The sequence below is a fragment of the Balearica regulorum genome, chromosome 1 (genome assembly GCF_011004875.1).
Source record: "Balearica regulorum gibbericeps isolate bBalReg1 chromosome 1, bBalReg1.pri, whole genome shotgun sequence".
NCBI classification, from domain to species: Eukaryota; Metazoa; Chordata; class Aves; order Gruiformes; family Gruidae; genus Balearica; species Balearica regulorum.
This window is the reverse complement of record NC_046184.1, coordinates 203910139-204397725: the sequence shown is the minus strand read 5'-3', so window position 1 is coordinate 204397725 and position 487587 is coordinate 203910139. Positions and strand designations below refer to the sequence as shown.

Sequence of the window (487587 nt, the reverse complement as noted above, 5' to 3'; positions counted from 1 at the left end):
GGAAATAAATTATAACTCAGTTTAGTTAAAATTCCTTTACTGCTAATCAGTATTCACCTGGGAAAAATAGTTTCTGACCCTAATCTGGGTCAGAAGTCAGGAGTTAAAATTCTAAGAGTAGGTTATGACAACTGCATGCATGCACACGCAGAAAAAACATGCATGTAATAAGTAGATAATTTCTAGCATATTTCCTTTTAATCATGAGTACCTCCAAGACATGGAACATCTATTTTCATACACCAAAGTGCCAAAGTCTAATTTGGTTTTTTTTTTTTTCATGAGAAAACTCCACATTTAGTCTCCAGAAGGAGGAAAAAAAATGGGTTCCAAGTAAATATACAGTAGTCTAGGACTTGTGTCTGAAGAGATTTGAAATAAATTACTTGATTTTAAAGGATGCCAGTACAAACACCAATATTCCTTGTAGAATTTTGTTAAGCAGTTCAAGCAGATTTCACACACCAACTTACACAATATACAAAAAACCAAAGTTCCAATTTTTATTAATATGTTGAGGAAATATAAACAGTAACATGTGGAGGCTTGTGTCACACTGACAATATTAGACTACCAGTTCAATCACATCATAAAGGACCCTGAGAAGGACAATTCCTAATTCACTTATTTCTGAAGTCTGAATTCTTTCTCATCTGTACAAGGCCAACATTTTGATGATGACTGGAAAAAATCCCAGTGTCTGGTTCTGAGAAATACAAAAATAGTGCAAATATTGTTGGCCTAAGGAACAATAGAATAACACAAACACTCTTTAAGTACATTATAAAGTGTGATATTTAAATAGATCAGCTTGTTATGCTGTTAAAACCTCTAATCCTTATTTGTTACAGAAATATGTTTTACTTGTGTTAACAATAATCAAATATTAAAGGAAAAATCTTAATGAAGTCTGTGATGTAAATGATGCATAGGTAACTGTGATATTTCTGGAAAGGAGTGGAATATGTGCCTGAAGATGAGAGAGCATGTGAATAGAGGACTTGTTATCTTGTAAAAATGTCCTTGTTAATTTATACAAACTTTTTTAGAACTGCCTGCTGGTTATCTGTGCTCTCATAGCCAGTGATAGACTCAGACAGATGCAATCAAGGAGATAGCAATGATTTCATCTAAGTCTACATCAGAAGCCTACAGTTGAAGCATCATGACACATGTAATTTTTATTTCCTTATGTTGTCTTGTCACAGGGCAAGCCAACTGCTCTCAACACATTTAAAGCCTTTTAAGATGCTTGGAGTGGGATCCCAGAAGGTGATAGAGACCCAGATAATGGCCACTAATCAGCTTTAGGTATGGGGATAGTCAAAGAGATTGGCCTGGGACTATTAACTCAAGAGGCTAAGTTAGAAAGCAATAAATAGCAAAAACAACAGTCCTAGCAAAGGGCATCCAAAGACATCCGGCACTGCACAAAAAGCTATGTTCAAGATGGAACAGGTAGATGTAGATGCCAGGCAACTAGTCAGCACTTGGGCACATGGATAGGTTGGACTGAGCATCCTGTTCTGCTAAGTCAATGGTGCCAGTTACAGCTGGAACACAGGGCCAAAGACCACTACACTCATCCTGCTTAAGTAAGTACATTTTAGATTTTATTTCAGTGAATGGTGTAGTTCTTGTCATTACCTCATTGTAAATTCACCCAAAATGGGTCTCTATTTGGTCTCCAGACCACTATTTCCATCACTGCCTGTTCCAGTGTTTGACCACCCTGTTGGTAAAGAAATGCTTCCAATGTCAAGTGTGAACCTCCTCTGGTGCAGCTGTGAACCATTTTCACACCTCCTGTCACTGGATCCCAGGGAGAAGAGACCAGCACCTTTCTCCCTACTTCCCCTCCTCAGGAAGCGGTAGAGAGCAATGAGGTCACCCCTCAGCCTCCTTTTCTCCAACCAAACGCAAAGTCCTTAGCCATTCTGCACAGGCCATACCTTCCAGCTCTTTCACCAGCTTTGCTGCCCTCCTCTGGACACATCCGAGAACCTGAACATCCTTCTTAAATTGTGGGGCCCAGACCTGCACGTAGTACTCAAGGTGAGGCCGCACCAATGCTAAATACAGCGGGATAATCACCTCTTTAGAGACTGATGGCCTTGGCTAGAGAATAATATTAAAGATGCATTATTCCTTCAGCTGTGTTGGACTTTTTTCTTCTCCTTTTGCTTCATTTCAGATTTTGGGAAACGTAGTAAGGGGCCTTGCTCTGGCTGCCTGTATGGAGAAGAAAGACAATAATTGCAGGTCAGATTGAAATATTAATACATATAACGCAAATCCATGCATCTGAAATGACTAGAATATGATATGTGATTTCTTACTCACACTGCCATATAAATATCGTGACAATCCTCTTTTTCTGGAACAATAATGGCATCTTGTGGATAGTAAATTATTTTTTTCTGTGAACAATTTAAGAGAGAAATCTAGACTATATTCAGTATCTATTCACAAGGTTTAAGAAATACAGGCAACAAAAAATTTAAGCCTGACACACATAGTTCAAGATTAAATTTTTACCTGATTTCATTTTACTCACACAGAGTTCTAAAATAACCCTAAAGGGTAATATGGTTTTGGAGACAGTATAACAGTATTATCTCACAGATAATTAAAGTATATTTTAATCATAAATCATCCACATATTCAGATTTATGCTAAGGCAGATAAAATTAATAATTCAAATGCCTGTACTTTAGGATTTTGGAAGGCTCTTTTGTGAAAGTTTAAAAAGCAGTCTTGAATTCTCTGTCTTTGAGATCAGGAGTCATTGCAAGTAAGATAGGATACAGCAGTGCGAACATTGCTGGAAATGCTGGCACAATAGTTTTCTCTCTGTGTCCACGCAAGCTACTGTGAGGATGGAGTTCCATATTTAAAAGAAATACTTTGATAGATCAAAAAGACCTAGAATACTAGTACTTTCACTTGTTCCCTCTGTTTTTCTCCTCTCATTTTCTCCCTCAGTGTATACAATAATTAGTCACTATTGCTGTCTCATATGTCTGACAATACATATTTTCTTTAGTAACGAGTTAAGTGACCACCCCAGCCATTTACCATTTTGCAAATGCCACGTTACTATTCCTCTCTTTTCAACTTCATAAAGTAGTATTTCAGCACTTCTGAAGTTCTAGTCCTATTGATTTCCTTCAAATTGAACCATAAGAGAAGTACATATTCTTCCAAGAAAATATGAAGCGTGATAGCTGATCAATAGTTTCAGATCCTGAAAGCTGTGGAGATTCAGACAAGGCCAGTGTTTATACCTGAGTACAGAAATTTGTGCTACCAGTTGTGCACAGTAACAGAACTGTTACTTAAGCCTCTTATGTTCCAGTGTTTATAGATGCTGTCAAATTTAAACAACAGAATTTATCCCTCCAAAAATGCCTCTAACTGCACAGTAACCATATTAGGAGCATACGAAGGGGTGTATGAGATGGGAATAAATCACTAGAATTGGTATGCTGGAATTGAGACTTCACTGGTGGACAACTTAATGTGAGAATGGAATACCAACCGATATGGCTATCTACAATTTCTTTTAGATCCATCATTTTCACCATCTCATTAAGGGGCCTAAAAGATGTGGATTCTGTCATCATGACCACTATGTCACCATCCTCAAAGATGAGTACCGTTGTGCCAAAACCAACCCCAAAACAAAACACCACTTGACACTGCCACAGTCAGAAGTTGAAAGTAAATTGATGTTACATTGCAGTTTAAAGACCAGCTATAGTTCTACAGACATCAGTGAGGCTTACAAATCTGACATCTAAAAAAGTCAGATGAAGTCATCACACAAACACACTTCAATGAACCAGAAACGTATCTAAAAGTAGTACTTTAAAAATCTGATGATATTACAAGTTTGTCAGGTTTCAGTACTGCTGAAAAATGTCTATGCTTTCCCAGAACCATGGTTGCTGGTATGAACAACAGAAATGCGAAATTTCCAAATATGCTCTTCATCTGTTTAATTTTTGAACAATTTTGTCTTAAAACAAGCAGGATCTTACTCTAGTTGTAAGCATTACCAAAGTATCTTTAGCGTGTGCCAATATTCTCTTTAACAAGGAAAGTTATAACTTTGTTCTATCTATAAGACTATCAAGGAAAATTTCATATATATACGTGGTCATACATTTTAAACAGAAGGGCTTTGATAAAATAAAACCTGTAATATCTTACACTTCAAATATATCAATTATTTTCCATGTTCAACACTTAAAAATAGTTCAGAAAGATTTTAATGGTGATGTCTGTTCACACTACTAAGCAGTATACCTTCACTGTATGCATACTCCAGAACCACACTGAACTGTATCGCACAGTGACCGATCGCATTAACTTCCTTTACTCTCAGGGCCTATTACTCCATCAGTACAACACAAAGCAATTTAGATTTCCCCCTTCTACTCATATGTTATAATCAGATTGGGTAAGGGAAGGATACTCTGACAGATCAGTGAACACCAGTGGTGCAATTCTTTACTCTCCCCTAGCTACAATTTTATGTTACACATTTGGTTTCTCCTTGCTCCATGGTTTTAGAATATCAGTATGTTAAAATTGTCATTTTTTCCCAGCACACAGATTAGCTTCAGTAACATAATGTTGTTTGTGCCCTGGAGTGGGGAAAAAAGATATGATGTCAACCAAAAGTGTTTTAATTCCCACACAAGAAAATGCTTTCTTTCTTTAAGTTTAACTAGCACTAGTTAATTTTTTCCCTTTAAAATTGTTCCATTTTACACAGTCATGAACTTTAAATAACGTTAATAAGGAATTCCTTCAAAATCCAGAAACTCTGCTGGATGATGCAACTCACATTATCACATCAGGTTTCCCAAGCTTAAACACTTTTGCTTTGCTGGCTGCCTGCTGACTGTGACCAGTAGAGGGCATTTTAGGACTGAGTTATGTGACTAGAAAAGACTAGCATTTCTATCACAAACAGTAGTTTGCTCACGTTGCAGGAGAATATGTTTGAGAAGCTTAAGAAATATTACAGTATAAATTGTAGTGTTTTCAACACAAATATCAGATCCATAGTATTTAAGTAAAATGTCATATGTGATATTTATTTTATTAAGAGCTGTTTTCAAATTTGTTTATTGTGCATACACTGAGTAACTGTAAAACTGATGTTTAGACAGTTAAATGCATAGGCACATTAAAACTTTATATAGAATACACTTACAAAGCAGGGGAAAAATCTGCACAGAAGTCAAAGGCTGAAAGATTTCATTTAAGTGAGCAAAAGGCTTATTTCAGCAATATTAACCATTTATTTACATGTTCTTTACTTAAATTGTGAGATTATTTAAATGTCAGGTTAAAACTGGTTTTACATATTGGCTGATTAAAACCACATCATAAGTTTATATTTTCTTAAATGATACAGTTCTTTAGTAATACCTTGTCAGTTTTAGATGTGGTTCTTCAAAATTACTTGAAAATCTGAATTGAATAAATATGATAAAGTATAATTCCCCAATTTCTACAAGTTAGCACAAATGGGAACAAATGCTCAAAGTGCAGCCTTAGTGGCTGGTTTTAAAAGGTGAACGCCCAAATCTGTTTGCCTAACTACATGCTCTATTACACCAGCTGGGCTTTTCAAACGTGGATATTCAGTTACATGCCTTGATTTCAGCTTATGGTTCTACTAATGGTGCTTGTGCAACTTTATGCAGTCCATCTGGAGTCTCAAGCTACAGACTCAGCAGAGTCGGCCACAACTGTGCCCTAACTAACTGCTTCCTCAGGTTACAGATTTTAGGGTGAATGACAGAGTTTCCACTGCAGTTTCCACAAGCTCAGATTGAGGACAGAGGAGGGACTTTACTAGTAAAGTGGTATGTGTGCTCTCAGTGTAGAAGGATGTTGTCTACCAGGCCCTGAGTACAAGGTTTAGCCCTGGAAGATAGTCATCGTATCCCTTCTTTAGCCATCTAAGATGTAGAAATTGTAATATGACCTACTTCTCTGTGGTTGTCATCTTCCACTGCATGACAAGCTACCCAGTCAGAAGCACGTATTCAGGATCATTCAGAGTTTAAGAAATGGCACTAAACATTAATTCCCCCACACAAAGTATGATTCTGGAGAAGAACAGAATTCAAGTTGCAAACCTTCCTAACTTCAATAAAACTGTTGGGTTCTCCCTCCTTTCCCCATCTACTTTTTGGAAGAGAAACAACAAAATATTTCAAGTTTTCATCATTGTAATTCACATGAGCATTTAATATCAGATGTGCAGTGGTATCCTCTCCTCCGGTGAGATAAAAGGCTCTGGAACGATAACAACTGTATGGTGGCCACAGTCCTTGGCTGCACTGCTGGCTGGCAATTATTTGGTGAGGTGAAAGTAGCTATATAAAAAAAGAAAAGTTTGTGACCTTGCTGAGTTTTCTAAAGAAAAATACAGTTTTCCAATCTACATATCTCCATACAGTTTACCACCAAGAACCTGAAAAACCTGTTCTCATTTAAATCTGTCATGAAATAATACTACTTTTGGCAAGGCAAACTCCTGGGGGGAATTCCCAGTCAAATGAGCAGAATGATATCGATCTAATGAAAACTATAATGATAATGACAGAGAAAAAAAATAGCAAAAAGTTAAATGGCTACTCAAAGGTGTACATGCCTGACCTTGGGGGAGAGGTGAAAAGGGGGGAAAAAAACACCCCAAAAAAATATATATCAATCAGGCTTTTTCTCCCAGGGTGATCTGACTAAATGAGGAATCTGCTTAAGGTCACCTTCAAACTCCACCTAAACCTTTGCCAACATTTTCAAAGCAATGCCTACACCATGTCCTTAAATCACCAGCACAGGAAACTCAATATGGATTTTCAGTCATTTCAAGTGACAAGAGACCATGAAGTTCAAAGCACTGGATGAAATACTGGTTTTCTGAAGCTACACTCTAGAAAAGTGATTGTGGTGAGATAAAGATCTGTTGGGTGTAAGCTCACTCCACATCCAACGCATCTTAACCCCTGGCTGCCTGTGAGAGGGACTGTCCCACTCCCTGCACACACTGTGCTTCCTTCACACAAGTCTGGTGACCATGATACCAGAGGGTGAGCTCCAGCCACCCCTCGCTGGCAGGAAGCAGCAAGAACATGCTGCCCCATGAGGGAGGATAAGCATGAGCCAAGGGTGACCATAGTACATGCAGTGCCCTCACCAAAGATCCATTTTCTCATTGCTTTTCCTCCAGCATCTTACCATAGAGTGGGAGAAGGGGTGAGACTTGAGAATAAAGCAAGCAGGTACTTTGTGTGCCTGCTGGAGACTGGCACCTATCCACCTCCTGAGTATTCAACCACCACGCAGGCATCAGCAGGGTCGTAATTCTCTTTTCAAGCTGTGGGGCCAGAGAGGTGTTGAGGTCAACAAGTCCTGCCAAATTACCTGACGCATCTGAGGATGTTGTTGAAGTAAATGCTTTCATACCAGGATGTACTAGTTCTGCCAGCAGGCATGTGTTTTCCTTGGCAGTTTAGATCCTCACAAATGCCTACTCCTGGACAGAGGTTTTATCTAAATCCAGGTGCATGAGAATACAGGGACAGTACAAGTATCTACCCACAAAGCATGTCCTCAGGGAAATCAGACCATCACGTCCTGCTAGAAATCCAGCACAGCCTCCAGCTGGATGATACCACTTTCTTCACCTACACCCGGATGGAAAAGATCGAGCTACTCCCATTTAGATCACATCTGCATTTTTTTTCCAAATGCCTCATAGCTCACTCCTCTAACAACATGCCAGCCTTCTTCACAGACTACGTACTGGTATCTGTAGTCCTCTTGGCAGTCAGGGTCAGCCTCCTGGCTTTGTAACTGCAGACTGCTGCTTCACAGCAGCCTTCAGAGTGCTTTGGGATGAGAGGAGTGTGCTCCTGTTAGCTCAAAGGTCAGGAGATGTAAGGAAGGTGGATGGACACCAGGCTCTTGCCTTGACTATATTTAAGGAGGAGGGGAAGCAGACACTAGGGGCTTGTGGCAAGAATAACCGGAGCTGGAAGTCTTAGATTCAGCAAGGCACATGGCTGTCCAACTCTGCAGAGGAGTCGGGAGATGTGGGATGAACTCTGGACCTTGGAGGGCTGTCAGGGCATTTTTGTACAGTTGTGCATCCAAATCTTTTGGTAGCTGGACTGCAGAAGGTACTCAATTTGGATGTAAAATGTATCTAATAAACCAAAACACGATACAAGGAGAAAACTTAAAATCAAAGGTGCCAAATAACTCTCTGTAAAAGTTGTGTCCCCTAACAGGGTGCATTCAGATGAATCAATGAGATCCTATTTCTCAGGAATAAGTCATAAAGGTTTGTTACCTTGTGGCTCATAATTTTAACACTTTCAGAGAATGCAGTCACCATCTATGTCAAGAGGAAATTCAAACCATCTTATTTTGATCCACCAACATTTCCCTCTACCATGCCAAAGAGGCAGAGGAACAAAGCAAATGAGGAATCTGCACTCCTTGCTTGCTGTGGGGATATAAATGCATAAGCCAGAAATAAAAACTGGAAAGTCTGAAGATATTATAGTAATAGAGGCAATAAAAAGCAAGCTAAAAAGTTTTGTATTTCTTAAATGAGTCAGACTTCTTGGCAGCTTCCCATGTAAGTGGTGAGGCCCAAGACTGTTTACCTCATAAAAGAGCAAGCAGGTAAGACTGTGTAAGTGATGATTAAAGATATAAAAAGCCCAACATGAGGTGGCAGCAAGGGACAGTCAAAAGCAGACAGTCTCAGTGTAACAAAAATATAAGGAGATAGCCCACACAGACACTGAGTACACAGAGGTTCAACAACTGAGCGTCACCAAACTGGCAGTGGTGCTTCAGGTCTGTACAAATACGCAGAACTTCAGTTGGACTTTGTTTCTCCATGTGTAGGAATATGTCCTTATACTAAACATAGCATTGGGATACCAAAGAAAACAGAAAATGTTCAGCATGTAAACCAAAAGCAGCAAAATCATGCCAGCACAGCAGCAATTTTATATACAATTACTGCAGCATATTACAGGTTTGGTGGCTGAATCAGCAGAGCTTTCAGAATGGAAAGCCATGAAATGTAAATCTGCGTAAAGCTTATTTGCTATCCCACATCGCTTATTTTCTAGAGCTACGAAAATCTGTTAGTGAAGACATCTGTAAGACACGTTGTTAGACACAGGGTTTTGTTTTATGGTGTGCTTTAATTTTATGGTTCTAACTTTTTGGTTTTCCATGGTAAAGATCACAAGAGCAGTACACTAGGAAAACTTCTTTCTTGTGGTGGTCCCTTTTCCCTGAATCATCCCCCAGAAAATGGGAAAAATGTGTATTTTTTTGGTAAGTGGTATACACCTCCATGGAAAAATCCCATTTTTTGTTAACATTGCAAGAAGGTGTGACATTCACTATATTAATGTAGCTCTTGTTGTAGGTAATATGACAAAACTATTTACAAATGTCCATAAAAAACCTACAAATACTGTAATTTCAACAGAGTAAAATTTTCTCCTCAGTGTAAACTATTACTTGTTTATAAACTTTCTCTGAAAAAGTACAAATGAATTAAGATGAAATTGTGATTTTTTAATATAAAATTAGAAATTAATCAATCAGAAACTGGAGATTCCAGCGTGAAACAAATTTTAAAAACCTCACTAAAACATCAAAAAAACAACCTGAATTTAGTGATAGCTAAGCAGGTTCAGATGTTATGGTTTTGCATTCATACCAAAAGAAGTAACATATCATTGCAGCTGATGCATGCAAGGCTCAAATGAACAAGGTTCCTTAATATACCAGTAGAAGCAGTCATGTTCCCAGTTTATCTTGTCCAAGGGTTCATCTTTTATATTTCCTTGAGTCAAAAAGTAATTATTTTCTTTCCAATTGGTGTGAACTGTTGTCTGTATTCACCTACTGCATTTTTTTTACTGGTGATCACTGGTTTGATACATACTGGCCAAGCTGATTCACTTTCAGAACTTACCATCTATCTCATTTAATTTAAGGAAGTGAGAAAATGCCAACAGCTGTGAAAAAGGGATTACCTGAAACACTGAATCTAATTTAACAGGATTATTTCCCCCCCTGAATTTAGCAGATAACTGTCAAAATTATAATGGCACTAAAACCAGTTTCAGGCACAGCGATTCGTTATAGTTCTGCCTGATTGTTATGGCAAAAGAAGCAGCGAACTCCCCAGAGTTATAAAAATCACATGATTCTTCAACAGCAGCCTACACTTTTTATATTATTTTTTACATAACAGAAGCCAACACCAGCTTGACTTTACTTTTCCACATAATCTATCCTTTCTTCAATATAGGATATATTTGTCATCTTTTCCATGTTCTTTTTTTAAAACAACAAAAAGCAATATAGTATCTCACCTAAATCACATGGGTTTAGGATGCATTAAATGAATTACAAACATTAAAACCATAAAGATATTTTAAGTAAGCTTTTTTAAAACTACCTGGAAAATTACAACAAAGGATTGTGTGTGTTGTCACTACAATGAAAGGAGAGCTCACTACCTTAGCTTAATTTCCAGACACTGCAAATAGCAGGATAAAAATTGAGGTATCTATATATGCTGGTTTAGGAAACCTAATCTAAAAGGTGCTCCTTAATGCAGGAAGCCCCTACGTTTTACCAGTGAAGTTCCCTATGGTGCTAAACTAGAAGATGCCCAAGTCAGTATTTTGATGTACAAGTCCTAAAATGCAGTTTGCAAATCTCTTGCCTAAATTAGTGCTTAAGTTTCTTTCAGTAAAATTTTCCATGGATCTCTGGTTTGGTTTCCGCACATATCCAGACTATCCACTCGCATCGCAAAGCAGGACTATAGTTGCTTCTGTGCCAACCCTCATGGAAATAATAAGTCATGTGGTTTTTAACAACACAGATCAATGGTTCAGCTAAACTAATGCATCAGAGTAGTCCAACTTTATTTCATTTCCCCTCATTTCCTGGCACCGGTGACATTTTTGTAGGGTTATTTCTATGCTACTGTCTCTTCCCTGATCCCCTGGGGTCAGATGAAGCTGAGGGCAAAGGAAAGGGCAGAATCACGCAGCTGTGGGCAGGGAAGAGCTGGGACCTTTCTATGGCCCTAGCTGCACTTCAGCTTAGATGCCACACTAACTATACTTGTGTATTGCACTGTAGAGTGTGTAACAGGTACCAACCAAATCAAGTGCTGTACCAACACAGCACTTGAAAAAGAAAATAAGAAAAGACTATTTCATAAAGAAAATAAGAAAAGACTATTTTTTTTCATTTCTTAGGCAATGTCAGTTCAAACTGACAGAGTATTTTCTGAAAAGTAAGAATATCCAGACTTCCAAGATCTGCTCAACTTAAGAGTTTTAAATTTTTAACCCCTAACACAACTCTCCCATCTTTCTGAAGCTGTGTTACAACCCAACAGCACACACACACTATTCCAGACATCCTGCACAAGGGGATTTGATTTTGACCTGCACTCCATCCTGTTCTGTACATTGCTTTCAGGGTCACTGCAGCATTTTTTTTTCTTGTATTTGACACGTGATACATGAAGCATCCTGAAAAGTAGTCCATAAACTTCCTACCCCAGCAAAATCTGAAGTTTTTTCTTCAGTCTGAAAGCTTTACAAAAGGGGTAGGAAGGTCATCTGTGCCTATTTATTCTTCAGAATTACTGTAGAAAATGCTAACTATATCACAAGTAAGCATTTCCTAATTTTAAATGCTAGTTACAATTTGAATCAGCACAAAATGTATCCTTCATGGGATGAACACCAGCATGATTAAACCAATTCCAGGAGAATGAGCTGTTTTGTAAATATACGATAAAGCAGATGAGTTAGATCCAGGATTGTTGATTGCTTGCACTGCTATAAAGCTTACAACCATTCTCTTGTATATAAGCATCCCACGCACACTAGCAACGAGACAATCCTTGAGTGAAACAGTTTATAGCTAATGTTAAATTGGAGAAGTGAGAATAACAAGATTATACCAAGTGACATAAACAGATATGGAAACAGAAGTCTGTGTTGTTTAGTTTGCCTAAGGAGAGTTGAAGATCTACTCCGAAGTAAAAGCAGGTACCATCATGGCAAATATTTTAGATGTGAATTAAACCACTGTTAAGGCACAAATCGACATGGAAAAAAATGTCAACAAAAGTAAAAGATCCAGTTGTGAAATGAAATTAATAGTGGAGGGGGCAGTGATACACAAAGAAGTAGGGTAAGATGAGAAAGGTAATAGCTAGAAAGCAAAAGATCTGCAGGTGTGTGAAGATACTGCCAACTCAGCATCCTGCCTCCCCACATTTAAGGCCTCCAATCCAGAGAGTGAACCCTAACAAAACATATGACATGATAGAGATCAAACCTCAGGCAAAGATGTTTAAGCATACCGAAAGCAGTTTGTGGGAGGGGAGGTAAAAATTCCAATGTGAAGTAACTTTAATGAGTTTCCTGTTAAATAGGTAGATGATGTGACCTACTTCTGCCTACAAAGTTCCCAATCAACATTTTATGTTCCACATTACATACCACCAGAGACCAAGTCCAGGACATCTCCTTACTGCTAGAACCCACAGGCAGGCCTTCTCTTTGGACTAGGCGAGAAAGCCTGTTGGCAGAAGCACTGCAGACTGGTGTGTTTCTTCTTGATTTTTGGATGAGAAATACTGTTGCTTTGGCATATGTCCATCTCTGGTTCTGCTTGGACTCTGTCCTGTTTCTCTGCCTCAGCAGTCTGAAGCCATAAGGCCGCCCTTTCTTTTGAAAAGACCTAAATTATGTGGTTGGAAGATTCTGCTACTGCCTGGAGGATGTTGTTTCATCATGGGCATTACTGTTTCATTCAGACCTCAAACTGGTTTTCCACGTTTCTGTTATCACAATACTGTATGATTATGGTTCTTTTTGTTTGCTTTATGCAATCATGTTTTTTATAAAATAGAACCTGTTCTCCATTAAAAGGGAATTACATCACTTTATTTAAGCAGTTGAGTGAGAATTGTACAATTTACCCCTAATACTAATCTAACGCAGGATCATGTTAACATAATCACTAACTTTACTGAACTGCCTATCAGAACAAGAGAAAAACATGATCAAGAAGCAGTATCTCTAAATCTGAACTCAAAAGATACGAGTTAGCTCCATTCGCTGTCACAGGCTTCCAGTAAGACCTTACTTGAACAAGTCATTTAAGTCACTCAGCTCTTTTTCAGAATGGTACCTTACTTTCTCACAGCACTGATAAGGCAAAGCTGTGTCTGTGCAGGCTAACTACCTACTACAATCACTCTGCTTTTTTCTAATATCCTGCATGACAGATATTATCAAAGCACAGCAGTCCGGCTTTCAAAATAGCATCTCTAAAGCTGTACGATCCTTATAAAAGACATTTGAACTTATCACACAGTAGCGTCTAAGAGATTTCCAGACATGAGCCTAGGATAAAAGAGCCATTAAAAATATTTGTGTTGCGTAAGTCAAAGACACACTAGTAATTACACTACAAGCTTGCAAGTGTACAGAATAAAAATTTAAACTATTAAAACTATTAAAAACTTTACTGCTAGATACATGCACAATAGGGAAGAGTTCAGTTACATATGTGATTGTAGCTTTTTAATTTCCCAGTCTTTTAAATATGTAGATAACGGTTAATGCTTAAAAATGTTTTCTTGAAAAGACAGACATAACTTGCTATCGTGAAACTCCCTGAGTGCACAAAATCCTACCACTCTTCTCATGACCTGTGAACACAACTTAAAGCTCAGCAGGATTTCTTCCAAATCGGGTTCCCACTCCTCTGCGTTAGATTGAGATGCAGAAACTGAGTGATAAAAACTGAACAGCAGTTTTCTTCAAGTGCACTGAATGAGACCTCTCTTTGAAGTGGCAAGGATGTAGGAAGAGGAAACATATTCGTTTGTTCTAGATACATAAGGTTAACTGCTCACTTTCAGAAATCAGTAAAAATCTCTCTCTGCCACGGCAACCAACTGTCCTTACAGAGTTTTAAGCCACAGAAAATTCTTCATCTGCAGCAACTGAAGTACTTGGACGAAAGAGTTTGAGGCATTTTCTCAAAATAAAATTAAATGAAAGAAACATTGAAAAAATCTTAATATGTGGGGAAAATATACTTTTTATTCCAGTAACATAGTGACTTCAGCTTAAAATGACAAACTAAGCCATCTTTGGACAAAGACAGGTTACTAAATGAGTATTTGGAGCTAGAAGGACAAGACCAAAGAGATGTTTAACAAAGCTAAAATTATTAGATTCAAAGCCCACTGAAAACAGTCAGAACTTCCCTTGATATCAATAGACTTTCAATTAGGCCTAATTAAGCTTAACCTTTGAAAAGATGGCCAAGAACTCATAGCCTTGCAACACAAATGTTAGGATTTCAATTATGTTTTCAGTTCTTACTGAAGATGATAAATTCCTCATGGCTAGGAGCTATCAGTAGGAGAGAAAATGGGACAATTCAGAGAGATGATGTAATCTAGAGATATCATACCCTGAAAAATAGGACCTAGGAGGAACCTTGGGAGATTTTCTACTTTACACACAATTGACATTACTTAGGGATAAGGATGGACTAGACAATTTTCTATGAAAAAATGCAAGTGGTCCATTATTTATGGCTTTTAAGAATAAATGAGACTGTTCCAATATTTAAGTATCCTTATCACTAGCCATTTTTCTAGCCTAACCTGAATCTCTCATGCTGCAATTTAAACCAATTACCTTTTGTCTGTCTAAACTGAACATGTAAAACAGATACTCCTTCCTCTTTGAAGTAGTCTTGTACGCCCCTCAGTATTCTCTCTGTATAGAACACACGCTACCTTCCTTCAACCTTCCCTTTTGTTTCCTAGATCTCTGACCATTATCACTGCTCCCTGCTTATCTCTCTCCACCTAGTCCACATCCTTCTTGAAACACCATACCTGAGAAGAGGACAAAGTAGTCCAGCCCAGAGCTTATTGTTGCAATGGAGCTGCTACAAAATGTGCCTTTTTGCAATGATACAACATTGTTAATTCAAGTTCAGCCCGGGAATCTGCTATAACCTCAAGATTTATATAAAACTTCTATTTAAACAGTTGCTCGTTATTCTGTATTTGCATGTAAGTGTAGAATATTGCACTTACAAGTTATTGAATAAATAACTTTTTCCAGGCCTTTTTTTTTTCCCCAGGCCACTTCTTCATTGGATCTACAGACCACTTCTCAATACATGTGCAGAACCTTGCACCTTAATGTCATCTATAAATTTAATAGAAATATTTTTTGCTTAAAAAGGTATTAAAAAAGTGGATTATTTTTGTAAACTGGATGATAAATCTGTTAAGTCCTTTGAACACATAAAGGACTAATTTTATTTTAGAGAGTAGTCTCGTCCTTCATAGCAGTATTTCTTTTCGGTATGGTTCTGATCCTGGGAAAGAATTAAAAATTATCTTTAGGGGGTGATCATTAAAGGACAAATGTTATTATTCTAATGAAACAAAGATTGTAAAAGTAGTTGAATACGGCAAGAGTCTTGAGGAAAGTCAATTTCAGCAAACAGGTGGATGGTAAGTAAAGTCATTTTCTGAAAGAATTTGAAGAAGAAGAGAGTACAGGTAGGATAACTGTAAACCAAACTATTCCACAGCAAAAGACAGATAGTCGGAGTAGCAGAGACCATTACAGCTGCATTGAGAGCTCTTCAATAGCTTGAAACAGTGAAGAATAAATCATACTAAAACTGAAAGCCAAGATGAACATGAGACCAAGGACGTAGTGATAAAAGCTAAGATGTAAGGGGATGTAATGTGGCATAGAGGGTTATATGAAGAAGTTTTAGAAGTAAGAAGTAACAGGAAGACAAAGGGAACAGTGAGGACATTTTTGAGAAACAAAAGATGCTGAGAATGTAAAAATACCTAGAAGATGGCATATTAAACCACTGGCATGGATCTGTCAAGCATGGAAGATATTCAGCCAGTTTAGTTTCCTTTTTTGACAGAATAAGTGGCCTAATAAATAACAAGGTGCAACAAACTTTGACATTAGCATAAATGTTAAATGTTGGCCTGCGCTGGCATCCTAAAGCAGCAAGACTAATGAGTCTCAGCACCAGAAGGGTATACAAGCAGTTGGAAAAACTAATTTTCAAACTCACTTTCAAACAAGTAGTTTTCAGTAGATCCCTGTCACGTGGGGAGAACATTGCACAAGTCCCAAAGAGATCTTTCCAAATTCCAATTTTCATTTCTCAAAAGCAGTCATGATGAAATAGAAAATATTGTTGGTGAAAGGACCAGAATTTAAAATTATTTTGACAAATCAGTAAGATAACTACCTCTATCTTACTGGGTTTGGACCAAATAGAAGAACAAAATCATGTGCAATTGTGAGAAAATAAAATACAGAATACAGAAAATACAGAATGAGAAATATTTAGGTAGATGGTAGGGACAGAAACAGGCTAGAGTTACCATCGTTTATGTAGTGATGTCCTTCCAAAGAGCCATCTCCTTTTAGGATGCAATAATGGGAATGATAACTAGTCCTAGAAATTTGGGTTTGGTGAGTCCTGATGGGAAATTCTGTATCTGGTATAGGAACTGCATGTCTAGCAAGATACTAGAGAGAATTCTAATTTAAAAAAAAAAAAAAAAAAAAAAAGAGCAAGAGATTTTAAAAAGAGGAAGAGTTTTTGAAAAAAAGAATGAAAGGCTGTGAGTTAGTTTGGTCTAGAAAGGAAGATGGAGGAAAAATGGTAAAAATGTCAGAAAAAAACCCCATAATCAATTGTTCTTGAGTTCTTTCTCAGGGATGGTTTAGGTACACTTGATTGAGCCTTAGAGAGGAAATTCATACTGTATGGTCCCTTTGATCCCCTCTAGTCTTAAATTTCTATATTTTTATGGGAAAACACACTGCATTAAAAACATGGCGAAGAGCAGGATGGGAGAGTCATTACAATAGACAAATTATACAATATTCCTTTTCCAATACTAGGAGGAGAGAGCAACAAAATACATAATCTTTACCAACGTCTAATTTAACTTTAAACTTCCAGATTAGGAGCATCTGCTTCCTAAGGTAGCTCTCTTCAGCCAGTACCATTTGCATAATTACAATGCTAAACAAGGACCACACGCAAGCAACTCTACATTGAATAGCAAAATAGACTAGCAGCAACTTCAATCACAACTTAATTTCCCATGGCTCTGAGCAACGTCAGTTCAGTAGGCCATGTGTACCATAAGCTGAGGACAGACTTAAACAGGTATCTTCTCTCCCTCTTCTCCCAAATATGGGTTTATCATTGAGTAATGCTCCTTTACACATTACTGATATGAAAAATGAAATCTGGATTGGTTTAGATCATAGCAAACTTAATTTCATTGCTTCCACACTATTTTCCATTTTGGATCTTTATAAACTACATGAAGAATTACCCACGTTAGCTATAATAGCCTAATTTAATTGGGTTTTAGATGTGTGACTTGTTTATTTTTAAATATGTTTGTAATATACATGACTATCAATACATTTCTGATTACACACTTTATGAAACTGCTACTAAGAAGAAGCACTTACAACAAAAACTGTATGGGTTTTTTTTAAAGAAATGAAAAAACAACAGGACTTCAACTCAAACAAAACAAGTTACCCTGCAGATTATAGTACAAGGAAACACAGCTATTCCGCTATCTACAGGAGGGCTACCCTGTTGTTCCCTTAATGTAATGAAAACATTATGAATTAAACAAAAATTGAAACACTGATGAGAAGAGGACAGAGTTCAAAGAAAGTGCACATTTCCCTTGTTCACATGAAGATCTATTGTGTATTCATCAATGGAGCCATGAAAAACAGACTTCACTTACTATTTGATTTGGTTTTATATTAAAACAAGAAGTACTTTCCTACTTTTTGGCAGTATACACTTCAATATCTTGGAAATTATAATGTAACTTACATATTTCAGAGAAAGAAGGAAAAACCCACGTCATAGCAGTTATCAATTATACAGAAAATGGAAAAAAAGCTAAAAACAGAGTTCCCATATAAAGAAAGAATATGTTTAGCTAAAATATTCTTGCAGAGTTTAATGTTGCATTATATGTCTTTTGTGCATTTTGAAATTTACTGAAATAGTTATCTCTAATTCATTCCAGTACAATCATTTTGCTGTAAATCCTCACTGCTATTCTGCAATAGGTATGTTAGTAAACTTTAAAGTGTAGACAAGTTTATGGAAGTAACTTGCTTCTGGCCCGTTAATCTGTAATCTCCCTACCTGTAAGAAGAAAAATATATTTCACTGCATGTATTTTGTTCTGAACCTGACTCTAAAACACTCATAGTCATAGCCTGTGTCTTTCTCCCTAGAACTGCCACTCAATGGCTTTCACATAAATTGCTTGACTAGTTTTTAGAGAAGAATGGGACTAGAACACATCCTTGGAGGCTTTAATCACTAGGCACAGAAATTATTCAGCCCTTATATACCATTAAAAAAATACCTTTTTCTTGGATTCAAGCAGATTTCATAAACTCAAAACTACTTTGCCCTGTCAAGACCTAAGCACTTCTGCACATGTGCAAACAGAGCTGTTGGTGACAGAGAATTAGAAAGGCATTCAGCTAAACAAATTCTTGATTTAGTTTCTGGTTTATCTACCTCCATAAACCCATATTTAGATCAATGAAAAAATACTTAAGATTTACTTCAAAATGGCATTTGTAAGGTATGTTCTCAGTCTTGAATTGCATTACTTTCTAAGTAAACTTTTCTGTAATTAAAGTTAGTTTTCAGGGAAGAGATCGCTTTTGGTAAACTGGTAGTTCATGTGTCATCCAATATTTCTATCACAGTGTTTAACTTGGCCAAGTCCAGATTTATCTTTCGGAACTGAATCCAGCCTTTTACTTGGCAAAACGCTTTCACTGCTTTATGACTGCCAAGAGGCTTGTGAGACTTGCCCTTTGGATAGGCATTTCAACTGTGTTCTGCCCACACGAGGAAGTAGCAGCAATTGGACCACTCTGCTTGTTACATGTACCCGCTATCAAGAGTTGTTACTGGAGTCAGCTTGTTTCTCATACTTGTTCTGCTAGGGTGGACCTAGCAGATCTCAGTGCTCCCAGAAAAAAACAGATGACACTGTATCACAAAAAGACTTCCTTATCTTTTTTTCCCCAGTCATCTGCTGAGTCAATCTAAATGCAAGGTTCATGCTAGAGAGTACTGAATGCTGAGGACTTAAATCTTCCACTGACTGGAAACTAATGTGATACATTGAGGAGCTCTTGGCCCTACTGGCTTTTGTGTCATCTCTTACTGACAGACATAGCAAGGATAAATTAGTCTTTTTTTCCACTGAGTTAAACAGGCTGCAGGTTACAATTACTACTTCCAATTTACAAATTGTGTGGTATGAAGATTAGTCAGAAATTAATAAAGACCTTTCCTTTAAAGATCTTACGTGCCTGCAAATCATACTATGAAATTACTAGCTGGAGAAAATGATGCCATCTCACTGCCCTGTATTTGTAGAGCTGGTTCTGCTCCTGAAAACCAGGAAGCATAGCAAAGAGTTAAAGCATGATCCTCTAACAGTTGCCATCTCCTGATGTCTGTTATCACTACACAGTATGGCTGCAAGTGCTTATCTATCGAGTTTCCACACAGTGGAGGGTCATAAGGAAGACAGCAGAGATGTCTCTCCGCTTTCCCCTCTTGCTAAGCTTTCTTGGCTTCTACCATGACCTTCCAAAGCGACTGAGCTTCTGTCAGGAATCTTCTGTTATTCCTGCCTCTCAATGTCTATACAGTCAGCAGTAACCAGAGAAATCCACTTTGACCCAAACATTGTATAAAGGTGCTGAGCTGAATGTACCCTGCCTTTTAGCTCATCTAGCACCACATAATCACCCAGTTCTGACCTGGTGCAAACTTGCAGCCAGTTGACTAAGGGCAGGACCAAAATTTGCTTACATCTGCCTAAAGCCTGTTTATTCTTTCATGTTCAAAGTGATACGAGTGACAAGGCTACTGAGGATGGTGTCTACTTAGGGAACCAGATTCTGGATGTGAAAGAATAATTTTGGAAACATGTTAAAAATTAGTTTCTTGCTTTTCACCTTGATGATGTCTTTTAGACTCCTGTTGTTTACTTACTTATATTCAATAAACTACAGTAAATAAAGTATCTAAGTTACTTACAGGCTAATACAGACAAGAGGCTATAACAGAATCCCAGAAAAGAATACGTGAATCAAATTTCAAAATTTCAGTTAAGATGGTACATCTACTACCTCTCAGATGCTTTGCTTCCAGACTGAAAACTAAAGCATGGGGGTACTTCTCTATAGTATACAGACACGGAGAGTGATCCAAAGACTTTTCATGCCGAGTGGAGCTCCCTAAAGCTGTCAAAAAGAAATGTGAGACAAGGCATTGTCTGAAGTTTCACCCTTCTAGAGCTGGACACCATAAATCAAGACTGCTAGAACCTAACATCCATCTTTCCCACTTTGTAGGCAAATGCTTTAGTTACTAAGATATATAAATGAAACTGTCAGTCCTCATTAACTTGTGATTAAGCTGCCACATCTACTGCTGCTTCATGTAGAATGCTGAGTAGCCTTCATCTGCTCAGTCACTTGTACTGTATCAATCCCATCTGGGATTTGGGAGCTGCTTGTCTAAGTGTCTGTAACTCACATAGTTTTAGGCACCTACTTCAGGTAAATGCTGTTTTGAGCAGAAGGCAGAACCACAGCCAATTAGGGAATATTCAGATTCAACAGAGAAGTACCCAGGAGCTCTTAAGCAAACACTGCGTAAGAGCTACTAAACATGATTTTTAATTTCAACTTTGAACTTCGCTGTATGAGGCTTCTCCAAACCACTTGGAGCTAGCTCGTATATTAAAAAGACTACAATTTTTTCAAGAAATATTATTGATCTGTAATTATTGCTTATAGTCTGAAAAACTGATAGGAATGCACATGCGAGTAGACCTTTGTGCACAGAGACCAATATCTCATGATAATATGATCTGTACATACTAAATTACATGGTTTGGCTTCTAAACTATGATTTTGGCTAGCTACTCTCCTCCTCTGACAATGCTAACTTGCAGTAAAAAAACCCAAAACAACAAAAAAACCAGAACCTATTGGCAGCTGTATCATTTAACAATCAGTTAACAACAGAGAGATTGTATTCCAGACAGAGTAGTATCACTTTCAGCTTATACGTACAAGGAATTATGAAACTTAGTATGACTTACTTCCCTGGTTCATTTTTATTTATTTTCAATTACTATTTATTTTAATTTATCACTGCTAGCCAATATAAACTTAGCATCTAGAATCTTAATTTAATAAGGAGAAACGGAAAACTTTTAATGGCATTTACCCTAGCAAGTTACTGGGCATCTTGACAATTCCCATGAAGAAACCAATGAGAAACTTAGATAAAAGAAGATCTTTAGACAAGCTAAAACAAATTCAAATACTCTGTAAATAATTGCTTGAATGGGGTTTTCTATGCTATTAATATTTTCCGTGCTATATAGGTGCAGAGCTAATCTTGTACCCTTGAACAGTTGAAGTGGACTTACAAGCATCAGTGTCCTTGCATTCTTTTGCTTATAATCCCACACTCTCTCAAGGGAAAGCAGTAGTTTTCAGAAGACAGAGCAATGCCACACAGCTCCGTAAGTAATTTTCCCATAATTGTGTACATTGAGGCATAAGAAATAACAAGGAAGTTGGCAGAGTCTCCATTCTAAAATATTCCCCTCTAGGTAAGAGACACTCACAGTCCTTGTCTGCATTGATTGCTAAATTAACAGCATCTAACAGAGCTAGGTAGAGCCCTAAAGTTGAGGACTGCACACGTAGCCATTTCCTCACTGTTTGAGTAGGGGACTACACTGCAGACAGCAGTACCAATACACACCTCACTTCCTCTTCCCAGGCAGTCTAGCTAATAGGACTGTGATAAGAATATGCCCCAGGCATCCTCTAGAGTCAGAGTAGGGCCATTGACTGGAAATTATAGCTCAGTGTTTACACTTAAGATGAAGGAGAAATCTACAGTAATTGATCTGACCTCGTTAACATGTAAGATTTTAGGACAAGCTTAGAATAACAAACATAGAAGTGGATGAAACAAGACAAAGCTCCCCAGGGTTCAGTAAAAGAAAAAGTTTCTCACTTTTCATTCATCTCTTTACAGCTAGTGATAACATCAGGCTCACTTATATGAGCCTTCTACTTAAGGGACTGATGTTTCTACCTACTTAGGTGTCTAAAGGAGTTCTCATTTAGTATAGTCCACCCTCTTCTAGCATACTGTTAGCTTTCAAGAGAGAAGCTTTTTGGTGCATCTAGGCTTCTCCCCAGTTTCTCTCATCTTTTGAAGTCCTGAAAGCTAGTGTTTCTACTAGGGCCCTGTACTAGAATCTTCTCAGGGAAAAAAAAGAAAAAAGAAAAAAAAAAAAGAAAAAAAAAGAAAAAAGGAAAGAGACAAATACAGTTATTTCCTGCTCACTATAAAGCTTGGACCTTTTACACTTCCCAAATGTATCTTCAAATACCTTGTTTTCTTTAGAAAGCAACAAATTACAGGGTTCTGCCTAACTCCAACACAAAACACATACTAAGACTTATCTTTTCATCACGATTTTTTTGACAGTTAACCTCTCTGTTGGTGTGCCAAATCACTTATTTACCAGATCCTCCTCCAGATGCAGCCATAACTGCTCATTAAGCTCACAGGTTAGATACAAACCTTTTCTCTGCCAGTGGAAGATAATGTAGGGTTGTGTTTACCTATGATCACATATTGCTTTATGAAACAAAAATCATTCTTATCTATCTTCCTTAAAAATATTTTTTTTCCTGAGAAAAAGGAATGGCAGTATATACGAACTAGGGGGATCATTTACATGGTATTTGATACACTGTATGCTGGGAAATTCTCAGTTAAGAAAGATGTGGATTATTCTCAGAAACATATGGAACCAGCTAAATGGATAACGGTTAAGTTACTTGGAGGGAGGATGTCAGGCTGGAGGGAAATTCTTAATATATATTGCTGAATACACTTTTAGTATTGGTCTCATTAATATTTCCATTCACGATTCTGATACTAAAAGCAGCAATGTGGTTATGGGACATCTGAAGATGAGAACATTATGTATTAAGAAGTGAGTCATCTTGATTACCAGAATAATTGCTCTGAACTAAAATGCTAAGTACATGTTTTTGGGACCAACGAATATTTCTGCTCTCACTTTGCAATCTGCTGGTTGAAAATAGAGGAAAAGAAAGATCTAAATGACTTAGTGAAGCCACAGAAATCATTTGGCCATGAAACAGACCAATACAATCTTAATCAAAGGTGTTTCTAGTGCAGTAGCGTAGTCATTAATGTGGCTGAACAGGGTCTTGCATATAATTTCAGTGAACTATGATCAAGTAAGATGAAATCAAACTTAAAGCGAACTAGACAAGAACTATAAGAATGAGGAAGGAAATGAGTATTTTATAACAGAAAGCTTTATTCAGCTCTCGTATGGAAGGTTTAGTGACAACATTATGGCATTCCTGCACATGGGTCAGGGCAATCCCAAGCACACCTACAGGCTGGGCGGGAAATGGATTGAGAGCAGCCCTGAGGAGAAGGACTTGGGGGTGTTGGCGGAGGAGAAGCTCAGCACGAGCTGGCAATGTGCACCTGCAGCCCAGAAAGCCTGCATCATCCTGGGCTGCATCAAAAGAAGCGTAACCAGCAGATCAAAGGAGATGATTCTCCCCCTCTACTCTGCTCTCGTGAGACCCCACCTGGAGTACTGCGTCCAGCTCTGGGGTCCTCAGTACAATCGAGTCCAGAGGAGGCCATGAAGCTGACCAGAGGGCTGAAGCACCTCTCCTATGAGGACAAGCTGAGAGATTTGGGGTTTTTCAGCCTGGAGAAGGCTCCAGGGAGACCTTAGAGCAGCCTTCCAGTACCTGAAGGGGCCTACAAGAAAGATGGAGAGGGACTCTTTATCAGGGAGTGTAGTGACAGGAACAGGGGTAATGGGTTTAAACTAAAAGCCGGCAGATTTAGATTATATATTAGGAAGAAATTCTTTACTGTGAGGGTGGTTGGAACAGGTTGCCCAGATAAGCTGTGGATGCCCCCTCCCTGGAAGTGTTCAAGGTCACGTTGGATGGGGCTTTGGGCAACCTGGTCTAGTGGAGGGTGTCCCTGCCCATGGCAGGGGGGTTGGAACTAGATGATCTTTGAGGTCCCTTCCAACTCAGGCCATTCTATGATTCTAGGATTCTAGAACTAAACCAAATAAACACGTGGAAGACAATCTTTTCAGCTACAGATAACACTGAAAGAAGAACAAGTGTGCCTAAAATGACTCTATGAATATATGTAAGCTGAAAATTAGGTTTTTAATAATCAGAAAAATTGTATTTCAAACATCCTTCCAGTAGTTCAACTGGATTTTAAATTGTTTATTAGTTTACAAGTGAGATTACATGCTACTCTCTGAAAAAGCAAGGAAATAAACTTGTTAACCCAACAGTCCTTTCCAGTCTTATTCTTCCTGTTATTATAAAAAGAATTTGTCTCAGGCAACATGTCGATGAGCAGAGTTTTGCAATCACTGTTAATTAAAAGTTTTCAATGGGTCTATTAACATCAACATTGACAGCTAGCTCAAAGATTGTCCTGTGGGCAGGAAGTCTCAGCCTTGTGAAAACAGAGAATTACTGTTTTTCCACTTTAAGAAATTCTGCAGGCCATATGGTTAAAAATTACAGCCTCTTTTCCGCATTACTAACACTCACAAAAATGTATTGTGAAGATGAAGCAAGTTTTGACGAATGGTTAAGCGTGAAGAGCACAAATTGCATCAAAGAAGTACAACATGCAACAGGTTTGAGCCTTCCCCCACTTTTTGTGTTAAACTGTAAATATGAAGACTGTGAATGATTGGTAGAAGGATCATGTGCACAGCTAACAGAGAAGCATCCACTGTCTTCTTGAAAGCTATTTTTGGCAAGCTGGGCTGTTCTGAAATAGAATTATATTTATGGCCACTCTTGATGGTTGTTTCCAATGGAGTTATTGCTGACTGGAAGGTGTGTTTACAGACAGCTCTCCTCAAAACCAGTACTACATTTGTATACATGCTTGCATACTGACAAGGTATGTCTGGAAAAACCACTCCAGATAAACATACAAGAACCATACCAAACACTTCTGTTTACTGAGATAAACCCACTCACATACTTGGAAAAACACAGCTTTGCTGCAGTAACCAGGCTTGTAGTTTCTCGATGCTCCTCTTTAGGATGGATTTGGCTCAGCTGTATCCCTTCATTGCAACCAAGTGCCACGACAGAACACGGATGTTCCTATCTTTTGTATTTCCTTGCTCTTCTCCTCCTTTATGCTTGGCTGCTCTCTCCTCTCACTATCTACCTCCCCTGGAGCAGTGCCCTGCCGCAGGCCCGCACACGCACACCAGGCTGGCCGACCTGGGCTGGGCTGGGGTGTCATGGAAGGTGCCCTGGCAGAGCAGGCACGGTCGGGCTGGCCACCTCAGGCCCAAGCACCAGCTGCTCCTCCAGCTGCATCACCTGGCTGGCAGGTCCCTTCCCACAGCAGAGGTGGGCTCCTCTCCTCCACGCCAGCTCTGACATAAACCGGCCTCCTTCATGTGTACCGTTTTCAACACCCCTGAGTCTCTCTGCCCCTTAAGTGGATCCTCCTTACCCTTCCCTGCCTTCCTCCGGGTGTCCCAAAGCCCCAGGTAAAGCAGGAAGCCAGCGGCTGCCCTCACAGGGCCGTACAGGCCCTCCTCACCTCATCCCGAGCCGAGCCGGGCCAGGCCGAGAGGAGGCCGCAGCGGGCCCTTCCGCGCCGCCGCTGGAGGGCAGAGCGCGGAGGGGGCGGTGGCGAGCGAGGGGCGGGCACTGCCGGGGCCGCATCCCCGGCGTGTGAGCATGCTGCGGTGGGAGGAGGGTTTCCTCGGTCGGGCCGGGTGAGGTTCAGACTGAAGTTAGGGCCGTGGAGAGAGGAAGAGGGAGCGCTGCCGGAAACGGCGGAGGCGCTGGGAGCCCGCGGTCCCCCGCGGTCAGCATGTAGTTAGGTGACAGCGACCGGAGCGCGCCGTCTCCGCCGCCAACTGGCGTCTGCCTCGCCGCTGGCGCGGCGGGCGCTGAAGGAGCCGGTGCAGCGGGTCGGGAGCCTCTCCGGGGAGGCGGAGAGGGGCAGCAGCCGCGCCTCGCCTCCCCTCTCCCCCACTTTCCCCTCTGCCCTCGGCGCCGTCTCTCGGCGCGGCCCTCCCTCCGCCACCCGCCTCTTCGCCGCTGGCCGGGGAGCTGCGGCCGCCGCCGCTGCCATGGGGCTGCCCACGCTGGAGTTCAGCGACTCCTACTTGGACAGTCCGGATTTCAGGGAGCGCCTGAAGTGTCACGAGATCGAGCTGGAGAGGACGAACAAGTTCATCAAGGAGCTGATTAAGGACGGCAGCCTCCTCATCGGGGCCCTGCGGAGTGAGTCCGGCGGCGGGGCCGGGGCGCAGGGGGGCCGGGGGCGGCGGGCAAGAGAAGGGGCTTCTTTTGTTTGAATGGGCGCCGGGAGCGGGCTCCCCTGCCGGCAGCCGCTGAAAAGCTCTTCGTAAACTTTCCCCGCCGCTTTGCCTCGCCTCGCCTCGCCTGTGGCGGGGCTGGGTGGGTGTCCCGAGGGGAGCGGGGGCGGCGCGGGGCCCTGCCCCGGCCCGCGGGCCCGGCCGCGCCCTCCCCGGCGGGGTCAGCGGGCAGCGCGGGGGCGACGCCGCTGCCGGGGGGAGCGGGTCGGCCCAGGGGGTCCCGCCTGGGGCTGGAGGGGGGGAAGAGCCCAGCTCCGGGGCTGGGGGCTGAAGGTCGCCGTGTAGATCTCTGTGCGGACCAGGCGCGTAGTGCTGCCAGGGGGTCTTGTTCTGGGACGGTGGCTGCTAATTAGGTATCTTGAGATAATGGCGATGTTCGTAATAAACGGGCAAAGCGAGACACTGAAGTGAATTTATATGAAGAGAGTCTATATTTCCCTCTCCTCCTGTCTTTATGTAGTAGTTTAACTTTTATGCATTTTGAAAGATTATGAAAGCAGAGATAAGGATGAAGAGTTTCATGCTTTTAAAACTGGGTAAGCTGAGCACTGACAGCTTCCCGGGACATGAAAACAGCCCTCACGCTTTGAAGAGCATTAAGTGAAAACTAGGAATTGCCGTGAACTTTACTCGACTTGACTTGCTCTCCTCTCCTGTAATTCCTTGCCACCTACTTCTTGTCATTAAGTCACTTTGGATCTCTCTTACCTGTTGCCCAGAGCTTTCCTTCAGCAGGTAGAGCTAAAAAGTAACTTGCAGCTTTGCAACATGAGATGTTCAAGGAAAAGAATCACCTTAATCCTCAAAAATACCTGCCACATTGACATGGTAGGCTAGTTTTTGTACGGTAAAGGGTAGCAGTATTGCTCCTTATGTGGGTAGGGAACAGGTGTTACTGTGCGCTCCTTAGCTCATAGGAAACCTAACTGATGCTAACCTGGAGTCTAAACCCAAAGTTTGTCCTGGGATAGGAGGTCAAATTGTAAAGGTTTTGTTTGGCCAACAGTAGGATCGAATGTTAATTGTACTTGTTCATGCATCGACCGTATATAGTTTATTTACAACATTGCATTTACATAAAGCTGTTAGTGTCTTTTTGAGACTTTTTTTCATATAAGTGCCGGTACTTCTGGACACAAAGCTGTTTTAGTGAGTAGCTGGATACAAATCTAGCATCTTATGTGAATTTGTGTTAAATTCAATAAATTCCTGTATCGATGCCCACAGAATGTGGGATGATAGAATACAGAGGAAATGTGCATGTATGTGTATACATATGTACACATGTATATAAAAACTGAATGGTACATTTTTCTTTCCAGAGCAAAAAAGTTTGGTTTTTAGTTGTACTTTAGGTCTTTCTCTTTGCTAAAAAGCTTTCTCCGTAAAATAGGAAATTTGAGTTTGTTTTAAGTTGTAAAAATGTAGGTTTAATAAAAACTTACTATTAGAAACCTGATCCTATAAGATGGTGCGCACAAGTAGTAATGACGGGTTCAGGTACCACATGGCTGCTTTTTTCACCTGGACTAGCACTGGAAAATGACTGCTCTCTGTTACGGATCAAATATGAACAAATACAACTTTCTTCTTAAGTTGTCAAAGACAGACTGCTGTAGAAGGAATATCATTCTTGAGAATTTAGACCTTCATTCTGAAGTGAGTAATCCCATAATTTTGTGAAGAATACTTGTGAGTCCTTGCTAGATCTAGACCCTGTACGTACAGAATTTAACAATTCTCTCCCTCTTCAAGGAGAAGCAGTATTTCTATTTCAAATAATGACTACTTAACTTGCAAGTTCTTCTGATTTTTAAAACTTTTTAGTTCAAATGTTATTGTGTTTGACACAATGCTTATTGTATTCTATGTGCAGCTTTAAAATGCTGTGTGCTATAGTGTCTTTTAGCCTTAGGAAAATAAGGTCTGGTCTGGTGTAGTAAGAAATATTTCTCCTTTTGTTCACTTCAAATCTCTTAGTTTCATGACCATGCCTTCCACAGAACACCACCTCAGTCTGTGTGTTAGACAACTGGGGGAAATGTCTGGATTTTTCTCAAAAAAAATAGAAATCCTGGCTTTATACAGTACAGACTCTGGTGTAGATACTGCAAGGACAGTGTACCTGTTATGGCAAGTAGCACTATTGTGTGTTTCCTTGAGTAGGGAATTTTTGACTTGATAAAGCACACTAGCTACTCCTACTCAGCTTTAAAGTCAGTGGAGTGTAACATACTCGTGCAAGGTTTATTGGTTTGGTGTTTTTTTTTTTGTTTGTGGGGTTTTTAAATTTTTTTTAATTGCCTTTGAAAATCTAGTCAAACAGTGGAGTAAGTACTTGATTTCAGTGATGAACTCCTATGATTTTGAATATTTAGTAACCTACAAGCCCTGGAGAACTACAGGCACTATTTACCATGTTTTATCTCTTTAGATGATCTAGAATTTTTTATTTACATATCATTTTGGAGGATCAGTTCTGTTGGGGGAAAAATCCAGACTACTGCAGAGCTTCAGCGGAAATGAGTTTTGGAACATGTCCTTCCGGACCGTGTTTAGAGAAGGGACACTGAAGCTGACTTAATGCAGTTAGAAAATACTATTATCTTTTAAAGTTGCCTGAATGTAAGATATTATATGAAACTACAGATGTGCATGGTTTTTCAGGTGGAATTAAACTTCTCTGTTATAAAAGTTACAAAATACTAATTTGTCCACAGTCCAGTATGTAAGAAGTTACTGTAAAAATGCAACGTTTATAAATAACTGACAAGAGATTCCACATAAATTGAAGGTAGAACAAATAGGCTTAATGTAGTATGCAAACATTTTGCATTTTAATTGGAGTTGTCCCAAAATAAGGTCAAGACTTTATTTTAATGTGGTTTTTCTACGTTCATTCCAAAGAGTGCTGCTTTCCAAAGTAGTATGCAGAGCTGTAATACTGTGCTCCATGAAGCTACAGTTGACTATTGCGAATGCAGTGAGAGCTGATAATGCTAGGATTGATATCAAATCCTCAGCAGCCATTTCCTAGCATTTTTTGCACTGTTTCCTTCTCTTTCTAAATATGAAAGAGAGTATCCAGGAGTACCCGAGAAGAGCACAGATTACATGGTCCAGTGTAGTTAGATGTTAGCATTACATTTGTATGGCCATTGTGCCTACTTCAGCCTTGTCCTACAATTAGTGTTTGCAGTGAGAAACTACATTTTTCTTTCAAATCAACTGAGGTACTAAATACATCACTGTCTCTTGAAAGGCTTAGTTTATGCATATAATAGGTGTTCCTATTAACATTTAAAAGTTATCTTTCAACAGAGATTTAACTCTGTGTGTGGGCACAATTAAGTAGGGGCATATAGTTTTCTTTGGTGCACCTGGAGGAGGGTTTCTTTGTTGTTAACTTATGAATTAGAAAAAAAACCAAAACAACCCACAACTTTTTAGAAAGCTTTAGAAAAGACAGTCTCCCAGTACAACTGGCCTTCTTGATTACTGGGTAACTATTGATATCATAACTTTTTCAGGCAGCTAATTTAATAGATCTTTCAGATGTGTGTTTAAAGTGCATATGCTTAAATGCCTCACGTAGTGAGGTCCAGTTGTAGCTGGGCTCCTGAAGCAGAATTGAAATTTTTCCTTGATTGCAGCTTGATTTCAGTTAAAACATCAAGTCTATTTTTCCTGTACTTTTTCCAGTAGTGTACTTTGTAATTTCTTTGTAGTTGCCTTGTGAAAAGGCATCCTAGTCTAGGGCATTGTCATATAGGTTATATAGGAAATTTCATTATAGAAATACTTGTATGTTTTTAATTTCCTTAATAGGCCTAGTGTTCTGCCAAAGTTAATGAATATTGTATTAAACAATCCAAAAAAGTACTATGTATCTTGTACAGGTGATCTTACGGCTTATTGTTGTGCAGAAGCCTTCAGTTTTTCCCTCTGATTTTTTTGAGGCCTTCTCTTTCCATCTGAAATCCTGTTTTAGCAACAAGCTCATGTATTGAAAGGTGAGAACTACAAAGTTTTGGTTTAAATAGTAGAAAGTTCAGTGGATTTGCAGCTATTTTAATGAATGCTATACCTTTTAAAGTGTTTTAAGATGATGCAAACCATCACGCAGAGCTGTGGTGTAATATAAATAAGATTTAACAGGTAACTAGGAATTTGTAATTTAGCAGTTTTATTTTACCTACTTAACACACGGAGAAACAGAGAAACAGGCACAAGATGGAAGTACTGTCTTTTGTGGGGGGTGTGAGGGGGTATTTTTTTACCAGGTTTTTATAGAAATTCCACACAGAAAAGACTGTCTTGAAACTGTTTTGACGTATAGTTTACAGGGATGATTCTTCTTCTCTCATAAACCTAATTATAAAAATACCGTGATGAACCTGGCTATATATGTGGAAATTTTGGGGGTTAGCTGGCTGGAAAAAAAATAAGGGCAAAATTACAGCAGAAGAACCTATGATTTTTTTTTTTTAATGTAAACTCCCCCCCCCCCCCTGCTTTGTATCTTTCCAGAGATGCATTTTCCCAGATATCTTGGCCACACATATTTTCATGAGATTGTATCTTTACAATGTCTTTTCCAGATACTAACTGGAGCAGGACTGAGTTCATTGAATAATAACTGCTGAAATTTGGTAGCAGTCATTCTGTTTTATTAATTTAGATTCTAAGTAAAACAACTGATTCTTCATATTCCCTATAGGATACTATGATGGCGAACATGGAATTATAAAAGTATAGCTTCCTAGTAAGAATTTCAGAAATAACTTACGTTGCCTTTGAAAATTGATTGCTTTTAGTTGTTTTAGTGGTATAATACAAAAATGCGTAACTTGCCTTTCATGTTAGGGTTGGGTGAGAGGCAGGGCATTACAACAGGTTACATTTCTTAGTCTCTTACTAGCTGATTCCCCTACCAATTGAAAAAAAGTTTCCCACTAAAAGGAAGTTGAAACTTAGTAATTGACATTAATGTTTTGAAGTCATCTGCTCCCTCCCTGTTCCGTTAAGTTCTGATAGGCATTTGTGCTGTCCTGCTCCACTTCTTCTGATGTCTGAGTTACCTATGAATTATGGGCATATTTTTCAAAAGCAATTCCAACAGCGTTCAGCCTTTTATGCAAAGATACCAATGATAAGCATGATAAGCTGGTTCTTGGCCAGAGAAGGAACTTAATTGCTTCCTCTAGTGTTTAAAGCAGCTGCAGTCTGTATCGTATTATCTTTAGCCAAGTGTATATATGGAGGAAACAAATACTAGTATCTAGTGGACAGTTGCAGAGTGCAGTATTTTCTGTCCATCACACGATGTTTCATTTTGAACCTAGAATCCCTGGAAGTGAATTCCCGTACTGTCAGTAGTGACTGCTGTGTTAATAAAGTCCTTGAATGACTCAGCATGGATGTTCTTGTGTCTTAATACTGAAACAGGTATTCTTTAGAGAAATTTTGTAATTGGCTGATGTCAGTTTACCAAAGGAGTGGGTTTGAGTTTCAAATGCCATATGAAATGGTGTCTCTGCTTTAAGAAAATGCTGTGCAATTTTTTAAATTAAGATTTTCAAACTTTTAAACAGATTTCTGAAAAGGTCAAATTTAATCTGTTTCTTAATGGGCCAGTTGGCTTGTTGTCTACTACGTGCTTCATTTGCTACGAATAAGATAAATGAATTCTATTAATAAGAGACCAGCTGCTTCATGAATATTGTTTTTACTACAATGGAAAATATGATGCTGTGGTCACTGAACTCGTACAGATCTCTTGGGTTTTCATGGGCAGAAGTGCTACAGCAACTTGCAGTTTCCTGTAATAGTAAATAACTTCGTATTCATCCTCTATGAAAAATACAGAGGACAATACAGTCCTTCTTTCTACTGATTGATATGTAGTCTCAAAACTGTCATTATAAATAAATTTGGAATATAGGAGAATTGGGTATTTAAGGGTATCATGGATTTCCTTTGTTAAATGTAATTTTCTACTAGTGTTACATCATGTAATCCTTACTTGTGAAACTCCATTTTAAAAACAGTTTTTATCCTTGCTATTTCTGCTAGAAGGCCATTCTAGAACCTTGTTACTCTGAGGGTTGAGTAACTAATTAAAAATAAATTTAATCTGGAAATTCAAACTTGTTTATGCTTATTTTCCTTTCACTCAACATTTCTAAACCGTTGTTTACTTGGATTTGCTTGGGGAATAATCACATCCTTTTACTAGACTGTACAAGCTGTTCTCATCCTCTCTCCTAAGAGCTTCTCTGGTTTCTTGGTCATTTTAGTAGCTCTTTTCTAAGCCATTTTCAATTTGCTTTTAAATGTTCAAGAGATCAGAAGTAAAAGTAAGGGAAACAAAAGTAGTATAATTTTTCACAAGTTTGATCTTTGTTCATTGTATTCTGTGAGAACATCAATTATTAAATGAAATCAATCCTTATGCTCTTCATCTGACTATGTGGTGCTATGGATTCCTCAAGTTTATGATAAAAGGTAAAAAAGTCTCAGGACCTTATAAGTAGTAGCAATGAAGTAAATACTAAACTGAAGAAAACCAGCTTGATCTTCTTCCATATTGATACGAGATTGAAGTACTGTCGGGCAGTAATCTAATCTCCCACTTACACCCTGTGAAGTGGAAATATCTCTCATTAGAAAGATAATGTATGTCACAGCGTGTTATGAACTCTGGGCTATGTTACAGTATAGTTTTTCAGATCGGTTAGAAGATACCAACTGAAATCGCTTCCCTGTCCTGAATTATGCAAACTTTCACAGGACACCAAAAGCTTAAACATGTTGTTGCTCTGGTGTTTTGCTTGGTATAATTCAGGCATGGGAAAATAGTATGGAAATTCAGTGTGTCTTCAGAAGTCTTACCTTCTTTTAGCTTAATATTCAAAGCAGGATACAGGTGCTGCAATACCTAGGTCATATAGTTGGTTCTACTTGATATTTTGCAAGTTGCTTAAGAGAGAGAGGTTTGCCTGTCATGTGCATTGTAGTGTCTGTGTGCAAAGGTACTCTTCTGTTCACTGAAAGATATTACGTAAATGAAAGTAGGTATCACCAATAGGATTATTTTTCTTCTCTAAAGAGCCTTTAAGTCAAACATCATGAAAAATAAAACAGGTAACAATAAGAAGAATCAACGTGATTTGATCTTGTAGAATTACAAGGACAAATAAGCCTCTTATTTTAATTAGTCTTTTTTTGCTTTCTTCCTTTGGAAGAAATTTTTTCCTTTGGAAATTTTTTTCTTTCTTCCTTTGGTTTCCTGTAGGTGAGGACACCTCAAACATTTTTTCTCTTACCACCCTCCCCTCTTTTTTTCTTTTCCCTCTCTTTCCCTCCTTCTCAAAGATGAGAGCCCAGCATCCTCTGTCAGTAATGCCTCCTCCTTGCCCTGTGCTAGCAGCCAAGCTCTCCCAAAGCCAGGGTGGAGATGTTAAATCAGATTGGTCTCAACATCAGTTCTTGAATAATGTTGAACAATGACATTCCTCTTTTTGGGTGTTTGCAGCAAAACCTTTTCCTAGTTGCTTCTTATCTATATAGCTTCTGTGTAAGTTCTCATCTTCTCCACCTTAATTATTAAACTGTCTTTGTAGCTTGTTAATTATGTTATCATGTGCTTTATGGTGACTCATTGCCTATTGTGGTTTTGTGGGTTTGGGATTTTTTTTTTGGGGGTGTGGGGTTTTTTTTGTTTTTAACAAATAAATATTTTGCCGTGTGTAAGAGAGATAATCACTGATCTGATGTAGTTTACCTTTGATAAATCTGTCTCACCTTTTACCCTGTTTTCTATCAATTTACTAACTTTTAATTGTTCTTTCCTTCAGTGTTCTAAATAATTGCTTGATTTTAAGGTCAACCTAATGGAGCATTTATGTTGTGTCATTATCTTTGCTTCTTAAATATAAGCATATATTTGCTGTGTTATTAGAGCAGACTCCTTGATTCAATGTATTTAAAAATCTTGGGTACCAGGTCTTGTGTTTTCATGTGTTTGAGTTTTAGTGTTAAACTGTATCTGTCCTAACCCCCGTTTGAGTTTGTGGAGCTCTGTCTTTTTCTTATTTGCGTGATAATGTGATAATTTTGCATTTTTAATATATTTATTCATATGAACTTCTGCTGTTTTCACATGGGTAGCATTATTGAAAATTGAGGTTAAATATTATTTTTAGTTTGGATCATACCTTAATCTTTAGGCTGTGTCTGTTTCTGTGTCATCTTTACCACACATTGGCCTTCTTTGCTCTGTGCTCTTTTGGCTTTTATAGATTAAAAAGCTGTTTCTCCTTACTTTCTAAATTCTACACTGGTTTGTCTTTGACAGCACAAAATGATCATTTTCTTAGTGTTAATGTGTTTATGAAAATATCCTGAATTAAGCTGAAATTACTGGTGTCTGATGAGAGCACGCGGGCTCTCATGTGAGCTGCGGAGAGAGCCAACTCTCAACCAGCAGCTGCAGGAGAGCCACAGCACCACACTGGTAGCTGACTAAGCTCTTGTGCTGTTGGAGTTCTACTAGTTTCTGGTATCAAAGCTGTTTATCTTAACTTCTTAAAACGCATCAATATACAGGTATGGTTAGATACTGTTATTTTGAAGCCATGAATGTTGTAGAGGGGCGATATATTCCCTTTATGGCTAAAACGACTTGTAAGTTGCAGGAAGCATGCAAGTGGAGCTTGCTGCTTTGAAGAAGATTGCTACAAGCCTGAGGTTATCTAGTAAAAAAAATTGTTCCCTTCTTGAACCTTTTCACATCTAGCACTACCACTGCCATTAAAGCAAGCTGTATAATGATACTTGAAGAAAAAATTGAAATATGCTTCCTTGTCCTTCTTGTGAATTACTAGTTAGCCTACATACAGGGAAGCTAGAGGGCTATGGAACATACTTTCTGGGAAACTTTGAAATAAGTAAGACTCGAGCTTTACTGTAGGAGAAGTAAAATCCCCTTATTCTGGGGAAAGGCAGAAATTGTGAGAATATTTGAGACTGCTACAGCTAAAACCGACATGTATGTGTAAAAAAACATGCCTTCATTCATAAAGTATTGTAAAATATTTTACCTTCTAATACAAGCTGTACTAACTTGGATATTTCTATAGAGTCTGTTTTAGCAGAGACAAAGAAAAATGATCTAATGGTTCCTTAATGAAAATTATAGTTAGCTTATAATAAAGATTTTAGTTTGCTCTGTGTACCCAGAGATGCTTTTGTGAATCTTGTCAGGTGGTATATGTTATTCACATAAAAGGCTTATGAATAGTTGTTGGTCAGTGCCTTCAAGAGTTGGGGATTGGCATTTCGCAGTATCTTATGGGTTGGATTCTTCACCTGAGTCGTGCTTTGAGGACCCAGGCAGTGGAGACCAGGCAGAGGTCCAATAGTTCAAAACAGACCTGTGGAAAAGAATTGCTACCTTCCACTGGTAACAGATACAGTTAAATAGGACTTGGTTTAAGCCACAACAAAGTATGTAAGTATGTGGGGTTAAAATAATCTTTGGGAATATTCATTTTTTGTTAACCATGTGCACATACTTTTACTGAAATGTAATATGGCTAGTACTACTCTTTTTTTTTTTTCTTTTTTTTCTTTTTTTTTTTTTTACTCCCCCCAACATTTCAGCATGTTATTGTCCAAGCATGCTGGTAAAAGTGGGGAAAAATAGTGCAGTTTTGTAAGCATCATGAATGCCTGAAGAGATGTTTTTGACTCATAAATCTCTGTCTAGGAATTACTAACTGGGTATATTGTACAGATTGGATATTAGGATATGTTAATTTCACAAACTTACTGGTGTAATTCAGTACAACTGAAGTAGCAAGGAAGTGAATGCAGCTTCTCAACAACTGCCAGTGCTTTGCTCTAGTTTTTAGAGGGAATTCTCTTGCTGCTGCTTTTTTTTTTAAAAAAAAAGTATAGTGAGACTTATGTGTTGGAAAACTTGCCTTTCTTTTTTGAGTTGTAAATAAAATTGTTAGAATCACAGCAAATGTCACTCTTTGTTGTCCTTGCATAATCTGTTTGGGGACATTTTCAGCAAGTCAAGAAACAGCAAATGTGGCATGACTACAGGCCAGTTAGCACTGACTATGAAAAGCAGTTGGTTGGTGGAGGAGGAAGATGAGTATATTTAATAAGCTGAACATGGGCTTGCAGACTGACAGATGCCAGAAATGTATGAGCTCAGCAAGTATAAATTGAAGGGTTTTATGGATATTGGCTGCATTTGTTGTATTTATGGGTATGGAGTCTGGTCCTGCTGCTTGTTTTCAGAAAAACGCTGAAAAATTGTGGAGGGTCAGAGAAGACCCTTTGAACATATGAAGCACATATGAAAATGCTCAAGCTCCTTGGAAACCACGAACACCCTAAAGCATATGTTTTTTGCAATTGCTTAATCCAAAGAGAAACTTAAAGATTTATTTATATCACAGAAAAGAATCTTAATGGAATGTTTCTCTATCTAACAGACCAAGGCATATGAAGATCCAAGTGTTGGCAGAAGCTATACTAATTAAGATCAGGAATGTGCAACTGTAAAGTTAGTAAGATATTTCCTTAAGACTGTGATGGACTTTTCATTGCTGGAAACTCTGAAATTGTTTGGAATTTTTTTTTTTCTGAGGTGCAGTCCCTTTCACTTATACCTGTTGGACTTGAAGTGTTAAGTCCTGAAACTCATGTTCAGTGGTAGCTAGGCTTATTGATCACATTGGGTCCTTCTCACCTTAGAAGGAAATGTTTTCAGTCTACTTTCAAGTCTTCAAGTTTACATTATCTAAATGTGCATGTGTATGTGGAACACTGGAATCTCGGAAAAATACATCCTTAAGACATTTTATAATTTAATGTTTGTTGTGTTTTAAAATGCTTTCAAGTGAGGCCTCAGATGGTTCCGTCCGGTGCTCTCCTTACTTTGGTGTCATCATTGTGATTTGAAATGGAGGTGTTATGCTGTAATAACCATCTTGGGGAGGGATGTGTTTGGTTTTGGTGTTGGGTTTTTTTCTTCTTCCCCTCCCCCCCCCCCCCCCCCCTTCTTAGTTTTGAATACTAGACTGGATGGCTTATTTTAGTGTTTATACATGCATGTGCAAATATGCATTGAAACAAAAACAAACAGTTGAAGATGGTAATACTACCTTTATTTCCATATATACAGACACTAAATAAATATGTTCAGTTCAAGTAGCTATACTACAGGTATGTAAAGATAGCAAAACTGACATTTCTGAAAGATCCTTAATGTTAGGAAAGTGGGGTTATGAGTTTAGCTTTGTTAGCCTGTTGAGATACAGACTGTCTGAAGTACTTCAAACATCTTAAAATTCTCATAGTTCTTGTACATACATTGTTTTGTCATCTACTATCATGACTGGTTTAATCAGAAGATAGACAGATGCACTGATTTAAAAACACAGAAGTGTGTCTCCACGCAAATTCTTGTAGGTATTAATGTAAGGTTTGGCAATAGACTTAATGGAGTTTTCTCACAAATACAGTCGGCTTTTTGCTGTGTGAGCTTAGAGTTGCTGCATCTTCATGCTGTTTGGAAGCCTAAGGTCAAATGAGAAATCTAAAATATTTCATTTTATGAAGAGGGGTGTAGGCACAGCAGTACATTTCCTGTTTACATAGCCAAATCTTCTTTGTATGCTGAGAGATTTCCTGATACGCTCATGCAGAATTATTGAGTTTGCACTTTAAGCTGTAACTTCTGTTGCTTAGCTTGTTGAAAATGCCATCATCTGCACCCTAGCCACTATGACACAACTCATTTTCCTGTGGAGAAAGGAACTGAGATGATGTTCATCTATGTCTTACTACCTTTTGTTTATCCCTAGATTGCAGGTTTGAAAATGAAAATGTTAAGGCCATGTTTAAGTGATTTGTTTAGCGTTTCTTTGTTCAGGTTTCATTGGGAAGTGAAAAAATACAAGTTTTGTAATGGGTACAATTTTCCCATTCTTTTCTCCCTGTACACCAAGAGACAAATTGGTCTCTGGTCTAAGTAAATTTAACCCCCAAATTCACAGTTGCTTTGATTCCGTACAAACGGAAGAACTTCTGATTTTTATATTCTTGTACAATATTGAGAACTGTACATACTACTACTTTTTCTGTTTAGTGCTTTCTCTATGAAGTTGAAATACAGCAGATTAAATATGTGATTATTCTTATTTTATTCATGTTGCCACAGCACAGCAATGATGTAATTCCTTGTTTTGTTGATTCAGTTCTTTTACTCTTGTCTCTTAATGCAACATATCCCAAACCTCCCTGGGAGTGGTAATCATCTTAAATTTACAAGAACAATGTTGTGAATAACATCTTTTTTCCACCAGTTTTCTGGCAGTTTCCAAATTGTTTGTCAGTGAAATATGCATTATGCTGTCACAATTCCTGTTGTCATTGGCACTCTGGAGCCTTTTTGATTTGTCTTCTGTGAGAAGCTACAGTTTTCAATACACCTTGAGGCCTTAAGACTATTTTATAATAAAACCTCACTTTCATGCCTACTTTTGTCACTTGTCTTGAGGAGTTGTTGTGCAGCACTGAGTACTGTGTTGCTGGATTAAGCATCAATCTTGCAGTATTTTCTTGAACATTTAATGTACCCAAAGGAATTTAATGATGTTTTGACAAACACTTCTCCTGTCACTTTGCAAATTAAAGTGACACTTAAACAACAATATATTTGTACAAATGAAATTAAATCCAAGACAGCAGTGTTACTCTTACTAGTGAACACTAATGGGTTGGGGGGGGTGATGTTTTAGTGGCTTGATTTTTTTTTTTTTTTTTTAAATTTTTAAACATTGATTAGAATCTTGGTTTTTTAAAATTTACTTTCTTTTTTTTTCTCCCCCCCCCCCCCCCCCCCCCCCCACTTTGTGGGGTATGCAGGAGGGCTAAGTGTGATGAATAGGAACAGGGACTATGAGGTTCTGTACTGTGGGAGCTGGAGTTTCACATAGCAAATCCCAGGCCTGGATTCCTGACAGATATAAAAATTAGACCACTTGAATGCCTGGTTCTTGCTTTCTTCTTGTCTCAGTTGTCCCACAGTAAATTAAGGCCTGTGGTTTTCCCGGATTTATCTTCTTTAACTTCTGCCCATCTTTGTCTATACAGATAGTAATTTTGTATGCCCTGTCTTTTACTGTATACATGCAGGTGTTAAGTAATTTAAGCGGCAGTCATTACAGGGAATTTCACTTCCATCTCAGTTTCTATATATGGCTTTAGTTTAAAATAAACATTATTACCTATAAATGTGTTCAAATAGTTTTTAAAAAGTTGTTTGAATTTGTTTGATTTGGGTACTTCTAAAATACATTGTTTAGTGTAGGAGGGGATCTTAAAAGAGATGGTTAGTACTTTTTTAATAAAATAGCATAGGAGTTCAGCATTTTTTTTTCTGAAGCTAAATAGATTATTCTGATAATATTATCAGTGCAGTAGAACTTGTCATACTGCTCTATGTCATACTATTTAGTAGAAAGTTTGTCATACTGTTTTGTTAAACTTCATTAAAAGTATATTGGCACTTTAAGTATGAAGTCTGATACTCCATTAACTCCTTATTTATTCCAATGTAAGGATTCTATTTGTACCTCTCAGAGAAATTTAGAAGGAATTTATGATGGTTTTGCTATGAAGAGATCCAGAGATACTATGTGGAATTTGGTCTCTCCAAAAAGCTGATTTCTGCTTCTAAAAGGATGTTAAGTATATGGAAAGTTTTTTATTTGTTTTTTAAACAAACAAACAAAAATCTTAAAGTGATAAGACACAACAGCTTTTCCACTTCTGCAAAACCTGTTTCCCCCTGGAATAAATTAATTCAGTCAGTAATTAAATCCTATTATTACTGAGATACAAGTTTCAGATTTTGTGAGGCTACTTTACTTTAGAGATGTGTTGGCACCTCTGCAATCTCAGCAGGGCCATGCACTGTCCCTTCAGACCTCCAGAATAAAACTGGCCAGTTGGTGACACACGCAAAAGTACTTAGCATCTGAAATAGGTCAGACAAGGAGAACCTCTAAATTGCAGAGAACCCTCAAAGAAACCCTTTTCAGAAATGGCTTTATCTAACCTGGTTTGAATGCAGGTGTCCTGTTAGGCTCCATAGCAGTCTGTGACAGCGAGTGGGGAGTTTCATGATAAAAGTGGGCACTGGAGAGGCAAAAGTTCTTCCTTTGTCCTATGCCTGCTGCGTGGTTATTTTGTCTGATGATGGTAATTTTTGTTCTATGAGAAGTAGTAACTGTTGCCTATATGTATTGCCTGTGCTGTTCATGTGGATATTTTGTTTTTTTGGTTTTTTTAAGACTTTTCTTTCTTCTTCCTTGCAGGTTTTGTTCCCCAGCTACTCTGAAAAATTGTAGTCTAGTTAGTTTCTGCTTTTAAATAATCCAATCTGTCCCTCTGGTTTTCCTTTGTCAACCTTCTTTGTGCCTTCTTCATGGTAACTGTGCCCTTTCTGAGGTAGACTGACAAGAAACTTAATGGAATATTCAAGGTGTGAATGCATTAAATAATGATATTTTCTGCTTTGTGCTTTCTTTCTCTAATAACCCTTAGTATTTTTGGCTGTTGCTGATCATTGAGCTGACATTTTAAAAGAACTTTCTACAGTGATTCCAAGATCTATCCAGAGTATTGAAGCTAATGTAAATTCCATCACTATGTGGATGTAATTGAGATTACTTTTTTCCCATGTGCTTTAGTGTTTGCTTCCTAAATTTAATTTTTCTCTATCTTCTTACCTCTGTGATATTGAAGGTTGTGACATCCTTCTGCTGCTTTTCAAGAAAGGAAAAAGTGAAAGCTGATTATAAACCTCTATATCAGCAGCAAAATATGTTACTCAGTGTTAACACCCTCTTTCCAATCTGATCTCCACACTTTTTGATTACTCTGCTAAATAGTAACGCTCCTTTGAGATCCAGAAAGGAGTTATTTGGCAGAAAAGAGAAATGCCAATAGTGGTAATACAGAAAATCTCCTAAAATTTGATTCCATTATAAGAAGCTGCAACCAAGTTAAGTACTTGTTGCTGCCGTCCTGCACTGACAGTTGCAAATGCAGTTTGATAGGTCTATCCTGTGAGGTTCCAGATCTTTGAATATTTTACTGCTTTAAAGCCCACGTCTTCTTGTGTTTCTTTTGAGATGAATGCTCTTACTCAGCTGGAATATGTACTTTGTCTTCATTACTTAGCCAAACTGAATCTTTAAGAGAAGAGTCCTCTGCAGCCTTCCCTAACAGCTCTACTACTGCCCTACCTTGATCCTTTAATTAAAAGTTTTGGTTTGATTGTAAAATATACCAGGAATATATAGGTTGCTAATGAAGTTTTCAGGAGTACAGAGGAACCAGAGCTAAAAGCTCTTGAATTCTTACTGGAATGTGACTTTTGGAAATATGTAGCTGTGTACCTAGAAAGTTGTTGAGAGCACCCCTTGGTGTATTCCTTTCTCTTCGTTTTGAGTTTTTTTGGGGGTTCATGGTTGTTTTTTTTTCCATCCAGGTGAGTTATGTCCATGTCAGGGAATAGTCTTTGTTATTGTCTTATTAATTTGACAGGTTTTGGTAGTGTAGGGTTGGGGATTTTGTGTTTTGTCCATGAGTAGAAACACTTCCTGACAATACCAGTTCCAGCGTATGAAGTGTAATAGAGGAAGTCGTGTGGGATATTTTGGAGCTGGTGTCAGCCATCTCTTCTACCGAAAGTGAGTGCAAGAGGTCTAGGGTGGCCATCTTGCTCCCGTCATTATGTACTATTAGTCAAAATCCTATACTGAAACGAATAACCCTAAGAACTGGTTTTGAGGCCCTTGGCTTTTGAATTATTTCTCTTTTTCCTCCATTACACCCTCCTCAGAAAAATAATAACCTATAGACAGAATGCATTTTTTTTCTACAAACACCCTCCACACCCACATCCCCCCCACCCTGTAGCTTAATTAAGCTTGAGAGTGTCTTGGTAGCTATCTGCCAATATTTGAAAGGATAACATTGAGAGAAGTGATTTTGAAGTTGTTAGCCTGTGTTGTCTGAGGGATCTTCCTGTTTACAATTCACAATTCTGATTAATTTTTTATTAAACTGAATGTTGCAGAAGAGGCAGGCTACTCTGTAAATTCTGTATTCAGATGAGGTCAATAAAAATGGTTACTGTGAACAGCATGGAAAACTAACTTAGTCTCCTTTGTGTGTCAGAGAGGTTTTGGACTAATGCCATGTTTTCCAGAAGTGGTAGAGAGAAACTCAGTATTAGTGCTAGCATTTGAAAATGGAGATATATTTGAAAAGGTGGTGTGGGAGGGGCTCAAGAAGAAAGGAAAATCTTTGGGGCTTCTAAACTAACCAGAAAACATCAAGTGGGTTCAGTCTTCAGGGTTCCAGACACAGAGAAGGAAAACCATCTCAGATACCAGAGGTTGCCCAAACCCTGACAGTTTAGGAAATACTAATCATGGCAGTGCCACGTGCACTGTTAGTAAATAGCCATGTTTCTTCTGTGCTTTCAGAAAAAGGTTAGACTTCTTTTTTTCTTTTCACTTCAGAATTCATTCTCAGGACCTGTTCTTCTTTTCAAGATACAGTCCTGAGGAAGAATTATATAAATTATGCCTCACGGGGAAAAATTTGTTTTAGTAATTCTGTGCTTAAAAAATATGCCAGACATTTTCCATACCCTTGGGAGTGAACACCCAGGAGACGATGATGAATGATATCTGGTAAAATATTTCCACGTTATGGCCTTTAGGTGTACCACTAGGAATTTTTTTGAAGATGTCAGACTCGTGTTCTATGAGAGACTTAATAGCTCTTTTCTTGCGTTTATCTTTTAAAATCTAAAATTCCATGGCAAAAAAGAGTGATCCTAGAACATTGTGAAAACATGCTCTGAAAAGGATAGAAGTATTTATCAAAGTCAAATTTCAACATAAATACAAAATTATATTATAAAATTATTCTGCCTCTTGTGCATACAGATTCCTGCAATGCTTAATTAAATGATCAAATGCTATTTTTAAAGGCCAGGTAATGAATTTTCTGTATATCATTTTCTAAGGCAGACTATATACTATGTATTTTAGTATCTCTGAGTTTGTTACAGCAGTCTTAATTTTACGCAATCTTCATTCTACATGTTATTTCCAGTTAATGCTAGGTCTATCATTCTGTTGCTCTACAGTTCTTATTGAAAGAAAAAATTATATCTTGGTTTTTTTCAGGTTACCTTTTGTTGCCTTGCATGTTGTCTGTGTTGCATGGCCTTCTGCATTTAATTATTTTAAAATAACTTGTGTCAGTGATAAGTTTTATCAGGAAGAGTTCTACCAGGCCCTGCTGCAGTCATGCAGACAGTAGTGATAAGGAAATATTCAGGTAACTGTACTGCTCTATGCTATTACAGTATATTTATTCTAACTTATTTTTTCTTGCAATAATCATTTACAGATACACTTGAAAGTTATCAGAGCTTCAACCTGTAAGACTGAAGAAGCCAAAATTGTCTCAAGGCATTCTGCTTTGCTTATTTATGGGGAGATAATGAAAAAGAGGATCTGGGTATTATTCACGCCAGAAATGTGTTCTGTTTTTTTCATTCGGTAGCAAAAATTCACTTTTTTAGGTGTATTTTGTGAAGCTGTATACCAACTAGTAAAGTTAGCGACGGCATAATATCTTAGCCAGTGGAAAGTTCAGTTCAAGAAGACTTTAAGCTGAAAACTTCACTAAGTTTTGCTGCTAGGGCAGAACTTTTGATGGTTATTATTGGATTTTATTTTTCTTTGAGGGAAGAGAAGTTTCATCTTTCATGTTAGAAATACGAGGAGGAAGGGGGGGGGGGGGGCAACCTGAGTGTAATTACTGAGAAACTGGCACTGTAAGTCACAGTTTTTGTTTGACTTAGTTGGTGCTCTTTTTCTTAGTAACTGTGTATCTGTCTTGGTAGTCTCCAAAACCAACAGGAAAATAATGCTCAATGAGACTATTTATGTCAAACTTCATGTTAGTTCTCTCATCCGTATTATTTATGATTCCTGCTTCCCACACTAATTTTGAGCAGTCTTTTCCCAGTTTATAATTAATATTCCACAGTGATCTATCTTTATTTTCTCTTCCGGCCATTATGAAAATTGACAGTAGAACACACAAGATTAATTTATATATGTAGCTTGAGGGTATGATATCAAAGTTAAACTTATTAGCTGTTTGGCTGCTAAGTGATGAGCGTGACCAGCTTGCATCAAGGTAGCTCCGATTATATCAGTGTTCTGGGTTCTTGTCTGTGCAGACTGGATCCCAGGAATATTGTTTGCTATTGAAAGGTGTTTGTAAAAGGATTTAGCAAGCCTGTCTTAGTAAATAATTGGCTTGATAAGAGATGTTACGATACATTGTATGTTTAGGGAGCCAGAGAATCACAGTCCTTAATGGATGAGCTATTACAACAGTCAGCAGGAGTTATTATGGTCTCTCTTGACAATGTGTGGATTGGAGGTCCTTAATTCAGAAACAATTAACAAAATAGAATTGACTCCTTTGGAGCAACTATTTATTGCCATGCACTTTAGACCCAAAGATATCTATAAAACCATCTGCTTATTGGATGTCATAATTTTAAATAAAAGAATAAAATTATAAAAAAAAATAACTTTAGTGCTATGTTTTTCTCCGCTTGCAGCCGATATTTTAATGTGCTCTGTTTGTTTCTGTCAAGCAAGCTAACACGAATGATTTGGGAAGAGGTGTTTTACTTGGCTACTCATGCAGACTCTTTGATGTAGGAAAAATAAGGGTTAAGACTGCACAAAATATATGCCACTTCAAGTATCTTTGACTATAGTAACAACTATAGTAACCAGGATAGGGACAACAGATATCCCCAGATTTGGGACAACACATCCAGTTACAGAACTTGTTTGGTTTTAATCTTGCTAAGATTTCCCATGTTTTTATGAAAAGTATAACAACTTCACGGAAATGTTCCCACTTGTATTAAATGGAGGATAGAGAAGCCAATATGTTAAGTGCTGCTGGGCTTTTGAAATGGAATCTACAACTCCTTTAAGCCACTTTTCATTGAGAAAAGGGAGAGGAGGATGTGCTAGAATGGGAATCCAGCCAGCCAACAAACTGTGAGCCATGCAAAGCTTGTGCTCCAAGTGCAACTTCTTAAGGCATGCTGGAGGGAAAATGGTGTTATGGTGATGTCAGGGACATTCTGCAGTCTTGTCTTTGGATAAAAATACTCCTAGATTTCAACACCAAATTTTGCTTTATAAATACCTTAATAACAAATAACTTGTTCAGGCTCAGAGTATTTTTATGTTTTTCTTCATCCTCCCAGTGAATTATTGATGATTTATTGACTTTTCCACTGTGTGTGTAAACAAGATGGTGGATATTTTCCAGAAGCATTGTTATTAGCTATTCCAGTGTTGTTTTGTATTTTTCAAGAAGGAATTTTTCCCCTTTTGCTTGGAGAAAACCTGTCCAGGCATCCTCTACAACTTGCATGCAAAGAAGGAAGCTCTCTGTTTTCTGTCTCTTCAATATTCCTCTGAATATTGATTCTTGAGATTAAGATTTCAATCTAATCTCATCACAGCTCAATGTGAATTAATCTTAGTTAGTGGGAATTAACATGATTTTGCAAAAGAAAAATAAAATTTTGCAGCACCTGAAAACTAATGGAAACATTTTTATATGCAAAACCCTCCTATTAAAGTTATTCAAATGTAAACTGTCCAATTAAGAAACATCAGAGTTTAATTGTGCAAACCTTAATTGTTCTGTCCTGATTTTGTTCCGGTTTTCTTTTGTTCTTTTAAAGATGCTTGAACCAAAGTTTAGCAAGGGACTGTTAAGTAAGCAAGTATGTTTGTGTGTGGTGTGTTCCTCGTTTTCTTGGAGACTGACTTGAAACAGATACAGAGCACTAACTGCTGCAAATGAAGTAACTGTGCATTCTGTAGGGGCTGCATTAAATCGATCAAAACAAGGTTGTGTTGCCTTTTTTTTTTAATGAATTCAGGGGGTTTGTCTCTCCTTTTAATATAAAACTTAATTTCTTAAAAATTATGGCCCCTTGGAAGAAAAACATTGCAGCTTTTGTGGGAAGTGCGAGAAGCTGGAAAAAATGCAGCTGCAGTTAACATCTCCTGATCTGAAGGAATGGCATCTGGAATAATTGGCATGGATCAGGGACCCTCAAGGTCTGCCTAATCACCAGTTCAGTGAGTGGCCTTAGGCAGTGTTGCTTTCAGCATCTCAATCTGTCAAATAGAGTAATGGTGTTGCATATGACATAAAATATTCTCCTTTTACTGTCTTTCTAGACTTGGCTTGCATGAAGGCTGAGATAATACTGTGTCCATTACAGGACGTGGATGGTATGCACTAAGCAATAGTGGGAGGAGAAGTAGAGAGAGCGATACTGAACTCTGAGGAAAAAACACGTGTTGAATAGCTGTCCACATAGTGACTGCCCTCGTGCTAAGAACTAAGTTAGGAAAAGTTTTGAAGGAAGAGGGTGAAGCTAATACATATGTGCAAGCACAGAGTGTGAAAGGAGTAAAGCTGTATAATCAGTCTTCACTTAAGCCATTTGGGCTTCGTAGCCCAAATCAACTTTTGTCAGCTATTTATTTATTAATGCAGTTATCACTACTGTTAAAAGTTATGCTTAGCATACCTCATAGCACAAATCACTGAACAAGTCCTTGCTGGAAGAATTACAGCCTTGTAATATGACTAAAGGCATAGTGGTCCACCTCCTCTGGCTCTGGAGCAGTTAAAGATGAGGAGGGCTACGAGGATCATAGGGGACTGGAGCATCTCTATTTCCTATGAGGAACGGCTGAGAGAGCTGGGTCTGTTTAGCCTGGAGAAGAGAAGACTGAGAAGAGATCTCATCGATACTTTTAAATATCTAAAGGGTGGATGTCTAGAGGAAGGGGGCAGACAGGTCTGTGCCCAGTGACAGGACAAGAGGCAATGGGCACAAACTGGAACACAGGAAGTTCCATTTCAATATGAGAAAAAACTTCTTTACTCTGAGGGTGACCGAGCACTGGGACAGGCTGCCCAGAGAGGTTGTGGAGTCTCCTTCTCTGGAGATATTCAAAACTCACCTGGACACCATCTTGTGCAACCTACTGTAGGTGATCCTGCTTTAGCAGGGGGGTTGGATTAGATGATCTCCAGAGGTCCCTTCCCCATTCTGTGATTTTTGTGATACAGCCTTCAACTATCCATCATTGCTCATTCCCTGGAGGACATCTCCCATGGTTCTGGCAGCAAGATAGAACATCTTCATGATCCTTAATTTTGCAGTGTTAACTCAGCTCCTCCTCCGCTGATGTCTGTTGCTAAAATAGATGACCTAGTGGCTAAAGAGTGCTTACCCGTCATGGTGTACTGGCTCATCTGTGACAGTGATAACCTACTAGCAGATGGTGGTGATCAGTTAATGGTGTCTTGAGTCATTCAAGCTATTGCAAAATGTACGTGTCCACATCTTCCTATAAAAAGCATACGAACGACTGTGCTGGGTCAGACCTGAGGCTTATCTGGTGTTATATCCTGTCTCTAGATATGAGTGAGTGCTGTGCTGTGAGTAGTGTTTTTCTCTCACACGCAGCACTGCCTGCCTAGGGTAGAGAATAAGAGCAGGCAGAATGTAGTGATGCTTCCGCTGCCTCTGGTGCTTTGGGGCTTGAAGATTTCCTGAGCATGAAGGTCATGTCTTTAATAGCTCTCAGTGGATTTTTCTTCTGTGAACTTGTCTAGTCCTTTCTTGAACCTACAGAAATTTTTAATATCTACAGCATCTGGGGGCAGGGAGCTTCATGCTTTAACTATGCCTCTTAAGAAAAAGCATCTTCTTTCTTTGTTTTGAGCTTGCTTCTTGCTAAATTAGATAGCTTTTGTTTTCATTTTGGAAGAGACAGTCACCATTTCTGTACTGCTTGTGATTTTGTGGAGCTCTTATGACTCCCCAGTTGTCTCTTTCAGGCTGATGACTGTTAGTGTGTTTCTTTAAATGAGATATTCTTAACCATTTTCTTACCATTTATCTTTGCTTCATTTCCCTGTACCTTGGTACTGGTAAACCAAAATCTGTACATAATGTTCAAATGCAGGTCTCTCACAGATTGATGGAGTGGCATTAATGATATTTCTCTTTCTGTTCCTTTTCCCCAATTTCAAATAATTACTAATATTTAATCTGTTTCTGGACTAGGCCTGAGTGTAGAGTAATAAAACAACTTAGTTATTGTTTATCTGTTTTAATGACAAGGTCTTATTCATGAGTGATAATAGTTAGTTCAGAACTCATTACACATGCTGTAATATAAACACTACTAGTACTAATGGATGGTAAGATTATTAATTAAAGGATATCACTCTGCTAGGAAGATAACAAGAGGATGTCGTCATATGTTCCTAAATCTTTTTGTGACAGGAAAGTAGAACAAAATTCCAGAGAATTAAAAGTTGAAAAAAACAGTAGATGAAATATGTAGAAGCCTAGTTGGTCCTTCTTACAAGTTATTTAAGTTAAGAAAAAGCGGGCAGACTGCAGCAGAAGATCATTAAAGTTCCTTGTTTTCATCTGAGAAGTTAATTAAAAGAGTCCAGCAAAATGAATGTGAGGCATATTTCTCTCTTTCCTGTAAAATATGAAGAGCCTGTTCTTTGAAATAGTTTGATACGTAGAGATACTTCAAATGATTACTGCTTTTTACAGGGTTTATTTCTTTCCCTCTCTGGCTGAATGCAATAAAACTGGTAAGTATCTAAGATACAAAAACTGTTTCACAACTGTGAAGGAAATAGTCGCATGCAAATTGGAGTTAACCCCAAACTCCTTGGGAACACTTGATTCCTGAGCTGTGCAAACAGGAGCTTACCTGGTGAAAGGTTTGTAGTTGTGCATTTCATTGTTTAATGAAGCATATTTCATTTGACTGGGTTTTCCCCTCATTACTAAAATATAGGTATTTTGGTAACAGATTTTGAGTTTAGGAGACTGCAAGTGATTTAATTTAAACCCTCAAAAATGTATCTTTAAGGCTTTTAAGTGCTTTCATGGCCCTTGTCTCTGCATTTTCTGAATTCCTTTCATATTTTAAAGGTAGAAGTGGGTTTAACTAGCATATTAAGCTCAATTGCTCTATAAAGCTGATGTGTTCGGAATCCATTCTCCCTAAGCAGTGAGAAGTAGCTATGTAATGAATCGGCTCTATGGTAGACTATCTGAGTGCAAGAAACTCCTGTACGCCAAATTTGATAAAGACATTTAGTGACATTTAACTTCACTGAACAAAATCCTGTTTGATTTGGGGTCTCGGTTCTGTCCTCCATGTCTGGAAGTGCATATCAGTATCTCTAAACAAACGTTACTTACATCTGTTTGTGTGCGTATGTGTCTTAGGATTGTGTGGGTTTTTTTCCTGTAATGTGCAATACTGAAGTTGATGTGACTGTGGTATTAGTTGTATGATCAAAGGAATCTAATCAAGTGGTGTATTCCTGAGCTCTAAGAGCCTGCAAGAATTTCATATAGAAAGTGTTTCATTTCCTTTAAAGCAAAGTGGTAATATTTTTTTTTAATGAGCTAAATATACACATTTTAACTTTTTTTCTCCTCTCCTCCTCCTTCTGTTCTTACAAAACATTTTACTTTGTTGCCCAAGTGCAGAAATCTTTGCCAGGAAGAAGGGTGAGCAAAGCTTCTGTTTCCCATGACCCTCAACTCTAATGTTGTTCCAAGAGCTCACTACTTACAAATGCCTTGATAACTGCTTTCATTCCTTTCATCCCTCCCCCGCCGTCCAGCACAGGCCAGTGTGACCGATCCTCCTCTGAGCAGAATAGCAGAATCTACTTAATGTAAAAATCATAGCACATAAAAAGATATATTGCAGAAACTTTTCCAGCTAAAGATTTGTTTGATAATTGCTGCAACGGTTTATTCTTGGTTTTCCTAGAAGTGCTTTCTTAATAGCTCCCTGTTCATACCAAAATGAACTAACCTTATATTTTTTTTTTCTCCTGGATATGCATTTGGGGAGGAGTAGTAGTGGGGAAGTTGCATTTCATTCTACATGTACATGTGTGCAGCACAGAACTGGCAGAACTGATCTTGCCCAGATACTCAGAACTGTGGCTCCTTATGAATGCATTACAACAGAAGCTTTAATTATGTTGGGAAATTATATTAGCATATATTACTTTGTGTTTCACTGTCTGTAAATAGGCACACACATTTTTGAAATTTCTCTGGATGCGTTTTAAGATTAAGAACAGAGAAAACTGTATTTTAAAGTACTACTAAAAGACCGTCTGATGCATTAATACCTTACGTTGCACTAGAAATCTGGGAATTCCCATGTTTTTTCTGGCAACTCCTTGTTGCCAGACAGGAAGTCACTCTGCTTTTTCAACCTCTGGCAGCATCTGCTCTTAGTTTCTCTGTCCTTTTTTTGTGGTGCTTCTCTGCCTGCTCACTGTCTCTGGGCTGTGCCAGGAGGAGTGAGAAATGATGCGGCAAGCCTGATAAATTGTGTTTCAATGAAAGAGACTGGGGGGAAAAGACTGGGCTGTGGACCCAGCTCCCTGGAAAAGGCTGACACTGTTCTGGGAAATAAACATCCATGAGGTGGGGGAAGAATGTGGAAGATCATGAAAGAGCATTTAAAATCCCCAGAAGGAGCAAGAGAGAGTATGTTGAGGGTCAAAGCAAATTTGCAGGGAAGGAAGTTTAGGAACCTAGGACGGATAACGGAGTGGTAGAAAACTATGCAGAAGTTAAAGTAAAATGATGTAGAAGAAGATATGAAAAACTAACAAAAAAAAACCCAGGGAAGAAAGGTACAGGGGAAAAAAGTTAACATTCTAGCTTTTTCCGGTCCTTTAGGATTTCTATATAATCTTACAGTAAGGCTGCTGTTTAAGTTGTTTGTCATTCAAATGACTATTGAAATAAACCTGAAATTAATTGTATTTGAAAAAGGGAGGAAAACCAGCATGTATGTAGTGTTTGATGTTGGCGAAACAGTTCCACATAGCTGCGTGGCCTTGAACGGGATACCTTGGTGTGCTATCTACGCGAGTACTACAGACAGCTGAAAAAGGTTGTATGCTTACATCTGAGACTTGTAGAGTAGTCTTGAGTTACACCAACTTGAGATGTTGCACAAGGCTCTCGCCAGTATTAATGGTAATATCCTTTTGCAGTGTGAGAATTAGTGCATGACAAAGACTACATGAACAAAAGATTCGTCATGTGGCTCAGCTACATCATCTCATGAGCCACTGTGACCCAGGCTCTTTTGGTGTACCTGGTAAGTTGGAGACCAGCAAACTGCATCTATCTGGAAAGTGTAGCAAAATGTACTCAATGTCAGATAAATCTTTAAACAAGGAGGAGGGTAAGGAGTGATTATTTACTGTATATCAGATATAATCTTAGCTTTTTCTCAGGTATGTTTCATGTGCTTTACTGAGTTGTTAAAAAGTTAGGCTAAAGAGTTGAGATCCTCCTGATACAGAACTATGGAATAGTTTTATCAATGGACACGGGAAAATTATTGGAAGAGTGTGGGTGAGCGAGTCCTGATTTTCAGTTATGTAAGAATGAAAGCAAGCACATTTCCCTGTTTTTTTCCCCCAAAGATTTATTCTTCTCTAACAGAGAAGAAATATTGGAATATTCCAGTATTGGAAATATTGGAATCCTTACTGTGGATCTTGGCCAAAAAGCTTACTGAATGAAAACAAGCGTATCTGCAAAACTGGCATTGTATAGAAATGTTTTGATTGAGTGTAACTTAAAAAATATAATAATAAGTTAGAAATAGTAGTTGTACCCTACAGCCAATCTTTATAATTTCAAAAGTAAAATGAAACTAAATGCTTTCTGCAACTTTTAGCCATATTTGTGGAAAATACTTAAAAAAATGCAATTGATAGCAAAGGAAAATTTTCTGTCCTGCTTTTAACCATGTGATTAGTCACTTGTAAAGGTTTTATTGTTGCATTAATTCTGAGAATATGGTTTGACAATTGGAAGGTTTACACCCTAGTGATTCCCTGCATAATCAATTTGTTTTCTAATCAAATGCAGCAGTATTGTTTAACAGTCTTATAAACTAAAATATTGAGAAAGAAAGAATTTTGTAGCAATGAGGTAATGAGAAATAAAATACAAGAATGTGGGAGTATCAAAGCAAAATAAAATTACACCACTTAATATGGCAAAGAGCTATGAAGTTATATTATGTGCCTTAACTTTAGAGAAGCAGATGTGCTGTACATACTGTGTGGTGTCCTCCACGTTGCTGGTTATAGAGCATACATTTTTAGCTGCTTTTTCATTCTTTCATGTATTTATAACTATGCAAAGTCAAAATGAGTTAGTCATCATTTAGACTTTGCAGCTTTTGCGTACTAACCTAAATTTACTTCTGTCTGTTCTAATTATGTGAATCAGATTAGGCTTCCACATCTATAAATGAAGTGAGTTGGGGTAAGGAGAGGAATAGCAAAAAGAAGGATGGAATATTACCAACATTGTCTTTTGACTGTATAACATTATTTGGTTCAAGAGTTATGTTTCTGGGAAGTTTTAGTATGATTTTATCAAGTCAGTATGCAAATGCAGCCTAAAAAATCCCCCTCTCATTAAACATTAGTGTTCTGTTCTTGGATTGTCTTCTTCAAGAATGTGTTGGATTTAATGCTTAACCATACAGAAATACGAAGAATATGCAAAGTACAGTACAAGTTTCTAACATAAGGAAGTTGGGACTTAAAAATGTTGGTATGAATAGCTATGAAGTTTGTAGAAGATACGGACTTTTCAATAGCTCTTGCATCAGTGTTAAGAAAGTGGGGATTTTGTTGCATTTGATAAAGGGGATTTCTCAGTGCTTACTAGAATGAGAAAGTAAATTGTGCACTTTTCTCATGGAAATATTCATGAGTAAGAAAGCGACACTGAAAAATTTCAAACTGCTATAGTGCTTTATTTAACCCCAGAGGAATGCAGCAGTGCGTGGACTACGTGTTGACATATTCTGCCGATGTCCTTTCCCTGGAGATTATGAGAAAGAAATTAGCTTCCTTGAAATTAAGAGCAAAACATTGAGCCTAAGGTGGAAAAGTAATGTGGGGAAGGGGGTTGTTTATTTTAGTTGCTTCTTATTGTTTCATGAATAGCAAGTTGGCATAGAATATATACCAATGAAGCTAGCAAATAGAGGGGATAAAGAGTTCATTGAGAGCAACAATGAAAGACTGTGTCGATACAGAGCAGTGGCCCTTGTGCTGCAGAATCTCTGGCACTGGGTTCTGTATTCCCTTGTGGTCTTTTCTTGTGTCTTTTTTAGACAGCATGATGGCAAGTGGCCAGCATTAGCCCCATCTGCCTCTGCAGATAGCCTCTCCTCTGTGCCAGCTTGCCCTGTGTTTTGCCAAATTAAATTCTTCTGCAGAAATTTGAAAAAATGTGATCACTCAGAAGAGGAGAGTTCTCTTCCCCCCCACCCTTTTTATCTTTTTTTTTTTTTTCCTATGACAGTTGTAGAAGTGAATATGGTTCACAAATTAAATCAGCTGAGAAACAAAGAATAGCAAGTATGTGTGTATGTATTCTAAAAACAGAAGTGCCATGGACCATATTCCATGTAGTGGTGTAGGTTATGAACCATGTGTGATAAGAAAGACTCTGGTATTACAAGCCACTTGAAACTGAAGATGGCAGAAGCTGTATCAGCTGACTAGACAGATTTTTGTGTGTGTTTAAAAGGCATGTTAACATGCATTTAAAATTGCTTTCTAACTATAGGCGATATGGGCGTGCCCTTGTGTTATGGTGGTGGTGTTTTATTAAGCTGGGGTTACCTGTTCTGGCAGCAAAAGCCAGTATTCTTTTCTTGTATAGTTGAGGGAATTAATTGCAGTACTGCGATATGTGCCAGCATCCCCATGCTCAGCACTGCTGCTTTGGGCTAAGTCTCTTACAGGTCCCCTTGTTTGTGCTGACCTGCTATCATATACATCATGAAATAGAAAGATTTTCTGTATGTGACAGTTACCTGTGGCCATTGATTTTAATTTATTTTTCATTTTAAAGCAGTACTGAGTGATGAAGAGTGGAAAGAGGCAAAAATTGTGAAGAAAATGTATTTTGGTGCTGTTTTCTGAATTAAGACAAACAACTGTGAAGCTGGGATTTTTAATGAGAAAGCCCTTAAGGCAGGAAGAAATTTGAAATACAGTGGTGATACATGGAATCTTGTATGATCACTGCTTTTAACTGCTTAATCATTCATACTGCCTAAATATAATTGTACTGCCAGCTGCTGTGCTTACAGTCTATGATGTGGAAAAAGATGTCCCACTGTGACATGTTCTAGTTACAATCAAATTGACTGTAGCAAACACAGAAGCTGTTGAAGTTCAGTACTTCTCAGTGGGGTGTTCTTGTTCCTCCAGCTTATTTCTGGCTGTTGATATAGCTCGCCTCTGTGAAGCTCATTCTCATATAAAATAACAAAACCAAGGCAGTTCCCGGTTCATCTTCACAGGAAAGAAACATGTCATGATGTATTTAAGGAGACGTGCATCTCACAAGTATTTTTCTGGATAAACTGTTTTAAAGATTTGTATTTATAATACTGAGAGCTCTTTTTTTCACTTGTATGAATTTTTAAATGTTTCCTTGCTTCTGTCATCTGGCGCAGTAAGAATGCTGCAAATCATGCTTATAGCTGCTGATTCACAATAATAATGTCACCATTATAAATGTAGTTTTTCAAGTGTTTAGATAACTTAGCCAGAAAAATTGTTTATAGGATGAGAGTTGCTTATGAACTAAATAAAGAAAATAAATTTATTTGTAAAGCATTTAAAAGAAAACAAACAAAAAAAGCTCCAAACCAAAAAACCCACCCCACAACCATGACTCGTTTTCAGGTACTGAGGAGTAAAAGTCCATGAAGTAGATAAATGGTTCTCTGTGTTTTAGCATGCTGTTTTATCAACTATTCTGGCAATATTGCTCGGTTTCTGCTGTGTTTTCTTCACATATGATGGCTCCTTAATGCTCGATTTTGTTGAGTAGCTTGGGTTTTAATAAACCTGTATGTCAGTGCATGACCAAATGACATAGCTCATCAGTCATGGCATCAGCATGCATGTAGTCATATCTGGTAGAGGAGTCAAGCTGCCCAAAGGTTTGGAGCGCCAAAGGTGACTGTACATGGTCTTCTTTCCAGTCCTCAACTGTCCTGAAATTCAGCTGACTGAAGAATTGCCTCTAATATCCTGCCAGCTCGGCCATTGCCCCTTTGCTTCTGCTGTCTTTGAAGCCATACGGTAATAACTAGCTTTGTGTCAGATCACCAGATACGGTGCTGTTACTATTTTAGCCAGGGTGTCTGTTGTTTGAAGTCCCATTTACTACATTCCAGCTGACGCTCGGGAGTTCATTTAGGCATGTTTAATCTTCTCACTAGGTTTCGACTGCTGTTTTTCTTTATTAACCCAGTGAATGATACTAAGCTTTTCCAAGATGATTGACATCAGTCAGGAAGAGTGTTGGTTATTGGAACTCCATTCGCTAATGAAGTCATCTTTGTAAGTAAATAAGTGGAAGGACTTTGGCTTTGATGTATTTTCTGAGAACAGTTTCTTGCAGGCTGTTACTAGGGTAGGGATATGAGTGCTTTGCAAATGCATCAAGTTTCTGCTTTTGGAGCTTGTTTGACTCCTGTCAAAAGTTTGGGCTTTTTTCTCTTCTTCCAGACTGGCAAAACCAAACAGCAACCTTCTCACCCTAACAAAAAAAAACAATCTTTGAGCTTACCAAATTGTAGAAATCTTGTCAAGTTTCCTTATCTGTAGAACTTGATCCTTATTGTGAAGTGCTGTGCCAAAACTAATATACGTGTTCTTTCATCCTTCAGGTAGTAGCATCCATCATTTCATCACACTTTGTTGCAATGTATTGTTCTATCTTCCTCCTCAAGATTCTATATAAGAATTTATTTTATGATCTGTTTAACAAATCTAGGATGAGAAAGTTGAAGAACAACTCTAGTAATACAAAGGGACTCCATCATAGTTTTGTCATCCTATATCCAACACGTAAGGCCCTATCTGAAGCCTAAAATAAGTTAATATATTACAGTTTAAATTAAATCCTTCTTTTGGCAATTTGAAACAAAGTGAATCTTAAATAAACCTGACTTCTAGGATAATGCAGAGGTATTTTCCACATTTTTGTTGGGTAAATGTGTTAAGCAGATGGATCAAAAATGTAAAACTTGAGGCAGAAGTACAAGAGAGTAATGTGTTTCCTGATTCCTCTGTGACTTTCCGGAATGGATGATGATTTTTATTATTCTTTCGTTAGTATTATGATACTGATGGTTGGTATTATATTTATCTATATTTAATACTGGTGTTATATTGCTTTCTTGTGGTTAAGCTGCAATTATCCTTGTATGGTTTCCGGTCACATTGTAGTATACTTCTTTTAGTACTTCCGCTGTCAGAGCTCCACAAAAAAATCTTGCTGGCCAGTTGACTTGCTTCAGTGCCTTACTAAAACAGGCAACTGTCAATTGTCTTCTTCCACTGACTGTAAGTAGCGCGTAGATGGCTACTCTTGACTATTTGACTCACTGCAAAAGTGAACTGAATCCTCCTTTGGAACTGGGGAAAACAGGAAACAAAAGGTACAGGTGAGTACTGTCGGCAAATGGATGTTAACAGAATCGTTGGTCAGAAATTCACTCCTCTGGCAACTGAGGGATAACAGGGTGTGTTTTCACTCTTTCGCTGGCACCCAGAGAGATTACTCTGAGTGCCTGCGGAAGAGCAGAGGCAACAACATTTATGTTATCATTGAGACTTTTGAGCAGCCGTCCTTCCCTGGATAATAGACTTGTACGATCAGTCAGTAAAATTGGTAGGGTTTTTATAGTAACTTAGAAGATCACCTAACTCTGCTCGAAAGAGCATTTCTGTCCTGGGGTAAGTGAAATAACCTAGTTCATGTGGACTCCATGAAAAGAGGGACATAACTGTCAAGATGTACATGTAAGAAGCTGAGTAAGAGCGACTCTCATAATGCCACATAGCTTGCAGATGATAGAAAGGTGATTTGCCTTTCTGTACCTAGAAGGAGCAGAATGTATTGAGGTCTCTCAGTGACCATTAAGACTCTGGGATATACAGTGATAAATGACATCTTGTGAAGCCAGACAAGGTCTTTGCTCCATCCCTCTGCTCTTTTCACTTTTTGTCCAGACAAGATAAGGTGGTAGTGATATCATTTGCCTTCTCTTGATTGAAGAGGCAGTTGGTCTTATATCTGATATAATTCAGTTTTGAATCCTCGTATCTCTGAAAGGAGGCATGCTTATTGCACAAGTGGTCCTTTCTGTGACCAAGTGAATTTTGTAATCGAGTAAAGTGATGATGCTACTAAGAAAGGAGTTGATAAATATAACTAATTGCACCACTTGGTCCAATGTTATGGACTACTTGGTCCAACTGCTGTGTTGAGCTGTGAGTTCTTACAGAATAACTCTATTACAGCCTCTAGGAAGCTGTCCAAGTAAGCTGGAATTTTCTGTATAATAATATTTTTTTATATTTTCAGGTTAAATTAACTTTGTACAGAACCTGTAAATTAGTGTTATGGGAAACATCTGACTTTGGAACTTCATTTTATTCCTTGTTACACTGAATAGTTTTAACCTTAATTTGGTATTTTCTAATACTTTCAAGCTATTAGACTAGGTCTCATATAGAGGCAGAAATCTTAAATGCTATCATTCTGGATGACTGTATGAAGTTATGTAATGAGCTCTGTAATTCTTACTACGTCCGTCGTACCCACTATTTCCGAGTTAAGTTAAATATGCCTCCTTCAGGTTCAAAACACATAACCATTAACACTGCCTGATTTGCTGGCACAGTGAATGAGAGATCAGCATCTGTGTGTGACTAATTCAGGATATAAAATGGAGACTCCACCTTGGATATTTTAATCATTTGTTTTGCTTTCCCTTGACATTTGTTCCACTGGGCCCTGCACGTGGGGAAGAGCGATAGGGCAGAGTCCAAGCTCCCTCATTTCCTTTCGTGTTCACAGAGATGCTGGTCATCATGGGTAGCTTTTAGATTGTCCAGAGGAAATAAATCTGCATTCCTATTAGTGTTAGTTAATTTTTATATTTCAGTGTACTTGCAGCATAGAATCTTTTTCATTCAGTCACCTTAAGGCCGTATTCTTTTTGGCATCGATTGGCATGCAGCAATTTTATAGAAGGGTTTAGGACTCAGTGTAATAACTTGGTGGAAGAGTCAACAGTAAAACTGCGTTTCTTCCCTTTAACCTCAAAGCATCCTGCTGTGAACAAATTCAAGTTTAGGTCTCTCTAACAGCTGTAGCACAATCAGTTACATAGCTATCAGAGATGCTGTATTTGCATAAAACGGAGTGCTTCATCTTATGAAGATCTATTTTGTTTTCATCTCTACAAACACTAGGAAACACTTAGTGTTTTGGATCTAATTTGTTAATATGTTTAATAATATAATTTTCATGTACAGCACAGTAGGAAACGTTCAGTAAGGATGTAATAATTCTGTTTGTCTCTTAATGGAAAGCCAAGTATATTTTGATAATGAGAGGATACTTCAGTGTCAGAAAACTGCAGATCAATCTGTTTGATAACTAATTTCATTATCAGTGTCAGTATGCTGCGAATGACAGTGTCTCTCATGGATAAAATAAGAATTTATATACAAAATTATGTGATGTGGATGTTAGGAAGCTTTATCATGGAATTTTTTTTTCCATCTCCAGAAAATGCAAAAAATGTTATTTTGTTTAGTGTATAAACATGAATAAATCTTCAAAAATGATATATGGAATATATCTTTAAAAAGAAAAGATGTAAGAAATTACTTGATGTTTTGACTTTTAAATATTGTCAATAGTTGCTAAATAGTTCGATTGACACAGTCCACAGCTTGCTTTTAGAGGAATTACATTTTCTAAATTTCTGGAAGAAACAGTTAACTAGGGCAGATATCTAAAATCTCCTTTGGTAACTTTTAATATTTTTTAAATGTTCATATGTTTATGTTAATTTTAATATGTTTTAATGTTAATTTTTTTTTAATCTTATAGCAACATTAAATAGTCAAAGAGGTAGCAGCCTGCAGGTTGAAGTGCAGCGGGCACCTTTCCTTTGTGAGGGGGAGAGAGGGAGGAGCATTCTTTCCTGTTTTCCACATGTTTTATCAAAAAGATACAGAATTTGTTTACCTAATTCTTTACACCTTAGTTATTTAACAGATAAACATATGAGACATACTAATAGGAGGAAAAAAAAATATCTGTTCATGTCTGTATTGTCTAAAGACTGCTGGTTATCTTGTTGGACTGATGTTCTCTATAGCTGCATGTGAAAATGTGAAAGCAGCAGGCACTGAGCAAATACAGGGATAGGGCAAAATCCTTGGTAGGCATTCTGTTAGTTGATAGTGGTTACCTTTAATTAAAAAACAAAACAAAACAAAACCGAAACAAACTAGGTTTTATTCCTGCTAGGAAAAAGGTTAGCCTTCTAATTTTGTATCCAGCATTGAGTACATGAGTATTTGTGGTTTTGCAAGAACAGACGATTAAAGAAATCACAGAATGGCTGAGGTTGGAAGGAATCTCACAAGGTCATCTGGTCCAGTCCACCTGCTCAAGCAGGGCCACCTAGAGCCAGGTGCCCAGGACCGTGGCCAGATGGCTTTTGGACATCCCCAAGGATGGAGACACATATGTGATGCTTTTGAAACAGAATTTATGACTTGGCTTTTGTTCATAACTTATCCTTACTGTGACTTTTCATTAGATTTAGCAGATATCAGAATCTTAATTACCAATTTTCCTGGCTTCAAAATAGATATCATAGATATATTCTCCAGGACACAGAGGATTCTTGCTGGTTTTCTGGGCTCATCTGGAGTGGTAGCATTTTTAAGTATTGACTGAGTTCATTCATTATCTCGTTTATCTCTGCATTTGCCATCAGTATACCTAAAAGAGAAAAGTACAGATTTCTGTGTTTACATTGATATTCTGTATTTACAAATATTTTTTGTTGGAGTGTGTACAATTCTAATGAAATTTTATGCTATGAAGTTTGGATTACGTTGACATTTCTTTGGTCCGAAGGTCTGCTCTGTGGAATTCAGTGAAAATAGTGCTCATAATCCATCAGCAACCTAGTTGATTGGCAAGCACTTGTGATTCATTTTTTTCTTTCAACTTCTTTTTACAAAGCTTTTACATAACACTGTATAATGTTTTAGCGTGTTAGAATAGTTAGAATGTCATTCTTTTGATAATGTTTTATGAAAGAAACTGTCATGAGCTTTATTTTTATCTGCAAACTGTTCTTGCAGTATTTTATACAACAGTGGTCTACTTACATATGCACTAGATGTTAATTTCTTACACAAATTTCTTGTTTTTCAAGAAGTATAGCAGTTCTTTAGTTGTCAGCACAGTACTTGTATATATTAGTGTTTGGAATCTGGCATCTAGCATGTCTCATAGGTTTCTAGGTTATCCTGAGTACTTTGATTTTTTTAAAATGGTGATGGGGATTTCTGAATGAAGTTACTGTCCATAAAGGGTACTAGATAGGAAACTTTGTAAAAAGAAAAAGTGTTTCATGCAGAAATGCATGAAACCTTTCTCCAGTGAAGTTGTAGTGGAGTAATTCTGATTTTCTTTTTTTATTTTTCTTGAATTTTAGATTTATCCATGGCAGTGCAAAAATTTTCACAATCTTTACAAGATTTCCAGTTTGAGTGTATTGGAGATGCTGAAACTGATGATGAAATTAATATTGGTAAGTACATTCTGTGCTCTGGTTGCAGTAACTTTTTATATTGTTTCTTATGTATTTAATACGATATCACAATTATAATGGGGCAGTTAACAGTTTTTCATTAATGGAGCATAGAGCAGAAATAGAAAAATTTCAGTAAGTAGAAATCATGCAAGACTTCAAAAATAGATGTCAAAACCCTGTGTCTTTATGACATAGCTCAGTTCATTGTAGTGCAAAGTTTTCAGCAGTACTTTGTCAACTGAGTCAACTATGAATCTTCTAAATTCTACTGCTATTTTTAATTTGCAGACTGTTTTCATTGGGATACTAAAAGATATACAGGTTTCCTATGAAATAACATAGGTCTGCAAAAAACACTTAAGTGCCTCGTGAGACACAGGAAGTATTTAAGGGTCTAAAACCAGGAATATGTTCTTTACAACTTGTACATTCCTAAGTATATAGTTGTCTGAGCTTTTGCCAGTAAAATTTACTAGCTGCTTAACGTTCCGTCTCTGTGCACACCCAGACTTCTGCATTTGCAGAACTGAACAGCTCAGCTTGTCTTGAATATAAGATTTTTAATATCTTGAAAATATTCTTCCCTCAGCAGACTTAATCCTGGAAACATTTCCAGGATTCAGAAATTCTGCCATTCTTTGTTGCATGGCATTGCTGCAATTGCAGTGATGCTTTCAGGCAGTAGCACAGCAGCTGGAGTGCTCAAGCTCCTCTTGGTGAGAAACCTGGATTATAATCAATTTTCAGAATGACCAGGTTTGGTGTCATGAGTCTTACATACCACGCGGCCTACATGTCTCTCCCAAAGCTTCTGGGAGGAAGGAAGGTGGTTGTTAAAGAGTAGTTGCTTCTAAAAATAAATAATTTGGTAGTACAATAGGGAATGTAGGATATGTTAGTAATTATTTTTTTTTAAATCTATGTAATGCAGCGAGGAAACTCGAATTGGGCTTTTCAAGAGCATCTCTTATTATAACCTATTTTCAAGTCTCCTCTCCCTTCAATATTTTCCTTTTCCTGGCTGAGTTACCTAATCAGTGGGCAAAAGGTCTGATGTGCTTCCTTTCACAGGGAAGGTTTGTCTCATCCTCATCCTACAACACTGTGATAGTTAGGAGACTGTCATCAAAGATGGTTGGTATTTGGTCATTGTCTCCCACTAACCTTTCGTGGGAGGGAGGTTTAATTTTACTTACCGATAAAAGTGGGGAGTGAAAACACTGGGTTCTGTTCAGATATAAAATTGCATATGTTCTTTAGGTGTGTCAAGCTTGGAAAGGGACAAAAAATGAATTGTGTATATGCACTCTTTCACATTCTACATATTATTTCTTGATTGCTAAAGTTAACTTGTCCACATTTTATGCATTGAAACTAAATCTACAGTATCTCAGTTATATCTCTTAGATTTGGTCTATAACTTTTTTAAAAACATAAGGTTTTGCATTTAAAATTAGGTGATTGAGGACAAAGACAACTTTCATTTTACTTGTAAGCTAAAAGTAGCAAAGAAAAGACATTTTACTGTTTGGACATTGAACAGGCATTTCAAACTATTTAGGAAAAAAACAGAGTTCATGAAGCTTGACAGCTGATTTATTTCACTTGGAGCTTCAAAGAAGGGATTTCTAGCTTCTAAAGCACCCATTGCCTGATGGATTGTCATGTACATCAAAGCAGCTTAGAAGAGTAAAAGGTAAACTGACAGGAATCAAATTCAAGTCTAACAGAGCTTAAATGATACTGTGTGCTTTTATAGGGTAAGGCTCAATTTCTGATCTCCCTAGAGCAGTGACCTAGAATTTGTCCGTATCTTTAACATGCCCCAACAAGCTAGATGTTTGCTTATCATCAAAGACAGCTTTGTATAGATGAATCCTGCTCTCTGTGCCTCCTTCTGCCTTCACCTCCTTTTTTAAGAATGTGTGTGACTGTGTAGGCCACTGGGAAGTTTTACTTCAGTCTGCAGTCATACTCTAACTTGATAAGTTTTGTGTGAAAAGACCGTGTACATAGGGGCTTAATACAGGGACTACATTCTGAAGATTTTAAAATCTTTTTTTTTTTCAAGCTTAGCATTGGAAATCCACCCTAATCCACCTTAGAGTTGGAAATTGACTCTCTGAATAAGGCATCTTGTGTCAGGATCTGATTATTTCTGTTAAAAAAAATAAAAACCAACTCTTTTTCCAAAATTGTAATATAAGTGATTTTTTCTTTTTTTTTTTTTCTCCTTACCAGTAATAAGTATTTCAAAATGAGGTGATAGCTCCGTCAGCTTTTTTTTTGAGGCAATACTGGAGCTGAATGTCTCTGTTGAACTAAGTGCAACATAATTTTGTGCTTTTTTTGTCAACCTGAGCTCTAATAACAGCATTCAGTTTTATTTGCGTTTCCTGTAGCCTGTGCCTTTTTAGATGCTCTCTTTATACAATTCATCTATTCCAATAAGCAAATTACACAAAATACATGAGAAGCAGTTTTAGTTAAGTCCATGACATGCTCAATATACACAGAATTGTGATGGTGTTCTCCATATTTATTTTACTCCATCTATTTAATCCAATTATTTATTTGGGGCTTTTGTTTTCTTTTAATTCCCATCTAACTTTCATGATTTCTTATTTTTTATTTACAAATGTTTAATTCTTCCATAGAAGTGTTGTGCTTTTTTGACAAAAATTGCTTCTGTCTCTGGCTGTGTAATGCATTTTGTGTAATCTTTCCACATTGTTGCAAATTACCCAGATTTATCTACATAGCCACTTTCAGATATACCCTGCACAGTTTAGAGTCAGACATTTTTGTGCATGGGTTGTAAGCTATTCCTCTGAATTGCTTGAATAAGCAGATTGTCTTGTTTCTCAGATCATCTACAACTTGATTTTTTTAAACTGTGAGCATCAAAGGATTCATGCTATAAAAAGCTTTTTCAGGTTTTCAGAGATTTGCCCAAACTGGGTTTGGGCAACAGCGGTTGCCAGCTTTACTAGCTTTTTCTCATTAAAAAATGAACAGCTAGCAACAATTGCCAGTGTTGTCTCTTCCTACGTTTTGAAATGCACATGGCAGCATGTGATTTGCAGCAACACAAGAGCCGTAACATTTGATAGGGCCATACTAATTAATAGTAGAACACGGACATTAGCTCCAGTTGCATGTGATTCAGCCAAGCTGTAATTTTTTTGTACAATTGAAAAGTTATGCAGAAAGTGGCATCTTTAAAGGAAGAATAGCACTATGAACAACAGTGAATCATTAATACTAAAAAAGCGTAGTAATGAAGGTTTGATGTAACTTACCCTTAGTTTAAGGAGAGGGTGTTGCTTCCTCCATCTTACTCACAACTGTGCTTTCCTGAGGCTGAAATAGCCAAGACTTGACAACACTTTGCCATTTGCTGTTTTCGATATATCACCCTGTGCAGTTATTCTCAGCCCCCTTTGCAATTAATATTTTGCACAAAGATTAAATACTTTAAATTTAGAATTGACAGTGTATGAATGTAAAGGAGGGCAGTCATCTGTCCTGCCCAATGAAAGTTTTGTGCAAAATAGATGCATGATTTTTACGCGTTTCAAACCTTACAGGTGACCTAGAATGATACACAGATGAGATAGGTGCAAGTTTTTAATGAACGAGTCTCTTCGCCTGTATAGTATATACTGAGGAATAAGTTTTGCAAGGAGAAGGTTTGCCCAGCTCCTCCTTTCCTGATAATTATCCAGCTTGTGTCACCTGATTCCTTCCCCAGGAATCTCCCTGGTTTTTATCCTCTGTTCTTCTCTTTGTGTTATCTGGATTGTGGCAGATACAGATGAAAATAATAAACATTATTATTTAACTCAAGGGAGTTGTGTCTTGCTTCTTTAACAAGTTCTTGTCTATTTTGTATTTTGGCTAATTATAATTCAGTAAGATTTAATATCAGTAGTGTAAGACCATGCTGTTTGGAATTAAAAGAAACCAAGACAAATAAATACATCCTGATATTTTGGCATTTTACTTTGGTATCTGTTTTATTGTTAGTGTGTGCTATTTAGGAAGAAGCACTGAAAGGTATGTGTGTTTCATTCTGTCACCGCTAGGTTTGATTTTATTTTTTTTTTCTCCTGAAGAGAATTATGATGTTTCAGGTAGCATCAGATGCTTAATTTAGGAATGTAACAGGATTATGATGATCTATGAAATCATTATTAATTGAACCACAAGGAATAGGTCAGAAGTTCTCAAATGTGGTATCTTTCCTTGTGGGAACTGAATTCTGCTCTTCCTGCTGGCAGTTGTGGCTCATGTGATCTTTGCTGACTCACACCTCAAGTGGTTCATGGGATTATTAAAATTGCTAGCAACGAACCATCTACAGAACTGTTAACTCACACCAGGCAAGTATGTTGTATACGGCAGGTAGTTTCAAGTTGAACTTTGAAAAATCAGCCAAAATGTACTAGGGAGAAAGAACTTTAAAAAAAAAAAAAAAGGAGAAAGAAAAACTTTAATAGTAGTTGTTTGTTAGAGTTCACGGCTGTGTTCCTAAGGCACGCTTGTTTGAATTGAGCAACAATGCCAGAAACCCAGTCTTCTTTTTGCTTGTACTGGGCATCCACATGCAGAATGTTTTTGAGTTAGTAGCTGCTCTACCCTCTTGGAGAGTCTGTCATGGGACAAGCATCCTGTCATTCAAAGCAGCAAATAGATCTTTCTTGGGAAATTTGTGTATAAAACTACACGAATAAGAAAAAAAATAAATCAGAAAGTTTCCCTCCCCCAGGTCTTATAACGATGTAAAAGGTTAAATGACATTAAGAGGTGCCAAATTCAATTTTTTTAATGCTACAAAGTGTGCATGCAGTGCTTTATCAAAATGAAAACAAAACAAAAAAGAGAACTTGCAGGAGCTTTATGCCTGCCTAAAAATTGTGTTGAGGCAAATCTTGACAAATCATTATGTGGTCATTGCAGTGTCCAGGTTAGGAGACTCTCTTTTGGAGTGACTGGGAGGCTAATCAGGAACCTCAGAAGGTAGCTGTCAGGCTAGTCACAATTTCAAGTCACTGGATCTTTTGTTTGAGGTAGCAATGGCTTCTTGAATTTGCCCATTTTGGAATTTTTTATTAAATGCCGTTGAGCCACCTATGGTCTGAATCACTTGGATATCTTACAGGCCATCTCCTTAATCACTTGAGGTTAGCTTTGATGTTCAGGAAAGTTCTTTTTAGGGTTAATATTCTACGAACTTTGCACTGGATTCCCATTCGTAACCAGGTTTCTGAATGGAATTACCAAATACCAAATAAGTCTAAAATGAATTCCAGCAGCTCAGGTCTTCTCCTGCCTTATCCAAACCAAGGAAAGAGGAGGATCTTGCCACCACCTCGAGGGTAGAGTTCCGGGGGTGGATATTTTCAGTGTAGGCATCATCCCAATAACTTTTGTAGTGCTTGAGTTTGTTGACCTTGTGGAATGTATTAGAGACAAGTGTATTTACAAAAGGTGGGGTTTTTTTTAGATGGGTGGGGAAGAGTTGAGTCCTGAATTAGCATAGAAAGCTATTTGCAACTGAGAGTGAATTTGCATAGAAAGAGTGTACGCTGTTTTTCCACAGTAATTACCTGCCTAGATTTGCTAGCTCTTTTTCTTCCAGTTGGAAGAATGGATTTTAAGATTAGCTTTTTAGGTCACCTTCAAAGCAACTCTGCATAAACTACTTGTAAGATCTGAATCACAGGACAGAGTTCTTTGGTACTCCCATTGGACTAGTTTTATCTACAAAAGTTAAACAGTAATGAATTATGGGAGGAACTCAGCACAATGAGGGTGTGAAATGCCTGAAGTATTTGTTTAAAATCTGTTAAATCTGTTCCTACCATTATTTTTTTATCCCTGTTGCATATTGAAACAAATGCCACCTGTTTCCAGAATGCTATTGTTTCTTAACTCCAAGAAATGAATAATTTTATGCTAGAAGCATAGAAGCTTCAAAACAGCATCTGGACGAGAAAGAGAAGGTTGTCATTCTGTTGCTCCAGAAGAGCTCTTGTCCTTGCTGTGGAAGGTCAAATGAGGCTGACAAAGCAGGAAATAAAATAATGTTGCAACAGGCCTTTATCTGTGCGGGAGAAAAAGGTAAAATAAGATCAACAACACAGGCTTTGTTTTTTCTTCTTCTCCAAGATACATATCAGCAGGTTCTTAGAATTTGCATGCTTCATTCCCTGTTACCTTAAGATGCATATTCAAATGAAAAAAAAAAAAAAAATAGATTGAGGTGGCTGATGCAGTTCCTGTCTGTCCTACCCTTCTTCTGTGGCAGGAGTAGCTGGATGTGAAGTAGGACATCTCCTGAGTCACTGCAATTTACATCCTGGTGTGCTAAGGGAGTCTGAAGTTCATGCTAGGTCATTTTATTATATTGGGCTACTAGCTGGGGTGTCTCAGCCTGCCACTTGCCTTGGAGCTCGTGCTGTTTACAGAAGGAGGCTGAGGCAGGCAATGGACAGCAGTAGCTTTGGTTGTCCTGGTGCATTCTGCCAAGGAGATTGAAAGAGTCAACATTTGATCTGAACAGCTGAGTAGACAAGTCCATGCCATAGATCAAGATGAATTATCTGTTGTGTCCCTCATTAATAATTTGATCTTCTGGACTCTTGTAGATTCATTCTACTTTATTGTCCTCATTCCATGCCTTCAACATACCTCTTCTTCCCTCCTTCATCACTTAGCTTTGTTAATTCTAGAGTTGGGCATCTCAGTGGAAGTACAAATGCCTGTGCAGAGACAGTCTGAGGACTAAAGAACTGCCTTGCGGAATTGGTTTGAAAACAGCTGGTATGTACCATTGCTGTGTATAATACACTTTTAGTAAAAAGGCATGACACTTTAGAGTTGTCAAGGTAGTATACCTCTTGAGCGATAGGCACTTGTTTTCAAAAACAGGTATTGGTTTGGTCAACTGAGCTTTGAGATATTCATCTTCAGGTTCGAGCAAATAAGATGAAGGATTTGTACTTACTGAAATCAAAATCCTTAGTAGAGATTAAGAGTTTTAAGCACGGGAAGGCCTTGATTCCTTTGTAGGCCTAAATTCAAGAAAGCAATTATGTCAAATCTAACATTTATTGAAGTATCTGATATTTTTCCTAATTAAAGTGTTACACCATTCAAGTAATAAATGCACTAAATTTTACAAATCAGAAAAACTGTATTAATGATTCTCAGCTGTATTCTGAATACATTGCTTTTCCTTTTACTTCCCCTATTTCAGCGCCTGCAAAGAGCCACACACAAATAAGGTTTGTACAGTTGGAAAGATTGAAATATCAGGGGTTTTTTCCCTTTATTTAAAGTATGGATGTGCCTCTGAAGAATCGGGGATTGGCAAGTCTGAAGTATAGTTGTAATTACTTTGAACTCCTTTGTTTGTGGAATGCTAGGATTGAATGTTACTTTTGCAGCTTAATATGCCGTGTGATGCCAAGTGGTTATTTCCCACATTGCCTTGTTATTCAGCTGTTCAAAAAACTTGAGCATGAAGTAGCAATTGTTTTCTTAGAATGAAAGATTTGTATTATAATCAATTTATATCGTGATTCTCTCTAGTGAAAATGGAGGGGGGAGGGGAGAGGGGAGACACGACAAAGGACAGCAAGAGAGGACTGAAAGAATGTCTGATTTAACCAGAATCCACCTTGATCTTATCTGTTTCTCAATATTCCATGGTTTTTAAAGGTGTTTTTCTGACAGACTGTGGATATCAGTCAACTCTGGAGAAGTCTGATCTGTTCAAGTCAAAGGTTAATGGTTAATTTAGTTAAGGTAAAGACTAATTAGACTAAATGGATTTTTACGGTATAGGCAGTTATGCTGTTAGTTTCAATGGGCACCAATTCAAGCTGCTAGCATTTCAAAGTAGGTCTCCAGAAGCACTTTAAAATCCCTTTATACCTCTTGGACAAAAGTTAATGGATTTAATATCGTTCCTCACACCCTGCTGAACTATGCAGCTCAGCCCTGGGACTGCTGTGCATGTGACTTCATCAGGTGGAAACAGAGGCTGATTTCTCTTTGGCAGATAGAATAATTTTAAACTCTATTTTGTAGTGGCATAGAGATGCAGTATGGCTTAATGACCACTTGTCTAAAACTGTTACCTCTTTATTCTGTGAGAACATGGCGAAAATAGATTTCCTGTGTCCCAAAAGCCTTCACTCCTTCACAGAAATGTAGAAGGAAGAGGAGAGACAAGAAAAGCGATTTATTAATTTGTGGAAGGGTTTTGATATAGCACTCTGTGAGAGCGAGTGACTGCCTGGTAGATCCATTCAGTCCCATGTTCCCAACAAAATGGAAGAAATTGCTTAGATGTTTTAAAATGTTTCTGCTGTCACTTCAGGATGCCACGTTTTGGGAGAGGTGCTGTAGACTAATAGACTCCAGAGTGGCCTCTTTCTACCACAGCTCTGCTGGTGTCGTATTAATAAATTGTTGTGTTCAAGAAGTCATGCTGCAGATAATAGATAAGTTTCCAAATTGAATGATATATTTTCAAAATACTTGCTGCTCTTGTAATCAGAGTAAACACTAACATAGGGTAGGTATATTGCAGCTTTTTTTTATAAAGTGTGAAAAGGTAGTTTGTGGTATTTGATTAATTGTTTGGTGTGGGTTTGTTTTGGTTTTGTTTTTACTAACATACTGTGAGACAGCCAGCCATTATAAACTTTAAAAAAAAATTCAGGACGTTAGGAAATATTTTGCCCTTGTTTGACCCATTTAGAATTTTCTACTTGTATTTGTTTTATGAGGTTCTGCATGAGTAGGGCATGGCAATTTACTGATATTAAGTCAAATAATTTGATTTATTTAAATTATGTAACATTGCATGTCTTATGGTTATGTCTCCAAGTATTGTGTTTGACAAGTCCTGATAGTGGATCTGGAAATTCTAGATAGCCTTTCTTGCAAGTCGCCTTAGTTTCTATATAAATGTGCAGCTTTTCTTGTAGACTTTTGTTGAAAAGGAGTGGAGCGGAAAGTGTACATGACTTGGCTCAAAGCATTGCTTTAACTTTTGTATGAGGCTTATATTTGGTTTTCTAGATATTTATGACACAATGTCTACTTTTTATAGCAAAGAATTCATAGAATCGTTTAGGTTGGAAAAGACCTTTAAGATCAAGGCCAGCTGTTAAGGTAGCACTGCCTTGTCCACCACTAAACCATGTCCCTAAGCACTACATCTACACCTCTTTTAAATACCTCCAGGGATGGTGACTCAACCACTTTCCTGGGCAGCCTGTTCCAATGATTGATAACCCTTTCGGTGAAGAAATTTTTCTTAATATCCAATCTAAACATCCTCTGGCACAACGTGAGGCCGTTTCCTCTTGTCCTATTGCTTGTTATTTGGGAGAAGAGGCCAACACCCACCTGGCTACAACCTCCTTTCAGGTAGTTGTAGAGAATGATAAGGTCTCCCCTCAGCCTCCCGTTCTCCAGGCTAAACAATCCCAGCTCCCCCAGCCACTTCTCTTAAGACTTGTTCTCCAGACCCTTCACCAGCTTTGTTGCCCTTCTCTGGACACGCTCCAGCACCTCAGTGTCCTTCTTGTAGTGACGAGCCCACAACTGAACCCGGTACTCGAGGTGCAGCTTCACCAGTGCCAAGTACAAAGGGACTATCACTTCCCTAGTCCTGCTGGCCACACTATTTCTGATACAAGCCAGGATGATATTGGCCTTTTTGGCCACCTGGGCGCACTGCTGGCTCATATTCAACTGGCTCTCGACCAACACCCCCAGGTCCTTTTCTGCTGGGCAGCTTTCCAGCCGCTCTTCCCCAAGCCTGTAGTGTTGCCTGAGGTTGTTGTGACCCAAGTGCAGGACCCAGCACATGGCCTTGTTGAACCTCGTATAGTTGGCCTTGGACCATCAATCCAGCCTGACCAGACCCCTCTGTAGAGCCTTCCTACCCTCAAGCAGATCAACACTCCCGCCCAACTTGGTGTCATCTGCAAACTTACTGAAGGCGCACTTGATCCTCTCATCCAGGTCATTGATAAAGATAGTAAAGAGAACTGGCCCCAGTACTGAGCCCTGGGACTCGGTATTCTTGATTATGATACTGTTTGTAACTGGATTTAGATAATTAACACTGATAAAGGTTTGTTTCAATAAAATTCGGTAATGAGGAAAAGGATTTTTATTTTTAATGGCAGCCCTGCATTTTATGCTTTACATATGTTTAGAAAAAACCCTTCATAAAATACCTTGCTGTATTTGCTCATTAAGTTTTACAAGATGAAAATACTTTTGAGTTAAAATTCCAGTTGCCTAATACGGTACATACATATTACACTGTACTTGCAAACACATCTTGCAAAGCTTTGGGCTTTGATTAAGCCTAGATCTTGATTTGCTGCCTTATATGGTTCCCACATTGGGCTGCGCTTCGAGGCACACGGGTAGTGTGCTCAGACGGGAGGTTCCATCGTTACTGTGGAACTTGCTGGCCTCTTCTGCTGGTTTGTCTCACCTCTGTAGCATGACAAAACCCAGCAGACCGGCCAGGGGAAATGCTTGTTCCTGGTATATGGCCAGCAATGGAAGGGCTTTTAAAAATCCATCATGGGGAACACTCTCTAAAAACTGTACAGGGATCGAATGCCATAAATCGGGTGAGGTCAACAGGGAGGCTGCTACTGAATCTGTGATAGCTTCATTTCTGGTTTTGTCTTCATGGAGCACTTACTACCCTAGCCATCTCTCCGTCCTAACACAGCAAAGAACCAATATGCTCTAAGTTATGATGTAGAGGACAAAATACCACCACATTTACTCTAACTTTATAGTGCTTTAGCTCAAATGAAGTTAGAGAAAAGCCTTGAGTTTTGTTTGTTTAGTTTTAGTTACACGGATGTCAGTAGCTGTGCTCTGATAAAGTTCCCTGCTTGCCACTATATAGTGGAAGATGTGATCATATTTGGAGAACAATTGTAGTCCTTGAAGCATAAATTTAGGCATAAAAGTCTTAATTTAGTCATATTTCATGCTTCCTCATTTGTGTAATTTATTTGCAGAAGTGTTAAATGAGGCACTTATCATCTCTGTGTCTCTTTGTCACCTATCATACTTTTCCTTCCTGATGTATAATGGATTTGTTTAGCAAATTTGGATTTATTTTTGTAAGGTAGCACACTTTTTTTTTCAGAATTGAAACAAAAAAATTGGCAAAACACCTTTCCTCACAGTTCAAGGTGGGAATTGCCACAGGAAACAAAATTACCACTGTAAGTTGTGCTCCCTAGGAGGATCTAACTCTTACAGCAATAGTAACTATTTATTTTTTTTATGAGCATGTCCATGTTAAGTCAGGATAAATTCTCCCTGAAATTGGATGGAATTTTTTTCTTTTTTTTTTTTTTTTTTTAATTTTTAGTTGATCAGAATTGAAAGTTCAAAGTCTGGATTAGGTAGAAATTGCTTCAAAGTCTGAAAGATCGTAAAAGTTGTTGATAAAAAAGCACTGGATTAAATACTTGCAGAGTTTACTTAAAATAATTATGGAGCAGATAGTAAGAATGTTCATTTATTGAGCCCAAAATTGCTTCACTTTGTCTGCTCTAAGTATGTCTTGATTCTCTCAGAAGAGAAGTACAGACCAGACAGAGTTGTCTCTACCTTCATGTACCTTTCCATGATGGAATTCTCTGAGGAAATTTGTGGTTATTGGGGCTGTGAATTTAAACCACTGTCTGCTGGCAGAATTTGCTGTCAATTTGAAAGTGTCTGTTGGGGTATTTCCATGTAATTGTAAAACCTGTACACTTGAATCTTTGCGTCAGCCTGTGTCTTTTTCTACCGGAAGAATATTTCATTGTATTGTAGGAAGGTACAAATAGCTTCCCCACCCTGCCCCCTATTCTTATGGAGGTTGTGGTAAATGTAAACACAGACTAAAGGAATTCATGCGGTCTTTATTACAGATCCATAAAATCTGATATCCAGATTGGGGAAGTAAGAGAAACCAAATGGAGGATAAGGCAGCTCATCCAATATTAATTTTCCAAATTTAAACAAGACTGAAACCCCATGAAGAGACGAACCATTATCTTGCTATTCTAACTTCTTTTTCCACATGGAATCTTCTAACATAATTTATCTTTTGACACCAATACTCATCTCAAAGTTAAAGTGCATCTGACATGCTGTTAGCTTACAAACTGGAATTACATACCCAAGCAATATTATCTTAAACCTAAACAAAAGAAAGCAGTCACTCTGGTTCCTCTAATATCTTGGGAATGAGACCCAGAAGAGAACTAAATTGGTAACAAAAACAATGGTTTCAAATCCTGCACTCCTCTCCCCTTCTTTGTCTTCTCTTCTGCTTTCCCAGTGAATATTACTTATGGTACTGATCTCAGTCTTCAAACTGAACTTTCTCCAAAAACTGAGAAAGCGAGGGAAGCTAACCTAGGGTAGAAGTGGCAGAGCAAATAGCAGCAGGCAACAAAAAATGAAAACCTGAGCAATAATTGGGCAGATTCAGCAGACATGTACTTGTCCAAATACAGCTTTTCTGAAAATCTGTTTAAAAAAAAAAATAATAAAAATTTACTCTTTTCTGTAGGAGTATGTTGCAGTTGTGTTACACTACTGTTTTTTTAAATTATATTACAGTGGTACTCAAGCCCAGTCAACATTGGTTATGAAATATTTATAAATTGCAGAAATTATTCTTTACTTCAGTTTGCAGACAAAGGTGTTGATCCTGCAGCTTATTCCCTTTGGGCTAAACTGTAATTCTATTTAAAGCTGTAGATAGCTGTATGCTTTTAATGTTTTATAGACTTTATTCAATAGAAAAAAAAGGAAGAAAAAGAATTGTTAACAAATCAGTCCAGGTTGTGACACTGGTAAAGGAAATGTGTTGTATAAGATAAGACTATATTTAAATTCATAGCCAACATACTGAAAGACAAAGAGCATGGGAGGCTTTGGGAGCCTTATTTCAAGACAGTGCTCCTTTGGATTTACATTTTGGTATGTTGAAAACTTGCCATAGTGGTGACATTTTGAGACATCCCGTTTAGTTACCTACACTTTGCACTACAGATCCTCTGTGGCTTTTCTGACATCCGCAGTATTGTTACATAGAAAGTACTGAGAAAGCAGATTATTGTCTTTTTATTCCAGACACTTGTGGTGGCCTGTCAGCGTTAATCTGAAACTTGTGATTTTTCTGTGTGATCAAGATCTGTTGCTCCTCTTGTCCTACTCCTCCACTCCCCCTTTGCTTTTTCAATATGGCTTAAAGCCACAGAAAGAAAGATGGAAATTTTATTTGATGTTGTGGGTTTTTTTGAAAAACTGCTTGAAATAGCATTTGTGGCTGCAAATAATGCTAGTCATTAAAAGCTCTGGAAGTACATCTGTGAATTAGTAACTATTTAATAATGTATTTACTTTCATTTTAGACTTGGAAAAGAAAGTCTTTTCTCCCAGCACTCCCATCACTCATGGATCTTACATTTATTCTACTTTGTCACTGAAGTCTAGTAAACGAGTGTTAATCCTTAGGAAATTTCCTTATGGGTCTTAGGTCCATCTTGAATTCTGATCTGGTAATGTATTACTTACTGCGGAAAAACTCCCTTGGAGACTTTAGTTGAAGTTTATGCTCCAGCATGAGTTCAGAGCCTGCTGTAGCACGTCTGTGCTAGCTATGACCAGTTCTGGAGAGAGGATGTACTTGACTGACCTTCCTTCCAAAGTGTGTCGGGAGCAATGTGCAGCACAGTCCTGGCATTTCCCCAGTCAGATCAGGGAGACAGAAGGAAATCTCTGACAGGCTTGCCCATTTTCATCTCTTATACAGCAAAATGTCATGAGAACAAATTACATCTTTCTGTATGTATATTTTTTCTATGCTGGCATTCATGTATCTGAAGATAGTGGCAATATCTGCTTAGAATACTATAAAATGTTGTTTAGTGTACTTTAGAGTATTTAAAAATTGCCTGTGCGTTAAGACTGCACATGTAAGTATAAGTTAAACCAACAGTCCATCTCACAGAAAAGAACATTTATTTTTATTCTGTCTTCCACAGTAACTTTCCATTCTGTCTTGGGTTGAATATTACCCTCCAAACTTGGCTTTATGTCTTTGAATTCAGTATAAGTATTTCCAGGGTTCATACATGTTGCTTTCCTTTTCTCATTAGATATAGATGGCATCATACCTATTGTATGTAACATTTAGTAGTGCATTATAACACTGTACTCTTTAGTATTAAGCTAATTATTGATAGAGTAGCTTCAATAATGTCCATAGGCATGCTGTTTTAAGGTGGTACGTTCTCTACACAAGTATATAACAAAGTTTATAAAGTACATGGGTTTTTTGTGTGAACCACTGGGTTGATTTTAATACAGTAAACCAGAATTCTAGAGCATAAATGAGGCATATTTTTTAATAATGCATTCTATAAATCCAAATAAATACTTTTTTATCCTTTTTCATTTCTCCCTCATTAACTTAATCCTATAGTAAGCTTCAGTTCTCTTTTGATTATGCGAGTATAGTTGTTTGTGGAGCTGTACCATGTGTTTGAAATGATAGGAGTAAAAACCCAAATGAAACATCTCTTGTGAAAAAGGACATTGTTGATCTACACTGTTAAGGTTTAAGCAGTTGGTACTGTTAGCTTGCTTCCTTGTGAAGCAAATGAATTAAAAGATTTTTCATTTAAAAATAAAGAGGGTGTTGGGTTTTTTTTAAATAAAGTAGTGGGAGCTGTATCTCCTGAACAAGGGAAATTTTGCAGCAAATTATTGCTGGGTTGGGAACACTCCGGAGAAAACAGCCAGCAACCTGTTTTAATTGTGATGAATGAGACCACAAGTGTACACCCAGGTACATATACAATTGGTGTTACTTGTGGGCATTGCTTTTCACAGGCATCGTTTCCGTCACACTGCCAAGTGTATCTTACAAGTCCTGTGAATAGTCCTTAAATAAAAAGCAGACTGTAAAACTATTTGGATTTTGTAAGCTAGTATCTCCTAATGACTTAGAATAAAGTATTTAGGAAGCACTTTGTTTTACTTTTAAAATGGCCCACCAATAACAATAATGCTTCTTGAAAAGAATTAAAAATATTTTGTATTTAATATGTTAGGTTACATATTGTACTTTATTATTATTGGTATGTTTTCAGAATTTATTTCTTATCAGCACATTCCCATGACATTTCCTCTTGTAAAATACTTGACTTTTCCTCCCCACCACCCCCTTTTGTATTTACAAAGTTCATTTTAATTTTTCTGTGTCTATTCTGATTATTCCAGCTGTGGAGGGAGTGACACCCCTGCCCAGCACTCCGAGGGGTTGGCGGCTCTGCGAGTGGGCCCCATGGGGAGCCCTGCTGCCCCACGGGGAACCCTGCCACCCCACAGCGAGCTCCACGCTGTGCATCCCTCCGTCCCCCCAGTCCAGTCCCCAAGTGAGACAGAACTGTCACTGGTCTGCAACCGGGGGGGCTGTGGGAAACAAGGGGAGGAAGAAGGGAAAAGTGTACGCTGGGGAGAGGAGCAAGGGCTGTCTTGCCTTCCCTTTACCACCTCCCACTGCAGCTTCCAGCACAGATGAAGCTCTCTGGGGACGGACCCTGGCTTTTAATGAGGTCAGACCAAGGGGGGGATGTATGGGAAGAAGGGTGTAATAACATGAAAGATGCAGTACTCAATACTCATTGGTATTGTAGGACAGCTGGCAGTAAAGCCTTTTTTGACATTATGTGGTGCCATTGCAAGGGCAGAAGAACCAGCGGGGTCACCAGAGACCTCCATGTTGCTGAGCTCTGTCTGCCTACTGGCCGTACATCCTTCATTACCGTCTCAATGACACGATGCACTCTCTGTTCTCCCTGTGCACCTCTTGAGCTGGGAAAGGACCCTTCGTGGCTTTGTGGGCACTGACCGGTGTGAAAAGGATGGGTGTGGGTGTTGGGAGACGTAGTCAGTGCTGATGCGAGGCCACCTGCAGTGACGGTGTGTCTGGGTCAGGGGAGTGGTTTGCCTTAGCGCTGCTGGAGAGTGTAGGTTCTCTACTCTTGGTGAAACTTTGACCTTTGTCATCCCCCAAAGGTGAGGCAATGGGGAAGAGAAGATAGAGACAGCTTCTCAGTCTTTAGCTGAGGCACTGTAAACAGGACATATTAATACCTTTATGTTAGTGTCAAACATTGAGGAAAATCTTCATTTGCACAATTACAAAACATATTTTTATAGGTTTTTCTCTGTCTGTCCTGGTTTTATTTAAATCCTAAGCAAAAATTTCGACTTTGAAACTAAAAAACTCTCTGGTTTTGCCTTGAAATTAGGAAGATGAATCAAAAGCTTCTCTTACGGGGTTTGTGGTTTTTTGTGGGTTTTTTGGGTTTTTTTTCTTTTTCCTCCTCACAGTTTCCAGTCATCCTTCTGCCCTGTTTCTGCTTTCTGATGTTTTTCCTTTACTGTCTTTTTGCTCCTAAAATGCTGAATATTGCCTGACCAGAGAGGATATTATCTTCACAACTGTATTGCTTTTACCTGCCTGTCCCCCACCCTTTCTATTTGATTTAGATAAAGTCCTGCCCATATTTTGGGGCCGGGAACTGGCAGTATTTGTACTTGGCTACTGGAAGGAGTAAAGTGTTAACTTTCTCATTGCAGGTGATGAGGAAAAAAGTTCCATGAGCCTTTGTTGTATTAAGGATAGTTTTAATGATGTGGTCAGAAAGTTAAGCGAAGAGTACCATAAGGCTTGATGTGGGTGGGAAAAACTTAAATTTCAATAGGTTCTGGATCTGCTGTCCTCACAAAGATACAGTGCTTGGTGTGATCATTTCTCTTTGAAATAGCTCTGTCATTGTAGTGACTCCACAGTAAAAGAGTGAAAAAAGGAGGGGGAATGGAGTTTTAACATGTGACTGCAGTAACATATCATCTTGTGGTTAAAAATGAGCAGTTATTTCACTGAAATAATCTGGAAACAATTTCTCTTGCTGGCTTTACTAGAAAGTCAGATGTTTTTCTGAAGTGCATCCTAATTCCCTGAATAGATAATAAAATTCATGCAATATTTTTATCTAGTTTATTTGAAAAGATTATATAGTTTTTTAATGGTGGGTAAAGAATCACTCTGCCACATGTGCACAGGACGAACTGGCTCTGTCCTCTTTTCTACAGACAAGGATAGTTTCTTGTTAAATTTTGGAGGATATCTCTGTAAAAATAAGAAACAGTTTGGCCATATATGTTTGGCTCATTGTTTATTTGGTTTTTATGGTTTTGTAAGGGGTACGTAGATATTCTTGAATGTAACACTCAACAGATTTCAGGTAACTTAACCAGTCAGTTCATCATCTATTTCTTTACGTGGTTTTGACAGATGGGATATTATGAGGTGACTCTAAGAAATTGAGTTAATTCAGTGGTGAGCAAACTTAAGTTCTTGATATCAAGATGTAACTCTGATAAAGACTGAGCTGGTAAGTAACTACAAGTCAGTAACTGAAAGGCTCAGCTGGTAAGCCTGCGTCGAGGAGTTCAGAAGTTTGTGCAGGAGGCCTAGAATTTCTTTTTACTTAAAATGTGGCAAAATTTTCTGGTGTTTGTGTTCTCAGGCAAAAATATTAAAGGAAAAGGCTCAAGACCCAACTGGATGGACTTTTAACTTACCAGGTGTATTTGGACTAAACAAAGAGCTCATGAGTAATAATGGGGAAAAAAAGAATTTGTCAGCAAAGAATGACTTAGAGGTCAAGATATGAAGATAGAGCATTACATTTGCAGAAAATAAGCTATGTAAGGTCTTGCAGAAGAAATTGGAACAAACAGTGAAGTGCTCTTCAGCTGTAAAAGTTAAAATAGAGCAAGAAGAATGCAAGTGTGACCTCTGCAAGGTCCAGATGGTATAAAGGATAAAAATGATTTGAGTATGGTCCAAAAACTAAGTAGCAATTTGTGAATGCTGACAAGGCAGTTAAGGCAAGCTGGATACTGGTTCTCTCTTAGAAGTTACTGGAACATAGCAGATCCTCTAGAAAATGTGCTTATTTCATTAAGTCTTTCAGAGAAGTTGAGAGGGGATGAAGCCATATTATTGGAGAGTGACATATTTTGTAAAAACACTTAAGAAGATGGAAAAATAGCTAAGAGGACATGAGTTCTGTTAGCATACTCTCAGCAGTGTGTGTTGGTTGACTGTGAAGATTTTTTCAAGCCTGTTCTTTTGATAAATTCTACAATTTTTATTTCCTTGGGTTTTTTCCTCTTTAAAAGATGATTTAGACTGCCTCGAGTTTGTTGTGAGAAGCTGTAGGATTTATGAATCTGCATTCTGAGATCAGAGCTTTAAACAATGAAATTTAGCATCCTGTCATTGGCAGCAATTACTGCTAGATGCATCAAGAGAAAGTAAAAAGAGCTACTTTGCTCTCTTTACATGATTCTTCTCTGGCATTTTTGTGTGTGGAACTGTGATGCTGAATTCTGAACAACCTGTATGCCCTTGAGAAAGTAATATAAATGGAAAGATAGTTTTTTCTGGGGACATTTGCACCACTTGCTTACGTAAGAATGAAGCCTTAAGAGTTTTTGGAATGGTTTCCCCTTTCTTGCCCTCTTTTATGGGTTAATACTTTTATTATGTTTCTGTTGGCATCTGCTATAGCCCTTTGACATATAATTTGAAGGCAGTTTTGAGCAAACACTCTCTCACAGAATAACAATGTATTCAGTTCATAACACTGGCTGGATGGTCGCACTCAAAGAGTTTCGGTCAATGGCTCGATATCCAAGTGGAGACCAGTGATGAGTGGTGTTCCTCAGGGGTCGGTACTGGGACCAGCACTGTTTAACATCTTTGTCAGCAACATGGACAGTGGGATCGAGTGCACCCTCAGCAAGTTTGCTGATGACACCAAGCTGTGTGGTGTGGTCGACGCACTGGAGGGAAGGGATGCCATCCAGAAGGACCTGGACAGGCTGGAGAGGTGGGCCTGTGCGAACCTTATGAAGTTCAACAAGGCTAAGTGCAAGGTGTCCTGCACGCGGGTCAGTGCAATCCCAAGCACAACTACAGGCTGGATGGAGAATGGATGGAGAGCAGCCCTGAGGAGAAGGACTTGGGGGTATTGATTGATGAGAAGCTCAACATGAGCTGGCAGTGTGTGCTTGCAGCCCAGAAAGCCAACTGTATTCTGGGCTGCACGAAAAGCGGCGTGACCAGCAGGTCGAGGGAGGTGATCCTGCCCCTCTACTCAGCTCTTGTGAGACCCCACCTGGAGTACTGCGTCCAGCTCTGGGGGACCCCAAACATAGGAAGGACATGGAGCTGTTGGAGCGAGCCCAGAGGAGGGTTACGAGGATGATCCGAGGGCTGGAGCACCTCTCTTATGAGGACGGGCTGAGAGAGTTGGGATTGTACCTAAAGGGGGCCTACAGGAAAGCTGGTGAGGGACTGTTTATCAGGGAGTGTAGTGACAGGACAAGGGGTAATGGGTTTAAGCTGAAGGAGGGTCAATTTAGATTAGATGTTAGAAAGAAATTCTCTACTGTGAGGGTGGTGAGGCAGTGGAACAGGTTGCCCAGAGAGGTTGTGGAGGCCCCATCCCTGGAAGTGTTGAAGGCCAGGTTGGATGGGGCTTTGGGCAACGTGGTCTAGTGGAGGGAGTCCCTGCCCATGGCAGGGGGGTTGGAACCAAACGATCTTTGAGGTCCCTTCCAACCCAAACCATTCTGTGATTCTATGAGTTGTAACAGAATTCAAAGCTTGTTTGTAAATCAATAATCTGTTCTCACCTGACAGCTTGTCCTTGCAAAATATAAAGCCAAAGAGCTGCTAAACCCAAACAGCTGGCATAAGGAACACATTTCTTCTAAAATGTTGACTTTTAAATTTTTACCTGAATATTTTTCATAGTTCTTGGAAATATTTATTGCTGCACTTTAATGGGAGAAACTCAAGATTTTTCTTTGCTGTTTCTTTCTGCTCCTTGTGTGCTAAAGTAAATTTTGTTGCTGATTCTAGAATTCTTCATTTTGAGACTGATCTTTGCCCATTTCAGGAAAATCTGTTTGCAATATTCGATTTAAAAATTTATTTTTTAGATACACATGACTCTAAAGACTCAGGTTCTTTTCCTTTGTTTTTTTCCTACTCTTGACCTGCTGCTTGCTTCAGTCCATGCCTCATTTAATGACTACTGATTTCAGTGAAGTACTATGTAAGAACAGTATCTTATCACTGGAACTTCAATCCAGAAAACGGACTCATCTGGTCTTAAAATGTAATTTTGACCAGGATGTTCTTTTTCTTTCTTTTCTTTTCAGCCCAATCACTGAAAGAGTTTGCTCGGCTCCTGATTGCTGTTGAAGAGGAGAGGAGACGACTGGTGAGTTTGCTCAAAATAATATGTTACATTTGGCCTCTTTTTGTATAAAATAGTACTATTTTTCTGTTCCTCCTGAAGTGCTATTTTTTTTTTACTTATTCAGTAGATGTTAAGTATTTCATAAGAATCACTTGAAATTCTCCAAAGGCAGAACTGTGTGCTAGCACAGACTCCAGCAATTTTTCATAGTGTTCAGCCAAATACTTCTGAATCTATTTAAAAACTGTTTTCTCACAATTTCCTACCTTCCTGCTCCCAACCCCAAAATAACCTTTAAATGCTGCTATGCCTTTCCTTTCCCCCATCTTGTCCTACTAGTCAAAAAGCACAACAATAAAATAAATTGTAAACAAAGAGCTTATAGTGGAAATGTAGATTGGTATTGATATTTAATGGAATACTTTAATTGTCCAGTGAATGATGGTTGGACTTGATGATCTTAGAGGTCTTTTCCAACCTTAAAGATTCTATGATTCTATTCTGTGATTCTGTGAATGTATACTAGTAATCCAAGAATATGATAAATAAGTGATAAGAAGAGAAACCAAATTCATCACCTCTGAGAAACTCTTGCGGACTACATTATAGATCAGACTTGTCAGATTTGTCCTTTGTTATGGTATTCTTATTCCTTTTGTCCATACTGATGAATCTACAGTGTGCTTTCATTTATATTTCTATTCAGATGTAGCTTTGTTAAAGAAGTGTTAAGTATATTCTTATACAATTGCACAAAAGCAACTGAAGTACTTCTTTTTCTTCCTTGGAAGTCAAGCATGAATAAAGAAGTGAGGTAAGGATTAACCTTAGTAGGGGGATTTTTAAATATTGTGAAAGTTTAACTAGCTCAGATCTGTCCAATGACTATGCCTGTCCTTGTTTTCCTTCCTCTTATGAGTACTTAGAGAGGTGAAGAAAAGGATTTTCTGACTCAGATTGGAGGAAACTTATTAATCCAGGAGGAGGCTTACATAAAGTTCTCTTATTCCTAGGAGTCAATAACCATAGAATTGGTCTCCCACTATTTCTGTTTATATAAATATTTTCAAGTGGCAAAATCATAAACATCTGTATGGTACAGTTGCTTAATTAATATCACCTAAGCCTATAAAAGTGCAAAAATGTTGCTTCATGCTAAATATTTTTTCCTGGGTAGATGAAAGAATGAGAAGGTGATGGAGTACTTACCACCTCAAAAGACATTTACAAGAACAGTTATTAGTTAATTAGTTAAACAATGTTTCAAATGAATAGCTTTCCAGTTTAGGTTAAAGATTATTGTGAGCTAACTATTAGAAAAAGGAAAAGTAATGAATAGGTGAAGGTTTTATTTTTCATACTGGTTAGTCTTTCATAATATGTACTCATAATTTCCCTTTATTTTATCTTTCTTTTTTTTCCTCAGAGGAGTCATTCCCTTTTTCAACAAGCTTCTGGCCACTCTATGTTTTATAATTTGATCTTCCCATATAATGTTTTACTCTGTATCTTGTAGGAAGGCCATTAGAGTAAAAGTGGGGGAAGAAACATTAATTTTATTTTAAAAAGACCAATTGAAGAGAAAGATACTTCTTGTTCTATTTCAGTATGACTTCAGTGGGAGTGCATGGATTGTATAGCTGAGCTGGTGGATCCCAATGCAGGGTCAGAGACTTGGGTGAGATTTCAGTCTCCTGGAAAAATATTGTAGAATGGCTGTAAGTTGAGTAGAATGTGATCATCAAATCATTGTAAACAAAGTGGCAAATAGTATTCATGTGTGGAGAAGCTGTTCTTGATGGGAAGTCATTTGCATGCAGCTTTTTGCTGAGTTTGAAATAGCGCCGTTCTGTTTGTTCTTTAAACTGAATGCTCATGCTGAAAGCATCAAGGATACAGTTATCATGGTAGTGATATGTGAACAAGAAAAATCAGCGAACTTAGAATTTCTCTGTTTTTAAAAAATCTGCCTGTTAGTGGAATTTATTCATTATTATTGAAATTAAACTTGTTTAAAAATTTGTCCTGGTAGAGCCAAATGCAAAAATTAAAACCTGAGGCTTGAAAAAATAAAGGATAAACCAGTCCCTCCTAGATCTCCACGTAGTTACTGTGCCCGTGCTATTCTTAACAGGTAAATTTTGTAAATGAAAAAGATAGTTTCATCGTCTTTTTTTCTGTTTTTTCAAGTTTATGCCCAGTGCCACATTGTGATGGCATTTACAAGACAGAGAAGCTTTCCGTCACGTGTTGGGCTGCATTACTTAGTGCTCTGGCCCTGGGTCACAAAGTTCTAAATGCTCTGTAAAAGTACCCAGGGCGTTGTTGCTGCAACTTTATACAGTCGTACAAATCGGAGATCCTGCTCTGGTGCAGTGTACTGACTTAAAGATTGTGTCTGGTTTTATTTAGAGGCAAAAGACAGGCTCTCCTGACATTTTTCCCCTGAAACCCATTAATTTGCAGCTTTTCATACTAGAATGAATGTATTTATTGTATTTTATATCTTCGCTGTAAGGGCTTAGAAGTTTAAAAACAAATCAAAAAAGCAGTACGGAAAGTATCACCTTTGCCAAAGACACTTGGTTTCTATTCTCCAGTTCTCTTACTGCAGTTTACTGCATGCCATCATGGAACCCAGAGGTCCCTGTGAGGATCAGTGTGCCTTGATATATGCTGTTCAGATTGCTAGCAATAAGAGTTTTCTGCTTGACAAACTTGTGATTTAGCTGTGAAATCTTCAAAACATTTTTTGCCTGTTTCTGAGAAAGTATGGAGCATTATGCATACACTTAGGTTCCTCTGCTGGAAACACTTCAAGCCAGCCAATTTGCAGATTATTGATGATTTTAGAAAAAGCTCTCAGCTGACTGGAAAGCTCGAGACAGGGCGTGCAGGTCTTTAAGAACTTGATTTCCTTTACTTATGCATAAAAAGAGAAAACTTGGAAAATTTTTTTTTTAAAAAAAAAAAGCTTTTTTTTGACATTTTGCAGAAGACTTGGAGAAAAACAGCTAGTCAGCGTTGAGACTATTTATGGATACGCTTCATCATACCATGTACGACTTCCTTTTAATTCTTGAAGTGTGTGACTGTAAAAGACAGTATTGTATGAGCGAATGCTGGATGTATAGCAATATGGAATGACAGATGTTAATTTTACATACCAGCTAATGATCTTGTTTCCCTGCCTTGAATTTTATGTTATTAATTTATCACCATGCATATGAGTGGATGAATCAGATTTGAATATTGAATGTATATATTCATATCACCAATTTATTTCTCAATCTGATGCCTATTAAATTCTTAATACGTAATTTATTTTTTTGTTTGTTTCGGTGAACACAGAGAGGTGCGTTGGAGTGCTTGCCCACTGAATGTATAAATCCTTTCCAATGGTTAAGGAAATAGTTTGAGAGGTGCTTAGCAAGTCTTCTGTCCTTCTTGCATAAAGAACCAAAAGGAACTCGTGTTTGGGTTTTTTAGAAGAAGCTAATGAAACAAGATATTATGAACAGTATTACTGGGAAAAACACTGAAGTGTAAGGTTAAATAAAACTGTGTATCACATAAATAAATATTCTTCTGTCTAAAGCTTTGCAGCCATTATTATTGGCAGCAGTAATAATATGGTGATTACTATAAGTCAGTTTCTTTTATCCTTGTCTTTTATTTCCTGATGCTAAAAAAACCCCAAACCGACTAGTAGTCTTAGGAAAAAACCATAGGTCATGCACCAAACATTTCCCCTTAGAAAGCAAATAAAGGAAAAAGTAACTTGTAAGACACCTTTTTATGATATACAGCCTTATGTTTGCTATCTGTCATTTCATGGTCTTGTTAATCTAATGATGCTATTCATAAATGATGCATTAAAAAAACCCAAACCAACCAAACAGCTCTGACTCTTGGATTTTACAAGTAGCTACCAATAGGCTGAAAAGTCAGATTCATCCCAGCTGCCTTTCCAATTACTTCAGCAACAAGCCACCAGGGAATGTAAAATAATGACCTCTCTTTCCCAGTGATTATTAGGAAACAATAGGATGCTATAATTTAATTTCATGTGAATATTTGGATCTATGTCAAGGGAACTTACTTAAAGTAATTTCCTTCTGCTCTTGCTGAATTTACATTGTTTCTGTTAAATGAGTGATATGCTTTTTTTGAGAGTCATGCATTATTTGTATTTCCTATTCATTTGATATTGTTAGTAAACTTTATAACAAACAGAAATGCACTAGGTGTGATATAAAATACTAATTCCTTTTCCTTTCAGAGGATTATGCAGTGTTGACACAACAATAGATGAATTGGTTCATGCTACTGATTTCCTCTTCCTTGAGATTCCCTATGAATTTGAAGCATTGAGTGTGTTCTTGAGTGTTATGTTATCTTGAATGTAACTCCCTGATTATTTCTGAAAGTTTACTGAATCCCAAACTGAAATAGGCCTCAACTATTACATTCTTTGCTATTCACCCAAGTTTTTATGAGTTGCTGGCAAGTAATGAATGGTCTCAGAGCTTTTCTCTCCAGCATCGTGAATGAGTGAGATGTGTCTGGTTACTTTGAATTCCTGACCAATATTAAATACTTCAGGGGGTAGTACAAAAATTCTGAAGTGGATAGTTGTGGACTATGCTCAATGAATATTTTTCTTTCTAACGTTTGTCTCTTTGTATCTCATAATCTTCATGCTTCAGAGAGTATCTCATTGTTGTGGACTCTTTTTGTATTAACTGGATGTTCTCATTGTGGTTCTGTATTTGCCCTCACACAAGGGGTCCGATGGTATCTGCTTCCAGGGAAAGCATCAAAATATTCAGTTTCAAAAGCTGCTCTTGAAGAAAAATAAATGAACTATTAAAACCAGCTATCCATGGAATGGTACATAAAATCAGATACTGAAGGACACAGCATGTTGTTGAGCAGAATTAACCTTTTCCCTCTAATGTGAAGTGGGTTACAGATTCCATCAGAAGAATAAGCAGTCTTCTATCCACAGGCCCTGTGTATTGCTCAGTTTTTATAAAGGTGAGAAATCATAAAATCATGTACTAGAACCCTGAAACCGCAGAGCATACACCTGGCATTTTCTTTCACATGAACACTCTTTTAAAATGACAAAAAAATAGTGTATGATGGTATTTTGATATACTTGGTAAGTGCTTTCAGTGCTCTTCACCACTCAAATCAATTTTGGCATGTAAATTAATCTCTTTTGTAGGAACCTGCCTGCAAGAAGACTGTCTGAAAGCATCTTACTACAAATGAAGGAACACCAACACAAATAAGAGAGTTTCTTCTCTTTGTAATTAGGACTGGTTCTTTGTTTGTGGGTGTTTTTTGTTTTGTTTCTTTATTTGGGTTGCCCCACCCCACCCCCAATTTTTGCTGTTTTAAATTAATTAAAAAGCATCTCAAAGCTGGTTTTTGGGGGGCTGTTTTTCTTACTTACACTTAAGGTGGCCTGTACACATCCTATTGAGCAATTAAGTGGTGTTAACCTAAATTCTTTGGAAAGATTTTCTGAATTTGTGTGTCAGACTAGTAATTTGGAAATACCCATTTCCTAAGTAACTGAGCTTTCTATTGAACAAGGAGCAATAAATCAGCACAGAATTATTTTATTTTGTTATAAAAATATTTTTATATTTATTTATTATTTTATTCCCCCTTTCTTCCTCCTACTGCAGGTATAGTAGACTATATATTTGATATGAATTGCAGAAGAAATCCATGTCTCTGGTAAATGAAATTCTGCAAGATAGGAGAACACTGACTTGAATGGTTTTGTTCCTTGTCATTTGGTTTTTTGTTTTGTTGTTTTGGGATGGGTTTTTTTGTTTACGTTTGTTGTTGTTGGGGTTTTTTTTAGACCATCAGCTTACTGTCCGCTGGCAGATAAGCTAAGTTCTAGAAATCATTGGGAAAATTATTGAAAACAAATCACATGCCTTCATAAACTTTTTTGGTGAACCCCCATTTTGAATACTTACTGTATTATTACTTATCTGGTCAGAAAGCATTATATATACTAGATTAAATACAGAGATAGGCAACAAGGAAGGCTAGACACATGGCAGCTTAGGATGAGAAAAGACTATCTATGAGGAGGACTCTGAGTAGCTTCAGTTCAAATAAATTACATCAATGTTATTTGGAGACCTGGGATTCATTAATTGCAATGATGTATCTCAGCACCCTTTAAAATTTTTGGTAGATCAGACCTACTAGTCCTCAGGAACAGGTTAACACTTCAGCCCTTGAAATGAGATTTCTCTTTTTTTTTTTTTTTTTTTTTTTTTTATTATTTCTTGCTGATACAGCTGTCAGTCTTACTTCCTAAGAACTAACCAGAACAAACATTTCAACTCTTACTTCAAATATAACTAAACATTTCTGTCACTGTAACCCTGCTTGTGCTCTAGTTTCCTCATTGCCTTTTATCAGAGACTCTTCTGCTCCACTTCCTGATCTGAGCCATTTGCAAATACCTTGAGAAATGAGTGGAAAAGACAAAAGAAAAAACACCTCATCCATAGTTCTCCTTTTATTGAGTACATCACTAGGGAACTTACTCTGTACACAGGGTAGAGAGAGGTGTCAGTGCCAAATCTCTAGGTCCACACCAGCATAATTTTTTCATGCCTGGAAGTGGACAGGAAAGCCCTGCAGAGTAGGGCAATGCATCATCAGATTATGTCCTAGTCCTCTTTTGCCTTCTAGGCAAGAGAAATTGGGATCTAAAGGACTGATTTGGGGAAACATCTGCTTCTAAGAGCTCAAAAGGGTAGTCGCTTTGCTAGAGGAAAACCAAATCTGCAACATTTAAGGACACACATGCCACAGAAATTGGTGGTTGCTGCCTCATCCCTTTTTACTTTAAATTGCTCCTGGAAGTCTTTGGACAAGCCATGGATACTTCCTAATGTTGGAGAGCTTAGTAGAGAATCTCCAGCCTCACTGTCTTCCTGCTTCCTTTTCGTCCTTCTGGAATTCGTCTCAGATCCCAAACTGTGAAAAGAGTAAGTTTTGTCTATGCAGGTGAAAGTTGCCTAACTTATGGGCACATGTACACTGTAGTCATCTGCATTTTTCCGGTCTAGGTTCACATTATGGAGTCTGTGGAGAGAAACGGGAACTTTTCAGATATTGTCAACCTTAAGTAGATGCTTGAAAAGTAATTTACTGTCAGTGTGTGCATATATTTCTTCTTGGGATGTGTGTGAATTTTTACCTTCTAGATTATTAATTTGGGTGAATCTTCAATTTTTGTGTGTTGGGTTTGCATGGCAAGGTTTTGGTAGCAGGGGGGGGCTTCTGTGAGAAGCTGCTAGAAGCTTCCCCTGTGTCTGACAGAGCCAATGCCAGCGGGCTCTAAGATAGACCCGCCGCTGGCCAAGGCCAAGCCAATCAGCGCCTCTGTGATAACATATTTAAGAAGGAAAAAAACCAGTTAGAGAGCGCTTTTGCAGCCAGAGAGAGGAGTGAGAAGATGTAAGAACATCTGCAGACACCAAGGTCAGTGCAGAAGGAGGGGCAGGAGGTGCTCCAGGCACCAGAGCAGAGATTCCCCTGCAGCCCGTGGTGAAGACCATGGTGAAGCAGGCTGTCCCCCTGCAGCCCATGGAGGGAGGATGAGGGGGTGTAGAGATTCCACCTGCAGCCCGTGGAGGACCCTACACTGGAGCAGGTGGAGACACCTGAAAGAGGCTGTAGCCTGTGGGAAGCCCAGGCTGGAGCAAGCTCCTGGCAGGACCTGTGGCCCCGTGGAGAGAGGACCCCAGGCCAGAGCAGGTTTGCTGACAGGACTTGTGACCCCGTGGGGGACCCACGCTGGAGCAGTCTGTTCCTCAAGGTCTGCACCCCTTGGAGGAGGCCACTCTGGAGCAGTTCGTGAAGGACTGTAGCCCGTGGGAAGGACTCACGTTGGAGAAGTTTGTGAAGGACTGTCTCCTGTGTGAGGGACTCCGTGTTGGAGCAGGAGAATGATGAGAGGAGTCTTCCCCCTGAGGACAAAGAAGCGGCAGAGCCAACGTGTGATGAACTGACCGTAACCCCCATTCCCCGTCCCCCTGTGCCGCTGAGGGGGGCGGAGGTTGAAGCCGGGAGTGAAGTTGAGCCCGGGAAGATGGGAGGGGTGGGTGGAGGTGTTTTAAGATTTGATCTTATTTCTCATTCCTCTACTCTGTTTTGATTTGTAATAAATAAGATGAATTCCCTCTCTAAGTTCGGTCTGTTTTGCTCGTGACGATAATTAGTGAATGATCTCTCCCTGTCCTTATCTCGACCCATAAGCTTTTCATTACAGCTTTTCTCCCCTGTCTAATGAAAGAGGGGAGTGATAGAGAGGCTCTGGTGGGCACCTGGCCCTCAGCCAGGGTCAACCCACCACATTGTGGAAGATGCTAAATTATTCCATTTATTTTAGTTTATAGAAAAATTTTTGCTTAAGCTTTCCATTTGTCTCGTCTGGAGAGAAATACGGTTTGTCATTACCATACATAATATAATATGAATTCTCATTTTTAAAATATGTAATACTATTTTGTTGAGGCTTTTGCCTTTTAGCATTGGAAATTATTGCAGAACAGAGAAGATATAGACAGCAGCAGTGTATGGTTTTCTTCTGTGTTTTACCTCTCAAAAGGCTGGAGTATATCTGCTACAGAAAATTTTAACTAATGAATGGTTTTCAGAACCAACTTTCTGCCCCAAATCTGAGTCAGCTTTGTGTCCCAACTACTGTCAACATAAAAATTAGGAGGTAACTCAAGTGGAGTTCAGCAACACCTAGAAGAATGTTTTTGTGTTCATATTGATTGCATATTTGTAGAGTATTTTTTGGACCATTTAAGAAAATGTCCAGTCTTCCCTGTTGCGTTGGTACGAGTGTTTGTGTGACTGTGTAGTGAACATAATTGGAGAAGTGATCCAGCTGGAAAAACAATTCCTTTAGCCCTGACTTTCTGTCAGCTCCTTCCCCTCACTTCAGTGCACACAAGGAAAATGATGACTTTCTGGGCCAGAACTACTGTCAAGAAGATAGTAATTTCTTTGATGTAATTGCTATCGAAAAGGTATTTGAACTATGCCTTTGCTTGCCTACAGATGTTATCTGTGACTGCTATAACTGATAAATGAAATCAAGAAGTGATAGGCATACTTCTCTCATGCAGGCTTCCTAGAGAGCAGGTCTGCAACTGATCCTTCGGTGTGTTCTTGTTGAGGGAGAACTCGCAGTGCAGCTTTCCCCCTTGCTGTGTCTCTTGGGCTGGAAGGAATCCTGTTTGCTATCTTTCTCTGCACCACTCAAGTACAAAAATATACGTGTTCAGCAAATGTTTCTTAGCATTTGTGATCAATTTAAAAAAACCTAAAAACCAACAGAGTAATAAAAGTAACCAGCTCACGTTCTGTTATCATTAATGTAGTTTAACTCCTAACATCTGTATGTTTGCATGGACATTTTCTGAACTTTCCCCACATAAAGAACACATACTAGGCCAGACAATTTGGAGATGTTATGGGTGCTCTTAGTACAGATCATTAGCTGGCTTTTCCAGATGACACAGCGTCAGAGTCCATAATTTTCTCAAATAATAAGATCTAGGAATGCATATGGAGCTCTTAGTGTTACTTCTCAGTTTTACACTTGGTACATTCCTAACTTGTTTATAGTTCTAATTTCTCTAATAATTTTCATTCTTTAAAATCATTTGTTCCATTATTTTTTGTGGAAATGAAGAAAAAACTTGAAGTCATCCTGTGACATTTGATTATGATAGTATTTAAAAGATCAAACTGATCTCACTTAGAAACTAGTTGCAACTAGTCCCTCTCTCACATCCATGTTACTGCCCACCTGTTGACATCTGGGATTGAGAATATAGGTCCCTGTTTTCTTTAACTTTGTAGAAAGTACTTCTGGAATCATTTTGCTATGAGAGAGTAATGCCATTAATACAGATTTTGCTCAGAGTTTTATTACGATGATGAAGTCAACAGAGAACATACTGTTCAGATTTTGCTCTGTATTTCTTAACAGCTTTCTCTTTTCTTTTTTTCTTTGAAAATGTGAATTGTTTCCTCTTGATAGAATGTCCACAGTGAAGAACAGTAGCAAATGCAAAGCTTTTTGCACCCTGCCCTGCTCACCTTGGTCCTAGAAAATTCTGTTGCCTTGTGACCCTACCAGTTAAGGAAGAAAGCAATCCAACTAATTTTAGAGACAGTCTTTGCTGTTTTCCAAGATAGTTGTCATAGAGTTGAATTGTGACATAGTTATTTTCTTGCAGTAAATATTTCTTGCAGAGATGTGAAAGTGTAGATCTGTCACGTTGATCTCTGCGGTTTGGCGTTGGCTGGCATCAAACAGGGAGCACGTGTCTGTCTGGTGATGGGGCCAAGAGACTGTGAGTAGGACCTGGGATGACTGTTCCAAGAGCAAAGGAAAGAGGAGTGGAGATAAGGGGCTTCCCTAGCTCTTATCCTTGGTTACAATACTTCCTAACATTCATGTACCTATAGCATCTTATATAAACAGTATACAAAGCCTTAGTAGGAAGGCTTTGATAATTGGTGTCCTTACAGTATTTGCCCTTCAGTTTTCTGCAGAGAATGGAAATGAAGAAAATCCATTTATTTTTAAAATACAATGTGTGTTACAGGAATACTGCACTGTAGATTAATGTAATTGATTCAGTTAACTATTACAGTTTCTCCTGTCTTCTATGTTCTTGGTGCTTGTATTTGCATTTACTTCCCTATTGATATCTGACTAGGAAGGAGTTATGATGATTGCAGTATAAAATGATTACAGGGAGTCTTTAATCTTTGGTCTATGAAGCATTTTATTAAAAGATTTAACAGCTTGCTATAAACAGTCCCATGATTTTTACAGTGTCCTGGTGAGCAGGGTTGGTGCGTTAGTAACATTCTTTGCAGTTCTTAATTGACTAACCAGCAGTGACTGCGATAAGAATAGGAAGTGATTATTGAAAACCAGTCAATAAACCAGTAAAAAAATAAAATAAAACTCATAGCCAAATTTTGGAAAATTTCTGGCTTACTCTGCAGTATTTTTCAGTTAGGAGAGAACATTCACAGAACGGTATTGCTTGGCATTCCCCAATTCTGAAGAGTGTCGTTAGGAGACAGACAGATGAAATACTCACTTCAGTAAAAGCGCAAAATGAAGGCTTAGTTGGAAAGCCACTTACTACTTCTCATTTTATAAATCTGATTTTTTTCTCAATTCCATTTACACATTTCATATTGCCTGTGTTTCAATGCATGTGATCTTGCATTACAGGACAGCAACTTCCCATAGTGTTTTGAGACACATTCACTGAGTAGCGTGGCTGAAATGAGTTTATTTTAATGATGTTTTAGTCTTCACAGAAATGCAGGTAGTTGCTATTTCAGCTTGTAGACGCTTTGGCTTTCAGCACAGTTACTAACTGAGTGTCTTCTCAGATGACTGTTGACAGAGAAAAAGAGAAAGACGTTTGCACTTCTAAATGAGTGTTTTAAAGGAACCTGAGTTTTGCTGGATCAGACAACCTTATAACCTTAAAGTTTTATGTATTTATTTTGTGACTACAGAAGGAGAGAATGGAGTTGCTCATAGCAGAGGGTGTGTGCTGTAACCATTACTAGCCGGTAATAATGTCAGAACATGCTGTTACCTGATGATCTACCACTTAATTTTTTTAATTTATCTGCATTTCTCCCAGTAATATGATAAAAGGTATTTCATTCTTACAAACAATATATTTTTGAATTTTTCTTCATTTAATCTGATTTTGAAACCCCTGTAGTTCTTGGTCTTATTCAGTGTCCTGCAAAATGTGGTTTGAAATGGATAACACCACAAACACTTTAAGTACCGAAGGGTATGTAGAAACAAAGATACCTTTATTTAAAACAAACACAACCAATCCTCTTCCGAAACCTTTTCACAAGAAAGCAAAGAAATTGTGGGTTTGTTTGTTTGTTTGTTTGTTTTAAATTCAAGGCAGCTTGATATTCTCCCTTTTGGGAACCTCTGTAATCTGCATGGGCACATAGCTGCATCACACATGTTTTATTTGAAGTGTTCTCATTAGGGTGTTGTCTTAAGGTTTTCAGAACACTTAGATTCCTTTTTTAATTCTTTTCGAATGTCTGTAGAAGCTCAAATTATTGTTACTTTGACAAACTCAAGTTATTATTCCTTTGACAAACTTTCTGAAATGCCTTTCCCCAAGCAAGTGGTTTTACTTTGAACTGAGACTGAAACAGATTAACAGTTTTGTCTGTTTTTTGGCAGCAGTGCCAGTTTATTATGTACCCAATTCAGAAAGGTGACCTGGCTAAAAGCAAAACAAAACAAAAAAATTACTGGTTATTTTTTCAACTGTGTTGCCACAGACTGTTGGAGCATCACAACAACAGAGAGCAGAGGAGGAAGTCAAAGACAGCATGAAGTAGCAATGCAAGATCAGCAAATTCTGCTTAGGCTAGCGTGACCGCCAAAATAAATGCCTGCAAATCTAGTTTTCGGTGCAATGTTTGTTGCAGCCCTGCTGGTAGTACTATTAGCCATGGTCAAGGAAAGAGGTTATTTTTCTGGTGGTAAAAGGAAATTATAGCAGAAATCCGGAAGCCATGTGACATGGTCCTGCAGAAAGTTTCAAATGATGGGGCCATGGAGTCTGGTAGCCTTAAAGATTAAAATATTGTGAGAGCTGCTGCTTTGGATACCTGTCCTTCAGTAAAAGGCTGCCTTTAAAGAAAGCATGCTAGACCTTTCTCTCCCCCTAAGCTGGCTCTTACACTATATTGGTATCTTTTTACAAGCTAAATGAGAGCTTTCTAAATTGATTTATGTTGTTAGTCATAGTTGCATGAGAGGAGAAAAAAGACTAAAAAACCTGTATCTGATATTACTTCTAGCGTTTTTGCTCTAAATGTCTTGTCATGACACATGTCGTCCCGCGTCCTGCATCCCTTTCTTAATTCTGTGTGCTGTTCCAAACACGCTCATTTTGAACTTTCACCACTGACAATTGGCAGAACATTCTAAATTATAATTCTTCACCGTTTGCAGCATAAATAACCTCTGAACATTTTACTGTGTGTCAGCTATCAGTAAAGCTTTGTATGCATGCGGCTATAAAATTATATTTCACAGTATGAAATCAATTTAAATTTTTCTGTAACTTCTTATATTGTATTTTCATATTAGTTTATTTGTCATTATGTCTGTTTTTTAAAGGAACATCATAACCTTTTCCTGTGGTTGTAAAGGAATTAGCCTGAACAGGCTAAACACTGCACGTTTCTCATTTACTCTTTAAATTTCTGTGGGGATACCAGAGCGCTGTACACACAGAGTTAATGCTCTCAATAGTATGGACATATTGAAAGATTTTCTATGGATCCTGCACCTACAAAAGTTCATTTATCTCTGAATAGTTCAAATCTATGGCTAACCTAACTTCAGAAAATATCTTAAATGTTCGTACACTTGCTTTTGTTTCCTGAGAGGATGCATACTTGCAATCTCAGAGTGAACAGTTCCTGGGCATAGTACCATTACAAACAGCTCGGCTGACTTTGGCTCTATGCCTGGACATGTTCATTCATGAAATAGTTGTTAGAACAAAATACAACTTCCAATTACATTCATCCCTTAGAATAGCCAGTTTCCTCAGCACCAACTTTTTTTTTTTTTTTAATTTGGGTTTTTTTAACAATGATTTGGGGGGGTCAGTCTTTTTGGTACTGGCGAGAGAACTAATAGTGTGTTGTTTGGATACTGCCGTGGCTCTCGTATCAAGAACCAGACCCAGCACAGAAGCAAAGCATTTAACTGTCAGACTGCCTTTCTCAGTGTTTTATTTCACAGCAGCTGTGCAATGCAATACAAAGTGATTCCTAATAGTAGTAGATAATAGAGATTAGTAGCTATTAACCCCATTTTTGCAGTTACTGGAATTGACCTGTGGAGGCCTGCAGTGCCTGTGAAGCTGAAAATTCATTTTCATACTGTAGGTAGCACGTATTGGTCACCAATAACGACTGCAGGGCCAGCTGTACTACCAGCACAACCCTGCCTGGCTGTTTAATGAATTCTCAGCCTCCCTAACAGCAGCAGGCAAGCGTTACATGACTGCTCATAAACTGGTGCATACGTAGCTGGGTAGTCCCGATAGCCAGCGCTTAGCCACTGATAAAGCATTTTTACGTCATGCAGAAGTGATTGCGTGGGCTGCTAAGAAGTAGGTAGATCAGTAGTTAAAATCACTTCCAGTCTGAACTGTTCATCTTGCCTTTTGAATTTGAAACAGGGCTTAATGAATGGGAGTTGCAGAATGAGTAAGGAGGCAAAGGGGAAAACGATGAGGTTGTTGATGAGTTCATAGGACCACCTAGTTTCGCTTTGCGCTCAGTTGTGCGTGAGCCTTTCTTTGTCACGTTCTAAAGCTTGTTACCTCGCCATATTTGGCAATCAATCTTGTAACCAGCACAGATTTCACATAAAGCACTTTGGATATTTATTCATACCATTTCTAAAGACAGAAGCCACTTCTAAAGTCTGAGCTGTGGGGTGTCTGTGGATTGGCGTGTGTTTACCGAATATATATTCAAGTGCACGCATTTTGTATTTTAGGCAATACTAGCAGTAACTTTCTATGTGGTCCTGGTGAGATTTCCGTTAAGGGAGACCTGCTAGTATGAAATTAATTTCATGGGCCTTCAATCAGATATTTGTTTCCAAGGGTTTGTCATTTTGGGAACAGGCACAAGAAAAATACTTGTTATGATAATGACTGTCATGAAAAGGAACAGAGTTTCCAGATTTATTTTTGTTTTTAATAACTCAGTGGTATAGTTGTTGCTGTCTTTAACATGGTGGAGAAAGTTACATTTGCAACCAAGCTGGTAAAAAATTTCAGTAAAGATTAGTCTAGCACAGTATCCTAAAAATGGCAAAAGCTGTTACGGGACCATCAGTCCCAGGAATATGGTGTCTTTTCAAAGCTGTGATAATGTAATTGCACTATCTACTGTAATTTGGAAGGTCCGATTTCCAAATCAGGTTATAAAACTGATGGAGTTAGTAGGACCTAAAATACAATACTGTTTTCCCTACCATAATTAGGTTTTCTGGGTCTACATGTACTAGTAATGAAATTTTGATAGTTGATAACATTTATATTCAAACCACAGTCTTGACAAATGGCTGTGCATTTACACTTACTGTCACTTACATAAGCTATTAGTAATATGTCAAAATTATTTTCGTAGAGTTGTAAGTAGTTCATTTACCCTTTAGTTTAAAAGCAAAAAACTTCTGTCCAAATTTTTTACTCATAGATTCATAAGAAGCCAAGATTTTTTTATATGGATATAAAAAAAATTTATTTATTGCTCTTAACACTACTGTAAACATTTATAGAGTTTGAATAATTGCTCAAAAGACTGTAGCTACCTAGCATATGTATAGATAATGTATGTATAATTTTATCTGCTTCTGTGTTTGTGTATTCATCCTCATACCAAGGCATTTTCGGAACCTGTTGAGTGTAAAAGCAATGAGCTCAGAATCTGATACAGGGGTTTTTTTCAGATGGTCTCACTTGCATTTTTTTCTGCATGAGTTCCTGAAAAGAGGGAATTTAAACTTCATTTGTACATTATTAGCAGAACTTTTGTTTCTTTGTGTGGGAAGTGTCTATGTTGCTTACATCATCTAGCTAAGAAGAGGCAATCATCTGGCAGGAAGAAATTGGGAGAGAATTTAGGCTGAATGTCAGGAAAACTTCCTCAGGATGAGCTACATTGTGAAATACTTTGCCAAGGAAAATAGAAGTGTCTAAGGCACAAACTGAGTTGGAGCCAAGTGTTAGAAAATGCGATGTAGAACCAGAGTAAGTATTTTGTATTACTCAGTGACCATGCATCCTTCTTAGCCTGAATCATAGTTAATCAGATTGTCGTGAAGTATTGTTTAGTAACTAATTTCAAAGATGCCTGTCACGGTAATGGGCTAAGAATTATCGTGTGTTTCTCAAGAAGACTTTCACTCTCTCTTTTTCAAGGTAGGAATTATGGGGAGGAGGGGAAAGAGTCAGAAGTTGGACAACCTCTAATGAATATCTGCTTTTCCAGTTGAATTTAAGAATAACTTCATTAGCTGCGACATTTTCCCAAGATCATTTTGTGTGAGGCTCTAAATAGATTGATTTTAGTATTTAGAAGCCTAAATTTCTATGGATAGTTCTGCAGCTGGCCATTTTTTGTTTGTTTGTTTCTTTAAAGAAAAACAAAAGGAATCACTAAGTCAAATACAACCATTACTGGCAATTTGGACAAGTTAAATAAAATCATTTCTGTCAGTGTATTTTTATCCCTCACTGTTAAAGTTTCATTTAGTGTTTTTTGTTTGATTGTTTCAGCTAAAATTTTGAGGTGTTTGTTCTTATTTTGGACTCAGAAGAAGTTGCTGATGACATTCTGGCACTCAAGCTCTTGATCTCTTTTAGAAGTCTGTTGCTAATGAACAGCTTGTCTATCTGCCTTAATGTCTCCAGCTTCTGTCTGGGAAGAAGGCACCCGCACTCTGGCTTTCTGTTTTGTTTGAGAAAAGCATATTTAAAATAAGTTTCAGGAATTCTGACAAATGAAGTTTTTTAAAATAAATGCTGTGGTGAGTCTGACAGCTCAACATCCCTTAAGGGATAATGCGTGCTAATTAAAAAACATTGCTTTCACTTTTCATAGTAAGTCAGAAAATTCTTGCTTTGATTAGTTAAGTGTTTATTTATTCTTTTATTGATTTCCAACTTTCCCTTTGCATCGTAGTGGACCTCACAAGGAGGTCTCTTCGGGGTGCATTCACTCCACTCTGGAGATGTTTTGTTGACATCTGCATAGTGAGGGAAACATGCCTGGCCACAAAATTTACAGATCAGGATTTTGAAAAGCAAAGAAACAAAGTAATAAACATACGGAACTGATTTGGGGTGACTCTTAAGTATGTCTAACAGCCAGAGTGAAAGTGTCTGGGAAGATTTAAAATAGGGACTTTGCAAAGTAAATATTGTTGCTTATTTGCTAAGATTTATCTTAATCAGATAATTTATGTAGCTGTTTATTTTTAAAAAGTAAAAAGAAAAAAGCCACAGAAACTCCACCAAAACAGAGATTCCTTCACTTCTTAAATTGAAGATTCCCCCCACTACAAGAAATTTTGGTTTTATTGTGTTTACTTTTTCTTTATGGGAAAAAAATACTTTTCTTGTGATAAATATTTAAGAAGTGAAAGATACTTGTAACATAGTAAAATATCTGCATTTGCCATAGTACTCAATAGAATAATTTACCTTTAAAATTTTTCTGAAGCATAGGTATACTTGAATTCTGGATCTATTTTTTCTTAATTAGTTCTGTGCTCCAATTATGCTGTTTCCTGTGTTTATGTAGCCATTTCCCACTTGATAATATGTAATGTAAACATTCAAGCTGAGGATTTTTTTTTGTTTGTTTGGAAAGCCATAAAGAGAGGAAAAACCAGAAAAGTTTTCTTCAGCTGGCTATCTGAAATGACATTCTCAAGTTCTCGTTCGCTTTCATTATGATTTGAACTCTCAGCCTAGTCAAGAGACATGCACTGCTTGTATTAATGGTAGTGATGAAAAGATAAGTACCCAAACTTGTAAGTACACAACTGAACTGTTTTTCCTTCATTGTAGTTGTGCTTGCGATTATTTTATCTTTTACAGTTTTCATTGAGCTACAATGCATGGAGTAAGCCGTAAAAAGAAATGGCATCTCTTACCAGATGATTAGCTACCTACCATCACCATATCCATTGCTGATTTATGTCTGTCTTCTAAACATCTTCAGGGAAAAAGAGAAAAAAGCAAACTGGGGTTTTTATTGGTTTGGGTTTTGTGGTGGTTTTTTTTTTTTTCCCCCTGTAACACCAGGTAGTCTGTTTTTTTCAGGTGACATAAATAGTGCCTATATAGTGTAGATGGAATACATGCAGCGAAGGATTTATCTAGTTAAATGTGTCCAAAAATGCTGTGTTCAAGTTATTGTCTTCTGTCATTAACCTCTGAATACAGGGTAGTTATTTTTGAACAACACAGGTTGTTGACAGAAACGGATAATTTTGGTGAAAATCAGAAAACCGATAGGAGGAGAAGAGTGTAGCTCTTTTAGTTATGAAACCTACCAGCTTCAGTCATCTTTGTAATTCTTCATAGATCAGAAAAAGTTAAATGCACTCTTTAACACTTTATACAGTGGTCCCATCTATGTAGAAGATAATTCTGCTCACACAGCTAAGCAGCAAGACTAAGAGACGGAAGAGACTGGGCGAGGAGGGGGTGCAGAAGGGAGATATACAGAGTTTCCAGCTCATAAGTGACAGTAGTGACAAAAACCCCACTGAGCTCTTGCCTGCTGAAGGGAAAACAGGAATACAGGACACAGACAAATCAGAAATTCTTTGAAGTGTGTCCTTGTGTAATGAAGGAGTCAGTGGCATACATGGTCTTTGTTATGCGAAAAGATTTTTAGGGGAAAAAAAAAAATCAGTACCATAACCTGAAAAGAGATGAATGAAGTACAGGAGATACAAAACTGGAGCCCCCGTTGTTTGCAGCAAACTTGTCCCAGTATATTATCCTCTAGTGGGCCTTTACAATCAATTACAAGGCATAAGTCAGTGGGGTTTTTCCCCTTTCCTTTTTAACTTATTGGCCATTAGCTTCTGTTAATCTATTTAAAACTCCTATAGGGTTAAGGTGTGAATATTTTTCACATAAATGAATAATACTGGGGGAGGGAAAACCATACTGTACAGTGTTTTCTTCATTTGAATTTTACTTCACAATGCTCCACGCATGTAGTGTTCAATTATTTGTAAGCGACCAGGTTCTTTGCAGTGTCCGCTCACTGCTCCTGCTCTTTTGGTGAAGTTGCTGGGTGTAAGCGTGCCCGGCACTGCAGAGGCCTTCACTGCCCAATCAGGGAAACGTGTTTGATAACAGTTAACATTGCGTTATATTAAGGCAGTCTATTTAAAACCCCAGATCAACAGAGTAAGTGAAGAACCACCAGTTCATGCCTTTTGGCTTCTGATTTCTGGCACATTGAAGATGAGACACTCCAATGCTTCGTAAGACTTATTATCAGTACCTAGAACAGGAGTTCTCTTAAATGTGTTCATGTGGGAGTTTTCTAGTGGATCAACACACCTTAGAGTCTGACCATGAATGTATTTTACCTTCCTGTTGGCCAAGAACTGTTTTGAAGTGGTCTCTTCCTTCTGTGAATTATATGTAACAGTATCGGAGTCCCCCCTCCCCATTAATCAGAGACAGATTTAAACATCTTGCCCTTCAGATTCCTAACATTAACTCTTTGTAGCTGAGCTGAAGGAGTGATGTGCTCCCCAGGCACATTTGATATTTTCATGACGAGTTCATGCATCCTAGGTTCAGTATTATTTTTAAATGTTAGGAATGTTGAGTTCAGCCCAACAGTAGCTACGCTAGTTACAGGAAGGGTAGTCCATGCTGTGTGAACCCTCTGGCTGTTAAAGATTACTGACTCATGGAGGCAGGTTTGTAGATTGTCCTGTTTGTTTAAAACTCTATTCTTAGAACTATGCTATAATGAAAATTGACTAAAATGGATCTAGGTGCCCTATTTTAGATGTACAGCTGTGGCCTGAGAACCTGAATTTAAAGATGGCATAATAAAGGTAGTGTTAACAGGAACTTAGTTTACAATTCTGTTGATCCATAAGTTGCTTGAAGTAGGTATGATATGCTTCGTTTTCAGATTGGTTCACTGGTGCTGTCAGTAGTAAAACATAAATATTTTATGCTGTCACTATGTTGTCATTTCTGAGCAACCCTGAACAGCTCTTAGATGCTCGAGAATCACCACCACCTTCAGTTTTGCTCTGAAGTTAACAAGGAGCAGGTAGAAGAGGTTTGAGCATTAATACTCATTGCATAATTCTATCAGCCTTCACGTGGCATCTGCCAGAGCGCATTGCAGAGCCTGCCTGGGCATTGAGGAGGTCTGAATAGCCACACTGAGCTCCACAGTTGTACAGAAGGCTGGTATCCTAAGCTTTCGTGTCAGTGCGGGGATGCTACAAGTTTATTTTTCTGTTGCTGTTTAAGAACCCGGGAGCAGCAGCTGACACAGGAGGACGGGCAGGCTGGGACTGGCTTGTGCAGGCACTGTTAGTAATTCAGCAAAGTGCTTTTCCTCGCATGTACTTACTTCAGCAATGCAAAGTTCAAGCAGCACTTCCACCCTCCAAACTTTTATTGCTAATGAGGGCCCTTTATTCAAATCCGTTTCTTGGCAAGGCATACTGTGAGAGGAATGAAGTCAATTTTGTTAAAAGTTACTGTGGGAGGGCAGTAACAGCATTGTTAAAATCCGTGTCTGGGCAATTCCCTTGATACCATTCTTTGCATCCTAATTTCCCCATAAAGCCTAATTAACAACATCCCAGTGTTTACATCTTTGTTCAGTACTTGTAATACTTGGGATAATGTTTGACATTTGGAATAGAGACTTGCCACTTGAGAAGAGCTGTGCAATTTTTTTATTATTATTTTATTCAGGCTACGAAGGAGGAAGGGAAGAAATAAATGAAGATGTAGGAAGGAAGTTAAATTTTGAGATGAATCGGTTTTATATGATATTAATTTTGGAATTTTCTTCCCCTACCACTTCAACTACATTATAAAGCATAACCTATCCGAATTTGTTTGGGCCCCTTTTGTACACAGATGTTTCTTCTGGGGAGTATCTAATGTTTCAGCAAACACAGGACTCCTTTGCCAGTTTGTATGCTGTGAGTGGGAGAGGAATTCATGTGCTCACTCTGCAAACGCTTTCAAGTCTAAGATCTGATTTCCTTCAATTTAACGCATGTAACTAGTGTGTGTTTATTAACGATCATGAATCTAGCCATGCCCTTGAATAATTCCGCTGGGTTTTTTTGTCTCGATACCAACCTCTGGCATCCGGTTTCTCCAGCCCATTATGCATTGCTAGCACAGTCTCATTTCTATTTCTTAGAATTCTTATCAGCTGCTGTTTTTCATTTCTCCATTTCCTTGTTTACATTGTAAAATGTATTGCGTTGCCTTTCTTGAAAGCTATTTGAATTTGTCTTTGTATTATTTGTACATTGTAATACCTAAATGTAACCATTTTGTTATGTAATCTCTTATTTTAAAAGACATTTTAAGTGTAAACTTTTGGTATAATAATTCTATAAAAGTGTAAGTATATTTTAAAAGTCTGTAGTAAAAACTTAAAGACATTTTTAAAGGTTAGCATCACATAGTTTTCCTATTGTAATCTGAGTTTATAAAATACTATTAACGTGATGGTAGCAGGAAAAGATATTGTTTGACCTTATTTGGGTCAAATATTTGAGATATTTAACCTTCTCTTCATTCAACTATATAAAAAAGAAAATTAAATCTACCAGTCTTTTGAGATTTGCAGTAAAATAAAGAATTATGAGAATATAAGAGAATATCGAACTTCAAACATATGTATATACACATGTGCATATATATGGAACATGACTGCTTTCAATAATCCATTTTTGTAAGGCTTTGTTTTGAAGATGTAGACTAGAATTAACATAAAGGTGTTTGTAGCATTTTTGCTTCAGCAGTTCACAATGCTTGAAAATCTGAAAGGCATGTAATATTCCTCCGAGAACAAATCTGCTTTCTATATGCAGATGACACTTTAGATATAGTGTAAATAATTTTAAGGCTGTCCGTAGAACGTATTAGACATCTCATTGCCACTACATGTTATCAGAAGCAGTTTTTTCACTGGGTGTATGTGTTAGGTTTGTAGCCTCTGACTTTACTGCTAGTTGGAGTGATTGATAATATCTATCTGCTGCACTTTCTCAACTCGCAGGACAGTTTAAGCATCAGTTATCAAGATGGCTTTAACAGTAAATTTCGTTTGTCAAACCAGACTATTTAGTATAAGGTGATTATAATAAATGCAATTTCTGTTCCACATACAAAGAGCAGGAATTGAGTAGGTGCTTCTTGGTGCTATTTAAAGTTATGCTTGAAGTATTAGTGTTCTGACAGTGCCCAAGAATCTTGTGTTTATGACTGGAACAGATTAGCATGCAAACATTAAAACTTAACTACTGTAAAATAACAACAATTCTGGGAGTTTAAATATAATGATAGTTTCTCTTTAAATATTTATAAGGCAACAAAGACGTTTTAAGCTTGCTTACTGCAAATTCTCAAATGTGGAATTTCAAACAGATGGAATGACTATTTAGCTTTTTCCCTCCAGAGACATCACAGGCAATGAATGCATTGAGTGAACAAGAAAGTTAAAGGGACATACCATTAAAAAGAAGTATTAAATGAACGTGTAGATAATATACTTTCTAGATATGCCAAACACCATTTTTCCATCTATAAAAAACTTCTAATATATGGAAATTTTTTGGCTCACTTTACTCTTTTTTTCCCTGCAATGATATGTTCAGCCTGAAATAACCTGCCTCATTATGCAAAACAAGAACTGTTGAGATGCCTGTGAAACTTGCTGCAGTAACTCCATGGTACAATTATTCTCATCTAAGTGCTTTTTTTTTTTCCTTCGCTATGTGTCTTGTCATTCACTGAGCAATGTCTAAAATCAGAGTCCAGTCTTGCAGTCATTAAGTATTGTATGTTATGGTTGCAGTTCATGAAGAGATGAACAAATCATTAAGAAAACTAGTCATAAGATACTTGAAATCATTTATAAGACCTGTTATTTCCTATATAGTTCTGTTAAATGCTTGTTCTGTTGGGAACTTGTCCTGTATTTCTGTAAGACCTTGCCATTAGGTAACGTAATCATAGAATCATAGAAAGGTTTGGGTTGGAAGGGACCTTAAAGATCATCTAGTTCCAACCCCCCTGCCATGGGCAGGGATACCCTACACTAGACCATGTTGCCCAAAGCCCCATCCAACCTGGCCTTGAACACTTCCAGGGATGGGACATCCACAACCTCTCTGGGCAACCTGTTCCAGTGAACAGGTAATGATGTTCAGATGTTTCTGGAGCAGCGTTACGTGAACAGGGTCAGACTGGGAGCATCTGATTTCTGAAGATCTGTTTTCTTCTGTTAGTTTCCATACTCGGCTTCAGTGAGGTCCCTGGATGAGTGCTTGCTGTCTGTGTCAGACACCAGTTAGCTGCCATGTTCCAGAGCCAGCTGGTGAATCTGCTGTCTTAATACCTGTTAATAACAGAAAGTGCAAGTAGTAGAGGCAGCATGCTGCCATGGGACACCGTGATGTAGGGCAGAATGCTGATTTCTGAGACTGAACGAAGTCCCAGCTTAAAAAGAAGTGATATGCAACGGCAAATTTGGGTTTTAACAGGCAAAATAGCCTAGATCAGATGAGCAGTTTTGAATATACCTGTTTCAGCACTCACTCTACACGTATATCAGTTGGTGATAAGTATGCTATAAATTAAATAAAAGGAAATCTAGAGGTATAAAAATGTTACTTCATTTTGTGCCTAATAATAAGCCATATCCTGTATTACGTAATATAATAAAGTTTGTGTTCCCTATATAGCCTCACTTCAGAATTAAAATGTATTTGCCTATTTGTTTCTTTTAAATTCTGAAGCAAGTCATTGTTACACTACTTCATTGGTTGTAGTACACCAGTAATTTATTCTTCAATATTTTGGGTGTATGACTGCATTTGTAATTCAACTGTTCAGTACATATTGGAAGTGCCATATACCTTTGTGAGTGTAACTTTGGACCGTGGAGTTAACTTGACAATAACCTTTGTGAATCTTGTAATGTCTGTAACGTTTACGCTGGCTCTGTTGAATCTCGCTGCTTGCTGCTGAATGAGAAGCAACTCTTCTGCCCAGTCCCAGATTTCTTTGGGTAATTCCATAAAACTTTGAATGGATTTGCAGTATCCCTGAGTGAGAGCAGACTTAAGCCTCAGTGGCCCAGACATTCATTTGCTTTCTTTTGGAAACATCTAAATAATGTTGTATTTAGACTTTATACATCTACTCAGAATTATCACAGAATGGTTAGGGTTGGAAGGGACCTTAAAGATCATCTAGTTCCAACCCCCCTGCCATGAGCAGGGACACCCTCCACTAGACCACGTTGCCCAAAGCCCCATCCAACCTGGCCTTGAACTCATCCAGGAATGGGGGCCTCCACAGCCTCTCTGGGCAACCTGTTCCAGTGCCTCACCACCCTCACAGTCAAGAATTTATTTCTAACATCTAATCTAAATGGACCCTCCTTCAGCTTAAGGCCATTACCCCTTGTCCTGTCACTACACTCCCTCACAAACAGTCCCTCATCAGCTTTCCTGTAGGCCCCCTTTAGGTACTGGTAAGCTGCAATTAGATCTCCCTGGAGCCTTCTCTTCTCCAGGCTGAACAACCCCAACTCTCTCAGCCTGTCCTCATAGCAGAGGTGCTCCAGCCCTCGGATCATCTTTGTGGCGTCCTCTGGACTCTCTCCAACAGCTCCATGTCTCTCCTGTACTGGGGCCCCCAGAGCTGGACGCAGTACTCCAGGTGGGGTCTCACCAGAGCGGAGTAGAGGGGCAGGATCACCTCCCTCGACCTACAGGTTTGATGCAGCCCAGGATACGGTTGGCTTTCTGGGCTGCAAGTGCACACTGCCAGCTCATGCTGAGCTTCTCATCAATCAATACCCCCCAAGTCCTTTTCCTCGGGGCTGCTCTCAATCCATTCCTCGCCCAGCCTCGCCCTATAGTCGTGCTTGGGATTGCCCTGACCCTCGTGCAGGACCTTGCACTTAGCCGTGTTGAACTTCATGCAATTCACACGGGCCCACCTCTCCAGCCTGTCAAGGTCCCTCTGGATGGCATCCCTTCCCTCCAGCGTGTCGACCACACCACACAGCTTGGTGTCGTCAGCAAACTTGCTGAGGGTGCACTCGATCCCTCTGTCTGTGTTGCCGACAAAGATGTTGAACAGTGCCGGTCCCAGTACCGACCCCTGAGGAATGCCACTCATTGCCAATCACCTCCTTATTTTCCATGTGCCTGAGCATAGTCTCCAGGAGGATCTGCTCCATGGTCTTGCCGGGCACAGAGGTGAGACTGACCAGCCTGTAGTTCCCTGGGTCTTCCTTTTTACCCTTCTTAAAAATGGGTGTTATGTTTCCCCTTTTCCAGTCAGTGGGAACTTTGCCGGACTGTCAGGACTTCTCAAATATGATGGAGAGTGGCTTAGCAACTTCATCCGCCACTTCCCTCAGCACCCACAGATGCATCTCCTCAGGTCCCATGGACTTGTGCACCTTCAGGTTCCTTACATATTCTTGAACCTGATCTTCTCCTACAGTGGGCAGTTCTGCATTCTCCCAGTCCCTGCCTTCTGTGACCTGGGCAGTGTGGCTCAAGGATTTGCCAGTGAAGACTGAGGCAAAGAAGTCGTTGAGTACCTCAGCCTTCTGGGTAACCAGGTTGCTTGTTTCATTCCAGAGGGGACCCGCATTTTCCCTCGTCCTCCTTTTCTCACTGACATACCTATAGAAGCTTTTCTTGTTGTCCTTAACGTCCCTGGCCAGATTTAATTCTATATTTGGCTGCTCGGACAGTTTCTCCGTGTTCTTCCCAGGACACCTGTCTTTGTTTCCACCCTCTGTAGGCTTCCTTTTTTTTGTTTGACTTTGCCCAGGAGCTCCTTGTTCATCCACAGGGGCCTCTTGGTGTTTTTGCCTGGCTTCCTCTTTGTTGGGCTGCATCGCTCCTGAGTTTGGAGGAGGTGACCTATCTTCATGGAAGCAGAATAGCAAACTTGAGTTTGATTGCAGAGAACCAGGCAATTTCATGATGTGATGCGTCTTGTCTGAGAGGTGTCCATATGGGTCACAGGAATCGTGCTTATTTCTCCCCATGGATTCAGAAGGGAAGCTCATGTGGCCATATCAAGTGCAGAGGCCATGAATATCTAATGTTGAGTGACTGAATTAATTGCCTGCAAGTTCTTGAGAGTCTGTAAACAGGTACCGTTATTGAGATGGTAATGTCTTCTGTCAGGTCTTGCTGTTGCCAGTGTATGAACTGATTCATTAGGGGATACTTAAAGTTTCCAGATTTTGGCGGGGGGGGGAGCTGTCATTTAAACTCAAAAATACTTTTTTCTTTCTCTATTCTCTTAATGCCAGTCATTAGAGTTCATATTTCTCTGTTATTACATGGCCACAAAGACAGTTAACCAGTGTTAGTATAGAGTGATCTCAAAGGTCCAGGATTTCAGGGTCATTCACAAGGCTTGTGTTCTGGGAGAAAGAAAGGAGCTTCTGCTCCACGGTCATTGCACACATGGAGGGTATTGGTGCCTCCTTTCCTTCCAAGAGAATCACGTTACTGGTTTTATGAAAGTTTGTACTGGACCTTGGGATCTTTGAGTGCTGAAGTACCATAAAAGTTGTAGTTGGCCGTAGAGATGGAGACATCACAGAAAAGGCAAGATGCTTGAGAGTGGTTGGGCTGTATTTGATAGGAACTCGCTGTGTTGCACCCTTATCTGAGAGCGCAAAGGTCATCATCACCTTGTTTAGGAGCATGTGGAAACATGCCCCAACTTTGAGACTGTTGGATGTAAAAGGAATGAAATGTGGTTTACATACATGCACTGATGTAATGAAAATATTTTAAACTTCTTTTTAATTACATGCTGTGTTTAATGGTATAGTGGATATTTTAAAAATAGGGGAAAAAAGACATTATGATGGAGTATTTCTAAAATGGCATTTACTCACGCATTCCTGCCAGTGAGCTCCCGGAACATATTGATTGCAAACCATAACATTTTCTTCCTTGCATGATGCTTGGGAGGAACAAAGGAAACTATCAAGTGGGGGAGAGAGCCCGAGAGGACCTCCTGGTATTTGATATTCTCCCCAGTTTGTGAGACAAGGTCGCATCTGGTTTGTGATCACAAAGATAGTCACAGTACTCTCTGAAAAATTTGCTTGTTTTTATACTGTGCTTAGCAATCTTCTTAGCATGAGTGGGACTGTTTGTTCTTTGATTTTATTTATTTATTTTCTTTATTTTTTTTATTTCTTTTTCCCCTTCAAGTGCAGTCCTGGGAGTAATCTCTGGATTGGCTTCCCTCAGTGGGATCCTTGGCTTTTCTTTGTTTCATTAGCACACAAAATGCTACAAGTACAGTCTTGGTGCTCATCATGCTTTCAGGAATGATGAAATGTTTCTTTTCCTTCTCAACTTGGCAATGTAATTTCTTTCTGTTAGTGCTAGTCTCAGTTGGTGTGATACTCTCTACCTAACTTGCCCTGTAGTTTACCTGTACTGGAGACTGGTGGAGGAAAAAGCAGAGTTAAAATTAACACCCCATTAGTAGGCTGTTAGTTTTGTGAAGAGTCTTACTCTGTATGGAAGAGGAGAATAGCGTTTTTCACAAAAAAAGAAGTGAAAAAGCTATGAAAATGTGCAGGGTTTCTTTGTATTAGTAAGAGCAGTATCATTACCTATATTTGAAAGATGCACCAGTTTGTAATATGCGCAATTAATATAAATCTCTGCAACAGCTTGCTTGAACTGAAGGGTTTAATAGAACTGAACCTCTGATTTAAAAAATAGCTTTTACATCTTTATTTTCCTGCCTCCTTAGTCTCTGGTTCAACAGCATGCACCTCTTGGAATTTTCTTTTTCATCTCTTTCCTTTTAAATTCTTTACAGCGTCACCATAGTTAAGCATTGAGTCACAGGAAGGGCAGCAGGTCAGGTTGAATGCTTGGCTAATTGTTGTGGGATTTGAATATATTGGGGAAATAAGCTATAGGGTTGGAGGTCTCCCGCTCGTATGGAATTCACAGTGTCCTGAAGGAGCAAAGCCGCACGGGCGGAGGGGAAGAATGAGGGCTCGCTGAGTGCAGGGGTGGGCAGCCAGTACCTCCAGCAAAGGAGTCCTGCGTGGGTGCAGTTCAGCGAAGACTGACTAGGGAAGTGAAGAGCTCTGACGGTGTTAGGATCACTCCTCCTGCAGTCCCCACTGTAAGGTATTTTCTGTGCCAGAGAGATTTGAGGTTTGCAGGAGAATCTGGTTTTGGTCAAGGTATGAGTTTGTCAAAATTTGATCAAAAGTATCCTAAACTGTCTCAGACTAGGATCTCACCAATGACCTACTTTTCAAGATCTTTAGTTCTTCATAAGTGAGGTTGTGTGCTTTCTAGTAGCACTTGCCTCTGTCTCAGCATCACTCAAAAACCCAGGTATGCAACTGTTTCTTTCAGATGAATTTTAAAGGATATCACTTCCCAGTTGAAGGGAAAGATCAGGATCTCCTCCTGATTCTTACAGAAGTGGGTGTGGCATCTGTACGTGTCTCTCAATTTTTCGTAGCTTATAACAGGAGTTGATATCCAAGCATTAAAGTACTACAGCATCATTAAAGGACATGGAGATAAAAAGACAGACCATTCTTTGTGTAGGACATTTGTCTCTGAAGTATGGATGCTTCCAATGAAACCCCTATCTTACTTCATCTCTCAGAAAATCAGTATTTCTGGAATAGTAAATATTTCTGGAAGTGTAAAAAAAAACCAAACCAAAACAAAAAAACCCACCAAACCCCAGGACAGAATCTGATGGCAGATAATTGGAAAGATAAAGCTTTCATATCTAGTTTATCCACCCACCCGTAATTAGATGTTTTGAGGGGAAAATGTATCAGGAAATCTTTATTTACCAAGACCCCAAACAGGTAATTGCAAAGTCAAGATACTGAAAAACTGAGATGATGATTGCAGTGTTCAGTTTAAAATATTATGTGCACATGCCATATTCTGTGTATATATACACCTCATGACAATGTGTACTTTTTAGAACAAAATATTTTAGGTTTAAAAAGTTGATGGTAGAATCTGAGGCAGGCATATTCACAAAGACCAACTTTATCCAAGGGTGAATGATTTTTATTCTACTTTCTCTATAATCAGTAGAAAAGAAAAACTCCTTGATGAGACCTAACATCTGAAGTTAGGTTTCTCCTCTATATTGTTCTTCATAGGAGTGTTTCCTCCTCTAATGTTTCATGAGGACTTCCTAAGGAGACTGGCCTTTCGGTGCTAAAGGCAGCCTTTGTGCATGTACTCCTGTGTCATTTTTTGACTATTTCAGGTATGACACTATAGTAATTTACTTTTAAACATAGGCTACATGATATGGAAAATTAAAAAAATAATGTTCACTTGAAAAAACTTAGGAAAAAAGAATTTATTCAGCCATATATAACAACTCCCAGCATGGCACATGATTTATAAGCATCCCCTTGTGCCAATGTATTAAGACCACTTGATACACCACTAGGCTAAGAAGCTGAATATTGCATTACTCATCATACATGGAAGTGTCCAACCTATGTTATTACTAGTCTATAGTTAAAACTTTGTAATCTTCTGAAGCTACTTTGTCATCAGCTGAATTCGAAGTCTTCTTGAAATACCTGGCATTGGTAGTGATATTTTTAGAAAATTAACACAAGCTTGGATATTGTTTGAGGTCTCTTTTTTTTTTTGTAAATGTGAGAGGGATTAAGATAAACTTCAAATATATTAATTTTTTTGTTTTCTGAGTATGTGATTTATCTGTGTAGAGTTTTCTGTGCAAAGCTGTAAAAATATTTGTCCTACTAAGGTCAAGTAGCTACAGGCACTGAAATTCACATTATTACCTTTATGTAATATTTACACTTTTTAACTTTTAAAATAAAAAACTGAGGACTTAAATACATGACTAATGTATCATCATGACATGTTTATATTCTTTGTAGCATGTAAACCTGAAACATAACTAACTTACCTAAATGCCTGGTGTCTGTATTTGGTCCCTGCTGGTGTGTTTGAAGTTGTATTGATTAGGAGCTGTTGATACAGGCCACAGACACAAGAATTTTTTTTCTGACAGATCAGACATTAGGAATTGTTAGGAATTGGAGGAAAGATTTCAAATTAAATTATTTCTTTTTGTCTAGCAGGGCAATATCTTTCTACATTAGAAATGCATTGCTATGAATATATTAGCTATGAGATTCGTTGCCTTCTTTGAATTTAATTGATGTTTTCTAGAAGTCTTATACCAACATGAAGCAGATTAGTGTTTGTCAGCATTCACAACTCATGAGTCATTTGGCACTTCAGGGAAATTAGTTTTATTTCCCATATGCAAGTGTGAGAATTCTGTGTTGCAGTGAAAAGTACTCGTAGCAGATTTGAAGCAAAAAATGTCTTTCCCAGATACAGTATAGAAACTAATTTTTTTCATAGTTAAAGCATTTTACTGTAGTTCAGATAAGCTTGATTTAATTCCTAATTCTGTCTCTGCAAAAATGCATCACTTGATACTGTTGCTGTCATCTTCCGGCAGTTGGGAATCCCGTTAACTTAATTGTCTCTGCGACCTACCTAGTCTTTAGCCCCGCAAATAAAAATACAAAGCTCAAAAGGTATTAACTGTTCTTATTACTGCAATTCAACATTGTAGATTGCCAGGTGAAGCTCAAAGCACTTCAGGGCTTAAAATTTCTGTGTCTATATTGTTAGTATTTAATGAATAAGCAGCTGCATCAAAGTTGAAGTTAAATTTCTGTTCATATCCACTGGTCCTACCTAAGTAAAAGAACATGAAGAAGAATGATGCGTGTACAATCTGCATATCTATCCCAAATTCAGGGCTAGAAAACTCATTCAAAAAATTAACATTGACTTAAATTTAAGAAAATCTAGAAATGGAAATGTTCAGATATGTTTACAAAAATTCTATTCTTCTTTTTCTAACATAGTGTAATAATTGTGATTCTCATATGGATATGTTAGTTGATGTTGGATTTTCTTCTTCATTCTACTGATGATTGAAACTTTTAGTAAAAAATGAAAGTTCAAAAAATTGCTAGTCAAAAATGTCTCCAAGTATAAACTGTGGTTTTTGACACATCACAGAGAAACTCCACATCTAATCTCATTATTGGTATATAAATTCAATTTCACAGCTAACTTCTGGAAGGAAGGAGGGTGGGTTAGAAAGATGGAAGATAATGAATCAGAAAAGACAAATTAATGGTTCTTCACCATGTTGTCTCAAAGGCTGTCAGAGCATATTGAAGTGTTGCAGTTATGCAAACAGAGAATGACCTCATAAGTTGTCAAAGTTGGCTTAGAAAAAAGTATTTTTTGATTTTTTAAATGTTTCTTTTTCAATTATTTTTTACAAATTCAGTGTGATTTTGGTGATACTTATTTTAATGGTAGTTTTATCAATAAATCTAAATAGAGTTATACATACCAAAGTTAAAAAGTTGATGAAGTTCTTTAGAAAAATCTTTCTTTTTCACTAGATCTAATATAGCTCTCTCAACTGTCAAAGTAGTATTTTCCTATTATGTCTGCCTAATACTTGTCTAGCATCTTAATTAAAAAAAAAGACTGATGAACTGACACTAAGTTAAAACTGCATGATTTTTTAATTTTATTTTTAATCCTTCTGGAGGAAGACTGGCGCTTTTGTCAAACAAGAGAAACAATCCCATTATTTGATTGACTGCCACATATTAGCCAAGCCGGGAGCTGGCACTGTGTAGCATTCAATAACTATTGGATCAAGAAAGTATGACTTCTCTAAAGGTGTGACTAATCTGAATAAGCTTTTAAGGGCAAGATCTGTATTTTAAACACAACATGGATTTCTGAAGTTGCTATTTACAGAAACCATTACAGTCTTTTTGACTTTGTTTGCCTGTTCCAAGTGTCTGTGATTCCAAGCTAGCACAATAACTGAGTAGGAGAGGGATTATCGCATTGGCAGGAAGAAAGCTACTCTGTTAGGACCACACAGTGAAAATGTCGGATTATCTAAAGCAATCAGATTTCTATAGAAATGGTTGTGGGAGGATTAGATTCTTAATTTGAGGGGGAAGAGAGAAGCTCTGTGCCAATTTGTGACACTTAACAAAGAAACTGTAATGTAAAGTAATTGCAGTGATAGGAATCAACAATGAAAGGAAACGAATAAATGCATGTGTAAGGCAAAAATTATTCTTTCTCTATAATTTTCAGTCTCCAAAAGCTAGGCACAGCCTGGTGGAAATCAGCAGAAGTCTTTTCTCAGCAGAGCATTCTGCATCTTGTAATACCGGCTGTTGAAATACGTCTGCTGGGATTCTCTCTGGTACTTTGCTGGTGTGTTCTCCCTCCCCAAAGGCCATTACTTGCCTAGCTCTTAATTTTGCTGGGAGGTGAATTGCCACATCAGGGCTTTTGTCAGTAGAAGCTTTCAGCCCAGGGATGAGCTTGCAGCACGTTCTGTTGATGTGGCTCAGCAGATCTGTTTGGGGGCACAGACCTTGTCTAGATGAAGTACATGACATCTTTTAATTAGCCCTGTGATACCCACTGTCCATTCCTAGTTGCATGTATAACTGTGGGGGTGAATAACGTGCCTCAGCCCGGCAAAGCCACTTACTTCCCAGATGACTCCTTCTTAGTGCCGAATGTTTCCTATGAATTATTCTTCCACAGTCTTTGAAGCAGGATATTTCATTTGCTTTGTAGCAGCATTGAGTGAGACTGGTAGTAGTTGTGTTTCAGTCATTTTAAGGCTGTCAAGAGGGCAACATATGAAGTGAGGTCTCCTGGTGTGGCATGGTGGCCACCTAAACGTGATAGCGTTGAGCGAAGGGAAGAGCCATATTCAGCTCCATGTAGAGTTAGTTTGACTGGCACTGACTAGCAACAGGACTAACAGCGATTACTGGTATCAGTAGTAACTACTTCAATAATATTTTAATTATTTGAATTGTCTCTTTTAATTGAACTGTGACGTATTTAATATGTTGTTGTTGTATATAGCAATGACAAGAGAAAAAACTTACTTTTGTACATGAAAAAGAAAGAAAAGATGTATCCACACTTCTGTACCAGTGACTCCAGCAAGCCTTTGTGATTTCTGTATGTGCCAAAAGCCGTGTACATGCTCTGTCAGCTGTCAAAACTTCCAGCTGCTGCTTCCAGATGTACACAGTGCACTTCTGCTTGATTGTGGGCAACTTATTTAACACTTTTGTACTCCTGTTAATTTTAATCTGCATTGCTTAGTGATCATTGGGATAGAGATTATCTTTTAAGTGCATGCACTTTGCCTTGTAGAAAGTGTTGACTCTCAGTCAGATAGCTGGATGTTGCCTAAAAGTCCATATATTTGGGGAAAATGTCCACTTGGAGCATAACGTAGCTTTGTAGTCTGTTGCAGTCAAACTGATGGAGTATGTTGAATGCAGTGAAAACACTCCTCCTCATCCTCAGCGCCTGATCTTTACCTTTAAATGTAGCCCATTTTGATCCCTGTATCATCGAGCATGCCAAGTGTTGGCTTTGCTGTCTTGGCCTTTGTTACATTAGGATGTCAGAGAGAGTCTCGACTTTTCCTGAAACTGCCCTTCTGAGAGATATGTGGTGATTCTGTGGTCTTTCAAATTGTAATGTTAGGTTTGGGAGAAAACAAAATGTGTTTGTGTTTCAATGGGTTTATTCTTTATGTTTATTATTGCAGCCTTCTGAGAAGTTTTCATGCTCAACTGACAGTGTAACGTATCAATTATTGTTATGGAAGAATCACAAGAGCTGTATTCATTCACATGTGGCTTAGGTACATGTTAGCTTTGCCCAGACCTCCAAACCTGCCAAAGCCCAAATGTAGAATGTGATGAGTGGTAAACACTGGACTGGTGAGGAGGAAAAAAAAAAAAAACTATTCATGCAGAAAACCTAAATTTTTGCCTGTAGTTAGTATAATAGACTATTATAATGTGTTTTATTATGCTTAATTTCTGATGTGTTGGCAGTTTTCAATTTCTTCTGATTTTTCTGCAGTAAAATCAATTTAATTGGTTATTAAAAGGCATATGGTGAAGTCATGCTACCCGTTTATTTAGTGAGTGGCATGATGGCATGGCTGGCATTTGTATTCTGCTGCATGTGTGTTTCCAGCCCAAATGACTAGGGACCACTTCGGGTGGTCGCTGCTGGGAATGATCTTCAGAGAGGGGTTCCCAGGACTGGAATTACACTAAATAAACAGAGGCCGTGAGGGGAAAACTGTGATTCATTAGGAACCCTGGTTTAGGTTAAAGCGATAAAAATAGCTGCAGGGCATCTTAAATTAGTTTAAAAACTAGAAAAGTGAAGAAATCCAATCTAGAGTATTTTGTACGTTGTCCACTTTTCTTTTTAGAGTTCTCTGTCTTACTCTCCTCTGGTCAGTGTAACTAGGTGTATAATTCATAGAGATAGCCGAAAAGATTCAGCTGTCAAAGATTCAGATTCTGTAAACACAGGATTTTTTAGGCAGTGCTGTCGGTACTACTATGTTTGTCTTCTGTGTGCTGCCAAAAGATGTTCCTGGAAGTTTTCGTTTTCTATTCTGGATTTAGGCAAGATGCAAGAAATGGAAGTAAAACATCAGAAAACCCTTCTATGTATTGCAGATAAAGTTCCTACATCATTCATTACAATTGCTTTAGCTATTCATGGAAAAGTTCCATAATAGACCAGTGAACATGTGTGTTGTATGTTTTATGTAAAGATATAATTATTTGACTCCTACCCATATGCTCTTACCAGAATTTTAAGACATGAATTTTTCAGTCTTGCACATTGGCAGAGTTACAATGACTCCACTTTCTGCAAATACTCTGTATTAAAAAGATATGCTTTATGTTTAACTTTGCAGATCCAGAATGCTAATGATGTGCTAATAGCACCGCTGGAGAAGTTTCGTAAAGAGCAAATAGGAGCAGCAAAAGTAAGTGCCTGCGGAAACGATTCTCTTTCATTTCATGTTTATTTGAGTTTATCAGTGTGTTTTGAAAGCTGGACTGAAAACAGGCATTTGTATTCAAACATATTTGATGCCGTCCTCATTAATATATTAGTAAGTTATACTGAATTCTTTGCTTCGGAGGAGATGATTTAGAAGTGGAGTTTAAAGACTAATTATAAGCATAGGGTACAGCTCTTGCTACTATTGCACATTCCTACCATGTGGAGTTCTGCTGTCTGCATTTACATTATGTTGCATCTTGGGTTAACCCAGAACCACACAGAGGGTTCAAACAGCTGCAGTGGGTGCAGTGGACCTGAAATGCCTGTTGTATGAAGACCTACAAAAGTCAGCGTGCTTTAGACATACTCTCTTTCTGTCTCTGCTTTCCCTCTCCACTTTACACAGCTGATGCAGTGCAGCAATTCACATTCATATTGCCTGAGTATTCACCTTCATATTGCCCAGAGATGTTCCCATGGTGGAAGTGCTCCAGTTGGTGATTTAAGCCAGTTCTCTGGCATTGTGTTACATCTGTGTTAGAGAAACAGTGCGGGTTGTCTCTACCAGGGTTCAGTCAGCCCAGGAAATCAGATATATTGGGGAAAAAGATGTTGAAATGAACTGTTAGTCTAGAAGAGCTATTTTCAGTTTGATCCTGGAGTCTTAAGTGGTTATCAGTGACTACTTTGATCACAATCTCAGATAGATTCAGAAAGGCAGCGGTAGTCAATTAGAGGCATGGTTAATAACAGTTCCGTCTGTCTACATAAATATGCTAGTTCTGAAGCATTTTGCATCTTATATTAAATTTTCTGGGAAATTTTCCATTTGCAAGGTAAAACGGGTACAAAAAAAATATCTCTCTGATGTTGTAGCTGAGGTTGTGCTTGTGCTGTACACGAGCAACCTCAGAAGAACAGAGCTATTGGAGAGACCAAAGGCTTATACTTTTTGTACTGCTGTTGTGATGTGTAGCAAACAGATGAGAATGCTTCCGCACAGGAACTAAGTAAATGTTTGAGAAGAATTTTTACTGTGAACTTGAGGTCAGATTTCTCTGAAATGGATGTTCTTTACCCTCTTACTTGATATGTTTTTGTGTACAACTGCATTCTTCTCTTGTCCCACCCCTATGCTGCTGTGAGATGCAGGGCTGGGAGTTTGTTTACCATGCTGCACAACTCAGAATTTAATCCCAGCACAAAAATATTTTTAGTTTTCAGTAGGTTTTAGTTGCGTTGTTCAGTTCTTTGTGTTACCGTTTCATTTCATATTCCCATAGTTTAAGGGATAAGTTTGAATGCCTAACCTGCTGTACTGTTGACTGTCCTGGTACATCAGAGAGACAATCCACAGGTGGCTCACAGGGCTCTCTGCAGAATTGTATAAGGCAGTCCTGTCCCCTTTGAATACATCACTCGGAAGATGTCAACACATATTTAATGATCTAATTGAAAATGACTCCTTTGTTTTTTGAATCAGCAAGTATTTAACATTAAAGGCAGGGCACTACAGGACAGGTTGAGTCCTCTCTGTTCAGTATATCACAATGCCTGGTTTCTTTTCCATATCCCTTCTAGATAAAATATGAGCCTTTGCCCATCTTATATAATTTGTGGAAAGAGTGATTATTTTGACTTGTCTGTGGTCACATAACAGGGTACTGAGTGAGTTCACGAGAAAGCCTGGCTTGGCTAACTCTTATTCCAGTGTCTAATGCACTTTATGATGCAGCACGGTGTGTGTTTGGGGCAGTCCATGATACTGGCTTGACACATTGATACCATATAGAGAGCTCTCGCAGCTCATTGTTTTATAAAATGTCGAATAAACTCATCTTTTCTTGAACTGCTCATGGAGTTCAACTATCAAGGTCAAAAATGAGAAAGAGATTCAAACCACCTGCATAACCCAGACTGCAATACAAACATTCGCCTCTGAATTGATTTTTATCAGCAGAAGCAATTACAGTTGGCCTTTAAAAGGAATCAACACAAAGAAGTGAGAGATTAATTACATTTAATACCTTTTTTCTAGTAATTACAAAATAGCAATGTATGATCTAGGAATAATGAGACCAGTATGAAATAAAGTAGAAATTTGGGCTTTCTGAAACTCATTGTTCATAAAGTAGAGAACATGGTCAGATCGCTCACCTCCATTGCTGTCACTGGGCTCAACCCTTGAGCATTTATGAACTCTTATAAATATGGGATGAGTTGAGTTTGCTAGTTATTTATCTGCAGTTGATGAAGGTTTGCACAGAGATTTGGCTCTTTGAACTCCTCTGGGGTCATCTGCACTGATAGCCAAATGAACAACATAGATGTTTTCTTGTTGCTTGGATTTCACCAGCAAGTTTCAAAGAACGCTGAGAATGTCACTTTTTATTTGAGGTCTTTTCTAAACACATCAGCTGTATGGGCTGTGTATCAGCTGTTACTTTCTGCTCTGAAATAGCAGATTTGAGCTGGTTTTTTTCTTCTCCTAACGTTAACTTACAACAGTGTGTAGTATTGTATTCATATCAAACCCAAACTCACTACTGGTTCTCTGCCATCCCTCTCCCCCCCAAAAAAACCCCAAAACATTTTTGTGTGTGTGTTCCTTTCCAACAAGTGCCTGAGACGGTGCGAACTCCACAGGATAGCTGATAGTTATGTCGTATATTTCTAGAGCTGTTAATTACAATTAATTTGCATCATAACATGTTGTGGACCAACATTTTAAGAGATTAGGTATAGAAGCGCAAGGTTAATTGTATATACCTTTTGCATTCACAATTTCAGCAGTAGCTAGATATGCAAACAACTGGTCTTTGTGATCAGCCGTACGTTGTGACAATGTATTTTATAAGCAGTGGGGAGTGTTGGATTCTCTCTCTCCTAATTAGACTTTGAAATTACTAATTTTAGTACTCTGTTAAGCTGTATTTCCAAATTTTTTTGAGGAAAAAAAATTATTAGCTAGTGATGTTACTCATATGCATAATGGAAAATTATATTAGGTACCACTGTCAGATTATGGTAAAGGGAAGATTATGATAGAGCATACTTGAAAGTGCTTGCTGGGCTTTTTTCTTTCTTTCTAAATAAAATTCAGTTGGAGATAAAAACAAGCAATCTTCCCCACCACACACACCAGAGAAAAAAAAATAAAAATAAAATGGTATTAATTAATGACATTTTTCACTATGGCAATCAGCAATTTATTTGTAAGTAACTTAACAAGGTTTTTACTACCATGATGAGCTATGTAGGACTATCCTATTGTTGTGTTTAATATACAGAATGAGAATATTTTATTCTTTCATCAAAACTTTTATAAAGCTTGGGCAAAAAATATGAACACAGAAGCCAAAGAGAGTACTGAAGATAAAATGTAACCTGTGGATGTCACAAAGCTATATTTCAAATACGAGGACAGCTGTATTGGGTTTGCATGGCAAGCAGGGGGGTGGGAAACAGAGGTGGCTTGTGTGAGAAGCTGCTAGAAGCTTCCCCCATGTCTGACAGAGCCAATGCCAGCCGGCTTCAAGATGGACCCACCGCTGGCCAAGGCCGAGCCCATCAGCAATGGTGGTAGTGCCTCTGGGGTAACAGAGTTAAGGAGGGGAAAAAACCGCCAAGAGCAATTGCACATGGAGAGAGAGGAATGAGGAGATGTGAGAGGAACAACTTTGCAGACACCCAGGTCAGTGCAGAAGGAGGGGCAGGAGGTGCTCCAGGCGCCAGAGCAGAGATTGCCCTGCATCCCATGGAGAAGACCATGGTGAGGCAGGCTGTCCCCCTGCAGCCCATGGAGGTCCATGGTGGAACAGATATCCACCTGAAGCCCATGGAGGACCCCACACCAGAGCAGGTGGATGCACCTAAAGTAGGATGTGACCCCGTGGGAAGCCCACGCTGGAGCAGGCTCCCTGGCAGGACCTGTGGCCCCATGGAGAGAGGAGCCCATGCTGGAGCAGGTTTGCTGGCAGGACTTGTGACCCCGTGGGGGACCCACGCTGGAGCAGTCTGCTCCTGAAGGTCTGCACCCCATGGGAGAGACCCACGTTGGAGCAGTTGGTGAAGAACTGCAGCCTATGGGAAGGACTCATGTTGGAGAAGTCCATGGAGGACTGTCTCCTGTGGGAGGGACCCCACGCTGGAGCAGGGGCAGAGTGTGAGGAGTCCTCCCGCTGAGAAGGAAGGAGCAGCAGAGCCAACGTGTGATGAACTGACCACAACCCCCATTCCCCATCCCCCTGTGCCGCTGCGGGGGAGGAGGGAGAGAAATGGGGAGTGAAGTTGAGCCCAGGAAGAAGGGAGGTGGTGGGAGGGGGAAGGTGTTTTAATATTTGGTTTTATTTCTCATTATCCTACTCTGATTTGATTGACAATAAATTAAATTAATTTTTCCTCAAGTCGAGTCTGTTTTGCCCGTGACAGTAACAGGTGAGTGATCTCTCCCTGTCCTTATCTCGACCCAGGAGCCTTTCGTTATATTTTCTCTCCCCTGCCCAGCTGAGGAGGGCAGTGACAGAGCAGCTTTGGGGGCACCTGGCCTCCAGCCTGGGTCACCCCACCACAACAGTATAAAACCGGAGTGCAAATTTCAAGTGTCTTCAGAACATCAGAAGAATAGCATTAAAGACCAATTCTTCACACGCACTTCAAAAACCTGAAGGTACTCAACAAATTTGAGAAACGTTCCCCATCAGACATTAGGGTTTGTAATCAAAGTAGCAATACACAAATCTATATCACTTGGTTCTCTCAATTTATACTATTTGCTCCTCTGTTTTTATTGCACATATTTCAGTTCTTCCTTTTCTGTACACACTCAGTTTAAATAAAGCTGAGTTGTCTCCAGAGACTACACAAACCCAGCTTTGCATTGGATAGCCTGTTGATTTACTCCATCTGAGTTTAAAAAAATGACCTCTGCAATTATTGTAGAAACGCGAGCGAAAGCCGGGTGAGGTAACTGGGAAAGGATTTCAGGCACGAAGCATTTTGCCTTATTTGGTAAATGTGGTTTGCAAGTCCCCAGCTGGTAACTTTGGTGAGATCATTGTGTGATGTGTTATGTACAATAAGGCCAAGCTTTCATGTTTCTTTTTATCCATTGGGTACAGTATTTAGTAATATTTGTTCCAATGTTCGTTGACCTTTAGTACAACTTAAATCAGATCAAAGACAACAGAAGCAATTTTGTTTTTATGACTTAAAAGGAGAGTTTTGTTTCCTCCTTACAATTCCATCTGTTTGTTTCATAAAATTATTTATTTTGGCCAGGAGGATTATTTGTTATTATGATTTACTTTCATTGATTCATTCATTCGAAGCTGTGAATTCCTTCCTACTTGGGAAACAAATTCATGTTCACTGCTGGGATTAATTTTCCTGCATCTATGTTCACATATATACTCTCATGATGCAGGCATGCCGCAGCTGGCACGCTCTCTCTGTGTTTTATTTCGATTGTCTGGAAGTTGAGGAACATAAACCAAACAAAACTCCCCCATTTTTTAAAGTCTGTCAGAAAGCTGTCAAAGCAGCATTTTAGATAGGTATCTAAGATCAGTTAGAAATGCCAGAACACCCATTTTCTGAACTGATTTCCTTGGTATCTAATCGAATTATAGCACTTCTTGTAAGTCCAAATATTCCTTTAACCAAGAAAAATGAATGACCTTGCTCTAGTAGGTACAGTGGAAGGTATTTCATTATAAGGAGCATCTGTTTACTCCAGGTTTGGTACTTGTGACCACTAGTTTGGGGATATTTTATTGTCAGTCTGAACCATAGAGGAGAGGAGGCTGGGGGAAGGAGGCAGAAATGGAGGCCAGGCCAGGATAACTGATGGCCAAATGTTTTGAGTTAACATGTAGCACAGTTTCCCAAAAATGGTTACTACCAGAGTTACCTGATACTTTTTTTTACAAGATAACTTATTCTATAGGCAAGGAAATGCAGCGGATTAAACCTATTTCTATTTCAGCAAGGCCTTTAAAGCGCTCTACATGGCACAATATATTTCAGTTTAGCTGGGGGTTAGTGTAGGAAACCCAATCTGTCTGAGGAGCTGGCTAATGGGGAAAGGGCAGTGAGTTTTGTTTATGGGAGAGATTGTCTCATTAGAGAGAAGTTACTAATTAGAAGATCCCAAGAGGCAATTTGAGATGGGTCTGTTGTTTTATTTTTGGTAATGACCAGGTAAAAAAAAAATCTGGCGGTGCTGACGCACCTTGGGATTGTCGTAGGGTGGGGGTATGGCCAAGATAGAGGAGGAGGACTGGAGGTTTGGGAAGAAAGAGTAAGATGAAATGACTGAGCGTGAGGAACTGAGTCTACTCAATGGTCATGACACTGCTGCAAACCAGAAGATTTGCTGTACTGATAAAAAGCTCAGGTGGCAATCTCTTTAGATATTATAGACTTTAAGATCTATCTCTGATAGAGAAGTACAAATTTTCATTAGGTTTTATTTTACTTATATAAATTCTTTGGGTTTGGATTAAGCTTGTGAACTGTGAAAGAGTTGTATATTGCATTTATAAATACATTTAATTCCAAGATGTTGGTCCTAGATAATTTTTATCTGAGAAATAATTCAGAATATGTTGTCTGATCTGGTATGTTAGTTAAACTAGTATTGACAGATGAAGAACTGAGAGATTAGGAGACTAAGCTAAAAAAATTCCAATTATGTAATGGTAAATTTTGTTGGTGACAGTTCTAAGAAAAGTTGAAAATTTGAAAACTTCTTCAGATAAAATATTGCTTAAAATGTTTGTTATTTCACATCGACTTTTTGCTATTTCCTTCTGGATTTCAGTGTCTGTATATAGAGTCCTCTGTGAGTTGTCCCAGATGCTAAAATTTGGGGTGGGAGGAGGGCTGGATTGTTGCTTTGTCAGCTGCAGCTATCTACTTTCCCTTTGTAATTTGCATTTAATGAAAATGTATAGTATAAAAATAATTTCAAAATAGATCAAATGTTTTTTCACTTTAAAATATAGCTGTTCAAATAAATTTATGGCAATAGGAAGCTGTGAAAGACCTGCATCAATTTGGTAATAGCTATTAAAATATTTTTTTAAAAAGTAGAAAATAACTGTAGCAGTAGGAACAACCACCGCTTCTTGTACACTTCTGTATGTGAAAATATTTGGGAAATTTCAAAAACAGTGGTGAAGAGCCCAGTGTGCACACACTTCATCTTTTCAGGCAGTCTTATTTTCTTCTGTGGAAAACCAAACCATTAAGCTGGGAGATATCTCTGGCTAAGCACCTGGACCCAGAGGTTTTTTGAAGCAATTAATCTACTTGAGACAGCTCTTGTCATTCTGCAAATGCAGCAAAATAATTTTCTTGTTGCAGTTTACTTCAGTAACTATTTTGTTCAAAGTTGAGAAAATTTTATGAAGTTAAAGAAAAAAAGAACAATCCTAAAAGCTTGTTTCACTTCTAGTGTATTCCTTTAAAAAACAAGAGCAAAACCTCAAATCTCATAACTAAAAGATGATGCAAACAGTGATTAAAAATTGTCAGTTCAATCCATTAACTGCAGGTGTTTGTTAGTAAACCAGTTAATATTATGTGCAAAGTCTGTTTTAATAAATTCTGTTAAATGCATTCTTTCTGTTGAAGTTGTTATGATTAACTGGCTGATTGACTAAAACCAGTTTCTGAAGCTGTGTTTTTTCTGCACTTTAATAAAATTCTAATTTGCATCCAAAAGAAAACAGATATAAATTAAGGGTAAGTAAATTAGTCCTCTATAGTAAATAGGAAATGTAATTTACTGTGTTCTGCCATAACGTTTAAGAATTAAGACTTGGAATAAATGTGTGAATCAGTGGAATCTCTTAAGTGAATATGCAGTGTATTTTTGTTGGCAAAAAGAACCATTTATTTTTAAAAAATCTACGGTTAGTAAAACAAAAAATAAAAACTTAAGTAGCAAATATCAACCCTTCTATTGAAAAAAAAAAACCAAACATAAAAATGCAAGAAAATATGCACATTTCTAAATAAATTAAGGCTATTTGCATGCTAATTTAAATCAGCCCCCTGTAATCTGTGTCACAGGAAGGATTCGGGAAAGTTGCATCCTGACCCCACATGGCTGTTAGAATCCTGCTGGACTCCTGAGCCGTGATTAGAAGTATGAACAAGGACATACAACTCCAAACTTCATTTCCAGTTCATAGGGGAACTGAACCCCTTATTGAGTGCTTCGTGGCACAGAGGATTTGGCAAATAGTCTCAGTAGGATACAGTAGCTCTGCTCATCTATTATCTCGTCCGCAGTAGGGACAGGATTACATTCCACACCTGAAAAACAAATTTCAAGGTTGTTGATGAGAGTCTTCAAGAATCTCAAGGAGGATTTATGAGAAATATAAGAGGTGGCCAATTACCCATGGCACAGAGCAAGACAGGACTTGGAGGAAGCAGAGTTTAGATTTCTTTTCCCTGCACAAGATCTTGATCTTCATTCAGTTAGTCGAAGGCACCTACTCCCCTGCCTCCCAGCGCTCAAAATAAGACTCCGCCTTGAATTTTTGGCATCCTTTATCAAACCAAATTCATCATGTTTTCAAAAAGGCAGCTGCATTCTCCTACCCTACAGGGATTACTTCAGAGTTGTGCTCGTGGATGTTGCATAGTGCCACAGATGTACCAAACACTTAACACTAAAATCGTGAGGCTTTTTATATGGGTATAAATCTGTTAATCTTATTCTGTTACATGTTGGTCTTGTCTTCAGCAGTTTTGGGGACAATAAAGATCTCTCTCGCCATTGCTTCCCTTTCTTCTGTGGTGTATTTAAGATAACAGCATAAAACCAGATCTATGATATTTGGGCATTACTCGGATGATGTTGAGCCTGTTGGTCTTTATTCCATGCCTATGGCAGAGTTGCATTTTCTGTTCTAAACAGAAAAATCATTTGATTGGGACACTTGGCTGTATCACCATAGATTTGCCTTCATCCAGTATCTCGTTCTGTCTATGCAGCAGGTTCTGCAGGGGCCTGGGAATATAAAAACATGCATTCTCTTTGGCAAAGCAAGTAAAATAGCTCCACTCCAAAGTACAGTGGGGGACAGTAGCTGGAAAGTATCACTTCTGTACCGTAACAAAAGATGGGCATCATTACTTGAAGCCTGAATGTATCCTGGTATAGATACAGGAGCACCAAGAGCTCCATCCTTCCACCAAATGAACCAGCTTCATTATTTCAGGGTCTTTCAGGCCACCGCAGAACCATTTGTTCCTGCGGAGCTTGCCAAGGAGTGGTCTCAGATGGTTGTTTTGATGGGAAGATTGTCCCTCCCTAAGAAGTAAACTGCAAACACTGTTTGAGCTTAACAATGCCACTGGAGAGGCATGACTCTTCACCCCAAAGTGATAGTTTGTGTTCCTTTATCAGTGCTGTAAGAGGGACTCTGAAAATAGATGCTGTCAAAACAAAACAAAATCACTTCTGACATTAACCCCAGACTGTTTCCTTTTTTTTTCTATCTGTAAACAGCATAGCTTCCAGTTGTGTGTATTAGTCTAAAAACTTTCTCATAACACTTCCCGAGTTCTTCCTCGGATCAGCATCACGGTCCCGTTGCAATGACGTGGAAGGTGGCGTGGGACCGCGAGCTGTGCTGAACGTGCTGCTGGCACGCTGAAATCAGGGATGTCGGCTGATTGGTTGGCATAGATGGGAGACTGATTCCCAAAGAGGGTTTTTAAAAAGAAATTACTACTTAAAAAAGAGGTATTTTTATCTTCTGCTTTTAAAATAAAGCAGTGAGTATGTGACTAGTAAGCTAGTCTGTCAGAATTGCTTTATTTGAATGACATTATATTCTTTGCAGCTTTTTTGCATTTTCTTTGCTTTAAGTGCACAAAGGAGAGAAGACAGTTGCTAACAGTATGCAGATGAAACGGCCTCTTCATACACAGTTTAGTTTACTGGCATACCAGGACATTACTGAAATACACTTCATTTGTGAGGGAACCTAGCGTAGGAGAGGAGGCATGGAGAACCTGAAATGGCACTGTGCCTCCGTGGGGGGGAAAGAAAGCCAGTGCCGATGGGAGGAATGTGGGCGAGGAGAGCAGCAACATCAGGTGCGGGATGCTAACAAGGCGGTTGCTCAGGGAACGGGTGATGGCCACTTAGGGAGACGGAGGAACGGACAAAGAGAAGCAGCGGTGGCAGGAAAGGGGCAATGGCGGAGACCAAGGGAAGTTGTTGACTGGTGTAATACAGTTTTAAAAATTGGTTGTTCTTTTTGTAGTTGAGAAGTTCACTGCTGTGTTATGATGAAAGCGAGCCTTACTGTCAAGTGCAGAGATTGTGCTACAAAAGCTGTCATGCCTGTAGCAGCCCTGCTCTGTGCTTACACTGCACGTGGATGGATACTATATCTTTAGTATTTCTGTGCACTTATGTTAATAAGTGTAGAGCCAAGTCTATCTTGTCTGTCCTTAGCATGAGAACTAGAGAAGCAAGAAAAACAAACCTTTTTTTCACTGTTGGCGCAGCCCTGGATAACAGGTTGGTGTGACTACTGACCTTGAAGGGCCAACTTCTAGCCGTCTAAACATGGGTGAAGCTGAGAGATTTGTTCCTGCTTAGTCCGGGTGCTGACGTGGAAGATTAGGCAAAAAGTGGAGCTGCCTGTTTTCCATGAGTAAGACCAGTCCACTTCAGTGTCATCCACTGTAAATACTGCTTTTCTTGTGTCCACACAGTCCATGCGTGGCACTGTTTGCATCAAAGAGTTGGCCACAACCCACCAGACCTATGCAATGGTCTTACATCGTTCTTTTCCTGTAAACCTTCTCTTGTGTTTGCCCCACTTTGTCATCTGAACTGAACTGAATTTGGTGCATATGGAAATGAAGCAGAAACAGTAAAAGGCATTGTATTTATTTTTTTTTAATGAACTTTAGGAAGCTCTGTAAGTTTGTACTGGAACTAGATAATGAGGAGAAAAAAATACACCTATTTTTTACCCATGAAGAGAAGGTCTCCTCTCTGGTCTGATTTTGTAAGCGTTAATGTTAACAGGTTTACATGGAGAGCGTTGCCAGCTCAGTGACTTCAGTGTTTTGAATATTCTAAATCACAACGAGTTATTGGTGATCGATTTTTATTTTTGAAGAATAGCATGCCCCAAATGTGAGTTGGCTTCTTTCCTCATGTAAGCAGTGACTTAGGATTGGGTTGTATCTTTTGTCATATATCAGTCAATAGCTACATTGATTTCTAACAAATATCTGCATTGCTTATGACATGAGCAGTTTATTCTGTGTGACTTTTGATGAAGTATGCAGAGTTAATTCAAGCTTCTTTCTGAATTCCTAAAGAACATGGATAACTTTCTTTTTTAAATCATTGAGTCACAAACTTTTCTACAGGAACAGGAGACCTTATTATTATTACGATAAAACATTTTCAACTTCAGAAAACTATGCTAAAACTGCTTCAGAGAAGAGTTTAAAAAGTCCATTTCTGCTGTTCTAGGGAGCTTCTTCATATTATTTAAGCAGTAGCATGCTAATATCCTAAGTAAGATATTCCAGCAAAAATACTTCATATTTAGTAGACACTGAAAACAATAAAACTAGATTACGTGTGTAGACTTACCAGTCCTGCTGTTTGGGCAGGGATTTAACAGATTCCCAGACATCTAGCAGCTACTCCTGGAATCAGCCAATGCCAAATAAACTCGAGACAACTCTGCAGCTGAGTAACAGGGAGTCTAATGTGTCCTGCTTTGCAACCTGCCAGCGTTGGCGGGTTTGCATGTCTTTTCACAGCAGTGCTGGGAACTTTTCATAGTTATTTTTTTTTTCCATTTCAAGAGTGAATTTTTTTGGAGGGAAACAAATGACATCCTAAAAACACATTTGTTCATTTAATAGTAACAGCTTCGTAATTTGAACAGAATTTTAGATCTCATAGAAATAGTGAAACTTTTCTGCTTTTTTTTCTTTTTTTCCAGTCTTCACTGGTAAGTACCTTCTGTCTGCACACATCTGATGGAATTAAATCAGTAAGTATTAGGAAATGGTTGTAGGATTCTTCTCTTCCAGGAAACACTTTTGAAAGTATCTGATATTTGGATCTGTCAAGGCATTACAGAGGGAAAAGAAAATTTTCTTCAGAAGTTTATGAACCTGAAAGTAAATTATCTCTTGCAGGGTTATTCAGTATTTTACACAGATGTGAACTCCATCCTAAACTTAAATTAGCTCTGGGGTGTTTAAAGTACATTTTTCATTTTACGTGTATCTTATCTGGTTTTAATTGAGGTTATTTTTTAAACTGCCAGTTTTTAATATCTGTCTTCATAGCTTTAATGCTGCTAAACACTGTTGTATTCCTGGTTTATTGCCTTGTTATACTTCATAGTGGCAATGTGTTCTTTTTATTATAATTATTTGTGTCTTACACCATATTCTTTTCTGGATATTCATGGTTTGCATATGGTTGTTCTTTTTTAGTAAAGAATTGATTTAAAGATTTATAGTTGTTAAGACATTTAATTTTCTACATAATGCATTCAGCTTCAGTTTGGAAGTGTTTTCACTAGCAGTTATGAGTAACATAAGTCATAATTTATGACTATATTAACCCTATTTTATATTGAGCAGCAATCATTTCTTTATAAACTATGATATAACTTTGTTCCACTTCATATTATTTGCTAACAATACATAAACAGTGCTCTTTAACCTCCTAGTTTTCTCATAGATTTGGAGAAACCCTATAGCCTCATCATACATTAAATTCTGATTGGGAGGAGGAGGAGGAGGGAAGGAGTTTTATATCCTCTTTTCACTTTTTCTTTTGGAAAATCCCCTTTGGCTTTATCTTAAACTGAGCATTTGCATAACAAATCAAGATCTCTAGCAAAAAGAAATCCCCACCTCAGCCCCCATCCAGACATCTATCAAAATGCAGTCTGTGGTCTCAGATGCCTATGATAATTTCCGTTTTATTAAAACCAAACAAAACCCACCAACCACCTCCATGAGAATTCTAAGCAAAACCTCAGGCAAAATAAAATGGAAGGTCAATCTATTTCTTTTTTCCTCAGAAGAGAAGTTGTGAGACTCTGAGATCTCACATCTTCCAGGATATCCATAGGATCTGAACTCAAATCAGTCTTTCCAAGACTACGTTTAGTTTATTTTCTAGTCTACAGTTCTACTTTTCTTTGTCTTACTACTTAGTACGAGATGATCCCCAAAATTTACAACTCCAAACAACGTTCCAATAACTTTGTAGAAATACATTTTGAATTTTTTGTTTGGAAGGTAATGAAAAAGGTGGCTTCGAAAAATATATTTGACATCTATACTTCCAGCAATGAACTTTCTCCAGTGTGTTGTTATATCGACATTTTTGCAGTTGTTGTCAGAGAGAAAGAAAGCGGACGTGGCTTTATTGATCTCAGCAGAGTTCACCATCGCCTTCAGTTTCTTCCACTGACAATTGTGTCTGACTTGATCTATATTTGAGTTGTACTATTGCATTTCTGTGCCAGTTTCTACAGTTTCTGAGTTGCTGAGAAAAATATGTACCAATTTTGGGTGGGGGGAAAAAGAAATCATCACAGCCATGTTTCACAATGGTCACTTGTTTCTTAATCAAATGAGGGATTCTTGTTGAAATTTTTTTCTCCAAATAGTTTCTTTGCAATGTTTTCTGCTTTCATTTCCTTTCTTGATCCTTTTAAAATCACCTCTTACCAAACATGTTTATTTTATGATTGCGCAAGGATATTGTTATTGAAAATGAATCTGTACTAAATGCGCAGGGGCTTTTTGTTTTAAAGATTAGCATGTTAAAGTTTAAATATGACTTCTGGGACAAACAGAGAGTAAAAATACTTTCTTTAGAGGCAGTTGTAAGATTTAGCTAAGATATACTGATAGATAAGTATAGCACCAAAAGTCATTGCAACTAGAAAAAATGTAAAGAAATGGGAAGGATGGCAAAGGCTCTTTGCGGAAAATAAAGAGCAATAATTTATATAACAATTCTGAAGATACATATAACAATTTTGATGTAAAATAATGGACACAAATCAGTGGCAAATTTAGACCATTAAAAAAAAAAAACAAACCTGATTTCTTGATATTCCCACTGGAAAAGAGAAGTCAGCTTCAAAATGTAATAACTCTTTCTGGTTTACATCCAAAACTACAACTTGTGGTTAAAATTTGTAGTAATCATGCCAGCAATTTGTTGCATGCATTTAATTAGTTACAGCATGGAATCAAGATCTTTCTGAATAGAAAAAAAATTATCTGGCTCAATCGAATCAGCTTTTTAATAATTGATGTCTGATCTTTTCACAGCCATAGATTTCTGTAAAGAGGGATAGGATGAGATCTTTTGAGTTAAACTTCTATAATTAGTGGTATCTTGAGCAAAATTTATCTCTGAAAAAATAATTTTCTCTTTTTGGAGATTGTCTAATCAATTTTGCAATAAAACTCTAGAGGAAAACTAAGTAGAGATAACAAAACTGGGAATTAAACCTAGATCTGGTATTACATGACCTGACTCTGTCAGGAGGGTAGTGGAAATTCGTAAGACGCCATCTCATACTAGAAGCTGAGTGTTTGGTTAAGGGCCTTCCCAAGGGGGTTGTTAGAAGTTTGAGGTATTTAAAACTGTAAATATTTTTGAACTGACTTACAGCTTAGTGACCTGACACACCTGAGAACGGTTAAACAACTACAGAGAGACATTTACAGTGCTTAGAGTCTGCAGAACTTGATCTGTACAAAAGGTATTAATGACTTACATATCAGTGTAAAATATGGCAAAGATTAGTATTTTGTAATTTGTCTCTTTCTGTGTTTAGATTTTTTTTATTGCACCCTCTTAATTATCTCGTGGGGGTTTTTTATATGTTCTTGCTGGTATTTTGACAGAAATGATTGATAAGTTTCCAGGGCAAAGAGAAAGGATGAGGGTTACTTGCAGGAAGGATGTGTGAGGAAGAAAGGTAGCCGGAGGCTGAAGGGAGTAAGAGGCATAGCGCCGAGGTCAGGAATAGCATCTTCCTCATGGCCACGTACCTTGTGCTTTGTGTCATGGCTGGTGCACCCTGTTCTGGTAACAGTACAGCACGAGCTTGCTTATTCAGCCACATCTCTTCTCTCCTTGGGGTTTGATCCAATGTGGAATCTAGAGGCAGAAGCAATCCTCTGTCTCCTAAGCTTTGAGGAGATCGTTTTGCATGGAAATTTTCTTTGTAAACCTCCTGGCTTGTGGAAAAGCAGGAGTCTCAGACTCACAGGCACAGATTGCTGTGCCCAGGATTCAGACGATTAATTTGGGTAGCAGCTGTGTGTGAGAGAGGGTTTTGAGGGTGGCAGAAGACAAGGCTCAAGCTGGAACGAGAGAAGTCTGTGACTCCACTTGGGATGCGCCTGTGTGCTGTGAGTCACCGGCTGAGTGTGCGAGGCGAGTTATCTTGGCATAAACTGAAGTGTTTCTTCTCTTCCAGAAAATGAATCACCTGCTTCTGAGTGTATCTTTCTTCGTTAATTTTTATGAGATAAACAGTTTTCAGAGGCTTCAGCACATTCAAATATGTGGTTTTTACTGGCATAGCAGAGGACATTTCAAGCAAAGGGAACTCATTCACCTGTTGGGGCCAGTATTTTTTAGACTTTTCCCAGAAACATGTCTGGGTGATGAGCACAGCGCTGGAAACACTGGCCTGCTGGCACTGCAGCCTTATTCCCAGAAGTATCACCAAGTAAAGACACTAATGCAGTCAAAACTGGCAAGTGATCTTTATTCTCAGTCTACTGCTGTTTATTCTCCCTACTTTGACTATTTCCAGCTTTGAAGGGAGAAATTTTGTTGTGTTAAAATCTGAGGTAAAAAAGGGAAGAAGTTAATAAGATGTGCTGTCCCTGGAAACGCTGCGCTCAGGCTAGAAGTTGTCCAATTATCAAGGAAGCTCCTAATTGTTAATTTTCTCTTTAACTTAACTGGTGTAAAAACTGTGAAGGTGGCGGGTGAGCGGATCACTGTTACAGCAGAGAGGTACAGTCTGGGAGGGGGCTGACAGTGCTGGCAGAAGACCAGGAGAGCCTTAAATTCTGTGTGTCCACACAGATGGTGCCAGAGAGATCTTCATGAAGCTTCACATGAGATACAAGATACCTTGCAACCACAATTAGTTTATTTGAATTTTGTTTTTCTTGGTAGAGTTGTATCTGTTTGGATGTGATCATTTACTACTTTAGTTTTCCTTTTTACATATAAAGAGAATAGATAATGTGATATGTAATTCACAGGTTTTGTTGTAGATGTTAGCACAAAATATAAGCGGGTGGATTTGGCACACTGGGAACTGCATTAGATGTATGAATGGATCTCTGTTGGCATTGATGTGCATTTGTCATGCTGTACGGTAGAAGAAGAGCTATTTCAGATGGCCAAGTCCCATTTTTACACCTTTCTCTTTGACTCTCACCAGCTAGCTTAGACTTAAGATTCTTTTCCAGCTCTTGTTAGTTAAAGTTATGTTAATGTTATTGTGAGCTCAAGTGCCTGACCAGACTTTAGATCATCCATTACCTGTATATCCATTTGTTTCTGAGACAAATAGTTCATGAGGCAAGAGGAATACCTATTGCTCGTATCATAAATCTATTAGGGAAGGAATTGATGCTGCCCAGGCTGGGCTGGGCGATTCCCAGTCTGTCACAGATAATCCTGCAGGAGCTTTGCCTGTGGCTCCACGTCTCATTCCTTAGGTCTGGCCTCTGAGACAGCGAAAGCAAGCATGTCATGCCGAGATGTGCAGCAAATGTCATCTGCACCCAGGCTTCATTGTCAAAGGCCGTGGCAAGTTACGTTCTGAAGTAGATGGTTTCTTGGAAAGGGTATCCACCACTGAACTCCAGCAGCTTGTGGCCAAAGGCTTCAATATTGCAATCAGGCAGACTCCTCTCCCAACTTTCAGTGACATGGAAAAAAACATTAAAAAGTAATTCTCTGCATTTTTCATTGCATCAATTGAGTTTGCCCTTGACTTGGGGATTTCCTCAAGATGGTGACTATGCCACCATAATCCGGTTCATTTTTTTTAACTTCATTGTCTCAGAAGATAAGACAGTGAGCAACTAACTGCAGCTTTTTTTCAAAAGATACGTGTCTGTGGTGTGTGATCAACTGAACTGAATTTCTTTTTGTGTCCGAAGGAGACATTGAGATACTCAGGTTGCTTTTGCTTGGTAATAGAGACGTGGCCCTTGAGTATTCCGAAGTAAAACTGTGGCTGTGGAACTGACCTGTGATTTCAGTCCCACAAAAGTTGATTTCTGGGCTAAGCGGTCATTTGGCGAGTCCTGCCTTCTGTCTTCTTTCTTTTAAGAATGTGTTTGGGAAAGATTTTGGAAGATTATTCATATAGCTTTTTTGCTCTTGCTAGGAAAAATACAAGCTTTTATTTTTTATCTTTTTTTTTCTCATATCTGCATAGTTGCAATTAAATATAGAAGGCATCGGGAATATTGTTAATTAATATTTTGTTGAGTCAAATGCCTTTTCCTTTTGATGTTTTCTGAAGATATTTCTATTGTGATGTAACGAGAACATTAAATTGTGCACATTTTTCATACTAAATGTATTTGAACTTTTTGCAGGATAGAAAGTATATGTGTTTTATAATCTAGTATAATTACCATTGTGAACTTTAGTCACTGGCACTGATCAGTAAGTAGTTTGTTGTTACCGCTGGTTGATAAGTTTCCATTCACGGCATTAAACTCTTCCTTGTATTTCTTATTTCTCTGACTGACCTGACTTTCCCATGACATGACAAAGAAAAACAGGGTGGTGCTACAATGCAGGCTAGTTATTTGGTTTTGTATATAGCAAATTCTAGGGAGAAAGAGGTCAGGAAAAGAATCACTACAGTTCCAAAGATGACTTGATGTTACTGCATTATGTCCAGTAATTAGTTTTTCCACCATTAATAGCTTTTTCACATGTGTAAGTAGGACTTGTTGTCTTGAGTATTCTTTGTTTTCTCAAAATATTCAACTTATTAATCATTAGAGAGAATCGTTAGGACTTACCTAAGATTGTAAAAGTCACTGGCAGAGAGTTGATCTTAATTAGAGGATATATAATTTCATAATTAAAAATTGTATTTTTATCACTCATAATACTCTGATGGGATATTTCCTTTAATCCTTTCTCCAGTTGCCTGAAATTTGGCACTTCTTGAAAGATGGAAAAGCTTTGAGAAAGCTGTTTTTTTCTTAAATATCAAATTTAAATTTCAGAATAGCTGGTTTTAAAAAAATTTGAAGTATAAATTGTAAATTAGCTTGCAGAAAATAAGATGTTTCTTAATTTACTCATAGCAGTAGATTTCTTATGTATTATCATGTATTATAGTAGTCTTACGGTAGAAATGTGAGGTTTGTCTGCACATGATAGGAAAAACTTAAGAGGAGTGGGAAAGGAAAAGGCAGGATAATTCTTTTAAATGAGACAAGCTTAAATATTCAGACACATCACAATGTTATTGGAAACAGACTTTTGGACCAATTTCCTTTTGCAACCACATATGTGCTTTTCCATCATCCTCGTATTTTAAGAGTGTGGGTGGAAAATAAGCATATATTAGTCTTAAACACAAAGGATAGGTCTAAATCATCATCAAATTTGTTATACTCACCTACCTCTTCACAATGTTTATATTCAGCAAAGACAGTGTGACAGGTAGGTACATTTATAAAACATGGGGAAGATTATTTTGCATTAAATGTCTGCTTAGCAAGATACCACCTACATGAAACCTCATGTATATTTATTATGGGAAACTATGCGAGTCTGTTGTCTAAGTTTATAATTTATGGGAAAAATCCGGCTTAATAATGCCTTTAATAATTGAATTAGTCCTCCTAGTATCTTCAGGCGCAATTCAGAATTAAACCCTAAAAACAACAAAAATGGCTTTATAACCAGGCCTATTTTGGCACCTATTATTTCTTTTAATTTAAGTTAGCGGTGATATTTAATCAAATACTTTACTTGGCAATGTTTTGTTTTTCAGGATGGGAAGAAGAAGTTTGACAAGGAAAGTGAGAAATATTATTCCATCCTAGAGAAGCACTTAAATTTATCAGCAAAGAAGAAAGAATCTCATTTGCAAGATGTAAGCACTAAACGCACTCTTAACCAGCTTCACGTTTGCATAGAGATCATGATAACAAACTGGTTCTCTTCAAGACATGCTGTGTTTTGTTAATGTGAAGTTGTGGTCATTTCTTGTAGTCACGCTTGTCGTGAATATAAATTCTTGAGTGGGATTAACGTGACCCTAGTAAGAATTAAGTATTTAACGAGGCAATGTTCTACATGTCCAACTTTGTGTACTTCAAGTACAGCTAATGTTTACTGGTTGCAACAACAGAATTATATTTCTACAATAAAAATGTGAATTTTATAAAGTATATATGGAATATTTGAAAGTCAAATAATTAATTGCTTTTTTTGCTATTTAATTTATTACTCGATGAAATTATGCTTCTGTTTCACATAAATTTTAATCTGGGAGACTGAACTGAGATCACTTTAATGATACTTTTTTTATGCTTCTTTTTTTCTCTTTTTCACCTTATTCTGAGATTGCAGCCTCAAGCCCTGAAATTGTATCCACAACTTAAGCTTTGAAGAGTCTATATGGCTAATTCTTTTCTGTTAAAAAAAAAAAACCAAACCATGATGAATTCTAGTTTAACAAGAGGATTCCAGGGCTTTTCAGTATGCTGGTAGAAATAATTATGATTTGTCTTTGAGACAAATAACAGTAAAACGAGCAATTTGATACCAATGACTCTTTGAGATTTGTGCCAAAAGTAGTTAAAAATTATTTTGATGGGATTACTGTTGTCATGGTGACTCTTAAATCATGGTGATTAGTTTGCAGATGGAGTTTTCACAGAAGATGTGAGCATCACTCAGTCACAAATTGTCAGATTATTTTTTCTTCATGTTTACCAGTAATACTATAATTTGAAATAAATGAGGCTTGGCAATTCAAAATTTGTGATAAAGTTTATACTCCTGAATTGCCATTGCTATCTATATAATATATAATGTCTAGATGAGACATTAGTTATGTAGGATTGTTTGATTGATCTACTTGTATGTCAAAGTTTTATATGTACAGCTTTCAATTTTCCTAAATATCCTGTGTGTTGCTGAAGAAGCAGTGTTGTTAGAGGCTAAGCATCAATGAAGGGGAAAAAAAATTCTGATCAAAATGTGGGAAAGTGAACTTAAGCACCAATTTACTCTAGAATAGAAATAAAATTAATAAAATATTTTACTCTTGAGACATGAGAATAATTACAGTCTAAAAACAGCAACTGAAGTGAAAAGTAACAACTGTGAATCTAATAAACTGTGGTAGAATAACAAAGGATTTGGCTCAAGTATATAAACTAATGGAAAAGCAGAATAAATTTTTCCACTGTGTCCTTAAGTGACATCTCTGGATTTGAAAATCTTGTAGCTGAGGTTTTTTGCTTTTCTGGATGCCCCACTTGTAAAGCATCTTGTGATTTCTGTCTTCCCCAGTTTTCTGCAGCTATAGGTGTGCTGAATCAGCAACATAGACCCACCGTAAGTAGAAGGTACTACAATAGCAAATCAGTATCAAAAATGTTAACCGGGGAGACTTTTGGCCTGAAGCTGTATTGTAAATAAAAGGAAGCCAAGCACCAGTTCCTGGCCCGAAATCCAAGTGATAGCTGTTGACTCACATCCAGCTTGGTTTGGGTGAGCCCCATTTATAGCCCATGTGTCCCGGGCAGAGCCAGGGCACAAGCAGAGTGCCAAGTGGCGCTGGCAGCTGGAGCTTTAGTTCTCAATACAGCGAAGGGAAGTCCTTGCCTGAAGCCGACGTCTTGCATTTAGTGACATGGGAATACCATTGTTTGACTGCTGCTGTCACACCAAAAAATACCACTTCTTTTTTAACCTGCTGTTTCTTTGAATTGTTGAGGTTCCTTGGCACCTCATCACATTATGTGGGTTAAAGAGTACCAGGATGAGCAAGGAGTAGTTCTCGTATTGTATTGGGCTATTTTACATATCTTGAGTGCAAATGAGAGCACCTTAATTAGGCATCTAAAGTTCGATGGTCTGAACATATTCTGTGGAGAGTGGTTTGCATATATCCATCTAATTGAAATGTGTTGGATATTTTAAGACCCTGCAAGACTGCTTATGCAGTTTACATAAATGATTAGACTTTTTTTTCCTTTAGCATCAAAGAGAAACTTTATAATCCTGTCTTTTTACTGCCTACAGAAGTCCACGGTGGAGCAGAAAACAGTCAGAATAGAGTGATATGAAAAAGTTAATAAACCTCTGATTTTATTTCTCTGAAATCTGTTCTGGAATCAGGCATAAATATAGAGCAAAGGCTTCAGTCTCCAAGCTTATGTGAAGTTCTGGTATATATTTTAGTGATATCCTACATTAATGAAAATATTACTCACTATAACTAGATATCATACAAGTAGAGACTCAAAATCATTTCCATCAAATCTTTTGATTTTTTTTACATGCAGTTTGAAGTCATAGAAAAATGTGTGAAAATCCTTTCAGCTTTTGAAACTTTAAAATCACTTTCAAAGAGGTTCTTACATATCTGAATCCTCGGTGTTCACACAAATTCATAAGCTTCTACAGAAGATATATTTTGGAAATTATGATTTAGTCCCTGTACACTAGTGGTGATTATGGCCTTAATTTAGGAACCTATCCATATTTGAGATGGCACTTGATTGTCATAAGTATCATTACAACTACAATCTGCTTAAATGCTGTTCAGAATAGAGATGGATTTAATTAGGTGTTTAAATACTTTTTCTGAGTCAAAGCCTGAAAGAACTCATTTCTAAAACTAGATTCTATTACTTGCTTACAATTAAATGTGAGAGCTGAGGTCTGTCTCAAGTGCTCATTGACTGCACTTCTGTGAGCGAGGGCTTGCTGGATCATGTCCCAGAGTGGTGGCACCTGGTTCTGTTCAGCTATGTAGCATTGTCTTTGTGATAGAATTTTTGCGAAATAAAACTGTTAACACAGAGTATCAAATATAACAGTAGCCCAACCCACTATACGAATGGCACATGGCAGAGTTAATTCTGTGGTAAAGCACTTTATTATTGGAATTCTGAGTGCTTGATTTCTGCTTCCTAATATTAGTTTTTCTACTTAATTTCCTGATTAGTTTTTTATAGGCATGGGAACAAAATGCTAGTACCAAATAATTCAAAATGTATCATTGAAGCCCATGCTTCGAAGTAGTGCTAGAGCACTGCCCTAGGGAAGTGGATCAATACTGTTAAGAGCCTGTGCAGCCATATCACGATAGTAGCATGTCCTTAACTAAAGAAGTGATGTTAATTACATGTGGTGCTATTTATCCTGCCTGAAGGGAAACACTGACTTTTTGTATTTGTACTATTAAAAGCACTAAACCTCTTTTATGATGTGTTTGCTCTTTTAATGTATGTTAGCAAACGAAGGCAACATCTAGCTTTTCCAGTTTTCCCGTATTATTTTTAATGCCAGAATTGAACTAAAGAATGTACTAAGAAGTATGCTACTGTATTTTATCTGGCATATGTCAAAAAGAGCTGAACTGGTTTTAATCATATTGCTGATACTTTGTAGAGTCACAGAATGGTTTGGGTTGGAAGAGACCTTAAAGATCATCTAGTTCCACCCCCCCCGCCATAGTGTGTGTGTGGGGGGTTCTAACCCCTCCACTAGGCCAACCTGGCCTTAAATATACTTGATAAAATTTCTTTTTGACCTAAGACCAAAATCTACCTAATGCAGCCCAAAAATGATTTGCCTGAGAAAATGATTTGTTACAAATAAGGATGAACTAAAATGGAATCTGTATCTCTTCTTTAGGCATTATCCACATACTACACTGCTTGTCTCTAAGGTCCCTCTCCCATGGCTTGTTTAAATTGAGGATAAAAGCCTATTACTCGTTATCAGCTGATAATAGTTAATTCTTCAGTTGTTTAGGCAGAAGACTGTTTTGGTACTGGGTCTTCATGTCGGGTGGTATTATTCAGGCACTTCTGATAAGTATTGCCTTGTAGTTCTTGCATCTGAAAATTAAAACATGAAAAATAATTGATTTATGAGGTTAAGGACTTAAATATGTTTATATTCCAGGAGTATGTGACTCATACTATGAAATAATAAGTTGCAAGATGTTATTGTTAGAGACAGTCTTTAAGAAAGAAAATATCTTCCTGGGGAAGGTATCTGAAGCCAAGAAGGAGATACATTTCAGTGCATGCTATACTCAAACATTTCAATAGCAATATTAATCTTTTTGTCTCTCCTTAATTCCTATCCTACTCTCTTCTATTTCTTTTTCTAAACTTTCCATATACCAGGGACAATGTTTCTGCTGCCATCTTTCTTTGTTTCCCTCCAGGCTCTCCTAAAAACTAGAATATTAAAGTGCAAAAAGGAAGAGGAAATGGAAAAGGCATGGGGAAAGGGCATGAGGCTAAAATGTGTAATCTTGGGTTCTTAAACTTGTGTTTAGCTAATTTAAGTAGATATTCTAATTTTCAGGAAGAAAACTGAACCCCATGAAGCTTGTAAAGTAATCTTATGGAGGATCCGTTTGTTAATGACAAAATCTGTTTTTAAAGCAATCATGAGAGTAAATTAATGTTGTCTATATTTCATTTTGTCTTTTAGGCAGATACACAGATTGACAGAGAACATCAAAACTTTTATGAAGCATCATTAGAATATGTTTTTAAAATTCAAGAAGTACAAGAGAAAAAGAAATTTGAATTTGTTGAACCTGTAAGTTTTATGGTTTATTTTCTTTAGAATGCATACATTTAAAGCTGAAAATTTAATTTAAAATATCTGTTTTTTGCTTCCTTTTCTAAATTGTGATCACAGGTTGTTTGTATATAGATAGACATTAAGATCTTGGCTTGGGCACTTTCCATGTTTATTAAAGGTTTATGTAAGAATATCGTATCTACTGTGAAGTGAAATGTCTGATGACTTGGAACGTGCCTAACATTTTAATGGGACAGCATGTAATGTTGTGTCTGTGCAACACATAATGGATGTTTCCCAATACCATGGTTCCATGGGTGAAATTTTGAGCCAGTTTTTGGATTTAAATATTCCATCTAGGCAATGTAAACGTATGTTTTTCTGAGTTATACATGAAATAAAGTGAAAAATCAGTTTTTCCGTAGGATAGGTAAGTTAATTTTTTTGTTGGTGGAGTCATTTGTCTGTAGTTTACTTTGCACGTAAAAGAAAGCATATGTTGGCACACCATAAAAGAGGAAGACAAAGTTTGTGTTTCAAAGTCCGTATTTAGATCTGGGATTTTCTCCTGGACTGTGTTTCCACCCCGCACCCCTAACTATCTTCTGGGTCAGTCAGTACCAAAAGCTGCTTCTATATGATGTGCTAGCATATTTCTGTGGCATATTAGTAGTATTACTACTGTTCATGTCATACAGGACTAGCTGCCCTTATTTAGTTAGTAGCTGTAGCCCTTGACAGAGGACTTCCAATGTCATCTGTCCCTTCCCATTAAGCACACTCAGCAGAGCAGAGCATCAGTTGTGGAAGAGGAACATGACAAGTATAACTTTCTCTCTCTCTCCACACCATCTTCCAGCTTCCTTGTAACTAACCGGAGCAGCACTCTTGACTGTGAAACAGGTGGAATTACATCTCTAACACCCAGTGTCACCAAGAAGAGCTACTCAGATGCCTCCTTTCCATGAGATGAGAATGTATTGTATAGTGAATGTTTGACATTGATGCAAACTAATGAACCTGGATTCAGCAAGCAGTACTTACAGAAATCCTATCTTTATGGCATACAGCTGCCAAATCTTAGAGACTAAAACTTTGCTCGGATTCCTAAATAAGAACATTTTTCTACTTGTCACAGATTAATCCAGAGTGTCTCTCTCCGACTACTTCTGCAAAACTCTCACATCTTGGAAAAATCTAGCAATCTTGACCTAGCTCTGACCCTGATATAGGAGACTTTATGCTCCTTTAAAGTAATAAAAACTTTCTATATTGAGAAGAAGTTTGTACATCGGGAAATATTACTGTGCAATTGCATATAGTTCAAATAGGGCGTCTTTCATCCTATGTGCTAAACAGAGAGGAAAAATAAATTTGATTTTCTATATTTTAGCTGGAGATACTGAGCTTTAACTTTTGACCAGGACCTATCCCCACACTATGTCAGTCATTTCCAAAATGAAAGAGCAATTTATCAGTTCATCAGTGCTGATACTGAGCAAGCAATCAGGGCAGGTTACTAGTAAACTCAGTCTTGTGGACCAGGTGTACACATGCAGCAGGTAGAATTTACCTTTGAGTGGATCAGTTGCCATCCTCTGTCAGATCAGTAGGTATTTTTGCCCGATATGCTGTTTGTTGCACACTTTTTTGTTTGTTGTGTGGTGTGGTCAACATGGTGGAAGGAAGGGATGCCATCCAGAGGGACCTTGACAGGCTGGAGAGGTGGGCCCATGCAAACCTCATGAAGTTCAACAAGGCCAAGTGCAAGGTCCTGCACGTGGGTCGGCGCAATCCCCAGCACAACTACAGGCTGGGCAGAGAATGGATTGAGAGGAGCCCCGAGGAGAAGGACTTGGGGGTATTGATTGATGAGAAGCTCAACATGAGCTGGCAGTGTGCGCTTGCAGCCCAGAAGGCCAACTGTGTCCTGGGCTGCATCAAAAGATGCATGACCAGCAGGTCGAGGGAGGGAGGTTGAGATTCTGCCCCTCTACTCCGCTCTTGTGAGACCCCACCTGGAGTACTGCATCCAGCTCTAGGGGCCCCAGTACAGAAGAGACATGGAGCTGTTGGAGAGAGTCCAGAGGACGCCACAAAGATGATCCGAGGGCTGGAGCACCTCTCTTATGAGGACAGGCTGAGGGAGTTGGGATTGTTCAGCCTGGAGAAGAGAAGGCTCCAAGGAGACCTTATAGCAGCCTTCCAGTACCTAAAGGGGGCCTACCAGAAATCTGAAGAGGGACTGTGGACAAGGGCATGTAGCAACAGGACAAGGGTTAATGGGTTTAAGCTGAAGGAGGGTCGATTTAGATTAGATGTTAGAAATAAATTCTTGACTGTGAGGGTGGTGAGGCACTGGAACATGTTGCCCAGAGAGGTTGTGGAGGCCCATCCCTGGAAGTGTTGAAGGCCAGGTTGGATGGGGCTTTGGGCAACGTGGTCTAGTGGAGGGTGTCCCTGCCCATGGCAGGGGGCTTGGAACTAGATGATCTTTGAGGTCCCTTCCAACCCTAACCATTTTATGATTCTACGAAATACTCTGGTGACTGGGTAATGATAGCCCTTGCAAGACAGTGTCTTCTGGCTCCAGGTGTGAATTATTTATAATTAATCTGAATATAAATGGAGCTTAATTTATATCATCAGTTATAAAATTTTGAATCTTCAAAATTCTCAGTTTTCTGTTTCAAGTCTGTTCCATTCCACAACATGCTGGAATAAAAGCTTTTACTAAAACCCATAAGGCAAAGTATGCCAAGTAAATTCTCATACAAATCAGCAATACCATGACACAAAGAAAAAAAAAAAAGTCTTCAAAATGGGCTTTCTAAAAATGCATAGTTTGTGTAAGTGATGTTGGAAGTACAAACATATGCCTCTAGATACAAGTAGACAAAGACAAAGCCTAACACTTTAAAATCACTTATCAAAAGAATTGCCATATTGTTCATTCTCCTTTGTGTGCTCTGTGGATGTTCAGATGCTAGAAGATGCCTGGTGGTGTGTCTGTATAGGCATTCCACCTCAGGAGCTCTGCTAGTTGTGGGGCCTTCTAGTGTGTGTGCTGCTTGTGTCTCTGATTTATCAGCTCAGTGTCACATCTCCATGTAATTCTCAGGCTGATGTGTTACTAAAAGACTCTGTGAGGGAGAGTTTAACAAAATAAAAGAAAGGCTGTTAGTGCAGTGAAGGAGGAAATCGTGATGCCCATGTGGAAGAAGGATAAGTTCATGACATGGGAATAGAACTGGAAAAGCAAAGGATCTGCTGGAGCTCCTTTCAAGGTCTTCAGTTTGTCTATGCCAAAAGACAGGTGTGGTTTGGGAACCAGAGTGGGAGAAGTAGGTCAGCAAAAATTGCCACGTGGGTTACACCTGGGACGGTAAGACAGTACAAGTTGGTAAGAGTGGAGAATGTTCCTTCCTGGAGGAGAGTAGGGAGAGATTTTAAGGTACAAAATGTTAATAATTCATACTCTGAATAGAGGATTGTATTATTTAGAGTAGACTTTTGCAGCTGCTCCTCAGGCCTTGGATTTCTCTTCTGTTCTCTGCATCTTGTCTCAAGTAGTCGCTAATGTGTACCAGAGTGTGAGTAACTGACAGCTGCCTCTTTGTGATCCTCCTAGATCTTCATTCTTTCCAAGGGGAAAAAAAAACAAGTAAAACTTTTCACACAGATCATGAATTTAAACTTTTTCTCAAAGACAAATTAGTGTTAAAATTTACTTTGCAGTAAATCAAACAACAAAACAAAGTAAGTGAAAATAATCTCTGTTCCTACCTTCACCCTTGTGGGCCCAGAGAAGATAGTCCAAACCAAGGCAGCTTTCTGACGATATTACAGTTGTTAAGAGAAATACAGACTCCTTCTTCAAGCTCCACTTTGTCCCTCAGCAATGCCAGGACTTCCTTGGCCTATAAAAATCAGGGCACAGAGCTCATAAGCACTAAAAGATCTGAAATGTGAGAGTGGTCCGTTAAATGTCATGAAAGCCCAAAAGTGTTTATTTAAAGAGAAAAAACAACCAAAACCCAGCAACCAACACACCCTGCCTGTAATTGCATGCAGTTCCATGAGACTTCACTGTGGACGTTAAACTCAATTTCCTCTTCCTTGGATTTTCTACACTTTTAACTACATTTACTTTAATCTGATGGATAAGTACCTTCTGGTGCTATCTACTTATAAATAAAATGAAACCAGGGAGACAGGGACTTCTGGCTGATGTGCTGCCGGCCAAAGGTTAAATTCCTCCCCTATCCGAAACCTAAGTACAGTCTTCTTCCTGTGAGAATGAAATGACCAGGCAGTCTTGAGGTCACCAGCTCCACATAAAAATAAATAAAGTCTCAAGAAGTAGTTGGATTTTGTTTCAGGTTCTGTGTTGAAATCCTTGCGGTGCTGGGGTAGTGAGTAGCATCGTATTACGGAGTTCAGACCTCACTTTTTATTGATGTGACTGATTAGATACTGAGATTGAGATAACTGTAAGGCACTTGTTGAAACGAAAAATTGTTGGCATGAACACATCAGGCATTGTATGTGATGTTTGGTGAAACAAATCACCTCTTTAGATGTGAAGATCACCTCAAAATACATTCTGAAATTTTCTTTTGAAACGAAAAAGGGCTATTTTTTCTTTATTATTTAATATAAATCTCTTTAAAGTTAAATCTCTTTAGCAGCAGTGCCACTTGTAAAACCAGCAACAAGAAAACCCCACTGTGAGCATAAGCCTAGGGCAGAAGTCCTTGGCTTTTAGATCTCCTCGATGCAACGCTATGGCTATACCTGTCCTGATAGAAGTGGTTATGAAGATGCCTGAACAGCACAGGACCATTGGGTACAGGGCATTTTCTGATCCCTGTTCTTCCACCACTAGTGACACGTACATAGAAGCAAATACCATGCTCAGTGTCAGTTGTTTCAAGACAGAACTCGAATAAGCTGGTCTAGGACTTGCATAAAATAAGCATATCTTTACTTTTCTTTGATTCCTATTTTTGAAGTGCTCAGAGAGTATTTGACCAAGAGAACCTCAAGGCCAGATTCTCTGCGATGCACAACTGCCAGAATACCTGAGCAGTATTTTAAGTAAAATACATTCAGATTTTTCTCAGGGTTTTTTTGCTGCTGGTTTGTGGGTTTTGTTTTTTTTTTTTGCTTTCTGATAAATTCAGCTTTGCTGCCATCTTGTGTTAAATATTTTCCTCCTCAGTATTTCCTCCTTGTACTCCTTAGAAGCATTTTGTATAGTGGAAAATGGTTTTCTTTAAGTGTTGAAGCTGAAATTTAAACAGTTTGTAGTCCATTCTCCAGAAATGCCCTTTACACTGATCTTTAAAATTCCAGCATAAACTGACATACCGAAACCTTCTCCCACTAGTTCCTTTATTGTCATTTTGGTGGGCTCTAACATTCTGCTCTGGCTGCAGTTTTGTTGAGCATTCATATTGCTCCTGCAGTGCTTCTTCAGGTGGAAGGGGTGGGTTTAGCAGCAGGCTCCTACTTACATGTTAAGTTAATCCACGTCCTTTTGACTGAAACAAATCAGAGTAAGCATGGGGGTAGTTATAATGCTGTATCTGAAGGAGCTGTAGTTGGGGATATGGATGAGTAACTGGATCTAGGCTGTGGGCAGGGGCTTTGCACAGCTGGAGCCAGAGCAGAGCCTTGGATATAATTTAGTTATTTTATACTTTATTCATAAAAAATGAAGATTTTTAATTTTTTATTTTTTCTTTTCTCTTTTCTTTCTTTTTTCTTTTCTTTTTTCTTTTCCTTAAAATTATAGAACTCTTTCTATCCATTTACATAATTGGAGATTTTAAGATAAATTGTTGTATTTGGACCTTCCTCAGAACCACTCGAATAACCAGTAAGAGACTTGCAGGGCCAGGTCCTTCGCTGAGATAATGATTTCCACTGGGCAGATCATCATGCAAAGCTGAGGCAATATACACAAGCTGTGGAGCCCTTCACTTAACTGCGTTGCCTTAATTGTTTGTTTGGTGGTACGATGCAGTTCAGGAATTCACAGCCAGTGCAGAGGTCCCACAAAAAGGGGCTTTTATGCCCAAGGATCTTCTCAGGTTTTCAGGCTCCATGACCAACTTACTGGGCAGACATGAACTTACACCACCTCTGCCTGAGGCCAGGGTTTTGTCTGATCGTGCAATACCCATAAACACCAAGGGGGAAGTCGTTCTCCCAGCCATGCCTTCATGCATCTATTTGTGCCAGCACTGATGCTCCATTAACCTTGAACTGCTTTAACGTAGTAAGGCAGCAAAGCAGCAGGCTTCCCGAGGCAGAGATGCTCACTGAAGGGCTCAGCGATGCCAGAGCTGGCACAAGGATGCATGGGAAGTGTCCCACAGCTGAATGAGGACAGGGAGGAGGAATGGGAAGGGGAGAGCAAAGAGTTCAGTCTGGTAGGAATAAGTCATCATGTTAGCTCCTCTGCCCAGAGACCTGCATCCTTGGTCTCTCATCTGTCAAGCTGTGGAAGTTTGCACATTAAAGGGTGTGGAATGTCTTGTGATGCTGGAATGGATGGGGGTCTAAAATTGCAAAATATTATTTTAGCTATTCCCCTGAAATATGTGTTACCTTAGTGCAGCAATCTCTTAGTGATCAATAGGAAAGAAGGAGGCAGAATAATTTAACTCTATTTCTTCAAGTAGGGCTGAGTGTAAATGTAAAGAAAATATAAACACAGTAAAAGCTACATTTTTAAGCTGTTTCACTTACAATAATCTATGGTACTGGTAACACAAAGAAAAGTACATTAAATATGAATGATGGCATTTTTGTTGCCCGAGTCTAGGCTACTTCAATAGTCAATGGAGAGAGATAAATGTTTCCATTGGATCATTCATCCCATCCTGAAAGAAAAGTCTGAAAAAGGAGAAAGAATTACGCTCTTGAATACCTGTGTTTTTTTACTGAATTGGGAGGCAGCCTGGACAGCCAGTTACTTAGCCTAGGTGATTAGCTTTTCAATGGCTGTAATATACTAAGATAAATCTGTCCTATTGTTATAGCTTTTGTTACTGTACATCCAAGTTAATATCTCTTTTTTTGTTGTTTTCTTTACTTGGTTGTATGTAAGCTAAATTATATATACAAAGAAGACAGTCCGTACTAAAATATTAAATGCTTATTATTTAATAGCACGTAAGAAGACTTATAGCAATGTCAAAACATTTTTTAAATTTGGAACAAAGTTAGAAGGCTTGTAAAACTAGTAAGTGATAGGAAGGCATTAAATCAACAGCTAAAATAAGTATTCAGAAAATCTAGTTTCACTTTTTACTACTTAAACGTTATTTTAAAGCAAACTTCAAAAAGAATTTTCAACTTGATGTGTACAGACTTCGACTGTTCTGTTGGAGTCAGTCACAGACATACCAGATAGAGTTTGCATTTTGTACAGAGCAGGAAGAAATAGTCTGGATTTCTTGTGTTGTATTAAGCTGTCCAAAACATACTTTCAAGAGTCTCATTTGTGGAAAATAGGTCATAGCTCAAACAAATCCTATGAAGAAAGTGAAAAAAATATTTTGAAGAGAAAAACCTTGAACTCTGAAAGTATGAACTTGGAAAATGCACACCATCAGACTCCAACTGAAATACTGGACAAAATGACTAGGACAGTGAATTAAATTATTATGGAAATGACAACTTTATGACTCAAAAGCCTGTTTAACACCTCGCTTTCTTAAGGTCTGACTGTGGATTCCTTGCTCAGCAAAGCTTTGCTGTTGCAAGTAATGAAAGCTTAGAATATTCCAGGAGCTAAGACGCAGAATGTTTTTTTGTTGATGGTTTGCCATATTTTGCTACTGAAAACTAAGAGAAAATCAACTATCCTTAGTTTTTGCTTTCTAATATTCACCTGAATAGAAAAAGTGTGTAGCAGTTGCTAAGAACTATTTTTTTTCACTATTGCAGGCTATACCTATTCCTTATAAGTTAGTGTATGTTTTGTTATATTTGCATTATATAGCATTAAGAGCGCATGTTAAAAATATATAACACTTCTCAATTTTACTTTTTCAGCTCTTGGCCTTTCTTCAAGGATTATTTACATTTTACCACGAAGGATATGAACTGGCTCAGGAGTTTGCACCATACAAGCAGCAGCTGCAATTCAATTTGCAGAATGTAAGGATGATTTGTATTTACACCATTTTGTTTGCTAATTTAATTTCAGGATTTTAAAGTAGTCTCATAGCACTTTATCAAAACTCTAAATCTTGCAATGTTTTAGTAAGCTGAAATCAAATTAATATATGAAGAGGCAAAAGTTATTTTTGGTAAGTTAATGTAACAAAGATTCCTGTCACCAAATAACTTTGGGAAAACTAATCTGCAGATAGTCAATTTGTGATTTCCAGGACAAAATTTTGGGAGCGAGAACCACAGAGGCAGGGCAGCAGCTAAGTTTTGTTTAGAAAACACAGTAGTCCAGATAGGTTTAAACATGCTGTCTTGAGAGTGAGGCCTGTCTTCTGGAGTAAATGCTCCAACTGGTATAGAATGATGCAGTTTGTTTCTTTAAGATCACAGATTGCCACAAAAGGCTTTTCCTGCTATCTGCTAGCTTCCCACTGTATATAAAGCGTACTTGGGAAGCCATGCTCTGGCTGTTCTCTGGATTTATTTTGTCTGCATCAGAGAACTGTTGGGGCCTTCCTCCACAGTGAGCAGCTCTCAGGAGCATTAAGTTCCACCAGAAGAAAGGACCTCTTATGTGCGTAAAGAGTTACTCTCAACTGAGCAAATGGATCTTTTGCTGTAGATTGGCCTGAATTTGGTAGTAAGAGCTATACAAGATCAACTGTGCACAAAAACTCCATAGCTTTCAGCAAAACAAAAATGCCTTTAATCAACAAACTTTTCCACTCATCATAACTGCTGTATACAAGTGTATATTTATTTTACTGTGCAACTCAGATGTTGCACTTCAAGGATATACAAGTAAGTAGATACAAAACGTCTTTACACCTGATTTGCATTAGAACCACTATCACTTGCTTTTAAGGCAAAAAGTGAAGTTCAACCTGATAATATTGGGCCTGCCCTACATTTTTTTCATGACAATTAACTTCAAAGTACAGAACAAATTTTAAAAAAGTGAAGGAATTCTATCATTTACTCCAAATGCTGTATTTTTTTAGTGACTCCATTTCTTTTCCATTTAGAATCATAGAATGGTTTGGGTTGGAAGGGACCTCAAAGATCATCTAGTTCCAACCCCCCTGCCATGGGCAGGGACACCCTCCACTAGACCACGTTGCCCAAAGCCCCATCCAGCCTGGCCTTGAACACTTCCAGGGAGGGGGCATCCACAGCCTCTCTGGGCAACCTGTTCCAGTGTCTCACCACCTTTACAGTGAAGAATTTCTTCCTAATATCTAATCTGAATGTACCCTCTTTTAGTTTAAACTCATTACCCCTTGTCCTATCACTCCATGCCCTTGTAAACAGTCCCTCCCCAGCTTTCCTGTAGGCCCCTTCAGGTACTGGAAGGCCACAGTTAGTCTCCTTGGAGCCTTCTTTTCTCCAGGCTGAACAACCCCAATTTCATTCTTTCAAGAAAAGATACTGAACAGAAATTTTTGTAGCTCCACTACAGAAGCTACAACAGTTTAGAAGATCTGACATCAGCTGTTGTGGATAGTGCCTTGGCCACTGAATTTAGGGAATATGAAACAGGTCTGGGAGTACAAGAGCACCTTACCACTCTCAACTGCTATTCCCTGTGGGTTACTGGGAAATAAAACACTTGACATTTCCCTTGACATCTTGCTACTAGAGAGGCATATGTTGGCTCAAAGTTGGAAGATGGCATTGCCTTAGCACTGTTAATGTAGATCTGCATTCTTAGGACTACTGCACTCTTCCAGGTTTTGCTGCAATGAAGCACGTGCAGCTCACCTCCGTAGCCACTTCCCCTTTTATGTCAGTTGTTCATATGTAGGTATAGATCCCATTCAAAACACTTCTTGGGGAAGTAAGGCAAAACCTCATAGATGATTACCCTTCTCCTTTTGGATCGAAATGCAAGTGTTCTCTGTCTGTAGAGCATCTCAGCCCCTTGTCCTTTCAAATTATGTATTTGCTACTTTCGGTTTGCTACTAAGACTCTTTCAGATAAAGGCACAAGGGGTCAGTGTTGTTGCACAGCACAGTTTCAGTGAAAGGGTGAAAAATGTGCCTAAGGATTTTTTAAAATTTCGATGTTAATTAAGAAATAGTTAAACCTAATCTCTTTTTAAATATTATATAAGTGCAACTTGAAGTTGTAAATAGACTGTAGAGGTAGAGGGAGATGTAAAGTTAGGCAGGAGGAACAATGTATTTTGATATTATTTTTTATTATATTTATACATCAGAGAAACATATACATGAAGATATAGTGGGATACAGTACATCATTCACTGCTGTTACACAGAAGTTTGAATTCTGGCTCCAGACCTAGACCTGCAGCTTCCTTTTGCCAGCTGGGCTATCTGCTGTCTTGTCACTCAAAGCGTCACCCAACCTCAGACTGAAGTGAGAGACGTAGGGAAAGACAAACTGAGGACGGTGTTCAGGGAAAGTTGTGTTCAGCCTGTCGTAGCTGTCAGAAGTCCTTCTTTCCATTGCATTGTGTGTTGAGGTCTTGAAGGATGGTTGATCTGAACTGCAGTTTCTGTTTTTAAAATTGTCCTACAGGTTAGAACTGGAGTGGTAACAACTGTAGGAGTAGTAGAGTAGTGGCAGACCGACAGCTCTTAACAGGTCACCGTGCCCTAACGTGACCTGTTGTCCCTTTCACTGTTTCAGCTGGCCAGTGGCATACTTTGTATGTCTATTTGACTTTGTTTTCTATAATTTGGTTCAAAGTCCTGGCTGCTTAAAAGTAGTAATTAAAAACTTACTAGACAGAGATTTCTCAAAATGGGGACATTCCTCCCTTCAATGGCATGTCCCTCTTGAAGATCTCAAAATGACCTCTGTTAAGTTTGGTCTGAAATGATACTTCACCCTGAGGATACAACGTGAAAAGTTCAAAGAATTTTACCTCCCTCTCTAATAATAATGTTTGTCTTCAAGAAGATTTAACATGTATTACTATACTATTGTGCACCTCCATGAATGGCCCACAAATGGGAAAGTATTCACCAGTGTATAAAGTCCTGAGAGAATCTTTCTGACTAGTCAGGATTAGAGTCCAGAATATGATTTTGCAGAAACATTACAAAAATCTTTATTCTTTTCTGTTACCTGTAGGAACAAAGTGTTCAACATCTGGTATATTAGTAGCAACCTATCAAACCTCTGGCACCTCAGAATAATTCTCTACTATACCATGCTAGGTGTGTGGAGGGAAACCCTGGCCTCACTAAATTCAATATGAAAAAAAAAAAGTCCATATAGTTATTAGCAAATATGAATTACCCACCTTTGTACGTAATTGTTTGCTTGGCCAGCTGCTTGGTTACACATGCGATGCTTGAGACAGACACAGTCCCTCCATGCTTTTGAACACAGTTCTGCCACTTGTGACTGGTTTCTTACGTAGCATATTTATGTTATACTTAACTGTGGTGTTTGCACAGTCCTGTCAAAAAATGTTCGTGACAGTGCCAGTAACCTGACTGTTGTATCAGCAGCTGTGGTATTATTGCAGATACACACGGACACACAGGACATTTGTCTCTTCCACATGGGGAGTAGACCACAGCTATCTAGAGACATTAGCCTGGCATTAACCCAGACCAGTGTATTCTGCACTGTACTTCAAGTAGTTCAGTGGGACTTACTACTTCAGGTTTGGGGCTTTGCTGTCAGCAGCTTCTAGTTTAGCCTGGCTCCTGTCTGTGTATCCTAGAGTACACAGAGAGAAAGCCTGCATCTGTCTGCAAACTACTGTGTAAGCATACCTAAAGATATGAAATGACCTCCTTTCTGAGGTTAGTGACCTACAGAAAGAGGAATGTTACTATTCTCAACCATATTTCCTTTACACTTGTGTGCTTAAGTTAATTCGTCATTACTGTGTTATTCCTGGGCTTCTAGAGCAATGAAGAGTATTCTTTACTGATTTTTTTTTTTCCTTTTATGTCTCTGGCTAATGCTTCTGTTGGCCTCCACTACTGTCTCCTTGGCATTATTAGTAATTAGTTCTTCATTATTGTTTTAGTACTTGCATGAGATAATGTGGGGGTTTGTTTGTTTGTTTTTGTGGGTATTAGACCCGGAATAACTTTGAAAGCACGAGGCAGGAAGTGGAGAGACTCATGCAAAGAATGAAATCAGCCAACCAGGATTACAGACCACCAAGTCAATGGACAATGGAAGGCTATCTCTATGTGCAGGAGAAACGTGAGTAAAACAGATGTACATTTTACTTCAATTTGAAAGGCATAGCAGCAAATGAAAGGATGAGAAAATGGTTTAGTTAGCAGGACAGCACAAGAGCTCTGTGTTTGAATGTCTGCAGACATCTGCTGTGGTTGCTTTCCAAATGATTGAGAGGCTCAAAAGAAAAACAAGTGTTTAACATTTCAAAAAGCACTCAGAGTAGCTAAGGTCGGGTGGAATGGTAATCAAAACACTTGTAAGCAACTCAGCTCCTGCCCCTGGGTCCTTGGGACTAGGTCCCTGCTATTGGCCACCCCAGTAGCTGACTGGTAGCACACTCTGCTTTGGCTGCCTTACACCTTGCTGCAGAAGCTGCAAGCTCCTAGCACTCTGCTTTGGCTCTACCTGCCAAACCCTGCTGTCTCTTGTACTTTCTCTGCCTGAACAGGGCCCGTAGTTTACCCAGCAGGAGCAACTTCCACTGTGTACCAGGGATCTCCATTGACCCAACCACCTTAAGAGTAAATAAACATGCACATAATGGAAAACAAAAGTGTAAGAAGAAGAGTCATCTAAATGCAGTCTGTCACAGCTTCAAAATAGCTGCAAATCTATACATAATTATTATTCATTTCATGAGACATGAGATTGAAGTGATGAACTAAATGAAGGAATAGAACTAAAGTTGTGATAAGTGTTGGAAACTACTTGGAAGATCCTAGGAATACATCATGTTATGAATGAAAACAGAACCAGGAAATATGTGAAAAGTCAAATGAGAGAATTTGTAACTATATGTCATCCACACTATCAGCTGCCACTGTTTTGCACTCTCAACAGTATAGAAAACCAAGCCAAACTACCTGCATTAGGCAGGATCGTGCAAAACCCTCAGTAAAATAGTTCTCACTGCATGTGGTACCCAGATCAATTTATTTATTTCTTCATTTTCCTGTTTGCTCTGGCATCAGCCTGACACTAGAAAAGCATACAGCAGTGTTTTAAGATAGTATGTACGTGCTTGTGCAAGTTTGATGTTCATGCAAAAATTATTTAATACAACTTTGCACCTGATTTCTCAATCTAAAAATAAGTGGAAGGCATCTGGTAATAAAATTCCCGCATCAGACTTGAGCCTACTCGACCTCAGTTTTGAGGATATCTTCTTCACTGCTTCCCTTTTAGATGATGACTCAAGAGACTACATAGAGTTATAAATAATTGATTTTCCAAATAACATAATGAAATTATTCTTTATTCCATATGTCAGCTGAAGGAAAGAAACCTCAGTGCTTATCATAGTTAACCTCAGCCACTTTTACCCTCAGAAGTACAGAAAGTTTTTTAGAAGACACGCTATCTTTTTAATTGAGTAATAATGATAAAAGAAACCTGCGTTAAGTGGAAATTACACTGAGCCCTGCTAATGGGGGAGGGAGAGAAGGAGTGAAGCACTGGGCACATGCTGTGCTTCATTAAATAGTGAGAGGCCAACTTGACATCCTCTTGCTGAAAATAAATTTGTTCATTAGTTTATTCTAGAGTAAGACTAACAGGGTCTGTAATCTCTCTGTCAATGGGGAAGGTACTAATTGTGCATTTCCTTGTCATGCAGGTTTACTTTCCTACAACCATCATCCCATAGGCTCATGTCAAATTTTGGACAACTGGGTTAAATACTTGCTATTCTTGAGAGTAAAACTAAATCCTGTATATATTTATTAGTGTTATGCATGGTGGTAATTACATTTTTTGAAAAAATGTCAGTAGGCTATAAATTCTTTTTATTCAGATGGACGGTCATGAGTATGCATAGTGGTTGCTCTGCAAGACAAACATTGCAAATAATGAATGTCCCCGCTTCCTCCTCCTTTCTCTCAGCTTTTACTGCTGAGCAGATGCCATACGGTATGGACTATCCCTTTCGTCAGTTGGGGTCAGCTGTCCTGGCTCCGTCCCCTCCCAAGATCTTGCCAACCCCCAGCCTACTGGGGTGTGGGGGCAAGTGTTGGAGAGACAGCCTTGATACTGTGCAGCACTGCTCAGCAGCAGCCAAAACACCGGTGTGTTACCAACACCTTGCTGGCTACCGATGCACAGCACAGCACTGTGGGGCTGCTGTGGGGGAAATTAACTCCATCCCAGCCAGACCCAATACACTGAGTGACAGTGAATGCTGCCAGCACTGTTTATTAATCAGTGCAGATATAGCCATAATGTTCTGGCCCAAGGGGGAGCACTTAAGCTGCAAAAGCCTAAATTATCCTGTCCTCTGCAGTTGAATACCCCTCCAGATGTATCTGTAAGAATCCAGGAGTTAATCTTGTTCTCTGTGCTACAGTAAACAGATTTTTTTTCCAGAAAATTGTGGGAGATCTTGGCTATAATTCTAGGATGTGGAGAGAATTATCGAAATGGTGGGAGAATTTACTCTGTGTCCTCACACCAAGGAACACATTTTAAATATCTGTATCTAAGCTAGGTTAGCGGCCAAAGTTTTAAATACTATTGAGCTTAAGCCCAAGAGAGTTTTGTGTTTAGATTCACTAAAGGTTCACAGCAATGCCTGAGCAAAGCTCTGTGTAATCCAGGAGTGAAAACATCTTCTGCATCAGAAATCCTATACTTTGCAGTAGGATTAAGAGGTAGTGTGGTGTGACCTCTCCAGGATAAGGCATACGTCCACTTACTTGGGGGTAACTGTAGATTTCATGTATGGCTATCTAAATCAAAGTCTAGTGAATCCCTAAGTACATTATACTTTGGTATTGTGAGTGCGTGCATGTGTCAGTTTGTGGACACTGTCAATTCTGCACCACTGCTATAGCCACCTCTTCCCCAGCAGAACTCCTTCCAAGGCATAAGAGGCCAATGTTCTTGCTGAAGGCACTGCCTCAGACACCCAGTGTTTTTTTCCTCATCTCTAAGCCACTATTGTTTTAGAGTGCACTGTTCCTTTCCTTCCTTTCCTTTCCTGTAGTGAAATCACCCATCCATGTTCAACCACCTAAGATTAAATCTGTCTCTGAGCCAATGCCATTTTACCCACTCACTTGAGGTAGCAGGTAGAATAGGATATTACTAAAAGCATTTGTTACCTTTGACAAGAACTCTGAAAGTAAAGCGAAATGCACTCTGACTTCATGACTTTGTCCAATTTTCTGGATCTAATACTAGACTTCAAGGTTTCCTTCAGAGAAAGGATCTAGTACTGAATCCTTGTGCTTCACTTGGATTGATAGAATCTTCACCTGTATTTCCTGGGCAGAAAAATCCTCAGGATCTTGCCTGTCTCCTGCCTATTTACCCTAGTAAAATGCTGTTACCCATCCAGTTGCCAAAGAAAATTGATCTGCTGGAATTTTGTTGGGCAACCTCATTAAACTGCAATATTTGAAAATTATACCAGAATAACATGTTCAAATTCAAAAACTAGGGGAGATTTTTATTTTGTAGGCTACATGTGGATGCTGTTATGTTTCATTTCTATCTAACCCCAACTGAAATAGTGATAAAATGCCAAAATAATTATCTTTAATACTCTCTCTCTTTAATTTAGGACCTCTTGGATTTACATGGGTAAAACATTACTGCAATTATGATAAAGGAACGAAAACATTTACAATGAGTATAGCTGAAACTAAATCTGGTGGAAAAGTGGTGAGTTGCACATATGTGAACACATGCATGAACTGTATATTCTGTCTTTTACGTTAAGCAGTCAGGAGCTGTTACAAGAAATAAAATTGGTGAACAAAGTGTAAGGCTGTTTTCACACATGGAGCAGTGTATGTCTTATAGCTAAATTAAATATTTAAGTAAAAATATTTATTTTATAACATACATAAATCACATATTAAATAACAGAAATAATGTGGTGGTTGCAAATGCATAAGAAATCACTCCCATTGGCACAGAATCATAGAATGGATGAGGTTTGGAAGGGAGCTCTGGAGATCATCTAGTTTAATTTTGTGTTGGGCTTGCATGGCAAGGTTTTGGTAGCGGGAGGGCTACAGGAGTGGCTTCTGTGAGAAGCTGCTAGAAGCTTCCCCTGTGTCTGATAGAGCCAATGCCAGCCGGCTCCAAGACGGACCCGCCGCTGGCCAAGGCCAAGCCAATCAGCACCTCTGTGATTGATAACATATTTAAGAAGGAAAAAAAACAGGGAGAGCTTTTGCAGCAGGAGAGAGGAGTGAGAAGATGTAAGAAACTCTGCAGACACCAAGGTCAGTGCAGAAGGAGGGGGAGGAGGTGCTCCAGGCGCCGGAACAGAGATTCCCCTGCAGCCCATGGAGAAGACCATGGTGAAGTAGGCTGTCCCCCTGAAGCCCATGGAGGAAGGATGAGGGGGTGTAGAGATTCCACCTGCAGCCTGTGGAGGACCCCACGCCAGAGCAGGTGGAGGCACCCGAAGGAGGCTGTGACCCTGTGGGAAGCCCACACTGGAGCAGGCTCCTGCCAGGACCTGTGGATCCATGGAGAGAGGAGCCCACACTGGAGCAGGTTTGCTGGCAGGACTTGTGACCCCCGTGGGGGACCCCACCCTGGAGCAGTTTGCTCCTGAAGGTCTGCACCCCGTAGAAGAGACCCACGCTGGAGAAGTTCATGAAGGACTGTCTCCCATGAGAGGGACTCCATGCTGGAGCAGGGGAACAATGAGAGGAGTCCTCCCCCTGAGGAGGAAGGAGCAGCAGAGACACCATGTGATGAACTGACCACAACCCTCATTCCCCGACCCCTGTGCCACTGAGGGGGCGGAGGTTAAAGCCGGGAGTGAAGTTGAGCCCGGGAAGATGGGAGGGGGGGGAGGTGTTTTAAGAGTTGATTTTATTTCTTATTCCTCTACGCTGTTACTACCACTCTGCTTAGTAATAAATTAGATGAATTCCCTCCTAAGTTCGGTCTGTTTTGCTCGTGATGATAATTAGTGAGTGATCTCTCCCTGTCCTTATCTCGACCCATAAGCTTTTTGTTGTACTTTTTCTCCCCTGTCTAGAGAAGGAGGGGAGTGATAGAGCGGCTCTGGTGGGCACCTGACCAGCCAGGGTCAACCCACCACAAATCTCCATGCTCAATGCAGGTACAATCACAGCAGGTTAGCGAGGACTGTGTCCAGTCAGGTTTTATATATCTCCAAGGATGGAGACCCCACAGCCTCTCTGGGCAACCTGTTTCAGTGTCTGACCACTGTAAAAAAGCTTTTTCTTAATTTCAAATGGGATTCCCTGTATTTTAGTGTGTGATCATTGCCTGTTGTCCTTCCATTGGGCACCACTGAGAAGAATCTGATTCAGTCTTCTTTAGTCCTTCCAGTCAGGTATTTATGGATAAAGCACTGATGTGATCCCCCTTTTCCAGGCTGAACAATCCCAGCTCTCACAGCCTCTCCTCATATGACACATGCTCCAAGTCTTTAATCGTTTTGGTAGCCCTTTGCTGGACTTGTTCCAGTACATCCCAGTCTCTTTTGTAGCGAGGAGCCCAGCACTGGATACAGCACCCCAGATGTGCCTCACCAATGCTGAGCAGAGGGGAAGGATCACCTCTGTTGACCTGCTTGCAACACTCTGCCTGATGCAGCCCAGGAGGCTGTTGGCCTTCGTTGCTGTAAGGACACATTGCTGGCTCATGGTCAACATGTTGCCCACCGGGACCTGCAGGTCCTTTTCTGCCAAGCTGTTTTCCATCGGGTCAGGCCCATCCTGTCCTGGTGCCTAGGGTTATTCCTCCCCAGGGGCAGGACTTGGCATTTCCCTGTGCTGAACTTCAAGGAAGCTCCTTTCTACACATTTCTTCTGCTTTTTGTGGTCCCTCTGTGTGGCAGCACATCCATCTGATCTATCAATCACTCCTTCCAGTTTTGTATCATCTGCAAATGTGCTGAGGCTGCATTCTGTCTCATCGTCCAAGTCACTGGTGAAGATGTTAGACAGTGTTGGCCTCAGTATTGTCCCCTGGGCCATACCACTAGTGGCTGGCCTCCAGCTGGACTTCCACTGTGAGCTCAGCAGTTCAGCCAGTTTTCAGATCACCTCAGCATCTACTTATCCAGTCTGTACTTCATCACGTTGTCTGTGAGGATGTAGTAGGAAACATGCTATTGTCGTAGAATGTAGTGTTGAAAGCCTGGCTAAAGTTGAGATAAACAATGTTCATTGTTCTTCCCTCATCCATTGAGCCATCTCTCACATTGTAGAGGGCTATCAGGTTGCTCCTGCATGATTTGCTCTTCATTAAATCCATGCTGATGACTTTTAGTCACCTTTTTGACCTTAATATATTTGGAAATGCTTTCCAGGATTATTTCCTCCATCACCTTCCCAGGGATCGAGATGATGCTGACTGGCCTGTAATTCCCCACATCCTTTTCCTTGCTCTTCTTGAAGATGAGTGACATTTGCTTTCTCTCATTTCTCATAAATTCCCCTGATTGCATCAGCCTTTCCAACATTACAGAGAGTGGCCTCACAATGATGGTGGAGTTAGTCAACTTTATTCTTTAGAAATCTTTTTATCTACATGTGAGAGTTCACAGAATTGTATGATATTCATTCTAGCATGTAACATAACCACGTTCTATATGCAGATATTTGTTAAGTTTGGGATTTAGAGAGTTTCCTGAAATGTAACTTAATAATGAAGTTACAAATATGTGATAGAAAGCTAGTAACTGTAGTCTTACTGTTGTAAGTCCTACTATTGTAAATTACTGTATGTTCCTAAATAATTGTAATCCCCTATTTTAAGGCATATTCTTTGGGACTGTTCATACAGTTAAATTTAAGACGTGAAGCCAAGGTATATCAGCATGCTGTCCCTGCTAATTTTGTTTTGTTTTGTTTTATAGAATGGCCTTGTCACAAGCTCACCAGAAATATTCAAGCTAAAATCTTGCATCAGGAGAAAGACAGATTCAATTGACAAACGTTTCTGTTTCGATATTGAAGTATTTGAGAGGTTTGATTTTTTTTTTCATTAACAAATTGAATATAATTAAAAATAGAATCACTTGCAACCAATATATAATAATTGCTTCTGTGATAGGAACACGTATTTCTCAATATGCTTGTATCCAGACAATCCAGACTTTCAAGACTTAGTTGTTCAAACCTGTTTTACTAACAAAATTCACTACATTTTATATGTGTTGTCTTAACTACATTATGTTTCCATGCAGATACAAGACGGATTCTTACAAAACATGTAGCACAACAAACTACTGTCTTATAGAAATAGATCATAAATATTTTTATAAATACTAATTAATAAGCATATTCTGTACGAATTTTATTTCTTTCATAAATGTATGATAGCACATAATTTTTCTTTTTTGAAAATAACTTAAACAAATTTTTTTCACTTATTCCTGGATATTATAACTATATAGGATAGATGAAAACAGCTTTTCTGTATTTGAAGTATATGCACACAGTACTTTGTAAAAGTATTTTTTCAAGCTTGAGAATAAAGAGAAATATTAAATTAATTTTTCCCCTAAAACATGATAAACAGACTGACTTTTGTAGTTGTTCTCTCAAGAAATATTTTATGACTGTTACTGTCATTTTAAATTCCATTCAGAATTGCTGTTTTTACATGATAATTTTGAGGCTACTTTGGTACTTTCAAATATAATACGTTATTTTTCTAAAAAGGACTTCTGAGTGAGTTCAAGTTTAAGAAATAGAGATTTGATATGAACAAATGTTGAAACTAAGTGATCTCTTTGAAAGCTCCTAAGCTTGAATTGACAGGTTGAGTTTGAGATTGATAGTTGTTTCTTTCTAAGCAGAATTGCATTTATTAGCCACATTTGTGGCAGTACCATTGTAACATATTCAGAAGCGAGCGTTGGCCCTTCCCTCTCCCTTACTCTACTAGAACGTCCACAGTTCAACAGAACTGCACAGAACAATTAGTTCAAGTTCTCATCAAAGAGACAGTTATAGGCACTTTTCATACATTATTTATTCCTTTTGTACATTTTGATTGATTACAAATGTGTATGGCCTATAAGTTAAAGGCCTTCTGGAAAATTGGACAGAAAATTGAATGAGGGAGTAGAATACAAAGTTATTTAGTCATTATTATAAGGATGCACCTTTCACAGGCCGATAGAAAGTTCACTCTTCCGATTGATTTGATATTTGGCAGGGAAGTAACGAATTTTTGTACAAGTCAGCAGAAAAGATAAACAGACAACGAAATACCTGGAAATATGTGGTGGCAGTTCATATGCAAGGGCTACGTTAATCTCTTCTGAATGTCGTGTTGGTAAAACTCAGGTTTCCTCTAAGGAAGCGAAGATGCAGTGGCCGTTACTAATGTCAGTAATGACTGGGAAGTGAGCAGGTTCATATAAATATAAACACAGTATTGAAATGCTGAGGATTCAAAAAGACTGTGATAATGATTACATTCGAACAAATTTTAAACTCAGGACAATATTGTATACTTGGAGTATAAAGTTGGACATCACCAGCAAAATACAGAAAACCTTTAAAAGTAATTGACGTCAGTAAGTTTCCTTAATAACACGAGGGTATGACTTTTCATCATGAAAGAGTGTTTTTAGAACTGTGCAGCTACACCAGTCTGCAAAATCCTGTTGTAAGATTTTATGGGTAACTTGTCTCCAAACACCTTATTCCAGAGAGCTAATTCTTTCCTTGTATTATTATATGAAACATTGAATGAAACAGTAAATGAAACATTATTTTATGAAAACATTGGAAAATCATGCAGACTGATGTGCACATCTCATTTCATGGAAGAACCATATTAACTGAAAGAAACCCTTGTGAACTGCTAATGGAGAACACACACCATGAGCCCTTCTAATTGACACCATTCATTTAAAATTTACTGAGGTGTTTTTCACGCTTACATTCAGCTCAGACTTCTTTTGAAAACTATTCTAGAGATTAACCACCATCTTATTTGTATTGGAGTTATATAAAAAGGGAACATCAAAGTATATGTTTTACCTTGAATGTAATTTTAATTTATGAGAAATTACCAACTTTTTCAGTAACTAGAGAGGAAGTCAGTTCAAAATGTATTGGAGGGTTTTTTTGTTTGTTTGTTTTTTGTTTTGAGGACACTAGTATTTGGGGATTATCGTGTTAGATATTTGAGTATTAAAACATGTTATACAATGACTGCAATCTTGGCCAACAGATTAAATCAGAAACCCAGAGCTAGAAGTAGGTATCTCTAAGCTTGAAGTAAAATGGCAGTCATAGAAATTTCTGTTCTTTCTGTACATGCTGACCAAGGGACTTCAAGTGCAATTTCCCAACTGAAATGTTAATCAATGGTCTCAATAGAAAGAAGAAAAAAATTGGTTTCTATTTCTAAAATGTTTTTGAGAGAAAAATCCCTAGATAAGAATCTGTTGGTAGGTAGCAAGATGGAATATTATAATGGAAATTAACTCAGACTTTAATAAAATTTTAAAAAGCCTTAATCTGGATTACCTTAATTTGAATTACCTGATTACACCCAATTATTCTTTTTACACTTGTGATAGTAGATAGCAAACAAAATACTCAGCTTGGCATTTGTATATAAAACTGGCAGAAGCCATCAACTTTCTTTACCTTCTCTCTGTCTTTTATGTATTCACTTCATGTCAGTATGTGTTTGGATTCTGACTTTGGATACTGTTTGAGAAAAAATTAATAACTGCAGGGTATGTGTATGTTTTTGACAGACCCGGAATCATCACACTGCAAGCGTTTTCAGAATCCAACCGAAAACTTTGGCTTGAAGCTATGGATGGAAAGGAACCAGTAAGGCTATTTTTCATTTTCTTTTTACAGTTTTGCGGCACACGTGTTAAAGGAAGGCGCTAGTATACATTTCAGATATAATATCTGTTACAGTCAGTACAGTACAATTCTTCTGTTCTTTGTGAGACACTGTCACAAATACTTGTTGAAGATAGGTACAATGTAGTGAAGCAGAACTATTAATGTATTTAAGCCTTCATTTATAGATTATTATTTTTTGTTAGGATATTTAATGTTTAAGTAATATGATAGCATATTGTCTTACAGGATCCAGAGTTGAGATGATAGAATTTGTGAAGTGGTAATTTCTGCACTGGTAAAGAGAAACCATCTTTCGGGCAGCACCGTCTATAAACACCACCTTGAAAGGCGCTGCAAAGAGCATAAAATTGTGTTGAAAGCTACTAAGAGACAGGCTTGTGTAACATTTCTTCCCACTACTAATCTGCTCTTAAAATAGTCACTGAATGAAGGTGATGCCAGACCTGTATCCAAGGGGACAAAAATGGTTGATTGGTTTCATGAGAAAGATGAGTGCTTTCGCAAGCTTCTTGCTTGACTGAAACAGTGCAGAAATTAAACCAGTAGTTGGATTGAAATTTAACTCATTTGGAGTCTGCAAATCTGACTTGTAACACATTTTAGGTACCTATAAATTCAGTGCTATTAAATCTCTAGTTAATCTAGAATCTCAAGGCCTGAATAGGTTTTTGGAACACATCCCGCTGGCCCTCTGCCCTCTCCCCAGAGGTGAAGAAGATCAGCTGTGTAGAACTGCAAACGCGACCAAAGCCGTGGGATTGTTGCCCTCCCCACCTGCTGAGGTCCTAGCACAGGGCTGTTAACCTCAGCGAGTGCTGTGGGGCTGTGTGTCAAGAGAAGGTGAAAGGCAAGGCTGGCTTTCCCCTAGCAGCAAGCTAATACACAGCGTGTTGCAGCTAGCTAAAGAACTATGGTAATAAAGAATTTAAAGCACAAACATTGACCTACTGCATTTTTTTTTCCAGATATACACACTGCCAGCCATCATTAGCAAGAAGGAAGAAAGTAAGCTCTTTATGTCTGTAGAGTTACCAGATATTGCTAGATTTCTGTAACGTTCTGGTTTCTAGACGTGTGCATGAGAGAGATTAATTTTTACGTTTTCTTTCTATTGATATGAAATAACTGTTTATTGGATTACATTACTTGGTTACACAAAAGCACATCCTAAGCTATGTAAACTGTGAGAAATTCCTCAACTTTTGTATTACTATCAAACATAAAGTGGAAGAAAATTTGATTGGCTCCAAAGCTACAACATATTTAACAAATCTGTAAAAAGTTTCTATCAGCAGTCTGTATACCTAAATGTAAATACATGTTGAAATAATATCCCTATATGGATTATATCTTTTTGGTTTTAGGTGTATATTCACCTATTACACATACACTGAGGAATAAAATGAGTATGTGTAAAGATACTATGAGATTTATGTGTATAATTGTATTAACATTATAATAACACATATATGTTATTAACATAATACTATATTAACCCAAATACATAAAATAATTTAAATATATGTGTGGGTGTATGTATCTCAGAGAGAGAGAGAGATGTGTCAGATATGGACATACACCTTCATAGGAGGTATATTTGAGACTGGAAATCTAAAATTTAAGCCATTACGTCTGTTTTTTATAGGATGGTGTTTAATGGTGACAAATATGCTGCTTTAAGATCTTCTTTGTTTAGCTAGTTAGAGCAGTGAGCATTGAAGATACAAAAATTAAGGAGAAGTACATTTATTTGAAATAAGCTCACTAAAGTCAATAACAAAGATTGTTTTCCTGTGTTACCACTTTATGAGCAGTTATGTGCATGTGCAAGGAACAAATATTCCTAATGATACACTGTTAGAAAGTTGGATTTTGAGTGCTAAGGACATATCTACAAGAATAGTATTACAGAATAAGTATCATAATCTCGTGGATAGATGTGTATCGGTCCTTCTTGACTAACATGTGAATGTAGCTAAACACAGAGATTTTGTGTCTTGATAAGTTAGAAAACAATTACCTTTTTTCCTTCTTTTTATAGTGTTCTTAAATGAAGCAGGTTTCAACTTTGTGAGGAAATGTATTCATGCTGTAGAAACAAGAGGTGTGTATTAAATCACAAATTATGTATTAGATTATTGTGAGTATTTTTTCTCAAATATTACTTTGATTAATTCTACGTGTTTTACAGCTGTGCTTTGAACTGTATCCATCATTTGGTTTGTACCTTTCACATTTTATCTATGTGCTCTAGACTTAAAATTGTTGCCACAAGTTCCAACAACAGTTCTTAACATACCATTTAAGTGGGGTTTTTTAAGATTTTCTGTAATTTCATGTTGTTTAGACAGCTTAATGCACAGTTGCACACATCTTTAGTCTTTAATATGTGTGCACCAAATTGTGCTTTCTTGTGGCAAAACTGTAGGGAGCCTCAGCTCCCAACTTTGCTTTCTGGTGTGAAACCTGAAGACCAAAAAGTGGCATGAATACTCTCTGCTGGAGCATCTTTTTTTGCAGAGCATAACTCCTATTGTTTTATTCACTCATTTTGCACATTGTTTCTCTATTTTTTGAAATGTTTAGAAACTCATTTTTGGTAGTGGGAAGGTAAAAAAAAAAAAAAGAATCAGTCTACTGATGAGGTGATATCTTGCAACCCACTGCAAGTTTTTAATTACCCTCTTTCAAATGAAGAGGTATGTCTGTATGTCTGTATTGTCTTCCATAAAAAGAGGTAACCTTCTCCTGTCCATGCACTGGGCTGTCGGTATGCAACTGTCTTCTAATCCAAAAGCTCTGTGGTCTCCCTGTGCAACAGACAGCCCAACAATAATTCAGTTTCTCAGGTAACAGTGTTATGTAGCTTTTAAATCACTGCTGACTCAGAGCTTGCATTTTTTTCTGGAAGGGAAAAAAAAAGGGTTTCAAAACAAAACACCTAGATTATCTAAGCGAGATCAGACTTTGGAACATTGTTTTCAAAGGAAAAGTGGGCATTTTTTAGATGGTAAGACCTGAAACGGGGAGAAGTGAAGACTTTTAAATCCTGCTGATTTTAAAAGGCAGTTAAAAACAGTAAAATTATGATCACTGAAATACTGTGTTGTAAATGTCACACTTTAAATGTTATTTGTTATAGTATGTGTGCTATTAAAAAAATCCCAACAATTGAAACTTATGGGTAAATTGGGACTTGACTGTCTCTATTTTGGATGGAGATGCATGCATAACATGTAAATTCTCAATTACAGTGTTGCAACAGAATACAGTATATGGTTTTATTTTGGGTACAATCATTATTTCTCCTATAAATGTCAATCAGATCTTAATTGGAAGGGATGATGGTCTAAGCAACTACAGGTGCATAGTAATTCCACTGAAGTCTAGGTAAGATAAACTTGTAGACATGTAATGTGTTTTAAGACTCCTTTTGGATCTTATTTTTCACTTTTCCCAGCCATCTTCTTGTTGTTTGCTAATATGAGTAATTTCTATGCAAAAAGATTCTGTTAATGCAAGATTATGATTAGTGTGTAGCACAGTGTGGATTCAGTAGAATGCATTTCTTAATATCCCAGAAGAGAATTCAGTAGTAAAGCAGAACTTAAGAATGTAACTGTACAGGTTTCCATAAATACATTTAGATGTTTTGAAAACGTACACCAAGGATGCATCAGCCTGTATTGAAATAACCATATGTTCATTATTTTCATTGTGCTTGTTTTCCCAATGTAGGTATTACAATCCTGGGGCTGTACAGAATAGGTGGTGTAAACTCCAAGGTGCAAAAGCTGATGAATACCATATTTTGTAAGTATCTGAAGTGAACCTTTGTCAGTGTGCAGCATGTGTGCTGTGGTCCCTTTTGGCTTAACTGCTGTGCTCAGAAGAGTGTGTCATAATAATATTTATAATTTTTTATGTGCACTTACTGCCACTTAATTGAGTTTGCAGTCTTAACATGAGCGATCCATCTAAGTAGTTTCTTGTGTGCATTGGTGTTCAATTCCTGCATGTAATCATTGATATACATGAGCAAATTACTGATAAAATAATTTTCTTCTTTTAGCTTTAAAGTTCTATTATTGGTATCTATTTGTCGTATTTCAGAAGTGCTCCAAAGCTTAGTTCTGTAACACAGCATAACTCAGTTTAATGGACAGCCCTTCTAGTCTTTCACTTCTCTTGCTTATTTTTTGTTCTCTGATACCTGTGTTTCAATTTCTAAGCCAAACACGTTAGTAATCCTTTGTTGACTTGGGCTTGCTTTACACTTTGATATAGCACATATAGTTAATGTTTACAGGTGCTAAATATGAGTGCTAAATTCATTTTTATTAATACTTTGACAGATTAAAAGATTCAAATTGATCAAGTTGGTAGTTAATCTGGCTAATAAGTAATCACATAAGCTAAATGATTAATCTATTAGCTTCTATTTTGCTGCTTTTCTAGTTAGTGTGTTAGTCAAACTATAACACAATCATAATTCAAATTTCTACCAGCCCCTAAATCTCCTCCTGATATGGATATTGATATGGAACTTTGGGACAATAAAACAATAACAAGCGGACTAAAAAACTACCTCAGGTAAGTACAATGTTGCACAAATCTCAGTATTCCTTTTCTGGACCATTAATCTTCTGCTTATTAAGATCATATTACATTTCTTGTATCTATTAGCATGCTAAGAATTGAGTATATTATTATCTTGCCTAATATCGCTGTGATTATGTGCAATAATAAATCTAAAATTTGTCACACACTTTCTGCCTTATTAAGATAGTCATGCCTTATATAGCCTTAAATTTGGCAGAATTTAATTAATTGCTTGTTTTTATTTAAAATTTTTTTCATTAACCACAAAACCTGTTGCACTCAGTCTTTCTTTTCTGAATCCTTTAAGCTGTGTACCATGAGGTTTTATGGCATCATTGTCAGAACAGAATAAAAATCTCTGCAAAAGCATAGGTTTTTATGCTATGCTGTTGGTGTCTTCACAAACACAGTATCCTCCCACACTGTCATTTTCTCTTAAAATTTTTGCTAATAAGAGATAGAATTTTCAAGAATTATGGTACTTCCCTCTTTGTTGGGTCTCAATATATAACATTCAAAAGAACATAATAAAAAGTATCAAATCCAGATGGTGGGTGTTCTATGCCTTCTAAAAATCTGGATTTTGTAAACCGGTCACCTAACAAAGGGCAGCATCAGAAATCCCTATTCACTCTGGAAAATATGCATGGGATTTATAGTGGAATACTCATGTACACTTTGTTGAGAAGACTGGCTTTGGTTGAAGAAATTTATAATACATCTTCAGAAGCACAAATCATTGTAGGTACTGTATTTGTGAAATTAGAACGTAAGCTAGCAGTAACTGTGTGTTTGTGTCTAGAAGGCAATTCTCAGTCTGCCTTTCAGAGGTTGACTCTTCTAGGATCTCTCGGATCAGAATTTCAGTCCCAAATTTCATCATGTTTTTTGCCTTTCTTGGGCAAAAGATTGGTTCTGCAGCCCACTGTACCATGTTCTGCAGCTGTATTTATTCCTATTGACAGTATGGAAGCCAGAAAACAGTGAGTCTCTGTGCTGAAGTCAGTGCCGGTAATATTTCCCTTCTTAATTTACATGGTGACACCAGATTCAACTCGTAGAGATTTTCAGACTATGTACATGACTGAGTCGTATACTACTTGTTATCAGTCATCACTGAATTGGGTTTCCTAGGACATACCAATATACATTGTGCGGATGTTAAAGGCTACCATAATCACACACATAAAAAGACTTCGAGTAATGCTTTTTTTTTAATTTCCTTTTAATATTTTTTTACAACCAGGTGTCTCTCAGAACCACTGATGACTTTCAAGCTGCACAAAGATTTCATTGTTGCTGTTAGTAAGTAAAGTAATAAATACACTTTCATGAAAGCAATATTGTTTCTAACCCTTAGTCCCCTCAGCTACTATCCTTACTTTTCTCCTTGGTCTATTATTCAGTGATACAGTCATGGATCTGAGTTCTTCCATGTCACTGTATGTGACAGCACGGTGCCACATGCAAGCCCTCAAAACAGAGAAGTCACACTAGATGAAGCTGTTGAGTGGTTTGTTCTGATCTTTTTAGAGGTTCTGTGTGACTGCCTTCTGCATGAAATTTTGAACCTTGATTTATATGTTTGTTTGTTTTATACAGGCTGATAATTCTTTTATAGCATTCATCCCTCTCATCCAGGGACCTTTATTTTCTCAGATTGCCTGGAAAAATTGGAGGGGGTGATAATTATCTCCTTTTCACAAATGGAGTAATCAGATACAGAGATAGTAAGATTGTTTTTTTAACGACTCCAGTTTAGAATTGAAGTTATTTCCCCATTTCCTCTTGCCTTGGTAAGAATAAAAGACACTCAATTTTAGATATTTTAAATATCAAGGAGTAAAATCTTGGATTTCACTGAAGTGGCACATTGGGTCAGCATTGCCGCTAATTTCATTGGTTCCATGCTTTTTGCAAGCTACTTAAAATACAAATTTCAGAATGTTGTCATAATCAAATTGTCCTAATCATTTTAAAGGCTAATTGTGTTTGGCTTCTTGTAATGCATGTGTGTATTAGCGTGCAGGCATTGGTGCCATTTGTAGTCCTAGCACATGTTCTAATTTATTAACAATATTTCTTTTCTGTTTATTAAACAGAGTCTGATGATCAGAACTACAGAGTTGAGGCAGTGCATGCACTTGTGCATAAGTTACCAGAGAAGAACAGAGAGATGCTGGACATCCTTATCAAGCACTTGGTCAAGTAATTCTTTTTGATTTTTCTCTTTGATGTTATTGTAAGGTGTGATTATTTCTGCTTTGAATTTGTCAGTGTTGCTTAATCCATTCCCTGTGTTGAAACAATGTCAACTGAAATTACATTTAATTTCTGAAATGCTGTTTTCAACTTAGCTGAAGAATAGTCATTGTAGAAACAAAATAAAAAATAATACCATAAAGAGTCACCAAGATGACCAACTATGTTTATAAAATAAACCCACTCAACGTTTTCATTCGTGTTCCTACTTACTACAGGAATTGGCACTAATTAATTTTCAGAAACATCTGAAGCTATGCTGAGGTTGATAGAAAACACTGGTTTGCATCTGACTCGAGGTCCCGCACTGTTTCAGAAATGGAGAGTAGATTAATGTGATAATACTTGTCCTTCACGTTTGATCTTATTTTTCTCTCTAACAGCTCTGAAGTGTAGTATCATTTGAAAACATTAATTTTAAATATTATTATTTATATTTTTGATATCTATATAAATGTCCAAACCCACTTTTGAATCTCCCTTTTTCCGTCAGCTTCTCTGAGTATTAATTAAATGTCATATGCAAAAGATTTTGCATTTCTTTGAACCGATGACCTTCTGTCTTCACTGAAGTACACTTAGCATGTGCTGTGAGACAAAAAAGACAAGTTTTTATTCTTTTATGTCTCTATATCACTAGCTATGATTACTTACCATTATTACATTATAATTCCCATTATTACATTATAATTTATCCTGTTTCTGCATCAAGTATTATTCATGTAAGTTTTACTAAATCGTTGGTCAGTTTTCAATGGTATTTGCTTGAATACTTTTTATTATGTATTATTTTATACTGATTTAGGATGCTGAATACTTTTTAGTACATTTCTCAATGATCTGGGAATGTGAATACTGAAACAGCAGTTCAGTAGAAGGCCGACATGACTGAGATATGTAGAAGACATAAGAGAGGAGTCCATATCATTTTCATTCCGTTCATTACATCCCAGCTATTTTGCTTTTTTGATCACAGCTTGAGCCATAGCCTGCAGTAAGCTGTTTAAAATGGAGCCTAATGCAGTTTGGCTTCCTCTTATTGACGTGAGAACTTTAAAAATTTCTTTGATAGGAAATTATTTAGCCCTAATAAATTATTTTTAGCTCTTTATGTCATTAGCCTCTGGAGAACTAACATGATGGGGAACTGCTGTGAAAGTTTCCATTGCACAAACTGATTGGGCAGACCTTGCACCTCGTTAGACATGGGCTAACCCAGAGTACCAGGTGAAAGCAAGTTTCATACGTTTCCTTACTCACAGAGTTGTTTAGCTAAAAAATATAATATCTACTGCTTTCTAACCCTCTAAAAAGTCAAAACATTTAAGGAGGGATTAATGATTTTGTGAAAGCTGCTATTCTGGGAGCCCCAAAATTAGAACTATATATACATAGGAACTGACTTATTTCTAGGCAGAATTAATTACAGGCAAGCTTTTCTTTCTTGACCTCTTTTCCTGGCCTCTTTATTCTCAGTATGACCTCAGAAGCATTTGAAAGAAAAGCATGCCAGTAGTATTACCTTCTTTAATTGTTCTCTTTAAGTGTTGCCTATCACATCTTTGATGCAATTCTCATTTCTGATAAATTTAATTTTATGGTTTTATACTGAAAACTTTCAGTTCTTTTCTTTCCAACATTTAATTCACCTCTTCTAATTTCTCATATAATTTGCCAGCTGTTGTTTATGCTAGCAATTCTAACAAGACTGAACTCAAAATTAGTCTCTTGAGTGTATTAGTTATCTTCCTTCCTCATTTTTTTCCTATCACTGCGTGGAGATTTTTCAAGGAACAAATGGCAGATAAAGTGCCAAATTTTATGTAAATGGGAAAATATGAAAAAAAAAACCCAACCTCCTGTTTCTTCATTCTTTTATTTAAAATCCAATTTCAAAATGTGCATCCTTTCCCTATATTTCTTTTAGCTGCTCAGTTCCTTTATGTATGCTTTTATGCCTAGGTGAAAATACTATACCTTTAACTATGGGTTATAAAATAAGGGTAATATTATTTTTTCTTGGTTTAGGTCTTAAGGTCTTTACCTCTCTCCCTACCTTGACTTTTGTGTCACTGTGCAAATATGATCTAAACGTTGTGGGATGTAGATCATACTAAAAACAAACAAACCCAGCAAATCCTGCAAAACACCCTGCAGAGAGGTGATACTGTATGCATATATACTCAGTCAGCAGCTAAGCAAACACGAGAAGTTTGGTGTTATTTTCAGATAGGTAACTCACTTTTTAAACCTTCCTAGTCAAATTACCTGTCTACTTTAAAGAATAAATCGTTCTTTGGTATGATTTAATAACACCATACTTTTCTAAGGTAGATAGTCGGGAGTCTGACAGTGTGACAGTATCAAAAATTTACTGGTGATATATCAAAGAAAGAGATTTTGAGGAGAAAGCAACTGCACCTTAATGAATGCCTTACGGCTACCTGAAATGCGTGATTACCTTGGCCTGTGTCTATTCAACAGGACTAGGTCAGGGGAAATTGGCTGGCAAAATGATCCATTTACTGGCCTGGGTTTTTTCTCTTTTGCAAGAAATTGAGCCTTTGAAATGCTTTGTAGAAAGTCCTTTCTGGTTACAATGTTATTAAATTCACCATTCCTTTTATTAACCGAGCTACCAAATTTGTAACCAAGGAAACCCAAACACAGGACAAACACTACTTTCTCTCTTATGCTATAAGATTATAATGTTTGGGTAAGAGACTTTGTGCCTGTGTGTGCAGCACAAAGCAGAGTAACGTTGCAAAGGGTTATTTTTTCTAGGTTTTTCTAACAAACCTAGAGCTGAGTAATTCAAAATTCCATTTTCATTAAACTACTAGTGGACTTCTGAAAAACCCCTAGTGACCTAAGGCAAACATAAGGTATGTTACAGAAAAAAATTAAATTAAGGTAATTGGCTAAAAATGTGCTTTAACAAGGCAGTAATTTTCATAATATGGCTTCTAAATAACGATCTCTCCCAATGTGTCTGCCTGAAGTAAAATTTTGGAAAGTTTTTTTGGCATAACTTAATGAAGCAACTTGGGAAACATGTAAGAAGATAGGTATTTATTTTCCTGCGGTTTATAATCATGTCTCCAGTACAAACCCCTTTCCCATATTTTCCCTTTTTCTACTTCTCGGTGTAAATGGGGTGCTAAAATGTTTCTGTTCAACATAAGGGGACTATTACTTTATTACAGAAGTAATTGTAATGGTCTATCTCACCTCTGTACCAAGATAATTCTACTATTCTACTCATTAGTGCCTACTCATCAGTGAGACTGAGAGAAAGGGTAATGTGTGAATTCAGACATGGGTTTGATCCTGATTCTAACAAAATCCCCCAGTAGCCCTGGGAAAATCTCACAGTCTTTTTGTCACTGCCTTTCTAATCTTTGTGACGGGATAGTATTTGTGTTATTTACCACCGAACTCTGACATCAGATAGGTCATTTTGCTAATGTTTGTGTAACATCACAAGCTATCTGAGTTTATTATTGGAAGGAAAACATAGCAGATGTCTGCATAAACCTGATTAATGAAGGCTGTCAGAGAAAAGCAGAAGATAAAGTTTGCTCCTACCTGCTAGTCTTCCAGTATTTTATAGATTTTGCTGTGTCTTAATTTTAAAAGGTACAAGAGTTATTTTAATTATGTAGGAAATGGCTAAAAATGCTCAGCTAGACAATGGTAGCAGATAGCAATGAAAAGGCAAATGTGAACAACTGCCTCAATAACTGACTCTATTTGGTAGCAGAATCAGTAAAATTAAGCATTAAGGCAATTATAAAATCTTGACTTGGCATATTTCTCAGACATGAGGCAATAGGGCAGCTGTGACTGGGGAGTCACTGGCAGTTATTTTGAAGGATTTATGATGATACAGTTTTTATTTGGCAAATCTTATGAATAAGGAGAGAAAAGGGGCATTGAGGATTACTGATTGATGGTTTTCATTTTAATATCTGATAAATTGTTGGAAAAACTAAGTTTCTGAATTCTACATTAAGAAAAAAATTACAGAAAAGATACAGTAAGCAATAACCGAATATATAGAAGTAAAATGTTAATAGATTTTAAAGGCAGAAGATGTCATTATGATCATCTAGTGTTATCTATACCACAAAACCAATGATTTCACTGACCCCATTGACCCTATTGATCCCCCATTGATATGTGTTTTCAACATATTAATAAAGAGATCCTATTGCAATTTAGGTGTTTTCAGTAACTAAGATTCTTTCTTTTAATGAAAGCTAAGGTATATGGTTGACCTCTGTTATCACATAGTATTTTCAGTGAATCCAACATCAAGTATTTAAGTTCCTGTATAATCATTGGTGAGAAATATGTGACTACCCTAAGACTTGTAAACTTCAGATGGTCTGGATCTCTCTGTGGAGACCTTCAAAGATAGCTGCTTTTCCATGTCAGTTATGTCAGGAACTTAAATACTTTAGGAAGATGTGCTTATTATCCATTAAGTTATTGCAGGATAGGAGCCTTAATAGAAATACAGTAGTTGTATTACACTGTATTTTGACTCTAGTAAAAGTGAAAGTTTTAAAAATGTTTTTAAAGGGGAGGCATGAACTTGGGATCTTGTTAAAGAAGTAGTCTTAACAGGTTTTTGCCTGTTGGAATTGTAGTTTAGCACAACAATTTAATTGCATATTGTTTGTGTTCATTTAAAGGGTATCATTACACAGTCAGCAAAATCTAATGACTGTATCCAACCTTGGTGTTATCTTTGGACCAACTCTGATGAGAGCCCAAGAAGAAACCGTGGCTGCTATGATGAACATTAAGTTTCAGAATATCGTCGTTGAAATTCTGATAGAGCATTATGAAAAGGTAGAAAGACATTATCTGACTGTTTTGTGATGAAGTGGAACTAAGATCTCATTTTCATTACCATCATTAAGTACTTAAGAATAAGAAATCCAGTATTTGTAGAAGGCCATTGATAGAAAGAATACATTTTTCCCACTCCATGCTATGGATCTGTATTCCTAGCAAGTGATTTGTGGCTGTGCAAGGCACAGATCCAAAGCATAATCTCCCATGCTTTGAAGGAGTTGCTCTGAATCTTCAGTTGCTTTCTGAAGATTGCTGTGTCCTTCTTATATCTAGAAACAGAATGAGAAGGTCATAACTTTGCTCCCAGCTCCTCCATCTCTCTCATGCTAGCAGTGTATGGAGCTTCACTCTGGGTGAATGTATGGATTCTCTTCTGAGTGCATCAGGTCAGTCCTTCTGACCATTGCTGTCCTTTGGGAATACACCAGTTGCACAGTGGAGATCTAGTTCCTCCTAATGTCATAAAACCCAATTGCATGAAACCCATGAAACCCAGCCATCCTTCAGTTCCTCTTTTCATGAGCAGCATCAGTGTGGATTCCCAGCCGAATTCCCCATTTCTGTGCGGTGTGTCATTTTTCATTTGTGTAGATACTAGATGAAAAGTAAAACAGCAAAAGGAGAGGTTTTATTCCCAGTTACAGGTTTTAAGCTTATCATGTCTTTGTGATTTAAAAGTTCTTGAATACTCTGAAACACACAAACTTCTCTATGTACTTCTTTTTCTTTGAAGAAAGGCATGTCTGTAACTGCCTAGTTTATTTTGTTTTCCCCAAAGAGACCAGTGACAAGAAAGGTCCATCTCAGACTCTTTCCTGGAACACTGAATAAGCTGTTTCAGGGCTTGAGAAAGAAAATCCATGAAATCTGAAATGCTTTCAGTCACTATCATTGCAGGTATCAGCTTCACTGAAAAGCCTCCTCAGATTTTATTTTATTTTAAACTTACTGATTTAAGAACTCAGCAGAACAGTCAAGACCTCCTTTACTTGCTCATCAGAAGAAATTTTATTTCAGGGATCTTCTTTTGATATATATATCACCTTCTCTGATGACTAACAAAACAAAGTGAAAAAACTTTGTGTTTCTTCCATTTCACGTTACTCGGCTAAGGGGCAGTTCCCAGTCAATACCAAGATCCCTTGCAGTGGTTGGTCAGTAAGTACTGACAGTACCACTAGGTATCATCAGTTTATATTTCACAGGAACTCCTTAAAATTGGTGTGATACTGGTAGCCTCCTTGGCTGTAACTCCAAACCATATGTATTACATGTTTCCAACACTGAATTTCCCCTCCAGAAAATTACATGCTCATTCAGTACAAAGACCATGGCTGCACAACCAAAGTCACCCTTGCTCTATTTCTCTGTCTACAGACATGTTTTTGTGTTGGTGTGCTACTCACTAATGCCTAATACAGTATTAATGTACTTCAAGAGCATCTCAAGATGTCCATTAAAGTATTTTCTACCGTGGAAGTATATTTGCTTTCTTCCACTTCTGTGAATGGCATGGAAATATCTTTTCATTGTTCCCTTCATCCTCTTCTGGGACTTCCCTATTGATAGAGGGTCCAGAAATCTTTGCAGAGACTTATTTTGGCATTGGATGGTATTTAACCTACAACACTTGGCCCTGTGGAGGATGGACACTTCTGATTCCTTCAGTAGCTTATTCAGGCAATCTTTCTCTGTAAAACCTCTTTTCCATTCCACAGAACTAATTCCACTTCGTTCCACAGAATGCCATAAGAGATACTCAGTAGAGTTTACAGTCTACACTATGAGGAATAAGTGAGAAAGAAGATCTGGAATGAAAACTTGCAAATTTTTTTGTTATATTTTTTGCTTTGGTCATCCTCCAAGGCAATTATCATTTTTACTAGAAGTATCCAAGAAGGTTTTTAGGGTCTTTCAAGACCTCAGCTGCATGTGTCTTGGATATTGCAGAACAGGTGATACAAATGAAAGTCAACCAAATTACTGGACCTTCTTCATTGTCCTTGCTGGCAGACTTGCCAAACTTATCAGCAACAAGCTCTTTAAAACCTCATGTGTGCCTGTGTCAGATCGCAGAAGTCAGATACCCATAAAAAATTGATTTTTTTTCTGCAGCAATGAAGTGCAAAATTGACCAGTGATAAAAAGCAGGAAATGCTCCAAACGTAAAGATGTTCCTCATCAAACTTGGCTTGTTTGGCAAAATAAAGTGATTTTCTGAATTAACAACTGGATTGTAATAAGTTATGATTATGACACATTTCTATACAAAAGCATTCACAGAAACAAAGAGAAAAAATACAATCTTTTCATAATATTTAAAAAATATATTACTTCTTGTGCAGGATTAGTAGTAAGCACCTTTTGCATGTTTTACAATTTAGACTGTTAAGCACTTCTTAACAGGGACTAGAAAATAAAACTATTTAAACAAATATTTTTATATAATTAGTATAAATTTTAAGTACAGCTCAGTTTTGTGGTTCTTGGACTGTAAAATGAGATCAGACCAAAGTTTATATTCTGTGAATTTACTCTTTTGAAATGTGTGAGACTATTACAACATTAATTTCAGGCACAATGCTGAGGAAAACAAATGGATTAATAATGGAAGTGTAAGAGTACCTCTATTGTTTATGACTTTTTTCCCTTTTGTTCTTTTAATCACGCAGATATTTCACACTGCACCAGACCCCAATATTCCTCTTCCCCAACCTCAGTCCCGATCAGGTTCAAGAAGGACAAGAGCAATTTGTCTCTCTACAGGTTCACGTAAACCCAAAGGAAGATATACACCGTGTCTAGCAGATCCTGACAGTAAGTTTGTCGTTATTGACTGGTTATCTTCCTTTTTTATGTCTTGTCTTTTAACTTGCCTGAATAATATCCAATAGGTATTGTATTCCAATAATTATAAGCATAACATGTGGGGTTTCATCAGCTTTTGAACCTCTGTGAGTCATAGCCGCAGTGTTGAATGACTGCATTCCTTGCTTCTCTCAGGTGAGGCAGGATGTTTGGTTTTAGGCAAGTCTTATACTGCATACTGTGTTCAAAAATCATTTAGAGTAGACTTTATATTCTAATCTAAATGTAGTCTGCTTTGAAACTCAGAAGTTCATTATATGAAGTTCACCTCATTTGCTTGTAAGATGATTAAGGGTGGGAAACTGTAAATAGAATCTTTCCTCTCCTCCTGTAACAAATATAATTCAGTCAAGGTCAGGAGATGAAAACCATTACTTGGCTTTTTTCACATGCATGAAACTGTGGTCATTGGTTCAAAGTCAGCCACTGCTGAGGCTGCCAAAACCACTGAAACTTTGTCAGGTTTTTTTGGAATAGAAACAAACTCTGATATTTTTGGGAGAAACAGTATACTTATCATATGGCTTACTGTTTAACAGCAGGGAGTTATGTTTATAATTAATTGCTGCTTAGAATGCTTATTCATTTTCATGTAGATGTGACTATTAAAAAGTTTCGCTTCATTCATTTTCATCTAGTGGGCCGTCACTTTTTTTCTTATTGGCTGTACCATTAAGAAGTATTGAAACTTTAGCAAAGATTAAGTTTTTAACAGCTCCAGTACTGCAACAGACTTTCAGAAGAACTTCTGTGTCCCTTGGTTCCTCAAGGAGATTTACATGAAACTGGTACAGTAAATTAATCCACAGTTAAGGCTCACCTGTTATTGAGGATCTGTAGTAATTAAGTCTGTAATGTTAGGAAATGTATCCTCAGTATACTCTTGCACAGGTGCTGCATGTTCCATAGGTTTATGTTTGATGTATATGATTCCTGCCAGTGAGAGTTTAAATACTAAATGAGAGCAATAGTTGCCTGCACATTGATTGCCAGTGTGAATGGCATGGGATCCCGAGTAGGAAGTTGCAGAAGAACCATCAGTTACATTCACCAGAAGACAAAATGGGCAAGTTTCAACTGTTTTTCACTGTGCAACTGCAATGAATGAATGTCAGCATAAAAAAGGGGCATTTCTGTGCAAGTATTTTGCAGAGCGTATGCAAGCTCACGCTTTTTCATTGAGACACATCTTGTGCTGGTGGCTTGATTGGAACTAGGTCTGACCCGAGAGCTTTCCACTTGTGCTTTGCTTATTAGCTCAAGCTCAGCATGTGCTTCCGCAGGTTCCAGTTAAGATCTCACTTGTGTCTGGAAGGCTGAGGCAGGAGCAGAGGTGTTCTCCTTACCAAATATCTTTAAGTGTGGCCGGAGACAGGCAAGAGAGCGCCTCAGCTTCTAGCAATAGCAATTTCTGAAGTACTAGATGGTTTTAAGTCATCATTGAAATGAAGCACAGACATTTAACTATACTGCAAGAAATTAAGGAATTCTGTATGGCATGAAAAATGAGATATAGGTTTCAAACGGTAGGGAATGATAGAAAATGATAGAAAAAGTATCTGACAAATACAGACTTCAGCCAATCTTGCAATTTTCAAGGGACTAATGGTCTGTAAAGGGGCGAGATGGGGGACAATCTAATCTGGAATACCAGAATTCTGGCCAGAAATGGGCAGAATATTTCAGATTATTGTACCAGTGGCACTACTGTTGTCAGGTCCACTATGCAAGGCACTGGGATTTGTGACCTTATCTGTAATACTGTGTGAGGTTATGGTCAGTTGTTGCCAAAGATATTGAAACACCTGGCAGCAAAAGCAGCTGTGTCATGTTGGTATCTTATAACTATTGTGTAATTGAAGAATATGTATTCTGTACTTCTTGTGAAATTTGTTAATTATATATCCTCGCTTTTGGGAACAAGTCCTACTAGAAACCAATGTATGACTCACTAGACTGAATCCAGTCTTCAAGATAATTCAGGCCTCACTGTATTATAGCCCGGCCCTTCCTCAGTTCCAATGAGTGGTCCTACCTTTATATCATTGTATAATTTCATTAGACTATTTCCACATTCTGTTGCAAAAGATTATTGGAAGTAAGATCAGTACAAAGAGCCTGATTATAGGTAATGTTTGATAGGGAATGTTTCTCAAATTTGTTGGGTACTTTCAGGTTTTTGAAGTGCATGTGAAGAATTGGTCTTCGATGCTATTCTTGTGATGTTCCAAAAACACTTGGAATTTGCACTCCGGTTTTATGCTGTTGTGGTGGGCTGACCCAGGCTGGAGGCCAGATATCCCCCAAAGCCGCTCTGTCACTGCCCTCCTCAGCTGGGCAGGGGAGAGAAAATATAATGAAAGGCTCCTGGGTCGAGATAAGGACAGGGAGAGATCACTCACCAATTATCATCACGGGCAAAACAGACTCAACTCAGGGAAATTAATTTAATTTATTACCAATCAAATCAGAGTCAAGTAATGAAGAATAAAATTAAATCTTATAAACACCTTCCCCCTATCCCTCCCTTCTTCTCGGGCTCAACTTCACTCCCAATTTCTCTCCCTCCTTCCCCAAGCAGCACAGGGGGACGGGGAATGGGGCTTGTGGTCAGTTCATCACACGGTGTCTCTGCTGCTCCTTCCTCCTCAGGGGGAGGACTCCTCACACTCTGCCCCTGCTCCAGCGTGGGGTCCCTCCCATGGGAGAAAGTCCTCCATGAACTTCTCCAATGTGAGTCCTTCCCACGGGCTGCAGTTCTTCGTGAAGCCATGTTGGCTGTCACCAATCATCTCCTTATTTTCCATGTGCCTGAGCATAGTTTCCAGGAGGATCTGCTCCATGATCTTGCCGGGCACAGAGGTGAGACTGACGAGCCTGTAGTTCCCCAGGTCTTCCTTTCTTCCCTTTTAAAAAATGGGGGTTATGTTTCCCCTTTTCCAGTCAGTGGGAACTTCAACAGACTGCCATGTCTTCTTAAATATGATAGAGAGTGGCTTAGCAACTTCATCCACCACTTCCCTCAGGACCCGCAGATGCATCTCCTCAGGCCCCCTGGACTTGTGCACCTTCAGGTTCCTTAGTTATTATCAAACCTGATCTTTTACTACAGCGGGCGGTTCTTCATTCTCCCAGTCCCAGCCTTTGCTTTCTGAGGTCTGGGTGGTGTGGCTCGAGCACTTGCTGGTAAAGACTGAGGCAAAACATTCATTGAGTACCTCAGCCTTCTCCATATCCCAGGTAACCAGGTCTCCCATATCATTCCGGAGGAGGCCCACGTTTTCTCTAGTCTTCCTTTTATCACTGACACACCTATAGAAGCTTTTCTTGTTGCCCTTGATGTCCCTGGCCAGATTTAATTCTATCAAGGCTTTAGCTTTCATAATCTGATCCCCGGCTGCTTGGACAGTTTCTGTGTATTCCTCCCAGGCTACCTGCCCTTGCTTCCACTCTCTGTAGGCTTCCTTTTTGTGTTTGACTTTGTTAGGGGCTCCTTGTTCATCCGTGCAGGCCTTTTGGTGGTTTTGGCTGATTTCCTCTTTGTTGGGATGCATCGCTGCTGAGCTTGGAGGAGGTGACCCTTGAATATTAGCCAGCTGTCTTGGGCCCCTCTTCCTTCCAGGGCTTTGTCCCATGGTATTCTACCGAGCAGATCCCTGAAGAGGTCCAAGTCTGCTCTTCTAAAGTGCAGGGTAGTGAGCTTGCTGTGCACCCCTCTCGCTGCCCTGAGGATCTTGAACTCCACCATTTCATGGTCACTGCAGCCAAGGCTGCCCTTGAGCTTCACATTCCCCACCAGTCCCTCCTTGTTGGTGAGAACAAAGTCCAGCATGGCACCTCACTTTTGTGGCTCCTCCACAAAGATATTGCAGCATTGTAACTGTTGAATTTCCTGAAGATGTTTATATTGCAAGTAGTTATTTGAAAATGCAAACTTTTTTTGCAAAATGGTTTAGCCTGTAGCCCATTATGTTCATCAGCTCTAAAGAAATATCCACAAATTGCAGCTGTTCCAGGTTCAAAATAGAAATATGTGTGAAACTTAGAGTAACTAAATAGCTATTTTGTCTTAAGAATCACTGCTTCTGAATCCACAGATTAATGAATTTTATGACAGGTAGGATTGAAAGGGCTAAAGGTGGCATGAGAGAAATGCACATGATTAGAAAATGTAATTATTTGTTTCCCTCTCTCTCCCCTCCCCTCCCTCCTCCCTAGGTGACTCGTACAGCAGTAGCCCAGACAGCACTCCCATGGGCAGCATTGAATCTCTCTCTTCTCACTCCTCCGAGCAGAACAGCACTACCAAATGCACGCCCTCGCAGCCCAGGGAGAAATCAGGAGGGATTCCATGGATTGCCTCTCCCCCTTCTTCTAATGGCCAGAAGAGTTCAGGCCTCTGGACTACAAGTCCAGAATCCTCATCAAAGGAGGATGCAACCAAAACAGATGTGGAGTCAGACTGCCAAAGTGTAGCTTCGGTCACTGGACCAGAGAATGCCTCTCCACCAACAGACCTGACCAAAAAGAGTTCTTACAGTCTGTCTGGGCTGAAAAGGTCTTCAGCATCTTCCCTTAGATCAATTCCATCAGGTGAAGGTAATTTCCAAGGTCTTATAGGACATCAGTGTTTACTGTGACACATCAGAAAACAAGAGCTGCATCAGAAAGCTAACAATATTCATTAATCTTTTCTGTTTATTTTTTTAATTTTTGTGGTATGTGCTTTCAGTTTTCAAGCTGCTTCTGAGATATTTCCATTGTTTGTTACCCGTACAGTTCACACAGCTTAAAAGTGTTTCTCAGAATTTAGAGTACTCTCTATCCTGCTATGCCTCATCTAGACCACTGACTCGTAAGGAGATTGTGGGTTTATAAGAACAGTTGGTAGCTATGGTTTATCACTGCGTCAGAGGAGTGAATCCTTGCAACACGATTGATACTGATCAAAGCTAGCATTTAAATTTACAAAGCACTAGGCTTAACATATGTAGTAAATAACAATTCTGTCATTCCTTGTCGGTGTGCCTGCTTTTTGTTTTTTTGACAACTGCATCTCTTAAATTGGCTGAAGTAGGAGACTGAAGGAAAGATAGTTTGTTTTGTTGGGTTGGTTTTTTTTTTTTTAGTTACGGTTTTTACCATCAATGCCTTTAGTTGAGATAGGACTGGACAGATGGGATAAAAAGGTAATCCTCAGCATGAAATGTGTGTCTGAAACTCTGCTGATGGAATGGCTGCTTCATTCTGCCCTACTCGCATGGTTTGTTATCTAGTAGTGCACGTGGATTAGCTTGAACACAAGATTGTGGCTGAATGGTCCTGTATATGGACATGATGTGCAAGAACAACCACAAGTTTGCAAAGCCAACTTTAGGAATCCAATGTCAGTGCACAGGTTAGGACGCCAGTCATCCTGTTCAAAGAAAGATGCTGCTTCGAAGAACACCCTCAGAGCACCTAAGCTGACCCTGTGTTCCAAATAAGCCTGTAGATAAGGCTCCTTACAAGACAGAGAAGCTTAAACACAGTTAATTTAGACAGTTCTGCTAAATGCTAAGTTAGCTGGAATGCCTGTGAACCCTTGCTGTACCTCTGTGAGTACAAGAGGTGATATTGCACTATATTGACAGCTATATGGAAATTACTTTAGAAGATACACTTTCTTGAAATATATTTGCAGTGGTTTGGATTATGAAGATTAACAGCCAGCGCTGAAACAATGAGCCCCAGTGCACTGAGTGCGAGTGCTGCGTTTGCCACTGGACTGTCAATAGTATAAGTAATAGCAGTAGTACAGGTAGGGTAAATGTGTGGTTATGTGCAGTCCTGAAAGTTTAAGAAAGTTCTCTCCCCTCCGCTCCCCATGGAGTGTACAAGCTTCTTCTTAAGACTTCCAGATATGAATTAGTGTTCTATTAACAGTATTAATAATGTAGAATAATAATTCTCATCATTAACAATAATTTATAATATGGAATGATACTATGGAATAACAATATTAATAATACAGGTAATGTTTTTATATTTTGGGATCTCTTTATATTATGACAGCTTCTAAACCATTATTAAGCATCTATTGTTCGTGGGAATAATGAAACACAGAAGTATATGCAAATAAGGCAGCAGTCCACAGATAGGTCAGCTTAAAGGACATGTGTGACCATGCCTTGTATTCATTAAAAGGACTTTTTTTTGTGTGCAATGCAGTCTGTACAGCTATAGATTTGTTTTATCATGTTACAGTAGCAATTGTTTTTGGCAACTCATAATCATTAATTTCTAAGTTGTTTTTTAAACTGCATGAAGGTTCTGTGGATACTGACATATTAACTCTTACAAATGAATGTGATCTGATTTCATAGTGGGTGCTGCTTTGAGGAGGAATTTGTACTAGGTGACTTCCTGAGATCCCTTCTAACATGATTTTTTTTCTACAATTCCATACAGTGTACTACTTTATAAATATTGCTTTTATTATCTCTTTTAATGACTAGCCATTTAAGTATAATGTAATTTTTTAGCCTTTTTAAAGGCATTTCTTCAGTCTTGCTGGTGGTCCTTTTCTCCTGTCTTTCTGCCTGAAAGGCCATTTCTTCTCTGTCTTAGTAAGTACTTTCTCTACCTATTTTGCCTCTTTAAAAAAAAAAAAACAAAACAAACAAACAACAAAAACCCAACCAAAACCACAAAACAAAACAGAAAAAGAACAAACATTTTGTTTTGCATGTTACACATGTTGTGAAACAAGTTCAAATTAGCTTTAATATTCCCTGTAATTTGGTTGTTTTCTTTAGGGAACAAAAGCTGCAGTGGATCTATACAGAGCTTATCTTCAACAGATACCAAAGATACACCAAAGGTTCCACCAAACCCTGATTTGCCTCCCAAAATGTGCAGGAGATTAAGATTAGATACCGCGTCAAGTAATGGCTATCAAAGACCAGGATCTGTGTAAGTCATCAAGGCCCTTTGCAGATTTGTGTTGCTACGGTATTGTCTACTATAAAGTGATCCCAGAGAGGTACATTAGTAGTTGAAAAAGCATCCATGAATACTTGATTTGAATATTTCTATACTTGTCAATTATTTATCTAGCTTCATTAAAATTGTAAACAAAGGAGACATGGCACAAAGTCTGATGGAGTCAGTTGAAAGAGTCCCATTGACTTCCATTAGACCACAGATAAGGTCTACAATAAAGAAATGTATCTTTGGAAAGTGATAAGTAATATTATCTCTGGTTCTTCTGGAATTTAATGTTTCAAGGAGCATAGATGCTATTTACTGTTCTTTATGTCAAGAAGATCATCAGATCTTATTTGTGTAAGTCCAAAACTGGAGAAAGGCAAAAAAAACCCCCAAAATTCTGTTCTGAAATTTCTTCGTTTGCTGCATGTTAAATAGTTGATATCTTTGGTTTTTTCTAACAGGTTGGTTTGGGTTTTTTGGCCAGGAGGCATATGTTGAGAGGAGGATAGTTCTAAGTAATAGAGGTTCTAATTTAGCTTGTTGAGAATTGGGTTGGCAATGTTTCTCAGTACTTTTAGCACAAACTTAAGAGTCAGAAGATCTTTGCTGTAATCCTGACTTTGACTCAGAATTTCTCTGTCCCCATGAACAAGTGATTTCAAGATCTGCAGAGCACCAAATTCTCCGAATACTGCAGGATTCCGTTCAGCCTCTCTACTTTTTAAACTGGAAGGGATCACTGTAGTGATTTCACAGACTGTTCTGCCTTAAACAGAGAATCCTGCACAGCTCAGAGCTCCAGCCTGATAGGGACAGACTGGCAGTAGAAGCATTTCTGATATATCTATTGGCCATCCATGAGTATAATTTTAAATATAGGATGTTGAGATTTCTCTTGATGACTCAGTAAGGCACTAGACCATGTAGAAGTCAGGCCCAATTAGGTTAAGCCCATAAGAGTTCTGCTGAATAGGGACTTAAATTCAGCTGTTGAATTTCCTCTGTTTCTCTAAGTGAAAAATTAAAACAATTTTTGAAAATGTATCCATGTCTTTAGATGATTAAAAGTGAAAGTAGTCTGGTTTATTAATGGGCAAAGTATAAAGCAAGGTGGTGCTTTATTTTCAGAGTGGCTGCGAGAGCCCAGTTGTTCGAAAGTGCTGGTTCACTTAAACAAGTTTCTTCAGGACGGTAAGTGCTTCATAGTATTTAACAATTTGTAAAATCCTTTCTGTTTCTCTGGCTGCAAAGACTGAAATGGAAGTGTTAGAGCTTTGTTCTGTGTCTTTTGGACAGCATCATGTGGCATGCAAAATTTTTGTGGTTTATTAAACTTATCCTTTCTCCAGAAGAAAACTAAATCTAATAGAGAATAGCAGCCTGTCTGGCTATTCTGTCACCTGGGGGAATTGCAGTGAGAGATGCTCGGGTTAATGATCTGCTTAAGGACACAGCTACAAGAGAAAATTAACAGGATTTAAATTAGGATGAGGGTGCTGTACTTACTCCATGCAGCTGTGTGTATATACATGCTTTCAGCAGCGTAGCAAGAATACTAGTTTATGGTAATTTTCTCAGTAAGGCAAGTCCTAAGTAACAGCTGCTTTAGAAAGTTCAGAATTAACTTGATCAAGATTCCTGTCTTTGCCATCACACCTTCCATGCCTCAGTATCTGCCCGCAGAAACTGTGGCTCTTTCTTCTCAGTAGTGTGCAGCAGGAATTATTTACATTTTATTTACAATTGCATGCATTTATTTGGTGGATTTGATTCATTCTTGTATTAAGTTAGAATGTTCTGGTAAGTGTTCGTCTAGGAAGCAGTATCTTCCATACATTACTAAACAGCCTACAATTAATAGGCTAACACAGTCAAATAAATGGATATGGGAAAAAGTCTATCTCTCTTTTCACAGTCCTTCTATTTCAAGTTCTTTGAGGCAGAACTTACCTTTTGGCCATCATTTTACTCACTGATACCAGGAACTGTCAAGCAATAGGAAGAATAAAAAATGTTAATCCATGAATCCAAAAGTAGTAATCTAAAGTAGCACAGCTGTAAACAAAGATGCCAACGTGTGCTGAGATGTGCAGCAGTGGAATACGGCTGTCATTTGACAGATCTAGCAGGGGCGAGAAAGAGAACGCTGACCTGCAAAAGCTCACTGATTTTGTTCAAGAGAAGCAGCTTACATAAATCAAGGCTGTTCTTGTTTTTTGTAGTACATGAACTGTGAGGTGACCAAAAAAGAGGGTGGCAGGGGGGACAGGGAGATAAAAACAGCAGGGTGTTAATTTAAGGAAGAACAGTATAAATGAAGAGACTGAACGGTTCTTAAGCCAGTGCCCTAAGCTGAGAGTGATGACTGGTTCAGCAGTCCTGCATCATTTCACCTCCACCAGTGTTCCTTCTCTTACTTTCTATTGCTCCCTTCTTGTAAACTCTCCCCTGTTGTTTCCTCAGAGCCTGTACCATCTGTATCTGTATATAAAAAGCATGTAAGAAGCAAAAATCTCACAAAGGAAAAATGTAGCAGTTTGATAATGGATATGGAGAGCAGATAACAAAGCTGAAAACGCTGAAAGGCTTAATAGCTACTCTACTTCAGCCTTCATAAGAAAGCAGAAGAGCAACAGTAGCAAGGAGAATAGAAAACGAGAGGTCAGCAGGCAAAATGAGGAAGAAATAAGAAGTAGCTCAGCTGTTCTTATAGTGCTGCTCAAGTCTGAGTAAGATTTTGCAATTCAGAGCCAGCTTTTATTTACCTCTCATGCATATTATACACATGAAGGCTGATTTAAAACCTTTGGATAGTCTTTTTTTGCTCTGAACTATGTAGAAATCATGGTAATTACATCTTGATCCAACCAGTAGAAATGCCTTCTGAGTTCATAACTCTACTATCTAATGAATATATGCAGGACAGAGTGTAAGGCAGAGAAACTATTTCTAAGCTGTCTGGTTTGACAACAGAAATACTCGTCAAGATAGTGTTTAGCAGGGGTAATTTACCCTGCTAAAAATAACTATTTTTTAGTTATTTTTATAACTAATGCTTACCTATGCATTATAGTGTCTAAGTAACTTCATTCCTACTTGAAGCATCTGTTGCCTGTTGTGGTCGTTTGTACAGTAGGTAGATCAAAAGTACCTATATGGCTTTGCAGTCTCACATTGACATCTGTATTGCAGCAGATAATTTTGTACGCGATGCTTTACTACCGCAGTGGCCTGTTCTTACTTAATTCCTTCTTCCAAGTAGTCTTTGCAACCCTTTGTATATATACTTTGTATAATGTAATATCTGTAATAAGTGTGTGTGTGACTTTTTTTTTTTTTTTTTTTTTAATGCTGGGACATTATTTGACCTGGCTGTTTTGTCTCCTTGTATACATAAGAACATGCCTCCCATCGCGCCACCAGTTTGAATGGATTTCTTTTAGTCAAAAAGTGCATGAGAGGCCACAGTACGTGTTTTGGGATTGGACAAGGAAGACCAAAATGTTGTGCCCTGTCCAGCCTGCACTCTCTTTTTCCAATTTCAGAATTACTTTGACTTCTCAGTCTTCCCATTCCTTCCCTCCTGAGTTCAAGTTTATTAATCATCTATCTCCTAGACTGTGGTATTAAGCTACTGTGTACGCTGAGACCAATCCCTATGGCTAATCTAGTATATACTTGCAAGAGGCGAAGGAATTTTCTTACTGCTTTCACAGATATTGCAGTTATCAAACAGTGTTAGTAAGGCCTGAGGTCTCTTTATTGCAGCTTCTGTACAAAAATGCACCAACACATAATCCCTGACTCTATGTTTTCTTGACTTTGATTTAGAGGTACACAGAAAGTAATTTTCTCACATAAAGTGAGAAACTGCATCATAAGAAGAAAGATTTTCATTAGAAAAGAATACCTAGGAAGGAGGAGTTGGTGACAGCAAACAGCTCTGGCTTGGCAGCAGGATCTCTAGGTGCTGGGCTGGGACTTTAATAGGAGTAGGCTGACGGTATGAACCCCTGTAGACCCATGCTCCCCTTCCAACCGTTTGTTTGAATACCCTTTCCCAGTCATTCTTCTGGTTTTATTTTCATGCTATACATTACATTTCCTTAAACACCTGGAATGCCTTGCCCAGACCAGTTTTCTACTCAGTCAAGCTCAGCTCCCATCTCCAGGAGTCTATAAACCTTTCTCCCTCCTGAAGGATAATATTAACTGATGAGTCATCTGAGAGAGATTCATGTGTTTTGCCTCATTCGTTCCTCTTCTGGCTTTGTCTTGCTAGACTGAAAACTCATTAGGGCAGGAGCATAGTTTTAAAGCTTGTTTATATCATTATCATTATTATTATTGTTGTTGTTATTTGAAGGGCCTCAGGTGTTGTTGACTGCATGTAATCAGCAAAATAATTTATGATCTGATGAGTACTGACCCTTTGACTGCCAGTATAAGTTCATCATTATTGGCTCAAAACAAACGTAATAAAAAGCAGGGAAAGGGAAAATGCATTTTTTCTCATCTGGAGTCTATCCAGTAAAGTCATGGAAAGGAGGAACTTCTAGGAAATGAGGGTAACATTTTCTGATGGGTTTTTTTTTCTCTGCATTAAACAACATGAATCACACTCTTCTCAGATTGTTAGCATCATCTTAAGAGAACCATAATACACAATGGTGATGTTATCACATGCTTTTTAACAAACAGCCTTGTTTGTAGGGAGGACAGCATTAACACCATAAGTAAGAATGGCCATTTTCATAATCACACACCAAAAAAATGCCCAAGAATCTTCAAGCCCTTTTAATTGCTAATGCTTCTAGCTGGATAGAGTTGAAGTGAGTAATAACAAATACGAGAACCTAAGTAATCAAATCGCATGTGGAGGCAATAACCAGGGGCTTGAGAATTGCTCCAGAATTATGAGTAAATATTCTTAGAATCTGTTTCTCATTATACCATCACACACAGTTTGTAGATAACACTGGGATGTAATTACTCTGTGTCAGGGAAGAATCCTGTAATTCATGAGCTTTTGAGAAACTGGCTTCTTTGTACCTTGTGTTTGTGTATCTGTCTAAATGTCAAATGCTGGGAAGCTTTCTCTTTCCAGAACTGAGCAATTCAGAGTCCATGTTTTCTTATCCTCTTTTTACTTTTAAGGTAAATGCACTTGGATCAGGTAAAATTGGAAGCTGAAAACCGAATAGTTTAGTAAACATAAGAGAATATAGGAGAAAATTGCATTTATTTTCTTAACTTTTTATAAGTGCAATAAAAAACATGTCATATTTCCAGAACAACTTAAATAATTCTGCCTCACATCATTGAAATATTGCTGTTCTGTTTTATTATTGCCTTAAGTGTATTTTGTCACAGTATTACTCAGATGTGCCATTCTTAACATGGGAAACTAGCTTGATGGTCATGCCACTAAATAATGAGGTGCAACATTTTAATCAGGTTCAAAATCATCCCTGTGCTTTAGAAAGTTCATTACCAATTATATTCATTGCAATGATAATAATTATTAACAGTAACTCTACTGTTTTATATGTAAAATCCATGATTATGCCACACAGGAAATAGCTGTTTTGTCAGCCTGTTACCGATCTGGGTCAGTATAATTAGAAATCTGTAATGTTCTTTGTTGTATTGAGTTTGAGGAAAAATGATCTTGAGATTAAAGAATTCAATTCTAGTTTATGCATGGCCCTAAAGTCATCTAATCTTCTGTATATTTTAGTATATATTATGTAGATTATTATGTATAAATTTGTGTGTATTATGTAGAATAATGAAACTTCACACCTGTCTTGTCGACTGTAGATGGCAAGTTCTTCATAACAGTAGGAACCAAGGAGTTGTCTTGGAAGAATGCTACACAGAGCAGTCCACACCAGCCAGAAAGCAAGCTAACATTTAGTCAAAGTAGATAAACAGATCCAGTGCTCATGTTGTTCTAGTTAGCAGTGGGGATGTATCCAGAATAACAGTACTGAGAGTTAGAAATGTTTTCAGTATCCTGAAAATAAGGTGCCCTTGGATATCAAGGGCACAAGTCAGAATTTTTCACCTCCTCTGGAAGGCTCAGCCTGAGAGTCTAATCCTTGATGAATCAGTTCTTCCCTTAATTAAGATGAAGGCAAAACACACCACTTGGTATAGTCATAAATCAGCTTCAGAGCTTTTTCTTCAGAGAGAGAAATCATTTCTGGAAAGCTCACACATGTCCACCCACTCATACCCTTTTAGAGATTCAGATGAATGATGGTGTGCTAGTACTGATTGGCATGGGGGTACGAGGCCAGGGTAGAGGGATGCTTTCTGCTCCCTTTAGGAAGTCTGTCCCTGCTTAACCTCACCGGGGGGGGTGTGGAACTCCAAAGGTGACGTGCCATGGCCTCATTGGCAGTGCACAAAATAAAATAGGCTTCTTTTGCTAATGCTTATGATGTGGCACTATTACTCATCTAACTTAGGACTCTGTTATCTCAGTATTTTGGGAGGAAAGACAAAATACATTATGTGTCACTTGCATATACGCCCTCTTAAAAGGTATGCTAGAAATTTTAAACTTCACCACAGGTCACATGCTGGGTCATTGAGATAAATCCTGGGTGGCAGGAAAGCTGAATCAGTAATGCGCCATCACATCATACAAAGGTGAAATCAACAAGTTCATCTTCACTTGGTATAATCGGGGTTTCCCACAAGTTTAAAGAAACTCAGAAAAACTGATGGATCATATAAAAATTGCTTTGAGTATATAAATTAACGTAAAGGTAAAGCTCAGGAATCTGGAAAGATGGAGAGAACTCCTGATTTCCATCTTCATGTTCAATCCCGCATTTTGTACTTTGTAGAATCATAGTGCTAGAAGCCATGTCACAGAATCCTAGAATGGCATGAGTTGGAAGGGACCTCAAAGATCATCTAGTTCCAACCCCCCTGCCAAGGGCAGGGGCACCCTCCACTAGACCAGGTTGCCCAAAGCCCCATCCAACCTGGCCTTCAACACTTCCAGGGATGGGGCCTCCACAACCTCTCTGGGCAACACGTTCCGGTGCCTCACCACCCTCACAGTAGAGAATTTCTTTCTAACATCTAATCTAAATCGACCCTCCTTCAGCTTAAACCCATTACTCCTTGTCCTATCACTACACTCCCTCATAAACAGTCCCTCACCAGCTTTCCTGTAGGCCCCTTTAGGTACTGGAAGGCTGCTATAAGGTCTCCCAGGAGCCCTCTCATTATCTTTGTGGCCTCCTCTGGACTCATTCCAACAGCTCCAGGTTCTTGTATCGGAGCCCCAGAGCTGGATGCAGTACTCCAGGTGGAGTCCCACAAGAGTGGAGTAGAGGGGCAGAATCACCTCCCTCGACCTGCTGGTCACGCCTCTTTTCATGCAGCCCAGGACACGGTTGGCTTTCTGGGCTGCAAGCGCACACTGCCGGCTCACGTTGAGCTTCTCATCAATCAATACCCCCAAGTCCTTCTCCTTGGGGCTGCTCTCAATCCATTCCTCGCCCAGCCTATAGTTGTGCTTGGGATTGCACCGGCCCACTTGCGCCATTGCACTTGGCCTTGTTGAACTTCATGCAGTTCGCATGGGCCCAGGTGGTCCCTCTGGATGGCATCCCTTCCAACATTTCGACTGCACCACACAGCTTGGTGTCATCGGCAAACTTGCTGAGGGTGCACTCGTTGTCCTCCTGCTCTGGGACAGAATCATGATATATCTAACTAGTTCTTTTACAGGTATCTGTGGGTTTTTTGCTTTTTGATTTTTGGGTATTTTGGGTTTTTTTAATTTGTTCTTTTTAATGAACTTTTAGTAATGGGAATTCTTTTATTCAGGGATTCTCCAATTCTTTGCAGTTCCAGTGCTTCACTATTCTAACCAATAGAAGTGTTTTTCAGCTACAGATTAAGAGACATAAACTTACCTGTCTACATTTAGGTATCTTCATGTCAGGTATTATTTAAAGAAGCATTTCGTTGAAGGTTTCACTACAGGCAGTGGAACCTGACAAGCTATTTGTTGCACTCTCAAGTAGATGTCAACTCTAGCAGAAGCCAGGCCTGGAGGGTCAGCTGAGCTTGGCATGTAGTCTGCTTATAGACATCTAAATTTACGTGGCTGAAGCTGAAACTCACCCCAGACACCTAATTTATATTTTCTCACAAGTCATGTTTTTAGACCTTTAATGATCACTTCTGAATTGTCTCCAGGCAGTCCATCACTTGCTTCAAGCAGTGTAGCTCAGTCCACTACTCATTTGAGTGACAGCTTCAACTAGAATGAAGGAATCATTTTAAAAGTTATAAATTGTATTCCTGTTTAAATCTCTAACTAGGCTGTTGGTCTCTTTTGTGGAATAACATGCTTGTTAACTGCAGTAAGCTTGGAGCTATTATCTGTTATAATTTTGCTCCTCTGAACTGCTGTGTAACTAGTCATTGCTATCCTATATTTGTGCAACTGATTATTCCTACACTTTCCAGGTTTTAATTTCATTTCTTTATGTTTTTGCTTGTTATTTTGTTTATTGTAAGCCCGTTTTTTTTTTTTCTTTCAGACAAGCAAAAGCCATGTATTCCTGTAAGGCTGAGCATAGTCATGAGCTGTCTTTCCCACAGGGGGCAATATTTTCCAATGGTAAGATAAGTTTTGCATTCTCTTTTTACATAATAAAAATATAAACAACTGAACTGATTATCCACAAGATAAAGAGAGCATAATTCCATTTTCAGCTCACAGTTTTTGCCCTGATTTTTCAATTACTTTTGAATCAATATTGTCTAAATAAATATATGAACCATATACAGGATCTTTTAACAGTGTTAATTTATTGTAAATATGTTTTGTTTGTGTGGCTGGATTTTTTGCAGTGTATCCATCAGTGGAACCAGGCTGGTTAAAAGCAACATACGAAGGCAAAACAGGACTCGTTCCGGAGAATTATGTTGTCTTTCTCTAGTAATCTTTAGTGGACAGCAATATCTTCATGGTATCCATGGTAACAAATAATAAGCACTGTGATTTTTATCTGACACAGATATGGGATCAGCCCCTTAGCTGAGTGGTAGTTTTCCTTCAGATACTGCAGCTGCAGGTTGCACAGCTCCCTATCAACGGAACAGAATGTAATGAAACAGTTAACAGTTTCTGTACTGAAGACGGTACTCTGTTTAAATAACTTCCATTGTTTGCTAAAGGTTGTTCTGTTCTTCTTTTATGGGTAAGGAACACTAGAGCAATAAAATCAAAAAAGTTGCCATTTAGCTGCAGACCTTCAGGTCCTAGGATGTTGCTCACAGAAGTGTGAAATTTAGAGGCAATGCACTCTGATGTTTCTTGCAATCTATATTTTTTAATATGGAAAAATGTATTTTTTTCATAGTGTAAGTAATGCTGAATTCTCCCTTAGAAAACTTGATTCTAAAATTAGTCCTAATCATTTCAAATAAGAAATGAGTTTTCCAGAAGTCAGAAGTTTGAACTTCTGTTAGTCATTGAGATTAAAATATGGTATAGAATTTATGCAACTGATAATAAAATCAGTTTATACACTGCCTGAGCAGTAAGTGCTCATTCAAAATGTGATATGTTTAATGAATGTTTCATTTAAATATTTCTTATTTCCTCCTTTCTGTATCAGTATAAACAATATTAACAACTTTTATTTTTATGACACCCATCATCTGGAAGATATCCTCAGTGTATCTCAGAACAAAATCTGTAGAAAACAAGGAGATGCTGAATCTGGGATAATTGGTAGTCATGTGAAGTGAGAAGTGAAAAACAGCAGTATGTTTTGAAACCTGATATAAATTGTAACTGAGTCCTTTCCCAAGTTTTTCCATTGCAAATAAGACAAATGGCCTGTGAAGTAGCTAATTTTATAAGCTATGAATGCTCAAAGCTCCATGTAGCAACAAAAGTATTTAGTATTATTTCTCCTGACTTCTGCTAAACTATTTGATAAATATTTCTCCCCTTTTCCCAGAATAAAAAAGCCTTATTTTTCAAAGGTTTTGTAAAGACCCATTAATGGCTCCTAGTAGGACTGAAAAAACCCAACAAACCCAAACCCCAAAACCATAAGCAGCTTTCTAAATCTGAGCTTCTTTCTTGCACACCTTGAGGGAAAACATGCACTGCTTGCTTGGCTACTTATCACGCCCGATTGAAAACCAAGATACTTAAGCACCATAATATTAATTCTTCAGCATTAGTGCTACAGAAAGAATTTACTGTTTCATAGACCTATCAAGGCTTTCTTCAGTAACAGAAATCAATATATAAATCTTCTGTTGATTTCTAAGATGCATACTGCTTCCAGAAAGTTTAAGGAAGAACTTCAGTTCTAAAACTGAAAACATCACTAATCTTTTAATTGCTTCTTTCTTTTTTTCTTCCATAGCCTTTTTCTTGTTTAATTTAGAAAATAAGATTTATTGCCAACATAAAGCAGCACATCAGAACTTTCTTTACTTGTATATAGTGCATGATTTCTGCAGAGCAATTCTGCGTTGGAATTCAGGCTGGTGGCAAAAGCCTGCAGGATCCTTCTCCTCATTATTAAAGTATCCAGTGGTGCTCAGGGAAGGAGAGAGGCTGTAAGAGCATCCTCCCAAAAATGGTCTGGCTTTTCAGCGGGGGAGTCTGGGTAAGGATGACTGCAGGCAGTTGAGGACAGACCCGTTGAATTGGTGACTGATCTGCATTCTTTCTTCACTCTAAAACAGTTTCATTAAGTCAATGAATTTCTTATTTTTAAGGGAAGCCAAGTTTTCTTAGTGTAAGCTATGCCTGAAAGTGCCACTGCCCAGAGAAGATCAATGGGTTTGGTTGTGTTTTGCTTATTTCACAATCCCCAAATTGCAGGCTGTCAGAAGGCTCACCCCTGGTGACCTTGCCAGGAGAAGTGCTGCTGCAGGCAAAAAGGAGCAGCAAGGGAGGCAGAGCTTGGAGCAGAGGCTGGAGGTCCAGCAGAGGTCACGCAGGCAGAGAAATACAGTGGTCTGGGGAAAAAAAATACCACTTCTTCTGTCTGTTGCACTGGGGTCAGTGGCAAACACCCCTTTGTTGAACATCCTTTGATGACCTCTTATACCTCTCAGGAGGAATTTAATTGTTGTGAAATTCTTGAGGACGGTGAAATAGAAAATGCTCGCTCTAATTTGCTTTGCTTTAGCCTGATTTAAAAAGAAGGTGGCGGGGGGGGAAAGCTAACCTTAGGTAATCTCATAGCCTGTGTATATGTCTGGGTATTCTCCAATACTGTGTTTTGAAACCAGCTGATCTGTGTGCAAGCTAGAGGACTCAAAGATGCCAAGTTCGTTAAAAATTTTGTAAAAATTCAAAATTCCATTACAGATGAAGTAAGTAGAGTCTGTAAGTGCTGAGGGAAAGGTTGTAGAGAGACCTGGAGGAATCCCTGTGGAGGAAAGGTGTTCTGTCTATTCCCGTGCATTCATCTCACATTAGACACAAAATTGAATTGCAGAAGACAACTTCATAAGAAACTGGATATCATTTATTCTGCTGCTCACAAAACAAATCTGTATTTTCCTCTGTAAGACTCTGCACTTTTTCAGGCCCTTCTTCTGAACCAGCCATGATGATTGCATAAATAATTTCAAACTAGCATAGCTTTAAAATGGCATTTCCATCTGGAAAAGGTTATGCCCATTCTTAATTACAGTTAACCACTCAGTGGGATGAGTAGGGCTTTTCATTTTTTTAAATATTTTATATTTTTTCTGTTCCTCTCTCCTGCGGTACATAACAAGCACTTTCTGTATAACCTCACTGCTGGGTTGTGGATGCCCCAGCTCTTCCCTGACTTTCCAGGAGGGAGTTTATCTCTACAAGAAGCTGTACAACGAACTGGAAAGTTGAGTAACTAGGTGTTCAAAGACTGAAATGGGGGAGAGGGCAGCACCAAAACTTGTCTAATGATGATACTCTCAGGCCTGACCAAAAATTCCTTTTGATAATTGCAAAGGATCAGAAACCCATATAACATTTAAATGAAGATATAATATCTTGATAGTGCCTTACCAGAAAATTAGGCAAGTTGAACTAAATTAGTTCATAGTATTGACTTACTGTTTTTTATGAAAGTCAGAATCACTCTACAAGCAAAGGTTGCGCAATTTTTTTTTTAATTATTATTATCCTTCCTAAAGGATGCAGCTGTTTTTTTCCAAATATCACTGTAAAACTCAAGGTAGATGATGACACGTTGTGATTGCTGTTTGTCTTGTGGAAATAATGTCTGTACCCACAACTTATGTAATTATCCATGTTTTTTCTTTGTTAAACCTTTAGATACATGTTGCAGCACAACGTGAATCAAATTAATAGTGTGAAGGACTGATATATTGTATAATAAATATGTAAAGTATATTAATATTTTATATTCACACTTTTATTAATGATGATAAAGATGAAAAAATATTTTTTGTGTAATTCCTATGAGTTCAGTATTAAGATGTCCTTGCCATATTTTGGCATTTAGATTTCTATGTAACAAAACTCTTAAATTAAACCATAGCTATTACTTATGTTCCTAACTAACTAATCTATAAAGTTCATTGTTCAACTATTTCTGGAAAAAATGATGCACAGATTTGCTGATGAGCTCTAGTCTATGATAGTAATAGTAACTTATTTTCCTTTTATATATTTTCTGGTGCTAATCTCTATTTTTGCCTGTAATTGGATTGAATTGTAATGTGCCTTTAGGAAAGACATGTTAGGAGAGGAAAAGTTGCAAAATTCATCAGTTCAGAACAATAATTCCAACAACAAAAAAGCATTATATGGCAGTAATTGGATTTTTTTTGTTACATTACTCCACTAGTCTATTTTCTACTTAATAAGATTGCATCAGAATAGAGAATGAAACTAAAAAGCATATTGTTCTTCATACTTCTTTTCCTAAGGCAGCAGTTTGTGCCAGTTTGGTTTGAGCAGCAAGAAGAGAAATCCCAGCAGGGGAGCACATCCTTCAGACTGGGGTGGATCTTCTCCACTGATGGAAACTCTCAAAGCTCTAGTGAAGTCCAAGACAGACCTCTGGCAATTTATAGTGAGGGTTTGCTGGCCAGAAGCCCCCAGAAAGTAAACGGAATATTCTGTTAATGGGGTAAGATATAATACGGCTTAGCATTATCCATTCTTTCAGCAGAGTACCCTATGGGAATCATTCAATTACCAGAGATGGAGCTATCAGCCAAGTTCAATCCTGTTCTTTGTGGTCACACAGCCTTGACAGCTGCTGCTGCTGTGACCCTTCCAGTTATGGCTTGTGCAAAAGTCAGACTGTTGATCAGGCTGTTTCAGAAGAAGTTGAGAGGTCTCTTTTTTTGCATAAGATTTTGCATGAGCTTTGGGAGTTTGCTTTGTTTTGTTTAATAAGGTTCTTGGTATCCAAACAGCTACTAATTCAATGTTGTAATTCAGTCACTGAAGATCATAGCATTGTTTTTCTTGCCCTCTGTGTGGCAGTATTTAATAAGCCATTGGATTATCCTTGTTATTTTGAGTATAGGGAATGCTGCTTCAACCCTTGGGTGTCTCAACTGAAAGCTATTCTGCATCAGCGCTTTTTGCAGGTGTTTTATTGGGAATTGTCATTAAAGTTCTGGCACTAAAGATGGCACCATGATCTCAGCACTACAAGAGTTTGTTACAGCAAAGGGCAAAGCAGCTGAACAGGGCACATGCACAATTTTCAATCCTATTTATGACAGTTTTGGAGGTATTAGAGTTTATAGGGATTACTTTAGATACTATATGGTATTTTAATAGGAAAGTATATACAATCAATAACTATATATATATTTAATAAAGTCCTACTAAATTATCTTATTGAACTCTCTGTTTATTTTGTAGTGTGGTTTCAATAATTATCTGCACTCTGTATATATCTACATGTAAATAACTGGTATGACATGCAGAAGCTGACTGCAGACATAATTCTATGTTGTACTTTACACTGTATTTCAAAAATTTGAAAAAAAAAAGTTTTTCAAAATAAAAAGCCTTTCTACACAAACTGGTTTCTTATTTTTAAGTTTGGTCTCAGGTTCAGCCTTTTTTCCAAGTAATAGCATTTTTGTGCTACTTCCATCCATACCTGCATTTTTCACTGAAGTTTCACCCATGAGGATGCGTTATATAGAGGACGTTGCTCCTAACGTTGAGCAACAGGCATGTGTATGAATACTAGACAATAGTGTGTCACCTGCTTTCCTGGAAACATGGAAGTCACAGAATCACAGAATGGTAGAGGTTGGAAGGGACCTCTGGAGATCATCTAGTCCAACCCCCCTGCTAAAGCAGGATCACCCAGAGCAGGTTGCACAGGATGGTGTCCAGGCGGGTTTTGACCATCTCCAGAGAAGGAGATTCCACAACCTCTCTGGGCAGCCTGTCCCAGTGCTCGGTCAGCCTGAGTGAAGAATTTTTTCCTCATACTGAGATGGAACTTCCTGTGTTCCAGTTTGTGCCCGTTGCCCCTTGTCCTGTCACTGGACACCACTGAAAAGAGTCTGGCCCCATCCTCTTGACACTCGCCCTTTAGATATTTATAAGCATTGATGAGATCCCCTCTCAGTCTTTTCTTCTCCAGACTAAACAGAGCCAGCTCTCTCGGCCTTTCCTCATATGAGAGATGTTCCAGTCCCAAAGATGTCGCTGTTGAGGAAAACAAAATGACAATTTTGCATGTTAGGTAACAAGAAGGAGAACCCTGGTATATCAAAACATGGTTGATGAAGTCTTTGCCTCTGAAAATTAGCAACTCGCAGGACGGGGGTTTGGTGACCCAATTCCAACAACATTACCTGTGAGGAAAGTAACATCACTGGGGTGGTTTCTGCAAGTTTCCTTGCGTCCCTTTCCTAACAGTTCTCCAAAGGTTTTCTCCTCAGGGGCCTACAGCTTTTCTGTCCCACAGCAGGGAGTTATTTCCGCTGCCAGCTGTGCCTGAGGCAAGGGGAGCTGAGGTGGCCTGCCTCGCCTTTCCTGAAGGGACTCCAAAAACCTGGGAGCCCTTTGCACCCCTGAAACAATCAGGCTTTATGATAATATTAACTAAAAATAGCTACATTTCTAAACAATGAAGATCAAACCAGCCAGCTGATAAACTCTTTCCCTGCTCGCTGTATTGAGGCTTGGACAGTGCAGAAAACTGCAGGGAAGATGGGTCCTGCTCCCGCAGGCCTGGCTGCCGGCTGCCCACTGCCTGCCCAGGCTGCTGCTGGGTCCTGCCGGCTCCTCTCCCGCCTGCGAGCCCCAGGCCTGCCTGAGCCTCCCTGGGCTGCCAGCCTCACCCAGGGCACCCCTGCCTCTCCCCCGGGCACGGCACCTGCGACCGCGCAGGGGTACATCAGATACAACTGCAAACAAAACATACATACCATGGCCATAAATAAAAACCGAGTGAGGTGGAGAAGCAAAACAACACGGACTGGCTTTCCCTTGCATTGCTTTTTAATTACTCCGAAGTGCAACTTACACTTCGCAGCTCTCCCTGCTTGAAGATTTTAGAGATAAGGAGTCCGCTTCCAGGAATCAGAGTCACCTGCAGCCTTGGTCACCAAACACGACCTGCGCCTTGCTGAGGCCCCAGCGTCCTGCGCAGCGCAGGGCCACAGGGAAGGAAAAGCAAGGGCCAGGGACCGGGGCATGACACTGGGCTGGCAAAGCCACTTCAGGCTGCGTCAGCTCTGCTGGTGGAGAGGGGCTGCAACACGGGGTGCTGAGCTGTGACTTACTGCCCGTACGTACAGCTTACTGACCTACACCCAAGGTGGGGTGTAACTACTCTGATCTAAGCTGTCACCCAGAGGAAACATCTGTGACTGACCCGTATAGGCCGGCACTGTGCGTGACTGCAGGGACTGGGGCCGGCACTGATGGCTTCATTCACCGCTGCCCCCGTGGAGCACCGTGAAAGCAGGCATGGTAAGGGCTGCCACAGATGCCCAGCTCCTCATAGTGAGGAGGCAGAAGGGGAAATAAAGAATATGTGCATTGTGATAGTTTGCCAAAAATGATAGCTTATCACAGGTTTTATGTTAAAAATTTGAAATAAACTGGCTCTTTTTTCTATTAGAGCTTTCTGTCCTTTCCCATGGGGATGCAGGCTCCTTGACTTTCAGATCCTCTAATCTGCAGGAGTGAACACAGACTAGTTTGGGGTCTGGACTAAGCCCTAAAATAGATCTCATCACTCATTTTCCCAGTGTCTATGGCACCATTCTACTTGGCATCATGGAATAATTAAGATTTTTTCTCTATTTCTGGGAAAAAAAAGTTCTGGCTTGCTATATTTCGACATTTCAGCGAGCATTTAAATGTAAAAAGACATAAATTCCTGTTGAACTAACTCAGTGTTACTGTATTATCACTGAATTGAAAACTCCCAAGAGATGAGACCCACTACCTGTGTTTGTTACCAGAAAGGGTGAAGAGGGACTTCATTATCTGGTTGCATTAAGGCACCTAACAGCTCATGATTCTCATCTGTTTGGAAAAGCAGATCTCCTGGTCTGCAGGCTTTATTGCTCGATAACCTACAATATGGACCATAGAGCAGTTGATGTGAGGAACAGTTGTGGTATAAAACAGACGCCAGAGCGAGCCGCGGCAGTGCAGAGCCCCTGCAGCGCTCGGCCAAGGGGAAGCAGGACGTGAGCAGGGGTCTGCAGCCGCACCGGCCGTGCCTCCCATGGAGCCATGCCGGCCATAGCCCCCATGCTTGTAAGGAGGAGAAAAATTCAGTGGTGCAAGGAAGTGGCATAGGTGTAGAGTGAGCAGGCTGCAAAGTCAGTTCAGGTCCCACTTGGGAAGGTTTTCTCATGAACTGAACATGATTCATTCCTTCAAAACCTACCTGCCTAACATGAACATTATGCTTATTAAATATGGTGAATAAGTTATTTGCACTTCCTTCTTTTAAAATTTTATTTCACATTTACAAAGCTTTTCCCGTGTAATTTGGATTAATCACTGATACAGAAAGAAAGTATTGAAAGATATTCTTGGCTTCTTTTGCAACGGTTGGCCGCTTTTCTATTGTATTTATGGCAACAGGCTCAAAAGCTGTACTAGCCTAGAGCAAGTGCCTTTGCCAAAGATCATGGTGTGCTTTTTTAATGTAAACATGCAGGGATTCATGGGAACACTTAGTGACCTCCACAGCCGGTACAGAAAGGAGTCTTTAATTCTCTTGGAAGTACTTTGGTAATTGGAATACATCTTTCTGCCAGTATAATTGAAGAGCTGATTAGTTAGACTTAGCACGGGTGTATTTCATTTAAAATTACTGTTAATGGCTCTCTGGTGCCCTTAGAAGGGATTAGAGTCCCATCTGAATGAAAAACATCAGCGATTTATTTTTGTTGATGGTCATTGCTTTTGTCTTCTTACAAAAAAACACATTTGAAGGGAAATGTGTGGCATACCTGGATTGTGGGTATTTTCAAAATGAGATTTGAAACATCTTGCTTTGCTCTGTGACGGCCATGAGCTCCATCCCCACCAGCAGATGGGGGGCTGAGGAGGGGTGGTGGGCTCAGCCCTGGGTGGGCTCGGAGGGTAGATGGAGGGCATGCAGCATGTCCCAGCACAGCACAGCTCAGAGCAGGAGCCACAGGCTCCAACCAGGCTCCTCTGGGGCTCTATAGTGCAGAGGAGACCATATGCTCATGGCATTGGTAGGGAAAGGTCAGCATACTCCATGAGCAGGTGAGAGAGCCGCGCGGTGGGAAGCCCCATGAGAAACCTTTCAGAGGACAATTCACAAACCCAAGCGGAAGAAAGATAAGAAACCTGAGCTTAAGCAATCTGTACAGTGTTCCTCCAAATAAATTAACTGGCGTGCAGGATACGACTGGTTCCTAGAATGAAACAAATGCTGTTTGCAAGGACTTCACAAGAAGATAACAAAGATTACGGTTTCAGTGTGCCTGAGCTGGGGAGCTGAGCACAAAGCGCTGGAAATAGAGGCTGTGAAAGCGGTGATGACTGTGAGTCCAGAATTACCACAAAAGAAGCAGGATGCCTATCCACAGGGAAAATCCACCAAAAAAACCCCCACATATCTGAGGCTCTGGTGGCACCTTCCATGGACATCTGAAGGAAGCAGGTAGACAGCAGAAGACCTGAGAGACATTTAGGTGCAAACAAATTGTGTTGGGCAGTGGTGATAGAAATACATCCTTACATAAATCCACAGCTTAAATAGTAATTTTAAGTTTGTTATTTCCTACTGTTGCTGTTGGTTGTCAGATTCTTATGTTTGGTCCTGAGAAAATACTTTCTTTCCTGTAATTACAACCAATTATGCCTGCCTTGGATGGGAAAAATGGTCATTCTGCACGATGTTCTGCCTCCTCTGCTACAGGCTCGGTATACGGTGTCTCTCCAGACCCTTCCTTGAGCAATGTGCACTGAATGCCATATGAGTGCTTCACTCAGCTTCCAGCTGTGATTTCTAACACCGTTTTGGTTTGGAATGAGTCCTTCTCACTACCCTCCCTATCCTCTGTACTTCAGACAATGCAAAGCAAACAAGCACAATTAATTGTACCTTCAGAGCAGCGCAGAACCAAGCTGAACAAGAGGTTCAGGTTCTGCCACCACTGAAGCCTTTCCTTAACAATTTTTTCTCATCTTTGTTTAAATCATCCCTTGAAATATTTCCTGACTAAATGAACTGGGAAGCCAAATGTCCAGATATCTGTAGGTGCATCAGCATGAGAAACTCAGGTGAATATTGTTGGGGTTTTTTAGCTAATGCAATTAGCTTTGCTGGATAGCTTTTATCCAGAGGGAAAATCAAGAAAGGGTATTCCTTTATCACGATGTTATTTGTGTGCCTCTCTGATAAACAGCTCATCTCCTCAGTGCAGCAGGAACAAGCACAGCTCTTTGCTTTTCGCTGTTTCCAAGGCACTCGTTCGGCTCAGTCTTCCCCTGTAGGATGCATCACATTTGAGAGAAGCAGCGGTAACACAAAACCCACCGCAGCACAGGGGGGATTTAGGACAGTGGACCTCCTCAGAGCACCGCCTCAGCCTTGGCTCGGTTTGGGGCGTCCTCCAGCGCCGCAGCATCTTCATTGTTGACACACACGAAAGGAAATGATGGTGTCATCTGCATTACTGCATGGCAGGATCTCTGACACCGCTTACTTCTTTCACTTGAGTAACACAAAATAGCAGGGCTGTCTTCCCTGTGAGCAGCAGATGATTATTGAATTAACTCGTTAGTGTGTTTAAGGAGAACACCTGCGCTGTGCAGAGATGAGTCAGCCTCTCTATCAGCATCCGTGTCACTACAGAGTCTGAGATGTTACAATGAAAAACCATCTTGTTTAAGCAGGCCATTATTAGCTAAAGGTTAAAGCAAAGGCTTCTGCCCCAAAGGGCTTAAACATCTCATTTCAAATAATGAATAACATTATTTTACTCTTTATACCCTTCCATTACCAAATCTGTTAAAAAAAAACAAAACCCAAAACCATTTTTGAGCAATAGGGGTCTGCATTCAGACTGAATTTGCACATAGCATATATATACGAAGTCATTCCACTCAATCCAGGGGAACATCATTGCATAAATAAGTAATCGGGGACTAAATAAAGGTACCGGTCAGGTGTCCTCAACTGAATGCATATTTAAGTAGGAGCAGAGTCTTAAACTTTGACACCTTGTAGTTCTTCAGTGTCTCAAAATCTGTTTAAGATTATTTTCTTCTGTATGCTAGCTGGTAATGGGACTTGCACTTTAAAGAAACCCATGTATATTTTTGTATTGACCAAATGCCTTCCATTATTGTTTAATACTGCATGGAATGTTTTAAAACTAAATTAATTTGGAAAAAATCATCTGTGTGTTAAATCCCAGCCCGGACAAACTGTTCATGACGTGCACATGGAGTACTGATAATGTCTAAGAGATCAATGCACAAGAACGAGGACACCGAGAAATGAAACTGAAACATCACTTTCAAGATGTACCATATTCTGTGGCAAAGTATCGTCGTTGTTGGCACGGTTAATGCTTCTCTGAGAGCACGTTATCTGTGATTAACATTATAGTGCATCTTTAGCAAGGGGTGACATCAAAACCACTGGTCCAGACCAGAATTACCAGTGATCCCTTAAAATGAGAGAGGAGAGAGTTGGTCTCTCCCATGGAAGGTGACCACACCATGGCACCCAGCCCGTGTCCCTCGCTGGGGTGCAAGTCCTGCTCCTTGCCCATTGCACACCGCACCAGAAGGCAGTGGGGTGGGAAGCAGGATGTGTTAAGGATGAGGAAAGGATCACCTGAGTGCTGGAGTCAGTTCTTCAAAAGCCAGAGGTGATGTTCCCTCAGTGCAGCCAAGGAAAGGTTGTGCCAGGCCAAGTCAGTGACTCCTTTGTGCCTTCCCCGTGACTGGAGATTGTAAGGAGGATCGCATCCTGCACTGCGCTGCATCTTACACCTCGGGAGTCAGATCCGGCAGCAGAGAACTCCAGTTCTCAGCATGGACACTGCAGTGAGCTCACAGACAGCCTCTGTGAAGTCTGGGTACAAAACCTGTCTATAAAATACATATAAAATAATCATGACCCAATGTGTCGTTTGCTGTGCTAGTTGTACATCTGTACTTGGATATATTTTTTCGGATACAGAGGGGCAGCAGAGTGCCACAGCCCCTGCTCCCACATCAGCACATCAGGTAGATTTAGGTTAGACGTTAGAAAGAAATTCTTTACTGTTATAAAGTGGTGAGGCACTGGAACGTGTTGCCCAGAGAGGTTGTGGATGCCCCCTCCCTGGAAGTGTTCAAGGCCAGGTTGGATGGGGCTTTGGGCAACGTGGTCTAGTGGAGGGTGTCCCTGCCCATGGCAGGGGGGGTTGGAACTAAATGGGCTTTGAGGTCTCTTCCAACTCAAACCATTCTATGAAATTAGCCTCCAGGCTGCTGCTCCGTAGGCCTGCGAGCACAAGTGGCTCCACCAGCCTGGTACTGGCCACTGCTGATCCATGTCCAGTTACAGCACGGTGCTGGTTTGTAGCTTTACTTTCCATCTAGTGGTAACTGAAGGCTTAAAAACTTCTCAATACTACTCCAAAGTAAACACATCTCCAATTTATTGGACATGACACAATGTAGCTAGACAACACCTTTACAAAAATACTTGAAAGCTATTATTTTAGATGTACAAATATATAGATGTAAGTTCCTCTTCACCAGAAAATACAGAAATCTTATACAAGTCTCTTTTTTTAAAAAAATAAAAACAGTAGTAACAAACTGTAAATTATGATCATCACGATGTTAAATACAGAGAAATACTAACATCAGTCCAAAATGTCTCAAAGTTATGGATTATTTGGCTTTCTACGGAATTTTCCATCAAGGATTACAAAGCCTCTATGAAGTGCTCGTGCATTACACATCCAAGTAATCCTTGGAAAGAAAGCATGTTGAGGGCAGGGGAGGGAGGGGAAAATAAGCATTTTTACACATGTGGGAGCTGGGATGTAAGTTTGTGTGAAATTCAGAAACTGCAAGAGATCGTGTCCTGCGAGTGTCCCCAACCTGGTTTTTAACCCTTAGGTTGTGCTTTTCTCTATCATGTAGGGGTTTTTAAATTAATGGCTGTCTTCAGGGAAGGCTTTAAGGATACTTTAGGTGAAAATCCTCCTAAAGCAGTATTTTCAGAATTCCAGGTATTTGTTGTTTTGGGTTTTTTTAATGTCAGATGTTTACAACCTTGCTTTGTGAGCAGACAAAAAGACACGACTGGCACTACGAAGCTTGAGAAGGGCACCGGTTTCTGTCTCCCAGTAAGATGTAAGCTGGCTGTGGCCATGACTATAAACTGCAGGTAACAGCAAACCCAGTGCTGGCACTTTTGTGTGAAATTATTGTAAGGAGTGAAATTATTGTAAGCAGTGCACAATACGACTATATTGCAAGCTGAGCTTTGGGATACAAAAGTTCCAATTAAATTTTTAAGTGAAAAGCCTTGCCATCCTCAGCTGGCCAATCCTTTATGCGTGATGACAGTGCAAAAAGAGGACGTTCTCACTGTTGTGCGTAATGCCGTCATGACAGACCCCACCCCACAGCCACCACACCCCGGCCCATTGGGCATTTTGAGCGATGTGAAACTTTATCAGATTCTGCTGTCACATTTCTTCTATTAATAGTGTATCATTTCTAGCAAGGGTGTTGTACTTCGTTTATAGAATATGCTTATGTAGTACAGCAAAATCCACATTTTACTGTTACAAACGTTGCTGGGATCTGGGATAATGGTTGGGAACATATTCATTGCTCTACTGAAGTCTTTGTCACTATATGGAAAGGGCAATACCACGGTTCAGATACAACATCACCCAATATTTCTAACGAAAGGAAGGTTCCTACTTCTAACAGGCTGCCACCCACCTGTCGGACGCTTCAGTTCCTTCTCTGAAGTTGGGATCCCAGCTTTTGCTGAGCTACAGGTAAAAACACTCCACTCAAAGTTCTTCTGATTCCTGATGATGCATGAAGTGAATTATGATGGTATTTTTATAAATGTATTTATACAAAGGACATATACTAAGCTGCCCTCACACACGCGCACTGCTTTGAGCTGGAGGCAGGGGTGCTAGTGTAAGAGCATCTGCGTGTGTTTCCATGTGTGCCTGCATATGTGCAATCTTACACTCTTTCAGCTGTGCGTGCTGCGTGTCCCTTAGCTGTGAGAGAACGTGCTGTGTGACACACTATTATTCATAGACATGGCTTTAACTTTACATTTAGATACCTTCTGGTAATAGCTGCAATCAACTGCCTTTTAAATAGATGTGTCCATTTTGGGGAATTTATAAAGTTTATGGATTTATGGTTTTCAATGATTATGTAAGACTCCTTGGAGCCTCCTTTTTTGGAAACGAATCAGACATCCTATTAAACTTTAGTATACAATCATCAGCCTTATTCTGGCACTATATAATCACATACTCCTTTGAAACAAAATTTACTTTTAAAACTGCAGAGTGATGGCTGATCGCTGGGTGTTTCAAGCACTCTGAGTAAAAGCATTTACACACCTTTCTGAGTGCGCACTGCCACATGTATGTCTGCTGGGTGCTTTCCTTATTCAGCCTCCATGTAGCCCCAATGGACCTGCTGGAATGAATCAGGGTTTGGAACAGCGCTATGATGAGAACATTGTTCTCAACTGGAGGTATTGCAGATCAGAGTGTCAGACTGGACATAAACCAATGATACAGGGTATGAAGTGTAAAAGCATTGCTCTATTTTTATCTAGTATAGGAAAATAGGCATCTGTAAAAACTGTACATCCAAGATGGAATGAACAACTTACAGTGATGTTCATTTTATGTCTTTTTATTTTGTAGGATCATAGCATCACAGGATATGCTGAGTCAGAAGGGACCCATAAGGATCATCGAGTCCAACTCCTGGCTCCACACAGGACCAGCCGAATCAGAGCATATGACTGAGAACGTTGTCCAGACACTTCTTGAACTCAGTCAAGCTCGGTGCTGTGACCACTTCCCTGGGGAGCCTGTTCCAGTGCCTGACCAGCCTCTCAGTGAAGAACCTTTTCCTGATATCCAACCTCAACCTAATTTTATTTTTACAGTCTCACCTGTATAACACATGGGTCTCTGTACTGGCCTGCCTGGTTGTTTCTGACTTGATGGAAAAGATATTTATTGTGCCTACTAGATGCTTCCACCTCCCCGGTCTAGCCCCTTGTCTGAGAGCACACAGTTGTGGAGTTCACTGGCTCAGAACTCTGCATTCCTGTAAACTATATATTTCTTCTTCCTCAACACAGCAAAAAGAGAATTTTGTCCTAAACTGGCTGGGTGGATATTTAAATTGAGCTGTGGGAAAATGCAATAGAGTGAGACTATTTAAATGACACTGTGAGAACTTCCTCGCTGATATGCCTGAAAGCTAAATTGGTGGAACTATTGTCCCTGTGGAGGTGAAAAGGTAATTTAGTTTTCATGGTCAGAAAAACATGACTGTGATGGTACCTTTTACAATGAGCACACCTCACACTGGCAAGAAACTGAAATGTTGCCGGTTTTAAATCATAAACTAGAATTAAATGAAAGCTCACCACTCCTTGAGATCCTTTCTATTCTGTAAATACCTTGTACAGAGCACTCTGGGCCCAACCCAGGAAAAAAATGCCAAAATGTGATCAAAAAAATACATCAAGGGAGCAGCACTGCTCATGTACTTGAAGTTATGCAGCTGCTGCATTAGTTCCAACTGCACTGAAGGATTATCTTCTGAGGATTATTTTCTCTTTAAGGTAAACAGCCAGCTAAATTTTAACTTAGTTATTATCCATGCAGTCATCTTTTACTGCATGTTTCTGTCCAAGCATCTGAAAAGCTACAGTACCACTCTGCATGCAAACAACGTCAATCTAATAAATTAATGGCATTCATTGAAAAAAACCCATCATAAATTTTAAGATAAAATCCACCTAAAATACAACTTTTTATTTTCCTTTTCATCTTCCAAGGGGGAAAAGAGAACTGAATTAAAAACAAACCCCCTGTTCAGGTCATCATGACACAAAGCAGTACAAACCAATAAATCCAGCAATGCTGACAGTCTAGCCTGGCAGCATGCACAGAGGCTTTTCAGCCATGGAAAGCTGGGAGGGCTTAGGATATTGGCTCCGTGGCTGTGAGCCGACTTATCGGAAGGAAAGAAAGGTCAGCGTGCCACAAACGGCTCATCAGGCAAGAAATGTGTTCTTGGAATTGCACGGGTGGAGCGCAGCCCCATCCTCTCCTGCTCTGGGGATAAACTAACCTTAAGTTTGTGCAGGTAGGAGTAGGGGAAGGAAGGATCCCTACAGTATTACTGTTCATGCTACCAATATGTCACTGATAACTGAGAAAAATATTTGATTTTAGATAGAACACAGGAAAGCAGCTGACCTTCCCAATAAAGATAATTGAGAGAGACATATTTCTGTACTTTAACAGAAAAAAAAAAAAAAGAACTAAGATACTAATGAAGCATTGACTGGTCAGAAAACACAAACTGAACTCTCAGCTTCTTTACTGTAGATACAACACAAGACAACATAACTGCAGTGCAGCTGAAGGAACAGCTGGAGTTCAGAAATACCTAAGCTTCAGTTTATTACGCACACATACAACTAGAGCATTCCAACACGCCATGAAATCGATTGAAAGTTTCTCAGAGTACATTTCCCTCTGTCATGGACTAGGTGTTCACAAACCCACACTCCCCTTTCCCTAAAGGCTGGTCAAAACTGTTGATCCAAGATCTTTGAAAACATGAATTAAGTGTTTGACCTTCTCTATTTCTTCGAGCAGAGCAGGTACAACTGTGAAGCAACTTGGTATGAGAGAGCAGGACAGCTTGCTGGGGCTGGAGGTCTCTGCCCTGCATTGTCACAGCTCTCCAAACACAGCTGGGTTGCAATGGCCAGGCTCTTCAACCTTCAAAATTGTCTTTAAAAACTATGAATGTGATGTCTCTAGGAAGCTGAGAACAACAGTAGAGTTCAAAGGAAACAGCTGACTTCATGGTTCTGTTTGTTTGCTTCACTGAAGTACCAGCAGAAGGCAATGCTAAAGGCCTTGGTCAAAAACACCTACACAGAGTAGGAGAGGCTTAGCTTCAAAATACCTAAACGGTGCAGCACAGGAGGCTTAGCTTCAGGCATAGCTGGCATTCCTTTCTGTAAGATGAAGACCTTTTAGTGAGAGCTCAAAAAGTTATGTCTGCTATCTGCCGAAGATGGCAAGCTTTCTAATTAGTACAACAGGTCTCATACCTTTAAGATGTAATCAGGCACATCGTAAATGTCACAAAACAAAAAAAGTCCATCTGCCAAAACCTCTTATTTCTAGTATTCAAAATGCAACATAAGAAGATGCAGCATTGTTATGCCCTGTTCAGTATACTGAGAAGCACTACAAGATGTTCTATTTGGACCTATTTGTAAAGCTCAGGTCAAAAAAAATACCTTAATGTTTAAACAAATGTTAATGCAGAGAAATACAGACAACTAAAAAGCCTTGTACTCTCTCAAAAACTCAAAGAAAAAAACCAAACGTTTGCTGATGGCTCTCTGGACATTGCCACAGTGTTGAAAAGTCACAGTACGTGAGATTTCTACAGAGAAGGAAGCAATCGTCTGGTTTGATCACTGTTCATGGTGTCTGTGTTATCCGGAGCAAATGATGGTATCAAAATGGAGACTAAAGGCAATTTTATAAACTGGGCTCAAAGTTGGAAGTTCTTAAATTACACCATTTTTTTCTACCTTCAGACAATCACATAATGAATACAGGACTTTCAAATTCATATAGCAGCCTCATTCAGCCAAACTTGTTCTGCCTTATGTAGCACATTTATCACGGCCATGAAGTTCTGGGAATTCTTCCTCTGAGTTAGAGATCTTTAAGAGATGCAATTTAAAAATGTTTTTAACCTTTGTTATCTATTCCCAAAAGACATCTGTTCTTCCTTTTTCATTATGCCTTTGAGACAAATATAGAGCATTTCAGACTAATCTGCCATATTTATGGGACACAGTGACATGGCAGCCACTTGGAACGAATTGTAGGGATTAAGTAAAAGGCAGATGTAGGCTGATCTGGGGCACTCCTAAGGCAAGCAGACTGCCTGCTCCATTTTGCAGTTTCAGAATTAGGGTGTCAAAGAGTAATTTTTAGTGTGGGAAGTTCCCATTACCAGTTTAATCTAAACAGTAACACAGACAGTCTGTTTATTCAATGGTAAATCATGTGGCAATGCTTAAATTCCCACAGAATGCATGAAAACATTGTTACACAAAAGTGGAATGGTTGAAATGGACTTTTTTACTAAGCTCCACAATTAGTGAATACAAATACAAAGAAAAATAAAGAAAACAAAACTTCAGTATGTAGAAATAAAGAATTTTGTGTTATTTATTAAAACATAATTGCTTTAAGGATCACAGTTAAAAGTCAGACTATAATGAATATGAAAGAAATTGCTTGTCTCTGGGCAGTTAGAAAGGACAAACGTAGTCAACTAACACAAAAGTCTGCTTATACCATTTTATCCAGGGCCACATCTTTGCACCAGCTCTAATGGGTTTTGTACTACTACTTGGGAATCTCAAAAACGATTTTACCCGCAGTAGTAATGCAGCTTCTTCTTGATTGGCTTTAGGAAATTGTAAATTGGAAGAATACCTTTAGATCTACCTTTAGTTGTTAGTTGTCCACATTTTTTTCAAGAATCAGGACGTAATTTTTATGAACAAGTAACATCATTTGTACTTTTAACGAGGGGCACCCTGATTTAATCAGGGATACTGAACTTATGTCCAGTGAGCCTTTGTTCACATGACAAGGATACAGTTACACACCATCAACAGTATGCTGTCGCACGATGGATGCAGCCAACACGTAACGGGGAAGAGCCAAAGCGTATGGCCAGCAAGTACCCGAGAAAGACTCACCATTTCCTACATTGTTAGAGAATTTGAGTATCATTTTTAAGTGACTGGCAAAATTTGTCATATTTTAATAGACTCATAAATTCTTCTTGGGCTTTATCCATTTCTCTGTTGTTCGAATATACCAACAATTTGCTGCCTTAAATGCATGAGTTGCTTCATATCTATATCAATGCAACAAACACCACATTATAATTTTTCAGTCAAATATTTCATTTCCATGGTAAAACATGACATTCTTCTTGAATGTATAAAGCTAATTTAGTCCAATTCCTCTTTTACAGTTACCCAATTATAAAGGCATGCCTTTAAAATACAAAATATGTAGCTCCACTAAATAGTACTGAAATGAGTCTGAAGTGTATCAAAATGTTTGTAGACATATTTTCCATTTCTTTTTTGCATTTAGTCGTGCTATAATTTGATGTTAATAGTTGTTCGAGTATTCAGCATTGGAATTCAAAACATTAAGGGTTGTAGTCAGTGAAAACATCTCTATTTAAAGCTTGTGTAATAAAGAATTCTAAAGTTGATGAATTTAAGATTATAGCTGAGTGATTTAGCTTTAGTAAGTGCTGAACTTTTAAGGAAAATAACACAAACCAAAGCTGAGTGGGTTTGCATACACATTACTTTTGGTGCAACATACACTGAAATGTTCCTAAGCTTTCTGATTTTTGAAGGAGAGCTGCACCGAATGGTGCAGTACGGTTCAGTACACTGAACTCAGAGTTTCAATGCAGTATGAGCACAGAGAAGAATATGAATGTATATTTTGTGGCTAGCACTTTAGCTACTCATGAAAGTATTGCCGTGACATCTACTTAATCCTGGACAGCTGACTTTGAAAGGATATTTCTGTGAGGCAGATTAGTTAATGAAAAGTGAAATATCCATGAGAAAATGTGGGCAATATGTATTTTAATCCCTCAAGACCTTGTATTACGCACATGCCCACGTGTACCCATGCACACAAAGTACTAAAGTAAAAAGTTTACACCATGTCATATCAGAAATTTGAGACCGTGTGATATGTAAGAAAAATGTATAAGATAACTGTTTTTAGAAATCTGAAAACTCTATTCATTGTCATTCTTAAGCATATCTAAAAAGCAACCTAGCCAAGTTTACAAAACATTTCTTATGACTGTTGTGATTTTTGCGGTAAAGGAATCAGGAACTCACAATATGTACATCAAGCTTAAATGGCTTGTGTATGTTACAAGTATAAAGCAGTAGGCAGGGTAAGTATGACAAATATACTGACTTCCTGACATTGCAAAATCTTGACCAAAATAAACAGAAAATGACCCAGAAATCATCTCTAGGATAAGAGAAAAGACATTTCACTTTTTGTGAAAGAGAAGAGGTTTCACCATTCCTGCCAGAATCTTGGGTAGCTGGGCAGCAATCACCTCTGACATCATCTCAGGGAATTCAACACTCAGTGCACGGGACTGGAGAAATGTGTTCAGACAGAAGAGATGGAGCTGTTTCACTAGCTGGATTTAATAAAATACAAACATAATAAATCAGGCTAACAGTAATGCGGTCAGATAAACACGCTGTCAATCACTTATCTCAGACATCCATCAGCTGACATCATTATATACCTTCCTCTGTCATTCCTTCAATCAACAATGCAGGTACTTGTCATTCCCTATTAAAATATCCTCCCAAGGCAAAAAGTCATAAATATAGCTAAATGGTATGTCATATAAAACTGGTGCCTCACTACTATTATAAAGTGTCATCGTCCTCACTTGTGGCATGCACCATGAACAATTACTAAACAAGTATTCAATCTTTCATTTTATCCTTACATTCAACACACGTCTCCATGCCTTGTTTACTACATGCTTTTCAAACACCTCTCCGAGGGACAGCATTTACTATTTTCTTGTGAGCTTTTCCATGGTTCTGATTATGACCATATCTGGGTATGCAGCAAACACTAAACTCCATAGGTCCTCGTCCCTTGAAAGCAACTGCTCAATATATGTGACTATTTCACCTCTTCTATCTTCTCTGGGATGTTCCAATTTTATAGAACCTTTTCTTTAAGACTTGTGACCTTTATGTTATCAAATATCATACTATTTCTGCTACTCTAGGCTTTATAACACACAGTCTCTCCAGTCTGAGTATCTTTTCCTTGTATCTCCCATCACTTTATCAGCTTGAGCTGAAATAGGGACTTGAACAAAGATGTTCTACGTACCAAACACTACCCTAACCATCACTTTGCTGGTTATTTTGCAACAACTCTCACTCACTCACTTCCACTAGGGCTTTAAGTGTTTGAAACTAAGACATTGACTCTACAGCCCAATACTCAAAAGAGTTTTCGTCTGTATGCTGTGACACTCGATGTGCAAATTATTACTACAGGTAAGGCAGGAAGACCTTTTATCCCAAGCAAGACTGATCCAAACAGGTTCCTTGAGCACAGGGCTACCATGAGTAGTATGCTGGCCAGGACTTGGTTTTGCAAGTAAAAGACAAATGACTGAACTCCAGGGAAGGGTTCAGCACTGACAGTCCCAAGTGACGAGTGCAGTCTGGCTACCAGTAAATACTTCAAGTTAAGCTCCATACCCTCCCTTCAGAATTTTCTGTTGTCTACCTTCACCTCAAAGGATGCTTTTCATACTTGTCTCATTCTCCTTTTGCTGGTATCTGAGACAATGTAATAGCTAAATAGTGAATGTGAATTCTGTGGATAGCGGAAGCTGATCAATATTGTTACCTCTCTTAATTCCCATTAATGGGATCCTCAAAGGGGTTTTTTTTTCCCCCATCAGAAAAGGGAATTAGTGACAAAGAAAAGTTTTAGATGAATAAATGAATTTATTCATGAACAATTAAAATAAAATGCAGATTTGCTGAGTGCAGAAGAATACAAACATGCAAAGACCCCATCCTTCCCTGAACTCTCTGCGAGCTCCTCACAACCAGCACTGAACTCAAAAGTGCTCTTCCTAAACTATCTTAGTGACACTTCCCCAGCGCTTGCTAAAACCGTCAGGTATGGATATCCCTGTACCTCTGCTTTTTGCCTCTCTTGCAGAGATACACAAGCCGTTACAAAACAATATTCACGTGGGCAAAGGTTTAGATGAAATGTCATTCCTCAGTTTTATTGGATGTGAAGCCAATCGGATACCTGCTGGATTCTCAGAGATATGGAAAGTATTCAGCTACATCTTTTAAGGCACTTATGAATGTCTATCATATCACCACTAGAGCTCTCCGTGATTACTCAAATCCCAAATATAGACAGATACTGAAAAAACGGCATAGAACATACACATAAAAGTGGTTGAATTAACATTGCAAAACCAATCTTGGTTGTCTTTCTCTAATTCTTAATAGCCTGACTTTGCAACTTGAATTGCCTATTTTTCGCATTATTTAAATATTTTCATGAACACGTATACACACACACGCCACACTTTACCAATAACTGTAACTGTACTGGTTATGTTACAGAAGTAATGAAACAAACTGGTAGCATTCAAATGCATGTTTCTCAAATACTTCAATCTTGGATACCATATAATAGATATACAACAAATATTGAAGCTGAATATATAGCTATCTATTTACACTTATACACACTAAAGGAAAAATGTAGGGGTTTTTCTTTCCTCGTTTAGAAATGCTGACTAGCCATTTTCCATAAAATTACATATAAGAAATCCTAGTTCCTTCTTACACAAAAAGCAAAACATATCAACAAGTAAACTTACATCGTGCATGGAATCCATCAGTTTTGTAAGTTGATAGAAACGTTGTGAGTTGGCCACAACACCTTTCTGGCGCAAGCCAATTGCCTTCACCAGTTCTCTAATGTAACTCGTTCTCATCTCATCAAATTGGCTTTGGCTTCTTAGACCTTCCAAAGGAACTAAAAAGAAAGTAACACTTGTGTTGCAATTTATTCTGAAGCCAATGACAGAAATTTAAAGTACAGGAACAATTGATACTGTTTCATTTCACGCTATGCAGTACAACTCATTACTAGACACCAGGTACTTCTTCCCATTCAACAGTTACTTCGGAAACAGTGATACAGTTAGCTAAAAGGATATACTAGGAACAATTAGTCAATTGTGCTAATTGCTGATGTCCAGAAATAGCCTTAAGCTTCAGCTACACCTGTCTGCTGAAAAGAAGATTGCCAAAAGAACCACTCCTGTCCTTCAGGAAAGGTGTTATGGACTGGCTCATGTTTACACTGCTGAAGGTCAGCCCTCTTCATAGCAGATTTATGTTAGAGAGATCTAGCTGGAGGGCTTCAAAATGGAGTAAAGAAATGAACTAGTAACTCTTTAAGTAGTGCAGAGAGCAAAGCACCCAGGGCTCAGGCCTCCTGTTTGACCTCTTTCACTTAACAGAACAGATGCGCTACCAGAGTCTTAAATGTGAACAGCTTTTAGAGAAATTAGCAAGGAGGAGCAAATGGTTGAACTCACTCTTCTCTTCATGGTCAGTCATGAGGACCACAACGAGGACACAGAGAGAACACTGAGAAATGAACCTGTTAGCGACTGCTAGTGACACGACCATATTCGATCACTGATAAGAAGAGTTGGTAGCATTGTAAGGAAACAGGCATAAGCTCTAGACTACTTTCCTTGATACGGCGCAGTGTAATACACAAGTCTTACAATTTATGTTGTCAAAGGCAAGTAAGAAATGAAAAACTTGAAGATGTATTCCCATCTGGCAATCAAATCTAAATCCTTCCTTCACTATAATAATCACACATTAAAACATGGTCTTATTTCAAACATAGTTTTTGAAAGAGCTGTTGAATTTCTTCCCCTTTCCTTTCTCTCTTGCCAATGACATTTCACACTGCAAGGTCACATTTAACATTTTGTATTCTGACAGCAAGCATGAGGGGAAGAATTCACCTCACCAAACTTCAGACATTTTACAGTATAAAAATCTCCATCTGGGCTAGTTACCACAGCTTGCTGTAGTTGCAGTGGGAAAAACCAGGCAGGTCTTGGGCACGAGGCATGTTCACTCTTTCAGAAGTAGCTTTGGGAAGAGATGAACTGTGCTGTAGAGATGCTTATTTTTCTCCACAGACTCTTAAAAGAATGTCATGGGGACTAACTCACATAGTTAAATAAATCACATGCTTATCAAGGTTATCTAGGTATCTAGTACATCTTCAATCCAGTATCAGACCATGACTAGTATCAGGCCACTACAGATTTAATCTGCATCTCTTTTTAAAGAGATGCTTGGTTCATAATGACATTGACTTATTCAACAATGCAACACCTAACTTCCAGATGATTTGTCACTTTCTGGAGTTAGAACATAAATATATCCGTGTGCTGACTCTCTGTACAATGCACTGTATTGTTAGATACCTCAGAATGGAATTTTTAAAACAGAAGCCATCTAAAAACGAGATGGCTGCACAGAGGTTGGACCTAAACCCATTCCCTGAAAGAGAATTAGGTAGCAAACCTTGCACTGAGAGAAGTACTGCTCTCTGGACATCATAAACCCTGTTCTGAAATCAGTTGCCTGAGTCGTGTCTGGTTCCTCAGAAGAACGTGAGGGAGAAGGAGACACTTCAGGCAAACAGATTGAAATTAAGTGTGCCTCACCTTCGGCCCAGAGACAGAAATAACAAAGCAGAAGTTCAAATCTCTACTCTACTGGAGTTAAGTAGAAGTCTCCTATTTCCTAGGAGACTGCTCCAGAGAGGAAATGATCCAGTTTGCCAAGGATGTCTCTTGCTCTGTGTCTCCTCAGACAAGTGAATGTCTGGGGGAAGGAGGGAGACACACACAGAGAAAATAGCAAGTTTACTTTAAAGACAAGTGTCTAAGTACTGAGATGGCTATGGAAGTCAAGGTCTGACTCCTAACTAGAACAGAATTCAAACAAAAATAGAAATAGAGACTAGAAATTGTGACTGCTTCCACAGAAAGTATGTTTGTAATACCCTATCTAATAATAGCCTAGCGTTTAGGGGTGCCATGTTAGATTTCTTCTGGCAGCTGATGGAGATGAAATGCTGGACAAGGTGGACCTTTGGTTTGACTCAGTATGGCCTCTCAAGTCCAGACAGACAAAGGAGGTATCTGAAAGTGTACCCGTCACATCTGTGTTGAGGCTCTGAATGGAGGAGTTCTGTTTTGTGGAGAATGCAATGCGCTTATGAGGAATACAGGCAGGAGCACCCACTGTGGGGTAAAGTTACGTCACGGAAAAAGAACAGCTTAATTTTCAAAGCCTGGATGGTTCTGGGTATGTCTAACAGCAGAATTACAGACACCTATGAAATCTTCTTTCATATAAAGTGACATTCTGATGGAATGTAGGGTTAGGTGGATGCTTTGACTTACGTTTCTAAAACAGCACTTAAGTCCTTACATGTCCCTTGTGAATTAAGTTAAAAGATCTCCTCCAGCTATGCATGACCTGTTTCCCAGAATTCTGCAAAAGCACAGTCACATTCCCATCTAATCACAAAAGGTTCCACTATGCTATTTATTTGAGTGAAGAATTACAACGTCTTACATGCACAAATGCAATTTAGACACAGGTAGCTCAAATCCTCCTTCCCCCTGAACATATTTAAAGAATGCGGATGCTTTTATTCCGTGGCAAGAACCCAGCCAAAATCTTATGCAACAAGACTTTGTAATTCCTCTAAATCAAAAGTCTGGAAAGTGTTAGAGCTAGAACTGAACTTGCTATATGCTTATTTCTCTCTTTTTTGGCATAGTTCTACTTTCTTAAATCATAGTCTTTCTGAACTAGTCATAGTATTAATTCCAAAGTGTACGTGACCTCTGCAAGATTGAGCCCTATTCAGAACTCTTGGGGCACTACTACAACACAGCATACTACATACAGTAAATAAGGACCTGTAAAATTGAAACAATTGCAGAAAATAAAAATGTTGGTCCACTTTTTGCAAAGACTAATTCTGTTTTCAAGACAACTTTAAAACTGTCACAAGTACAATATAAAGAAAACATGTAAGTCACAGCAAACTCAATGGAAAAACTGTAAAATCAAGAATAATGTTAAAACTTAGGCTGGGGTTTCCATTCAGAATTAGAAATTTATTGAGACTGATGTTTAGTTATGTTTAATACAAATTACTATTTCTTTGAAATTTTATAAAAAGCAAAAACCAGTTCATCTATGTAATAAATCAAACAGAAGAAAGAATGAGAGACTAAAAGTTCAGATTGGATTTACTGTTAGTATATGAAAGTTTGAAATGGCCATACTTTCACATTTGAAGAGGATTAAGATGAATACCATGACTAAAATAAAAGTAGTCTTAAAAAACACTTTATAGCAACAATGAGGTTGTATGTTTTTTTGTAAATAGTTTTGTGGAATTATATTTATACAGTACCAAACGTTTACTAAATGTCTCAGCAACAACGGTTAGGTGTGTTCCTTTTCCCAAAGATCTGACAAATTGTTTTTTCCTATAAGACAATAAGTGCAGGAGAGAACAAAAAGCAAAACTCATCAGCACAGGTAGAAATACTTTTTTTAAAAAAAAAAAAAAAAACAAAACTTGTTTCTTGCATATACATAAACATTTCATCTTAAAAATGAGTTTCTGAGGGCAATGCAGTTGCTAAAAAATGGTAGCTTGATGAATAGTGTTAAATTGATGCACTCGCAAATGAGAGGGATTGGACCACTGAAATGTTTTTTTGAATTTGAACTTTGTGGGACAGAAATGGAAAGCTGGAGTATCACAAATGTATCTAAATTTCACTGAAATTTAAAACTTCCCTCTAAGGTTCAGAGAGACAAGGGAGTTCATTTCATGATGAAAACAAAGTGGAAAACATTTAAAATAGGAATACATTCAAATTCCAACAAAGTAACTGCAGTTATATCAGAGTGGGATTTTTGTCTACATTATTTTTATTGCTTTTACATGGCGTATGATATTTTGCTTTTAGCAATTTTTATGTTCATATGAGCTAAATTTAATCTTTACTGCTTATACTCTGCTAAGACCGTTTTTTCTAAGCATGAGCTTATACAAATACCAGCCAAGTACAGCTTAAGAGGGAATAAATTTTAGTTCCTTATCTTTTACTGAAACTCTGTACAACCAACAAGCAAGTTATGCCGTATTTGCACATCTCTCCTCTGATTCCGTAAGTGTGTAGAGACCCAAAGTTCAACATTCTTCCAATTATATTTCTTGGAGGTGCTTATTTTCATTTCTAACAGCACTTCTACCATTCTAAAACTTGCTATTTGTGTATTAATAGCTAACAATTACGGCCTCAGTAGATGTACAGTTTAGTACTTTAGAAAAGGTTTTGGAAGATAACACTGTTGACTACCACATTTCTCATTTAAAGTGGAATGTAGCTGTATGCCGGATTCTTTAAAATGCGTATGATTAAAAGTGATCGTGGATTTTGTTCTAGAGAAACAAACCAAAGAAAAAAATTTCCATTTGTTTATATCTGTGCATAACTCTAAAAAGTTGAATAAATGTTAGTATTGTTTGCCATGTCCACCTCCCTAATTCTTTTGAGTAAGCACACTTTAAGTTCTTGGCCAAGATAAAGCTCTCAGTCATGACAATTTATTAAATATTTTTTTAATATATTTCTAATGCTTGTAAGGTTTTTTTAATCTGTGTAGAGTCATTCAAGCCGAAGAGCTGCCAGGTAGAAATACTGCACACTTGATTTGAAGAAGTGTAATACAGTATTGCTATATACCAAAAGCGTTCCAACATTTCCCCCATGCCTTTACACAGATTAAAACCAACAATGGATCAGAAATTATGTTCGTTATAAACACTAGAAAAAAATACTTTTAGGTCTTGGAATACTAACATTCCTCCTGAAGAAGTTTCCATTTGTTAAGCCTGATAGCCTAGCAATTGTCAAGTTAAATAACATGGTACAAAACTCTTTTACTAGCGATATGTTAAAAAGAAATAAAAGAACCTACTTGTGTTGAGAAGTAACAGTGCTTTCATACACAGGAACTCTTCTTGGCTAACTTGAAGTCTGACAAATTCCTGTGGGAGTTGCCACATGGATAGACACAGGGAATAGAACGATGATTCTTTCATCCTCTGTCTTACACCCAGAAAAGGTAAAAATAATTTAAAAACCATGAAAATAAGGAAAAGAAACGGCTCCAGGACTAACTGCATTGAAGGAAATGCCTTGTTAGCAGTTTAATTACCACATTACAGAAATTAAAGAAAGAGATTATACACATAAACAATTTTCTGACGTTTTGTACCTACACTAGTTTTTTAGTCGTAATGAATGTGCTGGTATTTTGGATGTTTAATCTGTTGCTGCTGCCCAGAAAAAAAACCTTGGAGACTATCAAAGCTGAATGCCAACCACGAAAAAGGAAGATTTTTTTACTAATTAAAACCACTCTCATAATTAATGTGAAGGAGTTTCTTTTTCTTTTAGAAGTTGATAGATTTTTACATTCTCTGAAAAGATTTCAAATCATAAAATTGAGGATAAACCTGAAAGTTTATAGAACACTTGTTCTTACATTTTGCAAAGCCATCTGCATCAAAATACTTTGTTGCAAGTCTTACATTGTACTGCTAACAGCGATATTATTTTGTAGCATATTATGCCATTAAAGAAACAGTTAAAAATGTTAGATGTAAATATATATAAAAAGTAGTTAAGTAAACTTAGACATTAATACAGCCTCATCTAAACTCCTGCAGAAGTAAATAGGACAAATCATATAAGGAAATACCTAAAACTGTTTAGCTTTTTGCAGCACTTCAATCTTACTTTTCTCTTTGAGATTTTGTTATACTGAGTGTATTTTATATTGCATATATTCATTGGGAAGGCAGTTTTCAACTGAAATTACTGCAACAATAGCATTTCGAAGTTTGTAAACTAAACTGAATTCATTGTACATTAACCTGAAGATCCAGTAACACGGGCCAATTTTACAAAGCTGCATCCCGATCCAAATGAATTAGGTACAACACAAGATTAAATTTTGCCCGTCCCCCTTGGGAAGTTCAGATCAGCATTCCAACCTGACTGTAGATAGTACTGTCACGATATTTTCCATGAATACAAGACTTTCCTCAATGCATGGAGTTTTTTTCCTTCTGTTATTTAAAATATTACTGTTATCTTAAATTGAAATTATTTCAGCTTTGTCCATCATCTGCTATCATCTCCCATCAGCTCTTTAATGACTTAAACATAGAAACTTACTTAATCTGTTAGATCTGAAAGGACTGGTTATTTCTACTTTAAATCTCCCTTCCTATTCCTTTCTGGTAATCTCTGTTCCTAAGTGGTATCTATGCAGGGTGACAGCAGCTTTCAGGGTGTGCTTAAAAGCTGTTCTTAGTCATGTTTTCAGACACTGCAAAGTATAAGTAACAGTAAATCCCTGTAGAGTTTTAATACTAATTCATGAAATAATTGTCAAATTAACACTTCTGGCTTTATTGGTCTGAAATTGGTGCTACCAAACAAGTCCGTCCCAAGGAGCATTACAACTCAGTTCACTAAATGACAGATCAGCTGTGAAAAAATCTTTCGATTATGGTTTCATGGTCATTTTGAAACAACTCAAGTGTGTATTGCCCTTGTAGAAGAAATTTCCATTCTCTCTTTCCACCTCCTGGTGTGCACTCCTCATATTCTGGCATCAGCGCCTCCATGTCCATGTGGTGAATCAGATCAGGGGTCACCTCCATCTGCTAATTAATGGCTTTTTCTGGGGTATTTCTCAAACATGGCATTTCCTTATCTGTTTGACAGTGCAGCCAGATAGTGTTTGATCCAGCTTAAGTGAAATCATGGGGTTGTATAACCAGGGCAGGGAGGCAGGCGGGGTTGACATCTTTGGCTGTTTCAGCACTTACCTTTGCTTAAATTGATCACGAAAGTACAATCTTAGACATCACTGTAGCCAAGGAAGTTGCTTACATTCCAATGATCTACAAGTTAACTTATTTCTCAATAAATAGTTGCAGCTATGATTTAGTGTGCCAGTTACTTTTCACATCTAACTCTGTTTATAATGTTTCTAATATGACCCTGATGAGACATTCTACAACCAAGAGGTGTCAGTCCACCTCTTTCACAATGTAGATGGTCTTGAGCTGCAACCAAGAAGCTGTCTCTGAGGGATTATAATGAGGGTTCATAAATCTCAACCCTATTATTAAGGAAAGTCTTCTTCACAAGGTGGCAGCAGTGGCCCAAGTAAAGGGTAATACATTACTGCCTAAAGCCATCCCTTTCTGTGCTTCTTCTGAATGTAACCATGAGATATATCACAGACTACACTGGGAAAGAATACAGTCAGAAGTTCTCTCAATCTCATCCCTTCAAAGTATTTCAGTGTGTACAGCATAATTAATATACATGGGAGAGGAAAGAATTCATTACCCTATAACCTCACAGTGATTTACAGTCATCTGGAAGAGAAAAGGTCAGGAGCTACAGGGCCAGCTCCACTGAATATTTTCTATAAAGAACTTCACTGGCAAAATCCTGCATGTCTGTATATTTTAAATTCAGGTGCCTAAATCTCCTGCAAATCCACCTCTTAATCCTTAAACAGGTATGACTTACAAGAAAAACCTGTTTAATTTTCATCTTACTTCACAGTAGTTCTTTTAGGATTTTGAGGAAAAAAATAACAAAGAAAAATGTATTATGGAAAAAGAAATAGGGTGATTAAATTATGTTTTACTGTTCCTGGAAACCTCCCATGTATTATAACCAAAGTATCTAAAATTACAGCGTTGATAATATTAATTTGCAGATCTTAAAAAGTGACGAAGACCGAAATGAAGATTATCTGAATTCATCAGCATAGTGAAAGAAAATCTAAGCCAACAATCCCCTCTCTCCAACCAGAAGAGAGCAGTCTCACATATTTTATCCTTGATATTAAAACTCCTTCTTGCTAAATTATTACAATTTTCTAACAATAAATGTACTCAGCAGAGTTTTATCAGAAAGTGTCAAAACTGAGTATTTTAGACTATATACAAACTATTTGCAAAAACTACCTGAACAACAATGACCAAAGAAAATCCTACTTAGTGCCATTTATTAAACATTAATTGATGTCTTATTCAAATGAATTCAGATAAATCTGACAGCATCATTTTTTTATTTTTCTCGTAGATAACTAAAATATTATTTGAATTCCTTTTATTTGGCCATGTCAACAGAATATTTGGGATTCCCACAAAACCCTTCCCAAAGTTACTGAACTTTAATATGATCAGAGAACTTTCCTCTGCTGTTCATTTTGAAACAGAACAAGTAATGAATGAAGTCTTGGCCTCAATGAAGTCACATTCTCATTGACACAAACAAGTTCAAAATGTCATTTATATTATGCAACAGCAGAGTCTACTTACTCATTTAGAATCAGATCTGGGGCAAAATATAACATCTGACCACTGACATGTTTGTATGATCTCCATCCCATTGCAAAAACCATTAGACTCATCCAGGAATACTGGATGAGGGTTATCTGATCATCAATATGTAAATTCCGAAATCCTGGAAATGAAATTAAAAGTTAAAATACTTCATAATCTCGTTTAAACAACAGTTGAGTAGGTGTTCTGAGATTACAACTTTGAGCTATAAAACTGAGAACACCTAGAAAGACAAGTGCTTTTGGAGATGTAGCTCTCAGAAGTTTGTCAAGTTTACATAATAACTGTCTATCTCACTCTGATAGTTAACCTCTTGTCTTTTTGTTCTGATACAGTATTTTGAAATGATCAAACCAAAATCTAACTTTAGCAGTCAGAAGTGACTATTTCAGGAAACAGAAATGCATCTCATTATCCTTTGGTAAAAACAGGACAGTTTGTAACATTATTGCTATAACCAACTCTTACTTAATATAGTTAGCTTGGACTTTAGTGTTCTTAACAAGAGATACAGTTGTAATACAATAAACATCCACATATGAATATCTTCCTTGCATTTAACTAAAGAGAAGAGAATTCAGTTGTGTGTTTGCCTTTCATAACTTTTGCTCTTTGGTAACTTTAACAATTGCTGAGTCAATTTAACAGCTTCCTGCTACTGAAAACAGTGGTCCTGTTCTTTACCCGGTCCTGTTACCTCCCTCAAGCAAGCTCTGGCATTCATGCTGCCCCTCAGTGAACTGGTTCAGCTCCTGAGACCATCAGAAAACTAGAGAGGGTGAAAAACCCCATTTTTCTTCTCACTTAATGAGATGAATCAGTTCGACTAAGAGGTCTGACAAAGGCAAGCTGCAACGGGGAAGAGCAGTGGTAGGGACTACCCTTTCCTGCAGCAGTAAAGTGTCAAATTGAGCTCACATGAAGTTGTATTTCCAGGCTTCATGGTCAATATATTGATTTTTATATATCTCAAGATCAGACCCCTATGACCATACAGCGCATGTACGTAACATGGATTTTTTTTCTGGAACCCAGTCTTGGATCTTCATAAATTCAGTTACTTCTCATTACCAGTCTATTTGTAAGCTGCTTAGTCCTAACTGGTACTATTTATTACAATTTTTCTCTGTTGCTTTCAAAAATTCATTATAATAAGAGTAAAGAATATGCAGAAATACAAGCATTTTTTCATACCAAAAGAATGAACAATAGAGTAGAAATGGGCAGGGTGGAAAGGCTGCTATAATGATCACATGTAGGAACTCTCTGGGCTTCTGTTGTTTTTTGGAGTGAGTCTAAATATTTAGATGCATTCCTTTAAGAGTGCTCTCCTATTAAAATGTATTTGATTGGTGCATATATTATCTGATTAAGTGGAAGGTTAATAATTTTAGAATTTGTTAAGAATTAATTATCAGGCAGGCAATAATATTCTCTTTTGACTGTTCATCCTGTGACATATTTGGTTAACTAGAAGTCACTACATGTAAGATGTGCTGTTACCTGGTAGCAGTTTAGACCACTTGACTACACAAAGAAGTTGTCTCTCACAAAGATGATTTAGACTGGTCAGCAAGGAACTTGGTGTTTCGGGTTTTGTATTGTCATAACCAGCATAGACAACTTCTGGCTCAATGCCTCGTAGAACACTTATCATTGGGGGAACAAACTGTATCTCTTGATTTGGAGAAAAGGACAGCCTTTGGGTTAGAGATTGGCTTTCATCTTGAAGGGTTGTTGGCTGCTGGAGTGCGACATCTAATGTTCTCACAACCTTAATTTTGTTAAACTTCTTAAATTTTCGACCTGAAAAAGAAAATCATTGATCTGTTAAAATGAATTAACCAGAAACATTAATACTTTCCAGTAGTACTGGATTACAATTTTAATCTATAAAAGGAAACTAGAGCTGTCTTCTGAATAAGTTTTCTATTCTTGACTATTCATATAATTAAGAAATAATCATGGAAAATTCTTAGAGTTTCTCCCTCCATATCCTCCTCCCTTCACTAAGAGATGAATGGCACCCACCCATTAAAATTATTGCCATGAATTCTAGGTTACAGTAACCTCATAAAGTGTCTTCTGGTTCAGTTCCCACTATTCTATCATGCCAACAGCTGAGCCAGCTGGCTCTACAATCCAGCTTCTATCCAATGTTAATTCAGGATACTGTTTCTTTTTTCTCCCTAATATTCAGAAACAAAAATGCTAGTAATTAATTACTACACACAGAAATTCTTTTCCTTCGATTCCACAAAGGCATTTCAGTCTCATGGCTAAATTCTATTTTGATTATCTGTAATGTAATATTTTCCTCCTGTTTACCAGAAAGAAAATAGAATTCAGGGGATGGATGAATGAAAAGCCAACAGACAGTGTAAAACCACGTCAACACTTAAGAAACTCTTCACTTTCTAGAGAATAATTTCACTTTCTCAGTAGTTGCAATTCTTATTTCCATACTGCAGTGGTTTGAAGAATACTAACTAAAAAAAAAAATATTTCAACTGCCTTCCCAAAATAAGCACAGATACTACATCTGGTATGGCTATGCAATCATACAGAGCTCTAGGTAGGAACTCTTCAAACTTCTTTCATGGAAACAATCTGCAGGTGCACCATAAAGGCACAGAAAATCAAACCTTCAGAGGCTGAAAGACAATAACTCTCAGTAACATCTCACCGTATCACTCATTTCAATAAAAAGGCAAATCCATGTAGAGGTGGCTGCATGGCACACATGCGCTATAAATAGATCCTCAAAGGTGATGAAAACCCTGTTAGATCATTAAATTCCTCAGTTCTGCCAAAAAAGGGTGTCATAACAAATAAAAAATATAATAAAGACACTGGTATTTATGGTCTAATTTAGATGACAGTGGGACAGTAAGAGAGATGTAGTGTGACTGCAACAAAAGGGTACATCATTCTGCCAGCAAAGAAAAATAGAAAGTTCATGTTTCAATCTTAATGGAGATAAGGAGAAGGTTCTGCTCCAAGAAAAAGCAGAAATAATATATATTTTTTTACTTGTTGAGGTGTTGCATGCTTTAACAGTATTTCAGTGCTCCATATTTCAGTGATTGAAAAGAAAAAAAAAAGCCTATTAAATTGTTGAACCACCGAGAAACAGCATTATAAAATGGCAATATACAAAAAACAGTCTCTAAGTACAGGACGTGAATTGTAATAGAAGCACAACATTATCCATCTATTTGGTTGAACTAAAATCCAATTTGTAACATGCATATCAAATTGTCTTTTGAAAAATGGTACTCTTATTTACAAGTGAAAGATTAGACAAGTGAACTTATCACATCCTAAAGGAAGGAGACAAAGACTTCTCCGCCTCTTACTGCCTTCTTTGTCATTTTAGTTAAAAGTACTGCTACTCTGTCAGAATGCAACCAGCGCTCCAAAGAGGCCCTAGGACACTGGAGCAGAGAAGCACACCAAACTTCGGCACATGGTCTGAATCCTTTCTCAACTGTTTATGGAAGGAATCGAGAGATGCTAGCATAGTCAGACTCATTGATCACTTTCCTCCTTGGAAAGTCTCTGTCTTCTGAACTACACCCTAAATCAGAAAGTTTTGACAAAAATGACTTTACTTAGGAACATGCCTATTCCATTTTCTTCGGGTGCTCCTTTATCATAGAAGATAGCAAATTTTATGGAAATCCAGTATCTCCATTTTGGAAGACCTAGGATGTACACTTTAGAGAATTAAATTGACCTTTTCAAAATATTCATTAGTACATGGGTAGTATACCTTCAAGCAAGATTAATACATCAAACATGGAAAGATTTCTTATGTTATTTCTAAATATTTTATACAGGAAAAATATTATATTAATTATTCTTGATGTACAGTGGTATCACTAGGGGCAGAATCAACCCTCTTGTTTATGAACCAGACAGGATTGAGAAGATGAACAGAATCTAAAAAGCCAAAACCTTTTTAAAAAAAAATAATTGTGTTATCCCATCATAAATATGCATGTTTATGCATTTCACATACAAAAAAGTTGTACACAAAATGCACAAAATGCAAAACTTCAATTTAAATTAAAAAAGTATTTTAAATCCAAAGAGATTATACTAAACAGAATTTCAAGAAACATACTTTATTGATAGTATAAATATGAGTGATGGGCTCTTCAGTAACACTCATCATCCCATGCAGTCAGGGGTCACACTCCCACTAACTTAACTGTGAGTTTAATGAGCTTAGCATCAAGTGTCCCAAGAATATTATGGTCATTTTATCACTTCTGGTAAGAATACAGATATTTCTGATTAGTGACTCCTTAGTAAAGAACAAAACATAACACCTTATGTTACAGCTGAACAAAAAAAAAACCCCAAACCAAAATTATAGGCAATATATTATGACAAGAGACCTAGGGGCAATTTCTGTCGTAACAAAGCTATACATAGTCATAAACATGCTGAGAATTTCCCACTAACTATTGTTTAGGCATGAAGGAAAACAGAAGGAACAATGCATTTGATAGTTCATAAATAATGATTTCAGATATTTTCTGAAATAATGGCTTCAAATATTTTTACAGTTCAGAGAACAAGTAAAGAAAGAAACCAGAGTGCTTATCACATGGAAATGTTAGTAGTTAATAAGTACCCATGTTTCCAAGTGATTAAATGTATCAGAATTAATGTCACACTGGCTTGCAGAATTGCCTGTGTTTATTTCTAATTATGTTGCTTAACAGCCACCAGTAAAGCACCTCCACTTGTTGCCTATGTACTGGAGAGGTGACTAGCAATAACTCACAATAAACTTTCCCATCTACCTCAAGGACACCATGTCAAATTAATGCAAACTCTTAAGGGCATAAGGAAAACAACAGAGATGTGACAATAGCTTAGTTTTTCAATTACAAAAATATCCAGGTAATTTCTTAATTTAAGATAAACAAATGTCTCCACTTAGTTCTATAACGTGTAAATAATACTCATCTGCTCTGGCAATTATTCATCTTAATATTAAAATCTGCCTGTGCATATTTAGACAGCGCACCTTTTCTTTGTTAACATTTTCATGATGACACCAAGCTGTGTGGTGTCACGCTGGAGGGAAGGGATGCCATCCAGAGGGACCCTGACAGGCTGGAGAGGCGGGCCCATGCGAACCGCATGAAGTTCAACAAGGCCAAGTGCAAGGTCCTGCACGTAGGTCGACGCAATCCCAAGCACAACTACAGGCTGGGCGAGGAATGGATTGAGAGCAGCCCCAAGGAGAAGGACTTGGGGGTATTGATTGATGAGAAGCTCAACATGAGCCGGCAGTGGGCGCTTGCAGCCCAGAAAGCCAACTGTGTCACGGGGCTGCATCAAAAGAGGCGTGACCAGCAGGTCGAGGGAGGTGATCCTGCCCCTCTACTCGGCTCTTGTGAGACCCCACCTGGAGTACTGCGTCCAGCTCTGGGGGCCCCAGTACAGGAGAGACATGGAGCTGTTGGAGAGAGTCCAGAGGAGGGCCACAAAGCTGATCGGAGGGCTGGAGCTCCTCTCCTATGAGGACAGGCTGAGAGAGTTGGGGCTGTTCAGTCTGGAGAAGAGAAGGCTCCGGGTAGACCCTATAGCAGCCTCCCAGTACCTAACAGGGCCTACAGGAAAGCTGGAGAGGGACTGTTTATCAGGGAGTGTAGTGACAGGACAAGGGGTAATGGGTTTAAGCTGAAGGAGGGTCGATTTAGATTAGATGTTAGAAAAATTCTTTACTGTTATAAAGTGGTGAGGCACTGGAACAGGTTGCCCAGAGAGGTTGTGGACGCCTCATCCCTGGAAGTGTTCAAGGCCAGGCTGGATGAGGCTTTGGGCAATGTGGTCTAGTGGAGGGTGTCCCTGCCCATGGCAGGTGGGTTGGAACTAGATGATCTTCGAGGTCCCTTCCAACCCAAGCCATTCTATGATTCTATGATTCATTAATTTAAGACAGCCAACCACTCAAGTAGTTTCTTAGTACTCACAGTTCCCTTACCCTCGATTACTATAAATAGCATGTGTATAGGGTTTGTGTACTACATGTACCTAGAAAACATAGAGAAAATGTAAAAATAAAATCTACTTAATCTCATCAGCAAATATATTATGATTTTATCCCTAATACATAACTCTGTATTTTAATATTCTTTTAACTAGGCAGACAGAATCGTACTGCTAATCAGACATTACTGATAGTAGCTATTTCATATTAAAATGGCTGGCTTTCTAGTAAAAGTCTAACATCTCACTATCTTTCTCCATACCCTGTAATCAGGTGAAAAATGTCAATGGTTTATTATTCCTGACAGAACACTATGGCTCTGACTTTAAGGTCACTATGCTCTTATGTTTCATGTAGGGGAACAAGCTGTGTACACCTGTCATGGTTTAGGTGAAAATTAACTCTATCCTAGCCGAACCCAAGACAACACCTTAAGAGGCTGTATACAAAATAAAGGAACAAAGCAGCACAGCAGAAGTAATACATCGTGATTTTAATAAACCCTTTGATACTACCTCCGAAAATATTACCTGAAAAATTGAATAAATTTTTTCTCCATGTAATCATTGAAATGTGGACTGAAAGCTGACTGAAACAATGAAGAAAGCAATAATTTAGCAATACAGCAGAACAAGCAATCTGTGATAGTCAGCCTGGGAACATCAGATTCACTGATAGGAAATAAAAAAGCTGGGTACCTGTTTATTCCAGGACCTAACACAGCTACCTGCTATCCTATTAGGTAGAAGGTTAGAAAGGGGATTGATTAACGTGTCCAGTTATGAGATGATAAAACTCAAAGACAATTAACACTCCCACAGAGAATGGTAAGTAAGGAATTATGAAATGTATGTTTTCATTGCTACTTACTTTGTATATATTAAGAAAGAAGAAAGAGTCCATATAGTGAAATTGGTTACTAAAGCTATTTGTTGCTATCCTATAATTTATTTAAAGCTGACTACAATTTATTTTAAAACAATTTAGGTTCACTTAATCACTTTGAAATTAGGGTCAAAAAATGGAACTCTTGTCAATGTAATATAATACTATTCTCTAGCTATATGGTTGCCACTACATAACATTCAGTGGAAGTAAGTTTATTTCTCCCAGCAGTAAGTTTAATTTAATTACTGTAACAAGAATCTTTAGAATCTTATAGGTAACATCCTGTAAAATCTTAGTCTTTCTTACCTTGATTAAGCAGTATTGGAGGTCTGTTCAGTAACTGAAGGCTAGCATTAAGAAACTAAGTAGCAGGAGTAAGAAAACAAAAGTGTATCTATGTAAGTTCTGAATGGCAGAAACCAGAAAATGCACAAAAAAATCTTAAAATATAAACATAGGAAGATTTAAAGTAGTGACAATTCTGATTTGTTAAAAATATTCAAGGATGTATCTAAGTATGTAATTTGTTCCACAAACTGTAAATTTGCTTATGGACACTTACATCGTGGGGAACATTATCTAAACTCAGTAGTATCCCATATATGAATCATATTGTGTTATCAGCATGGCAAATCATGGGTAGGAAATATTGCTCATGGGATACAAAAAAGGAAGTATAAGAAATGGCAGAACAGTAAAAAGAAAGATGATAGTAACAGCAGAAAGAGTATTAAACAATCTATCGAGTCTTTTTGTTTTGAATTTTAAATCCTCATTTACAAATAATATAATCTCACTCTAGTTCTCCTCTTTTTTTTGCCTACATTTTTTTTCTTCCCCTTTCAGTATTAAGCACTCCATTTCAATCTGTGTAGAATAATTAGCTTCCTAATTCCCCCAAACTGTTGACATCACTAAGAGCACTGAAATACTACACTCAATCCAATGCAGCTAAGAAAATCTAGAGATGCCACAGTTCATTTTACATTTCCTTGTTTCCATTGCCTCAATGTTTTTTTCTTCTTCCTATGTGCTGCCACATCACTTGTTTCCAGAGGATGGCTACTCCATCCATGGGGGTATCAGGGCAGGGATCTGATGAGACCCCATGCCCCTCTCAGAACTAGAGGAATCAGACTGCAACAGTTTCCTCAAAAAATGGAAGACAGCTTTGGTTAGGTATATGTACAAAAGGGCTAAACAACACAACAAACTGGCCAGATAGAACAACCTAGCTCTAAATACAAAGAAACTATTCACACTTGCTTAGTATTAGCTGAGAAAAAAAAGAGATCCAAAGAGAAAGAAGCAGCTTTTACTCCCTTCATACATGATGGTAAAGAACAAAGAGTAAGAGCACCTTAATCCTCAGGTTTTGGTTTCAAGTCTGAGGACCTAACATCCTCATATGAGGACACACTAACAAGGACATACTGTCTCATAAATATAGCTAACAAAAGTGTCCAACTTATTCCATTTTAGGTACCTACACCCAGAGTAAAATGTATATATTAAGAAACACCAGGAAAACTAGCATCCATAAAAGTATGGAAAATGCAGAACGGAGTCAAGACTTCTGGCTACTTTTTTAATGTAGAATTACTATGCAGAACAATGCTGAAGCAGAAGGACTAGATGATGCTAGTGAGTCATCACACACTCTTCTATTTGTTGAAACTGTGCTGCTTGTGATGTTAAAATACTTGGGGTTTAGTTATTGGTGTTATCAAGGCTATCATACATAAAAATTCAGGTTAGACCATCATCAAACTCTTGGCTGTGCAAAACTCACAGCCAGGAATGAATTTTTACCTGTATTTACACCAGTTAGAATCATAGAATGGTTTGGGTTGGAAGGGACCTTTAAAGATCACCTAGTCCATTCCCCCTGCCATGGGCAGGGACGTCTTTCATAGATCAAGTTGCTCAAACCTTACAAGACAGTTTTACAAGTTGCCCCAAACTTTACAAGACAGACATTCTATCTGCCACCTCCTCATTTCCCAAGTCTCCATTCTTACCACACACATTTTCCACAGCCCACTCTGGACCTGCCTCCTTGGCTTTCTTCCCTTCCAAATCTGGGGGACTCTTCTGCCACCTGGACATACAATCCTTCCAGTTCAGGGTGAAAAGTCTGCCTTTGTAGTAATACTGTTTCTCTAACTCACCCCTACCCCAGCTCCTCTCTGAGAAGGATCCAAAGGATGTGTTCTCTTCCTTTTGTCTCTTCCCCCAGTCCAGTGCCACCAATATGCTTGTCAGCTCCATTTTTTTTACTGAGAGGTGGCACTGACTGACCAAGGTGCAGGAAGGAGGGAGAGGCAGTAACACCAATTAGATTGATGGCTCTCGTTACTCTATCTCCAGTGCTGTGGGGTGCAGTTTGAAGAAGACTCCTGAAAGGAGACAGCGCTGAAGGTCTAGGGAGGTTCAGAGGTACAACACAGAATACAGTCCATACCACAGCATCACCTCTCCGTCCTCTCATCCCGCTGACTGTTCCCTGGAGCTGCAGCACTGTTGCTTACAGAAGATGAACTACCGAGAGACGGCAACAGCTCCTCATTGGTAGGAAACTGCCAATTTAGATCGCTGATAGAAGTATAAAATGTAAGAATGACACAACGGCCATGTGTGCAGAACACTCCAACGCCACACAATACTATAGGAGCTGAAAGCATACAGCTGTGCAATCAAAGTATCAGTCTGAAAACTACATACACGTTTTAACTTATGAATGAACACAGATTAGCAAGATAGTGAAATTATGCACAGTATATAATGCCAGTTCTTTATCCTTCAGGGATAAAAAACAATACATAAAATGCAGAGAGATGTTTGATGCACTAAAATAAATTACATTAGAAAGAAATGAGGGGTTTGTCCTTCCTTTTTTCTTAATTCCCTTTAAGAACATATTCTATGATCTTTAAAAATCCATTTTCTTATAGTTTTAGCCATGTATTTTCAAGTTTTGTGCTGATCCAAAACTTTATATAACTAAAGTTCTCATGAGAAATATGAAAAAAATACAGGAAAAATATGCACCATTCCTGCATGTTAGCACAGCAAAACTTGCCATGTAACTATTTGATCATACACCATTTTCTCCCTGCGGGTTTTCAAAGGCATAGTGCTCAATTTTTATTAATGTTACATAAAAAAGCCAATCTGTTACAGCAAGAATTAATACAAAGATGGGAATTCCCAGCACATAACATGCAAAGTCTGTAGTGTTGGTGCAACCACTGCCTGGCCCTCTTTGGTGGAACAGAAAGACATTTTGTTGACATGTGCTCAAAGTAATGATGGAGAGTACAACAGAAAAGAGAAGAGGATAGTACTGATTCTTGATTTTAGTGTCAATCTCAATTTGCTTATTTTTTACCTAAATCAAATTTTCTGATCAAAAATTATGAATAAATACACAACAAAGACATAATTCCCGCCCTTGCAAGAAAATGAGTATAAGGGCACACAGTAGGAGAGATTCCTACAGAAAGGTACTTTTGTTTCAGGGCTTCCAGACTCATTAGAGAAAAATTATAAGAATTTTAAAACACCAGGTAATTCTTCCACCCACCCCCCCAAAAAAAAATCAAACCAAAACCAATTTAATGTGGTTCTTTCATTTACAGTATCAAAGTAACATTGTTTAAACTTGACAGATTGAAGGTAGTTCCTGACGGCCTGTTTTTCTGAATCAGATTTGAAAAACAGCTCACCTCCCAGGACCATACCGGCTTGACAGCACTTCCTCAAGCGACATGCTGGACAGTTCTTCCTACGAATTTTATCGACTATGCAGTCATTTCTTCCAGCACACAAGTAGTTGTGCTGCCCTGTAGGCAAGAGAAAAACAGGATTAATACCATATTTTCCAACATGACAAAATTATTGCTGTATATAAATGTTCCAAAAATAAGAGAGATTAAAAAAAAGTGTACTTGAACCATTAAAGGACTCCTTCATTTTATGCTTACTTTCAAATAATTGTGCGTTACTATTTAAATATAATAATTTATTTGGCATGTTTAAGAGTGAAACTCCCTATCTACAAAATTCCAAAATAATTAGCAGACACTATGAACTGCTTAAATTATTGTACTATCAGTATTTCTTAAGTAAATCAAGCATGAGGACAGACTGATTTGTTTCTTTCAAATTTATTTTTAAGTTATTGTTTCTGATTTTAAAGTATTTAAGTAAATTATGCTTGCATTGATGTGGAGTTTCTGACAGAAAAGTGAATGAAGAGGTTGGGGCAGTGCAAAAAAGAGCCCTTTAAAGCACAGTAAATTACCTCTGATGGAGCAGCATTTTTGTACTAGACCTGCTGAAATACCAGCTGAACAGATGCAGCCAACACAGTCAAAAAGGAAAAATACAAAGCGGCCGTAACTTTTTGGTTGAGGCTACCTCTTAGTTTATTGTTTAATTCTGAAGGACTCAGTTAGGAAGAATCTGTCATCACTGTATTAAAATGGATTATTTTAATGAATGTAGCTTCCAGCAGAGCAAAAAATTAAATTCAGCTGATATCCTGATATTCTTTTGAACACAAACTTCAATTATACTTCCAAATTTCATTGGAAGAGAATGAAAAAAGTATACTTTTATGCTTTAGTATAGTATTGGTAGTTTCTGTGATATATTTTAATTTTGAATAAGTGAACAAAGTTAAGTAAGTACATAAGTAAGAAGAAATCAAAGATAATTTTCACATATTCTTTCAAATTAAGCCCAGGTTTACCCTATAAGGCTTAACTTTAAAAACCTGCCTGTTTGTGCACATCATCCTCTATTCATTTCTGTATTTTCAGTTTCTTACCAGTATCTAGCATGAAAGTATGAAAAAGAAAAATACTTTGAGAGCAACAAAATAGATCAAAAAAGTATGGACAAACTACAGAAGTACCAACCTCATGGACACTTCCTTCATGGAATATTGTGGACGTGGACTTCCAAATATAACAGACATCAATAATACCAAACCTTTTAAATTTTCACTAATTTCTAGATCAGTATTACTCTGAGTTAGCCATCTGATGTGACCAGTAGCAAACAAATCTGAGATGATTAGTCTACGCAGAAGCTGTTAATCAGTGTTCTTCATAACCTCGTTCTGTCCTTTCTCTACACATAGTAGCAATTGTTCACCAATAACTTTTCTCCATGGAAGACAGACAAACTTACAAAGCATACATATGGCATGTTGAGATAAAAATGCTTTTCACTTAATATAACGTTTAATATTATTAAAGTTCTTTTATTTTGCGCACGACCAAACTATGGTAATACGAATCCTCAGATGAAAATGCAGGAGAAAGAAGAACATTCTATTCTAATAAAGAAAAGAGCTAGTGCTAAACCATGTGAAACAATGTTTTAGATAATTAACTTACTTCTTACCCAAACTTAAGAACAACTTGTTTGGTTTTAGTGAAAAAAATCTGATTGCCTGAAATTCATTTTTATAACAAGGTTTTTTTGTTTGTTTTTTTTTTTCAGAAAACAGCAGGCAAATAAAAACAGTTGCCTCACTCATTGCTTATCATTTGAAAAAGTATTTAGTAATGCATTAAATAAAAAAAATTCTAATTTACTTTCTCCCATTAATTCTACTCCTGGATTCCTTCTTACAGGAAACATTAGTACAAAAGTAGCTGAATTACTAAGAATCTGTCTTGCTTTTGGCAGCAGAGCAGGAAGCAAAATACTTAATTTGAACATGTTTTCCTTGGGATTATTTGCAGTTTTCCCTCGTCTTGCTTTGCCTTTATTAGCTACAAAAGCATTCAGTCTTTTGATAAGCAACAACAGTTTTCAAACTGTTAGTTTAACTAAAATCTGTGAAGCATCAGATTGTCTCTGCACTGTGGCATTCTGATGCTTTAATGTAGTTAATTTACAGAGGAACGCTGAAGCGTAGGTTAAGTTTGGTTTGTGGGTGTCTTGGTTTGGGGGGTTTTCTTTGGTGCCCTGGAAGGCATCTCTTCTGGACCTCTCTTCTAGGGCATCCTTTCAGTCTACATAACACGGTCTGAGTCCATATAACCCATGTCCATTGCAAGACCAAAAAATGGACTATGTACTCAACAGCCAAGTGCATCCTCTAACTCCTAAAGGAGGCTAAAGAGTTTGGGTAGAAGCACTAATGACAGCACTGTTCCTGCTGGAACAGGAAATCATCTGGAAAACCAGAAGTTAATAGCTTGATTTATACTTATACATATTTAAATACCCTGTATTATTTATATAATAGCGTTTAAATACTAAGCATCTAAGATTAAGCATTACAAACCAAGGGTGCAATACATTATAAAATTTTAAATTTAGTTACACATTTAAGCGAAAGCTCTTAAAAATCTCTTCATAACTTAGGGGTTGTCAGTAGATCCAACTTCCATTTCAATTGAAAATGCATTAATTACTTCATCATTACGTAACAACTCACAAACTGCTCATTATAAATCCAAGACTAAAAAAACTTTTTCACATTTGCAAAACAAATTGTAAACGAATCACAATTACAAAAACTACTCTTCAATGTTCTTATGTTCTAGAGTTTAAAATTACATAGGATTAAATAATCTCTCTGTCCAGTGCATACCATGGAAAAAATGAAGTCTGTTATTGGAATTTAGGCACAGTAAGAATTGAATCTTCAAAAAGTGAATATTATTTAATTCCCATTTATTTCATAAATTGTATTAAAAATCTAATAATGACCAATGACCTAATCTTTGTTATGTCTTCACCTAGTTTATTTCTTCCATAAAGCCTCCGTGATACTAGCATAAAAAAAAAGAAGAAAAAGCCAAAACCCTGCCAACCCAACCTTCCCATGAGATTATGGTGATAAAATCTCAGGTACTTCTTGATTCTTACTGTCAACCACTTCCTTGCTTTCAGGACTATAAAAAAGCCACAGTCATATCCTGAGCTTGAATTATACCTTCATGTGAGTTTTCCACTCTGCTCGCCTCTATCCAATCTTTCCCCAGCACTTCCCATCCCAAAGTGTATTCCATTCATTCTGATTCAGCTGCAACTTATTTGGAAAACAGATAAGGTTCAATTATGTACTGTTTTTCATAGTCTCATTTGTCAGGGAAATTTTTTTACCTCAGTCATCTGATCTCATATCTATAGATAAATTTGAGTCAATATTCTCATCTGAAACCATTTCTACCATTGTGCAGAGCTCAGTTCTGAGCAACTGCTACTTGTTTGACATTAATATTCAAGTGGCAGCAACCATCTGAAGGACAAACTGTGTAAGAAATGGAAAACATGCCAGATATTTGGTTAATTTCAAAATTATGGAACAATATTTAGTTAGATGAAGCTCTCTGGAATGTTTTCATGGGATGCTAAAACATTAATTTGATAATACATTTGCTATATCTCAGTCTTTAGGATCATCTACATTTTAACTGACTGGTTTCAGTATGTGAGCATTGCAGTTATATTAGATGTACGTACTAATGAAGTATCCAACGACTCCTGTCAAGATAAAATTCCTGTTCAATTGGTAGCTTGTCATTTCATATCTTTAGATAACTGCTGTTATTATAAGCAGGAAAAAAACTAGAAAAAAACAGGATGGTTGTCTAATCACTAAAGCACAGGTCAGAAATTAAAGACTGATATTGGTGTTTCTTACAAAAATGTGAATCTGGCAACTACCACTTTATCGGAAGTCTTCACTCAATGTTAAGTTTCCTATGTTTTTTCACGTCTTGTTGAAAGTGCTCATTGTAGCGCTCTCTCAACAGATCAACATATCAGCTTGTGACCTAGCTTTGATTGAGAATACGGAAAAAATACAGAGATGGTTTCATATGTTACTCATATGTTGCAGATTCTTGTAGAATAGCATTTTTCTTAGCCTCCATCAAAGTCCACTTGTGTTAGCAAAGGTGAAAGTCCCAATGCAAACAGGCAAACAGAATTTTAAGTACTGTAATGACTATTGCTATACTGGCAGGTTTATACTAGAAAGTGGTCAAAATGCCAATGGTCTACACACACACATATGATCACCGGTTCTCCTATCAGTAAAGCTGCACAGATCATAATCCAGTGCTGAGAAATTTTAATTCAAATACTGCTGGAAGTAGCATGCAGGGTCTTTAAAAACTGCACTATTAACTTAGCTCATTGACATGCTGCAAGTCACTTAAAATCACTCAAGTACACTAATGAGTTGCAGAGATTTTGCAGATGTGCAAAATATGGGAAACAAAAGGCTTTATCTGCACCAGGGGTATGAGATGCAAGCAATCAGTTATTTGTATGTGCATCTGTGCTGGACTGCTGCCACCCTGCACAAAAGCAAAGCACTTGGTTGCAAACTGTTCCTCCCATCTGTAAATGAAAGTACTTTCTCAAACCTTTTCTCTCTCCCCCATATGTGATTCTGCCTCCCTGTATCACTCTTAACTGGCAATGCTTTCTTATAAAATCATCCTATCCCCACCACTGGACTGTTCCTTGCAAAACAGAGTTTTATTTAGTCTAGTTTTAGATCTAAAAACTGTAGATACCTATTGCATGTCCTTGTAAATTATTTTATTGGAAATGTCTCCCAATGTCACCTTTTTGCTTCCTGAGAGCCAGCCTCCAAGTTTTGCTCAATAATTTACAACAATATGCTTTATCTGTTATAATATTTTTCAAAAGTACTGATTAAATCAGTAAGTTTAAAAAAACAAAGGAATTGGGTTTTTAACATAACTAAATTTGGAACTCCTTGTCAGGGGTTCTTGTGGAAGTCAACAATAAACATGATTTCAAAATAAGCAAAATGGAAAATAGGTTTACCTGTATACCTATACTAAACACAATGGTGCAGATGTAGCTTTTGAGTAAAACTTTGACTTCTGGAAGCTAAGACACTAAACTAGGCTAAGGATTACTCTGTACTTGCTCTGACAGTCAGGTTTCCATAACTAGGCAAACAGTCTAGCCTAGTTCATCATCAGAAATGGGAAACACAGCTAACTTAACCTTTGCTCTGATCTAAATGAACCACTCTTCTACTTACACTGTTTCAATGTACAGAACAGAAAATGTGGGTTGAATTTGCCTCTATGTGGGTTCATGAGCTTTGGTTTTGGAGAACTAGGAATCCATACTACACAGTTTGTAATACTGAAAATACGCCCTTCATGTCCCTGTATGCCATTACAATCTCCAAGATTCCACACACCTCCATGTTTAATTATTTAATACCAATTTCATTTCTGTGCTAACATTTTATCTAAAATAAAAAAATCCCTGAAATGACTTAAGACTAACCACTTAACAAAAAAAACCATCCCCCAATTGACCTTGCCATGCATAATTTCTTCACAAAATGCCTAGTAGTTAGCAGGGGACTCACTTTCAATTTCCCTCTTTGCTCACTGAAATGAAATTCTCATTTCCCAACTCTTAAGCAGGTGTCCTGACTACTTCTCTGTAGTCTATACTGGTATAAAGACCTGCTACTGATGCAAGTCTGCTTCACAGCAAAGAATTTAGGATTCAATGGACCAAAGAGGGGAAAGAGTAGATAGCACAGTAACTTGTGAATGTGTTCCATCTTGGAACCTTCTTCTAGCTGAATAATGTGGAATTCCTTTCTTCGTAACAATATAATTCAAAGTGAAAACAATAAAGAATGATTGCATCCCAAGTCATCCAACAGTTTGGGTGCAAGGAGGGAAAGGTGTGTTTGACTCCCTTCAGGCATCAGAGATGATGAACATAGCTCTTATATCCTGGGTGATTGCCTTACCTTGTCTACGTACTCAGTGACGGGGTTTGTGATTGTAACAGGTACTAGTAATTCCTTCATCTTTCTGAAGCTTGTCTTTCATTCCTTTGCCTTAATTGCATGTGATGAAAAAAAGGGTTGAGTAAAAATGGTTTGTTCAAGAAGAATGTAAAACTATAAAATGTTCATTCCTAAGTCAAACCTAGTATTTTTGCGTGTGTGTATTTTGCTTTGGTGAACAGATTTACAAGTAATTTTTGACATAATTCTACTAATAAACTTTTGGTATTCTTCCACTCGGTTGTCTGTGGATTTTAAGCGTGCAGTCTTACAGTCCTCTGTCAAGTTTTTTTTTTTAAGTGGACCAAACAAAATTGGTTTCTCTACAAGGGAAGCAGCATTTTCAAACCACTATATCTCTTGCACTGCCTTCCCTCTCTTCAACAAACCACTTCCAATGTTTGTAACATCCTTGACAGACTCTTTCCTTCTCTTGTATCCTGATCTCAAAATCTTCCTGACTTTTGCTGTGAATCCTGCAACATCATTGTCTTTTTCCTTCTAAAATCCCTTCTCCAGACAGCACTTGAGCACATTGTTTTTATGATATCTACAAAACAGAACAATTAAATTCAACTATCCTGTTTTCATTCATTTCTGAACAGAGCTAAAAGTTACAATCCTGGTTTTTAATCTTTTTAATTTCCCTCTCCCATCATTTCCAACATGGAAAAACACCAAAAAAAACCCAGAAAAACAAAATGTAGCAAAATTAAGTCCTATTTCACAGAAACTATCATGAACTGCAAAATCAGGATTACTATTTCATATTGATTTTCAGTTGGTTTGCTCAGATTGTTTACCACTGCAACATCTTGAAAGGCATAAAGTCTCTGAGTCTAAGTACAGGAACTGACAACAGTAAACATTTTCCATAGCTAATACCTTTCAGAAGGAGATGCTGGCTTCTACAAATCAGAGTTTCCAGTTCTTTTTATGGCACTGTGTCACAATTATTCCTTGGTCACCATTTTTAACTAATTAACTTCATAAGCGGTATAAATATGTAAAATGATGGAACTCAGCTTTTTTATCAGTAAGGGGTCTATTTCTTATAAATACAGAACACGGGATTTGAACACGAAACCTACTTTAAAAGTACTCCAACTATTTCAGAGGTACATATCACTAAAGTAGCATTTGTTCTTCTTATCCCTGAATGTTGTATTCTCCTACCAACATAGGAAGCATTACACTTGTATTTCAGTCATTCATTCCATCATTCTGATTTTAGTGAAAGTATTACAGCACATTGCCACAGTTCAGTTTCTTTCCTCTTATTCTTTGACTTGTTCTACAACTGAACTGGTGGGACAAGGTCACTCACTCTAAGAATAATAAAGGTAAAAAAACCAGAAACATTAGTAGCAGAAAAAGGCAATGTGCAAAAAAACAGATATTGCTGCCTGTTGATCAAAACACCCAACGGATAACAAACTGATAAAAAAACCATAAAGAGGCGATTCATTTTACTAACTATATTCTAAAGTGTGGACATTCAGCAAAACAAGTAGCATACTCTCCCTTCTTGGGCATTAGAGAAAAATAGGCCCTTTAGGATGCAGTTTATCTGGGGTAGAAGTCTAAATTTTCGTTCTTTAACAGCCTACTGTATTTTTAAAGTAATAATTGGCCAAAATATGGATGTCAACATTGTAAATGCTCACAGCTTGGTGCAACAAATCCCACATGAAATACTGTCTTTGAGGATAAGGGAAGATGGTATCATAACAATTGGACAAGAACAGGGTAATATTCTCCTAGATCTCAATGCCTACATGTAACTTTCTACGTTTTAACTACAAAAGATTCCAGGTTGTTGAACGTACTCAGATGTTAACTGACATTACCCAACAGCCACTTGTGGAAATGCAGGAGTTGTGACGAGGTATAACCAGGAGACCTCTGAAGTGCAGCCATCTATCACTACACGTAATGGTAGATTGTCACATACAAATGACTGTTTGTAAAGCCCTTCCATCCAGCAGTTTCTAAAGAACCACCTCTTACTAGTTCCCCATCAGTTCTGTAGAACAGATAACACAGCTTAAGGAGGTTGACACCATCAGACCTAAATCTATTTTTAGCAGGTAACAGTTTGACTATAAATACTTACATTTTATATAATTCTGTTCTATAATTTAGAAATATTTTAATACTTAAAATAATTATTTATACATAATATTTTATAATACTTAAATAATACAAAGTATTTTATATACTTGTATATAAAAAGTATAAAGTATATATTTCTTTTATATACTACAGAAATGTATTAGCTACCTTGGCGATATGGGTGGGATTCATATCACCAAAAGCAGACACTGTACATCCTCACCCAACACACCCTTTATAATCAGTGCTGAGAAACAGTTACTGTCAGACTACTGTTATTTTCATCCCAAGTAGATATTTAAAGTCAGCGAATTACTTCCTAGAAGTTCCTGTTTCTCTCCATTCACTGTAAAGTGAACTTAGGATGAGCAGCTCTGGTTATTCACACTGTGCACACCTGAAATTAGAACAGAGGAGTATCTAGCAACACTCACCAGTCAGCTGCTGGTGCTCTTTAAACTGAGCAGTTTTACACTACCTGAAACAGTTTCTATTCCACGTAAAAAGATGTTTAACACAATATTCAATACTGTTTCTAAAATACTACATAAAGTTAAGCCAAAAATTTTAGTAATTCACATTTCTGCAGCTGAGTATGTTCTAAGCCACATCTGTCAGGAAACCAGTAATAAGTCACAATGAGAGCAGTAGGAACCCCAGTATTATCACAACAGCCAAAGTACCAGAACAAATGCAATTTTAGCTCACTCAGTTGTTTGCCTCATACGAATCAATTCATCAAATTAATGTTTGTCAAATGGCTTAACAACAAATACCTCTGAAGTCAGAAGGAATGATGAAGATAGACAATTATGTATCAGTACAGATTTTCTTCCTTCCCTTTTCATGATGCAAATTCTTTGTTCTCACAAAAGTGACATTTCCCACTTGAATTTTAGGACCCTCAGTGAAGTAACTTTGTACATTTGAATTTGGAAATACACTCACTGTACATTAACATATTTTGGTTGTGTACAAAATAAAAGAACTTTAATGATATTAAATGTTATATTAAGTGAAAAGCATTTTCATCTCAACTTGCCATATGTATGGTTTGTAAGTTTGTATGTTTTCTGCTTCATGAAACTTTCATCACTATCAGGTTTACAGTACAAGCTGTACCAAATTCTGATCCCAAGATCCAGCCTGGAAAGTTGGATTAAAAATTGGAAATCCCTGCAAAGTTATGAGAAAAAGGAACTTTTTACATCTGCTTCATCAATTTCACAGCCGAAAGGGTCTCTATAGTATTGCATTTCATTCTCTTTTCAAAGAGGACTTTCTATTAGTGGCTGGCATTTTTTTTAATATTTGGCATGCTGTGCCATTTTACATTCTTAAGCTATGGAAAAGCACAACTGTTTAGTCCAGCAATTTTCCTTATGCGTAGTATTTCACTACTTAACATAGTGAATCACACTGTCACCACAAAACTGCCTATAGGTAACAGGAGTCAGATAAACTTTCTGATAAAGTTCGGCTGAAGTCATGGTCAGCCCTCTTACTGTGTAGACGTAGCTCTTTAATTCCTCCACGAGTACCTCTCCATCTACAGCCAGTGAAAACTCGTTTCGCTACCTTCTGTCAGGTAGAGTTTGCCAAATTCAGGTCTCAGAAGAAAAGTTCACACTCTGTCACTTAAGTGTTAGCTATTACATATGGTTGAGCTTGTTCCCTGATGCTATTATCTGTACAGCACTGTTACTCTGAGCTTGAAGCACACATTAAAACTGGACAAATCTGCTATACAATCATTAGATCAATTTTGTAATGGGGTCCCAAGTATTTAAACAAACCAAGAGTTACTTTGTGACCCATCTGCTGTAATAGCATGTATTTATGTTGGCCTCAAACTCTTCAGGTTCAGGCAACTACTTTTCATTAGATGTCAATAATGTAAACAAAGAGCAAAGAAAGGCAAGTGCTTTATATAAATAGAGAACAAAAATTAGAAGTGGGACTCTACACAGGAAACACAGCACTTGAAATTTTTTTCAGGATCTACATAATTTTAATTTTTCATTAGTAAAACTTCTAGAAAGGAGACGTGTAACTCCAGAATAGATATATTGGTAGCACTTAAACAATGCCTCATCATCAACAGCAAATTACTTTGCAAATATAGTAATTCTACATATTCGAAAGCATTTTAAATATTATTCCTGCATTTTTTTGATTGGTAACTCCAAGCTAACCATCACTCTCAGCTCACTGACAGGAACAGCACTACTCCATCAGCATACTGAATCCAATTTTGTCTTTTCAGATTTCTTAATCGAATATAAGTAACAGCAACTTTTGTTATTTTCATTATACCCAAAGATCTTTAAAGCATTTTTTAAAAGCCTTGTAATTTGTTTGTACAATAAGTGAATCAATGGACTAGTAAATCAGTACAGAAAATACACAACCTCCAAATGCAAATAAATGTTTCTAAAAAAAATAAATCAGTATTTTTGTCCCTTAGCTACATTTTCCTCCCCTTCGCTCCGCCTACTTCCAGAACTAAATTTTTTTTTTATCTGCTATAGTAGACTTCCCCCAAAAAAGGAGTTGCATTTTTGATTAACCTGCTTCAGGATTATGCTTATAGTAAAATATGCTTATTGTATTAACACTATCCTTCTCTTTATGTATATAGGCACACATGAGGAGCCAAGAACTGAAAAGACAGAAAATATTTACCAAATCAAATATTTTTAAGAATTCATTGCCAACAAACATTCTAAAATAATTTAATTCTAAATCTACACTTTCATCTTAGTGATCCTCATACACTTCTGACCCCCTGTTAAGCTGTATATGTATGTGCTAGTTATATTCAAATGTATGATTAAATCATACTTCATATACAAACATTTCTAGGTTCGCCTATACAGTTTCAAATGATTGTTCAGTCTGAGTATTTTAAATAAGCTCTGGTTTTATTTCGAAAAGACTAGAGATGAAAAAATGGGGTTTTCTGGATAATGTAGCGGTCCATTTTATCTCAAAGGAAGCATTTCACTAATACAGTATTTTCCATACAATAGGGGAAGAGTAAAATAAATGGTGTGTGAATAGGACAATTTGCGTGAAACAATTACAAAGGCTGTTAGATTTGAAACATCCAACATATCTGAGATTACAGAAATAATTAAAATAGAAAATAGACATTCTGAAACAAATTTAATACCACTGTGTTATGTACCTTGTTACCTACAAACTTGAAAACCTCCTACCATATGAAAAAGTTCTCAAAAATATAGAAAACCCAAGAAGTAGCACATTTCCAATTGTGTTTTAACTTCTTATAGTGATCAGAACTGTATGGAAAGTATATGAAAAGTAGAGTTTTGATTATAAATTCGCATTCACAAAGTTTAACATCTTATTTGCATGAATAATTATTATGAAAAACCCTACATCTATGGTAGTAATAAAAATTTTAAAAGGTAAATAATGCATTCCCACTCAAAGAAATGATGGGCAGGGGGACATTTTACCTAAGAAAAATGTCTCAAATTTATACAATTGCCACTGTGAATTTTTAACCACTATTTTCTATGGCATTTAGAATTAAAATATTCTGTTTCTACTTACAGAAGAGTAATTAGTCACCTTTATTTCTGATAAGAAATTAACAAAAAAGAACTTTAAGTCAAAGTGAAATCAAGTATCTCTCCATAAATGGGATTATTTTAATGCTAGTAATTATATCCTATGCTTCCATTAAAATAAAAAGTCCATCTCTTTAAGGAACTCGCTGTAGACTTGTACTTTCAACAGAAAACCAGGTAACTGTATTTATTTATCCTGCTCATACCCACGCTGCTCATGCCTGACCTTCTTCCCGATAAGATTCAACAACCTGTATTTTTTCTTGTTATAGCCAGGTAGTCTGAGGTAGTTGTCCATTCTTTGAATACTCTTACTAAAAAACCCAAACACACTTCCTCATCATACTCTCAGTCTTCGGAATCATTTAAAAATGGAAAGTATGAAGTTGCTATATGTAAAACATAAGCATTTTGTTTCTGTAATTGTGTTGACCTTTTGTTTTTCCCTCTGTCTATATTCTCAATCTGGTAAGATTCCGCAAATACAGACTTTGATTAAATCATCAGTGAAAACAGCCTTAAGATATCCCTACTACCAACTTATATGCCTTCTTAACATTTAACATTAAAATGCTTATGCTGAACAGTAACAAGGTATGTTTTTGAGCAGGTTCACCTACTGCACAAACACAACTGGATACCAGTTTAGGAAAGAGATGAAATTCAAAAGTGATGGAATCAAATTCAAATAAAAAATTACAATGTTACTGTATAGGTAAAAAGTAAATAATAAAACTTATTTTAAAATATGGCACTCCTAAATTACACTACACTCATTCTTAAAACTTCAGCTCCCTGTTTTTTTTTAAAAGTTTGTGACTGATTTACCAAAATAACTAAAGTAAAACATGTGAAGCCAAACCAAGAGACCAGTTAACATAGTCAGTGCAACTTACATGTATTCTTCTAAGTTACTTAAGAAACAAGTGTTTTCCTAGCAACGTAACATGTATGTTTCTAATGGCTTTCTCGTGAATTCCATGAAATGTATTAGAGAAAATGAGGCAGTAGCTCGAAAGTTCACGTAGCCCACCTAGTCTAGTGTCATCACTACCTAGCATGTTAAAGAAAGAACAAGAGCATACGCTTGAAGTAGAAAGTAACAGCACGCTGAAAGAAAAAATCTAGCTACATTATTTTGCCAAGCTTTTAATTTTACGGCATTTCCCTTTTCATGTGAAGAGCAATAAACTCTATAAAGTTGAATAAACCATGTATCACAATGCATAATGTATTTTTTTTATTTTAAGAATTCCTATACATTATAACAACTATTTTTTTAAGTATACGGAGCAGAAATTTGAATATCCTAGTTCTGACAGGATCAGATAAAAATCAGAAAAGGAGACAAACCATAAAATGTGGAAGGATTTGTTTCACCTCTTCATCAGTTGAACTATATAAAGCAATCTGCGCTTGTATTCATATTTAAAATCTCAGTGGGTATTTACGGACAAGGCATATAACATAATCCAAAAAGAAAAAATAAATATAGGCATTGCTACTGATTTATTAAACCTGCAGTTTGACTTTGTAATTTAATGGCTATTTGGAACAAAAGTCAAATCCATTTATTATTATGACTTGAAATAGTTCAGTGAAACTTGAAATACTTCCATAAATCTCAGGAAGCCAAATTCTGCATCTTGTAAGCAAGAAAAATTCCATGACTTTGAAAACAAAATGAAGCCAAAATAAATTCTTATCTGCCTATCATTAGTTCATACCCACAACATCTTCCTTTGAATAGCGTTTAAACTTTTTAAAACAAATAGTGTAATAGACAAGACTTTTATGAAACTCTACCTACTCAGAAAGACTGATAAAGAGTAAATAATAAATAGCAAACAACGAAAGCAAACCAAATACTAGCAAAATCAGTTCAGAAAGACTTTAGTTAGTATTAACTGTGATGTTTAAACAGAGTTCTCAAAAAAAAAAAAATTACTACAGTAATAACATTTTTAAACATCAGCAATAAATAAAAAGTATGGCCTTAACAGTGCCTAAAAAGATCTATTTCAGATAATCAGGAACAATGGCATCATATAGTACCTTCCATTGCCCTTTTAAAGAAGACTTTACAACTTCCACAGGTAAGTACTCCATAGTGGCAACCAGAAGCCTCATCACCGCAGATAAGACAAATTTTCTGGGGTAGCGATTCAAAACCATATTGAGAACTTTGGCTGGTTTCTGTATCTGGCCTTCAAAGGGAAAAAGAATTAAGAGAAGTGAAATATCGTTTTTCAACAATTAACTACTTACCTGTATTAATAGGGTTTATGCTAAAAACTTCCTTTTTTAAATTTGCAAACAAGCTACAGAAAGGTAAGAAAAAAATAAAGTACAACTGCCTTTCTGTTTAAGGGCTTGTCTCTACAAGGGTAAAAGGCACATTTGTAACATCTGCCTAGTCATTAAATGGAAAAGTAGTGGATAAAAAGCACAGCAGTATTTTAAACCGTTTTAGCTAAAAAAGGCATATCTAGGAACTCTTTTGTTAAAATATTCATCTTCCTCAGATCAACAGCTCTTGTGAGTGAAGTCATACTAACTGATACTCTTTTTTTCTGTACCTAGAATAGCACAGACAGAGAATCAAATAGAAGTCAATTGAATTTCAAAAGCCCCTTCCACGTGGGAAATAATAATAAGTTTCATCTCGGCTAGAAAAATTTTAATTTTTGTCGCTTCCCATTTAGCTGCAGCATTCTCATCAATAACTATGATGGGCACATTGAGGAAAGTGGAAAGTACGTCCGAATTTCTCTCCAAGGAAAGAAAAATACTAACCTATTTAATCATTAGGTTTACAAAAATCAAGGGCTTCCGTTGAAGCTGTAGTATTGCATATACATTTTTTCGCATACATTTCTAGATAATGCACATCATCTTGGCATCGTAGTAAGCCAATTCATTCTAACAAATCAATATACAAGTGTTTCAGTTTCGGGTTTTGTGTGAAATTAACTAGTTTTTTTTCCCAAATCGCGGATAATATTTTGGCGAATGTTTAGCTATTGATGAATATTGTCCCGCTGTCAGTGAGGGCAGTCTGGACAACACTCAGCTCCCCCTCTCTGGAGCCGGTCACTCGCTCAGACATCAGATGCACTGAACCACCAGAGCGATAAAACCCTAACTTCTCCCTGAGCGTTATCGTGCCCGGAATATCTGAGAGGTGCCAGCTGCGAAGTTAACATTGTGCTGGTCTCACACCGAGCTGGGACACCCAGGCGTGCACAATATAGGAAATGGAAACGCGGCTGCAGTTACCGCCTAAAAACTCCAACGGGGCTTCGCCGAGTAAAACTTGGCCCGTCTTTCTCCCGGCACCTTCCCACAGCTGCTCGGAGCGCCAACCCCTCAGCCGGCCGCACCGTCGCCCTGCCCGAGGAGAAAGCGCCGAGCTCTCCCGCGGAGCAGCGCGACCCCTCGGCCCGTACCCTCAGCGAGGGCACCCGCCCGAAGGCGCCCGCCGCCTCCGGCCGCCCTCCCTTACCGAACGTATCCGATGTAGGGCGGGCACAGCTGGGGCAAGCCCTCCTTCAGCACCGCCGCCGGGAAGCCCAGAGGCTGGTGCCCGTTGAGACCCAGGGGCGGGTAGAGGCCCGGCGGCGCGGCCGAGGTGGAGGGCAGGCTGTCGGGCGCCGTCGCCGCCGGCGCGTAGGCCCCGGCCAGGAGGGTGGGCTCCGTCTTGTAGAGGACGCACTCCAGCGAGGGCTCTGGCCCGGCCCGCGGGGGCTGCGGGTAATCGGCGCAGCCCGCCGCGGGGGTGGCCCTGCCGCCTGGGTAAGCGGTGGGGAGACCGAAACCCTCCTCCTTTATCTTCAGAGCGGGCTGGAAGTCGCCGTAGGCGAAGTGCCCCTCCTTGGCCTCCGCCGGCGGGTAGACGTACCCCGCTAGCTCCGGGGCGGGGGGGGAGCAGCGCGGCCCCGCGCCGCCGCCGCCGCCCTCGTACTCCGCCACGTCCAGCAGCTGCCGCGTGCGCGAGGCCAGGTAGGCAGAGTTGAGCGGCAGCAGGGGCACGTGCAGGTACTCCTGCCCCGGCTCCCCCGCCTCCGGCCGGGCCCCGCCGCCCGCGAAGCCGCGCTCCCCGCCGGGCAGCGCCGCCAGCCCGGGAGCCTCGCCCTTGGGAGCCGCGGCGGGACCCTCCGCGCCGCACCCCGCCCCCGCCGGCCGCGCTTTAGCGGCGGCGGTCAGGGCGTCGCCGGCCGACCAGAGCGGGGCGGGCCGCGGCGGGGGCTGCGAGGGGCCGGGCGCCCCCGGGGCGGCTTCGCCCACCTTCTGCGAGGGGCCGCGGCTCATTGGGGCGTCGGGCGCCTCCGCCCCGAAGAAGGACCAGGGCGCCGCGGCCACGGCGGAGCTGGCATGAGCCGCGGGCGCCAGGAAGGTGTCCAGAACGGTGTCCAGGGAGACCTTGTCCGGGAGGGAGCCGCTCGCCGGTCGGTAGGAGAGGGAGTCCTGGTCCTCCTCCCCCGGCTGCTGCTGCGGCTCTTCCTCCTCCTCTTCCTCCTCCTCTTCCTCCTCCTCGTCGCTGCTCTTAGGGTAGAGCAGCCCGTCCAGGGAGATGTCGATTGCCTCCGCGTCCCTCTGGTGGGGCTCTCGGCCGGGCTGGCCCTGCAGCAGGACCGCCCCGTCTCTGGCAGGCGGAGGCGCTCTGGGCTCCTTGGCCTTCACCTCGGTCATGCTGGCCCGGGGCAGGGCTGGACGCCGGTGAGTCTCCGGCGCGGGGGGTGGCCGGTCGGCTCCTCACATCCTGGACGTGCCCGCTGAGGTGGCGGCGCGGGTCTCGCTCACATGGTGCTGCCTTCGGGGGGCGGCTCAGCCCCGGCCCCCGCTGCCGGGAGAGGTGTGAAACGGAGCCGGGGGAAGTGCAGCCTAGAGGGGAGAACCGATCGGAGCGTTTGCGGGAGGAGGGAGAAGCGGGGTCCCCGCCAGGCTCCGGCGGTGGCGGCGGGCGGGCTGCCTCTCGCTGCCCCGCGCGCCGCTTTTCCCTCGACTGCTTGCCGCCGTCCCCGCTCGGCCCGGGCGGGCTTGCCGCCGGCTCCACGCCCCTTCGCCCGTCCCTCCCCGCCCCTCCCCGCCGCCAGCCCGTGCCCTTACCGAGGGGCTGCGCTACCGCTGCGGGACACGGGCTCGCCCCTCCCGCCCGCCCCCCCCCCCCCGCTCTCCGCCTGCGGGCTGCCCCACCGCCGCTCTGCCTCCGCGGGGCAGCCGGTCCCGGGCAGCGCGGCCGCCCCGCAGCTTTTCCACCGGCTCCTCCTCCGCTCAGCCCGGCCCAGCCCGTCCCTCCCATCGGTCGCCGTGCCCGCGTCCCTCTGCCTTTTCCCTCGCGTCCGTCTCCCCGTGCCTCAGGTCTGCGCTTTCTGGCCTCCCCCTGCCGCCTGGCTTTCTCCCCGCCGTTCTCACCCCTTTCCCCCCCATCTCTTGTGCAGGTGCCCCGTCCTCACGCTTCACCATCCCGAGAAGTGCAGCTCTGGACAGGGCACAAGACTACAAGCAGGTTGGGTAGTTCGCTGTTTTGCAGAGCAAAGAGCAAGGCAAGCTTTGCTGATTTGCACTGATGAGTATAGTCAGAGTATAGTGTTCCTTTTGTCTCTTTCATTGTCCTCTTCAGACATTCACTGTAATTTTTCATAATTGAGCTCTGGCCAAATTCCTCTCCTGATACAACACCCATTTTCCAGTGTCAAAGAAACCAAGGCACTGTAAAGCACTTTAAATTACATTCAGGGACCTCAAAGTGTCCTCTACACCAAGAAAGCACAACACTTTTTCCACGAAATGTTTGGAAAATGGAACATTCTTTGCTTCTAATATTTTCCTTTGATTACTTTGTCAGGATGAATGAGCGGACATTTAAAATGGACCTGGTGTACAGGGGCTGGCTGGCCAGCCTGCATATAGCAAGTTACAATCCAGCCCAAGTTAGTTCTGACCAAGAAGCTGTCACCAGCTAATCGCTGCCTGGCATTTTGTGTAAAATGCTGGCTTTATGTCAGAACCCGTTCAGCTCAATAAGACAATTACTAATTGGAAAGAAAAAAAAAAAACCCAGCTCTTAATATAATCATAGAATCATAGAATGGTTTGGGTTGGAAGGGACCTCCAAGATCATCTAGTTCCAACCCCTCTGCTGTGGGCAGGGATACCCTCCACTAGAATATATAATTTGCATTATATAGCAGTCTCAGAAAAGAAACTAGTGTTGAAGGATGCAAAGAATAAGTTAGCGTAGGAGTAGTCCTCATGACTTTAAGTAGCATCAATGTATTTCTGATTTAGAGAGAAAGGTGTGCTGTTACCTGCTTGTTTATGCTCTGTAAGTATAGCATGCTTTTCAGAAAAGACATCTTTTTTCAAAAATTCTGATCACCATGAAACAGTTGGTTTTGTTATTTTACTTTCAAAATATTTTCAGACTAAAAAGGACAGCTTCTTGGGGAGAAAAACACAACTTTTTGAAATGATTTCAGTGTTCTGAAAGCTAACATCAGAAATCATATAAGGCAACTTTATAGAAGCAGTGACTTCACATAAACCTTATTCAATGTGGTGTGTACGTTCTACGTTATTCTTGGCAAAATAGCACTGGCTTATAGACTGCTTTGGGAGTCTGCCTTTTATTCCTTTAAGAAGTAGGAGAAAATCTTCATTTTTTCATTTTTTAAAAATAATTATGGCATTGTGATTATAGCTAATATTTTAAAACTTACATGTCATGTAGGCATCTCTATATACATTCAGTATGTTCAACAGAATGATACACATGGGAGTATACTTGTTATATATAGGAACATTTCTTGAACAGCAGTCTCTCACACTGTTGATATTGCAGGAGAAAGAACTGTTTGACCATTGAGTAGCAAGAATTGAAGACGTCTTCATAAAACCTATGAGTGGAACTGATGTTAAAAGAATGCTCTCAAAAGGTGCTATCCAGGTTTGTTATGACATGACATTAAAACAAATTTGAAGTGCTTTTCTGGCTACCAAGTTTCTGTTTTTCATGCTACGATATTTCTCCCTTCTCCCAAGCCTTCCTTTTGTCAGAAGAGAGAGAAGTTAATTTCCAGTAGTCTTCATCTCCATGCTCGTTTTGGTTTTCCCCTGCTGTTTTCATGCTTAGTCAGCTAGTTGTTATGTCTGTTTATTGCCACTGTCTTGCTTTCTCATTTCCACTTCCCCAAATGCATGCAGCATTCATGGCCTGCATCTTTACAGAAAAGTGCTCCAAAGACTGTTTTCTTACAGTGACTTGCCTCCTTTCAATTGCTTCAGGGCTGGGAAAGGTAGAGTCACAGCTGCAGGAATAGGGTCCTGAAAGGAAAGCAGTACCGAGTAGCTTCCACAAGACCAACTCGCTGCTGCTAAGGACTTGACTGCTAAAATTCTACACTAACAAGGCGGTGTGACTGTAAATACCTGTAAATTCACCAGAAATACAGGTGTTTACTGCTTGCATTATTTGTCTAAATGTTAGCAGTTAAATATTGTCCAGATTTTCTGTTGCCTTTCCTAATTTCATTTTTATGACCTGCCAAATACATTCAGTTCTTTAATGGTAACAGTAATTATGCTGAATTGTCATGGCTTTAGGAAAACATTTTGGGTTCTGTATCTTTGGGACATTTATTGGACTTTGTTTTACATTGGCTTCACATGATTTCCATGAACTTTCACTGGAAATTTTTGCTATTTTCTTCATATTATTCTGTCCATAACCTTCATGCCCCCTCCCTGGAAGTGTTCAAGGCCAGGTTGGATGGGGCTTTGGGCAACGTGGTCTAGTGGAGGGTGTCCCTGCCCATGGCAGGGGGGTTGGAACTAGATGATCTTTGAGGTCCCTTCCAACCCAAACTATTCTGTGATCCATTCATTTCCTTTTGCTGTCACATTTTCTCACATCATTTGGATGCTTTCTGTACTATTGCTATGGTATCACAAGTTTTTCAATAAGAGCATTTCACAATATGCCCTATCAAATTTATTGACATTCTAGTGTTGTTATTTATTCATTTTGTTGTTGTGGCAATCACCATTACAGAAAAACAGGTTTTCTTATGGTATTTCCCCACCTAATTTTCATTTACTGACATCTTCAGATCTAAAAATGACATTTGTTTATATTCAGTAAGCTTCTACTGAATAAAAAAAAATTGAAACCCAAACAGTATGAATAGATTTTTACTTCAGAATATACCTATTTTGAACCAAACAGTAAAACATTGGAGGGTTTGATTGACACCATTGCATTTTTAAAAATTCAACCAGAACTTGCAAATATTACATTTGAGATCTCAAAGTATTTTTGTGTCTATTTCCTTGCTCTGTTCTAAATCTATGGATGGGTAAAAGCTGCACTTAATAGTTCTCAGCTGTCTTGTTTTGCAGCACAATTCCTGTATAAAATGTCAGCAGGAATAGTAATAGAATTTTACTGAGAACTCTCATTGTAATGCTGTAGATTTGCATTTATATTTTTTAGTAGTTCATGAGCATTTGTTTGACCATTCAAACATTCAGCTGTACTCTTTAAGCAGTAAAAATTTTTGATAGATCCTTCAGAATATTTTTCATGATGTTGGTTTAAGTAAAAAGAAAAAATGCATTGTGAGAAACAAGACAAATGCACAGCCGCCTCAAACACTACAAATATCAAAATCATAAAGCTTTTCTAGGACTACCTTTTCTTAAAATAATCTTGAAGCATGGCCTGAAGGTTGACAAAATCTAAGTTCCATTTCTTAGACTAAGGTGTTCCATTTGTGTGTCAAGAGCGCTCCATATAAACAGTGCCATAAAGTTAGTGACTTAATGGATAAATCTGGGAAAGGACAGATTGATTACACTACAAAACCTGAATTAATGTCTTAATCCATACAGTACAAACCTTTCTTAATAGTGACCACAACACTGTTCTGCACAGGCTCTTTGAGAACAGAGCTTAGAAGTTAAAAATAATATTTTATTTTTTCACAATCAATGCCTGACAATTTTGTTCTATCATTGTTTAGGATATGATACAACCAAAAATGTGATTCACTTTTTATAAACAGAGGAAGAGAGACTATCTGCTTCAAAAAGCTTATGAGCTCATGGTAAAAAAAAAAAAACAAACGCAGCTTGCATAAGGAGAGGCTTAGAGGCTGTTGCTTCTGTCACAGAAATAACATTTTTGAAAAAAAAATTAAATAAAATTAGACCTCTGTAACTGCATTTTGCAATTCCTACCCTACAAAACTCCCCCACGTTTTCAGCATGTAGTGGAGAGGATAAAAAATAGTAGTGTCATGCAAATAACAGCACATTCTTGGTATGTTACAGTTTCTGTGGTTGCATCCCTATTCTCTAAATATGCTAGTTAACTCCTAGTTAGCATGCTAAATTTCACTGACATTAGGATGCCAGCAGACATTAAATATGCATTTCTCAGAGGTCACAGTTTTGAAGTACCGGCTAAGTCATGAAAGCACTTAACACTAGGGATGAGGTCTGATGGTAAATGTTCCCATCTAGGCCAGGTGATTAGGCTTCTGTAGTCAGGTAAGAGTCATAGATATCTGTGGGGACAGTTGAGTTCATCTTCTGGAGCTCTTCAGAGACACTTAATGTCTTCATATTAAAGATAAAAAGGACTGCTGTGATCTGAAGCGCTCTGATTAAGAGCCATGATTTTTTTTGGCAGTGCAGTGTCTGAGATCAACACTTAAGGGATCTGAAGAGAGTCCTAAATCCTTAAAATACAGTATCAAAGTGTTCTACTACAGTAATTAAAAACATTATAGGAATCATAGTTTTGGAAACTGCACTGTAAGCATACTTACTTTTCCCCTAAGCAAGCACATGCCACAAAGTAATTAATCTCTGTCATCTGTTATCAAGTGTTTTGTTAGCTTAAGCTAAACCATCAGATTAAAAAAAAACCTATCAAAATTATTAGCTTATTATTACTAAATACAAGGGTGTCTTGGAACAAACTTAAATGCAAAAGGGATCTGCAAACAGCAAGGTATGCAGCAAAGAAAGTAAGCAATAGAGTTATAAAAGGCGATCACAGTGCACATTACATTATTTCTTGCTCTCAGGTCTAAAGTTGCCACAGGGATAATATCGATACAGGAGGTGAAGTGGGCTCTGAGACACTTTTATCTTTATAAATTGTCCAAAGGGGGGAAGTAGATGGGTACTGAGTTATATTAACGAAAGCGATAGCTGCTTCTGGGACAGAAGTCATATATTTTATTTTATTGTTCTTTGTCTGTTTATACTTTGGCTAACGCTCACTGAACTGCAGAACATAATAAGCTTGTAGCTGACAAAATAAGCAGGAGCATGAGAAGTGAGAATAAAAGAGGAGAAGAGAGATGCTTTCTGGTTTTATGCTCTGCAGAGAATATCATTGCTTGCTGGACAACATCCTCAAAAAATTTCTCAAATATTCTGTCCTGTGGCTTCAATAAATGCATCACCTCAAGATGTCAAAGGGCCCACGCTATGCATCCCTCAAGGCCTAGCTAGGAGACCTTTACCCAAACCCACCATCTTCCTCAAAGTGGCTTTGTTGCTATATTGTCTAGCCTCAGGACAAAGAAATAAAGGTTACTTTATAAAAAAAAATGATATTCAATTATCTGTATATATGAAATACATATTTCATATAAATATGTAAAGTGGCTGTATACAGACTATTGAACCCAGTGCTGCTAGGTGGAATGAGATGACTCCCAGCAGTTCAACATTCATGATAGTCAATGTATTGCACCATGTCTTGTTTGCCGGCTGGAGAGTAGGAAGTTGCAACGAGTGATACTAAACAGATGTTAGCATCTCTGAAATTCAGAAAGTAGTAGTCAATAATTCTTCAGAAGTATTAAAACTAATATCCTGATTAAATTTTGAGTCCTAAATAATCATAGAAAAGAAGATAAAAACTGGATAGAACCTCAGGAAATTTACAAGTAAATTTGGAGATCCACACTGATGTGAAAATGCTGTTCAACACAAAGATAAAACAAGGGTTGAACCTAACTATGACACTTAAGAGTTGATAAGTGAGATGAAGTAGAGCTGACCTTGGAGTTGAGCCACACCCTAAGTGGAAGTAGGCATGATTTTCTTTTACTTTTGTGTAGCTTTTGCTGCCAACTTTAATTCCATAAGAGACATCCTTCCTATGTAAATCCAAATTGTCTTAGCAAGGGTTAATTTGCATCTACTTAGTATATTCCCAAATTTTTCTTCCTCTTTCTACTCAGTCTGATTTCCCACGTGGGACTTGGTTGTCCCATGAAGTCTCAAAGTTGACTCTTCAGCCTTAGAATATTCACAAACTCCTCTGAATTTTCAGTTTCTTTTCATAATCTTGGGTTAAAGGCATGTATTCATTTTTATATGAAATACAGCATTAGTCAGTTGCGTCATATTTAGCTATACCAAAATTATTTGGAAATGGATAAATGATGTCATATCAACCATGTAAAAATAATCTGAGTTTCTTATCTGTGTCCTAGGTAAAGACTAAAGCATTGATTAAATCTCCATCTGCTTTATAACAAATTTCCAGACAGTTTTGATTCTTCTGCAGTTGCAGGTAATTTTATTTACTCTTTACCTCTTGCGCTATGTGTTGTTCTGGGTCCAGCTCTGTCTACCTTGCAGCTTTCCACAGATGTACTCTAGGAAAGCCGAGAAGGCCGATGTACCTGTACCTAGCTGTGTGCTTCTCACAGGTGCGTTTGTGCAACAGGAGGCAGGGAATAGTAAACTTTCTGTCTCAAAACAGTGGCACAGGCAGGCTTAGTTTATACTCCAGAGTAGGATGGCCTAAGTGTTTATGGAGACTTGAGTGCCAACATTTGCCTGTTTCAGCCGTAGCTGGTATTTAAGTGATCTGGGTGGCCTGATGTGGGCACAATATTTTTTCACATTTCTGTGGATGAACTGACTTCAATTAGATTACTCTTGGGTGACGAAAGAGGGATCAAAACCAAAAGCTCCATTCAACTTTTGTTTTAGAAAAATCATGTGAAGTCGATAAGCATAATACTACTACTAGCAAGAAAGGGCACTGCTTTGCATTGATGTCACCTCAGCTCTAAATCTTCCTTTTTTTTATTCTTTTGCTTTTGCTTTAATCAGAAAGTTCTTGGATACTTCCTTTAATTGCATCCTTTATAATTTTATTTCCTGATTAGAGGTCAGCATTAAAATTACTCAAAGCTTCCAAAACATAACTTCACTTTTCCAAAATATAACTTTACTTTTCCAAAATATATATGCCCCTTTGACATGGTATAATCTATATAATCAATGTAGTAGAATAAATCTTAAAAAATCATTCTAGCATTCTGCAAAATCCAGTTTTGCAGTAAAAAAATATACTGCCATATAATCCAGGAAAGAGAAGCACAAATAGATATTTCAAGGCATTCTCTGTGTATTAAGTTATACCATATTACACCTCTGCTGTAAAACTTTGTTGCATTAGATGTCAGCCTGCTCCATCTCCTAATTGAGAGAAAGATTCTACACAAATATGTCAATTTTAAAATGGCATAAATATTTTCCATGTCTACTCACCTTTAACAGTTCCTATATCAAAATTTCTTAGTTTAAAAAAATTAGGGTTTTTTGCTGGTCATCCTGTCTTCCTAAAGGTCAGACCAAGCTACTTTCTCCTGAATGAATGAGCTGCATTAATAAAACTGCTGTGAGAACATCACCAACAGGAGTTAGGCTCCAGACTCTGCATCGAATGTGTCATACTTGCTATGTATATAGACTCTCCTTAGCACACATCAGATCTCAATATGATGCTTATTAAAGCTTTCTGTTGTAGCACTAGTCCCCATTTAGCTTTTATTTGTGCTTTCTAGGATATATTGTTATCTTAAATTTAAGCCCGGAATGTAATCTCTAAGTCTTAGTGAATTATTCATCATCATTAAATTCTTGAAAATCAGAAATTATCCAGTTTTCCTTCATGACTCCTTCACAAACAGATGCTGATTTCTCACCAGTTTACTTGGTTAAAGTACACTGAATTAAAGAGCAGCTAAATCAAATTGTGATATAGTTACTCATTAGTATGAGAACTTAAATTTGTTAAGATAGAACATAAGGAATTCTTATTCCGTAATAGCTAACATCTTACATATACATGAATTATTTGCTCATTGAAAACAGGTATGCCTGTGAAAAATCCATTTTCCTAAAAAAGAAAAACCCTATAAAAAATATGCAATCTCTTGTGTGTGGATAGTAATTTTGTAATTTCAGCCAGGTATATAACTATGTTACAACCAAGCTTTCATCTAGACATCCTTTTGGTCTTTTTGTGTTATCATAAAATATATTACTGTAGCAAAATAGTTCTTCATTTTTTTTCAGTGTTGAAACAACTCCTGTCTTTCCCTCTGCTGTGTGTTGACAAGCTCTCCATGAGCCAGCAATGTGCCCTCATGGCCAAGAAGGCCAATGGTACCTGGGGTGCATTCAGAAGAGCGTGGCCAGCAGGTCAAGGGAGGTTCTCCTCCCCCTCCACTCTGCCCTGGTGAGGCCACATCTGGAATATTGTGTCCAATGCTGGGCTCCCCATTTCAAGAGAGTCCAGCGGAGGGCTAGAAAGATGATGAGGGGACTGGAGCATCTTTGCTATGAGGAAAGGCTGAGAGAGCTGGGTCTGTTTAGTCTGGAGAAGAGAAGACTGAGAGGGGATCTCATCAATGCTTATAAATATCTAAAGGGCGGATGTCAAGAGGAAGGGGCCAGACTCTTCTCAATGGTGGCCAGCAACAGGACAAGGGGCAATGGGCACAAACTGGAACACAGGAAGTTCTATCTGAACATGAGGAGAAACTTCTTTACTGTGAGGGTGACCAAGCACTGGGACAGGCTGCCCAGAGAGGTTGTGGAGTCTCCTTCTCTGGAGATACTGAAAATCTGCCTGGACGTGTTCATGTGCAACCTGCTCTAAGTGATTCTGCTTTAGCAGGGGGGTTGGACTAGATGATCTCCAGAAGTACCTTCCAATCCCTACCATGCTGTAATTCTGTGATTCTGTGATTTTTGGCTGGACTTTACAGATCTGGATAAAATAATTTTAAGTAATAACTTTTGATTTATACCATGCCATTTGAGGAAAACAGTTATCAAGAGGAAGATTTATTTTGCCCATTTTCTAATTTTAAGTTTTGGGTAAAATAGTGTTTATGTCTTCAATTAATATTTCCAGAAATTACATTAGTTTATTAAGAGTTAAACCCACCTCAGTCTTAATCACTGCGCATGTGGTATAAGAGGAATCTAAGGAGGAAGACAGGAGACATGCATTACTGCTGCACAGCAGAGTGGAAATGTGCTGTTGAAAATGGCTGAGTTACTTGATTAAATTAAAACCAAATTATTATCCCATGGTGCAACAAGGTAGTGTTTTTCCATAATTTATAGAGAACAAGACAGGTAAGCACATGTGTGTGAAAAATTTAGCTGCATGGTAAAAAAATGAGTGCAGTGTATGTGGATTAGCTATGAAGGGTGCATGAGTTAGGCAGTTCTGCAGTAGAAATGCTAAGATGTGAAGGAAGGTGCCCTGCAATGCTAAAAGTAAGCAAAGACCAAGGCAGAATCACAGAATCACAGAATGGTTTGGGTTGGAAGGGACCTTAAAGATCACCTAGTTCCAAGCCCCCTGCCATGGGCAGGGACACCCTCCACTAGACCGGATTGCCCAAAGCCCCATCCAACCTGGCTTTGAACACTTCCAGGGAGGGGGCATTCACAACTTCTGTGTTGTGAGAATCTGTTCCAGTGCCTCACCACCCTCACAGAGAAGAATTTCTTCCTAATACCTAAACTAAATCTACCCTCCTTCAGCTTAAGGCCATTATCCCTCATCCTATCACTCCATGCCCTTGTAAACAGTCCCTCATCATCTTTCCTGTAGGTCCCTTCAGGTACTGGAAGGCTGCAAGAAGTTCTCCCTGGAGCCTTCTCTTCTCCAGGCTGAACAACCCCAACTCTCTCAGCCTGTCTTCATAGGAGAGGTGCTCCAGTCCTCTGATCATCTTCATGGCCCTCCTCTGGACTCGCTCCGACAGCTCCATGTCCTTCTTATGTTGGGGGGCCCAGAGCTGAATCCTCCACCTTTTGAAAGGTGCAGTTCTATCCAGATGATGTATGACAGTAAAATCTACTCAAAGTATTGCCAATTGTTTCTGAGGTGTCCAAGCATTATGGAACCAAAATATTAGACTCTACATTTTGCATGAGATACTCAAATGCCATAAATCAGGACAGCTGCATTAGATCCAGTGAATGTATTCAACTTAAAAGCTGTCAAGGGACCAATATTCTTTCATTCTCCCAGTTCTAAAGTTCCTGTAAAGCATGTCATTTAAGGATGAGAAGTGCCATGTCATTGTTCCCCAAGAAGCCTAGAAGACTCTCACATTTGTACCTTTGGGTCTGGATACTTGTCTTAGTAGTAAACTGCTCTCAAGGTGTCAGACAAAGCCAGTGTTTCACATTTGGCTGATCAAAAAGGACTAAGTTACTCCAAGTTCTCGGGAAAGGGAGCATGACCCTGTATTGCAAACAGCAAAAAGATGGAATCCACAAGTGGAGATTTGTCACACAAATACTCAATTTAAAACTGAGCAGATTTTAATTTATTACTCACTATTAAAAAAAAAACCAAAAACCAGAGTTAAGCCACAAGCCTGCTAGGCACTGATTTGGATGTAGGGTATTAAACAACAGAAAGTGAAGGGAAGATATCCCCCTAAGACATGATGACTGCTCACCTTCTTAAAGGAATCAGAGCAAATTAAATTTCATCACTGAAATTTAACATTACTACATGCCCTTTATAAATGAAATCAATAGTGAAACTTGTATGGAATATGAAAAATAAGAGGTCGCCACTTGAATTAAATGGGATCTTCTAAAAGATGAGGAGGGTGTCTAAGCTGAACTGGTATAAATTCTGGGCTGTTTAACAGATTGAGAAAACATTATTTACTACAGACTGAAACCTTCAAATTCCACAAACTATTTTTATGTTCACCTGAAATGACAATTTGAAAATGAATCCCTTAACTTGATATGGGAAGACATAAAAGACCTGGTTCCTTGTGTTTTATACTAATTCCAAAGCAGCAAATTTTTTTCATAGTAAAGATCACAGACTTTCTAGTCATTGATTATGAGAAACTCTGGCTAAAATATTCCTGTGGCAAATAGCCTCGTTACTTGTTATTAGTTGTTGCTGGAGGTGTGTTCATCCCTAGAGGCGTCTCTCATTGATCAAAGCCCCCAGTTCTCTGTTAAGTATTTAACAGAACAAGAAATGTCCTGAAAAACTCTCACAGAAAAAGGGATTCAGTTAATCTCATATAATGCAAAAGATGAATGTTAAGACGATGGTGTGGTTTATTGTAGAACCATAGATACATATGAAGAAGACGTTCTTTTTAATCACAACTCCAGAAGCCTGCTACAACTGTTAATCACTCTGCCCTAAAATCCAGATATGCTGGTTTTGAAATTCTGGCCATAAAGCATCTTTACAGGGGTATTGTAAGGTGTGATTTTCTCATGACTTCTTCTGCCATCTTGTTACTGCCTTAGGCTAAAAAATAATAACTACACTTTCACTTTGAGAGGCCAGCGTAACAAAAAAAAATATAAATTGCATAGTGAGGCGCTATCTGTAGTACTGTTTGCCATAAAATTAAAAAAAGATTATCACTGGTAATGGAAAAGTAGCTTAATGAGGTAGGAGCTAGGTTATCAGAGGTATCCCCGGAGTGGGTGGCAAGAGGGATGAAGGACGTGATGAACGGAAAGGAGGCCTGCGGTGACTTCAATGCCATGGTTACATTTTGGGCACCAGTGGGAGCCTTTGCTGCAGAGGCAGAAGCCTGGCTGGCTTTGCGTTGTCATAGTCTGTCTGTCCTCCTCTTCATCATTTATTCACAACAAAACTCACATTAAGCCACAACTCCTAGATTTCTGCAACATTTCCAATAAATAGGTCACCAAAAATCTGCTAACATTAGCATACAAATCTGAATAAACAGATTGGATATAAAATCTGTCTGATATAGGATGTAAACTCAATTCCTAATAGAAGACAAATCGATAAATGACTATGACACTTGTTCTGAGCTGTGGGAAGTCACCAGAAAAAAGTGGAGGGGGATGAATCGTTTTAATATAAAAATATTCTTAAATTTTATAAATTTTTTATAAATTCTATAAACATGTCTATTATATATAATTTTATATAACATTTTCTAGAAATGTATTAACCCCACCAAATTATTACTTTGGATTTAAGGAATGTTACTACTATCCTGACTCTACCCAATGATGTCCAAACTGTATCATTCTTCTCTGAGCTAGGAGAAAATTTTCCTCCTAGTTCCAAATCCAAAATTCAGAACATGAGCAATATACGCCAGTTGGGTACCTTAAAATCTACAAGCAAAACAAGGTACATTTAAGGTTAAAAAAAATAAACCAAGCTTTTCCTATTTGACTTCATATGTGTTCTTAGAGTTGCACATTTTTCTTGTCAGTAAATGGCATCTTTTCCTTTAGTCTTTAACCCTAGATCAAGTACGTTGCATGACCATTCTGTCATGAGTTACATTTGCCCAATTACATTTTCAGTATGTTTGCTTTCTGAGCTCACTTCTCTTTCTCTGGTCTTTCAAAACACAATGTTCAGTCCAGATTTTTAAGTGATGAAAAGTGGTCAACAGTATATTTGTGTGAAAGTGCTCTATCACAACAGATGGAAAATAAAAAACATGATGAGAAGCTGATGCGTTTGGTATGACAGTTATCTAAAAGTCATCTATATTCTGGAAAATGAAGTACTGCAATTTCCAGGGTAATATATTATGTTGTTTACAAAACACTTTAATTACCATGTTTCTAGTTATATTCATTTTACAAGCATAAGGGGAAAATGAACATGACCAAAGCCACCATGTCTGATCAAAAAGGAAATCTGATTTGGAGCCACAGCTCTTGCTCTGGGCATCATTATAAAATCAAAGCAAAAGCAGTTTTTGAGTAAACAAAGCATAAATGCAAAATCAGTCTTAAAACAGCAAATGATACTGTCTTATATTTAGATGCCTCTTGCAGAGGCATTTAACGTGCTCGTTGTTACTAATGCAGGACTTTGCTCTTCAGAAAAGGTTTCTATCTCCGGTATAAACCTCAGTCAGTAAATGTTCCAAAGAGTTAGCAGTTGTTCAGAAAGAATATGAAGAATGTTCCATTTCACCAGAACATTAAAAAGCTTTCAAATAGTACAGAATGCAATCACCCAAATAAGAACCAGGTCACAGCACTAGAGCTGCTGTCCTGACCTGTGCAAAAGCAGCAGTTGTTGTTTTTTTTGAAATGGTGACTGATATTAAAGATGTGACATAGTGACTCAGTAGATATGTGCATTGTGCAGGAAGGAGATGGACAGAAGAATCAAAAGTCATTTTTAAGGAGAAAATGAAAAATGTGAATTAAAGCTCACAGTTGTTTCTTATGTATTTATCACTCTCAGGCCCCGTACAATCAAGAATGCAAGAATCATGAGGACGAGGAGCAAGTAATGAAGAGGTTATTTAGGCTATCATAACAGTAAGGATATGTAGCAAAGAGAGCAAACTTGGAAGTTTTCCCTTGTTTTCCTTTCAGTCTAGTGATGGTTCAGCATAGACCATGGTCTGAGTTTTGAATTTGTGACAGTTTGTCAATTGCGAAGTGACAATAGGTTTTTCTTAGACTGATATTATTATAAAAAGACAATAAATTAAGCTGACTAGAAACTGCACTTTTTCATCAAAGATGATTGTCTCAGAGGTTGATCTGAACAAAACCACCCAAACCTTTGTTGGAGGCCGTAGTTTCCTTTGTGTTTTAAACGTTTCATGGTGTAAAGCCTTTGATACGTCTCACCCACTCTGAGATGTGGAAAAGCAGCCTGCTGGTTCTGGAAACATAACTCATCAACCAATGATGATGTGGCAGGGATCACAATATATGTTGAAAAAATACATGTACTGTAATGCAAATTATGTTTCTTCCTTTTTCAGTGACTGTCTGGGTGGTTTACTCTCTTAAAGAGTACTATATGTTTTATTGATCAGGAGAAAAAAAAAAGAGAAGGAAAAAAAAGAAAAAGGAGATCTGTCCAAACTGGCAGCAGGTCTGGAATCTTACAAAAGCATACTGGGAGCTGAGGATGTAGACTGAGCTCCAGGAAACACCTCCACAAATCACAGAACCAGGAATATTCATTAAGTAAAATCTATTTGGTGAAATAATAAGTAAAAATGTGTTCTCTTTGGGGTTTTTTTGTTTTTTTTTTTCAAGTGTCCTGAACAATTTGGAGAATTTTCTATATGTCTTTGCTCTCTTCATATGAGGATGAATGCCCCCTCAGAACTCATGTATAACTTCATTTCACCTAGGCTGGGATAAATATTTGATGAAAAAACAGGAAGATGCACTGATTAATTAAAACCAAAACCAAGGCTACCTCATTAAAAAAATGTGAATTTTCTTCATGGAAGATATGATAAGGATGTCCTGCCTTAAGGGTTTGTATTTTGCTGAATCTTTCATTTCAGGGTGAACAGAAAATTAAAAGAGCATATTCTCACAGATACACACAAGCAGTCCAGCCAGAATCAGATCAAGGTGTGCTCATGAAATGGTCCCCTAATTGACAGGAAAATATGAGAGAGGTCTGGAAAGAAATCTGACCTTGTGAGATGCAGCATTGCATGGATGGAATAACCCCAGGCAACAAGTCAGCCTGGGGGCTGTCTGGGAAGGAGCTCTGCAAAAAGGACCTGGGTCCTGCTGAACCACAAATTGAACAGGAGCCAGCAGTGTGCCTTTGAAGCAAAGGCCAACATCATCTTGGGCTGTATGAGTGCAGCAAGCAGGCACAGGGACGTGATCCTTCCCCCTGCCCTGGTGAGACACATCTGCGGTGCTGTGTCCAGTTCTGGACTCCCCAGTACAAGTAAGACATGGATGTGCTGGAATGAGTCCAGTGGAGGCCACCAAACCGATCAGGGGGCTGGAGCACAGAACATACAAGAAGAAACTGCCCAAGCTGTGTTTGTTCAGCCTGGAAAAGAGAAGGCAAAGGGGAAACCTTATTGCTGTCTATAATTACATGATCTGAGGATATCAAGAAGACAGTCACACTCTTCTTGGAGGTGCACAGCAATAGGAAGAGAGGCTGCAGACACGAAGTAGTACATGGGAAATTCCAGTTAGTCTTTTTTTTTAAATACCAGAAGAGTTTGCTCTGAGAGGTTGTAGGATCTCCATCCTTGGAGGCATTCAAAACTCAACTGGACAAGTTGAGGGGCTTGGATTAGGTGACCTCCAGATGTGCTTTCCAGCCTAAGTTATTCTACGATTCTATGATTCTGTGCTGGAGCTGGCACCTAACAGGTGGGGATGGCCACTAGATACACTTGAATGGACATAAATGAAAGCTTGTATTTATTTAAAGAGATTCTAATGTGTTTATCTATACCATATTTACACAGTTGATATAGATGAGCATATAATACATATATTTAGGCTACATATACAGATACATATTCTAGGATAAGTAGAATTGCGATACATTGCAAAAGTAATGGCCACAGTATCACTATGATGGAGACTTTCTTGCTCTTCACCATGTAAAATGAGTCTAATGCCATCAGATGTCTGTTCTTTCACCTGAAGGATTTCTGTGTCAAGTCCACAGCATAGAGAGCATAGCACCGAAGTTATCAGACAGAGGGAGACGGGTCAGGCTATCGTGAGAGGTTAACCAGCTGATCAGCCAAGACACACCTAACCTGTGACGTCCAGAATAACCTTCCAGGTTCTTCTGTGCACCCTAGAGACATCCTGAGTTCATGTCAGGATGAGACCAGTTCCATGACTGACCTTTTTTCTATTGAAAAGAAAGAGGAATGCGGGCAGAGAGGCAGTGACAGTATGATTCAGAAACTAGGGCTGGGAGGCATCCCATGGCACACATCTGCCCTGCCATTTAGATACAGTGCAGGGACCAAACATGAGTACAAGTGCCAGAACTGCCAGGTCTAAGTCAGCACTAACAGCCCTTTGTGACTAAAGTCATGCCTGCACTTCCTAGTGATTTTGGGACTTAAGGAAATTGTGAGAAGACAGAAAATAACTCCAGAAAATTTATTTCACGTCAAAGTTTTATTAGGGTGCTTATGTTTAATAACGGGACAGAGTTTCAATGTAGAAATCTATTCTTGATATTTTCACATTAGCATCTGCTGGTCCAGCCTTATTATTTGTTATTCTTTCTCTCCTGAATTAGCCTAGTGCATCCTTCATTGAATCTCTACTCAATGATTCTCACCTAGGTATCTCTCCAAAATGTGCCACAGCATTTAGATACATTCGTAGGTGCTAAATTATTACTTGATTTTTTGTCTCTGAAGCTAGCTGGTGACCATAGGCATTTTTGACTGCTCCTTTGATTCTCTCATCCTTGAAAAAGTAAGAAATACTGAGTGTTTCTTTTGATTCTAAAAACATCTCCAAGTAAAAAATTGAATTAGAAATCAATTTTCAACAATACCTATTGTATACGGCTTGCTAGAAAAAGCAATTTTCTATTTTCTGTTCAGAAACAAAATGTAAGGGTAGAGGTGTATCTAACAGAGGAGCACAAAGGAGAGGGAAGTTAGAACTCAAGATGTCAAAAGAAAAGAGATCTATCAATGCATATCCAGTAAGATCCTGTTCTTTCTAAATGAATGGTCCTTAGTTAAATTCTGCTGGCTGTGTCTGGTTTTTCAGGTGAAACCCAATGGTCTGGTTTCACTCTGTATTGTTCAGAATCTGTGAGCTATCCAGATGTTGAAGATCCTTGTTCTGGGAGAATTAGGTCTAGTGATAATATTAGTGTGGCTATTTTCTACTACCTTGTTGAATGATAAAAGGATTACCAACCTTTGACGTGGACTGGGAGAAAAGTTCAAACCTCTTCCCTTTTCCAGAATGGAAAAGCACTGGAAAAATAAGAAATTAAAATTCTGTATTTAAGCTCCTGGGAAGAACTGAGCCACCAAATTAATTAACAACAAGTCTGATTGATGAACCTTGGAGTTTGCAGAATTATTTATGACTATAAATCATACTGGATGTTCTTCCTCATAGTAATATTTCATTATCATTTTACTTTTTGAAAAGTAAATTTATAGACAAGTACATTTAAAAACAATTCCAAAAAACATCCATTAAAAAGGTCTCTTAAATATTTGATTGGGATATTACATTGAGAAATAGATGATTGGGCAAAGGATTTAATAGTATTACTAAATAATAAGACTTTTTCAGAAATACATTCCCTGACATTGATAATGATTATTGCCTTTTTCATTTGATTTTTATAAGTTACTTCCCAAAGTGAAGAAATATTTTATACATCGTTTAATTTTTAATACTTATATTAAAGAGTCTTTAGTGACTTACCAGGCAGTTTAGTTCTCCTTTCCCTTCTTTTGCCAAAGGAAATACTTGGAATTTTTTTCTTCTTTTGCTTCAGATGACCTGTTTTTGCTGTTGCACACTTCTCTAGGTGAAATTGTGCGTTAGAGAACAGTGATTCCTTTAGCTTGCAAGAGCGCATGACAGAAGCCACCAGAAAAAAATGTTTTTTCACTGTCTGAGACTGCACATATAGAAGATCAGTAGACATATTAACGAACAGGATGAGTTTTCCCCTGTATAAAATCTTGAGCTATCTGTAAGGACTTAAATACTGACAGTAGAGAAAAGGGAAGTATTAAGTTTTATGCAAACTGCTTCACTTCAGTCATGTCCATAAGACAGCTTAGTTCTGAGAACTACTGTCTGTGCCTCAGCTCACGTGTAGTCAAAAAGATCTTTTATTGCTAGAGATTTTCACAAAATATACTCTAAATTAATGTGCCAAATTCTGTCTGCTCTTCAAGATTCCAGAACATGCAATATCAGCTAATGCACATCGTCTTCCAAAATTCCTCGGTTAGATACTGATCTTGTGAACGGTAAGACTTTCCGAAGCTTAGAGATGAAATGCTTTTGCAATCTGCTATTTCCTTCATTCTGTTAGCCACCGGAACAATAACCTGGTTAGACTGTAGGCAAAAATAATAAAACCAACAAACAAAATTATGCTCACAGCAGAAGCTGTGGAAGTCATCAGTTCAACAAATGCTACCCATAGCTGGGTAGCTGGGTTTGCAGTCTGTCTGTATGTGTGTAATTAAGAGAATATGTAGGTGTTTTGAACACTGGAGGGTAAAATGAGCCAGTCAAGTTTTCCAGTTTTGAATCTGAAAAAGGTGGGTTGGGAGTCATTAAAAGTTATTATTTTTTTCCATTTGTACATCTGGCCAAATTAAGGATCTTCTGCTTTCAGTATCTTTTCCATAAGTCTCATGTGACTCACATCCTCTCATCTGTTAAGTGGCATGATCCTGGTTAGTAGGTCTCTTATTACATGGGCTCAAATCTTAAAAAGACGGCTCTGTGACGAAACAATTATGTTTGTTCTTGCCCTCATTTCTCATTAGTCATAAAGTAAGATTAAAGTATGCCAAAGACACACTCTTTATGATCAAAATAATATCTCCCTGCTTTGTTATTTCTTTATATTGATTCAGGTTTGTTATTTAAAGTTGATCTTAAGCTTTTACTTTCTTAATTTTTAAATATGTCATTAGTCTTTTCATATTGTGCAATGTGCTGTGAGCTACTGTAAAACGCTTTACAGCCATCCATCAGATCTTCTAAGGATGGGATGTTCAGCTCATTTGTTATCCATGGGCAAGGGCAGAGGTGCGATACCAAGTGAATGCAATTCTCTGCCTCCTGGAGCAGCCTGGTTCTGCAGGAGTACCACCAGGTCCATCAGCGTGAAGCCCAAGGCCATAAACCCTCCCAGGACTTACCTGGCCCCACACAGGCAATGGAGTTTTAGTAATTGAGGAGAAAAGATGGGAGACTATCAGAGCCAAGGGAGGAGGACTTAGGGTTTCAGGACATGCAGACATCTCTCTCTCCTGGGTGTCAGTAGCATTAACTGGGAAAGCTCTGGACTATCTGCTCCTATGTTTTAACCCCTCAGACCACTGGCAGGCTGTGTGTGAGTCCACCCAGCAATTAGTGTTGCACTGTTAAAAAAACAGGCTTCATCTAGTTCTCTTGAGAGTAAACAACATACAAACATTGTAGTAAAGATCTAACGTACTCAACAACACCTGGTAACTAACCTTGGCCGTCTTGGCAGCTGTCACTCTCATCTTCATTATTATTGGCACAAGCTGGATAGGTTGTGGTGTTTTGATTACACCTGCACAAGCTGTAGTGAAATCTCCATAACCAGTATGAACATAGCCACACAGCTTGGGTAGGTGCCCTTGTTCATTGTCACCAGCCAGAAAGACAACATGCCCTTGTCTTATTCATATATGAGGGGAAATAAATGTTTAAATATGTTTAAGTTTATGATTTGGAGAGGTTGGCAGGCTGTATTTTGTGATTTTGGAGACTGGACTTTTCTGGGGAACCTTTATTGACCAAAATGTGTGAGGTACATTTTAGGTCCAAAGATAATGGTGTGTTTTCAGCTGCTGTATTAGAATTGCTGTTTTCACTGTTTCTTGATGGCAACTTAGTCTGCCAAACTCTTTGGATCTGATAACACTAACTGAGCGATTGAATAGGGCAGCTAGGTAGGAAATGAAGTTATAAATATTTGCAAGGTACATATTTGCGAGTAAGAGCAATGCTGACTGCTTTGGAAGCGGGGTAGGCAATACACACACAATGAAGCATTCTGTTTTCTTAATGGAGCGTTGCACATACAGAAATCAAATCACCCATCCCCACTTTACTATTTTTGCACCAATCACTCCGAGTTGCTTATATTTTCACTGCATTTTGAGAAGCAGAACGAAACAAAACAATCTGATTGCTATTAACCAGGTCATGCCTTCATCTCTGTGTCTGCCAGAACATCAGTATCATTCTGATGCTCTGCTCAGACCCATATGATCAAAATATTTAATAGCATCAGAATATATTTCCAAATGTAAGTAGTGCTTATATCTGAAAGGGTCCCCAAAAGCATACTAAAAGCCCAAACATCTACAAATGCATTAAGTCCATGTACAGACTCCATCATTACATACTGCTTTGCAACATCCCCCTTTTGTGAACGTCCCCATATCACACTGCCTCCATAATCCCCACTGTATTTGCTTATTTATTTATTTAACAGTTGCCTTAATATCCCGACTTGAGCTGTTGGGGTGTCTTGTACTTGTTTTCTTTTCTTTCCAGTGTTGGCCTTGTGCTGGTTTTGGCTGGGATAGAGTTAATTTTCTTCATAGTAGCTGCTGTGGGGCTATGTTGTTGTGCTGAAAACAGTGTTGATGACACAGGGATGTTTTTGTTGTTGCTGAGCAGCACTTACACAGAGCCAAGGCCTTTTCTGCTTCTCACCCCACCCCACCAGCGAGTAGGCTAGGGGTGCACAAGGAGTTGGGAGGGGACACAGCCGGGACAGCTGACCCCAACTGACCAAAGGGATATTCCATACCATATGACATCATGCTTAGCATATAACTGGGGGAAGAAGAAGGAAGGTGAGGATATTTGGAGTGATAGCGTTTGTCTTCCCAAGTCACCGTTACACATGATGGAGCCCTGCTTTCCTGGAGATGGCTGAACACCTACCTGCCCATGGGAAGTGGGGAATGAATTCCTTGTCTTGCTTTGCTTGTGTGCATGGCTTTTGCTTTACCTATTAAACTGTCTTTATCTCAACCCACGAGTTTTCTCACTTTCACTCTTCCGATTCTCTCCCCCATCCCCCCGGGGGGAAGTGGGCGAACGGCTGCGTGGGGCTGAGCTGCTGGCTGGGGTAAAACCACGACAGGCCTGAGTGGGGGATCTGATCCTGAGAGGGACCAAATTCTCTGTGCTTGTAAATGATTAGGCCTCATTTTAGACAAATTTGTCATTAGGTATCTCTTTGAAATTGAGAAGGACTTCCTCATATTACTTACTTTCTTACTTCATACAGTGTATTTGTTATTTTGTGTATTGTTTTCCAGTGACGTAAGTCCTGTGCCATCTGCCATCTCTTGTGGACAAACAATTGTATTTTATTTCTTGTTACTCATTCTTTGTTTCACTGTTCAGTCTTCCTGTGATCTTAGAAAAAAGTTTTTCCCTCCTCATTAATTGCTCCAATAAAAATACTGCTCCCATAAAGAACAGTAATAATTAGCACTTTTACATATTAGTTTTCATAAACTGACATTTCATATTTGGAAAATGTGAAAATTGTGACTGAATTTTGTAGAAAGGAAAATACAGGAGAGGTTTGCAAGCAGCTTTTTGCCACTAATGGTAGTACCTGTCAAAACCAGGAAACTCCTGCTGTAGGCAAGTTTGTTGAGGTTGCTATAATTTTTTACCTGCTGCTACCTTCTCCTGAAAAAGTCTTTTTTTTGCTTTCCTTCTTTATCTTTTACCTGATCTTCTGGCTGGTGCTTTTCCAAGCCAGCCAGCTGGCCCTTTTGCAGCGGCAATGAGCAGCTATCCCTGTGACTGCCTTTGGATTTAGTGGAATTTTTCAGGCACTCATAGGGATTTCCAAAACCTCAGGTATTCTGAGCAAGAAATGACAAGGAAAGTGTGTGCGAAGAGAAAAGGTGGATCACAAATCTGACTGGGCTCTGGATTCTCTTAAATATTGGTAGGTATGTTGCTATCTGCCTCTTCTGTATATCTCTTTCCTTTCAGGTCAGCCCTTGGCATATGCCCTTTCGGGGTTGTCTCTGCATATACACATGAGAGTTATGCACACTGCTCACATTTCACTATTTTGTCCATTTCACAGCTGCGATCTCATATTATTCCAACCAGTGTTGTTAGAGAAGCAGATGGTGATAACATGGGTGTTGCTTGTTAACAGTCATAGAATCATGGAATGGTTTGGGTTGGAAGGGACCTTTAAAGGTCATCTAGCCCAACCCCACTGCAATGAGCGGGGGCATCTTTCACTTAGATCAGGTTGCCCAAAACCCCATCCAACCTGACCTTGAATGTTTCCAGGGAGGGGGCATCTACATCTTCCCTGGGCAACCTGTTGCAGTGCCTCACTACCCTCATAGTAAAAAAATGTCTTCCTTATATCTAGGCTGAACGTATGTGTTGTTTTATCAATAATATTAAAAGAAGTGCCACATAAAGGACATCCCTACTGTTGGCTACTAAGAGGAATGCGACTGTCTTGCACATACACTGGAGCAATGCGAGCTAAGCGTGGCCTGGTGCCTGGCACCCACCGGGAATGGAGGAAAAGATGTCAAATGTTACCACATACACAGCACAAAAAAATCGGATCACTTCTTACAGAAACAAATGCTATTATAAGAAGTCTTTTCCTGCTTTCTGATATCCTCCTTGTCCGCAGATCAGTGGTAACATGCATCTTGCAACACCCATTGCTATAAACCCATTGTTTACACTTGGTACCATCCAGGTGGTATCTTTTGCCTAGCTGATGCTGTCATTTTTCTGAGGGTGAGGGAATTCCAAAACAACACCCAGAGTAAAGATAAATGCAAACTCTACACTCACACTTCCCCATGGCCAGCAGCACTCTGCTCTCTGCTCAGAAGCCTGAATTCAATGTTTGGTCTCTACAGCTTGTGTACTTTTCCGCTTGGCAGAGGAGTGAGCTGAAGCACTGGCCAAGCTGGCTTTGTTGCATTTGTGGGCTTGTCTATGCACTAACAACATTGATAATGTCAACATGGCTTTAAGAATAGTGTTTGCTAACTTGTTCTGGCTCTGAAACAACAGATTATAAAATACTGTAGCATTTTCATAAACTTGTATTTCCTCGTTCAGCAATAGAGCTAACATTTTAAAAACAACGGGGACATTCCTCACTAAACCATAGCAGTATTGAAGAAAGCTTGGTTAATTGTCAAAAGCAGACTGGGGATCTCTTTGAATCTTTGAATCTATGACTAGCTCATATATTGACTATTTTTTGTAAGCTAGGTATAGTTATATCGCTTTTGTTCACTCATTCCAGAATGCAAAAAATACCAGCCCAAAGAGGACTGCAGGTAGGGGAAATGTATATTTATCAATTGCAAGAGTTTGTGGGGAAAAGTGCTATTGATTTGCAAGATAGTATTAATTTTTAATTATTATCTGTATAAAGTGTCAAGATATAATCAACTTAGGCCTCTGTTGGTAGTTGTCTCCTTTATGTTTTCACAGGACAATAACATCTACACACCTACTTCCATTACCTTGACCTTGGCTGTTTATTACATATAAAATAATAGCAGTGTAGTAAACCAATCTTCAGCCAGCAAGGAAGGAAAACATTCCTTGTACATTCCTCTGTGTACATTTAAGTACACAGAGCAACACTGAAATTAGTTATCCTATTTTTTTTCCATGATCAAACTAAAGCAGGACCCTAGGAAGAATTCATAATACAATAATTTTTGTTGTCATTCTTTTCAAGTTTTCAGTATTGTACATATGTGCAAGCACATTTTACGTGCTTTGCTTTACAGCAATTGTACATAGATGTCATAAAACATATGAAGTGTCCTAATTAGCTTTGTGAATCAACAGCACGCATTAAACCAAAGGGTGATGTTACTTGTATAAAGCAAAAAAGATCTTAAGGTTAGTCTGTTAAATACAGGTTTCAAGAGCGTTCGAAACTGCCAATTCCTTTTCCTTATTTCTGATTAATATCCTAGAGTTTTGGTATGATTTAAAAGTACAAAAAAAAAGAAAAAAAAAAAGAAAGAAAAAAAGAAAACCAACCCCAAACAACCACAAAATCAAAAAACGAAAAAGGGAAGGACATTCCTTTATGGTTGGTTTTGGGTTTTTCTGGGGGAAAACACCTAGTCAATTTAAAATAGTTTGGTGTTCAAGTGTCATCTGCCTATTTAAACTGGACATTTGGAGGTAGACTCTGATTAGCAGAGGTTGTGGGAAATTTTAGATAAGCATGTATGCTCTACATAAATTCTTACTGGCTAATGTGTATTTGTACAAGCAGGAACATGATGAGCTAGTGGAAGATAATCTGTAAATTAATTTGATAATTCTACTCTAATTTGTTCATCCAACAAAACTACAGAAATTCTAACAAACCTCTCAAAATGGTAAATTTCTAGATGGACAGTAATTTTATGGATACATTCACATTAATTGAGCAGTCACTGCTCTATGTATGTTCATTTTCTCATGCGCCTGAGAAAATGACGTGTTAGGATGTGGCCTTTTTGACACTCAATATAAGCAAGTGTAAACTGAGGTATTCAATGACTTTTTTGCCTCAGTCTTCACCAGCAAGTGCTCAAGCCACACTGCCCAGGTCACAGAAGGCAAAGGCAGGGACTGGGACAATGAAGAACCGCCCACTGTAGAAGATCAGGTTCGAGAATATCTAAGGAACCTGAAGGTGCACAAGTCCATGGGGCCTGAGGGAACTGGTGGATGAAGTTCTGGGCTGCTGTTTTCAGTTTCCTCAGCAGTAAGGGCACTGCTTCTACATCATCTTAGTCTTCTGGGAACAACTTCTGGGAACTTTGGAGAAGTTCTGGTGCAGTTCTAGGAACTTTGAGGTGTTCAGGGGAGGCCACCAAAACAGTGGGGCTGGAGCACCTGCCCCATGAGGAGACACTGTGGGAGCTGGGCTTGGTCAGCCTGGAGCAGAGATGGCTTTGGGGAGACCTAACAGCAGCCTGACAATACCAAAGAACAGATTACCAGGAAGACAGAGTCAGCCTCTCTATTCAGATGCACAGTGGGGGAACAAGAGACAATGTTCTTAATGCAGACAGGTGGGCATAAAGAAAACCTTCCATAAGAATAGTTAAGCACTGGAATGGGTTACCCAGTGAGGTTGTGCAGTATGCATTCTCAAATGTTTTCAAGACCTGACTAGAAAAAGCTCTGGGCTACCTAGTTTGAATAAAGTGTTAAACCAGCTTTGAGCGGGAGGTTGGACTAGAGGCCTCCTAAGGCTCTTTCCAACTTGAATTATCCTATGGTCCTAAGAACAAGTCTGTTCTGAAATCTCACCAATACTGTTAAAATTTTTCATGTATGTGTGGACATAGTCATATTTCAAATGAGAGAGTACCACACCTAATGTCTTCCAGGCCTAAGATCAGGGGTGAAAAAACCCGAGTGGCTTTGCAGCTGAAAGTGGCAGTAGGTTCAAAAGGATGAAGCTGACAAAAGTTTTATCTTCCATTCAGAACAAGACAATTTTAGGCATACAGGTGCTCAAGTAGTATAATAGATGTAACATGGAAATCTGAAGAAAAGTAGGCTGAAGAGACAGAACACAATTAAACTGGCTCAGACCATATCCTGTTATCCAGACTGCAGAGGGACATTTGCAAGCTCAGCCCTACATCATTTGGAAAGAATTTCCATTTCCCTCTCAAAGAGCTGGAGCTATTGTCACACACAGGTTATCTGCTCTCTGAGGCAATTACTGTGTTCCTGAGGCACTGAACGAGGTCTCAGGGACCCAGTGCAATATTAAGTAAATATAAACGATGTTGCTAGACCGTGCCATCCTTGTATCATCTCAGCATGTTTGGATGAATGGCTACTATTATAGTGAATAGTAAACAACAAAGAACGTTGTAAAAATGTACAAATATGCCTCACAATCACATAAACTGCATTGGTTGGATTTTCTTTTGGTGTAAACTAATGTAATCTACTAACTTCTTGAAGTGAGCCCAGTTTGCATTCATGGTTTAGTCTTGGGTTTCCACATACTCATCCTGTGCCTTGTCCGACTCTCTCCAAATCTAGAAATGTTTCTAACATCTGTACATTGTCCCTGTGACCTCCCTACTTGTGTACGTGATGGATAATCCTCCTTTTTTTTTCCAGGTCACTTCTCAAAACTAGCTTTTTCCATGATGCCTTTTCACAAACCAAGAAACATTAATACACTTGGAAGAAACTACATGCATTGTTTGAATACTATGCCTTTGATCTGTGGACCTTGTGCTTTAGTAGTCTTCTGGGAACGTAAACACACTAACATGTTGACAGCATTCAGTAAATAATTCAGGTGGAAAGCTTCCAATTAATTATTTTACTCAGTGAAATATCAGCCTTGAATTACAATCAATTTGCTTTTTGTTAGGAAAAAATAGACCGTATATTAGTAATTTTCTGACATCAGGTGATATTAATTTACTCTGGTCTCTAAGTGTCATACTTCAGCAATGGCCTTGTATTTAAGCATATATGTGAAGGACTGCACACTATGTGCTTATGGAAGGATTAAGATAGGAAATTTTTAGTGTGTAAAAGGAACGTTTAAGTTTTATGTTGAATTCTGATTAGAAAGAATATTTACATTGCTTGTGAAGTTACTCCAACTAACTCGTTGCATAAAAGCTATCTTGAAAGAGTGTAAACAAGACATAAAAACCTGAACAAAGCAATTTCTGTTTGTTTTCTTGTTTGTAGTGTGAAAGGAGTACATGTAAAATCACCCTTAGATTACAAGTGGACATTTTAGTTATTAATATGTTTTCTATAAACAGAATTAATGTTACTGATAAAATTACAGTGTTTTTTTCACTTGTGAAAATGAATAGTCTTCATCAAGCATGATTCAAATGCAAATTGCCTAGTACTATGTAATCTGCTGGCATACTATCTTGTACTAAAGAATCCTGCTTGTCTAACCTTGATTTAATTGTGCTCTGTGCATAAGCAATGACCTCACTTGGGTCATGAATTGCTGAATCAATGGAGCAAAAAGTACCATGTTTGACCTTGCCATTAATGGCAAAGCCTTAAAGAGTGCTGTATTATGTTCTTTTATGTAATATGTATATTTTCCTGACATTATTAGGCAGTTTTAATTTACAAAAAAGAATTAAAATAAATACAAGTGACATTCTAGGTACTGCCCTCTCTACGCTATTTAACTGCTAATAGAGTTGTATGTAATGGAAAGATTTTTTTTATTTTTTTATGAGGAATTAATGATTTTTAAATTTAACTTAGTTCCAGTCTGGGAAAAAAACACCACTGTCAGATATATAAAGTGTACATAAGTGAAAATGCAGAAATGTTGAAGAAAAACTAGTGAACTATTTTAGCTTAATGAAAATGGATACATTTGACAAAATTGAAATTGGAGCATATTGCTTTGGCATTACACTGTAGATAAAATAAAATTTTAAAATAAACCTTTAAATATTTTAAAATAAACATGAACAATATCTATCTCTTTTCCAAAACGTTGTGGTTTACTTCACCAAAATTTTCAGTATAAATTGCAGATTAAATTAACACATTTAGATGGAATTAGAATTTCTAAAGGAATACTTTTCCACTGCACGTTTTTCCGTCGCCTTTAATGATTAAGCCTGATCTGATTAGATGGTCCAGAAATTTCAAGGGCTATTTCATTACTTAGGAAAAAACTAAAAAAAGTAGTAAAATCAGAAAATTTCTTCTTGCCCTTGAGATTCATAAAACATGATCTGGAAGTGCAGACATAGATGCAATGGGTTTGGGAAAGACAGATAAGCAGAAAGATATTTCATTCATTCAGAAAAAATAAACTTTTTCATCTGTTTTTGGTGTATTGTAGTCCAGTTACTAATCCCAGGTCCAGGGGTAGTAGAAAGCAAATGGAGTGTGCTCAAATGTTTCTTTGTTTTCCAGAATTAGTTAATAATAATATGCTGGAGCATCAGTTATTTGCAACTCAGATGCTATGGCAATACGGGGAAGCCTAGTAGTAACAACATACCTAAAATCAGAGAAAAAAATGATCAGAAAATCAAGATCTATCAAAATTAGGAAAACATAATATAACATACCAAACAGTATTGAAAATTCTCAAGTGAAGATAGTAGGCCTCCACACTAGTAGCTTCATCACTGACTCAAACTTGGGCTATATATGAATGTTTCGCCACATTTCTTTAATATGCAGGGAAACACAAGCATTGCTGTGAGGGGGAACATCATCACTTCTGGCAGGTAAGGAGGAATGCATAGTGAGCAAGTCCTAGCTCTTACTGCTGCTAAAGCAGGATCTCATGTCTCTGCTGCTCTGGCACATCAGAAGAATACCTACTTAACTATCTGTGGAAAACGGTCTAAATGAACACAAGTTTAATACACTATTTCTAGAACCATAGAATCATTTAGGTTGGAAAAGACCTTTAAGGTCATCAAGTCCAACCGTTAACCTAGCACTGCCAAGTCCACCACTAAACCATGTCCCTAAGTGCCACACATCTTTTAAATACCTCCAGGAATGGTGACTCCACCACTTCCCTGGGCAGCCTGATCCAATGCTTGATAACCCTTTCAGTGAAGAAAGTTTTCCTAATGTCCAATCTAAACCTTCCCTGGCACAACTTGAGACCATTTCCTCTTGTCCTATCGCTTGTTACTTGGGAGAAGAGACCAACACCCACCTGGCTACAACCTCCTTTCAGGTAGCTGTAGAGAGCAGTAAGATCTCCCCTCAGCCTCCTGTTCTCCAGGCTAAACAACCCCAGTGCCCTCAGCTGCTCCTCAGAAGACTTGTGCTCTAGACCCTGTGCCAGCTATAAGCCAGTGCAGGTATAGATGGTTGCCTGTCGTGCTAGGCCAGGCATTATAGGCTTTGTTTAACTGCAAAAACATTCACTCCAGGTAGAGATTTCGCCTGTGGTCAAGAGGTGGAAAGTGTCCTGTCCACACTGTTCGGGGATAGCTGTACTAGAGAAATGTAGCTGTGTCTACACTGCGTGCCACTTGACCTTCATCACTGACTATCCTGTGGCATACCAGGGACTCAAAGACATCATTTTTGTTGGAGTTTTTTGGAGGTTTTTTTATAGTTCACAGTAAATAATAATGTGAGAGCATTTGCTTTGTATAATCTGACCCCAAGAGCACATCATGTGCCTTAGAATATGGCATGAGAGCCTACTGAGATGTCTGATGTGTTTGGATAAGGCTGGAGGACTTTGTAGGGGCAGACAGTGCCAAATCTGTCAGAGTGAAGTGCCCTTAAACCACCCCTGGATTTTGCACTCTGGGCAGCTAGGGGTTCACCCTAAAAGAGATGCCACGGTGTGCATGGTCAGGAGATCCCACCCCAGAAACCAGCATGGGAGTTAAGTTACTGATGCCGTACCTGCACCCGACATCCATCCTGCATCAGGCTGTGGCATATTTTGCTTCGTTTACCAGAATTGGATGCAGGGCTGAAAGTAATAAAACAGAATGTGTTGTTATTGGTTTAAACTTATCTGATAACTTCAAATTGTGTTTGTTATTTTGGTTTTGGATGACCCAGCAGCATGTTTGGGAGCTGTGAGGACATTCAGGCTGATGTGACAGTGACACAACTGGTAGGAGACACGTTGTATAAGCATGCCCTTTCCTATCAATGTGCAGTTGGTCAAAATTAATTCCCCCCCTGACTGTGAGTAAAGGTGGTTTTTCTTTGACAGGACACAAAGAATGAAACTGTATGGGTTTTGCACTTCCATTTTGCATGTGGACAAGGTCAGTGTCAAGTGACCCTCAAAATGGATATCTAAGTGAGCAGCTTCAGAGACCTTCTCTGATTCTTATACTGAAGCCTAGTAGGGAAAGTAGATTTAGAGGCTTTCAGTCACTGAGAGAATTCAGATAAGATCTCTCTTTTCTCTGGAAAGAGTTTGGTCTGTAGGCACAGTCTTCCACAGATACATCAAACAGCAAAGGGTCTCAGTGCTGGGCAGCTCGTGGGCTTCCTGTGTGTCATGACTTCAACAACAACTTCTAATCTTTGCCTTGTCACGTGGTTGTTTCTAGTACCAATCTGCCCTGCTGATTTTATCAGCTGAAGTAGTTATGTTAAAATATTTGGACCAAAAAAGGTAATAAAATAGCTCTCTGACTATTTTTCAGGATTTTTAGCCAGAATGAGATGCCATGTTCTTTTATCTTTGTACCCTCACAGGACTTGGATGGCACTCTGTGGTGAGCAGCCCATCTGAGAGGAGGTGCTGTCTCAGAATAACATTTTTGTGCCATGCCAAGAGAATGCATAGTTCTTAGCAAATTAAAACCTACTGAGCTGAAAATGTACTTCTGAGAGGCAAGAAAATAGAAAGGTTTTCTTCCTCCATTATTATTACAGAATATTAGCTGTTACAAAGGACTCTTTGTAAGCATAATACCCCCAGCCCCTTCTATGCCATCTTATCACTTTAGAAGAGTGGAAATGAGTAGAATTTTTCTCCAGTAGTTATGGAGAACGGTTCTATTTTGAGGATTTTTACTGCGTTGTAGAGGTCATGCTGGCATTTCTAAGAGCTACTTCAGACTTCTCCAAAAATTTTTCATTATGTTGTTTTCTATTGGGGACTATAATTCTTTGAGCTAAAAACAGGCTGACATTAGTGCTCAAGAAATAAAATCATGGGCACAAAATTCGTATTCTTATGGTAGCTCCCCGAACAGCGGAGTGCTCCACTGTTATCATCTGAAATGTCATTTAAAAGAAGTTTACTGTTATTCAGTTCAACTTCTGCAAATGTAGCTGTCTGTACTGTAATTTTGTTGTGAAGTTCTTGTTAGGTTTATCGTAATTATCACTAACTACTTGCATCACTGAAACAGAAGTGATTGATAATGGCATTTTTACATTGAGCTGTACATAGCAATTGGACAATCATGCTGTGTAGATGGAATATTAAATTCACTGGAAACTGTTTCTTTTCAAAATTAGTTCAGAAAGGAAACTTCAGTAATTGCTAAAAGCATCATTAAAAATTTACAGACAGTCTGGAACCCTAACATTATTTTCTACAGAAAGACCAAGTCATTTTCCCTCACCTTCAGCCTCTCTTTTTATCTAAGACAATCTGCTAATTCGTCTGTTCTGCCAGGTAAGTAGAAAGTTAAGGCTTCAGGGCTGAACAGAATTGAGCTACACTGTATGGGTTGCAATTGCTGGTATATATTTCAATAGGAGTTGAACACAGGAGCAGAGGGACTTCTTCAGGTCATCCAGTCATCACAAGCACTTGATGATCACAAGCTAATAGGTCGTACAATTTAGTGCTATTGATATACACATCAAATTCCCTCTTTGCATTGCTATGCTTGTATTAAAAACTTTTCCAGCAACCCACTTATAGCTTCTCCATGTTTATCTAGCAATTTCCAGCAGTGATAGCTATAGTTTTATTTTTAATATACACACTATATCTAAGCTATATATAGATATACACCTGTAGTATATAGTTGTCTTTCAGGAACTTATATAGTATTCTCTTGAATCTATATTATTAACTTTAATGATCTGCTGTCTCTTCAGACCTAAATTCCACAGGCCTATTACTCCTTGTGTAAAGAGCTAGTTCAGTTCATTTTGAATGGGTATCCTTCTAGCTTCATTTGATGCCCCTCTTATTCTTGTACTGCAAGAAAAAGATAACCAGTGAACCTCTGTCCCTCCTCCATGGTGCTCATCATTTAATAGACATCTATCATATACCTCTCTTCCTACGTCATCTTTTTCTCAGTTTTAGTAATTCCTTTGATGGAAACTGTAGGATCCCTTCACAAAACCAGCTGTGGTAATGGTTATGCAGTCATATTTTCTATACTACTCATTTTTTCCTCTTTGTTAGCCTGACAAAAACTTTGAGTGCTGAATTCCTGCATTCCAAGTTCCTTTGTGCTTCTTTCCAGCTTCTGATTATTTCAGTATATGTATTTCTGTATTCTGATTTATTCTTTTCATAAAAAGAAAGCAAACAGTCAATGCTATATATGGGGTTTTACCACAAATTAAACCTGGAATAACCAATAAATCAAAATGAAACCAAACCATAAAACTCAGAATCCAAACAAACTTTATCATATGCCCACCTCCATTCCAAAACAGCAGCCCATTCCTGTGTACTTTCCCTATAATCATCAGAAGATACAAGGAATAGTAGACCAACAAAATCAGAAGTTTTCAAACTCAAATCAACTCCATAGCTATTGCCATGGCACTTTCCATTTCCAAAACTGCTATTTAGCTAAACCAATATAAGGGAGAAAAGGGAGGATCCATTCTGAGAGGTTTTATGACCCAAACCCTGCCCTTACATTCAGCAGTGTAATTTCAGTGGCAGTGAGTAGGGTCTCCCATTTGTGAACTAGAAATCAGCATTAAAAGTCATTATCAGAGAGTGCTTAAAAATGGAGTGTAACTGAGGGAAAGACCTATTTTTTATTTGCCCTTTGTTATTTCAGAACTGAATCCAAGTTCTTGAGCAAGCAAGCCCCTTGGAAGCGCCAGCGGTTGATGAGCCTGGAGTTGAGCTGCCGGCCCCACGTTTTGGGGTCATTTCCTGTGGCTTTCGCAGAAGCTACGTTCTGGTTCTGCATAAGACGTGCAACCTTGCATTGCCTGAACTCTAGCCTACTCTGCAGAGGCTAAATAAAGAACTTGGAAAACATCAGATGATTCACCATTGGTTTCCATGGGCCTGTTTACACTTCAGATTCACTGACTGGAGGGTGGGTTTAATACGTGGTTGTAAAAGTCACATCCTGGCCTGAGGCTTCCCTTTGGCATTCGTACTGCAGCAGAGCTGTTGCAGCACTGTATCACTGAAAATGTCCTTGACCTCTGGGATTTACAGCACACTGAAGTGTGCTTTTTTATCTCATTTGATTAGTCATTTCAGATAATGTCTCTATTCTCCCCTCCTTTTCTTAGAAAGGAGAATTTAGTGTGGTAATTTAAGTACTGCATCTGTGACCTCTGAGTTACAGGAAAAAGTAGGCATTGCCAAGAGGCAATGACAGAGAATCAGAAAAGAAATGATGTGGCAAAGAAAAACAATACCGTAGATAAAGTTATGCAGTTTTGCTTTTTATTTGTGCCTCTTCCAAAAAATTTCTTTAGTCCTGTCATACAATACCTGCTCCCATGGCTTTAGGGAAGCAGTGCATCTCTCACTGATGAACCACTACAGTTTTCAATAATAATGATGCTGAGGGCCCATAATATTGTTATTGCTAATAGGATATGATTAGCAATGATAATGTTAATAGTCATAATTATCAACAGATTTTGCCCTATGAAACCATTAAACGGCACAGAACCTAAATCAGGATGGTTTTAATTGCTTATGCCTTTAGAGGGGTTTTGTTATTGCCTGAGCACTGAACTGTTTGGTGTCTGGCCCTGGAGAAGAATTCCCTGTCCAGGAGAAAACTAACTCTGTGTTCAGGTTGAGCGTCAGGAGAAGACAGAGGTGACTCAGAGCTGCTCTCCAAAACACTCTCACACTGAAGTGTCCGCTACGGTTGACTTTGCTGAGTGTAAATCTACCTGATACAAAATAGACTAATACAGAGGAAAATCTTGGCTACTTCTTCACGTTAGAATAAACCAACAAAATAGGCACTTGAATGCACTTGGGATGAAATGGCACTTGGCTCAGAATATACGAGATAAATAAATAAATATAATAAATAGCCATAATAATAAGAAAATGGAATGACATTACAGTTTTCTAATGTCTGTTTTCAATTTCTTTTTTCTTTTTCATATTAATATGTTTGTGATAAAATAACACTTTATCACAATTAAATTGCACTCTGTTAATTTAAGCTTCTTGCCATGGTGATGGTGGAAGAACCTTTTTGTCCAAAAGAGCATCTACTCAAATTAATAAGGATTGGGAAGAAAGAATCAGTATATTACTATTTTCCTCGAAATTAATCATTAAATTTAATTGGAGTGGAGTAAATAGTCAACTCCTGTTTAGAATGGATTTGCCTTTGAAACCTGCTGGGATTAACACTTATAAGAACAACTGGCAACTCCTGTAACAATTGGTTACATGCTGTGTATAAAATACGTGTAATAATATCCAAATAGTAGCTCTTTGGGCAAAGTCTGTTCTGGATTTGCAGAGTATTCAACAAGGAAAGTCTTCTTTTAGAGTCTAGCAAGGCTGTTGGTCAGGACTGCAGGTTTTATCATCAGGACTGCAGGATGATTACAGCTTTACGCAGCAGGATGGTAGTGATCCTTCACTGAATCCTTAATTGGGTAGCCTAGCTATATAAAGTATTGATTGCTGCTTATATGACTTCCAGCATTTTATGTGTATACTGTAGGCTGCTGAAGTCTTAGCCAAATTAAATTACTTTCTGCCCAGCTGTCCTTATCCAAGTGACAAATCTGGGGGTTTGCCATTCTCTCTTTGTGACAAAAAAAACATGAACTAGATCTGAAGCTCTTCCAAAACATTCAACTGAATAAAATAAAACATCACTGGCATGTTCCAGCAGTCTGCAGTGGCAGCATTTACTACATTATCTGCTGAGAATCATAACCCTGAATCTAAACATTCATCAAAAACATGCATTGATAGTGCAGCTGATCTTCTAGATATGAAACCCGTATGCACTAATGATTATTTTTGTTCTACATGATAGCCTGTAGCAAAATCACTGAGATTTATAAATGGTTGCTCTTAACAAGTCACTAACACTTTTTTTTTTCCCCTGTAATTTTTAGCGGCAGTATATTTTTGCAGAAAATAGAATATTTTTCTGTGATTTCTTGGTGCAGATGCAAACACAGGGATGTAGTTTTTTGCTTCAGGTGATTCCTAGCTAAAAGTGGAGAAGTAGCTCAGATATGAGGACAATCATATTTCTGGGTAAAAGGAATAAGAGCGTAGAGAGAGTGTGTATGTGAGAAAAAATATTTTCTTTTTCATTGAAAGTTTAAATACTGTATACCTTGTGCTTCAGGGTTAACAGGAGGTGTTCAACAACTGTGGACACAAATGGTAGAGTATATGCTTGGTAGAAAAGATAGGAATAGGTGCTTCTGAAGGCATGGTCTTTCTGGAAATGCCTGCCTTCCTTCAGAGACTGTTTTCTGTGCTGTGCTGCCTGTTTTCTGCCAACCCTAAAACAACGCGGAGGATTTGATTTAAAATATTTTACAAGGACATCTAGAATTAAAAAGAAAAAATTGGTTAGATCTGTTCTTCCCAGGACTGAGTCAAGATAAAGGGTCAGGGAAAATCTGCTGTTTGATTATTCTCTATCAATCTATACAAAAGTAAAGTCTACCCTCAAAAGACATTGTAATTTCAAATTCCAATTACTGAGATTCTAAGGCTATCAGCCAAATTTGAGTCAGGATTGGAAACCAAGAACAAGATCTATTTTTTTCCTCTTAATTAGTCAAGAGGAAATTGATAAAAAACTGATTATGCATATTTCCTATATGAAATACATTCTGAATTCCCAGATAACATTACAAAATAACAATACTTTGATGCTGATGTTCAAATCTATGTATTAGTAACACTCACTTTCCTGAGACATATTTTAACTACAAGTCTAGCTGAATACCACCACCAGTAACCTTACAATGTTCAGCTGTAATACTAGACAGACTGTTTTTTGTTTGCACAATTACTGAAATTAAATAATCCTATCAACAGACAGACATAGGTCAAAAGTAAGAAAAATTTATGTCTGCCTGTTTTGATGTAGGACTGCAGCTCCGGTGGCTGAAAGTTGTTCAGACCATCAGTCTTAGAGCTTCTCTCCCCGGCTATTTCTCAGACATTTAATTGCCTGTATTCTGAAATTAGATTACAACCACAGGTCCCCTTTTCCTTTTCCTCCCTCCTCATCACAGGCCCGCAGTCATATCTGAGTATTACCAGGGTTATTCTCATTTAACGAAATTTTCATCCTTAAAGAGCTTTAAAGTATTTTCACTCCTGTTTTGTTACCTGCAGCTGTTTTGTGGGATGAGCTCACTCTGCCTCACAGTCTGGTGAGATCAAAGAGTTAAACAATTCAGAAGTTGATTTTTTTTTCATACTTCCCCATCCATCAAAAGACTCCTCTTAGATTCAGCCAGTATGATTGCTGCTGCCAGATGTTTTTAGAGATTTATTTTAGACCTACCATCTCTCTTTTCTTTGGTGGCATTTCCCAAGTCCAGAAAATGTAAGATTAGGATGATTCATCAAAAGTTTAAAAGCATTTTTGAAGGGAATTTCATAGAAGAAGTCACTAGTATTTGCTAAAGGCTGTACAAGGCAGAGAATAAAGGCAGATCCTGCCTGAAAGAGCTCAGTTTACAAGTCAGAGTGAAGAATCTCAGAAAAGCCTGGAAACCTTCTGATTTTAATTTTATATATCAACTGTCGAACAGCAATGCCTTAGAAACCTGAAGTGAGGAGGGAGTTATGCCGCAAGCATATGTAAAGGTAGAGTTTACCTCTTCAAATGCGAATCGCAGGCAGTTTTATCTGAGCTGCTGAAACTGCTATCTTGCTATGGTTAAAGGAGAGTAATAAGCACTTTTAGGGCACAAGTCTTCTCATCCTAATGATGAGAGGACTTGTCCTAATCTGAAACAGGACAACTGAATCACCCCCCAAGGTGCCAGCTTCTCTCCGTTGATTATGGAGTGACCCTGGGGTGGCTGCTCAGGTGTCTCTTTTTCCACCTCTGCCAAGTGAAGCTGAGAGGAATCCCACCCTAAACTAAGAGCTGATCCTTGCAGACAAAGTGTGGGAAGGGACACAAAGATGTAGAGCAGTGAAGTGATTTGCCCGTCATGTGGGACATCAGAGCCTGAAGGGAAACCAAGCTTTGCCTTTACCTTCTCTTTAATCCTCTGATAACTAGCCTATCCAGCAAACTCCACACACGTCATTTGTTTCTCCTTTCTTGCAGATGCTGGGAAATACTTCACTTTTTAAAAGGGAGGTTGATGATGGATAATGACTAAAATCATTGAATCAGACCATGCTCATGATTCGTTTCTTATTCTCCATGTTGCAAGAATCTTGGCCTATAGATCTGAAGAGATATTCCTCTTGCTATTTTTCATTTTCACCTTAGATTCTACAAGAGATTTTACATGAATTTGTACAAAGTAGAAATATATATCATCTCAACAGCATTTGGTTATAATTTTCTATACTATTCCATTTGCATTTTTTACCCTTTGGCTAATCTTCTCCCATGCTTGCCTTGGAATATGCAACAGTCCAGTATAATCTCACCGTTAATAGGCTCCACTTTATGGCTTGCATTGCCTCCCAGTGAAGATAAAGTAAATCTTAACAATGCCTTTGAGAAGAACCTTTACATACATCCCTTCAGATAATTTGATACTTTATTTTAAATTCTATGCCTTCAGACATAACAATAAGTTTATATACCTGAAGGTTTACTGTTTGAAATAATGATTGTGTCCAATTGCAATTGGATATATTTAATTTCTTGTAAATTGTATTTAACTGAATTATCTTGTAAGCTTGGTTTCCATGAAACAGTTATAACCTCAATATTCTTTAAAAAACACATCCTAATTTGATCTGTAGCCATCTCCTAATGCCACACACTAAACAAAACTAAAATACTTGTCTTTGAGTGGAATGTTGAAAATGTACAGTTGGGCAGAAGAACAAACCAGAAAAAATGTACTCTATAATTTACTACTTTGTAGTTAAAGTCTCAATAAGATTTGAATCAGGTCAGTAGTATGGTTTATGTTGACAATTATTTTTATTACAATTTATGTTGTTTTAAATGAGGAATTGTTTTGAAAAACACCCTGTAAGGACCTTAAATTACCTGTCCTAAACCAGCTTATATTGGTTTGCTTATAAAATACCCAGTAATAGTTTTAACACTATGTTATTTTTGATCTTCATCCTTACCAAGTACTTGCTCAAAACTCTGTGTTCTGCTTTTTTTATTGGTTTGTCACTATCCAAAGGTAACTTAACACTTTAAGCCTTACAGTCATATTCACTTATTTGGGAGAGGGAGAATACACAGCACGGTTTGGAGGAAGGGAAGGGAAGGTAGGAATCATAGAATCATAGAATGATAGAATAGTTTGGGCTGGAAGGGACCTTTAAAGGTTCCTCACCTGGTTTTGCAGCTGTAGAAGGTACAGATCCCTGCACACTCTTCTCCTCAGCTGGGACAGAGAGATTATTAAGCCACTTTACACAGGCATTTTCTTTTTCTGCACTCCTTTCTATGCTTGCTCCAGCGTGAGGAACACCGAGGACTGATCAGGCACTTGGAGAGTACACAGACAGCATGAGCCCATTGCTAGGTCAGGAGTGGGTTTGTGGACGGAAAAGAAGTTTTCTCCTTGTTCCACTTATTTCTGTGGGTAGGGGCTGCCTGTGTGGTGAGATGGGTTTTGTCCTGGACCACCCACCCCAAGATATGTGACTCCCTCTGGGCAGCAACCACAGAAGTGATGTGTTGCCTTTCAGAGGCAGAGGTGGTGGGAAAGGGAGAAATCTCCTGGGTGGAAGATTCTGGCATTATCTTACTGTCACAGGTTTCACATATAAAGTGTCATGAAGGCTGGGAGGAAACACAATGATATCATGGAGCCTTTCATAGGGGGAAAAAAACAGCTTGCGATGCCCAGTTCCACTGCCTGCCAGCTGCCTGCTTTCATAGGCAGCTGCTTATATTACATGCACCCTAAGCTGAAATTGTATGGAAATACTTAGTAATTTCCCATCTACTTCCACCATTTTCTGAAGGATATTAATATAATCCATTTCACTCCAGTATATATTAATAATAGTCTGTAAATACAAATGGGAAAATTCAATTTTAGAACAGCAACAGAGCTTTTCATATAGTCCATCTTTAGAAGGTTATTGTATGTCTTGAGTGGCTGATGTCACACCGCCATCAACTTCAAAGCTCATAAACCCGCCAGAGCTACACTGTAATTATCTAAAAATATGCCACCTGTAATTTCTTTTTGTCTCCCAACACCTCCATGCACAGGCACCATGGTGGCAGCTGCCTGAGCACCCGGGGTGACTGGTCCAGGGGTGCTTGCGGGCACCTGGAGACCAGCGGGGAGCCTCGCCTGTGCTGTCCCGCTGCCTAGCAACGGTCACGCTGACCGCCTCAGGTTGCCATGGTAACACCTCCAGCATGAGTGTCACTTGATAGGGGATCTGAAACAATTTGCTCTTGAGAAATAAAGTTCTGGTAATGCCGACCTCAAGAAATGGGTAATTTTATTTCTGTCATCAAGGAACTGTGCTTTTTAGAGACAAACCAGCTGACTGGATTTCTTGGTAAGAAGTTATAAGTTTTTTAAAAAAATTGGATTTGGGTGTATCCCTGCTCTGCTGAGCATGGCCCATGGCCACAGTCCCTCAGGGATGTCCCTTACTGGCATGGGTCACCTTTGGCCACAATCATGTCCCTGTTCCAGTGCAGGTCACCCGCAGCCACAGTCCCTCGGGAAGCTCCCTGTCCCCTTGGCCTGGAATGTCCTCAGCAGGGTGTCTGCAGCCCTTCATGGCTTCCATTTCTTTCTGAAGACTGAGCAGGGGCACTGTGTACCTCTCTGACTAGCTGAAGTTCAGCATGTGATGTGTTTTGTTTCTGTAGGGTGCAGACCTGGCTCTTGACTGGCACCCGGTGGATCATGACATCTCAACCCATATCAAAACTGCAATTCCTGTCTGCATTAACTTTTTCACCTTTGCACATTACAAGTGCAATGCTTTGTGTCCCTCCTCACCCCAAAGCCTAGCACCAGGCCATTGCCTTGACCTTCACTGAGCCTTCTCCAAGTTCCCAGCCATGACACTCTTGAACAAGTTCTCAGGGCAGATTTCTTCTAATAGCCCAACCCTTGCTCATCTTCTTTGCAGACCTTCTCCAACTGGAGCCCCAGGATTTATTGTCCTCCAAACTGTAACCCTAACAGTGGTCCGAATCTGACTCTAACAGTGACATAAATGCACAAAAGCTGCACAGGAAAAGGGTAGGCTGCAAAAAGTATTCTCCCTCGAGAACTAGTTTATGAGGGCCGTGGCTGAAGGATTGATGCTAAGGCTCAGCTGTTGTCAGGAATTAGGTTTACATGCAAGGTTACAGTAACAGAAGCTGCAAAGGGGTTGGAAAGGAAGGAGGGATCTACAACAAGGTCTCAGGAGAAATCTCATCTGACACCTTGGTCAAGAGGGCCATGACTAAGGATCAGTGAAGGCCAAGACCCAGGGTGATATTTACTTACAGGTTTAGGAGAGAGAACAAATGTAGGGTTCCAGTTGAAGCATCAGTGCAAAGGGGATGCTAAAGAAAGAGCTGGGCTGCAAAACCAATCTCCCCAGAGAACCTGTACAACAGGGCAATGGCTCAGTGGTGTTGGGGTAGGATTCAGCCCAGGTCAAGATCTAGTTAGTCTAAGGGTTAGGATTAGGATAGAGACAAAGCCTCAGGCTCCAGTTGGAGTGGAACTGCAAAGGTGTCTGTCCAAGGAAGGGGGGACACACAAAGAGAAATCTGCACTCATAACTTGTTCAAGAGGGCCATGACTGGGGATCTTGGGATACAGCTGAGCCGAGGCCCAGCTGTTGTGACCTTGGTTTAGGATTAGTATTCTGAGAGAGACAATGTACATGGCTTCAGTTGGAGTGTTGTTTCAATGGGGCTAATCAAGAAAGGATAGATTGCAAAGTCAAATCATTCATTGGGACTTCTTCAACAGTGCTATGGGTGAGAGTCTTGAGATAAGGTTATACTGAGACCCAGGTCTTAAGGTCAGAGTTAGGTTTAGGATTAAGTGAGAGAAAAGCCTAGGGCTCCAGCCGGAGTGAAGCTGCAAAGGAGCTGCTTAAGGAAGGGGTGGGCAGTGTAAAAAAAAGGTCCCCTTAGAACTTTGTTAAAGCAATGAAGTCAGGGGGTCTTGAGCTAAAGCTTAGCTAAGCCCAAGATTTAGGATTACATTTAGGGTTGGAATTATGAGAAACCCAAAGTCTAGGGCTCAAGTGTGGGAGGGACCTAGGGCTATAGATAGAGTGGAGCTGCAAATAGGCTGCCAAAGGACAGAGTGAGCTTCAAAAAGAAATTGTTCTTCGGAATTTGACTGAGGGTCTTGAGGTAGGGCATAGTCACTGACATATCACTGGATTATATTTAGGCTTAAGGTTTAGGTTAGGGTTATGGTTAGTATAGAGACAAAGCCCAGAGCCCCACTTGATGCAGGGCTGCAGCAGTGTTGCTGGGGGAAGGGGTAGGCTAAAGGCAGAAATCATTACTGACATCTTGTTCAATACTATAGTGCTGGGCATCTTGGGCTAAGGGCACAGCTGAGACCAAGAGGCCTCTGGTCTCAACTGTGCACTACTCCAAATCCCACATGATATTGCTCTTGAAAAAGTTCCCAGAACTTTTGGAGGGCTTTTGAAGCCCTCGCCTCCCTTTGGCAGCCTCACCCTCACTGGAGCCTCAGGCTTTGCCTCTCACTAACCATAACCATAACCGTAACCATAACCATAGCCATAACCGTAACCATAACCATAACCATAGGTCCTGGCCTTCTTCTAAGCCTCAGCTGAAGTTGCCCAGCCATGGCCTTGTTTAAGAAAGTTTCAGAGGACTACTGCAATGCTGTGCAGCAGTATTTCTGTTTTCTGAAGACTGTATTCATGGTATTCATGGTATTTTTAATGGTGTATACCTCACTGTGCTGCTTTATTTTCACCAGCATAAAAGAAGTGTCTCTGAACATGTCTGTGATCCCTGCATTCCAGTGGTGTGAGGGTACAACTTTTGGTAAATTTTTGCCTAGTGCAGTAATAATAAAATACATAGCATTTCCATAGCAGTTGGCAGCTTCACAGAGCTCCATAAAGATAAATCGAGTTATATCTGTTGTGCTAATTTTCCTTTAATTAAATATATTTTAATGATTAATCTGATCAGCACTTTTGCATCCTGTGTGCTTACTTTGAAGAACATGAGTGTAACTCAGCCACCCCTCTTGTAATGCCAATGGGTCTCTTCAAGGTGCTGCTGCTGCTCTGGACACTGAATCTGCAAAGGGGCCATAGGTCTGTGGTGGCAGCCAGAGCAGACAGTGGTTGCAGCAGCTGGAACAAGTCTAGGAAGATAGGAAGCAACTGGAAAGGGAGGGAGAATAATTCCTGGATAAAAGGCAATTGAGAGTTTGCGGGGGAGAGAGAGGATCTGTGAGAGTCATGGACTCTAAACTATCTCACTGAGGTCCTGGGCAGTTACATTATCCTCGTTTCCTCTTACAGGAAAGTACTGAGTCCAAATATAGTTGTTTCTCATCTAAATTAGGTCTTCTTTCTTGACTAGGAGATAACATTTTTTAATCATTCAGTTACATTCTCTTTTTTTTGTTTGTTTTGGTTTGTTTGCTTTGTGGTTGCTCTGAATGTACAACGAAATATTTCTGAATGTCTGCATGGTTCAGACATGTGCTTTGCCCTGAAAGCAGATGATCACTTAGTGAAGCAGTGTGCTTCTACTCACACTTCTGGGGAAAATGCCTTGTTTCTACCATGTATTTCAGGAAAAGTGCCAATGAAATAGCTTGAAGAAGCATAATCATGTGTGTTACACATGGGTAAACATGTGTGCTGAATTAAAAAAAGATTATAAGCCAAGACAGGAAGAAGATAGAGAAAACAATAGTGAGAAAAAAGCAAAATGGCAAATGAACTAAAAGAAATAGGTTAATTCTCTGTAAAAAAAAAAAAAAAAAAAGAGAACCGCAGAAAAGAACATTCAGAAAAGATAGAAGTGCAATAAAAAGGGCAGTGACTAGCTAGCAAGGGAGTGGGAAGTGAGGGAAGTAGGCAGTTGACACAATAATCTAACTACATAGGACCAAGTCATGATTAAGAAATAAGAGAGACAGCCGTAGGAATGAGGAAGACAATGCCAGGAAGAAATTATTTAAGTGAGAAAAAGTGATCACACAGAAAAGATGGGTTGATTATTATACCACCAAACAATTTTCCCTTGACTTGGACATTTGCATCATCATCTTTGATATATTTGCATAAGAACTCGCCCTAGTTTAAGTTTTATGCGTATCTCGAAAATACAGTTCTTATCTGCAAGTTCTTATGTTAGATTTTTTTTATATTTGCAACAAAGTTAAAAGAGAAATCCTGGCTTGCAACTCTCCAAAACCAATGCTTACATCAGTCTATTGTTTACACTTGTCATGTAAGGGATTTTGATGCCCAAGATCACCTCCAATATGAAGATACATTTTGTTTCTGGAAAGTCATATGTGAAGCAAGGGTATTCTTCTCAGCCATTGATTTCCTCTTCCACTTAGAATGATAGGTAGAATGAAAAAAAAAATGACGTTTTCTGTCTCAAAGGCCATTCCTGAGAAATCAAAGTGTAGTTCCAGTAAAGCTGAAAAGATCAAAGGCTGCCATTTTTAAATGTCTGTGCCCAAAGTCCGCAGATTGTAGTCATTAAAAACTGAAAGACACTGATAATTCTGACAATTTCATTGTTTATTTAAGCTGCTAAAAATGAAGATGTCTGACTTAGTCACCAAGTTTAGAAATGTCAATTTTTTTCTTTTTTTGCTTATCACAATATTATAATTATACTGCTGTGGCACATGCCTGTGTAAAACTAATTAAATTGAAGCTAACTTCTGTACACCAAACTGTGTCTTATGAAGATTACAGCATAGCAAAATAATTGACACATAGTATACAGTGCATTTTATGGACAGATTACTGACACAGATTAATAACTCTCATGTCTTGAACTAAATTATTTTTAGATTGATTTGTGAATTCCTTCTTTTATAGAATTAATGTTTTAATAAAACATTCCTGTAGCTAGAATACTTGGTGTTTTGATAATCAATATTCTCTCACTTATTTCTCTGAATCCAAACTCAAGCACCCAATACACATTTTAAGTCCAGTGCAAGATCTTAGCAAGTTCCTGTGTGACACTAGAAATTTTATGATGAGATGTACCCACAACTCCAACTCTGATGATCAGCTTCTGCAAATCATATTCTTCAAAGTATGTGTAATGTTTATCTCAAATACTTGTACATGGATTGATACTTTTAGGAAGCAGTTATTTTCTATTGCCCGATGAGGACTATTCTGGCAGGCTTTTTACTGAAAACTAGAAAGTTAAGTCAAACTGTGCACAGCTCAGTGCTGCTGCAGCAAGAATGTTTCCAGCACACGAGCTGGTTTGCTCGAAGCTCTGTCACACACCTCTGCTGTACCCTGTGGCTTGCAGGATTAGCACACTCCTAGCTTCACGTGGTAGAGGAAAAGGAAAGAGGGAATATGTGTGACTTCCTGAGAAGGTGACACTGTGGGCAGTGGAAGCTGGGAACAGTCCTAGCACAGAGGAGGCTTGAACTAATCATCTATTCTGTTATCTTTATATGTTTTATTAACAAGTACCAGTAAAAACTGGGGGGAAAAAAGGTCAGGATGTGAACGAGTTGGACTTCAACTTAATGTGTGGTCCGTGCTTGTGAGTTTGGACAAGTGCTTGAATTACTGTTTCTGGACTGTTCCAAATTCAGCTTTTAAGATGTGAAACTGAAGAGAACCTGACATGGGTGATGGAATAGCAACAACAAGTTTACTGAAAGTTATAAAGCAGCTGCAAATATTGGCTTCAGTCCTGTAGACACAGCAGAAACCGTTCCAGCAACAGATGGTCTAGGGGGTCTCATTTATTCAGGGACTGTTAGCGTGTACCTGCCTGTTTCTGTCTGCAGTGGAAGGATGTCGTGAGGACACAAGAACAATTGTACCGGGTCAAAGATACATCAGCCCTGTATCCTGTCTCTGACGGTGTCCAGTGCTATCTCAGAAGAAAAGCAGCAAGAGCAGTTCCGGGGTAGAGCCTTTTCTCAGTAACCTAGATCTTGGCTGTGCCTGCTGCAATTATTTGCCTTGAATATGTGGTGTCAGTTCACTCTACCATCTACACTGCTCTAATTCTTAAAGCAGCTTTTGTGTGACAAGCATATTGTGTTCCAGTGGAAAGCACAATGGGTCTTTATGCTAACTGCCCTTCTACACCAGTGGAGATGGCAGTGCTGAACTCACTTCTGATCCCCGGACTGTGTAAAAGACCACCTGGGAAAAACCTATGGATCTTCAGCTGTCACAAAATGCTGTAAGTGCTCTGAGAAGCCTAAGAGTTTGCCCACTTTAGCTATCACCCCAGCTAGCTTCTCAGGAGATGTGCAGCTCACAAGGAAGGATGCAGATCTTGCCAAGCCCATACATCTGTTCTTGAATTGTACTCAGCTAAGGGTGAGCTGACATAATTTCAGTTGGTCTGACCCTATAAATACTACTCTGCAAGAATGAGAATTGTAGAATCAGATGTGTAAGCTCCCATTCAGCCAAACATTTAAGGATGAATTTAAGTCATGTTGACTTACATGAGAAATAAGTGTGTCTTTAGAGAGTGTTGCTGAACAAAATATGGTGTTATCATTAAGTGATATTCTACTTTCAAACTTTTTAGAGGTGACATACATTGACTTAATATTATATTTTATGTTTAATGTAATTAATATTATTAATTCATTTGATCAGTTGAATAAGCTGTTCTCTCCAATTCTTCCTAAAAGCAACAGTTATCAAATTGGCAAGGCAGGCAGGAGATTAGTGATCAATATCAAATTAGTCTAAGTGACTAAGACTGCAGCTTACTTACAACCTGGAGAAAAGAAGGCTCCAGGGAGATCTAATTGTGGCCTTCCAGTACCTGAAGGGGCCTACAGGAAAGCTGGTGAGGGACTGTTTATCAGGGAGTGTAGTGACAGGACAAGAGGTAATGGGTTTAAGCTGAAGGAGGGTCGATTTAGATTAGATGTTAGAAATAAACTCTTGACTGTTAGAGTGGTGAGGCACTGGAACAGGTTGCCCAAAGAGGTTGTGGATGCCCCCTCCCTGGAAGTGTTTAAGACCAGGTTGGATGGGGCTTTGGGCAACGTGGTCTAGTGGAGGGTGTCCCTGCCCATGGCAGGGGGGTTGGAACTAGATGATCTTTGAGGTCCCTTCAAACCCAACCCATTCTGTGATTCTATGATTCTATGATTACGTAAGGGAGGATTTGACTGTTGCCGAGTCAGAGCGTAGTGGTTTCAGCTTGATACAGAGTCATTAGTTGTTGGGTTTTCAGTGTAAAATGGATGTATGAACGGATTTTAACAAAGGGCCTCATAAAAACTTGAAACATTGTTGCATTATATTTAAGTAGAAAATTATGAAAACTTTCATCATAGTTCAGCTCGAAGTGGGGGAAACACCTTCTAAAAAGCTGTGTTACTTCAAGCTCAGTCAGAGAACACCTGAACTTGCAGACAGCAACTGATGAAAGGGAAACGCAAGAAACACCCAGGTATTCCGCAGCTGGGCAGCTTGCAAGAGCTGTGCCTCTCGTGCAGCACAAGCAGGGCAGTAAACCGCCATCAGGGATTAAGAGCTATTGCGTGGAAAGAAGTGGAGTAGAGAGCTCAGCTTATCCCAGGGGTGGGAAATTGGTGTTGGTGGTGGACAGCCAGGCAGCCGTCAGTACTGCATGCAACCTCTGCCCAGGGAGGTTCTCCAGACTGGCTGGCAAGATGCCTGCCTGGTTCCTTCCTGAAGGATGCCAAAGAAGTTGTCCTGCTGGTCCCATGTGTGGACCATTAGTTGCACGTCCTTCTATCTGATATGCCTGTAGAGCAGGGCAAAGATCCCTTGATGGACCGTGGCTCAGTGGCAAAATATTTTATATGCTGGGCAAAGTGCCATGTGTTTGTAGCTAATACTGAACAATCAGCAGGAAAACATACCATGAATTATCACTAATCGCTTTTCTCAGTGTGGGAGCTAAACGGCAGAGGGGGAGATTGGCAAGCCACCCAACATATATGTAGAGCTGGTAATTTATCACTCTGTATCAGGAATCAAACACAGGGTGGAACCAATGGTCAATAGGCAAATTGCTATAAATGCAGTCCAGTCAAGCTGTACTGGACACCATACTGGAGAATCTGGGCTAGTGTTGCAGAGGGAGAAAAACTAAAGGGAGCAGCTACCATCCCTGTGCTACTGAGAGGATTTCTAAATTACTGGAATGAGGATAACCCAAACGGTGGTGTAATCCTCACCTTGGAGTCAAGGTGGTGAAAGTAATGCAGAAGGAAACAAAAATTATGGAATTATCAAAGGCTGAGACTGTGGAAAGCTAAGTGTTGGTTTTTTTTAATTCAAATGTCCCCACAGTATCACTGCCACAGGGTCAAAATAGGCAGGAAGTTTATTTGTCAGTCCTGTTATTAAAAGGACCGAGCATCTCACAAACCAGCCTGATACTACCAGGTCTACATACAACCTGGCCCAAACTGCTGATTTATGCTGATTTATGCTGATTTATGCTGATTTATGCTGTAAATTAGTTTCTCTTTCTCCTGATGGATAGCCTTATCCCAGGTTGAATCCATTGCAAACAGCTGCTGGATAGTGGTTAATGTTTGTTTTGTTTTTTTCCTTTGAATTTTTGGAGTATAACACACATATCAGCTTGTTAATTCTTCCCTGTCCTGCCTGATCCACATCCTGTGCATCCTCTTCTACCCTTCACAAACCTAACGGCTTTAGACAATTTCTGTACCATCCATTTTATCGAAACCTCTTTTGGTGCCTTTTGAGGTTATAAGACGACTCTGGTTCTGCTTTGACTGACATGCTTGGGTGGGGTTCATTTTGCTGTCAGAATACCAAGACGTGGGTGGATGCAAGTAGGTGGCTACAGATAATCTAGGTGGCTCAGCTCCCCTGATAGATGATGGAGATAGAGTCAAACAGTCAGTGTAACTTGGAGGTAATTCAGTTTACCCAGAAAGTTTGCCCATTGGGTGTTTTTATAGTAGACACCTTATGGCCGGGCAGATGAACTGTTCTCTCAAGAGCAAAGAATGAGCAGATTGTTCATCCATCAAGCTAGGTGCCATCCATAGGTTTTGCTGTGCCTGAATAGGATCATGACAGAGGCATAAACTTTCCTGTTACAGACCTTTTGTTTTCCCAGTAGGGATTACGTCAAATACTGATTCACCCTCACGAGGTTCTTTCAACCTCATTTCTGACAGTGGATTCAGTCACAGCACCATCTTCCGTTCATGCTAATGTTACACTGATCTTCGGCGTTTGCTCCATGACGTGTTATTCCTGCTAGATGGGCTCAGCTGATTCAATGTTTTGATGACTCTAGACAAAGGGGTTTTTTCTATGTTAATACAAAACTTTACAATTGCAAGGCTTTTTTTGGCCATACACTAATGCTTTGCCTGTTTTAAAAGTACATGCTTTAAATTAATCACATCCTTCTGAGTAATAAATATTTAAAAACTTTCACAGCTCCCCTATTATTTCTAGCTCATTCTATTATATTTTGTAAAATATTTGGTGAGAGAGCAAGGACTCTTGGCTAATGATTAGACAGGATAGCAAACATGTTTTGGGGGAGTAATAATGTGTTTGAAGTAGGTGATGCCTAAACATGGTTTACTGGAACTAGGGCACAATGACAAATACTGTACTTTGAGGTTGAGCAGTGGTTATAAATTAGCTATACCTACTTATTTTAAGATGTTTCTGGTGTATGAGTATTGCTGGTTTCCTAAATATTCCCATTCCTTTTCAAGGTAGCTTATTCAATGAAAACAGAAGCACATGGTGGGGTCAGTACACCCTCAATTTTTTCTCTTAATGCACATTGAATTTAAAAATATTTGTTCTGGCTTCCATTAACTATAAACGTCATGCTGCCACTTAAAAATATGCCATAAGCCATTTCTTAACCTTCTTACTCAAATCTGTCTTATACCTGTTCAGTACAACAAATAGAAATGTTTCATTACACACAGTTTACATCCGTGAGGGAGTACTGCATCTTCTACGCTGACCTATATCATTGTAAGTCATTAAGTTTTGTACAAATATTTTTTTTTGTAAAGACTTACACAGAGCAAAATTGTGGTCACTAGGATGAAGAACTGCATGCTACTGGCTGACAACACGAATGCACAGGGTGCTACTAATCTGGGGCATCTAAACAACAGGTAAGCTGTGCCTTGCTCATCACAGATGAAGCACAGAGGAAAACAAAAGTACCCCAAGATCTCAGATCTGAGGAAAGAATTTTCCCAATCACCAAACCTAACAGCTGGTATAAGTTGTTGTATCAATGCCCAAAGCTTAGAAACGTGTTTTTGACAGAGAGTTTAACAAGCATTATTTAACCTCAGGTAGCCTGCACACGCACTTGTGTGGATACACGTTAGACACAGAACTTCTTGCAGAAGAGCCTTCTAGAAAAATCTGACCTTATTTTAAGGTTAAGTAGTGGTAAATTCACCATCCTGGTCTTACTGTGTATTACTCTGATGATAGGCAGAATTACCTATCTCTGACATCTAGCAACAGCATCTTGTTACGGCTCTATTAATTATGTTGGGGGAAAATACTTACAGAGTAGGATCCAAATAATTTCTCAACCTTCTTTTCAAGAAGCCAAATAATATTATATTCTTCAATCCTTGCATTGGCTTCATGGCCCTCCTCTGAGTTCACTCAAGCATGTGGACACTGGCTATACGATCTGCAGCTTGAACGGCTTTTCTACACCTGTTGGAAAGGAAAAAAAGACAAATTTACCTTTTCAAACCTAATTTACTGAAAGCATATAATGGAATACAGATAAAATATACAGCTTATCTGTACAACAGCACAAGATATTCCCCAAGAGAATAGAGGTATTCACAGAGTTTCTACATGTCCTCAGTTTGGTCTGACATTTTAAGGGGTATTTCCAAACATATAATCTTGTTATCGCTTGTGTTAGTTATTTATTGCCCTCCAAATTAAAAGAATACTGGAAAAATACTATTATAATTTAAACTCAATTTGTTCTTTGAGTTTCTTAAGTGATTAGTTGGAAGTAATTTTCTGTTTGTTTTCCAATGTGAATGTATTGCTTTGCTAAGGGAGATTAGAACAAGGCAGTTTATGTTATTTCTTTTGCTTGTTTAAAAAGTTTAAAAAAACCAAAAACTGTACCTACAAAAGTTTTCCTCTCTTTGCCTCTTGCAGACTCCTGAGTAAATTAGAAAATTATAACAATAATAAACAGTACATAAATTTACCTTATGCGTGGCAGCTATCAAATGTGTGTTTGGAGATGAGTCAGACTAACACGAAGCCCTGCTGTGTGACCTTTCAGTCTGATTGCAATCTCATCTGCACCGTTTCACTAACACTACATACAGCCTTTTCCCAAATTTCTGCCTTCTAAACCCAAGGTTTTTAAAACTTGCTGGTATAACTTGTGTGCTTAGTTTTCAGACATTTTATCTGACCTCACACTGAAATGCATTTTTTTTTTTGCATGGTCACTATTTAGATGGTAGCATGACAGTGCTATCTGCTCTGTTGTCTACTCATTTCTAGCTAACCCCTCCCAGACTATCACAGTTCTGACAGCTGCTGAGCAGATATCTAGTACAATAACACAATTGTTTGTTTCCTCTGTGGCTTCTGCTTTCAAAATTGTATCAACATATGCCGCTGTTGTTGTTTCCCTATGGATATGACTTGGTACATATGTACAATGAATTTTTGGGGGGAGTCAATCTTATCCTTTTGCATATAGAGGACTCCCTCTTGAATCCCTAAAGCTGATCTCTCTTGGGCTGTGCCCAAATTCCTGGATTCTGCTGAGTTAAGACACCAGCAAGTGCTGAGGCATGAACACAGGGGAAAGAGAATAGCTCCAAGTCATTATGAAAAAAAAGGTCTGGACATTGACAGTGATGGAAGTCAGCAAAAAGGCTTATTCAGTTCTTAGGTGCAGCAGTCTGCATATCCAAATTACGTTAAAGCACAGTCATCTTAAACTGAGTGTAGCTGTGATGTCATACCTTTACTTTGCCATTTCCCCAGGGAGAGATGATAGACCTGCCTTATCTCAGATTATGATGGTGCATCTGAAGTTGCTTTATCTGTGGAGAAGTGACTCACTGATTTTCTAATTTATGAGACAAAATAAATGCATGCATCAACTAAGAACAAAGTGATTTCAAAGGCCTTTGCTATGCTGAGTGAACAGAAACAGGATGGTTGTGCTTAAGCTCAGTGTTGGGTAATCTCAAATATTTTTCAAGCACCTTCAAGAGATGCTGAAAAATATTACCAAGGTAAATGATGAAAGAATATTTTCTCCTTTGTTGGAGTTTTTCTTTTCTTTAATGACAATGAAATCATGGCACTTATCTGTGCTAACTGAAACTGATCTAAGAAAAGAAAAAAAACCCCAAACAGCTAAGTTTCTCCTTCCAAATCTTTACAAGATTGTTTTAATTTTTTTAAACACTTAAAAGCTTTCAAAAATAAACATAAAATTCAGAGGTTAGGTATGCCTCCAGAACTGAATCCCCATGCATCCTGGGTTACAGATGCAGTTAACTACCCGTGCAGTAGCACCTACTGAGCAGTCATTTAGAAAGTAGATTTAGATCCCCTAAAGGTCATTAGGCTGGCAAATCCGATAGCTGCATGAAATGTAGTGAAAAGGCAAAAGTACATGTCAGTAGCCAGGAGCTGATGAGTCAAGACTGACATTAAAGGTTTTACCCCACCCCCCCACCCCCCCCCCCCCCCCAAAAAAAAAAAAAAAGCTGTTCTTTCCAAAAATAAGGCAGCCATTGCCTGGTCATCCACTTTTGAGGTGAAAAACAGATATACAGTGAATTCTCCAGTCTTACCTTGTGAGAGGTCAGGGTGCTGCATACATCTCTGGGAACCAGGGCTTGCCAGAAGAAGGGGAAACGTGAGGATGGAAGCTGTGTGCAATGTCTCACGTAGCAAGACCCATCTGGATGCAGCCTGAGTTGTGTCACCTGAAAAGGTAGGGCTTTCCTGAGCCCAGCGGGCTCGTCAGGGTATGACACCAAAAGGAGTGTGATGGACTCACAAATTAGTAAGTAAGTGAGGCACAGGACGAAGGCTTGAAAGATCTTGCAAAAGGCCTGTGTGGTAGTGCCATGGCTTCTGTATGGAGAAAAGCACAAATTCCCATGGGAATGAGTCAGCTAGCCCTAGGGAATGAATTCACAGTGTGGTATAGTTATGGACTTACCCAGACATAATTAAAATGTAATAGCAGTATGTAAGTAATGTATATTTAAAGTATAGCAGGGCTCAAATGAAAAGATAGTTTTCAAAATGATGTGTTTTTCATAATCATGTGATTGGAAAGGCAATGGGAAGAGAAACCAGGAGTGGGTCTTATCTCCCTGTGCAAACAGAGGGGCTCCTGTCAAAATGCAGACATTGCATTCTCTTTGTAATACATCAAGGTATTCAACTCCTTGCGTGCCTTGACTTTGCATTTACAACCATCTTTACTTTCATTATATAGGTGCTTATAGTCATATCATTAAAAATAACACTTTAAACCAATGAATTATAGTGGCAGCTCAGTTTTCTGAGACAATATAAATTAATCGTTTTCTCATCCTTCTCTGACCTTGCTTTAGTAAGTAGGTAGGATGAATTCATTTGACATTTAATCTTTGCCAACTTTACTTCCTGAACATCCTCTGCAAAGCAGCAGGTTAATTCTTCAGGATTAACTGTGATGTAGACAACACAGCTGTACGAGAGATGAAGAGGATAAGAAACCCTCTTACCACACGCTCTACCATCCTTCAAGAAATTAGCAGCAAGACCCAGCAAACCCTCTTCCTGCCAGCCTTGATCAAATGGGAAAGGGGGTGACAGCTGATTTCAGTTCTGCCCCTGAAGTATCATGGCTTAGCAAGCGGGTACATTCAATGGCACGTCGCTGCTTTCCTCCCCGTGGCTTCACCTTGGGGTGGGGACAGGGTGGCAAGGGAGGGCAGGGCCCCTGAAGGGTTGTGCAGTTATGTACAGATCATTGCTCAGCGCTTTCCCTAACCTCAGAACAGTGTTCACATGAGCATGATTTGAATACAACTTGAAATAAGTAAAAAATGACAAAAGAGGATTAATAGAAACTGTTCTAACAGAAACAGCAATTCGATGCCACTTTAAAATTGCTGAGACTCATCATTTTGTCTTTCTGATATTGCTTGGGAGAGGAACTGCAATCAGTAATAAACTATTAACAATACAGAGGAAAAAAACAACACCCACTCTGTCTGATGTTTTGCCATGAGGATCTACTGGCTACCAACACAAAGCTTTTCAGGTCACTGTGTTCCATATTTTCCTTTTGAAATGTACTGTGCGCTTCGGTCACTTGAATAAATCTGTGTATGCAGTTTCCTAATAAATTTTTTATTTTATTGCCTAATAAAAGGGACTTTAAAGACCATGTGGATCTGTAATTGAAGATTCTAGGCTTGAGAAAACAATTTTATGGGAGCACAAGGGACATGGTATTTGTTATGAGAGTAGAGCTTACCCACATCATAATTTCTGCACAGCAGATGTGGAACAAAGAGACACAGAGAAATGGTTGGAGGCAGACTCCGGCTAGCCCTGGATCGGTGCTGGAGAAGTAGGAACAAAACCAAGTAAAAGGAGCCTTTCCCAAGTTTTGCTCTGTGCGAGGTCATCTTCCCTCCAGCCCCCTGCTCTCCAGGGTCACCCGGACTTAGCAGCCCCCCTCCTGCAGCACGAGCTCTGCTCACGGCTCTCAGTAGCCGCGCTGGGGCAGCACAGGCACCTCCCTGACCAACGACAGCCCCAAAGGGCTCCTCTCAGCCTCGGCTTTGGCAAACTGAGCCAAGCGGCAGCTTAAAGCTGTGCCCTTTCCCCAACCCGTGGGTGTCCACCTTCAACCGCTGGCTCCAGCAGAAAGAGAAGGGGGGTCTATGGGAAACCCCCGGCATGAAAATGATACCCTGCTACAGGCAGGCTGATTGCAGGTGTAGGCCTTGCAATGAGACTGTTCCAGAGGTATGTGGTGCTTGGCCAAGTGATGACGGTGCTGTGCACTATGCTCACAAATAACCCAAGCGATGCTCCCTCGCTGCTTCTCCCCAAGCCTGAAGCCTGCCTGCTGAGGGCGGTGGGTTTCCCCACACCTCCTGCTCCTGGGCAGAGGCTTTAGTCTGGCCGTGGCCTGCCCAAGGCAAAGGCTTAAGAAAGGCTTTATTTAATCATGGACTGAAAGTGTGTGAATTGAGGAGTTCATCTGATATATTACTTAAAAAAATGCATCGAAGCCAGTCCATACTGGTTCTCTTCATTTATAGGCTTTCAGATAGATGTTTTAAAAGTTCTGCAATCCAGTTGAGGCTGGTTAACTACAAAGAGTATCAGTTAACTACAAAAATAAAGTATTCCTCAAGTAATCTTCTGTCACTGATACCTGATTTTGTACAATAAAGTATACTACACAGGTTTGTGACTACAGTAATGAGGAGAGTTAGTGTTGTTTCCCTTTCAGAAAATGGTTTGGTTTATAATTTTTTTTCCTAATATCATACTGTGCCATCCTGTGTTTATTTAAACAAATACAGACAAATGTACTTTGGGGAAGGAGTAGATTTATGCCTATGATCATATATAAACAACACATTTCCTATCAAATCATATTTTGTTAGTTTGTATTTCTCCAAAATTTCCTGATCTGCTCCTGTTCTGGAAGAATCCTGACTGATTTACCCTCACGGGCTAAAAGATCACAAGTTACAGTTTCATGGTGACTTAAAATGTGTTGAAATAGGAAAATTTCAGCTAGGTCTCACTTTCTTACTGTTTCAGTCAATAGTTCAAAGGAAATATTGGAAGGGAGAAGATTGTTGTAATCTCCTCTGCATCAAAATCTGCTAGCCTGGTAATGCTATCCAAAGTCAAGATGATACCATGCTACAAACACAGGCTCTAATCTGGAAAAGATGGACATCAGATCATAGATTAGAAAACGATCAAGAACTAACTGAAGTGGAGACTTTGTGGACTGGGCATCAAACAGAAATGCAAGATTAAAGACTATAGGTGAAAATCTTGAAGGAGCTATTTTAGGATCTGTTTTATCGATGTCTTGAATGATTTGTCAAAATACAGGAGAATAAATATATGAGGTAGTACCTTGAGGACAGGAAGAAAATTTACTTGTACAAAAATACAGAGTTGGGCATGAAAAGGTTAAGCACACAAAAATTTGCTGGAAACTAGAAGTACAGTGATTTGAAGAGGAGCGACTTCAGAATATTACACTATTTTACTAATTCATTAATGTGCTTGGATGGCATAGAAAGCAAAGGGTATTCCAAAGCATATGAAAAAGTAGAAATTTTCAATATCAATTGAAATGTGTGTTCCAGTGTAGAAGGCAGTGCTGTTATCTGAGATGAAAAATGAATTTTCACCATGACTGGAAAGGATTTTGAAGCTGATCTAGGGAACGGAGAGCCTTGCAGACATCAGAAACTAGAAGGGATTAATTTTTTTAACACAATTAAAAAAAGGCTGAGGGAATATGTTAATTTTTTTTTAATAAATATAGTCGGGGGGGGGGAGCTGAATGGCAGTGTTGGCACAAGAATGCATAGGTATAAATTCACCAAAAAGATCCATAATCTTCAATTTAAAAGAATGTTTCTGATCATAAGAGCAGTTGAGGATGTAGAGTAACCTGCGATTTGGAGTAGTGGAGACAAAAGAATATACACATCTAACATTTTAATGCTATTTTAATAGATTTTGTCTGCTGTCACCCTCAGTAAGTGAAAGTACCTTACCATCTAGAATGGTATACAGCTGCTTCTTCCCAGGACCAGAGCAAGATTAGTTGCTGAGTGGTTTTGTTCGGTTTGGTTTTTTTTTTTTGGCATTATTCATTACTGACTTTTTCTGACAAATATTAGCATTAGGATTTCTTCTATCCCTTGCACATTTAAAAATTGGACTTAGGTTGTACTCAGCCCTGCCGGCACATTTTTCTACCTGCTATCTTGTTCCTCTTCATAATTTCTAATTTAGAACAATCATGACATTTATTGTGTCATTATACTTTATGGACCGGGTTCTCCTTTTACTTTGCACTTGGTTGAAAAAAAGAATCCCCAAATCTCTGTTTTGATGATACAGTTTGCTTCCTAATAAAATAGACGGGCAAAACTGTAAAAGTGGGGCAAGCTGGCGGGGGCAGAAGGAGGAACAAGCAGCCGGAGACTAGAACTTCTTTTGGTAACATTGCTCTGCAGGTGGTATGTTGTAAAACTATTTGTGGATATTGGTTGCTTTTACCATGTTTTCCCTGTTTCTGTGCCAGGGAGATGTATAAACACAACAAACTGTCTCACCTTCACCTGCCACTTCACAGCAAATCGTTAATGCCTGCCTGAGCACTCAGAAAATTAACACAATTGGTCTCAAGTCAGAATAACTGTTTCCAAACTGTGCTTGGTGTGAAAGTCACCGCTCCTGTTTTAGGCCTCACAGAGTCCTTGAGTGAACACTTGTCTGTATTTACTGACTGCGATAACTGCTGAGGTACAAGTATTACCTCCCGCTACAAGCCTTGTCTTCCTTAAAACTGTCTCTGGGAGCCTTGAGAAGGCAGCTAAAGGGAGCAGAAACGTACTTATTTGTGACTATGCAAAAAACCAGACAAGAATCAGCACTTAAATAAAAAAGCACTTAAATAAATCAGCACTGGCTAAAATATTTTGCCGGTTATCCCAGCTGCCCCCCTTCCCTGGCTCGCAGCTGGCAATGCTCTGATGGTAGTTACTAAGTCCCTGCTATTGCTTGCCGTTTGCAGCGATGTGCCACCCTTCCTCCCTTCGAATGAGAACAACCCGAGCTACAAAGACAATTTTGACCTCATGCATGGTGCATGTGCTGAGACTCTATAGCCTCACATTGGGCTGTGAAAAATGCCTCTTAGGAAGAACCAGAGGGATAGCTCCGATCTCACATAATTCGTGCAAGTTTTCCCTAGCGCTGGATTCACCTGTGCATCCTTCTCACTCACCTGTGCCACGTTTCATACCCATAGGAGTCTTTGCAAAACAAATTGGCTCAGTCACCCACACAAAGTGCTTATCTGTACTGCTAGCTTCACATCTCCTGGAGGTTATTTCTTTAAAAATACTTCAGTCGTTCAGCCTGAGACCATCACCTAGTTTAGTCATCCTACGAAATTATTCTCCAAAACCCAGGAAACTTGAAATGCTGACCATGAAATAGAAGAGCTCTTAAGAATTTCTGTTCAAGGAATCAAACGTAACAAGATGCTTTGTCCAGGCGCTGTAAAATGACTTGCCCTCACCGAAACAAGTAATTCGGTGTTGCTTACGTGACTGATGTGCCAGCAAAACCGTGTTATTGTCTCTGCCTAGTGAGCTGTGTGACATCGATGTGGTGAGTCAAATGTGAGGGACCTGCAAAAATGTAACACCTTCTATTGAATGAGCTGTGAAACTTTCCATTTGTTCGTCTATATCTCTGGCATATGCTGTAGCTATAACTTACAGTCAATGATCTGTTTGAAGTGTTAAGCTGTACATCCAGGTAACTTGCCATAGCGAAGAGATTATGCCACCGAGGCAGCATTCCCAGAAGACATCTTGTGTGAAACAGATATTAATCAAAGCAATTCCAGCAGTTCCTGGAGGGCAGCAGTCTATATATCATCAAGTATTGCCCAAACCAATACTGGCCTGTGCACACTCTCAGCTGTGTACACAAGGGAGGCTCTCGCAGTTTCAGCAGCTAAGGAAATGGCCAGCTGCACAAAAAGATAAAGCCAGGGTGCTCTGATAACAAAATTTCCAGTGAATTTCAGTTTGTCAGAGATGTTCTCCCTTTTTCCTTCCAGAAGTTTTATTTGAAGGCTAAGAAAAATGCTTGAAATCATCACATTATATAATATGAGACATAGGAAGGAGAATGTGGAAATCAAACTAGATTTGTGGCTCATTAAATGCCACTCACCTTAAAATGCACATGCTCCTCTCATTCTGGTTTTGCTGCCTGACTACACCTCTATGCATCACTGTCAGCCAGAGGATGAGCTTCCTGAAGCATATAGGGCACCCACTTTGCTCACTTGGCAATAATTTCAGAGGTTATTGCCCAGCAATAATTTATAGTAGTCATATACAATCAGCTAAAGAGCAATGAATGATATTTTTACAGGCTAAATTTTCATTGTCGCTTTGTGTTTCTGTGGACTGTTATGCATTTGGCAAGCAAGCATTTACCCTTAAAAATGTTTCTCTCGGCCACCCACAGCAGGACAGAATGATAAGGTTTACGGATTCCTAAAAATGCTACACTGAAAGCTGTGAGGAACCTAAATTGTCTTTATTTACATTCACCCTCATCTTTTTGCAGTAGTGTGATGGAGACAGGCATTGTTCAATAAAAGCCAACAAACCATGGTTTATCGCATTGAGGTACACGCGACTTATTCAGCTGTGCTCTTTTTTGTCTTTTCCTGGTTGTTTTCTACATGAAAATTATAAAACTGCTTATGTTTTGTTATATCCCTAAATTTGATTGTTTCATAAGGCTTTAGAACATTTAAGTACTTTAACAATTCGATTTAACTTCAGTTTAAGTTGTATTTCTTTTCTGTCTTAGGTGACTAAAGATGGAAGAAAGGCTGAGTTAATTTGTTGGAGCCTTACTCCCACTGTGGATTTAAGACTTACAGTTTGGACCCTCAGATCTCCACCTGCTGCCGTGGAAATCTGCAAACAGAAGGCACCTCTTCCAGTGGGCATGTCTCCTGATCACATCTGTCTTTAAGGAAATATTTTGGGGGTGGAGGGATTATAGTGTTATACGTGGGCCCAAACTAGATAGTCTGCAGAGCAAATTGCTCGTCTATATTTCATCAAGGCCCTGAAAAGTGCCTCACAAAAGGTGAGGAACAAAACCAGTCCCACACCGACTTCCAGAGATTTGTTTAGAACTTTTTCAGGCTCAACCATTGATACCGTAACAAGTATTCTAAGGTTAATTATTCTTGCTTGGCTGCCTGTTGCACTCAAGTCACCCTGTTGGATCTGCATTTTGTAGATTCAGCTCTGTGAGGCACAAATTATGTCACATTTGCCTTTATCTAAAGATATTCTTAGTCTGCAGCTTAAATTTTTGAATCCTATATCACTGCTCAAAGGAAAAGGGATTGACTTGGAAACAATTCTATTGTTTCTGGGCCTAATCCATACAAAACCCCCACTCTTGACACTTTTTCGTTTTTCATTCATTTTTTCTTAGCATTATTTTAAGTCTTTCCAATTTCTACCTGAAGCTTGCAGTCATGACAAGTGTAATGTCTCACAGTCCACTTTTGAGATTCCAAGTACCCTGCTGCTGTTTTGTCAGTCTAACTTTCTTTTAAGAGCTTCCTAAGTATCTTTTGTTGTAGCTGATCTGTATACATGTTTCTCTGATTTCCAGAAACCGTGTCAAGCTGACCTAATCAAATACAAAACTGGATTCTTTGCAATAGCTCTCTCTGTTAGCAAGTTCTGCTAGACTTTTCATAGGTATGGTTTCAACCTGTTTTACCCTGAAATAAATTAAAGAGCTTTTTAACATGTAGGCAGTGCCCTGTGCTATTGGGGTAGACAGCTATACAATATTTGCCCATCTGTCCACTTTTATCTCCATTATTACACTAACTGAGTTCTCCACAAGCACTGAAAGAATGCATTGCTCCTCAGAACACCCTGTCGCTTTGAAGTAGGAACTTCATTATGTCTGTGGGGAATGACTGGACAAGACAGATTAAGGGCTAAACCCTAAAGGTACTTAAGGCTTGCAACACTGAGATGAACAGCATCTAGGGGCACTGAACCCAGGGTATTCCTGTCTCCAGGTCAATCAGCCCTGGGGAGAACCTCCTGGAACTGATCCTGAGAAACCTCTGAAGCTCTCAAAGGTTTAATTTCAGAAGGAGGAGGTGGAACTTAAATGCCTCTGTGGGTTCCTGCTCTCATGAATATCTACACTTGGTACAACAAAAATAACAGAAATGATTGGAAGGCATTTATCAAAAATACCCGAAAAGTTAGGCTATACCTAAGGCAGAGGAGGGGCAAACCTGGTTTGAAAGCACCCAATTAGACAGAACAGGGATCTAAACCAAGTCTCCTACATATCGCACACAGATCTACCCTAACTACATGTAGACCCTTGTTGTGCCCCAGTGCTCACCCAGTTGTTCTATTTAGTAGGATTTTCAGTTAAGCATTCCTGAAGTCCACAGAAGCTCATTGGCTGTAGGACCGTATCAGTGCTTATAGCACAGTAGCTTTGTACAATCTTAGATATGTGGGATGCTCAGGGACCTAAGCGGTTTGGGGACTAACCAGTGCTTCCTCAGGCCATCCATGGCACCCACCTGGACTTTGGCCTTTGTTGTCTAAAAAGAGGTATCAGATACCCCTTGTCTACAGGAACTGAACCGAGTCTTCCTAATGCAACCTGCCTGACTCCTGAGCACATTTACCTAAGAGATTATGAAAAGGAGAATACAGTTTTCCTTGAACTTCTGATTGTCTTTCCTAGTATTAATTGCTGTGAACCAGTAGAGGCATGATTTCCAGTTGCGTGTTTCTTCATTAAAATCTAGGATAGAAAGCTGAGAATATGTTAATATTGGTATGTCTGTATGAGTCACCTATTTCTACATGCTTCATAGCTTTCTGCCAAGAATAGTTTCCCCTAATCATGAAAGAATATGATTTTATAGTGTTGGGTTTTTTAAAATAACCATTAATTTTCACCAATGCCTTTAACACTATGAATTATTTGGAAGTTATTCACATTGCTTTCAGTGGCATGTTTGCTCATTTTCAGTAGTCATACCAATTTGGCTATCCAAGCCAAATTATTTTATATCATCTCCTCTATGAAAGCATGACTTCCAAAGCTGTCTTTGTTTCAGTAAACACTTCTGAACATATCATCTTTGCCATGACACATGCTCAAGCTAATGCAGCTTTTCAGTTTCCTCCTCCTGGTTAAAATATCTATAGACTGCTATACTGGAGAGAACTGTTGATGCTAAGAAATCAAATTAAATTATCTGGAGTATCACTGTGTAGAATCTACCATCCAGCTGGCCAGGAAGGAACAACAGTTGGAAGGGCCGAGAATGCAGTCAGTGAATGGATTCCCTAATGTCTTGTTAGCCTTCTGCCCTAGAAATCTGGTAGTGGGCTTGATGATACTGTTAAACCAATGTTCAGGGACCTTAAGCAGCTAAAGTCATGGTGGGAGGATCACTTGACTAATTCTCCCTAATTGTTATTTTATTTCATATAACCCCTTTTCTTCACAAGTATCTTTCTTAGCATTTTCTATCATTTAAAAAGAATTCTTATTTAAAGGAAAAAAATCTCACATTACATTTTCTAGTTGAGTGGATACAGTGGAAGACAATAGGACTGTGTTGGGGCTCTTAGGTTACTTCGTCTACCCGTACCATAGTGTCCTTCTTCAGTAAAACAGGGACTACACTATCAACTTCAAAAAGTATTTTTTTTTTTTTTAATTGATCACTGCAGAACAGAGCATAGGCTCATAAGGCAGATTTTGAAATATCTTTGTCTTCCAGACAGCCAAGTAGTTTTCATTGATGCCAAAAATGTATTGGGGAAACAACCCCAAAACCAAGAGGTGTAATTTCACAGCATCTTTGAACTTAAACTTAGGAGAACAACCATAGAAAAAGATGCTCAATTATGGAATAGTGGCCAAAGAGTGGAGGAGAAAACCAGCAAACCAAAAAATTATCAATTGGGCTTATGGAAGCAGCAGCTGGATGTTGACTATTTTTTATCATTTCACAATGCACAGGCTATTGCTGCGCCTACAGCAAGGAATGTTCCCTTTACAATATTGCACACTTTACAACAGCGCTTTTGCTGAGATGCATTATTGATGGAGCTGGCATAAAAATACAAATGAGCAATGAGCACGGAGTGAGAACAGGTTCTTTAGGAAAAAGCTCTTACAATATTTGTGAGATCTAGAGAAATATCTACTAAAGCTGCAGGTTTTATTTGGTTGTTGGTTTTTTTTTTTCCCTTTAATACAGAAAAGTGCCCAGGCTGTATGTTTAACATAGATAATTTCAAATTTTAAAATTAATGAAGTTTTCCTTAATTAGACAGCTACCAAAATTTGCTTCCTTAACATTCTCCACCTGCAAGTTGAGGTTGATACACATAGTTTCTCCAGGAAAAAAACTATTCAGAAAGAGACAGAATTGTGTCTGGTTTTTCTCTATTGTGTGGCAATGACCTTTAAAATGAGTCAGAAACAGCCTTTGAAATAAACACTGTATTTTCATTCCATGAATCCTCTGGAAAGACATATTTGCTATTCATATCTAGAAGGTACATGATATCACAAATTAGCATTTCTAAAGCAAATCCCAACAACTCTTATACTCATTTTCTTGTCATTATTATGCCCATCCATGGTAAAGGGTAATGAGGAGTGATGAGATGATATTTCTGAATCAAAGAGAGCATTTAATGTGTCTTACCCTCAATCTTATGAGGAAAGACAGAATCCATCAGATGCAGAGGGATACACAGAAATTCCTCAATGTCTTCCCCATCAAAACAGAACAGGTCTAATTTAGCCACAGAAACTAATTATGGTTGTCCTGCATGGAAATATTCTCCAAGCTGAAATAATTCCTCAAAGGATTTTGCCTTGGGAAAGGTAACTTTTTTCCAAAGAACATAAATAAAATAATGTGACTGCCAGGAAGACACCCAGGACCAACAAGTTGGTACCCCAGTGAGGACTGACATGAGAAACATCTGACACACGGCAAGTAAGGGAAGGCCTGTATGGGAAATTTCCTCATGACACCTCCTCAGTCAGAGGCTGGATAGCAGCTAGTGCTGTCATATCTTCTGTAGGATGTGATTTACATTAACAGTAGCATATCCACCTAGATATTATATAGATAGTATATAGATATCTATATTATTTCCAACCCCACAGGAATAAAATATTTTCACTCCACGTCACAGGGAAGTTATATTCTAAGAGCTGCCAACAGATGTTTTCTGAGGTGAGCCATCACATGGTGGGGGCATACATGGGGAGGAAGTATTTCCTAAAAGGAATGCAGCCAGGACAAAAGGGGCATAAAGTCCAAGGAGCAGAGTATCCGAAAATTTGTACGCAACAGCTGGCAGAAGTGATGATGCCTAAACTGTCAAATCCTATACATGCTTATCTTCAGTTCCTTCTGACTTTGCCAAAAATGAGTGAAGGAAAAGAAAAAAGTAATTTTCTGGAAGGAGATGACAACAGCAGGGCAGGGCCAGGAGGTATCATGATGGATGGTACTGGCACAGGTCCTGACACAGAGGACAGGCTGATGCTGAAACAAAGATACTGAAAAATGGAGTGATGGGAACAGTAGGTTCAATGCATGTGGGAGCGGAATAGGAAAGGGATTGAAAATTAAAAGGGGACAAGGAAAAATTTAAGAATGACTGTTACTAAAGGACACAGCATTTAGAATACGTAATTAAAACCAGAAGTTTTAAGTCTTACTTTTGTCAGTAGTAACTGTGAGATATCCTGGCAAAAAACCCTGGGTAGATCCCTTTCTTATTTGGCTGAGGTAGCTTGTTATTCTCTGTCCGTGACTTAATAATTTTCCATGTCCATACTGCATACTGTCGTAGCAGTGCTAAAACTTGATGTGACACCAACTAGAAGACTATATATAATCGGGAATTTATTTTATTTTTTGAAAATGTGCATGCAAAGTTGTATAAGAAACTTCAGGTTTGTCAATCACCTTTTCAATACTTTTGATCCTAGAGCTTTAATATTCCTTTAACAGCAAGTTTAGTGACAAGGTAGGACAGTTAGTTAGAGCTGGGCACCCTGTTGTCCTCAGGGCATTTGCCCAGAACCTGAGTAACACCTCACCCATCTCTTGAGGTGCTCTGGCACAGACACGACGTGCTAGCAACAGTTCCAGAAACACAGAGGAATCCAGACACTCTCCAGGATGCTGCTGAATAAGCATTGATCCTAGAGTCTCAGTGCATTTGGATTCACTTGTATTAAAGATCAAGCACAGTAAAACCTAATCGTCTCCCGGTTATAGCTCTGTCAGCAAAGCACCATATCCATTCCTTGCAGAATTATGCTTTCTTTGGCTACATGTGTCCAACAGTTTTTTCTAGTTCCTTTGAAATCAGCCAAGGTATGAATGCATGTAGAAACACAGAGAGATAGTTGTGTCAGCTTTCCTCTTCTGTAAGTTATACAGCTTTTATGTGAGAATAGACATTTACATCCGTATTCATGACATTTCACTCCCTGATAGTTCTCAGGTATGTTCCTGAGCAGTACAGCATGACAGTATGACCCCTCACATTTCCCAGACAAGTACAAATATTGTACTTCACCTCCTCATTCCCTCCTCTACAGCTTCACCTGGCATCAGCCACAAGCATTTTAGCTGGCCGGTTTGTTTCTAAGAAAATTAAATTAACCCTTGAACTCAAAGATGAATATCATGACTTGCTGGAGGAATCACTAATCAAGCCCCTTAAACAGATAATTTATTAATAGTTAGAACATATTACAGCCAGAACTTAATACTGGTAATAGTTATGGAAAATTTAGCCATAAGCTTACAAGCCGAACATTTACCAAAGGTTTTTGCAAACAGGGAGTCAGTTGAAGGTGAATTGCTTGCAATTCATAAAAATAAGTGCAGAAAAAATGTAGAACACGTAGAGCTAACACCTAGCTAGCAGACACCACCACACAAAACCCACACCAAAAATGACATACAAATTGTGAGGGATGCTGCCAAGCCAACTGACTAAAGCAGAGCCGCAGAGCCAGGGTCAGGCCTCCACACCAATAATATTGCCAGTTCCCATCACAATAAAAGATGAAAATCCTAAAAGACTTTTGAGACACTGCTCTATGTTACAGCTGGAAAAAGGTAAATATTAAAGCAGCATAAATCAGTTACAGAACATCCATGCAACCAGGTAACAAAACCAGTGAACTATGAAAACTATGTTGGGGATTTTTTCCCCTCAAAATACAAGGAATGTTCCTCACATCATCAGAATGACTATAAAGATTTCATCAAGAAATCAGTGCATGACACTCAGAGAAAGACAAAAAGACAATTCTTGCATAGATCACAGTCTGCCGCCAAATCGCGAATCCTCAAAGTTGGGTCGTAGGGGAATAAACACCCGATTTGCTGCAAAGATTTTTTTCTCAACAAATATATCAGTGAGCTATATTTAGGTTTTCTTGAGTGATCTCATGCCTTAAATTACCTTTTTATTTTCTGTAGCAATACTTGTATAGTCTGTTCTGACAGTAAATGATCTGGATTTGTAAAAAGCAAACCAGGCTAGAGCTGTAACAACTTAATAGGGCTTCTGGCCTCAATTCAGGATGCACAGAAGGGCAAAGTGATTGAAAAGTATTGGTAGAGAAAAGTATCTTGTGCTAGTTCCCTTCAAGTCAAGTTGAATGGTGGGCACAGAGAAATAGTGTAGAACATGATGGAATAATGGCTCTAAATATAGCTTCAAGGAGAGGCTAGGCTCTACTGCAGATTACAAAATGTATCTGAAGGAAGAAAGCAGCCCAGAGAGAACTCCACAGAGATGGAGCAATGCACACAACAGGCTCGGCAGAGTTAGTCATGCTAGGATGGGGCAAGTCAGTGGTGCCCATCCTGAATAATATGGCTGTTCCCCTGCAGAAAAGCAATGAGGATCATAGAGGATGAGATGGGAGGATACTACACAACAGGATAAATATGTGCATAGCTCACACAACTTCTAGTGAGGAAAATGTTATACTGACATTGATACCACTGTCTCCTTTGCATCATTACTTCATCAGCAAACTATCTTGTATTCCATGTTCCCCCAATGGTGAAAGAGAAAGGGTATTGCATTTTTTTATCTGTTTGCTGTACAAGAAAATCGTCTGTCCCAGAAACTGCAGGAAGATTGAGAAAGACCATGTATGAAGTTATTTGGCAACATCAGCACTAGGGGAACCTCGAGCAGTCCTTCTTGTGGTCACTCATACTGCCTGGAAGAAGCTCAGTGGCAGCTGGTTGCGGCTCCAACACTGCATCCTCATCCTCCTCGTCACCCAAAGGAGAAGGCAAACACAGAAAGTTGCCTGCACTCCACCACTAAAGTCATGGAGTGGAGATAGCCTTTCGCCTCTTTGCCTAGGCAGCAAACGCTCCATCCCAAACAGGAGGCTGCATTAGCAACTGCATGAAATCCTGCATTGCTGCTTCTATCAGGTATGAATGTCACGGGTGAGCTCAGCAGCTGAAAGAAAAGAAACAGGCTGATCTGGTGCCTTTAGGCACCTGGTGAGCTCAGGCAGCAGCTGAGCAAGCATTTATGATAACAGTTTGAGATTTAGGCATTGATACTTCATCTTAATCCTGCTTTAGTATCTAAGCCTCTTATGACTTTTCTGGTGGGCTAAGAAAGACACCTGTAGATGAGCAAATTCTTTCAGGAAAGCGGATGGAGCTAGATCAGTTTGACAAATGAGAAAGGCTTAGTTGGAGGGTGATGATAAATGTAAGTTTGCCCCTCCATTTCTACTGTGCTGCTGGGAATGTGAATTCAAGCTGCTTTGTAAAGAGCAGCCTTGAAAATTCCAAATTTGTGATGCATTCCCTCAAGACTGCAGCTAACAGGAGGCTTCTCATGTGCAACACTGCAAATTAACAGTGCAGTTATTAACGGCGTCTCGAAAGCAGGCACTGTGCGAAGGGATGACTGCTGTAACAGAACCTGAAGAAAATAAACTCTGGCCTTTTTTTTTTTTTTTTCATATGCTGCTATTACAAGTGATTCCTAAAATAACTGGAATTGAAACATATCGGGAGGATGAAGGAAAAACCTCTTTTTTTATTTATTTATATATTCCACAAGAGTCGGACCTTGCTCCAATCAAGGTGGAATTAGTCACAAAAAAAAAGTCCTTTAATTTTAGTGGAGCGACTCCTTGTATAAATAATTACACATCAATGAGATAAATGGTTCAAATCCAGCCCAGGACTTCAGCTGGCCTCCCCAGGAACTGGTGTGCATTTCCAACATAGCAAAAAATCCCGTGGAAACATGGTCTTTAAAGCCAGGAAGAAGTTCTAAGGAAGCTCAGGCAGCAGGTGCCAGCTTTCAACACCATGCAGAATCGCTACATAAACGTGTATGAGCTGCTGCTGTCCCTTTAACTTTGCACCAAACAGCTCGCCTGTCCAAGATGCCGGAATAGGAGCATGGCCAGCGGCAGACCCTCCTTCAGGCGGCCGGAGCAGCGGTGGCTCGCTCCAGCCTTGTAAGGGAAGAGACGAGTTCCTTGGGCAGGCTGGACGGCAGCATCATAAGACCTCTCACAAAACTTGATTTATATGCAGCAAGCTGCGAGCCTGACAACGTGAGGAACAGCAGGCCTCGGCTGAAGTCAATGGTGTTATATCAAGGAGGAGCTTTGCCCGGACTCAGGAAAGTCCTCAGGCATGAATTCTGCAAAAAAGCAGAACATTCAAGACGGTCCTTTCCCAGAGCTGGCAGGGACTGCAGGGCCACTGCAAGGCAGGCTAAGTGCAAAATCATATGGGCAAATTAAATAGATCATCGAGGGAAAACCCCAAAGAGAATGTAATTCAATTAAAAAGTGAGCAGAAATCTACATTTATCTGCAGATTCATGTTGGGAAGCAACAGGCTAGGTAGGAATTCTGCCAAAAGAAAAGGGATCTGGGGGTTATGGCAGATCAGGAATGAGATGAAAGTCACCTGTGACACGCTCTCCAGAAAAAGACCAGCACAAGCTGGAGGTGAGCTTGGAACAGAGTCATACCACAGCTCTGTTTTGTGTTGGCAAGGCCTCAGCTGGATAGACACACTGAGTGTGGGACATAACAAAATGCAGAAGAAAAAATCTTAAATTAGAAGAGTTTAAACCCCATGATTTTTGAGGAAAAGAATTGAAAGAATTGGTGTTTATTCAACAGGAAATGACTGACATTACAATAGTCCTCAAACATATAAGAGACTGCGGCAAAGAGGGAGAGAATAATCTGTTCTAACTCTATGTATGGGGATGGTATGGCCTGAAAATATAGCAAGAAAACTTCAGATCACAAAAAAAGAGAAAGAAAAACCTGCCTTTAGGGACAGTAAAGCATGTGTATGGGTTATGGTTGCCGTGGAGTCACTGGCATCGGAGGTTTTAAAAGCAGACTGAGGCGAGATATCTGTAAAGCTGATCCCATCTCAGGACGAGGCTGGACTTCTGAATCTATGGGGTTTTAAAAGACCAGGCTGGCTCCTGGCTGCTTTTGTTGACCCACCAACGCAGATAATATTTTAAAATACTTGCAAATCTTTTTGTGCCAGAATGCACTGTTTTAAGGCAAAGCTGATCAGCAGCACAGCACATAATAAATGAGTGGGAGCCTGACCCTATGGGAACAGGGTTTTCAGTAGATTTCAAAGTTTTTTACCAGCCATATTCCCACTGAACTCTACTGGAACTTGTGGCTGTCCTTATAGATTTCCCGAGAAAGGTAATGCTTATATTCATGCAGAGAGAAGCAAGAACTGGTAAAGATCCTAGAGGAGGTCTGGAGTACTGGAAAACAACATTTCACTTTAAACACTCACATTCGCATCTCCTCCTGTAAAGCCCAAAGGAAATATATGAACAGAAAACAAATTACAGACAGAGAAAACAAAACTCCCTCTTTCTGGCTTATGACTTCTTTGACTGGGTCTTGACAGGGATTGCTGGTGCAGCTGCCAGCGACTCTCTCATCCTAGCCCCAGCAAATCGCTTGGAGCATTGAAATGACAAGCAGGGAAAAAACACTGAAGAAGCCCTTTTGGCCAGATGGTTGGCTTGTAACAGCGTTGCATTTCATTATTTATTCCTATTTTTGTGGTTGTTGCTTGTGTTATTCCAGCCCTATAGACTTCCACTTGTGAAAAACACAAGAAAAGAACAAAATAAAACTGTCACCAGAGAATTTATAAGAGACAAGCTGCGAGTGAAAAACAAGCTTTTGTTTCTCACATACCGACAAGAAACAGGCACAGAAACATTAAGTCTCTGCAATTTTCCATGTGAAACCCTGCTAGTGCTTTCCAGCACGTAGGCAAACTCCTGCAGCACGCAGGGGCTCCGCCGAGGCAACTTCACCTTGAGCTGATTGTGGCATCAAGGTGTTTGCAGCTGCTGCGAGATACATCGGTACCTACACCTGCAGGGGCACTGGGCTTAGCTTTACCCTCTCTAGTTCCGAGACTTAGATTAACGCAGCTGTCGTAGCTGTGTAACGCTCACCCACAGACACGCTCAGGGCACTAGGCCGTGCTGGCGTCTGCGGCAACCCGTCTGCCTTGAAATGTGGGTTGGTTTTAGCTGGATGAGCGCAAAACCCTAAACCTGAGCAGCACCAACAAGAGTTTGCAATGTAGGCACGGCCTAACGTGAGGTGGGAAGTCTGCACAGAGCTGGAATCAAACTCTGCTTTCTCTCCTCCGCATCTTGCCGTGTAATCACGAGGTCATCTCTGCCTTCTTCATTTTTGCCTTTGCTGCCCTGTTAACTTCTGTGTACTTGAAAGGCAAACTGAATGTCGTGTTTGCCAGCGATCTGAAAGAGCCTCACACAGCTTAAGAACTGAAACGTCTTTCCTGCTCGATCTATTTTAATCGCAAATATTAGCTGATCAGCCACCTCTGCTTTTTTTTTTTTCTGTTTTGAAACCGTTTCCATAAAAACCACCACAGGTAGTTTAATCAGTGAATAGATTTTTTACCATGTGCTGGGACGAGTTAACTCCCTGCATGTTTTTTCCCTAAACACTGACAACTTTGAGGGTTATTTACAGAATTTCTTTAGGTATGGCAAAGTGATGCCATTGGTGTCACTGGGAGCTGATTGCAGAAAACTTTCTAAGATGATTGAAGAAATTACAGGATTTGAACTTCAGACCAGAAGAAACCTGCTCCCATTTGATTTTTCAGTTGCAATATATCTAGTAGTTCTTTTAGAGTGAGCTCAAAGTATAACCTAGTACCCAAAATACAGAAGCTGTGGCTGTTTTTGAAAAGTTAATCACAGTTTTTCTGACAACTTCGACCACTTTGTATTCTGTGGGTCTCAGTCAGTTTTAGTAACATCTCCAACCAGGAAAAAAAGAAATTTATTTTGACTGGACATTTATTTTGCTCTTGGAATTTGGGCTTTCATTAGTGATTTATAGTGAAGGATTGGGAAAAAAAAAAAGTTAGAATTCAGTTTTTTGAGTTTTAATCTATATTAATAGCACATCACCATGGATGAAGTCTGTACAGCAATGGCAGCCTAGGTTTAGGAGTGCCAAAATCCTGTGAGCCAAATGTCTCGGTGACATTTCAGGTCTAGAAGACAGATGTATTTTGCCAAACCATTTACTCACAGAAGGCTGAATTCATAGTTTATTTAGTTCATACTAAAAATGGAAAATGCCTTTTTTCCCTGGGTCTGGATTAACCATGAAGTTAAAATTCTTCTAGTTTGGCCTTGACAACCATTGAGGCAAGGTCAGTGATTTTTTTAGAGTATTCTGCCCTAATATTTTGAGTCTTGTAGACATTTGATTAAATTCAAAGTGTGTGTTTGTATATGCAAGCATGTATATTTCTATAGAATTATATGTATTTTATAAATTGTCTTTATAGATAGATGCATATATACATAAATGAATTACATTGTATAGATACATATATACAGAGACTATATATAGGATATTTTACATATTCACAATATATTGTATATTTATTGCACATGCAAGTTTCTAAATATACAAACAATGTAAGAATATGAGAAGGTTAAGAAGGAGGTTTGGAAATTCCCAATAAGGAATTTGGTCTGGTGTAGTTATAAATTTATTTATAAGAAAGTAAGGTTTCTGACCTTTCCTATACAGAAGCAATAGGAAATGGTGCTGGTCAAGAGGAGAAAAAAAAAAAAATTCTGAAGAAAAGAGAGTCAAGAAACCTTCTCCCTTTTCTGCCTACTTTATCTATTTCCAGGGTAAAAACACACTGAATGCTTCTGGAGCACTAGCAGATTGTCACTCCAGTCCCTCACCTGTCATTTTGATGCTTTCTGAGGTCAAACTCCAAGAGCTTTATGTAAAAATGCAATAAATCACAGTGTAGTGAGTAATAATGTGAATGAAAGTAATACTGTTTTTTATGAAACTCTACAGATTTTTTTGCCCTCATATCCAATAAATAGGTCCAGCGCAAGGAAGTTTGGTGTGGCCCTCTAGACTAGGAAATGTGGAGTGCCTGGGGACAGCCCTTGGAGGGGCAGCTGGAGCTCTGGGCCAGGCAGTGCCGGTGGACTCCCGCAGGCATAGACTTCTCTGCTGAGGATCCTGTTTGGAGGTAAGGACACACAGACCCCTTCCCAATGCATTCCTCATCCAAAAAGTGCTCTTTTTGATGCTAGAAATCAGGCAGCCATATAAGGTCTAATGACAGTAGAAGCTGGTGGCAGCACCATACCTAGGGCTAAACTCCAAGCAAGTAGAACTTACTATTTTGTTTAAAAGTAAAAGGATATCTTTTCTGCCCCAGCAATGAAAGCCTTCTAACACCCCTTATTTTGCTCATCACAAAGCACTAGCACCAAATACACCCACGGCAGCCTTACCTGGGTTAAGAGAGGCTGTAGCCTTGCTGTTTACAGCTGGGGGGTGGCTGAGTGTTTTCTTACTGAGCATCAGTGTTGTGCAGAACATACAGCACAACAATGTGCTGTCATTCACACACTGACCTCCCTGATGTAGATTAAAGAAGGGGGTTTTGTGCCAAAACTCAATCAGGCAAACTGGTTGGGTCATTTTTTTGGTGGGAGGACATGTCCTTTATCGTATATTTGTTCCACACAACCCCCTTCCTTCCCTTAGGACTTGGGAAGCAGCTGTGCAGACTTTTCAGACAACATTATGCTACCCGTCCTCTGCAAAACCCCAGTAAAACCAAGAACATTTCCCAACCATAAATAGGGGAGTGTATTTACTCAGTTCTTCCAAGTCCTCCTTAGATTCACAAATCTTCTTGTCTGCAGCTAGATACAAAACTTCTGGGGAATGATAACTCACAAAGTTTGCCAAAAGGCCACCTGCTTGGTTGAAGAACTATCTCTAAAACTCTGAAAAGTCCCTGTTCCTTTCTGAGCTGCAGTGTGCAGATTGCAGCACTGGCTTTAGTGAAAACTACTTAGTAAAAGTGTTAAAATGTAATACAGCAATAAATCGTTGTGGTTTTTCCAGGTAACTAGCAGGTTCAGCTTAGCTTCTAGCAGGCATAGAAAACTTGCGGTCAATTTACTCACATCACTCCTCAGCCTGCCAAGGCTCAAGAGCAAGGGAAGGAAGCGACTAGGCACAAGGCCATGTCACCTAATCACTTTTGTGCAGAATAAAACCCAGTGACAAGTAATTCAACCCTCATGACCCTACCAGGATTGGAGCCATGCCACCTCAAAGGAAGAAACTAGACATCAGACCGATAAATGTAAGTCACAAGGACAGTGAACATTAAAATGAGATTTCATATTTATAAATGAGGTAATGGGCAGCCAGTTAGCAGGTGTGGAATTGTGGAATTGCAGGGGGGGCTGTATAAAAATACAGCCTGACAGCGCTGCAGTTGTCAATGTTCACTATTGCAGCATGACCCATGGAAATATATCTAGCCCAAAATCATGCAGCCTATTCAAGGTGTGCCACCGCTCTGTTTTCCTGTGATGCTTCAAGATGGTGGGACAGGTGGCTGGAATGTTTTATTCTTTATGGGTAAAACCAAGACAGGCATTAGACCATTCTGAAATGAGAGCCATTTGGGAGCCAATGAACAGGTCTAACATGGGAGAGCCAAAAAAACCCACCACCCCACCCAGAGCTGAGAGTTGTATTCTCCTACGTCTCTGCAGGCTCAATCACTGTAAAACCAGAGCACCTGAGAACTGGGGTGAGGGGGAGCAGCCACCACGTGCGTGCAGAGCTGGCCGGCGAGCTGGCCCCGGTGCTCCTGCTCTCTCCCACCTGGGCAGCAGATCTGCTGCCTGCACGGGGCAGAGGCCGGGGCTGCATCCTGTCCCTCAGCTGGGTTTGGACTCCAGGGCTGCTGGGACAAATTCCCTGCTCTGTTTTTCAGGCTCGTATGTGTCCAAAGAGGCCATTTACACAGGGGCATCTGTCAGAAACCTCTGGCTCCATCCTTCTTGAGTGAGGAAAATACAGCACAAGACCTGTGCAAATCTACAACACTGGCTGGCTGTTGGAATTGGGAAATATTTGCTCTAATGAAGAAATAATGAATAAAAATAGAGATCATAGAGTCGTCTTTTTTTTTTTTTTTTTTTTTTTTTAAATCTAAATAAATCTAGTACAACTTCAGGAACAAAGGAAAGAAGAAATCAAAACATTTCTCATATTTACCTATAAACTATTAAAGCTGATCTGTGGCAATTAAAACACACACACAAAAAATCCAATTCATTTGACCTTCTGCTGGAAATCCACAGTAGATTTTCTGCTTCCCTCTCTCTTGGCTTCTCCCACTCCAAATGAGCTCTGTCAGCTATTCCAAAACAGCTGTTTCAAAATCCACGTCAAACATGGATGAACAAGGATTTACTGGGAGGGGGGGGGGGGGGGGGGGAAGAGCATGATAGGAAACAAGACAAAAAGAATTTGGAGTAAAGTTTCTAGAAACAGGATAACATGAAAACAGCCGAAGCAGACTGAGCACAACCCATTTCATGCTTGGAGTGTTAGCCTTAGGAGTGACAGCAGGTGTATTTTACGACAAAACTTTCCATGTTCAGGGATTTAAAACATTTATATTGAGTTATACTTGAGGTGTGATTTCTTTTATAGGGCTTCATTTTCATGCTACTATAGAAAATTTACATAGTATCTTTCTAAAGAATTGTTAGACAATTTTCTAGGCAACTTTTAAGCTCTGCTGCATCAAGTTAGACTAGTATTTTTTTCTGCTACATAAAAATGTTCCATTCTGCAGTCTCCAGCCTTCCCAAATAGGGATGGGCCCGTGTTCATGTGCCTGTACTGGTTTGTCTGCTTGGGGCTTTTGCTTGGCTGCTTATTCCTTGGTTATTTTCCTTGGCTGGGAAAAGAAAATAAACAAATACTGGAAAACTGCTGTGTTTAGATGAGAGAGAAGTGATTAATCACAGATCTAGAAGCCATGCATAAAAATTAATAAATTTCCCAAACTCGCCAAGGGAAAAGCAAAATGTTGAAATCTCAGAAGATTTCTTGCAGCCCTTCAATGACTGGAACACAAACCAGAGGCTTTACAAGCATGGCCGGTCCAGGATCCCAAAGAGTTGCTTTGGGTAAATGCAGATAACACTTAGAATCACTGAGGCTTGTAAATGCATAAAAAGGTATCCATAATATAATCAGAGAGTTACAGAATTATCAAAAAATTGAGTTTTGCAGGAAGCTCAATAGATCATCTGGACCAGCCTTCTGGTCAAAGTAGATCTGACCCTGATAAAGTGGCCCAAGGCTTTATCCAGTCATTTTTTTCAAAATCTCCAAAGAGTAAGACTACACAACCTCTGCGAGCAGCCTGTGCCAGTGTTTGAGGATACCCAGTGGAAAAATACATTTGCTAATATCTAACCTGGATTTACCTTGTTGCAGCTTGTGTCCATTGCCCCCTTATTCTCCTCGAGTGACTGAGATGCATAATTGTAAGTCTGAAAGGTTTTCCACAGCATTTGCCGTGGCCTTGGAGTGGTTAAACTGAGGTCTTAGTCCCACCTGACAGCCTGGTTTATAGGAAATACTGTATGGGAATGTCCAAGAGACCGTAAAAATCAAATAAGAAAATTTAGTGTATGTCTGCGTGTGTATGTATACTGCATATATATACATAGTATATAGATATGTATATATGAGTATACATGTAACATGTAAATGTATGCCTACATACATACATATGCATAAAACAAAGTGTGTGTGTGTGAGAGCATCAGGGCGAGCGTGTTCTCCCGGCGCTGCCAGCGGGATGAGGTGGCAGGGTTAGGAAGGCCAGTGCAGCCAGTGCACGGCCAGCTCTGGAACCCAGCGCAGGGAATTACTGCCCCAGCGTGGTGCGTTGCGCTCTTGCATGCGCCTTCCCGATTGCAGGTCTTCAGCTCACTGCACTTTTGCTCACTTTCTTCCTTAAATCTTTGCCACATCGCCACAGAGTCAAACGGAGTTTTGGTTTACTTTGCACTTGCAGTTTGCCTGAACTTCAGATAATAGATTTGCTTTTTAATTAGGCAGCTCCAGCAGTGCTATACTTTGCTTTTCGTTTAAGAAGTCATACACCAAAAAAAAAACCCCAAACAAAAAAAAAATACTGCGAATGAATATAAACAGTCCAAACCAGATTGTTCAGAACATGTGTAGGCAGCGATGCCAGTGCTTGTGATTTCCTGTGGTCTGATCGGTCAGTCACGTTGTGCCTGAGAGACCCCACGGAGGCACTAACTCTAGTCACACCGCATTGCCCCCTTTTTTTTCACTCCTGGGTAGAAAAGTGATGTCATAGGCCCACATCACCCAAAGCACGTGCACTGATGTGTTCTGTGCATTGTTGCTGCCCTTAGATGGTTGTTATTCTTGTACCTGCGTAACTGATAAGGCCTTATTGTACCTGATTTATGGGGGTTTATGCCAGTTTACCTGTCCTGAAGGAGCCATATGGAGTCAAATGACGGTATTGTGGGCATTACACCAGTGACCTCAGGCCAAGTTAATATCCTATTCCTATGTCAGGCCCATACACACTTTAGCTAGGAACACTCTTGAACCAACTGAGCTCAGCCTCCATGCCTGGCTTCTTCTTAACACCTTCCTCCAAATAATCACAGCAGGAGGCAGGTTTTAGCTTGCACTAAGGCTTGTGCTCATGCTTGGCAGGCGGGTTACACGCACACTCCCAGGAAAACAGAGCTCATGATTGTAGGAGTAGAGAGAGAGCCACCACACCATCAGGATGAGTTTTATTTACACTGATGCCCAGTCAGAACATCCATTGCATCCACTGCTGCTACAGCCCAAGGGCGCAGGTAAAATATGAACCAGGTTATAAGGTTTGAATTTTATAGGGGTGCAACCTGCTGAAGGGGATTTATCTATATGGCAGTTGTTTACAGCCACTTGTAGTGTTAAGGATAACTTCTCCCAGCAGAAATTGGGCTTTTAGGGGCCTGTTTGTAATACTGAAAACCTTTTACACTGTAAACAAGAAGAAATAAGAATGAAGACAGTGGTTCTGATTTCCAGAATAGACTTTGCTCAGAGAAGTGGTTTTTTGTTTGTTTTTCACCCCTTTTTAACAGCAAGAGTTCTGGAAAGCTGATGCACTTAATGCAATTAGCCATGACCTTGATAAAGGTACTGCACAAAGATAAGTAGGTGATACTATAATCATTACTGAATCAATACATCTATTTTCTAACTGTACTTATTAATTCAAACCTCTGGCCATGGTATAATGAGTTTATGTTGGCAGGGCCAAGGCACTGCTGAAATTATTCTTTTCAAGCTCATTGTTACTTAGGAAAAGAGTAGATGAAGGAATATGGAAAGACAGTTCGGAAATAAAATTGTTAAAATATTTGCTTTATTGGAAAGAGAATGATACTTCATGTATTTACATACCCAGTTAAGATATTTACAGGGATGGACTTAGCAGAAGACAGGAATTAGTGGGACTCATGTAGACACTGTTAGCCTAACAAAAGGGAATGCAATTCTCATAAAATGGAGAAAATGTGATATGCTTCTAGGCTACATCAAATCCTCTCTTTGATCCAGACAGTAATTACATTTATTTTGGCTAGCAGTACAAAAATGTGTTGTTGCAACTCAACTAAGTTGATGATGAGTTGTCAATGGTTTCTTTGCCTGTTGTCCACGTGTGGACACCCACTGCCAATGGTTTCTGGCAAAGAAGGAATTATACATCTAACTCTCCTGAGATGTCTGGTGGACCATACACCTCAGAAGTTGTAGAAGCTGTCTTTCAGTCACTACTACTGCAGTTACATTAGAACTATCCTTAGGTTTTGCTTTGCAATTTTTGGGACTAGAAATTTACAGTTGTTTCTGAACTTCTTCATTAGAGATTCCAGAATGATTCTTGCTGAGCTCTGGGAGCGTACCCATAGCCCTGCACTGTAACTCAACCCCCACTGTAAGAGTTCCCTCTTACCCACCAAGTCACTTGAACTGAGAAACACCTGAGATTGCATTTGAAGACTAGTTCCTCCAGGTTGTTTCCACCTTTGCTGTTAGACTGAATTTACTTTGGACAAACAACTACAGGTTTGTATCGCACAGAACAGGATGCATAGAGATAATTTTCAGTCCCATTATAAAGTTAATTTAAATTGTCTGGGTACACATGAAGGCAAATTCACTCTTTGTATAATGCCACTGAAGTCACTGGGACAGATTAATTTGACTTAGGGTCTGCAAAGTCTGGTGTGGCAGGTCTACTACAATGTGCCCTGTGAATCCAAACACAATTTACCTGCCAGAAAGTCCAGCCTGTCTTTGCTAAAGCCTGTTAAATAAGATGGATATCTACCACCATCTGTCGTCTTCTGGCATGCATCCTGTGGGCTGTGGGTACACAGAGGGCTTTACCCACCATTGCATGAACTGATGTTATTTATTGTGCATGGAAGAAGCTCAGCATGACAAACTGCTGGCTAGCAGCTGCTGACTATGCTGCAACAACACTGTAAAATTTATAAACATTGAAAAGATGACTTGAAATATATTTATTTCAGTCAGAATTGAATTCCTGCCTAAACCAAGTATGTAAACCAATAAACCTAAAAATAAATGGGTAAGCTTAATAACTGACTTTTCAAAAGAAGTGTTAGGAAAAGTTTAGCAGAAACGGTTTACTGGAGAGGCATGCATATGTCAACTTAGCAGTAACCAAGACTGCTTCAAAATTTTTCAAGTCTTCTGTTTGTTAAAATAAGGGAAGAGCCGGGATTATTTTTTCCAGACCTACTGCAGTACACTGACTGCAGTCCTGTGACTCAGGAACTGTTCTCTGAATAAAATGAACAAAACCAAATACATGCATTTGAAGTAATTTCAAGCAAGCCTGACAACAAGAGCATTTGTTAAAAATAATTTTAAGTCTCTTAAATATGGATAACTCTGTTCCTATCAAGCTCCTGGGGCAACTCATGAGGACCATGGCGTGCCATCATCCTATGAGACACTGTTGGGACAGGGAGGTGAGGATACCTCACTGGGATCATCAACATACATCCTATCCCAAATACAATCATCTCCTTCAGATTAAGTTTGGGCTGGTGACTAGGAAATTTACCTGCATGAAATAAAAACATCTTGCTGCTTGCTTAATGCAACAATTGAATAATTTGAGGTTGATTGATCAGCTACTAGATCAACCGCAGCTGATGGATTTTATAGTGTAAAGTCAAGTGTAATGGGAATTGATTTGTAAGAGACATAAGTAATACAGGTGTCTAAGTCTTACTAAAGTACATTGTTTGAAGCTGTGAAACCATCAGGACAGAAGACCGCTCAGTGTATTTTCATGTGCAACTTCTTGTTAGTACCTACTTCCATGCAGATCTCACTGGTGACCCAGTAAGGAATTCCCATTTTCTCCAGATATTGACTTACAAATCATAGAACCATAGAATCACAGAATGGTTTGGGTTGGAAGGGACCTCAAAGACCATCTAGTTCCAACCCCCCTGCCATGGGCAGGGACACCCTCCACTAGACCAGGTTGCCCAAAGCCCCATCCAGCCTTGAACACTTCCACAGATGTGGCTGCCACAACCTCTCCAGGCAACACGTTCCAGTGCCTCACCACCCTCACAGTGAAGAATTTCTTCCTAATATCTAATCTGAATGTACCCTCTTTCAGTTTAAACTCATTACCCCTTGTCCTACCATAGTCACTCTCCATGGATCTCCAAACAGAGTGGGCCAAAGCTGTGTCTCCACCCTAAGCCAAGATTTACCTCTGAGGCAGCATTCAGGCAATAGAAGTCTGTTGAGTGAAGGTCCTGAAGCAGAAGGTGCTGGTGGTCTGTGCTTGCTTTCACACAGACATTCACAACTAGGGTTTTGTGAAAGTGGGTGGGACTTAGCTGACTAGTGGAGACAAAGAGGTATTTTGAAAGCACATTTTGCTGGCATATTGTAGACATCTGAAATTGTCTAATTTTTCTATGTCTTTTCAGAGACTAGCAGAGGAGCCTAGATGACTCACTGAGTTGTGGATATCCAAAACAGAAGAGGTGAATTCTCCAGACACATGGAACATTCATGGGTGGTTACAAGCAAAAGAACAGTAGGCTCTATGGAAGTGATTTTCTCTTTATTTGCTCCCACTCTGATACTGAGAAATCCTTCTTCGTCCAGCCAGGGCTTGGGTTTAACATTCTTGATGGTACTACAGTCAATGGCCTCCTGTAGGGTCGGAGAGAAGTCTCTGCTGAAGGAATGTGGCTGTATCGGGCAGTTTAGTTTCCTCAAAAAAAGTGCAAAACAAAGTGTAAAGTCCGTTCCAGAGGGAAGAAACTCACAGTATTCTTAAGTGATGCTGACGAATTTGAGCACGAAGCCATTTCTAGGAGAAACTTTTTCTTCTGAAAAATAGAACCACCATCTCAGCAGAGATCATACGTGCTCTAGCACAGCCACCCAAGTTAGTCTGGTATCTTTTACTACCAACATGATTTGATAGTAACCTGATATCGTACCTTATTTTCTGCCTGCCACAAAGACTTGCTCAGGACCTGTGGTTTTTTAAACAATTTACTGTGTCAGTGATTTTTCTCCATTCAAAAGCGAGTATGTTATCAGCCAGCGGCAGAGCCCCATGAGATGAGGCTAATTGGGCTACAGACAGGACAGGCTCAGTGAGTGTCTTAACTGGAATTTTAGAACTGCAGTTCTCAAGAACAATCCCATGGCAATGCCTTTTGCTGTGAAGGCATTAATCTCATAAAATCCTGTGTATTTTCTCCATTGAAGTGGATTACACCACTGAAGTTCTGGTATAGTTAATCAAATTCTTTTTTGGAAGCAAGGAAAAAATCCCTTTGAGAAAGAATTGAAGTTTTCTCTTATAATTCCTCAAACTACTTACTAAAGCATGTTTACATCAGTTAGTACCAGTCTCGCCTGGCATAAATGAAGCTGAAGAACAAAGAGTTGAACTGGCTTGACAAGGTCATGGGAAAATAAATTTATTCGTAGAAATCAATTCACTAGCTGAGAATGAGTAGATTTTGCCTACAATCAAAAGGTCTTTGGACTGGTGGTCATTTTATTTATGCCCTTTTTGTCAGACTGTGCAAACCTACCAGAACATACTCCTTGTTGTTTATAAAGCACAATGAAATATCAAAGCAATATAGAAGTGTTTATACATAAAAGTGCATAAAAATATTGCTATTAATATTGATAATGATTTATCTGCTAAATTTTACTTTGCATACTATACAATCTGATCTTTTTCAATTATTTTGAGGTCCATCGATTAAAGGAGCAAAGAGTAAACATCAGGAAGCCGAATCACAGAATATTGAAAAGGTTAAAAAAAACCCAGCTGCTACTAAAATACAGTTGCTTGAACACAGAAAGCACTGAAAGAGTGTACCTTGTGATCCCTTCTGGACTGCCACATTAAGGATGGTGACAAGAACAGAAAGACGAACAGGAGAGTTGGGTTTTGCAACAATGGAAACAAGAGAATAAATGAAATATTTTGAGCTACTCGAGGTCATATACAGTGCGGAAGAGCAGCGTATGGTATGGGATTCCCTGGCCTTCTAAGCACATGGAGTTTAAGGTATGCTTCTCAGCCTCACCCAACTTCTCTTTTGATATGAGCTCCTGAAGTACAAGCATTTTTCCAAACAGAAACTTTTTAATTTATGAATTCTATTTTCCACAGGCCAAATTAAAATTTAAGCAGGAACATAAGTGCTTAGAAATAAGAAATGTTATTCACACCAAGCATTTTCTAATGAATTAAAAAATCATTAAATATTTACACGAAAAATGAGCAATTTTCAACATAAGGACAATTTCTACTGTTCTGCAAATGAGTACAATTGCACATTATGTGGTTTATACTGTATTCATTATAATGTTCAGTTACAAATTTCAAGCTTGAGGAAAATCTCTGAGAGACAAATGCAAGATTTCATTGGACTAAACTGCATTTTGGGACAGTGGAGTCATGAGAACATGTTCTTAGTAAATTACATGACACAGCTGCTATAGCTGAAGTACTGCCAAGATCAAACTGCCTATTGTAAACTTTAAAGACATAATATTGAAAATACATGCTCACCACAATGTACTAAAACATGGGATATGAACTTCTCTTTGTCATAAAGCTTCTGGTTCATCAACAAGAATTTAGTTGCCATGTGCGCAGTATGTTACAGCTTTTCTCATGTCTGGGTAGATGCAGTTAATGGGTATTTTCATTTATGTCTACCCACAATTACATTAATGAAGAAGGACAAAAAAATGTAGTATTGCCGCAAAGAACCATACTGATCCATCATCCCTGGGGATGGGCTGGATTCTTCCGGAGGCAGGTTAGGTCCTGCCCCTCTCAGTGACTGGCCTCATTGGTTCAAGTGCTTCCAAGTAGATGAGCACTTGTGATGGTTCATGGCTCTGCAGTGTCCTGCAGTGCTCATTGCTGCCAACGTGGCACTCCTCACACTTCATTATAAACACTGGTAACAGCTACAGTGGATTCTTTAGAGTAATTCGAGTGAAATGGTCACTTCTACTGTATGACTCACCTGGGATACGTGTCTACCTTAAGCTAGGTCTTTGACCATTTCTACGCACTGAATATAGATAAAGTCTAAATGAGCTCAGATGCAGAAGTCTTCGTGGTTGGCATTTAAAATCAGACAAACCTGTGGATCTCACTTTAAATCCAGCAGGATTCATTGGCTTGGCAGTGCTCTAAAATAGGGTGGAATACAGCAGATTTTGACCTGGAATATCTGAATCTATATATGTGAAACCTTGTAGCTCTTACTCAGGACCTGTTGCTGTAAATGTTGAGTACCTTAGGCTTGCATTGCCAGTCAAGTATTACTCCCTAATATTTGTAGACCTCCATGATGATAAGACTTTTTCCCAATAATAATAGATGTGATTTGGTTTCATCCAGAATAGTGAGAGAAACCCTTGGGCAAAGCTTTGTTGATTTGAGGATTTTCCTACTGCATTTTCCTCTGTTCAGAATTTTTTAAGCCCTCTTATATTTTTAGTGAAGTATGTTTGTATGAACAGAGAGGAGAATGTCTAAGAGATGACAGATTATACCCACCATGTCTCATAATTCAAGTTTAAGAACTATTCAGGGGAAAAATTATAAAAGCCAATGTCTTCATAGTAAGTCTGGTTTAGATGTCGAAACTGCTGCTGCAGAAACTGTGAATTGCTGAGATCAAAAACTAACAAGATTTAAAGAAACAATTAAGCAAGACTGTCTTGTTATCCTAGTAATTCACAAAAAATTCTGGAAACACTTCCTCATCTAAGTTATGTCAATCTTTTCGTACTAGAAACCAGAAGGAGAACTATGTAGGATGCACAGTACCTGTTACCCACTACAGGGTTCTTCTGAAACATCTGTTATCAGTCAGTTAGTCACATCAGACAAAATTCTTGACCTTGAGTCTAAACAAGTATGACAAGGCATTTGTTCTGTGAAACTTTTTTTTGTACTAGTGTTGCTAACAAATGAAAGTATTTTACCATTTTCTTCCAAGCAAAAGCAGCCAAATGTTCCCAGTGAAGGACCAACATGTTCATACAGTGCATCACAAACTTATTTTGAGTCTGGTACATTTAATTTTTTTTAATCAGAATAGTATATTTGGTATTGTGCTCATTTTAAATACTACATTGCTTGTCACACTACATTTGGCAATAGACCTCTTCAAATATAATTAACAAATTGTTCCATGAGTAATAACTACATATAAAATATCTTCATTGAATTAAAAAAATCCATATGTATTTTCTTCATGAAATACAATATATACACTATGATCTTATAGTTTTAAGGTAAGTCAAAATTTGGGCTTAAAGAAATTCACAGTGTCCATTTTAGCTCTGTAATAAAAATCTTCAATTTAAAAGTGCCTGGATCTTAAACTGTGTTTACAGATTTCCTTACATTGCATTTATGGAGATTGAAGGTTTTACCATCATCTAGGACTAGACCGCAGATCCAAATAGTACATTACAATGATCGAAAATAAAGATTTTTGATTACTGAAAGCAAACTTTGACTGTCTCCTTGTTACTTCAAGTTCTGCCCAACAGATTTTCTGAAGAGCTTGTCAAAGGTGGAAAATCTGCTTTGAGTAGTATGGCCTCTAATGCGGTCATTCAATGGAGCTGTAGTAAGCGCTCACTGCTTCAGAAAACCAGGCCCAAAATACTCAAGCAGGAACTCAAAATCAGTGGCCAGTCCTGGCCAAGGGAGACGGGCAGGAGCCATCCAGGAGCTGAAAGGCAGTGAAGGTACCTTCACGCTGCCTCCTAGCCCGAGATCACCCCAACTGCCTTTGTTTTCCACACAATGGCTGAAACAGAAACCAGAGTGTTTCTGCCAAAGACCAGCCAGTAGGTCATCTCAGAGTCTGCAGTAATCCTGTTGATTACCGCAGGGAATACTGCAGGTTATGAGGTAATGCTTTTTCCTGATCAGAGGTGAGTTCTGAAATTGGCTATTCTGTAGCTTATAGTTTTTCAGGCCAGCACACTGTGATTTTTAATACAGACTGCTCTAGTATCTTTGAAAAATCTCACTTTCCTTCTCCTCCTTCAGAGGAAGGAGCCTTAAAAGTTCTAAACCCTGAGTTCATTATGCCTGAGGCCCACAGGACACGGATTGTCCCACGTGCTCCGTTTGTGGCTAAACTAAGGGGCCAAGCAGAAGGCTGAGGAGTTCCCCCAAACCATGGCAAACACCCTCGAGGCAGGCTGACCTCCACAGCAGCTTCCATTGCTCTCCAGGCAGGACAGAGCCCCTCCCAATCTCCATGGGATTTCAAAACCTGCTCTAATACCCTCTTTTTTTCCCTGAAAAAACACAGTGATTTCACCATCAATTTTTTAAAAAAGGACAATCAGTAAATTCAGCTCAAAACTAATCTAAACCCATTAAAACGTAACCTCCAGCCTAAAAGGGAGAGGCAGAAATGTTCTGATACATCCCAAAATAAATAAGTTTCACAAAGCTAATTTGAAAGCAATTACTGACAAGCCATTTTCAGCCTTGTTTCCTAAACATACAAGGCTTTTACAGGTGCATTATACATCTTGATATTCCTGCTACAATTTTTCACAACTCTTTCACTAATTTCAACCAAGCTTAAAGAGGAGCAGAGATCCCCAATATAATATATGCTTCTAACAGTCTCAGAATCGGTGATTTTCAGAAGAGAGAAACCCAAATTACTGTATTAACTGAGGGAAAAATTAGATGGAATTTCAGCTGTATCTGTCTGGAGAGATAGAAACCAGCTGACTGTCCTGCATGTCTATATTAGCTGGTCAGTCACAGAACTACGAGCCAGACAGGGAATGGGCTTCCTCTTTCCAGCTAAACAGATGAAGACACAGAGATGTATTACAGTGAGAAGGGAGGAAGAGTTTCAAGGCTGATGATGATGACATGGAGTAAATATTCTTCACTGAAAGAGTTCTAGGGAATACAGCACAGAGGCTGAGCTTTCTCTAGTGGAATAAAGGACATGGGATGTAAATCCATAGATGAGATTTCATGAACTTTCGAACATGTTTTTGTTTGCTAAGGATAGGTCTGAACAAAATTCAGCAATTTAAACAAGTTTAACTATGGGGAAACATGGTTCTAATGCATGACATTCCCAGAATTCAGAGAGAGAATTTGCACCTAACATTTTAGTATCTTTCACCTTAAATAAATAAACATGTTACCAGGTTTACATTCAAACCCCTTCCCTGCAGTTTGCAGGTTTTAGTTCAAGACATAAAAGCTGGAGAACCTGGGAATTCTGGAACAGATTAGAACTTCCAGGATTAATTATTTTGGATTAAAGAAGTTTTCTTCAGGCCTCAGCAACAGCTTTTCAATAAACTTGGTGAAAAATATTTCTTTCTTAATGCACTCCCATTAGAACCTAGGTATCTTTCAGGATACTTCAGTAGTGACAGGGATAAGTAGGGAAGAGTGTAACATAGTGCTCTGAGTATTCTGCTATCTACCTCTTCAAGGAAATGTTCAAAGAAAATACTTTAATATCCCACACATTTTTAAGAAAGTCAGTTAGCTTTTTTTTTTTTTTTGGTAGTAAGGAATGCTTGAAAAATTAAATATCTTCTGATATAAATACGTAAAAGTCTGGAATTTTCCTCTTTTGCTTCACTAAAATATATGTTAAGAATGTCTACAAAAGGAAATTTGCAAAAATAAGTAGTTAACATAGGAAAAGTTTAGATTTATGCTTTTAATCTTTCATGACTGGGCTTACCAAGATTCCACTGGAATTCTAAAAGAGGTAAATTGAATATTAAAATGATCTAAAATTAAATCTTCTTCAGCAGGTAAAGAATAAATAAATATCTTTACTCAAGTGGTATTTCCTCTCTACCATTGACACAGAGGATTTGCCACTGTGGTTTTTCAATAAGAATTGGAATGATTTAATTTCTGAATCTGTTGTAGAAATGTGAGCTAGACTTGAGAAAAACAGAAATATGGCTTTAAGTGAATTGTCAACGTTCTGTTGCATTTCTTAAATGTTTAGGTTATCTCTTGCTTTCTTCTTCCTTAGAGTCAATTGACAGTTTTTCCCCAAGTTTCCTTATAAGTTCTGCCAGATCTTCAGAATTCTGGGATTTTTCCTCAAGGAGTTCATAACGCAGACTTGAGATGTCCTGTTTAATTTCCTTCAGTTCACCTGTAAGAGACATTAGAAGATCACACTATTAAAAAACAAAGGGAAAAAACCCAGCATACCCAAATATCTCACAGTTATCATGGGATTTCTCTGGATTTCTTTGTTGAAGGAGAAGTGGATGTTCTGTGGCCCATTGGCAAATGGTGGCTTATGCATAGGAATACGAAACCCAAATGATCTGTTAGATGGAAGAGAGATAACGCAGATCGAGAGTGCCTGAGTCCTCGTGGCCAGGAACAAGTCCTCTCACGGTCCGTAAGAGAGCAGTCCTCTCCTTTTTCTGCTGCACTAAGGGTCTTTCAAGCATCAGATGGGTGCAAACAGAAGACAACATTTGCATGAAGTGCATTCACCATCTGTTTCCAGCTAAGAAGCCATGCCAAAACCAAGGCTGAAGCATGTGTATCACCACGTATGCGTCTCCCACACAAGGGGGAATTCCTGCTGGAGTGCCCCAAACCAGCCAAATGCAGCCTCCCTACGGGAAATGCATGAGCATCACCAGAGTGGCAACACTCTTTACAAGAAGGTGTCCGATCAGTGATAGTTTCTGATGGGAGAGCAGACAGAAAGCCACATCTATGGTTCTATGATATCTTCCTTAACTTCAATTTCATATTAATTTTACATCTTGCAATTGTAAACTTGCACTTAATTAGTCTGTTCTGACTCTCTGATTAGAGATAAACATACAATTCATCAACATACCCACCTTCATTGACTTCATCACTTTCCTTATCTATCTGAGCTTTCAGTACATATCTTTTAATGAGACGCTTCATTATTTTCTGCAGAGAAGAAAGGAAAAAAAAAAGAATTTTATTAGTTGGACTTTCTAGTATTGCTCTGAGCTCTGTTATCTTCTGTTGCATTCAGACATTTCAGTGCAGGACTTGCCAGGTTAAAGGAATATAATGTAAAAATCTCTGCTTTCATCTGCAGTAGATATTTAGACTTTATGATTCTAGAAAACTAAACACATCTTATGAATGTAATCATTCATGAAGCTTAAGCTACTACTGGAGTCTATGACTATGAGAATAGACTCCAGAGAATACAGTTGCAGCTTTGATCTCCATGTAGGTGAAACCATCTAGCCTTTATTGTTACCAGAAGATGATAATGACCCTGATTAGCAGGGCTAATTGCTAAACCCTTTTGTAATCAGTTTAATCTATTTTTATATTTTATCTGATAATTTATCTTTTCCCAATATAAGGCTTAGAGAAAATGGGACCCATATTCTAAGAGTCATGCAAGCACCTCGCTGGGACTCATCTAACCAAATACAGAATACACATATCTGTGGCAGTCACCCTTAACTCCCTCTGGGGAGACAAAAAAGCAAACCTGAGAGGACAGTTCATCTTAGACTGCTAAAACTGATCAAATAAATCACACCATTAGAATGACTACCCTCTCTGCTAAAAATAAGGGGAATGTAGGCCAGCAAATTTAGATGCAAATTTTAATTTTTCCAGGAAAAATTAATTCTTCCCCTGATTCTCCCATTAGTTCAAATTACTTGAATACGAACAAGGTATCTAATTACCTTTGAGTATTTATCTTTGGCTTTAATATTTTCATATGGTGTAGCCCTTGACAACACAATACTTTTTGTTTTTCACTGCAAGATAGAAAATATGCATAGATTTATGTGTCTGCTTTTGTCTCTGCAGTAATAGACCTGACCAGAGGTGGCTGTGAGGTGAATCGTCCCAGATTAGTGGTTTCAGACCATCACTACAGCCACGCTTGCAAGGTCAGCTGCTGTACTGTTTATTCTAATAACCGGAGAATGTTTCAAATACAAAGCCACACATCCTTATGTTTATGGGTTAAAATTGTCATTTCTATCACTGCATCATAATGAAATCGGCTGTGAAAAGTCAGATTTTTTGGAATAGACTTGTACAGGACACTGCATAATGTAAAAGTGGTGCAGAGCTAGCCTGCCCAAGGGGAAAAACTTTTTCTGTCTTATGAATTAAAAATATATATACTTAATTTCACCCTGTTTTCTATACCTTTTTGTATTCAGACAATCTTGTTCTAATGCCCAAGCAGCTCTTGCCTGTTCCTTTCCACCCGCTTTGCAGTATTACAGGAAGGAAAGAAGCAGCTATGTGGACTATGCTGGGGGTCTCTTTATGCTTAACTGCACAAAAGCTTACTGTGGTTGTTTAGGAGGCAAAAAATAAATAGATTATATTGATAGCATAGAGGGTGAACGATATTTCAGTGCTTGAGGTACTAGAATGTAGCGGTGTGGCACAATAAGCTAAACTGCTTCAGGAGTGGGAAGATTTTGCATTTCTTTTTGGTTTTCTTAATTTGCCCTGTGCAGTTGAGGACTCAACCTGTCTCTAAATTAAAAAAAAAAATTTTTCAAGCACTTTGAAATATCACACTATAAGGGCAGCATTCAAGAAACAAGGAGGAGAAAAAAACACCTTCAGATTGTACTGCAAATACCTAAATAATTGTGTTTATATCTGATACATACAAGGTCTGTGGATTTATTCTTGATTCATGTTGTTTAACATCAATTCACAATTGTCCTCATGCTGTCAGTCTGATCTGCCCAGTTCAACTACTTCCTGATTTTTTTTAAAAAAGAAACTGGTTTTTACCTGGTATTGCCTTGGAGGATTGTTTAAACTGTTTAAATGGATTTCATCTGAGCTTCTTATACTTGATTGCTTCCTTTGGCCAAGCTGAAACGGAAACATTATTTATAGTACAAAATAAATAGAAGAACAATATGGTTAAATTACCTCATGCATATATCTTATGATACATTACAGAACATTAACTGTTAAGCTCAATTTGGGGAGTATTAAATGACTGCGGTAAAGTCCTCCTACCTGTGTAGAATTTCATCACAAGAGCTGAACCAAACCATTTCAGAGGTTTTCTCCCTTTACTCTGCCTCTCACCTGCTCCTAACATGCTCAAGGGACCAGAGCAGAGCAGCCACGTCCCCGCGGGCCTTCCCTCGCACCTCAGGTGCACAGGAGAGGGACCCAGGTGAGGAGGAAGGCAGCACTGCTGCGGCACAGCTTTGTAGGCAATGGATGAGGGAGAGACAGGGCAGGGTGTGGGAGAAGCCAAGGAAGGAGGAGAGCATTCCTGGAAGGCAGCATTGCCCTTTCCTTTCTTTCATAGCGCTTGCCCGTACCTAATGTGACCTTCACTACCACAAAATACACGAGGAGTTTGCACTAATGGGTGAATGTAACTGGTTATGCAGTTCATGACAGGGACCACAAAAATTATCAGCTGGCATTTTTGAGTAGCACTTTCTTTACTACACGTGCTGAAAGAAAAGGGTACCACTCCCCAATGAAACACCAAGGATGCAATTTGCGGGCTTCGTTACTGATTTACATCTTCGAGGAGGACTAAAGCATCACAAAATGGTGAACTGAGACTCAAGCTGAATGACTAGGCTGCAGTAAGAGTGAATGGCGACTGTCAAAACAAAATGAATGATATTACTTTAGACTGATAATGGGGTGAGTTCAATGAGTAGTAATGCAAGAAATAAAAAAACATGAAATAAAAATCATGATTAATCTGGATGAGCAATGAGTGGGACAGTCAGTAAAAAGTCAGTTCTCTGTAATTATACATGGTCCAATAAAAGTTTTACTGTTTTAAAACACAGGGCTATCATTGCCATGTCTCAGATCCTGTGGACTCGTACTTTGAGCAAGCTTCTCCATGTTGGTTACCTCCATGGCTTAATGCATTGAGGACGTACAGAAAAGCAAAAGGGGGCACTTTGAAGCCTGGTAAGTACTATATGTGGAGTATTCTGGGATATAGTTTGATGGGGAGGAAAGCAGGGGAGGGTTAGATGCTTATGCAGCTGTACAGGCATGTCACACATCAAGGGAGCCCACAACACAATGCCTGACGTTCATGAAAGCTAAATCCTTCATGTAGCCATTTCTCCTGCAACTGAAATCATTACAGCCTCTTGAGGTAAAACGGGAACTTCTCATGGTTGAACTCTGATAATAAATGGAAGTAGAAATACAGAATATGTGATAAATATTCACCAGATGTAAATTACCAAATGATAACAACATCTAGGCAGAGAGCTTTACTGGGGCTTTTCTTTACTGGGGTTGTTCTAACACGCACGCACTAATACAAAGGCTGAAATAAAAAATGTAGGAATTGTATAGGTATAAAAAGGCTGAATAAGGCATCAGATTCAGTTGTTTAACTAGCAAGGAGGACATCAATTAAAATTCTCAATTCTCCCAGTTGCTGCAGAGCTTGCTCCTTAAAAGTCTAGTTTTCTAGAATTCCAAATAACCTTATATTTGCTTTAACAGTAAAATAAATAAGTCTTCATGAATCTGCAAACAGGGAATAAGTTAAATGTTTTTCCATTTTGTCTAGCATTTCATAGAATCATGGAACGGTTTGGATTGGAAAGGACTTTTGAAGATCATGTAGTCCAACCCCTCTGGCAAGGACACCTTTCACTAGATCATGTTTGTCCTTTGATATTTTTTCCCGAAGAAAATATTATGCTTATTGGTAAAATATACTAATTTGCAATTAATGCAAAGTTTACACTGAATTTGTAATTTCTTTTTGTTCTTTAGAAAGATTCACAATATCTATATACACATACTTTTAAAAACATTATGTATCTATTCAGACTATGTTTATTTGACTAAGCAAAAATAATGATAGAAGATACATAGTAATATATAAGTAGATATATAAATAACTAATATTAATCTCTAACCTGTTAACCTGAATTTGGATGGAAATTCAATGAAAGGTGTAGAAGAAGGCCAAGTTATTGTTGCTTTTTCTTGCTTGAATAAATCTACCTTAAATGATTTGAATGTATATTAGAAAACATAAGCTTATCTAAACGTTTTAACTTAAGCTATGTATCTGACATAGAATAAAAAAGACTGGCTAGTGAGTTTAAATGACTGTGTAATGACTATCTCTTTCAGGATTTTAGAACTAATAATACTCTCTTGGACCTCACCTTTATTACTAGATTAAAAGAGAAAAAAAAAAATCTTCCTGATTTTTCAGTTTCTGGTTTCCCAATGCACAATTTTTTGTAATATGGAGTAGCCTAAGAGGAAGAGTATGCTTCCTCTGCAGTGGCAGAGGAACGTCGCCCTGGCCAAAGCTGCTCTAGGGCGTCAGCCTGGGCTCCAGCTGTGTGGCTCGTCTCCCAGCCCTTCTGTATCTTACTTTTGCTGCAGCTCTGATACCAGTCATGATCCTGTTACTTACCAGTTTACAGATCATCTACAAATGCATTTAATTGTATTGTGCATTTTTTAATACTTATTATGTATTTTATTATGTATTTTAAATGTAATCTGTCATGCCGGCTACCAGTTTCAAATTTATGTTACATTGGTTCACTTCAAAAGTTAATCCAATGTGTAACCAAAACTTGATTTTCACTTGAAATAGCAAAATTGGTAATATGTGGTGAAATGTGAGACACCACAAACTTGTAAAACCAGACACACTGTAACATCTTTATCTTAACTTTGACCCTTCAGCACTCTACATTTTTTGAACAGAATAATGTACTTCGGATTAGCTACAGACTGCAGCTGGAAAGTTGCAGGTAAATCGGAAGTGTCTAACTTCCTTAAATCTGCTTATGTGTATCAGTAACAGGACAGAACATCTATTGTACCTTGCTGAATGACCACTTGGTGGCAGAGATTGCCAAGATTTCATTATACCTTTGATTTTACACAAAACGTTTAAAGTCTCTTTAAGCTTCATGCCTATGGCTTTTTCCTCTCCCAAAAATTACTACTAGAGTCAGCTCAGCCTGTCACATTAATGACTGAACTATAATTCATATTTTTAAATTAATATCTATTGAACACCCACACGAGTAACTGGAGGGGAAAAAATGTAATTTGAATAAAACAATGATAACAAACGTAACAAATAACAAAAATAACTCTCCTCCAGGAGTGTTATGTGAAAGAAGAAATGCAGCATACATGGACCATTGCTCTTAGAAAACACCTTCTTCTTTAAACTTGCTTCTCTATTTTGTCATTCTCTAGTATGATTTAAAATTCGATGCAATCAGAATAGCAATGTAATTACTGTAGTTGTTTTGTGTAGCACTCTGTTAACATCTTAAATACCAGTTTTCAGAAGCAGCTGCTGACTTGGCATGCCAGTAAATTGTACATGCTTGGACCAGAAGGGAGGGCTCCCAGAAAATGACTCAGTTCGCGCTCCCATAACCCAAGGTCATTTGCGAAAAATTCAGAAACACTGTTTTATACTAGGAAAGTAAAAGTTAACATATTTTTAATTGTCTAAGTGAAGGTTTAAAGCTATTTCAATAATTAGTTGTTCCTTACTTCTATTCCAAAAGGCCATGTTTTAAGAAAAAGGCTTAAATACATCATCTGCCACTATAGGTTTTTAGCTGAGGAAGATGAACAAGTTCTGTGACTCTTAAACCATAAACTTTCTCATTCACAAGGCAATTTTTCAGTTTGGAATAAAACTCAAAGTAAGTTTCTTTAAAACTCTCCTTTTGCTTAATTTATTTCTCTCCTTTTTTGGTTTGAGTTTCTTGTTCACTTGATGTTTAAAACACTAACTCTAGCCTGAAACAGAAGAAATCTGCAGGGTTTAATCAACAGCCTGAAAGAAAACATCTTCACAGCCTTTATTATTATATGTAGACGTGTCTCAAGAAATTAGTTTCTGCCATGCCACACTTCGAACACAACTATGTAAATCACTTGCCATTTAGCATTGACGGCATCTGGCTTCATTTTCTGCAAGCAGTAATCAGGGCAGAGCTGGCTCAAGGGGCAGAATTTCCCCACTTCCCACCCTAATTTTTGTCTTTACACTCACCCTGGTGCTGCTACTGCTTTTGCACTGAGAAGATGCAAGCTCGGCAGGAGAAAAACCCACCGGCTGGGTCTGAATCAGTAAACTCAAGCGTGTGTTAACATAGGTACCTTCCAGTACCTCAAGGGGCCTACAGGAAAGCTGGAGAGGGACTGTTTACAAGGGCATGGAGTGATAGGACAAGGGGCAATGGCCTTAAGCTGAAGGAGGGTAGATTTAGGTTAGACATAAGGAAGAAATTCTTCTCTATGAGGGTGGTGAGGCACTGGAACAGGTTGCCCCATCTCTGGAAGTGTTCAAGGCCAGGCTGGATGGGGCTTTGGGCAACCTGGTCTAGTGGAGGGTGTCCCTGCCCATGGCAGGGGGGTTGGAACTAGATGATCTTTGAGGTCGCTTCCAACCCAGGTCATTCTATGTCTCTATGATTCTATGATTTCTGGGTACTGCAATGCAATGTCTTCTATCAGTAAACTTTTTGTGTCCTCCAAGCAGGACTTGCACCAGAGCAACTCTCTCTCTCCCTAGGCACAGTCTGGAAACTGGAATGGTCTAGGGAGAGTGTCTTGCAGTAACCCTACTTTGGGAGGAAAACTACTTGAATAGGGGCAAGCCATTCCTGAATTTGCCTCAGTGCCCAGATAACTTCCCTGTCACATTTAATTTACTAGCACAGACAGTCACCAAGTCTTGCGTGTGGTCTTGCCAAATCTTTTCTTATCTTCGCACAGCTCACTGCATTTATAGTAGCTCCTTGCACAGGTAGCTCCTTGCTCAGCAGTCACAGCAGCGCCAACCTGCTCAGCACAGGATGAGTCCAAAGTCAAAACCCAAAAAACATGAGAATGCCTTTGAGAAGATGCCATAAAACAGCCTCAACAATAACAAATCATCAACTGTGGGTCAAAATGTGACACAAAAAGATTTTAGTTACTTGTTAGAAGTGTGAAGGATGGCAGCATCTGATAGATTCAGATAAAGTCAGCTCTACGGTATGTGGCAGTCCAAAAGGTAAATAAAAATGTAGTCATCTGGCAGTATCAGTCACCCTGCTGGAAAAGCTGAGGAGTGAATAGATGCAACTCAGCTGCTTTATGTTTTTCAATGAAAAACGTTTGTTTTGGTTTGGTGTGGTTTGTTTTTTTAATTTGACTTGCAGTTTTATAGCTCCTTTGGCTGAAGAGTAAGCACATTTCATTTAGCATTATACTACAGTCTGCAGTGAGTGGAAAGCATTAATATTTGAAGACTAAAAATTAATTCAGGCTTAGGGAAAAACATCTGATAAATGATGGTTACATCATTACAGCTTCTTTCAGAGGGACCGCTGTAAAAGCAGACACAACTATTACTGTTTTACCTAGAACTGGTAATTATTAGACTTTGCACCTTTCTAGCGAGGTTTGAATGTAATTTTGGAAAGGAATTATAAAAACCCAGTTTCTTTCCTTAGGGTGTAAGAATGGGATTTTTAAGAGACCTGTTTTATGGGAACATAAATTTCTTTTTAAAAAGTCATTAAAAATAAGCTTCTTACTTATGTGCTTTTCAAAGTCACAAATTAAGTGAATTAGAAGAAAAAAAAGGCCTTTGATTTGTTATTTCTAACCATCACTCAATTAGAAGTTTTTATGCATATCCTTCAAATCATGATTTTTCAGTGATGACTTTATCACTCTCAGAAGTTGCAAAATCAATTTGCATCAAGGAGCTTGATGGAAAGTTTTGCAAATGTCAGAGTCATTAAAAATACAGTATCACCTCTGTTGGGTCTGTGAAATGCTAGAAAAATTACCGGTAGCACACACGAGACATCTGAAGTTAATAACAATCTTGACTTTGGTGAGTGTTTGCAATATCTGTGTTTGTTTTTATAGACTATTATGAATGTAACCAGAAGCAGAGGCTTGTCAGAGGCACGGTATTTTTCCCTATAGTTCCATTTTTTCCTTCTAGGATTGCAACCCAGTTTCTTTTCTCTTTTACTCCTCAACTGGTAACTGTGATGGAAAAAGTGCTGCTGCCCACATTGGTGACAGAGAGCTGACAGATGTATGTAAATTCTTTACTGGTCCCCAGTCTAATAAGTAATGACTCTTGACTACAGACTCAAGAACTCCTAACATTGAACAGGCCTCTGCTCAGACTACTGCTATTTTAACAAAGATCCTTCCACATTAAAATTTCCATAAATGACACATTTGTTTCTGCCACCATGACAAACCTGTAATTTCTTTTTTTGTGTGAATGTTACCATATGCTCACCTTTCTACTCACTATGTCTGATCAGTTGTCTTGCAAAGATCTTCTTCCTAACGTGTTACAATAGTGCTAGTCTTTACGCTTCCAGTACCACCTAACACCATGTGCTCCTGAAGCAATTAATTTGATTTATACCAAGAAAAATTGGCTACAAACTCTTTAAATAAGCCCTTGAGATACAGCAAGGAATCAACTCAAGTGCTTTTTACTACACTTCTCTTGTAAATAAAACAGATAACAGAATGCTTTATAATAAAAGTAAGATGCATTCTTGGTGGAAGCAGAGACACGCTGCAAAGGGGGAAATTAGAAACTAAGCCAGGCATGAGTGTGGTGGGAGGAAAGACAAAGCTTACCTTAAGCTGACCTTTGAAAAAGCAGTAAGAGGAGCTTCTACTGCTACAATAGCAGTAGAAGGCTGAACAAGGAAAATGTGGGCCTGTTGCTTAGTGGGGCAGGGGACTTAGTGACAGCAGACTCATGTAAGGCTGAGGGACTTGATGCTGCCTTTGCCTCAGGCTTCACCAACAGTCTCTCAGTCCTCTGTGTTTAGTGAAGGGATTCGAGAGAAGAACGACCAGCTGCGGAGGAAGGTCAAGTCAGGGGTTACTTGAGGGAACCTGATCCAGACAAGTCCATTGACCTCAATGGGCTAGATCGACGGGTGCTGAGAGAACAGATGAAGTCCTTGTATCATCTCTGAGAAATCACGGAGATTGGGAGAGGTCCCCAAAGGCTGGAAAAAGACAAATGTCAAACCCATCTTCAAAAAGGCCAAAAATTATGATCTGGGCAATCAAGCTCACTTTGGTAACTGGCAAAATAATGGGTTGAGTCCTCTTGGACTTGCCCATTTCTGGGCAAGTGGAAGAGCAGATGGTGACTGGGAACAGCAAGTGTGGGTTTATGAAGAGTAAAACCTGTCTGACCATCCAGATGGCCTTCTGAGATAAAATAACTGGAGATGTTGGAGCACACTCCTGTCAAGCTTGCAGACAAAGCCAAATTTGACGGGGGGAAGCTGACAGGCTTGAGAACAGGGATGTCATCCAGGAGGATGGGGCTGACAGGAACCCTATGACTTTCAGTAAGTACAAATGGGAAGGATTAGCTCTTTCAGCAACACAGATGGAGGGGCTGGCAGCTGAGGAGCAGGTCTGCAAAAAAAGACCTGAGGGACTTTGGGGACAGTGAGAAAGATGTTAAAAAACTGCAGCAAGTTCAGCAGAGGGTTACCAAGATGTTTGGGACTAGAGCACTTGCCCTGTGAAGAGACACTGGGGAATCTGGGCTTGTTCAGCCTGAAGCAGAGATGGCTTCAGGCATACTTAACAGGAACCCCCCAGTGTGTATGGGGACATCATCAAGGAGAAGGAGCTGGGCTCTTCACAGTGCTGCAGGACAGGAGGATGAGAGACAATGGACAAATTCAAACAAGAGGTAGAAGAAGCAACTTTTTCCCCATGAGGGACAGTCAGGCAGTGGCACATGTTGCCCAGAGAGGTTGTGCAGTCTCCACCCTTGGAGGTTTTCAAGACCTGACTGGATGAAGTCCTGAGCAACCTGGCCTGACCTCAGACTGGACCCTGCTGTGAGCAGTAGGTTGGACCAGAGACCTCATGAAGTCCCTCCTGGCCTGAGTTATTCTCTGGTTCTGTGACAAGAAACAAGAAGAACTGTAAATGTACAATGGTATTTTTGGACTTTACTGATCACAGATGTAGACAAATATATTAAAAAACAAAGCAAGAATTTCAGCCAGTACATAGTGACTGACTTCAGTATGGACTAAGTGTGTTGGGAAATTTATCAGAAAAACAGGTCAACAAGAAAAATGAAGTTAAAATTAGTTTTATCTTTAAAAATTAGCAGTGCGTATACACACTATACAATTACCTTGTTCATTTCTGCATCTTCCTGAAAGCTCTTCTTTTGGCACAGAAATGGTTTTGAAATCCATTTTTTGATTCTGAGTAGGAGATACAGCAAAGATTTTGGGCTTGGCACTAAGTTGAAGGGTACTGGGAGAGTCCTCCCTTCTTCAAAGTAAGAAAACCAAAGTTTAGCCCTTGCAAATTTCCATTCTACATCAGCATCATCCTATAAAACAGAAAGATGGTGTTAATACACTGTTAATACCACCTTGACTATTAAAGAAGCTCTAGCTAACCTTTATGTGTTTTGAATGTAAATGGCTGAAGTTAATCTCAAACAGATCAAGAACTTGTTTATAATCTGTGAAACCCAAATTTCAATGAATGAAACTGTTCTTATTAATCCATTGTAAATAATGCAATTACAGAAGAATAAGGTGTATTTGATTTAAACACTGGTTACTCCAGAGTGAGTGCTAATAGACTGCAATACAGGATCACAAAGACAGACCTCTTTGGTGCTCTTTGTAAACACACTGATAAGAACAAAAGCTCTGACTTAAAAGCACACAATACAATGCTCAATTTAGAGCCTCACGCAACACTCAAATTCATCCATTAGGGCTTGACTGAGTAACTTCCTTGGAACGCTGTCATTCTCAGTAAATAAAATGGAAAAATTCTATGTTAATGTAATAAAAATGTAAATCTCTCAATGAGACTACCAGCTCTGATTTGTTATCTTAATGGTTTGTTCTGTATCAATTAGTCAATTATCTTTTTTGTGAAGAAGACATAGTATCAGAATTTTAAATTAAAATTTTATTCTGGTACTTTAAACATGAAGTTAAAAAAGATTAGGTGATTCTTACCTAATTCTTTCCACTTACTGAAATATAAGATTAAATCAAGTATGCTATCATCACCATGGCTTATGTTTAATATTTATGATAGCCAAAACACTCACTTTATTCCTCCCTATAAAGTCAAGAGAGTTTTCTGCAGAAAGGACTGACGTCATGTTCAAGGACATGACTCAATATTACTGTAGCTGTTTTTTCAAAGCTGTTTGCATCCAGTCACCATATTTTTTGAGGATAGCCTGGGTTTTATTGCTCTGCATCTGGTAGTTTGCTCTGTGGCCTCCTGAGTCAGAAGAATCTGAACGTCCCTAGACAACATGTGTTGCTCTTCCTCAAGCCGGACAACACTACAGCCCCAAACCAGAGCTCAGAACTTGGGAACAGAGGGTTGTCAAGCAACCTGAGTCTGCTGCTTTGTGGCAAGGGCATCACCTGGGAAAGGCTGGGATGGCTCCTGGAGAGCTGCTTCCTTTTTTTTCTAAACAATAATAATGATTTAGCCCTTTGTCTTCCACGGCATGCAAAAGTGCATGCTGATTTTCAGTAGCTCTGCTGATTACTTTGCCAAGTAAAGTTTTGCTCACTGCAGAGGACCAGAACAACAGTTTAAATAAAAGAAGAAAACAGCATGTTATAGACTTGCTTTCAAGGTCATCAGGCACAGGAACAAGAACATCCTTGCAACAAGAGGGACACTACTCAAATAACAACTACAAATGAGGCAAATGAAAGATTCACAAAGTCACACAATGTAGCCCTTCCTTTTCAGGAACATAACACTTCAACAGCAGTTTCTTAGTCCAGTGTAGTTCTTACTATTGCAAGCATATGCAGGGTAATTTCCAGGTATTTTATAATAAAAATGTACAGTGGAATTAAAATTTTCTCCTAATATATTCCAAAGCCTAAGTGTTATTTTCTAAGATGTCAACAAGACAGATTGTCCAGGAGATTTAGACAATTAGCTGTAACAGTAAATGTGGTGATACTTAATCATAAAAGGAATTTTTACCTCAATTTCCTGGAATGAACTGTTGATCATTGCAATAAGCATGTTCAGTAAGACAATGACCATGGTTACATTATAGACTCCATAAAGGACATAACCAATATTTTCAATAAATTTGTGTTTATAATTGATGACAACTGATTTAACTTCTGAGAGTCCAAATATAGCCCAGAACAATGTCTTGAAACTTTCTTCAACACTAAAAGGAGAAATCGAACACATGCATATGTTACAGAAAAAAAGTTGTATATTCTTATTGTATAAATTGCCAGTTACCATTTTTATACATTTTTACACAATTTTTTCCATTATCATAATATAGAACTCTACCATAGTGATATTAAGCAGAACAAGTAGACTATCTGATTTCATAGGTACAGGCTGTTACATAATATAAGTTTTCTAATATTTAGGACTGACAATAAAGTCATCTGATTCAGTTTAGAAATTATATATATGCCCTCAAAAGAATATTATAATGGTTCACTTGTTAACTACTTTAATCTACATGCTACACGCTTGCCTGTAATGTGAATGTAAACAAAAATAATTAACCTGTAAACACTTTATTTTAATTGCACCATTAGTTCACTTAGTATGAATTATTTCACCATTAAAATGACTAACATTCGAAATTGTGAAGAAGACAGAATGCTTGATTGCAAATCAGCATTTTTCAAAAAATGAGTCTAGCAGACCATAATCCTCCAGTTGAGTTTTCACTATTCCATAAACCCAGGGTAAAGGTAGTAAGCCATGGTGTGGGGATACTGGGAGGTTTTTTCAGGTTAGTTCATTTAAATACATGTATTTCCTCTAGATCAGTTTTTATATATATATATGTATACACATAAACATAAGTCCAAAACTCTGAGGTATCTTTTCCATATGTTTGAAGACATATTTTCTCTTGCTTTGATGAAGAGATCTCAGTTTCCCATATCCAAAAATGCAGTAGAATTGCAAAGCACATTTTAGGTTTTATTGCTTCATTGTTGAAAAAAAAAAAAAGTTAAAAGAAACTTGTTATTTTCAGCTGTGAATTTACTTCTCTGCTTATAATATTTTATCAGTATTCCATCTGTGAGTTGTAGTTTTAGGTACTTCACCTATTATGTGAACTGCTACTAATAAAAAAGTAGTAACAATTTTTTCCCTCTTAGCCAAGTTTGCTCTCTGGCTGAGTATAGTTCATAACAGTTAGAGATTGAATATCATGACAGCCAGAAATTAAGTGGGCAAGGGCTGCAGAGCATGGAAAAGAATGAATTTCCACTCAAATAATTTATCTTAAAATCACATGCAGAAATGAGAGGCATGACAAATGTATACCAAATAACTCCTGACATACAGGCTAAATTCAGAATTTCTCTTTTTATGGTGGGAGATGAAAAAAAGAACATTCGAGGAAACAGTCAAACCCCCCAAAAAAACCCCAACAAAAACAAGGGAATATATTTTCTCCTCTCAAGATGGAATAGGTTATTGCCATTGGAAACTATGAGAGCCAGAGCTTAAAATAGGGATCAGATTTTTTTGTGACTGGTAAGAATATAGAGAGTTGTCTGAATTAAATACAAGTATTTCATAATGTGTATCACACTGAAGTGATTAGCCTGCTTCAATTACAGATGACAGCGGCAGCTGATGGAGGAACCAACCTTGCTCCCACGTGCTGCAGGGAGCCACTACGCTGCGTCCTGAAGTGCCGGCACTGACCGCCCTTGCAGGCAGGATGCTGTCCTGCAGGCCCAGGGCCTGACACAAACTATGTCCTGAAACCTCTGAACAGCAGATTGCACTGACAGGTCATCTGACATATGTATAGTGCTGTGTAAACGGTCTGATGTACTTCTGTTTTTTTATAAGCCTCCCCAGGATAATGCAGCCCAGGAGGCCGTTGAGCTGCTTTGCCACAAGGGCACATTGCTGACTCATGGTCAACTTGGTGTCCATCAAGACGCCCAGGTCCTTTTCTGTCAAGCTGCTTCCCAGCCGGTCAGCCCCAGCCTGTCCTGGTGCCTGAGGTTATTCCTCCCCAGGGGCAGGACTTGGCATTTTGCTGTGTTGAACTTCACGAGGTCTCTGTCGGCCCATTTCTCCAGCCTGTCAAGGTTCTTCTGAGCAGCTGGCCTATCACTCTTGTTCATCCATACAGGCCTCCTGACACCTTTGCCTGATTTCCTGTCCATTGAGATGGACCAATCTTGAGTACTGAAAAGGCAATTCTTGAAAATCAACCAGCTTCCCCGGACTGTCCTTCTCTTCAGGGCCTTATCCCATGAGATTCTTTCCTGAGCAGCCCAGAGTCTGCTCTCCTGAGGTCCAGGGTTGTGGTCCTTTTATTTGCCTTGTTCTCTCTTCTCAGCAACCTGAACTCCACTGTCTCATGGTTAGCCAAGGCTGTTCCAACCTTCACATATTCAACCAGTTCTTCCTTTTTTGTAAAAGTTAGGTGTCACAAACCTCCTCTCTGCATCAGCACCTGTGTCAGGAATTTATTGTCAATGGCCTTCAGAAATCTCCAGGGTTGCTTGTGCCCGGCTGTGTTGTCCCTTCAGCAGATATTGGGGTGGTTAAAAAAACCCATAAGGACCAGGGGTGCAAGTGTGAGACTTCTAGTTGTCTGAACAAGGCCTCATCTACTTTGTCTTCCTGATCAGGCATTCCACAGCAGATATCCACTACAACATCACCCATGTTGGTCTGCACTCTAATCCTGACATATAAGCTCTCGCTGGCTCACCGAGCCCTAGGCAGAGGTACAGGCATTCCGGCTGCTCTGTCATGTAAAGACCAACTACATCTCACCTTCCCAGCCTGCCTTTTCTGATCATAGTATTGTTGGGATCAAGAACTCATCCTCTAATTTCAAATATATCCTTTAAGCACCAGAACAAGAGAGAAAATCACTACTGAATCCAAGACGAAGAAATTTTTGAGATGCAAACTGCAAACCTTATAAAAAAATTAGTAAAGTTAATACATACAATACAATCAACTTTCCATAAAATTAGCCCACAAGCATTACAGTTTAATCAGTTGCACTTACGTTGTGAATGCTTCATTTTGTTTTGCTCCCAGATAGTAGGAATAGAGATTAAACATGCCTATCATGAAAGCCACAAACACCATGATAAATATCACCATGAACTTGAAAATGTCTTTCACAGTTCTGCCAAGTGATATCTGCAGTGGTCCAAAGCTTTCATTAGCTGGCAAGATGTAGGCTATTCTCGAGAAACTTAATACTACCGCAATGGCATACAGGCCTTCAGATATGATCTGAGGATCAGACGGATCCCAGTTTATTCTGGCTAGAAACAAAAGATGAGAATTTTGGTCAGTATTTCAAAGTCTACCTTAGGCTGTTCACTGAAGTACTCTCTTTTGGTGAGTAAAAATGAACCAGTCACTGTAAACTGGAGTTGAATGTAACGGTGCTATGCAAATTTAGAACAGATAAGATGCAGTCTTCATTTTTTTCCCCCTTTATTGTACATTGCATCATGAATTTTCAGTTATTTTCACTTGCAGAAAAATTCTTTGTTCTCTAGAAATATGGAGCAGTTACTTTCTACCCTTTCAAACTTAACACATAGAAAATCTACTTCCTCACTGAGAGCTGAGAATACTTAGGAATTAACATGGACTTTCATGTACCTAGTATGACTACTCAAAGAGTGCCAGTAGTGGTTGTCCACTACATCACAGTGCTCATCAAATGTCTTACATGAAGATGCTGCTAGAAATAAAAGCGAAAGAAAGGAAGATACCTTGTTAAGACTGAAACAGTAGTGGGATATTATTCCACTTACTATGCTAGGGCTGGGGAAGCATTTTACTTTTTGACTTATGCTTTACTCTCTTCTTTTTACACCTTCATCAAAGTGTAATTTTTAATTAGAAGAAACCATGTGTGGGCTTCAGTTTGAGATTAATATGTCTACAGCCAGCTATCCAAATGGGAGGTATAGCCTGCAGCCTGGTGAGCGCTTGGGGCTTGATTCAGACACCTGACCAAAGACATCCATTGCCATTTGAGATGCCCAGGGTATCCAAGATGATTTGTGCAGATCTGTGCGAGGTCTATTTGGAGCAGCACCTTGGCAATTCAAATGGCACTAGTCACTTATATTTGGCCAATTGAATTGACACAGGTAGCGCTAAAGCCATTTCACAGCTCCACTGTCTGTATTGATTAGATCTCCATTGATTATAAAGACGGGCTGTAAGATCACTGAAGTAACTTTTTAGGAGTTGAACCACAACCTATTAGAGAATTTAAGTAAAATTCAGCTTATAGTGTCAGGTGAGGAAAATTGAATAAATTAAATTACAAAAGTGATTTGTTTGAGCTATCCAAAATGAACTGTGGGTGCGAATGTGGAATCATTAAATGCTATCCACAACTCCAAAACTGTGGAAACAATGTTTCTCTACTTTTTCTATTTAATCCATTATTACTGGTAATAGCCCTTTCCTGACATACACCAAACACCCATTTCCATCATCTTTTCTATCATCATTTCTATCAATCTCTTCTGTTGAAGCTAATCCACTTGTGTGAATTACTTGAACATCCTTTGGGTCATGAATGAACGTGACACTGCTGTTTGATAGGGAACACATTCAACTGAATAAGGGAACATTCAGGTTCAAACCTGTACTTAAAGAAATATTTATAGACATGTGTCAGAAGGAGAAATCCAAAACAACAGCATTCAAGACACTTCCTAGCTGAAGATTCAGGCATTCTCCCATGAGGTGGGAGGCTTAAGTTCAATTCAGTACTGTGCTTAACCTGGGATAGGTTTCCTACATCCCAGGAAACTGTCGTCATCTGTGTTTACTCTACTGTAAATGCCAAAAATTTAAACACATGATTTATACTGCAATGAAGGCAATCACTGGCATTTGGAAAAACACTAATTTGAGATGTTAACAAACAAATAACTGTTTAATAAAGTGTCCAAAAATTATATTCTTTAAGGAACATACTTCCATGCCAGTATTCATGTATCATGACAGGTAATGAATGACTCTGGTTGTAGGCATAGCAAGGCTCAGGTAGCACATATTCATTCCCTTGCTAGCTGCTGTGTTTCTTATAGGTGTGTGTATATTCTTTTATTTATTGAGCTCCTCACTGTAAAGCCTACTACACACTACATTCAAATGAGAAAATGTCTGTATGCCAAAAGACTGCACATTTTCACATAAGGACACGTACTTACATTAGCTTTACCTCAGATTTCATGGATAACTAAAATAAAAGATGGCAGATATTTCAGTATGGGCTAGTAGCCAGACATCTTTTAGGTTTCCAGATGAGTTGTACTATCACAGAAAGTTTGAGGTGGGAAGGGACCTCTGGAGGTCATCTGGTCCAAACCCCCTGCTCAGGCAGGGCCAATTAGAGCCAGTTGCCCAGGATCATGTCCGGATGGTATTTGAATATCTCCAAGGATGGAGACTCCACCACCTCCCTGGGCAACCTGTGCCAGTGCCTGGTCACCTTTACAGTAAAAAAATTGTTTCCTGATGTTCAGAGGGACCCTCCTGTGTTCCAGTTTGTGCCCATTGCCTCTGGTCCTGTCACTGGGCACCACTGAAAAGAGCCTAGATCTGTTCGCTTTGCACCCTCTCTTCAGGTATTTATATACATTGACGAGATCCCTCCTGAGCCTTCCCTTCTCCAGGCTGAACAGTCCCAGCTCTCTCATTCTTTCATTATAGAAGAGGCCCTCTTTGTGGCCCTTCATAGGCCCTTCTCTCCACTGTGTCCATGTCTCTCTTGTACTGGGGAGCCCAGAACTGGACACAGGGCTCAAGGTATGGCCTCATCAGTGCTGAATAGAAGGCAAGGATCACCTCCCTTGGTCTGCTGACAATGCTTTGCCTAATGCAGTCTAGGATACCATTGGCCGCCTTTGCCATGAGGACTCTTTGCTAGCCCATGATAAAACCTGTGGCATTAAATATTCACTACTAATATTATTCACTTTAATATGACCATACATAGATGTTCTCCTAGAAGACTTCAGTGTACATGATGGCAGAAAGGCTTTACAGTGGGATCTGGACAGGTTGGATTGATGGGCCAAGGCCAATTGCATGAGGTTCAACAAGGCCAAGTGCCGAGTCCTGCACTTGGGTCACAACAACCCCAGGCAACACTACAAGCTTGGGGAGGAGAGGCTGGAAAGCTGCCCAGTGGAAAAGGACCTGGGAGTGCTGGTCAACAGCTGGCTGAATATGAGCCAGAGTGTGCCCAGGTGGCCAAGAAAGCCAACAGAATCCCTGCTTGCATCAGAAATAGTGTGGCCAGCAGGACCAGGGCAGTGATTGTCCCCCTGTACTCGGCACTGGTGAGGTTGCACCTTGAGTACTGGGTTGAGTTTTGGGTCCTTCAGTACAAGAAAGACACTGAGGTGCTGGAGCGTGTCCAGAGAAGGGCAACGAAGCTGGTGAAGGGTCTGGAGCACAAGTCTTCTGAGGAGCAGCTGAGGGAGCTGGGGTTGTTTAGCCTGGAGAACAGGAGGCTGAGGGGAGATCTTACTGCTCTCTACAGCTACCTGAAAAGAGGCTGCAGTAAGGTGGGTGTTGATCTCTTCTCCCAAATAACAAGCGATAGGACAAGAGGAAATGGTCTCAAGTTATGCCGGGGAGGTTTAGATTGGATATTAGGAAAAACTTCTTCACCGAAAGGCTTATCAAGCATTGGACCAGGCTGCCCAGGGAAGTGGTTGAGTCACCATCCCTGGAGGTATTTAAAAGATGTGTAGATGTGGCGCTTAGGGACATGGTTTAGTGGTGGACTTGGCAGTGCTAGGTTTATGGTTGGACTCAGTCTTTTCCAACCTAAATGATTCTATGATTCTATACACTAAAAATTGGCTCAACTCTGCTTAGGTGCATAACAAAGTTAGAACTCATGACTGATGTCAATGGAAACTGCCTTGCTAGATGATACAGTATTATACAGCACAAATGAGTTACAAGACTTGTGCTTGTCATACCCAGATACTGTGAACATAAACAGTCCCTGTCTGGCAATTCTTTAAGTGGCTGTTACTGAAAACTGAATTAATATTTAACTAACTGCTTTTATAACTTATGTGAAATCTGTAACTTCCAAGCAAAATTTATAAGACTACAATTTAATGGATTTCAGAATATATATTAATTGTTCTGCTTTTTCTACAGCCTGGATAATGAAGAAATGCAACTTTATCAGCAATAGTGTTTGAGGCATAGAATAGAGATAGAAACTGATGTAATTCAGTATCTAGACAAAAATACCTAATAAAGGGAAGAGAGATGTGGTGGTGTTGAGAGTGAACACAAGTAAACTGAGCTTATTTTTTTCTCATTTGGACAAAATAGCTTCTAGTCAATTCTCATATATGCCAAGCAAATTTGTTAACATTTTTATCTCTTACTGGTAAAGAGAGCAGATTAAGAAATATTAAAACAATATAACAATCTCTGAGCAAAGAATAAATAAAAGATACATTGGTTATGCTGGCAAAGTAGGTTTAAGAAGTTCCTGCATTTCACTGCTTAGTTCTGCCCCTGCATTACAGTACATCATATTTACAGTTGCACCAACCCAAGTGTTTGCAGGATAGCATTGCATAACCGGACAGATAAAAGTATCTGGATTAAAATAATCTTGAAAAGCAGTGGGGTGTCAGTGGGGTTATTTTGATCTTAGATCATTTCAGTGCCTGATGTCTAGAACAGTCTCCAAAGAGATGTATGAGCACAGCCAAGGGAACTGGGATCAAATAGCAGGGATGAGAAAGAGAAGAAGGGGTGGGAATTTCTTAAGCAGGATATTGTAGAACTAAAGCACTGCAGACGTAAGAGCACATCAATTCATCTTGGCTCAAGAAGTAAGTCCAATCATGTGTAATCAACTCACCCAAGGTGTAGTATTTTATGTTGGGCTCCAGTGTTGGACTTGTCAGATCTTTCATATTTGCATCAACGAAGTTCTGGGCTCTAGACGCATGCCAAAATGCCATAAACCTTGCTATGAACGATGCTGCAAAAATTGCTAACATACCAAAATCAAGCATATTCCATAACTCAAAAAGGTATTCCTTTGGACCTTGAGACCAAATTTCTTTACATTCAGACCATATCATGCCTGTATAGGACAGAACAGAGAAAACAGTGTTTTCTTTTATCTTCATGTTTGTTTTATTTGATATTTTATTATGTATAGGACATGCTGTAGGTTGCAGTCAAACTCAAAACAATTTTGGTCAGTGGGAGTTCGAACACAAACTAAAATCCATGAACCTGCCAAGTCATATATATTCCACTACTTCTTTCTCATGTGAGTAATAATAACAATCTTTCATACTGCTTCTTCCTGTACAACTACAAAAGCTTTCAAAGAGAAGAATGGGATGTATTATCATCTGTTACAGACACAGAGACTGAAAGAGCAGTCTGGCTCTGGCATGATCATATAGTGGTATAACTAATAGCAGAATTCACATTTTCTTATTTGCAGAATACCCTCGTACAGTCTGGCTCTGGCATGATCATATAGTGGTATAACTAATAGCAGAATTCACATTTTCTTATTTGCAGAGTACCCTAGTACAGTCTATTTTACTGAAATTGCAAATATATGTGACAAATGCGCATGAAAGTAAGAATCAGATCTAATGTTTCTTCAGTAGAGCAAAGGTGTATGTTTGATTCCTAATTATTTCCCCTTAATAATAAAATACAGGAGTACAGTATTAGTTTATGGTATCCTTCTTCTTTTCAAGATAAAATTTATTTAATCATGAACTACATTTCCAGGATTCTAAAGAGAGTTAATAAAAAAATGAATTGGAATAATGTCACTATTTTTTGCACTGATCAAATTGTCTGAAGGAACTTTTCATCATTTTCAGATAAGGACAATTATAATGTTAATAACAATAATTAAAGTCAATGCTACATCTGTATGCACTGAATTAATTTTTCATAAACCATCTTATGCATGACACTGAAATAAATAAAAAATATATTAAATTAGCAAACTAGAAATTCAGATTGGAAAATTGTTATTTACTCCTTTATTATGAGACGAAAACACTGATATTTATAGACTATTTGGAAATCTAAGTGCCATATTATTCCCGTAACACATGATTACATTAATTTATATACAGCTATATGATTAAATAAATGAAGACTGTCAATGTCTTTTACAGCTATAAGAATCAGTTGTTGTACAAATGGCTCAGAGAGCTCATAAAAGCAAAATATTTTAAATGCATGAGTTCTTGAATGGAAACAAATTTTACTTAGCTTGAATTTAACTCTCCCATATTAATGACTTAACTAACAACCAGAAACCAGATCTTTGAAATATTTGGGCATTTAAACCCCATTGGAATAAATGGTATTAGACATGTAAATAAGAATCAGACAGCTAAAATATTTTTAAGCGTTTGTGCTCAAGTTTTCATGCTGACCAGTACTGCATCACCAAATTGAGGGGGACAGCTCAGAGAACTATCCATAATATTCATTTCATCCCTGTGTTGGGATGGAAAAATCTACTGCTGAATATTCACAGTCTATACTCTGCTTCTCTTTTGTCAAAAATTCATTCAGTTATACGCTATTAATTCTGCCAGGATGCTTGTAAAATAAGAGAATTTTAGCAGAAAGAGACAATTGGACACAAAAAACCTTGGCCCATGATGTGGAAATCTTTCCCCTTGGGAGTTGACACAGCCTGACTCAAAAAAACCCAGAAAACTGGTAGACGCTTTCCTTTGATATTCATAAAATTGAATTAATTCATATTCAGATGATGTAGATTTCACCTAAGTAAGTCCTTAACCTGAACGTGATTAACTAGGCACATGTGAATCCTGCTGACATCAAATAAGAAACGTGAGGCCAACATGGGAATGCAGCCAGTTGAATAAACTCCTTCTGTTGCAATTGTTACACATAACTTTAACAGCAAAGGATTAAATAGGGTCCAGCTTCACTGAAATCATAGCAAGACAAATTTAAGCAAAAATTAATCTTTACCTATTACCCAAGAAATAATGAGCATCTCCATCCATGAGAAACAGGATGTTTTCATCCTAAATAGCTGTTTTACATTGCCTGTTGTTTCGTTAGGTCGGAGTTTGGTGCCATCAAATCTGTCAGCTGCATTCATGACAAGTAGACCAAGAAAAATGGTGAAAGAGGCTGCATGGGCTACAAACTTCATAAATGGTCCACGCATTATCCTCCCCAGCTGCAACAGAGGTTATGAAACACAAGGATATTGCATTGCCTTCTTCCAAAGTAAAAATGTATAAAAAGAACAGTAACACAGAGAAATATATATTTCAATAACAAACAGGAACAAATATTTGGAAAAAGCTGTATACTATGATGCCATGCTGATAATCACCTTTAAAAGTTTCTACTTATTTGCTGTTTTCAGAGGAATAATCTATCAGTTTCACCATATATGTATTTTTACCTCAGTGTTTTGAAATAATTCTGTAATTATTTTGGGCATCTATGTCTATTACAGGTAATCAAGAGAAACGAATGTTATAGCTGTTCAATTTCTTACATGCTAGTAATCTTTATTAAGCAACAAAGAAAATGTGATTTTGACACTTACTAAAAGCATTAAATTATCACGAGGAATGAATTATGACTAAAGAATTCTGGTTCCTGTGCTAAACTGACATGATACTCAGTTTAGCACAGTTATTGTTCAGTTTTCCTAACTTTTTTTCTTTTATAATAGAAGTCATGAGGCCTCAAAAGGTTACGTTTATAGTTCTGTAGTGTCTTAATTTCCTCTCTGACTCCTTTAACGGAAATGTCCTCAACTCTGTCATGACCAAGAACAACTTTAAAATGGTTTAGTGCAACTGAAAAAACCTAAAAGTTCCATAAAAACTCACACAAAGCTGAACTTTAAGCAATTCTTTATTTTTGAGAATGTCTGTATGAATAGTAAAAGTCTTAGCATGTTCACTTAGTTGGCACCTGCAGAAAAATACTTTTCATATTTTAGATGAAGACAGTATTTGTATCTGACAAAAATTCCTTGGGAAGAATTGAAAGGAAGTGTCACGAATCTCAGCTGCAACATATAACAATCTGTGGTCTGGAAAGGGAGGGGAAAGCAGTTATTTGTATTCGGTTTTTTGCTACACTTATTCCAATACCAAAGTCAGAATTTTGCTGTCCTTACAGTCAGCTTTTACAGAAACATAGAATAAGAGGATGCAGCCGAGGATGCGATGGCAAGGTCTCAAATACAGGTAACATTAAGAAAACTAAACAAAAAAAAGAAAAAAAAGAAGATACTGCTAAAGGAACACTGTCAAGGTTAGCAGGCACAAAATTTGATCTTCTTTCTCCTTTATATTATTTTGCAAGCGCATGCAATTCATTATGTTTCTCACTCAATAAAATTAATTTATCCTTTATTAAATAAAATATTCCATCAGCCTCATGAGATGAACTTCAACAACCAATTATTTTGCGTGAACTATAAAGAGAACAGGTAATTGTCATGGGGAAAGATTTTATTTCAAGCTAGGAAGGAACAGCCATAAACAACACACAATAAAGCAGAGCTGGAAAATGATAAAGTACCTTGACAGTGTCCTTTTAAATGCATTATTCTTGTGTTCACAAACAAAGATGTGTTAGGAGACAGATACCAGAAAGAGAGATAGCCAGAAAAGAAGAAAAAATACTGAAGGAGGTAATGCTAATATACCCCTTGATCAAAAAAATTAAAATTGTGATTTAACCTGGCTGGCAGCTAAAACAACCACACAGCCATTCGCTCACTCCCCCCACCAGTGGGATAGGGGAGAGATTCTAAAAGAAAAAGGTAAAACTCATGGGCTGAGATAAAGACAGTTTCATCAGACAGAAAATAATAATAATAATAATAATGATAATGATAATGATAATGATAATAATAATAATGAATATACGAAACAACTAATGCACAGCACAAATGCTCACCACCCAGAACCAACACGCAACTAGTTCCTGCACCGCCCACCTCCCAGCCAATTCCCTCAGTTATATACTGAGCATGACATCATATGGTATGGAATATCCCTTTGGCCAATTTGGGTCAGCTGTCCTGGCTGTGTCCCCTCCCGGTTTCTTGGGCACCCCCACCTTCTCCCCGGCAGGGCAGTATGAGAAGCTGAAAAGTCCTTGACTGCTTGGCAACAACTAAAATATTAGTGTGTTCTCAACATTATTCTCATCCAAAATCCAAACCACAGCACTATAGCAGCTGCTATTAAGAAAATTTAACTCTATCTCAGCCAAAACCAGGACAGCCTGTCACTCACCAGGTGAGTTCACTGAACTCCAAGACTGAACCCCTAGCACCCATCCCTCCCCCCTTCAAAAGAGACAGAAAAGTATTTTTTACATATATATGGTAAAATCTCCCTGGAAGCAGGACTATGGTTGAACTGATTACAGAAATGCTGGAAGTTATTATGACATTGTCATATAACAGTGATCCAATACAATCTTGAAATGACACTTTTAAAATTCTAAAGCTCTCTACGGAGAAGATACAGGTCAGAAAATACAAATCAGGGAAAGAAAGAGCAACATGTAAAGACAAGGCCATAATCTTGCAAGTTCAGACTTTTCTACAAGCTAGAGTCCCTCCTTAATACACTTTCACTGTGCATTTTGACATAATAAATTCCCTCCCATTACACAGACCAAGGACATGATCTTGTAAATGCTCTGAGTCTCTTTCTGTAATTTAAGTGGGTTTTGGGTTTGTTTTTTTGGTGGTTTTTTTTTGTTTTTTTTTGTTTCTGATCCTCTGTGTTATGGTCTTTGGTTTGCTATAGCAAACTCTTTTGGAGAGTGTTTTATAGGTAGGATAAGATATACAATAGTTATACTGTGGATACTTCGACATGTATTTGTCTGTGTATAGGATCACCTGAAATCGTTGGGGACCAGAGTCAGTGATCCACATTATTCCACCTTCGTGACTGTGCAGAAACAATCAGTATTGTCACATTAGAGAGTATGGCATTGATAAAGAAATGATAAAATAGGGCTCCAGGTAGCACATCTATCACAAAGGAGAGAAGGCCTGGTAACAAAAATGAGATAATGCATATACTTTTTTAGGAAGAACGATTTCCTAGCTCCTCATATACTGGACATAATGTTCAATTTCTTTTCCTCTACCACACTGCAAAAGAGGGATGTGTATAATCCTCAGAACATGCTTCTAGAAAGCATGTAAGGACTTAAGTTTCTTCTGTAGAAATGCCAACCCCAGGTGGCTGGGAACAGTGAAAGAAGACTCAACTTCAAATTCAGATCCCTCATCTTGGCCAGGGGCTGAGTGAATTACTTATGAATTCATAAAGCTAAATATCTAAATTCTATTATTAATTAGAGCCGAACAGCACAGACATTAGAGATTTCTGGAGATAACTGGGAAAAGTTTTTTACTCTTTCAAAATGTCATACAATAAAATAGTATTCTAGAAGTTTGGGGTTAATTATGTCAGTAGTTAGACTGAATTACCAATTAGAAATGCAAAGCAAACAGTTCACAAAACTTTGAAGTGCCTTCATGTTGATTGCTGGCTGAAACTCAAACAAGAGGCAATTTTAATTCCTTTCAGCATGTGACATTAGTGAATTCCTGCCAAATCAACAGGACTTTGTCCACATATTTCTACAAAATTTTGTCCAGATCTGAAACTCTCAATTCAGTATCTGTCGTCCAAGCTCAAATTAACTTTTTCCTAAAGAGGAAACTAGTCATCTATACAGGTAGCTAACTGAGATGTTGCAAATATCATAAAGACATTTTTGCCTTTCTCAAGCCATGGCATAAGAATACAAAGAAATGTGTCAGAATAACTCCACTGCAAGCTGTTATTTTCACCAGAAATACTATATTTTCTCTATCTTCTGTCACTGTGCCCTGTAGTGCCAAACCTAGAAAAAGAATGGATACTTTATCTTGGTAGAAGGAGAAGAAATTTATAGAATTCTATCAATTCATACACAGAATGGGCTCTGTTGATACGTATCATGTTCTGTATTGGAGTCATCCTATCCTGAAATTAGACAGTGAACATTTTTGTTTTCAAAAAACAGAAGAATACAATTTTGAAGTATGAGTGAAGCACAAGATACTAAATGGCAACTGGTGAAAAAGGTGGATTAGATTTTACATTTGCAGAATATAATGAAACAAAAAGCATTCAACATATAAATCACACAATGAGGTGACTAAATAGCAACAGAGGAAGTGAAACTTTAAAGGATGTTGTCCCTTGAACCTTGACTTTAAAAAGCTACTCTGAAATAGCTTTTTCAGAGTGTATGATGTTTCAAAATTACTTTAAGATCCAATAAATCATTGAAAAAGGAAAATGACAAATAGACAAGTCACTGCTATAGTTGAAAACCAATTACTGAAGTACGTTGAATCTCAAGGTGTGTTTTAAGACAAAAGTATTCATAAAAATCCTAGTCACTATACAGAAAAGTGAAAATTAAATAACTGATTTTTATAGTTCAGACTGAAAGAAATGAAAAATATGGCAAAACAAAAAAGGCCCACCTTTCTCTTCTCAGAGAACAATAAAAAAAAAGCAAACCACAAAGACCTCAGTCCTCTCTTTCAACCTTCCTGTTCCCCTGGAATCATTATATGTGCACAGGATTTGACGTGCAAAAATCATAGATGTTATACTGTAACCTGTTGAAAATCCCTATAGGATCCCATATACTCTCAAGGGAAATTTTCCATCAGTGTCCTTTTAAAATGGATAGTGACCAACTAACACAGAGATTCAACACAAAGTTCAGAGAGGTCAGAGCTTCCAACCCCCATCTCTAGTGGAAAGGCTTTCCATAATATACATCATCCTAAACAGATACAACGGCAGCATCCAAATCCAAATAGCGCATTATAAATGGATGCAGGGCAGGCTGTGCGACTGCTTTAAAAGCCTCTAGAGGTATAATGAGTATTAGCGCTGTCTTGACAAGCCAACACTTGTTCACTTTGACTTCTAGAAAACTGATGATGATTGTTGCAATTTTTGGCATTCATGTTTCAGCGACTTCTATCTATTAATTCTTAATTGTCAAAAATAAAATTGCCTTTGAGGTAACTGTAATCAACCCACAGCTTGAACTTAGTCTAGCTCTGAATCAGTGGGAAATGAGGATCTTCTGCATCTGCCTAACTAAGGCAACCAAACAAAAAACAGTTTGACTCAATGTTTCTAAACTACAGTTTCTACAAGGCAACACTTGCTCAAACATTATAATTTAATTTAATTTAATTTAATACACATTGCATTTAACACAGTACAATTACCTGTCTTTCTTACAATTGTCAGAACATGCAATCCTGCAGCCAGTCCATTCTAACTCAGCTTTAAAATAACACATTTCTGAAGTATGATTTAAGCATGTCAGTAATTGATACTCATGCTTCATCTTTGACAGGCAGGAATCTACATACAGACAACAGAGGAGTTAATAAAAGGCCGTTACAAGATTTCACAGACTGACCTTACTGCAAGGAGCAATCCAGTAAGCCATTGAAAGGAATGGCAGTCCTACCGCAACAGCAAGGACAACCAGAAACTTCACTGCCATGGTCTGCTGCCGTAAACCCGACAAATTCTCATACCAGATTGAAAGAAGTTGCTGCTGGCAGTTTGGATGTGCTACGAACTGTAACAAAGAAAAGGAGCACAACAAAATAATATTGCTATCAGAGTATCTTTTATTAAAATAACAAACAGCTATATGAAGCGCATTACAAATGTGGGAATAGCGATAACTCAGCTTATATTCAAAGGAGCATTAACAAAGGTTTAAGAAAAAGTTTTTTGATGAGCATAATCCTCTTGCACGCAGGTATATTGCTATCAGCAACAATAAATCCTTTAATTTAAAAAACTGGCTTTTTATTGACACTGTTTCCACCACAAAGTGATAATTTCCACCTAAGTGTAATTAAACATAAATGTTATCTGGGCAAACTCCACTTGTTTCTGACATTTCTAATTTTCATGTCACTACCTCTGAAATTCCAAAACTTTAAGTCTTTCTGTTCTGTAAAGGACGCTATATAGTCTTTAGTTATGAAAGAAAGAATATGCCATATTTGCACATGCTAACATGGAAAATACCATTTTTTTCAGCTGGCATAAGAAAACAGCTGTCACTTTTGTAGGAAATCAGCTGAAGACTATAACTTGGTTCTGGAATCTTTTGGATAAACTCTGCAAAACTGAGAAGTTTGGCCTATAACCCTCTTTTCTGTCAAAACCTCTGGAAAGTGTAAGAAGCATCTTGCAAAGGTAGATATTAATAAATAGTGGATTCTTGTGCACTGTAAATTTTTAAGTCTAAACTTAGATATACAATTAAAAATTTAACTGAATTCAGTATTTTTTTTCCCTAAAATAGTTCTCTATATTTAAAGGATGACTGGCTGAAGGTGAATGTCTTTATTCAGGCAAGAGAAAGTGTTGAAAGAAAGTTCACATTCATAGAAGGATTAAGACTCAGATACCACAAAGGACAAAGTCAGTGTAGTATCTTCCCTTCAAAAGTTGTTTCAGCTCTCTCTAGGTGACCGTAGCTTGCCAAGTGTTTTGCAGGTTTGTTTTCATATGCAGTTAGGTGCTCTTCAGTCAAAATGATTTTCTTCTTTTCCTCCCTTCATGAACACATAAATACTTCTCACATATAAATGTTTAAGGTTCACTCCAGAGAAATGAACTTGATTTTTGTAAAAAAATCTGCAATTCCTCTCTGATAAATTAGATCTATATATTCAGTCTGTACTGGATTTTTGAGAATCCTGATTCCCTCTTTTTTCTTTTTTTTTTTTTTTTTTGTTAAAATAAGATATCGTTTATTTTCACATTGTTGGTCTGATCCATTTCATTACGTTGGAAAAGTTTTATCAAAGGTTTTACTGCTCTGTCAGGAGATCTACTTTAAGGTAACTTGCTTTTGACGTGTATCCTCCAGCTGTATCCTCTTGATCTTCAGTTGTACAAACTTCATCACAGAAATCATTTCTCCCTGGTTGACACACGTCACCTGGAACTTTACAATTTATGTTATCCAAGAGAAGTTTTCTGGGTAATTCAAGGGTCTTGGTGCAGCTACTAACCGAGTTGGTTCCACTGAGTACTTTTCATATGCAGACCAGAATATTAAATGGACAGTAGAAATGGAAGCAAGCCCAAGAAAGGACAGTAACTCCTGTATTCAAGACTGGCTGTAGCCCATTGTTCTTCAGAAGTGAGAACCACAGTACTGTTACTCCTAGATTGTGTCTCTGATCATCTATACAGACAAATAGACATTTTCTGTAAGACACTCAATTTCACTAAGTTTTCTCAACTTTCTGAGTAAGACACAACAGCTTGACAAAAATGTGTATCAATATTTGTTATCATGCAGTGCACAATGCATGGCTGTGCTATCCTGTTTTTTATTAAATCCTATACTTTTCCAGGCTGCAGAAGTAGTGCAAATTTCTTCTTTTTTAAAAAATAGATTAAAACTAAACCCAAGTAAATATTTAAAAATTGTGCATATAGATACACATTTTTTAGAGCCATTTGCTCTCATACTGACTGTAACCAGTATCCACCCTGAATAACTGCTTCTTGTTTCTATTACAAGCTATTTGGGGCAAGGATTCTTTTGTTTGTAAAATACACTGTGCAGAAGGGCCCAAATGTTCATTTAAGTGTCAGAGGCTACCAAAACATAAACATATAATAATAGCACAATTTAATACCACTATCATGACATGTATGTTTGATCAACATAATAGCTTACTTTTTTAACTTCATACTTAATGGCGAGTTTTAAGCGGCTAAGGCTGGGGCGACCATGTTCTCCATTATTATGGCTCATCTCTACATCACCATTCAAAATAGCTTCCACTTCTTCTGTATTTCTGCACAAATCAAGGAGTCCAACTACAAAATCCTTGCATTGCATAGACAATTTCTTGTAATCATTCTAGAAAAGAAAAGAAGAAGATAACTTGCTATTTCAACCTAACACGAGAGAAATAGTTCTATATCCCAGCTACACATCTGTGAACAGCAATAGTTTGTTTGCATCTTGTTATGGGTTTTTTTCTGGTAGATTAACAGCACTTTGTTATTAGGCATCTACTACCCCTGAATGTTCAAAGAGTAGGATTCATCTCACCTTGGTCACCTGGCACATCTATATTATCCATTTTCATACCTGAGTTACTTCTCTAGACTTGCTTTAGAGCCAATTTAAAGTAAAAAAAAACCCAAAACCAACCAACCAAACCACTTTCAGAAATATTGTATGACATATTTTAATGACTATTCCAAGTTGAGATGAATAGCACACGGGAAATTTTTCTATTCACTGCCTGTCACAGAAGTCTAGATAACTAGCTCAGATGTAGAAAGTTACCCCGTAGAGATCTCAGTTGGGCAAGATGAGTATCCTGCAGAGAACACATCTAAACTACTTCCCAACCTTCTTGAGAATTACATAAATATATTGAATTTCTTAGGCCTTGTAAATCTTATGTTTCTCATTTTCCAACATCTCTTTTAGCTTGCAAACACAAGATTTCATTGCTGCTTTCCAGCAACAGCCGCAGCAGTTCTACAGATAGCATGGTGATACCACATCTCTAACTTCAATTCAATGCTCTCTAGCTCAAATCTCATGACAGATTTTGCTGTGTGAGCCAAAATGTTGCTCTACAACTGCAAGTTCAGTTGCTTATTGATTTAACTACCAAATATTAACTACCAGCAGGTTAAGGGAGGTGATTCTGCCCCTCTGCTCCACTCTCATGAGACCCCACCAGGAGTACTGCATCCAGCTCTAGGGGCCCCAGTACAGGAGACATGGAGCTGTTGGAGAGAGTCCAGAGAAGGCCACAAAGCTGATCAGAGGGCTGGAGCTCCTCTCCTGCGAGGACAGGCTGAGAGAGTTGGGATTGTTCAGCCTGGAGAAGAAAAGACTCTGGGGAGATCTAATTGTGGCCTTCCAGTACCTGAAGGGGCCTACAGGAAAGATGGTGAGGGACTGTTTATCAGGGGGTGTAGTGACAGGACAAGGGGTAATGAGTTTAAGCTGAAGGAGGGTAGATTTAGATTAGATGTTAGGAAGAAATTCTCTGTGAGGGTGGTGAGGCACTGGAACAGGTTGCTCAGAGAAGCTGTGGATGCCCCCTCCCTGGAAGTGTTGAAGGCCAGGTTGGATGAGGCTTTGGGCTACCTCGTCTAGTGGAGGGTGTCCCTGCCCATGGCAGGGAGGTTGGAACTAGATGATCTTTGAGGTCCCTTCCAAGCCAAACCATTCTATGATTCTGTGATTCTATGATATTCTTGTCAGTCACTGTTTTCCAAAAGGCTTAAGTCAAAATAGAAAAAGATATTTTGATCATTGCAATCCACAGTTCGTTAAGTAACTCCTTACTTGCAGCTGTGTTTGGGTCATAAAAGATGAATAGAGCTAGACAGATAGGGAGTTATATGGATATAGATATAGATGTGTATCTAAAGCTAAAATATGTGTACAGATATATTTCCCCTGTTCCAGATCTCACAATAGATTTACTCATACATGTGTCAACAACTTCTGATATTTTTGTGATCTCTGCAAATTTTAATGTCTTAAAAAGATGAAATTATTGTAGATTTTTTCCCAAACAAAAGAATGAAAAAACCCCAACCACCCCAGACCATACAGGACTGCTCATGTAGTATCTATTTTACATGGTCAAAGTAACTTTCTATGAATGCTTTTATTACAGTGACACATTTCCCCTTCTTCTGGTCTGTTCTTCATAGCATTCCCCCTTCTCCCACTCTTAGTCTCTGTTTAGTCCCTTCTTTTTAATTACTTCCTTCATACTAACTGCCATCTAACACACTCCCTGGAAGAGAAACAATTATTTTGAGTATACAGAATACCACAATTTATTTGCTGAGGTTGTACTTCGTGCATGTTTGTGCTTTATTACCCACAACACCACAAAACCAGTTTATTACTTGTATATATTAAAGAATTGCATCCAAGTTTCACATTTCACTTTACTTAGATGGATGCAAACATCCACAGACAAATAGTTATAGACACTATTGTACTTCCACATAAGACTGCTAGTGATTTATTTTTTTAATAATGTAACGTAAGGAAGATAGCTCAGATCTGTCATAAAAGAGAAAGGAATGTTAATGTCATTTCTCTACATAGACAACAGAAGCTAAATACTAAAACTAACCATTTCATGACATGCATGCTTTATACGTTATTGTATTATTTATTTTCCCTCTCTTCATAAAATTAACAGTAGAGATTAACCAAAATCTTGACTTCTTGGCACTACAGAAAGACATTTTTTGAGAGTAATATATCACTTTCTGTTTGGCTTTCATTTTTGTATCAGCAGCTAAGATAAGATTCAGCATTCAATCATTCTAATATGTAAATGTCCTCTTGAAAATGCACGGTGATAGCTGAGCTGAGATCTCTTTGGCAGTCAGGTTACAGCAAAGGAGCTTTGGAGAGCTAAGCGGTGCCCAGCATCGCTGCCACCGCCCCAGCCGCGGCGCAGGACAGCTGTAACATGGCAGAGTCAGCTGAAGGCAACGCACGTCCCTGCTCCACAGCTTGCTGTCTTGAGACGTACTCACTTATGAAGAATTTATCCTCTTAGGGAAGGTTACGGTGGACAGATGGAATGATAATGTCTTAAACTGCTACAGGAAGATTTGTCATGGTCTGAACACAGGGCAGGTAGCTCTTGCCAGGCAACTTTGTTTCTAAGAAATCCAGAAATTCGCAGAGACTACTGCACAGGCTGCCTTTTACTCCTTGTCCCCTTGGTCCACTTAAATGTGTAGTGACAGCAAAAATGATTACTACACTCTTCTCACCATCTCAGTGTCTCTGTCACACATGCACAGAAAGTTCCCACTCCCTCAGAGTCTCACATGTCTCTTGCCATTAATGTGAGCCAAGGGAACATGGTAATTTGTTTGGCTTAACTTATTTTTGAAAATGGCCAAAGGCACAAGGATAATTCCACGAGTTCTACTTTACCGCAAATTGTAAACTTAATGAATTAAAAAAGCAGTCCTGGGAGACTTGAGAAGGTAGTTAGCAATTAAATTACAGTTGGAGACTCTAAAAAGAATCAGCCTTAATTCTGCAATAAAGCATGCGTATGCTTTATTTTATGCATGTGACAATATTGGTTCAGGGCTCCTCAGCAGTTTAGGAAAAACCCAATTTTGCCAAATTTTGCCACACTGAGGACAAGGGGGCAGCACTGGCCACTCCAACCCTGCAGAAGGAAGATGATGATTTGGGGTGAGCACTGTGGGGGATGAGGAACCAGGGGAACAAGATGCTGGTGGCAGAGGAATAACAGGAGGGGTGGGGGTGACGGTGGCTGCTGCTGAGGGGGGTCAGCTGCCCTTTGTCATAGGAGCAGCCACAGACTGTCTTGGTGTCCCAGGTCTGGGAGCAAGCAGGTCACAGTCACTCTGAAAACCTCAGCTGACCATGATTTGCCTTATCTCTGACCACGTAAGCAGGAGGGCATGCGCAGGAGAGCAGCAGAATATCACCACAGCTGCTTCTCCCAAAAGACAGGGGCCTTCTCCATGCAGCCTCCTGTGACTGGTCACAGGCTCCTGCTGTACCCAGACTGTGCCTGGGATGGAAATGCTCTCAGGGTGCAGACTGACACCGAACCCCACAGATGAGATGGAGCAGTGCTCCAGACCACGTCCTGGCCCTGCCAGTGAACTGTAGAGGCCAAGACCAGAAACACAGGCATGGCTACACAAGGATTTAGGGTTTCAAAGTGCCTTATGAATGTAAGTGGGACCTAAATGTTGGATTTAGGCATCTTAGTAGGTAGATAAACGCATTACTCCCCTTACAAAGTTGGCCCTTACTCCTTCAGTGCCTCAGTTGTTCTCTAAAAGGTGATGTTACCTTTTCTTTAAGAGAGCTGACAATACCCGTAATGAAGACTGGGATCTGATTTCTCTAACGGGGGCTGTATAAATGGAAACAAATAGAAAATCAGACTTTGAGATGATAAATTGAATTTTGCTTCTCATCAGAAAAGCAAACTCAGATGACCTTATCAGGGGTATTAATTTACAGTAAACAGTAACATATCTATTTTTAATTTAAAAATACATTTTCTACTCCATGCCATTAAACAATAAAACACTCTGTTGCCCTTACAGCTGCAGTGGACTTTGTACTTGTGCTGGTTTGGGCTGGGATAGAGTTAATTTTCTTCATAGTAGCTAGTATGGGGCTGTGGTTTGGATTTGTGCTGAAAACAGTGTTGATGACACAGGGATGTTTTTGTCATTGCTGAGCAGCGCTTACACAGAGCCAAGGCCTTTTCTGCTTCTCACCCCACCCCACCAGTGAGTAGGCTGGGGGTGCACAAGGGGTTGGGAGGGGACACAGCCAGGACAGCTGACCCCAACTGACCAAAGGGATATTCCATACCATATGACGTCATGCTCAGCATATAACTGGGGGGAAGGTTAGTGGGGAGGAGGCGGGGGAGACAGCAGTTACTGCGCTGGGACTGGCTGCATCACTTGCGTCACTTTGCATCACTTGTCTTTCTTGGATTTTATTTCTCTCTGTTATTTTCCTTTTCATTACAATTTATTATTATTATTATCCTTATTATTACTATTTATTTTATTTTATTTTATTTTATCTCAATTATTAAACAGTTCTTATCTCCATCCACAAGTTTTCTTACTTCTACCCTTCCAATTCTCTTTCCCCATCCTGCTGGGGGGCAATGAGCGAGCGGCTGCGTGGTGCTGAGCTGCCAGCTGGGGTTCAACCTTTTTGAACAGCACTGGGCCACAGCTGTCCCTCTCAAAACTCCAGGCCACATCTCTGCAGGACAGCATTTGTCAAATATCATCTAGATCCTTATGGACATAGTAGACATATTAGCTCTAGGGTGGGCAAATACTTTTGAGAACATACAAACACAATCCCCCAAAATAAAAACATTATATACAATATCAAACCTTGTTAAGCTGCGCACTTAGCCATGTCATAAAAAGCTAAATTAAATGGTATTCAGAAAATCCTGAAGATCTCAGAATTATTCAGGAAGCCTGAATTAGCTGTTTGCTTGATACAGAAATATTCCTGCACTGTGCTTGACACATCTGTCCAGTTAGTCTTCCTTCAGAAATCATATTCTACTTTTTTCTGGTTTTACTCCTAATAAAGAATGATCTTCCAAAACACTTGTAAAACAATACCTGCAACCAAATGCAACAGGCATGTAATGCTAGATGACACTGCTACAGAGGTTTGAAGCAAAGAAAGGAGAATATTCCAGAGAATATTCTGATGGTTTCCACTGATTATGACATTTCCTGTTTTGCATGAATCAGTTTCGTGGTCAGTGTTATCTCTAGCATTAAATGACGGTGTGAGATAGGAGAGAGAAGTAATTTATAAGATAGTCATGAAACAATCAGCATCAAAGGGTTGAGCACTAACCCTTTCCATTGCCTCTGAGGAAGACCTGGGAATTTTCAGTGCCACTGGTTGCTGTAGGCACCCACCAGGAAGCTCCCCTGCAACAATTCCCCATCAGCACTATAAAATAGGTGTCTTTTTAAACACTGTATTACCAGAAAATTCAGTTTTCATTTATGTAAGGTTTGAAATATTTTAAATAGCTCAGGGACACCCTAGGTGGAGCTAAAGATTTGCCATGTCCAACTAACCTATGCACTAAGTATATACTTGATTACCCTAACACGTGTAACACATTGTTACGAAAACTGCATTCTTATGCAGGGACTATCCTATCTGGATAATTGTGGCAAACTTCTGAAATAAAGTAAGGGTAACAATTTTTAGATAAATTGCTTGAAGCAGGGATATGAGCTTGCAGAAGCACAAACAAGCCCAGACTCAGCGAAGATGACAGCGTCCGTTTCCTGCAGCTTGTACACACAACCTTTGTACTGCCTGCACTGAACCTAAGCCAGGTATTTCCCAGTCAAGCCCCCAGCCTGCCTAGATATTGTAAATGTTATCACTTATCAATAGTGTAAATGTTAACTCTTGTCAATGCACATGTAAATGTACTTCATGGTCTTTAATATTTATCCAGAACTACCACATGATTTTAGTACCTAAAAAACGTTCCCAAGAGACCTTATGCTGCCAGCCGCCTGCTCCTAGTGAAACTTTAAAGTAAGCGAGAGTTAAATTTCTATGTTGCCTTGTGCTCCCATTGTTCCTATTCACCTCCACTCCACTCGAAAGAGTAGGTACCTTCCCAGCAGAGCTTGGCTGATAAACGCCCAGCAATATGGAGCTGTTCAGTCTCTTGTCTAGCCTCCTGCTTCTGCTGAGGGACAGTACTTCAAAATCCCTGTTGCAATTCTTTATGCAACACTACCCTAGAAATAGAGCTCTAAATTTAGAGAAGGCAACTGAGGCAAAAGGGGAACTAAAAACCCAAAAGCCACTCAGGATAAGCCAGGTCACACCAAGGAAGGACCTCCTCACGGCACTTTGGGGAAGCATGCTTTCTGAACCAGCCCACCTGTTCTCACCCGCATGCTCCATTCCCTGCCCTGGTGGCACCAGGGACAAACACTGCGCTCCCAGTTCATGTCACCGGTTGTGTACTGCAGCATACATTTGAAGGACACTTCTTGCTGACTGTTCCAGATGATGATTTTATTTATCTTTATAATAGTCTTAGCTTGTGTTACCACAGTGTTCCAACTGTGGTAAACGGAGCTATACAGTCCCTACCAATCAGACATGCTATTTATCTTAACATAGCTGTGAACTTAACAGGCTGCATTTATGGTGTATGAAAAATGTTTTTCTGTTCGGTTCTAAATTTACTCCCCTTTAAGTTCATCAAGTCCTTTTGTTCATATCTTCAGCAGCTGCTAATGAGAAACAAAGAGTATGTGGTTTAAATACTCTTCTCTGAACTGTACGTGAAAGCAGTGGATGAAATCTCAGTCCACTGAGGTCCTAAGGATTTCTGCCAGATGCTTCATGGGGCAGACACTCATCCTCTGCATTAAGCAGAAATGCTCTTCCCAGCATTTTCTTACTGATGTAAAATAAAAATTCTCCTCTGCTCGTATTCCAGCTGTTTAACTGCTGTTTTTAAGATCCCCTTGCCCATACCTCCTCCTTCTTTTCCCTCTCCAAGAACTATTTCAGCTTCTTACAACAGATTGGTGCCACAAAGATACACCTATAAGCAGAAGTCAGGAGTAATTAATTCAGAATTGCAGCATCTCAGGTTGGCTGAGCAGAGACGGGTTCACAGCCTTGCAAACTGTGCCACTGCTAAGAAGATTAACATTAAATATTGATCATGGCAACTTCAAACTCTTCCTAACACAATGTTGGAAATTATTCTTTTACTGCTTTGGAGGGGGGTTGATCTCTTGCTAGTGAAGTCTACACATCTTGCTCTGTCACAGTAGTATCATATACTAGCATCTGCTTTCAACAGGGTTCCATAAGGTAAACTGAGTCCAAGGGCCTTTAGCTAACCTAAGTCATAATTAACCCTGCCAATGTTTGCACAAGGCCTGACTTTGCATTTACTGAGAGCAAAAAGCTTACATTCTCGCTGCAAATAAACTGTGGTAAATATTTTTGTAGGCTGCAAAACCCCAAAGAACACTCATGCTTCAAGGATCTAAGGGGTCTTCAATCTCTAGGTCTCAACTATTAATTTTTGGGGGTTTTTCTCAAAATCAGGTATTTGTGAAACATTAAGAATTCTATGTACTACACTGAAAAAGTCTTCAACTTCACAGAGTTTGTATATAAGTACAAACAAGTAAAAAAGATAAGGAGAGGAAGAGAAAGGCAGCACATTAAAAAAGGAAAAGAAGGACATTCTTTAGAGTCCTTTTTATGAATAAATGCAAAACATTGTGAGGAGTGAGAAAGTTCAACTACAAGAAAATAATGAGAAAGCATGAACGTTTAACAGAATCATAAGTGACCAAAATGTATCACTTCAGTCTCTTCTTTCCCCTGTCCTAAGCCAGCTTCACCCATGTGTCTGAAGGGCCTCCTTTACTATCTTGCCTGATAGGAAGTGGAAAATGAGTTCACTAGCACATTCTACATAAGCAGGACGAATTACAATCAGCACAGAGCATTAAGACATACCCAAAGATTTAAATCTTCCATTCATTAAACAATTATATTTTTCCACATTATCCTGCTGATTTATGAAGATGATGTTGATCTCTTACTGCTCAAGGAATGGAAGAAAGACCTTTGATTGAACTTTGCAATTCTGCGTCTGTCAGAATCAGGATCCATCTACTCACCTTAAACTCTTTTTCAATGTTGGCAAGTACAGCCAGCTCATTGCTGAGCTCTAAGGCAGTCATTACAGGGTCTTCACTGGACAAAGACAGATAAGCGGGGCTGGCCAGACCTTTGTAGGCATTGATTCTGGATCTAGAATGGCTGAAAGAGTCATGCTTTTGTTTCTGATTGCATTCACTGCACTTGCAGAAATAGTCATGTGGCCTATCGATCCGAGCTCCTTTTCTCAGCAGAGTGTGGACGATCTCATATTCATGGCAGTGAGCCGCCAGAATGATCGGTGTAACATCATGGGAAAACCGCGTGCCATCTTCATCGTATGCATAGAAGTCATCGTGCTGGAGCTCCGACTGACTAGGACTCAATGCAAGCCTCTTGCCTTCGGCAAATGCGGGATGGTTTAGGATGGCTTCCACTATCCGAACGTAACCTTTGCTAATAGCTAAAAGCAAGGCATCCCCAACCCGAGACAGGTTCTCCTTCTTCAGCAGCAGTTCTGTGATCTCCAGGTGCTCATTGGCAACTGCCAGCTGTAAGGCATTCTGCCCCATATAGTCCACGCAGTTCACATTGAGTGAGGGACATTCTTCCAGCATTTTGCGAATCACTGGAATATTTCCATATTCTGCTGCATCCAAAAAGCGCTCTTCCTCAAGAGAAAGACTTGTTGAGTGGTCATTAAACATATACGCTGGCCCTCGACTGGCCTGCCTCCTCCCCTTCTCCCGGAGAATGGTCTGTCGTCGTAGCGCTAGTCTATTCTCATTGCCTCGGCTGTATGGAAATAAATAAATTATTAGTTCTGGTGTATGCAAGGACATAGCCATTTTAAATAATGATCATTTATTTTAATAATTTTAATCATTTATCTGCTGGATATTCTTAATGTAGCAGGGAGACCAGAAACCCTGACTTTGATGCACTTTGTAACCACTGGCACTACACAGACCTGGAATCAGTAGCCAATTACATTTTATTTCAACAAGAAGAAAAAGTCCTAGTCAATCATCATTGAAGACTACTTTGTTCCCTATTTCATCCTCCAAAACTTTTGTGTAATTTTTAGTCAAGTTGGATTTTGCTTCATGTTACATAGGTAGAATAATAGTTTTAAAGGTAAGGTTCATTTTCAAGTTTACACAGAAACCCCTCTCTGTTTTTCCAGCACTCTTCTATCCAAACTTCTCATCATCATTTGGTATCCCACACATCCCCCTCATATGTACAGTCACTTCATGAAAAAAGTGCTTCCTATTTTAATCTAGAGAAAATGAAAGCATTGTAACACTTTTACATGCTAAGATTTCACTTTCAGGTTACAAGAATACTTTCAACAGAAAACATTCATCTAAATTTGAGAATTGCTGCAAAAGCGAAACTTTTTCTGTGAATGTACTGCTTTCTGACACCTTTGCTAGACCTAGCAGGTATTTTAAAGGACTTCACTGGAACAACTGGGTATCAAAAAAAGAACATCAGATCTCAAGTTCATTGTTTAAATATGTATTTTAAATACAAAGATGACCTGGAGAATAGTGATGACGTGCAATGACTGCCTCAGTCCAGAGACAGCCAGTATCAACAGCGCAAAGCAGTGAGAATAGCCCACATCTGCTCAGCTGGTAGGAGGAGTCCCAGTGACTTCACACGAGCCTAGCTGCCCTCAGGTGGCCCTTCTGAAACCCACCATCCCCTCAGGATGCCATTCACCCAAAGCTCTTTACTTGGTCTACTTTGGTGCTACGTCACAGCTCAGTGAAGACAAGTCACGGTATGAAAGGAGTCAGCAGTCGTGGGATGAGGGACAAGGGACTGCACAGGACAGAAGGGCACACGAGCATGGAAATTCTCCAAATTTCCTTCTGCCTCAGAAAAGCAGGCAGGCTGACTTCGCTTGGTCTTATTATTCTTACCCTTATCACTCCTTCAGCAACTATCTAACTTAAATTTTGGATATGGCTTCTCCTCTTCACCCTGCTTATGTTTTTCTGACATCTATAATTGAACACTCAGTTGTAAATTGAATCTGTATGAGATAAAAGCATATTGACTACACTGTCCAGCATTTGTTACTCCCCATCTCCACCATCCTTTTCATTATTACAGTTCATAACCTTGATATCCTATTTATTCCTCCACCCAGTGGCTTGCCAACAAATCCTGCCAATTCTTGCTTCATGATAGCTCTGAATTGTCCAATCTTCTACTTCTAGTACTGAAACACTCATCCATTCCTCACCTTTTATATGAATTACTTCATTATGTAGTTATTCAAACATGAAGTGAACCAAATCAAAGCTAAGTTGGATAAGGAATCCTACAAAATATGCTACATTCTCTTTAGTAACAAGAAAATCTAATTCATGACTCTATTATTTCAGTCAACTAAGATCCCAATCTTCAATAGAAATTAAATTGCAAATCATTTTCTCTCCTAGAATTACTCTGCTAAACTACGTAATATTCATTACAACTTCATCTTTTTTCTTTTTGAATGGTAGCTTAATGATTCTTTATATACATATGCTCAAATACACTTCACTATTTTCCATATTTCCCACAAAATAATAAGCACCGGCAATATTTTATTCATTAAATACTTACAAATGAACATGAATTTAAGTATATAAGTAAAAAAATTAGTCTTTTGTGTCTCAAAATGTCTTCACAAAAAGTAACATTACAAGGTATTATTTCTTCTAGATTGTTTATATTTAACTTTAGTATAAATTTCCTTTTTGCCTCTTGCCCTCTTAGTTCCAGAGATATAGTCCTCTGCAGCACTGGAAATGCTTCAAGTTGCCGAAGTCTTAAATCTACAAGGACAATTTTTTTGCAAGATAATCACAGGTATGGAATGTAGAATATATCAAAATTGACAACTTTAACATTGTTCAATATGCAGACAGTACTAATATCATGCTACAGTGGCACGTTTACAGCCTTAGTTCAGACTGTCATTTCATGATATGGGATAAACGTAGATCCCATCCTCTTCCACTCCTCAAGATCTCTACAAAGGCTGTCGCAGTTACTGTGGGTCAAAGCAAATGAGAGAGCATGGATATATGCTGATGTCTTCTAGGTGAATATGCTATATGGCTGGTTGAAATTTTTCCAAGCATATTTCCAGATATTTTAAAAGAAAAAAAATGTATATTTGTTGAAAAGACAGCCTTTGGATAGGTTTCATAGAAAACGTGAAAATTCAAAGAATGAAAATATTACTGGCATTGGCGACAATATTGGTGCCAAGCCCTGAAAGCCACTAAACAGAAGCCAGCCTTTTGATATACCTACAAGTGTTTAACTGCAAATGTGTGTGCTAAATTGAAACAGGGATGAAATGGTAGAAAGGAAAGTTCACAGCAGAGAAAGCAGACACCAGACTCCCCAGTTTTGAAAGTTATACCTTAAAGGACTGTAATGTGGTTCTGAAAAGTTTCTTTAAAGATAGAATATCAGAGTGTATTGGTAGGCTAAAAATCAGCTGTGAGACAGCTCAGGAAAGAGAAGGAAGTTAAACTCAAGATGAGGGGGGGGAAATGAGAAAGAAAAGAATGTAAGGAGAAATTTAAAAACCTGCTGGGTTTTATAATTGATGCGCTGGATAACTCTTAAGAGATGACCATAGCAAGACCATAGGGAGATAAGTTCCCTAACTTCCACAGAAGAGTTAGTTCTCAAAAAATAAAGGATTTAAATGCCCCAAATAATTTAATCCTACAGTCAATGGTTTTAATCAGGCTGTATGTTTCTTGAGTTTTAAAGCTTCCTGGAAAAAAGGTTCAGAGAAAATAAGTTTAGTTGATTCTGATCAACTGATCAGAACTGATTTTCATTCACCATTGCCTTTGCATATCCAAATTGTGCAACACTTGGAAAAAAGTACATTTTTATAGTGAAATGAACTACAGCTAAAGTAAACCCAAACAACTCATGGTGTAGTTACACGTCTTGTACATGTATGCTTCTACTAAATTTAATTAAACATGGTTTGGCTTTAGAGCTTAACTGACAAAAAATAAAGTGTCTCTAATGCAAAAGAACAAGTTTATAAAAAGTGGATACAAAAACTTTGTACTGTTTTTAAGACTTTCTATATATGTGATGTCATAGGAGTTCACTGAATTGTGAATCGCTATTCTTTTAGGAGATATTTAGAAAAACAAGTAAATCTGGGTTGGACAGTTGTCAGTAAGATATATAAATAGGTTTTTTATTACTCTTCTTCTTTGGCATTTTTAATGAACAATCATATTGTTTCTTTGATGCATACTGCTTTGCACTTTTTCTGTTCTGCAGCTGAGTGTATAAATGCAAGAACCCACTAAATCATCATAGGAGGCAGTTCTAAACAAGCAGGAAGAATAAAGCATGGTTTGGCTAAAACCAGCATTTGCAGATGAAATATAGATAAGAAAGATGACATTTAAAGTGATTACTTTGAAAACAAATATTTTTGAGGTTTTTTCAGTTTAGAAAAATATAGCAACTTTACAAGGTTTAAAATGTGTATACAGGAAAACTAGGATAAATATAAAATAAAGAGCATATAGGTTTTTTTCTGAGCTACACTTCCACAGTTCATAGGATTTGCATTCATTACTAATAAAAAAGTTTGCTTTTAAAATTAATTTACACATAGAACTAAATATTGCCCCGATGGCATTTAAATGTTTTGTGTTGTTTGAAAGAAGAGGAAATGGTTCTCTATTAATAATTTTGAAAAACTATTTACTACAAAATATCAAATCAATAAACTAATTATCCTATGTAGTAGTTACATGTAGATATAACTGTGCTTGCACCTTTTAGATTGCTTTGCTATTATATAGTCAACCTCTTATTTGACTTTTATTTGACTTGTGTTTAATTTTCTTACTTCTTTCGCAGTAGAAGCTGTAATGCTGCTTGGATTCCACAGACTGGTGGACCCAGTGGCCAAGGACACAGGTGAGACTGAGGAACTCAGTTTTCACCAGCAAAGTCTGTCCCCAGACCTCAAAGCTCCCCAGCAGTGAAGCATTACCTACAGTCAAGGAAGACTGACCGGGGCTACAATTAAGCCAACCAGACACACAATCCTGAAACCTTGCATCCAAGGGTACAGAGGGAGCTGGTAGATGTCATTGCAAGGCTGCTCTCTATCATCTTTTAAAGCGCATAGCGACTGGGGGAATTTGTACTTATAGGAAACCGGTTTTCCAATTTTCTTAGCTCACCCCTGGCTTCACAGTTTTGAACAAAGTAATCATTGAATTGCAGTAGCACAATAATCTGAAATGCAGAAACAACCCTATTGAGCAGCACGCTGGCAAGTTCCATATCTATTTGGAACTGCTTATTTCTTCATGATTTTCATGTAGCAATCACTTACTGCTAAACATTATTTAAATAATTTATACTGAGCTTATTTGAACAGACAATAAATTCAGCCCATTAAAAGTATCATAATCATTTTTTAAAACTTCAAAAATTAAAGATGCATTCAGTGTAGATTCAGATCTTATTTGAACTAAGTAACAATAACATTATAACTGATTTAAAATACATATCTTTAGGCGCCCCGCAAAACTAATCCCGTATAAAATTATTTTGCTAGCGTTTGATCCTTATAAAAGGAAACAAACCCTTCAAGAGGATCACAGTCATTATTTTTTCCTGAGATGTTAACAACTCCTGTTAACTAGCCAAAAACTGCAGTTCATTAAACACTTTCTCTTTCATTTTTTCAAATAACAGAAACAGATTGTATTTCTATTCCAGCAATACAGTATGATTTATCAAAACAAAGAGTAATCCTTGCTAGCAAAGAATACTTAGAATTAGCTTGTTTGTCCAGTAGCATTTCCTCTTTCCTTGCCTGTATTTAGAATAAAATCATTGCTTAAATGGGTGATTAAATACATACATTCCCTAGACAGTAGCTCATCTTCTGGAGTAGAACTTACTACAGAATGAAATAGAAGATTTTTGCATTGTTTGCTGGACTGTAGCACACATCTGATGCAGAGTTCTGGAATCTCAGTCTAATCCATTTTCCATGCATCAATATATTTTGTATGTATGAAATAAATTTCCTGGTTTGCCCATTTGCAATTACAGTTAATTAAAGTTAAGGGTCTATAATTAAAACTGGTTCTTGCAGCGCAAGACTATAAATACGTTTCATTGTAACAGAGAAAGCAAATTGTTTCACTTTATTATTTCTGCTTAATTAGATACACGCAATAAATATTAATTCAGGAGTTTGTTAAGAAGAGTATAAGATATTTGGTTGCCTCCAGGAGCAGGGAAAGGAATTTGATGATCTAGAAGAGTATGTTCAGTCCTGGTACGTTCTGATGTTCTTACATGTATTTCACCATTATTAAGGTCTTTTCAGTCCATTTTTTATCACAAAGATGCCCAAGTTAGCATCTATTGTCACAGATTCCAGCCACGTAAGTCTTAAAGCCACTTGAAACCTTAAGTTTCCCAGACTACTGAATAACTGTTGGTTGCAATAGATTCTTAATGCACTTTGGGGGAAATGCAGTCTAAATGACCATAGTTATTACTACTTACTACTTATGAGCCAGCATGACCAAGCCTGGAATACTGTAATCATTTTGGATACCATGACAGGAAGGAGTTCTACAAAATAAGAAATTAAATGCAAGAGAGCAGCAGGGTTCACACAGTCTTTACTGTATTTTCCACTTTCAGCATAATAAGGTTGATTCTGTGAATTATATAGGGGGGTATTTCACTCATCTCACTTCTGCCATAGGAACAGTAGGATTCCAGTATAAATTAGTTATCTTGATCTACTCTGTAGATAAAGGAGAGACAATTCTCCTGTCTACCATTAATATTTATTTTAGGATAGCATAAATTTTCATGTGGAACACCTATATTTTTCCATTGTTTAAAAAAGAAAAAAAGAATTCGAGCTTATTAGGTGAGATTAAGGCCTCCTTTAATGTATATAATTTAGTAGGAACATAGACAACAGAAGGATAATGGAGTCAAGTCCCTTACAAGTACAGATACCACCTCAAATAGTTCCCATTAAAATACCAGGCTCTGTCTTAAAGGAAATTGCTGTCTTGCTGGAACTTTATTTTCTCTCACTAATCCCACTGAAAGCTAGAACAATGTTAGAAACATTAATCTGATTTTCAGCCTAAATTTAATAATGGCCAATTTTTATCTATTTGTTTTTGTTTAGGAACCAGAATTGTATTTCAAATTAAGTAGCACTTTCTCCTGAAAATGGTTAACTACAATACACAAACATACAGCAATCATGTCCCCTATCAACCTGCATTTTGCTGAGCTAAATCAAGCTCATCTCATTTCCTGCTACGTCCACGCAGTCAAATCTGCCACAGAACAAAAACCCCCTCGAGTACACTTTCCTGAACTACATGGCAAACACATGTGGCAGTGTTTGCAGTAAAATGATTAGAAACCATTTTGTGTTAAAATGTACATCTTTGGCTATCTCTCTGGCACATTTACATCCAAGAAATCATTTAGGTATTACGGATTCCTCTGTGAGCCAGAGATAAGTCTTCTGCCTTCACTGACTTTCCTTAATTAGGTGTCAGACAGTAAGTCTCTGATTTATGAAGTGAAAGAACTGTGCTGAAAGATCCAGTTTTGATCCTCATCTCAAGTTTTGCCAGAAATTGTTGTGGAGCTGGGAAAGATTGGGAGTGGGAAAGAATTGTCAACATCCACAGCATTATAATACGAAGAAAAAAAAACTTTTCAGGACAGTCTGCAATAGCTGCTAGAGGCTGAATGAGCTTGCATAGTGCCAGGATAGCCTCCTCCGCTTTTTTTTTTCCTCATGTAAAAGAGTTTATTATACTCTAAACTTACTGAGTAAGAGTACTCTGTTAACTCATTCAAACTGAGGTTTGGCTTACCTTCAAAAATGTATTACTTCTGGAAGAAGACTATACAACTTCTTAGGAAATTAGAACATATAAACTCACAAAATCCAATTATGCTTCTGTCTTCAGGACCACGCTTTAGTAAGAGACACCACACTGAGGTCCCTTACTTGTGTATATTACTGCAAACCCAGACACAATGCCTGTAGTTCTCATGAAGAGAAAATAAATATGTATTCGTGTATAGTACCAGCAATGTAAATCTACAGGCTGGAAGCACGGCAAGGAAAAAGGGGGGCTGAGACTGCTGGCAACATCCTGAAGAAAAATATTAAAGTCCTAGAGATAAATACTCTCAGAGCAAAGTAAATGGAGAAAGTAGAGTTATGTCACCACACTGGCTTAATAACAAGCTACTCAATCTCCTGAAGTTCAAGAATTTTGAAAATTGGCCAATTACTAAGTGTGACAATAGTATCCACTGCTTGTTGAAACTCAAGTAACTGGCCGAAAAAATGATGAAACCATTAGTAATCTCCTCTGAATCACCTCTGTGGGTGAGCTTCCAGAAAACTTGAAAGCCCATGGACATTTTCTTTAAAAAAAAAAAAAGAAAAAAGCCAATGTAAACTAAATCAATCATTTTCAAATTTAATTCTCCTATGCTGTTGGTAAACTGTCAATAATTAGCAATTAGCTAGGAGATCAGGTAAGAAGTAATACCAAATAAGACCATCAACACCAAGCACCCAAGAATAAATTATCTTAAAACAAACAAATTTCCTTCTATGACAGAATGAGAAGCTGTGTGAACAAGATGGACCCGTATATATGTTACAGGTCTTTAGTAAGACTTTTGCTGCTGTCACACACAATATTCTAATAAGCAAAACAGAGAAAGAGGCTGAATGAAATTATGAAGAGGGAACACAGCTGGTTGGAAAACTGTAGTTGTCAATCCAAGGTTATAAAGATAATTTACTCAGAAAATCTGACTTAGATGTGGTATTATTTAATATATTCATTAAATGTCATGGATGATGGAATAGTAACTCCATGTTTTACATTTGCATAGGAACATAGTCCGAGGGAAATTGAAAAGGGGAGGAAAACAAGTCTAGCATTTTGAACGGGACTGACAAGAAGTGATCTGAAATAAATGCTATGCAGTTTGAAAACAAGAAGTAAAAGGTTTTCCACCTAAGTAAGAATAAGCAAGCACACATTAAAAGGTGGGAATGGCCTAGGTCAGCTTGGAAGGGGTAGGTATGAAATAGTATTGGTGTTACACGAACTTGTGGTGACACAGGCCCCGCACTTTGAGAGCAATACAGAGCAACTGCAATCAGTCTAGAGAATGAGCTGATCAAAGGTCTGGAAGACATGACATAAAGTACAAGTAGGTTTTGCTTAATCTCAACAAGACTGAAGGAAGACAGACAGTGTTCAAAGGAATGATGTAAAAGGAAGGGAGTAATTTGTCTCTGTTCAGGTCTGGGATTGGTAGGTAACCCGTAGCTCCAAAGTTCCTAAAACTTGGTGGTGAGAAAAGTATTTAAGAGTAAAGAGAACTATTTGGATGTTCTGTTCTTCTACTCTTCTTTATCATATACCTATATAAAAAATATAACAACATATCTAGTATATAAAATAATTATATATTATATAATTGGCAATATATACATTTTATAAAATTATATACTGATATATATAAAATATATAGTAACATGTATAACATTAAATAACATATACTTAGTCCAATCAGAGATAGGATGTGAGCTTAGACAGGCACATGATCTGAACCTCTATGCGATGCCATGCTACAGGACAGAAAATGATAGTCTGTTGAAAGGAAGATTAAATTAAAATTCTAAGTGTAAAGACAGTGAATGTCTGGAAAGAAATATATGAAAAAACCTTGGGTTTTCCATCACCAGAGATCCTGAAGAACAGCTGAGATAAACATGTGGTAGGAATGGCTAGGGGACAGCTGACCTTGCTTGGTGGAGAGGAGTTGTCTAAGATGGCCATGTCTCTCCTAGCCCTAGTGTCTACAACTTGATGCTGCAAATTATTAACAGGGACATATCTGTCTCATGAGGGAGGGCAAACTCCTCAGACCACGTTATTCAGTACTCATGCTTCTTCTGCAGGTGTCCGTCATCAGTCAGTCACTAAAGCCAATGATGGTCCCACATCCTTTACTACTACCACGTGCACGCAGTTCTCACACGATGCATCTCTCTCAGGAAACTAGCAACAAACTACAGACCATGATAACTCCCTGGCTTGCATCTGATCGTCAAAGTTAGAGCCTGTACGTAATGAAGGTATGCAAAGTGTTGAGTGTTGATACAGGCCCATTTCACAGATCTGGATGCTGAGTCAGGGTGCTGGTTATTGCTGTCTACAGGTCTGAGCTCAGCACAGCACGGCTGGGAGAGCTTGTGGGGCCACCACCATACAGCGTCAGAGAGACATTTATCTTTTACAGGTAGCAAGATGGCTTCTTTTGCTGGTGTTTTCTAACTGGAATGATTTTTGATCATTCCTTGGTCTGTTTAATGATAATGGGAAAGGACTCTTAATAACATCCACTGTGGTATAAAGGCTCACAGTTCCTCCATAACCCTTAGAAGTTGGTGCTAAAATGTAATTGGGTTAGAGCTGAAGCACTGTGAATCACAAGCCAAAACCAGCTGTGGACATTTACAATAAAATTTCCAAATAATCAATGACAGTGATTGCATTACAAGTGAGAAAAGCCCATAATGAACATCCCTCAGGTGTTTCACTTTGCAGCACTTGAAAGGTACAAATAAGAGTATTTCTACTCGTGTGGGGTTTTTTGTCAGAAGATGCGTATCTAACGCCAAGTATGAAATATGTCATCTTTAAGACTGTTATTTGACATTATGGTTGAAACCGATGCATCTTCTGGGACTGCCCTAGAGGCACTTCTGAGACCTGAACTGTCATAGCTTTTTGTTTACATACTGCTGAGAAGTGTTTTCTCCAAGCTGATTTATTACGTTGTGCAAATGCTTTTTCACAGAAGGAGATAAAAACAATTTAATTTTAGAGAGTATTTCCCCATCCACAGCTTGGTGAAAAGTTCACATCTGTTGATGTGAACCTGGAAGGGTAGTGGTCCAACAAACATTCTCTTCAGGGAATAGCAGAAGATTTTTCTCTCTCCCCTGGAAAGTAGTTCAGTGGCTATTTCATGGCTGATGGAGGGAAATCACACAACACAGGGCAAACAACGATTTCCCAGGCTCCTCATGTCATTTGTCATTCTCCCTACTTTTTACCCTGCTCTTTCACTCCAGAAATAAAACTGGTGGCTTATTATTGATGAAGCAGCTGCCCAACACTGAAACAGGAATGACAAGTAAATAGAAAAAGTTAGGGAAATGATTAAGAAAACAGCGTCTGGAGAAAAATGGTCCAAGGTAGAAAGGCAACTTGGAAAACTGAAATTGAGTCTGCTTAAAGGAGATTTATCAGAAACAACAAATAAAAGGTTAGAGAATTCTGATTGCTTGAAGCTTTTAAACAGAGAAAGGGGATTTAAATTCTTTCCTAAGAATAAAAAAGGAGAGAAGAGAGTGCTTTACTAGCCCAGAACCTGTTAGATACCATACTTGCAAGGCAAAGAAAACACAGCAGATTAAACAGCATAGGATGGTAAGGCAGGACAGAGGACACTAAAAAATGGGTGAGACTGCTTAGTATGGAGGAGCAAAAGATAGTTTTTTTATTTTTATCATCCTTTTCTTTAGGGATTCGTGTAATTTTAAGCATTAGAAGACTACTGTGGAACTGGATTTTGTAGGTCTGAAGATCCTGTTGTACCTGAGCACATGTATAATTCCATGCTGGCTGCTGAAAAGTTTTGACAATAAGCCTTAAACATAAGCTTTGAGGTCTAATTTTAGGGTCATTATTGAAAACCTGAATTGCCATTTTCCAGTAGTTAACCCTGCTCAGAATGGTGTCTAGCTATGTCTGCAAAACTACTTCCTTTATATCTAATACATATCCGCTAAAATATTTTTCCTCAACTGTAAAAAAAATACTGAATGCATTCAGCCTTTAAAACACATTTTAATTTAAGTGTAATTCCCTAGTTTCACAGACTATTTGATCAATGTCCTACTCTGAGGATGTTTAAAGACAGGAAGCATTTTTTCCCAGACTTTTTCTTGCAGAAGGTGGCCAAGAATACCAGTGTTTGCCCACCAGAGGGAACTCCTTACTAAGCTTGGCACTTGATAACACCAGTATTCCCATCTATACCCAACTTCTCAATAAAAAAGTTATAGCTCCACGTTCCTTACATGTTTTTCAGGAAGTACCTTTTGGTGCCTACTGCATAATTTTGTCACATCCTCTACCCCTCTGGAGACAGACCGTCCAAAGTGTATTGGTTTCAGCAGCAGTAAAACAAAGATCAGTGTGTCTTAACAATTCAAATTAAAGCTAGCATTTTAGCTACAAGACTGGAAAAAAAGAAAACTTAGAAGCAAATGAAATACAAAGTATGACTTTAGCATAAATTTAACAGCTGGCTACTCTACTAACACGTTTCTTATATGGAATACCTAAATTACATCACAGCCTTCATTGCCATGTGTTTATAGAGATATTCCACTTCCAGCATATTCCAAGGGATATGCTAAATTCTGTATCTATTCCTACAGTCTTATGCATAGCCAATTTGAGACTAAGTAAATCATTCTGCAATTCCAAAGGTATCTATGTGCCTTTGGAGTTGGGGCTTAAACAATTTGTGTAGGTCTATCTGAGCTTGCATGTTTTGCAAAATTGAATGTCCTGTGCCTGTTCACTTCTCAGTTACCAGGCAGTGTCTAACTTTGTCACTGCAGCTTTTTGGTTCTTTTTGAGGTGTCTTCTGTTAGTGCTGAAAACTACCTCCCCTTTCAGAAATTCGGTCTTCTGGTCAAGTGCTTGCTGTCCAGTTCCAGCCACGTCTTTTACAGCGCTATTAGTACTGTACAGTATATGTGCTATGTGTGCTATGCTCACAATCTCTCGTGAGTTACTGGCTTTCATTACTCACCTCATTATGAGATCACTATCAGTAGTTGCTGCTGTCACGAAGACTACAGCAAATGATAACAATTGCTAGGTGACTGGCTGCCTCAAGTAAGCTTCTCCTTTCCATTAATTATCATAGAATCATAGAATCATAGGATACCCTGAGTTGGAAAGGACCCATAAGGATCATTGAGTCCAAATCCTGGCTCCACACAGGACCAGCCGAATCAGAGCATATGACTGAGTGTGTTATCCAGACGCTTCTTGAACTCAGTCAAGCTCGGTGCTGTGACCACTTCCCTGGGGAGCCTGTTCCAGTGCCCAACCACCCTCTCAGTGAAGAACCTTTTCCTAATATCCCCCATTGCAGCTTCATGCCGTTCCCTCGGGTTCTGTCACTGGTCACCAGAGGAGGAGATCAGCGCCTGCCCCTTCACTCCCCCTCGTGAGGAAGCTGCAGGCCGCGATGAGGTCTCCCCTCAGTCTCCTCTTCTCTAGGCTGAACAAACCAAGGGGCTTCAGCCTCTCCTCATACGTCTTCCCCTCTAGACCCTTCACTATCTTTGTTGCCCTCCTTTGGACACTCTCCAATAGTTGTATGTCCTTTTTGTACTGTGGCACCCAGAACTGCACGCAGTACTCGAGGTGAGGCTGCACCAGCGCAGTGTAGAGTGGGACAATCACTTCCCTAGACCGGCTAGCAATGCCGTGCTTGATGCACCCTGGGATACGGGTGGCCTTCCTGGCAGCCTGGGCACACTGTTGACTCATGTATCACTGGGGTTTCTGCGTTTGTTAATAAGCTACTGTAGTTAGCAATCTAAAAATTCAAGGTCTGACTTTATCTGAGATGGCAATTTAGGATCCATTTGTTTACCTAGGTATGAGCCCACTGAAAAGGTCTATCTGGTTCCTATTAGATGCACCACTGAAATTTCCATAACTCTCCTAATGTCACTTATTTCTATTACTGTTCTTTCATTATTACTATCATAAGACTATTCTCGATGATTTGTAGACTAAATCATTAAAGCTAACAGGTCATGTTTTTTAAAATGAAGCTAAAACATTGTCCAGTTAAAACAATCACAATCAATATAATGACTGTAACACAAACACAGCTGGCTGTCTCTGACAAACATGCCTCTATAAACAGAACATTATTACATCAGTAATGAAGTAGCAGACGTGAACAAGATAGCCCTTGTTATTTTCTCAGAGTTCCTTAGGAACAAAGTGACAATAAGTTAAAGCAAAAGCAAAACCCACTTCTCATATAGATCTCTGGAATGTTATGTTACCGTGTAGTATGTGCTTTAGTGCTGTGTTCCTCTGGTTATAAATAAAAGTACTTAAAATACAGCATGGATACTTGTACCAATGCTAAAACTGGATACAAACAAGCAAACTTCTATTATATACAAGCAATTTGATCTTGGTACTCCCCTGTTGGAAACTCCAAGACTCTTAAAGAGAAATTGTCTTTCAAACTGTACATTACAGACAAGGTTCAGTGTTTCATCTCTCCAAATCAAATCCGGTGACACAAAATGTTGATCCCATAAAGATGGAGGGACAAATACAATATTTTTTAGCTCCAAAAGGATTAAATTTGGTTTCTATTCAACTGAACAGGTTAATTTCTATACTGTCATAATTTATGTGGTGCAGCAGTTTTGCTAACTGCTTAATAAATTAGGTCAGGATGTTGTTTCATGTGCAGTCTTGCAGAAACACTCCCACACCATGCCATTTGTTATTCTGACATACGTACTGGGGCATCTCCAGGTTGACCTCAATCAAGGAGCTTACCTAAATGAAAATTAATATTTCTGAAAAAAAAGAACAAATAAAAAAATTAAAAAATGCTTACTCTAAGCTGAGGTCACCAACAGATACAAACACCTGTGCTGGTCCATGGTAGAAGGTAGTATGAGGACAGGAATCAGTGGCAGGGAGTGAAACAAGAGGGAGACTGGATTCTTGTGGTGACAGTGGTTGTTAAAGTCACCCTGAAGTGTATGGAAGTCTACAGACTAATGCTTCTTAACACCTACAGTAATATTGGCCTGTGCCACAAAGACTACTGTCTACCATGTTTCTCAGTACAACTTCATTTTTCCCTTGTGCTCTCCCCTCTGTCCATTGCACCATCCTGTTTTGCGCCATATTATATTCATACTGTGAGTGTTATGCAGAACAATAGGCTATAATACAAACCATACTATTTTCTTTCAATCAACATTTTGTATTCACTCACCAAGTGAATAAGTAGATGATCTAGAAGACATGCGGACTTCCTCTATCAAGCTCTGTGTTGTGGTTACCCATGTCACAACCACATAAACAGAACCTGGGCATATTATTCATATTTAAATCAGTAATAGTGGTCCGTCAGCTGAGCTGCATTAAACCTGAAAGCAACGACATCTCTAGTTTTAGTTAATACTAAACAGAAAACACATTGAAACCTATGGGTCCAGAAGGGTCAGGATATTTTCTGAGCATTTAATGCTTCATTATCTGCTCACCGTCTACAGTTCACAAATGCAGACATTTGTGGTCCCCTTATCTGATTCCCTGCCCCCAGGAGAGCTCATGCACAGTTCTCTTGCTCAAATCTCTGAGTGATCATAAGGCACCTACAGAACTTCTGCTAGCAAGTATCAAAAAAACCAGTCAGGAGCCTAGAAAGAGCACAGACCCATTTACACACATACATACACACACACTCACCTTCCCTCTAGAGAGCATATGCCAATGAACTGACAGAACGACATGTTTAAAACTATCTGGCAACTCAACATTGTGCCTCTATAGTGTGCATTTTCCTTCTGTCATGTCTTCTTTGACTTTGACCACACATAGGCATGTTTTTAAATAGCACTTGGAGGGAGAGCTGATGACTTATACTGCCTGTTCTCCCTTTTTTTTTTTTTCCCAAGAAAAAGTACAAGCAGAGCCTGTAACCCTTCCCTACAAAGGAAACTGAAGAAAATAGAGCAGTAAGTAAAGTAGCAAATAACTGGTCCAAAACAAGAAAAAGAAGGTGCTCCCTTATACAGTGCAGTTAGTTAGTATGTAGAACTCACCACACAGTGCTATGGGTACTACAGTTAACAATAGGTTCAAGGGGTAACTACACAAATTCAGCAAACAGAAATCCAGTGCTGGGATTAAATAGAAAGTTTCTGTAGTCTCTGAGCAATAAACTGCAGGAAGCTAGGACAGTATGGCTTCTTGTCTTCACTAGTATCATAGTTATTCTTAGACATTGCTTTTGTTCCCTGTTGGAGAAAGGATACTGTGAGGTCTGTAATTTACCCGTCTTATATTTTTATATATTTTTATATATATATTTATATATATTTTAATATATATTTTTATATATAAAATCATGTACATACCTAATCATATATATAATTGCAAATAGGTGTCTGACTCAAAAGGTTTTCTTGAACCACAGGTAGAACTGAGGAGAGGTACTAGCTCGTCTTTTGAATCCTTTACACTGGGCAGAAAGATTCAGTAAAGGCACTCCCGTATCTGTAGCTGTTTCCATAGCCCGTAGCAGATTCTGACAGTTTCTGTTATAATCTGTTGTGATCCCCACAGCAGTAAGGAGCACATCGCAGTGGCATGTTCTCTAGGGTTTGGAGGCTGATCAGCTTACCCTAAAAGGTGAACAGCTTTCCTCTGGGTGCCTCATAAACAAGAAAAGCACAGGAACCTCTTCAAAGGACTATTTCTTTTCTCATTCTCTGACCAGGAGTTAGAATAGCTTCAGATTTAGGCCAATAATTTTAATATTTGTAAGTATCACATAGATGTGTGCATGCTGTAACAATGTAGCTTAATAAAAATTCATTTCTGAATATTTTGTTACACGAAGTTGAGTATGGATAAAGATTATTAAATTAGGCAACAGGAAAGTACATCTATAAACTAGAGACAAAATTACATTTGCATTGCTCCTCTGAGTAAAGCCACAATCTATAAGAGACATGGAACCTGATTTAGTGTAGTGGTAATTTACAGTTAATGGATTCATATTTATAAAATCAGTTCACGCCTAAGAGAAAAATACACTAAATAGATTAGTGCAAATAAGCGTAAGGATTAGAAACCGGTCTGAGTTACAATTTTTCTTTAGAATCTGAAGAACTCAGTTGTTCAGACACCTGATCTTGATTTAGGTTCCTTTCTAATAAATATCATAGAATCACAGAATGGTTTGGGTTGGAAGGGACCCCAAAGATCATCTAGTTCCAACCCCCCTGCCATGGGCAGGGACACCCTCCACTAGACCAGGTTGCCCAAAGCCCCATCCAACCTGGCCTTGAACACGTCTAGGAATGGGGGCCTCCACAACCTCTTTGGGCAACCTGTTCCAGTGCCTCACCACTCTAACAGAGAAGAATTTCTTCCTTATGTCTAACCTAAATCTACCCTCTTTCAGCTTAAGGCCATTACCCCTTGTCCTGTAACTCCATGCCCTGATAAACAGTCCCTCCCCAGCTTTCCTATAGGCCCCTTCAGGTACTGGAAGGCCACAATTAGATGTCCCCGGAGTCTTTTCTTCTCCAGGCTGAACAATCCCAACTCTCTCAGCCTGTCCTCACAGGAGAGGTGCTCCAGCCCTCTGATCATCATCAATGTCTGAAATCAAACAACAGCTGTAAAAGAAAATACCATCTGAGTACAAAGTATCAGAATGACAGGGAGATCAACCATTAATTGATTAGCTATGTTGCAGCGCATTCTTCATTAGCAAATTCCAGAGTTGAAATGTCAAAGTTCATTGGCATGAGCTCTTGATGCTGCAGCAACAGCCTATAAACTCTGCAGCAACACTGACTTACTATATCATCACCTATCATCCTCCATATCCAACCCTTCTTGCCTTGCGAAACCTTATACAACTATGGCTCATAGCTGGAGATGAACACTGATGTAAGCCTCATGATTCTGATCGTGAACTTCCACCTACAAGATTAAATAACTGTAAAAAATAGAGCTGAGGAAAATTTTCCCCTGTGTTCTCTAACCCCAGTTTGAAATTCAAGTCATTTAAGATATTTGACAGTACAGCTCAGAACCTTTTTCTAAAAGTAGTTACCCTCTTCTGAATAGTACACACAATAATGTATGAAACATACTTTGCATAGCATATCTTGACCTTTAGAGGGGAAAAAAAAACCCAAGATGCAACTACTTGGAGTTTCAATAAGGCACATATAATCCCATTTAATAGTGCTTTACTACTTGTAAGGCTTAACACTGCTGGGACCAGGAGACCTTGAAATAAAGGCAGGAAACGTCAGATATCTGATTTGGAATAACAGGGCAGTTCATACTTCGTGCAGCTACAATTTCAGGCTGTCTTCAGTCAGGGAAGTGACACCATCAGTATAGAATCAGAATAGTTTGGGTTGGAAGGGACCTTTAAAGGTCATCTAGTCCTATTAGTATTTTAAAAAATAACAATTTCATTAGTGCAAGACCATATGTTTACCTGATTAAATAAAAACTCGTAAATGTCACAATTTAAGAACACTCATACAAACCATTTTTTTTCTTTTAAAAAAGTGCCACATACCATAATTTCACTAAAAAACCTTACAAACTAAGGGAAGACTGTCTGCCTCCACCTCTTGTCAACAAGGAAAGTAGTCACCAGCAGCAGTCACTAGCTCACACCCCCAAAGCAAAGAGCCCGGGCGGAAGAGGCAGGACTCTCCAGTACAGTTACGCATTTCGGAGCTCCAGCAAAAGCCCAGCTGCGGAACCGCAGGGGCCGTGACTCCAGCTGACCACAGCCGACCACTGTAGGTAGCTGCAGCATGTAAAAGACTGCGTAAATCTGTGAAATGCTGGGTAAACCTAACTTAGCAGCCTTTAGCAACAGCACCTCACGGAGTATTCTGGTTTGCTTGCTAGAATAGGCAGATCTGTGGGACACTGCACACAGGGACAAGAAAAAGTCCTGGTTGAATATTGTTGACAAAAAAAATGGAAAGGAGAAAGAAAATTTAAGCAATGCTGGGCAAAGATATATTTAAGTTATGCCTCAGATATGAAGAGATGTCCTATTATGGTCCTGAGGCATTAGTCTTCTGATAACAGTGGAGTTGCATTTTTAAAGATTAATTTCACTTCAGCTTGTAAAGCTGCCACATTTGGGATGACATTTTAAAAGCAGAGAAACTTCAAAATCTTGCTACTATTGGCCCTCTTCAGTTTATTTTAATTGTACCTTTCTACCTTTTACCACAGTCCTTGTTCATTCTGCTGGGTTTTTTTCCTAAACTGAACTCTGCTTTCTGACATCTCTGATAATTAACCTCATTTGTGAAATGCTTCTCCCCAAGCACCTTCTTAACTCATTCATTTATTTTTAAAGGCACACTAATTAGAGACAATACTGTCACCTACTTCATCCATATTCAAAATCTGCCAGCAGATATTAATAAATTTCCTGGAAATAATAATATACAATAAAATTAAAATACTAGAACAAAAATTGAAAAATAATGCATCGTTCTTCCCAATCCTTTGGGTACTCCAGTTTTATGTGTAAAACAAAAGCTATTTAGGGCAGCAATGGGCTGCACTTTATGTGGTTTGAGCCTAGAAGACAGCTGTTAAAAACAATCAAGCAAACCAGAACATGCCAAAAAGGCACCCTACTTTACATTCCCCAGGGAATGCACACAGGGGAAACGTCGTACAAAATCTGCATGGAGATACACCAGATTCTGGCAGACAGATAGCTACCTACCCAGGTAGTCAGGGCTCAAAATCTCTTGTCTTATAGTTGTAAGAAATAAATGTAGGGGGTTTACCTCTAAAAACCAACAATCCCAACCAGATTACATTTGCAGCAAAAAAAGATCATCTACCATTTCCATTTCTGATTCTTTGAAATATGGAAGGCATGTATACTTTCCCAGAGCACATGGTACAATTTTTTCAGGATGCAGGACAGCGTTTGTCTCTCCTCTCTGTATTATTACCACTCTTCAACTGTCTTTCACCTCTGAGACAGGGAGAAGTCCAGCAGTATAATAAAATCCCCCTTCTGACAGGAATAGGCTGATGGATGACTCCGTTCTTAACTTCTATCCATTATGAAAAGATCCATCTATGGCTGTTTCTTGGTTCCTGGGAATAATCCTATTTCATCTTCACTCAGCGCCATTTTACAACAGCTCATAATTTCCAGCGAGGAATCTTGTGAAGTGATTTTAGAAAACATAAATATGCTATCTCCAAGGAATATCACTTAGCTGATACAACATTTTTATAGTACTTAAAAAGGACTTCAGAAAATTAACAAGGCGTGCTCTCTTGTTTTCAAACTCTCCTGGCTATTGATAGATAAATCAACTATTTGCAGGGATTCTCTGATTCCTCAAACCACGGAAACTTCAAAGTGTTCATATAACAAACAATTTATCAAAATAAAATATTATAGTTATATATAGTGCATATAGTTGTTTTTCCGCGAACCATTCTTTCCCTTTGAACAATCCAGCAGCAGAACGAACGATGGCCATTGAAGTACAAAAACTGGAAATAACACAGAGGGAACACAAGCTCTGTGTCTAGATGGACTTGCCATACAGAGCTTGGATTCACTTTCCATTTCCAAGAATGCCAAATTTCCATTCGAACATTTTGTAGCAAGCAGTGCTAAACCTGTACAAAGAGTAGGCCATCTTTTAGCACTACTGTGATGGGTTGACCCCGGCTGAAGGCCAGGTGCCCACCAGAGCCGCTCCATCACTCCCCCTCCTTAACTAGACAAAGGAGAAAAGGTATAACAAAATGCTTGTGGGTCGAGATAAGGACAGGGAGAGATCACTCACTAATTATCGTCATGAGCAAAACAGACTGGACTTAGAGAGAGGAAATTCATCTAATTTATTACCAAGCAAATAAAACCGAATCTTAAAACACCTCCCCCCACCCCTCCCATCTTCCCGGGCTCAACTTCACTCCCGGCTTCAACCTCCGCCCCCCTCAGCGGCACAGGGGGACAGGGAATGGGGGTTACGGTCAGTTCATCACACGCTGCTTCTGCCGCTTCTTCATCCTCAGGGAGAAGACTCCTCTCATCGCTCCCCTGCTCCAGCGTGGGGTCCCTCTCACGGGAGACAGTCCTTCACGACCTTCTCCAACGTGAGTCTCTCCCACAGGGTGCAGACCTTCAGGAGCAAACTGCTCCAGCGTGGGTCCCCCACGGGGTCACAAGTCCTGCCAGCAAACCTGCTCTGGCCTGGGCACCTCTCTCCACGGGGCCACAGGTCCTGCCAGGAGCTTGCTCCAGCATGGGCTTCCCACGGGGTCACAGCCTCCTTCAGGTGCCTCCACCTGCTCTGGCGTGGGGTCCTCCATGGGCTGCAGGTGGAATCTCTACACCCCCTCATCCTCCCTCCATGGGCTGCAGGGGGACAGCCTGCCTCACCATGGTCTTCACCACGGGCTGCAGGGGAATCTCTGCTCCGGCGTCTGGAGCACCTCCTGCCCCTCCTTCTGCACTGACCTTGGTGTCTGCAGAGTTTCTTACATCTTCTCACTCCTCTCTCCGGCTGCAAAAGCTCTCCCTAACTGTTTTTTTCGCTTTCTTAAACATGTTATCACAGAGGCGCTGATTGGCTTGGCCTTGGCCAGTGGCGGGTCCGTCTTGGAGCCGGCTGGCATTGGCTCTGTCAGACACAGGGGAAGCTTCCAGCAGCTTCTCACAGAAGCCACCCCTGTAGCCCCCCCAGCTACCAAAACTTTGCCATGAAAACCCAACACAGCTACTGATCATTTTTTATGTAATAGCACGTGTATTATAGTGAGTGCAGACAATAATTACTTTCTCTGCAGAGTAAAAAGGGGGAAAAAAAGAACCACAATCGTTATTCTTCATTAGATTTACTAATCACCTCAAGCAATTAGTTGTGAAGACTGTTTAATTAAGCTTATAAAAACCACATTCATTCCCTTATTCCTTTTAAAGAATTCCATTTTCTTGCCTTTTTTGTTTGACTGAGCTTTCACAGATTACTGATGATGCAAGAGGAATCAGAACATGACAAGTCCCCAGATGGATCTTCCTGATGTAAATTCCTGATTTTACCTACCATCATCATGAACATACTTTGTGAACATGCAACTGTGATATAAAGATGAAGTAGATATATGGAGACTGAAAAGAATCAGTTTGACATCGCCTGTGCAAGTAAAAGGCACTCTAAAATACTTCAGGCTGTGCAAGGTTAAACTGTATTTACCTACAACTAAACCATTGCTGTCTATCTCCAGCTCTGTTCTGCTTAGTAGGAAATTTCTCTTTGTATTACACTAAAAAACTGTCTCACAATACAAACAATAAATCTACCTACAATCCATGTGAGTCTTGACCTTCCAGGAATACATAAAAAAGTGAACTTATGCTAACACACTGGGATGAAGCAAGGTAATTATGTCCACAAAAGCTGTCATCAAACAGGGTTCCAAATACTTAGAAACCCTCTGTTAAGGAGAAGAGCACCACAGGTCTAGGCCACTCCACTCAGAATGCTTCGCTGGAGCAGAAGCCAGTGGAGTGGCCATTCCACCTCCTTGCTGAGCGCTGAGCTTTGACTTCCATTGGTTCATTGGTACGTCGGTTGCTGTACACAGAAAAATCAGTGGATGCAAGATAGTCTGATATGTAAATAATAAAGTGGAATATCAACTAGGAGAGAATGATAAAAAAAAAACCCTGTCAATTTACTCTAGGGGTTTGTGCAATGCTTCAGTTCCACACTGATACAGGGTATTAAGCAAATGTATTGGACAATTTTAGAAGGTATCGAATCAACCTGTTCAACTCCCCAGCTTATTCAACATTAGTCAAGTTGTTCAATAGTCCAGGCTCACTTTGAATTGCTTTTTCTAGTAGTAAGCAGAGAAAGTGAAATATCCCAAAGTTGAAACTTCAGTTGTTTATGCAAAAAATCAAAATCTCCTCACATACCACTTGCACACTGCCCAAAGAAAACCTTTCTATAGAGATACCTGATTATCTGCACATAGAAGACAAGCAACAGAAAATGATCTCTACTCAGAAAATCAAAGTGAAAGCATTCCAGTACTTAACACTGAAGGGGGAAAAGTATCCAATTATCTCATTTGTGGAAGCAGAAAAGGTAATTCAGATCACCTAGAGCTTTGCTGAATTTAGCTCAAAGAAGCTAGTGTCCGGTGTAACTGTTACCCTCTCCTTACCTTGCTACAAATCTCATTGCAGCTTGACTCTAGAGTGGTATCTTTGGAAACACAGCCAGAACTACATTTCCTTATCCACATTTCATGTATATTGTATAAAATTTCCCATTTCCTTTTTTTTTTATATGACCTAAATAAAGAACTCTTGTAAGCAAAGAATGAGCTTTTTCTTTTTTCTAAAAATACTTTACATTTTACCTATAAATAAGTAATAGTGATATGAAGCATCAAGGCCAAGTTCACTGTGAAAAAACTAGTTCAGCTATCCAAAAAAGTGAATAGATTCATTTAATGCCACCCTTAGTTTCAGAATGGGTGAATTTCTTACTGAAGCACTTTTTGTGTCCCCTTAAAGCTGTGCAATTCCTGGCACTAACAGAACTAAGTTAAAAATAAGGTGGATGAACTTTTTTGAGGTCTGCATGCTTTTGGATATTTATTGTGTTTTCTATTTCTCAAAACATAACACAATAATGGAAAAGACTACTGGGGGAAAAGGACAGACACTACGAGAGAGCCTGAGAAGAATCATGCAGAAGAGAATAGACTTCTGTTATCCACTGTGAGAAAATTTACACAAACAGTTAAAGAATGAAGAGCAAATTAAAAATAACTTCAAGATCCAATAAAAGGAAAAGATGAAAAAAAGTAGAAACAGTGGAAATAATAGATACAAAGAGATGAATACTCAATGTTCCTTATAAAAACTCATTCAATTTTACCTTTCTTCTGATTAATGCAGTTTGGATGGAGAACAGCACAGTGCCCTAGAATTACTAGCAAATACAAAATGTGGGGACCTTGTTCTCAGGCCTTCATACACAACTTGTACTATTTGTCCTGCTCTCTATTCATCTGTTTCTACACTGGTTTCTAACCAGGAGTCCTACAAAACTTCTGAAAATTAGGCCACAGATTTTAATTGAATTTGTTGTATTTCTTTTTTACTTTATTTCATTCTGTGGACAGGTCACTAATAGCAAAAGTATGCTCATATGCTGTGTCAACCTCATCTTTTCTAAGAAAATAAATGTGTTTTCATTGCTATAGCAGGCAGAAAATAAGTTTAATATGTTACATTCCCCTTCTCTGCATCATCAATCATAACAGTCTATTTATCATGGTCTAACTCTTCAGTGTTTCTTTGCATAACTTTTCATGTGTACTGCACCTCTGTTGAAATTGTTGTTTACTGTAATTGCTAGAGCAATCATGACAGCTTTACAATAGCAGTAATGAACTTGTTGAAAGGATGCTAAACTTAATTGCAAACTGATTAGAGAAGAAAAACAACCCCAAGACAGAGACCACATATTTCCTTTCACTTCTGCTGCCTCAGAGGCAAGTTTTTTTCAAGTTTTTGACTCATTTCAGTTAACAAAAAAAAAAGAGAAGCAAACATTAACATAAGGCAGGGAAAGGAAAAATACTTTTAAATGAGTTACAGTCAGAAACAAATAAAGATCAAATATCAAACAATATCATTGGAACAACGTCAGTCTTCATTGGAGATCTTCTCTTAGAGAAAAAACTGAATGAAGTCTGAGAGAGTTTTCTAAGTAGGACTTGCTGGACTGGCCCATAAAAAATTGGCTGAATGACCTAAAAGGGTTGTGTTATCATTCCACAACTGTATCAGGAAGCACTGTTGACAAGAAGGAAAACAATGTAAGAAATTTGACTCACAAACATACTTCTCATGCTGGCACCTGGATTATTTAAGGCACTTAAAAAATGAGAAGATGGCAGTTGATCCAAAGGGGAAAAATGTTCTTTAAATAGGGCAGAGCATGAGAAAATTCAAGGAAAAGTTAACAACCAGGACCTCAGGTCAGGAAATTACTCAAGAATACAAACTTGGTTTCCTGAAGCAATATATGATCTTGGATGTCTCTCTGCAAAACTAAAATCCATGGGTGTCAGAGGTGGCCTGAATCTGGATCACACACACTCCAGGAGAGTGCACTCTTGGGCCCTTTCTGGCTGCATGTCCTCCTCCTCCTTTTGCATGATTGAACCAACATTTTTCCACAAGGAAAGAAAACAAAAGAAATGAAAACAAACTGCTTTGCTCTGTTCAAACTCTATGTTTCTTGTTTTACTTGAAGAATTCTTGTGCCCTACAAAACATTTCACTGGATTTCAATGCCAGTGAAAGTACCCTGTCCAAACTCATCACGTCTGCATATTTAGAGGGAACCCTCACGCTATACCACCAGCTACAGAGATACAAAGAAAAATAAAATAATCTTTTTGTGTTCTCCATTCCCGGAAGTACAGAGACTAGCAAGGTGGCCTAAATGTGCTTCTCCGGAATAGTGAAAGATTTACAGACCTGTTGATATACATCTTTGAAACACCACTCCTCAATAGCCATGCTGCACAAGCTGTATGTAGGAATCCTTGTGGATAAATGGACTGCAAGAAAAGGAACAAATATACAGCTCCTGGTTGAAGCTTCAGTCCCTCTCTGGCATAACAGGATTACACTGCTTCTACTCACAGCTGTACTGCTACATTCAGGGTCTGAAATAGCAGGTGGTTAAGCATTTCGGTTATTATTTTCACATGAGATTACATCAATGACATATAAGGAAACAGTCTGAACCTGTTGCTTTCTTAGATAGCCAAAATTCACATTACCTCTTACCCCAGAAAGGCTTTTTACACCTATCATCACTTCCACAAAATCACTGAAGACCTGCAAGCTGACCTCCCAGGTCAATTAGTCTTTGAGGGGAGAAAAAAAGAAAGTTAGTAAATTGGAAAAAAGAAACTTGTAGATGTCACTACTTGGAACTTGGAACTGCCCTGGACATCCATAATCCATTTGTCTTTACAGCTGATTCTGTTTCCCTCAAAAAAGTAACCAATTAAGCTGATTCTGCTTCCCTCAAAATAGCAGCAATTCAAATCCAAGACCCACAGACAAGAAAGGAAAAAATTCCCGTTGATGTTAACACATTTAGGATAGGACCAAAAGAACTTAACAGATGAAGCAGCTTATTTTCTAGGGCAATTTTTTTTGTGGGTTTTTTGTGGTGGTTTGTTTTGGTTTTTTTTTTGTCCTGAAGTTCATCAGTGAGGAAATGTAAGGTCTCAGTGACTGCAGGCATGGAGCAAATCCCTTAATTTGGGATTCTCTGTAGACTCACCCGTGCAAAGTTTAAAGGAATCTTAAGTGCTTTGCCTAGCATCAAAATGACACATTCTAATCCTGATCGTGAAGTTCACAAGCTAGTTGCCAAATTGCCATCTTTGTGCCTTAAAAGGAAAAATGAGTCTCGTGTTAGCATCTCATACTTGGTATTAGAGGCCCTGAGATGTAACAATCAATTTTCGTCTACTTTTGCTTCAGGAAACAATATCATTGTGACACCAGATCCCTAAGCAACAGTGCACTTTTCTTCAGGCTTTGCAAAAGCAAAACTTTTAGAGACTGAATAATAAATATTACAGAATAGTAAAATGCAATGGAGTAAAATGCAAGCTCTTACATCCATGTGGCAGTAAGCATTGCTATGTTTAGGGTGGGTTTTTTGTTCAACACTGTCAGAAGCTAAATAATGTTCCCAAATCACCTGTTCTGCTAGGATTAAAGAAGTATGTCCTAAATGCTGTCCTTAGTAAAGAACTAATAAATGTCCTGTGTTTTGTGAAACATTACTTCTCGCGTTCTATTTCCTGAGCTTCTGAAATTGCTTTTGTGATGGGCAGCCACAGCGCTTTGCATGGGGCACCTGTATCTGGTGATGACTGCGAACACTGAAACCCCTTTTGCCACTACGCCAGAATAAAAACTCACATCCATTTCATGTGCACTGAATTCAATGACATGACAGAAGTTATTTGACAATACTACACATAACTAAATGAATTTCACTCATTTTATGAGAAAGCTTTTGCCCTTATGATTATTTACTGATGTAGTATTTAAAGCCTCCTAATTCTTATTTTGCAACACAGGCAACCCCACAAGTATCTCTCTGCTTAAATGTCTCTAAATATCTCGTCAATCTGTTCTTTTGAGGGCACTACAGGCTCCTTCCTAAAGCTATCATATACACACATTTTAGGCCACAGGAAATTTCTGTTCACCAGTGGATTCCACTTCATTCCTTTAACATCTATATTTGAACCTTTTCACATTTAGATAGGGGAAATGAGCAAGGGAGGGACGTGTATGCATTTGTGTGTTAACAAGGTGTGCAGGAATCAGGATGCGAAAACCAGTGTCTAAGGAACAAGCACTGCAATTGTTTCCAATGCTAAAGTCCAGACACTTGGCAATAACTTGGGAGAAATATCTAAATATATCATCAAATTCAAATCACAAACTTAGTGGAGCTTAGCATGATTGAGTCTATAATGTTAAAAATTTATTTCTAAATTAATGCTTTATTTTTCTAATTAGAACTCAAAGAACAACAAATTCCTTATCACCTCTTGTTTTGATTTTATTTGTTAAATGTTGTTAATAGAACTTATCAAACTCATCTTCAATCACCTTCCTTTGAATGGTTGAATTTTTGAAGGACTGTTTGGACGCCAGCAACTCTGCCTATAAGGACTAAATCAGCCTTTGGTCCTCATGCTGTTACACAGCAGATTCCAACACACCTGAGCAGAATGCCCCAAGCATTTCCAAGTACTCCCTGAAAGGACTCAGGACTATGATTCATTCACGTTTCTACTGCTAATGAGATCTGGAGGGAGCTCTTTTGTCAAGCATGCTCTCTCCTGTTGTACACAGTCTACATTACTACACTACGTCTTTCTGACTCAAGCTGCACAAGAAATCCACTAGTGAGAAACATACTGTATGTCAGTATGGTGTAGTTTTCTTCAAAAAAATTTAAACATTAGTCATTCAACACAGTAGAAAATAATCTGTCATCTTTTAATGGAGTATACTCATGTTGACACCAGAACTCACTTAGAAAATGAGATAATGTCTAATCATACCCATTATGTGTGACACAATCAGATGGGATTGATTTGACTAAATATAGATATACACAATGCAGACATCTGCAACTGAGCTAGGCACCCCAAAGCACCACCACAGTTGACGGATAGAAATAAGCCCTTCCACAGCATGATTCATCGCCCCCAGTAAATGTCCAAATTGAATTGCACATTAGAAATGCCTATTTATCTCCACTGATTATAAAATGAGCTAAGCATGCCTACATATACTTCACTAAAGTTATCTGAGAAGATTAAGACAATTTCATGTTCTGACTCAAGTCTACACTAATTGGTCCAAGAAAGGTAACACCTCTATCCACAAACCTTACCTTGCCAACATCCTTAAATCATTCTGACTATCACAACATTGCCTCTGGAACCTGAAGGATACTAGTTTTTCAAACTGTGCCTCTATCTATAAAGTAGAATACATAGAACTATGCTTGAAGTCATACCAGTAATCAGATTTAAAGCATGGATCCCAGAGGTTTACATAAGAACCAATGCCCTCTTAAAAACACAGTTTTCTGATACTCAGTCTAAGCTTTTGCAAAAGGTCAAATAATGATGTGAAAATTCCCCGGGCAGTTAGATTTGTACCATGTCAGCATAAGCTAGATAAAGCCAAACATCTCTTTGGATCTGATCCAAGTGTTGCTGACTTGTGTGGGAACTGGTCTGGACCTTTAATGCTCAAAAAGGGTCTGAAAAGTCCTGTGATAAGATGAAGTAATACTATCTGTTTGGAAGAGATGAACCACTTAAAATAAGCAGGCATCTTAATTTAGATACCACACTGTATTAGAACATCAATATTAAAAAAACAAAACAAAAAATCCAAAACACAAAAACCAACTGGGATAAAACTCTTACTTCATCAAAGACAAAATTTCAAAAGTTTTGCTGCTTACTTTAACGAGGCTGGAATTTCACTGTATGACTTGGCAATGATCAAAATTACAACTCTTAGAAGACAAATGTATTCTGCTCTGCTGCACTATGTAAAACATAAGTCAATATGTGTAAATTTAGAAAAATATTGCATATCACATTTTTGGTAGAGGTGTGCATGTGATTTTAACCCTATAATTAAGATATAAATGTTCACAGATAACTGGAGATTTAAGTTTTACTGACTTGTAAGAACTTACTGGCATATGTTTCATTATATTTCTACAGGAGACAAAGACAATAGATAAATTCTAAGTGAATTACTGAAACAAAATTTAAAATGTGATTACTAATGCAAATTGGCAAGAGAATAAACTTTGTGAATGAAACAATCAATTAGTATATCTTTCACAGCATTTAAAATAGCCACATTCTATCGCTACTCTATACCCTCTTTCAAAACCCATAGAAGAGATCTTTCAAAGACTTTATGAAATACTTTGATCCCATTTTAAAAATTTTCTGCAATTTTAAACCACAGATTTCAGAAGCAGCTTTGTTTTAGTTTACAATCTTCATAGGCATTTGTGGTTGCCTATCTTAGCACTGTGGTTTCAGCAGATAAGTATAAAGAACTTAAATCAGAAAGTTGTTTAAGATTCATCTTTTCATATAAATAACTTCTATTACATGAGGCTAGATTTGAATGATCATGTCCAATCTTTCATGGTAACCTAAAAACAAGTAGCACTGCAATAAAGTATGAGACTGAGGCAATGAGAAAGTTAAGAATCTTCTCCTCCTCTAGTAAATTCAGACCTGAAAAGTGAAGGCAGGTTTCTTGAACGTTCCCCAAAACCATTCCCTGAGGACTACATAGCACCAGTGAGATTACAAGGATACAAGGATTTATACTTCAGTATAACCACTTCGAATCCACTCTATGCTATCAAAAAATGTGGGAAAGATCCTTGCCTAGCTAAAAGTATCATACTTCATGGAACTTCAAGAATCTAACTTCTCAATTATAAGTAGTCTCTTGGTCTGTATTCATAAGAAATTACTTGGCGTTCTCATTTTAATTCTGCAGGTACTATTAGCATATATGCACTTAATGTTTTTGGCTGTCTACTAAATCAGGCATTTCATATGCATAGTATAAATGGCTTACTGTTCCCCCAGAGAACCGCTGTATGGGTGTGTATACACAGTCCTTCACACATGGATGCCAGCTTGGCCTGGACTTGCTCTTAGCTTGTAAATGCCATTGGTATGGTGCAGCATTTGGGTTACGAGCTCAGCTGGAAGGCAGACGGCTCAGACTGAACTTTTGGGTTAGCTGTGGTTACTCAGCTTTGCAGTTGATGGAGGTTCACATCAGGCCAGCTTAGAAAGTCAGCAGAATGAACGCTCGCCTGCGGGCAAAGATTAAACAGATGCCAGAGTTTCATTTTTGATGTCCATTAATGTGTCTGCCCAGAAACTTCAATGTGGCTGTTTCTACTACATGAGGAAAAAGAAGAATCTCCAGTGATTAAAGGTGTATGATCTATTCTTCTTCTACCATTACATTAATTTAATTAACGCACTGAACTGTCATTTATCAGTAACATATTGATTACAATCTTTGGCCCCCACCAAAACATTCCTTTCCTTACAGTTTTGTTTTGATTTCACATTTTAAAATATTTTCAAAGCCTTTGTTTCTTCTTACTGCTCTATTTTTCCATTAAGCCAGTGCTTACCTTCCTGAACAGGTGAAAGACTGCAAATTACCTACATAGGAGGATTCAAAAGACCCAAGGATTCTGACATGGCCATTAGTCAGGATGAAATTGCTGTGCTTTTTTGGGTGACTTTTCCTCACTTTCTGTTTCATTTTCTGGAAAATATCTTAACATATCATTTAACAATTGTAGTCCTAGAGATATCATTGTTGGTTGAAACTTCAATTTCTTTCAATTGTTTTAATTTTCCGTTCGTCAAACTCCCTCCTGTTTACAAAATCGACAAGTTTCACACACACATTACTGCAGACACCTCCCTTCTTTTATTAAGTACAAACTATATTTTAACTGTAAAATAATATTTACATTTTTACATTGTGAACAGCATGTCCAGAAAAAATAGATGGCTAATTTTTTTCTAATAGGTGTAAATCTGAATTGATTAAAAAGGAATTAAAGAAGACTGAAAAAAAAGCTGCTTCTAATTCTAGTAGAAAGGATTTTTTTTAGTTTAGGAACATTATATATTCATAATGGCTGTGAAACCTCAGGTTTTTTTGTCTCCCTCTCCTCTCAAATCCATCAATAACAGCACAGCATTTTTTCCTCCTCTGTTTCGTTCCATCGCTTGTCTTTGGAAATATATGGGGGAAAAACAAAAATCTTGTCATTCAGCTAGCCATGTTTCCTGGGATATGCAAGGTTTATTATTTGTTTTGGAAACACAGGAGCTTTATTAGGATTATTCTTGGGCATCTGCTCTCTCCACATTTTTCTTTCAGGACCCAATGTGCTTTTTTCAACTTTTTGTGAGTACCCTGGAGCTTCACAACAAAACACCTGCAAACAGAATCAGTAGGTATTTGGAACCAAAACAAAATTTATACTTTTGTCTCCCTCATAAACCTGTTGATTACAAAGGTACTGTGTTTTCTTACACGTCTGGACAGCATCTCACACAAAGAGTTCCTGCTCAATGACTAGAGTCCTTACGCTATATCTGTACTAATAAATGAATAAGTGCCAGGGAATGTTCCTGGGCAGCAGAACTCCGTCGTCTGTACAGCTAAATTGTTAGCATGGTCCCTGGTATGTTTTTGGGCTTAGCCAACTTGCACTCCCAAATATTCCCACGCACTGCTCAGGAGTTAACCCAGGCCATAGAAAATTTCCATTAGGCAGTCTGAATGCTGCCACCCTGTTTTGGTAACTAACAGTTTAATAAATGGTCACGGGCTGTTCAGCATCAGCTCACATCAGTGGCCCCAGCACACTTCATTTTTTAGTGTCGATAAGAACCTTAGAGCTCTTCCCAGTTCCCAGATGTGCATCCCATTGATACTCTAACTCCACGTCAGAACAAGACCCAAGAACTCATAATTTTCTTCAGATTTCATGCCCGCGTAAAAGAAAGTAAATGACAGTCTGCTGGCTGGAAGGCAACCACAGCATGCTCCAGACAGGTCCTCAGTCTGGACAGGGACAGGACCAGGACGACGCACACAGCAGAAAGCTCCTGCCATTCTGTTTCTCTATAGCCTTACATAATATGTCCCTTTCTGAGCATAAAACAATTATTTTAGCTCTCGTTTCTTGCATTAAAGTCTGTATTTTCTTGGGAAATTACTTTCCCTATTCTTTCAGAGAATTTTCTGGTTTACCTGTTTTTAACAAGGGGAATATCCATACCACGCCCAACAGTAAGAAGATAATCCATGTTTAACAAGCAAAAATTCCCATAAAAGAAACTTTTGCATAGCACAAAGAAACAGTTTATGAATCTCACATGTGTCTTGATCTGTGGATAATGCTTCTTTCAGTCATAATCTGACTGCTACTTAGATCTTCAGGAAATCTCATTCCACAATCCCTTGTACAGAAGCAATTTTCATCTTCTTCAAACCAGTAGTTCTACACAGTTAATATAGCCACACTCCCATCAGCAGCATATCAGAGCTCTGAGATGATGAAGATAATGAAAAAGCTGTGACAATATGCACAGTGGGTGTGTGCTGCAGAGACCTACAGCCTGCACTGCACAAAGCCAGCCTAGAGCTACCATGCTGGCTCAATAACTGAAGTTACCGAGTCCACAGGACTACTGTAGTGTTCCAAGACTCTGGATACATGAGAAATGACTGACTCCAGCAATGGGCCAATACCTACGTACCACGTTGTGTACAGCTATGTCTCTCTGGCAATACTGACTGGTGCTGAGATGGTCATTCTGCAGGAGCCAGCTTTGATCTGTCCTGGGTTGTGAGCTCCAGTTCAGTACAAGCCATGGCAGAGTAGGATACCTCCATCCACACTGAGGTATCCATCACTGCCGAACTACATCAATTCACAGATTTAAACCTCAGCCCTACAAACGCAAAAACTTTGTAAGTGGTTTCAATAAACTTACAGAGGGGGTATCATTTGGAGGGGTACTGTTTAGGAAGTACCATATAGAGGAGTTAATGGAAGTAAAATATCCATTAGAAATACTGCAAACTGAAAAAAAAAAAAAAATCATAAATTCTACCTAGAACACCATGAATAACTTTTCAATGAAATACTATCACACAATAAATTCATAAGTGTTCCTCAGGCCAATTTCTCTTTTTTGTTATCGTGACATATTTTGATTTTATTAGAAGGATTCAAGAACACATTTCCACTTGTGTCGTACAACTATAAATACATTCCCTTTCAGTGCACTGTCAGAGATAATTTTTTTCAATGGTTATATTATGACTATAATATCCAGCTAAATTAAACTGTCACAGGAAATGTATTTATTAAGACTAAGTCAAAACTCGGCATTGAGTGAAGTCCAGAGAGTTATGGTTCCCTCCGAGCCTGCATAGGAGAGTTCCTTTCCTACAAAACCAAATGGAGACAGGAGGGACATGGGGAAGGTGGGGGTGGAGGAAGGACACTGTGATCCTGAAAGCTTCCAGGACATGTTTCAGATGCACGGCTTTGGAAGTGAGCACTGACCAGTTTAGACAGAGTAAAAGAGTATCAGCTACTTCTTCAGGCTTTTCTTCTAGAATTAGCATGGAGCAAACTTAAGCTCAATGGAAAACTTCTGGAGGAAGGAAAACCAGTACAGCAACAGAGGTATTGGGGGATCAGGCAGAGCACTTGTTTCTTACCAGCAACGAACTCTGTATTTACAACTTTGCCAGGTCAGGACTGGCTGAGTGCTTGGGGGAGCATACACACACAATCTAAAACAATCAAATTTCTCTGTCATTTCTTCTGTATCTTTTCCCTTTCTAGAGCGAAAGAAAGTTTGCTTTTGCAGAACAAAGAAACATGTTCTTTTCATTGGCACTAGCTGGTACAAAATATTTCACAATTTTTCTCAACTGTTTGCATTGCAGGCCTGTGAGACTAATCCTCAGCTACATCTACACTAGTAAAAATGCCCATGAATGTTTCAGGTCACTCATGCCGGTTGACATCTAGTAGTCAACAAGTACGACCATTGTTATCAGTTCTAGCAAACTCTCTCACTGTTGAAAACAGAGTGGCTGCATGAAAACCAACAACTGGGAACAGTTCCAACAACATTCTTAATTCCCAAACTGTGAAGGGAATTGTTTGGGAGACTGTAGATAGCTTAGGCAAAAAGCACGCCAGGGAACTTTCCAATGTGTTACTCAGAAAGAATTGGTTGAAGATATGAAAGTCAACAACAGTCTTGTCTGCAGGGACTGTGAGGTTGTGCAGTTCAAAACCCTGAAAGAAGGCAGCAAAACAAACAGCAGAATTAGAGCCTTGGACTTCAGGAGAGCAAACGTGAGCTTGTTCAGAGACCTGCTTAGCAGCATCCCGTAGAAGGGCAAGTAAGTCAAGAACTTGTTGATCTTCAGGACATCCTCCTCAAAAGTATGGAAACATCCTTTATGATGTACAGAAAGTCAAGCAATCATGGTAGAAGGCCAACATGGATGAACAACAAAGTCCTGACTGACCACAGGTGCAGAAAAGAAGCATAGGGGTAATGAAAGAAGGAACAAGCTGTTTGAGTGCAATACAAAGGTACTGGCCCACCATGTAGGGATGGAGTTAGGTAAACCAAAGTTCAGGTAAAGTTAAAATTGGCAAAGGATGTGAAAAGTAACTAGAAAGGCTTTTACATATACAATGGTGAAAAAAGGCTAAAGAGAACGTGGGTCCATTACTCAATGGGGGAGTAAACCTAGTGGCCAAGGACATTAATAAGTCAGAGGTACTCGGTGTTTTCTTTGCCTCAGTCTTTCCCAGCAGGTCTTGTCATCAAGCCCTTCAGATCCCTGAACCAATTACCAGAGTCTTGGGTAGTGAAGCATTACTTATATTACAAGAAGATTAAGTTGGACAATACTTAAGCCAATTCAATATACACTAGTCCAACAGACCACATCAGACACATCCAAAGTTGCTGAGGGAACTCGCTGATACCATTGCAAGGTTGACCTCCACTATCTTTGAAAGATTTTGGCAATCAGGAAAGGTTCCTGATTCTCAAAGCAGGGCTTACCTAGAGGTAGGATATGCGGAGCTGTAAGATGGATTGGGCTAATCAGCCCAATCTCAGTTCCTCAGGAAGGCTATGCAGCAAATTCTTCCAGAAGATATTTCCAGTACGTAAAGGATGACAAGGTGACTGGGCATAGCCAGCACTGGTTTACTAATGGGCAAATCATGCCTGACCGATTTGATTACCTTCTGTGACAAGATGATGGGCTTACTGTGCTGAGGGACTGCAATGGCTGCCACTTACCTTGATTTTAGCAAGGCCTTCAACATGATCCTACAGTGGAACACACAAACTGGCAGGATATGGTTTGGAGAGGGACGTGATAACATGAGCAGAAAATTGACAGGACATTTGTGCTCAAAGGGTAGTGATAAGCACTACCAAGTCCAGCTGCAGCTGGCTACCACTGGCATCCCTGCAGGAATACTAGTGTCAATAGTGTTTAATGTATGACATGCATGATTAGACAGAATGCACCTTTAGCAAGTTCTTGGACAATACCAAGATGGTGAGGAGTATTTGATAACACTGGAGGATACGGTTGCTATTCAGAGGGTAGACTAGAGAAATGGGCCAAATGGAATATCATAAAGTTCAACAAAGCAACTGTAAAGTCTTGTATCTGGGATGGATTAACTCCATGCAACAAGCTGGAGGACAACTGGATAGAAAGCAGCTTTCTAGGAAGAATCTGCAGGTCCTCAAGGTGAAGAGGACTCAGCAATGTGCCCTTGTGGGAAAGGCAATCAACCATGTACAATGATCTACCAGCAGGAGTCCTACCAGCATGTTAAGATCCTTCCCCTTTACTGGGCACAGGTGAGACTCTTCTGGGCACATCTGGAGTGCTGTGACCAGTTCTGCACTCACCAGGACAAAAAAAAGACATGAACATACTGGGGCGAGTCCAGCGAATGCTCAAGGGTGCTGGAGCACAAGAAATGAAAGCAGAGATTGAGAAACTGGACTTGGTCAGCCTGAAGAAGAAAAAGCTGAGGTGGAGATCTTATTGTTTTCTACAAAGACTTCCTGGAAGGATATAAAGATAACTGAGCCATACTCATCTCAAGAGTACACACTGAAAGGACAAGACGCAACAGGCAGAAATTGCAACACGGGAAATTCAGATTCAGTGTAAAGTAAGAACTCTTCCCTGTGGCACAGGCTGGCCAGAGAATTTGTGGAATCTCCACTGTTGGAAACTGACACTGTTGAAACTCAGCTGAACAATGCCACAAATAACACGATCTAGTTGGACATTCTCTGAGCATGGGTTTGGTCTAAATGACCTACACAGGTCCCTTTCAACCTACACTGTTCTATGATTTGGTGACTCTATGAACAATTTAATAGTATAGATGACTGCATTCCAGTACTCGGGAATGTTTTCAGAAGCTGTTTTATTTACCATTATAGAGGTAGCCTCTCTTTCTACCTAGAAAATGAATAATTATATTTTGGGAACACAGAAACATAACAAACAGGAACTGTTTCCAAGAGGAAACTTCTTTTGCAAATGATTGAATAGGGACCCAATCACCACAGGCAAATCTGTGGTAATAAATTATTAGAGGTCCAAAAAAGAGCTCTTGAGAAAAGATTGAAGGAACTGGATTGTTTATTCTCAATCAGTGAAGACTTTCACTATACAAAAAAGTTTTCAGATAGGTAATGCTTCAAAGAGGAAAGGAATAATTATTCCCTTGGACAAGGCAAGGAGTTGTACCAAGAAAAACTGTAAAAGTTAGACATTTGGAAACCACAAACCAACACTCTATTGTCTTCCATTAAACCAATTCCTTCAATTACAACAATCATTTTCAACTTAACAAAGAATGTCCTACATGATATTATATCAAATGCTTTACTGAGTTCTCATAAATTAACTATTGTCCTTCTTATTCATATACAATTAGTCTTATACTAGCCTGCAATGCATTTTATTTCATTTTGTCTAATTATTCTTTCCTTCAAAATTTTTTCTAAAACTTTGTGTACTGTTCTTAAAACAGGGTTAGTGTATCTACTATTCACCAATCATGAAATATCACTCCTATTTGATAGATCTATTAAAACCTGAAATGGCAAAGGAAAGATTGACTTTACAAGCTGAAAGCTTCTGTGAGCCTTGGAAAAAATGAATGTAATATTTTCCCTATTCCTTTCACAACATGTTTTGAATCAACTCTACCACCATGAAATTTCATTTTAAGAGATAGTCTTACAACTCTTCTTCTGAGCTTGTATCTGACCAATCTGATAGCCTTCTATGATGGCATGACTGGCTGGGTGGATGAAGGCAGAGCAGTGGATGTTGTCTACCTTGACTTCAGCAAGGCTTTTGACACTGTCTCTCATAACATCTTCGTTAGCAAGCTTACGAAGTGTGGGTTGGATGGGTGGACAATGAAGTGAGTAGAGAACTGGCTGAATGACAAAGCCCAGAGGGTTGTGATAAGTGGCACAGAGTCTAGTTGGGAGCCTGTAGCTAGTGGTGTGCCCCAGGGATCAGTACTGGGTCCAGTCTTATTCAACATATTCATCAATGACCTGGACGAGGGGACAGAGTGTACCCTCAGCAAATTCACTGATGATGCTAAGATGGGAGGAGTGGCCGACACACCGGAAGGCTGCGCTGCCATTCAGTGAGATCTGGACAGACTAGAAAACTGGGTGGAGAGAAACCAAATGAAATTCAGTAAGGGCAAGTGTAGCGTGCTGCACCTAGGGAAGAACAACCCCAGACACCAGTACAGATTAGGGGCTGACCTGCTGGGAAGCAGCTCTGCAGAGAAGGACCTGGGAGTCCTGGTGGACAAGCTCTCCATGAGCCAGCAATGTGCCCAAATGGCCAAGAAGGCCAATGGTATCCTGGGGTCCATTAAGAAGAGTGTGGCCAGCAGGTTGAGGGAGGTTGTCCTCCCCCTCTACTCTGCCCTGGTGAGGCCACATCTGGAATATCGTGTCCAGTTCTGGGCTCCCCAGTTCAAGAAAGACAAGGAACTATTGGAGAGAGTCAAGCGGAGGGCTACAAAGATGATTAGGGAACTGGAGCATCTCTCGTATGAGGAAAGGCTGAGAGAGCTGGGTCTGTTCAGCCCGGACAAGAGAAGACTGAGAGGTGATTGTTGTTGATATTTCAATACCCATATGAAAATGCATTACAGAGCCTTTCTATTGTGAAGCAGGAATAAATTCATGGAAGTTAAGATATTCCATTCAATTTGCCTGAAAGATTAATTTAAAGACAACTGATGTATACATTTGAGTGTTACACCCCCCATTGAGATATGCTGCGCTTTGCATTTCTATACAGTTATCTAACATATACATAGCAAGCACAGTGTGGAAAGCGGCACATGAGCTAGACCACATGCTCACACTGCAACTGACAGAGAGAAACAGAAACCCCTGAGGTGCAGCTCACCTACTTTGCATTATTTTAGACATCTTACAGTTTTACATTTAGGCTGATGTAAGCTGTGCACTAAAAATGACTATTTGTCTCTACTGATTATGCACAGACCTTAGGGTAACTCCAGTGGTCAAATGAATTATACCAATGATACTATGTACAATACATTGCAAGCTGTTGTTTTTTAAGGAAAGTGATGGCAAAAGTCATGTCCAGTGATGATGAAAGTTCAAATCAGAGAACTGGTCTTTGAAAACACCCATGTTTGGTTTTATAACAATTTATCTCTGCTAATTATTACTGTATTATCATTTAAACCACTGTAACTCTCATATAGAGTTAACCACTGTACATTTCAGTTTGAGTATGTGCCACTCTTCTAAGAATTTTTCGGGACTCCTCAATGTAGCAATTCAGTATCTTTCAGTAGTTCACCAAATGATGTAATTAACATTGCCAGATACACTTCCTTCTCTTTCACCTTTGTTCATAGTCAAGTTATTTGACAACTGTTGCAGATCAGTGAAGTTTCTCGCACAGAGCATGACATTCACACCTTGACTCCACTCTCAGGCTTCTCCCAGGCAGTGGCCAATGAGGCCACTGACCTCAGAAGTCTGTGGGGGCTCTGATTCTTCCAAACTCAAAGTCCCTGAAATGTCAATTGTATTTCTAATGCTTTCCAAGAAGCTCAATTAGATATACCATACCTGACATCTTAACTGGGGAATGAAGAAACTTTTTCCCCAAGTATTACGCTGAGAAGAGCTATATGTTGCATCCGGGTCTTCCCAACATACGTAAAAGGATCAGAATCAGCCTTGTGAATGAGAAGTAAGACCTATTTTAATTGAAAGTTGCCCCCTTTTCTGTGCAATGTGCAGAAAATGCAATATACGGTATACAATAAATATTTTTAAATGAATGTCATATGTGGAAAGATACTTCCACATAGCAATATAATTAACTGTTCCATTTCTAATTGTCATGTCAAGTGAGATGATGCCTTCAGGCCCTAACCAAAAATTTTGGTCATACTGAAACATACATTTTAGAATAAAGAAAGCATAGATAATGTCTGCCTCACTAAATTTGTCCAGGTAATCAGGAATCTACTCAGACTTTCAGCCTACACAACGACAAGACAACTGGTAAGCATCTGGAGTAGTGCAGAAAACTTATCACGTGTTTTATAACCAGAAAAGAAAGTCTTACATAGGTACAGCAACACTTGGTCAAATCCAGTTCACCTGCAATAAATATGCTGAAGAGATGCTAGATGGCTAAATTAAGCTGAAACTTACTTCTCTATAATGTAAACCACAAATTTCTGGGCTACTTCAGGAGAGCTATAGAACTACAGCAGCGGCGTTCCCACCTTCACTGTCTGTCTTCTGTAAGAAGAATGTTTTTAAACACTTCCTCAGATATATTTATGCTCGGGTTTTAGCGCTTAAGTACTCTCAGTTGCTCTTTGAAATTAAATGAGTGGCTGATTTTTTACCTGCAGTCAGTAGTCCTTGTTTTCAAATTCTTGTTCTTCAACTAGGCATGAAACATTGTGATTCTCTCCATTGACCCTGCTGTCAGTTAACACCACTACTAAGTGACGACATGTTTAAATCATCTCAGAGAGCAAAAAGAAAGCACCAGTATTAAATTAATTCTCTATCTAATATCTTAATAGAACCTCTTAGCAGATAAAGTCCTACCACTCCTCTACGCCAAATCACCTTTCAATGTCTATTTATGCAAATTAACTCATAAGTGTTTTTATCCCCTTTTAAATTTGCAAAACTCGTTAAGTGCTTTAAAGTCTTACAACAGCTTTATAAAATCCACATACAGAAACAGGTTAGTTCAATGTATGTATCTTTGCCTACCCATCCTTCTAACATATCATATGAACACTGCTCACTAATGTTAAATACCAGAACTTACATTTTTATGTCTCGCAAAATTTCTCATATTATTATCAACTTGATTAAATAGTTGATGAATATTCAAAGAAATACTACAGAAAACTTGATCTATTCTTCCCACTGTAATAAACTACAAAAGAAAAATAAGTATCAGCATAATTTAAAGGATTTAAAAGCACAGAATGCCAAAATCGTGTTCAGGAATGTTATGAATGATACACAGTAGGGAAATTAAAACAGTTATTTTAATATATTTAAAACTTTTTATATAAGCTTTGTACAATGAAAATACCACACAGATTCACAGAATCACAGAATGGCAGGGGTTGGAAGGGACCTCTGGAGATCATCTAGTCCAACCCCCCTGCTAAAGCAGGATCACCTAGAGCAGGTTGCACAGGATGGTGTTCAGGCAGGTTTTGACCATCTCCAGAGAAGGAGATTCCACAACCTCTCTGGGCAGCCTGTTCCAGTGCTCGGTTGTCCTCAAAGTGAAGAAGTTTTTCCTCATGTTCAGATGGAACTTCCTGTGTTCCAGTTTGTGCCCGTTGCCCCTTGTCCTGTCACTGGGCACCACTGAAAAGAGTCTGGCCCCTTCCTCTTGACATCCACCCTTTAGATATTTATAAGCATTGATGAGATCCCCTCTCAGTCTTTTCTTCTCCAGACTAAACAGACCCAGCTCTCTCAGCCTTTTCTCATCAGAGATGCTCCACACATGTGAAACTAGAAAAAATATTTCAGAGGAGCATAAGAGTAGTTAAATACCAGAATGAGTTCTTTCCAATTCCTCTTCTGTAGCTAGTCTTCAGTTCATAAACAAAGCTCTGTGGTTTTCCCTTAAGAATACACTTTAGTTCCATTAAAACCATTAAGACTTAATCACAAGCTCAAGTGCTTTCTGAATTGGATGAATCTTAAATATGTGTTCAACCTTATGGGAGGGCTTAGATAATTTACATTTTCATATTACTTCCACTGCTCCCTACACTTTCTGTGTATGGATGAATTCAAAAGCAAAAGAAGGTTCTACAGAGCTGCAATTTAAGCACATATAACCACATTTGTCAAAACAAACTAGTAGTTGTCAAGTGCCTCATAGTCCTCTTACATTTTTATACTAACAACAATCCTTTCATGCTTTCCTAGTCAGAAATTAATTATTTTGTTTGCATGGAACCCCCACACTCACAGCCAGACTCAGAAGAGGCAGCAGCTTCTGCAACACCATCTGCCCCTTTCCCAGGCCTGGGTTTTCGCTTCCCCAGACACAAAGTCCCTCTGGCTGGCATCTCTGATTAAGCAGAATGAAGAAACCGGGCAAATCAGATGGACAACTGTGGCACTCTCCAGTTTTAACATTTGCATTATAAAGCTACTGCTGGTTTCGTCAAACTGGATTTTATGGCATTCTCCTGGTCTGCATCTTCAGTACTACAGTACCACATTTAGCATGTTTCTCTTAAAAAAAGTTCACAAGCTGCATCTCTTATGCTTCAGTTTTCAACCTCTTCAGCATATGTTTATTTTCCAATATTTAAACAGTATTTAACTGCTCTCTTTATTAATATCATGACCTACCAGCAGTAGGTGAGCTCTACAGAGCACTACCTTTTCCTAGCCATAATAACCTGAGGAGTTGTAGAGATAACATCTTGTGTTTGACAAGAGAAACAAAGTATAAAAACATTAGCCAGTATACACTGAAACAGCAGAAGTAAAACTGATTTCAGGCTTGCAAAACAGACCCCTCTGTGACAACGCTTGCTAGGACTCTTAGCTTCTCCCTTCCCCACTTTATGCCTGGTCAACATAAAATTCCAAGAGTCTTCTCTTCTTTCCAGACAATGGATTTAAGCTCAGGCAGTAAATATTTGTGTCTTTAGCTCTGCAGGGCCTTGTTTGAAAATGCCATACTCTGACTCAACCGCTTTGCTTATGTTTGCAATCACTTGCCAATGCTACAGCATGGCACCTCGCCATATTACTGCAATAACCAGGGGGTGCTCCAGCACTGAGAAGACTTTCTGCTTCAGACCTTCTTGTAGGCTTGTATTTAAAAGGTGTGATGCTAGGACACGTCAACTCCCCATAAACTCATGTTCAAACTGTCCAAGCCTTTAGAGGATGTGAATTGTCAGGTACTGGATAACATCCCATTCAAAAACTAACCCAGATAAAACAGTTTGGTATGTACAAGGTACAAAATAACCCTTCCTCTGCATCTCACGAGGCTGGCTACCTCGGCCACCCCTTTTGTGAACCTGTGGGACAGAGACATGATTCTATCTTCTCCCCGCCCTTCTCCACATCTTTCGGTAACCCTGCTGAAAGCTATCCCAGGAGCAGCGCCATACATTTCCTTAGCTCAGAAGCTGCAATTCCCCTCAGAGGTGCCATGTGATGGGGAGGGAGGAGAAGCTCCTGACTGCCTTCACACAATTCATACCCATGTAAGGTCCAGCCATCATCTACTCAAAGAACTCTTCAGCAGACGAGGAGGAACGTGACGCTATGTTGACAGGATAACACAAGCCTGTGCTGGTGTTGCCAAGAGCTCTGCTGAGCTCTCACTGCCTTGATCATTTAATGACAAGGGGGAATTTCCCTTAATTCCATTTAATGCCATCTGTTTACCAAAAGAGAAAAAAAAGGGAACATCTGTGAGTATATGGATATATTATATATATGTTTACAAAACCCCAGTCGTTGAACGTACCTAAATACAATTGTAATACAGCAATCCAGGAAACGCGTGGAGAGATTCAAGCATGGGGTGAAACACTGGCACAGAATTCAGACCCAACTCACAAGGTCGCCTTTTCCTCCTTTTCCCGGTTCTCCCAGTGGTGTGAATTACTTCTGGCATGAGTCAGACACAATTTTCACCATTGCCTTTAGCACAGTTGATTATACAGTTCCAGGCAATAGGGTACAGTATCAGCAAAAAGGTCAGAGAAACACAAAAATCACCTCCAAGAAGAGCTGGAGAGGATTAGAAAAAGGATGATAAAAGTAATGTAAAATGCCTTAACAAGACAGCATTTCAGCTGGCTGCATCCTGTGCTATTTGGACAGAGAAATGCTGCCAAAGGTAAGAATTCTAAATACAATTCTTTCACTTTATTTTTGTAAACCTTTATTAAATTTGACTCTTCACATTTTTATTGCTTGTCCTAAACTGAGACTACTGGGCATCTTTTAAGGAAAACATGCACAAAAATTAAAAGCATCAGTACAATAATTCTCATCCTCTATAGCACAGAGTTGACAATAAAAATCCATCAAGTTGCAAAGTATGAATTCTAGACAGGAAATAATGTAGCAACTAAAATCACCCCAATATTTCCACATGCATTGCAAGTAAAGATAGAAGATAGTGGAAGAAAATTTAAAAAAATATTAATTGAATAAAGGGAAATACACCTGAATGGTTTATCCATAAAACCTATAGCGTACAACACAAACCAGCGAGCCTGTAACAGGCAGATCAGCATGCCCTCCAGTTAGCACTGAACTTACACTCCAGCACAGGAATAAATTGTCCTTAATCATATTTGTCAGCTTCTGGATTGTAACCAAAAACTGCGTAATTCCTTTACCCTCAGAAGATCTATTCAGTCTCTATTTATTTCTTGAAAACCTGACAATCAACATCAAATGTAGCTGAAATCAATCTAACCCACTCATCACTACCATTGACAATAAGTGTGTCTGATTTTGTCAGAGAACTGCAGATACGAAATATAACAAGCCTAAGATCTTATCAAACAGCATCAATTTATAAGTATAATCCCTAAATTCAGAGTTCTTCATGCTGAAATATTATTCAGATCCTATTCTTTTTTTAAAAAAATATAATATCTTTCCAGATACCCTCCTTTGTATCTCTCACTGATCTTGACCTGTCATGGGTAAGGGCTCTGAACTGAAGAAAACTGCCAGTAATATAAGGATGGGAGAAAAACATGGAATTTAACATCACGGATCCTCCACGCTGTATGCAAATGTCTCATGTGATTGAAGAAGAACTAGACTAATACGATAAGTCATGAGTGGATGCAATTGTGGATAAAAGGGACTGATATGAAAGACGTGAAGAACTGATTAGGAAGATGACAACCGACAACCTCAGGACTACTTAGAATAAGGGAAAAAGCACTAAAGGTCTTTTAAATGTCTGAAAAGGAAATAGCAACAGGAAAACCTGCTGGAATTAGACAAGTGACTAGGGTTTGGTGACTGAGAACTCACTTCTGCAGAAGCAGCCTGCTTCACATTCTGCTCAGCACCTGAGGAAGAACGGACAATAAGTCATCCACACTTGGAAAAAAAAACAGAAGAGGATATAACTGTACTAACAACAGCAATTAGCCTAGAGATAATTGTGTTTCCCCTAAAACAGATATGCAGTAATACATCAAATAGAATTCCAAAAGGTGGCATGTATGATTATTCTAGGAGTCACATCTGACTGATGAAGGATCTTAAAATATTTACCCATTTGTTCATTCATTATAGTCTATAACAGAATGAAATGTGTCCATCAGCTAATATGAATGCTGGCCTAACCAAATATTTCTACAAAATGAAAATTTCCCAGAAAAGTTGATACTAACTAGCAACTCTATTTTTAACAAGTTCAGAGAAAACAATAAATCTAAATCAATTTTCTCCTTCTTGGATAAAATAAAGATTTCCACAATAATTCTAGTTCCAATACAGGAGACATTTCTTTTTCCTCCTCTGCTTGTGGGAAAAAAAAATACATGTGCCTATCTATACCCTTCCTGCATTTATGTTAGGAAGAAGTAATTTTCATTATGTAAATGTTATATACAGCTAATTAAATGGAAGAAGCAGCAAGGCAATATGATAAAATTTACCTTAAAGGTGCTTAAAAAAAAAAGTGGTATTCAACAGAAAGAACAGCTGAGTGGTCTTACCCAGAAGAAAACTAGAAACAGATAAATAGCATGAAACTGAATTCCATGAAAACAAGGAGTAAGCAGAGTTATTTCTGTAGATGTTACCTACTATCTGCTGCAAAGTAGGCTGAAGAAATATGCATTCTGCACCAAAAAATGAGAATTCCACTAAAAATCAGCACTAAAAATAAACCTTCAGGATAAAGAAGAGTCATTGCAGAAGTGCTTAGCATTTAAATGTGTGCTTACTCAAAAGAGAAAACAATGTTAAAAAAGCAATTACTTTGGATTAATTCCAATAACTGTAAATACCATTATTAAAAAGTAATTACTTTATAAGAATAAATAAACAATGATGTTTATTGTTCCTGGCTATGCACAAATAAAGTACTTGCTATCTTGACCTCACGGACACTTTTAGTGAAAACAGAATTGGTGGCAAGTCACACACGCAATTCCAACAGGAAAAGACCATTTGCCCTTTTTCAGACTTGAGATACAATAATGATTCCAATACACAGCACAATGTAAAACAAAGACCTCAATTGATAGATTAAAGACATAAAACAAGACCTTTAACAGTTACTGTTACTTCATAATTGCAGAATATTTTCCTGTGACATTTGTAAAATTTAAAGAAACTTCTGCCTTCTCTGCCCCTAAAAGAGAGTAAAAAGCCCTGGTATCCACCAAACACCGTGTTGCCTTTGATCCCACAGAATAGAAGAAATCTCTGAGCTAGTATATTTGACAATATCATTAGTGGTTGTAGCTATCCAGTTAGGTGATGATAACAACAGAATAACATAGGGAGGCTTTTACAACTGCTTCACAAAGACTGTTACTAGATCTAAATGGACTTTCTTGTCTCAGTCTTCACAGGCAAGTGCTCTAGCCACACCGCCCAAGTCACAGAAAGCAAAGGCAGGGAGCGGGAGGATGAAAAACTGTCCACTGGAGGAGATCAGGTTCGAGATCATCTAAGTAACCTGAAGGTGCACAAGTCCATGGGGCCTGATGAGATGCATCTGTAAGTCCTGAGGGAAATGGCAGATGAAGTTGCTAAACCACTCTCTATCATATTTAAGAAGTCATGGCAGTCTGGTGAAGTTCCCACTGACTGGAAAAGGGGAAACATAACCCCCATTTTTAAAAAGGGAAAAAAGGAAGACCCGAGGAACTACAAGCTGGTCAGTCTCACCTCTGTGCCTGGCAAGATCATGGAGCAGATCCTCCTGGAGACTACGCTCAAGCTCATGGAAAATAAGGAGGTGATTGGTGACAGCCAACATGGCTTCCCTAAGAGCAAATCGTGCTGAAAAATTGGGTGGTATTCTACAATGGGACTACAGCATTGTTGGACAAGGGAAGAGCAACTGATGTCATCTACTGGGACTTGTGAAAAGCATTTGACACTGCCCCACATAACACCCTTGTCTCTAAATTGGAGAGACATGGATTTGATGGATGGACCACTCGGTGGATAAGGAATTGGCTGGATGGTCGCACTCAAAGCGTCCAAGTGGAGACCAGTGACGAGTGGCGTTCCTCAGGGGTCAGTATTGGGACCAATGCTGTTTAACATTCTTGTCAGTGACATGGACAGTGGGACTAAGTGCACCCTCAGCAAGTTTGCTGACAACACCAAGCTGTGTGGTGTGGTCGACACGCTGGAGGGAAGGGATGCCATCCAGAGGGACTTTGACAGGCTGGAAAGGTGGGCCCGTGTGAACCTCATGAAGATCAACAAGGCCAAGTGCAAGGTCCTGCACATGGGTCAGGGCAATCCCAAGCACAACTACAGGCTGGGTGGAGAATGGATTGAGAGCAGCCCTGAGGAGAAGGACTTGGGGGTGTTGGTGGACGAGAAGCTCAACATGAGCCGGCAGTGTGCACTTCCAGCCCAGAAAGCCAACAGTATCCTGGGCTGCATCAAAAGAACCGTGACCAGCAGGTCGAAGGAGATGACTCTCCCCCTCTGCTCTTGTGAGACCCCACCTGGAGTGCTGCATCCAGTTTGGGGGACTCCAAGTACAAGAAGGACATCAAGCTGTTGGAGAGAGTTCAGAGGAGGGCCACGAAGATGATCAGAGGGATGGAGCATCTCTACTATGAAGACAGGCTGAGAAAGTTGGGATTGTTCAGCCTGGAGAAGAGAAGGCTCCAAGGAGATCTTATAGCAGCCTTCCAGTACCTGAAGAGGCCTACAGGAAAGCTGGAGAGGGATTGTTTACAAGGGCATGCAGTGACAGGACAAGGGGTAATGGCCTTGTGCTGAAGGAAAGTAGATTTAGATTAGATATTAGGAAATAATTCCTCACTCTGAGGGTGGTGAGGCACTGGAACAGGTTTCCCAGAGAAGCTGTGGATCCCCCCTCCCTGGAAGCATTGAAGGCCAGGTTGGACGGGGTTTTGGGCAACCTGGTCTAGTGGTGGGTGTCCCTGCCCATGGCAGGGGGGTTGGAACTAGATGATCTTAAAGGTTCATTCCAACCTAGGCCATTGTATGAAATCAAGAGGTTCACTTCACAGTGGAAAAATAAAGTTTAAAAATACAGCAAGAAAACATTGAGACCTTTATCTTCAAGAAGATAAAGGGCTGGAAGGAGGATCTGTGGAACTACAGGCCTGTCAGTCTGACATCAATGCCAGTAATGGTTATGGAGCAGATCATCTTGAATGACATCACACAGCACGTACAGGACAACCAGGTAATCAGGCCCAGTCAGCATGGGTTCCTGAAAGGCAGGTCCTGCTTGACCAACCTGATCTCCTTCTATGACAAGGTGACCCGCTTAGTGGATGAGGGAAAGCCTGGGGATGTTGTCTACCTGGACTTTAGTAAAGCCTTTGACACCACTTCCCACAGCATTCTCCTGGAGAAACTGGCTGCTCATGGGTGCACGGGCAGACTCTTTGCCAGGTAAAAAACTGGCTGGATGGCCAGGCCCAAAGAGTGGTGGTGAATGGAGTTACATCCAGTTGGTAGCCAGTCACAAGTGGTGTTTCTCCAGGGCTCAGTATTTGGGCCAGTTCTCTTTAATATCTTTATCTATAACCTGGACGAGGGGATTGAGTGCACTCTCAGTAAGTTTGCAGATGACACCAAGTTGGGCAGGAGTGTTGGTCTGCTTGAGGGTAGGAAGGCTCTACAGAGGGATCTGGACAAGCTGTGGGCCGAGGCCAACTGTATGAGTGAGGTTCAAGGCTCAGTGCCAGGCCCTGTACTTGGGTCACAACAACCCCAGGCAACACTACAGGCTTGGGGAAGAGTGGCTGGAAAGCTGCCTGGTGGAAAAGGACCTGGGGGTAGTGGTCGACAGCTGACTCAATATGAGCCAGCAGCGTGCCCAGGTGGCCAAGCAGGCCAACAGCACCCTAGATTTTATCAGAAATAGTGTGGCCAGCAGGACTAGGGAAGTGATTGTGCCCCTGTACTCAGCACTGGTGAGGCTGCACCTCGAGTACCGTGTTCAGTTTTGGGCTCCTCACTACAATAATGACATGGAGGTGCTGGAGTGTGTCCAACGAAGGGCAACAAAGCTGCTGAAGGGTCTGGAGAATAAGTGTTATGAGGGAACTGGGGTTGTTTAGTCTGGAGAAAAGGAGGCTGAAAGGAGTTTGTAGCCAGGTGGGTGTTGGTCTCTCCTCCAAAGTAACAAGTGATTGGACAAGAGGAAATGGCCTCAAGTTTTGCCAGGGGAGGTTTACATTAGACAGTAGGAAAAATTTCTTCACCAAAAGCATTGTCAAGCATTGGAACAGGCCACGCAGGGAAATGGTTGAGTCACCATCCCTGGAGGTATTTAAAACACACCTAGGTATGGTGCTTAGGGACATGGTTTAGTGGTTGGACTAGACAGTGTTAGGTTTACAGTTGTACTTGATGATCTTAAAGGTCTTTTCCAACCAAAACGATTCTATGATTCTAAGAAACCCAAGGAACAGACAGAACAGTTTCAACTTGCTGACATTTTTCTGGGAGGTAGCAACTCTTTATTGAGATTTCTGTTCTGCCCAAGTTGAAAGGGGTCTTGCAACTCAGTATGTGACACCCGACAAATGTACCTTTCTGCTAAATAAGTCACTATGGTGAAATAAAGAAATGAGAAATCTTCCTAAGGGGTATTTATTCCAACTGACATAGAAATGTAGATTTTGGAGCACTGACATTGTGGTGCAATGGTAAATACACACTGAAAAGAGTTCTTTCTTAGTTCTACTTATTATCAAATTATACTGGTTTTGCAACATACTCTAGAGAAGAACTATCATTTAATTAAAACTTTTAGTTACATAGAAACATCATCCTTTATCACTTAACACTAACATCCAAAGATTTCAGTGAATCAAAGCAGAATAACAATGTAAGATGTTTTTTAGTGTAAAATTGCATCTACAGTAGCAGAATTAAGACCCATATGGCATCAGTTCTTTGGGATGGAAGGAAACTCTTCTGCTGGAGAAAAACTAAACCAGAATAAACAAGAATCAAAGTGGCCTTTTCATTTATCCAGTGGTACATACAGGTTCTGAAAAACAAAACCTTTAAACAGGAATTTTTCTTGCTTGCCAACTGTCTAACTTCACTTACCACATTTTAACCAAATACATTAAAATGAAGAGAACAAGAGCAGGTTGTGTTACTTGGATCCAAATCTTAATATTGTGGAGAAGAAAACATTCATATGGTTGCTTTGTAACTCATCTGAAACGTATCGCTTTGCATCAGCTCCACAGAAGAATTAACTACATTTTCCTAATGAAAGGAGACAGAATTGTAGTTTTGGTCACAATGGCCTTGCCTGGGCTGGTATCCTGAGAGAACACCATTGGCCAAACATATACACCCAGATACACTCTGAATGCTGCTGCCTGCCAAGGGAGTCACATCATGTATGCGTTATGGGAAAGGCAGTTCAGCAGCAAGCTGAAACCATCCTCTGTACAGTCAGTCAAGGGGGGAACAAAAGCAGTTAATATTGAATTGACTCACATATGATTTAGGGTGGCTTCAAGAAGCCAAAGTTAAGCATTCTTATCGAAGACCTATTGAAACACTTTGGATCAAAAAGTAAATGATGAATATTTCTAAGAACAGTGTTGTCAAGACTTATTTGGAAAAAAAAAAAAAAGTTACTTTAACCATGAAAACAGATACGAAAACAGTAACATTTCACATGAACAGAAATTCTGAACTTACTCAGCTTTCACTTTTACTTAGGACTTGGGAAAATGGGAAAAATGAAATCCAATTTCTATTGGAAAAATGAAATTGTTCTGTTTCGCCAAGTCTACAAGGTGACATCTCAGAACAAGGTGGGGGGAGCAAAAACCCACACGCGTGCAGAGTTTTACTTACAGTTTTTGCTTACTTAGTTGTTTTTTCCGCCATGATCCTCTCGGAAGTGTTATAACTACATACTCTCTGGAGCAGCAATAAGTGTAGAAGAGTGAGGAATGGAGAGTCATGCTCATGCAGAAATAATCTTTGGGATATAAAGCTAGTCTAGTCAACATATAGTTTCTCCAGATGCTGCATATGAAAAGCGTCATGATAATAGTTTCACAGTCCCTCCTCCTCCCAGTTTGCAACATCCAGTTCCAGGGCATGAGAACGTACAGCAGCTTCAGCTGGCTTTGTTGTTTCCTGCAACTGACCTTGAATTTTTAGGAAGATGTTGATTGATGATTGGGAACAGGTGGCAAAAAAAGTCATTCTTATTTTGTACATTCCTAACCTTCCTTTGAAACATTCCTTCCAGTTGCACCATTTGTAGCAGTTATAATGTACTTACTGCCTCTTACATTCTCAGAACTGATACTTTCAGGTATACATAGCAGCAATAGATGCTTTCTTGTTCTCTTCCACTTTGTGTCTCAGTCTTGAGGTCAGGGTTACTAAACAGAGTAAGAGGTAAGGTGATCCTACTCTTCAGCAAAGACTATAAAGAGATTCCCAGGTTGTGCCAAATGGAATCACGCTAACTTATTCAGAACTTCAGCGGGATCTCTAATTTTGTTTCCCATAGGATAGTAAGTTATGAAATAACAGTGCGGTACATTGATGCTAACAGTTCAGAAGTGTAAAACCCCACCCTTCACAACCAAAGGCATAATTCTTAAGGGCAAAGTCTGGTTATACTGCTGAACTGTATCACCCCAATATTGCCAATACTGCAGTGGGTATCACCGAACTCAACACATTCTACTAACGACCCACCGCCTATGTTCAGGACAAGCACTGTAAGTATAGCAAAGTGTGAACATGCCCAAGGAGCATCACAGAAAGATAGGCTTACCTAGTACAAGCAGGTGGGATGTTATGCTGATAAAGCTGCAACAATCTTGACTGTTACCATCACATAGTAGGGCAGTACAACCCGAGCAGGCACAGAGGCGGGATCCCAACTCAGCCACCCCTGGGCCCCTTACAAGGCAAGGAGCAGCAGCAGCCTGCTGCTGAGGCCAGCTGGGAGCTTACAAAGAAGGGTGCACTCGAATTTTCAGGCAGCATTCAGCACTCCAAATCTTGTTCCATATTTCTTAAAATAAAAAGCTGCCACTGTCCAGGGGCTGTCTGGCTGGTAACTCATATTTGGGACAACATTCCTCCTCTCCCAATACAACATTGGTATATTTACCCCTCTTCCATATAATATTGATGTATTTAAAAAACCCTTCTCCAGATAAAGTAATAAATATTCAGAAATTACCTCTCACTGAGAAAAGACATTTTGCTGCTGCATCTCTCATGCAATTCTGATGCTCCAAAATTGTCCTCATGTCTCTAAATGAGACTTTTATCTCCGGTGTCTTTCAGCTTTGAAGAGAAAATGGCATGCTACCCTATGATTAGTAGTGGGTAGGATCCTTCCTTAAACTCCAGGGACAGTTGCTAGCCACTTGAAATAAAAACCTATATACTTGGAAATAATTTGTGAATGAAGGAAAATAATTTTGAATGAACACTCAGATCACCAAGATATTGAAAATGAAGACTTTCTTTCACTCTTGAACTGAAAATATTTGTTTTCTATGTAAACTTTATGCACATTTCATGCAATTAATATTTTACAATTTTAAGTAATTGCTGAACAAAATCTTGTTTACAACTGAGGTACTTTCTCAACTTTAGTCTGTACTAGCTTGCATGCAGACTGCAGAAGCATAAAACTAATTAAAGGTTATGTCAGTGAGCTATACATGTAACTCAAGAGGAAAGAATGCAATCTGACATCACAGAATGTTAGTAAACAGTCTTAATTGTAAGAAATTCTATTTTGAGACAATTTACATCACCACTAACAATACTACTTTATCCATGCCAACCAACCAAAAAATCAGGAAAGAGGAAGTAAAATCCTGTAAAATCTTTTGTGATGCTTATGGAATCTATCATTATGATTTATTTTAAAAAAATAATCAGATTTAATACTTTTGCAATTTGTAAGTGAAGCTTTTAATGAAAATTAAGGATTATGCCCTTATAGAGTGGCTCAAATTTTAATTTAGGATTTGAAACAAAATTCCTTTTGTTAAAAGATAAAGCTGTTCGGATCTACATATCATGTTCTTCTTCCTGCCTCTGTTCGCTAATGCAGTGCAAATGATTAATGTGCAATATATCCCCCTTAATTCTCTCAAAATTTTCTCTCAAAAAAATTAAGTCGATCTAAATTTTGTGTAGTTCAGTAGCCAAAGGTCAGAAAATCTATCCATATATATACACGTCAGAATTTAGCCTTAGTCAAAGAATTACATGCTGGTTTTCACTGAATATCACTTATTTCTCATTTCTATAGTCTGTTCCTGAAACGCATCATCTTTTCTTCCATATGTAAATTATCAACCATTGATATACACTGTAACACTGACAGCGAAACACAGGGAAAACATTCAGGGATATTGAAGACTGAGGATAATATTCTCCACAGGCATATGAACACAAATCCCACTGAAGTCAGTGCCAGCGCATCTGCATGCTGTGGAATATAGATTTGCTATTCATCAATAATCCTTCCACAGTATTTCAGTCACCAGTGTGATTCACCCAGTTCTGCCACAGACCTGATGAACCAGCCCCTGAAGGGGCCTGTCTCTTTCAGGCACCACAGGAGCCCAGACCACGAGGTCAGGCTGGATCCTCCATTTCAGACAAACCCCTCGGCCTCTCCTACATTTTTTGCCATTCCTGCCACGCCAGCAGCAGTCTTCAACTAAGGGAAAAGCCCAAAGACCACCACAAAGATGACAGCAGGTACCAGCAGGATTTCCACCTTCCAACCTCAAATCCCACATCTAAATCAAGAGCCAAAGAAGATGGTAAAGATCCTGACATTTTTACTAAAGGATATAGGATTTGAAAACAACCCATGGATCGATGTGGAGTTTCCGTCAATCCTACTGTGCTTGATCCACAATATACAATACCAAGGACCTGATCTAGCAGTTCAGGACTCATGAAATCTACTTCCAAGAGAGGTAAAACTCAGGAATAACAAGGCAATCGGAAGTTGCCCATACATTACTAACACCAGGAATGCTCCCACATTTCTGCACCTTCCTCTATGCATGCATGCTGTCTTTGGGGTGATACCTGGACGTGCACCATCCCGCCCACCCTGTACTCAAGTTTCAATGAAGAGGAAATCCAGATAGGAACTGCACCATATCCCTACCACCACCACTCAGTCCCCCTATTTCCTCTCCTCCTCACTGTGTACCTCCACACCTTTTCTGATCCTCTGGAGATATCAAGACCTGCATGCTGGGCATAAGTCAGTCTTGTCACAGCCAGAGGTCAGAAAAGGCACACAGATACCCAGCAGTGCTACTGCCCCTGTACCAGCACCTTCCTCATCGATTCATGGAGACATGTCACAAATCCTGCACAAATGGAAGCTGGTTAATCCACAAAGAATATTCTTTCCCTTTAAGGCATTATCAATGTTCTCACTGATAGCTAGGGAAATTTCTACTGTTTTTCAGATTTTATGTAAAAATCAGTAACACAAAACCTCAGGTCATTAAAGATCCTCAGAGAGCTTTGTAAGACTAGAGACATTAGCCTTGCTGTCTCTGTGAATCTCTGACTAGACTCTTTTTTAAAGTTTCCCTTCCTGTTATATATTAAACGCTGTTGCTGATTTTAGGCTGGAAGTGGCTGTGGGGTAAGAAATCCCAGTGTATATTTTATATATCAACTTGTTAGGTAAGATCATTATTATTTTATCATACAAAGCAGAGCTGAAATTTCACTGTCACATCAGTTGCTGTTTACCTACCAACGTGACCACATCATATGTTGCTAAATGATTAAATAGCTTTCTGACTTAATCCTCTAAAATTCTTTTCTGAAGAAAAGTGGAGAACATTAACTTCTACCGCTTCGTACTGTAGGCAGTGTTCATTCTGCAGACCTTCTGGAGATACTGCTATTGCTGACTTTTTTGTTAGCAGTGCCGTACAAAATGTTTTAAATAATATAGATCATATCTTCAGAAACTTATGTTCCTCTCCCACTCTAATTTTTGCTTGTTTTATTTATTGCTTAGATGTCAGTTCAAGATACTGTGGAGGAAGAACAGCAGTATCTGCCATGCTGCCGTAAGGCCTCAGCCTTTCCTGGCCAGCAAGAGGCTGCTACAGACTCTCAGCCTCACCAACCCGCAGGGACTCAAACAGTAACACACTGACTGCAGCCCAAACTTTCCAGCAATTTTGATGTTGTGTGGTTTTAAGATCCTGAAGTAAGAATACTAAAGTGAGGCCATACAAAATATCTCGTATCCTTGGAAAATTCCATCCCATCACCACTACCTGCAAATGAAGCTGGTTTAACTAACTTTTGTTAGCATTACTGCACTTTGATACAATTTTTGTTAATGGTCATTGTATTTTTGAGTTCAGATTTCTACACTTACAGAGACAGAGGAAAATGAAATAGTACATTGTAAGGGGAGAAGATTCTAAGACTCACTTGAGAAATCTATGAAAGCAGCAGCCTTCAAAAACTGTCCTGAGAAATTAATACAAAATTTGTTCATACAGGGAGAGGAAATGAAGAGCTAGAAGAGAGGAAGAGTCATTGCTGCCATCCAGCAGCCTGCTCTTTGCATCTGTTTTTCAGATAATTTTGTCAGAGCAAGACTTAAACGTCTCAGTGGAAATTTTAGAAGTTCTACCGCAAATATCCCCAAGTATCCCACTGCACTTCAACTCCTTGGTACAGAGGAATATACTGACCAACAGAGCCTGAAGCCTCTGAGCAACCATCGTAGTGCATGTGGTCCTACCAGGACAGAGGAAAGCAAAAGCCAGGCAGCGGACATGCTGCAGCCAGATCCATGAGCATATGGATTCATCCTTTGATTTAGAGCCGAGAAGCCTGAGAGTTCTCCAAGCACAGGATTTCCCTTTGAGTAAACCCCACCAGTACTATATACATTTGTATTAACTTCTAAAAAGACTCCTCTGCCACATGTGCCCAAAATAAAACTTCCATAACCTTTAAATTACCATTTCAAAAATCTTTCTCTATTTAATATAGCTAGGTCACAGTACATTTACTAAAGATAACTATAAATTAATAAATCCAGCAAGAAATATATATATATCTCTTCAACTCATGTATAATCCAACAAACTTAGCAAGTGCAGATAATAAACTAGAAGTTTCTAGTACATGTGATATTTCATTAATAAATCTTAAAAAACACTTGAAAACTGAAAGTAATTTTAAATTAGCTTAAGGAAATAGTACATAAAAACAAAGATTAGCAGAGTGGAACTAAACTAATATAGAAAATCAATTATTGTATTGGAAAACAGAGGGGAAAATTGGTTTAGTCTTCGATCACGAAAAACAGTTGGTTAGGAACAATTCTCAGAGGCTCACTGTGTTTTCTGAAAGGATAAAAAAAAAAAAATCAATACAATGGTTCTGATCCCGCATAAATGACTAAACATGGTTAGAAACTCACAGAATTGTCACATACTGCAAATCTTTAGGAAAAAAAACCCACAATCCACTCTCTTAACTAATATCTGGATTTTTCATGGCACTAAGCTCCCTGCGTGGTGGGGCTTGTGAGTCAACACACATCTCTCAAGCTCAGCTGTTTCATGTGGGACGGATGTGGGAGCCCACTGCTAAGTGATCAGACCTATCAGACACCGTCCCCATCACAAGCCCCCACTCATACATGTGCTTCTGCTACACGCAACTCTGCATGTGCATGGGCCTGGAGGGAAGGGAGGGCACTTTCCCACACCATGATTAGCTGAGAAATGGTAATCATGACATTTGTGGCACGAGTCTCCATGGCACAGACTTTCTCAGCTTTGCAATGCCAAAGCATCATCCCACAAGCAGTACCTCAGTTAAAAGTATTTCCTGGATTCACACTGGTGTTACCACTCTTACATTCTCCTGCAATGTGCCAGGTGCTGTAGAGGTGTTTAATTGACGCAATCCATGATTTAAAACACTGCTGTTGTAAGAACTGCTCTCTCTGCTGCCAAGCACCCAGAGGCTGGAAGGCTGACAGCTGGACTGTGTGCAATGCGCCTGTTTGCAATGCACATCAAGAGCCCTACAAAAAGCACCAAGTATTGGATTATTACCACTTGGCAGGTGTAAGACATGTACACAGAGTAGGACTAACAAAGTTTAGCAGTCTGATCTGGTTACCTGTTCTAAAAAGGAGAGAAAAATCATGTCTAGAACAGCTGAAACGTACACCACAGGCAAAAATCTTACAGAAGAGAAAGAAAATACAAATCACTTCTCAAAGATGAGGGAATCTTCCCTTTTGAAAGGCTTCTAAGTAATCAGTTATCATTCCTAAATTCAGTCAATGTGCACGACAGGAGAAACCCAGACTGCACCAGGAGGAAAATCAGCACAACCAAGCGTCTGTTTGAACTACCACCAGCGCTGACAGAAGATGATGGGAGGCAACAGACCAGCACTGTAGCCCACCCTGTCAGTCTGCTGGGCACATACCTATCTGCTAGTTAAGCTGATCAGGATGCATAAAAAAGACATTTCAGGAGGAACCAGGACAGCTGTGGCTGCCAAGTCTTTTCAACACCTCCTCAGTCTCAGGCTAGTTACGGTCCAGCTCCAAGTTAGACACTGCCTCCTTGGACATGGTGGCTCCTTACATGTATGGTGAAATAAAGGTCCTCTCTTTTCAAAGCAACAATTCAACCGGCTCCATAGCTGTTTGCCCTTATTAGCAGCAATTAACCAGCATCCAATTAGAAATATATGAGGTCTCCTGTGCAGCTCTGGGATTACAACACAGCTATCAGCGTACCACAAGCCAAGCCTCAGTCTGTCGGAACAGCTCTTTGTGCACATGGTCAGCAGGGGTGGCTGCTGCTGGTCGTTTACAACTGACGTCAATTTGTGATATAAACCTGCTAAACACCTGGGCTATCCAGCAAAATTCCCACTACTTTCAATAAACCAAGACTTAAGCATGAGGTCCCATTTGTAGAGATGCACTGTTTCATTCAAGATATGGTAATGGCACCAAAATTTCATGGAAATTCTCCAGTCTGAATATTCTGTAATATGGCTAGTGCTGCATCATACAGACCTTGTGATCTGTACTCTGTTTTCTGAGGTATTTTTAAATCCAATTTGCATCAGCCGTGATCTTTTGATTCATGAGCCTTCTTTCTACCTGCCTGGGAAGGCCTCACAGATACTAATTTTTAAAAACCCTCAGTTCTTTAATCTCTTCACTAAGGTAAATACTGACATCAAAACCAGTATTTAATCAATTTCTAAGGGAAAAAAAGAACACCAGTCACGTTCTTCTGAGCTGGCAGTGGACATGGTTGGGCTTGATTTTAATTAATGATGTATAAGGGAGAACATGAACAGCAGTATGAGTAAGGACACTACTGAAGGAATGAGCGAAGAGGCGGGCATCACATCTACTTCTTGGTGATTCACAATTACTATTATTATTATTTGTCATTTTTATTTCATCACTAATTCCACATTAAAAGAAAGTGGTCCATCCACAACAAAGCTTTTACCCAGAAAATTCACATCCACAACACTGCCATTTTGTTAAAATTAGTAACTTTTTTTTAAAACAAAAGGAAATTACATTCAGTTCTTGCAGAAAACAAGCTATCCACACTTCCCACATAGCTTTGAAAACACACCTAAAATGACAATTCTTGATATGCAGTTTCTCTGCTATTCCACTTACTTGGGGATTCTTCTACCCAATCTCACATTTCATCCCTAGTGCCAAAGCTTGCTTTTTCTTTTTTTTTTCCCCCCATATTGACAAACGTTTATTTAGAGATATTAGGTTGGGAGGGACAATAGAGCTGTGCTGTCAATTGTACTAATGGTATGAAAAAGTGTAGTTGTATAGAAATGGATATAGAATATAAACCCAGACTTTAATTAGTCATCTTCACACTATATTCCATAACTTCTACTTTGCTAAAAATAGTATAGTTGATTATGCATTTAAATTGTCACTGCTAAACAAATAACAAACATTCTACTGCAAGATAAAAATGTTAATCTATTCCAGAAAAAACTGCATGTAATTTAATTATCACTAAGGTTTTTGTCTACATTTAATTATCAAAACTTACCTTTAAATACTGCGTATCAACCCAAATCCTTTAAGCCTCTTGTTGAGTAGACTCCGTGTGCAAGCATCTACACTCACAAGTATGTGTGCAAACACCTATGTAAGACTCATTGTATGCACTTTAAGACTGAAGCCCTTTGCTAAGTCATTGCCTTGCCCTGCATCACAGTTTGAGGTATGAAACCAAGTTAAAGAATTTCATGAATATAGTTTAACTGCCAAAATTTTCTTTTGCTCATGTTCACAGAGCTGGAAAGTCTAAACACAGCTTGATGAGGTAGACCCACCATGCCAAGTCACCTTTATTTGCAGATACTGATAGCTGGCAGGAATTCTTCAAGTAGCCAGTTATTATAACCTTCAGCTTCTGCAGTGGCTAATGCTGCTGGGAGGGTGTTTGACAAAGAACATACTTGTTATTAACATTTACAGTGAGAAGTATGCCATGCATATCCCACACATTTCTTAATCACTACTCCACCTTCCTCATGCAAATTTAACAAATTACTTGTGTTTACGTGGAAAGCTTCCAGTTTTATAAAATTAGGTCCCACAGGGAGGTGACTTTCATTTGTTCAGTAACCACAGAAGAGTGATCCACAAATACCCCCTTTTGTTAAGAACAGGTATAAATAAACCTACAGAAATACCGCTATGGGTCAAGCAAAATAGATTGTGAAGTATTATCGCAGGAAACCACTCAGGTAATATAGCTGTCCAAATGAAGTTCACTGTTAAATTAGTGACCATATACAGCAAATACAAAAGTGCCTAACAACTAAACCCAACAAAACCCACAAGTCTTTACCATAAACGAACAAATGTGGTTCAAATCACCTTTCAGAGGTAATTTTCAGGATGTGTACCAGCTTCTGCAGAAGTTTACTGTTCTTCAAACAGCTTCAAAGCATAAAACGATATGGTAGAAAACTCCACCTACATAATACTGAGTCTGCTCCAGGGCCATGCCAGAATGGAGCATGTTGAAGACCACCAAGCCAGCACCTATCTCTGGCCAGTACTGTGCACTTTATGGACTGAGCTGCACAGGTAAGCTAGGGCAGAACTCACTAGCAACAGACCTCCGCTCTCCAATGTAAAATAAATATTGTCAGTCTGCTCTGCCACTCTTTTAAAAAACCTTTTGTGAATGTTTTACCCCTAAATAACATGGTTATGGTTTCTTTTTCCTCATTTCTGATGAGGCAGGAAACATCAGACTGTGTGACTGTGATTTGGGTTTTTTTACTAATTAATCTGTCAGGCTGAAACATTAAAATAAAATATTTGTTATTCTTCACTCAGATAAAAAATGCATTTAAGAAAAAAAACAAACAGAACGCAACATAAAGCACATCTTCAGTTCTAAGTGAAGCATTCTTTAACAGATACTTGTAGGAAATGCAAAGGGAACTAAACGCTGGATTTTCTGAGGCTTGGTAATAATGGTGATGTTCTTTTACCCAAGACTTCAGGGACTAAATTCAGTCATCCAGAATATGAGAGATCTGGATGTGATTTTTTTTTCTGTGCCCAGTAGGAAGCAGATCCATTAGTCCTAATCCATAGGAATGTGTTCCATCCACGAGGCTATATAAGGAAATGACACCCCTCCATACTAACTCCTCCACCTTTTTGCTGTCAACAAAAATATTGCAACATATTTTCAGAGGGTATAGCATCTCAACAAAGAGACTAGCAATCTGAAACACAGCTGCCACATTGCACAGTAGTCCCTGAAGAGATTATGTCTAATGAAGAGTCTGGAAGATAATTTTACAGGTCATTTCGAGCAAGATAGTTGGAGGCTGGAGATAAAAATTATGTTATGCCAACAGCAGAAACTGTTATATTGCAGGCAGGAAAGAAATTATTAAACATATTATTTAACAAAGAAAGGGGTCTGAAGTATGTGTTGGGTTTGATAGTGCTGAGAAACACTTGATCTAAAAACCACAAAAGCTAAGGAATAATGTATGCCTCAAGGCAGTTATGCACACCATAATCCTTTTTCCCCTGTTTTCATCTGATAATTTGTGTGCCTCATTTACTTTACAACTGACATTTTACTGCACAATTGTCCTTCCTCACATGTATAAGAAAATATATTTCTTTTTCACGATGCAAAATATTTCAAAGTATAAATAAGAAATATAACCAGATGTCTTACTGAATTAGTGTATTCTCACTAGCTTAGTACACTGACAATCTGTTATTCAATAACATTTTTTTAGCAGGAAAGTTTACATACAAGTACTTTCACTTTCAAACCCCACTGCAGATCAGCACTCAGATTTGGGGTTAGACCTTAAAATGCACTTTCTGTCCTATTTTAAACTACAAAACCAGGCTCTTTGCCGATGAAATACTTGCATAAGGGGGGGGGGGGGGGGGGGGGGGGGGGGAACCAGCAAAAAAAACCCCACACAACCAAAAACATTATCCACATTTTTGTATTTCAGGAGACAATCTTCTGACATGCATGTCACAATGTGTTTTTTTAAACATTAGGGGCCAGACTTGAGGACCAGATGGAAGAGGACTACTATAAAGAAAGTGTTTACTTGCATATAATTTCTAATATACAATTATTAAATTCTTAAAAAGTAGCTTCATCTTTTGGAAACCATTTAATTACAAATTCTGCAGATAGCCTGCAGTGTGTTCTTCCTACCAAAGGTTCTGAATTCAACAGAAAAGCAAGATTTTTCAGCACAAAATCCCATTAGAATTTCATTTTGCACCACACTGCAAATAAAGGTAAGAGTCTTCTTGCCAGTCCACTTACTGCCAAAAGACTGTGACACCCTACTTGGCACAGCTGCTGAGCCCAAGGAACCTTGCTGAAGTCTTGTTTGCAGCTAAGGTAGCAGCTACCCCAGACACAGTAATGCTGGTTCTTCATGAAGAGTGGTACTGAATGCCTACCTATTCAATATGATGCATGTTGTTAAGCACAAGTACTGAAACTCAGCGAAAGTTTCAATATAAGTAAGTCTGTCAGGTCTGTTGCTACTCACAGAGTCAGTTAACACTGACAGGTCAGTATTTCAAATATTTTTCCAATTTACAGGTAATTTAATATTTAAGTACACTACAGTGTCTCAGGCTAAATGGAATAGAATAACCCAATCAGCACTACTGATGACACAACATCAAGCAAGCTGTGTTGATCACTGATAATTGTTCTGATTTTAATGTGACCATGCTATTGTACAATTAATGAATCATCTGAAAAATCATCTGGGGAAAAAAAAAGGCAAACTCAGTGTCTTTTATTAGACAGATAATTGTTTGCTGTTATAAAGGGACTGTATATCAAGGCTTAGGAGTAACATCACTGAACTAAAGTAGTAGTTTGATGGATTAGGGCTTTAGCTATGGTTATTTTAGAATCCAGCCACTACACCACTTAAAGGCAGTCACATAACAACACATGAAAAACATGTTCTACAAACAACACACACAGTAATGTCAGCATTAGCACTAAATCACCACGTGAGGAAAAATACTCCTTCATATCAAACTACTTTTCAAGCAACAGTCACATGCCATATTATACCAGTAAACATGTTACCCTCTCAGTAATGTTTAAAAGGAGGCACACTTCAGCTTTTTGGGGACATCAGCTGTACTCTGCATTACGTTCTGCATTAATCACCATCACACAAGATGTTCTTGGGGCATTCTGGACATGCAAATGATGCCTATCATTTCCAGTTAGTTTGAAAAAAATACCCTTAGCAATTGGATATACCTAGAAATACTCTAAGTGAAATGTAAGTAGCTTTACTTAAAACATTTTAACACATCAGCTGATGTGATCTGAAGGCTTATTTTCTTGTGTTCGTATTTAAACACGGACCTATCATTTGATCTCAAGGGACACGTAGCTCTATCTCAATGATGGATAAACCCACAGACTCCATGGTTTAGACTCATAATCAAATGGCCACCAAAAATTCATAGAAGGACTTTCAAGGAAAAATATGGCACCTGACAACACGACCAGCTCCCTGAGCTGCCACATTTCTGGAGAAGTAGCTAAAGAATAAACACTGACAAAGCATGTATGGACAGACTTGATAAGGCACACACACTGAGTCCAAGTAGATTCACAGTATGTGAAATACTGATTTTGCATAGTTTATCAGTCAACATAAGACCCTTCATCAGCAGTATCCTCGGGATCTCCAGAGACCTTATGACTCTACAGATAGAAGGTAAGATTCATACAATACTCTCTACCATAACAACATCAGGAAATACTGGTCCTTTGAGGATGTTCAAATAAAGTAGAGAAAAGTATTCTTACTGCACGTGGATTATAAAGATTATAAACAGCATATCCTAAGTATGGGCCATCTGATTATGGTTTTGGCCACACGAAGGCCACTAGTAAAAGTAATGACTTTTGGCTGAAAAGATAGATCCCTAAAGTGTCCCTAAAATATGACGTAGGTGGAATTTAAGGAAAATTCAAAACCTCTGCTTAGTAATCAGCATGTCCTGGATTCACTGCATTCACCCCTGCCAGCTCAGGAAGTCCATGTAAGTGGTTGTGTATAAGCATTGTCTACAGGTGCCTGTAAAGTGTCTCCTTTCCATATGACATATGGCAAATGACAGCTTCCTCATGCCTAACATGCACCTAAAAACAAGCACTGCCACTAAAGCATCTTTTTTAGTAGTAATTATATAAAAATTGAGAAGGGCTACATTCCTTAAATTTATACCCGCCATTCAGATCAGGCAGCTTCTGTCTATTCTGTCAAAGACTGATGGAAGCACCCTTCATCAGGGAAGGATGCTAGGGTCCTGTCTTGGACCTACCTGTACCACAGAATCAGTCATCTAAGGCCTTGACGTGGCATAATTTGAGATAAATTCCTGCATTTAGTGCCACCCTAGTTCTACAAAGCAACTTGGTTCGGATGTAGGCTTTCCTCATCACCACCTTGAGATGATGAAAGGCAATCTCTACACTTGTGTGCTGGACCAAGAGCCACTAGCACAGGCTTATGCTGCTAAAGTGAAAATATCAGCACGCCACAGACCTTACAGATTTTGTTTTAGGAGATGCTTTGCCATGGCAAGATATATCCTCTCATAGCTGCGCAACCATTCCAAATGAGTACACAGAAATGGAACTTCAGAATTGCCCTATTACTTCAGAGCTGAAGTCCACTAGTCAGAACCAATCTCTGAACTAACCATCATGAGGTTTTTCTCTGGAAAGCGTTCATTCAACTCATGCATTCATATATTTTGAGTTGGGGTTTAAGTCCAATGTGCAATGACGTATGCTCTTATAGCTATGTGAGCATACTGAATTAGTACTCTAGAAAGACACTGAGGAATAGCAATACAGCAGAGAATTCTGAAAGCTCTGGCTGTTCTTAGCTGAGTTTATAAATAATCAAACACTGCGAGTGTTGCCAGTTTCGTTGCTGTTATTCCTTTCCTATATCCAGGTAGTTGGTAAGTGGCTGGTAAGTCCTCATAGGTAAGACAGCAAAAACTAGGAGAGGTCGATAACTGCAATTTACCAGTTAAACAATAAAATATATTTTGTACCAAAAAAAGTTCACATCTTCTGGCAATCACCTAAGATTTTAGGACTCATCTTGCATTGCTTAATACCCATTTTCCCCCTCTGTGGGACTGCTTCTCCGCAGAAGGATTAACAAGTGGTAATTATAGGAGTCATGCTGACAACACGTAACCAGAGGGACACTGTCAACACTGAAAGTCAATTGACCTGGATGTTAAAATTTGCGGTTCCTGGAACCTTTATAACTTACGTTTCATTTAGGTTGCAGTGCGTGTGTTCTTACACCCTACTTTAAATGATAACTACCTGGCAAAACTTAGAGCATGAAATTACAGAAGGCTACGAGATTTTGACAAAATGCAGGATTATGGGTTTACGAACACGCCTGTGAAGTGGACCCTCCCTGTGGGAGCAACTGATCCTAGGAGTTAAAAATTCTGTAACTATATTAAACCCATTAGATACTGCTAGTTTTCGTAAAACCGACGTCTCCGCAGCAAACGGAAGCTATCCTTCGCCTCCCTTACAGCAGGGCAGGTATCACGGTCTGCGCCTAGGAAGGAGACCTCTGCCAGCTGGGCACGGGGCTGCTGCTGCCGCTCCTCCGCCTTTGGCAACCGCAGTCACGCCGCTCCTCTACCGGGGACACGAGGAAAGGTGACCAAGTCCCCACCGCGGCTGCCCAGGAGCGGGTCCCGCCACCGGCTCTGCTCCAGCCGGGGCGCAGCGGGCGGGCAGCGGCACCTCCCGCCGGCCAGACCCGCTCCGGCGGGAGTTAGCGCAGAGCCCGGCGCCCCGGCCCGCTCCGCGCCCGCGCAGAGAGGAACCCCCGGGCCCGGCCGGCGGGACTTACACGGGGTAGAAGGCGTAAGGCGGCAGGGCGCTGTCCTCGCACGGCTCCGCGTCGAGCAGCAGGTAGTCCTGGCTGTCGTTCCGCCGGGCGCCGGCCGCCGGGGAACTGCTCTTCCGCGGGGCGTAGGGCTGCGCCTGGCTCATGTTGTCCCGCGGCTGGGGCGCCCGGACGCGCGGCGGCTCCCTCAGGGTGCCGCGGAAGCAGCGCGGAACCGGCCGGAGCGCGGCACTGCGGTCTGTCTCTTCACAGCGCCGCGGCCCCCAGCGGAGGGAGGGCAGCGCGGCGGGCCGGCTCCCTCCGCGCCCCGCCGAGCCCGGCGAGGGGTTACTATGTCAACCGCTGCCGCCGCCCCGGGAGCCGCCGCCCGCCGCGCCGGAGGCGAAGCGCAGCTCGGCACGGGGGCAGGAAAGTTTGCGGCGCGTCAGCGGGCGCGGCTGTCCCCGGCCGGCGGGAAGGGGCGGGAGGTGGGAGGGCGGCGGGCTCTGCTCGCCTCCCCTGAGGGGCTGCTGTGCCCCCCGCACCGCCCTCACGGCCCCGCCGCGTCCCTTGGCTCCCGGCAGGTCCCGCCGGCTCCGAGCCGATCCTGCCCCGCGGTCAGCGGCCGCCCCGGTGACTCGCCCGCCGCGGTGGCACCGTCATACCTGCACGGTGCAGCCTTCCGAGTAGAGGTGTGCGTACCTGTGCTCCAAAACAGCCCGAGAAAAAGGGGGTTACACTCTAAAAGCAACCTCGGCAGGGACAGGGCTCACCTTCAGCCACTTTGTATGAAACACAGCCCACGGTGGCCTGAAAAAAAATAACCCAAAACTGTCCCCTAGGAATCTGCAGGACTGCGAGCGCGCAGCTGGCGGTCAGCTCCCGCGGTAGGAAGGAAGCAGGAGCTTGCTTTATTTTAGCTTGGGAACAGAACGTGTGCTGTGCTTCGTCCTTTTACAAACACTGTTCACCTGTTTCACAGCACAGTTTGTTTTTATCACCTCTAATAATTTCAGATAAGAGCAGAGGCAAAATATCACCTTTCTTAGCAAGAAAACCAATAGTTCTGCAGTAACAACGCTTTAGGGAAACTCAGTCACCTTGTATTTCTCAGTTCTGCTTCACTGGTAGCACTTTGATGATACTCTGATTTTACTTATGTAGACTGTAATAGCTTAAATATACTGTAATAATCACAAACTTTTCTAGGAAACAATGTAAGACACTGAAGACAGAACATAGGACCTGTAGGCATCTTTCACATCGAACATAATAGACCTACTATTTCCCAAGGGAGTATTTGTAACTAAATGTTGTAAATGTACAGTTAAAATAAGTGCATCCAAATAAAATCTCTCCCTCATCTCCGGCCATGCTCACATACTGAAACTATTGCCAGGGTTTGTATTTAATCGTGCACAGCCCTTTACTCTCCGGGCATGCACACCTTCCCCTCATTTGGTGATATGCTGTGCAAAGCCCAGCACAACCCTTTCCAAGGCAGGCAAGGCAGGCTGATGTTGTCCACGATCTCCACCAGTCCTTGCCAGATCTTGGGTTTAATGAATGCCTGAGCTGCTGAGACTCGTTTCACCAACTGAATTGCCAGAGGAGGAGATATATAGACATCCACAGCTCATTGCAGAGATGACAGTATTTACGTGGTCTTTAGATGAGGTTCAGAAATACCTACAGTCAAAGGTAATTCCACAGTTGCTCAGTTTCTGAATTTTTTTTTGTCCTTATACTTACGGCTCTTAAAATTAGACTCCAATGGGTTTTAGAAATCTTCCTTTCATTGCAAAACATTGCTGTCTCTTCTTCTGTTGCAGAACATTTTATTTTAAATAGGGGGTTTAGTAGCAACATTAGCATGTGTATTTTATAGTTCTCATGCTAATTCTTATTTCTATAAAAACAGATATTATAAAGTTATGTGCAGGCTTTGCATTTGAGAAATATGCTGTTGATAATACCTCACATTTTTATTGTTAGAAAAGTGTTTGTCAGTAACAGAGAGCTTTGTGATGGGTGGAATTTTAATGTGTTCCACTGCTCTTGTCCATACCATTTCATTTCACTTGTCCTACTCTGTTATAAAGATATAGTGCTTCTCTGCTTAGTCTTTTCTTGTATATTCCCAAAATATTTGCAGATATTTTTTATTTCTCCATTTTATTTCAACTGCTCTATTTGGTACTAGACTGGTGTCTCAAATCATCTCTTCTAGGTCCTTCCCCCCCCCCCCCCCCCCCTTCTTTCTTGCTTACCCTCTGGTATATTTAATTTTTTTTTTTAAAACTCATCCCATCCAAATAGAATAGAATAGAATAGAATAGAATAGAATAGAATAGAATAGAATAGAATAGAATAGAATAGAATAGAATAGAATAGAATAGAATAGAATAGAATAATTTCAGTTGGGAGGGACCTACAAGGATCACCTAGTCCAACTGCCTGACCACTTCAGGGCTGACCAAAAGTTAAAGCATCTTATTAAGGACATTGTCCAAATGCCTCTTAAACGCTAACTGACTTTGCTGCTGGGTTATCAAATCCTTTGATTTCAGAGCCTGCTCAGCTGCTTTCTCTGTTTTCTTTTGCTGCTTCTTTCAAACTTCTACTTACTGTTTGAATGCCCCTAGGATTATTTCCCATCTTCCCCCTGATACTTTTGCATCTTTCTCAGCTTCAAGGTGACATTTCCCATTTTCTAAGGTGCTTCGCATCCTAGATCCCAAGCCTTCCTTGGTCTTCATCCTTATTTCAGCCTTGTAAACTCTGGTATCAACCCAGGCACTCTTATTTTCTCACCTCTCCCAAATTTTCCACAAATTCTGAAGCCACACTCATAAGTTGCAGTGATGCCCATCATGGTTTCTTTCAGATCATACTGCAACAATGTTTTTATTTGTGCATGCTGTAGAACTGATATACCATGAGAATATCAAACAACTTCAACAGGGAAGCCTACATCAGTGCTTTTAGTGAGTGCCTACTGAAAGTTAACCACAAACCTGCTTCTGAGTATCTGATAGCTCAGAACCGTGGTAGCATTGTGAACTCTTCCAGTTCTTGGTCATCTCAGTACAAGCTTTTTCAGTATTTCAGATTAACAGCATGTGATGGTCATGGTCATTACTCTTGTGATACAGGTTGGCTGTTTTGGTCCTTCATGTTTCATAGCAGTGCTATTAAAATGAACTATAAAAAGAAATCTTCATTGGGAGACAACTGAATAGGCACTGGATAATACGTTTTCTCTAGAACAGAGAAAGTACCTATTATCTTGGGAACGGTGAAAGAAACTTGTACTTAAATTGTCTTTTTGAATTCACTCCAGTGATAAATAGAATATCTATTTTTTTTCATCCCTACATGCTTTTCAAGAACAAATTACCTCTAGAAAACCACCTCAGTGTAGCACAGTTTTTATTTGCTTCATCAAGGACTGGTAGGACTTGTTAAGTTAAACAATTGTGTAATAGGTCATAATTTTCAGAAGCATTGGCCAGATCAAGTCAGGGGAACAAAAAATGTTCATCATCCTCAAAAAAAAAAGATGCTGAGCTGAAACTCTGAATCTTTACAGCCTGATTTTTTTTTTTTTTAAAAAGAGTGTTTTTCAATGTACTGTAACAATTGTCTAAGTCTCCATCCACTGGTTACAGAGTGGAACCATGCAGCACTGTGGGGTGGGCCACACTTCTACTGGAGGTTAGATATGTGCATGTCTTCAGAGGTCAGTGGATGTTCCAAGAGTCACAAGATGATGGAATCCTTGACCAGTCTGCGTCCTCTTGCACTTATGCATTTGTCTAAACAGTTCAGGATATAGGAGGAGTGAACTTGCATCTGTTTCCTTCTTTGAGTCATAGTCTAGGTATGAAGATCTGTTCTGTAACTATCTGAAAGCTCTAGTGAGGTTACAGAGAATTGTTTTGGATGGCAAGATGCTGGGATGAAGAAGCAAGGAGTGCTTTGCTGCTGCGAGAGAGAAGAAAAGAGTTCAGAGAGTATGACTTTAACTGTTCCTTACACTTCACAGAATCATAGAATCATAGAATAGTTTGGGTTGGAAGGGACCACAAAGATCATCTAGTTCCAACCCCCCTGCTGCGGGCAGGGACACCCTCCACTAGACCACGTTGCCCAAAGCCTCATCCAACCTGGTCTTAAACACGTCCAGGGATGGGGCCTCCACAACCTCTCTGGGCAACCTGTTCCAGTACCTCACCACTCTAACAGTAAAGAATTTCTTTCTAACATCTAATCTAAATCGACCCTCCTTCAGCTTAAACCCATTACCCCTTGTCCTGTCACTACACCGCCTGATAAACAGTCCCTCACCAGCTTTCCTGTAGGCCCCTTCAGGTACTGGTAAGCCGCAATTAGATCTCCACAGAGCCTTCTCTTCTCCAGGCTGAACAACCCCAACTCTGAGCCTGTCCTCATAGGAGAGGTGCTCCAGCCCTCCAGTCAGCTTTGTGGCCCTCCTCTGGACTTGCAGGTCTTTCCAACAACAAAATGAAATTTATATATTATTCTGGCTTTGCTAATGCCTTGGTGTTTCTGTTGCAAAGATGAACAACATATGCTATATTTTAATGAATTTCTCATTATTTATATTTATGCAGTGAAAGAGTTATCAGATCATCACTGCAGTCTTTCCTGTCCAGATATATATTTTAAATCAGAGTGAATACAGAACTAGACAAAAGAGCTTTTTTTTAATGAGTCTTGATCTGACTTGTGCACATATTAACCCTTTGTTCTTTTGAAATAAAAAAACTATAACCCTGACTGATGATACAAAAATTGTGATATTTCTCTGCTTAATATTTCCTTATGCACACCTTTTTTATTACATAATCTGAAAATACATCTGTCTTCTTGGACAAAAAGCACTGATGTATTTTAATGTGAAATGGAAGTGTTAATTTAGAACTGGCTCGATTGGTTTTATTACAATAAGTTACAATCTATTCCATCATCATTCACTCAATCAAGTATAGGACTGAGATATTTTGCTCAGAAAGATGAAAAACAGAAACTGAAAGCTCCTATTCCTATACAGGGGAAAGGATGAGAGACAGAGTGAACTCACCTGGTGAGTGACAGGCTGTCTTGGTTTTGGCTGGGATAGAGTTACTTTTATTCCTAGCAGCTGGTGTAGTGCTGTGTTTTGGATTTAGGATGAGAATAACATTGCTAACACACTGATGCTTTAGTTGCTGTCAAGCAGTCAAGGACTTTTCAGCTTCTCATACTGCCCTGCCAGGGAGAAGGCGGGGAGCGCCCAAGAAGCTGGGAGGGGACACAGCCAGGACAGCTGACCCAAACTGGCCAATGGGATATTCCATACCATATGACGTCATGCTCAGCATATAACTGGGGGAGTTGGCTGGGAGGTGGGTGGCTCAGGAACTGGCTGAGCATTGGTTCCAGGTAGTGGGCAATTGTGCAGTTCATCTCTTGTTTTATATATTCATTATTGTTATTGTTATTATCTTCTTTTGCTGTCCTATTAAACTGTTCTTATCTCAACACGCATTTTACTTTTTTTCTCTTCAGTTCTCTCCCCCATCCCACCGTGGGGTGGGGGCAGTGAGTGAACGGCTGTGTGGTTGTTCTAGCTGCCTGCCGGGTTAAACCACAACACAGGCACATTGCTTAATGCACTACCAGAAGTCACTTGGGTGCCATGGCAATGAAAGCTGCAAAAGAAGCCATGCAGAATAGCACTGTACTGTGATTGAACCTCACTGAATAACTTATATAAAGGTTATCTCTGTACAGCAAAATATATTATATTATATTGCTCACTTGCGGACTAATCTAAACCTGTTCAGGAACAGAAGGAAGTGGCAACATCAACCTGTACTTGTAGCCAGGAAACTTTCAAGGATTCATAGAATGATGTTTAGTTACTTGTGTTTAACCCAAGTCTTGTTCTGTGAGCTGGTTAGATCACACTCACAAAGGTACTCCAGCACTATGACGCCACAGTCACAGTTTCCTGGCTCTCTGTCCTGCACTGGGAAGACTGTCAAAGATTCCCTTGTATAAACCAGGAAAGGGGTGAGTCAGTGTAATTGTGCCACGGCTAAGCAGCGTCACTGCTGTGGGTGTGAGCATCACTTGGAAAGAAAAGAAGTGTGCTATACAGCGAAGAAATGCTGGTTTCTCTGAGGTGTGAAAGATGTGTAACCTGCCTGCTGGAATTCCTTCCTGCTTGCTTTTAAAAAGCCAGCAATCCATTGCTACTTGGTAGTTTTGTTAGTTCCCTTCATAAAAAAAAAGTAATAACCATTGCCAACTACTAATTCTAATCACAGCTAAAGTCTGTCTTTGTCTAAATATGATGAGGACAAAATCATGTTATGCCACCAAGAAACCTTCCCCATGTCTAAAAATCTTCCCTAGTATAGTCTCTTCTGGCCATGATCCAGCCTAGTGCTTTGCATTCGTCTCTCCTACCTGCACTCCTTTTCTTCCCACAGAATGCTGCCTGGATGCATTTATGAAACTGAAGTGCAAATTTTAATCACTGCCAGAAATTACAGCTGGGCTTTTTTCTACAAAGGAGAGCTCGATGAGAAGGTGGGCTCAGATGGGTAGTGGATATTGGCACCCAGATGAGAGCACTAGGACTGGATCACAGAAACAGCAGAAACATTTTCAAAAGCTGTCCAAAATGTCTTGGCTAAGAAGCCTCTGGGATGTTCAGGGGCAGGAGATACTGAAGGACTGTAAGGGAGAGGAGAAAAGTAGAATCTGGGATGAGAAGGAATGAATTTAAAGATGTATTCCTACTTGGACGTTTATACTTAGGACTCTAGTTTCTGGGGAGACAGAGATTTCTAGGAGCATCATTATTGTTGGACTGCCAGGGATGCTCCTACCTCCATCACATACACATGTGTGCACACACGACTTACAGGATCCCACTCAGCCATTATCCTATTTTTTATTGTCAGAAACATACAATTCTTCTCTATGCACTTTCACGCAAGGACTGTCATGCTACATTTGTCTTGGTTTACATGGTATAATTAATTATTGTAAATTAGTTTTAAAGATCTGAAATGCACTAACACCCACCTGTACTGTATCTACACTGTGAAAGTCAGCACAACTGAAATATTGTCATTAAATCCATTGCAGTTTCATTACACATAATTTTGTGGGTTTTGGATAAATGCTGTTTCCAACCCAGTAGTCTGAGGCATGCGGCTCAAAGATAAAGAACACTACTAGTCATCAAGCCCCTATTCCCATTACAGATAATAAGATACTCCTTCTGTATTATAAGTGAGTAGGAGGATATGTGAAGTCAAAACTAGATAGAATTAAGTGGGAAATATCTTGCTAGTTTCCAAGGAAGTGAAAAAGTATTAATCTTCCAAAAAGAGTGTATATGTAAAGGGATGTTAGACAAGAGATAGTGTAGGTTGTGAAAAGCAAGAATAATCTGACAGAAATCAATAGAATTACAGCATTATTAAATCAATATAAGTGAGATCAAAATTAGATTTTTTCCTTTGTCTACCTTCTGTCATTAAATAAAGAAATGAAATATTTTCAATAACCCTTTGTCCTTTTAATGACTGACATAAGAGCTTTCCTACATGGGTTCCATGTTCACTCAAGATAGTACATTAACTTCTGCATCCTGCCTAAGTGGCTCAAACCATCGCCACTTGTCACCTAATTTTATCACAGGAGTAAAGAATGAGATACATTGAAGCCTTTCACATAAATACTTTACAGAATCAGCATGTGGCACTCATGTTGGAGATCTGATATTTAAGCCTACCAAAGTATAAAGGATAAACAAGTATCATAAATAGTGACATAAATTAGAGCTTTAGCAAAAAGAGGTTCTTAAAAATTCAAGTAACTATTGCTGACCTTTAACCTTTACTGGCAAAGAAGTGTGTTTGTACAAACGAGTTGTTTAGCTTGGCATGATCACTTACTGCCATGAAAATTATTTGGTTCATAACAGTCACAACATTTTCTATTTCCTTTTCATTTTACCTTAAGTGATCTTTATAAGTTGAAGGTGTGAAACTTCTAATAATGAGAAAAGAATGGTCATTTTTTTCTGATGAGTACTGGAAACCTTGAGTTAGCCCTCTCAGTTTAACATTCAGGTATTAAAAGATGACACCAGTAGTTACTCTAGTTCTCAACCCAAATATCATGCACAGGGATATTATTTTATAATTTTGGGAGGGGGGCTCCCCATGCTTATTGATGATACTCATATAACAGTTATCAGTTATCTGCCCAGCATAACACTAGCAATTTTCTGCCTCCTTTGAGAAGCAGATAAATACACAAAATGTGAAAAATATGTTGACAGGAGAGCACTAGAAGAGACGTGTTATATTTAAAAGCAGACTAACTGTAGTGAGTACCCCCCAAACATGTCTCACTACTATGTCAACTTTATCATTTCAAGATTCTGACATAAGGCATAGTGTTGCAATGGTGCCTTCAAGATGGAATTTATAATCATTGATATCCCATTGTTTTCATCCTGCTGTATTAAAAACAATAACTCAGAACACTTTATCTGTCAAAGATATATTTTCTAAGTTATCCACAAATGATCTCTTATTTATGGGTTTGAGGGGTTTTTTTCTGAATTACATATGTGCATTGTGTTCTTTTATGGTAAATCAGTTTCTACCCCAAGGTTTTTGTTAGTAATGGTCTAAGAAATAAAAATAATCAAGTCAGGAATTATATTCCATTGTGTATTTCTGTTTCTTTTGCTACAAGTGGATGCTGCACAATCTTACTTAGTGACTTTGTTAGTAGAGGGCTTTAATGCTTCTTGGCATTCATTTTTTGAGGAGATTCCACCTTCTATAACATGAGATGCTGGGTCTTTTTCTTCTAATTCTAAGATCTGAGAGCATCAGCGTTACAGACAAAACGTGATCTGGTATCAACTGGCATCAAGCTGAGAATGTCTTTGAACTCTGCCATGTCCTTTTATTTGTTGTTGATGCCGTACATCTGCCAAGTATCAGAGAGGCTTTCCCTCCTGGCTCCTGCAGGCTGGCCTGTATTTTATATATTTGCAGTGTAGTTCTGTCACCTATCCTCTCTGTGTTCTTGCTGCAAATGATTGGCCTGATCCATTTTGTTTGGAAATCAGGGAAAAGCGAGTTAGGAAATAATGTGGTGTTGCATGAAGGGATGTGCCACCTAAACAGCTCCACCTGAGGACCATGGGCTTCCTTCCATTATGCAGTGCATCATCAGCCTTCCCATCTGAGTGATTCTGGTTCCTCTACATTCATGGCTTCCATTATTTGGCATTCACATATTTCTATATTAGTAGGGTCTGTTGGAGTCACAGAATCACAGAATGGTAGGGGCTGGAAGGGACCTCTGGAGATCATCTGTTTTGAGAGAAAAGTCATATCTGTAATCACACATCAGCGATTACATGTGGCTGAGATGATTGTTCAAGAAAAGACAGTTACCAGCCTTTACTTGTTATTATCTTCCTTTTTTTTTTGAAGGTTCCACCATGCATTCATAAAGAAGAAATAGTATCATAAAACTTGGCTGATTATTTGCTTCTCATAACTTTGGAAAAAAACCCCACAAAAACAGATTTCTGGGATGAACTTTGTTTACATACGTTAATTGTTGAATTCTATGAACTAAATTATAAAATATGATGTATAATATATGTAATCTATCCATATATATATGTCTTGAAGAAGAAAACAGGGCTGATATAAAATGTAAGACAACTCAGTCTCTTACAAAGTGGGTTTGTCACAAACATTTGACAAGCTCTACCCAACATTCTGGATAAGATCAAATCTTGTATAAATATATTCTGCTTATATACGTCCTCCATCCAACAGTTTGAGCTGTGGTGGCATGCTTTGACAATCTGCCCATCATTACTTCAAGCCTCAATGGGCAATCACTTGGTGTCCTGACACTGAACAGGGCAATCAGGTGTTTAATTACATTTTACCCATGGTTTATGAAACTTAAATTGCACGTGGCATCAATGCGTGAACTAGTAACTGTGAGATGGAGCACAGAAGATTTTCATGTCATTCCTTTCCTTCAGTTTTATGAATTAACAGTTCTGTTCATGATCTCTTTTGGGAAATTGGTCGGTTGCTGTAGTAATTGGCCAAAGAAGCCAGGGTCTTATTCACTTCATTTATTCTTAAAGTGTTAGGCTTGCTTTCTAAAACCCAGATAAATATAGACTCTGGAATATGAGATGTTAAAACATATTAGATGCTACTGGTCTCTACACAAGTGTTGAACTGTCACAATATTGGTTTGGGGAAAAAATGGCATGACTTCAGGATAGAAAATGTGCAGACTTTCTGTAGATTTTGTTTGCTTGGAGCCATCACGGCTGTTTGGAATATCTCTCTGCTCCTGGGGTGACAGATCTGGCAATCAGTGCACCTCTGGGAGGGAAATTCATATGCCTTATTCCATGAGCGCCAGCCTCACTGTTTTGGGCATCCCTGAGACGGCGTAAGTGCTAGTGAATGGGCACTGCAGGGCTGCCAAATGGCAAAAGCTCGGTCTTCATAATCAGAGAACGTTGCTATCATGACAGCTGAGTTTTTAGTTAAAATGCATTAATACCAATTTTCACTAAACAAAAGGATATTAACCCTGACTCCAGAAATGCTTCTGAGACACAAACCACTGGACTTTTAGAAGAGAAGAAAAAAGAAGAAAAAAAAATAAAGGGAGATACCATTCTATGTTTGCCCAATTTTGCACTGTCTTTAGGCATCTATTACTGTCAGATGCAGAGCACTAGGTTTGACAGATTGCTTGATCTTGTCAAACATGATAATTCTTGAAACATGAAATTATTATCCCCTTCAGAAGTTACATCATTAACATACTTATGCAAGATGCTTATTTGTTTTGTCTGGCTATGGCACCACAGCATCACAAAATACTTTATACTGTTGTTGACGACACTATTTTAGTAATTCACAGGTGTCACAGGCCTCTGGTGTGACTACATCACAATGCAGAACATTTTCCTACTACTTTTACATCATGGCACTTCAGGAATGATGGTCACTACTTATATAGCTTGTGAAATTTCTTTGATCCAGGCCGAACCACTTAGTTAAAAAAAATACGACTCATACTCCTTTGCTACAATGAAGCTGCTTCTGCTGTTGAAGTGCATTATATATACTACACTGGTACTATTAGCTTAACTGATGGATAGATTTAAGCTTGCTACTTCTAGTTTTGATATAACTGTGATGTTATAAGCAATGGTAAAGTCTAATGGTTTGAGGATTTTCTTCCATAATACTTCCGATAAGTAAGGGCAGAGCCCGGAGAACAGCCTGTGCTTTAAGATAGACTTTTCATCTCCACCTAAGGATACAAGACATGTCTTTTCAATTGGATCACTACTATTGTGGAGTCAGGAAGTTTGCTTTGAGAAATTTGCTATTATTTGTTCTGTGAAATTCTGATAGTATGGAAGGATTTCCACCGTAACATAGAACTAAGAAATTTAAGGCACATCATACAAAATTGTTGCAGTCCATGGAAAGCTACAAGAAATACATTGATTGAACAGAATCGTGTAAGTAAAATTTTCAATCTAGAAAAGTTAAAATATGAAAGAGATCATGGCACATGTGGAGTTTCTCTAAAGCAAACTTTCCTCCCGATGGACTTTACAAAATGCATGGCAGTGTTCATCTGCCTAATCCTTTACCAAACCATCTGCAGTATCAATGAAGTGATATTGGCTGGGTATAGAAGAGGGGAGTTATGTTTGGAGGCAGAGATACGTAATCCTTGGGCTTTTAAGAATATCATGTGGGTGAGAAGTCATTTTCACTTACCTTTAGATGTTTACAACACAGTCATCTAGGTATTTAGACTTCTTCTTTAGGTAATTGTCTGTCCATTCAGGTTAAGACTAATTGCATGGTGCAGACAGGAATTTTCCCTCACCAATCTTCAGGGAAGCCTAGATAATTACCCCAGAAGTAGATGTTTTTATACTGCAAATGTGTAAAGGTTAAGCAAAATAAATTCTGCTCCACAGTTCAGCATTCACCTAGTACCTTTTAGGCCCCCACACAATAGTCGTCACATAAAACATAGGCCATGTTGGAGTAATAGATGTATGCACGTCCCATGAAGTCATGATACGCAAACCTGGTCAATGTGTTAAACTGGAACATTTGTTTCCAGACTCCCCTTTTGCAAATGGTAATGATGAGATATTATCTGTGTTTCATGCCATGGTCACTCAACCCTCAAAAGACAAAAAAAAGAAAAAAAACAAAAAGGCAATTCTAGGATTTAGTAAAGACTCTTTTTTTTACGCAAAATTAAGCTAAAAGGAGTGGGATGAGGTAAGGGCAGAGGGACAGACACAGTAGCTCTAAGACATACTATTTTTCCCTTCTGATTAAAAATATTCATTAAGAATTGGAGAAAATCTTTTTTAGAGGTGATTTTTTTACCATTTCCTTATGACAACTGATATGCAGTAAGAAATCTTTCCAAAATTCTGATCTCTTTCATTTGGTAGTGATAATTAATAAAACAGCAATATTAAGATCTAGTTGTATATTTTTCTGTTCAGGCTTTGCAAAATGTCCTCATGGTGTATTTGTAAATAATGCTAGCAAAGAAATAAAATGTGAAAATGAATGCATTCAATTGTTATGCTCATTTCCTTTTCAATAAATATGCAGGGATCTTCTTTTATCCCCTGAGACCAGATGTACCACATGTAATGAGATTCTGCAAAGTATCAATATGCACAAACACCACAAAAGGAATCTGGGGTATTCAGTTCATTCCTGACAAGTAGGATTAATGAGGAATGGATAAATATGTATGTAAAAAACAAGACTGGATTGAAAGTTAAGTCTTATGGACATGATCAATGTTTAAAAGAGTACTGATGTTCAATATATTGAAAAAATTCTCCCAGAGAAATTTTCTCTGGGGAAAAAATGTTTAAAAAAATCATTGTGAATAAAGCAGGCCTACTTAGAGATGAGCTAAAGTTATTCACTCGATATTTCCAGGTAAAGTTTAACAGATTTTTTGATTGTTTAGTCAGCAGGTCTCTGTGTTTTCTTCATGAAGCTGAAGTTGCAAGACCAGTTGGAGTTGCAAACCATCTTGTCCCAGACTTCACAGTTCTGATTCTCGCCAGTCTTCTGATTCCTCAGTGCTTAGGAAAACAGACTGCGAAAATACATTAACTGTATGCGAACTACGGCAGTGATCTACCGCACACAGCTCAATTCGGAGATGTTTTTAACTGAATGAGATTTTACTGGGATCCAAAGGGGGTATATTTGCCATAAAAACTATGTAATTGTCCTGCACTGACTCTGTAAATTCCATGCCACCTATGTGGAGCTACAGTCATATGATATATTTTTAATCCTGTCTGGGCCCTCCATCGCGGATTAATCTCCTCTTTTGGATTAGAAAAATCCTGCTCGTTGATATAAATAGACAAACCACTGTATTTTTAGCTCCACATGGTATCTTTGAAAATATGGCTAGTAGAATATTCTGCTGGTGTCCACGAGATCATTTTGGTAGGTCTCTCCTAGCTGACAAAAATGTGTATAACAAGGCCCAAAAAAAATTACCTGAAAAAAATCGCACCCACAAAACTATCCACATCATTGTGTCAAGTAGGCAACACCCCCAGTTTTACTTGATAATATCAACTAATAACAATAAACTCATACATAAAGGGATACATTTATTCTGTCAAAGCAATTTGTGTCCCTAGCAAACAATTCCAAGAAAAAGTCAGAAAGAAAGGATATTGAAGACTTAAAAAAATCCATAAATGTTGAATCTTATCCAAGATACACAAGCTAACCTGCATGAGGTTTATTACATCATGACTAAAACTGATGTAACTTTTCACACACAACTCTTCTCTCTCAATGTTCAGCAGATCCAGTGTCTCCAAAATGGTCAGTTATTACTTGACAGGTTTAGTTTTGGTTTTTGTTTGGGTTTTGGGGTTTTTTTTTGGGGGGAGGGGGGATTTCTCTTGGAAAGCAATTAAATCCCCAACTGAAAAGCACACATTCTTGATCACTTTAAAATGTATTCCTTCGATTACTTTTTTGTGATTACTTTTTTTCACTTTTAGTAATTACATTTGAAAATTTGAAATCAGAATGGAGTACTTCAAATGCTCTCAGAGTGAAATACTTCAAGGAGCCATATAAACCTGATATTTTTCCCATCAATTAAGCACTGCAACATTTTTATCTTTTCAGACAGTGACAGTTAGTTTGAACTGCTTGAATTACTGATAAAGAAACAAATTAATGGCTGTCACCCTCCTTAGATAGTCCACCAGAAAACTAATTATTGAAATGAAATTCTGATCCCACTGGAATCCATGGAAATCGTGCCATCAATGGACTACAACAGAACCAAGAGTTTATCCTGAGTATTAACAGGATTGGGACAAAAGCTTTACGCAAATCACAGCTGTCTTGATGAGCAAGATCAGCATCTTTGTGTTATTAATAGTTCATAATAATACCAAAAACTCTCCCACAACTATGAGGCAGCACAGTGGAATTCCATTTTATTGTTTTGGCCTTGCTTACTGGAATTTGTTGAAAATTACTTTGAAAATTATCATAGTATGAACTATTTGTGCTTGCAGTATTGCATTCTCTAATATCATGAATATTCGATGCATGCTTTCAGAATCATGACTTATAAATCCAGCAACAAATTCCAGAGTACCTAATGGGTTGCTATATCATGACATTTTACACTTACAAATACCTGAAATCCTGCAGGTTTTTTTAGGTCTATGTAGGCAACCTCGGTCACTGTGGTGGCACTATGTAGGTGTTTAGAGCTATGTACATGCTTAGAGCTAAATACATGATCTTTGCAGGACTGAACGTCTTGGGAATTGCTCTCCAAATCCCATATTTAATAATGGGTTGTATCCATTTTCTGTGCTAAGGTACATACAGTGGATAAATATTTATAAGTCATTTCAGCTATGATACTTTTCTGAGAGTCTATGTTGTTGCATTGGAAAGGAACATACAAGTTATAAGGCTGGGAATAGAAAATCTCTACAAAAAATGAATCCTCAGGTTCTGTCCCCTTTGTTTTTTTTCCCTGAAACACTGGGATTTCTAAGAAGTTCTAAGGTTGCCAAGACCACAATAGTATTCTAGAGAAGATTTTTCAGGCAACAGTTTGTTTCAGAAGTTTGTTTTCACTGGAGACAATAAATTGTTGTGGCTTTATTTATTAAATAAATTCTTGGATAAAACTCCCATGGTACTGCTTTCTGAACCACAAGACAGATGTTATTTTTCTCCGAGCAAAGTGTTGCATATTGAAAATTGCTATTTAGAAACTTGAGTCTTAAAGAATCTGCTCATCTTCCTCACTCATCATCTCTTGGGATCATGTTATTTGCATGAGGGTTCTCACTGAAAAAAGCTTCTAGTCCTCTGGGTTGGAAAGACAGACTTCAAAATAAGAATCCACTTCATATTCCTTTTGGGATGAAAGTTAAAAAATAATTTTCAGGTTTCAATGTTAAAATTAATTTTGACTTCAAGCAGAGTGGGAATTGGTTCCAGTTATAAGGGAAATAAATGCCGTTAGACCTCCGGTTTGGAGAAAACAATTCTGGGAAGTCCTTCGTTCTTACCTGCTGATGCAGCAATGAAAAGGCCTTTTTGAGGCCTTTCAACAGTACTCCAGGAGAAGCTCTTTCTTCACTTAGGTTAAAATTAACAGTAAATTCCATTCAGTTATGAAGTGTGTTCAAAATGACAATACTTCTTCAAAACCATATCTTGAAACTGAGAAGAGCTGAGATGGTCTTTTGACAGATTTTGGGATTTAAATCAGAAGAGCTGGATCTCCAGCTGTGGGATTGAGAAGTCTTAAACTTGGTCTTTGACCATCAGCCAAAATAGATTTAGAAAATCTATACAGATTATCAGTAGTAAATACAATTATACGGTTATGTTTAAAATTGTACGTTAAGCAATGCCATCCTGCTGAGAACAGGTAATGGCTGCTCAAGGACAGAAGCAAGTATAAATTTCCAAACACAGAGACATTGCTACATTGCATAGGATGCAAGTGGGAAATATAAGAACAGTACACAATCTAATATTGTGTTTGGGATGCTTTATGTCTCTGATAACTTGGTAGTCCACAATTCTTATGTTCCAAACTCTGCTCTTAGAAATATTAGCAAATATTTTTTCCAACACTCTTGACTTTCATCCTGATTAAAACATAACTGTAATAATATAGTCCAGAACTACTTCCTAGGGGAACTGAGGGGACAGCAGCCTCTATAATTAACACTGGCTGGTGTCGCCAATGCTCTCGTGCCACAGCTGCGAGGCTGCACAACCTCCCCCAGTGCCTTGTCTTCTCTTGAGCAACTGAAAGCAAAATTCACCTGTTCTAGAAAATGGATGCAACCCATACAAGCCATAAGCAGCAAGTAAATCAAAAGTCCAAAAGAAATTTGTCCCCAAGCCAAGGAGTGAACAAAGCTGTTAAGATATAGGATATTCCTACAGTTATGATTGTTTTGTGAATCCACTTCTCCTTGCTTGCTGTCTTGTAACAGCCATCTGAACAACCCTAATAGAGCAGGTGTAACAGCTTTAGTCCTGACCTTTTGCCTGGACACTCACAAAAAGTGCTAAATTTGCATTTCAAGCTGATGCACCTTCTTTGTGTTTCTGGGGCGTTTCAGTGTCTGGAGTCCCTGCTCACAGCCCATCTGCTCTGGGTTCCAGTGGCAAGGACAGGTGCCTGATGGTTTTGTAGTAGCTTAAAGGTATTCCCCAAAATAGGTCATAGCTAAATTTCTTCACATCAAAGATTTCTAACACAGCTATTGATTCTTTTGAATACCATAAGACTTGGTGAAAACCATTTAAAAAAATGTATATAATTTTTTGCCTCTGTGTTCTCATCACTGAAGATTATTCTTTGGCCTCTGATTGGATGTCCAGATGTCTTCCCTGTACGCGGGGTGTTTTTCTCCAAATGTACGTAGTTTGAGTGTTTGCTGTCTTACTTGTTGTGCAATCAACAACCAGTACTGTCTTGCAAAAAGTATTTCATACCACAGAAAGCCAACTGAGATTTTTTCCATACCTTTTCAGGGTCATCAGTTGATCAAAATCCTCCCTAGGTGATTCAGCACACTGTCCTGTTCCGTATGTACCTGTCAACATTCTTGATCTTCATTTGGAAATGCATTGTATTTCCAGATAGCTCTATTCAATTTGCAGGAGGTTTGAACTGGCTGCTCACTACCCTACCCTACCCATGCTTACCATACCCCAGACCATTTCCTTGCTGTCTCTAAGGACAAGACCATAAAAGACATGTTAAAAATTGGTTGCACAACCACCAGGGAAATTTTTGGTGAAAGATGGAGAGGTTTACCCATTGAAAGTAAATTAGCTTTTTTGATTGCAAAGTAGAATTTGTTCAAAATGAAAGAAAACAAACAGGAGAAAAATATTAAAGAATATGTGAAACAGTCAAACACAAGTCCCTATTCTAAACAAGGGATTTGAATCTCATTTTCAACCAGGAGATGTAAAATTGTTTTCATTTACTTTTTTTCATGGGAAACTTTTAAAAATTTCATTCTGAAGCAAACAAGAAGTGTTGGAAAACTTGAAAATCCTCAGAAGGCAGGAAAACTTCTTCCTATCCATCTTTAATATGAAAAAGGATAAGAGCACTGGCCCATAAAATCAAACTGGAATTTGCAAGATGTACAAATTCTCCAAACTGATGTAATGGATTTTGATAATGTGGAATCATAATCATAATATGCCCACATAGTTGTAGCAAAAAGGAATATAAATATTAAAAACCCATGAATCAAATTTAGTGATGTAAAATCCAGATGCCAAAATTACAACATCAAGAGGCAGGTGCAACAAGTAGAGTTTCTATGGAAAAGAAAAGATGAAGAAGAATTAACATTTAACTTAAAAATATATGATCCCTGACATTTGTATAGCATGTTAAATGCTGTGGTTCTGCTTGTTCCAACTTATTTCATTCTTGCACATTAACAGGACTTACCTGTTCATCTTTTTATTTGCCATTTCCCAATATGGAGGTTATTATTATTATTATTATTATTCTGTCATCCAGCCAGATTACAGCTATTATGTATGACAACATCTGTTTGTATTAATATTCATTTGGGTTACAGAAGACAAGGAGCTTGCAAGCAGGAGAACAAAGAGAACCAAAAAGATGAGAGAGTCTTGTCATCTGTATCTATAAAAGTATTTTCACAACCATCTACACTGTGATGGGGGAAACACGAAGGAGACCGAGTGCCCAGGTAACAGCACAGGCTTTGGAATAGGCTGTGAATGTAAGCTGGTGTCCCTCAGTATTTTGATGCTATCATCTGTGATGAAACTCATGGTCTTGTCTTTTCATCATCAGTATCTATGTTAGCTTGGTTAAATCTAGCTGAGATGCTATGATCCCGTAACTCAGCTCCGCCACATATAAACTTTAACAAGGTGTTTCCTGAAGTCACCTTTCCCAGATTTGTTTCCTCTGCATTTAAAATTTGATCATAGTGCTGCTATAGTCAGAGCTTCTTCCCTCTTCTCCTGCTGCTTCTTACTTACATTTCTCATTTCAGTTTTAGATGTAACATGTTGCTAAGCTCTGCTTGGTGGAAACAAAAAAAAAATGCCCCTTGTGAGAAAAATCAATATGATACTCATGGGATTGGGATGACACACGTCAGGAATTCTCTTTTGTATCTTGTCTCCCTTCCAGTTAAATAGATCTTGGACAGATTTTCAGAAGTGGTGAACTCACTTAGAAATTCAAGACACTATTTCAAAAATGATGTATTCATCAAACTGAAAGTGGGATAAATTTCTGTGCATAGACCAATGCATGAAAGCACCCCAATTTCCTAAGGAACATGCACGGGTCAGACATCCTTTTGATGACAGAGTAGTAAAAGACTACCAGCATTAGCTTTAAGTTACTCAGTTCAGGTATACGTAATGGCACAGTCACAGGCTCATTCGCCTTGCTGCTTGGCTTCTGAAACTGTACCTTAGATGCTTTAGAAAATTTTATCTTAAGTGAAATTTCCTTCATTCCCATTTGGATTTGAAACTTCCACCTGGAAAACCTTCCCTTGCAGCAGTTCCTCCTGAAGTGAAAGGGTGAGCTGAACAGGCGTATGGCAGCTCTCCAAGCTATTTTGGTGGCAGTGGTTTTCATATGATTCATTTGAACAGCAACACCTTCTTGCCTTGTGACTGTAAATGGTGCACTCATCTGGGGAATGAGAAGTCGTGACAAGGCTAGTGATGAGTTGAATCGAAGAAGAAAAAGGTCATCTCTAAAACACTAATATTGAGCTTCAAATATTGTAATTACCTCAGTAGAAAGGGACCTCTGACTGCCATATTTATCCTTCTTTTTCAGGGGATGCACAGGATCTCATTTACCACCATAGCAACAGAGGGATTACAAAGCCTTCATTCAGGAGAGTGATGGAAAGGATTCCCGTTCTCATCTTCAGTCCCTCTGAAGCCATTTATTTGGACTTTGCAAAAGGCGTTCAATAACAGATGAAACACAGTTTACTGAGTTGAACACTGGCTTGGGATCTATTGGCACCTGACTTGGGAATTGTTCCCGACTCTGTCATTAACTGCTGTGCGATGTTAAAGCGTTTTTTTTTCTCCATGCCTTAAATTCTCCATCTTTATGACACAGATAACACTCTCAGACATGCCAAAAAACAATACTAAAAAAGAGCTAACTGCTTTTTTCCATGTTATTCAAGGAAAGAAAGGAGGTACCAAAGTTTATCTGAATAAGAACCCTTAATAATTTAAAATACTGTTGGTTCCTTCATTGTATGATTTAGGCAGCAGCCTCTGGCAGTTCTGAGACTCTGACAAAAGCCTAGAAATGCTGGTGGTATTTCATAGCATCATACGATTTCCCAAGCGTATTGACTGCCTTTTACTGGGCTCTTAGATGTTACTTCTGGTATACAGCAGAGAGTGAACCCATTCAACAATCCTAATTAAGTGAATTCATGATATATGGTATTTAAATACGGCAATCTAAGTTCCTGATTAATCATCCATTAGCAGTAAGTCATCATTATGAAATCTGTTTCTGAAGATATTGAAACACAATATTAAGCAGTTATTATGCACTCCTTCCTCAGTATTTTATGAATCTGTCCAGGAATTTATGACACTGACTTAGGGCTGCATCGCAGTTTACATATACACATTAAAGCCGTCATATTAAACCCTTAATTCTTAATTGCCATTAAGGTATTAGAACAGCCTGGCCAAACTTTAATTTCCCTGTGAAATCTTTAGATCTGAGAAGTTTGAAGAACTTTGTTTCTGCTCTCTTAATCATCAAACCCTAAACAAAATATATTGATTTTCACCTAAACCTTCTTCAGCTACTGCAAAATCCTCCCAGAGTGCTCCAGCGAGGCCCTCACTCAACAGAGTTTCCACTAGAAGTTTCCTATGAGAGTTTGGCTGAAGTGATGGCTGAGCAAAGATCTCGGGGCTTGTCCCAGAGGATTTAATACCTCCTGTGTAACGCACAAGTTTTGTTGTGCATGGTTTTATATCGTTAAATCTGAATAACTCAGCCATCTGTGTTAAATAACTAATTTGGGGGAATTAGCATTTCAGAGATATCTTTTATAAAAAATTTCAAGTCTAGTGCACTATTATGTTTAACTTCCAGCACGTACAATTACTCGCTTGATTTTATATCCATATTTTTGTATTTTATAGTCTCATTATCACACGATCCCAATAATAAAACTGCCCACGGTGCCACAATCCTTGATATCTGATAAAAAAACACTATCGCTGAACTTCCTCCCTCAGTTTCTACAAGGTCCAATATCTATTTTTTTCTATCATGACAGCACTTACAAATTACTTCAGCTAAGGACTTTAATTACTACATGAACACCAATTAATTAATAAATCTTTGAAGCAACTTTGGGAGACAGGAATGAATTATGGATAAATGAAGACACAGAAGAATTTTGATTTGCTAAATTTCAATAGCAAATGAGGAGCAGAGTGAAGAACAGCACTGCCTGCTTCAAGGCTCTTACTTGTCTTTGCAACTCACCCAAATACATTTTCTCTGTTTCTATTATGAATACTAACACTTTCCCTGTCCCTTCCATTTCATGACTTACCACTATTGTCCATGTGGTAATAAAATCTTTCCTGTAAGATATGAGTCTTTGGTTTAAAAGCCTCTTAAAGGCAGCAGTCCCCAATTATATGTAAGCACATGCCTGCTGGGCTTTCTGAAAGCCTAGCGTCATCCCAGTGATAAACTCTTTCATGATAAATTCTTTACAAAATATTAACACACATCAGGACTGATCCTCCTACAAAGAGCACTCTCCACCACTTCAACAATGTAAAATTGTTTGAAAGGGACCACAAACATCATTTACATCCTGGTTTTGCATTGCAAAGCCAGTTAGTGGGACAAATGAGAGTCAGGCTAAATAGGTATGGAATCAAAATATGCTTTTAATTGGATTCTGACAAGAAAACTGCTTGAAAACCTGCAAGGGTAACACTTCAAGCAACCGTGGTAGAAACAGAAGCTTTCTAAGAGAATTGTACGCAGGTCTGTGTCGTGGTTGTACCCCAGCCGGCAGCTCAGCCCCACACAGCCACTCGCTCACTGCCCCGCATTGGGATCAGGGAGAGAATGGGAAAAGTTAAAAGTTAGAAAACTCGTGGATTGAGATAAAGACAGTTTAATAGGTAAAGCAAAAGCCATGCACACAAGCAAAGCAAAGCAAGGAATTCATTCCCCATGGGCAGGCAGGTGTTCAGCCATCTCCAGGAAAGCAGGGCTCCATCACGTGTAACGGTGACTTGGGAAGACAAACGCCATCACTCTGAATGCCGCTGCCCCTCACCTCCCCCCCCCCCCCCCTCTTCCCCAAGCTCCTTATAAACTGAGCATGACATCATATGGTATGGAATATCCCTTTGGTCAGTTGGGGTCAGCTGTCCTGGCTGTGTCCCCTCCCAACTCCTTGTGCACCCCCAGCCTACTCGCTGGTGGGGTGGGGTGAGAAGCAGAAAAGGCCTTGGCTCTGTGTAAGCACTGCTCAGCAACAACAAAAACATCTCTATATAACAAAAAGATCCCTGTATTATCAATGCTGTTTCCAGCGCAAAGCCAAAACACTGCCCCATACTAGCTACTATGAAGAAAATTAACCCTCTCAGCTGAAACCAGGACAGTCTGGATTCCATTTCTTTAGCTAGCTTATTCTTCATGCCTATTTAGCACCCTGTGGCAGTACAATCAATGGCTTTTACACCTTCCAGTTTTTATTGATGTTAGATAGAGTTTCCCTATGTGCCTACATTATTTCCAATCTATTTTTCCGATCCCTTGCCCTCTCTGAAGTTTCATGGTGGATGTCTGAAACTGCTTTGAGATGCTTCCTTTAACATTGTACTGATAAATGCCCATAGAAAGTTTGCAACCAGTAGATGCAGGTACTTGTAAACACATTTATAATGATGCCAATTAAAATAATAAACAACACATTTCAATCTATTTTACCTAAATAGTAAAGATGAGGTATCTATGAAAAATGTAGTCATATATATAGAAAAAAGATGTATTTTTAATAACATAATAATAATTAAACAAATATATTGAAAAAAGATTTACTTGCCCCTGCATAATCATTTAGGCCATGGAGCCAAGAAAGCTGTTACGCACAAGCACTTTTGTTAGTGCAATGCAATGTAGTCCATATGAATGTGTTTAAATCCTTCCTTAGATGAGTAATCAGTGCTTTAAAATATCTGGATACTCAAATTTATCACAGTGAAATTCAGAAGATCTACTCAGGTTAGTAAATAAATCCTATCTGTTTCCCACTAAAAAAGAAGTTCTTAAACCAAAACAAAATAATCAGGCCAAAGCCATTCAAAATTAACTTGATTACGAGTCAACCCATCAGCATCTCTTCATCTTCTTAGTGTTGAGGAATAACACAAATTTAGCTTTGGGGAATGAGACTCCAACCATGTTAGAGCCATATTTGCCTGACTGAAGTGAAGGCCTCAGAATTAATCCAACTAAAATAGTGAAGTATTGAATCACATTCTGAGGTTCAGATTCTGCTTTATTCTATTTCCCGATGATTGTGCAGGAGTCATCCACTATATGAATATGATCTGAAGAAAAGAGAAGGGGGAACAAGCCAACATTTTGCCCTTTGCTTCATTTTCACCTTTCCACAGACCTGTGGAGACATCTAAATCCACCACAAATCCAGGGCTCTGGGTGTTTTGAAGCCATTAATCTGCAGAGAGCCTGGAGACAATTCATCATTCCTGTTTCCCTACTAGAATCACAGGAAAAAAAAACAGAATTGAGCTACTTCTTTGTGAATCTATTTTCCTGGATCCTCTGAAAGTTTTCCAGGAAAACGCTGGCATTCAGACTGCCACAGGTTGGATGAGGGGCTAATAAAGAGACACTTGTTCCCTGTGCATGTGGGGTCTGGTGGGATTCAACAGGATCACCACAGACCCCAGAGGTGCAAGGAAAATCCTTAGGGAATTCATCTAAACAGAACTATATGTTTCATTTATTTATTTTCTGGGCTTCCACCTAGGAATAAATAGCAGAAAAGCATCAAATTTAGACCATTACTCTTTTAAAATTTTCTTGCAAATAAGCATCAGTGTATTCAGTAGTTAGCTTTTGAAAAACAGAAATACTGCTCACCTGATGCTGTATGTGTGATTTGCACAAACTAAGCATCTGATTTAGAGAAAAGCTAAATTTTCCAGTTAGGCTGTCTGAGATTGTAAGAAGAATGGTTTATCAAATCTCATACTAATTCACAATAATGCTGTGTAATTAGAATTTTAAAATCTTATCTTTCTAAAGATTGATGCACACAGATTCTTTCAGATTTATCTTTGTGATTTTGAAGTGTTGCCATCACCAACAGTCCTAAACACTACCAATTCCTCAATGCTTAATACGACACTGTAAATTTCTTTATATTTTATTAAAGCAATTTTTAAAATTCATTTTGCTAAGAAAGCACCTTTAAATACTAAGTCTTCATTAAAAGTAAAACTTCATTACAGTATTTCTGCTTTCTCCTTTGAGTGGCTTAAGGCTGCAGTCAGGCACACAAGGATGAAGATTCTGTTTCTATTACTTTTTCAGAGCTCCTTTCCTCTCCCATGTTGGTCCTGTTGTGGTCACTAGAAAACTTGCACAGCCCCGATAGTTGAGGCTGGATGAAATGAATCCCAACCCAAGAAAGATAATAGCAATTGTTGTCTGGCTAGATAGCTACCATCCAGTGTAAAACTACTTCTTAAAAGGGGAATCCCACTTCCAGACAGACTTATTTGTCCTCTAATGGGATATCTCTTAATGCTTCTTTATCATCTCCCCCTGGTCTCCAGCAGAAAAGGCTGCACTGGTCAGAGCTGCAAATGGTCTTTACAGCGGCAGGAACAGAAAACTCCCTTGCTTGGCTGATGCAGCAGCTCAGCCCCATTTTTTCAGCAGACTTGTGCATGATACACCAACACAACAGCATCAACTCAAGAGCTGAGTGATAAGAATACATTTGTTTCCACTGATTTTATGCAACAATTCAGCTTTCTGATGACAATATTTTACAAAAGTCTGATTTTACTAACTATTCTTAATCTTTGCTCATTTTCCCATCTTGATGAAGCATTCAGTGCCTTAGAATAATTTTCAGCAGATTTCTTGAAACTATTTCATGCTCTGTGCTTTTTTGCAGATCTGCTACTGGCCTGAAATGTTTATAGTTCTGCAATGTGGATGAGCATTTTTGGTGTTGTTAAAAACTTTTGTTAAAGAAAAAAAAAATCGGAAATTTCATCTTCATAATTTCTTGCTATTGTTTTATATTATTTTACACAAGCAAACATCTTTCAAAATTAGGTGAGACTTAAGGATCATTATATAGCATTTGAGATGCAAAAATATACAATCCATACAAATCTGTGTTCCATTTTAGCTTGTATATAGTTGCACATAGCATTTTTGGGGAAAAAAGGTTTCTGGAAAAGTTGTAGTAAAAGGTATATGTACAGCTTTGCAGATATTCCCATGAAAAGAATAATAAAACTTGAAAAAGCTTGTGGGTTGTTTTCGGTTTTGTGGTTTTTTTTTTAAAATCATCATTTCATGAAAAATGAATGTGAACTCTATCTGAGCTTTATTCTATATCCACCTTTAAGAAAGGATTACAAGGAAATATTTCTCAGCATGTCAAGTATTTATGAGGTCCAGATTATCTACAGTCTATAACCAAGAATGGAGAAAGAGCAAAGTGCCATGATTTGCCCATGATTAATCAGGAATGCCTCTGGCAGACCTATCCTTCCACCTTCTGGTTGTAGTGGTGCCTTGAAAGAATAGCAGGCTACACTTACATTTCAGTTAATCATGTGGTATTTCGGAAAATTCAAACACAACATTTCCTTTTTATACAAACATTCCCAAAATGAGATGTTTCACAAGCTGACAGCAGCTTCATTACGTTTGAATTTATTTTTCTAGTACTTCATGAAGTGCTTTTTCATCTGACAATTTAAAATGCATCCCACGGATAGAAATGTGCAGGCTGTACTACACGTAAAGTGAACAGAGCCTTTAAACAATGTTTTTGCCTGTAAAGGAAAAGAACAGCAACTGAGAGATATAAATCAAATTGTGGATCATTGAAATACTGCAGTGAAAGGTAAAGCTAACAAGAATAAAGAAACATAATGAGGCTGCTTCTACGCATCACCAGCCTCTGTTTGCTTGAAAACCAGACAATAAACAATCTTTTCATAGAGTAAGGTGAAAGGGTGTTGCTTTGTGCATTTCATGAGCCAAATTAACTATGCATGTACTCCTATGCGAATCATGAAGTTGCAGTGTGCCATAAAATGAAGAAAATGTATAATGTCAAAAAATATGGCAGGCATTAGTAAAAATTCAGTGTCATTTGATTGCTATATGCTGCTTGTTTCGGTTGATTTCCCAGAGCCACACCTCAGGAAAGAAAAATAAATCATTTGATAACGTGTACTTGAAATTTTACCTGCATAAACTTCTGTAATTACACTTCCTGCAGAGAAGCAAATACAGATGACTGCGTGCTATGCCAAAAGCCAGAAAAATGATGCAAAATCCCATTTGGGCTATTTGTGTGGCCCAGAGTGAGTTTCATAACGTCTGAGGATTTCAGGCATTCCATCTACAAACCCAGAGATACTAATATTCATCTATCCTGGAAATATCATAATACTCAAATTCTGGATTATTTTCCTCGGCTTGGATTTTATAAACACAATATGATATAATGTTTATAAAAGACTCTATGATCCTCTATGATGGTATGTGTACTGTGAAATATACAAGTGACTTAAAGTGTACAGCTGTATGAATAATGCCTCTTTAGTTCAGTACCCAACTGAAGAGAAAAAAAACCCAAACAGCTGAAACAAAGTTGATATGAAATGGGAATATTTTAGCATTTTTTTAAACTCTTAAAAACTTCATTTCAGATTAACCCACAGTGTTTCATTCTCCCAAGAACCCTTGATTCCTGTTCAATTTATGTGAAGAAGTCACCATGTCCTACAGACACCCCCACCCAGAGGGGGTGAGCCAAGCTGAGAGAGCTGAGAGTGCCCACCTCATGCCTCTGGCAGTTCTGACAGAAATATTTCATTAAAACATTTTGGCAAAGAGCTAAGGAAATAGTTGCGCAAAGAAACAAACTTTTTCAGGTTTGAAACAGTACAATATTTATCCAGTGGGACTTTACTAGGTACATCATGGCACAATTATGATTTTGTTCTCCATTCGTAGGAGCAGAGTTTGCCTTTAAAAAAAGGCAAATGGACATGAAAGTGGTCAAGTCTGCAATAACATCTAAAAAGTGGCGATTAACCTCCCTGGGCAAAAGCCAGCTCTGTACTACTACATGGTCCCTAATACCAAAGCATACTTTGAAACTCTTCTAGTTTGCAATAAAAACTCTTTAGAAGCATTAGCAGTTCTCCTGCCTTGCCTGTCTGTGGTTCCCTCACGGTGCTCCACTTGCTCCATCCCCGTTGCGTTGGGCTTTTTTACGTTTGTGAAGACTTTGACCTGAGCCAAGGGATAGGACTAGACCCATCCCCACATCCCAGGACGGCCGGCAAGACAAGGCAATTCCTATGTTTGCTCTATGTTTTATGTAAATGCACCTGGATGGGGGAGCCCAAGGCTAATTCACTTCATATCTGCATCACGTGTCATTGCCAGCCACTTTTGTGATTAATTTTCTTGGATTTCTGCTGAGCACATTTCCAAGACAACCTTACCCAAACTCCCCAACACTACATAAATCAGTAAATGACTAACGAAGCTTTAAAAATACTATTATTATAGTTTAGTGAAACTGAGCAGCTATTACAAATCTGTGCCTGTCTTGAAGTTCAGTGTTTCATGTTCAAGTGTGAAGAAAGGGTCATGTACATACATGCATAACTTTTTCCCAATACTCTGGATTGAAAAACCCTTGAAGACCTTCTTTGCACAAAAATGGTTTCTTAAAAAGTCTCTGTGGAATCTCATTTGATCATTAGGGGGCACCTGAAAAGCGATAGTACACACTCATACAAGACTATTCAAAATGTAAAAATGATTTCCTGATTTTTAGCAAAATCAAGCTAAAATTATTGTAATTTCTGCCCTTCTTCAGAAGGGCTGAGCAAGGAAGTCTGCTTTACAGCATTTGTCAGGTAACTGGACACTGCTGATCATTTACAGCGGTTTTGCCACGTCTAGACTTGCAGACAACCAAAGTTATAAATCCAATTCTGGGCATGAAACATCTGTGTCACCTAACTCTAGATGCTGTTTCATGAAAGGGGATGAGCTAACCAAACTACTCACTGCCTCCAAGCAGAAGAGTTTCCATCCCTCAGCTCCACACTCCTCCATCCCCTTGACTTTCTACTTGCCTATTCCTGTCTCTGGCAAGTTGTGTAGATCCCTCTGTGAGCTGATTCAGCTCAACAGCCTGGCAGAAAACTAACCCATGTGTAGATTTCTGTTGGGTGAATGAACTGAATCTTGCATCTTGTCATGTGCAATAGAAGTAAAACACCATCTACATCAGAAATTACTTTAGCAGAAAAGGGAAGACTTTTCCCTAAGAGTCAAGCTAAGTAAAATAACAGTGATGATCCTATTTTTAGAACATTTTCATAGGTCTTAGAATGAAAGCAAATCCCTGTATTTTCCCTAAAATATTCAATTCTTACCGTGAAGCACAAGTGACATTTCAGAAGACAGAGAACTTCCTCGGTTCACTTAGTTCCTGCATGGCAGAATGCTCCTATCGCTAAATTCTTAATGTTCACCTCCTAAATCCAAGAGACACAGCTTTCACTTACTTCTGAAGTCCAGTGTCTTTGTCATGTTTCCTGATATTCTGCTACATTCCTTTCTAAAGTGCCTCCTCTGTATTTGGTCCTGTCCTACTAGTGTTAGCAACACCTTGTGGCTTAGCATCATCTCCAGATGTTACTGAAGTGCTATGGACCTCATCTTTCATATTAAAAATTACTCTTAAATTAGATAATACTCCTTCTAAAGCATCTCCTAATAAATTTAATTGTTGCTTATAATAACAGTTTATTTTCAGGCTTGTGTTTTAATGTTTTCCAAGTCTGAGAAAAATGTTGTAGCTAAATTTAGTATTCATCAAATTTCAGTTTCTATTATCAACTACTATTAACTACAGGCCTGCCAGTTTGACCTTGTTGCTGGGGATGGTTATGGAGCAGTTCATCTTGAATGACATCACACAGCACATATAGGACAACCAGGTAATCAGGCCCAGTCAGCATGGGTTCCTGAAAGGCAGGTCCTGCTTGACCAACCTGATCTCCTAAGGTGACCTGCTTAGTGGATGAGGGAAAGCCTGGGGATGTTGTCTACCTGGACTTTAGTAAAGCCTTTGACACCACTTCCCACAGCATTCTCCTGGAGAAACTGGCTGCTCATGGGTGCACGGGCAGACTCTTTGCCAGGTAAAAAACTGGCTGGATGGCCAGGCCCAAAGAGTGGTGGTGAATGGAGTTACATCCAGTTGGTAGCCAGTCACAAGTGGTGTTTCTCCAGGGCTCAGTATTTGGGCCAGTTCTCTTTAATATCTTTATCTATAACCTGGACGAGGGGATTGAGTGCACTCTCAGTAAGTTTGCAGATGACACCAAGTTGGGCAGGAGTGTTGGTCTGCTTGAGGGTAGGAAGGCTCTACAGAGGGATCTGGACAGGCTGGATCGATGGGCTGAGGCCAACTGCATGAGGTTCAACAAGGCTCAGTGCCAGGCCCTGTACTTGGGTCACAACAACCCCATGCAATGCTACAGGCTTGGGGAAGAGTGGCTGGAAAGCTGCCTGGTGGAAAAGGACCTGGTGGTGGTGGCTGACAGCTGGCTGAATATGAGCCAGAGTGTGCCCAGGTGGCCAAGCAGGCCAACAGCACCCTAGCTTGTATCAGAACTAGTGTGGCCAGCAGGACTAGGGAAGTGATAGTCCCCCTGTACTCGGCACTGGTGAGGTTGCACCTTGAGTACTGGGTTGAGTTTTGGGTCCCTCAGTACAACAAGGACATTGAGGTGCTTGCTGGAGTGTGTCCAGAGAAGGTCAACGAAGCTGCTGAAGAGTCTGGAGCACAAGTCTTCTGAGGAGCAGCTGAGGGAGCTGGGGTTGTTTAGCCTGGAAAACAGGAGGCTGAGGGGAGACCTTATCACTCTCTACAGCTACCTGAAAGGAGGTTGTGGCGAGGTGGGTATTGGTGTCTCCTCCCAAGTAACAAGTGATAGAACAAGGAATGGCCTCAAATCGCACTAGGGGACGTTTAGATTGGATATGAGGAAAAATTTCTTCACCAAAAGCATTGTCAATCATTGGACCAGGCTGCCCAGGGAAGTGGTTGAATCACCATCCCTGGAGGTATTTAAAAGACGTGTAGATGTGGTGCTTAGGGACATGGTTTAGCAGTGGACTTGGCAGTGCTAGGTTAACTGTTGGACTCAATGATTTTAAAGGTCTTTTCCAACCTAAACAATTCTATGATTCTATGATCAATATAAATTTATGTCTAATCCCTCAAATAGTTTAGATTCTTATATAAAATTATTGTCCAAATTCACAGAGCTTCTGCACAAAGATACTGGGATCTAGTCCTAATTTAAAAGATCTAAATTTTTGTATGTATAGGTAGGTGTCTATCTTTGAGTTATGTATCTCAGGATTGCTCCCACTGCAATCAGTTGCAATACAGTCATTGTGCTCACAAGAGATCTGGAGAGCTCTGACATCTTTCTCAAAGTTACTAACTTAGTGCTGTCTAGGACTATTGGGAATAGTTTGTTCTGTCATTCCTGGCCTCCAGCTGTCATTCCAGAAGGATACAGCTCTCCTGTTGTACCTGTGTTATATCTGTCAGTCTCCTACTAATATGAAGGATGAAGCACTGAATTCCTCTGTGAAGACAAATTAATTACTCTCCAGGCTGCATTGGCTCCCTGTTGGCTAGACATCCCATTGATATGAACCTAGACACTTAGCTCACATGTTGGCACCTAAATTAAGGTGTCAGACTCACCTCTGCGAGATGTTGTCCTTATCCTACAGTTAAAGGTTGTAGCACACATTCAGAATATGGGACACCTAGATGCAATTCCTCTTCTGTATTTAAGTTTGTATATCTCATCATTAGCCAGTTGGCTATTAAGTTCAATTTCTCTGCTGGAATGGTTCAGATTTTTTATACAATGCTCAGTGAGTACAGGAGGAATAAAAGGCAAATAATATTTTACCCCATGAGTTCAGACTTCGCAGAAGTGAGATACTTGGATCCCAGTGCCTAGTTACGTGCTCCAGTAAATGCTTAACTGTTCTCAGACAGTGGAATTATGTCAACAAAAAGTACAGAAACGTGAGTCTCATAATAATTTTGACCACTGTCATAGGAAAAGGAATATATTTTTAAGAATGCCTTGGTACATGAGTTAAAATTGATCCTAAATTTTAAACTTCCTGACTGATTATTATGAGCAACTGGGCCAAACAGGAACATAACCCTTTTTAGTGGCTTTTTTTTTTTTTTTGAGGTAGGCAATTTGTATTGAATGAATCAAATACACTTCATTTTAAATTTTGCTGAAAAACCAAAATATCAAATGATCACACAGCTCTGATTTTCCATACCTATACTCATTCTACTAGCTTTTAAGCTATTATTTCAGTTTTAAAATTCTGATTCCAAAGAAATCCATGGTCAGAGATGGGTATGTCAGAATATCAGTGTTTAACAGAATATATATTCTAGCAAGATATGATCTTCACTGTGATTTTTGTACTCAGTCTAAAAAACGAAACATGTGCCAAATAATTACTCCACACATCCAGTTTAAGCCAGTATTTAAGGGGTCTTGAAAGGTAAGATAATCATTTTTGTTTTACTATATAATGTTCATCCTCATCAGTAAAAGACTACCTCTTAAAGCCTTCAAAAACCAGCAATTTTCATCTACCTGGTGTCTTTTAAAAATGAAAGAATTAGCCACCATAACTAATGATTCTGCTGTCTGCCAAATGCAGGAAAGAGCAGTACCAATGCTCGAGGGATTTAATACTGTTAAAATGAAAAAAAAAAATCATCTGTTTTCATCAGGATAATATTCATAAGCACATCTTCTACGAAAAAAAAAAGATACTCAAAGCCTCAAAGTTAATCAGTTCCAAAACAAACTACCAGATATGCTCAGCCATTCTTCTGAACAGAACTTGTATGAACTATGATTAATAACACAATTTAAAAATATAGAATTCCTAAATTAAATGCAACATTATTAGAAACACACGTGGGGTAATGTGAGCTTAAAGAAGAGATCATACTATTAATTGCTAATAGATAGTCTTTCAAAAGTATGTGTGTATCTCATGGTGTAAAACAAGCATGCCATGGAATTTTCAAAAGTAGTTTAAGTATTTACATGCTTTCAGAAGATTGTTAACAATTCCTCAACTTGCCTATTCCTCTTTTTAGGAACCTAAAATGGCCTTGGGCAGTAATCTAGCCTTGAAGCCTCTAGAAGGAGGAGATTACTAAAACTGCTCATGCAGATTTGTGGGTAAATTCTTCTCAGATGTTGTGCCTCTCACAGCTGGAATAAATTGATCTAGCTTGTCCATGGTAGGACAACTGTTTGAAAAAAGTTCAAGAAAAAATTACATTTAAAATTTCAATTTGGAATGCATGATCAAAATGTTTATATTTTCCATCCTGAAAAACTGGACAGCACTGAAAAACTTTAGTTTGATAATGGCAAAATGTTACTTCCTGATGTTGAGAACATCCCCTAAAACATATATTTTTTACTGATGTGAAAAGTAAAATAAAAATATTTCAGCATTGCCTGAACAAAGCAAAACTATGTTTCAACAATTCCCAGTGCAATCAATGACATTAACAGAAGCATAAGTGGAATACCCTGAAGATAACCATCAATGGGTGAGTCAAGAGCAGAAAGAGATGAAATCTTCTGCTGTATTTGTCTAAAACTAGATTTTTATTTTTATTTTTTTTCCAGAAGATCCGGGCAGAATATATTCTTTCAATGTCAACTAGACCTGAAGAAAACTTCTTTAACGAAACCAAAATGTTTCCCTGAAACATATAATTTTCTGTTCAGAAAAGGTTTATTACATCTTGGATTAAAATTTTGGTCAAAGTAAGGGAATGAAAGAGAGACAAAAAAGGGAAGTGAGAAAGAACGGCAATACACACTGATGCTTCATCTTTAGTCAATAACCTAATGTTTATCTGCAATGGAAACAAACTCTAGGTTCAAACCAGTAGTCTAAATCATCCACCAGATCCTAATTCTCCTGTACTGCAAAGAAATACTGAAGATTTTTAGCTATGTTAGGCTTTCCCCGGATTTTTCATTAAAAAGTAAAAAAAAAAAAAAAAATTAATTCCATTCTGTTATAGAATGAAAAACAATTATAAGTTCTTGAAATACATGTCCCCACATTATTAATGTTTTCCAGTCAGCTCCAGTCTCAGCCCAGTGACTCATCTGTGCACCCGATGTTTAATAACGACCTGCAGGACTGGCTCTTGGCATTGAGGGTGCACTGTACATTTTAACAAAGAGATCATGGTCTAATTAATTCTTAAGATACAATTGAACAAAGTATTTGCTGTCTTTAACTTCCCTCTTATTTGTAAAAGCTTCATATATTTTTTGCGGAGGGATAAAGCCACACGTTCCATCTCCATCCCCTTCCAACAGTGGTTCTGAGCAGCGCTCACCTTCATGGAGGCCAGTCCCTACTCGGTGCTCAGCTCTGTGCTGGGGAACACATTTGCTGTTTTACACTGTATCTCGGTGTGCGTGCACCTCCATACAAATTCCGTGCCTTGATTCGTGTGCAGTTACAGCACTGGAGTGACTCAGCTTGGAGTGTTCGTGGAGTCACTTGAAAAATCATAGTTGCAAGTGCAGATTAGCTGCACAATCATCCGATTTCATGGTGTATGCAAATATTTTAAGGTAATTTATGTGTTTCTGTCATTTTTAAGTGCTTTGGAAATAAGGTAGATATAGATAGATAGACAGACAGACAGACAGATAGATGTTTTCTTTGTGTGTTATTAACATCTAGTAGTGAGGAAAATTACCAAGAAAAGCATGTTCATGGCAAGAAAACCTAGAATCATTAAGAAGATTCTTAAAAGAAAATTCAATGTGACTTTCTATAAATTGTCCTCTGCGTTAGTCTCAGAACACAAGAACAATAATTAATACATTCCTGAGTATGGCAGGCCTTTTTACATAAAAGAGTTTCATTGTCCAATAACGGGTCACAAAAAATACTTTTCTTCAATATTGACTGTACTGACTAAATGTTGCAGTTTAACACTATTGGAAGGAATGATGAAGTCCTGAACCACATCGAGGCATGAAGTGTTATATAGACAGATAATACATGTCTATCCCATTATACTGTTCATTACTAACCCTATTGCAACACACAGGACAAACAAAAAATATTCCTATATTGCCAAATCTTTCAGACACTCAATAGATTTAAAACAGTATTTTTCAATCAGGGTTACAGTTTTTCACTTTTTTTTCTTAATTCCTCTTCTCAACAATATTTTATCTGCCTAAAATGAGAAATGGCAAGTTTTGTTTTCTGTGAGAACAGAAAAGTTTCTCTGTATTACAGATCAGCAATTAAGACAGTCTTTAAGTAAGGAGGAATTGAGCTGTAGCACGATACACCATATTTTTGTATACTTGCAAAAATTTCCTACAAAGATTTGCATGTTAGTAACATAACCTTCCAAAGACCTTATTTTCTACTGAAAATATTCAAATTAACTCCTAGAGCTGCTTGTGTTTCAGGCACTCCAATGCTTTTGAATTACCTTTTTCTTATTAGTGTCAGTTGTGCCATTTCATAGATTTTAAAGCCATATAACATGGAAAATTAATTTGATCTTCTAGGTAACTTATGACACACTATATATGACACACTCAATAATTCTTGCACCCACCTTAGCAGTTCATACTTAAATTAAGCATGTCTTCAAACATTTAATCTCAGTGTAAAGACTCCAAGTTGATATCCATAAAGTAGAATTTTCCACTTTACAGGGACAGAAATGTGTTTGGGTTAGTGCTTAGACACTGTTTGATTTAGGGTTAAATGCACTACTTGCTTTGCTGATGACTATACCTTTGAAGAAGAGCCGAAAGACTGATAACAAGCATGCTTTGCTAAAGAGGATCCTTGAAGGGGAGCTGAAAAACTGATAAAGAGGAAACATCCTGCCCCAGAAGGCGCTGAGAGCTGAGCGATTGCCAGAGAGGCCTGAAGTCAACAAGAATCAGCAGTAACCAGGGGATGGAAAGGTGGCTGGGGGGGGGGGCACGTTTACCACCACCCACCCAATTAAAGGACTGTGCAAGTTACATCCCCCAAACCCTCAAGGAGCATGCTGGCTAATTTAAAGATGCTTGATCAATAGTAGATGATGCGGTAATTAATAACCAATTAGCGTAAATTTAGGCGGGTTTTTTTAATCCTGTAACAAGATAAATATGTGGTAGAGTCTGTGTGTGGTGTGCTAGCTTTGTGGAATTACTACCTAGCACCAATCTCTGCACGGACATGAAATAAATAAGATACCTCTTCTCTGTGTATATATTGGTGTACTGCACACTGGGAAAACGATCCCACTTTTGGGACAACAAAGTGATGAAGAATTGATCGGACTCTTGGCAATGTGTTGTGAAACAGTTACATGCTAGTCTTTCCTTTGCTCAACCTTTTCTAACTTAGATTGCTAGACACTGTGTTTAACGAGTACTTTGTGAGATTAAAAGCATTTTCTAATTTAAATATCTTTAGCATATGTAAATTATTATTGGCCATGGTCATTATTTTTCCTCTTCTTCTCTTTTACGAGAAAATTACCTTGAAAATCTGAATGTCTTTATCAAAGCTGAGATTTTTTGAGTATGACCAGAGACACTTCAGTGTGGATTGCTACAAGCTGGCAGGTGTTGCTGTGGCAATCCACAAAGCGGGATCTCTTTTTTCAGAGCTCACTTTTGCAGGCATTTCAGAGCTTCTGTTTTGTCAATCCACAATCCACCTCACACAAATTTCATACATGACTCTACTGTACAATATTCAAAAGTTTTATGCAGATCCCACCTGCATTTTATATGTGAGAGTGTAGTTCTTCTAACCCAGCATTAGTTTGTAGAATCCCAAATATGTCTTAAACAAAATTTTTAGGTGCAATATGCTTTAAATGAAAATCTATTCATTAAAAAAAAAAAAAAGAGTCAAGAATAATGAAAGCACTGAGTGGAAAATAGTTTCCATCCCTTATAATATTTTTTTTTCTTTTTCCTCCCTTTAATATCCGGGAGAGCAGCTATTCAAATACACAGTATACCAGCAGTTAGGGAGCTTTTGAATAACCTTTGTGTTACGATATAGCCACTTGCTAAGAAAAAGCCTATTTTTTGCCACCAACTATATAAGGCTGAGGTTAGTAAATCTATGAAATACTACTGTAATAAATATGAAGTATGTTTGACTAAAAATCGAACCAGTCCATGCTGATATGCTTCCTTTGTGCTATTCCAGAAGTATTATGGTCATAACAAAGGAATGATTCTGCTTTATCTTGAGCTCAGTACAGGGGCGATGCTGTTACAGGCTTCTGGACTAAGGAGGGATCACATCTAATAGTTATGTCTTTCCATGTCTGTAGAGACACACTCTGAAACAAACTAAAGGACTTTCCAAATCCCAGAAAGCTACTCATAGGAAGTCTGTAACAGAGCACAAAGTTGAATCCAGGACAATGAAGTCCCAGGCTTGCTCAACATTGAGGCAAGCATTCTTGCTTTAATGGGATGTAAAAGCAAATTATGTAATGTAGGTTGGTTAAATATATTTTAATTTACTCACAGAAATGTTGGTTGGAATGAATCTCTGAAGGTCATCTAGGCCAGTTTCCTACTCGCAGTAGGACTAATGCCAAGACTAGATCAGGTCAACAATGGCTTTATCTGCTTTATTTTGTCTATCTTCTCTCACCTTGATTAAAAAAAACAAACAAACAAAAAAAAACCCACCCCAAAACCCCCAAAAACCACAATAAAAACCCATCACAAAAAACCCCAACCACCAAACCCCCAAAAACCCCACAGAAAATGGTTTAAAATTCTTTTTCATTCACATTTTTCTTGATTTTGGAACATTCAAAAAAAATCTTTAAATTAGAGAAAGGCCAAAACATATTTCAGACATCTTTGAGAAGTTCCTGATATTTCTGGGTTTTGGTGATATCCAAAATCCCATCTGAGTTCTTGGTTGTAAGGTCATATGTATAACATAGTTCCTAATGTTAACAGAGAAAGGAAAGGATAACACAGGATATCACAGAATTTCTCATACTTACATTGGGTCAGAGATCACCAGTTCTAGTCAGTTCTTTTTAGCCTTAAATCATCTAAATAATACCGTATTTTGAAATATATTGTTTTATATATATCATCCAATCTAGTAATATGTATCTAGTAGCTACATACTTATGAGACATTAGAATCACTAAGTGTAATATTGCAAAGTCAAACGTAACTCTGCAAATCATGCAAATGTTTTTCTAAAGTAATTCTGACTATATTACAATGCTACTCCTTTCTCCTTGTACACTCATTAACTTAATATGATATTTTTTTAATTCTGTGTAAGGAAAAATATTACAAACTTTTTACCCATTTCAACAATAGATGGGCAGTGTTACTTTTGATTTCTCACCTATACATGCTTTTCCTATGTTGGTTGCATGTTTGCTGTAGCTTTACTATCCCCAAAACAAGAATATTTACTAAAATTGCCGCTATAACCTAAAGAAGTGCTGCAGCATCTCAGATAAGACGTTCTGAACAAAACTTTGCATTTCCACGCTCTATTTCAAAAAGTTGCCACAAGAACAACCAGAAATCTTCATGATGAAACATAATTTTATGGCACCTTTAGCAGAAACTGCATAGCATAAGTATTCCATTAAGGGTACGCTCTTCTAGGAGACCAGTGTGACTGAGGATCCCAAATCCCATTTGTATTTTCCATAGGAAAATCTCCTACTTATCAGCTGAGCTAACTTGAATTAGTTCTGGTCCCAAAAGGACTCGCTGTGCTTCTCATGAGCTAGTGTACCCTGCCAGGGTGGACACGCAGCTTCCAGTATCCCACCAACCCATTTAGCGTTAGCTGAAGTTCCCCTGCAGTATTACTATACACAAAGTTTCAAAAACCCCTCTCTAAAGCCTCAGTAAGGAGCTATACATTTTTTTCATGCAGTTGCATTAACATCAACCCGCAGAATTAAAAAGTGGGTTTGGTGCTCCTTTGTCTACAGCCATTGCACGTGAAGGCAGCTGAAACACTCCAGCTTTTGAGTGATATGGAGGGAAGTTCAGCAGCCACCCACCATTCCATAACCACACATTGTGTCTCAAAAAGCAGCAAAGCTGCTGTTTGAATGCCGAGTCCTGCGGCTGAGCCACACACATTGAGGAGATGGTATGGATCCTGGGTTACTCTTCTCCTGAAGGGGTTAATTTCCACCAGCGAAATGGAGATTTGAAACATTTAGCTTCAGGCTTTCCATGTAGCTTTTCACTATTTGAGGAATAATCCAACGCAAAATCCTAAAGATTTTGTTATCTCAGGATATTTGTTCTCATCTATTCCTAACCTTTCTCTTGGCAAACGGAGGAGTAATCTTATGGGATGAAATTCTCTGCTCTTACAGCAAGGGCACTACAACAAAAGGTTGCTAGGGCATCAGCACATGATAATTTGGCCTTTTTGTCATTTCTGCTAAGCTTAATGAAAATGGCAACATTAACCCTGCTTACTTGAGGCATTTAACTTTGTGCCTAAGCTGGGAGCCTGTGTGCTGCATGGAGCAAGGCGCGAGGGAGGCTCCCAATGCGGCTGCTCTCAATTGCTCTCTAAAGGCTACCTTTACTACAAAGGCACTCCGGGGTCCCAACATAGGCATCCAAGTCAAAGGTCTAAAATTATCTCCTAGCCCCGGTATATCCAATTTTTCTGCACTTCATAACGCCGGGCTGTATGCGACATTGTGATCAGAGCCACACCACACAAAGGTGCTCAGAGCCGCAGCCATCAGTTGCACGTAGCCTATCGCTCAGGGAAAATTCTGCTGCCTTCGTAAAATATAATGACCTGTAATTGTGTTTGTGGAGGACTGTAATTAGCGATAAACCAAAGCTGGGAAATCGTGTAGGTGAATTACAGTATATAGAATTATAGGGCCTGTTCTTTCTGCCATTTAATTTTGTAGGAACAGAGCCATAAGTAGTTGCAGCTCCACTCCTCACACCCCACTGAGCGGGGTAGAAATTGAATCTTACACCATCTCCCGTTGGGAATTGTTACTGCTCAGCAAGCACAAAACCTGGAGAGGTGAACGTCATAACCCAAGAATAATTTAAAGCTAGGATGTTTCCAGGGACAAAAGAGGCCTGAATGCACTTGGGTACAAGAGGGAATTACAGGTGAGGATGCCACATTCTGAGCAAGTGCTAAGATATTGCACAGGAGCAGCAGCATAATACTGAAAACTCAATTTAAAAAGTAACTGTTCCTGCTTCTGCTTTAGAAAGAAAGACGAGGTGCCATTCCTGCGGAAGGATTCAGAGGTGAGAGTCTTGAGTGGAGAGAAGCACCGATCTGCCACGCCGCATGAGGCATCTCAGCCCTGGGGAGAAAAGACATGTAATACATATCCCATTTTCAGTGTTTCCCGCCAGGCTGACTTTAGTTGGCTTCCCAGTCAGCACACTGTCTTTTAACTGCCCTCAGCTTCGGGCCCTCTCTGTTTTGAGGCACCGCTTTTCCTTCCCGGGCACTTTATGGGACGTTAGGCATATATGCTCAGTTGCAACCCATTTGGTGTAGAAGCATCTGAACTGGCCGACGCCTGAAGTTACTGCAGCAGCGGTTTCTGTGTCAATGCTTACCACTGGAGAATTCAGTTTAAAGTTAAATGAGCAGAGAATACTGTGACAGTTTTCTTTTACTATATGTTTAATATTTTTTGATTGTGAATGTTAGCCAATAACATATTTGATTTTTTTATTCATCAGTTGTTTTTCACTAGGTCTTAGTTTCAATTGTAGCCTTCTACATATGGTTCTATGTCATAGCAGTTTTACAGACTGAAAGCAAAATTGTCCCTGTTTGGGAAAAATTAGTATTGTATAACTGACAATTACTCCTCAGGCACAGAGACCTATTAACTTTTTCATTGCGGTTAAAGTGGCGGTCATTTCAGTGTATAATTGGAGATATACTGGAGATCTACGGAGAACATGAATTCCTATGATTGAAACCTTGGCCTTTTTTTCAAGCTGTGAAATGCTTATATGAAGGAACATTATTATTATTATGAATATATGTGCTTGAATTGTAAGTTCTCGGGGTGTAATCTCAGAGTTTGATATGCACATATGAGATAGTGATACAAGAATACATACGACTTTATTGCTTGAAGAAACAGATGATGGAAGTAGTGATTTACTTTTCATGGTATTTTTGTCTCTTAGCAACCTCAATTGTTTTCATCATACTGCTTTTATGTTTGAGTTATGCATCAATTTACAGTACTTGAAAGTGGGTATTACTATAATCTTTCAGGTTATAAACTGTTCTTTTGGGCTACAAGCTAATTACAAGAGAGGCTGCCACTTTCTGTATCTTTGAAATTTTAGATCTGATCTAAATTTTTTTAAATGTTATCAGATTAAATAATTCTCTTATTGGAGTATTAACAGGGTTCGATAACCTGAGAGACATCTTTCCTGGAGAATTTAGTCTTGGACCTTGAGCCTGCATAAATGGAAACATGTTCTTAACTTTCACATACTGTTTGTGCATCGCCTTTGGATGTGAATTACATATTTTGAGCAAATATATGTTTCATGGTTCTATTTATTGGACACAGAGACTGACTACTTTTGTGCTTTGGCTTTCTATACAAGCTATTTGGAGATTTTTTTAATCATTTGCTTTAAGAAGATTAACCTGACATAGCCTAAAAGTTGTATCTGTTGTATAGGAAGCTCAGTCATTAATTTTCTTATGGGATGTTATAGTAATCAGCTCCATCATAAAAATTGCAAGAGAAGGAAAAAGAAAAGCCAGTGCTGGCAAAGATTCAGGTTTACATTGGTGTCCTCTTCAAAGGACATAGGTTCAGATGACATCCATGAAAATATACCAGAAATAGGAGAACTCTTAGATACATTTCTTAATATTTCTTCTTTCCTCATTTTAAAATCATGTATTACTTTTGAAGTGTGTAAATTATTAAAATCATACAGAAATAATATTTCTACTTATGGAAATGATATGGTCTTGGTAAACTGGGAACCAGAAAAGATTGTAATACAAACAATTTGAGTAATCTAAAATGGAACATTTCTGACTCCAGTAATTAGGTCCAGATCACTGAGAAAATATTTTTTCATTTTCTCCTACATCTGTAATTACATTTCTTCACATGTTTCAGTAACAAAGGCTTATGAAAGAATAAATAAGGACACTGTTCTTAAAGTAAGTAAGTGCTTTGGTATCTAAACTAGACATTCCACCTTTAACAATACAAGTAGACAACAAGAGATTAAAAAAAGAATAATGAACATTTGGGTATATAAGAAACACAGACACAATCAAATATAAAAGTCCATGCATTTATCACATGTGAAGAAAATAAAGCCCCCCTTTTTTTTCTTTTCTAATTTTACATCTATTGCTTTATGATACAATGTACAGACTGCTTTCAGTATATTACGCATTAAAACACGCACTATATTGCACTGCTTTGGTCTGCTTTCTCTTGGGCTGGAAAACGTAACAGAATTACAGAACCACACAATCACAGACTGGCTGAGGTGGGAAGACACCTCTGGAGATAATGTCATCCAACACCCTGCTCAGAGCAGGGTCAGCTACAGCAGGCTGCCCAGGACTGTGTCCAGTTGAATTTTTAATATCTGCAAGGATGGAGACTCCACAGCCTCTCTGGGAAACCTGTTTCCTTTTTTGACCACCTCAAGCATAAATATTTTTTTTCTTATGTTTAAATAGAATTTCTTGTGTAGCAGTTTGTGCCCATTACCTCTTGTCCTCTCCCTGGACACCACTAAGGAGGGTGTGGCTCTGTCTTCTTTACTAACTCCCAGCAGATATTTAAACACACCGATAGAAGCCCCCTGAACCTTCTCTTCTCCAGGCTGAACAGTCTGAGGTCTCTCAGGCTCTCCTTGTATGTGCTCTCTGGACTTGCTCCAGTATGTCCACATGTCTCTTGTACTGGGGAGCTCAGCACTGGACCCAGCACGCCAGATGTGTCCCATCAGTGCTGAGCAGAGGGGAAGGATCACCTCCGTTGACCTGCTGGCAACACTCTGCCTGATGCAGCCCAGGAAGCTGGTGGCCGCCTTTGCCTCAAGGGCACATTGCTGGCTCACGGTCAACTTGGTGTTGACCAAGACCTACAGGTCCTTTCCTACAAAGTTGCTTTACAGCCAATTGGCCCCAGGCTGTCCTGGTGCCCGGGGTTATTCCTCCCTAGGAGCAGGACTTGGCCTATCCCTTTGTTAAACTTCATGAGATTCCTGTTGGTCCATTTCTCCAGCCTGTTGAGGTCTGAAGGGCAGCACACCCATCTGGTTTATCAGTCACTCCTTCCAATTTTATATCATCTGTAAATATGCTGAGTCCATTCCCCTCATATAACCAAGCCAGCCATTTCATCATAGAAGGCTGTCAGGTTGAACAGTCATGATTTCCCCTTTATAAATCCATGCTGACTACTCCCAATCACCTTCTTGTCCTTAGCATGTTTGGAAATGGCTTCCGATATGATGTCTCAGTAGTGGAACATTTTGTCAAAGTAAACTGCAGACTTGCCACCCCTGGATATGGTCGAATGTAGTTCTGAATCATAGCACTAAAATAATAATGAAACTGAACACTGAAACACATCATGACACAGGTCAGACTGATGGCCTGTCACAGATGTCCTTGCACCTCAGGTGGGAGATACTTAAGCAGTTCTTGTGGTGCATGGACTTCACTAGTGCACTTCATCACTAGTGGACAATACTTGATTCAAAAAACATAGCTGTGAATATGAAAACAAGTAAGCTGTTTATTAGTGTAAATGCATAGAAGTCATCATCTCATCATGGGACATCAGTTGCTTTGCAAACTGAGAATATAGTTAGAATTTATTATCTAAACTCTTTCAGTCAGGTGCTGTGTTTTCTTGTTTATCTTACTACATGCTTTTTCAAAAGGCCTCAAGAGTTCTTGCTGGCTAAAATAATTCATTTAGGCAGTAATGTGGAAAGTGGATAGAAAGAAGACAAGTCTAAGCAGAAAGAATAGATGTCAAAAGATAACATACTGATTTTCCCTCATCTGGACACAAATTTAAATTTTTGAAAGATGTCTTCTTGCTTTTAACAATAACTTTCATCTTAAAGTTTAGCCATATGAAAAAATCTTCATAATTTCAGGACCCCCTTCAGTAATACATCATTGATTTTTTATATTCTGTATTATGCATCTGGCAGCACATTTTCTATTAATTTTAATACAAAATTAGTTTATCAGCTCATCCCTCAACTCAACTAGTGTCTTAAGCCAGAGCTATATAGCACCTCTTCACAAATTTGATTAAAAAATAATTGCTTAGTCAGCTGATCTACAAACACATATTTTGACCCATTAATGAGCCAACATGAAGGCATGAGCTCTTATACTGTCCATTTAGACATGGAGAAAGTACAGACAATCCTCGGCTTTTCAGCTGGCCAAAGAAACGATTTCAAGAGCTATGTGACCAACCTGTAACAGGAGACGTAAGACTGCTACAGAGGTAAAGTAGTTCTGTGATGTCATAGTGATCAGGAAGTTTGTACCAAAATGAATCAAGCTATCTGACCAAGGACATATGTTGAAATCACAGGTTTGTTTAAAATCCATCTAAGGTCTGGACTAGTAGTAAAATAAGAGGGAGTAGCAACTGTAGTACATATATGTAAGAAAAATGGGGAAGTGCTGGAAAAAGACCTATTACTGTAACATGGTTGTATGCATACTTTTGGGGAGGGGAGGGAAAGATTGTTAAGAAGAATGTACTAGCAAATGGAAAAATTTAGAACATGGCATAATTTACTATATAATATGACTAGAAGCATACAGCCAGACTAATCTGACATTTTTTGCTTAAATAAATTATTTTCTAGACAAAAGAAACATTGTAGTTTTGACTTATCCAGAACTTCAAATAAGAATTTGATAGATGATAAATGGGGAAAAACTATTTAAGATTG

The 487587-nt window shown here is 38.9% G+C and overlaps 3 protein-coding genes and 2 long non-coding RNA genes across 11 annotated transcripts; 2 read left to right on the top strand and 3 right to left on the bottom strand.

Moving 5' to 3' along the window:
• Positions 1 to 479: 479 nt before the first annotated feature.
• On the bottom strand, positions 480 to 26073 carry LOC142599930 (uncharacterized). 2 transcript variants are annotated; one of them, XR_012833427.1, is made up of 4 exons: positions 25966 to 26070; positions 19565 to 19649; positions 2095 to 2228; positions 480 to 1590 (listed from the first exon to the last, which is right to left on the bottom strand). It is a non-coding gene; the product is annotated as an uncharacterized LOC142599930 (long non-coding RNA). The 2 variants fall into 2 exon arrangements; XR_012833426.1 differs by lacking the exon at positions 480 to 1590 and having other exon boundaries at positions 1716 to 2228; positions 25966 to 26073.
• A 22-nt stretch (positions 26074 to 26095) lies between these two features.
• On the top strand, positions 26096 to 198881 carry ARHGAP42 (Rho GTPase activating protein 42). The gene is made up of 24 exons (XM_075742338.1): positions 26096 to 26657; positions 61672 to 61767; positions 82150 to 82211; positions 117050 to 117121; positions 136248 to 136349; positions 140945 to 141055; positions 149111 to 149215; positions 153295 to 153424; positions 156963 to 157063; positions 160254 to 160363; positions 163122 to 163200; positions 164208 to 164247; positions 165284 to 165346; positions 166981 to 167055; positions 167751 to 167835; positions 169091 to 169149; positions 169947 to 170052; positions 174807 to 174966; positions 177645 to 177789; positions 182059 to 182439; positions 184638 to 184794; positions 185941 to 186003; positions 193389 to 193468; positions 193702 to 198881. The coding sequence occupies exons 1-24, from the start codon at positions 26504 to 26506 to the stop codon at positions 193788 to 193790; spliced, it is 2625 nt and encodes an 874-aa protein (XP_075598453.1). The 5' UTR covers positions 26096 to 26503; the 3' UTR covers positions 193791 to 198881.
• A 13244-nt stretch (positions 198882 to 212125) lies between these two features.
• Positions 212126 to 251953, bottom strand: PGR (progesterone receptor). The gene is made up of 8 exons (XM_075742327.1): positions 250767 to 251953; positions 249317 to 249468; positions 235447 to 235563; positions 226321 to 226623; positions 224794 to 224938; positions 221355 to 221485; positions 216119 to 216276; positions 212126 to 213868 (listed from the first exon to the last, which is right to left on the bottom strand). The coding sequence occupies exons 1-8, from the start codon at positions 251951 to 251953 to the stop codon at positions 213713 to 213715; spliced, it is 2349 nt and encodes a 782-aa protein (XP_075598442.1). The 3' UTR covers positions 212126 to 213712.
• LOC142599929 (uncharacterized) lies at positions 251856 to 284848 on the top strand. 5 transcript variants are annotated; one of them, XR_012833422.1, is made up of 6 exons: positions 251856 to 251980; positions 252703 to 252775; positions 254106 to 254210; positions 258781 to 258860; positions 260660 to 260822; positions 266434 to 266580. It is a non-coding gene; the product is annotated as an uncharacterized LOC142599929 (long non-coding RNA). The 5 variants fall into 5 exon arrangements; XR_012833424.1 differs by lacking the exons at positions 260660 to 260822; positions 266434 to 266580 and adding an exon at positions 284671 to 284848; XR_012833425.1 differs by lacking the exon at positions 260660 to 260822.
• A 50457-nt stretch (positions 284849 to 335305) lies between these two features.
• Positions 335306 to 443796, bottom strand: TRPC6 (transient receptor potential cation channel subfamily C member 6). Of its 2 annotated transcripts, none has more exons than XM_075742325.1 (12): positions 443405 to 443796; positions 377775 to 378549; positions 369205 to 369390; positions 366907 to 367071; positions 361375 to 361588; positions 359243 to 359470; positions 354365 to 354629; positions 351316 to 351511; positions 349463 to 349666; positions 341044 to 341127; positions 339123 to 339198; positions 335306 to 338410 (listed from the first exon to the last, which is right to left on the bottom strand). In XM_075742325.1, exons 1-12 carry the CDS (start codon positions 443545 to 443547, stop codon positions 338259 to 338261), a joined length of 2688 nt encoding a protein of 895 aa, XP_075598440.1. In that variant the 5' UTR covers positions 443548 to 443796; the 3' UTR covers positions 335306 to 338258. The 2 variants fall into 2 exon arrangements, with proteins under 2 accessions (XP_075598440.1, XP_075598441.1); XM_075742326.1 differs by lacking the exon at positions 443405 to 443796 and adding an exon at positions 408630 to 408703.
• Between the last annotated feature and the right edge of the window lie 43791 nt (positions 443797 to 487587).

Coding starts and splice junctions, on each gene's coding strand:
- ARHGAP42 (XM_075742338.1), top strand. CDS start 26,504: ATGGGGCTGCCCACGCTGGAGTTCAGCGACTCCTACTTGGACAGTCCG. Junction 167,056..167,750: donor GCTGATGAATACCATATTTT/GTAAGTATCTGA, acceptor AATTTCTACCAG/CCCCTAAATCTCCTCCTGAT. Junction 184,795..185,940: donor TATCAAAGACCAGGATCTGT/GTAAGTCATCAA, acceptor CTTTATTTTCAG/AGTGGCTGCGAGAGCCCAGT.
- PGR (XM_075742327.1), bottom strand. CDS start 251,953: ATGACCGAGGTGAAGGCCAAGGAGCCCAGAGCGCCTCCGCCTGCCAGA. Junction 249,469..250,766: donor CCCTACATCGGATACGTTCG/GTAAGGGAGGGC, acceptor TTCCCTTTGAAG/GCCAGATACAGAAACCAGCC. Junction 213,869..216,118: donor TGATGGATTCCATGCACGAT/GTAAGTTTACTT, acceptor TATTAAATCCAG/CTAGTGAAACAGCTCCATCT.
- TRPC6 (XM_075742325.1), bottom strand. CDS start 443,547: ATGAGCCAGGCGCAGCCCTACGCCCCGCGGAAGAGCAGTTCCCCGGCG. Junction 378,550..443,404: donor CCTTACGCCTTCTACCCCGT/GTAAGTCCCGCC, acceptor ATTTCCATACAG/CCGAGGCAATGAGAATAGAC. Junction 341,128..349,462: donor AAGATGCAGAAATGAACAAG/GTAATTGTATAG, acceptor TTTCCGTTTCAG/CTTGGCCAAAGGAAGCAATC.